A 576,716-nucleotide genomic window follows, 5' to 3' on the forward strand; every position below is an offset into this window, starting at 1 on the left:
TTAAACATTTTTTAAAGGTCATTATGAATGGTGCTAACATCAGAAGATACTTAAGTTCGCCTCTCCTAAATATTAGATACATTTAGTATTTTCTTCATGATTTCAAAATCTACTGGTTAATCGAACTGGTTAATACCAGTTAGTAATGCAGAGTTGAGGAGAAAATGCGTCATTGCCTTCTACATTTTTAAGTACCCAAGTCACTTTTTGATGTCTTTAAATACATGAAACCCATTCCCTTTTTAGTGTCATTGTGGTGGATTAAACATGGCCAGAAATTCTGGGACACACCTTCCTTTGAGAGGTGAGGTGACAAGTTCCCTTCTCAAGCTGTGTGGCTGTTTTGACTGATGGACTTTAGCAGAAAGGAAGCTGTGTCAGTTTCCATGTCCAGGCCTTATGAGACCGGCATCTTCCATTTCTTGTCTCTTGACTGCTGGAGCCCTGAGCTGCCTCATAAAGAATCTGGAGAGATCACCTGGAGAGACCCTGAGACTACCTGGCTGGGCTCATCCTTCCAGCCATACCCACAAAGGTTCTAGGGATATAAGTCAAGCCCTCCTGGCTTCCAGCGCAGCCCAGCTGGGTACCACCATGTGAGTCCCCGTCAACATCATGTAGAGAAGAGCCACCAGCCAAGCCTGCCCTAATTTCCGGCCCACAGATGGTGATATATAATAAAATGGTGGTTGTTTCAGGCAACTAAGTTTTGAGCTAGTTTACTAAGTAGCCGTGGGTAACCTGAACCGTCTAGAAATATTTCACATAGTGCAATATTTTCACATAGCAATCTGCTAAATCAGGTTACTTCTGAACTGACCCAGGGCTGAAAGAGCACAGCAAAACTAGCCACAGGGAGGTCCTTAAAGCAGGTTGGACATCACAGATAGAGTGGTTTGGGGGCCAGGAACTGTCCGCTGTGTGGACAGTATATCTTTCTTGTGAGTGGGCTGCACTGACTGTGTATCACTAACTGTGGTGTCAGTAAGTGTATGAAGGACCTATCACACACAATCACACAGGTCATCCAAAGGAACTTGATACTCATATACCAATTTTTTGAGCACCCACTATGTATTGAGCACTAGAATAATAACAGCTGTGAGAAACAAGACCTATCCTTATGAATCTCATAACCTACTGGAGAAAATACTTATTCAGAATTATTTGCCCAATACTTTTGGAGGAGGGGACAGTGGGGGAAAGAGAAGTCTGCATCATCCTGAACTACTAATGTACTGAACTCTGTCCAAATACCATTTCAACAATAGTCTTAGAAAAACGAGCAAATTGTGGTGCCTCATATATGTGTAGAGTATTTGTGATTCGACATTTGTCTATTTTATACCATTTCATGTAAGTCCAAGAGAAACAGAATACCCCTGAGGATCCTTGATTTGTGGAAATGGGACCCTGCCTATGTTTGCCGTGACATGTTGATGGCAACAGGGAGACCTGATATGAGCTGCCAAGTTTAAACGCAAGTTATTGGTGCTTAGGACTGAGAGTTCAGGGATGGTCTTGGCTTTTAGGTTCTGCTGGATCCAGATGCTCAAATGATATCATAAGGAAGCCATCTCCATCTTTTTGGCTGGACTTTCCTCTGAACTCTCGCCTCAGGTAGGTCTCTCCCAGCCTGGTGGCAAGATGATTGCCAGAAACTCCACGCTTATCCGTATCTACTGGCAACCTTAGTAGCAAGAGAACTTCTTCTGTTTGATAGTCCAGCAAAAGCTCCAAGATTGAGTCTGATGAATTATCCCTCCCTGAACTGATTCCTTATGACCAGAGGAACAAAATACTGGGATTAACAGACACACATTACCCTATATAAAACAGATAAACAACAAGGACCTACTGTATAGCACAGGGAAATATATTCAATTTCTTTTAATAACCTATAATAGAAAATAATCTAAAAAGAAAAATTATATATGTATATATATAACTGAATCACTTTGCTGTACACCTGAAACTAACATTGTAAATCAACTTCACTTCAATAAAATTTTTTTTAATTAAAAAAATAGTTTTATATTTTGCATAGCAGAGGTTATTGGCCTGAAAATATCATTCCCAAAACAAAGTCTCAAAACCCCTGTTCTTTCAGCAAAGAAAGGCACACTCCTTTCCCCTCCAGGCAGGGAAGCTGGGCAGTCATTCTCAATTAGCCAGTGGGTTTTGCCTTAGCGGGGGTATCTGGCAGGATCTGGAGACATTTCTGGTTGTCACAGCTAGGGGGGAGAGGGCTCTCGTGGGTGGAGGCCCGGGATGGTGTTATACATCCTACGACGGCGCAGGACAGCCCCCACAAAGACGGATTACCCAGCCCCAAATGTCAGTAATGGTCGAGTAACCCCGGACTAAGCCCGTCTGAGATTCTTAAGAAGTGTGTAGAGAGAGAAAAAGCAAGTGTGTGTTGGAGTAGGCCTGGAGAAGGGACGCCAGCACGTAACGACGCCCCGGGTCAGCACATAATGAATGGAGTTTCTGTGGCGCTGAATCTTGTCTCAAAGCAGCAAGTGCGAGGGTGAACAATAGGCTGGGCCGCGCCCAAGGGCTCAGGCCCCACGCCTCCCCTCCGCTCGCCCTCCCTCCCTCCCTCCGGCCTCTCTGTCCCTCCTCCCCGGCTCTTCCCCTCCCCCCTCTTCTCTCGCCTCACACTCTCCTCAAAGGAAGCTACCGCCCCCGCCCAGGTTGGGGCTGAGACAGATAAACTGAGGTGGTAAGTGGCTGCAGAGCTCACTCGTCCCCCTGCCCCGAGCCCGGCCCGAGGCCTGGCCTGCAAGGCGGCAGTTGCTGGAGTTTTAGCTCCCCACTGCAGCGGGCACCCAGGAGGCAGCTGGGGAGAATGAGGAGTCAGGCTGGACCGTTTAATCCACTTCTGTACTCCCTCAGAGCTTTACTCACACTTTGTCCTCTAGAACAGGGCCTCTCCAGTGTTGTTTAAGAGTCGCTTGAGAGCTGGTTAATGCCCAGACTCCTGGGCCGGCCTCCAGAGATTCCGGGGGTCCACGATGTCCAACACGTCCCAGTTTGCCTGGGATTTTCCCAGGTTTAGCACTGGTTAAGCCCTGCATCCCAGCAAGCCCTGGCGGCTGGTTGTCCTGGGTAGGGCAGATTTTGCGTTTCTGAGTCTCCCAGGTGATGCTGACGCTGACCACACTGCCAAACCATGCGGTTTCACCGCACGAGGCCTATGAGTTTCACCTGTGCGCCCAGGTCGAACCCCAATTAAATCATCTTCAGAAAGGTTTCCCAGGAATCCCTGTTCTCCCCCTCCCCCAACTCTGCAACAATCGTGGTCACAACTCACACGGCAATGTGATGGATGCATTTGGGGTTTTTTTTTTCTGCTTAGGGACATACTTCAAGTTCCCTTCAGGGCAGGAATCTCATTTTCACATCTTTCCCACTGCACGGGAATCCATCGCACCAAACACACAGAAGATACTAAATTGATTTGTTGAAAGAACACAGCTACCGCTTCCTGAGTGCTTACCAGGCACTAGGAACTGTGCGAAGCACTTTACAGAGCTTAACTCGTGTCAACCTCACAACAGCCCTGTGTGGTAGGTGCTGTTATTTCCCCCATTTTACAGATGAGGAAACTAAAGTACGAAAAATGTACATGAGGTAGCCACAGAACTGGGAAGTGGTGGTGTCAGAGGGCAGGTTCTTGTCTCGTCGGAGAAAGAATTCAGAGACGAGACACAGAGGCCAAGAAAGTAAAGCGAGGATTTACTAAGCGATAGTACGCTCTAAGGGGAGAGCAGGCAGGCTCAGGTGAGCAGTTGCGCTGAATTTCTTTGGAAGGCTGGTTACAAAGGGTGTAAACATAAATGGGCAGACTGTTCATTAGGCAGGGAGGGGTTTAGGGTTGTGTTTCCTGATTTTCATCTCAGCCCCACCTTCCCAAGGGGAGAAGGGATTTTTGTCCCTTTTTTTTTTTTTTTTTAATGCAGGTACTGGGGATTGAACCCAGGACCTCATGCGTGGTAAGCACAGGCTCTATCACTGAGCTATGTACCTCACTGCCTTTGTCCTTGTTTATTCTTGACTGGAAGTGTCATGGTATCGGTGCATGATGGGTACTCCTAATCTGCAAGGCTAATTTTATTATAATGAGGACATAATGAGCAGAATGTTATATTCAGATATGGGATATTCTCATCTTTTCCCACTTTTCTTTGCCTCCGGGACACTTGTCACTCCCAAAATGTGTGGTTTCCTATCAGTCCAGAGGTTCCTGCTTTTCTTTTTCTGCCCAAGACCCCCGTTGTTCACAAAATGTATGGTTTCCTGCCATTTGGCCTGTGCCTCTCTTTCTCTGCTCATATTTAGCTACCTGCCTGTTCTAACAGTCGAACTGTGATTTTTAACTCCAGTCTGATATCAGAGCCCACAATCTTATCTATTACGCTATGCTACCTACAGTGAACAAATGAATACGTAAGTGGACCCGATGCAGGAATCACTGCTATTTATTGAGACTGTTTTTCACTTTTTCTTTGGAGTCCATGTGCCTGAACTGTGCTTGTGTTTTCAAAATAGATTCACAATGTCTTTCTGGGAATAATGCCGGGCTGTTTAATTTTAACTTTGAATCTGCACTGAACACTGATTCACCATTGTTTATGACAACTTTTCAGTCCAAGAAAAAGTAGGAGATATTCTGAGTGAAAGACGTGTTTGCTTGGCATCACTTTGAGAGATACTGTCCACAATTCTATGGAAATCCAGTCTCATCCATGGGACTAATAAGGCTTCTGGCTCCATTGATGAGCACATGACCAAGGCCTGGCCAATGAGGAAATTCTATCCTTTAACCAGAGAGATAGGTTCGGGGGATGCTAAACCAAATTCTTCCTGAAACTTCTCTGAGCCACCTGAAAGTCTGTGTTCCCCTTTCTCTAGGCTAATAAGTTTGAAAATATGAAATAACCTAGGGCCAGTGGTGGCCATTTTTACAAAAACATGAAACATCTCTACCTGAGTACGATACCAACATAGACAGGATATGAGCAAAGAGATGGAAAGAGAATCCTCCTCGCGTGATTTGAACCCATGAATCCAGACTCCCATTTACCGACACAATACATTTCCTTGTTTAAGCCAACGTAGATTGGATTTCTATCATTTGCAACCAAAAGAATTAAGACTAATATACTTTACCCAGGAGAAATGAAGAGGTGAGTATTAGTGGGTAGGAAAAATTGAAAACCTTAGTTTCCATTAATAATTATTTTATAGTGCCCCAGTATTTCAATAGCTATTTTTTGACTTTCTGTAAGCAAGACTAAAGGTAAATGGCCATCGAATTATTCCTACTTTGTCACAAAAATAAGCTGAACATGGGCCAAGAAGTAGTAAATAATTAATGAGCAAACAGGTCTTTTTAGGGTTGGCTTGGGGATTGTGTTTTGGTTTGATCTTCTACCTAATTTTCTTGATTGTGTCTTTAGTTATTACTTAAGGATCAGATAGGTTTAAAAACACGCATGCATTAGTACATTTTTAGGTGTAGCAAATTTACAAAATTTTCTGACTATGTAGAAGAATTAAATATCTCCTGAACCAGTTCTTATAACAAGCTGTTATCTCTTTGATACAGTGTCAGTTGATTATTAAAAGTCAACTTTTTAGAAAGACCAGTATTTGCATCAAGATCATTTCACTGAATCTGAAGAAATAAAAACTACAAGGGTATTGCTAATAAGCACTTGCACTGGAGAAGTTAGAGAGCAAAGGGATCTTGGTCAGTGATTACATAAACTACAGGACTTCTCCGTCTGAGCGTTGTTTGTTTCTGTTTGGATGATTATTTAAGGGTGACATGGTTTCCCTCTAGCCACTGTCTTTATTTTCTTTGTCTCTTTAATCATTACGTAAGCCATGCACTGCCTAGGACCCTGAGGTCCCGAATTGCCTTATAAGGAACTAGTTCCGAATGACCTGCTCGCCAGTGCAAACATGTCTGACAGGTTTAGTGATTCCACAGCGCACATAGGGAGCTGACCCAGCCACGCACAGTCTCCCCTGCAGTGGGACATAGCCAAGCCCAGGGTTATTTCTGATTTCAAATCCTGACTTGGCTTCAAGGCTACCTTCCAAACTCCCCTGACAAATGCTGTCAGTCAATTCATGCCTTCTTTCCTTCCTTCAAAATTTTTGTTGGGGTCTGCAGCTGGGCTCACAGAAATGAGTAAGACGCTGCGTCTCGATGGAACTCCTAGTGCTTTCAGGGAGACAGATCTATGGACATGTTTACGTGTACCCTAAAAGGACTTACGTGGGGTCCACTGGCTCTGGGGTCACAGAGGAGTAGAGCTCTTTGGGACAGAGTGTATTTTCTCTACTACAAACATTTTCTTGATGACTGTGCTAGTATTTAATCCCCTTCCTTGGAAATAGTCCTTTCTCAGAATACTTCTATATAAAATTAAAAATAGATTTCTAGCTCTCTGTGGTATGTAACTCTAATACAACTAAAAATTTCCCTACTTTCTATTTTAGAAGTTGTTCAAATGTACAACAAATGTGAAAGACTATTACATGGAACACCTGTAAATGTGTCACTTCGATTCATTCATTGTTAATATTTCCCCCCATACTTGCTTTTTCTTTTCTCCCTATCTCAAAATGTGTATTTGCTAAACTATTTGAAAGTAAGTTGCAGACATCATGATACTTCTCCCCTAAATAATTCAACCAATGTTGCCTAAGAATAAGGACAGGCTCTTATAAAAACCCAATATAATCATCTAGGAAATCTAACAATTCTATAATTTAATGTACAGTATATATTCAAACTTACCCAGTTGCCTCAAAAATATCTTTTATAGCTTTAAAAAAAAATCCCAAGATATAACCAAGGCTTATGCACTGCATTTGGTTTTTACCTTCTTAGTCTCTTTAATCTAGTGTGGTCCTCCTGCCTTTTGCTGTTTTTCATGCTATTGATTTTTTGACAAGTTCAAGCCACTTGTAGAATATCCTACAGTTTCAGTTTATCTGAGGGTTTATTATTATTTGACTCCAGTTTAAAAATACCTGCAAGCAGACTACAGGTCATTGGGTAGTTCTTATTTCGTCATATATTAGTAGGTATGTAGTGGGAATATGATTTAAATTTTGAAACTCATACATTAAAACAAGCCCAAACCAAGAAAACAGTTGATTTCTTTCCTGTTTGATGAGAAGAGCCAGTGATTTAAGGTCTTATTATTCAGAGCGTGGTCAGCAGACCTTCTTAGACATTCAAAACCCTCGACCCCTCCCCAGATCTATCGAATCAAAATCTGCATTGTAACAATATCCCAGGTGATTCCTATGTGCGTTAAAGCCTGAGAAGTACCCAGCTGAAGATACTAACTGGAGGAGGGGCATCTGGCATACTGGGTTTTTCCAAGTCAGTCAAAGGTTTATTTGCGGCAGACTCTCCTAGGACATAATATCCATTTCCTCTTTTTCCTGACTAACAGGAAAAAAATCATACCTAGCTAAAAAGCTGCATTTTCAATCTTCTTGAAGTTAAAAGTTGCCAGGTGACACAGTTCTGGCCAATTAGATGAAAATGAAAGTCATGGGGGCGGGGGGTTAAAAAAGAACCCGGATTCACCTGGCATGCACAGTTTGCCCTTCCCTGTCTTTCTTTCTGGTTCATGGACAAGAAAGGTAGTGGACGTGGAGGTGCTATTTGGGACGCCAGAGCCTCGAACTACATGCTAAGGATGACTGCGTGGCCGGAGCCTTAAAGAACCGTGGTCTGCCGACCCTCGCACCACTTTCATGCAGGTAAAATGAAGCCTCTGGTTTAAGTCTCTGCTCAATTGAGTTCTCTGTTACTCATCGTCAGACTGAATCCCTAACTGATATGCTGTTTGAAGGACTTCTGGATGGAAGATTTGGAGGAACTGCTGGTATAGAGTTGCAAATATGAAGAGAGGTAGATTCTTTCTTGCTTTTTTTTTTTGCTTCATTTATATTTTGTCCATTAAGAGAGACTGAAATGTGAAATGTATTCCTTTCCCACTGGCGAACAGGGACAGCTAGTCTCCTCCAGGGGTCTGTCATGCGGGAGACAGATTCCCCCCGCAAGAGCATTTTCATTGAAATTTTGGATCCACAGATAGGTAGTAATACACACCTTTGCTGCATGTGAAGCCTATCTCCTACTAACAAGGGTGAACCAAAGACTTGCTCTGTGTTGAAAGTGTTTTTCCTTCTCGTGTGACGGCAATTCTAGTCCCCTTTGGTGGCTCATTATCTCTGTTAATTTCTTCAGATTTTACTGAAGAAAAGGAAGATTGTGTGTGTGAGTGTGTGTGCGCGCGCGCGCGAGCACTCGCGTTCACATTATGGAGTATGTATTCAAATTGTTATGCATCTTGTTCTGAAAACAGTTTGAGACAGTTCTTACATCTCAGCTTTCATCACCATTCAAAACTGACCTTTGCACAGAAGATTTGGTCTCTAGAACTTTGGCTCTTTTCCCACTAGGTATAATTAATTCCTGCTTGCACGTAGTAAGTTCTCACTCATCTTTGAAGCCCCTCCCCTACCCCATAGTATACTGGTAAGTGCCTTGCACTCAGTAGAAGAGTTAAATATTTGTTGAGTGAATCTGTTTGTCAAACATTTATTAAGCACTTGCAGGGACTGCACCTGGCCACAGGGGTTGGCAAACTTTTCTATAAAGGGCCAGTTAGTAAATATTTTAGCTTTGTGAATCGAGACAAAAGTGAGTATATTATGTAGGCACTTATTTGACCGTTTAAAATGTAACCATTTAAAAATGTAGAAACTACCCTCACTTCACACCATACATAAAAACTAACTCAAAATGATTCAAAGACTTTAAAATAAGAACTAAAACTATAAAACTCTTAGAAGGAAACATAGGTGTACCACTTCATGCTCATGTATCAGGCAATGGTCTTTTAGATATAACACCAAAAAGTGAGAACAACAACAAAATAGATAAACTGAAAAAAAGAAAAAATAGGTAAATCTGACTTTACCAAAACTGAGCATTTTTATGCACCAAAGGAAACTATTAAAAAAGTAAAAAGGCAACCTACAGAAGGGGATAAAATGTTTGCAAATGATACCTGATAAAGGTTTAATACCCAGAATATAGAAGGAATTCCTGCAAGTCAACCAGAAAAAGACAACCCAACTTAGGATTTTTAAATGGGCAAAAGACTTGAATAGACATTTCTCCAAAGACAATACACAAAAGTTTGAAAAGATGCTCACATCATTGGTCATTAAGGAAATGCAAATCAAAACCATGATGAGATTCCACTTCACATCTACTAAGATAGGCTTTTTTTTTTTCTTAAGGAAAACGAATGTTGGCAAGGATGTGGAGAAATTAGCACATCCTTGACAGTAGAATGCAAAATGGTGCAACCACTATGGAAAACAGATAGGCAATTCCTCAAAAAGTTAAACATACAGTTGCCTAACAACCCAGCAATTTCACTCCTACAACCCAAGAGTTCTAACTGACGTAAACACTTTCCAAAGCAATTTCAGGTTCATTATCTCATTTGATTCTCCTAACACCTGAGGCTGGTGGCAGAGAGAGGGCTGGAACCAGATCTCGCTTGTCCCTACGAGGCACTTTTCTGTCATGTTGTACAGCCTCGTGGAGGGGGCTGCTCGGTACACAGTAGCCTTTGCTACTGGAACAGATGTGTCCAGTCTCAGCTAAAGTCAAGGGCACTCTCAGTGCTGGGAAGAGTTTCTTCATGATGCAGCCAAATGCTGAGGACTGGATCCAGAGAAAATAAATGAAAAAGGAAAGGCTGTTATGCATTAATGTGATCAAACTGCATGATTTATTTGCTTAATGGTGGCTGAAAAAGAGTATGGCATTTAATCATTCCTTTCTATTCAAGTCCTGTGTCGATGCTTTTCAATTCAACCAACGAGATAATTTAACAGTGGGGGAGGGTGTAGCTCAAGTGGTAGAGCACATGCTTAGCCTGCACGAGGTCCTGGGTTCAATCGCCAGTACTCCCTCCAAACATGAATAAGTAAACCTAATTACCTCCCCACCAAAATAATAAAAATGAAGAAAATAAAAAAAAAATTAACAGAGGATTCTTTTGATTTCCACATGCTGCAATTCATGGAAAAATTAAGAAAAAGTCATAACACCAGTCACCAAAGACCACATACTGCAGATTTTATTTGTACAGAAGGTCCAGAATAGGCAAATCCAGAGAGGCAGAAAGTAGGTTAGTGCTTGCCAGGGGCTAGGGAGAGGAAGAGGGGAGTGACAGCTAATAGGTGCAGGTTTCTTTCCACGGTTATGAAATGTTCTAAAATTAGATTATGGTAATGATTGCACAACTCTGTAAATATACTGAAAACCACTGAATTGTGTACTTTAAATGGTGAATTTTTTTTTTGCCTTGTAAATGATAGCTCAACAAAGCTGTTAGTAAAGGAACAACTCACAGGAACCATTCCTGTTCTGTTTCTTAGCCCACTTTCTAATGTTAATCGGAAACACAGATAACTTTTATTTAATATCGACCACAGGCCAGTCATTGTATTATTCATCCCAACAATACTATTAGGTAAGCATTGTTATTATCCCATCGTACGGAAGAGGAAACTGAGGCTCAAGGTATTATATCATTTGCTCAGCATTACATAGCAACTTAGGAGGTTAAAGAGCTAGGAATTAAAGCCATATCTATCTGATCCTGATCCTAAAGTTTTGGGCTTAAAATTTTGATTTATTCTTTGATGATTTGTTTTGTTGTTGTTATGGTATGTATGGTAAGGACTGTTTACTGAAAACAGGCAGACGCCTCCTGGTTTTGGGAATATCCGAAATACACGTCTTGATGAAGCAGTTATGAGGTCTCCTGTTACTACTTTAGCAGAGGCTCCCTTTGTGGGTAGCAGAATGGCTGGATCATTTCACTAGAGACCAAGGAGATAAAATGACACAACTTCTCCTGCACCCGCCAGCTTTTTAAAACACTCAGTACAGTTGTCTGTTTGAAAGTTAGCCTGTAGACTTGTGGGTCTGCCTGAGCTTGTAACTCTGGGAAGCCGGTTTGGATAAAATTGTGCACTCAAAGTCTTTTGGAGCTGGACACTTTGGCCTCTACTACATTGAAAACTCTCAAGATTTCCCTGTGTTTCAAAGACTAGCTTCTTTGGAAACCACTAGAGAGACGCCCCTACATTGTACGTTTAAATATGCTGGTTCTCTTTTCTTTCTGCAAAATACCGACTTGGATTAACAGGATGTAAGTGGTACTATTTGGCAGAGTATAAAATCTGTCCTAAATCTCCCCATATTTGGCAATGCAGTGTTCTCTCTTTCTCTCCTTTAGCAGATTTCCAATTGCACTTCATAGATGGATGTCAGCTGGTCCTTTTTTCCTGTTATATAAACTTGAGAATGATTATTTGGACTATGTTTCAAACCATTCTTCCTTGAACTTCAACCACCAAACACTGTTAAAATGCACCAGAAACTCTAACTGTAATTCTTTACCAGAGTTTAGAAACACCACTTGACGCCTTTCAGTGCCTGGAATTCCATTTCTCTGCCTATAGATCTTCAGATTTAGAAGCTCTTTTCTTTCTGTGTATGCCTTGACTCTCTTTTATTGCCTCATTGCTGCCCAGTAACCCAGCTTCCCTCTCATTGAGAGAGAGAGAGAAAAAGAGACAGGTGAGCCAGGGAAAAAAAAAAAGGGTTTGAACCTGGAACCTTGGGAACTTTTTTTTCAGATAGAGTTCACGCTTGAAGAACTCTATTCTCTATTTTGTAGAATAGAGGCTCGGCCAACATCCACCAGTGCAGAAACTGACGGTGCAGGTCACCCAGTAGCTGCTGAATAAAGAACGCTTTTCCCAGCACAGTTGCTAAGACAGAGATCTGAGGAATGGTGGGTGTGCGTGTGGTTGGTGGCTAAGAATAGTTTGATGTATTTGCTATCACCGAATAGCAGCCCCTCCCTCCACTAATTGACAATCACCATCTACTTTGCATAATGACTATTTCCAGAGAGACAGTTCACACTTGTGGCTTTTCTCCCTTATTCTCTAGCATGTTTCCATATGAGCAGGATTTCTTGAAAACACCATAGACAGGGGTTCGTGCTGGCTCACTGGTGGGCAGAGCAGGGCTTCCGGGGTCTCTGGCTACAAGGTACGGGAGGTCCCAGAGCTGGTGTCAGCCTGCTGGTGGGTTTGCTGGGTCCGGGGACCAGTGCTGGCCCACTGGTGGGCAGAGATGGGCCTCAGGGTCTCTGGCTGCAGGACCCTGGGGAGTCCAAGGCTAGTGCCAGCATATCGGTATATGGGGCCAGGTCATGGGGTGGCTGTGGGCCCAGGGGGTCTTAAAGCTGCAGGCCTGCTGGTGGGTGAGGCTGTGTTCACCTGGCTAGTTGCTCAGCCTGAGGCATTCCAGTACTGGTGCCAACAGGCTGATAGGTAGGGCGGGTCCCAGTGCTGATAAGCTCTAGGGAAGATTACAAGATGGCTTTGCCAGCACCAGTGCCCACTTGGTTGAATGAGCTCCCAGAATGACTGCCACCGGTGTCTGTGTTCCCAGGGTGAGCCCCACTTGTCTCCTGTCTCTCTGAGGGGGCTCTCCAAGATCAGCAGGTGGGGCTGACCCAGGCCCCTCCCAAAGTACTGCTTCTGCCCTGGGTCCTGGAGTGTGTGAGATTCTGTGTGCACCCTTTATAAGTGGAGTCTCTATTTCCCAGAGCTCTCTGGGTCTTCTGCAGTTAAGCCCCACGGGCCTTCAAAGCCAAACATTCTAGGGGCCTGTCTTCCCAGAGCAGGACTCTCAGGCCGGGGAGCCCAGTGTGGGGCTCTGGCCCCTTGCTGCCTGGGGAGAGCCTCTGCAGCTGTAATTAGCCTCCCACTGGTGGGTCACCTGCCCACAGGTAGGGGTCTTGACTACACTGCATCTCTGACACACCTGCCTGTCTCAGTGCGGTTCCTTCTTTATATCTTGAGTGTAGAATACCTTGTCTGCTACTCTTTTGGTTTTGCTCATCCATAGCTGCTCTGTAAACAGCTGTCATTTTGGTGTGCCCATGGGAGGAGGTGAGCTCAGGGTCTTCCTACTCTGCCGTCTTCTGTACCTGTTGGCTTTGAACAGTCTTTCATCCGCCAGCATGTCATGTAGACAGGTGAATGTGAGTCTGGCGCCAGGCTCATAGATATTAATTTAGGAATCGTTAGCACACAGGTGGTAGTTGAACTCTCTCTCCTCAGTGAGTTGAAAGAAGAGAAGAGAGGCGAGGAGTAAGCCTCAAAGCTCTCCAGCATTTAACGGCTTGGTGAACCTGAAAAGAAAATGGAGGCCAAGGAAACAAGAAAAGCAGGGAGAAATTTAAAAAAAAAACACTTTATTTCAAGAAGGAAAATGTAGTCCTGGATGTTCTGAAATGTGAAATAAGGTCTGAAGAACATCTTTTGTATTTGGTGCCACAGTGGTCATTGCTGAGCTCAGTGAGCGGCCACACTGGAGGAGGTTAAAGGGTGAGAAAAAGTGAGGAATAAAAAAAAATATATGGACAATGCTTTTGAGCAATTGTTGTGTAGAGAAGAAGAGTGGTGACTGGAGGAGAGTAAGGGGTTAAAGGTGAACTAGGTTAAGCTGGTGATGGTGTTGAGCATTCCTCATATCCTGGACTTATTTCCTGATCATGCCACCAGTTACTGAGAGAGGTATTAATTTCCTGCAAATAAAATTTTGTCTACTTTTTTCAATTCTGTCAGTTTTTGTTTCCTGTATTTTAAAGCTCTATTATTAGGTACAGATATATTTAGGATAATGTCTTCTGGATGAGTGGACTTCTTTGCCATTATAAAATGTTCTTATTTATATTGGATAATGTTCCTGAAGTCTACCTTTTCAAATATTAATATAGGCAGCTTTTTTAAAAAGTTAACTTCCACATTATATATTTTCTCATCTTTTTACTTCTTTAAGAATAGATTTATTTTTTAGGGAAGTTTTAAGTTCACAGCAAAACTGAGCAGAAGAGTCCTACTCCCCTCCCACAGCCTTTCCCACTATCAACATCCCCCAGCAGAGTGGTACGTTTATTATAATCGATAAAGCTTCATGGACACATTATCACTCAAAGCCCGCAGGTCACCTTAGGATTCGCTCTTGATGTATATTCTGTGGACCTGCTCAGTTCAATCCCATGTTGTTCAAGGGTCAGCTGTGCTTTTATTTTCCTCTCCTGTCTTTTTGCTATTGCTGCCATGCCTTTTACTTTTACATGTTATAAACTCTACAATATACTATTTTTGCTTCCAACAGTTAATGATCTTCTAAAGAAACACAAAAAGAGAAAAAAATGTTTATGTTCACTCACATAGTCACTGCTTCAGTTTTCTTTAGTCTTTTGTGAGAGAGAGGTCCAAGTGTTCATCTGGTATATTCCTTTTGTCTGAAGAAATACCTTTTAACATTTATTACAGTGCACGTCTACTTGTAGCACATTCTCAGCAATTTTTTTTTCCTCCAAAGAAATATTTATCTTTAATTTTTTAAGGATTTCTCCTCCTACTGGATATGGATATTTGGGCTGTTTTTTTTTTTTCAAGCACTTTAAACATAGCATTCCATTGTCATAATAGTTTCAGATAAGACGTGTCTGTTAATTTTTATCTTAGTTCCTCTGGATATGATGTGACTTATTTCTTTGGCTACTATTAAGTCCTTTTCCCCCCTATTATCACTGGTTTCCAGTAACTTGGTTATGATGGGTCTTAGTGTGACTTTTTGTTTATCATTCTGGGGTTTGTTGAACTTTTGAATCTGCAAGTTTAATGTGTTCATAAAATTTAAGTGGGCTTTTTTTTCAAACATTTTTTCTTTCTCTCCCCATCTCCTCCTTTCCTTTACCCACACCCCCATTCTAGGAATCCATTTATATCAATTTGCTTTAAATGTCATCAGTGAAATTTTAATTTCAGGTATTGTGTTTTTCAGTTCTAGTAGTCTTGTTACTTGGTTCCTTTCATGTCTTCCATTTTTTTCCAAGTTTTTAAAATTGAGATTTAATTCACATACAGCATTATATTAATTTCAGGTGTACAACACAATGAGTTAGTATTTGTTTATATTGCAAAATGATTACCACAATAAATCTAGTTAACACCTGTTAGCGTACAGAGCTCTAGAATTTTTTCCTGTGGTAAGAACTTTTAAGATCTATTCTTTTAGCAATTTTTAAATATGCAGTACACTATTATTAACTACAGTTTCAGGCTGTACAGTACATCCCTATGACTTATTTTATAACTACAAGTTTGGATTTTTTGACCCCTTCCTCTTATTTTGCCCACTACCCAACCCACGCCCCCAACAGATTGATAGCAACCATTAATCTGTTCTTTGTATCTATGAGCTTGGGTTTTTGTTTGTTTGGTTTTTGTTTTAGATATCACATAAGAGTGAGATCATACCATATTTGTCTTTCTCTGACTTATTTCACTTATGAGAAGGCCCTCAAGATCCATCCATGTTGCTGCAAATGGCAAGATTTCATTTTTTTCTGGCCAAAAAATAATCCATTGTGTATATATACCATGTTTCTCTATCCATTCATCCACTGTTGAGCACTTAGGTTGTTTTCATATCTTGGCTTTAAAAAAAATACGCTACAATGAACATAGCGGTGCAGATATCTTTTTGAGTTAGTGTTTTCATTTTCTTCAGATAAATACCCAGAAGTGGAACTGCTGGATCATATGGTAGCTCTATTTTTCATTTTTTGAGGAAATTCCACACTGTTTTCCATACTGGCTCAACCAACTGACATTCCCACTTCTCTTGTCTTTTTGGTAACGGACATTCTAATAAGTGTGAGGTGATATCCCATTGTGGTTTTGATTTGCATTTCCCTGATAATTAGTGACGTGCCTCTTTTCATGTACCTCTTGGTCATCTTATGTCTTCTTTGGAAAAATGTCTATTCAGATCCTCTACTCTTTAAAAAAAAATCAGATTGTTTATTTTTTGCTATTGAGTTGTACGAGTTCTTAATATAATTTGAATATTAACTCCTTAGCAGATACATGATTTGCAATGCTTTCCTCCATTGAATAGGTTACCTTCTAATTTACTTTGATTTCCTTTGCCATGCAAAAGATTTTTGGTTTGATACAGTCCCACTTGTTTGTTTGTTTTTGCTTTTATTGCCTTTGCTTTTGGTGTCAGATTAAAAAAAAAAAAAAAGATCACCAAGGCCAATGTCAAGATTTACTGTCAATGTTTTCTTCTACAAGTTTTATGCTTTTGGATTTTACATTCAAGTCTTTAATCCATTTTGAGTTAATTTTTGTATATGGTGTAAGGTAGTGGTCCAGTATCATTCTTTTGCACGTGGCTGTCCAGTTTCCCTGTCACTATTTATTGAAGAGACTAGCCTTTCCCCATTGTATATTCTTGGCTCCTTTGTTGTGTGTAGGTTTATTTCTGGGATCTCTATTCTGTCCCATTGATCTATGTGTCTGCTTTTATGCCAGTATTGTACTGTTTTAATTACTATAACTTTGTAATATGGTTTGAAATGAGGGTGTGTGATGATTCCAGCTTTGTTCTTCTTTCTCAAGATTGCTTTAGACATTTGGATTCTTTTGTGGTTCTACATAAATTATTTTATTTCAGTGAAAAATGCCATTTAAATTTTCATAGGGATTGCATTGACTCTGTAGATTGCTTTGGGTAGTATAGTACGGACATTTTAACAATATAAATTATTCCAATTCATGAGCACAGAATATCTTTCCACTTATTTGTCTTCTTTAATTTATTTTATCAATGTCTTACAGTTTTCAGTGTACAGTTCTTTCACTTCCTTGGTTAAATTTATTCCTAGGTATTTTGTTCTTTTTGATGCAACTGTAAATGGGATAGATTCAATTATCTTTCTGACGATTCATTATTAGTGCATAGAAACATAGCAAATTCCTGTATATTGATTTTTTTTATCTTGCAACTTTACTGAATTGTTTACTAGTTCTAACAGTTTTTTGATGTGGTCTTAAGAGTTTTATAATATCATGTCACTTGCAGATAGTGACATTTTTACTTCTTCCTTTCCAACCTTGTTGATTTTTTTTTTCTTGCCTAATTGCTCTAGAAATTTAAACACTATGTTGAATAAAGGTGGGGACAGTAGATATTCTTGTCTTTCCTGATCTTCAAGGAAGAGCTTTCAGCTTCTCACCACTGAGTGTAATGTTAGCTGTGGGCATGTCATACATAGCCTCTATTATGTTGAGATATGTTTGCTCTATACTTTGTTGAGAGTTTTTAATCACAAATGAATGTTGAATTTTTTCAAATGCTTTTTTGACATCTACTGAGATGATCGTATGATTTTTATCCTTTATTTTGTTGTTGTGGTTAATCACATTGATTTGCTGATGTCGAATCATCTTTGCATTCCTGGAATATACCCCACTTGATCATGCTTTATGATCCTTCAAATTTTAAATGTATTGTTGAATTTGGCTTGCTAATATTTTTAAGGATTTTTTCATATGTATTCGTTAGTGATGTTGACCTGTTATTTTCTTTTCTTATGGTCTGTTTTTGGTGTCAGGGTAATGCTGGCCTTGTAACATGAGTTTGGAAAGCTCCCTCTTCTGTTTTTTGGAAGACTTTGAGGAGGATTGTTATTAGTTTGTTTTTAAATGTTTGGTAGAATTCACCAGTCATGACATCTGGCCTGGATTTTTGTTTTTTGGGAGGTTTTTGATTACTGATTGTCTCCTTACTAGTAATAAGTCTGTTCAGATTTTCTATTTCTTCATGATTCAATCTTTTAGAAGTTTGCATATATATTTCTAGGAAGTTACCCATTTCTTCTAGGTTGTCCAGTTTGTTGGCATATAATTATTCATTATGAACCTTTGAATTTCTGTGTTAGCAGTTAAAATATCTTTTTCCCTTTCTGATTTTGAATTCTCTCTTCTTTTTTTCTTGGTGAGTCTAGTTAAAGATTTGTCAATTATGTTTCTTTTCAAAGAACCAGCTTTTGGTTTCACTGGTCTTTGCTGTTGTCTTTTTAATCTCTATTTTATTTATTTCTGCTTTGATTCTTGTTATTTCCTTCCAGTAATTTTAGGTTTCACGTCTTATTTTTCTAATTTTTTTAAAGGTGTAAAGCTAGGTTCCTTATTTGAGAATTTCTTGTTTCTGGAGGTAGGCATTCATCTCTGTGAATGTCCCTCTTATAACTACTTTGCTGTATCCTATAGGTTTTGGTATTTTGTATTTTCATTTCTCAAGATATTTTTTGATTTCTTTGATTTCTTCATTGATCCTTCGGTTGTTCGGTAGCATGTTTAATCTCCCATATTTCTGATTTTTTCAGTTTTCTTCCTGTAATTGATTTCTAGTTGCATACCATACTTGATATCATTTCAGTCTTCTTAAATTTGTTAGGACTTGTTTTGTGACCTAACTTGATATATACTGGAGAATGGATGTGCACCTGAGAAAAATACATCAGATTTTTATTTAAATACTTGAACATATTTATAATAGCTATTGTAAAGTTCTTGTCTGCTAATTCCATCATCTCAGTCTTTTCCAGGTGTCTTTGCAGTGACCGATTTTCCCCCCTGGTTATGGGTTACGTCTCCTGCTTATTCTCCTGTCTAATTTTTAATTGAATATTGGACATTATGCCTTATCTTGTTGAGTGCTTGATATGTTGTATTTATTTCAGGAGTGTTGGACTTTGCTCTAGCAGTCAGTTATTTGTGGATCAGCTTAATCCCTTTAAAATTTATTTTTCTTTAACATTTACTATGATGGATGGAATAGCCCTTACTTGAGGCTTAATTTAATCGTATTTTTAAAGTATGTTGAGTGAGCTTTCTCCACTTTGTTGTTTAGAACTCAAGCATCTCTCAACTCTGAGAGCTCTGGAAACTGTTAGGCTTACAGTTTCCCAGTTACTTTCTGCCTGGCATCATGCAGTTTTACTCTATGCATCCTTGCTTTTGTCTTGAGCAATAGACTCAAGGTCTGGGACCTTTATGCAGATTTCTGGAACTCTTTCCTTGTGCTACTCCCTTAACTCTGGTAATGTGCCCCATGAATTCCAGCTGTGCCAGCCCTTCTGAATTCTAATCTTTGTGCTCTACTTAGAATTCCTGTTCCTCAATTGTAGTTCAGAAAGTATTTGCAGGAAGAGAGCCAAGATGTCATAGGGCTCGTCTCATTTGATTTTGTCAGGGGCCACAATTCTATAATGTCTGTTGTCTAATAGCTGAAAAACTTTGAGTTTTCTAGTTGTTTACATTGGGAAGGTAGATCTGGTTCCCTGTATTCCATTACAGCCAGAATCACCTTCATTTTTTTTCACGTTTTTTCATTATGGATAGAAGGCTAGACTGGAACTTATTTTCTTCTTGCTCTTGAAAGATGCCATTCCACTGTCTTCTGGATTTGAGAGTTTTTGTTGAAGAGTCAGTTATAAATGTAATTGATTTTTTTAAAAGGTAATTCTTTTCTTTTAACTTTGTTTTTGGGGGGGTAATTAGATTTATTTATTTATTTTTAATGGAGGCACTGGGGATTGAACGCAGGACCTTGTGCTTTCTAAACTTACACTCTACCACTGAGCTATACCTACCCTCCAAGGTAATTCTGTTTTGATATTTCCCACAAAATTTTTCGTTTGATCCATTTTCATTACTTTCACTATTTTTCATTTGCTTTTCAGCATGTTTACTACGTTAAGGCTAGGTATATATTTTTAATTTTTCTTCTTAGGTATCATTGAACCCCTTGAATTTGTGGCTTGACACATTGCATCAATTTGGAAAAGTTTTATCCATTAACTCATTAAAAATTGCTTCTTCACCATTCTCTATTTCTTCTCCTTATGGTATTTCAAATATACATACATATATATATATAAAATAGCTGAGAACTTTTTTCTCAGCTAAAAAACATAAATATATTATACCTTCTCACTGAAGCCTCTGTCTCTTCCCCTATATACTTGCCATTCTTTTTTTCTGATCACATTTTATCCTTATTACGTTATCATGGTCTGTTTTTAAGTTCACTATTTTATGTCATCATGGTCTGTTTTAAGTTCACTGTTTTTCTCTTCAGTTATTTATCATCTGCAAATAAATCACCTCCTGAGTTCTTAATTTAGATTGCTGAACTTTTTGTTTCCTTTAACGTTCATTATTTCCTTTTCATAGTTATAAGATGTCTTCCTAAATTCAGAATCTTATTCTCTTATCTCATTTTAATCCAAATTCATTTTAAAGCAGAACTTTAGGCCCCACGCATTTCTGGTCCATCGTTACTTTGAGGCTGTAATCTTTGTAGTCCGTCCCGAGGTGAGGTAGCTCACTTGGGTGACGCTGCCTAGTGGGCACTGTACTCTAATACCTGTCCTAATTGTAAAAGGCTAACAAAAATGCCACACTATTTCTTAGCTTCTTCTTTGCCCTTTATGGAACTGATAAACACTGCCAGAGGAAGAGTGGGCCCAAACACTGGACACATTCTTTTGGGCTTTTTCCTTCCTCTCTATTGTGGTTCAGTAACTATACATTATCTTATTAGCTTGTTTGTGATTTTAGAAATCTGTTAATATTTTATCCACTTTTTCTAGATGACCTTGTTGGGATAATTGGTCTGAATTATCTAGTCAGCCATTGCAAGAAATGTCTCATGGGCCAAGTTTAGGTCAAATTTATGGTGGAACTAATCTGCTCCATTTGGTTATTCTCTCCAGCTTCCTTCAGCTTTTTGAGTGTAGGCACAAAGAAATAAATTAGTTGGCTTCATGTATGCAACCAATAAACAAGTTTCTTTGGCACAGATTGAATATAGAGTGTTTCCAAGTTTGTTATTTAGTCCAGGAATGTGACATCTAAGCTGGATAAGGAGGAAAGTGAGGAAAAGAGAGGGCTGGTGAATTGGGAGAAAGTCAAGTGGTAAACAGCCTGAAGAAAACCTTTAGGACAGTTCTTTAGGGCAGTTCAGTGGAAATAACTGGATAAACAACCAGGAATGGAAGTCGTAGTCAGATGCTTGAGTTAGTGCTTTGGAGGTGGAGAAGTTAAAGATTCAAAGAGTGATGATGGAAATGGGTAGCTGGAGTGGAGTAAAGGAGTTACTACTGGAGATGAAAATGTACAGGATCCAAAGTCCAGGCTGCCAGGTAGCTTATCCATCTAGATGCTGAAGGCACCCAGGTTAATATCACAGGAAGTTAACAGATGGAGGAGCAAGGAGGGTACCAGGCGTGTTTACTTCCCAGATCAGAGTCAAAATTTGCAAAGCCTTTATAAATCCCTTCATTCTCTTAAATGGCCTCATCATACCATGTAAGCTCAAAGGTATGAGATCACAGTAATAAGCTGGCCTCTTCTGCTGTTCAAAAGTGCTCCCCTCAGTCTACACCACACGCTTTCGCCCCCTGACCTCCCTAAATCAAGCAAGAGACAAACAGAATTTCAGGTCAACAACGCCCAGTATTGAAACAATAGGGATTGATCACTTTCTCCCTGGTCTGTTCCGTGGATGGTAGCCCATATTTGGTGGATTATGGATTATGTGTAATAATCTGTAGTGCTCACAAACCAGTTTATCCCTCACGCTAGTATTTAACACCACCAGATCTACAAGTGAGTTTACTGAGAAAGTCCCAATGAAAGTAATAAATCTAACTCGAAAAGGAAGTCAAGAAGCAAAACAGTTTTCCCATTCTTCAGTGGTTCTCTGGGTGTCCCCAGACCAGGCAATCTTAGAGGTGTTTGAGTTTATTTTGGAAAGGCCAATAAGTAACAATAAAATCAAAAAGTGTAAGAAGCTAGGAAGAGGTCTTACATGCCATCTGAATAACTGGGACAAGGGCATGTTTTAAAAATTTACAGATGATAGATAAAAAGGATAAGAAATTGTAACATACTTCTAGTGGCTAAATGGAATGGAAGAAGTCAACCGTGTTACACATTTTCCTGAATCGCTCATATTTAGAACCATTAAATTAGTCTCTTCATGCCTAATTCTATAAAAATAGTCAATTTACCCTAAAATTTTTCCTTCTGTGTTTACCTGAATATTATCCCAAGTTACACACACATTGGCACATTACCTCTTACGTGGATGTCTTTGAATAATTTTTCCCTTAAACATATTAAGCCTTCACTGGATTTTGTTGTTATTATTTCTTCCTTTTTGGAAATATCTTCTCATTCTTTATAGCATTTTGTCCAGCAAAAGCGCTCAGGCAAAAGAAATCTGGTTCTATAAACAATTTGGAATCCTGACAGTGCCTTCTAAAAAGATAACAGCATTTGATTTTGAATACCATTTTATTTAGCTTTGGACCATCTCAAAATATACAGGCATGTAACCCCTACTCAAAAACTCATTCCTTCACAATCTAGTCCAAGGACTTAGTTAATAACTAGATAGCTAAATACAATTTAAGTACATTCCAACATAGTTTAGAACAATACATTCAGACATTAGTACTAACAATGTGGCACAATAGTTTTTGCACTGGCAGAGAGCCTCTCGTTCAAAGGTCCTGTTTCATCAAGATTTGAAACAGTTTCCTTTATTTTTTCTAAGGAGATCCCTTTACCAACCATCAAAAATTAGAGAAACTTACTAAAGAAGGCAGACACTGTTTTAGAACATGGCCTAGATAATGTTCCTTTACTTTGCTAATAGTTTTCAATATATGGCCCCTATTTTCTGATTTTTCTCCCAACAATGAAATGTCACCATATGTGCCAACTTTCTGATGGAATGTTCCTTCCTCTTTCCTCCCTGCTTCTAATTATGTCAGCACCATCCACTGGCTGAGGGAGCGAGACAAGAAATACTTTCGTGTCTCCAAGGAGGCAGCTGACCTGACACATCAGGAATCGATTAGTCAGGGCTGGCGTGGGGGCTCATCCTGGAGCCGATGGCGAAGACTGGGCAGGTGGAGGAAAGGAGTAATCATTCCTTTATTTTATTATTATTTTGTGTGCGTGTAGGGGAGAGGTAATTAGGTTTATTTATTTTAAGGGGACCTTGTGCATGCTGAGCATGCGCTCTACCGTGAGATATAACCATCCCCCACTTCCTCCCCCAAAAGCCCATTAAACAGAATGACTGTAAGGTTGAAATGTCTGCATCTCTTTTCTTCAACAACTGAAAATGATTCTCTTTAAAACTGCTCTAGTGGTAGCTTCCAGTAAAAGGTGGACTTTTTTTCATAAATGTATTATGGAAAATAAATATATATATATATTGTTTCCCTATATAGCAAATTCATTTCTTGCTAGGGTTTCCGGTGTTCATCTGGGACCTCAGTCATCAGCTGTGGTTGGGAATCCACTGAAAGGCTAGAAACACTTGGCCTGGTTGTGGTCGGTTCCTGACAGGTCCCTGTGGGTGTCTCTCCACATGTGAGCGCCATCCTGTGATGGTCTTACTGTAACGGAGATTTCCCCCAAAGCAGACCCATGTAAAGGATTGTGGTGCAAGCTATTTATTTGCGAGGTGACCCCAGAAAGCATAAGTGTAGAAGTGAGGCCTGGGAAGGAGAAAAGCCGATCAACTGTGCACGAGTGAGTGGGTTCCTGCAACCCTAAGTGGGACTCAGGCCCGCTGGGCACCCTCTGACGGAGGGCGTAGGACCAGCCTGGGTTTGCCTACCCAGGGCCCAAGCTGCAGTGTGTCCACCAACGCCTGTCCCTCACTGGATGAGCATTACTCTGGAGGCGTTGCCTCGTGGTTTCTGGTCTGTGGCCAGAGAGTGCTAGAAGGATGCAGGCAGCTCCTGACCCAAAAGAGAACCCTCTGCAGGGCCCCGCCGTGTGGACCAGGGGACGTGGAAGGGTGGCCACCCTCAGGCGGTCTGAGAACATTGACACAAGTGCACAGCCCCACACTGTGTGCATCAGCCAAGTCTGCAGCCCTGTACCTGCATCTGTGTGGCTGGTCCTGGGTTTCTGGGAATTCATCTTGCTTCATGGGAAGTGAGTAATCAGCACAGAGATGACCTAACCCAGGAATGGAAATGATAACATTCAAAGGTGATTGTGCACTCAGACGTGCAAGCCTTGTGCTAGTAATTTAGATAAGCTTTCATCCAGCTTCTGAACCTTCTTGAAACCCTCCATGTCTCTGCTTAAATACAGGCCCTCATTGCTCAGAGACATAGAAGTCCCCATAATAGCTCCATCATTAAAAAAAAAAAATCTCTTTCAATTTTCCATATTAGGTGTTCTTTCCTAGATTAGGGCAGAGCTCTTTAAAGATGGCATCTGGAAAGACCAGCAAGAGAAAAATTGTTTTAAAAAGAAAATGGTAGACGTGGATTTTATAATCTTTTCTGTCTTGATCATGTCAATATGAAGGCTTATTTTCTGTGAGTTAAAATGCTTCTAGGAACCCAGGGATAAGCCAGTCTGTGACAACACATGTATTTGCACGTGTACCCAACTTCAAGATCAAACCATTTTTCGATTCTCCATGTATACCCACATATGTAACACACACACACACACACACACACACCCCGTTCGGTGAATCTGATGTCCAAATTGATTTTGTGTTCTTCCTCCCAAGCTTCCTGGCTCTCCATTCCTGCCATTCCCTTTTGGGAATTTAAATATTTAGTGCTTCCGGCTAAACTGCCTCTTCTTCTGAGCCTGTGGTGAATAGGGTGCTCTTTGGTAATTAACTGCAGGTCAGGGGAGGGAATACATGAGCTCTGGGTGCAGTAAGCCAGGTGGGGCTGCCCTGCTGGCTGCTTCCCAGGTTTACAGACAGGCCTTTTCTCAAGGGAGTGAGGGTGTCCCCCTTGCAGGAGTAGCTCGAGAGCCCACTGTTACTAGCATTTCTTTCCAGCTCTGAGTTGTGACCTCACAAACTGGTAGCTTAAAACTGGGCATGGTGGGAGTATTTCCAGAGTGGAAATCAGCGCATGCTACAAATCCATCCTGCAGTCCTGCACCGCTCCCCAGCTAGTAACCATTTACCAGGATACCACTGGGTAGGTCCTTCTATATTCCATGAAAAGAAAGCAGGCCCCTTTTGCTAATGCTGCGCCAAGCCTGGGAATATAAACACTGCTGCCGCGACTCCTGATGTGGGCCCTGCACTTCAGCTGTGCCTTTGACTGGATGGTATGTTGCAGGCAGCGTGGGATTCCTAACAGGCATAGTGTCCTTGGTGAGGTGCACCCCAGAGCAGACACAAATCCGGTCTGGTCAGCAGCTATGGAAGCTTCCTGGTAGCTGGGAACACAGTGTGGAACCCCCATTTGCAGACTTCTAAGGTTTGCCAGGCTTCATTTGCCAATCTGTCTTTTCCTGGGACTCTCATTTCTAAAGATGCTTAAAATATCCAACAGTCCAGTATACTGGACAACCTGGGAATCGAGTGAAAGTTCTAGGGGTCCTTAGTGCAGTCTGCCTCAATGCAACAGGCCCATAGTCATCTAAGCTGCAGAGCAGCTCCTCCAAGGCTGCAGAGCAGGGCAGTGGAAGGCCCACACCAAGGGACTGCCACCATCAGTTCTTCGCTGCTATGGTTTGGTTTAATTACCCTCTTGATTAAAGAGGGTAAGTTGCCTTACTTTACCCACAGGCTTATGGGACAGAAAAATATCCTGGCCTTTACATTCTTGAAGAAAATAGGAAGAAAGGAAATCAACACAGGTCAGATTTCAAGTCAAGGCCTAAGAATTCAAAGAAAAAAATCTTTTCAGAATTCTCTATCTTAGATTTAAAAGAGGCCCACATTTTAAAACCAAGGCCTTGTTGTGCAGGGACCTGGGAGGCTCCCTTAAGATAGGTACTAGATCAGTACCTGGAAATAGTTGGAGCCAAGGCACTGGAACAAAGATGCAATGGTAGTGCATAGACAACTTAAAACAAAAGGAAACCAACCAACCAGAAACCCATCCTCAATCACCACCTTCCACTCTCCAACCCTGATCGAAATTTCAGTAAAAGCTTTAAATATGGAGTAGCGGATGGACATGGAAATGACTCCAAATTAGGTAATAGAGAGAAAAACAAGACACTGGCTAATTGACCATCAGACGTTGCTCTGTATACGTGATCAAACGAACCACTGTTGTTTCTTGGTGTCATGTCACTTGCACATTTTGCTCTGGTTTAATTGGTTTCTCAAGAGACAGCCCTCTGGCTCTCACATCCGAAAAATGGGAGGAGGCTCGGAAGAGAAAGAGCAAGGCAGGGCAGCTTTCAAACCAACTACTCTCACTGCTCAGAAGGATAGGACAGAAAAAAGTCTGGTTAGGCAGCCTTGCTCTCTGAGTTGAAAGGCCAAGTTTAAGTATTTGGCTCAAACAATGTTCAGCAAGTTCCTGATATTTTTTCTGTGGGCAAAGGGTCTTTAAGACGATGGTGCAGATGGACCAAGAACAGGTCCTGGTGGGGTCGAGCCCTAGTCAGAGGCTGTGCTGATTTATCACTCCAAGCCTGGACTAAGTCACAGTGCCCAGGCACACTCTACCCTTTGCCGCAAGACCCAGGAAGAAGGGACACCACCGGCTGGAAATGTTCTCTAAACCATGCAAGGGCAGGCAAGCCTTACACCAAAGGCTTGTAAGTAAAAATAACACTTCGTTCTCTGAAGTATATGGATGGAACTGCATCCTGAAAGACACAATGCCATAAGCAAGGGCTGGGCTGCCAGTTAGAAAGACCTGATCCCAAGCGGCAGGAACAGGTCTTGCTTCTGTGATGGTTTCAAATTCCGACCTAAGCCCCAGTTTTCTGGGCAAACACTTGTCTCCATTACCCCAACTTCGCAAACTTGCTAGAAAAAGAACAGTTACTTTTTAGCTGATCTCAAAGTCTTCGAGGGGTGTTTCTAAAAGTCACAGACGTTAAGGACACCTACAGCAGGTCCTTTGTCCCACAGGGAGTGGACCGCTCACTCCCACCACTGAGGCAGGAAGCTCCGAGCCAAGCGTCCACTGGTGGTGAGGACGGGTGGCTCCCTGGAAGTCTTTACTGAGCAGCTATTTAAACCTGTTTTTACAGGTGCTTGCAACCTATATTAGGGCAAGGTTTTTTTTTCTTAAGACAAATTTGATAAATATTATCAATATGAATATATCCACTAAAGAAGACTGAAATTTCTGATTATATACAGAAAGGAGATGATTTTTTTTTCTTTTTTGGTTTGTTTATAAACTAATGAACCTGTCTACCTTGGGAAATGCACGTGCAGTATAAAGCGTTTTGAAGAAAGACAGACTTAGCCCATACTCCTTATAATAATACTAAAAAAATACTCTGGGAGAGGCTTAGGCAACTTCAAGAGAAGGAAAACTCAAGAATGAAGAATATTGTAGTACAAACTTATGGCCAAAAATACTGTATTTTTAACCAGCAAGATCATTGGGGCATTATTATACAACATTAGGTGTTTTTTTGCAAAACTAGTTCCCATCCCCAAACAATAGACAATACATGCATTTGAATGACATTTTAAGAACAGTAAATATGATTCTTTTAAATACTGCAAGTTAAAAATGTTTTCTGACAAAACTCCCTAAATACATAGGTCTAGTAAGGGTTTCCAACATGATGACAGGTGAGGAATCCAGCAAGTTGCATTTAGAGAATTCTTTGAGGAAAAGAAATCCACCAAACACATGTGTTTCAGTCAAAGTAACCTGAACAAAGTTACAGAGTAATTTTCCATCTTTCTTTTCTAAACTTAAAAATATTCTACTGAAGAATATCTTCCTCCCTGTTGTTTTCCATCTACCAAAGCTTATCTGAAAGTCAGAATTCCTTTACCCAAGTGAGATCCAATTGTACCCAATAGATATTTTCATAACATGTAAATGTCATTTACTATTGGGTTGGAATCATACGGGGAAATGGAGGATACACGATAGATAAGGGAGGTAAGAAGGAAATTAATATTTGAGCACCTACTGTGTGCTAGATGTGTATGCATACTTTGAACAGATGATTCTAGAGCCAAGAGGGTTACTGAAGGGCACTGGTAGTTGGGAAGACAGCAGAAAATGATTTGTTACACTGTGAGAAAAACAAATGACAAGTTGAGACTTTGTATTAAGTATCTACTGAACAGCAGGTGTCTGGCTCCGAAAATCTCTAGCTAATCATATACAACTAAGCCATTTCTTATCCTAATTTGATGGAATCAAAACGAAATCCCAAAGACAGTTACCAGGACAGATCTATTAACGCTACATATGATGGAAATATGTGGAGACAGATAAACATACAATATTAACTCGTTTTAATTTTTGTGTGTGTTTCTAACCAAAGGTCGGTCTTTGGAAGAAAATCTGTACACCAAGCACACCTTATCTGTGTCAATTGAGATGTTGTCAATTACCGAGTAAGTGGTTTTAAACCCTTATTTAATTTTAAGAAGAGCAGCAATATACATTACAATAGTTGGGTACACTTTATTTTCATATGGGTTAACATTCTGCTGTATTTCATTTCATTCGTCCTTTTTGAGAAACTGAAAACAAAGGGAAACGGTAATTTGAAGATTATTTCCAACTAGTATCTGAGTCTTGCAGTATCTCATTATGCAGCCCTTTCTTCCCATTATTTTTATATATTTTTTGCAAATAGTCATTTTTGACCCATATCCAGCATAAATAGCTTTTCACCGATTCCTAACTTAAGACAACTAAAATTTACAATCATGTGGCAGTATAAATTTTAAGATTACAGTTCGTACACCTTGACAATCAAGATAGTCTGAAGTACAAAAAGTAAATTGTCCTTTAGCTGAATTACCTTTTTAAAATATTAGACCCGTGAGTTACTCTACAAATAAACAAAACAAGTTTCTGGTGTTTTTCAAATACCTTTTGTAGATATCATCTCCTAGTGAACAACATATGCAGGTTCCTAGAAGATTTCCCCCCAGTCTATTCATGACATTCAGCAGAGCTCTTTATATGAAAATGTATACTTAAAAAGAAACAAACACTTGGAGGGGGATTTCTTTACCTCTGAATGGGTGCGTGATTTCCCTTTGTTTCAGATATGAGGCACAAACTTCTGAATTTAAGCTCTGTAAGGCATAGTACAAACCTCCAATTTACAAATAAGGGCTTCTCTGTGGGTTGGAACTGCCATGTCACGCAAAAAGGGAAAAAAAATCTGTAAACCGGTACACTGCAATGTGTTAAGTGAGTCATGAAACGGCTGCTTGCCTTGGTCAGCGGAAGGAAGGTCTCTGTGTTGTGTGTTTTTGATAAGACGTGCCCAAGTCGCCATGAAACTCGCCACAGGCCTCCGTTCTCTGGAGCGTCACGAGGAGTCCAGCGGCGCGCGCTTAGAAAGCTTGCAATCACGATATAATATAAAGCATGAGTAAGCTTTGTTTTTATACAAAACTGAAAAGAATCCCTTCCCGCCCCTCGCCCCTTCAATAAAACCCCAAACAAAGAAACAAAAAAAGAAAATCCTTCAGCTTCGATTGACTAGTGTGGATACAATTCGGTTTCTCTGCATCACTGCAGCTAGGGTGATCAATTTTTTCCTTTCTCAAGAGAAGGGATCTTGTCATGCACCCTAAGATGAACAGTGAAGCCACAAACCTCAGTTCTGCATAGCAATTCCATCCCAATTTCATGAAGACATAAAACAATCTTTCCCTGTTTTGCTCAGCTGCTTTGAGCTTTGAGATCAGGTTTAATCGACTACATCTACTATAGCTCTATTAAATAGAATATCTTGATTCCCTAAAACTGTAACACTTATGATCTTGTGATGAGGTTTTTTTTTCTATACACACTGTAGGCCTTCGAATGTCATTGTTTCCTTTTTTTTTTTCCTTTTTTTCCTTTTTCCTTTTTTTTTCTCTTTTTTTTTTTTTTTTTTGCTGCACCAAATTTGATTGCCCTTTCAGGCAAGCAGTGGTCTCTAGCTGTTAAAACATTTTCTTAATGGATCACAATAGCTTCTAAAACTGCCTTTCTAATAAAGGCCATCAGAGAGGTAATACTAAACTGTGCATTTGCCAAATAAGAATATGAATTGTATAAAAGCTCATATTCCAATCCTAGGTCAAATGGCAAAAGTTCTACAAAGTTGGTTTCCATGTTTGTATAAAAGCTCCAACTGATTTTATGTATTTTGCTATGAAATTACCTTTGGGTCTTATTTTCAGTATACCTCTACTCAGGAATGTGCAAATGATTTTATATAGCACGATGCTAGTACCGCTCTGTACGATAGTAAGGTTTTTTTTTTTTCTAAATGGAAAAAAAAAATATCCCTAGTCAGAAATAAACTGACAAATTTACATTCTCCTCTCTTAAAAAAGTAAATAAAATAACATTATTCAAAATGTGAATTAGCTATAAGACATACAATACAATTACATAGATACATATCAATACAGCACATTCAATCTGCCAAAAATTAACGATTACCAAGCCAGTGTGGATGCTGCACTATCGAGAGAGAGATGTATGTACAATGATTAGAGCATTCATAATTGCACTATACCTACAGGCAGTCTGTTTCTTAATTAAATTACAGATGCTTTCTGAGTAAGGAGAAAAAAAAAAGTAACCTGTGTAGTTTGAGGCTGGGAGAGTAAAGAATGGGCACATTCCATTACTGTTTAGTAAGTCTGGTACGCATCTGATAAGCCATTAATTTTCTCCCTCTCCTTTGTTGTTCCAAAAGAGTGATTATATGGAAGTTTAGACTCCTGCCAAGTAGTACTGTAGTTAAAATGAGACCAGCATCATGGCCTAATTCTAACTTCCCAGCAGGTTTAACACAATCTTGATTGACTTTCTTAAATCATATTTCAATTCCAGCTGCTTGACAGAAGCTCGTCAGTACATGTGCTGTTATTTTTTGCATTCACTGAAAAATTGCACATACAGAACTCCAGTCTCTCTCCCTCTATGTTCAGTTACATAAATACATGTTCTGTAGAGCACAGAGGTTACTTTTGAGTTTCAGTCCACAAATCTTCCTTAAGTTCAACTCAGCCAGTCATCAGTTGAAGACAATCCCAAAGACGGTAAACTAGCAGTAACTTCAGATTCTGCCAATTAAAGGTGTCAGAGTAATATCAGCAACCAATGTTCATGGCAGACTACTTGACCTTAGAAACAAAGAGAGTGAAACTGGCTTCAAATGAAGTGAGAGAGCAGATTTCAGGGTGTATCACACAGGGGACTTTCCCTTATTGTCGGTTTAGACACTCAACATGGACCGTGGACACTAAACAATGTGATTTTAAGGGCAAAGAAGACGATGGACCATGAAAATCAAGTGTGTAGTGACCAATTATTTGGCAGTTGGTGTTTCGGGTTCACTCTCAGTCAAACACGTTAGGCTTCACAGTCTTACTCTCTTACATTTTAAGATACTGGCTTTTCTCTTTTACGTTCTCTCTCTTTTTTGTTAAAACAAAAAGCCAGCTTTGGCGATACATACCCATAATGAAAGTCATTATAAAATTGTGGCCCAAATGCTAAGGAAAAAAAGGAGGAAAAATTTGAACTGAGGGGGAAAAAAAATTAAGAGCAACCTATGAAAAGGTTCTGGGTAGCAGCCATTAGGGTCATGTAGTGTCTGTTGGCATATATATATATATTTTTTGGCATCTGAGATTTGAAGAATAGAGGGTGGGGGAAAAAAGTCAAGGAAAGGATGGAGGACAATGGCACATGGCGTTTGATAAGAAAGAACTCCTTCTGTGTGTCTCTGTCCTTGCCATGCTCTGACTTCTGTATGGTTCACTGAGCAACCAAGCTATGGTTGAAGGTAGGAAAAAAAAAAGACACAACCATTAGATGGGTATCCACCGTCCCAGCCCACAGTGAGGCAAGACAATATTTATATATATTTTAAAAAAAAAAACCTCTATATGTGTATCCAGAGCAATACATTTAAAACAATAGTATTAATACTTAGAATCCTTCAGCAGAAACTACAAACTGTTAAATTAAGCTGATGTTGATGGCTTAAATTGAATAACATTAACCTGACTGTATCATTCAAGAGAAAAACTTGACCAAGAATGGTACTAGGATAAAGGCCATTGTAATGTGGGAAAAATCAGGAGGAAGGGATGGGTTAGGACAAGGAAAATCAGCTTCATTTTTGCTCAATAGAAAAGAGAGAGAGAGAGAGAGAGAGAAATCTTATCTTTGTGAGTGCATGACTGAGAAGTGAAAATACACTGAGTCACAAGATTTTGCCTAAAAAAAAGAGAGAGAGGAAATGTGCTGGGACTGTACTTCAGCATCCTGTTTTTCCTCTGAATAGTTTAAATAAAATCATAATATTTACTACAAACTCTGTGGACACGCTCACACAGAGTCCAGGACGGCAATAAATTAGTATTATGCAAATTGTTTCCCACAGAAATACAGTCCCTCTTGTACAGCTTCAACAGCCCACCAGGGGAGGGAAGGGCGGAGTCGAGGAGGCACCATTAGACCAGATTGTACTCCTTCAGGTTCAACTGGAGGATGGTGTCCTTGACGGCGGCAAAGACAAAGCGGATGTTCTCGGTGTCTGTGGCGCATGTGAAGTGGGAGTAGATAATTTTGTCACTGTCTGGGTTCAGGTCCACGAACATCTTCAGGATGAATTCTCGAGCTGCCTGGGCATCTCGCTGGGGTCCTGTTGGCCAAGGGAGGAGAGGGGCGCTTGTCAGCTGATCTGTTAATGCATCTGCTCACTGGATGCTCATGGGTGCTCGTGAGGCCCTCCGCACTGCAGACTGGGCCCGTGGTCATCACCCCCCCACACCACCGTGTGTAACTGCTCGTCCTCGTCACTGTACCTGCCCAGCCAGCCACAAAACGTGATGAGGTGAAAATGGGCAGACAGCCTGAAGACCAGGCTAAGTTTAGCTCTGATCCTTCAGGTGACAGGAGCCACTGTGGGGTCTTCAGCAGGGGTGTGATTAGCTTACTTCGGTTGGACTGAGTTAACTCTGCTGGTTTCGGCAGCCTAGTGATCAGGCACACAGATATAACTGCCCCAGTCCCTCTTGTCAATCTGACCCCCGACCCCGGCTGCCCCTACTCCGTTATAAATCATTTTACGTTCTCCAAACTGAAATCTCTCTCGGAATAGAATGCCTGCTCCTTAAGGTCGGGTCTGTCTACAGCTGTCCTCTGCAGCCTCACTTCTGGTGCTTCTGAGCACAGCACATTTATGTGGTATTCAATTCATTATGTGTGATGATTTAAAAAGTTGCTTTACATTTTCTTGCATTTATCCAGGCTCTCTTCTGGGCCAAGGGCTGGCCTAGATGTTTTAAAAAAGGATTGTGATATATTGATCAAGATATATTAATAATTTTGCAACAGATTCTTAGTGATGACACCAAAATCACAGGCAACAAAAGAAAAGGCAGATCAACTGTACTTAATTTTGATGAAGTACTTCTGTACACCAAAGGATATTATCAAGAAGGTAAAAAGACAACCTACAGAATGGGAGAAAATATCTACAAATCACATAGCTGATCGGGGTAGATGTCCAGACTATACAGAGAACTCCTGCAACTCAACAACAGACAGACAGACAACCTGATTAGAAGATGGGCAAAGGACTTGAACAGAAATTTCTCCAAAGAAGATACACAAATGGCTAGTAAGTACATGAAAAGATGCTCAACATCACTAATCATTAGGAAATACAAATCAAAGTCACAATAAGATACCATTTCACATCTACTAAAATGGTTATAATCAAAAAAGTGGAGAATAACAAGTGTTAGCAAGGATGTGGAGAAATCTGAACCCTTGTACATTTGTTGTGGGAATGTAAAGTGGGAAACAATTTAGCGGTACCTCAAAGCTAAACACAGAATTACATAGGAGCCAGCAATTCTATTCCTAAGTACACACCCAAAAGAATTCAAAGTGGAGACTCCAACCGATACTTGTACACGAATTTTCACTGCTGCATTATTTGCAACAGCCAAAAAAAAAAAAAAAAAAAAGGTGTAAACAACATAAGGATCCATCAACAGAGGAATGGATAAACAAAAGGTAGTATATACATACAAGGGAATACTATTCAGCGGTGAAAATGAAGTTCTGATAGGATGTTTTCAAGGTTCATACATGTGTGGCATCTATCAATTCAAAGAAGCCAGACACAAAACAACCAATATTGTCTGATTCGGCCTCTATGAAGTACCTAGAATAGGCACATTCATAGAGACAGAAAGTAGATTAGTGGTTACCAGGGGCTCGGAGGAGGGGGAACTAGGGAGCTGTTACTTAATGGTCACAGAATTTGGGGTGATAAAGTGTTAGGAACAGCGATGGCTGCACAGTATATGAATGTAACTAATGTCACTGAGGTGCATGTTTAAAGGTGGTTAAAATGGCAAATTTTATGTAACGTATTTTACCACAGTTTAAAAAAATTAACGTAATATACCAAAAGGCATTGAACTCTGCTTTAAATGGGTGAATTATATATGGTATGTGAATTACATCTCAACAGAGCTGTTTTAAAAACTTAATAGATCCTGATCAATGTATTAATTTAAAACTTTGGGTTGTAAATTAAAAGCAACATGAAAACACCACAACCTGTCGAGGACTGAGCACCTTTCTTGTGTCCATCTTGGTGGTGGTATACGTCTGCATGTCTCCCATTTTTTCCCATTTTTTCCCGTTAGTTCTATACCAAAGGAGGTCATGTGCTGTAACCTCCACCTTCTCCTCTCTCAGGAGACCCTCGGGATCCATGGTTCAGATTTTTTTCTATCAATATTGTTATCTAGTTTGCGATAAGGAAATTTTTGAAAACTCTACGGAGGGCCTACAAATTCTAACAAAATGCAGGCAAGTTTCAGATGGCCAGCTTGAAAACTTTTCAAACTGACCTTATTGCAAAAAAGCGCATATCCAACATTGCCAGGAGTGGGGAGCAAAGAGCCACGAAAACAGATCATTCTCATTTGTACAGTTTACAAAAGAATGTATGAATTTTTTGACTTAAGAGCCCAGAACTGAAATTTTTGTCAGTGACTAATAAGGCTGACACCCTAGTGAAAAAAAAAGTGCTATTACAAATATGTAACATATATAATTATTTAATATCCTAGCTTATTGAATGTACTACTGCTAACTTACTAATTCCATAGCAGTAATAAAAAAATATTTGAAACCAAGACTGATAAGATTGTTAGAACTGGTAAAGTCTCTTATTTCATAGAAGAATGCGCTGTTTCTGGCCTGTGAGTGAAATTCCATTTGATTTTGTACTTAACCTTTTTGAGAAAGAGAGGTCTACACTTTCTCTCTCTTTTTACTGTAAACTGTATCAGAACAAGACTTAAGTTCCCCGAAGAGCCCTCAGAGTCTGTTACATTTTTAAGCATGAATTATGTTACTTGAATAAACATAAACTACAAAGAAATCATTATAGCCCTCATGGCAGGAACAGGATTCCATAAGTCTCTGTGAACAATTCTGCAATTCAAGTCCATGTGGAAATGGTAATTTTCCTTCCTGAAGAGAAATACAGAAATGGCATTCATTACGATAAAGACCTTGTAAGTGCAGAAACGTGGAAGTGTGAAATTTATAATATTATAAACATGTTTATTATAAAAACATGACTGCAGAGTGGGCCTAGAATTTTTTCAGTCTTAGCTCATCTTACAAGGGCCTGAAGTCTCCAGAAATGACAGCTGTGTTTGCTTTATGAATAACAATCAGGGTCTTTTTTCCTTTCCCCATGGCCAACTTGCCCGTGTGCCTTACGTGTACTGCAGTGTGAGACTGACGGTAAAAAACATCTCCACGCTTACAGACGTTCGCAGTGCCACATGTTGGAAGGAAAATGCTCCTGTCGTGGGGTATCTGGGGAAATTACTGGACAAAGGAAATAGGTAAAGAGATGAGGAAAATGCTGCACAGAGAGAAAAACAGTACTCCCAATACTCATCACAGAAAAAAGTCTTTACTGCAGCAAAGCCAGCCCTGGTGGCTGAGCTGTGTGCGCTGCGTCAGCACCTCGGGCCTCGGTGGGGCTGCTCTGCGGGGCGGGCTGTGCTGCCTCTGTCCTGTTGTCCCGTGGGCAAGGGTTTGTTTTGGAAGGAAGTGCAAAGCACAAAGGAAAACGTGCTTGGACAGAGGATGGGGACACACTGCCAACCAACACAGGACCATCTCTGATACTTGACAACATCAGCAACCTTCAGAATCCTGTATGTACCCAGAAGGGAACGTGGAACGTTTCCCTCCCGAGAGCCTGCACTGAACCCAACGCACGCGGGACTGGAAAGATGAGCACAACTCCATCCTTGATGGGTCTGTATCTTCGGAAGCGATGAACCCAAACTGAACATTAGTTTTGAAGTAATTACCTTTCGGAGGGAGCTTTCAGAAGTACAGAAACACTGCTGAGCTGACATCCATGCCAGACAGCATATGTCAATAATATAATTTTTAAAAAGAGTCTGTTCTCTTGTCACTACACCTCCGTAATCGGGGCTTTTGGGTTTGTGCTCTTCTCTGTGCCAGGTCCTCTGCTGAGAGACTGACACATGGGATTCCACTCAATTCTGCTTTGCTTGGGAAGAAACCGGGTGGCTGAATAAACCTGTCCAGGGCACCACTGCTGGTAAGTGGCAGAGCGGGAACTTGGTGACATTCAAAGCCTGTCCTCTGCCCTACTCGTCATCTAGATCTGGGTTTGGCAAACTTTCCCTGTTAAGGACCGGAGGAAATATTTTAGGCTTTGTGATCTCTGCCACGACTACTCAGTTCTGCGGCTGCAGCACAGAAGTAGCTGGACAGTATATAAAGGAGTGGGTGTGTGGCAGTTTCAATAAAACTTTATTTATAAAGAGGCAGCAGGCTTGCCACTCCTAATCTAGACTCAAGTATGTGCCGGAGAGGTGTGTGTATCTGGCACCTCAGTTCTTACAGGGCAGTGGCTGTGACTCGTTCACCGTTTTAGAGCAGCAGGTGGTGGTTGCCAATGTGTCAAGTATTTCTCAGAAGGTGTTTGGTGTCATGTCCAGTGGTTCAGGATTTGCATCTAGCCGAGGAGGCGAGATTTGTTTATAAGAAGGAAGAAAATGATGCAAAGCCAGGTGAGAGCCGAAGTGGGTGCTATAGGTTCTAAGTGCTTCAGAGAGAGCTTAAAGGATGGGTGCCACCCTGAAGGGTGACGAGACTTCACTGGGCCGTGAAGCACCCCCCAATGTAAATATTTCTCGAACATTCACTAGGCGTTAGGCACCACGCTAAAATGTCACACGTGTTAGCCATTACAGTCAGCAAAACGTAAGTTTGGTCCTAAAGTCTACAGAAATTAAGTGACTTGATCATGGTTCTACAAGCAGGAAATATCAGAACTGGGATTTGAATCTGCGTAGATCGACTTCATACTGTGGGCTCCTGACCACACAATTCTGCTCTCCCTCCAGAGAGAGACAGAGACAGACAGACTGTTACCAAATGAAAGGGAAAGAAAGAAGGAACTAGAATGGTTGATACTCAGTTAGTCAAAACTATGGGACTGCTCCCTCCTCTGATACAGCAAAAGAAAACTCTGTTTTGAAATACATTTAACTCTCAGTATTTTAGGGAATGAAACATTTCAGATCATACTCCACCCATCACAACACGTGGGCTTCTGAGGGCGCAGGCAGCGGCCGTGCGCAGCAAGGCGGCTGCTCTGGCCCTGGTCGCGGGGGAAGGATGTGTCCCCAGCTACTGGCCGGTGGAGGAGGGCTCACTTACCATCATACTCTGGGAAGTAGTCAACGAGGTGGGAATACATAATTTTCTCCTCTAGAAGATCTTTCTTGTTTAAGAACAGAATAACCGAGGAGTTCTGGAACCAGGGATACGTGATAATTGTTCTAAAGAGTGCTTTGCTTTCCTCCATTCGGTTCTGGAAAAAAAAACACCAGAAAATTGAGGCATGAATTACACGATTACTCAGTCTGTGAACTGTTTGTTTTGTACATCCAACCCCTCTTTGGTCTGCATTTAGTTTTTGTGGCCTTGGGCTGGGCGGTAGCAGCTTTTATCAGGATTTACATGCAAAAGCCTCCACGGCTCTTTAAATTAGGCCAACTCTCAGGTTGACAAGTAGAAGAGAATAATAGTAATGTTCACTGAAATAACTCAACGTTGAAAGAGAATAAGCAAAGCCTAGAGAACCCTGTTGTATCTGGCACACTGTCAGTGTCCGCCAAAAATCACTCATTCATGGTCAAAGTCTTCAGATCCGAATTAAGAACTAAGTACCAGGCTTCATCTTGCATTTCCTAAGCTGTGTGTACTCGGGGCTTCATCATTGGCTGTTTCATAACAATCAAAACAAAGTTACTTAATTCATTGCCCAAAGTGCATCTATATTTTTAGAATGATTACTACTTACTATATAAATATGTATCCCCTGATAAGAAAACACATGGAAATATATTTTTGATTCACACATTTCCTACTTATCAGAACACACTTGCTCCCTAGGTTTCACTGTAATTCTCCTACAGAATTGTGGCCATAGACATGGTAATTACCTGGAGATACAAATGTAGTATTTCTCACCACCCTCAGCATTTGTAAGAAAGTGTTCTCACCTAAAGCTGTCTATCAAGCCAGCTTTGGTAACAGAAAACCTCAATGGATTCTCAAGGAATTAGTCAGCCTGCTCTTACAAATGAAGATACTAATCAGTTACTCCTGACTCAAGTATCTCCTCTTAAAAAGAACGCAGTCACCAGCCCAAAGCTAGACCACCTCCTAGCTTAGACCTAGTCTCTTCACCAGCTTGTCTGCCTACAGACATACTCGCTTCTAAATCACCCCCATTCTTGGGTCACAGACAAAGGCAGTGGATTTGGAGAATCCTCCTCTCCCTGGTGCAGGGGCACACTTCTTCCTGGACAAACATGCACTTTCTGACCCCCGACTTAGTTCTTAGTTATGACCAAGTCTCAGGCAATGGAAAAGCCTGCCTGGGATTGAGCCCATCTCCACTGCTAACAGGTGGCTCAGTGGCTTAAGTCAGAGCATCCTAGTCTCCTGGCACCTGGGCTGATTCAGGGCTGGACTTCGAATCCAGGCCCCTGTCACTCAGAATACCCCTTCCCTGGCATACAGGCATCTGTGTAGCCAAGCAGCTCAACTGGTCCAATTAACCCCAGGATTTTTGCCGGGAGCTGTGGAACAGAGAACCCCGCTTTCACAAAGAATGTGGAATAGGAATCGTGTAGCCTCAGAAATTTCTAGCAACCATCCCGAAACAGAGAAAAATAAGCCAGGTCCTCCTTACTGGGTTTTAACTCCTAGGTCACAAAACCTGAGCTTGGTTTTGCCTCTGGATTTTTTGGTAACATCAACCAATTAAGTACCCTTTAGTTTTTAAAGCTAGTTTGAACTGTTTTTCTGGTTCTTATTATATGCAAAATACTTCTAACCCATATACTTGGATCCACCCACTGCCACATGTCTGAAAGGAACTGAATGAATGATGTTTGAAGGATAAGCATGAAGCCTAGGGGTTCAAGCTGTTAACATATTCTGCTCAGATCCTGCCTTCCTGATGCAGAATGCCCCAAGTTTCATGGTACAGCACTACAAAGGCTAAGCGTGCTCCCCTTTGTTACCCTGTGACTGCTGTTCCAGGAAGTCTCCAGGTAGCAGAGCTCACCGAGCACAATTTTCTAGGTCCTGAATATGTCTTGCTCTCTTCTCTCAAGTGTGTCAATTCAAATCAAGTTAAGAAGGCTTGCTTTTCAAAAGGAGATCTTTGCCGAATCAGGTAAAGCCGCCCATCACCAATGTCTTTGACCTTCACACTTTGTGCCTACCGCTGCTCAGATAATTAAATACCCAAGAAATGTGGGACTGATGGAGCGAAAGGTTACTTCATGGCTCAAGGGACAGCACTGACTTCACCACATACACGTCTCTTTTACAGAAATGACCACACAGTCTTTATACTATTTTTACTATCTACGTGTCTTTTACTGGTTATCATCAGTGGTAAAATTTTTAAGTCTGGAAACAATATTCACTGAGAAATGACGTCTCATGGCCTGAGATTTTATAGGTTGAAAATTTTAGGACAGAAGAAAGGCAAAGGCCCTAAGAAGAACTGAAAGAATTAAAGGATTGAAAGAAGTTTAATTAGATAGTGAAATCCCTGATGGGAGAGTCAACATTATTTTCTTACAGCTAGAGAAATTCTAGAAAGTCACACTGTGGTCTTCAGCCACCTTGGCCTCAACCAGGGAGTCTCCGTTAGAAAGGCTGACCGCTGAAATCAGCATTCCCCAGGAGGAGCAGGATGGGCTCCCAAGGGCCTCCCCAGTTAGGCCTTTTCTGGTTGGAGTCCTTCCAGGGTAAGTGGCTAGACCCTGGGTGGAGACAGGAAAAGGGAAAGTGGTCCTGACTTTTGAATTAATGCAAAAGGAGGTGCCTGAGGAAGTTTCAAGTCATGTCAGGAGCCCCCAAGCTCCAGATGGGGTTCTCCAAGGAAAGGCCCTCGTGCAGCCTCTAGGACCACAGCCAGGAGGGTGGACCGAGCCCAGCCTGGGGACTAGAGATGCCTTGTGAAGGTGGCTGTCCCTCTGTGCCCAGTGCTGCTGCACTCGGGGTCACCGTGGAGGCAGGCCCGCTGACTGGCCTGGTCCCGCTGACTCTCTGCCCGTGTCTGCAGTTGCCGGCTGCTCGAGGCTGGGTCCCCAGCTGCCATGTGCGGTGTGGCCTGGGCCCGAGCTGTTCCTCCAGGGGAAAGCTCAAGAGCAACGAAGTGGGCAGCTGGCCTGCAGCGTCAGCGTCCCCAGCCTTCTGCTAGGTCTGCTGAACTCCGTCTTAGAGCCTGAGCCCAGGAATTTGCATTTTAGCAAGCCCTCCAGGGCCTTCTGATGCGGGCTTCACTTTGCAAAGCACTGTGCTGGGGTGGGCTTCTCCAAATTCACGTGTGCTCTGAATCACCTGTGGGCGAAGATTCAGACTCAGCTTAGGATGGGGCCCAGGAGCCCGCCCTTCTCACCGGCTCCCAGGTGAGGCTGCGGCTGCGGACTCACAGTGCACACTTGGCCCAGGAAGATGCAGAAAGCTTGCTAACCGGGGATGACAATTCGAAAAGTGACGATCCATCCCATTTTCGTGATGGGAAGCGCCAGTCACGCATCCAGCTGAGTGCCTGAGTTGTGTGATGAAATCTAACCCCAGGCCAGCTTCATGCTTTTTGTTTTTCCCCATTAAGACAGGATTCTTACTTGATGCCATAGAAGTTTTTCACTCGACACTGAGAATTCCTAATGCCTTTTTTCACCCCCATGGGGGAATATTTACAAACCGATATGCTCCCTATCAGAGCCCCCGGACTGAATCCTAAATGGACTAAATGAGATTTTCACGATGCCTCAAGGTGGCAGGCGGCACAGGGCGGTTGGCATATGATGCACTCTGCTCAGCAAACGCTGGGATCTACGGGGGAACAGCAGGTCCCCAGGGACTTGGTGGCAATTGCTCTTTAGTAATTCTCTAGGGCCTGGAGTTGCAAGTAAGAAAACAAAACGGCAATGTATGCGACATGCGTATGACTAATAAAAACGCTGAGGGCTTGTTTGCTCACCTCTGAAGACAGGTTTAAAGGTAGTCTGGGGGTCGGTGCTAATCTCACGCTCCTCCTCTTGAGGGAAAACTAGCTGACTTGAAAAGGACATTTGTCGAGGTCTTCCTCTCCTAAATACAGGGCTCCTTGGTAACCAAGTGGGCCGGCTTACGCCCGAGGCCCCAGGAGGGACTTCTTGTCACCTCCCACCTGCCGCTTTTCCTGGATGGAAGCAAGTGTCCTCTCCCAAGGAAGGCACAATGCAGGTGAGGGAGCAGAGACGGGACAGGCCCAGGAGAAGCAGGGCCTGCCTGGGCTCCAGTCCCCCGAGAAATGGGAAGAACAAAGGGCTACAGAGCCTGAGGACAGGCTACCAGTGAGGGAGCAGCGAGCACCAGGGCTGGGATGGTCTCCATGCGGTCACCCTGCCTCAAGTAAACGTGGTCACGGAAATATTCGTCTTGCCCAGACCACACTCGCAATGGACTGAATGTCTGCGCCCCCCTGAAACACTTATGTTGAAATCCTCACCCCAGGTGTGATAGTTTTAAAAGGTAGGGCCGTCAGGAGTTGACTGGGATGGGTGCCGTCATAAAAGAGACATAAAGGAGCTCCCTCAACGCTTCCGCCACATGAGGACATGGCGCGAAGTCGGCCACCTAAGAACCAGGAAGCAGGTGCTCACCAGACCCCGAGGCTGCCTAAGACTTGATCTTGGACTTCCCAGCCTCAGGAACTGTGAGCAATAAATGTCTGCTGTTTATCAGCCACCCAAGCTATGGTGTTTTGTTATGGCAGCCTGGACAGACTGAGACAACACTGATTAGGTGAGTAACTCCTCACATGGGCTGGAACCAGGGAAAAGGTGGAGCCTCAACTGGGAAGCAGCCACCCTGAACCCTGACCCCGGGAGAAGGGGAGGCTCCCTGTTTCCCACTTTGTGAGCCAAATGGTGGGCGTCCTCCCTCCCACGAGCACCAGAAAAGGCCCCGTTCAAACCTTAAGGGTCTTAACACCTCCAATCCTTAACATCTCAAATTGATTCTCAAGATCTCTAATCTCATACAGCTCAACAGCAAACACATAGTCTGATTAAAAAATGGGCAGAGGATCTGAACAGACATTTCCCTGAAGAAGACATAGAGACGGCCAACAGGAACTACAGGAAAAGATGCTCAACATCACTAATCATCAGGGAAACAAAATCAAAATCGTGATGAGGTTATCACTTCATACTTGTTACAATAGCTATTATAATAAGCCAACAAATAACGTGTTGGTGAGGATGTGGAGAAATGGGAACCCCTGTAGACAGCTGGTGGGAATGTAAATTGGTGCAGCCACTGTGGAAACCAGTGTGGAGGGTCCTCAAAAAATTAAAAATAGAACTACTGTATGATCCAGCAATCCCACTTCTGGGTATTTATTTGAAGGAAATAAAAACACTAACTTAAAAAGATATCTACACACTCCTGCAGCATTATTTACACTAGACAAGACATGGAAGGAACCTAAATGTCCATCAATGGATGAATGGATAAAGAAAACTGATATATATAGTTTCTTTATGGAATGGAATATTATTCAGCAATAAAATAGAAAGCCTTGCCATTTGTGACAACTTGGATGAACCTTGAAGGCATTATGCTAAGTGAAGCAAATCAGACAGAGAAAGACAAACATATGATCTCACTTACATGTGGAATCGTTCAAACAAACAAACAGCCCAACATACAGATACAAAGCACAGATGAGGGGGTGGAAGGTGGTTAAAAGGTATAAACTCTTAGTTATAAAATAAATAAGTCCTGGGGATGTAATATAATGTTCAGCACGGTGACTACAGTTAACAAAACTGTATTGTGTATTTAAAAGTTGCCAAGAGAGTAGATCTTAGAAGTTCTCATCATAAGAAAAATCGTAGCTATGTATGGTGATGAATGTTAACTAGACTTATTGCTGTGATCATTTTGTGATATATACAGACACATTTTACAATATATACATCGTTACGTTGTATATCTGAGCTAATATCTTATCATAGCTCAAAAAAATCTCTAATCACCAGAAAATATTGTTTTATGCAATCCCCTGCTAACACATGGTTGACTAACGCTGCCTGCAGGGCAGAGCCCAAGTTCCTCAGTGTGGCGCTTACAGCTCAGCACTGCCTGAGCCCAGTGCGCATCTTCAACCTGACCCCTCACCAATGCTCCCTCTCCACATAAAAGGACTCTGTGTCACTACGTCACATAAGCGTGACTACACTTTCTTGACCTGTGGTCTTCAATGCTGTCCTTCTCCAAATTCTTCAAGACCCAGATCGACCTGACTTCCCCCCAAAATCATTCCCCAATCCCCTTTGGACGGGCCCCTCCTCCCACCCACAGCACCTGCTGTCCTGTTCCATGCTGGTGCCCGTCACTCAGCAAACATGTGTTGAGGGTTGGCGAGACGCTGGGAATGACAGTGGGTTGCGAGAGGGCCTGCGTCCTGAGGACGGAGGCAGACAGGAGTGTCATGTGTAGTTACAGGTCCACATGATGGGCCGTTAAGAGTGGTTAAAAAAAAAAAAAAGGCTGTGGTCACACAAGAAGGAAAGGTTTAACTAGGGAAGACTTAAAAGCAAGGTAATTCTGAGTTGAAGCTTGAGGGATGGAGCGATTACGAGGAGGAAAAGAGAACACACGCAAAGGAGAATTAAAGGCCAGGACCGACGCAAGATCTAGGGAAGTTCTGTACAAAAGAGGTCATGGGGGCTTCTCATCTCTGCAACCTGGACATCAAGTAAGCAGATTCTCCACGTTGAGAATGTGAAGTATTTCCTCCTCATTTGCATCTTACAGTGATGGCTGGGAGGCACAACCACGCTAAGTTCCATGAAGAACACGTGCCCTCCAGTCTAGTCCCTGCCACTCTCGAAATAACCTGTCCGGCGGTCTCGGTGCCGGCTGGTTTCCAGTGCTGGCAGGTAGCAGAGTCCAACAGGAAACCCCATCAGACATCTCAAGTGCAGCTCCCTGAGACGCAATTATTTGCTTTCCTCTTGGCTCACGTGCAAACCTCCCTCCTGTGGAGGAAAAGGCCGGATCCAGTGGACACGGCCCAAGACCCCAACAGGAAGCTGGCTTTCTTCAGGCTATGACTTGGCCCAAATCTCTGCATAAAAAATTACCGGTGGACCTGAAGGGACAATATTTCATACATCTATACGCTTTGCAGCCTTTGCTCGCTGCCAAGTCGGTACTTCCCTCCAGCAAAAGTCAGCATTAAACCAGAGATCTGAACATTCATTTTGGTATCTTTTGCAACGCCTTGTTATTTTGCCAGTAAATACAGGTTCTCACAAAATTCACTTACTTTCTTAGCAAAGAATACAATTTAGACAGAGACCCTTAATTCATTTCCATGATTCAAGTCACCCACCTGCCTGCCTCTCCCAATGGATACTGCTTCCTCTTATCAATGCCTCCATAAACCACGTGGATTTATATTCCCTACAGGATCAGAACGTAGCCTTTACATGTCAAAACCAGACACTTAGAAGCAGACTGCTGAGTCACCAATGAGGGCCTGCTGGTCATCTGCTAGTTGCCCTCCTCTGTCACCTAGGGTGGGATCTGCCCCAGAGAAACTGGGATGCAGCTTCCCAAGGCTCAGAAATGCCCTCTGGTATCACAGATGCAGACGGTATGAGTGATCCACAAAGTTACTAACTGATGCCAGGAGCTAGTCAGGTGGCTACGAGTCTGTGTTCCCCGAGCTTTCTTCTGAAAAAAGGCCAAAGCCACACACTCAACTTCAGTGAGTGAGGTCCAGAAACACAGACATAGAGTGGTTACAGGAGCATGGCTGTAAACTAATGGATTGTTTAGCAGAAGGGAAAAAATACACATTGTGTCCTGCCTCACAATATTTTAAAATCCGGATTTTCGGGTACAGGTTAAGACATCACACACAACTTTAACGCCTAGTCGCCTGGAGGGCTGCTGCTACATTCTGCACATGACGCAAAACGAGCAGCCAAGGTGTGCCACGCCGGGCGCCATTTTTATTAGCACCGTTTCTGCTTCAGAAATTGATTGCTTCAGGAAGGGAGACGGTCAGGATACAGGATTTTATGCTTCAAGCATTCACACAACACTACACTGTAAACACCACTCGTCACTTTTAATTGCTATGACAAGCTTCACTATTTCTTCTCAGACATAACATTAAATACCTCATAAATTACTTTATTAAAGGTCATTATTTTAAAAGAGCAAGACTAGTTGACTTTAATGTAATGATCCGTGATGATGTAAACTCTATCAGTCATTATCATTTGTGGCTTATCAAATGCTGAACACTGCAAGATTCACATCCTTAACAAGGACTGAGGAATACACTCTGTCAGGGATTTGTTTCATTTACATACATCAACTGGGTAAATAAATGTGACAACTCAAAAGACAGCGACTTCAAAGCCTTATGAAAAAAAATAATTTGCAAGCCTGGCCCACGTCTTTCTTTCCTTCCTGGATTATTTAAGAAAAAGCCTGGAGTATTTGACTTTGTATCTCCAGCAGGATCACGGTGTTATGTGTCCTACCTGATGTCAACACACACACAAAACACATTGTGTGCTGAGGTCCTGTTATGTAGGGGAGGAGGGCGCAGGGAAGGAGCAGGGCTGTGAGCTACCTCGGTTTGAAACATAGCTCTACTTCAAATACTCCTGTGACCTTAGGTGAGAGACCGAACCTCAGTTCCCCACATCTCCTGGGGTTCGGGGGGACAGTGAGATGGTGGGCGCATGGCGCTTTGCCAGCACACAACAGCAGCCGCTATCAGACTTGGCCAAACTACTGTTAGAATCTCTTGGTAAGGCAATCGCTTACCTCAAATCTTTGGCCGAACTGTAAATCCAGTAAAAGTCTTTCTATTCCCTGGAATTGCACGGAGTTAATCCAGATCCATTTGATTTATATAAACCTGGAAAATCATCCAGGTTTCTGCCAATTGCTCACTTAGAAATGTTTCTTCCTAAGATTCTCCACATGTTAGAGGGAAGCATCATCAAAAATCTCTCGAAATGTTCAATATAATCACACCACCCAAGACAGCTGTTCTCCTGCTCTCTGTACGCCCCCTGCTTGACCAGTCCCTGCTTCACCCACACCCTCCTCCCAGGACTGACCTTCCTACAGAGCCTAATCAGTAAATGCCGACAGTCTGGCCCCACCTCAGCTAGTGACTGTTCTAATCCTGACATCAGAACATCTCCACTATGGCAGTTTATCAAAGGGGCCTCTGGAGAGGGGCATACCCATCTGGTTTCCCTGGTAACCGATAAGCCAACCTGACATCAATTCCACCTGTAACTGGTAACCTCCCTCTTCCCCAGGTAGTGAAGACCGCTGCCCTGTCCCGTCCGCCAGCGGCTGTCCACAGTGGGGTGTCGCTCCAGGACCCCTGCGCTGCAGACGTGTAAGACCCCCATCTACTGAACCACTGATGTCTCTGTCACTCTGGGCTCTTTATTCAGTCCTCAGGCTGGGCAAGTACAGGGCTTGCAGGCCTTTGGGATTCAGCCCAACAACTCTCAGCCCCAGAGCAAACCAAGAAAACAACAGATAACAAATATAAACAGAGCAGCTGGAATGAGAAATAATTAAGGACAGCTCACGAGCCATCCCGCTTCTGCTATCCAAATCAGACAACAGGAACAGAAATAATCAGGATACTAGACTCGGCTGGACAGATATTATTTCCTGCGTAATTTTCTTAGTCTTTGCAAATCTTTGCAAGTGATTATTTGAGATCAGATTTCGCATACTCTCTAGGCTAGCAGTCAGCTCCGGAAGGTTTTAATATTATAATTTCTACCTGTGTATGAATCAGTGTATTCTTCCTGCTCAGGATGTTTAGAGAAGCAAAGAAATACAGCATATTTGCCTGTTACCTCCAGGTCTGAGATTTCCAGCAGAGATGAGGTCACAGAGCAGGCAGGCCCGGGTGCAGGGGACTGGTGTAAACCAGAGTGCGTGGAGAGGAGTGGAGGAGGGAGAGAGGAAGACAGAGACTGGAGGGCCAGGGCCAGGAGAGGAGGTCACCCTCAGCCTGCGGGGAGCAAGAGCCTCAACACGGGTGAGAAGAAACGACGTGGAAGCCCACAGTTTTATGGAACTTACGGAAGACAGGACTATGTCCTTTAATATTTTCTAATATTTTCGTTCAGTCAAGCAACCAAGCAGCAACCTCCTTTCAAAGACTATTTTATAGCACACTGATCTTCCCTCTTACAGTGACCCTCTGCTGCTTGCGTATCCCACTAATGGTATGCTCACACGCCAGTGAGCCCAAGTCTGCTCTCAACTTACATACGGAAATTCCTTCTCTTTTCCCATAACCCTCCTCACTTAATGCAGTTAGGATTCAGACACTTAATGCCTTGAGTAGTCACACCATTGACTTTCCAATTCACTGACCTTCCCTCCATCCACACCTCAAACTGAAAATGGATTTTGCAAACTATACTAGAGCCGTCAGCAAGGAGCAAAGTGTGTCTGAACGTCAGCTCCTTTTGTTTCGCGTGTCCACTTTCTGGCTCTACAACTGATGCATAGGGATCTGGCCAAACTGCTGGAGACTTTGGATAAAGAGAAAGAGGAAATAGGCTGTGGGATGCAGAGGTAAGGGATTAACAAGAAAACAGGTATGGATGATACGACAGAGCCTGGAAACCCTGAACAGCCCGAAGAAGTGCAAGGGAGATTTGCTCTACACAAACCAAACACGTACACATCAGTATATCAGACGGAGCCTGAGCAAGTTCCTGGTGTGTATGCCAAGCAAGTCTGGGGAAAACAGAAGTGAAATGAAATAAACTAAGCAATTTGGTAAAATATCTTCTTTGTTAACTTAAACTGTATGGACGGGCCAAGTTTGGCCCAGAAACAAGCATTTGCCTGATTCTTTGGCCAACACAATACGTACTGGATAAGAGTTTGGTTTGCTTCGTGTCCAAAGAAACAAACTCAAGGGCTTGTATGGACTGCGGTTTTGAGCTCTGGTCAGTGGCGTTACCCTTGGCCTGACTCGTCCTTGATCGCACACAAGTTCTTATCATTACCTCTTGGGCTCTAAGCCTTTTCTCTCTTCTTCCTCCAAAGACTGCAGAAGGACCAGGCAGTAAGTAAAACGAGCATGAAGATAAAGAATAAGTGTGGCATTGCAGTAAGCAGATAAACTGATCACATGACAAGAAAATTACAAAGAAATTTACAAAAAATGACGAGAAAGCCAGTAACCTACAGCCGTGAACGTTTTCTCATATGGAAAGATACTCTGAAAATAAGTCCTTTACAAAATGAGCTTGGTGCATTATATTCCTAAGGCTTTTTTTTTCTTAAAACAATAATAATCTGTCTTTAGTTAACAGAGTTTATTTTTTCTTTTTAGTCTTATTTTCAGGAACAAGATATGATGAAACTTTTCAGACTCTGACATATATTTTTAGCTATATGAATGTTATTATTTATTTTGTATAAAGTTTAATCACATTAATGATAATAACTAACATTTGTTTAGTGTGTATCTACACCAGACATTATTCGAAGCACCTAAGTATGTAAAAAGGGGTTGGCAAACTTTTCTGTAAAGGACCAGACAGTAAGTATTTTAGGCTCTTCAGGACACATTGTCTCTGTTGTAACAACTTAACTCTGGAATGCACTTATAGACGATACATAAATGCGTGAATGTCGCTGGGTCCCCATAAAACTTTGTTTCAGATGCTGAAATTTAAGTTTCTTAACAATTTTCATGTGTTATAGAATATTACTCCTATTTTGGTTTTTTTCAACCACTTAAAAAATGTAGAAACCAATCTTAGCTTGCAAGCTGCACATTAACAAATGGTCGGCTGGATTTGGCCTGGGGGGCCATAGTTGGCTGCAGAGCAGTACTTAATCCTCACACCGGCTCAAAGCAGAAGGCATTGCTGTGACTCTTATTTTCTAGGTGGGAAGACTAAGGAAAAGCAAGTTAAAGTAACACACCTAGTATGGAGTTCAGTAACTATCATAACTATTTGAATCATTAGCAAATTTGCACATAGATATGTTTTACATTCAATTTATGTTCAGAAAATGTATCACATATGACAAACCACATGTATGTGGAAATAAGAGCAAAAATAAGGTTTCCCCCAGATAAATTCACTATAATATCTTTGAGCCTTAATTTTCTCCCTATTTAGCTTGTCTCTATAATTTTTAGTTAGATACCGAGTTTCTAAATTTATCCCCTTGCCCCACTACTCAGGAAAATGTATCCATTTTTCCCACCACATCATGGAGGATGAAACATAAGAAAGACACTCAACATTTTAATTCATTTGCTTAATTTTTAGTGTCAGGGCAGTAGATCTGTTTACCCAGATGTTGCACACATGTAAACATGCTTTTCCACATGCTCTAATACCACACATCTGACATTTTTAAACCAATAAAATTATTGTGAAATAGTCCTCATTTGAAGATGGGGATATATTTTCTTATGTTACTTTACGCAGTTAAAAAAATAATTCTACAAACATTCTTAGTTAATAAGACACTCCTAAGAATCTGCATGTGGATCTGCTTTGTCTGCTTTTACTCTGTTCCTCCAGAGAGAGAGAGAGAGACACGACGACTGAAGACAGCGTGGAGGGAGGGCAGGGAAAATAAACATGAAAAACTCAAACCACTCCGCTTCGGTCTGTGCATCTACTAAAGGTATGACCATGGGATCCAGGGGTACACTTCTGGCTGAAGTTCTGTTGATGCATTATCTGCAGTTTTCAGTGATTTATTTGATACTTGTTCTGTCCCCAGTGCTTTTATCTGACAGTGCACACTAGATAGAACAAGGTCCTGGCACCTTTTAAAAGCAATGTTTACTGTCTGCTTAAAAAACCAGTATCCTCATCTTGAATGACTTACTGGTAGGTACAAGAAAGTCACCCAAATACTTGGGGGGCCAACTCAAAAGATCTCTCCTTGGAGAACTATAACGTGCCCAATTATGTTGGACTGACAAGTTTTGAGAAACAGTGGGCTCCCTGCTTTTTTAAACCTTGGCATTCTGTATAATGTGTGTGACAGTAACTAATGTAGAAGGTACAAAGGGCATTATAAAATTTACAAAGAGACTAAATATTATTTTTTCCACAGAAAAAGCATTAAGTACACCAAATGAAAAATTGAGAACTGATTGTAAACTGTTAAGATGGAAAGTTTCAATATTTTGCCCTACAGAAGAGTTTGCTTCTTCTCTTTGCTCTTTATTCTGATAAAAATGTAATAATGTAATAAAGGATTTTTATTTTGATAAAATGTTTTTCTAAAACATGTGCAATATAACCTTATTATTAAATTGGGCAGTCAGACAAAAAAATCCGAAGTATCAATGTTCTACTATGTACAGAAAACTGTATTCTGAGTGTTATGAAGGAAGTAAAAGATCTCTTCCAGAAACTAATAACCAAGTGAGAGCAGAGAGAAGTCCAACAGAAATAAACACCTTTATGTACAACTCACAGGAACATCAAAATCATACAAAATCAGCTTCTTTTACAGTGAAAGAAAAAAGATGGGTGGGTGGATAATTCAACTATCATAAAGAAAGCAGGCAATTTTGAAGGATGTGAGGGAAAAGCTGGGCAAACGCCAGTACTTCACGGGAGAGAATCGGTGTCTGTGGTCACAGACACATCATCATGAGAAGCTAACGTGCTGTGACTACAGAGAGTCCACGGGAGAGGGCTCACGGCTGGGACCCGAATCTCAGGGATCCAGACAATATCCATGTGTTGAAGTTTATGAACCCACAAATACCAGTGTGTTGGAGACTTGACTAAAGGTGAAAGGAGAGGGGATCAGGACTAATTCTACTGCTGAAAAGGACCAGAGAGAGAAAGGGACACCACAGATCTCAAAAGTGCCAGAGATGGAGTGAGGCAGCAATAATTCAACTTTAAGAATGGACGTGTGTTGGAAACTAGCTCACATGCCGTTTATGGCGAATGTCCACTCTTGCTGATCCTCTTTTCTGACTGACTGGTAGCTGTGCCGTACTTGTTAAAGGTTTAGTATGTGTCTGCGGGTTTGCAAGTTTATAAGCTGTACACTTCATTCAACTTTAAGAACAGCACTGAAAATTCCCCAATCTGCCCCCTCCACTCCCACCAACATTTTCACCTTCCGAAGGCCAAGGAAATGAGTAAGGAACTGCTGCTCCTGATATAACTCTGAATGTCCAGTGGAAGTTCAGAAACAAAATAGAAGAAATTTTGGGTGACAGTGACCATATGCTTGTTCGTGACTGGGATCACTGAAAAGGGGCACAGGTCTTAAACATATGTTTCCATTGACTTTAGAAATGTAATTTAATAAAATTAGGATCAGGGTGCAAGGCAGAAATTACAGAGTCTAAATTACCCTTCAAAGTGTATTTTGAAGGAACATACCGGTGGCCCCAAGCCCATTTGCCATGCCACACGTCTCACACAGACCGCTCTTCCCTTCGTAGTAGTAAAGGACCTGGCTCCTTTGGTGAGCACTGGATGAAGTCTTGTTTGGGTTTATGTCGGCATCAGGGGGCTTGCTGAACAGAGAATTAGAATCACTGCACACGAGGCTCATACACTGCACTGCAAGCTGCTCCCGTGAGGTGAGGGAAGCAGGAACTGAGACCAACTGTGGAAACAGCCAATTCCACTTCTCCGTCTCACAGTATTTCACTGCATCCTTTCACTGCGTGAAAGGCAGCCCAGAGCCTTTTGCATAACTTATTTTCTCTTTCTCGCTCTCTCTCCCTCCTTTTCCCTTTTTATGGCTGAACATCTATTACTACATTTTCATAAATCCACTTACGATGTGACTCTGTATAATTCCATAAGCTGTGTCTCTAAAAGTGACACTGACCCTAAAAGATTTAGACAGTCTCAAAGATACGATCTGGACCCCTTAGGCCAAGGCATTCTCATGAAGGTGAGAAACTTCCAAAATCATTGTAGCCACAAAGGAGGCTTTCCCATGATCAAAACTTCTAAAAAAGACAAAATGTGGGGGAGAGGAGAAATTGTGAAGAAAATCACATAATCGAAGGTAACTAGGTAGTATTAAGGACTTGAGCAACTTAGATTGGAGAGAAAATTTCAGAAACTTTCAGGAAAAGACCTACTCACTTCATTCTGCCCCCTGAGACCCCAACAAAATGAAACAATAAAATTGAATGAAGAGACTGAGAAACAACTCCAACCACAGATGTGGAAGAACAGCTGCCAAATTTGTACCACCTACACGGACTCCAAAAGGAAGCTGAATGTTATTAAACACCTTTCCATTTTTCAGTCAGGCTGAGACAATCAAGTGATAACCTTGCACTCAGAACACGGAGCACTGGAGGTGCCCTGGGCCTTAGAGAGGAAGGACCAGCCAGCGGAGGCGAATTCCACAGCTCATGGCCCTACAGAGAGCAGGACTGGCGAGAGCAACAGCTGCGTGATGCCTTGTTTATACTCCCCAAACCTGGACTCCTAACTCAGAGAACTGCCTGAAGAGGAGGCAGGCAGAGGAAAGCTCCTTACCACCTCACTTCTGGGAAATACCTAGGAATTTCAAATGTCTGAAGAAAATTTCCAGCATGAAAAACAGAAACCTAAGCAAAGAGGAAGAGAGGGAGAGAGAGAGAAGAAAAGGAAATCAGAAGACAGAGATCAATGCAGAAAACTGAAAATACTTTGAAAATGAAAAAAAAAAAATCCTTGGAAAGAAGAACAACATTTTTCAACATCCTGAAACAAAAAAGGCTACTGAATTGAAAGGGAAACATGGAGAATAAAAAGAGCTCTGGAAGTTAAAAAAAAGAAAGGAAGGAAGGAAGGGAGAAAGAGAGAAAGAGAAAGAGAGGAAGAGAGGAAGGAAGGAAGGGAGAAAGGGAGAAAGAGAGAAAGAGAGAGAGAGAAAGAAAGAGAGGAAAGAAAGAAGGAAAGAAAAGAAAGAAAGAAAGAAAGAAAAGAAAGAAAGAAAGAAAGAAAGAAAGAAAGAAAGAAAGAAAGAAAGAAAGAAAGAAAGAAAGAAAAGAAAAGAAAGAAAGAAAGAAGGAAGGAAAGAAAGGAAGGAAGGAAGGAAGAAAGAAAGAAGGAAGGAAGGAAGGAAAGAAAGAGAGAAAGAGAGAAAGGAAAGAGGAAAGAAAGAAAGAAAGGAAGGAAGAAAGGAAGGAAGAAAGGAAGAAAGGAAGAAAGGAGGAAAGAAAGAAGGAAAGAAAGGAAGGAAGGAAGGAAGGAAGGAAGGAAGGAAGGAAGAAAGAAAGAAAGAAAGAAAGAAAGAAAGAAAGAAAGAAAGAAAGGAAGAAAGGAAGAAAGAAAGGAAGAAAGAAAGGAAGAAAGAAAGGAAGAAAGAAAGTCGACGAAAGCCAAAATACTAACAAACAAAAAAGGTGGCTTGGAAGATAACTCCAGGAAATTTGTCACGAAGTAAAAAGAAAGGGGAAATTGGAGAGAAAAGTTCTGGGGGGAAAAATCAAAGTCATCCTCCATTCAGCCAAAAGAAGTTATAGCAAGAGAAAACAGAGAATTTCCATCAAAAATCAAATCCAATTCTTATAATGAAATCTCTATGTAAAAGGGTCCCAGAAGAGCTGAAGGGTGAGGGGGTAGGAGATCTACACCAAAACAGATCCTTCCTTAAATCTGAGAATATCTAGGATAAATAAAAGATTCTAGAACTTTCCAATGAAAACAGGCTGCATATAAAGAATAAGGAAGCAAAAGAGCCATGGATTTTTGAAAGGGAACACTGGAAGCATATTTTCAGAATCGTTTATATCTGAGAATTCTCTACCCAGTCTAAATAACAATCAAATTTGAGGGTGGAATATGGACATTTTAAGATATGGATGGAATTCTAAAACTATATTTCTTGCACCCTTACTCAGAAAGCTACAGGAGGATGTGCTCTAGGAAAATAAGGAAATAAACCAAGAAAGAAGACAACATTGGATCCAGAAACTCCCAGGGAACTCAACACGGGAAAGAAGTTGTGAACTCCCAGGATGATGGTGAAACAAGGTCCCAGAAGAAGTGTGTTAAGATGCTACCAGTCCTGATTAGAAAAGGGAGACAAAGGAATCCAGAAGGGAGACCTCTAATTAAAAGAAAAAAAAGAATTGATGTATTATCTGATATGTTAACCATGTTTAGAAAGACTTCAAATATCTGTCGATGAATTAGAAAAAAATCAACTAGCAAGACACACACGCACACGCACAGGCAATTACTATCTCCAAAGGAAGCTGACCACAAAATGACTGAAATCACAATCTACTTCTCAGCTCACTGATGAGCATTTATAATGTTTATATTGTCATACGGTGTAAACAATGAATTATAGAAAAATTGTTCTATACCTATGCTGAAAGGAGGGAAGAAGAAGAAATGGGGTAGGAGTGTTAAGACAGTATGATTTTTATCCACCATAATAGAAGGAAAATATACTTAACAAATCAAGCAATGGTGGTATAAACCCACCATTCAGAGATGTGAAGAAAATAACAAAAATCAAGAGGTCAGAGCTGGGAGTCATGTTGCTGGTTACCAGGACTGTGGTGGGGGGCAGCTGAGAAGGTGCTACTTCAAAAATTACACATCTTTTAGTTATTCAGCCTTGTAAACCGTTATTGATTAAAAACACAAAGTAATTTTTAAACTTAAAAAAAAAAAGATGTACTGGTTCATGTGCAAAAAATTAAGTTCTGGGAAGATGTAAACAAAACTGCTGGTAGTAGTCCTGAAAATCTGGAAATGGAGAATGTAGAGTAAGAAAATGAAGGAATTTTTATTCTCTTCTATAGCTTTTCATATATTCAGAATTTTAAATGACAAACACGTATTCCCTTGGCTATTAAAATAATAAAAATTGGCTAATATAGTTTAGGAAATTAACAATACAATTATTTTATATTTAAAAAGTAATATAAAAATCAAAAGGCAAGACAGCCAAGGAAAAGACAAGCCCATTGCTGGATAAATGTCACACACAAAATCAGCACCTTTTAACTTCTACTTTGCTCCTGCGTACTCCGTCAAGGAGAAGACTTCATACTGAAGAAGGCAAAGAGAAAATTAGTAAGAAGATACTAAGACTGGTTAGGGGATGACAAGAGAGCACCCTAATTGCTCTAAATGAGATCAGGTCTCTGGCTAGAGACATGACATTCTAACGCAATGCATCAATCTGTATTGATGCTCATTGATAAATGGTAATTTAGGGATTATCACTTTGAGGAACACTAGTTTATACCATTAGCAAGACCAGCAGGGAACGGGTCCCAAGACCCTTAATTTTGATGAGGGACAGGGACTGAATGGGATGGTGTGTGGAAAGAGGGTTGCCACACGCTGTATTCAGAAAACCCTGGGTATCCTGAGGGCAGCATGAAGTCTCCACGCCCCCACCCAGAGCGTCTCCTAGACAACACAAGGGCAGTCAGGAGGAATCAGAGACCAAATGCCCTGACTCTACGAATGTGCCCAGAGCTGGCATTTCTTATGCAGGAGCTTGTTTCTCAAGCACCTGTTCTGTGCTGGGTGGTTCTCGCGTTACCACAATTAATTCACCAAACTCTGTGAGATGAAGTATTAGTTTTTCCCAGATGGAGAGATCTGAGGCTCAATTCAGAATTTCCCTGGCTACCAAGTCCATGCTTTTTCCACTAAGCCACACTGGATGATATCAATTGGTGAAGAATTTTTAAAAAGGTATTCTCATTCAAAAAAAGCAACATGTTTAAGATGTTGGTGAACACGCCCCATGTTTTAATTGAGCAGAACAACGTGGTAGAGAGATGCGTGTCAGGACACTTAGTTCTCAGACTGGTTCCCAAGGCCACTTTGTGGGAAGTCCTCTGACCTCTCTGGGCTCCAGTTTCCGGCTCTAAAAGGCTTGTCCATATAACATTTTAAGATGCAACAAAAATCCAATGAAAGAAATAATAACAGGATAAATATTTTCAGCTATTTTTAGATGGACTACTTCAATGTTTACCTTTGTTTTTAAGTCTACATCTCACTGCACTTCAAACAGTACCTTTTTGTAAAGCTGTCATTTCAAGGTGCTGAAAATCTAAAACCAAGGCAATGACAGTAAATGACTGAGGCTTTCCTAAAATACCTTGGAAAGATCAAAGGATTCACTACCATTCTGGGAAAAGGAAATAGATGTACCTAGCACTCGCTCCTTCCTTGACACTCTCTATTAAATTTCAGGGACAAGCACAAAGCTTTGTAGAGCCCAATGCCTTTAAGTGGGCATTATGGTGAGTATGGGGCACAAACTGCCTCCCGTTAAACAACTGGGAAGGGTGACAAGAGTGGGTCAGTTTCAAAATCCCAGCTCAGGAGACTAAAGACTAAAATCCATGACTCTAGGGCTGTGACATCTTTGAAAGCACTAGGTAATAGAGAAAGTTAATTAACCCTTCTTGGCTGAGATTCCCAACCCTCCCTAGTTTTAGAGAGGAAATGCCAAGTGTTCTTATGAAAAAAGAATATGCAAATCAGTGACATAGCATGCACGTGACAAATGTTTAATAAGTTCCCAAGTAAGTATGTATGAGACATGTTTACTAAGTGGTTACCAGCTCACCGGGCAGGGATCAGATGTCCCACGTGGTCCAGGCACCACCCCGAGCCAGTCCCCGGCACCATATCAGGACTGTTCCTGTTATTATCGTCAGAAGCCTCCAGTTTAAAACAGCTGAGCACAGGGAGGGAGCGATCCCTCAGGACCAGCGGGATTCAGCTTTAAGAGGTCCGAGGGGAGGGTGTGTCTCTTGCTCAGACCCTGGCTCCTGACATTTCCAAAGTTCAGCTGTATCCAACACTTCTGGCTTCTCCGTGCTCCCAGTTCTCAGCCTCCGCGTTTGGGAAGGGCAGGGACCCTCACTCTCCACTCCGCCGCCAGGCTCTCCATACTATGCGTGGGTTTGACATTTCTTCTCTCTCCCTGGCTGCCTAAGTCGCCTTCCTGCTTGGAGCCCAGTTAGAACACGTGACTGGTGCTGGCTCCTCGTGGGGGGAAAGGCTTGAGCGCACAGGACCACTGAGCCAGTGCCAACCAGACCTTCACAAAAGAAGAGCTCTTGGATGTTCACCCTGATGTATCCCTTGTGAGAACTCCCTTAACCAGGTAACAGAACATCTTCAAGGAAAACAGGCAGAAAGCTTTAAATATGTTAGCAGGTCCTCATCATTCCTTCTCTCGGGAATGTGTATGTATGGGAAGAAGTCCCTGATGAGCACGGAAGTACTTTAGAAACATTTATTTACACAAATGATAGGCCAAGTGCAGATCATTCTTCTCTGGTCACTAACACTGAGACTTACACAGATCTTCCAGGCCAACAGCTGCCGATGGAATTCCACGCACTGTGTACGCAGTTCAAAGAAATAAATTGACGCTTCTCTAAAATAATGCTTTTCAAACTACTGATCACGACCCCAAAGTAAGAAATACACTTTACATAGCAATCCAGCAACACATGCATATAGACACACAAAACAAACTAAGTTTCCCGAAACAGTTTTTTCCCTTATAATATGCAATGTCCTCTCTTCTACTCAATTACATTTTCTCTAGGCTATTCCAGCCACTTGCATTAAAAAAAAAAATGCTAACAAGACCAATTAAACTGATTTCATACCCAATAATGGGTCTTGATGTGCTAAAGAAAAATACTGTGGGTATTCTGTATTTCTTCACTAATTTAGACTGTTGTCCCCTCAATCATATGACAATAGCAAATATTTTGCTAGATTGGGCTTAAAGTCTCCATAGCCAAAAACAGTTTTGGAATCCTGTGACAGAAGTCCTGATGGGCAAAAGGTACCCGGTTAGTCATACCAAACGCACCTTTAAAAAAATACTATTTCCATTAAAAATTAGCTGCAAATGTTTTCCTTTTATAAATGCCAAATTAATATTAAAGTAATCTTACAATTCCTTTCCATCAATGTGGAAAAATTTCTAAGGCATGGACAGCTTCAATTATACTGACCCTTGTATTTGTTACAGGATAATTGAGAACAGATGTTTTAGACCCCAATCCTAAGTGTAAACTATGGAAAACAAGCAAGCAAGCAAAGAAACATGCCTCTACCCAACAGTTTTAATCCCAAGGTAGTTTTACTTAATTAGCAACTGTAGATGGGGCCTTAATAAGAACATTTTAAATGTAAAGAGAGGTTTATGTGATAATAATAATCCCATTAGTAATTATCAGGCTATCATCAGTTTGTAACTCAGAAAAAGAAATAATCAGTCAAGGTCACTTCCAAGATGGTACACAGAGCCTGACCCCCTGCCCTCTATTCTCTGGCCAAATGGAGAGGCTCAACCTTTCCTGGATAGGCCTGTGTGTTTTGGTTTACTGCCTTTATTTCCACCACTCTGACTGGAATACCCTTAATCCTTACCTCCCTCTTTTGAATACTGGCCTATTTCAAGTTTCAGAGTAAAACTTCCTCTTTCTTAATGCCTCCCCACTCATCACGCTGGAAAATTTCTCTGAAATCATACACAGTGTGTTAACATAACTTGTGGTATTAACCCCTCTTGACTTTTCATTACGTATTCATGTAAACATCATGTCAACCCTAATGGACTGTGAACTTCTTGGAGGGTAAATGCTGGGTCTTTACTTATTTCTTATCTCTCCCAACACCCAAACATCACCTTGTCCTGGCAGGTGATGAAGAAATATTCGTTGAGGGAGCAGACATTTTGAACAAGGGTGAAAAATGGCATGTGTCTAACACAGTGGCAGTGATACCACTGATACGACTCATGAGTCTAATGAAGGGAGATCCAGGACTGCTCTGCCTTTCCAAGTTTTTCCCTTTACAAATCTCCTTCTTTGTAGTCTAATCAGCACGCATCACGTAGCGTTGGTGGAATCCCACTTAGCAATTAGAGGTGATTAAGGGAGCTATTAGGCATCTGTTTTCAGTACTATTCCAGGCATGGGAATCAGTAATATCCTACCCTTTCCCCCAGTCCACTGTCTGCCTATTACCTTGAGTTTGGAAGAGTCTGTTCAGCTTTCTTTGTGGTCTTGCCTTGCTAAGATCTGCAGTGACTCCACATGTTCTGTGGAGGTATGGCTAAAAGAACAGAAGAAATGTTCTAGAGTGGGTTGAGTGGCTTCTCAGATCAAGTATGTGGCCTTGAAATCATCCTGTCCTGAGGACTAAATCTAGGTGAGCCTGGCAGGTAATCAGTAAAATGAACAAGCAGATGCTCTAATTTTCCCTTAAGCAACTTACGCGCACTTTGAGATAGATGAGTGTGTTTTGTAGAGCCCAGTAAAGGAAAGACATGAATAACTGTGCTTAGCCCACAAATAGGTAAAAACTTTATAAGGAGGGGTTGGTTGGTGGGCTGAGGGTGCGGGGTTTAGAGAGCTGTGACCTCACGCAAAGCAACGCCACCACCCTGTGGATACTGTGTGTCAGTCTGTATATGAGTCAATAGCTCTCCCTTCCCCTCAGCAATAAACAAGGAAGACCTTTCACTTCCTGTAATTTCAACTTGGTGGCAGTTGCCAGGACAACTAGGAAATGAGGCAAGGAACAGAGAGATCTCAAAAAAAAAAAAAAAAAAATCCCACAACAACAATAAAAAAAACCAGGCCACCCAAGCGAAGTGGTTATATTAATTCCAACAGGAACTGTAGGCCGCTCTGCCAAGGGAAACGTAAAGCTGAAATTGACAAGGGGTGACCGTCCTGGTATACCATGGCGGCAGGTGCGGCGTGCCTGCATTCAGGCAGTGAGAGGCTTGTCAATGCTTCCCTTGGAAGCAGACATCAAAATACCTGTCTCTAAGTCTTCTGCACCCAGTGGGAAGGAAAACCTCATTTTAAAAAAATCTGTAGTCACTTGTACATTAATCACTCTGGCGAGTATTTCTGTTTGCAGCTGAACTGTCAAACAGACAATGAGACAAAATAAACATGGTATGCACAGGTCTCTGAGCAAAACTGCGCTAAAGGTTCCTCAGTAAAAAAGGCAGGAATGTTCAACAGTATTAAAAATACCTGAAAAACTTAAGTTGAAGAAAGGGTTCCAATGGTTCTTTGAAAGCCTTATCTAACAGTGACTTTTCTAAGACTATGGAGTGTCTTGGTCATGGATGGGTTACAGTAACCAGCAGTGGGGCAGGTAGAGTAGATACTCCTAAGTGTTCCCTAGTCAATGAACTGCCAGGCTGCGGAAAGTTGTGATTGGACTGATGTGACCAGTGCTTCACACGTCCACTCAAGCCTGAAGGAGCAAACAGGAAGGGAACACTGAGTGCATCCAGACCCAACCTCCTCTGTTTACAGCGGATCCAACTGCGACCTGCAGAGGTTGAAGCACTTGCTCCAAAACCCACAAAGCATTTCTGGTGATGCTGAGACTAGAATTCGGTTTTCTCACCCAATTCTAGTCTCTTTGTTTCCTTGTTTTGCTCTGTAGAACTTTTTTGTGTGGTTAAACCCTGGAACCCTGAGGGCTTGTGCAAACTTGCTGTCTTTCTATAGAAGTTATTCTGCCTGTGATTTTTGTTTTACTTCCTCTGGGGTGATTTTAAATTGGGGGTAATTTCAAAATCAGTGTTCAAACAGATGACAATTTAGTTGCATTCACTGTGGATTTCTTTTTTCTTTTTTCATAAATAGGTAGAGCAGGGGATTTAAGTCCAGGTTTGAAGTGACACTGCTCTGCTCAGACACATAGTGGAGCTACACATTCTTCAGTATGACCACTGGGCAGTGGTATATGCATTCATTTACACACCACACACGTGTGTGTGTATATGTATTTTTTTTTAAGAAGTTTTGAAATAGCTGTGGAAGGCACATCTTAGCATTCATTTTGTTTTTACCAGAGTCTAACATGTTTCCTTGGCTTTAAGATGACAGACGGTCAATCCTTTTATGAGATGGTCAGTCATGCTCACTTTGCCTGCGAATGGCTCTGCTTCCAGAATGACAAGGGATAAGGTCGAGTTTCTCTTTAATTAGAGAACAAATAAGCCTTCACAGACTAAAAGATGCCTGCAATCAAGTAGCCCCAAATTTACATTTAAATTTTATATACTTAAATATATATATTTACATTACATATAAGTATAAAACTGGGGAGGATTTTTGGGACTGTGGTGACAGGACTGGAGGTGACAGAAAGGAAGTATAGCTTGATAATTTAAATGACATTCATGATGTAGGCAAAACTACTTTTTTGCCTAGAGAGGTCTAGAATACCAATTTGGTGTGCATCTGCTGATCGTGTTTACTACTCTTTAGCATGCTTCCTAAAACCATTACTGCATTATATGAATGACAGAAAAAGCAATGAACAGTCTCCCTTGAAAAACCAATATACCTGGATTAACAGAAATGTCCATGAGCCGATGGGATGTGCCGCAACGTTAAACCACTCTGTACAAACACTGAATACTGCAACGATTTCCTCATTTGAAATGATAAAAGCAGAATCTCCCAGACCTGTCCTGTCAGGATGTTATCTATCAAATCCCTCTCCCTTCTTTGCGTATGGAGATCGACTTCACGATACCAAAGTCACGGAAAAAAATCTCCCGTGAAGGCAAAACCTCAGTCTTTCCCCTGTGAACCCTGATGAGTGGAGTACTGAGAAGTAACACTGGAGGAGTATGGGGAGGCCAAATTAAAAAGGAGTGTTCAAAATCTTAAGGTCTCTTTGCTAGCAAACTCCTGCCTGTTGTTAGGCTCAGCCCAGGTATACCTCCTCAAGACTGGGTCCCTCCAACCAGGGGTAGGTGCCTTCTGTTTATGTTTCCAGATCACCCACAGGTACTGGGGTGGAAACACTTTGCTGCTGTTCTGCACCATCACTGCCCATCTACCTGAGTGTCTGCTCCCCTGGGCTGGGAGCATCTGAAGGACGGGCAGCATCTCATAGGCTAGGGCATCCTAAGTATCTAGCACCGTTCCTGGAACGCTCTGTACATAGGTGATTTGTACGTATTATCTCACTTAACATTCAAAACAAGTTCCCAAATCGTAACAGCTATTTTATTTTAATGACCCCAGTTTAAAAAAAAAAAAAGGATTATTGAGCTGCAGAATTTCCTTGTTCTGACATAATCCTCCTCCCAGGTGTGCATATCGTAACAGGACCTTGACAGCAGACACCACATGGTCCTGGGCAGTGGGCATGTTATGACCAGGTAAGTGCTGCTTTTTGCTATGCGAGTGTCCTGTATAGGATGTGGGGATCTGCGGGAGTCATTAACAAGAAAAATGGTTCCAAGGCCTGCCATGTTATGCCAAATTAGGACGCTTACTTCAAGGCTACATTCCCAACCTGTATGAAACCATGTGGCATGGTTGTGGATTTCAGAAAACAAAAACTGCTGGCAGCCGCCTGACCAGGAGTCTGGTCTGCCCCTATGGCGGGGACCATCTGCTGTCCATCTGAATGAGTTCCTCCCTCCTTCTAAAATAACAGAACTGTAGCCAGAGGCATGACTTCCCAGCTAGACTCCATGTCTGAGCATCAAGAGAAGTGATTCCAGATCATATGACTAAATTCTTACAAACGGAACATGAACAAAGTGACAGGTGCCACTCTGGTCTGGGACTTAAACAGCACACATAATGTCACATGCTGTCCTCTCCTTTCCCCTGGCTAAACCCTGATGGGGCAGTGACCCAACTTCCACTGCCTACGTGATAACCATGCCCCAGGGGACTTGGAGCAATGACCTGGTGGAACCTGGGCTCCTGAATGGCTACGAGGTGCTGACCTGCTGTGCTGAGCTGGATGGCTTTCTTCAAACAGAAATGAATGGCTGTATTCTTTAAGCCACCATCTTTTCTCAGGACACTTTGTTATAGCAGCTGGGCTTTCCCCTGACTGATACATTCTCTAAGGAAAAACGAATTAGGAGGAGATGGTGGCCTCACTTCCCCTTCACATTTGTGAGCTTCCAGTTTCCTTACCTCTCAAATGAGAAGGGTAACTGAAATCCTTTTCTGGCTCCAAAATTCTCTGATACCTTCTTACCCTCCTTCCTGTCAGACCCAGCCAATCCCAGTCTAGTAAACACTCAGTTTCCTCAAGTTTGCTTTCACTGTGCCTTGTCAAAGTTTGCTCCATAGCTTTCATTTTTTATCTCTACTTGGAGCTTGTGTCACTTTCTGAGGATCAAAGCCTTGCATTAAAGGACTGAGCTCATATTTGAAAGTTCAGGTCCCAACTGGAATTGATGAGATTTTGGAGAGGCAAAGACTCTGTGAAATTATTCCAGTGCAATGGAAGCTTCAAGTTAAGCTCTGCTTATATTAAAACACAAACATGCTGAAAATTTGTAATAACTATCTTCTAACAGATCAGACTCTTTCCCAAGCACTACAAACTATACCTTATGTATTTATTTTTTTAAACCTGCAAAGGCACCATACCCAAGGGACCTATGACTACATAATGATTTCTCTCACTTCGGGTACTCCAATACTTACCCTTCACCAGACCTGCAAATAATCATCAACTTTCTATCAGGTTAAAAGTCTCTTCCCCACATTTCCACAATTACTCCTACACCACTAAGTCATTTTTCCCTCCTTTCTGCCTCCTCCCCAGCTCATAAATACTTTTTATTAGGAAGAGAACTGCTAATATGACTTTCACATTTGTATCTCCTAGAGCCCCAGAATCTGCTGTTACAGCTCAGGTCTCCAAGTCTTACCAGCACAGAAAATACTCACTACAGTATTCTCTACCACTACTACTGAGCCATCAGCGATCACCACAGAGCCCACATTACAGCCTGGCTATCTACTTGTATAAGGACCATATCAACCAAAAATGCATTTCCGGCTTCCATTAGCTCTGAGGGTCCGTGAGCTATGCCAATGTTCTCCAATTTCACTGCGTACAAAGCTCCCACTGGCTTTATCAACTGGTTTTTCAACTTCCAAGAGTCCATTAACTAGCTTCAGGAACACCTGAAGACCTTTTTTAGTTTCTCCCAATCAACATGTATCTTCCTACCAAATAAATACCATGTATGTGTGAACTGCTTTGAAATTTTCTAAGCCTGCTAAATCAATGTATGTCCCTAAAGGCTAAAAGCAGAATTCTAAAAGATACAAATATCAACCATTCCAACTGTAATAGTTCCTGATTAAATACATAGTCTAAAAATATTATATAAATTTAAGTCAAGTCAAAGTTAGAAAGTTTACCAGAAGCCTCAAGTACAGAGGATTATTTCCCTCCAGCAGTGGGGAGCATCTCTGAATTATTTGTTTGCATTGCCACACAAGGACATTTGCCTTACATTTGCTTTTGGAATTTTATGTTGACCCATTTTCAAACAATCCTTTCCTTTAATACAAGTTGCACGTGTCTTTGACATGATTTTCCTTACAGTTACTCAGCACAGGCGTCAACACGTAAGAGTTAAAGCAGCAACTAAATTAAAAGCCCTGGAACATTACAGATGTTCTAAAACACAATGTCAAGGAACACATTCAAGAAACATTTAATAAGGAAAAAGCAGATGTATATTTAGATGGCGTAAATGACACCTATGACATATCTATGTTTTAATGGTTACTAAATAGCAAAGTACAAACTTCTAAACTAAATTAATTGCTAGATTTAAAAGTGAAAATTACATATAGAGGGTAAAAGAATTTCAACATTAAAAAATATACAAAGAAAAGTGGGAATTCTTTCTGCACCAGATCCACATTACCTCCCATTTTTCCTGTATCATTTCAAAAAAATGTTATGTACATACAAATATATAATATGTATTCAGGTATATATAACTTTTAGATAAATGGACATATACTATATGTACTGTCTGTGCTTTGCTTTGTTTCATTTAATTCTGTGCTTTTGAGACTATTCTATGTCAGCACATGTAAATCTAGCTTACATGTTTGTTAAAGAGCTTGAATAATTTCTGAGCCAGTCATCTTGATGTTCAAATAGTTTTTCTCCTGTCTTTTCACCTCTGCACATAAGTTTTTGTACAAATGTGCACAAATAAGTAAAACTGCTGAGGCAAAGAATATGTGTATTTTAAATTTTGAAAGATATCCAAAATTGCTTTCAAAGGAGATGGCTGTATGTTTAACTTGAAAAAACAAATCATTTTGTTTTTGAAGACTAAAAACAGCCCATTAAAATAAATATACAGATAAAAGTAAATAAAATAACTCAACAGCGTATCCTTAGGAGAGGAACCAATCTGGATACGTACAAAGCCTCTAAAAGCATACTTTCGTGGAAGAATTCTGCAGACCCCTGTGAAAATGCATATTTCAGATTTTATAGATCAATGTTAGCAACTTAAACATGGCATTCAAAACACCATCATGCAAATTTTATCAAGATTTGTCTAAACCTAATGTCATTATGTGCAGAGCAAAAATCATTATTTTATGGCTTTCTAATATCTTTAAACATTTTTAAAAAATCATTTTTTTTTGCTTTTCAATGAATAATTAGAAAATACCAGGGTGTTAAATAAACAAGACAAATCCAAAATCTTCTACAATTGTTAAATTCATAACAAAAGTGAACTTCACTAGGTTATTTTTCAAAAAAAAAAAAAAAAAAAAAAAGAAAGAAGGAAAGAAAAAGAAAAAAGGAAAAAACAAAAAAACCCACACCAAAGATGGGATAGTCCCTTGCCAATCAAAATTCTGAGATAACATGTTTTTCTACTTATATGCCAAATATTTAAAAGCCCCTGTTCAGTTCAGTTTCCTTAATCAACAACTGCAAGGCATGACTAGTGACTCTAATCACTGCTCTCCCCACTGCAGGCCGTGAGGCAGGGCTGTGGAACTGGGCGGAGGCTGGACTGAGCTATGCTCCCTCCTTCAATACGTAACCGAGGAAACCATGCCCTCAACCCTGGGATAACTTGTGGTAAGGCCAGACAATGACACAGATATTTTCCAGGTAGCTGGAAGAATGAAACAAAGGAAAAGGCTAATGACAGAGGCACAGAAGCTGGTTGCAAAATTAAAAAAAAAAAAAAAAAAAAAAAGAACAACTAGAACAAAGCTCAAGACTGCATCGTGGGTACTGAATAAGGTAACCCATGAGAAGGGAGAAAAGTTTTTGTTTCCTTTTGCCTTCAAGAACTATTATATGCTGTGATAATAATATTCTATGTGCAAAGCCATTTAAACTGTTGTCCCCCTAGCCCTGTCTTCTGTGAGGCAATGATCTTGCCTTCTGTGATTTTGCTTGATTGCTGTACTTTTCGGGAAGGTAACTCTAAATTTGGTGAGGGATTACTGTATTGTGATAGATCAAATGTGAAGAGGTATCATTTACATGCATTATAAATAAATAAAAACTGTGACTCTAAACATTACTGAGCTGTACAAGGAGTCGAGATGCCCTGTCTGGTGGGATGATCCTGTAAACAGACAGACATGAAGTCAAGAGCAGTGCACACTGGCAATGCGGCCGCAATTTACTTAGGGGAAGACAGGTGAGAAACAGTGTGTGAAAATCTGGAAATGCTTAGCAACCTTGAGCACTGCGAGCTGCTCCGGGAAACCTATATAAATGTTCCCTGCAAATCCTACTTTTATACTTTCTGCAATACATTGCTATAAAATAGTAGGATTTTGTTAGTAGTTCTGTTTTAATCGCAGGCTTATGTATTATAGGTACTGTTTAGTACCAACACTAGCAAAAGCAAAAGTTGCAAAAAGATTTAAAATGGTTAGCGGATGCCAAGATTTCATCCCAGGCCGCGTGAAAAGGTAAATTGGAATTCACATCATTTTACTGTGGAAAAAGAAATACGAAGCTGTTCCCAAACTAGAAAGTCAGGAAAACATTAGGCCTCCAGACTCAATGTTTACATAATGCAGAGCTTGAGGGGCTTCTGCATAAGCTGAATGCAACCTCTTTAATTTAATAATGAGGGTACCAAGACTTGGATGTGAAATGATTTTCCCAGGATTAATGGGTAAACTAGTGGAATTCTGTCTTCCTTAGCTGTCGCCCAAGAGCAGTACAGCGTCGTGCTCACACCTGCAGTTTCCTTTCCTCGTGGAAGGAGCTGTACCAACCCGGCTGGAGCACACTCTAGGGCACTCTGGGAAGCCTTTGTAACAGTGAGCAGCGGCAACATAGGGACTGAGATTAAGTACCAGGAGAGGAGCAGCAACCCTGAGTGGAAGTCTGGCTTCATTGGTAATTAGCAGGGACACTGGGCAAGTCACTTAACCTCGTGGGATCCCAATTTTTTCATTTTATAAGGAGCTCAAAATAGATGAACTCTAACCTTCAGCTCTAACGTTTTATAAATGTGATCAGTTTATTCAGGTCGACACAAATACTGTATTTTTGTGAAGCAACAAGTCTTTGGACAACTTTGGAGTTTACCTTCAGCTTTGTGCAAATGCTCCTTGCTGTGGCTACAGTACCACCTAGTGGACGTTTGGCTGACTTGAGTAGCCAAGAGTAATAAAAATTCCAATTCTAAAAAGAACTGTTTATCTATTAAAACAACAACAACAACAAATGACTGGAAGGACATCCAAAGGTCATATATACAATCTTATGCAAGGGTCAAAAATAACTACCATTGACATATGAGAATCTATCTTCTCATTACTGAGGGCCATTACTGGCATGCTAGAAAAATGACTTCAAGAAGTTGATATTACCTATGAAGTGGAAGAAATATTTGCAAATAATATAGTCTGGACTATAAAGTAACTTTTACAAGTCAACAGCAACCAAAAAACCTGATTCAAAGGAACTGAAAAGACATTTCTCCATAGATGTACAAATGGCCAATAAGCACATTAAAAAGATGTTCAACATTACTAATCATTAGGGAGATCAAAATCACAGTAAGATCCACTTCATATCTATTAGGATTGCTATCATAAAAAACAAACCAAAACCCAAACCAGTAAGTGTTGGGCAAGGATACAGTGGAACCCTTATACATTGCTGGTGGGAATATAATATGGTACAGCCACTATGAAAAACAGTATGGTGGCCTCAAAAAATTAAAAAGAGAACTTCCATATAACCTAGCAATTCCACTTTTGGGTAGAAGAATTGAAAGCAAGAACTTGAACAAATATTTATATACGCATTTCACAGCAGCATTACTGAAATAGCCATAAGGTAGAAACAACCCAAATGTCCACTGATGGGTAAAAGGATGAAAGAAATGTGGTATATGATACATACAATGAAATTATCAGTCAGCCTTAAAAAAGGAAATGGCTACATGGATGCTATCTGGATGAACCTTGAAGACATTATGCTAAGCAAAATAAGTCAGTCAAAAAAGGACAAATACTGTATGATTCTGCTTACAAAATACCTAGAATAGTCAAATTCCTAGAGACAGAAAATAGAATGCTGGTTGTCAGGGGCTGGGAGAAAGGGGAAGTGGGAGTTACTGCTTAACGCGTTCAGTTTCAATTTGCAAAGATGAAAAAATTCTGGAGATGGATGGGTGGTGATGGCTGCACGAGACTGTGAATATTCTTAATACCACTGAACTGTACACTTTAAAAATGGTAAAGGTTATATATTTTTCACTACAGTACAAAATTGGTATCAGCATGAAGCAGAGAATGAAGCTTTTTAGAGAAGAAAAACTCTTCCTTGTTCCCTTAAAACTTGTTTTTAATTTTTCCGCAGTTCTCTTTCAGTGGTTTAGAGTTCATATATACTACATCATTAACTCAAAATACATACGGAAAGAGTGAGCTGTCCTTGGTAACTGTTGAAATACTTTCAAAAGGGGAAGGTATACTTTTAAGAATCTGGGAGAAAGAAAATAAACATGATTGCCCTCTGTGATTTTCAACTAATAGATAATGCACATTCGATGAGACATCGGAGTGTCCCTTTCTTTGAGTCTGATCCGGAAGGGAGAGGTGCTAAACGTGCGAATGCTCACTCCGTTCCAGGCTGGGCTCAGCGCCAGGGGACATCAGGCGATGGCATTCGGATGCCTGGAGTGCGGGTTATGCAGTTTTGCTGCCACAGTCTGCAGCCCAAGAGCAGGGTAAACTGGTGACAGCTGGGGTGGCCTTTGCTGGAAGGGACCGGACTCTGTCAGAGTGACTGACTCTGAGTGAGTGCCCTTTGCTCTTGTTTTCAACGAGGTGGTTGCATGGGGCCTCTCTGGGGGTGGCTACAAAGGAATGGCTGTCCTTTGCAAAAATTAATTCGATTAATTTTAGGCTTCAGTAAGCCCTTCCCAGGGCCTTTCCCATCTGAAGTACTCTCTGCGCTCCTGTACTTAATCTAGCTCTACAAAATCTACCTTTGGAAAGAGATACTGGGCAAATGACATGATCCTAATTTACATGTGTCAGGGGAAGCTTGGTGTATATTGGCATTTTAACTGGGTCTGACAAGCCAAATGCAGGAGCCTCGCTCTAACTTTGGAGTTCTTGACATCCATGAGCTGGCAGGGGGCAAACTAGGGGGGAAGGTGTGGTGGTCCTCAGAGTTCCTCTAAAGCAGGGTTTTTGAAACATGGCTCTATTGACATTTGGAGCAGGATAATTCTTCCTTCTGGGGGGCTGTTCTGTGTACTGTAGGATGTTTAGCAGAACCCTGACCTTTCCCACTACATGCCAGTAGCACCCCTCCAACTGTGAGACTGAAAGATGTCTCTAGACATTGGCAAATGTGCCCTGGGGGGCAAAACAGCCTCCCCCAGCCCAGTAGAGAACCACTGCTGTAAACATACCACGTAGGTGGTCAGCTGCTCTGCCAATATCCATCACTGGCTATTCTTGCCAAGAAGCCTATAATCTCACTAAGGAATTCAGATCTACACTGAAACTATTAACAAATGGTATGAGCCAGGATATAAGACTAAGTGCTCAAAAGTGAAACAATGACAGTAACTCTTATCGGATTTCCTCAAGAACTTCCAGCAAAATTTGATAAAATGGAGTAAGGATATTAATGTCTAAAGAGAAATCTCCCTATTTTTTGAAGACAACAAAAGCTGCCTAAAGGAGAATGAACAATATGGATCTCAAACTGGTCCATTTTCATCTGATTTCCTAGGCAAAACCTGTCACCTTCTTTATCACCCTTCAGCCCAACCTGACGTTTGATCAAGACTGCTGATCTTGAAGTCATGGTGCCCCCTCTTCCATTTGCTCCTTCTGAACGAGAATAAGCCCCCAAATATCCTCCAAATGCAGGGAATTCGTTGAGTTTTAATGTTCTGGGGTTGTAGCTTTTGAAAACAAGGACCTGTGTTGCCCTGGAAACCAGGAAGCAAAGTTGGCTTTTGTCCCTTAAACCCCACTGGAGTAGCACCCTGTATTAAACAGCTCAACAAGGACAAATCTGCCAAACAACACAGAAAGGGGACGCAGCTGCTGGAGAGAAGAGGCTGGACACTCACGCAGCTCTCGCTCCCAGGCGGGCGGAAGGTCCAGGGAGAATGCAGGAGCTTCTCATCTACTGGGACCGTTACACTCTCCAAAGAAGAACACGGGTTGTAATAATTCCAGTAAAAATTACCTCTTCTCTGTATAAAAGGTGAAGAGACACTTCTAATGGGGACTCTGCACCTGAGTAATGAAATACCAACAAGCACTTGTTTCTCCTCATGACGATTCACGCTGGTTAATGGGACTGAGTAACTGGAAAAATGATTGGCACAACTTGAGACATTTCAGGTTAGTTTTAGAATTTAGCATCTGGTCTGGAATATTAAGAAATCTATGTTAATTTCAGTGTGTGGAGTGATGTTTCTCATTCAAAAAGGTTGGGTTTAAATTTATCTTTAGTGTTTTAAAAGGCACTCTCGAGATGACAGAGGAAAGGATGACATCTATTAATGAACCTTCATTCATCGTCTAATGAATAGATTGATTTTTTTTCTATCCAGTTAGATGTTGGTTCATTTATAATATGCTTACTGCTTGGAGGATGTGTGGAAAGGCAGGTAAATACTTCACTTTACATGCCAGGACCCCCTAAAAACATAATCTCAAATCAAACCAGAGGCCACAGCCTGCCAGACTCAAAAAACAGGGAGCTTATTATTCGTGTCAACAACAGGCCTTTGTCAGAAAAGGCCTCCTCCCCCTGGTTTTCTTTCACTGCTGTCTTCCCCATTGAAAGAGCTCTACTTCTGTGTGAGCTAGCATCTGAAATTCCAACCTGGGAATCACTTAGCCGCATAGATCAAATGGCCCTAAATTCCAGCTCCAGAATCTTAGGAGCTTGTCCTTTTGGTTTGACAAGTTCCAAGCAAGACCTCAGGTGAGACCTCCCTTCTCAGTGGGAAAGCAACTTAAGGCATGGAACCACTGGTCATTTTAGTGACTCTGAAACAAAAGATTATTACACATAGATGTTTTACATCTGTGACAAAGGGACTCTTCCTGCACGCTGGGCAATTTGGAAATGTAATCACAAAGCAAAGATAAACCTGTTTTAAGATTTTTATTTTTCAGGTTACGAAAAATAAAACATGGCCTCCCCTGGTTCTTCCATAGTTTTTCATCAGTGGGGATTTTCTTGGTTGGGTGTTAGGGGTGGGGTGGGTCTAGCTATTATCCCAGTTCTGTGGACAACTCTCAGGTGAGAAGGAAGCCCTGGCGTATGTTAGGAACACTATGACACTGTATGTTAGAAACAGTTTAATGAATACATAACCTGTGTGCAAGCCCTTTTAAATTCGATGCTGTCTCTTCCCTTTTAGTAAGTTGACAGCCTATTTAAAGGATGCAGGGCCAGTGAGGGGATGGGGAGACATGGGACATACATTAAACATAAGTTTGGGCTGCCACAGGTTCAGTGATTAGTTTCAGCCTGACCTCATTGGGCACATCAGCCTGGCACCATTGGGGGAGTGTGGCAGGAAATCAGCTGCTAATTACAGTATTAACATGCTGCACATGAATTAGGAAGAGCACATTTAGTGTCTTTTTTTTTTAAAAAAAGAATTAAAACTAAGAGGCATCGGGTGAAACCAAGTTTAACGGAGAATTAAAGATACATTCCTCTTGTCATTATCACATGCCCCTTGAGCACCCGTGAGACCTAAGGATGTGTATGGCTCTCTGGGTGGGGGCAAAAATGACTCAAACGACCCATCCCTCAGTTTGCTGTGTAGTGCTACGTAATTTGCAGAGCCCAGGTCAAAACAAAAATGCATGGCTGAAAAACTAAGCTGGTGACATCAGAGCATTAAACCAAGAGCGGGGCCCTGTGTGACTGCAGGTGGTGGTACAACCTGTGAAGATGGCCCTGTTAGTGGACGAGATTTTGTATTTTAAGACATACAAACTAAGCGGAATTTATGGCTGCAGCTGTTTCTGATGATTACTAATTTTACCTTAAACTGAGTCACAAGGAAAAAATGTGCCCCCAAAACAAAATAAAAACCCAACTCTGTTGACTGGGAGGTTGGGGAGCAACTATGTCCCATCTGCTGCTGTGTGCTACTCCAAACTCACTACTCTCCCTATGTCTAGGTTGGGATGGAGAGTGAGATCTCAGTAACAAGCAGACTGCCCGACCCTCCCATCAAGGACAGTTATCAGTGAAGAGCATTGTGCAGTGTAGAGCTGGAATCTTTCTAAATTGCAATCCACATGAACAAATATATTGCACTTAATCCAGACACACACACACACACACACACACACAAGTATAATGGAAACAAAAGTTTCAAGAAACCATAATTTTGGCTGTGGTATTCTTTGATAGTTTTGATTAAATTTCATTTAAGTCTATCCCAATTAATTTTTAAAAGATACTGCTCATGACCCACCATATGGAATTCACAACCCAACAATGGTTCCAACTCACTGATGTGTTGAAATCACACTGTTTTAGTGGCTATTATTCTTCTCTGCCAGGTGTGCTTTCCTCCACAATCCCCTAGTCTTCTGGAAATCCAATGTGCCCCTGGACCACTAGGCCAATGTTAACTTATACTGAGTCAATCAACATACTGTATCACCCGCTTCCTTGAGAGTTTCAATTTGGAGTTGGAGTGGAAACTTCCTTTTCTCTTAAGTTGCTAAACCGAGAAGATGTGATTCGGGATGGTTTGAGGAGAAAAAGAGAAACTTCCAACCAAATCCCCTGTTCAAGGAGCCTCTAAGGCAGCTTCCCAGTTGCATGAGCCATTATGTGCCTGAGTTAAGTTTGCAAGAATTTTTATCTTTTTTTCAACTCCAAAGTAACGACTAAAATAAACACTATAATAAGCAAAACATATAAGCAGATAACAAATATGTTATGAATATGAATAGCTTTCTCTTAAAAGGCGTATTGACTGCAGTTTCTTTCTTTTTGCATTTTAAAACCTTTTCCTTCTGTTATTCTGAAAGGAATTTTTCTTAAACTAAAGCGCCCCCTGTCCCCTCCCCTTTTCAACAGTTACACAAACCACACTTTTCCCCATGTTTTCATCTTATAGACCAAATAAGTATCAATTAGATCTATTACTCTGGCTATAAGGCTTAAATGTCGAATCAAAGAGTTCTCTCAAAGATTTCATCTCTACGGAATTAGCCACAGATGATGACGCTTGGAAATAAAAGTTGTAACAGCATTTCCTTCACCATTATTGACAGTATGAACTATCATCTGCTGAACAGACATCTATGTGCTCCAATAAGTTTACATGTTATTTTTAATAATCCTCATGACACTCTGAGACAAGTAACATCCTCATTTTGTACATTAAAAGGGAGCATGGGGATATTAATTTGTTCAAGATTACCCAGCTTGAAAGGGTAGAGCTGCAATTCAAAGCAGGATTCTTTCTACTTCCTACTTCCCTGCTGCCTCTTGAGGGAAGGTCTTCCAATGTCCCCAAAAGAGAAATGCCTGTTCTCTTATTCCTATTTTAAAGAGACAATTCACATCAAAAGAGTTGGTAATTCAAAAAATAAATACTGTTTTCATTCATTTCTTCAGACACTCATGGGTCAGAACATACTGGAGATGTCACGGTGGCAGAATTAACGAAGGCAGCAGAAGAAATTTAGAGAATGACAGCTATTCATGCCTCGGGATCTTAATCTAGTCTTGAAATCTCATGCAGTTGGGACCTCCTCGTAAGTACTGAGCCTGGTATTCCATCAAATGTGCCATTTTTTCCAGAGAAGAGCAAAATCACAGATAACTGTCTTAAGTTTTATAAACTGCAGATTCCCCACTAAAAGACAAATTCTTCTCCTTTTTAAAAAAGAGAATCAGACGGTACTCAAGCAAGACCCCAGCTGGTTAAATCTGGCCACTGAAGTGGCCCAGGTTCCTGTGGCTTTGAGCTGACAGCATTTCCATTTGACCATCTACCGTGTAGAGCTTTTATTTATTTTGAGCTTTAAACCCTCTGCATTTGCTCCATCTAAGATGAACAAACAAGTGCTGAGATAAATCCCAGCTTCATGAAATTGTCTCCCTTACTTCAATGAACTCCTTAATTTGCATTGTCTCTAAAGGCTGTCTCAGTCGAAGACATCTGCAGTAACCTGACAGAAAATGCATGTTTTCTAAAGCGGCTGAGAATCTGTGAGGGGCCCTTTGTACTCATTTCTCCATTCACCCGAACCTCCACTGCATACTCCTTCAAGCAATTAGGAGAAGAAAAAGCTGCCTAAAAACCTTTTTTAAAAAGTGAACCAGATTTAATTAATACACACATCCACAAAAAATTTCTTAAACTTAAAAAATATCTATGATTTCTTAATCTACATGGTATATATGTTCACAAAAAACACTAGAAAATGCAGATAAGTAAAATGAATAAAACACAAAATCAAAATTGCCCTTAATCCAGCAATTCAGAGATAACCCCTGCTAACAGTTTCACACTAATAAACACCTGTATTATATCATTAAATAAAATGCATTTTAAAATGTACTTAAATCATTAAAATATGAAATACTAAAATAATCATTAAAATTAATCAACCATAAAAATTTTTTAAAATCATGTTATTTTGAAATTATTTCTTTATGCCCATATATAAAGAACAACTTTATATTGAGTATTAGTTATATATCTACATCATTTTTAGTACCTAAATAGTATTTTACTTTTTAGATTTTTTTAACCAATCTCCTACTACTGGATAATTTAGTTGTTTTCAATTGTTCACAGTTATACACAATGTTGTGATGGATTATCTTCTCACATCTTTGGGACTTATAACCAATTAAACAATTAGCATAAACCTCTAGAAGTGAAATTATTAGATCAAAGGGTGTAACCATCTCCAATGGAATACTACTTTGCCATAAAAAGAGTAAAATAATGCCATTTGCAGCAACATGGATGGACCTAGAGATTGTCAATCTAAGTGAAGTAAGCCAGAAAGAGAAGGAAAAATACTATATGATATCACTCATATGTGGAATCAAAAAAAAAAAAAAAAGATATATTTAAAGTGTTGAGAGAAAAAAATGACCACCACAGAATTCTGTACCCTATGAAATTATCCTTCAAAAGTGAAGGAGAAATAAAGACTTTCTCAGACAAACAAAAATTAAGAAAACCTGCAGCCAGTATATACGCCTTGCAAGAAATCCTTCAGGGAGAAGGAAAATGATATAGGTCAGAAATGCAGATCTACATGGAAAAAGAACAACAGAAGCTCCAATAAAAACTTTTGTTTATCTTACCCTTCATTGATCCAACAGATAACAGGTTGCTCCGAATTGTAATACAATAGTGTATTTGATTATGAACGTGTAAGTGAAATGAATGACAGCAATGATACAAGAGACGAAAGGGAGGAATTACAACTGTTCTGTTACTGTAAGTACTCACACTACACATGAAGTGGTATGCTGTCACCTGAAAGTGGATCTGTACTCGTTGTAAGTGCACATTGCAAACTCTAGCTGCAACTACTAAAATAAATATGTATATATATATGCAACCTATACACTAAGAAAGGAGAGAAAATGGAATCATAAAATGTTCAACTAAAACCACAAGAGAAAAAAACCACACGAAGTAGAAAAGCAGACAAAAACATCAATAAAGAACAAGGGCAACAGATAGAAAATAGTATCAGATATGACAGATATGGATCCAACCATATCAATAATCACTTTAAATGTAATTGGTCTAAATACACCAATTAAAAAAGAGATTGTAAACATGGATCAAAAACCAAGACCAACTATATACTGTCTACAAGAAACTCACTTTAAATATACAGACACATGTAGATTAAAGGTAAATGGACGAAGAAATATAAACCACATGAACACTAATCAAAATAAAGCTAAAGTAGCTGTATTAATTTCAGACAGATCAAACTTCAGAGCAAAGAAAGTTCTCAGGGATAAAGAAGGGTATTGCATAAACGTAAAGGGGTCAATTCTCCAAGAAGACGTAAGAATCCTTAATATATATGCACTTAAAAATCGAGTGTCACAATATGTAAGGTAAAACTGATATAGCTGCAAGGAAAAACAGGTAAATCCACTATTATATGAACTTCAACATCCTTCTGTCAGAAATGGACAGATCCAGCCAGCAAAAGATCAGTAAGGACATAATTAAACTCAATAGCACCACCACCAACTGGATATAACTGACATCTACTGCCTAATGCATCCAAACACAGCAGAATAGACACTCTTCTCAAGCTCACATGGAACGTTCACCAAGATAGACCACATTTTGGGTCATAAAACATACCTGAATACATTTAAGAAATGCCACAATGTATGCTCTCAGATCACAATGGAATTAAACTAGAAATCAGTAATGAGAGAGAAAGTCAGAAAATCCTGAAAAATGTAGAGATTAAAAAACCTGCCCTCGCCCAGCTGCTGCCACCAAGGGGCTTCCTACTGTTCAGTCCCCACCTCTTGTGAAAACCCTGAGGGGCTTGCCAAGCACGAGCTCCACCACTGAGCTCTATCTTCCCCCTCCCCCTGCACTCTATTTAGAATCCAATGTTACATAGAGCTTACCAACACACACACACGTAGTAAAACCGTGAAAAAATGCGCTTAGGAATAATAAATGTCAACTTGAGGCCAGTGGCTTCTGAGGAGGGAGAGAAATGAATTCGGGAAGTTTACACAAGGACTTTAATTGTAGCTATACCATTTTATTTCTGTGAAAGTAAAGATTTAAAGCAAGTATGTCAAAAGTTTAAAGTTCTCTATAATTTTATAGCCTCCTGTATCACTGAAATAGTTTATAAAAACAGAGGTAAACAAAATTCACCTCCCTAGCTCTTCTCAATTTTATTCTTACATCAAGCTGTGTGTTTAGATGTTACGGCACCATATTAGACCGAGGAAAGTCTAAGAAAAAGGCTTTATGAATTCTGATGTTTGGTTTCCTGGAGAGGTATCACCATGGATATAATTTACTACCTCCCGCAGCATCTCTGTACAAAGTTGTAGGAGCTGTCATTTGGAGGGCTTGGTATCAAAAGAAACTGACTTTTTTTTTTTTTAACAGACACAGTGAACCTTGTAACAGACCGTGATTACTTCTTTTCTTTGGTTGCTAAGAGATGCTAGACTAAATCTGCGGGCTACCACTAGGAAAGGTACCTGGCTGTGTGATCTGTATTTCAATTCTTAATCTCACCCTCCACTTCTTACTGTCCTTTCATCCAGATTTCTCAGATGATTTATTTTATCCTACTATGTGCCTGCAATTATGCAGACACACACACACGAACATGTAGTATAAAGGAAAATTTTGATAGATTTTTATTATATTAAAATTTACAACTTCTGTTCATCAAAAAACACCATTAAGAGGATAAATGGCAAGCTACAGAGTGGAAAAGATGCCCGCAATGTAGATGACAAAGGCTCACACCCAGAATGTAAGGGGCACCTATGAATTGGTTAAAAAAGAAAGATATTTCAAAAGACAAATGGACAAAGTTGGTAAACAGCAGAGCTAAAGCTCTCATCTGAAGTCTTACTTTATTTCACTTTAAAAAAAGGATCATTTCAGTTATTTGTAATGCTGTCACCTAGCAACAATGCCAGTCACTTTTTACATCTTGGTCTTGGCAGAAAATCTTCCAACTTCTTTTCTTTTTTTGGGGGGGGAGGCTAATAATCTTCCCCATAATAATAATAATAGTATGTATATAATTTCTTGTGATTACATAAATCAGATTATACCAAATACACTTTTTTGTTATCTTTTTCCTATAATTTAGCTAAACAAACAAACAAATCTATTGCACAGATTATAACTAACATGAGTTCCACGTAAAAGCTTTAGAAGAGTCCCGATATTCACATGCAACATGTCCACGTGTGTCTGCTTCCCCACACCCTCACCAGCACTGAGGACAGGTCTCTGGTTTAGACTCACGGATGGTAATCAGAAAACCTCGCTCTGGCTTCCTTTAAGCAACAAGAACAAAGAAACTGAGAAGCAGTAAACTCATGAGGAAATAGAAATGCCGGGGAACGAAAAGGGTGTGGGAAGGAGTTTGAAGAAGAAACAAGTGGCTGAAAACGAACAAAGGAATGAGGAAATGGGAAGGGGGTTAAATACAAAAAAAGTAGGGCGTCTTTCAGGAATATTCTTGTTAACCAGGTCATGACTCTGAGACAAGCAGACTAAAGGCGCAGGAGCAAGATGTAGTTTCTGATGTCATAACGTGACTAGGAGTCGATAAAGGAGGGCTAGGGTGGGTCCCCCTGAGACCGGGTATTTTAACCTAACCTCTTACTTTAACTACTTACAAGTTTCCTTCAGCTCTTTCCTTTGGAGTTCGAATTTCTTCTCCTCAATTTTTAGCCACTCTTCCCCCACTGAAGTTGAATTCTATCCGGAAAAAAAACTTTTTTTTCCAAACCTCACTTGGAGTTTTTAGAGCGGAACAAAGTACATGTTTCACACTTTTAAAGAAAATGTTCAGACTTTGGTTGCAGCTGAATAACTTCAAAATGGCTTCATTTTAAAACTTAGAGGAGAAATAAACATCTGAAGGGAATGCGTTTTTTAGACATTTAAGATAGTTTAAAATCACAAGAACAATTCAGGAACTCTGAATTACTACAGGATCCCTGGCCGGCCTGCTGTAGGTAGAGCAAGAGCTTAGACAGGCAAGAGGGGTTTCACCTCCCCGCAGGGCAGGGTCTTCGTTCTACTGCTGTGCTCTCGGCCACCTCTAACAACTCCTCTTGCTTTCCCTCTGCCTTTGTCCTTAGCTTCTAGAAGATGCCATAAAGCAGGGGAAAGAAAGCTGGTCTAGAAGGGCAGAGAACGGGACCCTGCGTGACCTTGGCCATGGGCCTTAATCTCTCCATTCCTGTATCCTCAGCAAAGCTGGTCTCACTTCATGGGAGGTCAGCTGCTGAGATCCAAATGAGTAATGGTTTAAATTAGTTCTGAACAGACATAAAGTGCTAAGGTATTCTAAATATCAGCTCTCTCACTGTTCTTTTTTTTTTTCCCCCCCTAAATCAACTGAGCAACTCCAAGAATCAGATTTGAAGGATAAACGTTCATGGGTACCAATGTTGAGGAACCCATCCCGGCTCAAAGGAGGGCCTGCAGTACAGGGAACTATCTCAATTTTTTAATAAAACTAAAACCCAATTGGTTGTGACTATTCCAAAAGGATTAATATAAATTAGAAGTGTATATTCAAAAAGAAAAGTGTTGGAGAAAAAGGTCTAAGTCTTTGGGATTCTATAAAAAGCTTGATCCGTCAGACAGTCACTGAGTCAGTATCTGAGACACAACTCTGTAGGAGTGCTCAAATATTCATGTAACAGAGAACCACAAAAGTAAGGACTAAAAGACAGTTTGGACACACACTGATAAGCTGAAATACGTTACACCAGTGCCTCCTTGTGCACTCTGGGCTTTCAGGGGCACTGAAATGTATGTATGAAAGAATTACAGCAGAAGAGCTGGCTCCGCGCTGGTGTGTGATCCAGGGAAACTAAGAAAGCAAAAGGAATATGCAGATCAATGCAGCTCTCCAACCCTGTTTATTCTCACCCACTATTTGGTAATATATATTTTCTTCCTTGGAGAAAACAAATAAGGAAATTTATTCCCCAAACTCTTGGACAAAAGCATATCTACATAAACATTTTGAAGATGAATACATAAAGTTTTAAAACATTAAAAGCAAAAGCAATAATCTAAAATACTTCCCTTGGCTGCTTTTGCTTGTGGTCTGCAACGCATTTTCCACAGTCCCCCAAGATAAAAGGGAGGCTGTCAGTATCCATTCCCAGGTTTTTCTCACGAATATATATCAAGGAACATACAACAAAGTCTGCTTTGGATTAAAGTTATGAACATCAGATTTCAAAATCAAGAACAAAATGTTTTAGAAGTTTATTTTAGCTTTGTCTCACCAAACCCAGAAAATCTGGGGTAAGCAGAATTCTACAATTTTGAGTTTTCTTAATGATTTGAGAAAGTAAGAGGCAATGACATTTTCATATATTATTATAACTGGAAGAAAAAAAAAAAGAATAAAGGACTACATCCTGACATTGAAAACTACTTTTGACAGTGTCTCCTAATTCCCAGCAGTGACGACTGTGGCTAACATGGATGAAGTAATTAATGAGCCGTATTTTTCCTTACTATGCTTAAGATCATCTCTAATACACCATCAGGCTTGACTTGAGGTCTGAGAAAAGAACACTATAAAATTACAAGGTAGGTTTTAAAAATATTCCCAAGTGATTAGGGAGTTCTAATGAAAAATAATAGGTTTATTGTTTTAATCTGTAGCGTAAGGCACCACCACAGGAATCAAAGAAACTGGGAAAATATTTGTAGATGGACGTAGTGCCTATACATTGAATGACAAGCTACTGTGGAAACTTGCATTATGTGGAAACTTCACTGGATCTATGTGCTAGAATTAGCTGATGAGTTGCAAATTTCGGAGTGGTAAACTGAGTAGCATTAAATCAAAATATATTTCTTTATAAATATAATGCATTTATCTCATATAAAATGTATATTGATAAACACTTGTTTTCCTCTAGCTGTATGTAAACAGTGACATAAGAAAATTACGTGCGTGTCTTACATCTTCTCTGTAGTTGAAAATGTCTTAAATTCTATTTCACTGGACAGCAAACTAAAGAGGAGAAACAATGACCCTCATAACTAAGGCCTTCCTTCCCCACACTGTATTCTGACAAAAGCATCTCTTTTTCCCTGAGGTCCTAAATTTAGGACAAAGTTGATTTTTTTCCTTCCATTTCCCTATCTCTTTAGGTCCCCTGCTACTGAGCACACAGTAGACGAGCCCTCAAAATAATTTGTCTTGATTCAACATTCAAAGAAATCAGAAACGTTGTCTATGTGTGCTTCCAAAATACATACTATGTTTAAAATACTACACTCAAGGATTATGGAGTATACAAAGATCAAAATACATATAGAGATGTCACAGCTAAAATTCTGGTGGCGACTGCTTCACTCAAAGCTTGGTAACTGGTCTTCATGTATCTTAGCATGCTTTTTAGGCACTTTGTATTATAGCTACAAAAGGCAAATGGCTAATAAACTGATAAACCTCTCTGTTAGAAAGAAGTCCCTTAAATACTAAGATATTTGGGGGGGAGGGGGACTTCGATTGATTCAAAAGCCCATATACTTGTAACCCAGGAAAGATTCGAAATGCACCAATAGATAACTCAGCTCTATGGGATATTGGTTCATGAACTCTTTATCAGTCCTACAGAGGATTGGATATGTATTTGAATGGGGATACTAACACTTGCAGAAAACTTAAAATATTGAAAAAGGACCAAGAAGCCAGAGTTCTTGTGTACCCCCCAAATGTACAAAATTTAAAGTACATTTTAATATGCTAGATCTTATTTTAATCAACTATTGGGGTACTGCACGTCTTTTTCTTGTATTAGAGGGATATTTAACACCTACTATTGACATGTCAGTCTGCAAACTCTGCCTCTAACATGGTATCAAAGGTGTCTTCTCCACTTCCTCAACACACACACTGAACTCCAGCTCTTAAGTCAGTTTTCAGCCCCTTAATTATCCTCCACAATCAACTCTGACCCACCATGTGGACTTGATCATCCTAAAAACCTGTATTTGTACTTGTTAGAATTTCATGCAATAAAGAGAAGATCACAACACTGAATCAGTTCTCCAGGTCGGTATATCAGGGATATCTTTTCAATCACTCAGCGCTTAACAGGGATGAAGTTATGCAATAGCCTACAGACTTCTATAAGAGCACAAAGGACACATCCCCAGGACACTTCTTGGCTCCAAAACAAACTGATTCAGAGCCCAGCTGCAAAGTCACTCACATTTGCCAAGAGAGGTTGTAAGTACTCTCTGGGACCCACCCATCACACAAACAATGATTTAAGCAAAATGAAAACAAAACAAAACAGGCTGACTCACTCTCAACACTCCCCACTCCATCCTGTAGGAAGAAGGCTGTAAAATAATGGGACGATTAGCCCGGGGACTTCCTTGTTATTTTCATTTTCAGAGCCTCGGCACTGTGTTAAAAGTATCACATAGGGGCTAATCAGACCTGAACACACAAACCTGTTCGAACGTTGGACAAAAAAGCTTACTGTTCTGAGTATATCACATACTACCATAGGGTTATTTTTGGTGAATCCCCAAATCGGTAGTCAAGAAAACAATGAAGTCAGTTTACCCCATACCCTCTCATTAACTTGTATCAGGTATTAAAATGACAATCCATTGCCTGTCCAAAGAGCACTCACCTCGTTGTCTGACTCCACGAGAACTTGGTCATATTCACTAAGCGCTACTAGAAACATGATAGAGGTGACATTTTCAAAGCAGTGTATCCATTTTCTTCTCTCTGACCTTTGGCCCCCTACATCGACCATTCTGCAAGGTTAATAACATGCATATTAATAGCACATAAAGAAAAATGTCAATAGAAGTATAGCTTTACTTACAAACTTAGGAAATACCCTCTCTAAAGAAAACAGTCCAAGTCAGTTCAATTAATATTCACTGAACATCTACTAATCTTCTGTTACCTAAGAATCAAGGTTGAGACATTCTGGGTAATAAATCATTGCAGTTATTAGAAAGTTACCTGAAGTGTATAAAAATTATAACTTTGTAAAAAAGAAAAAAAAATCCTGTGCCAAGCCAAGCAGTGTTTTATTTAACTAAGCACAAAAAAGTCAGAAACAAAATGAGTTTTATTTGTGTTAAGCTCTAATGGTAATACTGACTTCAGTTTCTTTCCCTAGAAAATGAGAATGAAGATCCTCATGTATTTCTCAAGGATGCTAGAAATGACTGCAAATGCATTGAAAAGATTTAAGATAGTGTATTTTTCAATGTGGATGGGTGATGCTTCAACTAAATGCAAACACAACCCCACTGATCTTCATCAGTTGGGTAAGCTTTTTGGGCTCTTTTTTCCTTCCAATATTCACAATAATTTGGGACAGTCTGATCATATTGGTAACACGGTTCAGCGGCCCTTATGCACAAATCAACTTGCTAACATGCTAGAAGTAATGTGTATAAAACATCAAGATGTTACAAGAGTCCACCATTTGAACCATTTCAAGGATTTGTTTTTACCTGTCGACTCTGTAGCTAAGTTATGTGCTCAGGAAACACAATGACATCAGTTAATTTGAGTGCTATTGTATATATGAAAATACCTAGCAGAACTTGGCATTGAATCCAAGTTTCTTTAAATTGTTGAACTCATATGTTGACTAAAACATGCACACTGTTTATAAGACAAAATATTTTCAGAAAACGAGAGTTTCAGGTATAAAATTTTAAGAGTAGGGCTCTTTAAGCATTTTTGCAAACTGCAGTTGTTAATTTCCCTGCCTCCAAACATTAACCTAAACTAGGAAATCAAGGCTCTTCCAGTAACTGCTTCAAAAAGTTTCCTACAAAAGAGGTATCTGATGGGCAAAACAGTGGCTCCAGGGAGACCTATGAACTACAGAGAACAAAACTAGAATTCGTAGATCTTTAGAAATATTAAAATTCTAGCTTTTCTCTGATGCCGAGTGAATTACATGCTCATTAATATGAAATCCTCATTCCATGATATCCTGTCACACTAAGCCCTGTAAGATGCTTTTGGTGGTAGCAAGAAATTATTCTTCTGAGACACTACTTCTGCTGAAGTAGCAAAAAAAAAAAAAAGCCCTTAAAAGCTAGTGCACAAAATTTAGGGGAAAAAAAAAAAAGACATAATAAAAAAAACCCAACCTGGTTTCAGATTTCACTAATTATAAAGCAAAGAGGAGATGAAAATCTCCATGAAATACTGTATGTCTTCTGAAAATATTCTAACATGGTTACAAGTGAAAGGAAATTTGGTGTCTCAAATTAAAGATCTCTAACTGCTGTGAACTCAAAACTTAATCCAGAATGCTAGAGCTATAAGGAACCTTGGTGATTCTCGAATATAACCATTTTATTGATTTAAAAAATGAGGCTCGGAAATAGTTACAAAACGTCACCCCTTTATGGGTCTGTTAGAGTAGCATATGGCAGCCAGATGCAACCACAGGTGCAGAGACTGATTAGAATAAAACACACAGTGTTTTGGCAAGGAATGATGGAGGACTGTTTGCCAGAGTCACACGGCAGTCACACAGTAGGAGTCACATTAACTCCTACTTCACGTACTTGTATGTAGTTGTCTCAAATGGGATGGAACTCCCAAGGAACTCAACTGTCTACACTCGTTTTCATTTCTCTATGCAACATGTAGTTTGTATCCTATCTAAAGGTACACCTGAGTGCTTGTGTAATAAGAGAGTAAATGAAAGTACACCAGTATTGTTTACTTTTTCTCTTAGAATACTCCTGCTGAAGTATTACCCAGAAAGAACGGCAGCACTGAGGCAGGAAGTGATACGTTTTCATTCTGTTTTCCTATGTAAATTTAGGCTCGGTTGACCAATCCATTTTCAAAACTATGCATTTTTTAATTTTTCAAGCAACTTATTTTAGAAACACAAAACATCTTGTATTTTTATTGCTATTGAAAAATTTTGCATTGGTACCAGAGGACGCAGAGGAAACAAATGAAAGCTTCTGACAACCTATGATTTCTATTATTAATAGGGTTATAAGATCATTTATATCTTACACAAATGTAAAAATATATCCATTGTCCTCATAGTTAAAATGATTCCCAGAAAATTATAGTCAGAACCAACATTTGCGCAAACTAAACATTATGCCCACACCAGCAAACTAAGATTTCATTGGCTTCTTGGTGATTTAATCTGGAATAAGAAATCTGCCCATACACCTTTCCTCTGCTTCCTCTTTCAGGGACACAATATTTCATTTGGGTATCTACTGATAATGACTGGTATAAAGGTGGTATTGTTTTAAAGTCTACACATGATTTCAATACTCATAGAGTTCGCCAAATACGCTCAAGGCATAAAAGCTGGGAAGTGGATTTTTATGGACTCAGTTACTACCTGAAAATGACACTTTGTAAGTCAAAGGGGTATTCGATGATCCCTGTGGTGGGGACTCGAACTCTAAGCACATCTTGTTGCGTAGGCAGGTAGGTAGGGTCGGCAACACGGTCCAAGTCATTAAGATAGCTGGAGGAAGGAAGACACAATGAGAACATTAGTGACACCATCACACAGAAAAGGGAAGGGTGACAATGAATCCTAAGAGAAAAGTGAAGAAAAGAAAGGAAAAAAAGCAAGTGGTAGAGAAGTTTGGGAAGTGAGAGATAAAGTCAACCTTCCACTAGTCAGAGCCAGGATATCCATCTATGGATTACCTGGTGCACAGTAGTTCTCATTTCCTCTCTTCTTATCAAATAGAAATCATTCAAGAAGTAAAGGGGAAGAAGAAAAGAAATTCAGTGCCCTCTACTTGTTTAGCAGGTCTGGTGGGTAAGCAGGAGTTTAATAAAGCAAACAGTTTTTGAATTATTTATCCAAATGTTATTTGTATAAATAAACAGATAAAAGAGTTACATGTGAGGTCAGGATGCATTTTTTTTGCAGAACATCAGAGCCTTTTCCTGGAATGTATTTCCCTTATTCCCCTAAGAGAGGACAGCAGCATACCATGTCCTAAACTCTGTCCAAAAGCTAAGTCATTCACAGTTAATGTGAAGCCATGAGATTTCTAGTTACTGAGACAACAACATCTAAGGTCAGATATTCCCAGTGTATGGAGTCACCACACCTAAACTTTAAATTTATCTGTTTATATGATACTTTCTCATTAAAAAAAAAAACCTTTTAATTTTGAAATAATTTTAGACTCACAAGAAGTTGCAAAAATATTAAAGACGTCTCCTGTACCCTTCACCCGGCTTCCCTCAATGATAACATCTTATGTGACCACAGTACATTATCAAAACCAGGAATCTGACACTGACCCAATGCTATTAACTAAACTGCAGACCTAATTCAGATTTCACCAAGTTTTACACACACACACACATTTGGGGTGGGGTGTATATAGTTTATGAAATTTTATCACATGTAGAGATTCATGCAATCACCACCACAAGCAGGATACAGAATTGTTCTGTTACCAAAACTTTTTTGGGCTGGCCATTCCCAACCCTAGTCCATGGCAACCACACAGATACTCTCCATCAGTATAATTCTGTCTTTTCGAAAATGTTATATTCCATTCACTTTCTGATTCTCTCAAATTACAAAAATAATTTGCAACTCTGAGAATTACATAATTTGATATAATTGATGACAAACAGGTGAAAATGACTGTTCTGTATGGCATCCTCATGATTTCAAAGAGCCACCATGTTCCCTTTGACCCTGGAGAGGATGGAGCACAGATATGATTTCAAAACATACAACAACAAAGTGTATACAGGAAGTAATCAGTACAGCCTTGGAAGGAGTTAGGTCCTCAATACATTTATGCCCACAAACAAGAGACAGTGAGGTCTGAGACATGTAACAGGGAGTGACCGCTGTGGAACATATTATATACAGATGAGTAAGAGCGTCAGCACTCAGTTGATGTGACCTACCGGGGGTAAGGACTTTGTCCCATCCACCCTCATTCCTGCCTTCGCACCTGAAAGAGCGCCTGGCAAGTGGTACTTAATGGCTATTTGCTGAATGGATGGACGGGTTCCAATGTCGAGATTTAGTTTTAGCATTATTCAAATATCATTCTCACTAGTGGTGTTTCTACATTAACGATATTGTTAAATTTAAAACTGAGTATTTAAAAAAATACTATATTGAGTCTCTAAGATTCATGGGATCATAAAATAGAAGAGCTAAGTCTGACTTTAACAAAGAAATAAACTACTGCCTTTTTGGAGGTCTATCAATCCTTTAAGACAAAAAATGATTTCGTCTGGAAATTCCTACTGCAAAGCAATTAATTAGCATTCTAATGGCCTTATCCCAAATACATCAATGATTCTCTAGCTGGTAATTAGCTCTCTACTGATTGACAGGAACCAGCCCAATATCTTTCATTATGACAAAATTGGCTGGGGGACAAAATAGGGGAGAGGCTGGGAGATTATGGGTGTGAGAGGCAGGAAGGAAATGTAAAAATGGACTGGACCCAAAATTTTAGTCAATATCTTGGCATGGTCTTGGACTTGTCTGATGGAATTAACAAGCCCATGTTCTGGAAGCTGGTCTGTATCTCATTCTACAGATATACCAGCTCATCGCTCCACAAATGCAGTCACCTGGCTCCTTTCATAGATGGAGCTTTCTGATTTATCAGCTCCTTGGTTTGAAAAACTTGAAGGTACATTTTGAAATCTGCAAGATCACTGTTTATTTAACTACTACATACAAAAATTAAATTCAGAGGAATCAGAGATCTTCCGATTTACACTGGCAAGCCTGTTTGGAAATATGCTGCCCGGTAAATCATTTCTACTCACTTAACCCAACACACAGAGGTCAGGACAGAAGGTGGAGAATTCTTGGACACAAGGTGCTGCTCTCTTCTGTGGTGAAGAGAAACGTGGCCATTTCACCTTTAAACACGTGTACTTACACAGGAGAATTTAAAGGATCGGCACATGACGTGGGACATTTCCTGTCACACTGCACAGTGGGAACCTTGTTAGTCTCTCTCCAAGTCAGAAGGGTGGACTGAGCCCCGGGAAACACATCCTGGAGTAAGACAGAACCAGGATACGCACGGCAGCTGAAAAGCCACAGCCCCGAGTCTAGAGGCTTAGTCTGCCTCTAAAAACACTGTCAGTGGTGTCTCTCCATGAACCCCAGGCACTCCTAGCTGAACATCTGAAACATTCAGACTTGCAAGAATATTTCCCCCTCCTCATCTTCCTTTTGCGTCTCAATGTAAGCACAGTTCGGAGAGTAGCAGCAGAGCCTAACCACTGACTTCTACAGGGCGCCTGCGGCTTGCCGGGCTCTGCTCCATCGTTCACCGCCCAGGTTTCAGCCCATGTCTAGGAAAGGACGCGGCCACTAAAGACCCCTAGACATTTCCGAGCAATTAGAAAGTGAACTGCACTTCTTGTTCGACACTCTTTGTGTCTTGCTTCAGTTGGATGCTGGAGAGAAAGGTTCACTTCACTTGGAGTAAAAAAAGTTACACTGATCTAGTTTAACAGAAGAAAACACTGAAGTAAACTTGTATGAAGGTTCACTAGCTGCAACGCACGTGATCTAGAATCGGAACCAGACCAAACCTCGAACACCCCAAAACGAGGCTAGAAAACAGAACACGAACACCCCCTCAACCAAAGGACACACCAAATATCCTCTCCTATAGGAAGGTCTGGGTGGCTCGGGAGCTACACCAGGACTGGAGACACCTTGCAGACTATCTGAGAAATGGGCAAACCACTCAAGTCCACCCAAACCAGCATTTTTCACTGGCAAGGAGAGGCCAGGGTGGAGAGCTTCCACCTGTGTAAGCTCCAACCCGATGAGGCCCCCTCATTCTGGGCTTATGGGCGTGGAGGGTCTCACAGCACTTTCCACATTTCACATGTGCTTTGGGGGGAAAAAACCACTCTATTCCCTTAAAATTGGAGGTCTGGTACAGTGAGACTAGAGCATCCTCATTTGCTGATTCCTGTCACATTCTGAGAAAAGGCAATGATGGAATAATCTCTTAGCTGAATTGTCTCTTCCATTGAAGGGAAGAACTCGGAGTGCGTATTCTGAGGAAGAATGCTGGGGCATTATGGAGGGGATGGGTTCACACTGGATTATTCCATTCATTTAACCTTTAACAAAGAAACACCGAGGTCTGAACAAATTTATATTGCAGAGTAAATTCAGAGAGTTAATTATAGCTATAATTTGTTTTGTTGGAATGGTTTTGAGTGGCTGCTGAGGTCATTCGCAGCGTGTTGCTATGGTGATAGGCACAAGGTACATTTCCAAGGCAATGTATGTGTAACAAGTGGCCGGCAGTAGCTTTCCCCTGATGTCAGAGAGAGCAAAAGTCCCCTGGTATACAGGGGACTTATTTAACTGTCTAGGAACAAAGGCTTGTTTAGGACTCTGCTAGACAATGGGAGGGTTAGTTGATTAAACCCATCTTACTCCAATCCATTCATGGGGCTTCAATGAACTGCTATTGCTTTGAGACATGTAATAATTGATAATTTCATAATTAATATAAAAAAACCTCAACATGTCCCCACTTATGTTTGCCCAGTTAGGGCTCTCACCCTCCATGGGGTCAGGAACGATGACTACCTTTGTCCATGACGGGTCACCAACAACTTCACCGAGGGCCCAGGACACGGCAGATGCTCAACGTGTGACTCAAATTAGAACTGTTTCATGGAAAATGCTGCAGTGGTTAGAAAGGCAGGTTATGCGTTTTAGGAGAAAACAAAGGAGAAGGGGGTTGTTAGGTACCTATCCTTACAGAACTACCGCTCTGGGCTATTACTGGCCTGCCTTCCGTAAGAACGAAATTCTGAATTAAAATGCCTCTGACGAATGTAAAGACAACACAGAAAGGAAGGCAGCACTCCCTTAACTTCATTTAGAAGATGTGCTTCCTGCTCTCCTTTGGGTCCTGGCTACAAAGTGATATCATTTGTACACCCGTTTTATGCCTGTCAGGATCACGCTTTCAGGCCTTGGAATTCACTCGAATCCAGGGAAAACAGAGGGAGTGGGACCTAAGAAACAGACGATTCGGACACAATCTCTTTAATGGAAGAAACAGTTTTCCAATGTTCTCAGCGAAAAGCAAGGCAACAAAGCGATGTTGTAAATGTTAGTCAAATTCCTATAGTTCCTTTCCTACCGTGAAAAAAATGCAGGGACACCTGGAATTCAACAGCCACCCTGATCACGACATTGCAGTAGGTGTTAAGGAAACGAAGCGTCCCAGGATCTGACCCCTGCCTATAAGGAGTTCCCCAACTTGTGGGAAGGAAAGGGTTATATATAAAGAGGAGAAACTGGGGAGCTTATTAGGATGGGAATGAATGTTTGTATATTTTGGACAGAGTCATTTTCTGGGAACCAGTCTGAACTGTCTCTAATCCTTGGTGATTATCCACAAAACACCCTTCTGCAGAAAGACTTAAGGAAATCATGCCCATTCATTTATAATTGCAACTTGTAACTGCTAAATTCTTTATATATTTAACTTCAGAATCATCTCTGACTGCAGAAAAAATAAATTCAGAAATAGGATATAACCCATTGCTTTAAATGATTAAAAATATATGAGATAAGCCTGAATGTCACTGAAACAATGTGTGCTAATCAAATTAAATAAGGCATTTCTCTTTTGAATGTTTTTAAGAGATTCCAATTGTTCCTTAGTTTTGACAACAGTTTGTCAGTAACAGTTTTTGAGCTGACCTTCAAATTTAATTTATGCTCCAGTTGACAGGTAATGAGAACTTGTTATTTTTTTTTTTAGATCTTTTTTAAAATTAAAAAGAAAAAGCCCTACTACCTATGACTGGAAGAGCAACTGAAATCTAAGCTAAGAACAGCACAGAAATTAGAAGTTGAAGTTTTTTTTTTTAAGGAAATGAATAAAATTTAGAGATGATTCAGCAAGTAAACTGTATCATATTACAGTTGGGGTTAAAAAAATTAATAAAAGTATTAGACATACAACCAACCCTCAGCAATTATACCAAATGGGGGAAAGTACTGGTGGGTGGTAAGTGGAAAAACAAATTTCTGACATTTGGTCTAAATCCAACTAAACACAGTCAGATAAATGAATATAGCACCTTGGAGCACTTAATGTGGGATTCTATGGTATGTACTGGGGTTCTTCCACTCCTGTGTAAGGGCCTTCTATCCAGAGGCTGTGTTTATAACAGATGTGCAGTTCAAGTCAGATATTAAATTGAAGTTCTGGCACAGAAAACGACTCTGGGTAGAATTTCACATTTTTAATTATTGAAAAGAAGGTTAGAAAAAGTAGGTCGACTTCATTAAAAAAAATTAAGAAGACCTCATTGTGAGAGGTAGAGTCCTGGGGGACCTGAAAGCTAGATCATGCCTGAGATCTTACGTGACACCGTCAAAAGCTGTGGAAGCTAAGGAGAAACCAGAAACACATGGTTACTGCATAGCTGCTATGTGACCACAAGGATTCAAAGGGAAAAAGTAAAAGAAACTGTCAACGTAAACTTAAAAAAAAAAAGGAGTGAGAGTAACAGTTCTGCACAACTGCCATCCTGAGGGGAGAGTCAAGTACAGGTTTTGATGCAAGATCTACCTAAATACCTCCCTCCGCCCTCCTCTGGCAGGTCCTGCTGCTGAAATGAGCCTGGCTGGTAATCTGGTTAGGCTGGTTAGGCTGGCGAGCTGCTCAGGATTTCTGATTACTCATTACACAAACACTTTCATCTCCTCAAGAGCTCATTTTTGGAGGGCAAATCAACTTTCCCTTTTCCTCTTTAACACCTGGCACACCATGGTATCAGAGTTCAAGGAGAGGCAGCATTTATTACAAAGATTTTGTTCGTGAGAAGTTGTTTCCAGTACAAAATCCCGGGTTTAAAACAAACATCACCCAGTTAGGTAGGAGGTAGGCTATAATCTCAGTTTAGGAAAGGTACTCAAGGGACAATATCCTAGGGGAATAAAACAGAAGTCTAAGAGATCATGCATTTCAGTTTTCCTTTGCCAAAAAATTAAACCAAGCCAGACAATCAGATTTTCTGAAAGTAAATTAAATACCTTATAAAAAAAGATCCTATCCCTGAATTTAGTAAATAGTTTCAGTATCTTAGGAATCCTGTGTGTGGATAGTTGATCTGAATATCTAACATAAAGAGACTACTAGTGTCGGGGGGGAGAAACGATGTGTCCGTCAGGGCCGGGGCCAGGCTTGGGTCACTGCCAACAGATCCCCGAGTCTGTTGCTCAAACAAATTAACCTTATAATGAAGAGCAGAAATGAAACAACAACAGAGAGAGTGAAAGAGACTGAGAGAAAGAGAAGGGAAAGGAGGAAGAGAACTTTTTCAATTTGCCTGTTTGGTTTTGTCAATGTATTCATCTTTTATAGGATAATTTTCAAAGCTGTTGACTAATTTTGACATAGTTTTTGTACTTCAAAAACACATCAGAAGCATCAGAAGGCTGCTTTTTATTCTAGTCTATTTCCAACTATAATGGCAGTGCTTAGTTCAGTTAATTTATACATATTGATTGAAAATCTGTTATATATTAAATTCCAATCTCTGTGTGTGATGGAGGGAGAGGGGTTGGCACAGGGAGCTGGTACAAAATACTTAAATATAAATATTTTCTTTGCCTTTAGGGACATCAGGCTGCCTGGGAAGCAAAGATAGCACAGATGAATCAATTAAGAAATAATTAAGTGCCCAATTGTGAGGCGCTAACTATGAATGCATTAAGAAGGAAGAGATGATTATGGACTGTAGTCACTAGAGAATTGTGGAGAGAAGTGGGGGATGAGTTGCACTGCGCAGCCCGAAAGGGACCAGAACAGGCAGGACAGGAGAGAGAAGAGAGATGGGAAGAAGTCAGGAAAGACACATAATTTACTTATTCGTTTATTACTCATTCATTTACCAACTTTCTCTTAAAGCCTAGACTGAAAGCTAGGTGCTGTGCAGAGGGCTGGGGTGTGGGGGGAACATAAAGAAAATGATGTGAATCCTGGATCCTGTCCTTAAGGAGCCTGTGCTCTAGTAATGGAGATCAACATGCTATAAATAACCATCCCACAGTGCAGGTAAGATGTGGTCCACGAGAGAGCTTCCAGTGATGGTAGCCAAGAGCCAGCCATGAGCAAAAGGTCGCTGATTCAAGCAGGTCTCTCGTGGTCACGTCTCCTTAACTTGGATATCGGTTCTATAGGATCAGAACTTTCATTTTGACAAGAATGATCAGGTCTGAGGAGTGGGTCATATTAAACTAATTGCAGACCCAAATTCAATCCATTACTGCAGATCAGGAAGCCACAGCAATCCTCAAGAACACAAGGGTCAGCCCATCAGAGTCCAAAGACGGCTTGGTAGGTAGGGAGTCAAACAAAGGAGTGAGTCAGATGAAGAAAGCGTATTTCCTGGGCTCCCTTGAGACTGGAGGTGGGGCTACCCTCTAATAAGGTATCTGTTCTGTGAGGCCCCTTACAAAAGCCTGCCAGTCCTACCTGTGGTTCCACTGATCATTAAATCTCACAACACTCCTCAACCAGCAGCACCAGGCACTACAATGGGCAAAAGCCAAGATATATGAGACATAATCCTTGTTCTCAGAGCTGAATCTACTCAGTGGACATCCCTGGTCATTTGTACCACCTTTAGTACTGGACAGCCTTAGCATGGCATTTACAAGTACTGCCAGGGAACCCAATCTGGAGCTCTCCTATGCTGACTTAGTATCTGAAGTTTTGTTGTGCAAAGCACTATCTACGGAGTACCGCATAAGGACTGCAGGTCATCCGTTCCCTTGATACTGTAAAACCAATCTCTGGGTTAATTCAGAGCATCTGAGTCCTAAGGGAGTTCTAACTAAATGGTAGAAGTGGAAGCACATTGCTAGTTGCCTTCTAATATTTAGTCATCTTCTATGGGAGGGGCTTGCAATTTTTTTTTCTTTTTTTGGGTGGTGGGTAAAAATCAAGACAGTAAATATTTTAGGCTCTGTGGGATGCTGAGTCTCTGTTGCAATGATTCAACTCTGCCACTGGGCACAAAACCGCCACAAGTAATACACCAACAAGTGAGCTTGGCTATGTTCCAATAAAACTTAATTTATAAAGACAGGCAGCAGGCTGAATTTGGCCTGAGGGTTTTCCAGTCCTGTTCTGTGGTATCAGCACCCCAGTTTCAGCGGGTTGTCCTGAGGACATGGTGGAAAGGACTGAGAAGAAGGGGTCAAACTACCGAACATGCAAAGGTTCTGCCAAAATGTGAGCAAGCAGCAAAGTGACAAAGTGCAGCTCGTCTCCCACATGCACTCTGGCCTTCAGGCAGGTGGGTGAGTGAGAACAGGTGTCAAAGCCAGCCCTTCCCTGGCTGCGCCTCTGTAACGAAGGCTGGAGAGTGTCAGGCTTGTCTAAGTCTTACCATCTCTAACAGCTCCAGCCAAGCATGCTGAAAAGGGGCAATAAAGACCAAGTCTTAGAATCGTCAGAGTTCACTATGGAAGACACATATAGGGTATGTTTTGTTTGTTCTATTCTTGCAAAAGGTTATTAGGGGATATGGCTCAAAAAGATAAAAGAAAACAAAAACAAAGGAAATTCCACTCAGGTGAAAAAAAAAAAAAGGACACTCCATGTTATTACTGTCACTCTTTAAAAAAGAACAAATGTATTCAAGATCAGTACCCTCTTCTGAGCTCAAGATAGCATTTTAGTAATTTAACTATGGAGAGAATCATCTTTGTTTATGACATTTCCAGGTAAATTTTGGGGTACCACGTTTTCACTTCACTGCACAGGATAATGGTTGTTCAGATCAAGGTTGTCTACTTTTATAGAATCAAAGAATTTCAGAATTTAGGAGAGTTTAGAGATTACAGGTCACACAACAGCATCTGAGCCAAGTGACGCTTACGTAGTTGAAGTGGCAAGGCCAGACCCTGACTCAATGTTTTCACCATACAATCTCTCGCCTGCTTCCAAAAGGCTGCAGTAGGCTTAGGCCTCTTTTTAATCGGCAGATGAAGAGTAAAGTCAGAATGGCTGTGCGAGTCAGAGCCAACACCACCCTTGAGTTCAAGTATTTGGCTCCTGAAGCAGGAACTAATTTAACAAGGTGCTTCTTCAAGAAGGATTCAGCCCGAAATCAGGTGGATATGCTATAACCTACCTCGGAAATTCATTTTGCATTTTAAATTCAACATTCAAATTCCTTGTGCATTTTCACATTAAATTAAAAATTTAAGCATGAAGTTAGAAGTAAACTCTGACTTATGCCCAGAAGCCAATTTATTCCTGTACTTGGGATTTATGGGCTGTGGAACATGTAGAAATTTTAAAAAGCAAGATTAGGGATTATTTGGTCCCTTAAGGTTAACACGGATAGAGCAGTCTTTTGCCAAAACCCTGCAGCATGAGGACTTTTCTCACTACATGTCAATGTGATTGAGATTTGTGTTCTCTGGGTAATGTCACAGCTTTGGGTACTGTAGGCAGTGAACTCATTTGACCTGATGTCTCAGTGTGTTAAAGCAGGTGGTGAACCTCGGCAAAAAAAAAAAAAAAAAAAAAGTAAACCTACAGCCATCTGTTAATTATGCTCTTTATCTAAAGATATTCAGAGCCCACAGGCTTTTTGTTTTAAATACAATATAAAAAAAATTAATAACAAAAGCTACAAAGCTCTCCAGCAACTTAGAATGCTTTTCAGTCTCTCATTAAATAGAACTGGAAGAATATGTCAAATTAAAGCCAATTGCAAACTTATCCTAAACTGCTTATCCATTGTCTGGAATTTCTCTTCTCCTTGTTTCTACCAGTGCTGCCTGTCCTCTGGGCCATGTGATTGTTTATTAAGATCAGCAAGTTGGCCAATCAAAGTAGAAAAAGGAAAACTCCAATCGTTTTATTGTGTTCTTCTTACTGGCTCTAGCTCAACTCCAGTAAAAGTTATTTAATGGAGTGTGGGAAAAGGGGTTAAGACTGTGGACTAAAATAAAGAAATAACATTTCTCAAACATCTGTGACTTCAAACATCTTCCGGGTTCTATGAAAAACTGACAGACTGTTAAACACGGCTAAGTTTTCTAGATGATAATCAAAACCCTGCTAGGCTTGTTTTCCACTAATTCTACGTAATTTTCCCTCTTGTCCTGATACATATGAAACTACCTATAGGCTATGGTGATAGAGAATAATAAATAATTTGTATCTTTCATGGTGAGTGATTAATTATAGATATTTACCTATTAGTCCATCATCTATACATCTAACAACTGTCAATTATTAATCTCTCTCTGTTATCCACCCATCCATTCAACCTCTGTGAAATTATATTTCTTTAAAAAAATTTTTTAGGAGGGAGGTAATTAGGGTATTTATGTATGCATGTATGTATGCATGTATGTAAGTATTTAATGGAGGGGGTACCGGGGATTGAACCCAGGACCTCGTGCATGTTAAGCATGCGCTCTACCACTAAGCTATACCCTCCCCACAGCTGTCTGAGATTATATTTCACAGTAATTGAAAATTTGGGCTTTAGAGGCAGTAAATCCGATCTCAGTTCCTACTCCTATCACTTACTAATTGTGGGACTTTGAAAAAGTTACTCAACCTCCCTGAGACCGTTTCCTCCTCTGTTTGATGGGGATAATAAGAAATATCTACAACTTTGCAAGTAAACAACTAGGCACAGAATCTAACATCTAGTAAGTGCTCAGCAAATGGTGGCCGTTTTGGTAACTGAGCTTTCCAGATCCCAGACCTTCAAAAACAGTGGGGAAAAAAGACTGAAATGCCTTCAACTCTGAAACGTCACAGCTCATCTATAATGGCCAAAGAGAGGCAGTGCCTATGCGATGGCCACTGAAATAGTGGAAATCGCCCATCTATTATTTCATGGAACAATCATTTGTGAAGGTCAAACATGAGCAGTCAGTGTCAGGCACTGAGGGTAGAGGAGAGAGACACTTCAGTAAACACGGTAACAGATACAAAAGAGGTATGTACAAGTGTTAGATGGATGACAGTGACTCAGTATTTTTGGGTGTTGAGCAAGACCTTCCAAGGCTGTGATGCCTGAATTGGGTCTTGAAGGATATGTAGGAGTTCACTAGATAGAAAAGAAGAAGTGAGGCATGCTTGGCCTCTGTTCTCAGTATTCCTGGCAAGTGGCCTGCATTGACTCTCACAACCAGCAGGGTCCTGGAGAGAATGGCTGTTACGCTACAAACTTTAAGCAGATGTGCATGGCCGGCACCGATTCTCACCCTGCTGGACATTAAAGAGCTACATGCTCCCTAAATCTAAGCTGAAAAGCCCCAAGAGAGACAGGCAGTGCTGAGGCAGGTTGGTCTCAGAGTCAGAAAGATATCTGTAGGGGATGATATTGGACAAGACATTAGGCCCAGGATAAAGTTCTAAAATGTTAACTATAAAAATAGAAAGAACAATAGAAAAACCCCACATGAAGTAAAGGGGGTGAGATGAAATACTAGAGATACACCCAATGGAACGCACACAAAAGTCAGAAAGGAAAGGGGTAACAACTATCTCAAATACAGAGAAAGGAATTACTTTGAGTTATTCTGTGAAAATGAATTCAGCATGGAGAATCAGGGATGCTCAAGAAAGGCGACCTACATCCTCATCAGTAGATCCCTGCAGTTTACGGGGCCTTTCCTGGACTACACTGGAGGAACACGTGGAACACAGCAGCAAAGGGATGAATCCAAAAAGCCACCGGTCTTATCTTTGGGCTGGCAAGGTTTTCCTGGCTAAGGAAAAGGACAGTGACCGGGACCAACATAGGAAAGAATAAAGTGGCCCACACACTCGGCCTCCTAGCACAACGGGGTTAAAAGCTGGCCAGCCAGGCTGCTTGGGCCCTGAGCTATAATGTAAAGAGTACTGTGAGACACACCGGGAAGAGATCAGAAACACGGGGCCAGCTAAGTCAGGTTTCCACATACAACTTCTTACGTAACTGGCAGGAACAGATTGGTTCTACTCCCTGAAAGTAAACAAGAGTCTTCTAGAGAAAACAAAGGGGCCCAAAACAAAACACCTCCCTAGGTTTCATTTAGCTAAGGTGACCAAATGTCCCTGCTTGACCAGAAGATTCCCAGGTTAGGCCAGCTATTTCACTGTAATCAGCAATAGCAACCCTTCCTTCGCAAAATGTCCTGGTCGGAACGATACGTTACACAGTCACCGTCTATTGAGTCTACATAACAGATTACTAACAAAAAGCCTGAAATGTATACCTTTTGGTAGAAAATGTTATTTCAGGATAATCAAACAGCACCAGTGGAGGAGAAAACCTCCTACTTCACAGAAGAATGCCATTGTAGACCGACTGACAAAAGCAGAAAATCATTTGTTTACAAATCCCGATGGAATTGTTAAACTAGTCAGGAATTATCGTTTGGAATTAAAACCATCAGGTGAAGAATTGATGGGGAACTGGAGATTATGCAATGACGAAGGAACACCACACGGAGTGCATTTGGTGGCAGAAGGAAAAAAAGAAACGTACCTTTATAACAGAGGCTGTCAGTGCCCTAATACGGTGAACCTTAACTTCACCAATGATGGGTAAACCAGGGTACCACATCACTTAAAGTGCATTCTACTCACAATGTTTCCCCGGAATCTAATCAAGTCTGGAAATGTAACTTCCAGTTTATAGAAAATCCAAGAGACACAGGAAAAAGTTTAATCATGTTATGAGGCCCAATCCAGGCCAGTCTTTTCAACATGCCAGTGAAAGGCAAAAGAGGACTCTACTAGATTAAAAGAGACTTAAGGGAAGTAAGAATCAAATGCACTGTGTGGTCCTAAAATCGACCAGCTCGAAAGGACATTGTGGAAGAACTGGGGAAATCTAAATATGAACTGGGTATAGAAAGAGAAGAAGAACCGGTGATTAATTTTAGGTGTACTATGGTATCATTGTGCAAGAAAATGTTCTATTTTTCATAAAGAAATGCATACTGAAAGGTGGGCATAAGGACATGTTGTAATTTATTTTATTAATTCTACATAAAGATATGGTTAAAAAAGAAACAGGTGTACGTGTGTACACATATACACCCACTTGTACAAGTAAAAGAGCAGTTTCTCCCTGACCCCATCGGGAGAAAGTAGAACTGTGCAAAGAATAATCATCCCAACGGGTTCAGATCAGCCTGTCCCAGGTGCCCCCCCATCTTTAGTCCTAACATGGGGGATGGGCCCAAAGACCAGGCGTGTTTTTATGGTAGATGCAGCCTGTGTGACAGAATCCTAAGACGGTGGCCTTCCCAGAATCACAGCGCTCACAGGGGCTGGAGTTACTGTCCTGCATAGCTCTTTGCCCTAAAGCAACGCATGGGCACCTGTCCAGGAATCCACAAATCTAAACTGAGGGAACGTCACCATTCACGTGGTAGTTTGGTCTCAAGAACACAAGCCCAGTAGCTGACACGGGTGTCCTGAGGGCCAACAGCACCCTCTCAGAGGGTCAATCCTGGGGGCAGGAGGCAAACCATTTCCTAACAGGGAGCCTGAACCCTGGTGAGCACATTAATTATTGGACGCTGGTGCCCTGATGCCCCAAGAGAAAGACCTCTCTGTAGGGAGAACAGATACAGGTGACAGGTGAGGAACGGAACAGGTGAGGAGCGGGAGAGACAGGATTTACGATAAAAGTAAAAAGACAGGGGTTAGACATGAGGAGAGGTGGGGGACTTATGGGGAAATAGAACTTCATAAAGGAGGATGTGTTCACTAGGAAGGGGCAGGAGAGGCACCACAGCCACAGAGTGAGGAGTGAAGAGGAGTAAGAGGAGTGAGAGGAGACGCGGGCGGAGGGGAAGCCAGCAAACAGGAGAAGACGTGATGAGCAGGAACAGGAAGGGGGTGGGGGAGACAGCAGCCACATGGGGAGACGGATGGGATCTGAAATGGCAAAGGAAGCAGAAGGACAGAGGGGGCAGGCAGCAGCAGAAAGACAGCTGGTCAGAGGTTGAGGGGGCAGAGTTTGGAACAAGTAAGAGCTGAAGGCATCTTTTTCACTGCTGTACTCACTGAAACTTACACAGTAGGAACTTGGGATGGAGGGAGGGAAGAGGGATAGGCAGGCAGGCCGACCCAGAAGGGGAAGCCTGAGGCCAGGCAGGGAGGAAGGGTACGGGAAGGTGGGGAGAAGGACCAAGGAGGTAAGGAATGAGTAAGCACGTGTTCCAGAGGCACACAGGGGCTTGACATGAGCTTCAATACGACAGACTGGTGCTCACCAGCGTTCCACGTCACACCATTATGTAATTCAAATTTACCTTTGGAATACAAAAACTGTTCTGACCAACCAACATTTCTGCAGCCGACCCGAATCATAACTGATCTTACACAAACGCCGAGCACGAGGGTAAGGGCATGATCCACTTTATTGCAAAAACAGAGCTGAGCGAGCAGCTCTTCGATCTTCTCTGCACTGCTGAGTGATGCCAATCAGCCTATGGGGCTCCTTATCGTCCCCACGGTCCTCCTCTCATCCAGAGGGTCATTTCATCATACGGACTGGCCTAAGGCTGAATATTTTCCATCCACTCTTCTGTCTGCCCAGAACCAATATAAGAGGCAAATGCTGGGTAACATAATTAATGTAGACAGAAATCTGACTAAATACTACCAAAAAAAAAAAAAAAATCAATTTTTCAGGCAGTTGATTATCTACATTGCTGACCACATTGATTACATTAATCATATGATGGCCAACACTTTACTTTCTTTCTGCTGGGCAAGATTTATTCTAGAGAACTAATAAATCTCTCCAGGATGTAAATCTCTCCCAGGACACATATTTTGATTGACAGCTCACAAACAATTTTGGAATGCATGCAAAATTAGACTCACACACAATTTTCATACAAAGTCAAACCTATCCATCAACATAACAGTGGCTCCCAGAAAGCAGTCAAGGTTCTATGTCTGGAAACCAGAAAGTAGGAAGTCTGATTTTCGAGAAGCCATAATCAACTGTATTTGTTTGTGGTTCTCAATGCGTGGAGGTGTTTTCCAGCATATGAATAATATCAGAAATTTGCATTAAAAATTGTTATTACAGGATTTCAAATCACAATGAAGTCTGTGTTTGAGAATCGCTGGTTTGCAATTTGGGGGAAGAGACAGGTTAGTGAATGTAGATTCCTAGAATCTTCAGTTTGTTTTTCAAACAGGAAACAGTAAAAGAAATATGCTCCCCGACTCATGATGTCAGTCCCTTATGATACAGTCTAAACTTAGGAGGGTGGCACAAGCTTAATATCTATGCTTCCTACCTGCACAGTTAGAATCAGACATGCTATACAAATGACAGAATGCAGAAGTCACCACTGCAGGGCACCTGCACAGGAAAGTAAAGAGAAAGAATACTCACTATTTGGTAGAGTCAGATAACTGGTATTCTCGTCGTCTGTCATAGCATTCCTGGATTCCAGGATCGTTCCATAAACTCTTTATTGCATCTACATATGGATTCTCAAAAGCAGACACCTTCTCCACATCCACTTCTCGAACTAACTGTGCATGAGCCTGTTTAAAGAGAAGAAAAAAAAAAAAGCAGTTTTAATCTTCTTTCTATCCCTGAAAATTGCCTTTGGTTTGTGCACCACATTGTGCACAATGGAGGTCTTTCCTCCTACACTGGTTTTCAAACTGGCTTATAATAAAGTAATGCTTCTTTTTTTCCTCCTTAGATAAAACCCAGTCCCAAATCTCTTCCTCTAGCGTAAACCTTAAGGCTACCTAAAGGTGATTAAAGGAAAGCAGATCGTTCAGCAAGCTGACATGGTGCATATAATGACTGTCTTCAGGTGATATCACAATCCTAAAACAAGAAATATTATTAAAGGGAAAAAAGACAGAGATACTTACCCTCTCTACGTTCATAGTTTATTATAATCAAACACATAATATACTCAGTCCACGAGTGTTACGTCTTAGCAGAAGTTCAGTCAGACTCAACTAATCAGGATTAGCTTCTATGGTTTGCTTTGGGCATAGAGTGTAAAACCACTGGAACAGTTAATCAGAATGATTTGATCTGAACAACAGTCACTATTCCCCCTCCCACACAGTTGAATTTCCAGTATTTACTTTATAGCTGCCTTAATATCAGATTGAGGAGCCTAGTCAATTTTTTAAAAAGGAAGAAGGACACTGTTCTTCTCATTATACAACATTTAGCAGCAAAGAGGTAAAAACATTTCTGAAAAACCTTCGACAAGATTGAAATCAAAAGGTTGTATAGTCAACTCTCAAATTAACCAGAATATGCCACTGCCTAACAATCCCAATCAAAATAGGTTTCATGGGTATAGTATATATGTACATTATACATATATAAAAATACACAAAATGTAATAACGAATTACCTTGGAAACTGGAGGCAGATGGCTAATAATTTATTAAAGCAGTCTTGATTTTGTACAGAAATACAAACTTCTGAACTAGGTTAGCAAATGGCTATCATGATTGCATGATGACCTAATTATTCCTTAAATAGTTTTAAGCAGATAGAATTTTAATAAATTTAATCCATGTTAGGTCTGTCTTGTTCCCAGTCTTTATCTTCCTTCTCATCCCATAAGAGGGAAGGGCCTCAAGTCATTAGACTAATCTTGACTTAAATAAGGTTTTAAGAAGTCCAACATGCCAGGACTAAAGAAACCACCTAGAATTCTGGATAGTTCTGCCCTGACCCTGATAGTCAGATCTAGTAACCGAGAAGCGTGAGCTCTGCCCTGGACAGTTGCTTTCTGAACCTAGTCCCTATCCAGGCAACCTGTCTTATGCTCCCACCCATCTTACCAGCCTGAAGTCCTGTGCCTGAGTCTCACTCCAGGGGGCCTACCTCAGTCAAGTTCCCAGGAGACTGAGACTTACCCTTGGAAAACAGTATCACTGGCTCCCCAGTGAATCCCCAACACTGTGCTCTGCGTGGCTCTGAAGCACCTGTTGCCCTGAGCCGATACCAAAGAGTGTGCTTACTGGGCTCACCCGCTCTGCTTTCTGCCGGCTGAACCGGGCCTCCTCCAAGTACAAAACGCTGGGTCTGGACCTCGTCCACCCTGCCCGGCAGGCACGTCTCATGCCTTCACAGGGATGCCTAATGTCACATTTCAACCCCTGCCTTTCTGCCCCTGATCAATGAATAGGAACAAAAAGTCAGTCTTCACAGATAGCGCCTGAACCAAGGTTTGAACAGAAGGTGTCCAACATATCTGATGATCCCTTGAAATGACTTTGCAGGGTATCCCTCAGCTACATCCTTGAGTTAATGCTGTCTTGAATGCTCATTGTCTTAACTGAATTATAAAAAGCAAATACTGAAATAGTTACCTAATGTTCTTAGTATTTTTCTGTACTAGTTTGACTCATGCTTAATGCTGCAGAACAGAAATAAATGTTTCATAGCAAAAAGAAAAAAAAAAGTTTCAAGTTTCAACCCCTGCCTTTCTGCCCTTGCTCAATGAATATGAACAAGTTCTACACTTTGTTTCCTGAGATGTGACAATGATCACCCTTGGTACAATCTTAAATTACAGTCCCCATGGCTACCTAGGAATCTGATAAAAATGCAAACCTTACAATCCTACTGCAAATCTTTTGCCTCAGAAACTCTGGAAATGAAGCTCAGCCATCTCTGTCTGAGGTGCCCTCTGGATGATTCTGATACATGCAGAAGTTTGAGAAGCACTGCAAATTATCAAGCATCGCATAGATGCTAGTTGTTGTGATCGTAATTAATTGTCTGGCTGGCCATAAAATTGCTCTCGGAAACTGAAGAGAAGAGGACCACAAAGGCAACAGTCACTCCAAAGTAGGGTGCGTTTTAAGGGCCAGGAAGACACAGAAATGAGTAAAACAGGCCGGATATAAGCAATAGGGAGTGATGGGGACTGCGGCACACTAAGAAACACACGCCCTAATCAGACAGAACAGCTGCTATTTAGCTCCGACTAATTGTTGCTGTTGGGATACAGGCCCAGTGTTGCCAGATTTTCTGACTTATCAAGGGAAGCCAAAAGTCTAGATTTTTTTTCTATAAAATATTTCTATTTTTAAATCTTGGCAACCCTATAAGAGATAAAGTATTATCTGTGCCTGAGTGGGGTCAGCTGCCACTCATCTGCCTCTCCATTTACTTCCTTAAGAAGATTGACCAAATAACACTGTGTTCTACACACAGCCTGGAACGCTGTACTGGCCACTTAGCACATGCTGATGATTAAGTAATTCTCCAGCACTTTTCTACAATAACATTAGACAAACTATTATACCCTTCTTAGGGAGAAATGGTTGAGACTTCTCTTTGTATCAGGTAAAAGCTACATGGTGACATAGGTTAGTGTAAGTAGTATTTAAAAAATGAATTTGACACTCACTACACTCAGCCAGCCATGTCAGTTGGAAGGAGTTCTATTTTTGTTTCTGGAGAAGGTAACTTATGCCAGAGAAAACAGCTTCAACATAGCAGACGCTTTTCACTGTTACGGTTAAATGTGTGTTGGACCCGTGAGATACTAGGAAGTAACAGCAATAAAAGAATCAGATGCAGTTCCCACGGGAGGGTAGGGGGACAGTCCATACAGACGGCAACCAACCAAAGTGCAGGACTATGTGCTCCAAAAGTAGAAACAAGAGGGCATATCTGCATTGCCGTCCTTAAATTTCAGTTGACTCTAAGGGCATTTAAACAGGTAAATGTTCTCAACAGTTGTATAGGGCATTTAAATAGACAATGTTCTCAATGGTTGTGTAACTGAAAATCCCGCTCCTGTAAAATGAGATTACTGTCTATTGTTGGAAAAGTCCTCTAATTTCCTATCTTGGTCTAGCTCTGCTTTTTCATACTTCTGGCATGCCTTCTCTATTTCTTTCTGTACCTTCTCTAGCTTTTGTTCGGGGGCCGTATCACATGCCATCTCCTACAGGAAGGTGTTCCTGATGTTCTTCCTCTCCCCCAAAAGGCGATCTTCGCATCTTTCGAACCACAGGACTTCTATATTTTGCTTAATGTTAATAGTTACATCTTAATTTCTTCTTCTAAACTACACATTGAGGGGAGGGGTGGTAGCTTACTGACTCTAATTTCTTTTTGGGCCCAGCACAGAGTGAGCAGACAACACATACTTGTCTAATTTAACTGCATTTAAAAGGTGCATATAAACACAATGCCAAGTCCTACAAGTCAAAGTCGGTTTCTCAAGGAAATCTTCCATCACCTGCTTTCATGGAACCACATAATCCTTGACAGTATTCATCTCAGTAGCTTGAGTGCATCTATTCGTGTGATACCTGTTAGTATCTTCCTCCTGATCACAGTATTACGTTCCAAGACAGGCAGAACACTGCAGTATCAGGGCCTATCAGAGTGCTACTGATGCTCAATAAATATTTGTTGGATGAAGGCTACAAGGAAGGAAAAATGGGAATTACATTAAACTGGAAATCAGGACATCTAATTTCTAGTCCTGGCTTCGCCTCTAACACCTAGCCACAATAACCCTTAGGAGAAACTACTCTACCTCTTTAGAACTTCATTTTCCTGGTCTGTAAGATTATGCCATTGGAACAAACCATCTCCCGAAGGTTTCATCTAGCCATAAACTGTAGGACTGTAAAGAAATACATCTACAATCCATGGAGCATGAAGGAGTTTTAACACCGTCCCTCTGGGAGCACACAATATATCATATATTGAAACATGACCTCACTATTTCAAACAGTGCCTGACAACACAGGGCAGAACATGGTCAAGTCTGTACATGAGCAATGCTACACAGGGGCTGAGCGAGTACAACGCGGTACGGAAGGAGAGGTCAAAGGAGATGTCAGAGGACAGGATTTATCTGGCAGGTGGAGGTGAACATGTGTGACTCTTTCCAGGAGGAGGAACAGAAGAACAAAGGCTCAGGAGACAAAAGAACATTGCATTCTCTCTCAACTGTGAAAAGAGAAAAGACATCTAGTGAGGAAGTTTCACGCTGACCTTTAATTCAAATTAACCTCCGCAGTGAAAGCTATCATATTAACCTCAGCGATGAACCTTAACTCAGAAGTCCACCTCCACAATCTGTGAAAATATACTGACCTCAAGAAGCACACAGATCACCACTTTGCCTTTATCCAGGTCAGAATTCCGAAGTCACTTTTATTGCCTCCTCAGCTTTGTTGTCTAATTCCATCCTTGCTGTTTTGTAAAATGACATTCAAGTATAATCATCTGTAATTTGCATTTATGTAAGTGCTTCCATCTGAAGTTTTCTAATTTAAAAAGGTGACAGCATTTTACAAAATACACACAGAATTTTAAAACTGCCTTTAAAAATATCCTCAATGGATGTGCAATCCTCTTTTTTTTTGGTAAAAAATATTCTGTATGTACAAAGAGTATTTTTGAGTATGTTAGAGTAGGAAGATAAATTAGACTCTTTTCTATTTGTCCAAATGTCAACTGACAAGTGGTAAAAATCACAAGTAATTATGCGAAATTAAACAATTACTAATGGAAAGGACTACAATGAAAAGGAAAGAAGTCATTTCTAATAATATAAATAACAATTATAACTGACTACCCTTTTTATTTTGAACACTGTACACAGAAAAACAAAACAGGTATGAGTTAATTAACCATATAAACAAAATGGAAAATACAATTCTATTTCATCTTAAGTTACAGCTGAACACACTGGATGGAAATACTTAATACTGAATGCTAGCTTTCAGAATTCTTAGCAAGCTGGTGGCAAACCTTAGAGGGAACATTGTGAGAACTAAGTAGCTACTCTTAGGAACTCTGGCAGAATTCTAGGGAAAGACCACATGGAAACCGCAGGATGTGCCAATGTGGTAACGTCTTGTTTTTGTGATTCGGTGGTCATAAAATTCAGGTAAATCTTCGATGTGTTGATATTTCCATGGTTGCTTCAGCAAAGGGAAGGAAGAACTGAATTCCCACCACAGCAAGTCTTACCCTGCCCACAGAAGGCCAAGCCTTCAGAGGAAATAAAAAAGATCTTATAGTCACTTTGGAAGGATTTTCAAAAACTCATTAACAGCTTGGGGTGGCTTTAGGCTGGAATGTCACACCTATTCCGGTTCCTACACTCCAGAAGTAGAAAACCAAATGGTAATTTCCACATTTGTTGAAGCTCTTAGACACAAATATTCAGCTCATTAGGGCCGCTCGATTTGCAGGGATGCCCAGCACACACAGAGGGCCTCTGAATTAGAAAGGGTCTGAACTGCTGAGTCTGTTTTAATCCTGAACTGAAGTTCACATCTTCTCGCTCTCTGTCTCTCTTTTTTTTTTTGGTGCTTATTTCCATTTCAGCATTCAAGTCTAAATTATGGCTGGAAAAAAAATCCCAGACTTCTTCTGTTTTCTTCTCAAAAGAAATACAGAGTAGAATGATGGACCCTGGGATCAGATCGCTGTGCTGTAATCCCACCACCATCCAGTATTAGCTGGGCATGACCTTGGGCAAGCTACTTAACATCTCTAAACCTCTGTTTGCTAATCTGTTAAATGGGGGTAACAACAGCACTTATTTTAGAAGGTTAAATGACAGAATGGATATAAAACACTTAAAGGCAGAGCCTAACACCCAAAGCCGCTACTTGTTTAAAAAGCAAAAGAAAAGAAAAATAGCACAGAAAAATGTAGAATGCAGTGAACATAATTACTAGATTTTGTGACCTTGGGCAAATCATTCACCTTTATTTACTCAAATGTGAAACAACATTCTGGAGATCATCCTGGATGATGGCTCTCAATGAGTCCTCAAATTTGCAAACACCCGTTAAAATTTCCTACAGAAAACCTGGACAAGAACTATCATTTCTTAGACTCCTTCACCTTCTCTGACTGCATCACAACTTGAACAGCTGACCTTCATTAAGGAGCATTATACACAGAGTGACAGTTGTTGCTGCATTTTTTTAAAATGGGCATTACTGCATAAATGACAAAGTCACACTGAGCTGCTGTCAGCTGGGTGCACGTAGTGAGTGACTCATTCCCACAGAACAGCCTCTCCACACTTATGATTCAACTCATGGCTCAGCAAAATTACAAATTACTCCATGACACTGCCTTCTGAAAAATCCTTGATGGAGATTACAAATCCTGTGTGTGGATCCTTCGGGGCCAGGGATCTACTGATTCTCCTTTGCTGAACACCCCTGTCCCTCTTGACCCCTTGGATAAAATATCATAGTATTTGCATATAACCTACGCACATCCTCCCGTATACTTTAAACCATCTCTAGATTACTTATAGTACCTAATACAGTATAAATACTACGTAAATAGTTGCCAGGGTAAAGCAAATTCAAGTTTTGCTTTGGAGAACTTTCTGGAGCTCTCCCCCAATATTTTCCATTGTCAATTGGTTGTATCTGCTGATATGGAGGGTTGAATGGAATGAATCTCATAATAGCAAAGAGGGAGACTCTGAGCAATAGCTTGGGATCAAATCAGGCATCAATCATAACTGTCAATTCCAGCCCTGCGCCTTTAGGCTGGCCTCTCAACCTTCCTGAACCTCTGCTTCCTCACCTGTGAAATGGAGGAAATGGTTTATTTTATTTAGCCGGTTAGGAAAATTGTAACAGTTGTTAGTAAAATACCTAAAACAAGTATTATAATTACTGTGAAATCTTGTGGTATCTCAAAATTACCATTAATAAATATTAATTATTTCAACAAATACTTATCTACCATGTGTCAGAGCAATACACTAGACACTGATAAAGCAGAGAAGTTGTGTTAAATAAAATGTTCCAGATTGCAAGATATTAGATAAGTTTATTAAACTGTCATTATTGTATTTTAAGGTTTTACAAATGGATTTATTTTCATTATTAAATTTGCTCTTCTACAGTTAAAAGAGTTTTATTTTTAATCTCTATTATGGCATTCACCAAGGCAATCAATGACTGTAAGGCATACTGCCTTTCCCAAAAACATTTGCTGGAAATGAGTTTCTCTTTTTGGTTTTGCTTCACTATAAGTTCTATTTGCTTCTGACATGTTGCGGTTCCTTCTTCGATAGAACATTTAAATAATAAAGAAGGAGTATTTTCTCTTTTTCTTTTAAAGAACTCCATCTCTTTCTTGGCTGTACCAGTATAAATTTCATGTAAACATCCTTCTACTGAGTCCTTTGCTGATCATTTTCCTTTTCGTGTCTGTCGGCCAGGTCATAATGATCAGTGTCAATGACACTGCAGGTCAGAGTGGGATGTGTCATGGCACGACACACACCAAGCAGTTCCAAAGAGTGTGTTAAGTTTCAAAATATTCTCTGAAAGTATTAGGACCATTGGGATTTTAATGGCTGTTTACCTGAAAAATGGATCCCAGAACCAAAGTCAGGTAACTGTAGAGAATGATGTTTATAAAAAGTTACATAGACGGTCTGTTTTGCAGAACTCAGAACCTTTAATAAGACAACGGTGCTAGGAATCCATAACCGCAGGGTCAGGTGGAGACACTACTGTATTTTCCAAACTGGTGACCAAGGCAGCACTTCTCCCCAGATAAGCTGATAAGACTGGTGTTCTCATGAGTCACACTTTGAAAAACACTGACTAGAGATTGAGACACCCAACAACCAAGTAGGGACTGTTTTTACGCAAGCAAAACAACTAACTGACTGACTCGCCCCCACTCTGGCATAATAGGCTAATGCCTCCTTTATAGATTCACATCATCTTCATTTCTGAGTCCACATTTTGCATGTGGTTCATTTCCTGATATTATGTCTCAGAAAAAAACATAATCATTTTAGCCCTTTGCAATGTCTGTGCTCCTACAATCTTATTAACCAGAGGAGTGTGCTGCTGCTGGTTTGGAATTTTATTTTGTCTGACAACAGGAAAAACAGATCAAGAAGACTCCCCTGCTCAGCCTGGTAGACTTTCAAACATGGGGAAAAAAAAAGACGGAAGGAAGGAAGAGAAGGAGGGAGGGAGAGAGAGAAAGAAAAGAAAAAAAAAGAAAGGAAAAGAAAAGAAAAGAAAGAAAGAAAAAAAACCCCAAGTTCCTTATGGAAGGGAGGCCCAGAGGCACCCAGGAAGGTCAGGGTGTTACAGAGCCCTTCTGGGACATCCACCGGGAAACCTGACCACTGCAGCTGAACACACTGTGTTCAGGAGAACCGAACGTGAAAGGTTCACAATCTCAGAACTTTGCAGAAGAAAATGAGCTTCTTAAAACACATGTTTAAGTATCTCTTTAACTCAGAGAGCAAGGGACACTGCCAATAGTAAGAATGTAAAAAGAATCAACAGCAATAATGCCTACTTGTCCTATGAAGAAGAGTAATGAGACATCTAGAATCTGAGCAGGAAGAAGGGACGGGAAGGAAGAAAGCCCACATCTCACTAGGTATTTGGGGGGAGGTAAATAGCAAGTTCCATAATTTGTCACTTTGAGGAAGGACCCAAATTTCAGAAAGATTATGGATAAGAATCAATTATAAAAGGTTACCTGGACCAGTGTTGAGAAATTGGTAACTTTCTAGTGCGAGTATGACATAGTTTATAGTCTACATATGACACTTTTGAGTATGAAAAGAACTATTCAAGATAGTTAATGCTATATATATCTTTGAAATATTATTTATTGACCAACACACAACAGTTTTATTATACTGGTATTATTAAAATGTTTCTAAACATAAAATTCTTCCTAAAAAATAAAACTTTCATATATCTATATAAAGAAAATAAAAGAGCAGGATCTTTCTTGATATGTCCATGTATTTTAGTTATGTTCTTATCCATATCTGTTTCTAATATCATATCCCTGACATTGTTAAGAAGACTGTATTTTTTTCAATATGCACGTATTATATATTTAACTATTTCATAAAATTGCCTGCAATATTCCTCAAAATTGCATTAGCTATTTTAGGTTAATAAATGTGAAACTGTTAACATTTTCAATTGGGTCCTTCTTTATAGACCTTAATATTTTTAACTGAAAAATATTCTCTCTTTCAGGGGCTAAAATACCTGGTAAGTCCAAAACAAATTCTGCTAAATGTTAAGATATTCTTTATTATTTTTTCAAATGCAAATTTGTAAATATTTCAACTCAAATATTTTCATAGGAACTATCTCATTTACCAGTTCTTAATATTATTCTTTCACAGATACTTCTAGGAGACAAAATTCAAGATTGGTAGATTATCAAGCTTGTCTGAACACAATTATGATTTATGTGTGAGTCACAACTAATTGCAAGAACATTTCTGCTCCATAGGCTTCTTAATTTAATACATGTTCTACCATGTTACTGTGCACTATCAAGCACTACATATCATTACCACAAAATATTTTTATTTTCAACATTTTTAAAGAAGTAAAAACATTTACTACAGTATTCAGAATGATAGATATTTCACTTTATTAAAATGAGCTATCAAAAGCTTCACCTTGATTCCATGAATTAAAAGAGGGGAAAGCTAAACCATCAATTGTTTGCAAAGATTTCCATCTGCTAAGGGAGTTAACAGATTAATAGCTATTCTTTCTTTCTTTTTTTTTTTTTTTTTTTTGTACCTGCAGAAGAAAAACTGGAATACAAAATGAACTAAATTAACTTGGAACGGAAGTCACTTGATCTAAGTGAAAAAGTCATACTTCAGAAGTAATATAAAATTGTAATTTCTGCAGCTACCCTTGCTGAAATGTCATCTTTGGGCACAATCTTCTGAAGGTAATAGCTAACTTTTGAAGTAGTTGCTGATACTTTTTCAGCAGATCTGTGTCTTTTCAATTTTGTATGGTTGATGATAAAACCTTGGCTACAATGACAGATGCTGAATATCCACAAGCAGTTTTGTACAAGTTATACATTACCATTCACTTTCTTAAGAAACAAAAATTCAGTATTTTTTTTTGTTGTTAAATATACATCTGCAGGGTTGTTTTTTTTTAAGCTTATTGTGGCCAAAAGAATTTACTCCAAAATAAAACCATTATCAAACAATAAAACAAACAGTAATAAATTTAGACCAAACAATAGATGATAAAACCACTGAAACAAAAGCTTGCAGACCATCATGGCAAGACTGCTCAACCTTGATTTTCTACATACATTTCCCAAATACCCAACAACCTTCCACTGACCTTGCCCACTGAAGATTTGATGTGTTAGTGGACCTCACAGCTTACAGACCAGAGCACAGCAAGACTGGCTAATAACAAATGGGTGATAAAGGCAGCAGCAACATATCCTTGTCTATCACCCTAGACACTGGAAGGAATTGGCTGTCCCTAGTAACTCCTGTCCACGTTTATTCCACATTAGCAGTGAGTGCCCACATGCTGTCTTTGAAAGAGAGGTGCAGTTACACTGTATCTGGGAAGGATTTGGAAGAGTTGGAATATCTTTCTGACTTAACCAAGTGCTAAAGTGAGAAATCTGTTCAACTGCATGGGCAGGATTTGGAAATACAGAGTGAAAGTCTACCAAATCCATCCTGGCTTATTTTAATGCAGCTATTAACAAGAATGCTTCATTGAAAAATAAGTAACTGAAACAAATGCTAAACTGGTGGGATGCTGGGCCAAGAGGTGTAAATCACAAGTGTCTCAGGCACACTAGGACTCAGGGTCAACCTCTGTCTGGAGAAGACTTGGGCTGGGGAAACAAGGGAATAGTGAGCTGATGGTTTGTGGACCTGCTTGGTCTAGTACAAACAATCTTTTTAAAGCGGACAACCTCTAGAATTGAGAACAAGACAAGAGGCCATAATAAGTAAGCTCCTATCTGCCCCTCACTATTGTCAATAATCATGGGACGGAGCATAATTCCTTATGGAAGTGAAGAATATTCTATGTCCTGTAATGCCAAAACTACCTACCTACCTACATACCTACCTAATGAACTAAGTTATGTTAAAGAATAGAAACTGACCAGATTCATATTACCTGCCTGGCCCTGAAGAAATCTGATTTTGCACCCCATCCTCCACGCTCAACCCCCTGCAGAGTTTGGCTAATTCTTACATTCTTTTGTGTGACAATGAGGCTTATATACTCCGCATAAGAGGAACTGAGAATTACACTGAATCTGACTCCCACCAGCAGGCATTTTCTCAGCTTCCTGGTCAGGATCCCCTGAAAAATGTGCACCTGTGATTTCCAGCATTTCCCCCTCACCATTAAATTATGTCCTAGAGCTGTGGTTACACTGAACCGTGAATACTTGTGTTGTGAGTTCCAAACCACCCCAGTCTAACCAAAGGGGCCAGGGCGTGTGTTAGAGAGCAAACAGTACCACACGGTTTGGGTTGTTAAGGGTGGTCGTGATTATCACAAGGTGCGGAGCACAGTGAGTTACTACGGGCCTGTGGTTTTGGAGTCAAATGCTGGGTTTCACCCATGCTCCTATTTACTTACTTTGGGGCTTCTCTAAGCTTCAATTTTCTTAGCCCTAAATTGAGATAATGATACCTTCAGCATAGCACTGTCGTAAAGCTTAAATGTAACACTACACATGAAGCAGCACAGTAACAAACACACACTAAAGGTTCAGTATAGAGCAGCAGCCTTTAGTATGTATTTCAGATATGACCCAATGGGAATTATGGTGAAATATCCTCAACACAGCCCTTTTCTTACATTCAGTGAGCCAACCCATTGAGGGGTTTCAACTTTGGGGAATATAAAATATAAAATAATTTCTATATACCAACATGTTAAATAGCGCTAACAGTTTGATATGTCAAGGAAATGCTATTTTAAACTCTTGTTTAAATTGTGGGTTATACATTTTTTATACAAAAATTACAGTGACCACTGGTGATTATTTTACAGTTAAAGTTGTTTTTCCAAAGAGCAGTATGTTGACTTTGTTAACATACAGTATTTTTTCTCCATAGGTAAACCTAAATCTTATTATACTGTATTCACCTCAATGTTGAGTTTTCAAAACATGCCAAGATCATAACTTAACTAAAACCTTTTCTAAGACACCCAAATAGATGTGCATGAAGATTTCACCAGATATTGTATCTCCAGACACGCTCTTCCCCTTAAATTCTGATGAGATTTCTACGAAAAGCTGAGAGGCGACGTGGCATGGGTCATGAAATTAAACTAAACCAAATCCATCTTTATATAACTCCAGAGGACTGAGCATTTTCATTGCTTTTTCAGGAAGTAAAAATGCATATTGCCTCTTTTATGTGTTCTCAGCTATGTATCTATTTTTGAAAATTTCATGTAATTTCTAAATTTAGCTCCTACTTCCTTTTTACTGTGCTGTCTGAGCTACAATCCAACTCTGATAACATTCTGATCTTCACTCCAAGGAACCTCTATAGAAACTGAACTCTCAGGAGGAGGATAACGTGTCATTACCCTCTTCTGTGCTTGCCGATGGCAGCACAAGATGACCACTTTCTTCCCTTCTGCAGTTTCCCAGGGCACCAGCTACATATTTTAAAATTCCCTTCACTTGGTGGCAGGAAACATCAACCTTTCTAGAGCTTCAGTATGTTTTATCAAAACAATCTCTTGCTAGGAAAATGAGTTAAAGGAAGAAACTCCTCTCTTTTAACCTAAGGCAGAAGACAGAGGGGGAGAGAAAACAGAAAGAAAGAACAATAAAGAAAGACCTGGTGTGCTGGAATGAGGTTAAAAACAATGGTGTACATACGGATAGGAATTTCAGAATAGTTTATCTGGATGAGCTATCATTCTATGAAAATGTTACTTTCTTTTTATTTTCTGTTCATTAGGATCAGGTTTAATAAGGATGAGTTATACAGAGATTTAAAAATGTGGTATGAGGAGAAAATGTCAAGTGATACAGCCATTGCCCGTTATCTGTGGGGGGACTGGTTCCAGGAGTCCCTTGAATACCAGACGCCACGGATGCTCAAGTCGCTGATACAAAACGGTGTAGTACAATGAAGAGAGCTGGCCCTCCATATCCACGGGTTTAGCACCCACGGTTTCTGCACCTGCAGATTTAACTGCGGATAGGGAGGGCCTACTGGATATTTAAAATGTTGGGCAGAAACAATCTGAGTGTGCAGCCAGTAAACGCAGCACAGGAGTCTACGTTTCTGGAAGAAATCATTAGTCACAAGTAGCAGCAGCCCTTAATTAAAAAGCTAACCCACAGAGCTGGTGAAGGAAGGCTGTGTAGGGGAGACTCAGTCTTCCAAGAATCCTATCCATCCTCTCATTTAAGCCTTTCCTAATTATTATCTTCTTGAGGCATTTACAGTCTTCATAAAACACTTGCTGGGCACCAAGCCACACACCGCCAGCTATGTAAGTGCTCTGTGTTTGTATGCATAGAATTCCCAACGATGCTGTAAGTTACATCATGTCAGGGACTGTCTAATATTTCTTACATTCTTACATTGTAGTATTTCTTACAATGCTAGGGCCACTCAATAAATATTCTACAATGGAAATAAACTTTCTTCCTCTCTGATCTATTTGTCCAGAAATGCGATCTAGCAAGACTGAGGATAAGAGGAAATAATGACCAGTATCAGACAGAGGAAGCAGTCCTGCCTAGGAAGTTAGCATGTCTGGCAGGGCCTCTGGTTGATCTTGGACTAGTCTCTCTTAACCTGCATAGGTTAAGTACTAGAATTCTGTAACTGAGTTGTTGAACTAGAGAGAGGCTGAGGTGCCTTGCCCTTATGATTATACATTCAAATATAAGCTGAGGTGAAATTAAAATATTTAACCAATGGTATGGCACGGACACTGGTCAGACAGAACAGAGCAGGGCTCTGGGCTTCCCTTGTCTTGCCTCCCATCAACATTTTAGCTCCCGGACCACAAAAAGGTCAGGAATGTCCCAGGTGCTGGGGTCACTCAAGGATCTTGGAGGCAGTGGCTATATTATAATTTGAAAAAACTTTTAACACCGGTAGAGTGAGTCATGGGTAAGGGCTGAATATCAACTCAAAGTATTATCTTTGAGTCATAAACGTGCTAATACTATTCGAAAGTTATTATCCTTATCTGATGGTGCAGAACTGCTTAGGAGCTGGTAATAAAGTGGGAATGGAAATTCCCACCACCTCCATCAATAATAGGTCTTTTTGATTCCACTTCTTTGCATACTTCTAACTCAACTTTTTTTTTTTTTTTGAGCTAGCCATTCTATAACTCCCAGCTTTTCCTCAATAACATGAGTTCATCTTGCAATGAGGAGCCCAAACCATGCTCTGTTCCCTGCTTTGCTCAACAAACAAAGCCGTCACAAACAGATCTAACAACAACCTTGGTCTTACAGATGGGGGAAGTGTTATTTTTTGTTCACAATAAAATTCCCTATGACCCCCAACAGCAGTAACAGTCCTGTCTGAGGACGGGAAGCCACTCTGGACACAGCTGCAGCTCATGGGAAGCCAGCAGCCCTGAGAGTCCAAGAGCATGACACAGAATGGGCGGAGGGGTGATGTAACCCGTGCACTAAGCAGTACTAAGTAATCCTTAGTGGTACTGAGTATTAGTACTTGGCTAAACACTGGAATCACCTGGGGAACTTTAAAAAACACCTATGTCTACATCCCACCCTTGGAGGTTCTGATTTAACTGGTCTGGGAAGTGACCAAGGCTTTATAATGCCCCCCCTAGGTGGCCTAACGTTCAGCCGTAACTGTCCGCCAGGTCCACCAGGTGCAGGAGGGGACTATCCAAACCTATGTGTTTAATATGAAAAGGAGAGAGAAACTAAGGGTTTTTTTGTATTTAATGTATGGAATAACAACAGCGCCATCATCCTTCTGAGGGCTGCGTGTGGTTTCCAGGAGTCTCACTCCTTGGTTCATTTTCAGCGTGTGTGCCCTGGTCAGTAATCTACAGCCGCCACTCTCTGAGAGAGAAGACTCCTGACGCCAGTGTGTAAAGAGAAGGGAATGCTCAGGAAAGCATTTTGAGCCATGAGGCTTCCCAATTATGTGAAGGCAAACTACTTACAAGAATTGTAGAACTCAAAGAAGAGTTGCACATTTTTCTTTTATAAAATGACAAGTGTTCCAAGTATGCTGACTTTTTTTTTTTTTTTTTTGGTCACGGCAAGGGGCTGACGGAGCAGCTTATCTGGCTGATACTTTTATAAAAATAAACATAGTTAATCTATCTCTTCAAGGCCAAAGAGCATTTCAACAGTGAGTGAGAGAAACTGTGAGGAAACTTGAGCTGTGGCAAGAGCACATTTGAAAATGGGTATTTGTAAATGTTCCCATTGTGATGTGATTCTGCTATTAAAGCCAATGTCAGATGTGACAACAGGAGAAAAAAAGAATACTATCTTATGTGTAAACTTTAAAACCTTGGGTAAAAAATATTCTAAAGAGAGTTTCAGTGGGGTTTGTAACCCATTTGTTAAAGATGAATAAGGTCACACCTGTTAATCAGTTTGAAAGAAGGGCTGACAGATAACCAGCAAGACGGAAACTTACTAGCCAAATTTCAATGAAAAAACCTTTGTATAATTGGTGAACGGGCCTGGAAACAAGCACAGTGATTTAGCGGGCACAGCCGACAATGCAACTCCTTCCCCATACACCTACATATCTTGGGTGATACCTTCTCATTTATGACACACTAAAAATAACTGCAGAATTAAACTGAAACTCGAGTTGGACCACTGAATCGTCATCACACAGACCCAACTGATTTTTAAAAACATTAAATGTTTTATATATCACAAAGAACTCCAAAATTTATATAGTTGCAGTAAAAATCAAAGTAATTTTTATCGACAGGACCATCCTCTGTTTAACAGACTACCCTGTATCTTCAGCCAGCCACTCCAGAGTCAGAGATCTGCAGTGGGGAGAGAGAAAGCCTGCCCGGCACACTGCGGACCCTGGTTCCCAGTGGGACTGGTGGTGCACAAGAGGGAAAACTGGAAATCCTATCCCAGAAGCGAGCATGGAGAAAGGTCTGGAACTCTGCTAAAGACTGCTGTGGAAATCAGGCGTAATTGCTTCAGCAGACAAGTATACGTGTCACAACTTCAGTGGAACTTGGGAGAGGCTGTGACTCATATTTTTATTCTCCAGCATCTCATATGATGGGTTTAGATGCTGGGTACACCACAAATGCTGTTGACAAAAGTAATGACTTTTCGGTGAAAAAACTGTATCTTTTCAGCAGTGTATCAGTGGGGTCCCTTTCTACTAATGCAACACAAAAATCATCATTCTTATCATTGATAATGTGTTCTGATACAGTATCTACAATGGTCAGCCACTAGGAAGTGGAAAAATGACTAATTAGTATCAATTATAAAAAGCCTCTGTTAAATATAGTACAGTGGAAAACTACGAGACAGTGTTCTGAGCCCCAGAAGACACCCACTTTCAATGTGTTAGAGTGATCTGCTTCACACCCCATGTATTAATATTTGGTTTAGCTGCTAAAATCACTAAACATCTTGTTCTTAATATTGTGTCTGTAAAAATGCCCATGTGAGAAAACAGAACTGGTTATAGAGAGATTACATCTTACACGATCACAGAAACACAGTTTCTGCTTTTGTGAAATCTTACCTGAAAAGCAAATTTCTCTGAACATGAGTCAGGTACAAGCAATAACTAACGGTGAATATTTTTATGTATTCATATACCTTGACTTCAATTTCTCTGCAATGTCGGGGTCTCATGTGACCTAAACTAGTTGTAGGCAACTGCCCTCGCCAGCTTGCCTCTCAGAACACATTAACTAGAGGAAGAATCCTCCACTGGCTCGAGACCACGTGCCTTTCTCACCTGAGGTGCCTCCGCTCCGGGTAACTGAGGATATAGCACATGTAGGTCAAAGACATCCTTTGCAATGATTGAAACCCACCCCCAACCTCAGCAGCATTTAGAGCATTCCCTCCCTCTCGCCCTCCCTCCACTGCTTTTCTGTTTTTCAATATGGGGCACAAAAAGCTGAATTTTAGTAAGACAAAACTCTCATGATCCTTAAGGTTCTCCATGCAGTATTGTCACATATAAGTGTTCTACTCTTTTTGTCTTTTGCTCCCTTCTTGCTGATTCATGAGAGAGAGGAGTTGGGAAAGGAACAAAGTAAATCCAGGCTGGGCTTCACCTACCAGGACATTTTATTTTTCCTTAAACCCTGACGTCCAATAACAAAGCTCTGGCTCTAATTACTCACAACGTTACTTGGTTTGAAAGCAATGATGCAGACTAGATGGCCCACTCTGCAGAGCTGTGTGTACTACACTGAGGTGCTGCACTAGGGCGAGGAGGAAATGGGTGTGGTACGCCTGGAAGAAGATGTAGGCAGGAGATGCCTAGAACCAAAGTCCATGGTAACAAAACATGTTACCTGGTAGATAAGAAACCACAGCATCCATAAAGTCACTATTAAAATGCATATTTAGAAAAGCACCAAGGAAACCCCCAAAAACGTGATCTTGGAAGTACTCAAGTCTATGGTAACAGGTATCATCTGAACCCCCTCTTAGTAAGCCTAACTGAATGCATACTTCCCAGCCCTTCTGGACTGTTTTTCATCTGATATGAGTCTCCTGTCATTTACAGGGTATGCTGTAGGAAATACTTTATTCTGTTTACTACTAAGCACCTGCTTGTTTCCATCACTGTGATAGGCACTTTAGGAGAGACATAGATGCAACTGGTTAGAGAGAGACAACTGCAAAGACAAGTAATCAAAGGAAGGAACCTGAAGAAGAATTTGGACCAGGCAAGGCTCAGCTAAGAGGCAGCCCTCAAATGCACGTTCTGGGGAAATACACAGACCCTTCTTGGAGCCCGGAGCCAAGGGGGCAGTGGGAACTGAACCCCCCCCCCCCCCCCCGCCTGCTGCTGGCCAGACACACAGCGTCTGCTTTTTCCCATGCCCCACGAAGGCACGGCCTGGACAGGGGCAGGCCTCCAAGAAAGGCACCAGTGGACCAGCCCAGAGAAATGTCTCTTCTTTGCCTCCAAGTAGCATTCACAGCACTTGCTACACAATTTAACAGCTAATTGTATACTGTCTTGTGCTGTTCTTGCTTTATTTTGTGTTTTAAAATATCATCTCCCTAGCTAGCTGTTCCCTGAGTGGTCTGTCTCTCCCTTGGATGATGAGATTCCTTCGAGGGCTCCCTTAGTTGGTTCTGAATGCCTGTTTCAGGTAACTGTTCGGATCAGAAATACAGAGTAACAACCGTGGTTGGTGCCTTTAGACGAAATTCCCCAGGGTGTGGGGTCAAGACTTGTCACTGCTTTCTAGGGTTTTCTGGTTCCCACCTTTACGCTTAGCCGCAAATGGATATGAAGCCATTCTTGAAAACATCAATGTGTATCCCAGGCTTCAAGTTCAGTTTCCACTTCCTCAGAGGCTCCTGCTGAGGAAAAGTTGAGAATGGAGACGTTCTTCTGAGGATCTCTCTTAGATGAGATAACAACGGCTTTGAAGAGCCAGGAAGCGAGAGCCTTTTCCTCTTTAGGCAGTGAGTCTGGTTGTCCACACAACTATTTTTAATCCTGCACTCTATTGCTAAGGAGGCAATTTGCTCAATAAGGCAAATTGCAAACGTTTTATGTAAATCCTACAGTTACCACCCTTTCTTTTGTAGAAACAGGCTCCACACAAGGAGAAGCTGATCCAATAGTTAAAGTATGAAAGACTTGGCTGTTGTAGAAAAAATATTTTCTTCCAACATCTAGGCAAAGGCAGTGTCCAAAATTCCTACAGTCTGATCAAATTAAAACCACATGGAAAATGGTGTTGAGCTGGGTTTTTTTCTTTTTATTTTTTTAACACAGAGAAAAATATTTTACAATATGTAACAATATATTTAGAAATTGGGTATTATATACCAATGAGTAGTATCAGTTTTTGAAATTGAGTGTCAAAATTCTCTATGTTAAAACATTAAGTAATGACAGTTGTGCAATAACGACTTAGTGTCACTACAACTACACGTCTGTAACTGCTGAAAGACTGAGATTTTTGTCTTAGCTCTCAAACGCACAGCAGGTGAGTTTTTACGGAAGGAGCTTGACTATATTATTTTTCACTTCCTCATCTTCTCAGTAGTTTACAACCATTTTGCGGAAACACTATGAGAGATGAATTATGACTCACATTATGAACTGTTAAATATAAGTGGTGTATTGCTTTTTTACACAATTGTTAAGTCCGTGATTCTCAGTATATACGATTTTATGCCTTTAGGCCAATTACAATCACAATTTCATGGCTTAGATGGGTTTTGGTACAGAATTTTTAAAATTGGGGACTGTTCTTTCAAATACACTATGACTTTACTCTATTTTTGTTTTTAACAGACTGCTGCAAAGATCTACATCACAACCTGCAACGCTGGTTGATTTCAGAAAGAACTGCAAACCTGCCTGTGAGAACAGAGCCTGGCTCACATTTGTTTAAAATGTCCTGAGGCAATCTGATTCCTGGCACAGATCCTGGCAGGAGAAGGAGCCGTCTGCAGGTACTGGAAAGGTAGTCACTTCTGGCATTTGGTGGGAACAGTAGATCTACTTTTAGGTCCTGGAACTGATTGGAGTTTTCAGAGAACTACATTGGCAACTTCTGTCATGGTTTTGGTTACTTGAGTTACTACAGACTAGCAAAATAACACATTACTGGGTGACAACACAGTTACAACGCTCATTACTAACTTCAGACTAGAAGTGACTAGTGAGATGAAATCTAATACTTTAAATCAACAGATTTAAGTACTGGGATAGGAGTATAACTTCCATAGTGTCATTCTGAACCAAAGAAGAGAAAATTTTTTATAGTATTAAATTATGTATAACCACGTACAGTAAGGACAGAAAAACGTCTCTCTTTGACTTACTGTGTGCTAGGCAGACAAAGTTCTAAGTACCTGAACACAGGATATGCACTTAATCTTTACAACAACCACAGAAGATCGCTATTATCCTTAGCCCTATTCATTGGGTTGGGGCGAGGGAACTTTTAAATAACTTGCCCAAGATCACTTTGGCTTATAAATGGCAGAGTCGAGATGCAACCCCATAAGGCTGGTTCCAGAATGCTTGCATAACAATGATACACTAATAATGGAGACACAAGCAGAAGTTCTTATCTATGTAATTTAGATAAAGAAGCTGAAGACAGCAATTTTAAGTTACTGGTATAGTGGAAATGTTTCCAAAAGAGATTGCAAAATAGGCTTCCTGTAAGATGAGTTTAAGGTATTAAGGGGGGGGGGGGGGGGGAGAAAGAAAACGGAGATCCAAACATTCAGTATTATAAATTTATGGCCAAAATAACTAATCAGAGCTATATCTGGGGAACTATGTTTGATGACATGGGATTGGCTAGAAGCCACCAGGTGAAGAAAATTAGGCCTGCAAACCTTTTCCTATATTCTTCTTCAAAATTCCCTCATTTCCTGATTTCTACAGTTATGGAGACCTCCAGGAACCATCAAAGCTCTCTCTTCTAACTCGAAGGGTTTCCAATATTTCTGGAGTGTCCCCTGACTATACTACTTGGTAAAATTCTTGATGTTAGTGAGAACAGGAAAGTGATAGGCTTTCTTTTTTTTTTCCCCCTAAGAAAATATTCGTGCAGATTCCTTAGAGCAGAATAAAATGCCATTGTTTAGGCAATGTTGTTTGGTTTGAAATAATTTCTTTCATTTCTTCTTTTAAATTATATACCGGATCTCTAGGCAGAAAAATCAAGCCAGGTTCAAGGGAAAAAAAATCTTACTGACCTCAGTCTTCTCCACAGTAATTACCAATGCCAGAAAACACGAGAGAAATGTCTACAAAGTTAAGAGGGAACTCAACAGGGATTCTCAGCAGAAAAGAACGCAGGGAATATAATGCCCATTTGAAATAATAAAAATAATAATACAAATAGTAAACAATAAAATAAAAACAAAACCTGAAACAATAAAAACAAAACTACAAGATGTTTAAATTCAGTCAACTTGAGAGAAGAACTAGTAGTAAATTCTACATCTATTAAACCTACCACTGAAACTAAATTGTGGAATTTATGTTTATAGAACGTACTGTGAATATTACTAAGCTTGACAATGTAAAAATAATACTATAACCGTAACATATTGAAAGATGGGGGAAGGAGGAGTAGGACACAGACGTTTTCTGATTTCCTATCTTTCACAGTATCAAGTAAATAGATGAGGCCTACATTAAAAGCAGTTTCAAAAACTCTAATGGTTTCAAAATTGTGTATCTATAGTCTTCCACTTTTAGTTGTAGGAGGAACTATTAGGAACTAATTTCCTTTGTGAAAAAATGTGTATCAGAAATTCAGTGACTTTTTTTTTCAGCGTCTCCTAACTTCTTCCTACAACTTCGTAGTTGAATAAAACTAAGTAATTATCAATGTATTATTTACATAGAAATACATGATAATGTTAATTAGTCTAAAATGATGTTCACCAAACGCTGACGACAGCTGTTTCTCAAGGGTGGGATTCTGAATGTCTTTTTAAAGTTGCTTCTTCATAGTGATTGACTTTTAAAAAATAGCAGTGTATAATTTTTCAAAAGAGGAATAAAATCATTATTCTAAAAAAAGCATCAAAATGACTTCTAAATATATTAATTGATGTGGAAAGATGCTAAACTATAATCTTGGAACTAAAAGGTAGATTGTAAAATAGTGAAATGCCGTTTTTATCTTTAAAATCTATAATGTGTAAAATAAATTAATACCGAAAAATAGGGGATAAGATTAAGGATGGTTAATTTCTATACTGACCTTTATCAGCATTTTCTGATTTGTCTACAAGGGACAATGTTACTCATGCAATTTAATATAAATAAATGTATATATTCGAAATAGTAACCCAACAATTTTCACTGGGGAATAGCTAAAAATTTTGATGGATATTCTGAAGCACTTGGGACTCTAATGAGGTGGGGGAACCCCTAATGTGAAAGAGCGTTTTCATCTCTGAGAGCTGACTCTTCCTAAGAGATGTGTGGGCTGAACTTAAATGGAGCCTTCTTTACCACCATCATCTTTAGGATCCATACTGGCTGGGTTGGAAACCAACCCCCCGCAACCTTCTCTCTCCTTTCTTGCTCCACAACTTCCATTTCTGATTCTCAGGTTCTGTCCCTCTTCCCCAAGGCCTCCTGGTCGACAACGCTGCATTATGAGCAGGTGAATAGTCCAAGCTCTTTCTGAGCTCTCTGTGAATCCAAACTGCAAGTCAGATTTGACTGTTTAAGACCAGAAAGCCTCATCAAGAGTCTTGATTTGGAAAGTAAAATGAGATGGTTGTTCGAATACTGCTTTATTTGAGACAATCCTCCATTAGCTCTTTTGGGACTAAGATGATTAAGGAAGGACTGACAGGATAATTTCTGAATGGACTGAAATCTGCTCTCCATGAATCATTACACCTCTCAACTTTATCCTGAAGGCCTGTGAGCTAAAAGGTACCCAAAGTCCTGGCTGACCATATGGGAGAAAAAGGGGTGAGGAATCTGACACTTCCAAATTATAGCCTTCACACTCAGGACAAACTCTGCTTATTAGGATTCATCACTTGATTTGATTTTAAATACAGGTTTCCTAAAAAAGGTCACGTTTCACTTTCCAGCACATGCTGCCCCATAGTTACTGAAATCATCCTGGGATTGCCAGGGGTGGCAGGGGACTCACGTGTTGCCTGGCCTGAAGCATCTCTTGTGCCACAACTGAGAGTTGGCTCTACTTTACTTGGAGAAAACATCTGATTAGATTTGGGTATGGCCATAGTTTTCTATATAGGAATAACTACCTTAACTCCACAAAGTAGATTAAAAAAACCTGAATGTATCCTCACCTTTCTGATAAAAAGTGTTGAATACACAAGAACTATGTATGTAATTAGAACATTAACCAAAAGATGCCTTCCCTAATCCTCTAGCATGCCTGTGCCCAATTTATGATTGCAGAGGGCTTTGTTTTTTAATGCAACAGAGATTTCTAAGAGAGCCAAGTTCAACTTTTGATGGTCTGTTTTATTTTCTTCACCAGCAACTGGAGAGTATAACCTTTCCAAATGGCTCAGTGACTCATCTTTAATTCATTTTTCCTTTCTGGGAACCTGGACATTTTTCTCTGCAGATGCTCAAGAAGCACACGTATCATTTTTTAAAGAAAATGTTACAGTTCTTCCTCTGCCATTCTGGATACCCAATGTGCTTAGTAAATGGTTGACTGAATAATGAGTTTTTAAAAATACATAATCCAGTGATATGAAAGAATTCATGTTACTTCTAAATAGAACAGTTCCTTCTTTAAAAAAAATGAATGGATTAGCATGTAGGTAGGTGTAAATTCTTATCTCTGTTCTCATCCTTGGATTGAGTGTTTGGTGCAGATGTGTGCAGTTCATTTCATTGTGTTTTATAACACAGATTTCATGTAGAGTCTTATGTCTGAATCAAATATTTTAAAACAAACCAAAAAAGTGAATGGGTGAGTGATCAGGCTTCCATTATTAATGTTCGTGTCTAGGTCATGTCCGTGCGCCAGTCTCCAGGGAGAGGTGAGACAAGATGATTTACTCATGGACTCTGAGCTGGCAGGGGCAGTTCCTTTATCTTTGAGCCCAAGGTCACAATCAGACTCTTCCTTTCCTTTCAGGGACAGCACTGGGGTGGGGGGTGGGGGCACAAGGGAGCAGGCAGGGAAGGCAGAGCAGTCTTGGCTACTCCGGAGCACTACAAAAGGCGTATCGGCTGTGCTCTGGTGAGACACGGGCGGGCAGGAGGGATATCACTCCTGCAGTGGCTGCTGAGCCCCAACCCGGCACCCATGCACCGACCAGATCATCATGCCTCATACACTCGTGTTTTTAGAATACTCAGACCAACCAAAATGGACTGAAGCACAGTCATGCACACACACAATTTTCAATCATATTTTCTGCCCCCTATGGGAGTTTATGCTGACCTATAAAAGAAAAACATCTCGGTACACATAACACATATATTAGAGAACCTTTCTTAACTGCTTTCTGGTGAGAGGCTGGCGTTAAAAATAGACATTGGAAGGGTTTAAATAAAAAATTATCCAGCATCTCATACTAAAGTCAAATTTTGCATTGACATTTCCTGCAAGGGCAAATGGGAGGAAAAAAGCCCAAAGCTTTCAGCATATATTTAAAACAGCATGGCCACAGAGAAATGATTGGCAATAGAACAATCATCATTGTGCAATTTTCCCACAATAAGTTGGGCAAAATCACTGCCATTTGATAGAAATGTTCCTTTCAGGTATATTTCTCAGAGTAGCCATTATATTTTATCTTACTCTAATGTTCTTTTACCCTCCTTGCCTATGACTTTAGTTGCATTCTAGAATTTTCATTTAAAAGGAATCTATAGTAATCATTATTTATCATTTTGTTTCAGATATGTGAAGGGTTATTATACCCAAATATTAATAGTAATTAAACACGTAAGAAAAATGAGTAAAACAAACCATATGTGAATTATGCCAGCTTTTAGAAAGACAGTTCTAGAAAGCTGGTAAAAGTCCTTTGACACATTACCTTCATGACAAGAATGACTCTGATTAGACACCACCCTTAACACAGAGACTGCATTTTTTAAAAACAAGGAGAAACTGAGGCAGAGGCAAATTCTTACCAGGGATGCCCAGTAGCTCCTTAGTGAGGTAAGGAATTCTATTCTGTGTTTTAAAGCTGGGAGTGCTCTCTACTGTCCCAAACCAGGGCTTCAGTTGTGTTATTTGAGAAGTTCTGTATGATATATGCAAAATCATTAAAAACGAGAACAGCCTGTTTACTCACCTGCAGGTGTATGGCTTAGAAATTATTCAGTGACTGATTGACCTGGGAGCTTCATTTTCAGTACATCACACCCTCCTAGGGGGACTTCCATGCCACAGGGAATGACATGAAGCTCAGCTCCTTGACTATGATTCACCAGGACAGACAGACAGACATACCACAAATCAGCAAGGGAGCTGCAGCATCTCCCAGCCCCCAGCCCAGCTTCTAGGTCTAACCTCCCCTGTTCTGAGGGGGCAGGGGAGTGTCTGCTGCTAACCTTGAATTGGGATGGGAGCTGCAACCAAACTCCAGTGCTCTAACCAAGGTGAGGAAAGCTGGATTGAAACTATCGAACGGGTCCCCTCTTCGTGGCCTGATCAGTCCCCACAGCACAGTATAAGGGCACAGACTCAACAGACAACACTCCTTGGCTAAGAAAATGAACCCAGTTTTCATTAAAAGCAGTTTAGACCTGCTACTGGGTGAAATGTAGAAAGAAACCTGATTAATACATGGGGATGGAAAAAGCCTTGTTTTAGAGAAGAGATTTTTCTTAATTCTGATTTCTGTTTGCAGGTTTTGAAGACGTTTCATTGAAGACTGCCTAGGGAGATAGAAAAGTTGAGAGATGCGTGTCGTCGTGCTTATATGTGCCTTACGAGGCTGGGGATGCTGGGACACAGAGACATTTGCCTGGTTCCCCACGTGCTGCTGACCTGTGGGCCCTGAGATTCTCTCAGTCTTGGCAGGACAGTCCCCTACAGCCTTGGAGACCTCCAGGTATGTGTCCCAACCAAGGTGAGCTGGCGTTCATGCCCCTGGGATACTCGGATGAGTATATGCATCTTTTTGCAAGGCTCCAATGGATACGTGTACCTTCTGCCAGGCTCCTAGAATTCTCCATGTAACCTCAATACAAAGATTCCCATCCATCACGAGAGGCGCCACAGCGACCCACAATTTCTACTACACAGCAATGCCTAGGGTATAAAAGGGAACACCCACCTCAAGTGTCTGTGATAGCCTGTTACCCAGCGGCTTATGGGGTACAACTGGCCCCCTTAAGCTGCCACCTGCCAGAAAACAATGAAAGATACCACAGGCTTCACCTCTAAAATAATGACCCCACTCCTGGGTCACAAGATGAGACCAAGGCAAAGTGCAGGAGGCAGTAAGACGACTCCTCATCCTCGTCCTCAACCACCCCACCCACTCTGACCTTTCCCCCTTTAAAATAAAAGTCTAGGGGTGAAAAAAGATCCATTCAACTGACTGAATGGATGTTTCTTTTATTCTTCATATTATTTTCCCAGGGACATATACGTTTAGACCAGAGGCAAACACCTAGAAATAATATAAACCAGCAGAATAAACTCTAATTGGGAGATTTCAGGTTTCAGCTGCTGAGGGCACCATGGATCCCTCAATTCTGCAAATTAGAAGTTGTAGGAAGAAATTAAAAATGGAAGATGAGAATGAGAATCTCAGTACACCACCTGCTCTCCGTGGTGCCCTCACACAAGTCATTTAACAACTCTGAATCTGCCTACTTTCAATCTATAAAACAAAATTAGAAATCTCTCTAAGAACGATTTTTACCTACCTCCTCATGAAACTACAAGGTTAAGTGAGAGCCCACAGATGCAAGCGTTGCTGCACTGCAACGTGCTACTCGAGCACCACATTATTTTTTAGCGATTCAAGGCTGTGACTGGTTGGGATGAAAACTCAAAGAACAAAAGATTTTAAATCAGTCCATTTTACATTAGTTCTTGGTTCCACTTCTTGCCAGAAAATCCAGAATTATACTGAATTTCACTTCCCCTGGTAATGTCTACTGTCTGCTCCTTGTAGTAAGTCAGCAGCAAGTATCAGAAGCAACTGTGGAATCTAAGCTGGGGTCAGACCTTCCTGTTTCAACAAAATTCCCTGGTGGTGAATCTCATTATAAACTTGAGACGGAATCATGGAAATTCCTTACAATCCATCTGGCATCAAGGAAGAGATGCAGATTAAATTGGTAAACACACAGAGAACACATTAGAAAACCTACTGAATTCCTCTGTGGACATTATTTTAAAAAGCAGCTTCATCTGAGCAGGGGTTATGTCCTCACATAAACCCCTAAAGTTACTCAAGGGAAATAATTCCAAGTTCACCACATAATTGTAAGGCTTGCATCCGCCCTCTGCAGCAGCCCTTCCCTCACAGTCTCATGGCCATCTCTTCATAATCAGAAAGACGACCTCCTACCCAGAAACACTGAAAGAAGCAAATATCTTAACCGAAAATATTTACAAGGTATAAGCTATCTGGAATGGACGAACAGTGATGGGTTTGGGAAGTTACACTGCTAGAGAGAGTGTTTCCTCAGAGGGTCCAGCCCTGGGAGACCCTGGATCAGAAGGGTCTAGGCTCATGCAGACAAAAAGATCCCAAACACAACACTGTACATCAACTATACTTCCATTAAAAAGAGAGAGAATGTTATTACCCACTGGAGAAAGAGCTGCCTGCCTCGAGTGGGAGCTATGCTACAGCAGCTCAAAGAGAGACATGGCCGAGGGAAACGACAGACGGGCAGAGGCGGGAAAGGAGGCTGGTGCTCTAGGTGAGCACTGCAGCTATGGCACCTTCCTTTGGGAAATGAGGCACAATCACGATGTGCTCAAAGACCTGAAGAAGGTCACGTACCAGGAGTCCTGAGGCAAAACGCAGCTCACCAACATACTGTTTGACCCCTGCTGATCTGCAGAATATTATTAAAAATATATTGACAGCCATAAAAAAAAGAATGAGATATTGCCATTTACAGCAACACGGATGGACCTAGAGAATATTATACAAAGTGCAGTAGTCAGACAGAGAAAGACAAACACTATATGATATCACTTATATGTGGAATCTAAAAATAATACAAATGAATCTGTATATAAAACAGAAACAGATTCACAGACAGAAAACAAACTTATGGTTACCAGAGGGAGAGGGAAACAAATTAGGAGTATGGGATTAACAGATATACAAACTACAATACATAAAATAAACGAGCAACAAGGATTTACTATATAGCACAGGGAACTATATTCAATATTTTATAATCACTTATAATGGAATATAATCTGAAAAAAAATAACTGAATCACTTTGCTGTACACCTGAAACTAACACAATACTATAAATCAACTATACTTCAATTAAAAAAAAGTTGTAATAGCTCCCAATATTAAAAATTAGGACATTTCATATAAAAATTGTGATTTCTGCCTTCTCTTGAAAATTCAGGAGACATGTGACAAGTCAGGGCCCTCAATTCCAGAGGCAAAGCTGCCTGAAGCCGGGTTGCAGCCACCCCTACGATGGACACATGCCCCTCGTCTGCTGCGATCTCCTCAGTCCCTCTCGCCCTGCTGCCCTGTTCACGTAGTTCACCCACGGACATGCAGGGGTTTGAGCTGTTTCTCCCAGCTAGAAGAACAAGCTGCTAGAGACAGGCTGACTATGACAGAAAAGAGGAGGACTAAAGCGGTGATATCTGTGTAATGGACCCAAAGCAGTGTGGGCGATGCTGGGTGGCCAAGGAGAAGACCTTATCTAAAGGTGAGACGTAGACAGACAATGAGTTAGGAGGGCAAGGCAGTCACCGAGGGGGGCAGGGAGATGGCTGGGCTGTTTATCATCTTATTTTCTCCTTTAAATGGGGACAAAATGCAGCAGAGATGCACGCGTCCTTTTCAGCCCAAATACAGGGACTAAGGCTCTCCCCCTGGTTGGTCTCCTGTGGACAGCAGCACCCTTATGGCCTAATGTGAACAGCATGGCCACCAGGCTCTAGAATTAGTAAAGCACTCTTATTTTCCTTCACTTACCTCTGAACCACAATTTTGCAAGCTAGACTAGGCAAATGGTATTATTGTGTGTCACAGATGGGGAAACTGAGGCCTGGGAACTTTGATGGAATTCAGACCAGGCTTTTGTCAACACAACCCACAGACTTGCCGGCCCTTGGCAATGACCTGTCCTGGACTGCAGGGAACACTGGACAACTTCAACTCGCCTGGACAGTGGCTGTTCAGACACCACCAACGCCAGCTAGTGACTTGGAAGGTTTTTCCCTTACTAGGATGCTCTTTCCCTGGACAAATCCATGCCTCCCCTCCCCCCTTCCAAACTCAGCCAAGGAGTTTGCTCAGCCTGCAAGGCAGTGGTCAGTTATGTCTAGAAACCTCCCTTATTTGTTCACGAAAGCCCTGCAAATATTTTGGCAAATAAATTCAGAAAGCCGGAAACGCTAATTATTAGGCAGAGACAAACCCACAGTAATAACATAAACAACAAAGTGCCTTTTCAGCGCTGCTATTCAATGTGCCTTCCTGTTCCAGTGCCACAAAAAACACGCCGGGAACGGCCTGGAGGGGATGGAAGAGGAAATGACCGCTTCCAAGACCTCGTCCTGCGGGCAGGCGGCGGCCCTCCCGTTTGCTGTAGCAGAGTCAGAGAGGAAGGGCGGGGGTGTGTGTGCAGGGAGAGCAAAATGGATCAAAGAATGGAGCTCCTTAAGAATCCTGGGAAGGTGGGGTACGTACAGTCCTTTAATGGCTGAACTTTTTTGTTTTTAGGTTGGAAATAAAATGGGCAAGAAGATAACAATTTGGCTCAACTGGTCACACAGACATGTGAATAATCCTTTGTCAAGACAGATGCCCGTCTCAGTCCTCCACACGTGGCGGTGCGTCATGTGCTTTGTGTAAAGGTGTGTGCACAGTGGGGTCACCCTGGGGCCTGAAACCCTGCCGGGATTCTGCCCACCCAGCTCGGTGCCTTGTTCAGCCAGGAGGAAGCGCCTTTTTATATGTGGGTGCTGTCATTTGCACAACACACTCCTAACAGCAGTCCAGACCTGGGGAAAGGTTTGCTCATGTCAGCTTCTGGCCCTTTCGGCTTGTGTCACTTTACATGTGAGGCAACAGGCACGTTGGATGTCCTAGATTTGAGTACCAGCCATGTAGAGCCTTACACAAACCAGGTAAGTGGTTTTTTGCTTCACTTTCTGCAGCCAGAGCAAGGAGGACAGCCCCACCTGTCCCTGTCTCCTTAGGGCCACTGTAAGCCACTGCCAAAGTCTAATCCTATTTCCTCAACGTGTCCAGAAATGTCTTCCACAGAGCTTTCCCGTATATTGATATCACATTCTTCTTCCTCACTTCAGTTCCAAGTAAATAAAAGAAGAAAGACTGTAAGCTCAATGATGTGCTAAATGGCCAAGGACAACAGGCCCACTTTAACAGGACAACTTCCATTTCTGCAGCAAATCACACTTTCATGGGTCGAAATTCCAACCACGGTCACAGATCTTCAAGTCATTTCACTAGTCTTAACACTGCCACTCTATTAAGTAAGTCCATTGCCGACATCTCTGAGGCAGCAAAACAAACCCCAAATTGGCTTGATTCTCCCCACTGAGTGCTGGGATACAGATTCGTGGCCAACTCAGAAGAGCTGGCAGCTTGATACTTCTTCCACAGTCAGTCTGGCCAGGGCGACGCCAGAACAATTGGTCTCCTTGCCTTGTGAGATGACAATTAGCGTAGGGGGAGCCAGGAGAAGCCTATCCAGGGAGCTGGGCCTCTGCCTTTCTGAGGGACATGGCACTCCCTCTTGTCAGAGCCATCTGCATCGTAAGATGCTCTGGGGTTGCTGCTGGCTTCCCTTGAGGCAGTCTAGAGGGGTACCAGGCACAGAAGACCTTCCAAGGCATTCTTTGTTGGGGAAAAAGAAAGACGCAAGGACTCCAATGAACACTGAAAATCCAACTGAGAACCAGAGATAAATATTCGGCAGCAAAATGCAACGCTATGTCAGAGAAGATACCATTCTAGACATAATAAAGGAAAAAAGGGACAAACGTTTCATTGAGAAGTGCCTCAGAGTGTGGCATGAAGAAAATGCGTGGTGACAGGAATCCGGCCCCATTGAGGAAACTCTGAGCTCGGTGACAGCTCAGAGCAGTATTAGGCTCTCGCACCACGTGCGCTGCTCGACATGCTGTGACTGGGAGCGTGTGAGTCACAGGACAGCACCCCCACCCCCCAACTCGACTCAACAGCAAAGGACATCACTTATTTAACTGTGGCAGAGGATGACTGACGACTCCCCGGGGTTTCTAGAAAGGAACATATCTTATTGCAGGGGTGGGTGAATTAAAACAGGACTCTCAAAACAAGCATCCTGAAACTATTTTAAAAATGTAGTTATTTAGAAATAATGAATATTCTTTTACGAAAAGCTGTCAGGTGCTTCATAGAGTTCCGCAATTTCTCAGCTTCAGGCAGAGCTCTGACACTGGGGTAGGGATAGGGGTTCAATTAGTAGCCATCTGGAGGCTAAAATTCAAAACCTTGCTTTAACCATGACCCCCTGGATCCCTTATCTTCCAGGTCTTTGTTTCTTCTTCCAGCCAAACCGAGTTAAAATGGGCACCTGCGTTGGCTTCCGGCCTGCCCCCTGCCCTCCGCCCACAGCCTGCTGTAACTCCGCTTTCAACACCAGAGCTCCACTGACACCACACTGGCCAAGACGTGGTCAAGTCCAAGGGGGCTTTTTCACTTCTTCTCTCGTCTTCTTTTCAGTATTTTTAATACTGACCACTTTTTCTCAAACTGTGTTCTTCTGTGATTTCCGGTACTACATTCCCTTTTTCTAGAATACCAGTAGCATCTGATCTTTCCAGCCAGCCTTTCACCTGAGTTCCAGGCCAGTGCTTCCAAGTATCTGCGAGGCACTCCATCCGCTATCCGTAAGTCACCTTCTCCCCCAGCATGTCCCCAAACACCTCTCAACTACTTCTCCCAACCCCCCAAAGTGGGGCTTCCTTCCTCTTTCTTCTCTGTCAGAGTTTACAGTGCTCTTATTCTCCTAGTCACCTCCGCCAGAAACTTCAGACAATCTCGGCTCTTCCTTGCCTCCTGAACTGTCACTCAGTGTCTCCTCACTTCCAGTCACTAAGTATCAGTCGGTCTACTTCTTACCCGTCTCTCAGGTTGTTTCCCTCCTCTGCACCCCCATGTCCCCTGCCCTGGGTCCGGACCTCTTTCTCTCCTGCGTGGACCACAGCAGCAGCTTCAATACTCTCCTCCTGCATTCGGGGAGCTCTCCTTGAAATCCATCCTCCACACTGCTAGCAGGTGATTTTTCATGAACACAAACCCAACCACATTACTCACCTACTCAAAATCCTCCACCCCAACCCCAGCTCCACACTTTCTACAGGACAAAGGATTTCCAGTGTAAACCCCATATAATGTCCTGGTCTCCTTGGCTCCAACTCTGCACCATTAATCTTGGCCAAGCAGCTCCCTGTCAGTTTCCCAAGCCTAGTAAGCCCATTCGTACCACCAGGCCTTCTCTCTTGAGGTTCTTTTTGCTTTGAATGCCCTTGGTCCAGGCTTCAAAACTGCTACTTGTCAGGGGAAGGGAATAGCTCAATGTTAAAGTGCATGCCTAGCATGCATGAGGTCCTGTGTTTAATCCTCAGTACCTCCATTAAAAAGAATAAATAAGTAAACCCAATTACCTACCTCCCCACAAAAAATCAACAACAAAAACAAATTAAAAAAAAGAACAACAAACCCACTACCTGTCCTTCACTACCCAACTCAAACGCATCCTTTTTTCTGAAGCCTTTCCTGACCCTCCCCACGTCCATTCCCAGGGATTCACCCCTGTCTTTTATTCCCATAGCAAACGTGCATCTCCATGCCTGGTTGGTCTCACAGAGGGTCTCAGTGTGCCCTGAGAACAGAGATCCCTCACTTCTTTCTTTTCTCCTCTCTGCAGCTCAAGTGATCAGAGCCTCATAACTGATCAACAAACATGGAAAAACAGAGATGCTGTCCTGTCTCAGACCTTCACAGGTGCGTGTAATTTCACATCCTTCTTCTCCATGCAAACCTCTGCTGGGGAACGTACACATACATGCTTACTTCACCCAACAAGGAGACGTCTGGGACGGGGAAGGAGCAGCAAGGTTGTACAGCTTGCCTGTAATCTAAGAGGCAGAAAGACTCCTTAAACTCAGCTTTTCAGATAAAAGACTCATTTTTTTCTTTTATGGTCAACAAAGAGTTTCTGTAATAAAACTCCCTCAAAACAGGGTGCCTATTGTGTAGGACACACCTCCTCTCCGACCACAGAATTTTAAACATTCGATGATAAATCCTTTGAAGTGTATCACTACCTGGGTATTTGGGTATTTCCGTGTGGGAAGCCAAGCCCTGTGGCCCCCTAGAAAGTACATAGAGCTAATGCTCTAAGGTCTCTGTTTCCTTATTGGAGGTCATTAAACAGGACTCAAATTCAGTGGGATAGGTAGATTATATCAAGTCAATCTCAAAACCATTGTTTTAATTGTTCTGCTTTTGTTTCTTTTATTTGTTCCTCTGCCCTAGTAACTGTGTCCCTGTGTGGTCCCTCCTGTCAGTCTCCAACTTGATAATCCCCCTCCCGACACTGCCGCGCGCGGGGGTGATTACAGGGCAGCCTGTGTGGGACAGTGGGACGCCTGCTCTGCCTACTTTAATTGTTGCTGCCCTACTTCCATTTGCTACAAAGACCCCCATACTCTCTATACCATCATTTTTCAGCCTCATGCAATGATCACCCCACGTACCAACTCAGCTGGCATCTCTCCTCCGATGGATTGTTTCAGAGGAAGGTTATTGTTTTTGGCTTATGAGGCCCTCCTTTCAGCCCTGGGTGAAAATCAGCAAAGATTCCTGTTCTTATCAACTGAGTGTTTAAGTAAACAGAGCAGGTGCCAGAGTCAATAGGACATGGAAAACGAGATTTTGCTGAAGATTATTTGGAATGGGGCTCTGCTGCTGACACAGAATTAGGAGTTCACACTTTGTGAAAAAGAGCATGAAAGGGGGACGAGCCAGACGTCAAAGAGGGCAGGGTTGGTTTGCCTGTGCGGCATTGGTCAGGTACGGTCTGTACTTTTGTATACCTGCACATAATTTCCTCCTCTAGCTGAAAGAATGCACTCGTTCGTATATGCAGAGAAGAAAACACACCATTCTGCCCTGTCTTTGCTTCAAAAGACTGTCCCCTGTGCCACCTGACCACTCTACCCACTCAGGACAGTGCCTCCTTTGCCTGGTCTCAGAGGTCAGAGGCACAGGTGCTTTGGTAGAGCAATGAGGAAAAGGGATGGAGTGTAACTGTGCAGGGGCAGAATAACCATGGCAACCATGGTTTGCCAACCCACTCTGTCTTGTCACGGCCTGGGAGCCCCATGCCCATTGAACAAGGTGTGCTGCTCCTGGCTCCCGCACCTGCCACCAGCAGGATTTGAACGGCTGGCTCTTTCAGCCCTTCATTGCAACATGAATTCACACTCTCTTTCCAGGTATGCATACAGCATCTCCAGGAAGCATCACTGCTCAACTGCGGGGCCCTGGCAAGACTCCTAACAGTACTCTTGCTCTCAACTCCTCTCCTTCATCCTTCAAAACATGGTACCTTTTGCAAGCAGCTCAGGTGTCTCAATATCTGATGAGGAAACCTCCCCATGTGTGCAATTGTATCTTTGGCCTTGTATTTATAAATACAGCTTCACTAAGGAGCTGAAAGAACTTGACATCAATCCCTCATTCATACTTTGATGGCAAGGCAGAGGCAATTTCATCTCCACTTTACCAGTGGGGAAACTGAGACAAAATAAGGTTGAAGAATTTACACTCTGGCAGTCAGTGGTGAGGCTCTCGCAGAGCACTCGCTCTTTTAGCATGTACCTTCAAGCATGCACAGATAGAGAACAGACTGTCCAGTAGGCCATATACTTTTTCTTTTCTCTTTCAATAAAAATTGACAGTATGATATAAAAGGAAAAGAGAGACAAAGGTGGCAAAGAGAGACAAAGGTGGAAAAGAACTGTTATCAACCAAACGATGCCAAAAGAAAGAAAACTTTAAAAGAGCGCACTACATGTCAATTTCCTGCTTCATGGTTTTTTTAACCCAGAAAAAACAGACTTTGTCCGTAGCAGTCAGGAATCAGATCTGAGCTGGAGTTACACTGCTGTATGGCTCTGTGAGGCACTTTTAAACTTCCTAGTTCCTTATCTGAAAATGAGGACAGGAGTGGTTATCTCAAAGGGATGCTATGGGGACTACATGAAATCTGGTACAAAGACAGTGTTAACAAGGCAAATGGTTAGTAAGTCGGTTCTTATCCTCACTTACGCTACCGGATGAGTAACAGATCCTGACTTCAGTCACTGTCAGCATAACATTTTGTTTTCAAAGCCATCTACCATGAATACCAACCATGGAAACCATTCTCTTGACCAAGAACTTGACAGTCTTTCTGACAGTACAGGAAGACCATTAGAGCCACAGTAATTCTACATTTTGCGTCAGACCCTGAGAAATCTCGGTCCACTGGCAGTTTGAAAAATAAACCCACGATATGCACAACCGTAAGTCACAGATACAGACGTGGTGGGTATAATCCAGAACAGCATACAGTGGCTACACCTGAGTGCCCTATTATTCTATTAAATTTCAATTTAGGATCTTTGTAAAATTATGGCCAGAAAACGACAGCACTGTTTCATTAGAAAAAGCAATTACCTTATATCCAGCCTGTCCCATTTCTAAGAATCTTTCCATTATTACATAAACTACCTAAATGAATTCTGGAGCGCCTCCAGGCAAGAGGACAGAGCTTGCTGCGATCTGTTGATATGATAAGGACAAGTCATTGCTACAGGAAAAACTGACTAAGGGATTCAAACTATTTTTGAACCTCAATTGGAAGAATCTCATTCTGATCCATATGAAGTACTGGCTTTATATTTGGGTTGCAAGATAAAATCAGAAAGAGATTCTTACATCCTTTACATTTTTATGACTAAAATGTAGACCCATACGTAAGTAGTATAGAGGTTGCTGACTTCGATTCTGGAGAAGTATTCAGTTTGGGATATTTTTTTTTTTTTAAATCACTCGTAGCCCAGGGACTGCTTTTTAGATTATTTAAAAATGCAATGGCTGTAGAATACTGTCTCATGAGAAAAAAAGAACTGATCAATTTCAAGGTTACATGGAATGAAATGGAAAGACCTCACTCACTTCTTAAGAAGAAACTATAGGTCACATCAATTTCAAAATCAGATTTCTGGAAACACTCACTATGGAAATTATCATGAAACATTCAAAAGCAATCAAATAGGGAAGATTCATCATGTGGCCAGACTAAACACTGCTTAAGTGTCAGTGACATGCAGGTTGGGGGAGTTAATCTGTCCAATCACTGTTTCAGGTGTCACTTGTTCATGCTTACTCTTTCTTTTTAAATGGCCCCTAAACCCAGACACAAAGCAGCAAGATGTGAAAACGTCCTCCTTTCTCCGCCCTGGACAGCTCTACTCATTCATGAACAAATGTCTGAATGCCTTTTAAGGAGACGAGGCCAAGGCAAGCATTCCCTTCTCTCTACAGTAGACCAGTACAATCACACAATGCCAGCTCTGCTGGAGAGGTGCACAGAATGCAATCTCTGCGGACAAAGGTGCAGATGGTACCATTTATAGGCTGGCATGGTACACATGATAAGGGTATTGATTCTACTTTTCTATTGAGTACATACAATTACAACACGTAAGCTTTGCTCACCTAGAGGGTCAATGTTTTGTGTGGGATACAAAAGTTTAGTTTAACTGGAAAAAAACCCACAACCCTACATTTTCAAACAACAAATAACCAGTCTTTTTGTGAAATGGGCACTTCAAAACTAAGAAATGAGAGTATTTGATAAAGTTCTGCAAATAGTTTATTGGCTTTTGCTTTTTGTCCCAGAAATGACTTCAACGGCATGAAAGTATCTTTTTGCCTTTGTCCCAGCCCAACAGGAATCACAGAACTGTTTCCTAAGAATGATTAGATGGCACCTACGTGAAGAAATTTCTCTGAAAACACAAACGGAAATGGAGAAAGAAGCAGAGAGAGAGGAAAACTGGTATAATAGGGGAAGGGCAGGGAAAATTGGGATTAAGCAAGCAAAAGTCATCACAGAGGGTACAAATAAATTAAAGGAAGCACAGAGAACCTAGTTAAAGACTAATTAACAGTTTCTTTTTAAATAAAAAGTCCCCTTTCATAAAAAAATAAAAATCAATAAAAGCAAACTAAAGCATCTGTGACTTCTCGGCTAGAGAAGTAAGGTATGTTTTAAAGAGCAGTCCCCACCGAATGACTTTCCAGGCTTACATTTTGGTGATGCTTGGTATCCCTGTAAAACTAGCTTGTTATCTCACCTCTTTTCTCCTCTTTGTTGGCTGAAATGAGGCCTATTTCTTACGAAAACACAGAACATATCACTGGAAAAAATATCCCGATTAAACATGCAGAAACAAATATGATTACCAATAGCAAGAAAACATATGTCATCACTGGTAAAATCTATTAAAACATTTAAAGGCAAAGATGCTGAGTTTTAATTTCCTAGTGAAAGTTCCACTACTTCCAATAAAAAAAAATGCAGTAAAATGAACTATAAAGAGAAGCTCTCTGCCAATTGCTACAAATGTCATGACCAGCTATAATGAGAACAGAAAGGGAGGTGAACCAATCAGAAGCATCAACTGATATTTTATGGTTGCATCAAACACAGAAAAGCATTTAATTCACTTCTTATATTTAATATAAGCTTCAGTCAACATATACATACAGTAAACCTTCCAGTCCAAGGAGTGAGACAGTAACACAAGCTACAGCGAAATCCCTGGCACAGGGCTTGGCTCACGGGTTCTGTTTACCAGATATTCACTGAATGAATAAATAATCTAAATATCATTTAGATTTGCTTTATATTTTGGCATGGAAAGTGCCTACTTTTCAATGAAAGGCACCCCTGGGCCTACACAAGTAATTTTCCTCCTCCGACGGGTGTGGGCAGAGGCTGCGATTTGCACGTATGGTTTATCCTACAGTGAACCTCTGAATCTGGAGGAATGAAGTGGTGTCTTTGGTTCTCGGCCTTGTGACCTCAGACTCAGCTTCTCCCTGTGAAAGCCAAGTGCAATAGCCCAGAACAGAGGAGGTAAACATCTTGCGTGCAAGTGATGGGTGTGTTGCATTTATAAAGAATTGAGGGGTTTAGAAATATATGTATTTCAACTGGAATGAAGGGTTATATAAACTATTAAATATTCTACAAACTACTAAACTATTATATATTAAGCTACTATTAACAAGTAATTCAGTAGATTACCTCAATCTCTGTACAAACTGGAAATAAGAATTTTTTTCTGGAGTAACTGACCATCTCACACACAAATAATTTACACTGGGCAGCATGTAACATCTAGTGATGATTTTCTGATCAAGAACACCTTAAAGAGAACAGTGCTTACCCCAGACTTCCATTTATATGATATCCTAAGATCACTTGAGAAACACAAGTGAAACTCTTTCAACACGTTTATGACAGAGAAGGGAAAGGACAAAGGAAGATTATCAGAATTAAGGTGACTTCTTTATCTAATTACTTTAAAATTATTTTTTATGATCTATACACTGAGTACTTTCTAAATGGGTCTGCTTAGCAGGCAATCAAAAATTATTCCTGGAATAGTCGTGCTGTGTATCAGTGAAGCCATTGTTACTTCTGCATTATTTTACCTTGACAACCAACAATATGAAAATAAATAAGGGATTGAAACACGACCCCTTATTAGCAGTTCTTTTAAAATTTGTTTAGTTGAAAGGGAATTCTGTGAAGAGGGTGGAAATAATCTGTGGAATCAAGAGGAACCATATCTCTTCCAAATTCCCTCTGTCATTAAGCCTTCCCTCCCATCACCATGGAAAACCAAGAAAGGACCCTCTTGGTATCACGATCACCACCACCTCTAAACCACAGAAGAGCTGGGCAGGGAAGCAGGGCAGCTAGGGAAAGCAAGAGAGTAAAATTCAGGCCCTGCAGGTTCACGTGGGGAGGAAAACACAAACGTGGAACTGACTGGGGTCACTTCATCACTGCTGGCCTTAGAATCTTGCTACCTCAGAGCCTTTTCTTTACCAAACATGGAATTCTCTGTTGTGAAATTCAATTATTTTCAACAGGCATCTAAAGCTTGACCTACATCTCTTAGCTTTGTGAGATTAGTGGTGTACAGTTCCCTGAAATACCATTTTTAACAGTATCACCCTTCTCATCTAGATCTCTGTTTAACCTGCAGGGATCCGGACTCTATGTAGTACACACTGTCTCACAACCCAAAGGACGAGGAGGGAGGAAGGGAGGCACTGACCTGAAGTCCTGCCCTGAATGTTAATGCCTGTTGATAATAAAAGGGAAAACCTTTGTACTCTTTTTTTAAAGGCCATTTTCTTTTCTGCTGTTTACCTTAATGAAAGAACAATTTATAGGTGAAGCATGTTGAGAAGGCAATAAAGCTTCTTTCTTTTCGGTTTTGAATTTAGGTTACCTGTTTCATATAAGCATGAGGCTCCTTTTAATTTCCTGACAAACTCCCCAAAAGCTTTTCCCAGCAGAGCTGCCAGCTCCGTTTGTTCCAACCTCTGATTTACAAAGAGCCGCAGATGAGAGTGAGCAGGAGCACGCATCTCCCTCACAATCCCGCTGATGAACCTGGGAGGGTGAGTCACCCTTCCCGCTTTCCGCACCGACGCTCCCAGCTCAGCCCCGTTTGGGCACGTGGCACAGAGGGGAGAAGCTAAGATCTGGGGGGAAGGGGTGGTTTCCAGCCCCTGAGCTCAGTCACGGGGTTAAGCCCCCAGACTGGACAGCAGCGCAGGCTGTGTGTTTCATCCTCCAACACTGGGATTCTCCTTCCAGAGACACGGAACCCAGACCACGTGACCTGCAAGGGCCTTTCAACACAATACACAGCCCACCCCACTTGAAGACCACTGCCCCAGATCCACAGTAATGAGCCAGTCAGGGGAAGGCAGAGTGATCTGCTGCTAAAAATTGGTCCCCTTCAGCCACCTGGAGTGCCCACCGCTACCTTCATTCCACTACCAGGCCAAGGGCTGGGGTCTTCACTCCTCGCTGTTCCCTCACCTGCCTCTCTCAATTAATCATTTGTTGTCAGTGGGAGGCCAACATGGCACCTGTCAGTCTCCAAAGGTCCACCTGTGGCCTGTCGCAGTCTTCACCCTCTTCTGTAATATCTGACACCATCAGTCACCTCTTTCTTCTGGAAACTGCTAGCTAGTTCGCCAGCATCCCCCCTAGCTACGCCTCCTTACTCTTTTTGGCCACTTCCTCTCCCCCGGCTGCCCTTGGGTGCAATCAGTCCTGCAGAATTTTATGCCTAGCTTCCCCTTTTCCTCTCCACCCATGACCATCTGCGCCACCCCTTGAGCTGTACGCAGGTAACGCCCAGAGCTCTGGCTTCCCTGGCCCATTCCTCCTTCAAAGCTCCTGAACCTGCTGGGTGACAGCCGGTGGCATTTTTACTGTCTTAAGCTGGTAAGGGCTGTGTACACCCCAGGTCAGTTAACCCCTTCCCCCCAAGCCTCCTCTTGATTTTCCTGTTTCGGTGACTGCCATTCCATCTTTCCACTCAGGCCCCATCAGTGCAGCTGCAAATCTCAGCCTCTTGGACTAGATTTGTGCCTTTGCCCTACACACCAAACATGGAAGCAGATTCCTGCCTGTTCCTCCGCAGAACAGCCTCCCTGTGTTGACATCCCTAAGTTCACATTGTTTGTGTGTGTGCCCACAGCTGCTTAAATACCAACTTCTTGAAGAAGTTTCCTCCTCCAGCCCCCTTTGAAGATAGGCCTCTCTTCTCGGGATTATGATTCTATGTAACACAAGTGTGACACTTTACAGATTGCTGATGAATAACAACAAAATGAAAGCCATAAACTAAGAGCTAGGGAAGGTAGACTCTTGCGATGTATTCGGAAGAGCTAACCTACTCATTCCCTTAGTGGGTTGGTTAGTTTTGCTTTCACTACAGAAGAAGGTGGATGTGAAATTTAATAATTTCATTAAATAAATTCTGTAATTTTTGATTCATCTCTGGCAACAATAAGTATAGTAAAAAGCATATTAATCTTATTAACCCAATAGTGTGAAACCTGAAAACACGACCTAAAAATCATCTCTATTTGTGCAATTTGGAATCTTTGCTTTAACATAAAAAAGCAGTGATTGCTTTTTTTCCCCCATGAGAAATTGCTTGGACTTTATTCTAAGAAAAAAGAGAAACTATTAAGAACGACTTGTAAGTAGAGACTATCAAATCTTTATCTGCATCAGAATTATCTCGTAGAGGCATTAAAAATACAGATGCCTGAGACCTAGCCTGTAAGATGCTGACTGAGTTCATCTGGATTGGTTGCAATAAAGCAGTGGTTGCTTTTTAACAAAAAAGATATCAACTCGGGGGGAGGGTATAGCTCAAGTGGTAGAGCTCATGCTTAGCATACACAAGGTCCTGGGTTCGATCCCCAGTACCTCCTCTAAAACTAAATAAATAAGTAAATCTCAAAAAAAAAAAAAAAAAAAGATATCAACTCTAAGCCCTGGCAACTGTATGTCCCACAATTATAGTAGGATCCAAAGTTCAAGAAAATTGGCTCCAATCAAGGTGTTTCTGTGTTTACAGATGTGGACAGATGACATAACAGCACTTTTTCAATGGAAGGCAAGATTTTAAGATGGTATTTTAAAATACCATTAAGCTGGCACCAGCCAGACACAATGTAGTGGCAAAACATTCCACTGCTTGAGCAAAGAAAGAAAATCTCTAAATAAGTGCACAGACATCTATAATTTACCCTTCGTATTAGGAAGGGCAGGAAAGGCATGATTGTGTGTGGTTTCACGCACAGATTTTCAAAGGAGGCTAACCTCCTATCCTTCCACGTGTAACAGAAGCCCTAGAATAGTCGTGGGCTGCGATTTCAGATCAAGGCTGCCCTGGAGCAGAACTGCTGTTTCTCGGCAGCAGAGCCCCTGGCCCCCTGGTGCATCGGGAGGGAAGAGAGCTCAGCTGGTGCCCGGCTTCCTGGTGCTCTCTCCGTCCTGAGGCTCAGACAGCCCCCTTTCTGACTGGGTTCTCTGCCAGACACTGCACAAGGGAGGACAGCACGTACGTCATCACTAACGCCGCCGGTGCCTGGAGAAGCACGTGTTGTCCCCAGTGTACAGATGAGGAAATGAAGTGGGGAAGAAGGGAAGGAATATGTCTGTGATTGGGGGGGCGGGGGGGTTTGGGTTGCCTCTAAACACTACCCTTCCTGCTGCCAGTGGTTCTCAGTGGAGACTGATTGCCCCGCACAGGGTATTCTGGTGACTGCAATGACTGTGGGACCCTCCTGGCTTTAGTGAGTGGGGACCAGGAATTACAAATGCCCTGTAACACACCAGACAGTCCTCACCTCAGGAAGAACTGTCTGGGTCCACATGCAACAGCACCCCATCAAGGAACACCGTGCCATGATGCTCCTGGAGCTTGAAGGGAGAGAGACCGCCTTGAGAGGCCTCCCCAGTTAATGCTGTCAATAGGCTGGGGTGGCACGGGGCAGCAGGAGCGCCCACTAACACCGGTGTCTCAGTGAACAGACAGGAACATTCTCTTAATTAACGGCACCTAGCTAACAAAAGGTGGAACCATTTAAAGAAGACTTGACCAACATTTTGCAGATAACAAAAGGGAGACAGACATTGGCTGAAACCTAAAACTATAACCCAGCTTCTCTTATCCCAGCTTCTCGCCTTGATGACAGGCACCATCATTAGCAAGGACTGCTCAAGAAACTGGACCAAGACAGACAGTCTTCTGGAAGTCAAGGATGTCTGCAGTCTCTCCTTCTCTGCTCCGTGTAAGGACTATATTCCATCAACAGGGTAACCTGTACCTTCTGCTCGCAGATGGGTTCAGCCCATGGGGAGCTCTGGCAGGAGGCTGGAAGGAAGAGCATTTATTTCCCTGGCTCCTTCCATGCGAGCTTATCTCAGGTTAGAGGTACTTCCAACTGAAGTTCATAGCTCCACTGAAGCTAACAAACTACGTCTCCCTCACTCCCTGTGGCAGGCAGAATAATGTCCCTCCCACCTGCCAAAGACATCCACGTCCTGTTCCCCAGAAGCTGTGCATATATTGCCTTACACGGCAAAAGGGAATCGAGGATGCCGATGAAATTAGGGTTGTTAATCACTTGATCTTAAGACAAGGAAATTATCCTTGATTATCCGGGTGGGCCTAGTGTAAACACAGGAGTCCTTAATCGTGGAAGAGCGGGGCACAAGAGGTCAGAGGGATGCCATGTGAGAAGGACTTGAACCACTGCTGCTGGCGGTGAAAATGGAGGAAGAGGCCCCAGGCCAAGGAATGCAGGAGACCCCCGGAAGCTGCGAAGGTGAGAAAACTGATCCTCTCTTAGAGCCTCCAGAAAGGAAAGGAGCCCTGCTGACACCCTGATTTTGGCCCATAAAACCCATGTCAGACTTTGGACCTCCAGAAGTCTTGTGTTGTTTAAAGCCACTGACTTTGTGGTAATCTGTTATAGCAGCAATAGGAAACTAGTACACACTTTTCAGGTTCTGTTAACTACCCACTCTCCTTTCTGGCCCAGATCCTCACTCTCCTTGGTGGTTTCAATCCACACCCTTGCAGAGAGCCTGTTTATAAATAAACCACACTCTACCCATTTTGGTCTGCACTTGTTGGGACCCAGGGTAACATACTCCCATCTTACCATTTGGCTTTTTTCCCATTAAAAGAAAATTAATCCTTTTTTACTCTAAACTCCAAATAGAGCCAAATTTATTAAAACCAGGACTCTTCTACATTTGTCAGTAATCTATTAATTTATCTCTTTAAACAAACAGCTCTCTTTGCTATTCCATGTTTCCTTCCCTACCTGAAAGGCCACGAGGCCAACCACCAGGTCAAAAGTCAGTATCAAGTCAGATCAGAATGATGACACCTGGCATGAACTTTCTCAGAATGTCATTTCAAGAAGCTGCATGTAATTTAAAATATTATGAGAATAAAAGGGTCCGTCTCTTCTTCTTACCTATGAAGTTTTGTGAAATTACTGAATTTATGGAGTACTCTTTGCTTCATATAATCCAGTCTGGAACTTCAGGAACTTTCTGGCTATATTATGTGTCAGCCTTGGTTCAAAAAATGTTATTTCAGGATAACCCAATCAGACACTGTAAATACCAAGGAGCAAAGTCCTCAGAGCCGTACGTGTGACAATCAGCATTAGCAAGCATGTAAACATTTAACTGTCGGGGAGAGGTGGCTGAGTGGGCAGTGGGCAGTGACAAGCACTGTCATGGGAACATGGCCTGACCACAGGCACCCAGATTTCTACACCCAGCTCTGCCAGTCATGGGCTCTGTGCCCTTTGGCAAGTCAGTTTTTTCTCTGGCTCTCAGCTTTTCCACATTCATTGTAAGAAAGGAAATTAGATCACCTTTATAACCATTCCAGCTCTCATGTGCTATATGAGTCTAGGAGATACTGAGTCGGAAAGTGCTACAAAACGCTAATAAAGAGCTGGGTACGATCACAGTCAGCCTCGGCGCTGCCCACTTACTCACTGATGCGTTCAGCGGGCAGCGACGGTAACGCTGTGCCAGGTGCTATTTCAGGTCCTGAGAATAAAAGGACCAACATCCCTATTCCCAACCTTGAAGAATTTCTTGTTTTGAAGACGAATATGTATTAAATTGTTAACATTGCTATATTAGAAGTTTACATGTGGTTCAAAGGGGACACTGGCAGTGGTGTTTGATTCTCATATTCCTGGAAAGGGAAGGAGCAACCATGCTTGACAAATTCTACTTTCTAATAACTGTTTACCACTAGCTGGTACAACAAAGGGGGGCGGTGATTAAAAATAACAAGGTAAAACCAGACCATCACAGCCAAAATCATTAGTTGTGTCATCTTGTCAGTCTTTACTGCCTGCTATGGCTGAGCAAATCGATCAGTTGTATATACTAACCATATCGATGGACAAAATAACCCAATCAGGAGTACTTCTCTAGAAATGTCACACAGTAACTTCATAGTTGCATACAACAATGAGTTAGCAAAGGAATATAAAAATAAGAACTGAATAGTTCTTAAAATGTAAATTAAGCATCACTTCCTTGAGTTAAAAATGCGTATTAGAAGTTGGCTGATACAAAATTTAGTCAAATATTTTGTCTAAATTAAAGCAAAACTTTTAAAATGGAGGCATATAAAAGCTGTCTTTTTTTTGAAAGATAATAGTAGCCTAGAATATATTATTAACACATTGTCTTAAAATAAACATATTCAGTGCTCTACATCTTAGACTGAGGATTAGATTGTGTCCTCCGTATTAGATTTTAAAACAAGTAGTTACTGAGCTTGAAGAATGCACCAGTTGAAATGAGGACTCAGTTAGTAAGACAGAGTACATTCTGAACATCCTTTCTGTATCTCTCACCTGTGCAGACATCAACCTTTATCAATCCCTCCTGCTCCATTTCAAGACCCAGCTCAAATCCCACCTTTTTGCCTGAGCATCCAATCTCCCTAGGAACTCTCAGATTGCACTGACTGTCTGGGCCCCTCAACATGTCAGGACTTTTTGTGTTGTTGTTTTAACTATTAGTATGTATTCCCTCAACTAATCTGAAATTTCCACAGAGGCCAGCACCAGGTTCCAAAATTTCTTGAATCACAAATACCGTGTAAACTACTTCCAACTTATTGCTCCTTGTATACCATTTAAAATCTTCTTTGAGTCTAAGGACCATGACTGTGTCCTGGATGTGGCAGGGTCTTAGCAAAACATTATTAATTGAATGACTGGTTTAAAGTGTTGCAGTCAAATCATATATTAAGATTAGATGCTCATATGAAACAAATCCCTAAGTGTGTGAGTGGAGAAAAGTCAAGCAGGAGGAGAGCACCCTGGGCTCAAACCCCCACCGTGCAAATCCATCCCCAGGTGGTCCTCAAGAGGACAAAGGCAGTCTTCTTTTGTGAATGGGAGAAGAGTGACAGTCACTGGGAGCAAAAGCATCACATGCAAGAGCACACGTTCAGGAAAAGAATCCTGATTCTAAAGCACAGTCCTCTCTATGAATTAAAGTTGAATGCTATTGAGAACCGTCCCATCCAATCTGGATTATCCCTAAACACGGTATTATGGAAAAGGACTGGAGATAAGTCTAAAAGACACACAGGAATAAATAAAGCCTTTCAAACATCTCATGATCATTAAACCCCTTTAAAAGGACCCAAGTAGGCTATGGGCACAAAACACTTATCAACCTGGATGAAAAATATACCTTTGCAATATAAACCTATTTAAAAACTGTCAGCCCCCAAGCATAAATATCAGATTTCTACGCAGCCAATTTTGCTTAAGGGTAGTCAACAGATAATGAGTTACCAATACCCTGACCTTTTCTCTTGTCACAGATGCAATAAGGAGAAGCATCAGCATATATTATGGCACAGAGTCCTCCTTTAGATTGGTTCCAGGACCCCCCCTCAGATACCAAAATCCGAGGATGATCAAGCCCCTATGTAAAACGGTGCAGTATTTGCATGTAACCTATACGCTTCCTCCCCTACACTTTAAATCATCTCTAGATTACTTACAATACGAATACAATGTAAATACTATGTAAATAGTTGCCGGTGTGGGGCAAATTCAAGTTTTTCTTTTTGAGACTTTCTGGGATTATTTTTTTCTCCAAATATTTTTGATCTGTAGTTGGTTGAATCCATAGATGCAGAACCTACAGCTACAGAGGGTCAACTGCACTTTGTAAGTATATATCACAGAATATAGTATGTTAATATACAGTATCTAGGTATGTTACTTAGAAATAGGAGCAAGTAATAGTGCTAAACTAATTTAATCTAAGGACAGTTCTATGGTTATACTTTTTAAAATAACACATTCTATCCATTTTTGGTGTTCAATGCTGATGATCACCTACCTTTTCCAACTGCAATAACACTTGTCAAACAAAAAGTCAACCTCCATTGAAACAGACCAAACTTTATGAATCAGAGCTCATAGCACAGTTTGCTTAATACACTTATTTTTTTTTAAATAAGGAAACAGTTTATTAAGTTTCTTCTTAAATGATGACATCTCCCCAAATTAGCTTTAAATATACAATTGAATTCTTTGAGAAAAATGAACGCTAAATACCAGGAGACAAGCTGCCCACATATTTTATATTATCAACAATATTACTGTCAGCTGTCTCCCACTGACTGCCTTTGTCAATATTTATTGACATAAAACTTTAATTTCTAAATAAACTAATCATGTGAGTTTTCATTCTGTTATTATTTTGATTGAAAAAGAACAGAAAAGAATTGACATTGGAAAGAGGAAATTTAGTTGCATAATTTGTAGGACAAGCCTGATTAAATGAAGTCAGAAAATTATATTTTCTACTCTTAAACATTAAGTCATTTTCTTTTACAGTGGGAATAATAAGCCCCAACCAAAAGTGCTTCAGGAGAAAACACTGGAGGAAGAATGATAAAATTAACAGGTCACAGCTGTCTGTGTTTATCACAGCATTGCAGGGACATATATAGTATTTATAAAAGACTGGTTGTATGGGAACATAATCATCTGGGTCGAGAAGGGGAAATAAGTGTAATCAGGTTATGGAGAATTTTGAATTATTCCCTCTTGGGATAATTTAGTTACCTAAATTGGTAAACAACCATATTTGCTACATATAAATGTAAGAGAATAGGACAGGAATTAAATATTCTTAAATACTGCAATGACATCACTGCCTTGCTGAAAAATTCATAACTGCTCTCATATGCTTCTAGGATAAAACCCAAACTTCCCTATGTGGCCTATAAAATGCTCCTTAATTTGGTCACTTCCTACCTATACAATTTTATGAACCACTACCCCGCAACAGGGCCAATGAGTCACTCTCCCATGAACGGACTTTACCACCCATCCGCTTCCTGGAGTGCCCTCCCCACTCCCCATCACTCAAGGCCTGACACAAGATCTCCCTGCTTTGCCACTGGGCTCTTCTGATCATTCAAACTTTAGAGAATGCTGAAAATATTTAGAATTTCTAATTGGATGGATGGATGAACTGATGGACAGACAGAAAAAAAACTGAAGTATGGACATACAGGTACAGAGAGAGAGATTCTCTTCTAAGTAGTGAGTGTTACGACAGTGGGGGCTTTGTCTTTGAGATCTTTGAGTCATCTGGAATCAGAAACACTGCTAGAACAGGATACATAACTGCTTGCCACCATCATCTGGTTCTCTGCAGTAACTCTGGAAGGTAATATGCTGCTATGACAGCTTTTAAGACTAGGATAAAAAACAATCTTCTGGGTCAAGAAGGCTATGAGCTTAATCAGCTAATGGAGAATTTATAAGTAGTTTCCTTTGGGGATGGTTTAGTTATGTGATACTGACATTTATATGTAACACATTTGTTACATTTACATGAGGATGGAGGAAGCACTTAGCGATGTATGTTCGAAACGTCAGATAGTTTGCTGCCACTTTTAGGTGCTGCTAGCCTTTTACCCACCAACAGCACAGGCTTCACCCCCAGTTGTCACACCTCAAGCTGTACAACTGAAATGGGTACATTTTATTGAATGTAAAGTATTACTGAATGTAAAGTATATCTCAAAGTGAAATAAGAGATTTTCAATTCCTGGTTATGACTCTCTGCCTGCGACATATACCATATCATAGGCTACACATGGTACCCAAAGAACTAAAAATTAGTTGACAAAAACAGTTGTTTCTTTTGTCTTGTAATTCCCTTTTCTTAAGACACACCCTCTAGGCTCCCCAGAAGAGACTTAGAGCCTTTCACCCAGCACCGTACTCGCCCCAAATCACAACCACTACTCACTCCCAGTATTACACTTGGAAACAGGGAAAAGACCAGCCAGCCCACTGGTCTGCTCAGACGAGATGGGTTAAATGTAGAGCTCAGAAAAAGTTATTTTTAAAACACCCAGAATGGCTTAAACTTTTCCTTGCCTCTCCAAAGCACAGAGTTTTTGTTTTTATTTATTTTGGGGGGCATTTGGAGGGGTCGGGGGAGATCTGTTATGAAATCTCAGAGGGGTCCTCTGAAAGCCGTGGGCTTTGCTGGTCTCTTACAAAGTCTTCTTCGAAGGCAAGGTATTCAAATGGGGATTTTTGGTGGCTTCCTCGCTCCGCACTCTCACCTTGCTTTGCTCCCACGGTCTGACTCCATGGCAAGCTCCCAGATGGAGTGATAAAGATGTGTCAGTTATCCAGAGTGTGCTAGAAAAATATCACTCTTTTCTGATCAACAACAGAACCACAAGATTTCACTACCTGAGTGGACAAGTATGAAATCTATGATTCTTTAACATCAGAGCCCAGTTGCCATAAGGGAAAAAGTACTCCTGCAGGACAACTTGAGATTCTCTGATTATCAGTACAATACTGGACTTTCCCCAAGTTGCGTGTGTGTGTGTGTGTGTGTGTGTTCACATAAGTGGCTGCAGGCAAGGGGCAAGAGTGGAGACAAAGTTTGGACAGAACACTGCTATGCCCTAAATTATTATCTCACGTATTCTGAATCTAAACTTTTCCTCTATTCCAGGTCTAATACAGAACAAGTTTTAATAGTTCCTCCAAATGAAATACTAGGAAGTGTGAGTGTCCAAAATTTTCTGAAGGACACATGCTATTACTTGTTTGTTAAAAGTCTTATAACTTCCTGCTATATTATATATTACATATTATTCAGTATTTCTTGAGCAGCCACTCGGCACTGAACTAAATAACGGGAACTACGTGAAATACAATGCAAACACTCGATGGTTTGTTTGGAAAAGTCTGCACTTAAAGTAAAAATTACATCTGGTCAAAATTACCTGTGAAAATTCCTAAAATCACTGTCAAATTACCCTTAAACTACTACGCTCTGAATTCTTCAAAGCTTAAAAGCCAAAAAATAATTTCTTTTGTTTCTGTTAGCATTTCAGCTGTGGCTTTCCAGTCCCTGAGGCAATGGAAGCCAAGGTTTAGCTTCCGAGGGGGCACTGTGTGTAAGTCGAATTCACCATCTGCTAAATGTGCATATGAAACAGCTCTACTGTTTAAGAAACTGTTTCTGACTTTGGTAAACTGGCACTGCATACGCATATTTCACAGGAGGTACAGATTACAAAGCACATTTTAACCCACTTTAGCAAACTGAGTTCTTGGCCACAAACTGGTGTGACTGGCATGGAAGAAACGGTCCTCCACTTCCCAGAGGGGGACACCGAAGCCCCGTGAAGTGGAAACATATCCAAGGTCGCACACAAACACCCTTGGGGTTGTGGTGACTCGTGGCCCTGCGCTTTTACAGCGTACTAGCCTCTGTACCCGCACCAAGCACGGACACGTGAAAGGGGCTTGTGGATTCAGAGAAAGCAACACAATACGCCTGGAGGTTGTGCAGGCTGACAGCGCACTCTCCCAGGGGTAAGGGCTAAAGCAAAAGAAGAACAGAAAATATCCAAGGTGGAATCTGGCAGAAGGAAGAGCTGGCTTAGAGGAGAACGAGAGGATATTCCAGGTCATGAGAATGTCCCCACAAAGGCACTGGAGGAAGGGAACAGCAAGCAGATTGGCCTCGCTGGAAGGAAGAATGTACTGGAAAGTACAATAGAATGAGGTTTTGTGTTCCTCCCTTGGGGGTCTACGCCTGAGTACATGACAACACTCAAACACCCCAGAAACGGAATGGCAGGAATGGCGGGGAGCAGACGTTTGCCTGCACAATGAAATCCCTTTATCTGTTTTCACATGCAAAGTGTAACAGCTGATTCCTACTCGGGTTGGGTACAAATAGGAAATGAACCTTATTATATCTGTTATCCTTTTTGAGGCTTGACTTGACCCCCAGGGAAGTAAATCCTTCTGTATTCTCCAGCAGAGCTAATGGCAGCGATGCCTGTTCATTTTACATTTATTTGGAGTGCTCCCAGGAGTTGAAATTCCTCCCCCTCCCCCGACCAATGACAGCATATGTAGGAATCAAATCATTAAGCTGCTCTTCTTGTGCTACAAAGAACGCATTTAGGACTTTGCTGGCAGGTGTTTTTGTTTCCTGAGACAGGAGAATAAGGAAGGGGTGGGAAGGGCCAGGAGGAGGGAGCTGAGGAAGACAATGAAAGGCAGCCACAAACACTGCTTCTGGGCCCAGAGGAGCAAGAGGATGCAAAACAACCAAAAGCAGCTGTGTGGCTGGGCAGTAAGCGAATTAAGGACAAAACAAAACAGCTCTTGTATTTGTGCTCAGATTTCATGACCATGGGTGGTTCACATCGAAGCATCTAAAGCCTTCCTTCCGTCATTTCTTCTTCTTAAGTAGAGACAAGACCAGGCACTTCACATAGGACATTAGGCTCAGAAGTGCCTTAGGTAAATTCATAAAGAGGGTAAAATGAGTCTGTCTTCAGGGTCTTACCTTCTCTGGAACTTTCTACCTATTTCTGGCCTATGTGTGACCTGGGGCAGTGACCTGGGTTCCAACGTGCTCTTCCTTCGACCCCCTACTGCCCTCCTGATCCCAATGTATTCCATCTTAACCCACTAGCCCAGGGATCTGCAGATAAAACTAGTTACCAGGAGCCTCAAAAGAAAGGAACTGGTCATTTCAAGGCTGGAGGCTTTCCCCACGGCCCTCAGAGCCCCCTCAACTTTGGTAACTACCATTTCTACTTACATTCAGTGTGGCTGACGGAAGCAATCTATCAAAAGTTTAAAGTTCAGTGTGATTTATTTGACCCATTGAGATTACTGAAAACCAAATTCTCCGGTTAGGCTTGAGTAAATAGCAAAGGAAAGAATTAGAGACGACTTCGTCCTTTCTTCCGGGAACTAACCCCCCTCAAATTTAAAAAAGGTCAGCCGGTGACCCTACATCCTAGAACTACTTCCACTGGTGTCAGAAATTAAATCCTCTACAGAGCCTGTGTGAATCTCTTCAGTCAAAGGGCAAAGGGTTACATTAGCCCACGTCTTTGCTTTAGAAGAATAAGCACAAATAATACAACTTAGCGCTTTACCAGGCTCAACAACAACCAGCTGTGCTAAGCACCCCCTCCGAAGTATGCAGGAGCCACCACTCGGGCTGCCAAGCCATTAGGCCGAGAGCCTGTGTGTTCACCACAGGAAGGCCCTTCTGCTCATCTGCTGATTACTTTATGGATTTGCTTCCCGCAAATATATCTCCATGGAGCTCTGGGGAACGGGGAAACGCCTTGAAAAATGTCCACTTTCATAGATCAGAGCCAATCTTAATGCCAGTAAAGAGCCTCAGAAGCTGAGCTCATAAACTGGTCGCCCTTTCCCCGGTAATTAGAAGGAGACTCACAGAAGCCACAATGCTGAAGGCATCACTTTATGGTTCAATCGTGCAGGCGACACACACCTGTCAAAGTGAGTGATGTAACACGAAGGCCATGCTCAATGGCAGAACTCATGGAGGCCAAAAAAACTAAGAACCTTAACCCCAATCTACCCACCCTGTGTCTACACCACAATCAGACTGACTTAACTCACCATTCTTAACACACCGTTCAGGAGTGGGAGGGAGGAGAGTTTGGCTGTAAAGGGGGAGAAAATGAAGAAAGAGACGTACATATAGTGATACGTAGCAGAGTTTCCCCAAACCCAGCCACCCACATTCCACCCATACAATTCTCTGCTATGTCTGCACACTACCAGGATTATTTAATCATACTTTTAAAAGACACCTTATATCATAGCTAAAATTGAAAAACAAATGATCATGTTCTATGTACTCCTTCTAATAAACACAAGGTATAATTACTGCCTTTTTAAAAACTAGTCAAAGAGAATGGGCGGGGGACCCAGGAGAGCAGGGTCCCGTGAGCTCGAGCTCAGATGGCAGAGCCCGGTCTCCTCGCCAGTGAATCCCAGGACAGGGTGCAGAGCCCACGCCCAAACGGGCAGGGGTCTGACCTCCTCGTTCAGGAAGAGGGCTCTTCAGACAGGCCTGGGTTATAGTCTAAGCACCAAACACAGGACTATCTGGGCGAGTTTAGGCAAGTTAATCACCCTATCCCACAGAATGGCCACAAACCTCCTTTTCACAGTGCTTGTAGAGAGCAAATAAAATAAGCTACTAGCATGATAGCACTTCTGCTCAATACAAGGTATCCATTAGAGCTGCTGCTGCTGCTGTTTTAACTCTAAAATGAGATAAGCAAACACAGCTCCTGGACAGGGCGGCCCTAACCCCATTGTTTTCAGCTAATGTTTATTAAGGGATTTGCTTACTACGTGCCAGGCAGTACGCTAAGTGCTGGACATTAATGCTCATTTGATCCTTATTTCTCCAGAGCCTCCCAATAACCCTATAAGGTAAGTATTATTCGAAACCCTATTTTATATACGAAAAAAGTGGGACTTGCCCCAGCTCACTTGGTGATAAATCAGTGAGCTGGCTTCTACTCCAGTCTCTGCGAAAGCAATTAAAGCCGTGGCGAGCGTGAGCCCCACAACTGCAGTACCCTCCCCTGGACTTTCACTGCCTCTTAACCACACAGTCCAGCCTTAGAAGGCCAAAACTCTCCACACACAGTCACTGAGGAAAAATCAATGAAAATAGATGCTCATATATATATTCTATTGTAAATTAAAAGTAATAAATGCTTTCAACTAAATTTATTTTCGATATACTAGCCCAAAATCCCAAACTTGGAAGCACTTGCAATTAGCCGTTTTCAGTACTGACCCTCCCAAGCACCATGAGAAAGTCCTGCAAATGGACGGGTAGTTGTAGTTACCCTGCAACATTTTTTGCTATCTAATTACACTTCTAATATTAGCTTGTCTTGCAGACCAACTCTCGCCCAAGACTACTGTGGTAGCTATTTAAGAATCCTTTGCACTATCGTATACTTTGTTTACATCCCCCGCTCCATTTCACAGAGACTGTCATTATGAAGGTTATTACTGTTATAGATTTTTCATGAGATTTCTTTTAGCATGATGAATACCGGCTACAGGGCCCTCAGTAGCGGCGCATGTGACCAAGAGAGCGGGTAAAAACCCGTCAGTTCTTTTCAAGGGACACTTGAAATCAGTTCAAATTCGAGAAAAGCCAAACTGACAGTTAATACATTTTCAAGCACGGATTCTGTTCATTTACTGAGAGACTGCTATATTATTTGTCAAATTAGGTGACCCTGCCAAGTGGGAAGAAACATAGGTGGGCAATAAGTGTTTATCCCAAATGAAGCTTGTTACTTGAGGAGAGGTGTGATACAATTAAAGTATCCTGTTTTAATTAAAAATTTTCACATGAAACTATTATGATCCCATTTCCACTTAAACAATCCAAAAGGCATAACACATTTTCATGGAGGTGAAGGCAGAAGAAAACAGGCTTAAACTGCCCTGCAAATGACAGCCCCCTCTGTAATGCCCAGTCACCCACATTCCACCCATACACTTCTCTTTGGCATCGTAATTTCTTATTTACTGCCCTGCGGTTCAAGTTTTACTAGCTGCAGTGTGTGTGTCCTACCCACCCCACTTCTTGATGTCCGATGCATTTTCAGTCCATCCACTAATCAAGCTTACTTTTTAATTCTCTCCCACACACCACTTGCTTCTCCATTTGACCGGGTCACCATACTTTGAATGACCACGTCCCTCTTTCCCATGAGCCCCAATGCTCCATGAGGACAGAAGCAGCGAGTCTCATTCTCCCCTGGAGCCCCAAGTCCTAGCTTTCTGGTAGAAATTATGCAAAGCAGTGAAGGAAAAAAAAATTTTTTTTAAAGTAACCCTTCCAAGCACAAAAATACAACAATCCAACTCAAAATTTTTTTAATTCGATCTGGGAAAAAAAGGCCCAGGATAATGGCAGAAAGGAGGAGAAAGAGAAGATGGGAGAACTATGTGCTTCAGATGCAGCACGGCTGAGGTCTAGATGCCACCTTTGTGCCTTGCAGGCTGTGTGACTCGGGCAATGTAACCTTCACGGGCTGGGTCCTTCATCTCTAAAATGGAAACCATAACATCTACCACATGTCTTGGGGATTTAAAGGCACCAGCACACTTCCTGGCCAAAAAAAATGCATCAAATGTTTGGCTTCCCTGTGTTTCCCAGGGCCACTTTTCAGTCTCTAATCATCTGATTTAAAGAAATCATGATAATCAAGCTCCTAAAAAAAGGGAGGGAAGGGGAATAAAAATTAAGGTTGATCACAGTGCTATTAAGCTAAATATTTGAGACAGAAATTTTAAAGTTTATAAGAGATGTTGTGTAAAATTTTAAGATGAACTAAATGAGTCTGAAAAGTAAAACACAGAGCATGGGAAAAATCTGGAAAAGATATAGGAAAGGTTGCAGCTTTAACTATAATTCTAAAATGCCTATTTTTCTTTTCTCTGTGACTTTTTCAAGTCATTCTTAAATTATTCTTACTAGACACTGACTGCTCTTCTTAAACGTGTGCCTTTGAGTAATACCTGTTCAGCCTATTACGAGGGCAAATTCTAGCTCTGATGATTATTTTCTTGACAAACAACCACTCGATATCTAATAGATACTATGCATAATGGTTTTACTGATTAAAAACTGGATTCTTGCAAAGTAGCCACTTGAGGAGCAAAGTTGATAGAGTGAGATTCAACAGAAAGATTTGGGATATGTCTATAAACACATCAGATCAGAAAAATCTTATCTGATCAGTTCACTCAGGTTGAACTTAATTCTACCCTTTGGGTTCTGCTGTGTTGCCGGACTTGAAAAATCCTGGTTAGACGAATTTTACCGGCTTCACCTGGTTTTCATGATGTGTACAGTACATTTTCCTTCAAGGAAAATACAAAGCTCAGTAATTCATTTAGTGTTCAAGCGTGCCACACAGCACATTAATGAGCAGAAATCGATTATCAGCTCAAGGAAAGGTGAGAGGAAATTATATCATAATCGATGCTATTTAGAAATGTTTTTATCAATCAGTCCTTCTAATGAATAAGGAAGCTTGCCGGAAACACACTGGCCCTGGGAGAGACCCGCTGTGGGAGAGAGCAGCTCTGTGGGTCAGGCTGACAGTAACTCAACAGGGAGCTCACCCCAGTTTGGGAATAAGTCCCTGAAGTGCCCCTGCCTTGGTGTGCCCTGCTGGAAAATGGGCGCGAGCTGAGAGTTTAGCATTAGGGATTCATCACCATCGTTATAGTTCCACTGAACTCCAAAGGCAATTGTTGATACCGCCAATAAGCCTAGATGTTTCTCTAGACCACATTTCATTTCAAAAAAGCCTACTTCATTCATTTTATGGCACCCTAAATTTTACTCAGTTGACTGGGAAAAGGAATTCTCACTCAACGTGGAGCATTTTTTGTTCCTTCTGAGAACACTTTCTTTTCCGTGAGTCTACCCCTGCTCACTCAGGTATACATCAAGTGTTTTGCACTTTTTGGTGCATGAAAAGGCTCTGCGCTTCCCCAGGTCTGCCCCTGCATGACAGTCTGGAACGCTGAAGACAGTGCTCCAGAGGACCGTGGGCAAGGTAGGACCTGGGGCTGGATACGTTCTGAGCTGTGTGGTTGAGTGTGCAACAACTCCGCAGGCCCATGACGTCCCTGCCGGGCATGGTGGGCAATGCTCCATCCCTCCCCCTACACTCTTAGCCCCAGCGTCAGCATCTCAGTGAGGCCGTCTTCTTCCTTCTTTTTGTGCAACATGTCCCATTCCCCTCACAACACTGAGCACCCTCTAACGCAGTATGTAATGACGGCGCTGTTTACTTTCTGTACCACCTGCCCCCATGCACTGCGACGTCGGCTGCCCAAGGATGGGAGCTGCTCACAGTTGTGCTCACTGAGGTTTTCCAAGCACCCGGAATGCCGCACGGCACATAGGATGGGCTCAGAGTCTCTCTGGTGAATAAATGAATGGTGACCCTGTGGCTAATTATTTCTAATTATTTTTTTCAACAGATGGAACAACTGGAGGATCCTGTCAGTTACACCCTGTTTTCTGCCCGATTATTGTCTTTCATGGAGTTTTTATGGCACCAACCAAGGTGTAGAGAGGGTTCCTATTCTAAGTGCTGCTGACTGAATCCGCTACCGAGAATTATTTAAACGGTATTATGAATGTATTGCCATGTCTTCACGCACAGTTTTGTGAAAAACAGACCCTGCCAACACGGGAGTTCACCTGAAGTTCTTTTCCCTTTCCTCAGATGATGCACAAGACAGAAAGGTAATACACAAAATGGGAGAGGAGAAATGCTATTCCAGGTCCTGTATTTAAGTGATCTAAACTGAGCCCAGACTCCTAGAAAAATAAGCCATCCTGGAGTGCAGTGTGGCAAAAGCTTGGGACCTAGCAGATAATACTTCTAGGAATTTATCTAAAAGTTGCAACCAAGCAAGTGTAAAAGGTCTTCAAGAATTTTACTGCAGCACTGTTTATATTAGTGAGCAACTGGAAACAATCTAAATATCCCACAGTCTGAGTTGGTTATTAAGCCACTCATAAGCCGCACAGCCACTAATACTGGGCTAGAAAAGATGGTCAAATGACATGGAAAGGCATTCACAATTGTTGACTTTCAAGAAAATGATGGGCTTAGATCCAATTTTTGATAAGAGGAAGAAACAGGAAAAGTCTAAGAAAAAAGACTGCAAGGATATATTTCCCAAGTATTCATGATAAGCCTACTGGGAAGTGACACTTAACAGAAATTTTTCTCCTTTTTCATTTGTATTTTCTAATTATTTTTGTAATAGAGAAAAACGATCTTTAAGTGACTGTGTGCAGATAGATACCTAAGAACATGATACTGATTCAGAGAGAAACTAACGGAGCATTTAACTTAATGATTTCCACTCCGGTAAGTCTATTGTTCCTACCATACACGCGTACCAAAGGCATGCTTCACCCGAGAGTGAGCACCCTTCTAAGGCAAAAGCACGTTCTTGAAATCAAAATGCAAACATTTCAGTTCACAGCTTATTAACCCAAGAGACTCTCTTAGAAGAGAGCCAAAGTGATTAGTAAAATCAATTAAGATGTTCAGGGGACTGGGAAAACACAGTAGCTAGAAATATGAGGGGACATGTTTTCGCTACCTGAATTCCATCAGTTGACTGAAATCAAATGAATACCCCATCTATCCACCTCCCAGTCTTTACCCCGACTCTCCACAGTGTACTCCAGCCTCTGCCTACTACAGCAGCCTCACCTCTGCCAGCGCCTGGGGAGGCGACATTGCCCCACACATGGGAGTCTCAGAACTGTTTCAGCAGCATGGAAAACACCCGGACACTCCACCCACCTGAACTCTCATCGCCTAGTTCACAGAGAAGAAACGAAGAATCATGGAAGGATGTTTTTCTAGGTAGGCTGAGGAACAGGGATTCCTTCTCAGAGAGAGATTGAAAAAAGGGGCTGGTTCTTTTCACTGCTGGGTTTTAATATACTTGCTTCCGCAGTTAAGTCTTTGGATCACTTGTGAACCAGGGTATGAAGAGTTTTAATCTCCAAGGAAAATTCACTCCCTTCCACGCTGTCATCTCCCTATCTGTGCTTTCTCAACTCACCCCCATCCCCAGCTGCCCAATTCCTGCTCCCTCCCTCCCCGCTCCCCACCCCCCAAACAGTAGTTTGTGAAGCAGAAACCACCAAGTTTGTTTAACACCGTCACAGGGCTCTCAAATTCTCAAGATTTTGGTGTTTCAGGAAAAATGGGTTTATCTGAAGGCTGCCTTGATTTACCAGTGTGCTCACAAGACATGGAGGGAGACCCCCCCCCCCCACCGAAGACAGATACAATCCCTAAATGGATGGTTGCTCTAAGTGAGAAGGAAATCGGGCAAAAGTGCTAGCAGCGACAGCCAGCCCAGCCTGAGGACACACTCAAAGATCCTAACATTTCTGTAGCTTCAGAAATACTCTTGGGTTGGGACTGGGGAAAAAAAAAAACATATATATATGTGTATATATATATATATACACACACACACACACATATATATATATGTGTGTGTGTATATATATGTATATGTACATGTATATATTCCATCCGTTAAACTGTGTAGGTGATTCTTCCAGCACTTGCTTCTGGCAAGTTCCTTTGGGGGTGTGAAGCCTTTTTCTCCTCCCATCTGCCTGGAGAGCCAGCTGCCTTGGGGATGCGAAGCACCAGCTGGCTCTCATCAGCCTGCGGGCCATTTTGCCCAGTCTCCATTCTGCTAGATTTCAGAGGAAGAGAAATGGCACACGATTATGAAACCAAAGGGGAGGGGGGGGTTACTTGAAGGTGGGGGGCAGGATTTAAAGCATAAAAGAAAACAATGAATGAAGCAAGCTGCAACAAAAGCAAACTTTCCATAATGGTGAATAAGGAGTTAGGAATCTCAGTCCTTCCCGGATGCAAAGGCTAGAGATGCCTGGAGAATATGCTGTCTGCTCCACCCACCTCCTCAAACTGAGGCGAGAACTCCAGCCTGCACCCACTGTGGGCAGTCAGTGCTCATCCTTTCCCCAAGAGGGCAGGCTGTGGCTTGTGGCTGTTCAGTCTCGAGGGACGGTTGGCAGACTTGTCTCCCACTAATACACCCTATAAACATATATAAAGGTATAAACGCCTCCTTTCACTAGGGAAAGGCCACTGCCCCAGGGACGCTGTGAGTTAAGGACCTTGTCAGAAAGCAGCAATACTCAGCAGGTCAGGGTTCAGAGGGAGAATCTGAGGAGGAAGTACTACTCTCCCCTTTGAGGTTCTGTGTCACAGTTTAGTCCTTAAATGACAACGACTATGAAGATTCTTCAAAAAGAAAGCCAGAAGCATTCTTCTAACACCGGCTCCCATTCACTCTCCCTCCTTGGTTCTGTTTTCTTTAAGGGCAAAAGATTGCAGTTCATTTCCATTTTCTATGCTGTTCAGAGAACCTAAGTGATGGCAGCTTGTTTCCTTGAAGGGAGAAAGTTTGCTAAATGGGAGGAATTTAGTAAACCCATCTGTCAAGATTTCTTGAGGGTTAACTGTGTTTCAGTTACTGAGTTTGGGAAGAGAGAAAATCACAGAAGTATCAGTTTTTTTTTTAACTTTCCCAGGAGCTATGGTATTCTACATTTACAACTCACAAAGACTAGCCTTTGCCTTTATGATTTTGTAAATACCAGTCCCCAAATCTATGGTGATGGTCTCACTGGGGATGGAAAAGAAAAGCTCCTTTTCAAACTCCCTAAAATCATTCATGATTTTGGACAACTTACATTCCCCTAAAGCTGATTTTTTAAAATGAGAGTGAAAGAAAGAACATCTAGGATGAGAGACAAAAAGAAAAGGATGAGGACTGTGATGCTGTGGTTTATAATAACAAGTATGTATTTGGTCTTCATCCCCGTTCCTGGCACAGAGCTCCTAAAACTTTTGGAATTTCCTAAGTGACAAGAGTCAGAAAGATGAAAGGAAAGGCTTTTGTTATTCGTTAACAAGCCCCTTTCAAACACATGAGAATTTATGTTAATAAGTAATTTTTGGAAAGCCCCTGGGTAACCACAGGATGGATGCTGGTGGCTAGGGGGAACCAACCACACGATTAGAGAGCCCCTCAATGAACCAATCGCCAAGAGCCAATGATTTAATCCACCATGGCTAAACAGTAAAGCCTCCATAACAATCCCTAAAGTACAGGGTTTGCAAAGCTGCCCAGGCTGGACGTGCTGGGAGGGTGGCACACCTGCAGAGGGCACGGTGGCACAGAGCCCTTCCGCATGCCTCACCCTATTCATCCCTTCTTTCCGGCTGTTCCTGGGTTACAGCCCTTCGTGATAAACCAGTAATCTAGTAAGAAACTTTTTTTCTGAGTTCTCTGAGCCAAACCCCCGGAGAAGGCCGGGGCAACCTCTGATTTAAAGCCAGCTGGTCAGAAGTCCATGTAATGACCTGGATTTGTGATCAGTGTCAGAAGGGGGGAGGGGGCAGTCTTGTGGGAATGACCCCATAACCAGTGGGATCTGACACTAACTACAGGTAGATAGGCGTCAGAATTGAACTGAACTGAGGACATCAGCTGGTATCACAGAATTGCTTGCTGTGGGGGTCAAGCCCCCACATCTGGGGACCAAAGGACTGAGTGTAGAGGGAAGAGGCAAAGAGCTATTCCTTTAAGAACAAAAAAAGGTTATCATCATCTTGACAATACGTCTTTTGTTGAAACTAGATTCAAATTCAGTAAATGTTAATATTAAAAGAACATAAGAAACTTCCCCTTAAGGTTTAAACTTTTAATATGATTTAGTGACCTACTAAAATGCTCTAATATACTGTCCTCAGCATTAAAAAAGGCAGTGCCATTTTTACAGAATTTTTACAGAATAAAATGAGAGAAGGCTGTCAGAATAGTATTTATACAACTTATTTCAACTAAATTTTTAGCAGTGACTCTGCTTTTCAGTTAAAAAAACAAAAGCAGCATCTTAGTAGCTAATTTCTAATAGTCCAACCATTTCTCCTAAAAAGTGGGAGTGCTATGAATTGCTACAGTGTAGAAAGAATGCCCCATAGAATCCTGGAACGAATTCTGGCGAATTCTTTTTAAAAATGAACACCACTGGCTCAAAACAAAGGGGTCTGGTTAGCAGGATTTTGGTTGGAGGGACATTCAAATTTGTATCATTTGATAATAGGGTGTTTATAAAACAAATGAAGGAGTAAAGGATTGAGACTGGACTGTTACCTGTGGCTGGGCAGTCAATCACAAGGAAGAAGGTGCTGTGGAGAAGCTACTTGAATCCGAGCCTGGTATCTGTCCCACTGAAGCTACGGGCAAGCTTATAGCACAGCTACCACGTCAGCGAACCAAAAACATAAAACAGAGACGCTGCTGTCTGGAAAAGCTGAGTGGGGTCTCCCACGTTTGGGAAAGAGCTTCATGTGTGCTCTGACCGATGCTGTAATAAATAAATGAATCACGATTCCTGGACACTGGCAGGTAAGATTTAGTAACACTTAATGTTACCAAAAACTGAAAACAGAGATGCTAGAGCAAATTTATCTATTCTTTCAAGTATATAATTTGAAACCAAAATGGATTTAACACTTTTTTGGCCTTCATCAAAGAAAATAAAGAAACCAATTTTAGGGCTCAGGCAAAGACTGAGTACTAGGCTTCAAATAAATCATCAGATTGTTTCCTATTTGCATGCTTCCTCCCAAACTTCCATCCACCCAAAGACAAGACTAGTTCTTCAGCCTTCTATGCAGTTTGGTGCCCATGCACACAGGTGAGGAACGCCAGCTACATGGGGGACAAGTGCTGGGGGTACACTATTCATCTGTTCTAGCTGTCACGGCTGGAGGGTTAGAGAATTTCTGAATATATATAGTCCTACCAGACCAAGTAGAATGTTCATATTATTATTCTTAACATTATATATATATATTTCTAGTGCATAAATTAATATGATATGAGTGCTATATACGTTATAAAATACTAGTACATAATCAGTATATAAAATCATATAAGTAACATACTGACATACTTACTGTTATTCCCCAGAGCTTTCGTTGTACATTTACTGAATTTCATGTCACAACTAGTATCATTTCATCCAGACCTTTTCAAATATGCATTTACTAAAGACTTCTTATGAGCCAATTATTAGCTCATGTAATAATCCTATTTCTTAGCAATTACTCTAGATCAGTAGTTCTCACAGCGTGATCTGGGCACCCCTGGGGATTGCTCAGACCCCTGAAGAAGGTCTGGGGGACCTGCTTTCACAGCAACACTAGGACATGTGCCTTTATCGCTCACATCTTCTCACGACTGTGCAGTGGGGTTTTCCAGCAGCTACGAGACACGTGATGATGCCATTGCTCTGACAACTAATGGAATGCGGACTTGTATATGCCTGTGCTTTGACAGTGTCTCAGTTTTAATTTTTAATAAGGTAAATTGCAGTAGACCTAGGCCATATAAATAAAAGCCCATATTGGAGTCCACAATAATTTTTAAGAATTGTTAAGAGGTACTGAGACTAGAAAGTTTGAGAATCTTCATCCTAGATAACTAGCAATAATTCCCCATTACTATATATACTATAAAATACTAATTCTTGAGTGACTTCTGGGAGTCACCCGCTTATCCCTCAAAATTAGTGTTCCCAGAGAAAATACCTAATTAAGAAAGCGTAGCAGTAATAGCTGAGCTAAACAACTTTACTGGGTGTGGTGGGGTCAAGGCAGGAGGGAGGCAAGTGGTTAGCTGCAAGAGTGAAAACAGTTTAACCGTCTTTCAATTGCCACCAGCCCCCGAATGCTTCGGTATCAGATGACTCTTAAAATACTTATTTGGGTTTATCTTGTGGTTGGGGTTCTTCTGCTTGCCTTGGGGGTTGGGGGGAAGACTACCTGAAACTAAAAAAATCCAACACTTAGTCTGTTTATTCTGCACATGGTACTCTGGTTGAGAAGAATGTCAGCTTTTAGAAAGAAGTCTTTGGCATGGGTTTACAAGAAAGATAAGGAAAATAATCGTTCCTGTAAATCAGAACAGCAGAGAGGGAGCCTCCAGATTACTCACTCACAGTTAGCCCAGCAAAGTCCCTTAAGTGTCTGATGCCCCAGAGCACAAAAGCCACTTGCCCCTCAGAGAGTAGAGAAGGGGAGGGGGCGGAGGAGAGTCCATTATCAAAACCGCAAAGCAAATCAGAAACCCAGAAAAACCTGACTTTCTGCCCGTAAACCTGAACTTCCCTTTGTCACTCTACGTCTTCTGTGCCCAGATTCCTTTGAAGCACCATGTATCATCTCTTAAACTAAACCCTTCAAAACAATTTTTGAGTCCTTCCACTTAGTCAAAATATACATACTGAATTAAACATTTCAAAAATTCATTTAATCCTATCTTTGATAAGACTGTTTATTCATTTCTGATCTGTCTCGAGCATCTTGCCTTTGTCTGTAAATATGGCATTCCAGGCATTTTCAGAGCAGTTTCAAAGAAAGATCATTACGCCAGTGCTTACTGACACAATGATGACCCCTCCTGGTCCGATGTCATGGGGCAAGTTCATTTCCAATTAGCTGTCTACGCTAGACCCTTGACACTAGGCAGAAACGTTTCTTGTCTTTTTCTCTTCCCTTTATTGCCACAGTCTCCAATGAGTCCTGCTTGCTGTATTAAATTAGTTTGCTTCTCTTTGCCAAAATAAATCATTGTTTATTTCTCACCCCAAAACAGTACTATCTATCTATTCTTACAAAACACATAAACACTAATCCTCTAAACAGACACTGATTTGTTTGCCTGATATGCTTTACACTTTATTGTTTAGCTTTTTTTTTTAATAAAAATTAAAATTTTTATTCAAAAATTTTTTTTCCTTCCAACACGTACAATATTCTCAGGGATATAATGTATGTCTTAATTCTGTTCCCAGGACAATTCCCTATTTGCACATATCTTTGCATTGGTCATCCTGGCAGGCAGAACACCATAGTCCTTCTAGAATCCTTTACAGTCCCTGTCAGACCCCTAAAAAATACTCACTATGACTGTGAAGACTTCCTAAGTTTACTCAAGCCAACCAGCATTACTCAAGCTTTGCCTAGGAAAGTTTTAATAGCAGTCATTTCCTAAATGCTCTTATTTCACCCTGAAAACAGAGGTGGCAGAGAATATGAGAAACTACACACGTGTCATAAAGCAGCATTACACTAGTAACAAAAATTCTAACAAAAACCCATTGAGGAGAGGTGATCAGGGTACTCACACTCAGGTTCAAAACAGCTGACATTTTTGTGCTGGAATCGTTGCCCAGAGACTGGTCAAGTGAGAATATTTCATTCAAAGTCATGGTATTAAAAGAGACCTCTTTAATTTCCGTAATCTGTTTCTTTAAATGTGTCCTTATTTTAGAGCTTCTTTAACTTTCTAATTCATTGACATAATGTTCAAAGACAACATGCACTTCAACAAAAATAAGCAGCTTTAAAATTTTTTTTCTTATTTTGGTCTTTTTACCATTACCTTAGTATCCATTTTTTTAATCCTCATACATATTCTCAACCAAATTATTCTTATCTTGCCTAACTTCACTGACCCACCCAGTACACATACTCTTTTTCTATCTCTTGTTCTTTTCTAACAGCATTCTTATCTTTTCTCTGGAAGTTTAAATAGTTTCTGTATATTGTTGTTGGATTTCTTCCCTTGCCCAAAATAGGTTGGGTTTTTTTGTTCTGGTTTGGTTTGTTTGGGGCAGGAGGTAGGAAAGAGGGCAATGGTTATTTTAATTTTAAACCTTCAAAATCTAGCAATTTACTCATCTTGCCCCAACACATATATTCAGAGAAAATTTAGTGTCCAAGTTCATTTTGCAGAGCTTGGTACACACTGCCATTGCTCTGTCTTTTTGTGCGAAGGCTGCCTTGTGCCTTCAGCAGTGCCCCAGCTTCGGGGCCCAGTTTTGGCCACTTCCATGAGGCCCACCCACCACTCTCAAGTATGGGAAGAAAGGGTGGTTCTCTTCCCAATTCATCGGCCCTGCTGGATCTGTGAGGTCAGAACTTTGAAAACCACACTAGTTCTTACAACAGAGGCCTCTACACCGGGCAAGTAGAACGTGTCGATCCGTGCGATGCTGTTCGCTCTGCCAGTGGATTTGGTGAGAGCCTATTCCCAAATTCCCTTCCTCTCATTTCTCAGCTGATTCCTCCCTCCTCCTTCCCCCTTCAAGTACACTTTAGACTCTGAGCAACTGATCCTGGGGGACCAATCCCTCTGAACTAGAGCTCTGAAGCCAGGTCATTGCCCTAGGCATGAAACAAGATGAGTTAGAAATAAGCCTTTAATTACTAACTGCACCAAACTCTGCCTTTTTTCAGAAGCCAAAGTTCTGTACCCAGAAAGCCCCCTTTTGTGGCTTTCCAACAGGTCTCCAGCACAAAATTTGTTATTTAAAAACTTATTGGATTCCTACTTCACTTGTCCTTTTCTGGCATCTAGGAAATCTTAAATCAGCCTTGTAAGTAGATTTCAGGTCCACCGAGTTTTCCAGAATGTTACGTGACCAACTCGAGGCCTCTATCCTCACCTCATTTTTGGAGTCAGGACTTCCAACCAAGGGTCAGTCTCTACCCCTCCTCCCTCTCGCCACCCCTCTGCAAGTACACCATGCAAACACACTCAGGGGGCTTGAGGCTCCTCCCACACACACTACAACCAATCATCCAATGCAAAATAAACAAAAGACATCATCTCAAATTCACAGGTCCGATGCTGTTTCCGTTACGTCCACACTGGTTTCTTCTAGGTCAATGCCCATTTTCATGGACAGTGTTCAGAGTGATAGGAGGTATTCTGTCTCACAGGAATGAATTTCGTAATCATAGCGCATTCAATGATACAAAGTCCCTCGGTGTTGCAAAGAGTGATTTTTAACAATAGTCATGAGCAATGCTTTGTTGAAACCAAAACTGAAGAGCTTTACTGAATATCACCATGACCTGGGTCTTATTCTACGGCATTACCGGTGTGGAAATTAAACTTCTGCTGGCCATTCTTCTGTGAATAATGCCTCATTTATGAGACATAGATAAGAATCTATGAGTAGATTAAAAAGACTGAACAATCCCTTTTGGAAATAATACAGTTATTGAGTTAATGACACTAAAGATTATTTTGAAAAGAAAGAAAATCTCTTGTCTTATTTTGTCAAGTTTTTGCTTAACCTCTCTCATAGGAGAAAAATTAAGGAGAAGTGGATAGAATACACTCCTATTTGAATGTAGCACAAAGGAGAACTCCACTGAAATGCCAAATGGTTTTGTTGTTCCATCCAATTCCTAATTATTTGAGGGTAAACTGCCCACTTTACAGATAACAATGAGGCTTGGAAACATCAGTCTGCCCCAGCTGGGTCATGAAGATGCAAAACCAGGAGGTCATGCAAGTACTTAGGGCGCAGGCTTTACATCAGTCGGTTCCTGTCTATTTGACACCTTGAAGAGAATTCAAGAAAATCAGATTCTTGCATCTGAGCCATTAGATTTCGCAGCCTCAGCCCTGAGCAGAGGTGAAGTGGGCACTCCGGGCAGGGGCTGCCCATCCTGTCCGTCACATTTTCCTCCTCGCTCTCATCACAGTAGGTTGTGCTCAACAGCCACACCGTGCACATGTGTGCGGAGCACCTTGTACACACTGGGAAGGGTGTGCAGGCTTTACGGCTCCCCTCATCCTCACCACGGCCCTGCCAAGTAGGCCTCGTGGGTCCCACATCAGAGCTGAGGGAAATGTGGCCGGGAGAAACTACTCAAAAAGGCCAATAAGGAACAGAGCTGCCATTCCAATCCAGGCATGTCTGGTTCCTACACTGTACTCGTTCTTTCTAGAATGCCATGCCATTCATGCTACTTCTCTATACTAACTGTACCACAGAGATGAGCATCTTACCAAATTCTCAAAATACCAATTTTAAGTCACAAACAGCCAAATGTAGTTGCTAGAGATACACTGACTGAAAAGAATTATTTTGTATTTTGTGACAAGGTGGGGAGAATAAATAACAAATTACTTTTTTCATTGATCCTATAAGCACTATTTTCCAGACATGTTTATTTATAAAATAAATTTAAGAAGAATGGTAACAAACGTTTAAGACTATTTACTCTGTGGAAAACACTCTGGTAATCACTTTACCTAAGTATTTCATTTACTCTTCACCCTGTGACTTAGCTATTGATCATCATCATTGCCCTTTAACCAAGGAGGAGCCAGAAGCACAGGGAATGCAACTGATTGGTCCAAGGTCACAGCCGGTGAGTGATGGTGGTGATACCCAAATCCTGGTGTTAGAGCATCTGACCACTGGGCCATCCTGTCACTACCTGACATCCAGGGAACTGACCAGCAGAGGCAGCCTCAGAGCTGAGCAGGGAGGTGAAGACACTCCCAGGAGCTCCTCCCCATGGACTCAGGGTCCCAGCCCTCAGAAGAGAAGGGACAGACCAGCTCAGCCTTTTGGTGGGTGAAGAGCTCTTGCAACTCTCCCTTCCTCCTGTGAGAGACGACAAGGAAACAAGCAGATTGGGCAAAGAACAACACGGAAAATTCCTAAGTTAGAAAAGACCTAGATGTGAACAGTTCATTATAGAATGGCCGGAGGTATGATGAGGCAGTGAGACATCCTGGCTGGAAACCTGCTCACAGTTTTTATATAAAAAAATGGGGAGGGAGGTGGGTAGTGGCAGCAAAGATTAGCATTCATTTAGTTAATCTATTATCCCCACATTAAAACATAGGAATTTACAACCAAAGAAGTTTGAAATGGAACATTTTATAAATTACTTAACAAAATACAGGAGCTATTTTCTTCTACAGAATTTAGAGCTCAGTCACTTTAAAGAAACCACTATGAAAAATTTCAAACATACATGCAAGTTTGCAGAGTGGTAAAACGAGTCCCCATAATCCTTCAACAGTCATCAAGATTCTGCCACACTGTACTATTGGCTTCACTACTCCACCCTCTACGATTTTTCTGCTCAAGTATATCAGAGCAAATCCCATTTGTTCTAAAGCTGTCATTCACCCTAACATGCTTTAAGGTGTATTTGCTGCATATAAATGCATATAAAAATTAATTTTTATAAACCACAATGTTATTGTCAAGTCTGAATAATTACTGGTAACAGCTCTGGTCCATATTTAAATTTCACTGTTTATCTAAAAGTTATTAGTCTTTTTAAAAAAAATTTGTTTCGTTTGAAGCAGGATATCCAAAAGAAGGGACGTACATGGCTTCTCTTCTCTTTAGCTCCTTTTAATCTATAACAGCGCCTCGTCAACTTCCCCTTTTTAATCAGGCTACCAACTTGAGGGAGAAACTAGTTCACCCATAACCATCTGTATTCATTTCATGCCCCTGATTATTTACTATGCCCATCAGAACACAGTGGACCTGATTGATACCTTCCAGCCTGAGTCAGTTTTTCAGTTCCCTCACTCTTTGTCCTCAAAATGGAAAACAACTACATACGACACGGGCAGCTGTGTTTTGTCTTCCAGAAGTTATCCACATTACTAAGGACTAAACATGCCTGTTATTATGCTGATGTGTAATTACCACAGGAAGCACAATGAAGTCCTCCTGGGGAGACTGGTAGGAACCCGGCCAACGCCCTCCTCCCCTGGCCCATTACAAAGACGGCACCAGAGCCAAACCTGGGTAATTCTCTTAGGGACAGAGCTGCCCCTTGTTAACTCCGGAGTCTGGGGAATGAGCTGGCCAACGGATGACGATCATGCAGGGGAAAGTCAGTCTGCTGCATTACAGAATGTGCTCGGCTCGTTTTCTTTGTCAGGGGGTTTTAATTATTTAGGATGAAGCTCCGCTGCATGTTTTGTAATAATAAAGGCCCGGGAACACAAACCCTCACTGCAGCCCGGCACGGCCGTACAATCTTTGCTGAGATCCGGGCAAGGGAGCAAGGGCTCCTTAACCAGCTTTCTATTCTGTGACCGAAATGACTCTCACCTAGGTCTGCACACAAAACTCTGAATGGCAAATCCGATTCTGTCAGGGATGCACCTGTGGCCAAGTGACCGTGGGACAGCCTTTTTGCTGTGGTTGGAGCAGCTCTCTCCTTGCTCTGCCCACACCCGGCCGGCCCTTCAGCGGCCTCGAGCAAAGCTTCCTGAGGGAACGTCCCTGAGATGCTCACGGAGATGGTCTCGTTTCTACAGGTCCACCATCTACAGATGGTCTGTGAACTGCACCACTAGAAAAGGCATCTGTAAATGAGTGACGCCACTCACAATTTGGGCGCTGCCGCCAGTGCTCTGGGTGTGGGGCTGGACTACACTGGCTCCTCCTTCCCACTCCTGGGCACATCACGGTTACTCATTCCGACCTGCTGTGTCCTTTCAGAAATTACCGTAATTACAAAGAATAAACAATTTAAAAGACTTTCTCTGGGGCAGGGGGTGGGGGGGGGGGAACCAAGATCTATTTGAGTTAGAATAAAGCAAATGAGTGAGGACCAAGAAGGCAAGGTGGGAAAACTTATTTAGAATTGTCACAGACCCTAAATTTACGGGAGAGTGACATCCTACAGGCAATGAAACACAGCCACTCTCGATCACCCAGAGGCCAACTGCTCTGTGACTGGATAATGCAGGTCACTCTCCCTCTTCTTTCCCCATCTGGGGTTACTGACTCACATGCTGTACATTTCTGCCATAGAATGCTAAGAAAAGGCACAATACACCACAAACTCTCTCCAACAGCTTAGGGGTTCCTGGGGGACAAGGAAAGTACTAAAATCAGCCCAGAAGTTTGCACACAGTAGGCACTCAATAAACAACAGCTTGAGCAAGAAGTCCTAGGTCCCCCTTGTCCATCCAGACCACTGTCTATCCAGGGTATGCTGTAGTTTCTCCCATTGTAACACTTATATTACATTGCAAATTTTACATGATCTTGCTTGTGACCCCAGCTAGCAGCAGTTTAGCAACTCAAGAGCAGCTAATTTGTTATACATAATGTCTCGAATGGGTGAATGAATGAAGAGAGCAGAGAATGAAATTTACAGCCAAAAAAACTACATTTTTTTCAATAAATTACATATAAAAGAAAAGAAATAAAAGTTGGGCCTTGATTCCACAACTCAAAAATAAACCTATTAAGAGTCTATTTTGTACCCATCTAGTATTTTTTTTCTATTCACCTACAATATACACATTGCGGGGTGTTTATTTCTTTTATGTAGTTTCTATTAAAAAAGAGGATTACATTATGTGTAATAGTTTAAAACTTGCTTTTTAAAAAACACAATATGATCCTTGCCATCTCAGAGCTTTCGTTTTAGCAGAAGAAATCCTACAGAGAGGAACTGCTGGCTGAAAGACAATATATAGCTTAAATTTTGATACATGCTGCCCAAATGCTCACCTTGGGCAGGGCCCACTTGTTCACTGGGTTAGCAGGCTCCTCCTAGCTATTTCTTGACTGAATCAGGTTCCTTAGCTCAACCTAGCTCTTAAGTCAATCAGTGATCCTGGGGTCGCTGAGTTGCCCTGGGTCAGAGGGCTCCTACACTGTGACAGAACCACACGTACCAATACCACAGTCAAGAAAGACGCTTCTCGCACTCCATCAGGCTATTGTACTGCAAAGGAAGTTAATGCTAGATGAGATCTGGGGCCTCTCTGGAGATTTCAATTATTCATGTGATACTTGTTCTCAGTTACCGCGTAAAATTGAGAGATGATTGTATCTCGCTACCCAGGAGGGCAGGCTGATGACATCTGTGTGCGGTCAGCTTCAGGGTGCCCGGCCCTAATTCTCAGTAATTCATATCAGAGTCACTCGCTTTCACTAACTCCCAATTATCTGCACCTAAGTGACTTTTTTCCCTTCATGTTTTTCCACAATCCTGACCCCCTGCTTCACTCACTCCCATCTTTCTCAGCACCAGCAGATGACCCTGCCCACCAGCTTTCACAAAACTGGTCAGGACTGTCTGTTAAAAGCTGCCTTCTTCTCCCTCAAATTTCTGAACTTCACCAATTCTCTTTTCACTTCTGACAGTTTTAAAGCAATGGGTATCCTGCTTCTCCAGAACTCTGTTTTATTTTATGTTCTCCATATTGTCAATAGTTTCCCTCTGTACCAGCAAATTTCCCCTGACCTACACACACCCTCAGGTCTCTTCTTAAATTAAAAACAAACAAACAAAAACTCTTGTTTGGATCCTGCTTCTGGCTTCCCTCTCAAGCCACATCTCTCCCCTCATCCATCCCCTCAGGCCTGGCTGGAATTCTCATCACCTTGTTTCCCAGGTGTTCCTCCTGCCCTCAGACACTAAGCCCACCTTTGTGCAGAAAGCGTTGACTCCCATTGCAGCCTTTTTCTGCCCTGGGCTCTGGGTGGCCCCCGTGGCAGTTAAAATCCATATGGGAGTGTGGAATTTGAGGCTCCCCACAATCTGATTGCCCTGTATCTTTCCAGCCTGACCTCCACCATAAAACCTGCCCAGACTGCAGTCTTTGGTCCCTCAGATTACACACTCTTTCCCAGAACTGCCCTGTGCTTTCTTATCCTGTGTCTTTGCTCATCACCTCCCCCTGCTCCCACTCATCTGTCAGAACCCTCCCCATCTCCCAGGGCCCAGTACAGATATCACCAGGCAGAGCCTTGCTGGTCTCCTCCTCCCCAGACAGAGCTCTCCTCTCTGACTTCACTCCCTTGGTATCTGGTAAATGCCTGTGTCCCTCACTGAATGGTACACTCACTCTGTATTCCTCACACAGCTGGCCTAGAACTCTGGTCTTGAACCCATCTGCCTTGTACTTTTGCAACGTCAGCCTCATCACGTAGGTTTTCTGCAATCAGTCTCTCTCTCGGTAAATGGGGTTAAAAATACCCACCTTTTAGGGTGAAACTTAAATTTATTATAACTCACTTAGTGAAGCAAAATGAAACTTTCAGAACTTTCTTGTACCTAAGGCAAGTTCTGAATATACAGAAAATGTCTTGTTTGCTTTCTCTGTGCTGTCATCGCTATTACTTTCCAAATAATATACTTTTCCTGATGAAAAATACCCTATTCTCATGCCTGTGGTGTATGTCTAGGTCTCATCAAGCAGGCTTGTCACAAGTATCACTTTGGCTCTTTGCATTAGCATCCTCCTTAAATAAAATCTCATGCTTGGTGCAGATGTCCATGATAAAAACTTCGCTGTGCAAACAAAGCTGAGGAATACTTTATCAGGTTTTGATGGTCTGACACGGCACATCAGCTAAATTGTTTTTTTTTTTTTTTTTCAAATCAATAATCCACAAAATGCTATCAATGCCATGTAATGATCTCAGACCTAAGAACAGGGTTTACAAAATCTAAACTGAGGTAGAAAACTGAATGAATGCCAATTTATTTCTGGACAAAGCAGGATAAATTGGAATAGAGATTGTTGAGTTTCACCCAGGGTTTTCCGTGGTGGCCACAGAGCGTGTGCAAATGTCTCCCAGTTAGCCAGCCTGGCTTCTTTTCCACGAGCCACGGTAACTGAGTTTAACCTATTTCACAGCCCTCTTTCACCTCACTTACCACCTCAACACGCAATCTTGGAGTTTCTGCTATAATTATTTTGCAGTTTAGCTCAGACCTCAGTATCAAGCACAGCTCATAACCAGAGGAGGAAGTAAAATTCAGAGCTGTCCCCAGTCTCCAAGCAGACATCATGGCCTGCTAGCTGGAGATACAAGCAAGGCCAGGAAGGCGTGGCCAGCATCTTGGCTCATCAGAACAAGGGCGGGAAGCAATCCGGGTCAGAGGTCATGAGGAAGGAGGTCAACTCAGGATGCTAGGATCTGACACTTACGGATGAGAAGCAAAGCGGACACAGACGATTTAGGTCCCAGTCCATCTAAGCAGGCCTGGTCACAGACACAAGGGGTGGGCAGCAAGCGGAGCCTGACGGCTGAGGTGGCCTGACAAAAGCCTGGGCCACAGAGCCAGGCAGCCTGGCTGCTAGATTCATCTAGAGATGCCACATACCCACTTTGCAGTCTATTGTGTGAGTATTATTTCACCTCACAAAGCCTCAGCTTCCTCATTTATGGAAGGGAGACTGCAGTAGCAGGAAGTGTGAGGAACAAAATGGGACCCCTAAAGGAGGCTCCCAGGACATCTGGTACCTGGTGGGGACTAACAGCCCGATGAGAGTAAAGCTCTCATTAAGTGGTAATTCCCTTCGCTTTCCCAAGAGGCTAAAGGTGACTTTCCACTCAGCCTCTACCTGGTTGACAGGTAGGCAAGTGACCCGCCCTGTGAAAAGCTGGGAGTGCAAAGGGTGGGAAGTAAAGTCATTTCTGACACTGGCCTTTCTAGTCCAGACCCGCCATTACAGCACAAGTAATCAGACCTTACTTTTAAAGGAGAGGGGAAAAGATGTCAGAAAGTAAATTGTCATTTGTTTTTGAAACGCAGTTCCATGGTTGTAGGACTTCAGGGAGGTCACCTGTGTGCCTCGGTTTCCTCACACCTGACAGCCAGCCTGTATGTATCTTCCATGTCTTAGGGAAACACAAAATAAAATCAAACCCCCAAAGTCTGTCCATTTATTTTCAAATTTAAGGCAAAATGTAAATACCCTTACAAGGACAGTGAGGATATGACATTTTGACTTTCCATATCTATTTGAGTAATTTGGTAAGCCAAATCAGACTTGCTGATGTGAGCTGATGCTGAGCCCCCTTCCCTGCAAGGTTGACTGCTTGCTGAATCAAGTGCACAGAAGATCAATGATAAACCCTGCTTCCACCGGGACAGAGAGCCTGGTCTCTCCTACCAGCTGGGCATACCTTTGCTTTCTGCTGAGTAAAGAAAGAGCTGACTGTAGGGACCACACATCATCAACGTCCAGAGCACAAAGGGATCCGGGTGATGGAGTGGACACAAGTTTATACGTCTGCTTATGTTTTAAGAACAAGGTTCACAAAATAATTAGTGCTTAGGTCACATAATTAGCAAGTCTCCTGGGCTGACCCAAATTAACGTGGTATAGACCAACATTCTGTGCTTCCTTGCTCTGGAAGGCTGGACTGCACGGATATGCTGGAAAATGATGCAAACATGCTCTGCTCTCTTGCATCAGTTGTTTACCACAGGGTTTGTGACAGGATCTCCAAGGAAGCAGCTAGACTCTATACAAGCTCATTTCAAAAAAGACAACAAAGAATGACATACACACACACACACACACGCAACTGTAAGAAATGAAATGCAAACTGTAATAAAATACAGAGGCATGAGATGGTGTCAATAGGAAATTTTCTAGTTTGCCTACAGTATTCCATTGCTCAACTAAGAAAACTAATTCTTTCTGAAAATGACTTCTTTTATCATAAAAAGAGTGCTGCATATATTTGTCTTCTCTATATTCAGAAGTTAAGAATGGCTCTTATTTCAAGCACTCATTCTCTATTACCAAGAAATGAAACTCAATCAAATATTAAGGATGGTGAATCCTCATTCACTTAACTTGGAACTCTGAGTTATCATACAAATTTGAAACATTCATAGCAGGGCAATTAATGTGAATTTTTATGATCCTATCTATTGCCCTTATAATAACAATACTTGCACTCACCAGTGTAAGGTCACTTCTGTGACTATTACCGTTGTTATTATAACCTAATTAAACTCAGAGCTGGGCTACCTTTCTCAAGATAGTCCAAGACCCGCTGCATTCGATCCCCTGGCGCCTGAGTTTAGCTACCCGAGTGGTAATTAATCTCCCCAGGTGATTCCAGACTTGCTTACCAGTGTCTGAGAACCACTGTCTCAGACATAGGGGGCATCTTTTCAGATCCTACAGAACAAAGAGATAAAATATCAAAATTCCTTTTTTAGAGCAAGTGTGGCTGTACTATTTTACAGTCCTCAGAAATGAGGTAAGTGCCCAGGGCCAGAGGGCAAGGCCTCGTTCATTCTCACCTACAGGTTGACGATGTACTCAGAGAGATCTCAAACCAAACCCCTCCGGTGTGAACGCCGCGATTCAGCAACTCTTTCGTATTTAGGAAATTTCTCTCCAAATGATCCTTGAAACAGTCCTCACCAAAGGGACTGCCACACTTGCCCAGGTGAAAAGAGCCAAGGGGGACTCTCTGAAGAGCCACATCTGAGAATGAGTCGGCCGGCGATTAAACGCACATCTGGCCTACAGCTTGCGGACACTTCAGAGACACTGGCTCCACATCACCACTCACTTTTTAAATGAAGTAAGCAATGCAAGTGATCATATCTGATACATAATTAATATTCCCCCAAACATCATAGGATAACAGCCTCAGTTTAATGGTCTGAAAATGTCATAGCCCCTAAAATGAATCTAGAAAAAAGCCTATGGCCAAACATATAAGAAAAGAACTACAACATCAGTATTAAAAAAAAAAAAAAGTTACACTAGAGTATCACTTTTGCCTATTAGATTAGCAAGACTTACACTAATAAAACTGAGAGCTGGCAAGAATGTGGTAAAAACAGACATACTCAGACCCTACACTGAAATGTGGTATGATCTTTCAGGATAGTAGTTTAACAGTCTTTATCAAAAGTCTGAAAAATATGTATACATTTTGACCCGACAATTCCATTTCTAGAAATTTATCCTACAAGAATGTTCAATACGGCACAAGTGAGAAAGCAAGTCAGAAGCAAAGTATTTGCAGTATACGGCCAATAAAAACAATCCGTATTTATATTACAGGTCCCCACTCCCTTATCTACGATCTGAACTCTGAAAAGTTCCAAGAACTGAAAGATGTTTCTTTGTGATGCATTTATGGGAAAACGTCATCTACTACAAAAATATTTACAGCCTTTATTCCATTAACGGTAAATATTAATATGGGAGGAGGGTATAGCTCTGTGGTAGAGCACATGGTTAGCATGCACAAGATCCTGGGTTCAATCCTCATTACCTCTATTTAAAAAAGTTAATTAATTAAAACTAATTACCTCCCCTCTGCCACAAAAAAAGTTGAAACTTTAAAAAAAAAGGTAAATATTAACATATTTTGCTGCTGAAGAGTTAATGTATTTGATTACAGGGGACTACCTCATTCCTTGATGAGAGTCTTATAAAATATATAGTATATTTCTCATATTATCTTTCTAAACTCTAACAAAACAAAACAAAACAAAACCTCTGAATTCAGAAACAATCTGGCCATGAAGTTCTGGATAAGGGACAATGACCCAACATTTATACACACATACTTAAATCTTAGTCTGTCTATCTATCAGTGTTCACAATGACTTCTCATACAGTCAAATTACAAGTGATTTTTACTTTCTCCCTTTGCTTTTATATGTTGTCTGAATTTTCCTTTTTATAATAAGCACGTTTATCTTTATTTAAAAAAAATCAATGTACTTCCACTTGGGAAAGGGGCGGGGAGGAAAAGCAATCTCGTCCTTATGAAACCACCCAACCAAATCTCTTAACTTCACATATTAGAGAGATGTTCACATACTATAACTACGTGTTTTATAACTCAGAGTCATGCGATTTTTCTGCTGAATAAGCTTTCCAATCATCTTCTTGATTTGTGACCAGGCTCGCCCCAGAGCTGTGTCTTTACATGGTTCACAGCGATCAAGATCAAGACCCGCTGGCAGCCCAGGGGTGCAGCAGTGAGACACCTTCCCTGGCTCCCACAAAAGATCTCTCCGCGGGCAACTGTCAGAAAACAAACAGACGCCCAGGAGTACCAGATAGATCACCACACGCACTACTCAGAACGACAGGAAGGACGGTGAAGAAAGGGAAATTACAACAGGAAGAAAAATATGTATCTTTTTATGTAGAAATCTTTGCTGTGACTGAAAATTAGAGAATTAAATAATTTTCTGGAACATCTTATCTCTCTCTAATGAGACTGCAAGTCCCCATAAGTAAAGTACATGTCTCATACTTCCTTTGGCTCGAAGAGAAAAAATGCTTAGTTTTTAAAATTACTAACTTGATGTTAAACAAATAACCATGCTATTAATCAAAAATATAAAGAAGAAATTTGGAAGAGTTAAAGTCCAGAAGCAGAAGTCAAAGGGACAGTAGTAGGAAACAGGAGTTTAAGAGGCCCACAATAACAGCAGCACCGCACAACTGGCTCTGATTGATAAAAGGTTGGTTCGCTCATCCTACGCTACTCACTGCCCGTGGCTGCAGGCCAGGCACCACGCTCGGTCCAGGAGACACAACAGTGAGTCCCGCCTCCAGCGCGGACGCGGGTGGTGGGAAGGCAGGCGCAGGGGCCGCCGAGGGCCCGCCGGCTCTTTCTCACAGGGAAATGACATACGTGCATCCTGGTGCCAAAGGTGTCTGTGGGGTCAAACTCAGCACTGCCTTTTGGGAATTATTAAGCCCAACTCTGGTTTTAAAATCCAGCCCCACACATTTAGAAACTGAGTGACTTGGGACACACATTTTAAACATTTTTATCTGCGGAATTAGAAGACTACCCACACCTCACACTTCTGAGCACACGAAATGCCTGACTCTGCGCCGGGCCCAGGCTTGGTGGGTTGGTTGCGTGGCTGGTTTTGCTGGCAAAGGTCATCTGTCTCCCACTCCCTTCCTTCCCCCACATCTTCCATTTCCCCCACCTGACTGGCTGCCCCCTTTCTCTTGCAAACACCCTGGAGTCAAGATAGTAAGACACCTTGAGTAGCAGGAAAGAGTCAGTGCCCCTGAGCCCAGCAGCAACAGGGAGCCATGAACGCCTGCAGTCCCCACCGTTCCTTGTTCTAGATCAGCTGTCATAGGTCTTATCAGAGGCCAGGCCACCACCTCCTGGGAACCACTGTTGTCCCTGACACTGGGAACCCATGTCTCATTCTTGACAGCCTCTTCAACGTCCTCAAACAATCAGCAGTTTCTCCTCACACATTCTGCGCTTTATCCAAAGGCCCATACATTTCTCTCGATGCACAACTTCCCGGGAAGAATTTGACAACAACCATTTAGCGGACACCTACTATACTGATAGCAGTTTCGCATCTATGTTCTCTCATTAACGCCCACATCGACTGCATGAAGTGGGTACCGTTACCATTCTCACTTTTCAGATAAGGTAGACAAGTGTGAGTTGGTGACTTGCTGACTGTCCTTTGGCTGAAATCCTACTCAAGTGTCAGCTCTGGGACCTTCCATCAGAGGTTGGCCCACTGATGCCATCACCCTGCCTCGGTGGGAGAGTCAGGTATTTCAGAGATGGCTCTACTTCCGGCAACTCCAACATCACCTGGGAGCTTGTTAGGAAAGGAGAATCTTGGGCCTTCCCCAGATACACTGAAATACAATCCACATTTTAACAAGATGCCCACATGGTGTGCACACACATTAAAGTTTCAGAAGCACTGTTCTAGAACATAAAATCACCCTTCCCAACATCATATTCAGTTAGGGTGACCCAAGGCTGCCATCAGACTCCATGGCACTTTTTACATAAATTACAAAAAGGAATCTCATCTGAACATAATGTTTGACAAAATGATAGGGTCACTGTACAACAAAAAAGGCAACTCTTCCTTGGGGGCCACCCTTCTCCCCCATGGCTGGGCACACACCGCACAACATCTACACAGAACATCAGAAAAATATCTGGTATTGACCTTTTAATGCCAGTATCAAATTCTGTAAAGGAAGGAAGGGTCTTCACACTGACATCGCACTTGGCCCTGCTAACGCCAAAATCCTTAAAACTCTGACAAGCCTTGCTGACACTAAATTTTCCATTACAATACGGAATACAGGACCAAGGTCAATTGAAGGGTAACTAAATCCAGAAGTATTTTAACATCCAACTTTAGTGAGGGTCTGGCTGCAGTGTCATATAACCAAATAGCTACACACTCCTATCCCTTTGCCACAGGCACAAGCTGAAAGCAAAGACCAGGCCAATGCCTTCAAGAATGTACAAAGGGGCGGGGTCCAGCTCCATGGCATAGTACCTGCTTAGCATGTGCGAGGTCCTGGGTTCAATCCCCAGTACCAGTACCTACACTTAAAAAGAAAAAAAAAAAAAAGAATGCATGAAGAAAACAATGACCTGAATAGCCAAACTCCTACCATAGAGTCATGGACTTTACGGACTGTTCACCATCTCCCAGATGCCAAAGTCTACTACAGTAGGACAGCTTTCTTTTTAGCTCAAAACCGTTGTACTCTTTTTACACAGAGGATATGCGTAGCAAATAATCTACCAAGCAATCTATACCTTTACCCATCTCAGCAGTGATACCAAGCTTCTTGCTATTTGCCAGTAACGCCAGTCCTTTCTAAGTCATTTTTCATTTCAAACAAATAACAAAAGATGGTAAGAAAATTGCATAGTCATCTTACAAAGTAGTGGTGGCAACAGCTGAAAGGTATCTTCTTAGCAAACTCACTTCAAGAAATACAAAAATCAGGGAAATAAATGTGTTCAAACTATAGGTTCACAACGAATCAGCCAAGACTAGCGACCCTAGCTTTAAGTGGGGCAGTTTTTTATCTTGAAAGAGAAGTGTCATATAATATATAACATGACACAAAAATGTCACTATTTTTTAAAGTACATTTCCGTGCAGATATTCATGTTTGGATACATGCATATATACTCACGAAAATCAGAGTATATTAACAATATGCTGTTTAAAAACACAATTAAATAGCAAGTGTAAGTGATTTAGGGTAAACAATATAGTGGAGAACAAAGAACAAGAAACAAGAATGTTTTAGGCTTTGATATCCATGACCAAGCTAAGCAAAACTGCCACTTTGCTAAATTGCAGGCAAGGCCCACCTAAACGTCTACCACAGCAAAGTAAGGCAGAACTGAAATTGTTTGTTCAGCGTTGCGAGGAGGAGAAGGGAACATGCTAGCATTTCTCATACTCTCACTAGATCACTTCAGATCCATTAGGCATTCACTTCCCTTGGTTCCAACAAATAGACTCTGCCTCTCTAATTGAAAATAGATGCATTGTCTTAAAATTAAAGGGAAAATCATGCATTACTTGGTTTAAAAGAGCAAGGAAAGTATTTATGTGATGCTTTGCCAGGAGCTAACTAAGATAAGCCAAACGACCAGATTCACAACTTCCTACTAAAATGTGTTAAACTAGGCCACATGTGTCTTATACGGTGGCTTTCAGGCCCTGGACATCCAAGGTCTGAGCTGCTGAAGGACTGAGAGGGAGATCGCTTAAGCAGAGTTCTCGTGTGTGCTTGGACAAATCAGTAATGCTCCTTACAGTACTTGCTGTTAGCTTTTTAAAAACCTTTCAAATTGCTTTATGTTGATTTTCATAAAAGAAGTATTCAGTAAATATTTGTTGAGCAACAAAATGAAAGAATATCATCTCCATTTAACAACAAACAACATTTTCAATGACGATGATTTAATTCTCCCCACACATTGTGAAGCAGGCATTATAATCACCACTATCTTACATATAAGGAAACTGGAATTCAGAGAGATTAACTTGCACAATATCAGACAGCGATTCTGTTGTACAGCCAGGCTTCAAATCAAATGTCCGACTCCCACAAGTGTGTTCTTACACAGCATATACCACACTGTACATAAAAGCCCATCATATGGTACACAAATTTTCATTTGTTTATTCATTCAGCAAACAACAAACAGGGTAAAACCGTGTGCCACATATTGTGCTAGGTTTAAATGATTAAAGCCCTATTTCTGCCCATAACTATGAATTTTCTTCCTTTCGCCCAATTTTAAAACATCGTGGATTAGCTGGAGACAGACACATGAGATGAGTGACTTCCAGACGAGATGGACTGCAAAGCAGACCTGGCACTGATAAGCTTTAAACACGTACAGTACGTACGTATTATCAGTTTAATCCCCATGTATACAGTGTCCAAAGGTCATTCCTAGCACACGAGACAACAATCATACATGAGTGTGTGCACATGTAAGTGTGTAGCTGCGTATGTCTACAGCTTCGCCTGCCTGTGCTTAATACCCCCGCTTCACCAAAACGAGTTGCTTCTCAACACCTTCATTAAGACACAATGAATACAAGGCATTGAGAGGTACTAACTATTACGTACAAAATAAGCACGAGGATATATTGTACAACCCTGGGAATATAGCCAATACTTTATAATAACTATAAGTAGAGTATAATCTTTAAAAAAAGACAAAGATGAATAAAAATTTTACATAATGGGATTAAAATACTGTAGTTAACAAAAGTGCAAAACCAGCTCGCATCACCTCCTCACCTACCTGCGGCTCTCACACTGAGCCACACTAGATGGCCTATGTCCACAACAGCTGGAGACTTCAAAACAAAACAAGACCCAGGGAAGCCTGTTCAATCCTTCTACTATGCTATGGATAGTGAAGATATGAAATCAGAAGGGGTTCTGGTGACAAATCAGCCAAATTTAGGTGGTTCAGAGCAATGCTGGCCCCAAAAAAGGTAAGTGGAAGGGAAATGAGGAGAACCCGAAGGCGCTCACAGTCTAGCTCCTACTCTGGTTAAAGGAAATGTGAACGTAAGAAAGAACATGACCCCAGTAAATAATGACAAAGCCTCACAGCAGCTCCATGACCCTTTGTAAATGAAGCAATTAATGAGAAAAATGCCACGTTACTAATCTAGGAAAAACAGCAGGCACCGTACCAAGCCATGCAGCCAACACAAGCTGAACAAGAAAACCACCTGAGGCTCCAAGGAAGGGAAGACGTTTGCGTTGCAGAGAATAGTGATATTTGAATTCACCCCAGGAAATCTACCCATTAGTTTAAAAAAATGTTCTTCCTTAAAGGTAGTTTTAACTACAAACAAATAAATTCAGCTCTTGTACAGTCTTGAAGAAGAAAATCAAAGCTGAATGACTTATATTAGCCCAAAATTAAAATTCATTTCAAAGCTCAGAGGTTGAAAGAATACAGCAAAGACACAAAAATACACAAAATAGACTAATCAATCAGAACAGACACACACACACACACACACACACACATTCACTTGATTTGTGACAAATATGACAGACATTGCATTGCACTGGGTAAAGGATGGTCTTTCCAAGAAATGAGTTAACTATATACCCATAAGAAAAAAATAAAACCCGACAGCCCCACCTCACACCATACTCTACAAGTCATCTGAAATAGATTTTAGATCTCAATGTAAAAAGCAAAAACAACAGAAGAACGTAGAAGAAAAACCTGCAGAGTATCTGCACAATCTTGAAGTAGGCAATGATTACTTTAAAAGGATACAAAAGCACAAATCAGAAGGGTGAAAAAATGATAAACTGAACTTTGTTACAATTAAGAACTTCTTTTCACTTAAAGAACTATGAAAAGCAAGCCACAAAGCAGAGATGATATTTGTAATGCATTTACTCAACAGAGATTCATATCCTTAATATATGAAGAACTCTTAGAAAACGATAAGAAATCAGACAATCCAGTGGGAAATAAGGTAAGAAGTATTTTTAAATAGATAACCAAATTGCTAACAAATATATGAAAAGGTGCTCAACATGCCTACCTATCAAAGAAATACAACAATGTGACACCATATCTGGCCCCCAGAAAAGCTAAAATAAAAAGACTAATAAAACCAAGTGTTGTAAAAGATAGAAGCAGCTAGAACACTCAGACTGCTGGTGGAAGTGAAACTGGTACAACCACGCTGGAAAACTCTTTGGTACCATCTATGTACTGAAACTAGCCAGATGTATACCTTCCAACTCAGCGATTCCAAATTCTAGGTACGTACCCCAAAGAAATGCATGCTTATGTTCACCGAAAGACAAGTACAGGAATGTTTATATTGCCACTATATGTAATAGCCAGAAACACCCAAACTTCTATTAACGATAGGATATATAACAAACCAGAGCATATTCATAAAATGGAATATTGTACAATGTGCTGTCCAATACAGTAGCCATTAGACAGGTGTAAATATAAATGTCAATTTAAAAGATCAAGTGAAGTAAAAATTCAGTTCCTCAGTCACACTGGCCACATTTCACAGGCTCATCTGAGCAAAGTAAACAAGACACAAAGGAGTATATACTGTATGCCTCCATTCACACAGAGTTCTAAAATTAACAAAACTAATCTATGTTATTAGAAGGCAGGATGTATGAAAATGAATATATGTATGTATATATATGACTGATATACACTAGAAATTGATACAACATTGTAAACTGACTATACTTCAATTAAAAAAAATTGATAAATACAAAAGGAGAGGGAAAGAAGGCAGGAGGGCGGTCCCCCTTTGGAGGCTGGGAGTATTTTGAAGGAAGCATGAGAAGACTTCTGAATTTCTGTTCATATTATTCTAGATCAACAGATCTGTATACAAATGTGTTCACAATGGAAAAATACATGGACAATACTAATGATGTGTGCACTTTTCTGCATATAAAAAGTTACCAAAAAAAGAAATCAGCCTTATATTGTTGAAGTCTTTCCTTGCTTCAGCATTCTCCTCTGATGAACATGAACCCAAGCTAACTCATCCCGGATAAATGATATGGCATGCCTTGGGATTATGGATTAATTTTAGCTAAGAAAAAGGGATTATAAAATCTCATATTCATCTTCTATTTTTATATGGCTGCCATTGGTATAAAATGAATAAAGAATTACAGTGGAACAAGGATAAAGTGAGGAGAAAATATGGCTAGGGCATATTTGCAAGATATTAAAAGAGAAAAGAAAGTATACAAAGGGATTTTGAAAGCTGATATTGAAAGCAACCAGATAATCAGTGGTGATCAACTCCCAACAAGAGTCCCAGAGGGAAGGGAAAAAGTGGTGGATTTGTAGAAATAGGAGTAAAAAGTTTCCCTATGAAAAAGCACAGGCTGGCTCTGGTGGCCAGTAGCCAAGAATCCAATTAAAATAACTATCACTACCAATAGCCACAAAACCTGCATCTGATTTGGAACTCTGAACACTGTTAAAAAAAAAAATCCAAAACTTAACACAGATATAAATATTGTAATCACTTGTGGGATTCAGATGCAGAGAAAGAAAAATCTCTGTGCTAGAGACCATTGTCAAAATCAATCTGTTTTGAATTGTCTTTTTTTTTTTTTTTTAATTCTCCTAAGTGCTCTGGAATGGACAATGTTCAAAAAGGGCAGGAGCTTTAAATCATAATAAACTAACTTTAACAATAGCTTCATCTCTTTGTTAGAGTTTTGAAATCAGAGAACCAGCATGAGGGAAAATAGTGCTGGAAAGCATCTGAGAGGTTGTCTAGTCCATCCCTGGTCTTATTTCAGCAAAATTGCCTTAAAGAATTTCACATGTTAAAAATACATTCTATTTTTGAACACATCCAGATAAGGAGATTTCTCTACATCCCTTAGTATCCCATTTCAATGACTGTCACTCTGAGGAAAGTTTTCCTTAGATACCTCCTAAATCGGGTCATGTTGTTTATTTTGTTTGTTTTATTCTTAATAAAGATGGAAGATTACTAGTATTCGGCCTCTCCATGGTGACAGTTCATCTTAGAGTAACTTCTAAACTTCTTTTAAATCATTTGCAAGACATTTTCACATACATTTTTACCTGTTCAGCTCTTGAAACAATCCTATTACTATTTGTCCCATTCAACAGATGAGGACACTTAGAGAGTAAAGAAATTGAGGCATAGGGAGGAAATGTGACAATCCCAAGGTTATTCAGCTATTCAGAGCTTGGGCTCAAACTCAGCCACTGACTTCATTTATAACTGTTATTATGTCACTAATCCCTCGACTTCCCCCCACCCCACTATCCTGAACCAACCCAGAAAAAGAAACTGTTTTGGGATAGGCTTAGCATATGCTGAGAAAAAGTGGAGGGCTTCCGTCTATGGAGAATCCACGTGTCGTTTTATCTTCTAGATTGATAGTATGATTTTGCAGTGGATAATTGTGATTTGTGCCAGTTATCTACCATTCCTCTTCCTCTAGTAACTGTACCCGGATTTCCCTCAGGGATTGTCAATCAAATTGCCCAGCCTTGTCCCAAGAGCTAGCACAGAAGCCAGGCTAGACCAATCAGGCCAGTTTTCCCAGGAATTAGAATCCTGCGTCGGGTGACAGAAGACTGAAAGCGGTCAGAGTTCATCCTGCTCGCAGAATGAATTCCACAGACCTGTCCTGGTTTCCAAGAGTCAGTCCTTGGCTTCTCCTCCATTCTCCCAGTGGCCTCAAATTCCTGTAAGTTCTTTTTCTATGTAAGTTAGCTACTAGTGTTGGCTTCTGTTACTTGCAAGCAGAGAACCTTGACTGAAACAACTCTTCAGAGACACAAAAATATACTGATTAAGGTCTATCTTTATTATATGCTTATTACACAGGTGACAAATATTAAAATGAAATCAGTCTCTCAGAAAATTCACTCAGGGGTTGGAGGGGAGGGTATAGCTCAGTGGTAGAGTGCATGCCTAGCACGCACGAGGTCCTGGGTTCAATTCCCAGTACTTCCACTAAAAAAATAAATAAACCAAATTACCTCTCCCTATCAAAAAAATTTTAAGTTAAAAAAAAATTCCCTCATGTTGAAAAAAGTAGTATAGTCATTTCCTGCTGAATTTTCAAAAGCAGAAATAAGCTGGCAAGTTCTCCAGAATCTTGGCTACAGTTTTTCTTTTGAAAAATTGGCTTCTGGGAGCTTAGATTTCTCAGGAAGTACAGAAAATTCAGAAAGCCGTAAATGTGTTTAACAAGGTACTTGCTCTGTGACCAGTCCTTTCTTAGAAGGGTTCTGGGTGGGCAAGAGGAAATACAGCAACGTGTCCTCTCAACCTCTCCACCCCCCCGGAGAAAGTGCAACGCAGGTGCCAGACCTGGAAATCCCTGGCTAGTTGGTCAAAGGAAGCTGTGACCTACGTGCTAAAAGGGCCCCAGTCAGCATGACTTTCCAGTCCAACAGTAGAACCAGAACAGAAAGTGACAACGTCTACCCAACATTAGCATGCGGCTGAGTTCTACTCAGGAACCATCTTGAGTTCACCACATGAAGAAGCCCTCACCAGATTCTTTCTCCTCCCATGACTGCCATACTGTGAAACTGCCAGCAGAACACCCCAATTCCACAGCTCCCAGACACCATAGGCCAACAGCAAAGGGCTGCCAGGACGCACTATCTGGAGTGATCCACTCAGCGAACAAAAGCTCCTACGATGCTCCCGGCATGTTGTGGAGAAGATAACAAATTATAAAACAAGAAGCCATGGTAACACATTTTATTGAGCTGATTGCAATGCCAAAACAAAGAATAATCAGAAGAATACGCGGTATAAGATAGGAAAGCATAAAATAACAGTGATGAAAATTCTCCCTTTTGCAAAGTAAGACATGGCGGAGTAATCTCATTCTCATCGCTGAACGCCTCGCACCTAGTGGAGCCTTAACTGGATCTTTTGATTTGACTAAGGGACAAATATTTATCTCTTTTAACTTTAGCTACCAGCAGTCGTGTTTAGGGAAAAGGCAAAGTAATATTTAGAAATAAACAAACCCAAGCTCACAGTATTCAGAGGAAGTTCTCAAACACGTTCTCTGAGTCCAAGCAGCTCACCTATAAATATTGCTTGTTTGGCCAAGAAAGTCCAAGAATAGGATAGTGGATACACACCCAGGGAAGAATAAATCTGTTTTTCGGTACAAATTTGCAATTTATTACAAGCTCCCCTGAACTGAAGAGCCTTGGAATACTGAGTAAGGGCCATGAAGAGACATGCAATGCCATGTCACTATCTGGGGCACAGGCTGTGGCCTGGACCCTCCTGACCACTGTGCCAGTCCCCCAGCCAGCTGGTGGGACTCTCAATTCGATGCAGTAACACTTACACAGGAGCAAGAGAAATTCTAATATTCTGGCATGGCTGTCCCCCAGGCCAATTTCATAGTGAACGAAACTGGGAACAATTTCTCAGTTAATAAAAGGCCATATCGTCTGTGAGATACATTTTGCTTTATATGAACTCAAAAGCAAGAACAAAAGCTGGAGAATATTTGAAAATGTTTGTTTTTATTTATGCTACTACCACAGATAACAGTCAATGTGGCAGTAGGTGCAAAGCAGCTTTTAAATAAACTAAATGGTTATTTATTTTGTATCTTTAGGGTCAAAAAAATCACACAAATCACAACACACTGCTTCCTAGTAATTGCTAATAAAATGCACACCAAGTCCTTGAAACTACTGATAAAATATAACCAGAAACTTCTGCAGAAAATTCGAACCGAAACATAAAACATTATTATTAAATAGGTATCATAAATACAAGAAAATAAAACACAAACTTCTTAGCCTGGATTCAAAACCTTTCAGAAGGATATTCCTAACCATTTAGGGAGGTTCTTATTCTCCAGGCCTCCTTCATAAGAATTCTGTTCAAGTTAAACTGGACAATTTACACACTGCACCTACATTTCCTTCTGAACATTTCCTGTAGCCGTTCTACCTCCCCAAAGGGGCCCCTCCTTCAGCTATGCCCTCCCGTCTTTCTGGACTGCAAATTTCTGCCTAGCCCTGGTTAACCTTCTTTGCATCCCTCACAGCCCACTGTATTTATTCCCTTATGCATATGGAATGATTGCAAAAGCTAGCTGTTGACTTGAATAAGCACTTCAAAAATCTGGAGGCAGGAGAGGAGGCTTTCAGTTGTGTGAGCTTACAAATAATTTACCTACTCATAAAAACAAGTATTCTTTGAACACCTACTATGTACAAGTTATGACGTCAGGGACGATGAAGAAGACCAAGATGGAATTGACACAGATTTCCTTTCAAAGAGCCTAGAAGCTGTCAGGGAAACAAGACCAGTACCCAGATCATCACCATCACTACCAGCTAGGCAATCATAAACACTCCACGACGGGTTCTGCTAAAGCGGTGGGATCACTCACACCACGGGGGCAGCAGAGAAGAACCCCAGGAGGCAGCGGCAGCTGGGCGGAACAGGCAGGAGACGGAAGACATGATTTCTTCAATGAGCGTTAACAAAGGCAAGGAGTGGGCAGAGCTCGGGAAGCTGGTGGAGGAAGCAAGGGGTGGCGGGTGATGCTTTAAAATTTGCATATGTTGTTGAGAAAATGGAGCAAATGTGAACTTATTTATATTATGAATTAAAGGGGATTGAACATATTGAGGAATTCAGAGGTCAGCACACTCTATCGTCACTATTTTAGGCAGTATGTTAAGTAGTCAAGAGACGTGGGAAGATTTCACAGGATAATTATGATCTCTGAGAAAAATCCATATTATTATAACATTTTACGATGATTTTTTTAACTGAATGGTATTCAACACAGTCAAGTCTACTTAACTAGAATTGATACAAAGAACTCAAATAACACACATTAAGTATTCTTCAACATGTTCTATGAATAAGGCATAAATTCCAAATCATCTTCTACATCTATACGGCTATACAATAAATGATCTTATGAAAATTTAACATCAAGGCAAGATCCTGAAGGATTGTTCTGGAGCGTGAAGAAAGATGACTTTTTGGTATAATAAAAGAGATAGTATTGTAGTGTAATGTGTAAACTGGCAATATGTATGCGTATATAAAATATACACACAGACATACACACCAGTTACATCATACAGATGGTAACAGCCAGAATTCATCAGATCGTCGTATTATCCACCAACTGTAAGTAGGAAAGTCACTGGTACTTAAAAAACACATAATCCTTCAACAGAACTGTCTAACAACTGCAACAAAACAAGCATGCCACCTATTTCAGAAACTCCTTACACTTAGATTTCTTAGGGGGAAAAACCCTGATCCTTTACAATCCAGACTGCTTGGAAATCCAGGCAGCCTCATCTGATTCAGGTACCACATACCCAGATCTTTTCACTTTTGAAAGCAGAAGCAGGGAGGACTATTTCTGGAGGGTCTCTGTTATTTCTGGAGACTTTCCTGTTGCCATCGGAAAACTAAGTGTGAGGGTATCAGATAAGAAACAGCCAGTCAATTTCAAGGAACCACCCCCCCCCCAAAGAAATGCCCGATTTTAACATGATCCATATATTTAGAACCTTCTAAATGGGAACAGAAGTGGAGGTACAGAAAACTGCTTTATTTTACCTATGATTCATTTTTGTGAGTTACATCTCAGTTTATGAGTCACACTGGGCATGCCAACTTCTTGCCATTACCCATTGATCCTGGTATATGAAAAATATCCTCAGGGCAGCTTATCAAGAGTACAGAGAGAATGAAAGTTCTGACTGAGGGCCCTAAAATAATTGTGGGTGCAAATGTAGTGTGTTGTCAGCAATTGTGAGGTTTCACCAGCTTACTCTAAGGTCAGCACCTACAAGTTATAAGGCACAAAGATTGTATCTATCAGTGGACATACTGATTGATTATTGGGAAGGGAAGAAAGCAGACCAGGAAGACATTTCTACAAATTCCAAATACATTCCGCTTCCCTCAGAAACTCATATAACTCAAACCTGGAGACACCCCGAAATGCACCAACCTTGCTGGGCATCACACAGCTAGAATATTCGGACGGAGAGCAATTACAGCACATGTTTTTTGTCTGAATGAAAAACCTGGTTTTGTATTTCAACCAAGATGTAATGCTAAATATGGGGAAATTTTGCTTGTTTTCTAAAAAGCTAAAAAAATTAGATTTTTTTTTCTCCTAACCATTTCTCAAGTGATTTTGTAAGTTCCCATTACTTTAACACAATTGCAGGGAAACGTGTTTGAAAGGTTACTGGAAGTGACAGATGGGCCTATTTTGAACTAAAATCAAGCCTGTGGTACTACTGAAAGGAAGTCACGAAATACAAAATTAAGCTGGACAGAATGATCTTCAGCTCTTTTTGTTCTGTTTTCAAGGAAGCACGAAGAGTGGGAGGTGGAAGCAAGGCGACTCCTTCTCATCTGAATTCCCTCACTTCGGTCAATTTGTCTTGAACTGACACACTGTCTTAATGTAATGTGCACCCCTAACGTTGTAAACTAACACGTACCTATTGCTAAATATCCAAATAGGTCTTTCACTGATAGCACTAAGAACACAACTCCAGTTTTTTACAGATGTGACTTTGAAGACTTAAGGGGGAAAAAAAATTATAAGCCACTTATTGAGCCACTCCAAGTCCCACTTAGGATGAGATGAAAAAGTCCACTTAAAAAAGCCACTACGCATCCCAGACATTGGAGAGGCCGCTGGCACTGGGACGGCTCTGCCAGCTGTTCCCAGGAGGGGCCATCCTACCTTATTGTGCTCGTACTTGTAGGGGATCTTGAGCGTGTCCATGGCTCTGATCATAGCCTGCATGGCCGTGAAGATGTTCTGATACACCAGCTTGGTGAAGCCCCTTTTGTCTTCATCAGAGTAGCCCGACCCGTGGATGATTCTCATCTGCTTGATAAACGTACTCTTGCCACTCTCGCCTGTCCCTGGAAGAGAAACCACAGCAGCTCATCAGACCATGAGACCTTCTCACTGTCTCCCAGACAACTGAACTGGGAACGGGGCCTGCATGTCACACCCTCAAGGGCCTGACAGGAGCATCACAAGAGAGCTCCGCCACAGGAGGGGAACACCACCATGCTAAACACTCAGCTAAATGACAGCAGTGAGGGTCCACTTCAGAGGCAGATAAGCTTTAAGAAAACAAAACAAACAAAAACAAAAAAACCTGTCACCTCTTTGGAAGCCACTCAGCATGGAATTTTGATAGTGATTTCTAACCATGTATCTTACAAGAAACACGATGAAAACAGCATCTTTTGAACAGAATAAACACTTGATAAAGCTCTCTTCTCTGGGGAATATCTGAAAGGCTTCCTAAGGCTGGGATGTTTAGCCAGGATTTGGATCTGGAAATGACAATGCACCTTCATCAACACTGCTCAGAGAGCAGTAAGACCGAAAAAATGCCTGAAGATTTCTAGACATTTTCTTATTTTAAAATAGGGTGGTCCCTACTCTGTGCTGCGTTCTGTGGCACAGTTTTAGGGGCCCTGGGTCAAAGTAATTTCCAAAAGGTGATCTAGAGGAAAAAAATTAAAATAAAAATAAATTTAAAAAATAAAATGGGGCATATGAAGAGCACAGTATCCAGGTAAGAAAAAATTGGGATTTTTCTGGACAGCAAGTATCAACTGTATGCATTTCCAGGGGGTTTGGTCGGCTGTGTTATTCCCAGGAATCACTTAATTCAGAAAAGATAGAGCGAAAGAGTGAGTCTCCCATCTCCTGCCCATTCTTAACCACAACATGACAGAGAAATTTACTATTTCTGGATTTTTTTTCTTCTGTGCTTTAATTTTACCCTCCTTCAATATTCCTTTTTGGTTACCACAAGCCTGCAGAGAATCCGTAACAAAGCTACAAATGCCCGTGGGAAGAAGGAAAGATGGAGAGATGAGGTCATTTCACTGAATGACAACAGATTTCTTCTCCAGTGAATCTACAACTATGAATCTAAAAACTTCATTTTTCTAAGTGTAAGTCAAGGTTTGGGAGGTATGGAATTTCACTTCTCAATACCACCCACTTTCAGACTTCCTTGAAATTCCAAAAATTTCCAAATTTCTTCACCTTAACAATATGGGGGAAAAAATGAAAAGTTTTTGTTTATTAAATACAGAGGAATATAATAATAGTAATAATAGTACACAGGATGATTACAGCATCTTTGCTGTCGCTTCCTATCGCCAAGGCATTAAAAAAAAAAAAAAAAAAAGCCAGAAAAGGAGAACTAAAAACTAAGAATACAACATCTGCCCTAATTTTGTTTGGTTTTTCTGGTGGTTGGATTTCATTACTATCTTTATAAACAATCATGAAAAATTCAAATAAGTATTACAGTTTTCATAGAAGAACTCTTAAATGACTACAGATGTCTTGGTAAACACAGAAACCTCACATAGTCACAATGAAAGATGACTTCTAGCCTTGCAGTCCTGCGGTCGCCGGTTCCTTTATCCATTTCATATGACTTTTAATAAAGTGATCTGGAATTTCTTGAAATATAAAGTTAATACTTCCTTTATCATTTTCATATGACTTTTAATAAAGTGATCCAGAACTCCTTGAAGTATAAAGTTAATACTGCTGGGTGAATGCTATCAACCCATTTTAACAAGATTAATCCAAGACTTGAAAATGAACATTTTATAATCCCATCCATGAACACTGGAGAAAAATAAGAAATATCTAAAAAGTAGCATCCCTAATAGAAATAAAGCTACAGAATGTTTCTCTTTATCATTTGACAATTTTTAGAAAGAAACCAGTATCTTTACCTTCCTGAAGCAATTCAAAGTGTGTAAGAAAAAGATCCAGACTGCTTCTTTGTTTATTATCTTTATCCCAGAGCCAAACACTTGTTCTGAGGGCCCAACTATAGACATAATCATCAAATCAGAGTGTCTGCCAGTTTTTTCCACATCAAAAACAGGAAGAAATCTTAGTATGTGAGGTTAATGGTATGAGAAGAAAAGGCAAGAGAATCTGGCGAGAGATCTTCTCCTCGCTATCTGAGAATTCTTTATATACTCACCCCTCAAAAATAAAATCAAGAAAGTAAGAGACCCAAACCACACTAGTCTGTGTTTCCCTTAAGCTGTGCTGGGCAAGAGTCAACACCAGGCACCTCTCTGGATTCGCACTAAGCCCTGGACATCACACTAACGAAGACTCCAGAGGCGGAGGATGGGACCCATGCATGTGCATGGAGTGCAGAGCAATTCAGAGGGAGCAAAACAGAATCCAGCAATCAACTCCAAAGTAAGGTATCTTCCTGTGGCCCCAGACACACCCCGGGACCCTCTCTCTCCATGTTCCCGTCTTGCTTGGTGCCCCAGGAGGCTGAGTGGTACAGATGTCACGTCCACACCTTTCTGTCCTCGGTCTTCTGCTTGGGCTGAGTCCATAGAAGACACCAGGAGGAGACCGGAGACCAAGAGAATGAGGAAGGGGCATCATCTACTCCCCCAGCTCGCTCCCTGCAAGAGCACCACAGATGTGCTGTGTCCCCTTCAAAAGGCCACAGCCCCTGCTGGGCAGCCGTCTCCATACAGCTGCCCACTCCAGGTTCCTGCAGCTGCTCCCTCTCCCTGCCGGCCCCAGCCACAGCCACGGCACTCACCAGCCCTCACTGGTTACTTCCACCTGGTCAATGCCTTTGTAGATGGTCCCTGAACAAAACTCTCCTCAGACACCCAGCTGGAGTGTGCCACTTGTTTCCCACTGAGACCCTGCCAGCTACAAATACCCACAGGAAAACAGGGACAGCTTAGTAAATGATGGACCAGGAAGGCAAGGGAACGGAGGTACCTCTCTCTTCTTCTGCCCTTTCTCTCTAAATCAAGTGTGTAAGGTGTTCTCTTGTTTATAAAGTGCTTCTTGTTTTCTAGTCACTAACTCGCCGTTTTTAAAACTGAAGTATAGTCTGTTTATAATGTTGTGTCAATTTCTGGTGTACAGAATAATGTTTCAGTCATATGTATGCATACATATATTCGTTTTCATAATCCTTTTCATTATAGGTTCCTACAAGATATTGAATATAGTTCCCTGTGCTATACAGAAGAATTTCTATTTAATGAACTAATTTATTTATTTAAACAGAGGTACTGGGGACTGAACCCAGAACCTTGTGCAAGGTAAGTATGCACACTGCCACTGAGCTCTTACCCATCCTCATAAAGAAACTGGCTTACTTGTTGTTGTTGTTTTGTTTTGAGGAGAGGCTAGGTTTATGTGTATTTTTTTAATGGAGGTACTGGGGATTGAACCCAGGACTCATGCATACTAGCCACACACCGTACCACTGAGCTATACCCTCCCCGACTAACTCTCTTGTAACACTCTTCTGAAAGCTAATCATGATGATAAAGCCCTAACCAGAATCCAGGGCTGCTCTCTCCCAAAAGTACTAATGAATCTAGAACTTGTGCCCCAGACCAGGCACCCGTGAGCCACCCTGTGCCCCGCCCCACCAGCACAGTATTTTTATATCTTTAGGACTGATCTCCAATACTGGCAGGAAACAGTGGTCTCTACAACCTGAATAACCTCTCTCTTGTAAAGGAAACCAAAAGAAATTTGTGTTCAACCCTTTATACTTTGCTGCTTTGAAACACACTTTTATTTTATCTTCTCACAACTCTACAAGGTAGATGTCTTTTTCCCCATGTCATGGAAAAGGGGCCTTGGAGAGGTGAGGCGTCAGAGCTGAGACGGCATGGCTGGTAACCAGCAGCACGAGGGCTCGAGCCCAGCTTGGGTTGGGCACTACTTTCACGGTCACAGCTGCCCAAAGCCAGGGTAATTAACTTCTACTGCCCACAGTCCAAAAATGTCTCAACCTGGCTTTGACCACATTCAACTTTCATCCATTTAACATAATCCTGAATTTCCAAACACTACTTCAATTAGTAGGGACCCATTCTGAAGCTGGGCGCCACCTTCCAAGACTGCCCTCCCTTCCCAGCTAAATTTCACTCATGAATTTAATGCTCACACTTTGATGCCACTGTATAAATGCAGCAAATTTAAAGGGAAGGCACTGTATAAATGCAGCAAATTTTCTCTCACGTAAGAGAAAACCTGGGTAATGCAAATGCTACAGGTACAATGATAACAGTAGTCAATGTAAGTGTTATTCTGCACTACAGACTGAAACATCAACCAAGCTTAAAAAAAAAAAAAAAAAAAGCTCTTTCCTTTGTTTCTTGGCAAGAGTTCTATCACGGAGACAAACGAACTATCCCTAACAATATGTAAGCCAAATTTCATGTCCTTCTCCTATTTTTATAAACTTGTACAATATCTCAGGGTTTGAAATGGGCATTTGAACAATCTACTCAGGATTAGAAGGGGAAAAAAGTGTTACAATTAAAAAAAAACCCAACTGTTCCAAATTATATAAAATGATGTCCTTTCCTAAGGCCACATGGAAAGCATAATGAGAGACTTCACAGTTCTTGATCTCTGAATGAAAGAAAGCAGACTTTTCTACTAGCAGGTTGCTCTGTCGAATCCAGTGATGGCTAATCTCTTGTCACAGCAGAGTATAAATAACTCTTGACCTACCTAGAGAAATACAAGTCTACATTTTCCAAAGCCCCTGATAAAATAAAATCTGGCCAGGAGCCCCTACACTGAATGCTGGAGGTGGGGGTATCGGGGGAGGCTTTCTTCTTTGCTAATTTGAATCTATCTCCAATCAAATTATTTAATAACAAACATATCAACACACACAAGGATGTGAGTCCCACACAACTCCTGCTTTTCTTCTTCATTCATTTCTATAAATATGGCTGAAAAGACTTTCCCAGAAAAATTACTTATACCTTTGGTCAAGTACTACGTATGCCCTTTCTTACCCCATCAAAACACCCAGAAGTGAGACAATTTAAGAATCATGCTATTTAAAAAGGCCACTTCATCCAGCACACATAATTGGTTTGGAGAATACTTTTTTTCTCCCCTATCCCCTGGCTCAGGAAAAGGCATGGAGTGCAACCCCCAGTTCTCTCCACATGTCCTTCCATCAGAACAAACATCAAATGGGAATTTAACATCCCACTGTGAGTGCATCACTTTGTAAGCTGTCAGACAACAGCATACTGGATATACACACTCTCACACGCATGCAACCCAGTGCTTTAGGCTGTGCCAAGACCTTTTCAACACAGGAGGACTTCCCCACACAGCTTCTGCCACAAATCATATTTACGCTAAGCACCTACACCTTTACGCTGATGACTCTGCCCATTTGTAAGGTGTAATCTGTAAACAGTTCTGTCTGGTTAATCTTTAAAAGAAGGACAGTTTTTCTTATCCCACACCCTATCTGACAGTTTTAAATCCAATAATACGCTACCTTCTTAACGGCAATGAATTGTCATTCATTGCTGAAAGCAATCATGGACTCAACGGTTCCTTCTCTCACACTTAAGTTGGCTTCCTGGGCTACACTTTCATCCAAAGAGCCGTGAAGCACAACCCACATACACGCACAACTGCTCAGTGTCCTAAAAATGTCAGTTACAACCGTCACTGCTCTGAAGAACGTGATCTGCCCCATTTCGATACCAGGCCCCTGGAAAACCATCACTGAACACTCCCTTATCACGAACTTCAAGGCTCCTCATGCTTCATTCTCTTTATTCTGAAAGTCAGCAAATACACCTTTCTCAGGGCCTCTTATGGCTCAGGGAGACCCACACTACTGCCACTTTTTTTAGGCTCCCAGGAAAGAGAAGAAATGCCAAAACAGAGTTATAAAAACTGTGGTATTTAAAGTTGTACAATGAATATATTCGTTTTATCCTTCCAGGGCCTTTCTTTCATGACTGTATTTGGAGATATTGTCAAACCATCAGAAGTCTACATCTGAAGCCTTTAATTAACGTGAAAGCTCACGCCAAATGCCCCTGCCCTGCCCTCTTGATTGGCCAGCACCCAGATAAAGAGCAGAACAAACCCAAGTCTCATGGAGCTCAATTATAATGCGAGTATCTGTACTTAAGGTCCACTGGTTTAGGCCAAGACTCTAAAATACGGAATCTCAGCCCCACCAGAGCTGAACTTGGGCTATTTCCACATAAACTTGGGTAAAGCAGAACCAGAAATTTCAAGGAGGAATTTTCTGTCCACAAGTACATCATCAACCCACACCTGCAAAGATTAAATAGCACTGAGACAAAAGCGATTTAATAACACTGAGTCAAATTGCAGTCCATGTGTTGTCCACAACCCAGTTATATACTTTAAAGTACACATACACTGCCTCCTGCCCATTTTCCTCCACTTAAATTGGAAGCCTGCATTTTTGAAACTGAGTAGCTCTAATACCAAAGTCACCATAACTTCCTCTCTTGGACTGTCCTGTGAGGGCAAAGGTTGGGAGTACTTAACCCCTTATTCCCAGCAAGGTCAACGAAGGTACTGAGTAGTTTGTAAAATGTAGCATGGAAATTAAATGAATTTAATACCACCAACTGTAAGTGGAAACTTGAATAGACCAGTAAATTAGCAGTAACCAGGACTATTAATAATAACTCACCCAGCTAGTTTGTTTCTGAAGGATGGACAGGCAAAATGCACTGAAGATGCAATTTATTGAAAATGCTGGGGAGAGGGAGGTCATTCGGTCCGGGGCTTCTCAAAGTAGTAAAACCCTCCTGGGAAAGGTTACTCGTAGGTACAGAAGACTTTTCTTAGAACGTACATTTTATAATAGTGTGTCCATGGTAAACATCCATGTATTTAAAACAAACATGAGGTGACTGCACAATCTTCTAAATATACCAAAAATCATTAAAATGGTTAATTTCATGGTATATGAATTGACAGTTCAATTTTTCAAAAATTTAAACTAAGTATCAGTATATTTCGGAGACGAACAGGAAGCTTACATGAGTTTTTATACTAAAACCTTTTCAAGGTTGCTCTGAGCCCACCTGCCCCACCTCCCCACCACCCCTAATCCTTCGCTCCCCTAGGAGAGCTTCTTTGCACTCTTCTGCCTCTGGCAAGCCCTGAACTCACTCATTTTACAAAGGAGAGAAGGAAAGTGACTTGCTCAAGGATCTGCTGGTTGAGAACGACTGCGGAGGAAGGTGGACTACCATCTACAAGGTCTCCCATCTGCTCAGGGCTCCTGATCTCATGTCCTCATAAACTTTCCTTTTATAGAACACTTCTCCACTTTAAAAAGTTATAAATATGTACTATATAAAATTCAGAAAAACAGAAGTTTTCAAAATTGCTATAATTAGAACATTTTGGTCTATTTCTTTTCAGACTCCTTTTCTAGGCAAATGTACTTTTTCTGTTCTTGTTCTAAACTAAAAATGGAATAATACTGTGTATTGTTATTTTTCACTTAACATAACGTGATAATCATCCCAAGATACTAATTATTCTTCAGAAACAGTTAACGCTTGTCTGAAAGGCCATCATACGAATGTGTGATAATCTAACAATCCCCCTGTCATAACACAGTTTGAGTACTTCTAACATTTCCCTTTTATAAATGATGTCGTGATAAAGACCACTAAAGGAAAACACAGACGTGCAATTAGGTGTAAGAGCTGTAAAAGCTCTGGCCATCATCCTATAGCTGTACCAGTCGACACACCCATCAGACCCTTCTTTACCCGACTTTCGTTTTTGGTGTTTTTTTTTTTTTTTGCAACACTACTGTGATATAGTGCTTTATAGTAAGAAATACATATTGGGTCTTCATCCCAGTTTTGGGCACAGAGCTCCTAAAACCCTTGGAATTTCCTAGGCCATGAGAGCATCAGAGGTATCTTTTGTTACGTGAATGAGGTGACTTTTGGAAAGTGCCCACGGTAGGGGGCTGGTTGCCACGGGCACCAACCAGGAGTAGAGGAGTGGAACTTTCAGTCTCACCCCTTGACCTGTGAGGAAGGGAGGGCACTGGATATTAAGTGCAGTCACCAATGGCCAATGGTTTAATCACTCACAGCTATAAGATGAAGCCTCCATAAAACCCAAGAGGACAGTGTTCGCACAGCTTCCAGGTTGGTGAACACGTGGAGATTTGGGGAGAGAGGCTCGCTCTGGAGAGGGCTGGAAGCCCCGCATCCCTTCCCACTCAGCCTTGCCCTATGCATTTTTTCTGTCTAACTGTTCCAGAGTTATATCCTTTTCTAACGAACCTGTAATCTAGTAAGTAAAATGTTTCCCTGAGTTCTGTGAGCTGCTCAAGCAAATTAATCCAACCCAAGAAGGGAGTCGTGAAAACACCTGATTCATAGCCCTACGGTCAGAAGCATAGGGGACAACCTGCAATTGGCATCTGAAGTGAAGAGCCGGTTTGCAGGACTGAGCCTCCAGCCTGCGGGACCTGACCCTATCTCCAGAGGAACAGATCCTGATCTCTGCCACTTCAGAAATCGACTGCTATCCCTGGGATCTATGCCGCATATGCTGTCTATCCTGGTTCCTCTTTGCAGCTCTGGGACTTTGGGGAAGTGGCCTGGCCTCTCAAAGCCTGTTTTCTCATCTGCAAACACCACCACCTACTGCTCTGCTGAGTGTTCAGTGAGTTAATCCAAGTAAAGCACAGTGTCTGATACACAGTAAGGACTTCATAAATACTGGCTATAATTTACAGTCCAAAATCAAGCGGGGAAAATGAGAGAGTAATCCGCGGGAGAGGCAAAAATTAAGTAATCAAGACAGCAGTTTAATGCAGTATTTTTAAAAATCAAAATTAATACCACCCAAATCCACGGTGAACAAAATATCACAACTGTAAATAAAGACACTTTATGCATCACAACACACAGCGCTTTGCTGTGCCATATCGGTATCTGAGAAGCTGCCTTGAATTCTGTCTCTAAGGCGAGTACCTCACTCACCTTATCCGAGTCTCAGCCCTGATTCTAACTCTTCATTCTCCAAAATAACCGAGATAATCATCTGCAGCATCTCAATATTTAAAGCAATAGTGTTTGGAGATGTTTAGCTTGAATTCTTTATTCATAATTTTATTGGGTGTATGCTTGAGAGCATCAGGATACAAGACACACGATTCTTGCTTTCACAAAGGGAACATGCAAGTAGGAGTGGCAGATGACATACAGAAGAAAAATGAGTAAGAAAACTCCAACGGAGATGGGGGCTATGCACTGAAGAATTAAAGAAAAATCAAATACGGAGTGACTTAAGAGCTACTTTAATTTGGGAGACCGGGGACAGCCTTTCTAAGAAGGTGCATTTATGGTGATATCTGAATATTCAAGGTCTAGCCCCCCCAAAAAATTAGAACAGCAAAAAGAAAAGAAATGAAATGCATTCCAGGCAGTAAACCAGCCGACACAGAGGTCACGGTGGGAACGGGCTGGGCTGCTATGCTGGAGGCACAAAAGGGCCAGCGTGGCCGAGGTGAAGCCAGTGCTGGGGAGAGAGGTAGGAGAGGATGTGCGAGCGTCAACCACCAGGGCGGGGCTAAGTCACACAGGGGGCTGTAGCTCAGGGGACAAGCGTGGATTTTATTTATTCTAAGTCCACTAGACCACTCTGAATTTAACCAAGAATTTTAACCAAGGGAGCGATATGATTTGACTTATCCTAAGTAAAGGATGAATTGTAAGAACAAGCGAGTAGGGTATTTCAGTAATCCAACCAAGAGATACTGGTAGTTTGGGCCAGGATGGCAGCAGCAGACGTGACGGAGAAAAGTGGGACGAGTCAGGATCCAGTCTGGAGTTGGATGAAAACAGAAGGGGGAGGAGAGGAAGCAGGGATGACGCCTAGATCTCTGGCCTGAGTAACTGGAGGGATGGACATCCTAGATTCTTAGAGAAGCTCGACGAGGGAAAGATCTGGGAAGAGAGAGGCACGTTCAGTTTGAAATGCTTATTCACTCCAACAAGAACCGCTTTTTGTACACTGACAAGGGCCACCGCAGTGACATGGAGGACACACGTGAGACAGAAGATTCGGTCTGTGTCCTACATTCTCTGGGCCTTCAACAAAGGCAAGGACACAGCCATGACCGAGGTCTTTATGCTCATGGATGAGTCAGAGCAGACTGCGGAACTGGGGCTATTATTTCATTTCCTATGAGATAAGCCTCCTTATGTAAAAAATATGAAAATTTTTAGCATCTAGATTACACAAGCACATACATACATCTGTTTGTTTAAACTGGTAAGGTGGCCACACCACCACATACACACTTCTTTAGAGGAAACAGGGAAATGTTCAATGAACGTTACTTGGGAAGCATGAAGATACCATAAAAATACCAAGTCATCATAACAACAACACTTTAAGAAGTAGGACCCTTCAGAATAAATATCCATCTTTAACACTGATTATTTCAGATTAAAAACCGTGAATGCATAAGTGGTCCAGATTTCAGGTCACACATAACCATAAACTGCACACATTAAAAATGCACTGGTTGGAAAAGGACGAGATGCACTTTGGAAAGGACTCTGAAGGCCTCATCAAACCAGTAAATACTTCCTCAGGGAAGAACGACTCATGTGGGCTCCTTCAAGGAAAGCCACAAATTAAACCTGTAGTCGAGGCAAAGACCCAGGACGAATCTGAAATGCCAGTTTTCATTTCATTTCATATTTGTCAGGACATGATCTACAGGCAGATGTGTGGAAAGAGCCAAAGCTGGAGGCCCTCTAAGGCTGGCCCCACCAGCAACAGCCTCCCTCCCTGCTCACTTGGCCTCTGAGTGCTGAGGACGAGGGAACCAGCCTGGAAGACCTCAAGCACTCTCTCCAGCTTTGGGATTTTATGATTATTTTCCTTCTTTGTACGTAGCACAGCATTAAAAATTGTTCATTGTATTTCCTGCGAGGCAGAGAAAAAAACCTAACCTGTTATTTTTACTACGTATTCAAATACTAATTCAAATGAGTTAACTAAAAAACTATAGTAGTCTCCTTTCAAGGTTAATGTGTCAAAAAAATTTTTTTTCTTTTACTCATGTGATTCTTCACTTTGAGCCTCTAAAAATAATTATCTTTTGAGGTAAGGGAATTAAGGTGCTGGAGGGAGTGAGCAAGCACTGCTCCCATTAAGAGAAGCAATGATCTGGGCTGTCTCGCGGATACACGGGTACCCAGGTTGCGTGCTTTTTGAGTTAGTATCACTTCAGTCTTTCAACTAATGTCACTAGGAATACCAGCAAGGACTTCTACCTGCTCCAAGTCTGCCCAGTAAGCATAAAACTAGGAAAGGATCTTGAAGAGAGGCTGTATTGTGGAAAACAAGAGTCAGTGAATCTGCTCGCTCCCGGGGAGAGCAGGCATCCTAGTCTACTGCTTGTGTAGCACCTGAGAGTTAATGAAAATGAAAACTAAACTTAAAGCAGTGTTTCCTTTTCTTAAAGAAAGAGAATGAACACAATTTAAAAGCACACATATAAGCAAGCAAATCTGTGCTCTGTTCACATTTTTAAAGTTCTCTCTTGGGGGAACATGTTGGTGTTGATGAAAAAGCACAGCACCTGCTAGGGGCGTCAGGATCAGCACGAGCACCACCCAGCCAAAGACTCCCGAAACTAATCATTTCCAAGTGGCTAATTTGGAAGGACTCAAAATCCACACCATGGAGAGATGCATTAGGTAATCATTTGGGTTCTCAGTTCCCCTAGAAGCATAAAACAAAAATAACTTTTTTGAGATTCAGCTTTAAAAAAAAAACACAAGCTAGCACATTTACCAATGGGAGGGAGGAAATGGCCCTTTTGTTTTCAATGCTCAGGGAACTCTGAAGGCAGGGACATGAAATGCCCCTGATCTTTTAGGTCTGAATTACTCCAGAGCAATCCAACGATGCATCTTGGACATTCACATGTGCTATCCAAAGAGAGAGGGGCAACATCTGGCACCACCAACTGATGTCAAGATAATTTCCCCAGCCCATTAAAGAGCTGCCCTATGATTTGTTTCATTAATTTAAAACCTGTCCTCAAATTTATTTTGCCTGATGGCCACATGTTTTTCCAGTGTTCAAGCCCGTGACAGTAACAGACATGCAACAGGATGGTAATGGAACAGGGCTCTCCCTTCTGCTTTTTTCCCCTCTAGATTTTCAGATACAGCAATGGTCAACCTGAGTCTCATACAAGAAATGCCATTCTCCTTACTCTTAAGTAAGCTGCATGTGGAAATATGCCTTTTCCTGAAAAGAGAATATGACACACTCTTTGCTCAGAGGGCCCACATCTAGAAATGTTTAAACCAGTGGGCAGGAAAAGAGAAAGGGCAGACTTACAAGCAGATCTGCTCCTTGAGGAAGTGAGAGTAGAGAAACGCACACTGGTGCATTTTATCAGTGTTTAGTAAGGCCTGCACGTATGATGACTTCCTACCATCTGACTGATAAAAGAGGAAGTGAAACTAATTACCCTCTTAATTCAAACTGAATCTCTCCTCTTGCTACACAATCCATGGAATTGTTCCAAGAAACAAGAATTAGAGTTAAAGGGAAGGAGACTCGTAATCCAAGATAACATATGGCTCTTGGTTTTAGGCCTCATGACCCAACAAATGTTGTCCAAATTGTATCAGCACACACTCACATGCGATTTCTTATAAACTGACCTGATAATACATTAATATGACATTTGGGGCTCTGTAGTAACAGTCGTTTGAGTAAAAATGAAACCACCAGGAATCATTATACGTGCAGCCTTTTCCTTTACTCTGAAATATTTCATCACAGAAAAAAACCCAGAAAAGTTATTAAGACATCTAACAGACAGGGCTTGCTTACTCGAACCAATAAAGAAGTTGGCAGAAATGCAATCAACTGAATACAAAATATTAAAACAAAGTTTTAAAAAAGGAAATACTGAATCACTAGGCCTTGCTAAGTGGAGTGATAGTTCCAGAGACTTGTAAAACCACACACATAAAAACACACATGTGTACACACCACACAGACACACACACACACAGAGCTGGGGAAGGGTTTCAAAATCCAAGTGCTTTAGCCAAATGCTGACACTACCGTCACTGCTTATCTTGTCTACCCACAGCTTTCTCAAGTATACTCACCAGTGATTATTTTAAGTCTACTAATATGTTGCATATTAAATGAAATGACTATTACAATGGTCTAGACATTCCACACACAAAAGTTAAGAATATAGGTGGGGAAATGTCCCCCAATCACACATTCTTAATCAGCACTGCTAAGGTGATCAAGTCACTGCTCACTGTTTATACTGTATTGTAACAGGTGCCACTGGAACCTTATAAAGTATGGGTGATACATTCTTAACAACAACTTTATTGAGACATAACTCATCTACCCTGCAACCCACCCAGTTACAGTGTGCAAGTCAACGGTCCTTAGCACATTCAGCAGCGGCATATCCACTCCAGAACATCTTCATCCTGGGTAATGAAACTTTAGTGAGCTGCCAGGTATCTAACTGGCCAAAACTTCAGACTACTTACTAGAAAAGCTCGCTGCTAAATGCACTCCCTCTCCTTTTAAAGTGTATGTTTATATTTGGGCTTTGTTGTAGTTTCTTTGTTCTTTTCCCACTTAATACAAGCTAAAGAGTCTGGATTTAACAGCCTATGAGGAATCACTGAAAATATCTGAGGAGCTGTGACCTCCATCACAGGACTCCTTTAATCCATGAAGAAGACAGGGGGACGGGGTGATGGGTAGTTCAGATTTAACAGGGGAGAAACCAGACAAAGAAATGGGATGAAAGAAAGCTACCACAAAGGTCCAGGCAGGAGGTCTGAGCCTGAATTTGTGTGGCGAAAATGGACAAGAAGGAAGGATTTGAACAACAGTGACAAGGCAGGACAGACTGCTATGGCTCTGGTGTGTGGCAGAGAGGGAGAAAAAGGAGCCACAGAGGACAAGGTGGCTCATATAGGGAGACAGGGGAAATGGGGGTGGGGACGGACCTTTAGCACAAGTTTGGGGTCCAAAAGGAAAAACTCACTTCAGGGTGAAGCTGATGGACCACCTACAGATGTGTTATGTTGGCAAGTGCATATCCAGGGTGTGGTAGTGAAGTCTAGTTCCAGAAAGCCTGCTGCTGGGCCCGCGGAAGGGAAATGATGCTTCGTGTGCAGAGCTGAATGTTCAGGACAGGGATAAAAGCATCTCCTACACCGGCTGACTGCTGAAAGCTTCTGCTGGTGTGGAAAGAGCAGCGGGAACCAGGAAGATGGGACTGGGATGGTCTCTGTCCAAGCACATGGCTACGGGAAGAAGTAAAGGCAGCGCCGAGGAGGGCTGGGTGTGAGGTCCTGCCCAGGCTCCAGCAGGAGCGCAGGACCAGAAATCAAATCGAGCCTATCAGGCCGTACATGGCCACACCCTTCTCACTGTTACTCCGGTATCAGGTACATCCCCCAATGCACCACAAGGATGAGGGGTGAGGAAGGTTCTAGAACTGCTGAATAAGTAGCACACATTTAAGGCCGTTTATGGCAAGGGCCACTGCATGCCACCTCAGAAGTCCCACCGGCCAGAAGTAAATTTCCAAACCCTACTGATGCATGTTCAGTCTGATTAGAAACTTGTGATCCTGCATCACAGAGAACTGCACATGTTTCTTCAAGCCTCCCCAGGAGTATTTCAGTCACCTTATTAATTAAAAGGTCATTTCCTTTTACTGAAGTGAACTAAAAACTGAAAGAGTACATTTGAGGTGGCAAATTACCGTTCATTGTAAGGTCTTATCAATTTTACCACCTTGGGACAGTATAAAGCATAAGTCATTCCAAAATATTACAGCCCCTTTTCCTCTCTCAACTCACCCCCAGAAATCAATCCTCTAAACTGCGGAGGGAAAGCAAAAAAGGAAACATCTTAAGTCCAAACCACACATCATCAGCCATCACAATCAGCCAGGGTGGGGTGGGGAACGGTGACTGTGGGACTTTCGATTTCAACCTAATTTTAAAGTGAAAAATTATTCCGTCCAACTCAAATTAGTAAATCTTAAGAATCAAATATATAATGCCATAAAGGAGATATTTTATAATCATAATACGCTGGGTATTTTGAAACATGGCCATTGAATTCTTTTGCATATTAAGAATACAAGACCATGGGACAAAACTAACTACAGTTTTTTTTTTTTACCAAATCAAAGGAATTATTCTGATTGAATTACCCGAATTTTATGTACTCACTGATGACCTGATACTTAAAGATTAGGGTGAACCAACGGGTCACCTTTCGAGAGTGAAAGGGCTGCTGTGGGACAAGTGGGGCTAAGCTGCGATGGTCCCAGGCAAACTGAGACACGTGGGCGTCCCGTTAAAGCTATTCAGGAATGGAAGAGAGTCGTAACACAGCATTAAAATAGCTGTGGAGACGCTTTAAGGGTGAAGAATATAGGACGTGGAATAAAAATGAGTATCAAGGCTGGCACACGGTCCTAATATCCCTTAGGGTGCCTATTACAGAGTCAAGAGCTAGAGAGGTTACCCTCCAGAAGTGACATTTATCTCGCAGACTCTAGGCTGGGACCTTCAGCGTCTTAACATGAGAGAGGAAGTCACAAGAGCGGCTCGCATCAGAGAGCCTGTGCTCTTTTTTAGGTAATGCTTTATTATGTGATCATAAAAGAAAATGAGAAGACTAGACTCCATGCTGGATGACTGATCAGGTCGTTTTATGAACTCATAATACTTTATAAAAGTATTAGTAATAAAATGGTCCCACAGAAATGGGAGACCTCATAAACTTACCTCTGTAAGTTTTGCAAGCTCATGCTGTGGAAATCCTACAAAGGGTCTGAACTCCCAAAGCACATGGTGAACTGAAAATACGATCTAATGCATTGGGACAAAATATGTGCAAAACTGCAAAGAGTTCATAGTAAATGGCATAAAAAGCATCTGCAAATCATACTTAAAAGGAAGAAAAATCTCCCAAAAAAGAGAAATTAGGAAAAAAACTTCAATCAATTAAAAAGTAATTTAGCCTCACCTAGTGTTAAAAGAATTACAAATTCAAGTGACAACAATGTAATTTTCACTTGTTTTTAAATGATTATATTGAAGACTCAGAAATCTACGGGAAAACTGGCATTCCTCACTTCTAGAGGAAACAAAAATAGCTACAACTTTTCAGGGAAATTCAGCAATAGCTGTCATGTGTTACAGTATTGCATGTATCTTGTTCTGATGACACCATTCTTACAGACTTTTCCCAAGGAAATAATTATGAATTCTGCAAAACTTAGCTATATAGAATATGAATCCTATAATCAATTGAAAACATCAAAAAAATTACAATCTAAACATTCAACAATAGGGGATGGGTAAAATAAATGATGTGAGATGTTGCAGCCATGAAAAATAGTATTTTATTACATTTAATTAAGTATGATAATGTTCATGATAAATGAACGTAGAAATGGAAAAAGTGAATTACAAATCTATATATTAACATCATACCAGTTCTTGAAAATGTAATTACACATAACCAGAAACATATACACGCACGCGCACACACACACACACACAAATCTACACGCAGAAAAAGGCAGGGCAGAAAGAGTTACAATAAAGTGTTAAAAGTGATTAGTGGTATGGTGGAATGAGTAACTTTTTTTTAGTAACAAATCTTCTCAATTTAACACACTGAACAAGTATCACTTTGTAAAAGGGAAAAAGAATCGTTAAAAGAAACTGAAAAACATATATTCTACCCCTTCACAGAGGACTTTACGTTACAGATGTTACAGAATGGGTAAAAGGGCTGAAAGAGCACTGGTCTTTTGGTCAGAAGTGAAAAATGAGGTGGTTCAGAGCCCTCTTTGGGCTTCTCCAAGACCCAGTCTTGTGAGGACAATAATGAGATAAAACACACAAGAAAATCTCAACAGGTGGTCAAGTATTATGTAAAGAAACGATTTTACTAGATGGCCTGCCATTGGCAGAAGACGTACTTTGGGCTGAGCTGTTTCCTTATTAACTGTGCAGTGATCCATCACTCTACTTTATGAGTCTCATGGTGCATTTGCAAATGGTTTATGACAGTATAAAGTGAATTGGCATGCCAGGTTCGAACCATAACCCTCACTTCATTAGCCCCTGTTTTAATCAAAGGAAGAAAAAAAAAATAGAACAGTTCCAATAGGTTTCCCAAGAAACTTCACTAAAAAATAGGAAATGAATCAATCCCCACCAAACATATCTGTAGTGGTCCTTGTTCTCAGGACCCTGAACACAGTAGGGGTTCCAAGAGAAAAGGGTGATCAACATTTACTTTTACAAAGAAAAAAATTCATGCATACAACATTTTCAAAAGTAAACAAACACTGGAATTTACCAAAATGTTACCACGAGCTGCGTTTGGGTCATGAGACTACAGGTGATGTTATTTTTTTCTATTTTATAAATTTCAAATGATTACTTATTAAAGTTTAAGCACTCTTTGCAAATCCCAGCAATCTACTGCCCTTGGACCCAATCACTAATCAGCTGTCAGATGACTGTGAACAAGTCAATTTACCTACCTGGGTTTCAGGTTCTTCAAGTTTATCTAGGAAAGAGCTGGAACACGTGATTGCAGACTGAAGCCGTTTAAAGTATCTAGTACAACAGCAGACAATGCTTTGAGTGATGCCTTTTTAGGATAGGACCAGTACCTATGAATATAACATTTATTATTATTCATTATTATTATTTGTTGTGGCTCTACTAGTTCCAAGTTAGCACATAACGCTAGTAACCTCAGATGGCAGGTGTCTGCACTGTAGAATCCATTTCTGGCCCCTAACGCCGTCAAGCCAGTACAGATCTGAGGATTATTCCATCCTGTAGGACCAAAGGAAGGGCTCCCCTCCGAGGTTTTGGTTCACGGGTCAAAGTTGAGCCTCAAGATCTTTTTAAAACCAACTGACAAACCACAAAAGAAACCCAGAGATACTAACTACAGGAGATGCTCTCACGTGTTCAGCCGTGTCTTGGGAAATGGGAAGTGTATCATATTCGTCAGGCATGATATGATACAGTGGATAAGGAACACCAGGGACACTACTCCCTTTTCTGCCATTAAAATGTTTGACTTTGAGCAGTCGCATAAATCACGTGGGCCATAATTCCCTTGCACGTATACAATAAGAGACTAGATAAACTCAAAAATGTCTTCTATTTCTATCATGATATAAACCTCTAGGACCCACATTCATACAAGGCTACCCTTAATTAAACCTTGGTTTTCCCTACAATGAAAAACTCAAGTACCTTCGTCATAACTGAGTATCTTATTTTAAGGTGGTCTCACATCATGTTAGGCAACAATAAAAGTAATGCTTTGGGAAAATACAAGCAAGAAAACACATTCATCATCTATTAGGGAGAAAGCAGGCAGTACGAACACATGACACCTGTTCAAAATCTACTGATGCACACAGAATAGACACAATATCAACAAAATTGTATCTTCTTGGTGGCAATGCTTGTGAGTTTTTCCCTTACTCTGTATTTTCCAGATTTGGTAAACTATTTTTATAACTGGTAACTAATAATAAATCACATTTTAGAATTTTTCTAATAGGGCTCACAAATCTTCAGTTACACAAGATGATCTGGCTCCAATCCTCTACTTTCTAAGTTAACTTGGAAGCCAAATATGTCAACAACAGACGTTATTTTATAAAACTGTGTATAAGATGCAGGTTGTCACCAGTCTTCCAAGGCACCTAGTCACCTATGCACCATCAAGCTGCCTCTCCCCATCCACCCTCTTTAGACCAGACACCAAATCACTCCTCTTCCTGCTCCCATTAAACTTTATCCAGAGTGGGATTAACCACAGGAAATGCAAATAATCCATGAGCATAATAGGACACACTGCCTCTTCACAGCCAACGGTGATTCCAGTTACCTCCCTCATAACTGGAGTGAGAAGAACACCTGAATAATTCAGGGTTTCAATCTCTAAATATTCGAAGATGCACTCAATTTCTGAGCGCATGAATCAAAAGATGACATAGGAAAAGAGAGAGCCATTCAGCTGGGGAGGGATGTTTCATCCCAGAACACTGAGGGTCATGGCCCACCACAGATAAGAATTCAGCAAAGTAGCTGGGGAAGGACAAAGGTCTATGTGTCAGCTTTCCAGTTCCTTCTGGGTCTGTCTGCAGCACAGTGGGACTTCCTTATTTGTTTGAGGTATTGTAAATTCCCAGAATATCAGGCACACCCATGCTCAAATCTAAGTACAAAAACACACTGCAAAGCCAAATACAAATGGTTCCTCGCCCATTAACTGGAGGCCATCCATCAGATAAGGTTGATTTTCTTTTACATGTTTAATGTGGCACCTTCACAAGAGATAAGAACGCTATTAATGAAAATCTACTTGCCAGCTTTAAAAAGTTAGCACTCAAACACAGAGATGAAGTGGCTGTAAAGCTGCTTTACACAAAAAGTAGGAAAGTAAGTAGTAAATAGAAAACAGTTTCTTAAATTCCACACTGCGTTGTTACCAGGACACAACATGTACAGCCTTAGGTCACGTTTGTCTGGGTTATGAGCCCAGTGTAAAACCCAGGACAAAACCGCTCTCTGTATTTTTCACATGGCTTTTCAAGAAAGTGTAAAATGATCGTCACATTTATCAAGAAGACAGAAAAAGCTTTTCTACTTTGGAAAATGCTTACCTACGTTAGAGGTAAGCTGCATCCTCAGAAATGAAAAATAGATCCTCTTAGGGAAAAAAAAGGTTGTCCTAATTATACACGGAGGCTCTAATTAAACTGTCATTCACAATTCATTAAAGCTATTAATAAAATGTACATGGGAAACGGGCTATTACAGTTCAATTTACAAGAGTTGTTAAAACCACTTAAACATAAAGATAGCCAAGAACTGATGATGAAATTTCCTATGTACGTGAACTTCAGACCTCACTGAGGGACCCTTAAAGGCCTCTTCTAAAGGCCCTAGACCTGCCTCCTCCTTTATAACTGAGGAAACTGAGGTCTACTGAAGGTAACTGAATAGCCCGAGTTCACACCCTCTTAACTTATTTTCCCACCACTTACATGATTGCCACGCTTCCTAAACCGCACGTGTTTCTTGGTTCCAAACAGAAAATGCGAGCATGCTCTCCTGCGGTCAGTGCCGAGGAGGGTGAGGCATTCCGTAGCAGTTCACAGGACCAAACATTAGAAGGAAAGTGAAGGGATGCAGAGGAGACAGAAGCGGATGCTGAGGGGGTGACATCACCAAGCGCAGGATAATAACCAGGCGGCTAGCTGACACTGCACCACGGGAGAAGCAGAAGAAACTAAAGAAACCCGAAAATCTTTATTAAATCTGATGTGTCTAGAAAAACAGCGTTCCTAAGAATTTCAAGGTAAACAAAATATCCCTATTACTTGTCTACAAACTAACAGAAGAAATTTTTCCCCTGAAACAAGACAGTGACACCACCAACCACAACAGCAGAATCACCACAACATCAGTAAAGGATTCAGAGACTAAGCAGAACTTCTCTTCCAGCTCCAGAAATCACATGTTTTCTTAAAAGCCCACATTTTAAGGAAGCCCCAAAACTAGCTAGGCAAAGGAAACCTCAACAACAGGTCATGCTGCAGTGTTAGAAAGTGCTGAAGTCCCAAACCCTTGTACACAAACCCTGGGCCTGAATTCACACGCTCTACCCCGGACTGCCGGAAAGCCAGGCTCTCCAAATGACCCAGAATCAAACCAAAAAAATACAGCGTGCTCTGTACTGGTGTTAACTGTATTCATTTTACACATCAGCAGTATATTTATGATGGCTTTTAAAGTACTTGCTAAACAGACTGTTGATCCCACTCTGGAAAGCACAGTGACTGAAGCCCAGGGTCACAGGATGAACAGATCCAGACACTATGACTAGCTGTGTGGCTTTGGGACGTTACCAAACCTCTGCTGTCACTTTTCATCATCTGCCAAATGAAGATAATGATGCTTATTGCACCAAAGGGTGTGTTTGCAGATGAAATTCATGTAAAGCCCTTAACAGAATGGCTGCCACAGAGTAAAATTCTGAAACCATATTGTGGTTAATAAAGCCGAAAGCCGTTCACTACGCAGCCTCATCTTCCGTCTCTGCCCACACGCTGGCCATGCTCTGGGCCACACCCACCTCCCCCCAGAACAGGAGCAAGCAATGCTCTTTCAGGTCCCCCACCCCTTTTTTCCCATGTGCCCTTCTCTGTCTGGCAACATCTCCCTCATTCTTGTCCTTGCAGTGAGCCAACTCCCCAGAGGCCAGTTAGTTGCTCCTTCTATGTCTATTATGTATTACATCTGGATTATAATCACTTATGCAACAAGAAAATAATTTTTTTACTGGAATGGGGGGGTGGGAGGGGATGAGGACCAGCCCGTCGGGGCTATTTCCTGTGGCAGTGGGCAAGGCTGCACGTCCTGGGGAGCACAGGCTTTGGAGAGGGTCTCGATGGACAAGAAGAGATGCAAAAAGCTATGAGCAAAGGACACTAATGAACTTAAAAAAGAGGCAGACTCAGAGAGGTAGAAAACAAACCTGTGGTTACCAGGGAGGGAAAGGGGCTGGGGAGGAATAAAGTGGAAGCTCGGGATTTGCAGATACACACTACTGTATATAAAATAGATAAACAAGGCCCTACTGTATAGCACAGGGAACCATATTCAATAGCTTGTAATAACCTATAATGAAGAGGACTATGAAAGGAATATATACGTGTATAAAATGAATCACCATGATGTACACCAGAAATTAACACATTGTAAATCAACTATACTTCAATTTAAAAAAAGCCACGAGCATGAGATGTGACTCTGCCCTGCGCACATGACATCCCCATATTTCTTCCTAACTTATTAAACCTCACAGTAAGCCAAACGTGAGTAGGAGTGTGTATGCATGCACACAGAGAAAGACAAGAGACACAAGTGTGTGCCGTGAGGATGTCTGGGAAGGGCTCTGAAATGCCTGCAGCACCAAATTCAAATTCAGACTGTTTGAGCCAAACGTTGGCAGGGCAGGAAGTTGCCACGCACCTGGTGAGTTATAAATGTTTACATGCCCATTCAACCCCCTGCAGTGTTATGTGTAATTCGCCTCATTATCAAGTTCTTATGGCTGGAGAAACAACAAAGCAGAGTGGTTTGGAGCAGCAGCTCTCAAACTTGACTGTGCACTTGCGTCACCTGGGACTATCATGAAAATGCACAACCTGACTGCGCGGTACTGGGCGCAGCCTGATACTCTGCTTGTCTAACCAGCTCCCAAGTGATGTGACACTGAGGTATCCCTTAAGTAGCAAGAACCCAGAGCAGAGACACTAAAACACTAGACTGCCTGTGCTCACAGCCCAGTTCTGCTACCTAATAGCTGTGTGACCTTGAGCAAGTTATTTAGGCTCTCTGGGTCTCTTTCTTCCCTCATCCGTACGTAAGAGATAACTTCATGGAGTAGGTACTGAGGACTCACGAGTGAACACATGGGAACATGCCCAGAAGAGTACCTGGCACAAGAAAGTACTAAGTAGATATTAGCTATTGCTCTTACTAATATTCATCTCTGAATATCTCCTGTACTTACCATAATAGTAGCAATTCAAAAAAGCAGAAATTAATGCTTTTGAATGAAATGCTATTTTTGAATGAATATGTTTATCAGATAGCATGAACAATAAACAAAACAGTACCTACATTAAAGTTCCCAGAGGACATTACTATAATAAAACAGGGACAGAAAAAATAAAATAAAAAGTGGAGGGAGGGTATAGCTCAGTGGTAGAACACATGCTTAGCATGTGTGAGGTCCTGGATTCAATCCCCTGTACCTCTATTAAAATTAATTAATTAATTAAAAAATGATTATCTCCTCCTTCAAAAATTAAAAAAACTTTTTATTTTTAAAAATTAAACAAAAATTAAAACAGGGATAATATTTAAAACTTCTTATTTTAATCTGATAAGAAGTTACATCCACATCCTTTATCTCTTAAAATCTCAGGCTGCTTCAGCTCACTACCCCAAATCTAGGACACAAAACTGCAGGTACCCACTGACCAGACATGGCCTTTTACCCATTTCAAGTAGAGGAGGGAGGCTGAGGTCTGGCATGGGGCTACCCAGGAAGGTGGGGGCTGGAGAGGTAGGGATTCAGGAGGACATGGAGGTCTGGAGTGGGGTACAGCTGCCTCAGGGGTCAGCCAGGAGGGCAGCCTGGGCTCCGTAGGCTGGAGCAATCTCTAAGCAATGGTTCAGGCCCCCAGGGATGCAAGAATTAGCACAGGGTCCAAACAAGTGGGCTGAGCCGAGCAAAAAAAAATGAAGGCCACTACTGTGTACCCATCATCATGATGTGTCAGGCCCCAATCATCCCATTCATCCTTACGGTGCCCTTGTGAGGTTAAGTTTATCATCATCCCCAGGGTGCAGTGCAGGCTGCCTCCCGGCATTGTTTGGGAAACTCATTATCCATCCTTAAAATGAATAATCCCACAGCACCTGACCCTGGGACCTCAGGACCAAGAGAGCAGCAGTCTGATCCCAAACCAACAACTCTTCTGAGGCAGCTGCCCCTACCCTGACACTTTCAATCTGGGGTTCCTAGTGGAACTCGGCATTTGCTCCTCTGCCCATGTGTCCTGATACAGATGGCCCAGCTCTCCCAAATGACTGTGACCTCTTTAAGGTGCCCCAGGGTCTCCCCAAGAGGATCTCACACATGCCTCAAAGTCTTAAATTAAACCCTCCACGTTTTAAATCAAGCCTTCCACATCTACCTTTAGTACCCATTTTCTTAGGATGAGATGACAGAAATGCAGACAGAAATTCTTATTACTGAAATGGAAAATGTGGACACCGGTGCTGAGACGTTAAGTGACTTGCCTGACCCCACAGAAATACTACGTGGCAAAGCAGGTCCCGGAACCCAGGTCTGCATGACTAGGCTTAGGCACGTGTGCCACCAGGCCAGAGCAACAGCCGTAAGCCAGGCGTCTGGAAGCCAAGATCTGAAGAGGAAAGGTCAGGGACAGCTTCACCCAGGCACGGGGATGAAGTTCCAAGGTGCAGAAGAAATGAGGAAGAAAGAGGGCAGCAGGGCAGCAGGGGGAGAGTGAGGCAGGTTGCCATGGCAGCGACCCACAGCAGGAACCAATCAGAATTCAAGTTCTGAAACTCTCGCCAGTGACTCAGGCTTAGAGGAGCCTCCCAGCAGGGTTCGAGATGTGACTCAGGGAGCAAGGCAGGAGCCCGGGGCCAGCACAGACCACACCACGGGTCAGCAGCAGTGAAGCCCTCTCAGGTCTAGAAGCCACTGGCTGGGGCAAGGTGGGATGGCAGCAGCCAGGGCGGGGCACCGCAGATGCCCACCCCTGGTCACAGCTCTGGGACGTGGATTTGGGTTAGCTACAGGAGGGGAAGTCTATTGCTTCATCCGCAGGGAATGTGGGGGGCTAATCCTAGATCCAGCAAAGCTCTATTTTTAAAGAAAAACATTGAGACTTGCATGCAAATTCTCCTTGTGGGCAGGAAGCTTTTCCATATTTTCTGTATCTTTATTCATATTCAAACTCAAAGGGAGCTTATGCCTGGATTCGGAAACCTCTTCTCCAATTCCCTCTTGAATTGCCTACAATCTGGTTTTCGTCTTGGACCCTAGGAAGCAAGTACCCTCAGAAAAGATTCCAGGTCCATGAGACCAAGTCTCATCCCCTGTCGTGTAAAACAGCCCCTCTCTGGGGCCCCCACTGCTTCTTCCTGGACTTTATTTCTTACAGATGTGCCTTTCTCTTTTCCCTGACTCTTCCCCTATGAAAAAGCTCATCATCTCTGGTTTAAATGACACACTGTAACGCTCTTACCAGGTTCCCTTGCTGAAATCATGCCCCTCTGGAGGCAATTATCAATGGTTCCATTAAGTTTGCATCCACGTATTGGTCAGCTCTAAAGTCGGCATCTAATTCTCAGCTCCCTACAGAGGGAATTTCCCATTTCAGGGACCTACATCATTCCCTGTCTGCCGGAGGTTAAGCTTGCTCACTTCTCTGCACTGATGCTTTCTTGATTTGTTTCTGTGCCTCCACTCTGGATGGCTGTCACTGAAAGATCCAGGAAAACACACTGGAACAGATTGAAATTCCACCTCCACATCCACACCAGCAGTCACTGGCTCCAGCAAGTGTTCCTGTGAGGCCCTCAGCTACAGCCCCAGGTGCGTGTCCACGCCCTACAGTGCATCCACTCCACATCCTCATTACTTTCATACCTGCCATCTCCTGTACTGAAAACCAAAAACGTCGGCACAGATAAAGAAGAAAATGTTTAGAAGTGGTTATCTCTAGGGAGGGACTAAGAAGAGGCTGGTTTCCCCCTCACTTCATACATCTCCGTGCTATTTGAAATTTCCCTACCATGTGCATGATGCACAGCACTTATTTCTCACTAAATAAATACTTATTATAAAAGAACCAGCTAACTAGTGTAAAAAGATGTGTGTACAGGGATAGTCAATGCAACGTCCTTGTGGCTGGGAAAAAAGGGTAGATAATAAGAGGGAGAAATGAGAAACACCTAAATCGTCAATAAATAGGGTCTCAGTGCAAAAAATCAGATTACATCCATAAAAGAGAATACTGGGCAGCTACTAAAAATACCATATTGTCATTGAAAGCATCTCTAACATATTAAAAATAGGTTATAAAACAACACTTATTTAAAATCCGCATTCTTAAATCAGATTAAAAGCACCGTAAGGGCAAGATATCTATCCTCTACTTTGACCCCAAGTGCTTTGGTTAAGATACATCTTTAAAATATGATTGCTGGACACAGTCAACTTTTACCAGATTCATTTTCATCAATCAGCCACTGCTACAGCTGTGTTTGGACTCATCTTTCACAAATACCTTGACAATCAGTTTACAAGTTATACAAGACAGATCAGTCTCTCAGCTTTATAGTTTTATTTACCTAAAATGGTTTCATTCAGTGATCAGCCTCTTCATGTGAAGCTCAATCCATTCTCAACCCATGGTTGGAATGAGCTCCTCACCTGGATACCAGAGAAGTGGCTCCTTGAAGGAGGAAAGGCTACAAAGATGAGCCCCAAGGCCCCTCCTTCCACCCGGTCTTATGACTCTCCACACTCTTATCTAAGGGAAAGACCATTGAGGGGGTCATCTTGATGAATCATCAAACCCTAAAGTTGTGAATGATCTCAGAGAAAGTTTACCTTTCTGAGTTTCCTGAATAAGCTTTTTCAGCATTCACTCCGCCCCAAGATCAGTCAAAGTGACCCAGAGCAGGCCTGCTGATCCAGGCCGAGGCAGATGGCAGGGACCGCGGGCTGATCACCAGCCTTTACGCTACAACAACACTCTGCTCTGCACTGCTCACCCCCACTCCATCCAGCTACCTGTCCAAAGGCCCTCTGATGGTCACGAGGATAATCGCGAGTAGGCAAAAAGACAAAACTCAAGTATGTCTCAAAGTTTCTCAGAGAGGCTGAAATTGGGTGGTATCTGTATTTTGTATTTCTCTATCCCACTCAGTAAAGTGAAAAAACATATGCCTAAAGGTAGAATGATTCAAAGTAGGAAGTATACTCACTTTTGTATTTTAGGAGTTGTTTTTGTGTTGTTGTTGTTCTAAAAGTTACAGTGCGGTCGAACATGACCTAACAGTTCTACAAAACAGAAGAAAATAAAGAAAGCTTTCAAACTGCATCTTCAAAGAACTTTCCCTGCATACGTCAAATCCAAAATAAAAGTGAAAACAGAGGATACTTGTTTTATAAGAAATTCTCTTTTCTGTCTCCAGCTTTTAGTCATTCTGTAAGAAAATTACTGATGGCACACAAATAATAAAAGAAAGTAAGTATATTAGTAGTATTCAACTGCGCCTTTACTCCAGAAGAGCCTTCAGTTTATTATATTTCATTTTAAAATAATTAACTTGGAACAGTTAGGAAATGAAGAAAAATTAAGATTGCAGTAAAATTAAGTTTTAGCTTTTATGAAGTTATTCTTTAAGTTATTTATCAAATTTCAATACAAAATAGCCATTACGCATTTAATTTACAGCGTCTCCCAAATTCAGTTCACCATGCTAAATCAGAAATATGTCACTTGGCCACTAAACTCAACATTTGTTTCATTTCATCTATTGCTTAATAATTCATAGGTAAATGTCTAAGAATTATTAATAAATAATGAACAAAAACAAAGTATCAGATGTCATGCTGGTGACTCAAACCACAAGACAAGAGTGGGGAAATACAAAACACACTTCCAATGGGGAGAGCAGAGAAATACTGAGTATATCTTTAAGAACTCTATCAAAACGAGCAATTCTCTATAATTCACTACAGAGAGGTTTCAATCAACATGAGAAACATCTTTCAGTTAGATTATGGACAAAATCATACATTCCAATAGCAGATGCATACATCCTGCTGAGTTCCAAGTCCGTCATCTCTAATAGGCCTATCAGATGGAAATCAATGCTAACAATCTGAAGGTGAGGTGAGGCAGGGCACTCCTAAGCTGCTGCTCTGGGAGTTACTCCAGCCCATCTTTGGTGTGCTTCTAGCAGGACCCATCCCTGGAGGTGTGGGGTGAGGTGGATTCTGGTGTGGTCTTCAGATGCTTCTGATGTGTATCCAAGTGCAAGATCCCCTGGTTACTCCCTGCTGTCTCTCAACAAAAATCATCTCTGGGTGTTTATTGTTATTTCCATGTTTAAGACATAAAAAATAATAATCTGTATGCTTTGAAAATAGTTCAATGTTCTTAAGGAAATATCCAAAAGTTGGTATCAATTACACTAGAAAATTGCTTGGAGGAGAGGCTCACTTTCCCCCCTGCCCTCGCCCAGAAGGAAATCTAAGGCGGGCTGGCCTCACAGTGTGCACGTTCTAGACGGGTGAGTCCAATCAGAAACTGCTTCATGGCCTGTCTCCCAGCCGGCCCTACCCTGCCGAGAATCCTGGCACTCCTAAACCCAGCCTTCTTTTCTTTCTTAAACAAAAACAGAAAAATAGAAGCAGATAGCTCATGTGTGACTGCTTTGTTCAGCGAAGTAATCCTCTTTCGGTGTTTAATCTGCCTGTGTTTGAACAGATAATAAATGTCGTGGCTATCAAAACTAAGGAAGTAAATTGAATACAGCTGGCTGACAATGCGTCAGACCCAAGAAACAATTACAATGAACTCTTGCACTGATGGCCTCACTTAATACCTGCTGTGGTGTGGACCTGCCTTGAAAACCCCGCCTGGACCTAGGAATTCATCCTCCACCAACAGCAGCTCATGGTTTAAGAAACAGCTGATTGAACTGTGATCTCTCAGCGTCACGGGTATTTAAGTCTCTATTCTCATCTAACTCAAAAATCTGGTTACCTATATTTTGTATCCCACTTAACTGAATGGCACAAAATGTTAAGCTTTTTCCAGAAAAAAAAAAAAAAAAAAAGCTTAAGCTGTCTTTGAAACTACATCATGAAAATTGTTTCATTTCCTCATCCCTTTAGTTTATCATAGGAGCTTAAAAAGTCCAGGTGCATCTTTTGTTTGCATTTGATACCAGCAAATGGTCATAGCATCCTGGAGATGGAGTTCAGCTGGGTTGCAATGAAACCAGCTCTGTAACTGGATGTCTATCCTGTCTAGAATATTTTGTCTTTTTTCTTCCCAATTGGCTCAGCTCAGCCACATGCCAAATGGTTTTAGAGAATTCCAATTAACAGGAAGTCATCTTCCTTTCATTAAATAAGTGTCAAAGCAAAACAGAGTGTGTCTAATGCATGGTCAACCTGGCCACAGTGCTGTCGTAGTGGGGCTTAAGGAACTGAGAGTACTTGAATTTTCAGACTTGTGTTCCAGAGGCAACCTCATGCTTGATAAAACAGAAGAATGACATACCAAGAGTTGGGCTCAGTAACCCTGTTGACTGTGACTTCCCCTGTGTCTCAATTTCCTGGACAGTTTACCATCAAATCCTAATTAACTCAGACCAGCACTCAAGGTTTGTCATATTTCAAAGAACGTTAGAGATAAAGGCATATAGAATTAGGATCCCAGAGTTGCAAAGGGCCGTCAAGATCCTCTACTTCAAATCCATCGTCTACTGCAGACATATAAACTGAGGCACAGTGCTATTAAGAGACCAGACTAAATCCAGATCAGGCTAATGGCAAAACCAGGCCTTATAACAAGGTCTCTTGATTCTTGCTACAGTGCGATTAAACTGACAAAATGTCCCCAAGTCATTCCTGTGTTAACCACCAACACAATAACAAAACACTTCTAAGGAAGGCAACAGAGGTGTCCTAAGAAAACACTGTATTAGCACTCTGCGTGATCTGCTCAATTTTCATTAAATCTGGCCCTGACCATTACATGATTTCTGTTAAACCAGGTCTCTCCTGAATAACCACAGAATAATAGCTGGCCAGATAATAAGCCTGAAATAGTTTGATGTAGGCATGACACACTTTTATTATCAACTCTGAAAATGTTCAAAATCTGCAGTAATTGCTCCAAGATAACTATGGGGGGGGGGCTTTCTAGAACCTTCATTCCTTACTGAAGTCATGAAAGAAAAATATTTGTTATACTTTGTTTCTATCCACATGCAAAGCAAATTATGTAATAATACATAACAGAAAGTTCTATTAATGCAGAATTTGGCAAACCAAGAATTTTGCTCAATAATTCTCAAAAAGCTTAAATCAATTTGTTAAAAGTCTGACTAGTGTAAACATGCAAAGATTAAAACAGGCATTTAATTTGCCTCCTTCACTTAGCCGATGAATTTATGGATTAATCCAAACTTTTATAGGTATTACAAACCTTCAGATTTACAGGGTCATTAAATCTAAGTCTTTAGATTTACAGGACATAAAGGAAGTGCTCTATAAGTAATAACTGCCTAAAATATTCAGCAGATTTTTAAATTTAGATCTGTACAAAATCACCAGGACATAAAACTGACTGACACTTATGACAGGTAATCACTGTTTCTGCTCAAAATCAAGATGTTTCCCTTCTTCCCTTCTTCAGTGGGCCCATGAATAAGCCACATCCATGATAAATAACTCCATGTGAAATGTTTGCTGTCTTTTTTAAACTAAAGGTTGTCACTTTTCATTATTAAACAGTAACAATGATATGGATATTGAGCGCTTTCCATTTACCAGGCTTTGTTCTAACATCCTTTACTTATGTGAACTAATTTAACCCTCCTAACAACCTTACAAAAGGTTGTTACTATTATTACTCTTTTTGATTGAAACCCAGCATCATTCCATCTCAAATGCACTGGCATGACTTGCTAGATCCCCAAGCTGAAGGAGAAATGTATAGCCCCCAAAGACAGGCGATTTGAAGGTAACCACTAGGAAAAAAAAAACCTGTTGATGACTTGTGCAAATCTAAATCCTAGCCACCCTGCTGTGGCCCTGCCATGATCCTGCTATGCACTACGAATGCCCAGTTTCTTTCTCAAGTCTTCGGAATGTGGGAAAAGGTGAGAAAATAGTTTCAAACTCCAGAAGATTAATGTTTCCTTTCAGCACAAGGATTCCTTCCTTTTATTCTATGAGAAGATCAATTCCTAAGGCAAACACTGCGACACTCTTGGATCAGCACTGCTCAGTTATGGAGTCTCCTCTCAACACTCTAAACTCTGTTTTTCAGACCTTCCCAATCCAATGGTGAGTACAGAGCCCCATGAAAGGTGACAAAGAATGACGCCCACTCACCCCTACTCTCAGCCAGAAGAAGAGAACATGTATAAACTAACCAAAGGTCTGGAAGTGGAGGGGACCATCTCTCTGTAAAGCAATATGCATTTAACTGTGTTCCTCATTTCACGAGAGCCCCTCCATGCCTGCTGCTGGGCACCAGAGACACACTGTCTCCTTCCTTAAAGACAGCAGGTGAAGAGTTATGGAACACCTGAATCACACCACAGGAACTGGATGAAACAGGAGAATGGTACAGAGTCACACAGGCCAGCATCACTTATTCTGGGTTTTGAAATAGGAATAGATGTTCCCCAAGTGCCTGGGTCATGGGCAAAAGGAACAGCATGAGTGTAGCGCCTACCCAGGTATGACAACATCCTGACAGCACTCTGAATGAGGATGGTGGCTGATCAAGTAACCTCGTTTTAAAGGACAGCTGAGGACAGTGTGATGGAAATAAACGCTGGCGGTGTAAAAATTAAATAGTAATATCCACAACAGCTAAGGTCCCTGTCCCCGTCCCTGGGGGCATGCAGCATGTCACTTTTGCACTACACACAGGAAGGAGCAGAGTCACTCTTGCACGGGAAGCAGTTAATGAGAAGTGAATGCTCCAAGGGCGGGGGAGAGCGTGGGGAATTTGCCTGTTCTTTTCCAACTAGGTCAGATTCACAGAGGCAATGGGATTTCACAAGTAGCTTGAATAAAAGAAAGGTCAGATCTCTGCCAGCTAAAAAGGTAAAGAAAGAGGAGGCTGTGGGCATCGGGAGGCCCCCGGTATGCCGCTAGGCTGACCTCTCCATCACAGGGTAAAGGAGGGAAAGCGTAGTCTTGCATCTGCTGAAGGGAGCAAACTGCGGGAGCCCAGCGGCCAAGTCCAACCCAAATGAGGGAGGGCAGGATTCATTTAGGCACGTACATGGTGCCACCGAGACACGTCTGCTGGCCACACTGCCTGTGTCACATGTCCATCGTGCAGCACTACATTTAGTGCAGTGTCCTGAAGAAAAGCCACATTTTAAATGGCAGGCTTGTTCTTACAAAATCAAACACTGAATTGTTAGTCTATGGTTGACTTTACAAATGTGTTTTTTAAAAGAAATTTTGCCTTTATAAACTTAGTATTTCTGAGCATCAGTTACGGCAACAGTAGAGTAGCTATTAACTGATCCACCTGTTGGGGGTTAAAAGTACAAGCAATGTTCATAGCAGCACTATTCACAATAGCCAAAACATGGAAACAGCCTACATGTCCATCAACAGGTGACCAGAGAAAGAAGATGTGGTATATTTATACAATGGAATACTACTCAGCCATAAAAACTGACAACATAATGCCATTTGCAGCAACATGGATGCTCCTGGAGAATGTCATTCTAAGTGAAGTAAGCCAGAAAGAGAAAGGAAAATACCATATGAGATCGCTCATATATGGAATCTAAACAAAAACAAAAACAAACAAACAAAAACAAAGCGTAAATACAGGACAGAAATAGACTCAGAAATAGACAGAGAATAGAGACTTGTGGTTACCAGGGGGGCGGAGGGTGAGAAGGGATAGACTGGGATTTCAAAATTATAGAATAGATAAACAAGATTATACTGTATAGCACAGGGAAATATACACAAAATGTTATGGTAGCTCACAGAGAAAAAAATGTGACAATAAGTGTGTATATGTCCACGTATGACTGAAAAATTGTGCTGAACACTGGAATTTGACACAACATTGTAAAATGATTATAAATCAATAAAAAATGTTAAAAAAAAAAGTACAAGTAATGGTGTCTAGTTTAGCACCTGGAGCACAGTAAGTGTTCAGTAAGTGCTGGCTGTTCTCTCATTTTCTCTACGCCCTTCATTTCCTTCTCTTCTAATTCCCTTAAAATCTGAAATAATTGGCGACATAATTGGTATTAGTTGGTTATGATGGGAATCTCTTTTTCTGTTTCAAATCCTATTTTTATTTTAATACATTTGGCTTGATTATTCTAAGAAACGAATTTTAATACTTTTAAAAATAATTTTCTAGTATGTTTTAAAATGTACCCAGAATTTTGTTTTGTTTCGGGTATGGTGAGGCCACCAGATCAGGAGAAAACTGCCACTGAAAATATAGTTTGTTACTCACAGGCCCCAGAAGGGATAAGTTGCACTGTGTGGGGCCGTAGGGAAGCCCCAGGGTCAGTCAGGAGGCAGAAGGTGTGAGGGGGAGCATGGGCCAGAGTCTTTACCGTGGTTTTCACAGGAAGAAACGGACAGGAAGATGGGATAGGCTAGTGTGAATCTCAGCGGGCTCCGGGGTGTAGGGACTGCCCCAAGTTGCCTCGTACATGGCCCTGGGGTGACATTAGGGCAAGGAGACAGTGGCTCACCTGTGAGACCGCTAAAGGAGGTGGTTGGCAGGTACGGGCTCTGGACTGGTTGGTTGGTTTGCACATGAAAAGCATGCTCAAAGGAGAGTCAGTTGCTATTTCTAGGAACTAGCCAGTCCTGGGAGAAGCAGTCTCTCCAGGGTCAGAAAGCCCTAGATGCCAGATCATCAAGAATATTAATACATACACACTACTATATATAAAATAGATAAACAACAAGGATCTACTCTATAGCACAGGGAATTATATTCAGTTTCTTATAATGAACTGTAATGGCCGAATCTGAAAAAAAATATATATATGTATAACTGAATCACTTTGCTGGACACCTCAAACTAACATTATAAACCAATTACACTTCAATAAAAAATAAGAACTAAAAAAAGAATATGTTAACTCACAATATTATTTGTAGAAGATGGGATAACGGATTTAAATTAAAACCACAAAGAATCCAGAGTATCATTTTAGCTTATTACATCAACTTTCCCTTCACTAACACTAAAACAAGTAGAAAAATACAAAACTTAAGAGTTCACTTTCTTTCTTTCATTCTTCAGGACTACTTTTTTTTTAAATGCAGTACTAATGCGCATAGAAAGCCTGGAAATTATTTTGTACAAGCAACCATTTCATAAAAGGTGTATGATACCATTCTCTGTATGAGGTATCTTTAACACATTTCATTATTTGAAACCCATAGTTCAGGATCCAACAAACAGAACAGTCTAAAATACTTTTCCCCTTTAAGCACACCTAACAAAAGTAAAATAAAATACTCTTTAAAAGTAATATCTAGTAATACTTGACCATATGAAATTAATGAAAACAAACGCTTTCAGAACCTAATTGATTCCAGAGTTGAGATTTATACTCATTACTAAAAACAATGGGAAACTAGAAAATCATATAAAATACACAAAATAATTATTTTATGATACTGAGTAACAGGCAACACAGGAAAACAAATAGGGTGAATCCCGTGATTGCCCCCCTGATACTTCCGGAAGGCAGTTTGTACGCAACACGCATGGCAAGGACAGAGATGAAAGGTCAGGGAGGCCGAGAAGGCTAAAACCTGCATGATATGATAGAATGCTGGAAGTAGAGAGCTGCACAGAGAAAAAAGAGCTCTGGAGAGCTGAAGAGGCCCATCCTTGAATCTTTGGCTCAATAATGCTCTAAGAATGAGGAGGGTGACACCCCATGAGGCTTGGAAAAGAAGCACTAAAAAGCATAACCCAAACAATTCACAAAGTTCACACACGTTCATGTTCCCACCAGTCAGAAAGATTAATACATGGGTCACTGAGTCATCAGAAGTGACGTTTAAGCAACCAGAGAATAATGACTGCTCTAAACTCACCCTAACGAAGCCTAAAAGCAAGTCTAAAAATTATCAAACTAATTCCAAGCGAATTAGCTACATGATGGAACAAAGTCCACCACTATCTAAAGGAATCCCAAAAATCTAGCAACCAACAATGTAAGATTCACACTGTCTGGCATCCAATCCAAAACTACTTAGGTAAATAAAGAAACAGAAAAAGATGAGCCAGAAGTAGGAGAAAACTCAGTAAAATTAGATCAAGAAAAGATAAGCATGTTGTAATTAGCAGACAAGAATATATTTTCAAAAAGCTACACTAATTATGTGCCACAAGCTTAGGAATGTAGAAGAAAACATAAACATGATGAAGAAAGGAATACAGAAAAAAAAATCCAAATGAAACTTCTAGCAGTTAAAAGTATAGTATGTAAGATAAAAAATACAGCAGATGGAAATAACAGCAGATAAGAAACCAAAAAGAAAACAAGTAAACCTGAAGACACAGCAATAGAAGTGATCAAAATGAAACAGAGAAAAAAGCCTAGAAAAAAATGACTCAGTGATGTGCAGAACAATAATAAGTTATCCAATATACTTAGAATGTGGGTCCTAGAAGGGGAGGAGAGTAAGGTGGGAGGCATAAAAAAAAAATTTGAAGAAACAGCAGGATAAAGACACAGTACATATAGAGACCCAATTATCCACTGCTTTCAAGAAGCACTTCAAATATAAAGATTAAAATGGTTTTGAAGTAAAAGGAAAGAAAAAATATACCATGCTAACAATAGTCAAAAGAAAATTAGAGTAGATATAGTAATATTAGACAAAATAGATTTTAAAGCAAATAATATTATCAGGAATAAAAAAGATCAATTCATAGTGATAGAAGTATTGATTTATAAAAAAAAAATAACAATCCTAAATGTTTATGTACCTAATAACAAAGCTTCAAAATATAAGAAGCAAATGATAGAACTGCAGAAATAGATAAGTCCACAATTATATTTAGTGATTTCAATAACTTTTTCTCAAAAATTAATAGAACAAATCAGAAAAGCATGAAAGAGAAAGAAGACTTGAACACCACTATTACCCAACTTATCTCATTGACATTTATAGAACACTTTCCCCCAACAACAGAAAAAACATTTTCAAGTGCACTCAAACACTTATTAAGACAGAACATATTCTGGGCTATAAAACTAGTCTCAATGAATTTTATAAGATTCATACAAAATATGTTAACTACAGTGTAATTTTAAAAATCAATAAACTTATTGTGGTAATTGTTTCATAAGTATGTAAGTCAATCATTATGTTGCACACCTTAAACTTGTACAGTGTTGTGTGTCAGTTATATCTCAACAAAACTGGAATAAAAATTTCACAACAAAAAATTTTAATGAATAACAAAGATATCTAAAGAAACCTTGCAACTAAAAAACACCTTTAAATAACACAAGAAAAATCAAAAAGGAAATTAGAAAATACTAGAAACAAGATAATGAAAAGATAATACGTCAAATGTGAAATGCCACTAAAGCAGTCCTTAGAAATGAATAGCCCCAGATACTTAAAGGAAGAGAAAAAGGTCTCAAATCAATGTCCTCAGTTTCTACATTTAAAAAATTAAATAAGAGTAAATTAAATCCAAAATACATAGAAGAAAGGAAAGTTAAAGACTAGAGCAGAAATCAGTTCACTGCTTAACAAACTAACAAAAATAAAAACATGTGATCATCTCAAAAGACACAGAAGCATTTGAAAAATCCCACATCAATTCCTTATGAAAAACTCTCAGCAAAGTAGGAACAGAAGGGAGCTTCCTCCACCTGATAAAGAGAATCTATTAAAAACCTACAGCTCACATCACACTCAGTGGGAGAGGCTGAATGTTTCACCGTAAGATCAAGAGGAAGACAAAGATGTCATGTCTTACTATGTCTACTCACGAGATGCTGAAAGTTCTAGTCAATGCGACGAGCAAGAAAAAAAAGGCATCCAGATTGGAAAAAAAGAAGTCCTAAAAAAATTAAAAATTTTAAAAACTTAAAAATTAAAAAAAAGAAGTCCTAAACAACAAGTTCATACTGTATAGCACAGGGAACTGTATTCAGTATCTTGTAGTAACTTAGGGTGAAAGTGAGTATGAAAATGAATATATGCATGTTCATGTATGACTGAAGCATTATGCTATACACCAGAAACTGACACAACACTGTAAACTGACTCTACTTCAATAAAAAAAACTTATATACAGAAAAAGAAGTCCTTACTCACAGATAACATGATCTAAGATCAGTATTCAAAACTCGATTCAATTTCTATATATTACCAACAGATAAATACTAAACTTTAAAAAATACCATTTACAATAGAGTCAAAACTACGAAAAACTTAACAGATGTGCAAGATTATACAAAACAATGCTGAGAAAAAATTTTAAAACCTTCATAAACAGGGAGATAAACTGTGTTTTTCTTAAGAATCAGTAAGCGTCAGTTCTCTCTATTGATCTACAATTCAAGCCTCATCAAAATCCCAGAGGTCTCTACTACAGAAATTGACAAGCTGATATAAAATTCATATGAAAATACAAGGACTTGGAGACCCAAAACAACATTTAAAAAGAACACAGCTGGAGGGCTAATACCTGATTTTAATACTTATTGAAAGGGGGTGGGTATAGCTCACGTGGCAGAGTGCATGCTCAGCATGCAAGAGGTCCTGGGTTCAAACCCCAGTACCGCCATTGAAAAACCAAATAAATAAACCTAATTACCTCCCCACTGAAAAAAATATTTTTTTTTAAAAAGACTTATTAAAAAGCTACACTTATGGAGATTGTGGTTTTGACATCAAAGTAAACAAGCAGACCAAAGGAATATACAGGACACACACACAGAGACTACTGACAAAGGTACAAAGGTACAAAGGTAGTTCCGGGGAGAAATGGTGCTGGAACCATACACCGGATAGCCACATGCATTAAAAAAAAAAAAAAAAAAAACTCTTGATCCATACCTCACACCACCTATAAAAATTAACCTAAAGGATTTTCTCCTATGTTTTCTTGTAGAAGTTTTATAGTTACAGGTTTTACACTATATCTAGAAGGAAGGAAGAGAAAATTTATAACCTTGGGGTTAGGCAAAGATTTCTCAGCTATGATACAAATTACACAGTCCATAAAAGAAAATATCTGATAACATGGATTTCATCAAAATTAAAAACTTTTTTTCAAAAGACACTGTTAGAATAAACAGACAAGCTACACAGAGAAAATATTTACAAAGCATATGTCTGAACTTGTCTCCAGAAAACAGTTAAGATTCTCAAAGTTCAACTAAAAAAAACAAGTAATCCAAACGAAAAAATGGGCAAAAATGTGCATGCTTCACCAAAGAAGTTACATAGATAGCAAAGCACATGAAAAACTACTTGACAACATCAGTCATTAGGGAAACGTAAAGTAAAATCTCAGTGAGATACTACTTCAAACCTACTGAAATGATAAAAACTTAAAGGACTGACCATGCCAAACGCGACCAATGGGACATCACGCACTGCTACTGGGAATGTAAAATGTTACGGCCACTTTGAAAAACAACTTGAGCGTTTCTTAAAAAGTCAAAGGAACACCTACTATGTGTTCCAGCCATTCTACTCTTAGGTACTTAAGAGGGAGAGAAAGCCTATGTCCACACCAAGTCCTATCTACGAATGTTCACAGCAGCTGCATTGTGACAGCCACAAACCTGAAACGATCCAAACACCCACCAGCAGGTGAACGGATAAAGAAAATGCGGTAAATCCACACAACAGACTATGTCTCAGGCCAAACAGGTGCAAACTATTGATATACACAATAGGGATGAATCTCAAAATAATTTTACTGAGTAAAAAAAAAAGACAAAAGTGGACATAGCACATAATCTCATATTTGTAAAACTCTAATAAATGCAAATTAGTCTGAAGCAACAGGAATCAGATCAGTTGTTGCCCCGGGGGGGACAACTGCTGGGAGAATGGGAAACAGGTAACTTTTAGGTTTCACGAATATTTTCTTTATCTTGATGGCGGTAACGTGTACAAATGACAAAATTTATCAAATTTTACATGTGCAGGTGACTATCAATTATATATTAAAAAAGCTATTGTTACAAAATGTTATAATAGTCTATGAGGGCCTATCTAAAATATATTTTACTGGGATCACGTTACATACAAACAATATTTTGCTATGTATGTTTTTCTTCTAATAGGATTATAAGACATTGCAAAGCACAGGTTAAACTTTTTAAAGGTAATTACGGTTCCCCAAAGGAGTAAAATTCATTTTCCTTCGGCATGGTTCACTACAGCAACGCCTCACTACAGCAGACACACTGCTATAGCCAAAACTTCACCCGAGGGAAAGTAAATGGGGCATTAGCAAACATGAAAACAAACTTGATCCATCATAAAGTCAGGAAATTCCAAGCTAAGAGACCCGTGAGAAGGAAGAAATAATGAATTTGTGGATAATAATGATATTCAGTCTGTGACAGCAGAACTGCCTCTTGAAATGTCGCAGTTTTCCAACACTAATCCCTGGCACCAGCGATGGACTGTGGACCCCACCACCCTCCAACGCTCTGTTCTTTGCCAGTGTCTGGACAGGCTTTCTCAGCAGCGGTCAAAGGCCTTGCCCTCCTCCCACGCTGCCGGACTTGCCCCCTGCCTTGCGACAGCCAGCATCAGCTCCGCCCCGGGTCCTTCTCTGGCCTTGGGTCTGGCGGGTCGGTCAGTCCGTCAGCTGCTTCTCCCTTCCCTCTTTCATGGCTTCTTTCAGATTCATTCTTTATCATTCTCCCTATGGGCTTTTCTGTCTCAGTTTTTTTTTTCTTTTTAATTTCATCTGCTTTTCAAAACTTGTGTCTTCACAGGAAATTTAAAATAAACGTGGGGAACCTTTGTTAACCATAAGCCCCTCTTGGGAAGAGGATGCAACTCAGCAACTGCAGAGTGGGAAGCACCCCCGTCCCGGGTACGCTGACACCCCTGGTAGTCACACAGCAGCTTCCCACGTGGAGGGAAGGATTCTACTCCCAGGTCAAAGCCAACTGTGGTCACTCGACACCACCAAGAGCCGTGTCCCCAGGCTGCAGCTTTTTATATTTGAATGTCACCCGCACAACTATTAGGTTTCAGCCACCTGCTGGGACTAGAACCAGTCCCTCTCCATCAAAATCTGGGTCCCTGTTTCCTGGGCAGATGCCCATTCCAGCCTTCTCCGTGCTCAGAATGCCTCCCTGTTACCCCTTCGTAGCCACCATAAAAAGCTGTGAAGTACTCTGTACATGTTATGACACGGATAAGCCTTAAAAACATGGTAAGTGAACAAAGGCAGACACAAAAGGCCACATGTCATATGATCCTTTTATATAAAAAGTCCAGAACAGGCAAATCCGTAGGCAGAGACTGTAGAGGAGCAGTGATCAGGGGCAGGGGCGAGGGAGGGATGGAGAGTGACGGCGGGTATGTACAGGTTTCTTTTTGGGATGATGAAGATATTCTGGAATTAGATGGTGGTAATGGTTGTCCAACTCTGTGAATATACTAAAAACCACTAAACTGTGCACTTTAAAAAGGTGTGTTTATGTTATGTAAATTATATCTCAATTTTTTAAAAAAGATGTCTAAAGAACTGAAACTACAGAATGGCAGAAACAAAGTGACCAAGGATTCCATTTGCTTAGTACAAAGTATTTTAGGGCCACTTCACATAAAATTAAGTCCTTACAGGCTAAATGAACCACTAAATTCAAAGGATCAATTATTTTACTCTTTTTCTCTGCAGAAGAATTAAAAACTAAGGATTTCCTTTGGGTGTTTTCCAATTCTCAGACCAACGATAATAAATGTATCAAAATGTCTAAGCCTTCATTTACCATACAGCTTGTTTCCTCTTGGACTCTGAAGTCCGTGTCAAACAACCTAAGGCAACAGCAAAGGAAAACGTCATTTAAATTAGGCTATTAGACAAGGCAGCGACATTCAATGCATTTAATGTATTTCCCAGCCCTATCTCCAATGCTTTCCATTTCCCAATCAACAACACTGCTCTGTTCTAATAGATCTGGCCATCAGATGTAATTGGCCTTCAATTACACTTCATTCCAAATTAATATTCAGAAGTGTAGCAAACCAAAGGAAAGACCATACTGTTTGCACTGCACCAATATGCCGGGCCTCTTAAAGAGAACTCAGGAGAAACCAGAGCCAGAGCTGACTGCGTGAGTAATTCCTAAGTGCAGGGACTTTACGAGAAATCACCTCCGGTGGGCAAGTCCATTCCCCCCTCACAGAGCCTGAGGGAAGTGATGCCACTTGCATCTGTACCTACGCGAGGTCAGCATTCTTCTCCCCAGTGATGCATGGTTTCAGGGTGCAAGATGTTACTCCAAATAAAAATATTATGGACAAGTCACGAAAGGACAGAATTTTCTTACTAAAGAAATTAAAATATATATTCTTATTGAGGCTCGGTTAGTCTATGCTGCCCAGGTCTGCTATTTCTAAGCACTGGGAGATGGAGTAATTCCTTCCTAACGCAGCCAAGCAGCCCGTTCAGTCTTATTCAATCCCTAAAGGCTCCCCCTGGCCTTGCCACCTGCAGGTGGGAAACACAACTGTGGCTCTCTTAATGATTTCACACTCCTGTGATGCCCTGTAATTTCCTAACACATCCGAATTACTATCCAGGGCCATAAAGCAGCAATTTAAGAATTTCTGCTGGCCTGAAAGTTAATGCAACCATCAAAGTTTCCAATTTAAACTCAGGAATTCGCTTGTTTACTGCCCAAGATCTTGCCTCCCTATACAATTAGTCTGATACGACTGTTTAACACCGAAGAATAAAATTAAGGCCAACTTGTAAACAGAAAAGTCCTAAAATGTAGATGACCACGAGAGACAATAAATAGCTGAAATGTCCAATGCTATATCTGGTGAAGGAGAAAAGTGGCAGAAGAGAGACTCTGTGTGTGTGTGTGTGTGTGTGTGTGTGTGTGTGTGTGTGTGTGTGTGTGTGTGTAGACACAAGTTTTACTAGTATACTAAGAGTTTAAATACCACACAGCAAAATGGTTTTCAGTAGTTTCAGCAGCACTGGAAAACATTCTAGTGTCCTCACTGGCCACATCAACAGTTAAGTCTGTGGATTTCCCAGGAGACCTGAGGCAGTTCTATGCTTTAATACATGAACGTATCACACTGAACACCTACTAAATGTAAGGCAAAAGTAGTGTCTTCTGTCTCAAGCACGTGTTTCAGAGGCACAGAGGACGAGCGCCCCTGTCTCCCCAACTCACTGCCAAGTTCTTCATGAACAACTCAGGCTAAAGTTTGAACTTTGTGATGGAAGCTGACATGCTCACAGACCCCTCCTGTCTGCTCTCCCCACGCTCAGTTCCATGCTGCCACCTGCATCACCGCTGTGCTGGACGTGAGTCTCCTACCCTAGCTCTACTCACCACACGGCCATCAGGAGGCCCAAGTGCACACACCCGTAAGAGTGCAATTGGAGCCCCTCAGAAGCACTGGCAGAGATTCGCCCTATTCCCATCCTGCTGACTTCAGGTTTATACACTAGGAAAAGAAATACATCACCTTCCCTTTTTTCTGGAAAAAAGATAAAAGAAGTACTTTCTTATTCTGGATGTTCCACATTCAGATCCATCCAAACCACATTTCCTGGAACATCTGTATCCCAATCCTAGCATAAGGCTAAGAATGTAACAGGTCATCAATAATTCATTTCCAAATTCTGAACTTAGCAGGTTTGCCCCAATTCTTAAACAAGCAGGTCTTCCAGAGCTATCTTTCCTTTGTTGGGTTTTTTTTTTTGTTTTTTTTTGTTTTTTGGAGGGGGAGGTAATTAGGTTTACTTGTTTTTAGAGGAGGTGCTGGGGATTGAACCCAGGACTTTCTGCATGCTAAGCATGCGCTCTACCTCTTGAGCAACTCCCTCCCCTCCAGAGCTATCTTTCTAAATCTAGAGTGTACAAGCCCACTAATGTGCTAGAATAGAACTTAAAAATGTCCTATGTATGATTTTTCACATTTCAGTGATTCCATCTTTGACAAATAGAACTCTCTACAATAATGCAAATGTTCTTTATCCATCTGGTCTTCATCTGCATTCTACAGTAGTGACTATCCACGTGTGCCCATTGAGCACTTGAAATGTAGTGCAACTTAAGGGACTAAATCTTTAATTTTTATTCAATTTTAATTAATTCCAGTAAATTGCTAATGTGCCTAATGGCTACATATCAGCACAGGTTTAGACACACAGGGTCCCTGAAACAGGAAATGGAGCATCATGGCAACAGACTTGTGTCCAAACCCCTGCTCTGCCACTTAACTAGTGAACAATCTCGAGCAAGCTATTTAAACTCTCTCATCATTCCCCAAGTGCGAAGTAGCATGTTAGTGGGAGAAATGTCATGGAATTAAACATGGTAAAGTAAGCAAAGCCCCTTTTCAGGCAGTGTTACTTTCCCTGCTGTCATAACTCAAGAAGATAAGACATCTGCCCCCCCAGTTTAGGCTCCTGCAGAGAAAACAAGCAGCAACCAAAGCTGAAAGAGGTAGATATCGAATTGCAAATAGCAATTTGTTTCTGGAAAGTAGGGTTGAAATTTTCCATCTCTGTTTTGCATACTTTTGAAGGCCTTAAACTTTTTTTCTTATATAACACATTTTAACTTTCATCAAAAAAAAAAAAAATCAAGTAATTTTTAAAGAGCTACTCCAACGTTTTGGTTTTTTTCTTCTATTCCCCAGGCAGGGACAGTGGCAAAGCAGACACAATAAATGTCGGTTCACAGCCCTTGAGCAGGTAAAAGGGACAGGAGGGTACAACTGGTGGCCAGAGGCCTGGCTCCATGCCAGCACCACACGTACCCTGAACGCCCAAAGCTCCTAAGTGCAATGCAGTTAATTAGATTAACCAGTTGGCATCAGTGCCTGCAAAACCGGGGGTTTTCCGCCTCTGTTCCAGCCAGGGAGATGAGCCCTCCTGTGGTCACATGCTAAATTATCAGCAGGTAATTTTCCTCTACAAATTTATCTGTGACAGTTAAAGGTAAATGATACCCTCATGCACTGTCAACTGAACATTTCTGGAAGACAATTAGACAAAACAAATACTTAATTACATGCATTATCTTTTGATCTAGTGATTATGTTTGTAGCACTTTCCCTCAGGGGAGAAAAATCAGGTAATTCAGTAAAGGTGTCTATATCAAAATGATTGCTCAACATTTTATATAATAAAGAATGGGAGCAATCTAAATATTCATTAATAGAGAATTGGCTAAATAATTGTATTTTTATATATGAAATACTATGCAGTCCATAAAAATGATGCAGATTAATTCTGATATAGGAAGATGTTCAAAGTGTTATAAAATAACATGTAGAATAACATTTGTTAAAATAACCTGTAACTTATATATATTTGTATATATTTATGCACAGGAAAAACGATTAGAAGGACAAAAACCAAAAGTTTTATGAGTGCTTTTCACTGGAGAGTAGGAATTTATGGCACTGGTCTACTTACTGGTCATCTGTTAAATTCTAAATGTTCTTCCTATAATACATGCACAGTAGTAAGTAACAGGGGAAAAAAAGAAAAAGAAATAAAAGGCTGTCATTGGTGTCAGTTTTACAGGTGAGTTCTGCCAAACCTTCGAGGACCAATATGATTTAAATTCTACCATAGCATAGAAAGAAGTGGAAAAAAATTTAATCCATTTTACTGGGCTAGCAAAACAAAAAATACTGAAGAAAGTCAATTTATGAAGAGACAAAATCATAAAGAAGAGCAAATTAAATTCAGTAATAATTAGAACAGGGATTATTCTAGCAATTCAAGAATACTTTAATATTAGACTATATAGAGAAATAAGTTACCACAAAGTCAGGCAATCAAATAATCATCTCAATATACATGTACTGACTTTATTCCTCATTTTAAAACAAAATAATTCTAGTAAACCAAGAACAGAAGTAACTATCTTTTAATGCAATTTTTACAAAATCTTCCTCAAATTCTCACCAGTAAAACACTAACAGTATTCTCCTTAAATTCAGGACCAAAAAACAGGATGCCTACTATGATGTATCACTGAATGTCATACTGGAAGTTCTAGCAAAATACTAAGAATTAAAACGAAAGAAACAAAAACCAGACAGGAGACAAAATTATTATGATTTAGGGATAATATAATTGCTTTTCTTTAAAAAGACAAGAGAAACAACTGAAAAATTCTGTAACCACAGAATTAAGAAAGTTAATAAATAGTCCACAAATATTTATCGAGTATGTACCAGGGTGAATCCCCAGGTAGGTGCTGGGAATACAACAGTGAATAAACATGAAGATTCAGGGTGCACTTCAGAATCTAATAGAGAATAAAGTAAAAATGTGTAAGTTCCTCATACTCTTTTCCTGTGTTCATGAGCAGAACGAATGCAGGTGACATCAGTTCCCATTTTCAGGCAATTCAGTAAATGGGCTTCGGAAACCCGCTTATAAATGTACAAGATCAACAGCTTTCTATAATCAGCAAACACCAGTTACAAGATATAATTTAAGAACAGCCTATTCACTACAGACATCAAAAACAAAATATAAAATATCTAGAAATAAATTTAACAGGAAACGTGTAGCGCCTACATAAATAAAAGTACCATCTTTCACTTACTGAGGTAAAAAAGGAGAAGGCATACCACGTTCCTGGATTGTTAAAGTGTAAGTTTTCCCAGATTAATCTATATATTTAGTGCAATCACACTGAAAATACCAATGGGACTTTTTTTTTAAGAAGTTGACAAAATGATTCTAAATTTCATCTGAAGAATAAATGTGTGAGAATGTTCAAAATTTTTTCTTTAAGAAAAACATGAACTGCTCCAAAAGAGAAGTCATGACATCATCCACGCATTTTCAGACACAAGTGGGCTGAGTGCCTGGCTCTGCTGCAAGACCGCTCTCCTCGGCCTGTGTGTGCAGCTCTGAAGGCTGCTGCGTATTTTTATATGCAGCCAGCATACAGCTTTCTCTCTAAATGACCCCTCGAGGCAGAGCAACTCCCCCAAAAAGGAGGCCTCAGAAGCCAGATGTATGCGGAGCCACTCACGGGTATGGGAGAGAGCTGTCGGCACAGAGAACAGACCTCCGGTAGGAAGAGTTCAAATGCACACTGAGATTCAAGTCAATTCCCTGTTGGAAAGGAGGGGGCAGTGAGTAGGTGGAGAGGAACCTAGTGAATGCAATTTCTGGGTTTCATGCTCAGTATTAAAGATTTCCAGGAAACATAAAAACTGAGCAATTGATGAAAGTCTTTTGGGGACTATTATAAGATAATACAGTAAAATTTAATTTTCTCACACAATGAATGCTATATATTTGGATTCCTATGAAAACCTAACATCATATCAATAATATCTAGTAGTTGCATTTTCATCTCCTTTCATTTTTAATAGCGTTTTAGAATATAATTCATTCACCCATTCACCCACCCACTTTCCAACCATTACCTCCCCCCAGTGCTTTCCAAGTGGATGGAAATTCAGCATACCTTGGGAGCAAGAAGTGAGGCCTGTTTTATAGATGCAGATAAGAAACTTTAAGAGCCTGAAGAACTTAGTATGTCTCACAGAACAAGCAAGCTGCAGCTGAGGCTGGGGCTAAGCTCTCAACTTCTGGGTCCGAAGCAGGGACTCTCCCAACTCCCCCCTCTGTTTCCACAGCCATGGAGCTCATGAGGTCCAGAGTGCCCGCCATGAAGTTAGGAACGTCTATCCTGTGCACAGGCAGCTGGGTTCTGTTCTGAAACTCCAGGCTGCATACCCAAGCCTGACCAGACAGCAGTCTTTAAAACGTTAATACTGATTGTTCTAAGAGGGACCCATGATAATAACGAACACATGCGCACTTGCCTTTGCCAGACCCTGTTGTAAGCACTTCAAAGATACTTACTTGTGTAAATCACTCCAGCATGCCTTATGAATTACACCAGCACAATCACACCCTAGTTTAGAGAAGAAGAAACTGAGGCTGCCTAACATCCCAAAGATCTCAGGGGCTCTGCTCCAGGGCCTGCATTTTTAATCTGAATGCCGGGCTGCCCAGCACCTTGCCTACTGATAGATTTCCATCCCTCTGCACACCCCAAAGCCAGCCAAAAGCGGTTCCTGTCATGATCAAATATGCATATGATGGCCCAACCTCAATTACCCAGGATACGGTTTAATTAATATAAATTGTAAAGCGTAGCTAATTGCTGTTGTTCCACTCTCTCCTCTGCTGATGCATATAAAAGTACTCAGGTAACTCCTCATTGTACTTTTTACACAGCTGAAAATATTCTTGTACGGTGTTTGGAATTATCCCAACTATAAAAATCTAGCCCCAAAATAATTGTCAGCCACTCTCTGTGAAACCTGACTTTGGCAGCAGCCCACCGTGTCCACCCCTCTCTGAACGGCTACAGCCTCGCTGGGATGGCCCTTGGTGCACCCTGCTTTGTACTGTTAGTGCACATTCCTCTTGTTAACCAAAACACAACTTCCCCGACGGCAGGGACCACCCTACAGAACCTTACAAAATAGTTTGTACATAGGTACTTAAATCATTTTTGATAAGCAGGGATAAAATGGATTTTTTTTTAATTCTGGCAAACAAAAACATTTAAGTCCTGTAACTAAATCTTGAACAGCCACATTTAATTATTTTGACAATTACGTTCCCCCTGCTAGCAATTTCTCTAACTCATCACATTTACAGAAAGCTTACTGGGTACCAGGAACTGCGAGTGCTATATTCAAACTAAACCAGTTAAGCTACACAACTGTCCTATGACAGTATCCCATTATATAACCACCCCCATTTTATAGATGAGGAAACTGAGGTTTAGAAAAATAAAGCAACTTCAACAGGGTTCCACCGCTAGTCTGGGATGGTATTAGGATTCAAACCCCGGCTATTTCCCGAGACTGGGCTCTAAACAACTTGTCTCCCTAACCATTTCATCCTCTACCTCCAGCCTGGCTCCCCACTAGCTTAAGTTAGACCATTAGAAGGTTTTTACCTACAGCCCAGTCCTCCTCAGGATCTCAATCCTAAACTATACTTTAGTGTAAAATGTTACCAGATTTTTAATAGAAGGCAACAGAAAGAAGTCTTATAAAACTCACATTGCTATGAGGGTCTTGCCTCTTGTATGGTTCAGTGTGTTCCTTTGAGGACCCTTCTGATCGTATCCTCTGAGCTTGACTTCAGTGAGAACCATGCTTCTGGTAACAACTTGTTTTAAGGACACCGCAAACTGCACAGCTGATAAGGCCTCTGTGTTAATAAGCAAGCTGCCCAACCTGCGCCTCACTGAAATGCTCACACCCGTGCACATCTGATTTCATTCTTACTTACATCCACTGTTTTCACTTTTTCACCACCTCGAATCTATAGTATTTTCTGCAGAACGAGAGCGTCCTCTAAATTGCTCTGAGGACAGGATGGAATGATAACAAAGTGCCCAGCAGACGTGCAGCTTGTTTTGAACAACCAAGGCAGATGAACAATTTGGAGATGGGAGTCAGAGTCCTAACCAGAGGAAAATACTGGTGGCCCACAGCTTTTATTCACTCAACAGGCTGATTTTTAAAGTCTAGGCAGTAGTTTTCATTTTTTTTTAAATTAGGGCAACATTTAAAGTCCATAAGATTTCACATAAGTATCCAGATTCCTTGTTTTTCCTGAAAAACTGGAAGCTCTGGCAACCCTAAGCCTGCTCTCCGTACGTGACAACATTTGAAGCAGAACAGCAGCTTCGATGAGCCGTGAGGCTGCCGTCTGCCAAAGTCCCCACCCAGACGGCACCACTCATTTAAAACCACCTGCCTCAACCGCCGTGCCACTTGCTTCTGCAGCCCTGGACTAAACCCACAGCAAATCAAGTTCCGACAGAGGAATCTGCAACTGCATTTATTACACAGGATTTCCAGCTGCCAGGGGAACCTCAAGAGTATACCCTGTTTTATTTCTTTTTATCTCCAAAGATGGGGATTATTTAGAAATTTGGCTGGAAAGAGGCAAAAAAGGGACACACTGGATAAAGGCATCTATTTACACAATCTCCTAAGCCAGGGTGCATCCTTCAGCTGTTGGCACTAACTCCCTGATGGCACTAGTTCCTTCCTCGGACTCCTTTCCCCACCCAAACCTCATTAGTGCACTGCTGTCCCCGGAACTACACAGACTAAGGCTAAAAGCAAAAACGGCACAAATAAGGCATCCTTTTCCCACGGCTCCTACCCCACCAATACGCCCTTCCTTGACCACCCACCTGGAGGCGCCATGAACACAACAATCCACGCTTCTCAAGGTCAAAAAAACCCAACCCTCTTCTTGAAAAACAACGCTGCAGCCATTGTTCAGCCCACAGGCATTTGGAGTGTTCACGCAGAAAAGTCAAAATTTCCCCTCGCAGGAAGTTCCTGGAAGGAAGTCGGTGCCCTGAAGCTCAGCCACTCCTCAGACCAGAGAAAACAAAGCCAATGCAGGCATCTCTTCTCCAGAATGGCTACAGCATCCCAGACTAGGAAGCAGGATTCGGAGGCTGCAGGAGCCTTAGTGAGCACAGGTGCTGGGCTTTCCCGGCTCTGGTGGGAAAAGTCTTCCACTTTGCACCTTTGAGGGAGGGTGGTGGGGTTTTGGCCACATTTTGATCAGGAACCAACCATGACAACACCGAATACTTGAAAGGGGTTGTGGGTGTAAGTTATCTATCACCCCCCCACACACTTAGCATTGGCCCAATTTTTTGGAAACTAGAGCCCTCCACCATTGGCGACAGCAGTACCGGGTAGCCTGGGAATAGCAGTGATGTCACAGGACACCTGGAAAGTTACTTCTGACACTGCACAACCCAAACTACTGAAATTCTTCCATTTTTTAAAATTATTTAAAAAGTAATATATATACAGTTAAATTGCTGCAAATAGAATTAGATGGTAATAAGTGGTAAGTTAGTGTCTCTGGACCCATATACCCCATTTCCAGTCCCTTCTATTTATTGTTTTTACAATCCTTCTTTGGTTGTCAGCTTAACTAAATGATAGGCTTATATCTCTTCTTGATTTGTTAATCTCAGATGGAACCTACTGACTGACTTACTTCCTGCCTCTCTCATATATACCTCATTCACTCTTCTTTCACCTCTAATTCTTCCCTAGTTTTCTTGATTGTGCTATTTTTAGTTCCTCAATCAGTTAGCTCTTTCTCATTTCAACAGTACCATGCAGTATTTCTTGACATCCCACTACGGAAGAGAAGGAAATAAGCATCCAACATCCACTCCTATCACCTCTCTTTCCCTCTTGCCATCCAACCATGGATGTCAGCTCTTCCATTTCTTTGCATTGCCAGGTTTTTAAATTTGGGGAGGTTCCCACGCCTCTCCTTATATTACATCTTCCTTGGCTTCTGTGGAGACTAATCAACAAACTATTTAGCTACATTTACAACATCATGATTATGCAGATATCACTTCCTGCAGAACCAACAGCAGTGCTCAACTCCTGGAGAAGGAAACAGAATCCTAGGTCAGTGAACCTGGCTAGACCTCAGGGTCAAACGGATTCTCTTTTCTTACACTTCAGTAAATGCTCAAAATTATATACACCACACTTTTTAGTTTGTTTTTACTTTCACATTTTTAAACCATATATAACAACTATTTGATCATCTACCTGACCTAGTCAATATTTGTGTCCATGTGCTTCTTTTAAAAAATCAAAACTACCTTCAATTACTCAGCCATAAAAAAGAATGACATAATGCCATTTGCAGCAATATGGATGGACCTGGAGATTGCCATGCTAAGTGAAGTAAGCCAGACAAAGAAAAATACCATATGACATCACTCATATGTGGACTCTAAAAGGACACAAATGAACTTATTTATAAGACAGAAACAGACTCACAGACACAGAAAACAAACTTACGGTTACTGGGGGAGGGGGAAGGGGAGGGGTAAATTAGGAGGATGGGATTTGCAGATATTGACTAGTTTATATAAAAAAAATAACAAGGTCCTACTATATATAGCACAAGGAACAATATTTAGTACTATATAATATCCTATAATGAAAAAGAATATATGTGTGTGTGCATAGCTGAACTATGCTGTACACCAGAGACTAACACAGCATTGTAAATTGACTATACTTCAATTAAAAAAAAAACAACAAACTACTTTTGTATGACCTGAATACTATCTAATAAGAGAAGTGCACATTACTGCAAACACGCAAGGGAACAGTTATTGAGCTAAACAATTAAGCCAATAAAAAGCACCCCTGGGGCCCAAATACTCTAAAGTGTATGTCCAAGGGGAGAGATGACACCAGGTAAAGAGATGACTCACTCAGCATGGCTACTTTTTCTTTTCTTTTTTTTTTTTCCTATGTGCAGGCTGGCTTATGTGATTTACCTTCTTGGCTACCTAATTTTTGTTAGTGTTTATTTGCTTTAAAAAACAATATATAGACAAACAATAAAAAAAAAAACACACACAGAGTCTTAAATGATGTACTTGGCAATGTTACAAAATAGAAAATAGGTCATAATACCTAGCAGAGAGAATACTGCTTATTCCAGGAGACAAATCAATACCTGAAATAGGCAAAAGTTATAGGAGAAGCAATGTTGCACAGTAGATAGAACACTGGTTTGGGGGTGAGACAAAGCTGAGTTTAAATCCTACAAAAACAACTTTCCTTGTAGCCTTGGGAGATTTACTGAAGCTCTCTGAATCTCTGATTCCAAATCCATGAATAGGCCTAACACACCTCTTTTGCAGGGGTGCTGTGAAGACGAAACAGAATGATAAGCATAATGCAACCAGGTAAGTCCCTGATGCTTACTAACACCAGATCTCACGATGTCCAGCAGCAGGTGTCTCTAAATTAGCTACGATAAATAAAGAGTGGGCATCAAGCTGTATTTATTCAGGTCCTGGGAAGAAACAGGAGAGTGAGGGGGCAGGCAGGTATTATTTAAAATCTAGTAATAAAACTCAAGGAAAGAAGACAAGACACGTAATGCTAGACAAAAAAATACAATGTTACTACAGAATTTTTTTACAGTTTGACTCTCTGGAAGATTTTGTTGTAAGGACCGTTCTTTGATTATAATTCTGAACTAGACCTCAGTACATTACAATGTTTCAACAAGCAATACATTCCTTACCATGGACAATTAAGAAGTCATTCCAAAAGACACCACTTTACTAGTAAAAGGGGGGAAAAATCCATACTTCATAAGTTAATGAAATGTATTGTTTTTAAAAAGAGAGAAAGAAAGGCTTTATATGAATCACTCTATAAGTTGATTACAAAATTATGAATTCTAGAATTCTGGACGATGAATACTCCTACATGTTGAACATACGTAAGAATCATGCACAGAAACGTGGTGTCACTAAAATTTCTTCTCCAAAACCATGGCAATATTTCAAGATTCAGTTATATGGATTTTAGATCTAAAATCTGAAGTCTCTAATTTGCTTGCACTTGCTTGATCCATGCTATATCAGTGATGTAAACTTAAAATGATTTCACGCCAAAATGGTATTACTAGACTCCTACGTGCTTACAAAAATAGCTTCTGTTTGAGAGTGAGTGGTGAGGTGTTAGGATCTAGACCACCATCTAAACGCATGAAATTTTCCGTATTTAATTATATTAGTTTGCAGTATTATTAGTAAGCCTTTTCTTTCTTGGCCTTCCACTGTTTCTTCATAAGGTTAATGTTAAGCTTACTCTGCATTTCTACTTACTGCCAATATTCTGCCAAGTAACAAGTACTCAGTCAAGACAGAAGAAAAACAGTGAGCACTTAAAATGCTCTCTCTTTTAATCATCAAAAGAAAGGAAGAGAGAAGAAAATAAAATTAGTCCTTTTGTTTATAAAGGTGATGCTTTGAACCATTTCAGAAATTCACTTTAACATACACCTGTGCACGGCCGCTGTAGGAGGCAACTGACAAGACCCTGTCCTACAGGAGGGCCCTGCCAGAAGCACTGGTGCAGGAGCTGGCGATGGGCACTGCACCCCAGGCCAAGTCAGATCCACGCAAGTGTGGAGCAAGAGGCACAGAAGTTACATTTGCTGTGAATCAGGTAAATTCATGGCTGGCCGTCCACTCCCAGGGTTGTATGTTCTGTTTTGTAGTCAACTGAAAGTCCAATGGATGAAAATGGTCTTAAAATACTCATCCCTTTGGCCAATCTTATCTTAAATCTCATTTCTCATGTTTCATGGTTATTTCTCATATCCCTCGTCTTAAGGAAAAGCTACTGAGTACTTTGCAAGAATTTATTCACAAGGTTTTCATCATTGCCCCAGAACTCTCTTTTCGTATAGCTCAGACACCAGAAAACTCTGCTTTTACTCTGCTGCTCTATTTTACCTTGATTATAATTCCACATCACTTCCATATGGGTAGTTAACTACCTAACCATCCATAAGAGTGATTACAAGTCACGGAATTATTAACCCAACAATTAACTGATTTGATAGCTTCGAGGAGAGTGTTATGCTTCTGCATTCAGCCTCCTAAGGTAGAAAAGTCTCTCCGGAGGCTGGGCCACATCCAGGCCATCCCAGGCTGACATCTTAAGAACCCAGTGGTCACTCCTGGCACAGAAAGCGCACACAGCTTCTGCACAGTGTGACCACCGTTACTGGTGGCATTTCATACACACTCATCGTGTCTGTCTATGTGCTTATGGAAAGTCTTTTCTACAGAACATTTTTAGCAAAGCAATATCACTATTTTCAGAAAGAATTTTACAAAAAGGAAATGATTCTGGTCTTCACAAGGAGGCGTGGGCTCAAATTCCACTTCTGACCCACACTGTTTTAAAAAAAAAACAGGGAACCATTTGCTGATGCTGGGAAAATGCACGCGCACACACACACACAAAGTGAATCCTCTTATCTAAGAAGTGAGCAGGTTAAAGACTAATCAATTATGCTAATGGAATTATGGGCTGCAGAAACCCCATAGGAATTTTTCACATGAAAACTCTACACCTTTTTATGGGGTGTAGAACATAAGAGACACATAGGACACCAGGGAGAGGGAGACTACAGTCTTACCCTCGAATTATCATACAGACAAACCTGAGCCCTTCCTGAGAAGTCATGTAAACTTACTGGAAACCTTCTGTGACAGTATTTATAGCACCTTAACATTTCAAGGTAACAAAAATGCCATCAAATATTCATTGCACAATTGTGAAAAATGCATTTTCATTAGTGAATCCTCTACTTGGATCCAATGTTTAATTCTGTGTTCAAAAAAAAAAAAAAAAGCCAAAGGCAATACACGTGTTACTAAGAGAAAAGTTTTCCGAAGACTCATCATAAAGAAAATACATAAATGGCTCTCTAACTAGTACCTGTATAATGTGCCAGGGCTTGACTTCTGCAGATACACTACCCAGCACTCCGCTGTACTGATGCAGAAAAGACTGAAGGGACTGCAGACACTTCCTACGTAGAAATAGGCACCGTGTTTTTAACTTAGCAGCTAATTCTGTATGATAATATGAACTCATGTATGGTAACGACATTCAGGTGGTATTTATGGAGTGCTGAACATGAACATTAGACTTTCACAGAAAGCAAATGCATCATTTTTTAAAGGTTCTCATATAAGAGGGCTGACCTATTAGCAGCCAGTTCATGCTGCTGTCAGGGACCATGTGGCTGTGGCTCTGTTTATTCCCATCCAAATTCCTCTCTGGGTAGCTTCCAGGTGTCTGTCTCTACCACATTTCTGTTCTCAGCCTGTGGGGAGATGTCTCCACCCCTTCTCCAGTGTACCTGAGAGAACTGCTGTGGCCCTGGGCCTCTCTAAAGAGTTGCTACTCCTCATAGCCGGTGGCTGCGTACTCTGCTTGCAGCATTGGCTTTGGCTGATTTATGATCAGCTGGTCCGGGCTGGTTTTCTTGCATTGTGTGGAAATGCACAGCAAATGTATTAGCGACCTGTGCAGGTAAAATCAGCATCGCTGTCACGTTGACCTTGGCTTTGGCATCATTAAGGAGAATTTGGGGACTCCAATGACCATTCACTCTAGTCCGCTCTCTTAGTAGAGGAGATCTTTTCCTGGGAAGTCACAGTCTGAACTTACTGTGTCTCAGAGAAAGCCCAGTCCCAGACACCTCAGGGACAGCAGGATCCCCGTGCCTTATCAGTCATTTCGCTTAGCACTGGGTGATAAAGAAATAAAAGAACTAACCTTTTATCCTTTTATGCAAAGATGATTTCCCTCCCCTCAAAAAGCATACTGGATCACTGTCATACATGCAAACAGAATTCTGGAGGAAACATTTAAAAACAACAGTAGACCAAGCAGTCAGGTAGCCAAGCAGGGCACCAACAGGAAGGGGTTGACTCTCAGGTGAATTACCTGTGTAACTGTGATCATTATTAAGTGCCTGTGGAGGTGATGAAATCATTAACCAAGTCCTTGGAAAATATGAGACTCTTAAAAAAAGGTAAATTCATTTTATTTGTATTTTCTTTAGAACTCTTTTACAAATTAATACGCCTTTATTGTCGTAAAATATCTTTTTTTAACACCATGAAAAAAAAAATGCCCTTCACATATCATCACTTCTCAAACAACATGGCCCATGGAGAATGGGCAGGTAAATTAAGAGGTCTATTCTGAAAAGAAATTGGGTCAAAATGTGAAAAGACCCAGCTGTGAGTAACTTTTTAGATAGTATTTGTAAGTATAGGCTGGAGCCCTGGAGTGGACTTGTTTCAGCTTCTGATGCGCTCTGCCACCACAGAATTATCACAATAATGCTGAAATATGTGGGATGAAGTCCTGATAATCACACGGGCCTGAGGACTGGTGGGAACCAAGCTACAATGTTAACCCCCATCTGGATCCTAGAGTTTTGTATTCAGAAGCATACACGACATTGCAGGAATCTGCTGTTTTAGCAGAAGCATCCCAGGGGAGTCTGGTGCAGATGCTCTGAAGCAGGGTTTCCTTCCACATGTTGAGAAAATCTGCTTTGGAGGGCACAGAGCAGGCAATTCTATGGCATGGACACAAACCACCTGCTCCGAAATGGTTCTCAAAAGAATCTGTGCAGAGTTTCGGTTTGGTGTGGTTTTCCTCCTATGGAAACCCATGTCACCCTACATAGTGGAGAAAGCTCAAGAATTCATCGTGAGCAGTCATTTCTGCAAGAACTCCTATTCCACAGAGTAAAGGACAACTGTATGCCATTTAAATATGTCACATGATCAACAAGTACAAGGGGTTAACCTCCAGAGTGTAAACACTGTGAGCAACAGGGTGTTGCCAGACTAGTGCAAGGAGAATTTTTTAAAACCAGCTGTCATTCCATCCAAATTTAAATGAACTCTGATCTCGACAAGACATGAAGACTTTTTTCCTATTTATTTATGCAGCTCAATAGCTGAACTTTATACAAGACTCACTATTTGAAGCTTAATCCAAAAGTATTATCCACCTCTACTGCTCCTCTTATCTCCTCGAATTTCCTAGCACTGCCATAGTTTAAAGTCCCACATCAATATTTGCTTATTCTCTGGCCACAGAGATTACAGCCGCCACCACCCTTTACCTTATCATATAGCTGCTGCCTAGATATCCTGGTCACACGTGCTGTTTGCACACACACCCTCCATCCGACAGAATCCTGCTGCTCTAAGCAACACTGTTAGCCTCATATAAACAGTCATTCTCTAAGTAACCTTTGAATCTCATGGAACATCCCCATATTGTGTAGCCTGCTACAGAGATCTGACGTTTGATGCTCCCTGTGGCTGTGGCTAGTGAAACTACCAAATAGCCTCCTGAAAGCAGGACTCACACCTACTCAAAGATCAAAGCTTAGGGGTAAGTTTCTATGAGAGATCCACCCTGGCGTCTCCCACAGTCACTCTCTCACTCTACCTGTTTTTGTTCTTTTTCTCCAGAATCTTGATCAGGGCTCTTTAATTATTTATTTATGGAAGTTCTGGTTAAATATCTGCTTTCCCGATTTGTCTGGAAGCTCCACTGAAGACAGGCATCTTATACTGTTACGTATCAGTGTATTTCCAGCACCAAGCACAGTACCTGGCCCATGGTCAGAGAAATGTTTTTTAAATGATGGAAACTACTCGAGATACTGAACGTGCAAAGGCCTCATTCCTCAAAGCTGGTGACTACCAGCACCACATGCATCTCCAATCCGGTCTGGCGTGGGAGGATTACTTGTTCTCTCTCCTTGCTGAATGTTGGTTAGCCTGACTTAGTCCTCTATTCTTTGCCTGTCACCATGCTGACGGGGTAGCAAAAACAATACTAATTCCATATGAAGTTCTGCCTTCACTTGGCTTATCATCTGCAAGCAGCAGCATGCAAACTACAGAAGTGTCAATACTATCATGAGTGCGTCTCTGAGTCTGCACAGTCACCGGCTCTGGCTTCTGGGTGACTGTCTTCAAAGCTTCTGAAATACTTCAAGTCAGTTAGGCTGGGAATTTTTCTCGCAGTTGAGAATTACATCTAGGTCCCATGCTTGGAGGAAAACCAGAGTCAACTTGCTGAACAAAACTCAACACTCTGATTCACTCTTGGTCAAAGAAAATGACTGGACACCACTAACCTGGTGGAAACATCTAAAGGAGGCTTTCCAATTGAGTAATGCCACGTCCTGTGACTGTCTCTGCAGTTCACGTGCTTGACCACAACCAGGGCGCTAATCTATGGATGAATCACTCAACTCATTCAACTGGCCAACAGAATTTAGGAAGACTCCACGGTGTGTCAGGCCCCATTCTTGGCACCTGGGGTCTTGCAATACACAAAACAGACAAAACCTCTTAGAGGAAAAAACAGACATCATGCAAATCAATGTACAGGATGGATGTAAAACCCTGAAAACTCCTAGGAAGAAAAGCGAGAAAAAGCAAAGATGAGGGAGTGCTGTGGAGGATGGAGGTGAGCGAAGTCGTCCTGGAGATGATTAAGTGAAGGCCTGAAAGACAGGAAGGAATGAGGTCTGCAGCTTCCTAGTGGAGGAGCCGGCCAGGACAGACACATCTCAGAGCAAAGTCCCAGAAACCAAGAGGAGGCTGGTGCACTGAGGAACAGCAATGAGGAGGGAGCAAGGCGCAGAGGCAAGGAAGAGAAGATTAGGAGGAGACGACGTCAGAGGGCAGAGCAGGGCGGGGACAGAGAAGGCGGAGGGCCAGCAGGCCCCCTGCCATGTTAGCTTCTACTCAGGGGGAGCCATGAGGCCCCGGGACGGTTCTCAGCAGAGCAGGGATATAGCTGCCTCATGCTTTAACAGGATAACCCACTTGTCTGGGAAGAATAAACTGGGAGGAAGGCAGGGCAAAGAACTTCCTTTAACACCTGTGCAATGAAAATACTACAGTTTTTGTTCTACATTGCGACTGAAAGGCATCTTGGAGCATATTGACTAAGGATTTGGTCCAGCATCTTTCCAGCAATAGAGAACAAAACTGCTGCTTTCTCATCTTTCTTCCCTTGAAGAAGCACAACAGATCAGAAATGTGGGCTTCAGGACCGGACAGACCCAGTTTTCACATCCCGTCTGCTCCACTTGTAGGATGGGGAGCCTGAGCCAAGTCAGGCTTTCTCCTTTTAAAGGAAATTAATGATGGACAAACTGCCTATCAAGCACGAGGTCTGGCAGAGCATGCAGGTGATGAATAAAGGATGGCCGTGACCATTACCACTGTACTGACAATGATCGGAGACCCCAAGGCTTTGTCAAAACTCCACATGCTGCAGAAGGTCCCTGAAGAAATAATAACATCCTCCTCATTTACTGATCTAAACTGCCAATCCCTCTTTAAAGTACAGTACTAGGGGCTTTTTCAAAAGCTAGTGCAAGTCTAAATACTTGTACTTCTTCAGGATATTAACTCATGAGATTTAACAAGGACGGCAGTGGTTATCCTAAAAAGTTCAAAGATGAGTGTCAGCGATGGACTCAGACACCATTATTCATGGTGATGGAGATCAAATGAGGTGCAACCCCAACCCTATGCCAGATGCAACACAGGAATTCCTGGATAATTGCTTGATTTGGGAAAATTTTTTAAAATAAATTCGTATCTTTTAGCCAAATGTATCTTCTCTTTACAAAAATAGATTATTATTTTTTTAAAGTAATGTAGAAAACCGAAGGTTTCATTTGATAAACACATTTCATAATCTTTTTCAAAAATCTGTTCTTTTCTCTCATTTTCTGTTTACCAAGGCAGATACCTCCAGCTGCCTCCCCAACATCCACTCCTCCTTAACCCCGGCTAGCAAAGCCCCAACTCTGTCCGGGTGTCTGTCCCTCACCTGCACACTTCAGAAGATGCCCTCAGTTCAAGTGTGAACCCTGAATACCAAATGGGACCATCAGTGCATCTGTCGTTCAGTTTCCCTTGCGAGTAGAGTGGACTGACCTTGTACGGCAGGGCTGACTCTGAGACTCGAGGAAGGACTAAATATAGACAAACAAGATTATACTGTACAGCACAGGGAAATATATACAAGGTCTTGTGGTAGCTCCTAGCGAAAAAAAATGTGACAATGAATGTACGTATGTTCATGTATAACTGAAAAATTGTGCTCTACACTGGAATTTGACACAACATTGTAAAATGACTATAACTCAATAAAAAAATGTTTTAGAAAAAGTTAAAACATAAAAAAATCATTCACTGTAGAAAAAAATCATTAAATAGAAGTTTAAATTTAAAAAAAAAACCTGAAGCTGGTGCAGCTGTGCTAGCAGGACCTCGGGGAAGTCTGCCTCGCTCCCAAGAACGAACTGCCAGAAGAGACCTTTCTGTCTCTAGCTTTGCTGCATCTGGCTAAGGAGCTGGAAGCCCTGTGGCCGGCCTGCTAAGTGCCTAAGGCAGGAGAACCCCAGAGAAGCCAGAGCTGGAGCCAGAGCCCCCAGCTGTGACATCTGGAGCACACCCACCCACCCCCACCTCTGGACTACTTGTTACACGAGAAAATTAATTTCCTCCTTGCTGAAGCCAATTAGAATCGGGTGTTTCCGCTACCAGCAGTTCGCTAAAACATTGGTTTAAAAAATACTAATTTTCTTTTAATCCAGTATTATTGCTGAAAATTCATTTTGGTAAATGACATCACACTTGTACAAATGATTAAACAGATGACCTTTCCCCTCTTATTTACTCCTTTTTTATAAGTATAAATGTACATCCCTTTCTGAAAATCATTTTTAAATATCACAAATGAATTGAGTAAAGTCTGAGATTTTTTTTTTTTTGTCTTTTTATGAAACTTACATGCATTCTGGTTTGGTTATTTACAAAAACTAATGAAAATTCTGTGCCCATATGTGCTCATGGGATTCTGATAATTATGAGGTTGGAAAGATCTACTGAAACCTCAGAGTTGTGCTTTTATTCTGTAGGCATTCAGTGCCTCACAGAATCACAGGATTTTTGTTGAAAATTAGTCTCTTTTGAACCTTTTCCTAAGTCCTTTCCAAAGGCATCAGGCTTCTGACACTCTTCTCTACATTAGCATCTCAAGAATCCAGTGGGGTATACACATGTGAGTGTGTGTGGGTGCGTGTATACACACAAGCACACATGCGTGTGAATCTAACATTATCAGAAGTTCTGTCCTTGGAGAAAACCACCTAAATATAAAAAGGAGTTGGGATCCAAAATTCTGCCTAATCATTTCACTAGATGATGGCTTTCCTGCAAAATGGATTCACAGAAATTGAGCGTAGTTGCAATGTGCCAATAAACAGCATTTCCTCCCTTTCGCACACAAAAAAGAAGATGTTTATTTGCTTACTTTCTTAGACACACATGACCTAAGAATGCATTCCTTGCATAACTCCATGTTGACTTTTCTTATAATGTACAAAAGAAAATCTCCACTGGAGTCACTTTTATCTCAATGCCAAATGAATTTCCTTAAACATGTATTTAACAGAGTCCTCTTAACTTCAGATTTCAAGGCAACTTACATATTGAAGCTGTGGTAAGAACTGCTTTCAAGAATCCACAATAGAAACTGTAGAAAGTGAAACAAAAAACTCTTGGTGACAGAACTGCTTGCACACAAGGTGGAGAATATTTGCCATTTACAGTTGACATAGCGCTGTTCGCCATTTGCAGCTGACAAAGCACTTGTTGAGTCCGAGAACTCTTCACAGCAAAGCAGGTGGATTTCAACGGAATGTGGACATGCAGGTGGCTTGAGTGGCTCTTCAAGCTAACCTGGTCACTTCTAGAAAGGGACACCAAAAGTTCGCCGATTCCCGTTTTCTCTTTTTCTTCCAGTCATGTTTCTCACCATAGCAGAAAGAATCTATTAACGGTTAGGAATCACTGTAGAAGGGAGATGACCCCAAACACCATGAAAAGCTTAAAGTCAATCACATTTCAACAGTAAGCGCCATAGGCCTTAAACCGGGACCAGGACTCCAACCAGCAGCAAGAGACACAATCACTGTGACAGTCAGCTTTTCAATTTTCACCTTCACAAAAAACAAACAAAGCATAAATACAAAACAGAAATAGACTCACAGACATAGAACACAAACTTGTGGTTGCCAAGGGGGCGGGGGGTGGGAAGAGATAGACTGGGATTCCAAAATTGTAGAATAGATAAACAAGATTACACTGTATAGCACAGGGAAATATATACAGGATCTTATGGTAGCTCACAGTGAAAAAAATGTGACAATGAATATATATATATGTTCATGTATAACTGAAAAATTGTGCTCTACACTGGAATTTGACACAACATTGTAAAATGATTATAAATCAATAAAAAATGTTAAAAAAAAAAATTTTCACCTTCACATCTCCACTGCCCTGCTCATTATCTTTTCAGCTCCTTTCAGAATTCCCTTCCCTCTTGGCTTACCTCTCTCCTCACTTTTTTTCTATCATTTTCCTCTGCAAAGTAAAACCAGGCAAGAAACACTTAAACCTGGCTAGTCAATTACTTAAATTTCCAAAAGAAAGTGAAAGTTTCCTGCTGGGCTCTTGGCATTCGTGCCACATCCAAGTGAATAATGGTCTGGAAAGGCTAAGGTCACCAAATACCGCATCGCCTTACAGGCATGAATTTTATTCTGATAAGGAAGAATGAAAAACACTAAAATTTGTTTTTTAACTTCTTTAAGCCTCTTGGACTTTGGGTGACAGGATAGTGATCTGGCCAAAGGCCCAAAAGTATAAGAAAAATTTCAAAAGCTAGCAGATTTGAAACAAAAGAGGGAATAAGTAGATTTTATGTGCAATTACTTTTTAATTATTTCTCTATTCTAATTTCAGAACATTCTTTATCCTCTAACAAAACACTACCCAACATTACTAGCTTAAATATCCAGCTATAATATAATAGAAACCTTATATACAAAACACAGTGCCCTCATTTGCGTTAGAAGCTCATTACATTCAATACAAGTCAACTTAATTTTGCTCTACACATGCTCCACAGGTCTAAACCACACAATTTATAGTTCGCTTTCTCTCTAATGGAGAAATATACTTTGGTATCCAATTTTTTAATTAATTATCAGAAAATACTAATAACAGTTATATGAGAAGACTGTATCAGATATTCCAGCATCAGTCTTTAGCATAAGCAAAGCAAAGCAAATAACAAAGGAATATAAATATATTATTAATTTATGCATCTACTGATTTAATGAGAAAAAATAAATAAAAGTGCAGGTACATTTATAATTTACTGTAAGGTATTCATGTTTATACTAGCAATTGAAATATTCCTTCAGCAGAAAAAAGAAAAAATTATATTTCAAGACTAGATTAGCTACATGGACACCTAACTGTAAAATATCCTTTCAAAATGATTTATGTAAAACTAAAGATAGTTCCTAAAATCATATTTTAAACTAGTAAAGTATGAAAAGAATGATGATACTATGAAAGAAGGAAACATTTATAATTTTCCCTTAACAAAGCTGCTCTGTAAACACAACTAGTGGAGTTTGTTTTAGACAGGGTATATCTGTATGTAGTTCTCAACACCAGGGGTATGTTAATACACTTTAAGGACTTAATTAGGCCTGTTATTCTGCTTGCTTCTCTTTATGATAAAAAGTCTACGAATCTGATACCATCCCTTTAAAACTGTGTGGGACATTTCATCCACCCTCCTTAATGAACAACTATCATCTCAGATTCATCTACTTCCTGGTGTGTTACTAGTTTCCAGGACCCACTTTAACTCACTTTTTATCAGCTCCTACTTCTGTATCCACTTCCGATACCCTCCATCTCTAACACCACCCCACACTCAAGTAATCTCTCTCTCCCTGGACTCAACCTGAACCACAATTCCATCTCGCCTAGACTGAACTACTTCTCTGTTTTCTGGCATTCAAGCTTACTTTTACTTCCTTCCCCCTTTCCAAAATCATTTACTTACCTCCTATAAGGACTTTCATAAAGCTCTATCTGAAAAACCCAAGGCATTCTCATAAGTACATCTTTAAGTAGCTTCTTGGTTCTCGGTCTAAAGATGGGCCACACATGACTAACCCTAGTATCAGCTGAAATTTCTCCTCTTTCAAGGTAGATATTCTAACATTTGAATATTGTATTAATAATTAATGCCACTTGGTTTGGTAGGACCCCACTAATCAAGAAAATTCATGTCAGACTTTATGTGAGAAATAAGCTTCTAGTGAATTAAGTCACTCCTATCAATTAAGCAGCTCCTATCACTCTATTATAATGTTCTAAAATAAAAGTTAAGGGTTACATAGTGCTTACCTTACGCCAGACAAATATAAGTACTCTCTATATAAGAACTCACGATTTAATCCTCATAGCAACAATAGTACAAATGAGACGGTACTATTAATACCCCCATTTATAGGTGAAGAAACCAGGACAGAGAGAAGCCTTGCAGCCTGTCCAAAGTGCCACAGCTATTCAGTGGGAGATCAAGATGCAAACTCAGTTCTATGGCTCTAGAGTCCATGCCTTAACCACTGTGTTATGTTACTCTCTTAATTTTTATAAGTCAAAGGAATTATATGACCAATATGACCAATGATGCCCATCAACAAATAAATGGATAAGGAAAATGTGGTATGTACATACAATGGAATAGCACTCAGCCATAAAAAAGAATAAATCTTGCCATTTGCAACAACATGGATGGACCTAGAGTGCATTATACTAAGTAAAATAAGTCAGACAGAGAAAGACAAATACAGTATGATTTCACTTATATGTGGAATCTAGGAGACAAAACAAATGAACCAGAGACAGAAACAGAGTTGTAGATACAGAGAATAAACAGGTGGTTGCCAGAGAGGAGAGGGGTAGGGAGGAGGAAAGAAATAGGTGAGGGAGATTAAGAGGTACAAACTTTCAGTTATAAAATAAATGAGTCACAGGAATGAAATGTACAGTATGGGGAGTATAGTCAATAACTGTGTAATACCTTTGTATGGTGACAGATGGTAACTAGACTTACTGTGCTGTTCATTCTGAAAAGTATAGAAATATCGAACACTATATTGTGTAACAGGAACTAACATAGTGTTCTAGGTCAATTATACTTCAAAAGCAAATAAACAAACAAACTCATAGAAAAAGAAATCAGATTTATGGTTACAGGGTGCGGGGGAGGGAGGGAGAACTGGATGAAGGCAGTCAAAGGTGCAAACTTCCAGTTATAAGATAAATAAGTACTAGGGATACAGCGCACAATCTGATAAATATAATTAACACTGCTGTATGTTACCTATGAAAGCTGTTTAGAAAACAAATCCTAAGAGATCTCATCACAAAGAAAAAAATTTTTTTTCTATTTCTTTAATTTTGCATCTACATGAGATGAGGGATGTACATAAGTCACATCATTATGCTGAACATCTTAAACTTACACAGTGCTGTCTGCCAATTATCTCGCAATAAAACTGGAAGAAAAAAGTATGACCAATGATGGTACAACTAGGGTGAAGGATGAAGGTCGGGAAAGGCATCAGTAAGAAATCTTCAGAGTATAAGGTTAAGGTGGGAAGGGAAAGCGTGCGGACATCACCAACAGAACACTCTTACATGAAGACCGAAAGGTATATGCCAGAGGGAATTCTGATTTCTAGAATTCATTAGAGACTTCAGTCTCAAAAAAAAAAAAAAATGACAAGAGTTTGTTTTCACTTAGAAAATATGGTTTGATAAATTTAATTCCTTAGGAGCAAAAAAACAAAGGAACTTAGGGACTAGACTTTGCCACACTTTCTATGTGCATACAGAAAGAGAACTAAAGGATTTCTTATTACTTATAAAGGAAGTGTCACCTTAGTCACATCTAGCAATTCCTCCGTCTACCAGCACATGATGGAGAATCCACAGGAAACAGCATCCTTCAGGAGTGGGGGGCCCAGGACCAGGCCTACGTGGCTGCAGCATGGCAGGAATCAGGACGCAGGAGTCCTCAGTGCACACCGAAAAACACTCTGCTTTTCCCAGGCCTCCCTCCCTCCTACCTCCTTCCCTTGAATTAACTGGGACTTGCAGTGGTTTAGGGCTTTCTTTTTAATTCTATTCTATTTGCTAGTAAGTTTTCTTTCAACTTGATGAAAAATGCACTGATTTTAATTGCACACATGGCAGTAAGCACAAATAAGGTCACTGAAGTCATCTGTACCCAGATATCAGAAAAAAGCCATGACCAGATACATTAAGATTTTAAGGTATCTTTCCTTTGCTTATACACTTAAGACTTACTTTTGTAATCTTTCTATTTCACAAAATAAATCCAGATTCAAGGCTACACTTCGTTCTGCTCTCATTAAATTACCAAATAAGCAGTGTTTTTTTTGTAGGGTTTTTGTTTGTTTGTTTGTTTTGTTTTTACAATTGTTAACTATTCCTTTCTTCTACAGATCTGAGTCAGACATAGATCAGCAGTGGTTGGGTAGGAATAATAACCACGGCTGACTAAACTATTGTGTGTTTACCACTGCCAAGCCCTGTACAAAGTATTCAGCACATACCAGCTCATTTATTCTTTGCAACAATTGCTGTGATTATGCCCCATTTGACGGATGAGGCAACTGAGAAGGAGAAAACGACTTTTATCCTTCATCACACAGGTAACAAATGCTGGAGTCAAGATTCAAACCCAGGCTGGGTGATGCGAGGGCCCATCCCCTTAGGCATCTCCAGTCACCCATCAAAGCGGGTGACAGTAAGACCGAGGGAGCCTGTCTGGGTCTCCCCCAGGCCTCCAGATCACGCAGTCACCCTTTTCTAGAAAACGTAAATGGAAACTAGCGTGCCCTCCTCAGCCTCTCCTACCTCCAGAGACTCCTGAGGACCTAGTTGCTCTGCGACCCCCAGCTCCCATGTCCTGCTGCCACCAATTTCTCTGTCCCCAGGCGGCCTCTTGCCTTGTTCTGCTCTTTCTGCAGCAGGGCTTGGCATCTCACCTCAGCAGGTATGGGAGCGCAGCCCGGGATCCCCCTCCCGCGGTCAAGAGCGCGCCGGGCTCCCCATACAAGGCCTCAAGCAGGAGGCTGCTCCGCCAAGTCAATAAATGCAAGACCGACCGGACAGAGGAGGCTGCAGCTCAAGGCTGGAACTGGCCCACATCCTCACTCGAGACCCACGTTCACCCAGTCATCATGCCAAGCCACTCATCACGCGCACCCGGCGAGCAAGGGCCGTCCCCAGGCACCACCACGGCTCATCCCAACGGGCGCCTCGAGAAGAGTCTCAAGAGGCTCGTAATGATCATTAAGTCGCTGATAAATACGGTGAGTGGCTTCCTTGGAAAAGAGAGGGGTGTACCGCCTCGGGTGACATGCCATGGAAATAGCTGAATGGAAGGACTTGCTGCATTTCCTTCAGTGAGGGCACTAACAATAGCCAGAGAATCAAAGAATCAATCATCAGTTCTCTCCCTCTCAGAGGCCAGGGCCCAGGAGCAGCACCCCAGCCCTCCGTCGGCCGCCGGTGGAAGCGCCCGGGCCCGTTTCCGAGGCAGGAAGGGCAGGGTCAGGCGGCCGGCTTCCTGCCAGAGCCGCGCAGCGCTCCCAGCGGCTCTGAGAACCCGCTCCGGCTCAGCCGCGGGGGCAGACGCCCGGGAACGGCACCCGCGCCTCTCGCGCTCCGTTTCTGTCTGCAGCATGTTCTTTAATAATTTATAGGGTACTTACTTTCCAACAGATTTGAAGTTAGGACTTGGTTCCTACGAAATACCCCAAACATGAATTGCATAAGCCTCATGCTGACTACTACTCCGTGATTCTTAGTAAGTCTAGGCTCCAGTCCGTATCCATGAAAAAAAAAAAAATGACAACAATCTCCCTGTTCTCCACATTCTCTTTTGCTTTCCGCATCAGGACTGTCACTGCAACAGTTCCCTGTCACATAAGCCCAGAGCACTGGATGTGACTCTGACTTTACATAATACACACATATACCACTACCTTCATGGGAATGTCTTCAAATCGTCTGATGACTATACAGCAATCACTTAGAAATTATTTCCTGTTGTATCAACATATACTAAAAAAAGAAATACACCACATAAAATGAAACAAATCAAAATAGTGATGAGGTTCATGAAACCACTACTGAATAAATTATCCCTTTGTACTGTGTGAAACCAAAGACAAAACTGTTTACTAACTGTATTTAAACCAAAGACAAAACTATTTACTAACTGTATTTACCACTGCAGTAAGACTTGAAGAAAAAGACGAATTTGTAGTAGACGGCCATCAGTCTGGCACGTCTGCAGACTACCTGTGGATGCTCAGAATTATCCCTCTCCGAAAGTGCAAACCGAATCAGCAAGCAGGTAATTTCAGCTTACAATATTCAATTCCAAGCATCTAACAAAAGAATTTACTCCATCCAGGAAGTCATGACCAGCCTGGGTGGCTAGGAAGGATTTGAAATAGAAAGCAAGTTTTTCTGATTTAAATACTTCCCCTCTCTTCTGCTAAACAATCCCTTAAGCTCGACAGACAAATGTTTCTGCATTTTTCTAAACTCAAACTCAGTATTTCAACAGCTGATAGAGAAATTCATTCACCCAGAAAAGTCTGCTGTCACAGAAAATGTTCTCCCATCGTGGAAAGATTACATAATGCCAATCTGCAGAAGAACTGAGGAATTAGGCCTCCAAAGACAAAATCAGTAATAAAGACCTCATTTTCTTGCCAGGTGACTGAACAAAAGGAAAACTTAAACAAGCCTTTGGGGAATTACTTATTTCAACAAATACTTACTGATTGTCTATTCTGGGCCTAGCACTGTGTCAAGAGCTGAGGATACACATACAGAAAGGAGTAACAAAGAAATGATTTGTTCTTACTGAAGCTGAAAGCCAACTCTTAAATCGAATTTCATACACTACCCTACCAAAAAATCACCAAATAAGGAAAATGTGAAGTCAATACAAATAAAGAAAGAACAACTTCCCATAACTGGGTTAGTTCCCTAGCTGGAAAACACAATAATGTTATTAAAGCTCTAGCACAAGGTAACACTTAGTAAACGAGTATCTAGGATTCCCTGAGCCAAAACAGATTACTCCCTCATCAGTTTTAGATCATAACGTAAAACAAAAGTTAGTATGCTTAGAAAGTAGGAAAAGCACACGTTAATGGGGACATTTGCTTGTAGAACACGTAGAGCAAGACACTTCTGTTTTAGAAAACCACCTGAGGCTCAGATATTAGAGAAATAAACTATTAGTCGTCAAAATCGAATATATCACCTTAAATTACAACTGAAAGAAGTAAAACTAGGGTAATTAACATCAACAATTCATTTTTTTTGCCTGAATTGAAAACTATGAAATGATCTATAGGGAAGGCTAATGTAGACCAATGAAAACCAGGCTCACAGTTTTACACCAGGAGATTCAGAGAAATGTCAGTCCACTGGTAAATCTGCTAATGATCCAGCACCTGAGGCACAGAAACAAAAGGAGCTTTAAGACGTCTACACACATACCATTAGAAAAGATTACGTAAAAGATGCTGTATCACATTTATGTCTCAGGAAAGACCACGTGGCTCAAAGATAAGAGACAGTTTTTATGTGGATTCACGTAAAAGCCATTGCCACTAAAATAACCACAACTGTGATAAAGAAAGCTTGTTTGATGATATATGCAGAAGACGAAGAGTAAGCGAAAATGAATACATAATTACAATGTGTCACCTGGCTGACATGGATTACACCAACAAGCGTAATAATTTGCCAAGATTATACACCGATAATTAGCCTTCCAGTGTGGGACTGATAATACATAGTTCCATTAGCATTAACTTAAGATTATTTTGGAAAATAACCACAAATGCTTGCTCAGATAGCGCCATAAACAGGAAACTAGCAAATTCTTACTATTCATCTTTTAATTTGGCAGAATTTACTAAAATAACCTTTTCTCTTAAAAGACACATACTAAAACCCCACAGAAAAATTTAAGAGCATGAAACCCCCAGTAGAATTCAAAATGTTTAATAACCCAACCACCTAACCAATCAGACCAGACACACCAACCAATCAGAACAAATGCAGGTTAAAAAAACAAAAAAAAACCCAAAATAATGTTGCAGTAACCTTTGACTAGAGTATCAGACAAGCATATCACTTTGTCAGAATACAGTAAATAAAGAAATTAAATAAAGGCATTTATGTCTTGATAACTATTTGTATAAAACAAGGATATAAAGGTCTTGGGTTTTCTGAGAAGCAGAAATATCCCAAAACAGCAGATTATTAGAATACACTTAAGGAAGTAGAGCTGCTACCAATGATTATGAGCTACTCTCAGTTGAATTATAAAAACAAATTAATTTATTTTGAATTTTCATAACTCTTAGTACTTTTTTTCCCCCAAGAAGCCAAAGATTGAGTTTGAAGACCTAAGTTTTCCTCGGGCCCCAGCTTCTGTTCGCTGGAAGCTTAGACGAGAGGAGAAGAAAAGAAACATTCACTGAGATTCTCTCATGTGTTCGTCCTTACCATCTTATCTACTCTTCACAAAACACATAGAAGAAAATACTGTTATCCCTAGTTTACAAATAAAAGAGCTGTGGCCCCAAGGCCTTAAGAACTTAACCAGTGTTACAAGACTAGGACCAAGAGTCAAATTTGGAGACGTCTACTCCACAAGGTCACATAACCTTTCCAGGCCGCTCATGATGGGAACTATGTGTCTATTTCATCAAAACTGTCTGTGTTTCAAGTGAAATCACACATAAGGAAGGGCATCATAAAGTATAATGGTTGTATATTTATCCAGAAGATAGGATTTGTCAATATGGAAAAACTTGATATCATTTTTTAGTGATCTGTACTTTTCTCTTTGCATTCTTTTTAGCCATTAGCCATACCATACAGTATTATTCACTAAGCAATGAGATTAACTTAGAGGAAGGCATGTTTCCTCCCCAAACATACTAATTGAGAAACAACTCTCTTTATCACTTACTCCTGCCTCTAAGCCACCTCACAGAAAGGATCTATAAAGAGAGATTATACCAGTTGTCAAAGGCCAAAAAGAACCAAAGTGAACAGGATTATGAAATGAATATTTAAAGTACTGGACACCAAGGGAAGAACCCAAAAGAAGAACACAAGAAAGACATGCCAAAAAAACAATCAAGAATCCTGATTTGCTTGATGGTTTTACTGGAAGACAGAGGCAACTTCCATAACTTTATGGCCCCATCTGGACAGCACGCCAGACCTTGGGTACTGAGGCAGCCCCGGGCTGCAATGTCCTTGATCTCCTTGCAGTCTCTTCCACACTGGCCTACTTTCCAAGGATGAGCTGGAATACTGTACATTCTTTGTCTTGTTCCCTAATCACGCCAGTCTACAATCCTGCCTGTAGATGAATTTCGATATCCACAGGGTTATTACTTTTCAACTATAAATTGGAACCCACAACTTACATGATCTGACAATAAAAAGAAATATGTGGAATTAGGACTGAATAGGAAAAAAAAATCACAGATATCCAACTGTCACTGGACAGCCCTGAACACTTACAGTTGGTTTTCTATCACTTTCATATTGACTATCTTTTATCCCCACCTAAATGATTACTGAGGGCCAAGAGAAGAAAGGATAGAGCCAGATACACAGGAAGTCTTAAATAAATACTTAGTGGTTATTTCATACCAAACATATGAAAAGTTCCGTATTATCGAAAGTTTTTTAAATGTCGGGTTTCATGTGAATTTCAATGGAAAAATGAAATTTGGGAAAAAATATTCAAAAGAATGCTTCCTGTACGTACCTAATAAACACAGGCCTACAGCAAAGATTAAATGGCATGAGAGTTCAAAAGAGACTCTGACTAGTACAGAGATCCAAGCTGTCAAGGAAGAGATTGCAGTTGAGATGGGCTCTGCACTGGCCGAGATGGGCTCTGTACTGGCCGAGATGAGCTCTGCGCTGGCCAAGATGGGGCGAGGGCAGGGGGTGTGGAGGGGGGCAAAGGATAATGACAAAGATGTGAAGGTGGAGAAGGGAAAGAAAAGCATTATTGTCCAAGAGTTTAGCCAGAGTGTCAGGTGCATGAAGGCAAGCAGGAAAAAACAAGGTGAGAAAGGAAAGTGGGCTCAGAAGAATAAGACTGGTGAATAAAGATCTGGCCTTCATTTTGCAATTAATGGGAAGTAATTAACGGTTTGAACAGAACCATAATCAGTATAGTTTAAAAGTCACCTGAGAGCAATACGAAAAATGTAGGGAGCGTGGGCAGCCTGTGTCTACATTATCCCCCATCGTCTGTCACTCTTGTAGGTTCAGCTCTCTGGGAAAGTAGGGGTTTGCCTGGTCCAGATTGGAGAAAGAGGGCTAACGCTATCTGAAGGGTAGGTAAGTCAGTGTTCTACGTGTACATAATAATGTTGACTACAGTGACCAAAATGTATTACAGAAGAAGGAAGACACTACTACTATCGTTGTGCAGATATTTGGAGAGTGATTCAGTGCATTCAGGGAGCTTACATAAGCATCATCCCATGCGGGCAGCCCCTGGTCCACAGGCCAGGCTGCGATGCAGACACCCTGCCCCAGGGCACCCATGTTAACCAAGCGGGGACCCAGGAGTTGATGACAGGGTCTGTGTTGGGGTCCCCAAGACCACCCCCAGGTTGGATGGCTCGGCTCACTCAGTGCCCTCACAGGACTCGACATAAGTCATACTTGTGGCTATAATTTATTCCAACAAGGCAAGATTGGCAAAGGGGAAAGGGCTCACGGAGCGAAGCCTGAAAGAAGCCAGGCATAGGCTTCGGAGGGTCCCCTCCCACTGGAGCCACGTAGGATGCACTGAATCCCCCAGCGTGGGGCTGTGATAATGCGTGTGAAATGCTGTCCACCAGGGGAGCTCTCCTGGGCCTAGGAGTCCAGGGTTTTGATCTGAGGGTCAGTCACATAGACACTGTCTGCCTAGCACCTGCCAAAATTCCAGATTCGCAAAAGGAAGTCAGGTGTTCAACATAAACCACATTGTTCGTACAAACAGTTCAGGCAGCATGAGCCGCTGGAATCAGTTCTGAGAGTGGGGGGAGCCCTCTGGAAATCCAGTTCCCAGACGCCAGCCAAGGGCCAGTCCTGTCCTCTGAAAGGACAGCAGCCAGACCGGCTATGTTAACTCTTCCCTGCACAGGGTCATAACACATTCTTAGGGCTTGAGTTCTAATCATGCTATTGATTCAAAGTTCTGGCTACTTACCAGAGGCAAACTGTCATACACAGGTGTTCTGGGGAGTCTGGGGAGGCTGGGTATCTCAAACACAAGGACATAGGTAGATATGCCAGTTCTACCTGGGGTTGTTCTAACCTGTTGGCAAATTTCAAGGAAGCAGTAGGATATAAAGCAAGTTCATTTTGTGTGTATAATAAGAAATGTAATTACACTTTTCCAACTCCAACTGGCTGCTATTATGTCAGTAAAAAGGAAATATACAGCCCCTGTCCCACAAGGTTCCAATTCATTGGGATTCTCTTCTTCTACTGAAATATGGAACCCCCCCCCTAAAAAAGTGTTGCCTTTTAAACACAGGAAAAAGCTTAGAGGACAAACTCTACCAGACACTAAGGAGTAAAATTACTGTTGCTTTTTGCCCCTATTCTCAGTGTGTGTCTCATTAGTACTGCCAAAAAAAAAAAAATCTGAAATTATAGGACTAAAACGTGCTTAAGCATCATTTGAACTGGGATAGCGCTTTTCCCCTTGGTTCTGTCATGCTTTCAGAAATGGTGCTTATCTGAAGGTCTCCTGAAACTTGCCTTTTGTAAATTCACTGCAGAGTGACGGTGCAAGTTGAGATGTTTACACGTGTGTGCTAACTCAAAACTCTCTAAAGTTACAAATAAATTCAAGTTTGAGATTTCCCTTCTAACTCACAAGGAGAAGGTTTTGCAATGTAACACACAATTTCCTTAACCTCAGAGATGTGGCCTTGGCCGGATGGGGTAAGAGATCACATGAGGTGACTGGATGAGTTTCATGGCCTGCCAGGAGTAAATTTCAGTTTTTTGCTAGTGGGGTTGAGTGCTGTGTGTGATGTTACTCCTCATGAAAATGACAAGAGGAGCCAAGCATTCTTTGCAATCCAGACTGTCTGGCTCTGCCAGAGTTTTTCACCAACACAGATTCCCCCTGTCCTTCATAGTCACTGATTTCACACTCAGAGCCATTTGTACTAAAAAAGGACTGACAGAGAAAGTCTTTATGGTCTCAGAGTAACCTATTCATCACCCAGGGACTAGGAGGAAAGAAACATTCACAAACCAAAAAAAAAAAAAAAAAAAAAAGGCAATAGAAGAATCAGTGCTAATATTTGTCCCTTATCTCTCCTTTTCAGCTGGAAAAGAACACTTGAAAACACAATAAAGAGTAATCTTAAAGATTATTTTTTTTCCACAAAGGACACTTGTGAAAATGAAAACCTTTAGACCAAAATATTTTAATTTTTAATAAAAGAAAGAAAATAACTGTATAAATACAGATTCTGATGCTGATAAATTTATTCACTGCATCCCCTTGCTCAAGGCAAGCCACCCACTGGAAAAATAGGGGAAAAAAAATCAAACAGCCTCTGCACCATCTGATTTACCTTGAGTTCTAAAAATTTATATGCAAGAACATACAAAAAGGGTTGGAAAAAGCACTCATGTAGCCACGCATTATTAATTTCAATTTCAATAGATATGAGCTATGCTTCATTTACTTAAAGTAAATGTCAGCACAACGACATTTTTTTCTTAAAAGGCATCTTGATCATTGAAATTACACAAGAAGTACACTTACAAGAAGGACAGTTCCTAAAACGACTTTGGTAAGTCAGGGATTTCCACACGCAATCCTTACCTTGTGAGAGTCCACACATCTTGGACTCCAGCCATAATTTATCTACACACAGTCAGCACGTTTTTAAAAACTCAGGTTTGGCTTCCAAGGATAAAAATCTCCAGAAAAATATATAAATCTGGTTAACTATAACTGGATTTTGGGCAGTGTGCCCTGTTGTAAATCCAGGTATAGAACAATTTTAAAACATTGGTATAAAGGCCAATTTTTTTTTTTTTAGAATAATTCTCAAGGGTAAGAGATAGGGAAACAAAAATGACACCAGGCATTTCAACAAGCTATAATAATCGGGGCTAGACTAGAACGCACTCTGGTAAATGACCAAATTAATGAAGAAATAAACTTACTCCTAACAGCACTGCTGACAAGTAATAAGCTCATTTCTCCAAGGTGAGACTCAGAGCAACGACACTAAGGTGTGTCTGAGCAGTGTACACACATACAGGCCTGGAGAAAGAGTGCCCCTCTAAAAGTGACATGCTCAACTCTTTAGTCATCTTTTCAGCAAAAAGTTCTAGAAAAAGGCAATATCCTGGGCTGCCCACTGCCCAGAAATCAAGACCCACCCCCCTGTGAAGAAGGGCTTTCTGCTTGTGGTTGACAGCCACAGAGGCACAGGCCAGACTCAATTAAGAGACAAGAAGTCAGGGAACTATATTCTATATCTTGTAATAACCTTCAATGAAAAAGAATATGAAAACGAATATATGTGTGTATATGTATGACTGGGACACTGTGCTGTACACCAGAAACTGACACATTGTAACTGACTGTACTTCAATTAAAAAAAAAAACAAAACAAACCCCGACCAGCCAAAATGTACAACGTGAGGGGTGCTACCATCTTATACACATACTGCTCCACCCAAAGGCCGGGACATCTGAGAGTTCCACTAAAGCAAGGCAATCAAATCTCCTATGACGGGAGACCAGGCCACAGTCAAAGAAGGAAGGGCAGATGTACCTTTCTTGATTTCTCTATTCCCTTTTATACCAACACAAATTAAATACTGAGGTCAAATGCAGGTAGTATACTTTGGGTTTTACTTACTTTATGCAAGTAAACAACAAAGTAATAACCAAAGACTTGGAATCAACTAGAGATTCATACTAAACGAAGGACCATGGGGATCTGTTCTGAAATCTAATACCTTCCATGCCTGTACTGACAGTGTGGACAAAAACATTTCTTTGTCCTAATGTCATTCTTTATGAAGCTCATTGTGATAGATTCATCTACTTTCCTCTGAGAGTGAACTGAGAAGGATTAGAAAAAAAAGCTGAAATGATCTTGACCTTGGAAAGGTGTTCCCACCAGAATAAGGATAACATTCAACAGGAATAAGTAGTCTCAGCAATTAGGGAAAAAAGAAAAGAAAAGAAAAACCTGTGCAAATATATAATAATTGCAAAACGGCAGAAGACTGCAGATCACAGATGACCATAGGTCATAAACAAGGTCAGCAACATAGGACTTTATTGAAAAATAAACGAGTAAGAGCTGACAGGGTACTGGTAGAGGAAAGTTACAGAAGCCCTCTGCACTCAAAATTGCTGTATTTCTTGCGATGATTTCTTTAGACAAAAGACAAACATTTCTAAAGTCACAGACATCTCAGTTTGGGCAAAGATGCAGAAATATCACCTACTTCGACTTCATAAAAACATACCTCAAGTGTTCTGTTTTCTCCTTTCAAAGAAGAAAACAACTAGGATGTTAAAGGACAAGATACTATTCCTGCCTTATGAGAAATGATAGAAAGAACTCATAATGTTAAGCATAAAGAAGAAAGCAAACCCCAGGAGTGTCATGAGGACAGCTTCAATTATTTGGAAGAGCAGATACGTTCCAGTGGGGACCACAGTCCCAGCGTCTCCAAAGGATGGAACCTGAAAGTAGTTTCAGGATAGGTTTCAGCTCAGTGTATGAACATTTTCTAAACAACATAGATGACCAAAAAAAATTAATTCCTCTTGGGGGGGATGATGTTCCCACCACTGAGTGTAGAGGGGAACAAAATAATAATAAGTCCGGGGATGTTATAGAGGTGACTCAAATACAGGGTGCAAGCTTGGACTTTAAAGCATTTAAGAGATGCTATAATTATAACTCTCTATGAAAGACTTCACATGTCTTAATTATAGTCATCAAGACTCATAAAGCAAACTTTCTGGAAAGAAGGCAAAGTGCTCTAAAAAACAACTTCCTTTCTACCCCTCAAAATGTACAAAAAGAAAAAAGTAGAGAGGAAACCTCATCTTCGCTAATAATAGCAAAGAACTTATCAACCAGAAACAATACAAATTAGATCAAAGAGGGAGGACCTGCTGGGGTCTATGCACAGCTCTTCTGCTGGTAAAATAGTGCAGTGTCGAGGGAAGCAAGTGGCAAAGGTTCTCAAAGACTTCTGATATCCCCAGCTTGGAGGAGTGAGTAACATCTTACTGGAACTCACATCTACTAGCAGTGGAGGGACTAAAGAGACACTACACAGCCAAGTGATCCCAGTCCCCTCACCCACCCAGCAGTGCTCAGGGCTGAAAGCAGGCCTCCTGCACAAAGTGGCCTAAGAAATACACCCAATACAGAGAAATACACCCAACAGATGCTCAGAACAAAAATCCCATAAACAGCGAGGCATCATTTCTCATCAAATGAGAATGATTTCTCATCAAAGTGGCTCATCCAAAAGAAAAAGAAAAATGGAACTGGTTATAAAATACAATAAAATTAAGAAGCAAAGCTCACAGACTAAAGCTACCCACTGTCACAGAGCCCAACCACCACCACCCTACTCTAACAACTGAATGGCTAAAAATAGAATATATACTATCATCTTCCAGTCCTCCAGCTCAAGTGCTAAGAGAAAGACACACAGACCCAAGACAAATAGGGAAGGAAGTCAATGAGATTCCACCCACACTATTTTTGGACAAACAGAGGGGCCAGACAAAATTTGGAGCATTCCTAACAAAAAAAGGAAGATGAGGCACACAACATGCAGAAGGAAAATGAAGAGAACACTTTGGAAGATTTACTCCAGGAAACAGAAGGAAAAAATAGACTGTAACTGTTTTGTACTATCAAGAAAATTTAAGGAAATGTGGACTGTTTGAAATAGGATATTTAAAAAATAAAATAAGGTAGAAAGAAACCGTCAGAGCTGAAAAAGGAAATAAGGAGAATAAATAATGATATCAAAGAACTTAAAAATGAATTCAAAGCACCAAATACATATAGTGGGCACTTTAGTCAGTCAAAACCTACTTATGGACACTTGACATTTATATGCTAACCACTGCCGAACCAGCATTGCAGATAAGAAATTTGAACAAATCACACAAGAAAAAGAATGAAGAAATGAAGCAATCACAGGGAGGTTGACAGCTTTGGTAGAGAAACAACAGAAATCCAATACTTGAATGATCAATGTGCCTAAAGAAGAAAAAACTCCTGAAGACTTGAGAAAATATTCAATGATAAATTGGGAGAAATCCTTAAAATGAAATAATAAATATATGGATGGAATGGGTTCAGAGTTTTTCAGGATAAAGAATAAAGAATATATAACACTGAGGCACAACCTGGTGAAGTTATTAAACCTCCATGTTAAAGAAAGAAATATTCAAATAGAAAAAGCAAATCACAAAAAAGAAAAAAAGAAAAAAAAATCAGGCTTCCTACAGACTTCTCATCAGAATTAGATGTCAGAGAACAGTAAAGCAACATCCACCATGAGGAAAGCAATATGGATAGAAAAGAGGTGTCACCCAAGAATTCAACACCCAGGCAAGTCATTAATACGTGAATGCCACAAATACACAGTACTGAGAAAATATATCACCCCTGGACCTTCGTGGAAAATCTACCTGAAGGTATAGTCCAGTCAACTCAGAGGTAAATGAAAATAAATAAAAGCATACAATTAAAGAAACTGAGAGAAGAAATATCTGGTGATAAATATATATTTAAATATAGAATTAACACAAAATATGTAAAATATGTAGTTTTAACTGCAGAATTTATATAAATATGAAAATTTCTGAATGGAAGCTGAATAATAAGTAGGTAATACACAACAAAATACTTAGATGAGTTTTTTAGGCTTAACTAGAAAGGATTTCCTGTGATCATACCAGGGAGTGAATGTGAAATCAAAGGATTAAAAGTTTTTATAAGTGTGAAAATAAATGAACTCTATGTATGAACTTTGCAAAACTATAGAATCATTCTTGAAACATTAAAGATCACATAGGCTGTAAGATCAAATGCCAACTATAAGCCAGCCAAGATACACAGAAACACTTAAGAAGGAGAAGACAAGTGAAAGGAGAAAAGCAAACCATCCAGGGTTATTTAAAAGAGTAGGTATACTGAGTCTGAATAGTCAGGAAGCTGTCATCAAGGAGGGGAGTAGAAGAGACAAAACAGATTAAAATGATGAGCACAGAAATGATCTTGAATACCATGTACATCTCTCATTCCAAATCTCTTTTTCCTAATCAAAGAAAGATAATTTCAGTTTACATGTAGCCTTTCAATGATGGTCAATAAGCTACAAAGACAGACTGGAACCTTTGGAAACACTGTCCTTAGCCATTAACAAGTTTATATTGTTCTTATATCATTTGATACATTCAGTGTTGTCTCAGAGAAGACAGTTAAAGAAAATAAAATATACATATAAAATAAAATGTGTTAATATTACTATTAGCCATTAAGAGTTAAAGAACCGTTCCAAGTCTGGTATCACTAATTTACCAGTATTAGACAAGAGTTTAAAAAAAAAAATCGGAACATGCAAATAAAATGCCAAGGAAAACAGAGAATGGAAGTAATATATATCAGGGGTTGGTAAATTACAGCCAGAGTGCCAGATCCAGCTTGTGGCCAGTTTTCATAAATAAAATTTTATTTGAACGTAGCCACACCCATTCATTAACAAAGTATTTATGGCAGAATTGAATAGTTGTGCCAGAGACCTCGTGACCCATAAAGCTAAAAATATTTACAATCTGATCCTTTACATAAAGTTTCTTGACCCCTGGTAATAGAGCAATAAATTTCTCCACTGTGCATGTGAGGGTCACAATAAATATTATATCATCTCTGAAGCAGATAAACTGAGAAATGTACCTTGAAAACTACTACTAAAAGTTATTTATACAGACTACCAATAGCAAAATAAAAGTAGACTACACACCTTTCAAATTATAAGAGGTGGAAAACACAACCAGAAACCTAATACAAACCAAAGAGCGAAGGAGAGTGGGCACGAGAGAGGTAGGGACGGAGAGGGGAAGAGAACTCCCAGAAATCAATCAGGGTTAGAAGGAAAAATCAGATGCAAGGAAAAAACAACCCTATCTATAATATCAACAAGTAGAATGAACTCACCTGCTTAAGGACAAAGATTCTCAAGGTGAGATTTAGAAAAAAACAAAAAACAAAACTCTGAGAGGAGGAGCAACAGAGATTAGGAATAGCTGAAAATAATGGAGAAATAGACCAAGTAGATGGAAACAAAAGAACCACAGAAACAGTCAATAAAATTGAATTCAAGATATAATAGCATTAACTTACATAAAAAGTTATAAAGATGAAAATTTAATTCTCATGACACTTTCTAGGTACCTCAAAATAGACAAAGCAAAAATTTCTGGAAATCAGAGAAACTGCCATAAACACTACAGTAATGACAGACATTAGCTCAATTCTCAGTACATGGCTGATTCACAATATAAATAAGGAGATACACCACAAATATAAGCAATGAAATTAAATAACACAATACATTTGTTTTGTTATTTAAGTACATGTATATATTTTGTGTATCCAAAGAACAAAAATGGACTACATGTTGGGTGACAATAAAGTCCAAAAAGTAAAAACAATACAGACCACATTCTCCTATAAAAATGATGTTAAGACAGGGAATAACAAAGGTTGAAAAAAATCACAACCACTTGGAAAATTTTAAATGGTCTTAAACAATCCTGGTTCAAAGATAAAAATCAAAATCATAATTTTACAAAATCTGTAAAAGAATGATATGAACACTAGACAGTAACAAGTAGAAAAATTCTAAGCTTTAAACGCTTTTAATTTAAATCAAGAAAATGTTAAATAATCTAACAATTAATTCAAGAAACTTTCAAAAGTACAACCAAGTAAAAGAGAAATTGCAAAAAAGGAATTAATAACGATAAGATAAAAATTAATCAATAATAAGGGTATGAAGAAAATACAATGGGGAAAGAAAGTCTTTTCAATAAACGGTGCTTCGACAACTAGATAGCTACTTGCAAAAGGATGAAAGCAGAACCCTACCTCACACCATACACAAAAATCAACTCAAACTGGATTAAATGTAAAACCCAAAACTACACAACTCTTAGAAATAGACATGGAAGTAAATCTTTGTAGCCTTGGATTTAGCAACTGTTTCATATATGTGACAAAACAACACACAGAAAGCAACAACAACAACAACAAAAAACAGATAAACTAGACTTCATTACAAGTAAAAGCTTTTTTGTTACATATAGTACAATTTTGCATACCAAACTCGTCATAAAACCTTATTAGTTCTACTTTCTTTTCCCCTTGGAGACATTCATCCTAGGGCACTCCATCCTCCCACAGGTAAGAAGGTCAGTCTTCTAGAAATATCTGTTAATAAAATTGAAGCTAAAAGTGATTTTAAAAAAAGTAAACCTAAAGTAAACCTAAAACCTAAACTAAATAATAAACTGAGGCATTTGTTATTTATAATTTGTAAACAGGCAGTTTAGAAAAGAAAATGAAGACTTCATGACAGAAATTAATTCAATACAATGCAAATAAATACAAGACTTTTTTTCTGGCCCATCAGATTACCAAAAATCTAATGATAGTGAAGTGTGCCAAAACAGTTACTAACATAAAGCAGAGGTACAAAAGTCGAACAATACAACCTTTCTGAAAGGCAGGTGACAATGTGTATCAAAATGTTAAATAAGTTTATCAATGGGCTAATGATTCAACTTTGAGGAACTCATCTGAAGGGGCAATCACGTAAGTATACAAAGATGGATCCCCTACAATATTCACTAAAGCGTTAATTATAAAAAAAGAATTATTGGACTCACTGACTGAGCTAGCCGGGCAAAAATTACTGGACTCAAAAATTACTGGACTCAAACTAAACATGTATCAACAGAGAGGGTCAGCTATAAGTGGTGGTGAGATGAAGTATGTAACAACTAGTTCTGCAGGGGCTGGGGTCGGGAGACAAGCTCCGATTTGTAACATTTGCCAATTTCTGTGGTGTAAATACTCCCATCATGGCTCATCTCAAGCAACAAAATGAAGTCACTGAATGCACAGTTGAGAAGAAATGTATACGGCTGGCTTTTCCAAGCAGGTACAAGTCAGCTGCAGCACACCACTGTATGATTTCTGGTACACTGAAACAACAAAATACACTGGAACATTAAAAAGCCATAAATAAGATGCAAAGCATTTACATTACATGGCAAGATATGCATTACATATGACTGGATGAAAAAAGCCAATTACATACAGAACAGTTTATGCTGTGTAATCTGGGAGAGTGTTAATTTACATGTGTATATAACTTCATTTGCATTTTGGGAAAAAAAAATCATACAATGGTGATGTGTAAACATTACATTCAGTCTAGTTTTGCCCATAACAAGAACAGTAAATCTGGCTTTCATAGAGTATCTAAACCAGATTAAGATTTTTATTTTAAGAAAGAATAGCAAAAGATCAACAGATTTGGCTTCAAAGTAATTAAAAACTTCCATATTAAATAGTACAAAACAAAGAAAAAGAGAAACAACAGACGGGGGTTAAGTTATCTGCAGTAAATATGAAAAAGGCTAATTTCATTTTTATGTTTAGAGCTCATAAATAGGCAAAGGAAACGAAGAGACAACTTACAAAATAAGAAATTCAACCAGAAACAAACATATGGAAAAATGGTTCATTCTTACCGGTGATTCAAAAAAGTGCAAATTTTAAAATTATGTACCATTTTTTGCCTACTACTTTATTGATAATCTCGTAATACTGCTCGTGATGTTGCAAACTGCATACAAAGATTTCAGAATATGTTTAAGGTGTAATCAAGAGCTATAAAATTTTTAATATTCTCTTAGAGGTAACATTTCTATCCATCTAAGCTAACAAAAATGTGTGAGTGAATGTGTGTGCATGTGTCTGTGTGTGTGTGTGGGTCTGTGTGTTTTTAAAGAAATGCTATCTCCACCAAGATCTTCATCACAGTATTATTTTGAAAATGAAACCTATGGGAGAAAACTAAATGTAAAAAAAAAAAAGAGTAATCAAGCAAATTAATATATATCCTCTAATAGAATATTATACAGTAATCCCAAATATTAATATGAAGTTTATATAGCCACAGAGAAAATGCTTACAACATAATGTTCAATTGTACAGTACGAGTATACCAATATGAGAAACACAAAAATAAAACAGACTAGAAAGGAACATCCAAACAAAAATCATGCTTCTTCCATTACTTCCGATAAACTTATGAATAAATGTTAAAATCTTTTTTCAAATTTTGTCTAAAAAATTGTTGCATTATTTATGAAATTTCAAAAATCACTGAAAAACAAAACAAAAATACTATTATTAACATAGAATGGGCTGTCATTATTTCAAAGGCCATCACGAAAATAATATAATGCATTTCTTAACAATGTAAGAAATTCTTAAGTGGAAGAAAATAAATACTTCTTAACTCAAACTTTGACTGTCTATTCAATCCAACAGTTCTTCTCATTAATAAATTTTTAAAAATATTTCAGAAAGCAACCATACCACCAGAAGATATATATCTCAAGTGCTCTTCTTTATTTCATTCCAAAAAGAGAAAAAAATATATATATATATATAAAAATTCAGGCAATAGCATACTGCTTGAAGATATATAATATAGAGGAAAAATATTTTTAATAGAAAAAGTAAATCATGGTGTGACCCTGTGGTTCAGTACTAGGGACGCATAACACGTTTATTAATTCTGGGAAGAATACATTGTCATTTGAGTAGCAATTCACAGAAAGGCCCTAGGGATTTAGAAAAACCCAGACAAGAATCCTTGTTCCCATGATAAGCATGGCCTGGAGTGGAAAGCCCTAAAGAAAATGTGTTTCTCAAAGGGCATATCTGGTGACTTCTGTGAAAATGTATTTGGAGTCAAGATTTCCCTAAAGAAATATTAATGAAGTCTTATGATTTCCTCTATTAAAATGCAATACTTTGCCAAGGATTGTATGGATAGAAAGAATATGAAAACGAATGTAAGTGTGTATATGCATAACTGGGACTTTGTGCTGTATGCCTGAAACTGACACATTGTAACTGACTATACTTCAATTTTTTTTTAATGGGAAAAAAAGAATTGAATGGATAGGGAAATACAAATTATTTATCAGAAACTGATCAAATAACATACAAGCATCTTCTCCTACCAGAAGATGAAAAACTTATGGGACTCCTCATTACAAGAGTTGATATATGCCCCTAGTTTTTTAATCATTTCTAATGTGCTCTGGATCACATCTTAAATGGTGACCCAACACATAACAGGACATACTAGGATGTTCAGAGGACATCCCATTCACTAGTCCTTGAACACATCAAGGCCTTTCCATCTCCAGAATCCATGTCTGTTCTAAGCCTGGCTCTCAGAAGGACCAGGATTATGACCATTCATTAGTTCTTTACTCACCAGGAAGTGACTGATAAAAAAAACAGAGGCTGATTTCAGCACTCATTAGCTCTGCTCTCAAATTATTCAAAACTACTGAAATTACTCAAAAACCACTTGCCTACATTTTGAATCAAGAAATCCTCTTAAAATATGAAAATGAATATATGTATGCATATACATGGCTGGGACATTGTGCTGTACATCAGAAACTGACACATTGTAACTGACTGTACTTCAATTAAAAAAAAAAAAAAAGAACTCCTCTAAGTTAATTCTATCAGGGACAAATGAAGCTCATTTTGAACGCTAGTGGTAAACATGCTTTAGGGACCTCGAATGACCCACTCTCTGTACTTGGATGTGATAGCCCAGCACATGAACAGCTCGTAAGAGAACACAACCAATACACAGGCGCCTTTCTCAGCTAAAAATTACAAATTATTTCTGTATTACATGTCTTCACCCGAGCATGAATCCACTTGAAAAGAAAATCTCATGATACAATTTATCTACTAACTGCCTTGGGCAACTGACAGGCACTCCATTGTAGGAGGAACAAGCCACGGACAGTAGATTTCGTGGACGAGAGACATCCTAATAACCTATCACAGATTAGCAGAGTTCCCAATACAGTAACAGATGCATTTCTATCACCCTGAACAGCTAACTGGGAGAAGGAAAAAAAAACAAAAAACCAGGAGAAGCCTGGTTGTAAATTTTCTTTTTTTTAATGAATAGTTTTTCTCAGGACACAACTCGATCTGAACTCTGGACTTCAGCCTTAGTATCCAACCACCTCTGGGAGCAAGAGGACCCAGAGAGTGCATGCAATGAAAACAGCTCCCATACAACCCAGACTTTTACACATGCTCATCTCCCAGTCGACGACCTGGGAGAGGAAGGCACAGGAGACGTGCCAATGACGAAGAAACTCGGCGGGGCAGTGGAGCTGACAAGAGGAAGCTGCACTGGCCGGGAGCGTCCTGATCCAAGTCGTCAAGTCAACACACAGCACGGGGTGCCCCGCCTTTGCTCCCCTTTTCTCCCCTCCAGAGCCCAGGGAACACATGGCCATACCACCCCATGAGCAACAACGCTCTCTGCCCTGCTGAGCCCCGCAAGGTTGACCATCACTCTTCCTCGCCTGCAACTGTTCTCCTTTTCCCTTGCACCTGTCCAACTCCGAATCTGAAATCAAGGTAAGTGAGCCTGAAGATGAGAAGGCCGTGGGCCAAGAGGAAAGTAGGGGTCAAAGAATTCCCAACGCCTGTCTGGCACCTCCAGTGGAATTGGGCCCTCGTACCAATGTTTCTCCAGAGCTAGGATTAGAGTCCAGCTGCTCCTTCTTTGGTCATAAAGTTCCTTCTCCAGAATGTAGGCAAGGGACACACAGGAAGTAGCTTTGCTCAAGTTTCTTTGACCATGGCCATGACAACTAAGGGCAGGCAGTTCAGAGGCCACCACAATTGATAGGTCATATAAATATTTCTTAAAACAAAAAAGTATGAAAAGTCCTTACTTCATATTGTGAATGTGTCCACCATTACCTGTTCTGGTTTCAACGAAAGCCCCAAGAAAAAAAATGGGCACAGAAATGGACACAAATGGTCCATCCAAGGGTTAATTCTAAGTCTGTCCTAGAAGGTCCTGGAAAAGGGACTGATGGCTCCAAATACAAAGGAGTCCCCCAGTATGCTCCGCCAAGGTGCCTGAGGCACTTCCAGTGCCCAGGCCCCAACGGCCAACCTGCTGTCACCAAAAACGGCAGAAATGGGCTTGGGCAGCAGAGATTCTTTGCAAGCAAATGAAAAGCACAGCTTAAAGCTCAATGAAGAAAAAAAAAAGTGGCAGCAGTGACTCAAAGGTGGCTGCCTAGGGGTATCTAAGAAAACACACCCAGGCTGAGCAGGGCAGCACAGGAACACTGTGCCTCTCAGGCTCCACCTCCATGCCTCCTGGGATGCCGCCCTTCCTGCAGGAAGCAAGAGACCCATGCTGATACGACAGGAGGCTTTTGATACCACTCCCTGGGAAGGCAGCACAACTATCAGCAGAGTGCCAGGCGGCAGGAGGGGCAGCTCCGGACAGACTGGCTCCCGCCTCCTCACTCCCAGCCCTCCTCACCGCTCCTGCCCAGAACCACCCGAGCCGCCTGCGGGGGGAAGAGAGGAGAGTGAGGGCGGCCAGGAGCCCACCAGACCTGGCAATGCCTCCTGAGATAGCCCATCACTTCTGGGGAGGGCCACGACGCAGGCTCCCCATCCAGGGGTAAGTGTGGGGGGAAATCGGCTGACGCCAAAGCTGCAGAAGGGACATAGAGAAAGTTCCAAAGTTCAAACGGCCCTTAGATTTCTTCACTGTACAGGTTTCTATAGAGATAGTAAAGGAACAAATGAAAAAGACACCCTTGGGTCTGTTCAGAGAGAGGCAGGGCAGGAGTACCTGACCACCTTGCAGCGACAGGCTTTAGAAAAGATACTCATAACAAAACAGACATGCAGAGCCATAGGAGGGTTTCATTATTTGGTCGGACGAACTTTAACAAAGCCTGGGTACCACTGTTTTTGCATGACTTACCAATATTCAAGAGTCTATCACCAGCGTTAGAGAGAAAAACAGAATTAAACTCTTAACAAGTATCCTGGCACTCTTTTAAGGGCAAACAAGGAACAAGAATTAAAGTCATCCTGTATTATTAGAACAAGTCACAGGAAGTGGGTCAGCTCTTTAGGACAGGAGGAAAATTGCATTTGCCATCTGCAGAAAGAATCTAAACTATAATGAAGGAGCTCTGAAAAGTGTAAGTCCTAAAATAGCAGTTCACGTGGCAAGAAAATATCATTGCGTCTTTACCTTAAAAAATAAACAAACCAAGAAAACCTACCCAGACTGGGTATAACAAAAGCAGAGACATCTGTTAATGCCGCCCTCCCTAGCTACCTGGACAGAAACACAGGTAGAAAGAGCTGTTTTAAGGCTCTCAAGTAACTGAGGTGAGGACGCTCGGATCATTAAATGCGGAAGACGCGCTATTACCCAACACAGATCTACAGCCCCTACTCCCCTTCTAGCAAGAGCACTGCATCCTATTTTGAAACCCAGTGGCCTGTGATAGATTATCCAGCACTGGCTTGCTAGCTTTCTGCTGGTAATCATGAACCAGTCTCAAGCCCCCACCCTCTGGAAAAGGACAGGGAATTTTACACTTTGTTCGATAACAACGTATTTTGTCTTGCAGACCATGGTGTTGTTAACGAAAGTTAATCATCTCATGAAAGTACATTCATAAATGTCTTTCTCTGAATGCATTAAGGCACCCAACTTCCCCTCTCACCAGCTTACAACCACATGATGTTTGAAAGAAGCACCAACTTGGGAGTTCCCTAAATCTTGAAGAAATGCACATACCAGAGAATCTAAGGAACCCCTCCTAGCATGTGGTTAAGAGAGAGTAAATGGGTGGGGAGGATTCCATGGGAAGGGTCTTGCAGGGGGCCTGCAGCAAAGAGCTGGAAGACAGAATCATGGGTGGATGAGACACTGACCCATTTCTCTCTAGAAACCAGTCAGCTGCGGCCACCAGGAAACACAGGGAAGATGCCATCAGTCACCCTGCTGCCTCTTCACCAAAAGGAAATGTAAAAAACAAATAATAAGGATTAAAAAGCTGCAAAAAGTGTTTAAAATATAAAAAAGAAAAAAAGAAAAATTCTATTTCAATTTTTTACTGAGTGGTTATGACCAAAAAAAAAAAAAAGGTCAAATTCTGGAAAGAGGCAATTAATTCATGATTTCAGTTCTCCAAAGGGGGAAAAAAATGAGGCTATCTCTCAGAAATATACATGAATATGTTTCTAAACATGACTATTCACTTCCTGCCACAGAGCCAAAAAGTCTCACTCTAGCTCTTTTTCTTTAATTTGTGGATCAATTATTGTTCCCTTCTGTGAGGTTTCAGAAATATAATGGCATTAATAACATTCCGGTTCCCAACCACACCACAATCCATTACACACTTCCTTGAAACAACTATTTTGTTTTCAAAGCAGTCAAACTGCTCACAATCCAAGAGTAATCTTGTGATAAAGGTGCGTGGAATTTTCAAATATCAAAGAACTTGTGTGTGGAACAGTTTTCCATTCAAACTGCTGGATAAACTGCTATTGGCTTTTAAACCTGAAACAATTATGAGAATGTTCAACTGAATCATTCTCGTGAGACAATGAATGAGAAGCAGCCTTGGAGACAAAGACTTTTTAAAAGACTTCGCCTTTAAAACAGAGTTTCTTTTTACTGTGCCCCAGGTGGCCCACAAAGCGACACAGAGGAGTGGTAAGTGGAGAGCAAATCGATGATACCCATTAGAAGGAAGCGAGAAGTTCAAATCCACACCCTCCAATTGCTCTACTTTCTTTGGGGGAATCCAGCTGCCCACCCTGCCCCCATCCTCCTACACCCACAGGTCCCCAGGTCCCGACAACAGTATGACTGTAAATTGAGAACGACAAGGTGCTATGCTGAGCTACAAAGAAACAAGGGCCACTGTCTGCCCTCGGGGAGCTTCCAATCTAGCTGGAAATACAGGGCAAGTGGTCATTAACTGTCTCTCCTACTTAAAGGCAAAAAATGATACGTTTGCTCCAAGGAAATAAAATACATAACTTAGGAGTTCAGATTCTCAAGACCATCTACTTTCCCCGGTTGTGTAATCCCCGGAAAGCTCCGAGAATGGCCTTCATATTATTTTGTCTTTTTCTTTGTATTAAGAGCCAATAGAAAAGCCAAAGCCAGGAAGGATAATACTCAGAAGGACATGTTGGTCCGAGAGTGTTAACTGTAAAACAACAACTGTGAAAAGGGCATGTAGTCTTTCCTGTTGGCAAATAAGAACTAAGGAGGTTGCACTGGCACATTATTTTACACATAGTAGGTGCTTAACATGTCTTCATTTGATCAGCATTCTGTATGCAATTGTTCTTTCTTACAGTAGGTCTGGTAAAACAAAGCTAGAGGAAATGCTTATTTTCTAATAACTGGCAAGTGTTGAATAAATGAATTTGAAATATCTTGATAACTTTATTTTAAAATAATACTAATTTTGTTCTTAAAAATGAAACATGAGGCTTTTAACAATATGTTCTGCACTGATTTCAGAAATTACATCTAGGTATGAAGGTCAACCCCAGAGCTATTTAGCAAATTCAGTTTTTGGTTCTCAGCATCATGATATGGGTGTTTATTTTGTTTGTAAAGTCCAGATTCACGACCACCTAGGATCTATGAACTCATTTCCAACAGCATGTTTAAGTCCTTTTTTCCTTTGTACCACACGTTAGGTGCAAAATCAGATTTTTACATTATTGGTAATGTAACAAATCACAGGTGAGTGTCAAACAACTTCCTATAATTTTATTAGGAACAGCTGTTCACACAAAATAGCGTTTGGGTCTGAGAATAGCTTTCTTTAAAGTTACTCCATTCGGCAGAACAAGAGAAAACATTCACTGTTTACTGTAGTCAGTTATTGCCACAGATTTAATTACCAACAATCACACATTTTACCTTCTATTGCTGTTTCACACTTCCCTAGGATTAATTCTGCAGAGATCTTAACATTGCTTAAAAGCCATTCTAAAAGTTTCCCTTTGAAAAAATGTCACTGCCCTCCCTGTTCAACCAGAAAATGAGACTTTAAATTTGTTGCTACAAATACTTGTATTTCTCTCAACCCCAAACAGAGAGTCTGGAGAAAACAGATTCTCTCCACCTTCTCAGGGAGAAAGCAATCCTAACCTTCTTAAAATGGCTTCTCTCCCTTCCAAGATGCACCCTTTGAGCTATTGTTTCCTCTACAACACCCAAGCCACATTTCCCTTGATATCAACAGAACTAATAACCTCCCCTTAAAGAAAACTCTTATGAATGCTGGAACCAAAAGCATCCTTGGAAAAATCTCGTTCAAGTCAGTGTAAGTTTGCCTAGATCAGGAAGAAAAATGTGTTCCTTTTTTCTGCTAAGTTTAGCATAGCACGCTGCCTCACAACTGCAAAAGCTGTTTCAGGTCCTTAAAAATTCATCTGTAATAAAAATCATAGCCGTATTTAATAGGCATCTCTGAAAATTGAACATAAGCCATCTCTTATAAAGTGCAGCTGGGTGGTTTGATTTTTTTTTTAATGAAAAAGAGGCTATAAAATTTATTTTTAATGAACAAAATGGCTACTAAATTATTCTTTTGGTTCTCCTTTCTAAGCCTATCTAAAAATATCTGAATAGACACATACCGGATCATTTCACTGTTCAGCAGGGTTTTAATTTGTGCCCAAAGTTCCCATATGAAGAAATAATTTGTAACTACAGGATTGACAGCTATATACATGGCAGATCTAGGCAATGAATCTATGTGGTTCAATGCACAAATCTTACTCTGAAGGCTTTGTTATATAGTCAGAGCTACAGTTCTGATTTTTATGAGGGATGTTCCCACTTCACTCTTCAGATACAAACTATAAGTACTTTGTTTCCAAAAGAAAAAGAAAAAAAAAAAAGAGGAAATGCATCCAAACAAACCCTGACATTCAGAAACATATTCAACACTTGGAAGCTAAAACAGTAGCAAAAAAAAAAAAGTTGGTCTTAAAGCAGCCTCATAAACACCATATCATGGTATTTCCAGGGAGCTTCTGTTATTAGGAGTGCTTAGAAGGAAGCTTTCATTCTGCAGTTCTGAGTAGCCATCCTAGACAGTCACTAACCTCTAGGTTAATTCAGGCCCGTCCTTCCCCTACTGACGTCCACAGAAGGGTGGTGGGGTAGGTGCTTTTACCCAGACCTGCATGAATGAACACTCCATACAGTCTAAACGTGTCTGAGCGTCCCCAGCCTTCCAGGTGACTTCTTTCTAATTTTTCAGTTTTCAGTACAAATGTGTATCGCTCAAATTTAAAATGTTCTTTCTGCAATTCCTAAAATTTAATCATTGTGGTTCTCCTCATGGAATTATATATATGTAAATCACAAAATCTGTTCAGTCACCACCTGTACTCTAGAGAATTTAAAAATTCACTCTGATGAGTGTATCACAAAGAAAAGTACGTGGCAAAAAGATGACAGGGTTAAACCTGCTTCTACATGAACAAAAGTAATCAAGACATGGTGTGGTTTCATTTGTTTTCCTTTAAACTTTCATATTTGAAGCATGACTGTTATCATTCTCAAATGCACCCAGCAGAGAACTGTAAGACACTGGTTCAAGATGTGATGTAACATCTTACATTAACATTTCCTACCCTGGAATGCATTTGTATTCAATTGGCTCAAAGAGTTACACATAATTTAAAAAAAAAAAAAAAAAAAGATCATGATTTTCTCTGCCACAAAATGAAAACATTACATATTCCCACGTCTCTATAATGTATTCATTACTTTATGGTCCCAATTTCTATCTGGAGGGTCTTAAATAAGCTTACTCTTTCAACAAATACTTATTGGGAGCTGTCTATGAGTTAGAGATTGTGCTACAAGCTGGGATTTAATAGTGAGCAATATGCAAACAGTCCTATCTGCCAAAGCTTCCAGCCTGGAATAGGAAGAAAAATCTCCAATCACATATGTAATTCAGTTAGAAGATCAAGAATATATATTCTTTTATCTAAGACTGGCCTAAACTTTGTCTCTTTTCAATAGGTGGAATCCAATCAACAACAACAACAACAATTTGCTAAATCTTCCTGTCTGATTATTAAGATCTGAAGAGTAAAGATATCAAAAACATGTAAAATAGGAACAGGCTAATGAGGGAAAAAATGTTTCTTCAAGGAAATGAAAAAATGTCACCATGAATATCCTTGACCAGAAGCAGGCATTCAGTGCCATTTGTTTTACAGACTTAAAGAAATACTATATTAAATAGTGTGACCTACGTGCCATCAAAAGAAATACTCAGTTAATACATGAATATTAATTAAAGAAAATGTTATATTTAGGAAATAGATAAAAATTTCAATTTAAAATATTCTCTTGCATATCTATGTAGAATACAGTTTTCTTGAAGTGTCTAAGAAAATAAACACTAATATAAGCAAATTCAGAGAATGAATTAAAAAAAAAAAACAGAATTCAGAATTCAGTATGATACTTTATCATAGAAGGTTTCCAGGTTCATTTTTTTTAATAGAGTGAAAACACTTAAGTAGTAGAATTTGGAACATAATTGGCTTAATTGCTGGATATGTATGAAGACAGCCCAAACTTAAATGCCACACTTTCATCTAGGCAGGTAACCACTATTTTCCCGTTCTAATTTCTCCATATTATTAGTATATAAAATTATTTAATCATGTGAACAAATGCAAGGGGCTCCTGTCAAATAAATCCATTTCCATTAAAATGGCGTCATGCTTTGAACTAAAATTTACTTTGAAAATAACTGCATACTGAATTTTATTGAAATATAAGGGTGATTCCTCAATTTACATAAAGCAGTTAAAAATAATGGCAAACCTTTTGCTAGGTGTCATGTAAATGAATGAAAATTAGAGTGCACTCATCGAAGCAGCACATCAGGAGTTCCTCAAAAGGAACCCCTCCCCAACACCTTCTCTGTTCAAATGCAACACCACTTTTCTCCTGGACTCAAAGAACCAGGAAAGCCCATACACACACACACACACACACACACACACAAATCTACACTGAGCATACAGCACTGACTATGTATGAGTGACGTACTGCTCTAGTTATGTTCCAGAAGCAACACACCTAGAACATGAAGCTGAACAAGTCTTACATGATGTCTAGGGATCGTGAGCCTAACAGGAAGTTGTATAATTTTTAAATGTTACTAATAAATGTAGGTGCTAAACTGATGTCATATTTTTCTACCATTTCTAATAGGCCATATTTGGGGTTTGGGGTGAGGCTGTATTCAACCTACTCAAAAATCTAATAAGAGGGGAGGAAAAGTTCTCCACATTACCACTTTATCAGTAAAACTGTTTTACTCTAATTTTTTCCTCTTCAAATTATCTCCAAGTTCATTTTTAAAGCATAATATGTTATTTAAATATACAGTATGTAATTAAGCGTCCATCTCTGGGTATTCCCCCCAAAGTCCTCCTCTCAGATGTTCAAACCTTAGGCCCTCACACAATCAATCCCCTTCCCCAGCTCTAACTCAGAGCTGCTAGGAACCCAAGGCGGCAACATTTCAAGCAATGGGGTTGGCCTGAGAGACCTCAAACGCCCTATTCACAGCTAAACAGAAACAAAGGCTGTAAACAGGGCAAAAGAAAAATCGTTCTTAAGTCTCTCTAAAACACATGCTTTTCCCCTTAATCATGCATTTAAACACTCTATCCGTTTCTCTTGCCCCTTCTGTTTTCTTCTTAATCTTGAGAATTCAGAAAACATTCAACTACACCTTTTCAGACATTAGAAGTAGCCCAAAATAAGAATTAAAATGAAAACTAAAACGATCTTTCTTTTCCAATCGCAGTTTTCCCCTCCCCTGGCTTCATTCCCTAAAGCCCACCCCTTCTATCCAGGGTTTGCCTTCTGTTCTTTATAAACATGTGCACATTTATCTAATCTGATTTCAAAATCAAGACATTAAGCATGGCATGTGAATTAACCATTTGTAACTATTTGTGATGATTATATTTTGTTCCTTCTTGTAAATGATCCAGTACATAAGCAGTTCCGTCCCAAAGGCAATTGGTTCCTTGAACCGGGAGATGGAATGCTCAAGATAAGAAAGAAAATGCACGCTTCTCGAATGAGAATTGACAATACAATATTCTTTTCTTCCAGAAAGGTCTGAGAAACATATTTATTATACACGCAAATATCCAGAACACAAGTGCAGACATTTTTCAGGCCTGTTATTGCAAAGCTGTTTGTTCTTTCTACCACAATAGCTCAGAGTTCTGTCGCTCTGGCTTGTCTGTGAACCCTGATCGTTGATTCTGAGCATTCTCTCAGAGATAATCATCAATAAAATTCCTGGGTGAGAAATGGCATTTTCTTGCTCACCTAATGTTAAAGCAGGTGTTGGGTTATTTTTTAGAGATTAAAGGGAAATTTTTGCTGTCCACTTCCCATTTTTTCTTCTAGCCCCGATTCCAGAGATATTAAAATTAGCTGTCCGTTTTAAACAAAAGGTTTCTATTTGTTTCCATGAGAGTAACTGAGAGGCTGTACTGGTTTTCAGTAGTAACTATTGAGAATTCAGGCCTACATCTGGATTGCCTCATTAAACAAAAGATACCCGTCGCTGTCAACAACCACACAGCACAACCCTCCCATATCCCCTCATCTTTATCTGAGAGGAATGGTGGAGACGCGAAGCACGCCTGTCTGCATCAAGAAACTCTTCTGGGTCCCTCCTTTTGGTGGTCTGGTGGCTAGAGAACAGCACTTATGTGACACATTTGGGCTTGCCTCCCCGCCCCGCGAATACATAAGCCTCTTTTCTTCGGAGAGCCTACCACTCGGCTCCCTGATCATCACTCCTCGGAGAATCCAGTCGCGAGTCTGCCCACCGTTCCATCATTCCCTCCCGACCCCAGAAAGCACTGATAATGGATGCACACAAGCCACCCCACAGCACGCTATCTCCAACGTGCCCTGGCTCCGCTCGCCACCCTCGGGCCACACACACACACCGCTCCCCACTCCACCACCCTACGGGGCGCCGCGGCCCCGACACTGGAAGTTCAAGCCCCCTGCCCACCTTCCCACCCCCACGCCCCTTCCCGAAACGATCTGCCATTTAGCAAATGCACAGCAGATAAACGCGCACCCCAAGTGCACAGCCCTCAGGGATACCAAAAGGCACACGCCGAGGCCATGGGCAGGGCAGCCCCGACCCTTCTGCGCGCGGGCGCGCGTGTATGTACGGGCCCGCGCACCCGCGGGGGTGCGGGTAGTGACCGGGGGCGCGCCGGGGGAGGGCAGGGGCGAGCCGCGGGCTCCCGGGGGCCAAGGCCGCCGTCCCAGGGGGCCGGGGGCGGCGGGTGGGGGACGCAAAGGCCGGGCAGGAGGGCCCGCGGGGGCCGGGCCGGGCTAAACTCACCGAGCAGCAGCAGCTTGAGCTCCCGGCGGGCGTCCCGCTTGTCCCTGCGGAGCTGCCGCTCAATCTCGTCGTTGATCCGCCGGGCTTCCTTGGCCTCCTCGCTCAGGCAGCACGCCATGATGGACTCCAGAGTCATTCTTCCAAAGTGCCTCCGCTGCAGCCCCACCGGCACCCCCTGCTCACACGCGCGCACACACACCCTCCCGCCCTCGCTCCCCCGAGGCAGCGGTGGCCGCCGAGCCCCCGCCGCCCGGGCGCGCGTCCGGGGCGAGCTCGGGAAACGGCCGCGGGGGCCGCGGCCAGGGCCGGGGCCACCAGGTGGGCCGGGGGTGCGGCGGCAGCGGGCGGCTCCGGCCGCCGGCAGGAGCGAGGCGGGCGCGGGAGGCGGCCGCGGGCGCTGGCTCGGGGGGCGCGCTGGGGAAGGCCGCCGCGCCCGGCCTCGCTCAGACGCCCGCGCCTCCTTCCCCGAGAACTGGCGGCCCGCCTCGCCCCCCGCGCCGCCGCCGCCGCCGCCGCCTAGGCTCCCCTAAGCCGTGCGCCCGGCGGCGAGAGCACATCCACCGGGGCGTCCCCTCAGCAAGCGGCCGCCGACGGCTCCCGGCGCCCGACACGCCCGCTCCTTGTCGCCGCCTGACACGGCTCCCGGGAGCCCTCGGCCCTGCCCGCGCCCACCGCCCGGCTCGCGCGCAAACCCGGCTCGCCGGCCCGCCCGCCCGGCCGCCGTGCGCTCCTCCGCCTCCGCCTCCGCCAGACGCCCACCCCGGCCCCGATTGCCAGGCGCGGAGCGGCTGCTCAGTGCTCGCCCTCCCCCTCGCCACACACACACATTTTCTTCTTTCTCTGAACTGGAGCACAGATCCGGGAGGGAGGTGGCGGCGGCGGCGGCGGTGGCGGCGGCGGCAGGAGGAGGAGGCGGAGGAGGAGGAGGGAGGGGATGGGCGCGGGAGGAGGGGAGCTGGAGGCGGTGCCGCCCGGCCCCTCCTGGAAGGCTTTCCTGGGCTCGCAGCCGCCGCGGCGCGCCTCCCAGTGCGGCTCTCGCCTCGCTCGCGCCGCTCTCTGGCCGGGCCGGCCCCTTCGGGCTCTGCGGGTGCCTCCTGCTCCCGCGCCCTCGGCGGGGCCTGCGGGCTCAGCGGTCACGGCCGCCCCCGGTAGGGGGCGGGGCCGGGTGGCCGAGGCGCAGCCGGGGCCGCCGTCAACCTGCCGCTGCCGGCCGGCCGCCCGGGCGTGGTAAAGCGGGAATATGGCGGCCTCCGCCCGCCGGCCCCTCCGGGAAGGCGCGGGACTCGGCCCCGCGAACCCCCTGCCCCGGCCGGCGGTGCGAACACCGGGCCCGGCTCCCTCGAGATGGCCCCCAGTCCCCCGGGCAGCGCCGATCAGCTCCGAGGGCGGCTCTAAGGCCAGTTCAGTGTTCTTTCCCGTTCCTCTTTCTAAAACGCCATTCGGTTAGAAAGTATCTCGCGTCACCTCTGACCCCAGTTCAGTCGTGGAAAATAAGATACACTCAAACGTGGAGTGCTATTGCAGAAGAGAAGGGATTCTCACTGGCTCGCAGAGCGGACAGGGGAAATTAATAGGTGAAACGTCCACGAAGTTCCTGGAGATAGAAATCTAAATCCTGAGCAGAAAAATGAAGCTGCCCGGTTTCCAAGAGCCTCCTGACAGCTTCCAACTTTTCGTGCCATTAAAGTTGTTTTTGTTTTGTTTTGTTTTGTTTTACAAGCTTCCTCTTGTTTTTTCAAAGGGCACACGATGTTTAACAGCCAAGTAATCGAATTCATCATTCTAGACCGAGATGGACTTATGGGAGAATGCAAAACAACGTGGAAGAAAAGAAAAAGAAAAAAGAAAACCGAAAAATGGGAAAACCAGGATCGCTCCCTAAAAATTCCATTCTGCGATTTTGTTTTTCCACCTTTGAGGCAGTTTACTTTTAAATGTTTGCTTATTTTATTGTAAAATATGACTGATCAATGGCCAAAAGAACTCTGCTGGGTCAGGTTTTATTTGCTCTAATAGCTACAGGAGGTGACACTCATACTGCTTTCTGCCTTAATGGAGACTGAGGTCTTGAGAGTAAATTGTATCTTAAGAAGGGAGTCAGTTTCTCGCGTTTTGTGAAACTCTGAGATGTCTCTGGTGCAACCTGCTGATCCAGAATGTAAAGTAAGGGCATGACTCTACTATTGCTACAGGTCAAGAGTGCAGGTAGGATTCTTGGATGATGGATGTGTGACTGCCTTCTTTCATTTGCCATTACCTCCCCACTTCACACACACACACACACACACACACACAGGCCAGGACTTAGATCAAATAAGTCATCCAGACATAAGATCTGTATTTCAGGCTTCCCTTTTAAAAGGATACTTGGCCTAGAAAATGCAGTTATCCCTTGGATAAATCTTAGGATGCAGAACCTGCAGATAAGGAGGCCTGACTGTAATTAAGTTTCACCTTGGCCTGGAGAGGAGAAAGGACAAACTTCACTCCATTTATGTGAACGCCGTGAAATTAAAACTTAAAATTAAGTGACTAATGAAATCAAAGACTGAAATTCAATATGCCAAAATTTTAAATGGCTTCAAGGGAAAAACTTAATCATAAGTCTGCATCCTCTAATATATGTCTATACATGAGTTTTAGAGAGATACAAAACGTCAGAAAATCAAATGACAGTCCGAAAGCTTCAAGTGTCTGGTTTCCTAGCCAAGGATCCTCTGAGATTTTTGAAAATATCTCCCAGCCTGCGCTATCAGGCTATCAGGTAATCCATTTTGACTGAATTGACCTATTTTTTGATGAAAGGAATGAAACTGTTTTAATACATAGTAGAACAATAAGAGTCTGTTTTGTCACCCCAGTATGCCTAACATCAGGGACACTCCTTGTCACCTAGTAGGTATTTGAATGGATTAGACAAATCAGTAAGAGGATATTCCTTCAAGTACTGGGAAGAAGGCAGCAAGTAAAGAAAAGCAACACTCTACAGTGATAAAGTTGTATATGAGTGTCAATAAGGAAACAGGAAAATTCCAAGTCTGAGCCCAGATCTACTCAGAAACCTTTGCACATGTATCTGGAAAGCATTCACCAAGCAAATATTCATACAACCTAAGTCAAGCAAACAGAAGCCATGTATAAACTACTGAAGTTGTTGACCATATTCTAGAAGCAAATAGGCTAAAATATCCAACTAAAGGGGGATGATATTATGAAGTCCCAGTTCATTAAATCAACAAACATGTAGTCATTGCCCACCTTATGTAAGTAACTTGGATGAAAGTGCAGGAACAAAGAGGCTATGATAAATAAATATGGTCCTTGCCCTCAATAAGTTTAAAGTCTTAGGGCATTATGAGGCTCTGAACAGCTACAATAAAAGAAAATGAAATCTCATTCTATTAAAGTTGGGATACAAATAACAATATACAGTTATTTTTTTAAAGGAAGGAATAATTTATTCTGTTCAGGCAAACGACAGGAAAGGGGGACATTTGGAATAAATAGGTTTGCAATAAATATGTATCTACACCAATTAAGAGTAAACCAAGAATTTCAAATCACCCCTGAACAGACAGCAAGGTGATAAACCAATTTGAGAATTCAAGGGCAATTACTAGATAACTGAAACGCAAACCACAAATCCCTAGGAGGAGTGAACACCAGAGGAGAATGAGAAGACTGTCACCTCTTCCTTGGTATCCTACTGCCACTATATGTCACTCTGTCCTTTGGATACTGGCGAAGAAAAACAGTCAATGGCATAGTTCAGTCTCCAGGAGTGATCCTAGAGTCAAAAGAGTGAAAAGGCCACAACCACACTCTTGTAAAAGATGCTCCCAGGGAAGGAAATTTTGCATTCCCCCTGTTCCCAGAGTCACTTAGCACGGCTGCTTCACAGCATGCACTGTACCACTAACACCGCTGTAACTGTCTGTTTCTCCCCTCTCGTCTCTCCCCCTGTCTTTCTTTCATGAGTCTAGGAGCTGCTTGAGAGCAGGGACCTTGTCTTTCATAACTGTTTTCAGTGCACCCAAAAGAGTGCCTAGCCTAGGCTGGATACTCGGCAAGGGATGGATAAACACAAGAGTCCCAGAACCTACATCAGTAACAAACACTCGCAGACTGCCTGTCCCAGGCAGTGCACTATGTCAGATGACTGAAGCATACAGAGCCCTTAAAGGCTTAATAATCTATTTGTGAAGCAACGATGTGAAATGAGAAGCACTGGCTGCTAACCTACAGCATAGAGAATGGATTGCTAGAGGAGTTCAGAAGAAGGAGCCAATAGTTATCCAAGCCACTATTCAAAGCAACTCGAAGGAGTATGGGTAGGCACACGATGGTCACCTGAAAGGGCAATTAGAAGTTGCCTAAAGCATTGCAGATCCTACAAGAGATGAGAAAGAGCTGCTCTGTGCAGAGCTTTCTGGCATCGCTGTCTGGCCAAGGAATAAAGTGGCCTTGCTGGTGGGGGGAAGACAGGCAAGCAAGCTTTGGGAGACTCAGAGAGCTGCAAGTGGCGCCACCTAGAGGACAGTTTTCATAACACCAGAAAGATGATTTTTCGGTGAAAGGGAAGTGTTTCAGGGTCACCGTGCTGAAGATGAAAAACCTTCTTCTGAAGGAGAAAATATGCACACTGCAAACGCACCAAACATATTCTAGGTGAAGTAGAGTACCTCAGTGACATCTTTCCATAACCACTCTTAGAAATGCATCCAAGTGATCCTTTGGCTCTAGTCAAATGTAACTGTTTTGCGTTTGTCCAAGGTTAGCGTTATCACAGGCAGCATTGCACCTCACAGTGTGAAGACTATCAAAGCCCCACTACATTGGAATGCCCTACAAGGCTGGCCACATGAGTACCATTTTTAAGCTGAATAGACCAATGTTTCAGCCAGAAAAGCCATTTACTAATGTTTGATGAATGAATGAATGAACAAGTAAATGAATAAATGTATGCTAAAATCAAATAGTGAGGTATCAGATCACCCAGAATCATGATCAAAAACCTTTTGCCACTCAAAGGGTCAATAATGACTTAGCTAGTATAGGAGTTTCCTTCCTGACCTGGAGTTACTCCAAGTTGGAGCCATCTGTCCCGCAAGACCCTCTGGCTTTGCTGGACTGCCACCTAAGACCAAGGCTGCAAACTCGTGGTCTCTAAATTGCAGAAGGGTTGCTTTAGACTCAAAAGTACTATTACAAAAACTGAATTAGCTGCCAGAACTTACACATCAAATGACTCACAACAGAAATCTGGATTTCAGTTCCTGGTCAAGATCTAGCAATCCCAGGCCCGTGTTCCCAGATGGCAATGCTTTCCACCACCTGATTTACTCCGCATCACTGTAAAACCTGAACCAGTTTAAATTCCACATATTTGGGGGAGGGTATAGCTCAAGTGGTAGAGAGCGTGCTTAGCATGCATGAGGTCCTGGGTTCAATCCCCAGTACCTCCTCCAAATAGAAATAAGTAAAAATAAACCTCATTACCTCCCCCTCATAAAAACAAACAAACAAAATTAAATTCCACATATAGTTAACATGCTGTACCTGTGGGCATTCCAGGTGGACCCTGGAAGGCAGTTAGCAGGATGAGGACTGGATTTTGGAATTAATCAGGTAGGGGACGGAGGTAATTGATTTCTTTCCCATTCTTTGTTTCCATGTTTCTGAATCGAATAATCATTTACTCCATTATACTCATCACCCTTTGACGATTTCTTGTGTAAAGCTCAATAAAGACAGAGATCTTTGTCTATTTTGTTCACTCCTGAACCCAGCACCCGGGATGTAGTAGATACTTAATAAATAATTGTCAAATGAATGAAAAAGAGACTCTCCAATCACAGAAGCCACATACTGGCCACATGGCAGTCTTTCATTCTTTTTTTTTTCCTTAGCCAGATGGTACCCACCAAAGCTTGGCTCCCTCTGTAAAACATTATTTGGCCCTGTGTTTCAAAATCTTGCCTCAAATGGGTTCACCAGGGAAAATTCACCACACTAAGTTATCAAGAAAGCTGAGGATGAAATATTGTTGTTCAAACCCCAGAATGAAACATGTATTAATTCCAACTAAATCAGGTTCATAGGAGAGTTGAGATTCCTACTACAAAATTCATTTCCAGTAATGAGCATATTATACATTGGAGATCATGACACAATATATAGTCAAAGTTGTTAACCGATCAATGTGTGATAAATTAGTGAGACACAGCACATGTTGATGAAAGATACAGATTTACTTAAAGTATCTATTGTGCTGTCTTCTCAATGATTGAAACGGTCTTAATAATAATCTTTCAACAACAAAAAAATAACTTTTCAATTAGTTACTACCCTTATACATTTTCATTCTACCATTCTGAATTTTACCAAAATGTAAGAAAGCTAATGGCTTTTCCATCTTAAATAGGAAGATAAAATATATCTTCCTGACCATAAAATCAGATATAAAGCTATCTCTCTTGTTTATTCTTTTCTTCCCTTTCCTGTCTCTTAGGCCTACCAAATCTATTTAAGCCACAAAAATTCCCAAAGACTCCTTCCAAATTTGTCAAGATACTTCCATCTTTCCATCCTTACACAAATTCTTAAGAGCCAGACTGGAGGTGAGTACTTTCCACAACATGAAATGGGACCCAGGATAGATTGAGGTGAGTGAGATATATATATATAAATATATATTTATATTTATTTATTTTTTGCTGTAGGCTGTGATATGGCTTGGCATAGAATTATTAGTGATCCTACCTTTATTTAAAATTTTGATAATTTTTTCTTCATGGATTTTTTAAAATGTTGATTTAAGATATTATTTATCTTGATTATTGAGATTTGTGGTGCTGTCTTAAATTTTACACCCAAGACAAATGCCTCATTTGCCTCACCCCATCCTGATATAACAGATATAGAAGTTTTACATGAGCTGGTACACAAGGCGGGGAACCTGTCACTCCAGGGAAGGAATGAGCTGCACAGGATTATCTATTCTTTACAACATAAAAATATCCACTATTTCTGCCTGTGGAACTGGAACCAAAAAACTGGGTTGAAAAGCCATTGACTGTCCAAATGGAAGATGCAGAAGCTTCCACAACCTCCCCTGCAACACATGGTGTCAGGAAAATCAAACCCCCCAAAATGATGGAAAAATGCTGAAAATATACATTTTGGGCTCATTGTTTGGCTTACGTTAACAGGTGAAGATTGGTGAATAAACAGACCTAAAAAGCCATGTGATCTAGGGAATTTCTTTTAAATCCAGGAATCTTTTCTTTAAAATAGAGCATACTGGAAAGCCAATCTGTAAATAAATCTGTAAATAAGTCAATCCACTGATGGGACTGAGGTTGTGACATAGAATCCCCCCACATTCTTCCTCTTTTCTCTTCCCTCAGAGGTTTTCAAAACCTCTGAGCTTATCCCACTGGCATATTTTATGGCAGGGTCATACCTGGAAGGTCTATAAATTGATCCAGCTTCTCCAGCCAGGAAGCCACAAAAGCAAACCAGAACTTGGGTTTTCTTGTTTTCTATTCCCAGTGCCCCCTTCCTTTAAACTGAAGGAGTCTTGGAAGAAGCTATATTTGGTTTCTGGCTTTCCTGGTCCCAGAATTTGTCATCTTTGGAGGAAGAATCTTTGGTTCATTTAGTCTTTCGCCTATTCTCAGGAAGCCCATGACCTACTGTTAATAAATCACAGAGCCCTTGCAGGGGTATTTGCATTTTCAGCTAGATCACAGCTCCAGGTTAAAGGGTGGTTCTGACCCTTGGCTGCACATTGGAATCACTTGGGGAGACTTTAAATAATACTGGATGCTGAATTCGTACCACAAATATTTGGATTTAATTGGTCTGGGTTAAGCCTTGGTATATTTTTAGTTTTTTTTTTTTTTTTTTAATGCCCCCAGGTATTCCAATGTGCAGGCAAGACTGAGAACATCTGAGTTATAGTAACAAAACTAATTACATATGTGCTGACCTCAGCCAGTAGGTGGATAACGCAACCATAATTACCTACCACCGCTGGGAAGTAACCAAATGGGCCCCTCCCCAACCCACTGTCCCATTAGACTTTTATACATTTTCTAATTTCCCTTTCCCCCTCAATATTTTCTTAAAATTTTTATCAAGGTTGATTGTCCTGGCAGGAGGTTCAGAAAATACAAGAAAGCACATAAAGGAAAATTAACATTATCCATAATCCTACCACCCAAAGATAACCTTTGTTTACATTTTTTGTTTGGTTTTGAGTCATTTCTATTTAGATGGATAGACATGAAATTATTTATAAGTTAAAATCATGGCAGCATATTATGTATTTATTTATTTTTTAATTTGTACAGGCATATGGAAAATGCTCAAATAGAATGCAGTTCTACACAAGAAGTGATTCTCCCCTCCCACTGCCACTCAATTCTCACCTCCATAGAAGTGGCTAGTGTTATTAGTTTTTTTTGACAGGATTCCAGAAATATCTGTATCTATACATTTTGGTTACAAAAATGCTTGTTTACTTACAACCTATTTTGTAATTTGCTTTTCCTATTCACAATATATCTCAGAAATATGGCCACAGCATGCACTTTTTCTTTTTGACACTGCATAGTTTTCTTTTCTTTTCTTTTTTGGTAGGTCAATTCCTTTTTTTTTTTAATGAAGTATAGTCAGTTTATAATGTTGTGTCAATTTCTGGTGTACAGCATAATGTTTCAGTCATACATATACATACATATATTCATTTTCATATTCTTCTTCATTATAGGTTACTAAAAGATACTGAATATAGTTTCCTGTGGCAAACAGTATAAACTTTTTATTTATCTATTTTATATATACTAGTTAATATCTGCAAATCTTGAACTCCCAATTTATCCCTTCCCACCTCCTTTCCTCCCCTGGTAACCATGAGTTTGTCTTCTATGTCTGTGAGTCTGTTTCTGTTTTGTAAATAAGTTCTTTTTTTTAAATATTCTACATATAAATGATGTTATATGGTATTTTCCTTTCTCTTTCTGGCTTACTTCACTTAGAATGATGATCTCCAAGTCCATTCAAGTTGTTGCAAATGGCACCTTTTTATTCTTTTTTATGGCTAAGGAGTATTCCATTGTGTAAATATACCACAACTTCTTTATCCAGTCATCTGTCAATGGACACTTAGGTTGTTTCCATGTCTTGGCTATTGTATATAGTGCTGCTATGAACATTAGGGTGCATGTATCTTTTCGAATTAGAGTTCCCTCCAGATATATGCGCAGGAGTGGGATTGCTGGATCATACGGTAAGTCTATTTTTAGTTTTTTGAGGATTCTTCATACAATTTTCCATAATGGCTGCACCAAACTACATTCCCACCAACAGTGTAGGAGGTTACCCTTTTCTCCATACCCTCTCCAGGATTTATCATTTGTAGACACTACATAGTTTTTCAGTGCAGATTCCCCACAATTACTTAACCATTATTGATGGATATTTGTTTTCAACGTTATACTACTTTGATAATAAATATTTATGTATTTAGTTCTTTGCTCTTCCCCTGAATTTTTTTCATTTATTAAATATGGTTCAAAAACTATGTTAGTGTCTTCTGGGTGTTCCATTGTGAATTTATAATAATCTATTCAAATAACACTGAACTGTTAAATATCTATGTTGTTTCCAATTCTTTATCATTATGAATGATGATACAATGAAACAATCTTTGTATATAAATATTTGTGTCTATCTCCATGTCCTTAGAATAAATTAAATGGGGTAGAATTATTGGCCCAAAGAATATGCACTTTTTAAGGCTTTTGATACGTAGTACCAAATTATTCTCCAGAAAGTTAAGTTCGTAGCAATTTGTACTTCCACCAGTAATGTGCAAAAAATCTTGTTCCCCCATCTTTGTTAAACTTCAAGTAATGATTTTAAAATTATGATTGGCCCACTTCTGTGTGTGTGTATATATATATATATATCTGGAAAAGATGAAAACTCTAATTCAAAAAGATACATGCACCTCAGTGTTCATAGAAGCATTATTTACAATAGCCAAGACATGAAAACAAGCCAGGTGCCCATCAACAGATGACTGGTGTAAGAATATGTTGTATATATACATAATGGAATATTACTCAGCCATAAAAAAGAATGAAATATTGCCATTTGCAGCAACTTGGATGGACCTTCACTAAGTGAAGCAGATCAAAGACAAATATTATATGATATCACTTACATGTGGAATCTAAAAAATACAACAAATGAATCTATACACAAAACAGACATAGAAAACAAACCTATGGTTAGCAAAGGAGAAAGGGAGGGAGGAGAGATAAATTAGGAGAATGGGGTTAACAAATTCAAACTTCTATACATAAGATAGATAAACAACAATGACTGTATAACATAGGAAACAATGTTCAACATCTTGTAATAACCTATCTGAAAAAAATATATATATAACAGAATCACTTTGTACACACCTGAAACTAACAGCATACTGTAAATCAACTATAATAATTAAAGAGGAAAAAAGTTTTAGAATGGGAAAAAATAATGGGATTGGTCTGAGGTCAAAATACTTGTGAGGTTTTTTTTTGAACTGTAATCTTTTTTCATCATTATAAACTACTCTGAGGCTTTAGTAATTTCAGGGATTTTTTATGAACCTATGCACCTAACTTATCATGATAAATACTATTTTAACTGAATAATAAGCCATATAGATACAGCTGAGTTTTAAAAAGTTGAAAGCCATTTTATTTTAAGGAGTTCAAATAAAACCTATCATTCAATGAAAAGCCTACCTGGTAGTACATCCAAAATATTCTAAGCTCTAACATAAATCCACCAGATCCCCAGTTTGGATACATCTTGGGCTTGTTCTGCATGTATTTCCCAAACTTCATCCTGAAGATGTAAAACACCCTTATAACTCTTTACATCAGGGATATAGCCTGCCCAAAGCAAATAACACTGCTCCTGGCTAAGTCTTCCCTTTCATTCATGGGGAATCCAAGGGAGGAATCAGTTTGTTTAGCTTCACGAGGATTAGACCTCAACGGTGACATTTTGCAGGACTCAGGGAAAGGATGTTACTAATTATTCAGAAAAAAAAAAAAAAAAAAAAAAGCTCCCCAGGAAGATAGGAAGTCCTATTTAATATCTACCTTGTCAAGCCCTAGGCTACATGCTGCACTTTTGCTACTGTATTTGTAGGGAAAATCTCTAAATACAGTACATTTCAATTGATTTTAAAAACTAAGAGCCAGATTAAGTAAGGGAAAAGCTGTTTCACAGGAACCCTTTCAACCATTCAGTGCTTAAATCTTTTTAAAGTCATCACACATCACTTCTCTTGGACTGTATGTCCTGCCAGATGATTAGTATCTGAAGGTCTGGAATCACTCAAATGCACCTAAGTTACAGTTAGGATTTACCTGAGGTACACGCATTGCAAGATTTTTTAGTCAGGCCTGCCTGGAGAATTTTGAGGCATGTGGTGGAATGTCAGTGAGATGGCAGATTGCTCAGATGCCTGTTGTTGGCTCTGAAATGCCACCTAAGCCATGTCATTGTGCCAAAGGTATTTATTTCAGTGTACATCTTTCCACGGGGATGGGTGCAAGGCTGCCAATTCCACTAACTGCAATTCCAGGACTACAGATTCTCAACTTCTTCAAGGCAGGAATAGAAAAAGAGAGGTTATCTGAGGATTCCAGAATCATTCTCTTCTCTTCTGCATGAGGAGTACTTCAATGCCAGGTTGATCCATGGGGGCTCTGTGCCCTGACTCCAAGGAAGGCAGAATACTGGTAAAATGGCAGGAAAATAATTTGCATCTCCTTGACGCATCATATTCAAATGATTTTAATTTTGTTTATTCTCAGGCCGCATTTGTCAACTTGGTAAAACAGACGTGTCTTGATGAGGCTGCTGTTATATCAGTGAATGCCTTAACCTCAAACTCTGTGATGTAACCGTGCAGACCACCCATGATGCGTGCTAGGATTGGAGTTGGCAGGTATGGTATTAGGGTAATAGGGGAAGGGGTGGGCAGGATGAGGGGAGGGTCATACTAGTTTGCCTGCTGAGGCCTCACAAGATAGATCCCGCCCTAGGTTCTCTCTGAGGCACTTTAGTCTTACACAGTGTCCAAGGATTAGAGCTACATGAGCTCATGGTTCAAATAATTCCATTCATTCATTTCATCATTTTTATTCACTCACTCATATATTGAGCCAACTCCCATTTTGCAGCAAGGTAGGACACAGAAGGGGGAAGGAGTCTCTGGCTCGGGTAGGACTGGAATCAGGATTGGGAAAGTTGGCCACAAGGCAGGAAGGTTGGAACTTGGCTCTAGTTCTTGGGACAAGCCAAGTCCGCTGGGTTATTAGGTTCAAGGGAGGTTTGCAGAACAGAATTCTGGGACAGGAATCAAATCGGATGTACTGCCTCAAAGGGAGGTTAGTCACAGTGTGACCTGTTGCTTGTGTCCAGAAAGTCGCGCTCAACCGGAAGTCCCGGATTGGTCCTAATTGTGGGTGATGGACCCTTCCTGGGCTGGGCACCCGTTGCTATTTGGAGGAAGCAGGCATGTGACAGTTCTTTTCCAAGCAGAATCTGCTTAACAATCTCCAGTTCTAGGTTTAGTTAACACTAGTTTCTAACAGCTTTAGATTTCTACAAAATTAATCATTTATAATTTTTTGTCTATTCCTCAAATAAAGACTTCTCTGGGCTTAAAAATAATCATCCAAATGGATATATTATTCCAAAGCTTTACTCATAGGTGAGTGTCTTTTGGAAAATAACATGAAATTTGAAAATTATTAATAGTGCTTCCAGAATCATATAATACACATCCCCAGATAAGAATTTCTGGAACCCTCTATATTTTGTTCTGTATGGTAATTTTTAGTACTTAATAACTTTGTTAAATTTTTTTGTGACAAAGAGAGCAAGATGAAGACAGAAAGAAAGAAAAAAAGAAAGAAGGAAAGAAGGAAAGAAAGGCATTATGAAACCTGAGGATACTCAATTGTAAAGAAGGGACAGGGAATTTTATCTTAGGGTGTCAGTATAATAGTTTGGACCATGTCCAAAGTAGAAACCATACATCTTATCATATTTTATAACATTATTTTCTGATTAGAAAATAGCACATGCTGATTATAGAAAATATGAGAAATGCAACAAGTATAAAGGAGGATAATAAAATCACTCTGAAGCTCAGCACGGCAAATATTTTGCTCTACATCATTTGTCTATTTGCTATGCAAATATAAATATGAGTTTTTGAACAAAGTTAGGATTAGGTAGCACATCCCATTTTGAATTTCTGCTCTTTGTAATTTCTGATTTTTTCTTATCCTTATAATAATGTTTTATAATATATTACTTCCTCATTGAGCATTTAATAATGTATATTCACCTTTCTCCCACTGGTGCACATTCAAGTCTTCACTTGTTCTCCCCATTATTGTAAATAGTACTATCACAAACATCCTTGTCTGAACCTTTATGAGCATCCTTGAATTGCCATCCCAGTCAGAAACTTAATGACTGGGACAGAGGATTCAAAAAATACTATAGATTATTTTAATGGACTTAGTTCAAAACTAGAAAGTTACCAGAACACAGAGAAGAAATTGGCCTATTTCTTCATCTTAAACTCCATAATTCCTAACACTGATCTGACCTGCTCTGTTAGTGTTCGTGTTTCATTCCTCCCACCTGGCCACTCCTGAGCACATGGTGTTTACTCTGAAAGGAATGCTACCTGGTAGTACAGGGCAAACAGAGCAGAAGGAGCTAAGACTCGGGCCTGGAACCACCAGAAGACATGGGGTGTGCAATGCAGGAGCTGTTCCAGCTTAGGACTGATAGAGAAGGCACAGCTGTGGATCAGATACAGTATCCACGGGGCCCAGCAGGATCTGTGGCCATTTAGGGCTACAGAAGGGAGTTCTAGCAAATGGAGTTAGCCAGCTGTGTGGCATCTAGAATGAGTGCTACTGAGGGATTAGCTAGGCAGTAGTTACACGTAAGATCTTCCATAGGGTTAGCTGAGGCTAGAGTTCAGAGGCAGGGGTTAAGTCTGCAAGATCAGAACATGGCAAGGGTTAGCCAAGGAAGCAAGGAAACAGGTCCAGGCCTGGGATCATACTTATAGAATGAGGAAAAGTTCTGACTTGGGGCTGAAATGAATAAATCATCTGGAGCACAAATCCCATTTAGGGGAAGTTATGTCAGTTAAATAAGGCAAAATTATGCTGCAGTAACAAACTACCTCTAAGTCTAAACAGTTTAAGACAACAGTCCATTTCTTCCTCATGCTACATGTCCATTGCATGTCAGCAGCAGGGCTCCAATCTACATTGTCCTCACTCTGGAATCCCAGGTTAATGAGCTGTCTACAGTTGTGGCAGTGGGATGTGAGGACTGGAAGTCCTACCTCAGTAATTAAATAGTTCCATGCCTGTTTCCTTGGCCAGAGCATGTCATGTGGCCGTGACTGACTTCAAGAGACCATGAGCCTGGAAGGAGGGATGAACTGGAAATCTTAGTGAGCATTGACAGTGGCTGCCAGATAATGACCAGAGCTAAGATCTAAAGAAGAAACACTATGAAGGGAGGGAAGATTCAAGACGTTAACTACAGCTTACCTGGAGTCCTAACGTCTCTTTATCTGGAATCTATGGTGGGACTTAGGTTCCAGCAGACTGGGGGTCCTGTTCCAACTGACCTTGAGAAGGAATAGCAGAGACATGGTAGCTGCTGATCTGGGTGATAGCATAATTACAGAAACTTCACAACAGCTGCTTCTTGAGCTCATGACCCAACAGGATGAAATTCTAGACTGGCTATCCCAGTCATCACCTTATCTGTTCCTCAAATTTGTACTTTTAGGCAGTTTTCCCCTGCTATCTGAAAGCAGAGAGTTCCTATGAAATCTTTCATAAACCAAAATGGTATGAATAAGGAAGCAATTACCTTGGGACCCATCTTGCTAACAGATGCACAGAATTAATTGAGACAAGGTACAGATGCTCACAGACACAGTTCAAAGCTATGGTGGCTTGATGCTGAGATGCTGCTTGTGGTTCCCAAGGAAGGAGCCTGGCGGTGCTACTCTTGCTGCTCCGGTTGGGCAAAGCCTCTGTACCAACTTGCTGCAAAACAAATGCTGAACAATCTTGTCACTTTTCACCTTTTTTTATTAAAAAATCTTCTGATTTCCTTCAGTACTAATGTAGGTCTTTCATAAAAGTGAGGTGGCTTAAAGCCAACTTCTGAAAAGTGGGGGATACCTGTAGTTACTGGCCTCCCAATACCCCCCAAGCAGGGTTGTCATGATTTAGCTCCCATGGGAGAGAAAGAAGCATTTGTGTGCATCCAGATATGTAGCGGTGAATGTCAAAAAGCTGAATGACATCATGAGACATGTTTATTGCAGATATATATTAGGGGACAGTTATTTAAGGTAAGTTAAATGCCACCCAGGCCACTCATTTTGGTGATGACGGTAAAACGATGGAATTGTAATTTATGGAGGGTCTCCTAGGCTTCTTTACAACCCCTAAGGATTCCTAGAACACCTGCTATGCCCTTGGGACTGTGCAGGGTGCACCTCCTGACCTTGAGCAATTATAACAGCAAGATGATGGGACAAAGTAAGCATTTGCTTGGTGTTCATTTCAAACATAGTTCAAATTTTGGAGGCTCTTCTGAAGCTTCAGAAAAATGCTAATTTCACATTCAGATTAAGAAGAAAGAAGCTTGTGGTTTTTCTCTTCATAATAAGGAAAAGATTTTTAACTTAGATGGCGCTCATCCCGTCTAAGGTAGGGGGAAGGGAATATTTGAGTAAATTCTGTGGAAATCATTTATTTTAATGATAGCCCCATGCAAATGCCATGTCATTGCAAACAGAAAGTGTGAGTTAAAAACATTCTCCAAAATGGGATACATTTTTTCGCTAATTAACAGCATGCAGTCTACAAGTCAAGCTTCCTAATTGATTTGCAAAAGGTTAGGGTTATCAAAACCAGTTCCCATAGTCAACACCAAGCTTAATTCTTGTATAGATTCTAGTGAAGTACATGACCTGAATAAACATGTGGTTCAGTTTCTGTGCTTGGGTTCATTTAAATAGCTGTACACCAAGTAATAAGTGCTTGCACATTTTAATAGTGTGTGACCATGAAGATCCCTAGAACTTAAGATTCTTTACAATGTTTTACTCCCTTTGCAAAAATAAAAAGTGTTCAAGTACAAGAATCATTATAAACTCTCTTCTTTCTAAAGAGAATGTATATATTATAAATAAAATATTTGACATTTATACAAAATTTAAAACATTTAAAAATACATTCCCAGGAAAACTTTTGTGATTAATTTCTTCCAAATCTTGGAAGTCTTTGAAATAGAAAAAACAAAAAAGTGCAGTCTTCTATCTGTTGGTGGTCAATTCAATTAATTTGACCAAAAGTAGGAAGTCTAGGAAGTCTTATAATTTATAATTTACTTTGGTAATTTATCCAGTTTTCATGGGACAAATGTTCATATTGGAAAAATAACCCCTCTCATGATTTAAGACTCATGCAGTGGTTGAAAACAGTGATTCAGCCATCCCATAGTGACTTCAATTGCAAAACTAAAGACAATAAAGTCTTGTCCTATGTATCCATATGTCCTTATGCTCAAATCACTGAGGATGTAGTTGTAGATAGGACCTTAAACAAGTTAAAAAAGCAAAAACTAACATTTCACGTTCCTCAGTACTTAAATGGCTCAGTGATTTGAGGAAAAATATAGAGCTTAAAACATTGGAGATTTTGAAATTTAGGTTAATTCTAGCCAACAAATTCTAACTTGAATACTTTTAACAGACTAATGCAATAATGCTTTCCTTAAAATACATTATTATTTAAAGGAGATGGTCCTTGTTTCTTGTATTTTTAGCTGAGCTTTTAAGTTTCTTTCATTTTTGGTGCTTTTAGAAAGTAAATACTTTAATTTTGATCTTCAGATTGGTAAATATAACCCCTCCTCTCATTTTTCCCATAGTGTGAACTGTATCGATGGATTTTGTTTGGTGGAGATTCACCTTTCTTTTTAAATTAATTGTCAAGCATTGGTGATAGTGTGAGGAAATTGGCGTGCTCTAATAAATTGGCAGTACTTTTCTGGAGAGCAATTTAGTGACAGTAAAATAAATAAGTAAGGAAATAAAGCCTGAAAAAAATGTACACTTTTTGACCTAGTAATGACATTTCTAGAAATTAACCCAAGGGTCAAATATTAGGGAACTGTCTAAATACATTATGCTATAGCCATATGGTGGAATGTAAAGTAACCTTGAATAATCATGCTATATAAAAAAATATGTAATGATAGTAAAAAATGTAATATCAAATAAAGTACATTGTTAAATAAAAAAACAGGCTATCAAACAATGTGAACAGAATGATCTTAACTATGTTTGTTAAAATTAATGAGAGTGTGTACGTTTGAAAAGCCATACACCAAAATGTCAATAGCTATATCTTTGGGAAGAGGGATTGTGGGTGATTTTTACTTTATACTTTATGCTCTTCTGTATTTTTAAAGTTTCAAGAAGAATCTACTTTACTTTTGAAATTAAAAATTATATATCTATTTTAAATACATTTATTAGATGCGCTATAATATGAATGTACTCAGTGCCATTGGACTATACATTTACAGATGGTTAAAATGATAAATTTTATATTATATATATTTTACCACATTATACAAAGGATACATTTACTATAAAAAAAAATCTAACTGTCCTTGCATTTGGTGATGACTTTTTAGATACGATACCAGTATGATCCATGAGAGAAAAAGTTGGACTTCATTAAACTTAAAAATGTCTTCTCTAAAAGAGAAAGACACTGTTATGGGAATGAAAAGACAAGCTGCATATGGGGAGACGATATTTGCAAAACACATACCTGACAAAAGGCTGGCATCCAAAATATATAAAGAACTCTTAAAACTTAACAAAAAGAAAACAGACAACTCAGTCTACAAATGGGCAAGAGATCTGAACAGACATGTCTCCAAAGAAGATAGATAAATGGCAGAAAAGCATATGAAAAGATTCTCAACATCATACATCATTAGAGAATTGCAAATTTAAAATGACAATGAGATACAACTACCTACCTATTAGAATGGCTAAAATCCAAAACACTGACACCACCAAATGTTGATGATGATGTGGAGCAATAGGAACTCTCATTCACTGCTCGGGGGAATGCAAAAATTGTACTGTTAGTTTGGAAGACAGTTTGGTAGTTTCTTACAAAGCTAAATATATTCTTACCATACAATCCAGGAATTACACTCCTCGGTATTTGCCCAAAGGAATTGAAAACTTATGTCCGTACAAAAATTTGCACGTGGATGTTTATAGCAGCTTTCTTCAGAACTGCCAAAACTTGGAAGAAACCAAGATGTCCTTCAGTGGGTGAATAAGTAAATAAACCATGATACATCCAGACAATGAAAAGAAATGAGCTATCAAACCACAAAAAGACATGAAGGAAATTTCAATGCATATTTTTAAGTGAAAGAAGGCAATCTGAAAAGGCTACAAACTATATGACTCCAACGCCAACATTCTGGGAACGACAAAACTCTGGGGACAGTAAGAAGATCAGTGGTTGCCAAGTTTTCAAGGGCAGGAAGGAGGGAAGGAAGCACAGGAAATTTTTAGGGCAGTGAAATTATTCTGTATTATACTGTAGTGGTGGATAAATGTCATCATACGTTTATCAAAATCATAGAATATATAACACAAAGAATAAATCCTAATATAAACTATAGACTTTTGTTAGTAATATGTACCTATGTTGTCTCATAAAAATAAACAAAAAAGTCACATTAAAATATTATTAATCATGAAAAAATACACTTACTAACCAAAATAAAGGTCACTCATTCTAGTCATAATTCTGCTTTAAAAATACTCATTTCCATAATTACCCCTTGGTTACTTAATGCTGCATGGTAATTTATGATGTCTGACAGCAACCTCTAGAAATTTTCAAGCAGATAATTTTCATATTATGTAATGGCGATTTGATCACTGATTCAGTAAGGGCTCCAAGTCCCATCATTTTTACATTTTGATTAAATAATTTCACTATCTTGAATAAATAATCCATACACAGTTTGGGGATCTAATTTCTCAAGATTCTCAGAAATGTTTCAATAGAAACCAGGGGCAAAACATAAGAGTTCTGTCATTTCTGATGATAATACAGCATTAGGAAAAAGGAAAAATAAGATGCCAACAGTATTCACTTAACATAAATATTTTATTAATCTCCGTGAAGACACACACAGGTGTAATTTTCACAACACAGGTGGGTCAGCTTGGAAGCATTTGGGGACTTCAGGGCTGGGACTGGGACTGAGAGGGGCTTTTCTACCCAATCATAGAGGCAAATGATATGAATAGGGAGAGACATGGCTAATGCAGACTACCTCACACTGAGGGATCTGTTCAAGTAGGTAGAATATAACAAAAGGGGCCTCCTGGCACCACCGTTACTCAAAGATCCATGGACTCACAAGGCTTCTGAGTTTTAATACATTATTCATCAGCTGGAAATATGAAAGTTGGAGTTAACTTTTGAGGTGAGGATTCTGGACAGAGCTGAGCACTTTGGGACGATCCCAGATTGTGTGTCATGGAATTGAGCCCAAAACCCCAGTCCCTTCAGAGAACCCGGAGTGGAATCAAGTAACCAAAGTAGAAAGCCAGTCCTTTCTGTAGAGCAAACACGCTGGCTCCAGGTCCCTCTACTGGCATGGGTGATACTGTACTGAATTCACCACTGTGACCCAGCCATGGCTGAGGAACTGCATGAGGTTTAGCTGTCTGGGCCTTGATAACTCCAAGAAGCCAGGGAGTGACACTATTGTTAACTTTATTTCCACGTATGTCTCTTTGTCCAACGTTAAAACACTAATTTGGTCCATAGAATAAAACATAGTAGTCAGACTCGCATACTGTCATGGGAGCAATTATTCCCATTAGCTATCAGTCCTCAGGAATCAGCCTTGCCTGGAGCTACGCGTTTTGAAATGTCAGGTATTTTCTCATATAAGTTGGCAAGCCATCCAACGTGCTATTTGATGTTGCAATCAGGTGGTTGATGTTATAGATGAGTAGATACTCAAATCTCTGTCCTACAGGGAATGCTGACATTGGCATGAGACGGCTTGTTAAATTTGGCTCTGTGCACAGTACGTTTGGCCTGCTGAGTAAGAATTATGGAAAGGGAAGATGCAACGTATCTTAACATTATGGAAGAGTAAAGCTGAAAGACTCTAAATATCTAAACTTACACTCTCATTTTACATGTATTCCCCCAAATACTGTCGAATTCTAGGGGCAAGCATCTTGTTTATTTCCACCTAATCAACATGACCTGCTTCTTTATACTTGCATGCAAAATAATTTAGGTTATTTACATCACAACCCTCTGAGAAAGGAACTCTCCTGGTTATTGCAAGCATGTCTTTGCTCCACGAGTCCCTCATGCTAAGGCCAAGACCCCCAGGGGTGTGGTGCTTACTATGTCTGATGGGTTAGTCTTGCGTAGTTGTGCTTCAAAAAGTAGACGGTTCCCCAGGGATGGGTCTTTTCATTGCCCCATAATGTCAGTGTGGGAATAGGAAGTGCAGAGAGTCTGTTGTGAGGCACCATTTACCACATTAGCCTTCCCTGGGCCTCCAGAAGTGATGGATACAAGGGATGGACCAGAGGCCCTAATGTTAAAGCCCCTTTCAGGACACTTTATATAGATAAGACAGAACAATTTCTCCCCTGAGACATTCAGGAAGTGTTCCATAGAAGCCCAATGTGTGCATAGAATTCGCTTCCACCAATCCCCTCCATTTCTATCCTTAAGATAATATTTATATCGGGGGATTTTTGCCCCTCCTTGCAGGTAAGACCATCTCAGTTCATCCTAATGATGCTTTAGTAATTCCAAACCTCCAAGAGAAGAAGCCTAACTCCCATTCCCTGTTTCCCAGAAGGGTCCTTAGCTTTAGGAAAATTTGCCCACCATTCAGATTTCTTCTAGTTAAAGTGTTATTTGTTCATAGCAAGAGGAAAAGGCTAGAATAAACCATATGGTACTGAATTAGAGTTGCAGACATCAGTATGAACTTGTGTTTAGCTTACTACACATACAGATGGATGAATATAGAAATTAACACAGGTATGTGTTTATACACACAGTAGTGTATATATACACATATATTTTCAAGCTCCGTTTGCTGCCAGGGCCTAGAAATAACAACACCCTAATCACAACGAACACACCCAGTGCCCAGACCTTGGTATCTAATACCATTTTGTACTAAAAAGATCCTCATCTCCCTCCAGAAGTGACTCATTCTGCAACTGGGGCAAGGAATTAATAAGATGCCTGGAGCATCTCGTAGGGCCGGGAAATAAGGAAGTGCTAAAAACAACAACAAAACCATGGGGGTGTGACAAAGTGACACAGAAGTCAACCACAAGAGCTGCCGATGGCCAAAGCTGGAACAATTTGAGCAACAGAATAAATAAGCAATATTAAATTATAATCCAAAGTATAAAATAAATATTCATGAGTCCATACTCATATGAATAAATGCTTGAATAAATCACTAAATAAATAAGGGAGAATAACCAAACCTCCTGGACAGAAGAATTCCCAAAGATTTATGTAAACACTGCCCCCTCAAGAAGGGAGAGTGTAACTCCCTCCTGTACATGGGCTGTGCATAGTAATTTCCTTCCAAAAAGTATAGTATGGAAAGAGAGGGGAAAAAGTTTATTTTATAGTAGAAAAACCTAGGAAACGCCACCTCAGCCATATACATAAGTTTCATACCATCGTTGATAAGTCATGTTGATAGTATGTACCCTTGATATGACTGACATAAGGCACATTATCTCTATGGTTTTCCTCCCCCAAACCCTAACCTCATTCTAACCAGGAGAAAAACATCACATAAACCAAAGAGACAAATAATCACCAGCCAAACATCAAACAAACCATTTCTCCAGAATACCTGACTAGTATGTCTCAAGACTGTCAATGAAAACAAGGAAAGTCTGAACAACAGCCATAGTCTTGAGGACCAAAAGGAAGCCGACAACTAACTGTAATGGGATATCCTTGATGGGATCCTGGGACAGAAAAAGAACATTGAGTGAACACTAAGACAATCTGAATAAAATGTGGACCTTAGTAAGTATTGATAATGTATTAATCAACATTGCTTCATTCGTTGTGACAAATGTATTACCCTAAAGTGAAATGTTAACAATAAGGGAAACTGGGTGCAGAGTGTACGGGAAGTCTCGACTATTTTGCAGCTTTTCAGTAAATTTAAAACTATTCTAAAACAAAAAGTTTATTTTAAGAAAGCTAGGACTTAGAAAGGAAAGGAGGCGATTAGCTTTGCTTTCTATTTATTTTTATATTATTTTGTCCTCTCCTGGGTAAAATAAGTAACTTGTTGCCCATTTCTATTTTGTAAGAGTGGTCACTGCAGTAGAAAGGTACCTGCCTACAACCAGACAGAGGATTTATAGGTCTCTTGAATAGAATGTTCCCGATTTCCTCTTCCAGTGCATGCTTCTCCAGTTCTTTAGCAGTCAGCTGCCTTTGGCCAGGATATTGGCTGTCTTCCTGCATATGACAGATTGCTAACTCTCCCAGGCCAATTCACAGCCTGAAGATCTCCTTAGCTAAATGGAGGAGAAATGTTGACAGTATCCTTGCCAGTCACCATGTTTAGTCCCACTGATGCTTCTGAAATATTAAAGGGGAAGGGCCTATTAGAGGAGTCTTTCACTATTTTAAAAATAATATTCTCTCATAGATACTTTTGGGTGTGTTCCCCCTCACAATGGTTTCCACATCTCTGAGTCTCTCTTCTTGTTCGCTCATTGGCTCCAGAGACAGGAACCTGCACCATTTTCCAAGTAGGTGGCCCTGGCCCCCTGGCCACTGCTGATTGGCTTGATCAGTGTAGCTTCTGGGTCTAGCAGACCCATCAGGATTCCTTCTTGAGGATTTAGAATTGGGTGTGGTTTCCATCTCAGAACTCAGTTGGCCTCTAGAGTTGAGGAGATGAAAACTCTTGAGACCTGTGGCAGGATTATCTTTAGCCGTCTTGGTTTCCTGATGCTTGCAACTAAAAGTATTCTCACTGATTTAGAGAAAATCTATTTCTAGTCAGTACAGAAGAGGGTGACAAAGAAATCTAACATAATGATGTGCAAGTCTTGTGCTAGGGAGTTTGTATTTATCTTCTTGAGTATATTTGTGTCTTAGTAAGATAAAAATTAGCCCAATAATATGATCATGGGATCTATGTCCTCATCAGAACCTTGATACACCTTCAAGACTTAAATGTCAGTGTCCATCAAATACATCGACAGAGTGAGAGTTCTACTTTTTTCATTCCAAATCATTTCTGGAATATTTACTATTGTGGACATTCATGGTTCCCTTCCATTCACCGGACTTCTGATGAAAGAATACTGATTTTCCTTGGGGAAAATATCCTCTCTGAATTTAGTTATGCTTAGAGATGACTTCCCCTAGAGTTTTCAGTTTTATGAACCAATAAAAATCCCCTTTGCTGAAGCCAGTTTGAGCTGGGATCTTGCCACTTACAATTGAAGGAGTCCTATTTAATGTACTTACCAGAAGTACACCCTCATGTTATCAATGGGCTCATTTATTTCCTCTGTAAATTCTTTTTTAAAAATTTTTATTTATTTAATTTTTTTATTGAAGTATAGCCAGCCAGTTACAATGTGTCAATTTTTGGTGTACAACGTAATGTCCCAGTCATGCATATATATGCATGTATTCATTTTTAGACTCTTTTTCATTAAAGGGTATTATAAGATATCGAATATAGTTCCCTGTGCTACACAGAAGAAATTTGTTTTTAATCTATTTTTACATATAGTGGTTAACATTTGCAAATCTCAGACTCCCAAATTTATCCCTTCCCACCCCCTTTTCCCTGTAACCATATCCTCTGTAAATTCTTTGCCTCAGCTCTAAAGCTTCCTCAAATTCTCCACTCTCCCCCTCCCACCCCAATCTGCCCCCTTCTCAGTGTGTGTGTGTGTGTGTGTGTATCCTTCAGCAGGGCCTTGGTTTAAAAATGCATATCATTTAAAAGACAATGTAGCTGGTCATTTTCCAGGCTTGTTTAGCAAAAGGTGTTTTAAGTGCTTGCTTGAAAATCCTCCGTCTCAATTTCTATCCTCAGACTAGAAAGTACTGTCAATGATATATAAGGGCATAAATCCTGATGTGCAATGAAAATGGTAACCTACATTTTTAGAATGAATATAGTTTACAGTGTACTTTCACATGTGTTATTTCATTTAATTCTTAACATGTAAAGGAGATGTTGTCTTCATCGCAATGATAAGAAAACAGATTCAGAGAGGTTAAGGGACTCACTCCTAGATCCACAATAATGGCTAAGAGTTACATAGGAGAGTGTTTCCATTGTGCCAAAACACCTTTCCTGTTTTAACCGAATGTCAGAGGTATTATATTGCATTTGTATTTTACAGATGTAGAAACTGAGACCAAAATGTCTAAGAACACACCCAAGGTTATATCACAGGCACTGCTATCCCATATCCACTAATCAGCAAAACCAGAGCTTGTATTCTGACCCAAGTCAAATGACTTTCGCAGAGTATCATTAAATACAGCAACGTGCCAAAACCCAATAACTGGAAACAAGAATGAACTTGGCCACATGGGGAGATCATCAAACTAGAATCTGGAAGGATTGTTTTTTCTTAGCACTCTAATAATGATGCATAAAAAATTATGTATTTTGTGTTAAAATTTTACTATTTTAACTAATTGAAACAAATAATTTACATAGCACAGATTACTGAACTATTTCAGAATTTTCAGTTCTTTTCATTTTCCAGTTCTTAAAAGTCAATTAATATATTGTATCCCCCAGTCCTGCCATCTTTAAATCTAATTTTAAATCATTTAGCATTTACAGTTATTATTTAGCTTACCTTTGGAGAAATAGTATTTCATGAATAACACAAAACATATGTATAGATAATAAAAAATATAGCAGTATTTTTCAAAGAGTAAAAACAGTCTTAAAAAGGCTCATTGGACCAGAAGTATGTGTATTTGTGTATGTGTGTGTGTGAGAGTATGTGTGTATAAAACTGTGTAGCTTTCAATTTTACTGATCAGCAACTCCCCTTAAGGAAGAAAACTGGCTTTTTAGTGATTTTAAAAACAGGATTATAAATAATACTTACCAATTAGAGAAGTTTGACTTATAGAATCAACATTTCCAAAGAATTATTTGTTGTCTTTGATCAAGTTTTTTCTTCTTACTTTTTGGCTATGTTTCTCCATTTATGAAACAAATGTATACATTTTCACACACATATACAAGAAAATGAATTTGTCGCAAAATCTCTGTGGTAGCCTTCCATGGGAATTCCATCATCCCAGAAAAAAGAGACTGGTGGCCACCAGCTAACGGATAGTCTCTCAGGTGAGACTTGTCCCAAGCAGGAATTGGAAATCGATAGACACGGCCACGGTGTAAGGAGATCTGACGTCCAGAACTAAGCCCTAAATCAGGCCGGAGAGAAAGGTCAATTCAGTGAACTGGGTAAGGAAGCAAAAGCAAGTAGGGGACAGAAGAACAGGTGTAGGGACACCAGAATGGACTGAGAACATTCCAGATGGATGCTGCAAGGCTGAACTGTCATGGAGGGAAGAGGGCTTGGGGTGCCAAGCTCGTAGGCCCTTTCTTAGGAAGAGGAAAATCTAGTACAGAGTTGGGGTCATGGCATTGGTCTATAGTGGGATTTTGCTTGAGTGCAAATGAGGAAATCTTTGTTTCCAATTTTCAAAACCATTTTACTTTGAATAGACTTACCATATGATCCAGCAATCCCACTCCTGGGCATATATCCGGAGGGAAACTTACTTTAAAAAGATAGATGCACCCTAATGTTCATAGCAGCACTATTTACAATAGGCAAGACATGGAAATAATCTAAATGTCGATTGACAGATGACTGGATAAAGAAGTTCTCCCCTACAAACATGCGACCCAAGGGGTACAGGTCATAGTTTGGGTTTTTTGTTAAACTCAGTTTGGACCACTATTATGTTGATTTGGTTAAACCACATGGGCAGTGTTACCTAATGGTTGCAGCCTCAATCACCACAGATGGCATAATCCAGAGGCACTCAGACATCAGAAGTGTATGAATTGTATCAGTCAGACTGAAACAAGGGTGTGCCATTACGCAGAAAGTGGGAGGTGTTTGCAACCAGGAGCTACTATGGATGGTGTCAGGCACAAGCCTTTCAAAATCTGGCTTGTCAACCTTCCAGCTTAATCCTCTTCCACTAGCTCGTGTATCACATATTGTCACCACTGACTACCTTGTGCCCTATATAATACCTCCATTCCTTTGCACAGTTAGCACTGCTTGTCTGCCATGCCGTTCCTCAGTCCTGTTTCGTAGAACTTTTCTTTGATGGTCCCCTTCAATGAATTCTCTACAAATTCTTCTTTCCTGATTTACTATCCTTCTCTAAAGGACAGTTCCTTCTTTTGACATTTAAGTCAGCTGTCACTTTTCTTAGCTGTAATGTAATTCGTTATTTACAGGAAGAAAGGAAAAAAGGAAGGAGGGAGGAATGAGGGAAGTGAGGGAGGGAGGGAGAGAAGGAAGGAGAGAGGGACTTGGGGGAGAAGGGGGATATAGTCTAGGATGGAGGATAACGATTATTATATATGTAATATGTGAAGCAGGCTTCTCTAAAATCAATAGGGTCAGAGGATCAAAAATATTATTTCTCAAGCTACTGCTCCTTACTATCCAGGGCTCCATAAAATCTCCTCTAGGACAGCTTAAGTCATGCATGTCTCAGTTCTCAAGTTTGACTCTAATGCCCAGTCAGGTTTCCCTTACAAGTGCATCTTCCTCTTATTATAATCTTGACATTGTTCTCTGTGAACTCCTCTCTTGGGCCTTATCATGATGAGAACTTTCAACTCGGCCCTGCCCTGGGTTACATCATAAAGCATCCTACATTAATTTGATTATGGAGGTCACCATGCGCTTTTCTCTTCATCTCCAGGAGTGGGTGACAAAAGGGTTTCTTTGGCAGAGTAAATGGATATTTGCTTACTTATTAATTCACTCAACCCCCACTCCCCACCCCTACCAATCCACTTACCCAGCAAAGCTTTGCAGGTTCTCGCCAGGGGCTGCGCAATCTACTTAGACTAGAGATATGAATCATTCTCTGAATCTTCCTTTCAAAGACTTTTCTTTTGCTCTCTTCCTCTCACAAAAACCCACATGACTGTTCTTATCTTACTTCCTTTGCTGGTCTCTATCTTATTCTTTGCAACAATTTTGATTAAAACTTTTTTTTAACCGTACAGTAACGGTCAAGCAACAGGCAGTCACAGCAGTTCTGGAAGCACCTAAGTAGGGCTGCGTTCATTTTTCACCCTTGCAGAGAAAATTTGGCCAAGAAGCCCTTCTCTTGCTCAGTTTCCTTGGAAACATTTTGCCTCACCCGAGTGGCTGGGGTGCTTTATTCTCAGGTTTCCATTTTAGGTTTTGTCTCCCAGAAAATCCTCGACATAAGTTGTGAGTTCAGGTAGCCTGTTTGAGGTGGCTTCCCCCTTAGTAGCCAGGAGTGAGCTTAAGAGTGGACTGAAACAACAAGTTCCTTCTGTATAGCACAGGGAACTATACTCAAGACCTTGTAGTAACCTATAAGGAAAAGAATATGAAAAGGGATATATGTATGTATATGTATGACTGAAACTTAAACTGTACACCAGAAGTTGACACAGCATTGTAAGCTGACTATACTTCAATAATAATAGTAATAAAAACAGCCAAAAAGAAAAAAAAAGAATGGACTGGGCTTCACTGTGACCTGGTTTGGCAGCAGGTGGGACGCAATCACCTCATCCTGATTGACACTGGAGGAGGAAAGGCAAGGTCCCAGAGTCAACTTACATTACTCGTCTTCAACGTCAGTTATTTCTTGAATGAACGTACCTCAGAATTTTAAGTATTAACCAGAGATGGTTCAAGAAGCAGTTCTTTCAATGGTAGTCCTTTAAGGACTCTACTTCCTAAAGCAGAAAAAGAAGAGGGGGTGGTGGTGGCATTTTGACTCTTCTTAGTTCTGGTTTGCCTAAGATGGTGTCCTGGACTGCTTAGAGCAACCTCGGGGTTCAGCCAGGGGCCTCAGGGCTTCCAGAGGCGGGAAAGGCCTGGCTCCAAGGCCAGCTCTGCTCTCTCATCACGGTGTTATTCCCATTCATCACTGTGTTCCTGAAGACCGTGTGCTCTTATTTAAAAAGTGGAAACATAGGTTCTTTTCAATTTCTGTTTTTATAGCTGTTCTGTGTGTTTATAAAAGTAAAGAACGTCTAACTGTAGAAAACTCAAAAAAGGCAGAGGGAATAAAATAAAAATATTCAAATTAGCACTTAGAGATCATCACTTTTAACATTTTGGCATCTATCATGCCTAAGTATATATAGAAATTACATACATGTTTAAACAAAATTAATATCCCATTATACCTCTTCATGTGTAACTTTATTTTAATACATATTAGGTGTAATTTTTTTCACTTAAGCACTGATTTTTAAAGATTTCAATTCTTGCACTATGTAACATTTTACTGGTGTTATTTGACATCTGCAAATAAAGCCATTTGATTTAAAAAAAAAGTGAGGCACTCATTTACCTTTCTTTAGTGGGTATACTCACATTTAAACCCACCAGTCAATATTTCCTGACCATTAAAACTTCTCTCTAGCTTAATAAGTAGGAAGTAGCATTTAAAAAAAAAACACAAAATAACCAAGAATTTCTTGGCAGTTTTATCTAAAGACTACCCTTTATAGAATGTGAACATTTTAGGATTTGATTCACAAGAACATGTACATTGACCTTTTCCTCAGTTTGCTTTGGAAATGTACAAGATGCAATGGGTCTAAGCATTAGTAAATGCTTTTAATAAAAAATAAATTCCATTTCTCCTGGGACCAAGAGGTCATATTCTTTATTTGAACAATGTTAGGCAGCTACAAGTGAAAAGAAAATCACAGTGAAATTACTGATTAAAAACAACTTAAATTCTCTTCCCCGCTATATAAATGTACCAGCTTATATGCAGAGACTCTTCCCTTTCTGGGAAAAGGTTATTCTGAGACCATCACAATGTATTCTCTATTGAAAAATTACTCATTTTTGTACAGTGATATTCATCTTGAAAACAAACATACCAGCTTACTGAATTCTCATAAAAAGCCTGCAGGTTGGACGGGCCAAGGTTAATATTGCATTTAATAGAAGAGTTTGGTAAGCCAACTGCTACATGGCCCCCAGTGATCCCCACCTGGTATTCGTGCCTTTGTTTAATCCTCACCCCCTGAGTGTGGGCTGGACCTAGTGACTTGCTCCTATCAACAGAATACAGCAAAGGTGATGGCATGTCGCTCTGTGATTAGGTTAGAAAAGACTGCAATTTCCATCTTACAAGCAGATTCTCTCCATTGCTTCTCAGCCTGCATGCTTGAATGAAGGAAGGCACCATGCTGGGAAGGCACCATGCTGGGAAGGCCCACGTGACAAGGAACTAACTCCTACCAGCATCATGTGAGCTTGGAAGTGGACCCTCCTCCGGTTAAACCTTGAGATGATTACAGCTCAGCCAACTCTTTGCCTGCAGCTCATGGGAGACTCTGAAGTCTAGAAGCCAGCTAAGCCAGGGCCAGATTCCTAACCTACAGAAACGATGAGATAATAAATGTGTACTGTTCTAAGCTACTTTGTGTCAATTTGCTATACAGCAATAGGTAAGTAACAATAGCGGTAATCTGAGGCTGAATGTAATCTCTCTGTAGTAGCAGTAAAATACGGCCACAAATTCTTTGACACTCCTGCCATCCATAGGAGTGTCCCCCTCTATGTCCCCTCCACTTGCATCTGGGCAGAACTGTGATTGCTTCCGTCCATAGAGTTCACTGGTAGTGATGCTATGTGCCTTCTAAGGTTGGGATGGAAAAGGCCATCCAGCACCTACTTTGAGTAATGGAACACTCCCTTTTGAAGCCCTGAGCTGCTATGCAAGAAGTCCTACTACCCTGAGGCTGCCATGTTGTTAGGAAGCCCAAGCCACTTGGCGAGGCTTCACGCAGGCACTCAGGATCATAGTCACAGCTGAACCATTATCCCAGCCCAGGAACCAGACATGTGAGTGAAGAAGATTACAGGTGATTCCAACTCCCATTCAAGTCTCCCCAGCCAAGTCCCCAAACACTGTGAAGGAGAGACAAGTCACGCACACAGTGCACTTTTAAAATTCCTAACCATGGGATTTCTGAGCATAATGAAATGCGCGGTAATGTTGTTCCACTCTACCGATTCTGGAGGTGGTTTGTTTCACTGTAGCTGGAACACCGCCCAGTGTCACAGGCACAGCTTGTAAGTAGTAGATGAGGAACTTAGATCCAAGCTTTCTCATTCTTACTTCAGCATTCTTTCCACCACTCCAGACGTTGTCTTTTTATCTAGGGTTTGTTTTTTTGTTTTTTTGTTTTTTTTCATTTGTTAGGAGAGAATCTCTATTGCGGCGGTGGCCAGCTTTGACAGCATACTGGAGTCACTAGAGAAGCATTTAAAATACTGATATCTGGGTCCTGTCCCCAAAGATGCTGACTCTTTGGCTTGGGGTGCAGCTGAAGCATCAGGATTTTTACAAAACTTCCTAGCTTGTTCTAATATACAGACATGTTTATATCAACATGCTGATCTGTGCCAAAGATCACACCTGGTAATGATCAACTCAATTCTCAATGATCCATCCTACTGCAATGAAGTAGAGGCATAGAAAATCCAAAAGAGCAGGTTATTTTAAAATCATAATTCTATTACATATAGATTATATGTGAGTGTGTGTGTGTGCACATGAATGTGCACATGAGCACCATTGTGTGTACACGATTATTTGGGAGGCAGAAGATCAGCTTTCCAACTTGTATATGCCAGGTAGCATGCTCTGCACCAGGAGTCACAATAATGCTAAGCCCTAATATGTTTGCTCAAAAGGATCTTAACCTCCAGCAACAAAAAAAAGGAGAGCCTTGGAACCTAAGATGCCCTAGATTTGGGGAGCATTACTATCCCACATAATAGGACTCATCACATGGGGCAGTCATAATAAGTAGGAAACTGTGAAGTCACATTGAAACATAAGTCCTGAGCATTGGTGAATCTCACTAGCTAAAGGCATGATTCTGGGTGCTGGCCTGACAGCTCTCAAAAACCAAATTGTGTGTGTGAACCCAATAAATGACAAATATTTACAGGTCGCAGACCTTCAGGGTAAGTTGCCAATCTTTAGAACCATAAAAGTTAAAAATTCTTGAATATAAGGGTCTATTCGTTAAACTCTAATTCAATAAAGATACAGTCAACAGGATATACAACCTTCGTAATTAATTAGTTAATTAATTAACTAAAGATATTAACAGTGATATGGTGGCATGGAAGAAACAATTGCTTTTTTGTGACTTGTTTTAAACAAGAAGGGTTAATAACTTGAAGGAGAAATTACCGAGGATGTGTGTGTGGTTTAGAGTGTCTACATATACCCAGAATTATTCTACATACAAGCTACATATTAAAAAGCTATGAAATTATAGACAACAATATTGCATTATAATCATCAAACCTGCTAAGAGACTAGATCTTGATATTCCCACTACAAAAGAAATGATAATTACTTGATGTGATAGAGGCACTAGCTATCACCGGAATGGCAATCATATTACAATATGTAAATATAACAAGCCAACATGTTGTACATCTTACATTTACGCAATGTTTTACGTCGAATATATTCCAATTAAAAATTCTGATTAAAAATTTTCATCCATAAAATTGTTCTTATTTTTAGTGATGAAAGAAAAACATTGAAATTATGTAATCAAACAAGGTAAAAATCTCAAGCAATGGAAGAAAATGACTAACTGGAATACTAAGCTAATTGTTGAATAAACATGCTTTGAGGGGAGAAAAGTGGTTTTATCACAGAAACCCCATGTCAGTTGGATTAAATCTCACACAACAATCATTTGTGTGTGTGTGTGTGTGTGTGTGTGTATTTCTAAGCTTATATATTTTATGTACATAAAGAAATAGGAAGAGGGGTCAAAACTAGAGAAAATTATACTGCATTAGCAGATGCATGGCTGAACCCAATCATGGTTCTAACTGCAAATGTGTTGCTGTTCATGGCAACATGGCCCCGTGATAAATAGGAGGTTCTCCTTTTGGTGGACATCACCTGTGTTTGTGTGCCCATAGACTACATTAGTTCTGTCTCTATCCTCCAATTCTGACTCTGCAGGTCTGTGTTTCCTTGTCTGGCAGCCCATTAAGTTGGAATCTGTCATTTGCGAAATGTTTTTGTTTGGTGGGGGAGATAATTATTATTACTATTTTTACTGTTACTATTATTATTATTATTATTATTATTATTATTATTATTATTATTATTATTATTATTATTATTATATTTGATGGAGGTACTGGGAATTGAACCCATGACCTCGTGCATGCTATGCATGTCCTCCACCACTGAGCTATACCTTCCCCCTGCAACATGTTTTTGCTACGTGTTAGTCTTAAACTGTGCCCAAGAATCATCCTATTTTGCCAACCTCAATCTTTCACTTCTTTCCCCATTTAAGAAAAACACCATGCTTTCTCATTTCCTATTTCAGAGGAACAGTCCACATTCACACTGAAGAAATGGTAAGCAATAAATCTCACTGTATTGCTTGAGCAAATCTTCATAGAAAAGGAACTTTTGAACTGGTCCTGAAGGAAGCCTATTGGAAACTGTCAGAAGTATCTAAACACATACAGTACAAGAAAATCTAAATCATATTTAGGGAATCAAGAAGTGAAACTGGTGAAAATTAAATCACATTGTAAGACAACAATACCGGAGATGTCCCCAAAATGCTCAAATATTGGGCAAGTTTTTGGTATCGATAACTTACGTTAGTTTGGAAAAGGAAGGTACCTCCATGAGATGGAGTGGACTTGAAGTAGGTGGACTTCTGAAAGTTGAATTTGTGGACATGTACATACATGGAAAGAAGGGGCAGAAGTAGAAGTAAAGGAGAAACAATGTGTAAGAGGGCACGGCCTTACAGAGAGGGAGGACCCCTCTGATATCACCACTGTGGTGTAGATTCATACAATTTAGTAATTTAAAAAAATTTAGTAATCCATAAATACCTCCTTGAAAGTTGACTGCAGTATTCTGCTTTTGGAGGCTGCCACTTTCATTTCTATTCATCGGTTCCTCTTCTGTGAGCTTGCCACACATCTGCCTTTCTATGAGGCAGGGGGTGTTTTTGTTCAGCGGGCAGGAGGAGGAAAGACAGAGGGAAGCAGTTGGCTATTCCCACTAATGACTCATTATCTTGCTGTTAAGCAGGGAAGAGATGCTATGGTCTGTCGATGACTTTCAGCTTTCTATCTATGCTAAGTTCATTTCCTATTTTTAAAGCACTTTCTTTGGCAGCTCTGCAGCAAAATTGAAGGGGGCTATCACTGTGATAATAAGTGCTTTTCGACTCTTATTGCTTGGTATTGCACGTCCTCCCGTGGTAGTATACAATGCAGAAGGTGGAATTGCTCTGAAGCTGGAATTACCTTACTCTCATTGATAGGCAAGAACAAGCTTCATAATAATATTTGTGTAAGTCAAAAATCATTTGTGAAGCAAGCAAAGCCCAAATACACACATATGTATTTAAACCACAAATAATGAAATATGTGGAAAATTTGGAAGAGGTGTTGGGGAGCAGGCTAAAGCAACTATTTGATTTTACTTCAAGTTTACAGGAAACATTTTTGAGAGATTTTTCTCCCTTCCAGGTCCTGTTCACATGCCCTCAGAGTTTGGAAAAGAAATGTGCAGGTGGGTAGAACCCACTGACATTTGCCTAGGGTTGGTTCAGATAACCTGCTCTGCAGAACGTTATGTGATGACGCGGGATCATCCCCTTGATGTATTGTTGATTAATAAAAGGAAGTTGCACAATAATATGTATAACATGACCATTAAAAAGATGCAAAGAAAACTGTATGAATGGATGTGTAGACATACGTATCCATCTATCCATGCATAGAAAAAATCTGGAAGAAGACACACCTAATTGCTCATACTGTTAATTCAGGGGAGGGACTTTGGTAGGCATGGAGTGAGGACAATGAAGGAGGACATATTTTACATATTTTGCTATTCTTTGAATTGTTTGCAATTAATTACTTTTGAAGTTTAAAGATGCCTCATAAAGAAAAGATAATAGATAAATAAATCACCAGCTGGGATCGAAAATACAAAAGTGAGTTGCTTAAAACGACAGCATAATCATTTTTTTTTTTAGCAAGGATAAATTAACTGCTTTGATTTCAGTACGATGTGCTTACAAAAGCTTAGTGGACAAAATGACAAATGTGCTTGGTTATCACAATGGTGTCAGTGGCAAATACCTGTGCCCTGGAAATAACTTGGAAAGAATAGGAGATAAACTATGAAGATGATGATGCTACAGAATAGAAAGATCTGAGGTTGAACTGTAACATCACTGTAAACTTGCATCTGAGGTGATGCTAATAAAACAGAACAACAACAACAAAACCTACACATTTGGGTGATACTGGATGCATTACTTACAATGTTAATGCAATTTAGTAGATTTTTGTGGTTATCCAATGTTATAGACTGAATTGTGCCCTCCCCTCGCCCCCAATCCATGTGTTGGAGCCCTAATGTCTGTTTTTGGAGACAGAACATTTAATGAGGTAATTAAAGTTAAATGGGATCACAAGGGCAGGGCCCTTGTCCAATAGGACTGATGTCTTTATAAGGAGAGGAAGAGATTCCAGAAATGTGTGTGCACAGAGAAACAACAGTGAGAACGTGGCCATCTGCAAGCCAGGGAGAAAGGTCTCACCAGAAACCAACCTTGCTGGCAGCTTGATGTTGGACTCTCCAGTCTCCAGAACTGTGAGAAAATAAATTTCTGTTGTTTAAGCCACCTAGTCTGTGGCATTCCATTATAGAGCCCAAGCCAAGTAATGTACTCACCATACCACGTGCAAGCTGTGCAAGAGTAGAGAGACGGGTTACACAAATGAACAAGACAAGGACTTGGCTGTCTAGGATGGAAGCATAGTAATACATGATTAAGAACATGACTCTGGAGCTAGGCTATACTGTGTGATCTTGAGCAAGTTTCTTAACCTCTCTGATCATCAATTTCCAATCTGCAAATTGAGGATGATATTAGTATGTAGGAAAGTAATGAAGATTAAATGCTTACTTACTCCTTATAAAAAAAACTAGAACAATGTGTACCATACAATAAAAACAATTTAGTTATTTGTTAAATAGATGAGTGTTGTCCATTGAAAAAGAGGATATGAGATCAGAAACACGAAGAATAACTTTAACAATCATGATTTACTTGTATTTTTCATTTGACACCTCAGATAAATGTATCCATTCTCTATAAAAATTATGGAGTACCTCTATTAATGTAAATCCAAATAATGATGTTAAAAAGAAGATAAAATTAATAACAACATATCAATATTGATTTATTAATTGTAAAAAATATAGTATCCTCTTGTAAGATGTTAATAACATGGGAAATTGGGTGTGTGTATACAAGAACTCTCTACTATCTTTGTAATAATTCTCTGTAAGTCTAAAACTATTCTAAAATAAAAATTTATTTTTAAAAAAAGATAAATGAAGGAATAATTTATTGCTTTTTGAAATATCGACCATTAAATGATAAAATTTAGGAGCTGAGCCATAATAATCTTTAATTCAATCCTGTCTATTGTACAGAGGATGGTTGATTTCAGCATCCTTTACAAATATCTAATTTTCAAGTTCAAATTCACATCAGGAACAAAAAGGAACAGAAAAGTGGGGCTCTAATCTAGGAGGTGGGACGCATGTTTAAGTGGGTTCTGCCTTGAACTGGAGTGTGGCCTGGTGCGTATCACAGTGACAGAGCAAGCTCAGTTTTCCACTGGTCACTTTCGACTCTAACCTTTTTAATTCTTAACTTTTTGTGCATCTGTTTCACAAACTAAGGCAGCCCCAGGGAGCAGACTCTAGCCTACAAAACAGACATCTAAGCCTATAGGAAAAACTACTTTGTGCAATTTATGTGCCAGTTTTTGAGTGTGTGTGAGTGGGTTGTGAAATTAACAAGACAACACACATTTTTAAAAAGACTCGGACGCATATTATTCAGTAAATCAGTCATTCATATTTTGACAGGAGTAACTACGGGCCAACACCGACACTAAAATATTTGCAGAAAGCTTGCAAGGGGAGATGACATTCTAAGTAAGGGACTGCTTCAAGTGCATGTTATTAACAGATAAAATTCAATGCAGAGAAAGAAAGGGCTGGAAATGTCCTACAAAGGCAAGTGAAAAAGAAAGATTGTGAACTAAGGCACGAAATTTTCAAGCCAAAGAGAAGAAAACTTATAAAGCTTTAAGAATAATGGAGCCTGAAGCCAACTGATGTTGAAGAAATCCATCACAGATATACTATGATTAAATAATATACAGACCTGGCTCGAAGAACTGCCTGTCGAGAAAGCACTGAGGACTAATGACAGTTGTTCAATCAACAAATCTGGGGAGAAACTCAGTTGTCCCAGAAGTTCTTTCCTATTCCACTACTAGTTTTCATGAACAAATTGTCATTTATCTTGTAATGTTTACTATAAAAGTTGTAATATTTTCCTTTTGTGAGTTACTATAGTAACAAATATTCAATGATTACTTATAAAAGATAACAATGATTTGTGGGCTATGATTTCTTTTTCACCTAAATAACTTATATTCTCATCTTAGCGAATTATTAAATGCATAAAAGCACCACATCCTTTATGCCCTGCACTTCATTTGATTAAATGTGATTGCACATTTTTCTTTTAATCATTTATAACAGCATTGATTAAGACAAAAGCTCAAGACAATGGACAGCTACTACACTGGCTTTGAATCTGATGTAATTTAAAAGATTTGTGCTTGAAATATTGAAAACAAGTGACACCCTTAATTGTTCTTCTAACACTATTAAATAACCATTTCAAGAGTCAATCCCTTGGGGCAGACATATATGAGCAGAGTATTTATATTCTAGAAAACAGTGCCTAGGTCAAGTAAAAGGGATTCTTTTCTGCTTATTTTCTATTTGGAAATATGTTTCATCAAGCAGAAGCCTGGATGGAGGTAGTGAGGTTTTTTGTTTATTGTTTTAATAGTCAGTAGAAATAAAGCTCTTCTTATATAAGGACTAAAGCAACTTAGGCAATAATTGTGCTTTCCAGCTCTAGCTCTCATGATGTAAACACTGTTGTCAACAACCAATAAAATACCCTGAAGCGGCAAATACTTAGTATTTTCATCTGTATGTATATGCAATCAGCTAAATAAACCTTTGTGCCTCAACTGGACCAATTTCTAATGTTATTCTAATTCATAGCTACCACAGTGTACAACATCAGGAGACACTATACACATTTCATTCAACATGTAACTTATTGTAGGTAATGTGAACTGTGCCCTCTTTGAACTGTACAGGGTAGTTTCCCTGTACAGTTCATAAAAACTGCAAAGTGAAAAATGTCTATCAATCAATCTCATTACTAAAGTCTTTTCCTCACTTTTAGCAAAATCAGACTTTGAAAGGCCATAGTATTTTGGAAAGAGAGATGCTGTTTTAGATGTTTTGTTTTAGTTTGGTTCCTTTTCTTTCCCAGCATTCCCTTCTTTGGGACAAAGAGTCTTTCCCCACTCCCAGCGATTTTGGTGACGCCATCCATCATCACTGATTACAGCCATGGGTGTGGCATCCAGGCCTGACCAATCATGGGAGGTATTGCCTGGATGATAGTGATTGGTCCAAGTGTCAGCATGTGATCCTAGCAAGACCACAGGGAGGTCTTGCATGAGATTTGATATGCAGACATACTGCAGTGAAAATGTAATTCTACGAATATCGGCTGCCATTTTTCCCACTGGAGGGAAATCGCCTGTGAAAAATTAGATCAAGAGATAAAAGCCAAGTAGAAAAAAGAAGAGTAAAGAGATGAGAGGTGTAGGAAAATATTCTTGAGGACATCTACTTGAGTCCCTGGATTTACCGCTAATCTGCGAGTTGTGTGTGCCAATAACTTGTTTTGTGTGCAAATAACTTGATTACCAGAATCCATGATTACAAATTCTTCATTCCTCTCAGGAAACCATTCTGAGTCCACCAGTCTATATAAAGCCATGTAGTTCTACATCTGCTCTCAAAAACAGAATTTTTTTTTTTTAATTTTAAACACCAGGGTTACTAACTTGACCTAGGATATTAAGGCAATATTTCTAGGCCATACGTAAAGTTACTAACACTATAAAGCAGATGAAGAGAGCGGAATTTTAAAAACATCTTCTTCATTATAAAACCTGTCAGAGCACGGTTTCTGACAATAAGATAAGGGACACTTGTGTCACTACAACCAAGTGTTACCAAATCTTCACACGTTGCCACATTAAGCAAGTGGCATTCATTTCCCCTTTTTCATAGTTCAGTTCTTTCTCATATTAAGTGCATAATTAGAGAAATAGTCAAGATATGCACATCTCTTCTAACCCAAATTCTGTCAAATACTTATTTGGAAAACTTGGACAAATTATGTAAACTCTCTGAGCCTCAAAATGGAGATAGTAAGAAAAAAAATTGTTTAGATTTTCTGTTTCTTGCATTTGACTGTTTCTCATTCATCTTGTATATTTTGATGCTCCCCAAAAGCCTGGCACAGGATAGATATATAACAAATAATTGTTCAGAAAACTGAATGAGTCAATGAACACATTTACCTCACGGGAAGAACATACAAGATAACAGAAACAAAGTTAAAGTTACAATACCCAATATATCATCGTTGCTCATAAACATTAGTTCTCTTCCTCCCTCCCTTCGTCTTGCTGGTGGTGCTGAGACAAAGATCACTCAGTGCCTGATGCTCTGTCTACCATCTTTCACTCTGAGTCTTCTTTATTCCAAGCTTTCTAGAATTCTCCATAAAATATCTGATGATGAATCCACCTAGCTCTGAAGTTGGCTTCACTGTGTGTGCCTTAGCCTTGTGTTAGAAAAACTTGTGCTGCATTGCACGTCCCTGTGTGTGTTTTCATACCTGCCTGTCCTCTCTCCTGATTGGGTCCCATTTCCTACGGTGTCTAATATTTTCTCTAATGGTGCATAGTCACTAAATAGGAGAATAGTCATCCTCTGACATAGAGAACGATGTACTTGCTTGCAGCAAATAGGAGCCTTCCCTTTCCTGTGTAACTTGATGTAAACTAACTTAAGGCATCAGCCCCTGTGTTTTGAATTTGCTTTCTTCTACCTCTAGAGGGCTGATTCTGACTTCCCTGTTTCACTTAAGGATAAACCACTTTTTAACCTAGAATAATAACTGCTAACCATCCTACATACAACTTTAAGGTTTAAAATGGCTTTTCACATTACATCATTTCCCTTAGTCTTCACAACACATTAGTTTAAGGTAGCTTTTGGAGTCCAGATGAATTAGGCTGGAATCCTGAGTGCATCACTTAATAGCTCTGTGATTTTAAGTGGTTTTAAACTTTCCAGCCCTCCGTTTTTTCACTTATAAACTGGAAAAGTAAAATAAAATCATGCTGCTTAGGATGACCATGGGAGTCAAGTGATACATACAAACCAAGTGCTGCTGTCGGAATTTAATCAGTGGGATAGAAGTCATCTAATAATTGGCAATTATAATTATTATTTTATAAACAAGGAAACCGAGGCATAGAGTGCAAAGAAAGCAATTGGAAGGCTTTAAATAAAGAAGGGTTTTGGTTCTAAATGCCACATTCCAGTCTACTTCTTTGCCCTCCCAGCGAAGCAGCCTGCAAAAAGCTTCTTCACACTTTCTTCAATTTGAGCTTTAGAGCCACCCTAAGAGGTTTATGCAGAAAATTGCTCTTTAGCTCTGTGGGGAAGTGAATTTTAATGGGTGAGTTTTAATGGCTGTTGAAGCTAATTGAAAAGGTTGGCCAGTGTCACAACCCCAACAAGGAGAGAAGCAGAACAGAAACAGAAAAGAAGAACGCACACGTAAACTGAGAAACCAGAGAGGATGAGGCTGATGGCACGGATCCAGGACACACACATTCAGTAGTGACTCGCAGGGACTGGGATCTAAACTCTCTTTCACCGGATACTCAAAGGTGATCCCCTTAATTTTTTTTTTTTTTTTTTTTTTTTTTTTGTTATTTAAGTTAATTGCCTGAAAGGGCGAAAAGAGTTTCCTGAAAGACACAGAGGAAGATTTTTCTTACTCCCTCAACCCTCTTCATGCTCAGGAGGCCAGGTTTCTATTATTATTATTATTATTATGTTAGATATGGTAATATTTAATACAACAGGTGCCATTCAGAGTGCCTAATTTTTGCTAAACACTATGAAAGGTATTTTAGCTCTAATTCTTTCCATAATCTTTCAGGGTAGGTATTATTATTCCTTTAATATAGAAGAGAAAGTTTAGAAGAGTTTTCTGGTTACAAAGTAGAGAACGAGAGTCATAGGAAGAAAAGAACTCCTGGCGAAAGAGAAGCCCAACTCACCCAGATGGAATTTTCTTTTCTTCTTCCTCTTTCTTTTTCTTCTTGCCTTCCTTCCTTCTTTCTTTCTTTTCTTCCTCTCTCTCTCCATCACCCTCAACTCACACACACATCCATACCTGCCCACCCGTGCAGACGCACACACACACGTGGGGGCGTTTATTTACTGATGTTGCAGTGCCATGGAATGCGACAGCTATATATAATTTTCAAGAAGTCTGCCTCAAAGTACAACAGTCATCTTAATGTTTTGTGTTCTTATCCAAATAGAATGCCCTCAGTTTCTCCAGGCATCCCAGATAACACATGTTTAGACACAAGGACTTCTGAAGAGTGGCAACAAAGCTTCATACCTTCTGTGATTCTGGGGAATGAGTCCCGGGTTGCGTACTCACAGTTCCTTCTGAACTGCTGCTCTGGCCTCCCCTCCACGTCCTCCGCTGGCTTCTCAAAAGAAAAGTTTCTATTTTTCCACAACCTCTCACTCCCTCTGCTTCATGCCCTAAGGTCACCCTTATTGCAACACTCTTATGTCCTTCAGATTTTAATAAAGGTTAGGGATAGTGGAGGTGAATTATTCCTCAGAATAAGAAACAACCAAAAACTGAGAGCAGACATGACTAAAAGAAATACAGATGTTCCCTGAGATAGTTTCCATTTGACCCTCAGAGAATGTAAGCTGTTATCAGTTTTCCTCTCTTTCTGAATTGCATCTCGTTGTTCCTGCCACATTGACATGATCTCTTAGGCATAAAGACCAGAGATCTCATTCTACCATAAAACTAATACTGTAATGAATAAGCAACAACACATTATGTTCTTCCTTAAAGTAGAGACTATGACCCTCCTGACATCTTCATGAGATTTCATTAATATTTGGCCAGCTTCAAGGCATTCATGCTGGTGGCTCTAAGGGAAAAGATGTATTTGGGAAGTTGAAGTGAATTTACCTTTCATCTTGAAATCTCCATCAGTCTAATCAGTTCAGCTGTCCTTCCTGAATAGGCACACATCGTTCACTTAACAAGTATTCATTGACCATATATGGCATCATTAAGCACCATTAACCTAATGGTCAACAAAGAATTAAAAGCCTTTGTGGTGGATGAAATTATACAGTACTCTTTTAAGGGCTATGGGAAGATATGAAAGAGGGAAGCTATTAACCCTGGCTGAAGAGTTCAGTGAAAAAGTTCAACTTCATATAATCACATTCCTTTTTCTTCTTAGTTCCATTGTTTTGCCCCAGATGGTTAAACCACACTGTGGTTTGAAGGATGCAGCAGCTAGACTTAATATTCACATGTATTAGTACCCAGACTCCTACAGTTCTTAAAGAGAAAAGTAGGAAAGGTGCTCCCTAGAGTTGGGCAGCAAGGTGGCCCCAGGATTCCACCTCAGAGACATTTCCTAACACTGTCTATTTTCCATAGCCAAGTAGAGTCAAAGACCATATGCTTTATGTTGATATGGTGGAGAGATTCGAGTACTGACCCTTAGGAGATCTGGATTTTATAACTCCCAAGTCATTCAGTAACTGGATGACAACAGTGAGCCTCAGTTTTCTTAGCCATAAAATAACAGATTGCATGACTGGATGACTTTGAAGGTCTATTTCAGATAGAAGATTACGAATCATGACAGCTTCCAGAGATATTACATTTAACTACTTGTGATGTCTACATAAAGAATGAGCCAGTCTCATTTATCTGCTGGTTTATTCATTTAATTATTCATGTTAGTTAAGTGATCAGTTAAGATTCAGTTAAGATCATGAATTTTATAGTCAAATCCTTTGATATAGGGCTTGGTTTCTCTGCTTTCCTAGATGAAGAGACAGTTCTTTATGATCCTTCTTCCTCATTTCTAAATGAAAATAATTTTACCTTCATTATAAGGCTGTTGGAAAATCTATTAGTCAGGACTCTCCAGAGAAGCAGAACTAATAGAATGTGTGTGTCTAGGGGCAATGGTGAGTATGTGTGTGAGTGTGTGTGTATACACACACACATATACATATGTATATATATGGAGAGAGAGAATATATGTGTTTAACGATTTGGCTTACATGTTTGTGAAGGTTGGGAAATCCACAACCTGCAAGGCAGGCCAGCAGATGAGACCCAGGAAAAAAATGACGCTGCGCCTTGAGTTCAAAGGCAGTCTGCTGGCAGAATTCCTTCTTTCTTGGGGGAGGTCAGTCTTTTTCTTAAGGCCTTCAACTGATTGAATGAGGCCCACTCACATTATGGAGGGCCCTCTACTTTACTCAAAGTCTATTGATTTACTTATTAATCTTATCTAAAAACTTATTTCACAGCAACATCCAGATGTGTTTGACCAAATATCTGGGTAGCATGGCCTAACTAAGTTAAGATATAAAATTAACTATCACAGAAGGAATTCTGACAATGTGGGTGAAAATTTAGCACAATGTCTAACACAAAAAGCAAATAATAAAAAATTAGCTATTATTATTGCTGTTGTTTTGGTTATTCTTTACTGAGTATCCACTTTTTTTTTTTTTTTTTTTTTTTTTTTTTTTTTTTGCTGAGCACTAAGTTAGGTTCTGAAGACATAACTCATAAGGTAACAATCTCAGTTGGTCATCAAGGAACTTACAGTCTAAACCAAATAAGCAACCTGACACTACAACACAGAGTTCTGAAAACTATGAGAGGGAAACAGTGCTATGAGAAATACGAGTACTATGATGATATATAAGAGGACACTCAAATCAGAATGGACTGAAGGACAACTTGGCTAAGATCTAATGAGTGAATAGACTCTGGTCAGGTAAACGGACATGTCGGGGGAAGATGGAAATAAGTGCATGGAACCAGAAATGAGAAAGAACATGATCTATTCACAGAACTGCAGTAGTGTATCACTTGTTGGGTCATAGGACAGAAGGAGCAAGTGAGGACAAAATGGTGGAGAGACTGACAGGGTTAAGCCTATAAAGAGCTCTCACCAAGATAAGCACTTTGGACTTCATCCCCAAAGCAACAATGACCTAAAATACAGTCGTGATGTTGGAAACAGAGAGAAGAGACAAATTTGGGAGCTCTCAATAGGTGGAATGCTCAAAGCCTGATGATTGATTAAATGTTTGAGGTGGAAAGAAGGAGGAAAGCTGAGACTCAGAAGTGAGCTGGGCTATGTTTAGAAGCTGCTATAACTCTTTTAAACCAATAAAGGATATTTTGAAGAACACTGGAGGACTTTGCATTGGTCACCTGTAAAATGAAGACGCTAGACTCAATGCTCTTTCAAAGGCCTTGTCTTACTCTAAAATTCTGCAATCCTGTGACTACCTTTTAACTTTGTACAGAAATACACATTTTAGAAAATGCTTTTTGTATTACCAAGTCAGTACACTAAAGAGCATCATCATAGTGGTCTTTAACTATGATTTTGCAATTATTACAGGATGTCACAATGAGAAAGATCAGGAAATTAGATTACACATGCTAGTATCTTTTATAATGTTCTGTTTGAACTATCAGAAAAATATAGGTGTTTGAAGCTGCAGATCTAAAAAGATTAGATGAATTGCTCTAACTAGAATCAAAGTCAATAAGCAAATTTCTATGAATAGTGAAACAGACCAAAAAATTGATTGGTGGAAAAAAAATGCATAGGAGAGAGAAACAAGCAAACTCTTTTTTCTTCTTTTGTGTGTTTGCAAAAAAATATTATGTGTTGTTCTGGTTTCAAGCACTTGATTTATCTTTTATAACATTTGAAACCTAGTGCTTGCTCCGTAGCTTAAAGCTTATTTGGTGTGCTAATACAAGATCTGCAGAATCTGAGGGACAGGATGAAATCAAACAAGAATGTGAACTGAAAACCAGTTCAGATGGTCATCAAACTCAAGTTTAATTTGAACCACCATTTAGAAGTCTTTTTGAACAAGAACTGAATGGTGAAAAGATTTGCAGAGATAATCTAGGATAAGCCATTTGGAACATGGTTAATGGGTTACTGGAGTTCTTCTGACCTGAAAAACTTAAGGAGTTAAACGTAAGGCTGTGATTCAACTCCCCCATCTTCCGATAGAGTTCTGGAAGCTAATATCTTACATCACAAATATTATATTTGGAGTTAGTTATCATGATTTAGTTGGACCCACAGAAAAGAATTAGAAGATATTTTATCAAAAATTCAGGATGCATTTCTAATTTAGATGAAGTTCAAGTTGGTTGGGGGAGGATGTCTATAACTTGCTAGACAGAATCATAAAAATAATCAACAAATTTAGTTCTAAGTAATTTTTTTCTCATCTTATTGCACCTAATTTTGTAAATAATTGTTACAGACCATATTAGTAGTTCTGATTTTTTTGGGAGAAGGAGGGGAATCTATGTTCAAGCCTCACTTTTACAAAGTCTGTTGTAATATTACTGAGTTCTATTCTAAGGGCTATGGGATTTATCTAAGGGCTAGATGAATTCAATAAATATTCTGATCTCACAATAATAATCATATATAATATTATCTTTACCTCTTTATTGAATTAATAATTGAATACTGACTCACATTCCTCCTTGATGTAATTCTAATCCTATGAATTACTTCTTCCTGAAAGATATTCTAAAATAATCCTTTCATTGTATGGCTACAACTCTAATTTAACTCTTCTCAATGTGTTTGAACTACAGATCATTTTTTTTTTTCTAACAAATGGCTCTACAATGTAAATTTACTTAAATATTTAAGAAACTTTAAATATCTTTCTAAAGCAATAAATAAATTCAGACAACCAGGTTAGGCTTAACCTGAATAATAATAATTTACATAATTTTTCTGATGTCATACTCAATGTATTTTGTCTCTATCTTATTATAATTCTCCAACGGCAAGGCCAGTTCTCATTTTTCAAAATGTATTCCAAATATTCACTGGAATTTTCAGTCCCTATTGGTACCCAAATTAAGAAGAGTTGCTCAGCAAGATGAGGATAGTGGGGGAAAAGCAGAGAAGCATCCACACAAAACTAAAGCAGCTCTATTTTAAAATATTTTTATATATTAGGCGCTTCTGAGAAGATTTCATTTGAAAAAGAAGTTCTGATCTTTCTGAAAAAATGTGTAAACTATTGCCTTATAAAATAGTGTTTTCCAAGCTGAAGTAGTGCTCCCAGAATACTTCCAATAAATGTCTCATTATCTGGAATCACATTGCTGTACAGCTGTTGAACTTGGCGGAGCTGGAGAGGAAGGAGGCTGAAAAGGAACAGGCAGGGAAAATCAAAGAGAAAAAAGAGAAAAGCTTCATGGTTTCCATTCACCAAGCGCTATCTATCTATCTATCTATCTATCTATCTATCTATCTATCTATGCCAGTTGCCCAGCGACCATCACCTGTGAACTTAAAATTCAAGTGGCTACCCAGCAATTTCACTTCTGGATATTTATTTGAGGGAAGAGAAAGACTTACTCCACAAAAAGCCTTCTATGGGAATGTTCATAGCAAATTTATTCATCACAGCTCCAAACTGGAATCAGCTCAGATGTCCATCAGCAGGACAAACTCTCGTACATCCACACAATGGAACCAGCCAGCAATAAAAATAAAACTACTGATATATGCAACAAAAGGACTAAATCTCAAAGCTATTGTACTGAATCAACAAAGCCACACCAGACACAAAACAGTACACACTGCATGATTCCATTCACAGGAAATTCTAGACTACGCAAAACTAATGTATGACAGAAAAATAAAAATCAGAACAGTGGTAAATTCAGGGAAGGGAGTTGACTGAGAAGAGGCCAGAGAAATAAGGGAAGTTTCTACAATGATGGAAACATTCTGCATTTTGATTACAGTATAGGTTACATGACTATATTTGTCAAAACTGATCAAACTATACACTTCAGAATTGTGTGTTTCACTTATGAAAATTTTACCTCAGTATACTTGTGGGGAAAATATTCAACTAAAAATCAGATATGGGAAAAATGATAAGAAAGTATAAAAAAACTTTATGAGCTCAGAGTAGAGAATAATTTATTAAACAAGATGTACAAAGGTCTACATAGAAAATATTGACAAATATCCTTATTAAATTAAAAATCTATGTGAAGAAGAGACAGAAAAGGCCAATTCAGAAATGACCGATAAACATTTATAAGGACGCCTGACCTCAGGAGTAATCAGAGGAACACAAATTGTTAAAAAAGAAACTATTTCATAACTCTCAGATTGCAATAATTTCAGAGTCTCATTATCTGGTGAAGCTGTGGGATTGTAAATTATACTATGTTGTAGGACTGTCCATCAGTTCAGTTATTTTAGTGAACAAGCACATTCTAGTGCCTAGTAACTGAATTTCTGTTATATATCCTAACTCATACATGGGTGCAAGGAGCAGATGCAAGGATGGTTATTGTAGCAGTGTTTGTATTAGTAAAAAAATGGATCCCACCTTCCTGTTCATTAATAAAGAGATGGAGAAGTAAAAGGTGGTATACTCACATGATGTAATATTACATGGCAGTTAAAAAGAATAAACTAGATCAACATGAATCAAGATGCACAGATTTCAAAAACATGTTAAAATAAATGTAATACTCAGTTTTATAGAGGTATATTTATTTCCAAATGTGTAAAAACTGGATCTTGATATTGGCTGCATCTCAGGAACAAAGAAAGGCAAGTAATAGTTGAAAAGGACTGAAACTGAAATATGTTATTTAAAAATACCCGGAAGAAGCATCATTCTGTAAATAATGAATCTGAATTCATTTCTCACACCTCATACAAAGATTAACCCAAAATGAAGCATAAACATTTGTGTGTTGATTCTAGTTTGTAACTGTGGGTTAGGCAAATTAGTTCTCAGGTATGACACCTACAGTACAAGCCATAAAAGAAAAAAAATTGGACTTCATCAAAATGCAAAACATTTGCTCTATGAAAGACGCTACTAAAAAAATGAAAAGCCAAGCCAGAGACTGGGAGAAAATATTTGCAAATCACATATCTGACAAAAAAAAAAACCTTGTATCTGGACTATATGGAGAACTGTCGAAATTCAACAAAAAGAAAATGAACTGATTTTTTAAATGAGCAAAGGTTGGAACAGACATTTCACTAAAGAAGATATATGGATAGCCAGTAAGCACATGAAAGATGTCCAATGTCATTAGTCATTAGAGAAATGCAAATTAAAACCATGAAGAGAAGACTACACTTATCAGAATACTTTAAAAAAACCACTTAAAAAAATTCCATGCTGATGGGGATGAGGGACACCTGGAATCTCAGATACAGCTGCTGGAAATGCAGGGGTCCAACCACTTTGGAAAGCCTCAGGCAAAGGAATGTAGGTGCTGCAGCTGAAATCTGGCAGGCTTTGAGGAAGTGGTAAAGGGCAGGGGACTCTATGGGTGGGGTACCCGCAGTGTCTGTTTCCACTCCCATGTAACTGTACTTCAGTTCCCAATTCACTGAGGGCTCTGTCGGGTTCTTGTAAGTAGGCCAGCCTTAGCATAAAAACTCACCATCTTGCATATCCCACAAGGCTTTTCTGCAACCCTGACTAAAAGACACCAGAAAGAGGAGAAAAAACTGGGTGTTTTACTGCCAATTCCAGACACAATCAAACCGATAGCCCCTACACCAATGCCCCGTGTCTTTTGAGGTAAGCCTGCTCTGTCCCTCGAGGAAAGTGGCGAAGTTTGCCAGGAGAATGACCAGATGCCATTCTCTTCACATGGCATGTCACTCAACAGATATGAAAAATGCTTTTGTAGGTTGAGGGTCCTGAGTGAGTCTAGTGAAGGAGTAGGAAGAGGGGAAGGGAGAAGAGGGGAAGGAAAGGGAAAGAACAAAAGCCCCTACATTTCTGCCAGCGCCTGGTCCAGCTCATGAGGTCCTCTCCCAGGGCAGGGCAGGTCCCCTCCTTATGGCAGGAGGCACTGAGAGAGCTCTTCTTGCATATAAAGTCCCCTGGGAACTTGTGTCTACATCTGCATTTCTACCCGCTCATCTACATCTGCTGCCCTGTGCCAAATATTCTGTACGTGTCTGCAAGATCTAAATATTCATCATGATGCTTATGAATCAAAGTCCTGAATCCTGTCCTGCCATCTAGTAAGGCAGACAGTGATGCAAAAACCAACCAACCAACAAACAGACCTGGATAAGGGCCCCTCTGATTTCATCTCTATCTTCTGGCAACTCTATTAGGTAACTTTAAAAAACCAACTTCATTAGATATAATTTGCTTGCAATAAAATGCACACATTGAAAATTTACAACTTGATAAGTTTTAACACATGTATCTTGCCATATATAAGCGTCACTGTCATTGAGGTAACAGGTTATTTCCATCATGCCAAAACGTGCCCTTTGCAGCCAGTCTCTGCCCCAGGAAACCACAGCTCTGCTTTCCATTACTCTAGATTAGTCTCGCCTTTTCTAGAATTCTAATGTATAAATGGAATTGTACATTATCATGCTTTTATATCTACTCAGTCTAATTTTTGAAATTCATTCATTTTTGTCGTGCAGGTTAGTAATTCATTCCTTTTTATACTGAATAGTATTCCAGATCATTTTTTAAATGTAAGAACAACTTTTTCACCTCTGGATTAAGAGCTAGACAGGAGATAGCAAGGTTAAATGTGTAAAGACGCCAGGCAAGTACTATAAATGAGAGACAGGGGCTGGTGTAAGAAAATTTATTCTCGAAACACTAGACCTTCCTGTTATAGCTTTGTTTTCCAAAAAAAATTTTTTTCTTCAACTTTGAGGAAAATATAAGATTAAGTACGATAATAAATGGCAAGTGTCACTTGGCCTTGATTTTTGGAGGCACAGCAAGGAATGAAGGGGATAATGGCAATTGCAATGATCAAAGCCCATATCCTAAGAGAAGCAACTTTGCTATGTGGAAATGGGGGACCAGGTTTTAAACCTTCTCATTGTCCTGGAGAAGCAGGAAACCTGGGTTTGTGTGTGAAATCTCCTGATTTTAAATGTTGGAAATAAATTTAAATTTTACTGAAACACCGGACAGTTCCCCCCAAAAACCTAGGGGCCAGAGGAGGACTGGGAAGCACTATGTTGTGTCCTCTGATGCGAACCGACTAAAAGCTAGCCCAAGCCACCTACCCCACTGCGCTTTCTGTAGAACCATCCTGGTCCTGTAAGAACCTCCTGGTCTAGAGGAAGCCCCAGGGTTGGCTTACCTCATTGGCTGCACGGAAGAGAAAGTTAAAAAGAGAAGCAAAAGTTGTTCTAAGGTCCCAAGAAGAAGAGAGAACGTGAATATTTGCTGCAAGCCAGTTACTATTATCTTTCATTTCTCCCACACTGCTGCAGTGTGGAGCATATACATTGGAATTACCTGGGGTGGAGATTCCCAGATCTCCTCCCAATTTACTTAATTAGGATCTCTAGCTTCTGGGGCTGCTGTGGATTTCCATTTTAACAGGCCCCTCGAGTAATTCTTCTCCACATGGAAGTCTGACGCCCACTGCATTGGATTTTTCTGCCTTTACTACAAACAGTTCAGTTGCCATTAAGAGTCCATTTTGTTCCACATCTAATTTTGAGGTCTCTCTGGTGGGAATAACAGTGATGGGGACAAAGGGAAGGCTTGCGCGCCCCCTAGGGGTTAGTTTGGACAGTGAAAAGCTTTATAATGATCAGTGATTTTGCAGAGGTGTTAGGAATAAAAATAACAGGTAGAATTCGTGAGCCTTCCACTGGCATCAGGCGTTCTGATTGGCCATTCACCTAAGTGATCTTATTTAAGCCTGTGAGGCAGGCGCTATTATTACCTGCATTTTACAGAGGAGGAAATTCAACTATAAATTCTGGGGCATGGTTGATCATGCCTTTTTCCTCAGTATCATTTCTTCACTTGGCCTTCGGGACACCATATGCTTTCCCGTTTGCCTCCTGTGCCACTGGTTATTCCTCCTTGAGCTTCATTTTCATCCCCCGCTCTTCCCCAAGATCTATTCATTTTGGAGCCCCTCAGGGATCAGTCTTTGCTTTTCTTCTTTCCCTGAACTTTCTTAACGACAGTGACTCCTAAGTTTCTAAAGTTTCTATCTTGTAAGCAACCTCCATCTTGAATTTTTGACTCATGTACTCTTGGATGCCTCACAGACATCTCATTTCAAACTTAACATGCCTAAATATGACGTTCTCATCCTCTCCCACAAACCAATCCCATTAGAGGTTTTTCCCATTTCAGGAGATGAGACGCCATCCTTCCAATGGCTCGTGCCAAAAACCTTGGTCTCATCTGACTCCTCTCTCTGACACCACTTCCCTCCTTCCCCATGGCTGCCACCCTGGTTTCAGGCACCACCATCTCTCACCTGGGTTACTGTTACAACCTCCTAGTTGGTCTTCTTGTTCCCAAACATGCCATTCAAGAGACTAGTCCCAACAAAGAAACCAGAGTGGTCTTTCTAAATGTAACTCAGATTGTGTCACTTCTCTGCCCAAACTCCTTCCAGGGCTTCCCATTTCACTCAGACTAAGGGCCGCAGTCCTTAAAGTGGCCAGTGAGGCCCTCTACCCAGCAGGGTTGCCTCTGGGTCTACCTGTTACCTCGTCTCCTGTTGGACTCCCCCCTCATTACTACACGCCAGCCACACTGGTCTCCATGCTGTTCCTTGCAGGTGCCTGGCTTGTTTCTGCCTTAAGACTTTTGCCCTGGCTCTTCCATCTGCCTGAAATATTCTCCCACCAGAAATCCACCTACTTAACTAGTTTACCTGCAAATCTTTATTCAAGTGTCACCCTCTCAAGGAGACCAACCTTGTCTCCTCTATTAAAAACTTCAAACTGTCCTTCCTCCTGTATGCCCAAACCTGCTATCATGCTCTACGTTTCCCTAGCATTTGATGACCCTCCAACACAATGTACAATTTTTAATTAATTATTATGTTTTTAGTTATTGTTTTCTCCCCTCACTAGAATGTAAGGTCCAAGAAGCCTGGAGTTTTCAGTCCCTGAAATAGAATAGAATTATCTGTTGAATGAATAAGACATGGAAGGATTACATACCTAGTCCTAATTATTTCAATAACCCATTTGAGAAGTAAACCTGAATCATAAACAATTGTTTTCTCCTTATAGACAAGCAGAATATAGCTTCATGTCATCTGTCTGGGCAGCTTCTATGGGGCTGAATGCCGAGTACCAGAATCTACAGCTCCCCTTAAAGAAGTAACATACAGCAACGTGCTGTGTGTGTCAACAAACTCTTCTGGAGTAAGGTCGAGTTCCCACCAGTTATGTCACCCACAGAGCTGGACATTGTCTTCATTACCCAATTTACATGATGAATATAATGGTGAGTTACAAGTAGTATTTTCCCTTACATTGAAAAGCAATATACATATCTGGAGGAAGCTCTAATTTGAAAAGATACATGCACCACAATGTTCACAGTAGCACTATTTGTAATAGCCAAGACATGGAAACGACAGATGGTTGCATAAAGAAGTGGGAGGGGTGTATAATGGAATACTACTCAGCCATAAAAGAGAATGAAATAGCAGCAACATGGATGGACCTGGAGATTGTCATTCTAACTGAAGTAAGCCAGAAAGAGAAAGAAAAATACCATGTGATATCTCTTACATATGGGATCTGAAAAAAAAAAAGACACAAATGAACTTATTTACAAAAGAGAAACAGACTCACAGACATAGAAAACAAATTTATGGTTACCAGAGGGGAAAGGAGGTGGGAAGGGATAAATTTGGAGTTCAAGATTTGCAGATTCTAACTACTGTATATAAAATAAATAAGTTTCTACTGTATAGCACAGGGGACTATATTCAATATCTTGTAGTAACCTATAGTGAAAAAAAATGAAAATGAATATATGTATGCATATGTATGATTGAAACATTATGTTGTACACCAGAAATTGACAGAACATTGTAAGCTGACTATACTTCAATAATAAAAATGCTCAAAAAAAGAGAAAAGCAATATACAGTCTGTATATGGTGTACACCATACAGTGGTGTATGTTTTCTATATACTATATGGTGCTTAAAGATGAGTTCCCAGAAGTTGTAACTCACAAAAAGAAGCAATGTCAAATTCTGTGAAAAGTATTTTCTATAATTAGGTCACTGAGTAAGGGTGACTTGCCATCAGATCTACCTTGATAAAGGATGCAGCAAATGGCTCTGCTCGGGGCTTTCTGAATTACCCACAACTGTCCTCACAGAGAAGCAAGTAACAGTTTCCTGTAGTAAGAACTTCAGGGGGCTGACATGCCCACAGCTGTGACTCACCGGGGTGAGTAGCACAGGGCTCTGGCCACGTGTTCTTCATGTCCTCTACTTAGCTGCTCAGACCCACACTGACTGATTGCAGAACCCCGATTGCAGACTGCCCTCCACGATTCAGCCTTCTGAAAGAAATCCAGACGCTGTTCCCCTGCTCTTTGTCACCAACCCCAAATCCTGCCCTGGTCTCACGTCTAGTCTTCCCCAGACGTCCCAGCATGACAACCACACGGCTGCTCCCGACCTGACGCACTTAGAAAAGGTGAAAGATGAAAGGCCAGGCTGTGTGGAGCTTGATGAATGAACACTTTGTAACGTTTGCTTCCACAATTCGCTTTTTTTCCCACTGAAAAGCCAGGGACTTCCAAGACTCAGTGTCAGAAAAGAAAGGGAGGGGCTAAAAAAAAACTGCACCTCCTGAAACATTTATCAAATTTACTCATTCAAATGCCCAGCAGTCTGACCAAACACACGCAACTACTTATAGTTCTATCTCTCAAAATAGGACAATTTGCTTCAAAGATGAGAGTCAGCTAAGGAGAACATTTGAAGATGAAAGAAAAGAGTCTAGTCTATGTCAATGATTACTGTGTCAATGCTGTATTTTTTGGTTGCAAAAGTCATTATCAGCTCAAAGGTATATATAAACAAAATAATAAATTTCAATCACTGGACCATCTTTAACTGTGGCAATCATTCATCCATAAAGGAACCAAAATTTGGCATATTCCGTGGGAGCCAGTATCTCCTCCTCCACAGTGGATACCTGGTGGTAACATGTGACAAGGTGGCTTTGTAGCAAATGCACTTGAGCTTGTTGAAATACTTGCTTCCTATAACATGCAGGCCACTACACTCCGTAAGTTTTCCTCTCACTTTCCTGGCCACTTTTCACTCTCATTTCTGGTCCTTCTCATCACCCTGGCTTCTACTCATTGGCCTGATTGTCACAGATTCAGTCCTTGAAACTCTTCTCCACATTCTTTCCAGCAATGACCTCAGCCAGTCTTCTTGAAACTATCTATACATTTTTTATTTCTAGCCCAGAACTCTCCCCTGAATTCCAGACTCTTCTAAAGGAAAGTCTTACCTGACATCTCCATTTGGATATCTAGCAAGCATATCAAATTTACAATTCCCTAAACTCAACTCCTGATATCAGCCCCACTTCCACCAGCCACCATGTTTAAAATAACAATCACTACACCCTGTGCTCTTTTCCCCCTTTTTCCCCATATATTTTCTCCACCATGCCCATCACCATCTGGCAAAGGCCATACGGTGCTTGTTTATTTGTATAATGGTCACTGCACCTCTCAAGAACGCACATTCTATGAGGAAGGGATCTGTATCTGTTTTCCTTATTGCTATATTGCCAGAGCCTGGCACGGTGCTGGCTATACGGTAGAGGCTCCATAAATATTTGTTGAGTAAGTGAATATTTAAATAATGATGGTCAAAGCACTCCTCTGGGGAGATGATACATTTATGCCAGCGATGCTACCATTGCTCAAAATATCTTTATGGCAATAGTGAAGTAGGACCACCAGTTAGGAGGCTATTTTCAATAATCCTGGAGAAAGATGATGATGGTGTCAGTTCGAACAGGTGGTAGCAGAGGAGATACTGAGAAGTGATCGGCTTCTGGATATAATTTGAATAGAGATCCAACGGGTTGAGGTCAATGTTCACATCACATATGGAACCAGTCTCAGTATTTATGAGAGACCACTCCATTAAAAAAAGTAAAAATACAGTTGCTCTGCTAAATCACACACATTATTCACTAGTCCCAGAATCATATGACGGTTGGCTATTGCAGAAACCAAATTTCTACTTGAAAATGAAACAGAACCACTGAAGACGTTGAGAGTCTCCGAATGCAATTCCCTGTACAATGAAAGAATAACTGATTTGTATGAGCACGTTTTTATATTTGTGTGATTTGATCATCACAGCAATCCTCTGACGTCTTTGTTATTATTAACCTCATTTTTCAGATGAAAGAAAGAAGGCTCAGAGAGGTGAGCCAGTTTCCTCAAGAGCTCCCAGCTGCAGAGTGAGAGGATGGATCCAGGCCGGTTCACACATGTTCTTGATGAATAAGAGCAAAGTATTAGGAACAAAGGTACACGTTGTCTAGAAGAGGACACTCATTTGGAGCACTTCAGTATGTCTTGTCTAATCTTTCTCTTTCGACTTCACACTCCTGTCTCATCAGGACAACTCTGGAGGCTGGGAGCCCTGCAGCAAACACAAGACATAGCCGGGGCACCAGGGCCAGGTGTGTTTTCCTGCTGTTCAGGCTGGGAACGAGCCTCCTCTCAATGGCCAAGGCCCTAGGTCAGGTGGTGCGGTTCCTCCAGACGCTGTTTCCAGTGTCCCTGGGAGAAAACGTAGCCATTGCCATGGGGATCCAATGCTTTCCAGGGCTATGTGGCCAGCATTGTCTCGAGACAAGGAACTATTGTTCGGGTAGAAATAGAGCATGTTTCTCACTGGGGATTTGGGCTTGAATAAGGATTCACATTTCAACAATGCCTCCTTTTGTAAAAATGGCTGATTCCCGCCCCCCCCCCCCCCCCTCCAGGCTTATGTGATTTCTTTTCAGACTCAGATCATGGCTTCTAACAACTGTTTCTCCTACAGTGTTTCTTAAGAATGTTAGGTATGTGTTCCTGAGTGTCAGGCACTCACGGAATAAACATGCCATTGAATATTAACATGAAGGCTTCGTGCTGTTCTGAGCACACTCTGGGATGGCTATGGCAGAAAGGCCAGGGGCAGGAAGGGATGTATTTCCAGGTGGCAGTTGGCAGTCATGGAAAGCAACATCTTCTGTGACTGACGCTTTAGATACGTTATTCCAATTAATCCCCACAATCACCTGAGCAGATATTATGCAAGTTTTTACAAGCGGGGAACGTAATTAGGTAACTGGAGCAAAATCACACAGCTGGTGAGAGCAGAAGCTGGGACCAGTTCCCAGATTTCACTCCAAATCTGTTCTCTGTCCACTTCCTTTTCCCTTCTCCCTTGCTGACCTTGGCAAATTTCATTTTTTTCTCAGACAAGCCACCTGGTGGGAAGAGTGCATGAAATGGTGCTTGTGAACGCTTCTGCCACAGGGCATGTCACATAATAGGTACTCAATAAAAATCACATTTTCTCCTCCCTGTCTCCGTTCTGCATCGTCTCACCTTACCTTTCAAATTTCTCTTTTTCTTTTTCTTCTCCCTCCTGTTTTTTCAGCTCTCACTTTCTTTTCACACTCATTTGTTTTTCTCTGTAGAAAAACAAAACTTAAAGATCCCATTCCCAGCAACAACAAAAGCTTAAAAAAAAATCACCTGGAATAAACCAATAAGAACTGCAAAGTCCACATGAAGAAAACGGTAACATTTTATTGAAGACACAAAAGAAGACCTGACTAGATGGAAAACTACATGGTTCTGGATGAAAGAGTAGATATTTCAAAGATGTCAATTTTGCAAATTAATCCATAAATTCAATGCAATCCCAGTACAAATCCTAACAGATCTGTTGAACTTGATAAGCTGATTTTACGGTTCCTGTGGAAGAGTAAACACACAAAAACAAGCAAAAAATTAAAGAAAAAAAATGAGGAAGAAACTGACTTTTCAGTTATCAGAATATACCAAATTTATGTAAATTAAAGAATGCTGTATTGATTCAGAATAAAGTAATGGGCAAATGGAACCAGAAAGAACAATTCAGGAATAAAGGGACATTTAGAATATAAAAAGGGAGCATTTCAAATCATAGCAAAAAGGAAAGACTTGAAAAATTGTATTGAGAGGGTTGGAAATCCTGAAAAGATTCATTTAGTTTCTAATATCACATCATACACACAAAATCCAAATGGATTAAACTCTAAACACTAACTGAAAAAAAAAAATTAGAAAGGAATTAGATTAAAATATAGTACATCAGTTTTTGTAATTTTAGGGGATGGTGAAGGCCTTCTCAGAAAGACACAAATTTCAGGTGCCATTAATAAAAAGATCTTATTTCAAAATATTAAAAGTTCTTTATGAAATAAGACACCAAAATAAAAGGTTCCAGTGAAAAGTCTTTGTAAAATATGTAAAACAAAGTATAATATATAAAATTTATTAAAAGCTCCCAGAATTATTAAAAGACATAAAATGTAAAACTGGAAAAAAGAAATGAAGAGATAATTCATTGAAAAATTAAAATATTAATAAAATATAGAAGATGCTCAATCTCAAAAATAATAAAGGAAATGCAAAATAAACAAGATATACTTTATAACCCATCAGGCTGTTAACAATTCAATAGATTGACACCAGTATTATCAGGTGGAAATGGGCAATTTCATACACAGTTTGTAAGAGTGTAAATTGGTATAATCTTTTCTGATGACAGCTTAGAACTACCTATCAAAATTTAAGATAAGCTTATTCTTGGAGTTCTTAATTCCATTTCTAAGAATCAATTCTTCTGAAATATTCACAGATATTCATAAAATAAAACACGGATAATCACTGCAGCTTCATTTATAATAAAGGAAAATTGGAAGAAGACAGAAATTTCCCTTAATTAGAGAATGGTTAAATGAAATGTGGTTCATTTATACTGTGGAATACTATATGATGATAGAAAAAATGAGGCAGATTTTCATTTACTACTTAGAAGAGCTCCAAGACATATGGTCAAGTGAAAAAAAGCAGGATATCATGTGCTGTGAGCGAGGGTTTGGTTTTTCACTTTTTTTCATACTATTTGTATTATCTGTAGTAAGCACATTTTGCTTATGTAAATAAGAACAAAAGGAATCTTACTTAATCTTACTTAATTTGATCCAAGTAACCACAGCAGTACTCCTCTCGTTCTCATGTATTCACTACGTTTCCTGGGCTACACTCTCCCAGGTCAGGGGTGGGTGGGTAACACTAGGGGCAAGAGGCTGGAGGCCCAAGAGAACAAAGCAAAGGCGATGCTGAACTTGAACTAGCACAAGAGAGGAATGCTTCTCCTCAACTCCCAGCAAAGGATGCAGCTATCAGCAAGAATCACTTACTTCCCTCTTTTGGTCTGGGCTTCAGTTGAAGTCCTTCCGGCAATGGAATCATGGTACCTGCCACCCAGCAGTGTGGCATCCACCTTCTGTTTCTTGGTAAACTCCCTCTGTCGCAGAGGAAAAACAGCACTGAGTATCTCTTGCCTCCTTCCCTTCTCCAAAACCTTCACCCCTGTTTAGCTGAAACTTTTAGGAAAAAAAGGAAAACTTAAAAAATTTTTTTGTAATATAAACATACACACATGAAGAGTATATATTTGACTTTGCATCAAACATTTTTTTTTTCTGGAAAAATTCCTTTAGAAAATTCAAAAGAAAATTATCATCGTTTATCACAAAATCATTATTCTCCTACAATACATCTTTGCCTATGTATTTCTTCTAGTTATTTTATACTCTTGGAACCATTTTCAAAATATTTATCTTCCATTAGGTTTTTCATCTAATTATGTTGCACTGTTTTCAGATTTTTTTCAGATGAGTATATTGGTTAGCCTAAGGTTCACATGACTGCAAGCAAGAACTAAAATTTTAAGTGATCCGAAAAATATGAAGCAGGATGAGTAATTTTGCACATACTGAAGAATACCAGAGTACTTGAGCATTTCTAGTAAAATGAACTCTGGTCTGAAAATCAAGAGACCTCAGCTCTGCGAATCAATGCCAGTCATTACGTACAATCTTGGACAAGGGTGTGTCCTCTTGGATATTTTAGATAGATGAGTTTCTTTACCTGTAAAGTGGACTGGGTAACAGAATTGTAAAACTCCCTTCCACTGATGAGATTCAAAGATTTCCGCTGATGCTTGGGCATGTAGCACAATTAGAACACAACTTAGAAACAGAAACAACAGTAGCAACAACATTAACAGGTACCATTCCAGGTGTGCTTACCAAGTGCGGAGAAACAGGCTATGTGCTTTATATATATATATCATCTTGTTTGTTCTTATCACTGCCATTTGAGGTTGAAATTATTTCCTCCATCTGTAGGTGAAGAAACAGAGACACGCGTCATTTTAAGGCTCTCCCTGCATTACACCATTACTGCTGCTGGGTGCAGAGAGGGAGGAGAGGAGGTTGGCAAGATGAGACCTTCAAGAATCTCTTGTTTCAGAAAGTGACTATGGCTCAAAGCTTCTTCCATTCCCTAGACTGTTCAGTTGTGGATGGGGCAATGAATTTCCATACTAGGCTGGAAATTTATAGCTGTGAGGGCATCCAGAAATTTTCCACTAAGATGAGAAATGATGTGTGTGGCTGAAGACAGATGAATCTTCCAGTTGAGCCTTACAAAAGACACTTCCAGGCCAGGTTCCTTGGCTGGCCGGATGCCTGAGATTCACTTATTGTGTGATTAAGTGATGGGCTTATGTTTCTAGAGCTAATGATTCAAAAGCTTTCTGTGATGTTAAGCTGAGACACGTGGAAAAACAAAAGGCAATTAGAAGCAATCAAAGCATTCAGAAATTAAGATTCAATTTCTGCATTTGCTAAACTCTTCATCAAGGAAGTCAGTAAAAAATTTTTAAAGCCCTGAATATCATACACAGAGAATTAAAACAGCAATCAGTTTTAAAATGTACACATGCTTCCCAGAACGCTTAGAACATTTAGGTCTGAGCCATTTTTCACTTGACTTATGTTGCATTTTTTCAGACATGAACACTCTCTTGAATGATATTTCTCTTTCAGTTTTGACAGCTGAATGAGTGGACATGTAACTCCATGAATGCCAAAAACACCCTTATAAGCATCACAGAATAAAAGCCATACCGAGCTATTTATACTCTTTTAGTTACATTTTGTTTAAAAATATAGGCACTGGTGGCTGTGGCAGTGGGTAGTGACAGTGGAGGCAGGGAGGGGAGAGGAGAGAAGCAAGGTAGAGTTGGGTGAAGCCCCCTCACCTGCCTTCAGACAGGCCGGAGGGAACTGCTGTGAACTAAGGGGAGTGGAGGAGCCTGGCAGAGCTGTCTGCTCCCCCACCATCCTGCTGTCCCATCTCTCTCACCTTGGCCTCGAGATACTTTGAGCCTAAGTTACTCTCCCAGTAACTCAGGCCTTGGCTTCCCGGGAGTGACTGTCACCTCTTGGACCTGGTCTTCCAGAAGACTGGTGTATCTGTTTCCTAGAGCTGCTGTAACTAAGTACTCAAAACTGGGTTGGTTAAAATTAAACGTTTATTGTTTCAAAGTTCTGGAGGCTAGAAGTCTGAAATCAAGATGTCAGCAGGACCATGCTCTCATAGTTTCAGTTCTGGAATTTCCAGTTTTTTCAAATCACTTTTGTTTTTAATTTCTTCTTATTTATTCCCTCATTGTGTTTATTTTCCTTTTAAACTTTGACCTTGCTTTAAATCTTCGTCTGCTCATTCACCATCTCTGATTTTTCTAGGTATTTTTTACTGATTGATATTTTTCCTCATTATAAGTTAAATTTTCCTGTTTCTTCACATCTAGAAATTTTTTATTGGATACTAGATATTAGCTGATATTTCTTAAGTATCTAAATTCTGTTGTCTCCTTTATAGAGTATTGGGCTTTGTTCTGGAAGGCAAGCAATTTACTTGAAAATTAGCTTAATCTTTCCAAGTCTTCTTTATAAGATTCGTTTGGCAAAGTCTAAAGTGGCTTTTTTCCTCCTAGTGCTAGATCAGACATACTCCTAAGTTGTGGCTTTTAACAGGTCTCTACTATATGCTGTAGGTGTTCAATAAGTTCCCTCTACTCAGAGAGTACTGATCAGTACTCAAACACCTCCCACCCCTGTGCCATCCTTGGAGGATGCACGTCACAGCACTCTGCTAGTTGTTCTTTCTCTGGTAGTAATTCCCTTTGGCCTTATAAAGTCTAACTCTGTTAATGAATAGCCTCGTATTTATTCCATATTCAAGGGATCTGCTACACAGATTTCTGGATCTTCTCTACATAGCTTTGTTCTCTACATTAGTCTTCCAGGCAAATTCCCACCACCTCCGGATCCCTGAATGCTGGTCCTGTCTCTTCACTTCATTGGGATTACTATGCTCTGCTTGGTTTACCTGTCCCAGCACCACCATGTAGAAAGCGTGTCCATCCAGAAATCCAAGGCGTTTATGGACCTCATTTCATTTGTTTCCATTTTCTCAGGGGCCACATTCTCTCAGTCCTGACAGGTCTATTGAATAGTGCCTAAAACTAACTAATTACACGTTCATTTTTTTTTCACCTTAGGAATATTAGTCAGGTACCAAGTGCCTCATCACACTAGAAATTTAGATTTTTACTGGTGAAAACCCTCCCCCTATGTTAGATCAAGAAATCTCCATCCAGTACTTGAACAAAATCTGGATGCTGGTAAGAGTTCTGGAAGTAGGCCAGTGGTATGCGGATTTAGGGAGATAGTTGTTGCAGAGGGGGTCATTGTGTTTTTCATTATAGATAATCCTGCTTTATTCTGTGATCACTTCTCAGGTTTTCCTCTTTTCTTTTCTCTTTCACTGTAATGTGTACATTGAGGAGTTACTTTGCTTGTCCTGCTCAGGATTTATTGTTTTTCTCTCATTTGAGAATTGATGTGTTTCATCAATTATTGAAAATTCCTCCTTATTAAATAAGCAAATATTGCCTCTTATCCATCATTCTCTTTATTTTCTTATTTTGGAGAAATTAGATATGAATTAGACCATTTCATTCTATCATTCTTTTTCGTATTTCTCTTATTGTAGACTTCACTTTGCATGATTTCTCAGATCTTCAATCTATTTCACTAATTATCACTTCAGCTGTGTCTCATCTGCTGTTTAGCCTGTTCAGTAAGTTTGTAACTTCAGTATTTACATTTTTCACTTCTAGAAAAATTATTTGGTTCTTTTCCAACATGCTTGTTTTCTTCTTTTCTTTCTTCCTCTTTCCTCCCTTCCTTCCTTTCCTCTTTCTTTCTTTTTCTTTTTCTTGGTACAATCAGTTGATTTGATCTGGGCTGTAAGTAAAAAGGCCCAATGTAAATTGTTTAAAGTGTAAGAAGTTCATCCCATATAACAGAAAATGCAGAGACTGGGAACTCCATAGTAGTCAGATTCAGTGGATCAGTAATATCATCAAGGATCCAGGATCTTTCTGTGTTTCTGCTTTCCATCCTAAGTATTTGGCTTTTGTCCTCAGCCTTTTCCCTTATGGTCACAAAATGACTACAGCAGCTCTAAGCACCTCATTCTCATGCAGATTGTCCAGTGGCAGAAAGGAGAATACCCCTTCAAATATCCCTTTGTTTGATCAATGAAGACTGTCAAAAGCAGCAGGTTTTCCCTTGTGTCTTGTTGATCAGAATTGAGCCACATGCCCTTCTTAAATCGGAAGACAATGGGATATGTATGTATATGTATGACTGGGACATTATGCTGTAAACCAGAAATTGACACAACATTATATAGTTGAAGTATAGTCAAGTGATTATACTTCAACTAAAAAAAAAGTGTTAGGTCCTTCCAGGCTCCTCTTTCCTCTCTGTTTGGTAAAAATAAATGTTAGGATGATTTCCAACGTTTAGAAATAAAAAACATGCACAGTAAAAAAAAAAAAAAGGAAGAAGGGAAAGAAAGAAAGAAAGAAAGAAAGAAAGAAAGAAAGAAAGAAAGAAAGAAAGAAAGAAAGAAAGAAAGAAAGAAAGAAAGAAAGAAAGGAAGGAAGGAAGGAAGGAAGGAAGGAAGGAAGGAAGGAAGGAAGAAAGAAAGAAAGAAAGAAAGAAAGAAAGAAAGAAAGAAAGAAAGAAAGGAAGAAAGGCAATGGAATTACCATGACTGATTAATACCAATTATAATTTGCCGTCTAAGGCTGAGGAGAAGCCCAGAATCCCCTGATACATATGGCTGCTTATGATGTAAACAAAAGTAACATTGAGCAATAAGAAGGAAATTTGGAGAAATTGCTATTTGGTACACAATCAACAATATCTGCCATTGTATCTATTCATTTAGAACAGTCTAATTCTGTAAATATTAGTAAATAAATATTTATTCCAAAGAATTGTTCAGATTGTTTTATTTTTTATATTTTCAGGGTCATAATACTTCTGATTATCTGGCAACTGTCTCAGAGTTGATCACTTCCTCATGTGCCTTGAAATTTTCTGATAATGAGCAAATCTTCATAGAGGACTTTTTTTCCCTGTAGGGAGTTTTATAAATACAGAATTGTAAAAGCGGTCTATGGTTTTGTTTGTTCAAATGTTTGCTTCAGCTGTGATTCCCGAGTTTTCACTGAGACCTGTTTTTACATTAATATTTCAGTGTGGGAAATGCTGTATTAAATGTGTAATATAAATGTTAATTCCATGTTATGCATGGTCCAGACATGAGGCTTTGACATCTTACAGAGACATGTTTGATTTCTATCTTGAGGCTCATGGAGTCAAATCCTTTTTTGGCTTCCCAGAACCAGTGGGCATGGTTTTTTTTAGTTTTCCTTTTCTAGAAGTGGCAGCCCTTCCAGAGACCTGGTTTTTTCCAGGATTTATCCTTCTCAATCAGGCTGTTTTGTTGCACACCTCCAGGGAATGCCATTCATGTGGGAACTGTCGTTCTGCCTGCATTTGCATTGTGCTCTGTTTCCTCTAGGCTGGTGGGAGCTCAATTCCAAATGTGCAGCCACAAGAGACCACATTTCATCAGAGCTCTCCCCTTTGTTTTGAGCTCTGGTAAGTGCTTAATTTTTTATTCATATTCTGTCCAGCAGTTTAATGTGCTTGTGGTTGAGGGAGGGGGGTCTATATTAGTTCAGTTTACCCTGTTACTCAAACATTTTATTTATAAACATTTATTATAGCTTTATTTTTTACTTTTATATTTGAATCGACTTAAATTTTTTTCAGATGATAACTAGGAGTATGGATGTTTAGAAAAGCTACTAAGTTTTGTCTGTTGATTTTGTATTTTGCTTATCTTATAGAACAAATATCCTTTTTTGTTATTGATTTTCTTATATTTTACCCATATGCAGTCATATTGCCAGCAAATAATAGTGTTGCCTTACTTATATGTAAGCCTCTTACCAGTTTTACTTTCTTCTTTTATTGCTTTGTTTATGTTTGCTATGACAGTCGTCGTATTAGTGACCACTGTGCCAAACTTTCAGAGATGATTCTGAGTCACTGTGTTTTTTTTTTTTTTCATCAAGTTATAGTGGGTATGGAGACACTGTCCAGATTCCCTTTCAAGGAAGGGAATCTGTTGTTACAGCTCTCAGTTCTTTCAGGGTTTCCCTCAGCTACAGAGAGCTGCCTCAGCCAAGAGCACACCCTTCCCAGGTTGCCCCAAATCCAGTGATTAATCAAGGCAATGGTAAAATGGTCCAACCCTTTGGGTCTAATGCAGGAGACTGCTGACAGGCCTCTCTCTGCCCAGTCTTCCTGTCTTCTCCCTTCCACAGGGATTCATCCTGAAAAAATACCCTGCACACTGAAATCTGTGTTGCTGTCTGTATCTTTGGCTACATTCTTATTGACCGTATATGGACTTCTCATAATCACTTATTTCTAATTTATTTCTAATTTTAACTTTAAAAATCTCTAAAGCAAGATTCACTTTTAAAACTTTCTTTATTCTAGTTGTGTGATAAACACACACATAGCTACCTTTTAATATTAATTAAATGTTTAAAATTTAATTATGATCAAAGAATATAATCTAGTATATTTCTCTAGAATTTATTGAGATTTCATTTGTGATCTAATATTTGGTCCAAAGCTACATATTATTCAAAGCTCTTAGAAAAAATGTGATTTTCCTTTCATTGGGAACACAGTTAACAATTTATCTATTAAGTCATTCTTACTGATTGGATACTTAAATTTGCAAAGTTTTGTATTCTTAATTAAATTCTGAGTATTTGGTTTGCCAAGGACAATAGAGTTATGATACAGTTTGCCACTGTCATCATGCATTTTTAATTTTCTTTTATCATTATAGCAGTATTCCCTTTAGGTTTATGTTATTGAGGCATAAAGATTTATAACTCTTTTATTTTCTTGGAGGATTTTACCTTTTCTCAATAAACACTTCTTAGTTTAACCTACTTATTTACTTCTTAACTCTGGTAGGTTTAACTAAATATTATCATATGCCTTATTTTTATTAGTCTTTACTTACCATAACTTTGCCCTTCCTTTTATTTTAATCCTTCTGTTTTGTTTGTTTTCAACAGGGTATTTTAAACTCCATTTGAAAGGCAGTGTCTTTTAATATGGACATTTTACTCCTGTGTGTGACAGGCTACATCCATCTTAGGTCTGTACATCTTGGCCTGGAACAGCAAGGAAATTAGAAAAAGATAAGATAGGAATCATTTGGCTTAAGTAAGAGTTTGTCTTTTCACAGGAAGTTAGAAAATTTGGCGTAGCCCATTTGACTGTATTTCGAAAGAGCGACCACGTCAATCTGTAGTTCGGACAGTTGGCCAGGGACAAAGACATCTGGGAAAGAGACCTAACCTAAGGAGCTTTCTGAAACGGTCTTTCTCAGAAGGTGTGCTCTTCGAGTTGTGGGAGTAGCCTGAGCAGCCTTGTAACCTTTCTCTCTTCTACTTCCAAGGCCAGAAACTAGAATTGCAAATAAGTTAGTTAAAAAAATACAGGTATAGGGGTGAGTGTACAGCTCAGGGGTTGAGCGTGTGCTTAGCATGCATGAGGTCCTGGGTTCAATCCTCAGTACCTCCATTAAAAAATAAATAAATAAATCTAATTACCTAACTGCCCCTCCACCAGAAAAAAAAAAAAAAAGAATTAAAAAGTGTGCAAAATCAGTAAGACAGATCAAAAAACAGTTCATGGATTCAAAAAAATATTTCAAAAAATACATTTATGTAGAATGTGGTCAGAGTCTGAAGTGAGAGTCAGAGTAGAAAAGAGGTCAGGATAAGAAGCAGTTTAAACAAAAAACAACCCCCCACAGAAATTATTTTAAGACAACTGCAATATTATCAGTCCATTTTTAGGGCTCTGCCAAGTTTCCAAAAGCCTCATTGTTGCTGTTGAAGCCTCTGACAGAAAATACTAAAGTAAACCAGTTTGTTAGAATTGTTCCTCTTCCCTCATACTGTTTATATCTGTTGCCCCATGTTCTCCAGTTTCAGACTGACAAAAGGCTGCTGGGAGTAACTCATAAAGACTAAGGACTTGGCCTCTTCATTTTGTTTTGTTTTCACACTGACAAAAAAAAAAAAAAAAAAAAAAAAAAAAAGGCTGCTGAGTACAGATTCAAATAACTCTGTATGGTTGAGTGCTTTTCTGTGTTCATGGATGCCTGAGGCCTGTTTATTTTGGGAGGCACACTGGCATTCATTTCCACTAGAAAGTAGCAGAGGGAAGCCAGACCCTTTTTTCCCACAGAAGGGGAGCAAAAAATATAAAAAAAAAATTTTTTTAGAAAGGATGATCAGTGATAAGCAAGAACATGTCAAGGAATATTACATATTCTGTTTTAGGAAATTTGGAAGTGCTCAGTGCTTGGGAAATCAGGAAATGGCAATTTTAAAGTAATCTATTTCTATATCTCAGGGGTGGTACTGTGAACCTATCCAAGGGTCTGAGGTCTAAATGCAACAGAAAGCGGAAATGAAAAATAAGGAACGAGAAGAACCCAGTTTAGAAAGGAGACAGCCTATTCCGCTGAAGAAACATGGGACCTAGATCTTGTACTGGGCAGCAGACATTTTCATGCAGGGTTGTTGGAATTACCAATAGATTTCCAAGTGGAAGATCAGTTAAGAACTGAGTCACCTAAGGCATTAGATATGAAAGAACACGGGATGCCCAATTTGTAGAGGATTGGCCTATTATTTCTTTCTGCGTTTTTTATTTTATACAGCCACCCTTCTAAGCTGAAGAAACTGATGGCTCCAGTGTGATTTCATTAATGGGTATTTCTTTGACACTGTCACCTACATGGTTATAAAAATAAAAGAAGTTTTCAGAACTTCTTTTCAGAGGACTTTTCACGCTTTTTTAGAGAAAAGACAAAGTTCTAGTCACTAGGTGCTTGAACCCCAGATCAAAAGAACCGATCTAAACTCCTAACCAAAAGTAAGATGGACATACGACTTATGGCAGCTCATGTGACCTCTGGCTATGGAGAATGGCTGTCTGGTCTCCATCCAAGTTCCTCAAACAGGCTAGGATTGCAGTAGTTAATCTCTGAGACTCAGTTCCATGGAGACTGATACACCTACTTCCTCCGCCAGGTCTAGATCTATTCAAGTAAATTGACTTAACAATCCCTCTTTGAATAATCTATCCCATGGAAGTAAAAGCACAAATATTTAAGTCCCAAAATGTTCATTGTAGCAATATTTATAGCACTCACAAGACTGGAAACAACCAATGGCCTTTATTAGGAATGATCAAATGAATGTTGGTACTTCTGTCCTGTGGAATATTATATAGCTATATTTAAAAGTGGGTTCATGAATAACTGAAAAACTGTGCTGAACACTGGAATTTGACACAACATTGTAAAATGATTACAAATCAATAAAAAATGTTAAAAAAAATAAAAGTGGGTTCAATCCCTATTTATTGATGGTAAGTATAGTAGCTAGAACTTTTAGAATGTTCACTATGTATTTGCCAGCTCTGTGCTGTACATTTTATCATCTTATATAATGAGAACTATTATTTCTCCTACTTCATTTTATAGATAAGAAAATTGAGCACAAAGGTAGTTACATAATTTTCCAAAGATATCAGAGCTAGTTAGCAAGGAGTCAGAATTTAAGCCTAATCAGTTTGACTCCATAATCTGTGCTTTTTATCCCTGTACTAGCTTACAAGTTGCAGAGAAATGGAAAGTAAGACAATGTGAATAATAACAAACAATATGAAAAACTACATAATGTGTCTCTGTGTTTGTATAAAGTTGTATGAATATGAAGAAGAGCATGGAGAGATACAACCAGACATGAACAGGGGTTACCTTGGGGAGCCAAGTGTGGTGGGGATGGATGGGATGGGAGAGCTTATTAACTTTTTATTTATACATCTTTGCATTGTTTTCTAGGTTATAGACACCACATCTAATAGTTGTATCTCTAGTCTAACTGATAAAGTTCTTTGTGCATCCATAATACATTCCAGGATTCCTTCATTTATCCGAAGAACACTTACTGAATCTCTGCTATAGGGCAAGCACGAAACCAGGCACACGGACATAGACATTAAAGGTATCTACAGGCACTTCAAGGAAACAGACAAGTAGAGCATGTCTTAAGTGTTAGGATAGCAGTAAAAAAGAATAATAATCGGGACAGTTAATGGTAATGGTAATGGTTAATGGTGATCCTGAAATGTTTCCCCCCAAAGCAGTACCAGACAGCCTTAGCTTAGCAATGTTCTACAATCTTAACTTCACTACTGTCGCCTCCTAGCATAACGTAACGCAGGGATCAGCAAATTATCACTAGCAGACCAAACCCACCTACCACTTGTTTTTGTAAATAAACTTTTGCTGGAATACAGCCCCACATGTTGGCTTATGTGTTATCTGTGGCTCCTTTCACACTACGGTGGCAGAACTGAGTCACTGTGACAATGGCAAAACCTATGGCCCACAAAGTAAGGGATGTTTTCTGTCTGTCTCTTCACAGAAAAAGTTTCTAGACCTCTGTCATAGAGTATTGAAATCTGAACGGTCTACATCCACACTTGTTATCAGTTTCCTTTATTTCCTGTTTTCTTTCCTTTATTATTAAAGATATCCCCCACTTCAAAAGTTTGCTTTATGCCGTTTCACTTTTACGAAAGACCTATATTAATTCCCGTCTTCCCTTACAGAAAAAAATCTGAGGACTTTGCCAAAAAAAAAAAAAAAAGCAAAAAATGAAAAGAGTGTCAGTGTTTGTCTTGCAGGGATCCCTGATAGAGGCAGAGGCAGCGTGTACTCTGAGTACTGAGAGTGGCACCACCAAGCTTTTTCCCCGAGAACTACACTCAGCATCTCAGCATCAAGGCACCATAGCTTTGAACTATGTCTGTGAGCATCTGCGCTTTATCTTGACTTGTTTTGAGCATATGTTAGCAAGATGTGTCTTAAGGTAACTGCCTCTTCGCATTCTGTCACTCAAAGCAAGAAATTCACCTTCTATTCTATTTTCCACCCTTTATGCATAATCACGACGTTCAGACTGGCTCACCAGAGTTTATACCTCAAGTCTATGTAAAACAACAAAGAATACCCCCAATCTGTAAAATGTGAATTTTCTCCCATTTAATTTGCTATAGAGAAACTGAAGTCCTAAAACAAATCCCTGCTCCTTTTGTTGAAATTAAAGTCTGAAAGATATTATAGTCCATTATTCTCACCATCCTTGTTTCTTATTTTGTTCACTCTTGGCCAGTTGGAATTGCTGCACTCACATGGCATCTCAATTCCTTTTTTTCACAGTGGTGGCCTGGAACATCTTCCACTGGGACGGGTGGAGCTCCCACAAAGCCCTCTAAAATTAGATTAATTTAGACCCACTGGCCTCAACGCTCTGGTTTTCTGAAATTTGTAGGGTCAGTAGGACATACAAGAACATCAATGAATCAGCCTACATTCACAAACTACATGTGAATACCAGTTGTGACAGCAGTTCATTCCCAAGCAAAGTCATGTATCTAGATCCCAGGGCATGGTATGATCCAGACTGCATTGCTGTTGGCAGTCAAAGAACATAACAGAGACTTAATGTTTTCTTAGGGAAAGGTGGGTAGGCAAAGAAGCAGGAGACAGAAAAAATAGAAAACATGTTTCATATTCTTCCTGTTCTGAATACAAGACCAACACCCAGTTTTATGAGATGATCACATTCCTTTTTGAGTTTTGAAGCAAACATGATTCTTGGAGGCAGTGTTTGGGTACAAGCTTTTAAATTTCCTTTTTAGCTCTTAGATTTTTAATAATCTCACTGAATTTCTTTCTCTATATCAACTTGACTAATAAGGGTTTTCATTTCTCTTTAAATGTCTGTTTGAAACAAAATCACCTTTCATGCTAACCCCTAATCCCATCCCACCACAGCTGAACCCACAAACTTAGCTCACAGCTATCATTTGAGCTTATGAAATGAACAAGTTAGAAGCACTTTGAGGCAATGTGCTAGTGGAGACCATGATGGTGAGGGCCAGGGTAGTGATTTCCAGTGTGGCTTCTAAGTACAAGCCACATGAATCCAAAGCTGAATTCCACAGTGATTTCCCTTTTCTTGTATCTTCTTCAAAATAGCATAAAGAGAAACTAGATTTGGAACCTCCATTCTAGTGCTACCCACCCATGCCAAGCAATAAGAATTTGAATTCCAAATGTTTCCCTCTAGTGTTCTCTAGTCCTCAGGACTCAAAAGCCTTTTACAGTTTAAAATGTGACTGGCCCACGGTCATGACTAAGTAATACAATGAAGGGGAACACAAGCTCTAGTAACAACAACAAATTACCCCAGTATCAGGACCTAAAACCCTGTATATTGAAGCTCTGTCTGTCTTGAGATGAACATTTTCTGACTCTAAAAGGACCTCTTTTCCTGAAAATCTAATATTAACTCAAGTTACAATGTCAGCTGTCACAAGGGCACCAAAAACGTCCCTACATGGTACTTTGGCCTAAATACCAGTTCTTATGAAGATACCTACATGAGCAGACACTGGATATCAATTAGTACTGGTTTGGGGAAAGTGGGGTTTTATATGCTAATATTACTTCCAAGTATCCAACAATCCTGTCCCAATGCTCACCTCTCCTCCTTGTGGGATTTCAAGCCATATATGTGCAAGAAGCAATAACCAAATGGGAAATAACATAACCCTTTATTAATAGCAAGAGACATATACAACCATAAACTTACACCTGTGTATTGCAGGCCTGAAGGTGTGCCACCATAATTCAAAAACCCTAAGGGATTTCTGGAAGATACAAAACAGAGAGAATGGACTGATGGCAAAAACTCAACAGAAATGAACAATTCTCAACTTCATATGAGAAAAAAGGAAATGTTATAAGAACCCTGAAATATGCCCAAGCTCAAAAATAGAGTTAAAGAAAGAGTTGCTAATGGAAAAATTAATTAAACTCAATAAACAGAACTAATTCTCACAGAAGTTGAGTCAATACAGGGAACAGAAGAAGAATATAGCCGGTAACATGAAAGAGACTTGACAGGATATTTTAACAAGGGAAAAAATTTGCTGTGAATAATAAGCACTTAGGAATTTTGGAAATTCAAAATACAATTCCTGAAACATAAAACTAAACTCAGTGGAGGGCTGAATAGCAGAATGGACCCTACTGAAGACAGAATTAGTGAGCAGGAATATCTACTACTTTATTCTTGCAGAATATGCAAAAGAAAAAAGAAGAAAGTGTTAGAAAAAAGAGAAAAGACACAGAGGTCTTTTCCTGGGTCTGTAAAGTCTCAGTTTCAGGAAGAATTGAGCGAAGAAAAAAATTAAAGAATAGAAAATACTTTGTGTTGGAAAAAGCCTTGAGCATTCAGGTTAGAAAGGTCTGTCTACCAGATGGTGAGGAAGAAAAATAATTTTTAAAATATCTATAAAAGTCCTAGTAAAACTTCAAACACAAAACGAATATACTAAATTACCCAGAGAGAATAAAAAAGTGTAACAGAGAAAGAGCCAGACTGACTTCAAACTTCTCATCTGAAACACAGGACACAAGAGTTTGAAAGAGTAACATCTTTAAGTTTCTGTGGGAAATTCTGACCTAGTGTTCTCCATTATTCTAAATCAGTATTTAAGAGTAATGGCAGAAGAAATGTTTTCCATAAAACTCATCATCATAAAGCCTTTAATAAAGGTTTAAGCAAGAGTGTATTCCAGACAAAATAAAATATAACCTGAGAAGAGGAATATATGGAATAAAAGAAGTAATAGGGAGTAAAAAATACATCATTATATCCAAAAAAATTGTTGATACTAAGGCCGTATAAGTGAAAGTTAAGGTTTGCAGCCAATGAAAATAGAAGCAAAATATAAATAAAATTTGATAATCTAGACCTAAATTTGTAGATTATTTCAGAAAAACATGAAAGAGCTCAGAAGAAACGCTGGAAGATTTTGTAGTGTAGGGTCATATTGGGAAAATTAGAGAGATTATAAATCCTGAAGAGTTTTGATTCTGACGGAAGAATGTAAGTTAAAATTGTGTTAGAGTTGGACTGCTTATCACCTTTCTAAGAAAAATTCTGAAATCTGAAACACACCTAGCCAAAAAGGTTGCAGATAAGGGATTGTGGACATTGTAGTAATTTAAGAAGGTATGGCAAAGAACTTTTTCTTTCATAGTGCATAAGTGCTATGTTCTAGATAATATTAAATCTTGCTTACAAGATAGAGTTCTTAAACTGAATAATAAAAAGCTACCCAAACGAAAGCAGAACTCTGTTGTTTAAAAGACCACTAGATCAGTATTTCTCAAAGTGTAGTCTGGAGACTACCTGCATAAGATGCTCTGGAATGCCTCTTACAAATTCTGGGGCCATACTGCAAACTCGAAATTAGTTTCTGCGGGTTAAGATCTGAAATTTAGGTTCATCTTCCTTTGAACTATCAAAGTTCTTTGTCTATAACTCTCTATGTCATTTACCTCCCTCTGCTTTGAGCTTTGTTTGTGTATTTATGTCTTCCCCATTATAAGAGTCAAAAGTCATGAAGGCAGAGACTGTCCCTGAATACCCTGCGGGACACAGGACACTGCCTTTCACAGAGATGTGCACCATCATATGCAACTGTGTTTATGTTTCTTCACAGTATTATTACCTGTCATAGTGCAAGAGGAATTAATCTACTCAAACAGAACTCTGTGTAAATAACTATTTTAATAAATTTTTGAGAATGAAATTCTTTTGTGTCCTTTATTTAAAAAAAGATAGATTGGGGGAAACATTCCCTCACAATCATCACTCTCCATTAAAATGTGAGTTGTTTATTTAAGCATCTATAAACCTAATGCACCATTACAATGAATATAAATAGTACATAATATTTATAAAGGAGGGTGCTCTCTCTCTACATATATATATATATCTAATACAAGGAGACATAATTTCAAAAAATAAGCAGGGAAGCATTCTCCACAAGAAATGCCACACCTTGACCATGCTAGCAACCTCAGTTCTCTTTCAGCAGGTAATGCCAATCTCAGAGAAGATACCTTTGTAGCTTCCTCTCAGGTTCTAGACCCAAGTAAAGATGAAGCGAATAGTGAAGAACTACTTAACTACACGGCATTACATACTAATCTGCCCCTACATCCTTTCTTTTGTCTCCAGGTATTTCATCAAAGGTGTTGAGTAGGAGGAGGGCTGACCTCATACCATTCCAAGACAAATGGGAGAGGGGAGGGGACAGCTTAAGTGGTAGAGCACATGCTCAGCATGCATGAGGTCCTGGGATCAATCCCCAGTACCTCCTCTAAAAATAAATAAATAAACCTAATTACCTCCCCCCACCAAAAAAAAAAAAAAAAAAGACAAATGGGAAGGAAATTACATAGACTTCTCAAAAGCATATGGTGAAAATACAATTTTCTTCACTACATAGGGAGGTGTTAATAAACACTAAAACAAACACATTTCATTATTTGTTTTGAACATTAACTTTCACTAGTACCAGTGTAAGTTTCCTTTACTGTTATGTCTGATAGAACAAGCTTCTGAGATGCCATCCTGGCTTGTGTCCATCTGAGAAAAGAGCTCAGGAGCAGTGTTGCAGCACATTCCCCAATACAAATAGCCCTGAGAATATTTATGGCTACGACTCCTGGAATAGATAATTTCCACGTCTATTCTTGACATTTATCCCTAGGATATCAATGAGGACAGTGGTACACAAACCACCTCTGGGCTTATTCTACTATTGATTTTAGAACTTTGAATACGAGATGCTTTTAAAAGCCACATCTCCACCTCCATGTGTCTCCATGTGATCTGGAGACACAGACAATAAGCTAATAAGCAGATCATAAATGAGTTAAAATTCCCAATGCTGTGAAAAGGAGAGGCCACATCAATGGGATAGAGCACAGAAAGAAAAAGTCTCCTGGGAGCGATTCTGAGACTCATTAACGCACCTTATCATTGATTCTGCAATAGAACCAGCAGGAGTCATTCTAGCCTCCCATTGGGAAGCAAATAATTATTTGCTAATTCAAATGGGATTCTTAAAGAAAGCAGATTAGCATACGGAAAATCATACTATCAGAATTTAAAAAAAGAATACCCATAGAACAAAAAAACAAAATGTAGAATTAAAAAAGTAGGCTATAACAACATAAAATTTCTCTATTTCCACCTGCTAGTTTTCTCCCAATTCTTAAAACACCTCTAAATTAAAAAACAAAAGTGACAAGTATCATGAATGAAATTAATATAAAATGAAACCCTGTTCATGTTTGCAAATACATAAAATAAAACACATAGGATTACAAAGAATACCAAAGATAATGAAATACAGTTGTCAAAGCACTAAAATAATATGTTTATGGTAATATATGTGCTGCTTTATTAATAAATAACAATATCTAACAGCTGGTCTACTAAGTACCATAATTTTACAGTAAATTATATTACAATATATCTGTAGCAATGGTAATGTGAGGTGCACATGAAACTCTCCATCCTATTTCCTCCATTGTCAGTACGAGGGTTAATGTGTCTGTTTCCGATGGGTGGCCCCCTGAGAAGGAGAAGCACCAAGAAGGCCCCTGACCATTTCAGTCCTTCCCTCCAGGGTCCAAGGATGGAGGCAAGTTGTTGTGATTATGAAGTTCAATGGGTACAACCAATCATAAGGTTTTCCTGGAGATCTCTCATGAAATAAGCCTCAAGATTCTTTCAATCCAATTCTCAAAGTTCAGTGCCAGCCTAAAGGTTGCCACCAAATTTTAAAACTCTTGCCATTTAGACTAGTGAATGCTAGAGGGCTGTTGCCTGGACTTCCATGGTGATTTCACTTGTGATAAATATCACCACATGGAAAGCAAACTGGAGTCTTCGATGCCAGCCTTGGGAAAGTTTGGGATGGGGGAGCCGTGAGGATTCTCTCGTGAAAATATCCCTGTCTATGATCTATTTGCTTGCTGGAGATAGGACGTTGAGTCCCTGGGCATGCCTGTGTCAGGGACTTCCAGGGGCTTGGGTCTGCCTTGGTGCTCAAATCTTAACTCTATTATTAGGTCTTCCTCTTGGAATGTTGCGATCAATGACTCCTTTTCTTCCTCAGCCTTGAGTAGTTCTGACTAATCACAGAATTCAGGCAATTCCAGGGGTTTGTGGTGAAATCTAATAATTCCTGGGTATAATTTTCTCCCATTCTGACCTAATCTTATTTCTCCAAGTAAGGGCTCCCTTATTTTTCATCATGAATGGCCAATCGTTGACACATCTCCAGCATGAACTAGTGATTAGAAGATTTTCCCTTTCGTGTTGATGCACAGTTATGATTACAATTGATTCCCAGCAGGTTCTACAAAACACTCTGCAAGGCCCAACTAACCAAGAAGATAGAAAGAGCACAGAGAATAAGTCAACGGCAGGTACACAGAGTTGTGGCTCTCAGATTCTGTTGCATGTTACAATAACCCATGGAGCCTTCAAAACATGCTGAGTCCTTGGAAAATAGTACAGAGGTTCCTCAAAAAACTAAAAACAGAACTACTATATGATCTATCAATTCCAATCCTGGGTATATATCTGAAGAAAACAAAAACTTTAATTCAAAAAGATACATGCACTCCAATGTTCACGGAAGCATTATTTATAGTAGCCAAGACATGGGAGCAACCTCAGTGTCCATCAACAGATGAATGGATAAAGAAGATGTGAGATATATTATATAGAGATATTATATAGAGATATATTATATAGAAATATTATATAGAGATATAATATATCTCACATCTTCTTTATATATCTTTAAATAATGGAATATATGTATATGTAATAGAATATTACTTAGCAATATAAAGAGTGAACTTCTGCCATTTGCAACCATGTGGATGAACCAAAAGGGTATTTTGCTTAGTAAAGTAAGTCAGACAGAGAAAGACAAACACTGTCATCACTTATATGTGGAATATGAAAAAATTCAAACAAATCAAATATAACAAAACAGAAACAGACTCACAGACATTGAGAATAAACTAGTGGTTACCAGTGGAGAGAGGAAGAGGGGAGGGGCAAGATAGGAGTAGGAGATTAAGAGGTACAAACTACTACGTATAACATAAATAAACAAGGATATATTATACAGCACAGGGAACTACAATCATTATTTTGTAATAACTTTAAATAGAGTATAGCATATAATAATATTGAATCACTACACCATATATCTGAAACTAATATAATATCGTAAATCAACTATATTTCAATCAATTCAAAAAAGAAAGTAAGAAAAATGTTGAGTCCAGAACACATCCCTACCAAGTAAATCTGAATATGTGGAGTAGGACCCAGGCACCATTACATTATCATCATATTTACGAAAAAAACAACTACATAAAGTTATTATCTCACTACCTCTTTAGGTGGTATGACTACCCATTCCTCTTTTTCATTTTCTAAGTTTCTTTGCAATTTTAGCTTTCTGTGATAACTACGAATGGCTTTTACAATATATAAATGATTAATCCACTTTTGATTTAGTAAATAAAAATTTAAATAGGAATAGAGAGTTGCAAGACTTCAGAGCTTGAAGAAAGACAAAAAAAAAAATCCCCTTGCTCTGAGAAGTGTGGGGAAAGAATGAGTAGAAGGAGTGGAGAATCTGATACGAACTTGTTTCCCTCACTTGTAGGAGATTTGAGCTTTTCAGGTAAGCACATGAGATGACAACACTACCATTCTTAACCTGGGGTTTGCAGAGTTTATGAACTTTTGGTCAAAACTGCAACCTTCTGAAATTTTGTGAAAGTACTGATCTTCTACGAATGTTTTTCTGGTAAAAGACTCAATGGAGTTAAGCAGATTCCCAAGGAGACTCACAGCCCCACTGCTTCAGATCCTTGGTGTTTGAAAGCGGGACCTGAGAAATACCTGCATGGGAAACACCATGGTTCTTTTGTTTGTTAAAATGCAAGTTCCAAGTTCTACTCAGGCCCACGGATTTAGAAATTTTCAGATAAACAACAAATACTTTTTTATTATAAGTAAGTCTCAATTATTCTATGGATTATACTTATTTAAAAAAAAATTCAGCTTCTGCTACCTACAACCACATGGATGAATCCCCAAAAGCATTATGCTAAATGAAAGAAGCCCGACACAAAAGGCTGTGTATTATATGATTCTATTTATAACGCATTGTGGAAGAGGTAAGCTTATAAAAACAGAAATCTGACAACTGCTTGTCTGGGTGTAGAGGGTGAGTGAGGGACTGACTAAAAAGCGGCATGGAGGAACTTTGGGGAGTGATGAAAATGTTCTATATCTTGAGTGTGGTAGCAGCTATATGATGTATATGTTTGTAAAGATTTATAGATCTGTATACCTAAAAGGGTGAATTTTATTGTATGTAAATTATACCTCAATAAACCTAACTTTAAAAAATTAATTGTTCATCTGAAATTCAAATTTAACTGTTTGTCCCATATTTTATTTACTGAATCTGGCAACCCTGTCTGATAATGAAGTGAAATAAACTCTCTTTTTAAAAAGAACCTTCAGTAATTCGTAGGCACACCATACACTAATGTTTCATGACCTCAGTTCTAGAGATTTGGGGGAACTTAATGCTATACCACCAATCACTGAACAAATGAGATTATACCACTTGTTTACAAGGGCCTGGGATAAACCTGGTCCCTGCCTAGAGTGGACTTTAATGGTTACTGGAAGCAACCATGTGCTTTACACTGTAGACTGCCCAGTTTTGCAATGTACAGTGGCCAGCAGGAAGAAATTTTTGTTTTGATCATTCCAGCCTGGCAATTTCAGACAGCGCTGATGCCTCACTGTGGGCTGAAACCAGGAAGTCTGGCTGAAAAGTTGCTAATGAAGAAGCAGTAAAGCACGGTTTTTCTTTCTGTTTCGGAAAGGGACCTGCAGACTCTAATAGCCACCCTTTTGGTGAGGGAACATTGCCACCTAGCAACAGAACCAACACTCCAGACAAAGGACGGGCTCCAGCTACATGTTTTCAAGTGCACAGATTTACAAGATTGGGTTTTGGTTGCTTTCCACTTAGCATTCAGGACCTGTAAGCTTTCCACAGAATGCAGGGAGAAAAAGTCACTTACTAGTAGAGCCTAGGTTTGTGAAAAGTCAGTGGAAAGGATTTTTACCTAAGCACTGCAATATAAATAAGAATGGGTTCCCTGTAGTAAGCACCGGTTAGTATGAGAATAAAACAAGCAAAATGAAATAAACTTTGTTGAAAGAAACTTCTTTCTGCCAAAAGCTATGTGGATGAACTTCATGTTTATTTTGCAATTCATAAAATATCTAAGTTGCTGATATACGCAAAAGGATGAATAAAAACTACCAGCAATTAGTACATAGAATCTCATATATAAAAACAGTATGATTTGGAAGCATTTAGCTTGGCTTGCACTTTAGATTCCAGGACTAAGTGCTTCCCACAAATTTAGCTAATTGTGTAGTCTTTAAACTCATTCCCACAAAATTCACAAAGTCTCATGCCATGTGTGTTTCTAATACTGTTAATAAATCTTGCCATCAGAGAAGAGAAACTAGTCAGAATTTCCCAAGCATTTGATGTGGGCTTTTTCTGTTTGTTTGTTAACTTAAATGGTCACTCTTGGCTTAGTGCCACCAATTTTAAGAACTATGCCCTTGTGAGCTGTAGTAATGAAGATTATGTTGCTGTAATAAATATTTACTGTCCTTTACTTGACACCGGAGAATCATGATTCCAAAGTAGTGTAGTCTTACAGTTGGTTACTAAATATGGTTATGTTTTACAAATTTGTATAACCTCCATCAACGGGATTATTTTATACAGAAAAAAAAAAGTTTAAACAGTTAACTCTCAAACAGTCACCTATTTCTTATTGAACACTTGATAGACATTGAGCTACAAGCTTACATAAGAGAGGTATCATTATGCCCATTTTACAGATGAGAAAACTAAAGAAATTTGCCTCAGATCAAACAGCTAGTAAACGTCAGAGCTACACTTCAATGTCACTCTCCAGAGGGTTGGAGAGATGCCTCATTAGCAAAGGCAGTAATTTAAAACTAAGCACTTGGCTACATCTCTACTTAAGCCAGCCTGAAGTAGCTAATGCCTACATATCTAGACAACCTACTTCAACTGTGTCCTAAGAGAAGGATGGTTGAATCCAAAAGAAACCCACAGCCAGATCCCAGGGCTGCATTCTTATTACAGACGGTCATCCTGCCACAGAAGACTCCAGATATCTCAATTAGGGCAATGGACACTGGGTAGCGTTCCAGTAATCAATGGATGCTGTGTAACAAACTACCCTAAAACTTGGATTAAAAAAACAACTACATTTATTTTGCTCATAAATCTGCAATTTGGACAGGGACCAATGGAGACAGTTCATCTTGGCATCAGCTGGTGCAGCTCAAAGGCTGAGGTCAGAGTCATCTTGAAGGCTTCTTCATTTACATGACCAATGACTAATACTAGCTGTGGACTGGGCTGGAACTTTAGCTGGGGCTGTCGACCAGAACACCTGTATGTGGCCTCTTCTTGTATCCTGGGCTTCCTCACAAAATGGTGGCTGGGTTTCAAAGGTGAGCATCCTTTTTTTTTTTTTTTTTTTTTAATTTTTATTGAAGTGTAGTTGATTTACAATGTTAGTTTCAGGTGTAAAGTAAAGTGATTCAGTTATACATATACATACTTCTTTCTTTTCCAGATTCTTTCAACGGTGAGCATCCTTAGAGAAAAAGATTCAAACAGAATTTGGATTCTCTTATGACTTAACCTCAGGAATCACTTAACCTCACTGTTGTGTGTTGAACTGTGTCCTCTCAAAAGATTTGTTTAAGTTCTAACCCCCAGTACCTGTGAGTATGACTTAATGTGGAAACTGGGTCATTGCAGATGTAATCAAATTGAGCTCATACTAGATCAAGGTGGGCCCTAATCCAATGACTGATGACCTCAGAAGAGGGAACTTTGGTCACAGGGCACCTAAGGAAGAATGCCATGTGACAACGGAAGCAAAGATTGGAATGATGCATCTACAAACCAAGGAATGCCAAGGATCTCTGGCAACTACCAGAAGCTAGGAAGGAGGCATGCAACGAGCTCTCCAAAATGATCAACCTTGCTGACACCTTCGTTTCAGACTTTAGGCTTGAGAACTGTAGAAGAATACATTTCTGTTAAGCTGCCCATATACTTTGTTATGGCAGTGCTAAGAAAGTAATACATACATGTCTGCTGCATTCTCTTCATTGAGGCAGCCACGAAGTCCCACCCAACTTTAAGGAAAAGATAAAGAGACTTCAACTTTTTTTTTTAAGCTTAAGGAGCTTCTTTGAGCTCCCAAACACATTTTATTTATTTAATTTTTTAATGGAGGTACTGGGGATTGAACCCAGGACCTCATGCATGCTAAACACATACTCTACCACTGAGCTACACCCTATCCCCCTCCAACTTTTAATAGAGGCTAGCAGAGCTCTGGAAGAGAATGTGGGACTTGAAATACTGCTATGGTTATTTTTGGGAAATACAATCTGCCACCAGTCGAAAATCCCAGTCCCTAAGACTTGAGCATCTTTAGGCAGCTGCTTTGCTAAACTCTATATGCTGGGATATCTAAAGTTTTCAGGGTATTCTTAACTGGATGTTGCAAAGATACTGAAGTTAGAATTCCCTTCTTGCCAGATTATGTACTGGGGTTAGTTTCATAAGTGAAGATTTATCCTGGGAATATAATATATATATATATATATTCCCCTCCACCCCAACTAAGGCAGTAAGAACTACAAACGTTTTCCTTTTTTTTCATTCCTACAAAGAGAGTTTTGAATGGACTTCAGTATATGATTTGACATAAATCTAGTGACAATCCAGAACATTTACCCACTTGTCCACGCTAATTTAAAGAACTCTGTGGTCCAAGGAGCTGGGTTCTGAGGATGTTGTGCACTTTGCTCCCAGGATACAGCCAATTCATGCATTTTGGCTGCCCTGACATGAACTGTGGGATGTGAGATTTGGTGGTGTACAAGTCCAGGGAGTCCTATTCCCTGTGTTTAATGTCAGTGACACCTGCTAAGAAATAGCTTTTTGCACTCTGCAGAATTCTGAACAAACTGAATGATGGCCCCTAAATTATATCACCTGTGAGTGCTGGGAGTGGACACAAAGCACTTGAATATGTTCCCTAGTACCAGCACCCTCATCCTCTTGCCGTTATTCAGCCACTGAGCTTTACTGCATTTATGTTTTCCCATATGGGCAAGAGGTGGGGAAGAGGAGGGAAACACAGTGCCGAAAAAGAGAAAGACCAGGGCATCTCTCCTAGACAACTCCCCTCTCCGCATTTGGAACTGTCTCATACTAGCCCTCTTAGTATAGAAATCCTGTCCGATTGTTTCATCACCTGGGAGTATGAAGATACCCAAAGATACAGGATCCAGAAGTGACTTTCTATGTAACAAAAGACCAGCCTCTGAGCATTTTCAAGCCACAAACTCTCCTTTGGTGAGAAGTCCACGACCCAAGTACATGAGAGAGATAACTGGTATGGAAGGCCCACCCCCCTCCCCCATGTCTCTACTCCTGCCTTTTCTACCTAGTAGGTCTCTGAGAATCTCTGCACTTTGAGTTGGAAAACTCAAACACAGTGACGGATATGCAGGACTGTTCAATAGATGATTAAAATCAGAAATTAATCTTCCCAGACTCAAGACTTTGCTTGGTCTCTAAGCCTGCCTCACTCAGTAGGAGCCAAAGGTTGCATTCCTAGGACCACAATCCAGAAGCTAAGGCAGGTGAGCAGCCCCGGGGGAGCACACTGCCCCACACTTCTCCATCCCTCTGGGAGTAAAGGGCAACATTGGTACAAAAGGTGACTCTGGTGGCTTCTTTCATCACACATTCATGGGAACCCCCACAACCTCTTTGAAGTCTGAGAGGTATTTCTGTGTCCCAGATCACATAGAGGGGGCTGAGGGTGAGGAAGCACTGGGTGCCTTTGGACTCTGACTTCAGGCTGAGTGGGGATCCAAGGGGAGGCCAGGATCACTGAACTCTCAGCACAGGTGGCAGGACCCACACCAGCTAAGAGGGCCCTGCAGGACATCTGTTTTGGCTCCTCCAAAGTCATGAAGATCACTAGGTGGCAACCCAACTGTGATGAATGCACAGTTCGCATCAAGAACAATATCTAACAAATTGTCCTCCTACACGCTGGAAAAGGCACCAGTATCACTGTCCCAAGACAGGGTGATGTCTGACCTGGCAACATCCACACATGCAGATATTGTCTTGTGTTCACATATAAAGCCATTCACACCCCTGCCAGGATGACACCCCAGGGCTGCACATTGATCCAGTGAGGCACAATGTCTTGTGGCCTGGATCAGGTTGGGGGTGGGTAGGCAAGAGGGCAGGAGAGGGCAGGTTGAGACCCCAGAAAATGTAGAAAGGGAACATTTTCATTCTGTCCCACCTGCTCCTTCATTCTTTCACCTTTTCATTCTTTCCAACGCAAACATCCATCAAGCTTCCCTCGCTCTCTGTCTCATTTTCCCTCAGGTTCTATGCTGCTGTTCCATGAGCACTCCCATCACTAACAGAAAGGTGATCCCTTTTCCCTGCAAGAAGTTACCAACCCAGGTACCATGGAGGGACTCCTGTCTGAGAAGATGCTCAGTCAGCGGGAGACCTCAAGGTTGAGTTCAGATGGGTCCCCAGACAGGTTGACTCTCCGGGCACAACAGATCCTCCTCCCAGGCCTTGCCCTGGCCCTCCCAGCCATAACCAGAGCAACATTCCTACTACAACACACACCCTCATCCAAGGCCCACCAGATCTGTGTCCACTGGACAGTGGCTACGTTTGCTAGAATACAGAAACAGTGGCAGTTTTCAACAAAATGTTCCTGTCCCTGAGCTGCTTCAGCACTGCTATTGCATAGTTACCAAGAGTGGGCAGCCAGGTGAGCTGGACCAGACCATGAAACAATATTTAAGTCCATGCCTCTGAGTCCAGTTCTCATCTGGAGCTGGAGAGTGACCCAGTGCCATTTGGTAACGTGTAAAGATTTTGTGCCCAACCCTGGAATGTCCTCCTTCCTCTCCAGCTCTGCCAAGACTTTCCTCTGCCCTTCTCACTCCCTGGCATCCTCCCACTGGAGAAAGCAGGAGGAGAGGAAGGAGACTAACCCTCCCCTCACCTGGGCTTCAGCGCCCAGCAGGAGATAACTGAGGTCACTGCCCACATTTCAGCACCCGTGTCACTCACTCAGCTGCTTGAGCCTCACTAGGGTTGACATGGAGGGAAAGCAGGTCATCAATGAGCACCTCTTTGTGGGAGCAGCGGGTGAGCAAGGCTCCAAGACGCCTCCCTGACATCTCTGCACCAGCTGGCTTCCCCTCACTCCTCTGGAATGGAGTGGGACAGGTTGTGATGCCTACAGCTTCCCTAAGATCTTACACTGCTGAAATCAAGCACCATCTCATTTCCTCACTTTGAGCAAGACCCAGTCACCCAGGACACCACCCTTAGAAGGGCCTCGATCTTGGTTTGATAATCTATTGTCATCATCTTGAAATTCTTCATTTTATCTTTCAGCTGTGTTTTCTAATTGAAGTCAATGGGACAATGGAGCATGCATGTTAGGAGAGTAGATACATGCAATAGCACGGCCACTGTTTCCTGCCACCCCATTTGTACACAGCAATCGTGATGCCCCATGTGCCCAGAATTCAGATGGACCTGTGACAGGTGGAAGTTCAGCAAGACTCAAGGTGAGTTACCCGTATGTCTGAGTAAGTGGAGGTGCCAACGGTCCCAAGAGGCCATGCTTTACATTCTAATCAGAGGCTGCCTTCCAACACAGAGAAGGCCAGGGTGTTCTAAGAAACATGAGTGACAAGCAACCTGTCATACTCTTCCTCACTCTTACTTCTCTGCGTTAGCCAACTGGTTACACTGAAAGTGATGGCATAGAAAGATAGGGCCACTCCCCCATCCCTTTCTCTCTCACTCTTTCCTTATACAACACTAAGCAGAACACAGAAAATCATGGTAGAAATTGCATGTGCTCAGAAATGAAAGTAAAACAATTGAGTTAGGTTTGTGTGGCATTCCCACAGTATGGGCAAGAAAAAAAATACATATGCATGTACAATCTATGAGCTAGAAATTGTATAATTTTGGTAATTTTGCATACAAGCAAAAAGCTCTTATAGTTGCACTTTAAACTCACATTGCACAATAGAAAGATGAATGGTAAAATTCACACCAATAACGCAAAAATTTAAATTGTTCTTTACTTAGAACAACAGTTCATAGCAAATAAAAAACAACCTGATGAGTTGAGAGAGAGATATTTTGGAAAAAAAGAGAAGGTTTTATATTTTAGTATTGCTAATAGCAATTTTTTTCCCCATTTTTTGAACAAGGGACCTCACATGTTCATTTGGCCCTGGGCCCCGTAAGTTAGGGAGCTGTGCCCGGACATTTCTTCTGATTCATTTAAAGCCACAGAGGGTCAAAACTTTGAGGTAAGAAGTCACTCATTTCATCCTCCCAAAGGCACCAAATTTTTAAAATTGTTTTTAATTACACAAATGACCGAGATTGGGTCCCCAGAGGAGACTATGAGAGGGTGGAAAATCCAGGGGGACCTGAACTGGAAGGCGAGGAAGAAAGTGCAATTTTAAGTAAAAATCCTTGAGGTCCATAAATTTCAGGCTAAATTTCAGGGGAGCTGCACAGAATCAAAAAACATGCCTTTGAGTTGCCCAATCAAGGGCTAGACTGTGGGGATCTTAATACTCCTCCTGTCAGCTATTTATTAAAAGCTGTGGGTGAGGGGAAAGAGACACAAATGACCAGCCGCTCCTGCTCTCCAGGCCACCAGCAAAGCTGTTTGTGGTAGGCTGAAGGCACCCTAGCAACAAAGAGACACGGGTGCTGTTGCTGGGGGGCCAAGTCTTTTAGGTGTCAAAAAGCACAAAAACATAAACACATTCTAATGAAACTACTTGACACATCAGAAATAGGTACACCAGAAATTGACACAACATTGTAAACTGATTATACAATTAAAAAAAAAAAGAAGAAGAAATGATAAGGACCAAAAATGCCAAGTCCTCACCAGCAATGCTGCTCCTTTAGAGAAGAGTAACCCTGATAACAAGGCGATGTTTACTCTTCCGGATCATTTTCTGTGCCGTTAACATTCAGTGGCTATGAGTCCACTAGATGCTGCAGATAAACCAGGCAGACGTGGTCTCTGCTCTCGGTATTGTACATTCCAGGGGCATAACACTTGTCTGACCATCCTGTGTAGTGCCTGTTGCACTTTACAATACACCATGGCTACCTTGCTACAGCCACATATGCAAACTCACTGCATGTTTTATGGGCCACATACCATTCCACAAAATGAATGTAGCATAATTCATTTAATCACTTTCCTATTGATTAAGTACTGATTCCTTAAAGAAAATATCTTAGGAGAAAATAAAGCCAATATCTTCTTTAGATCTTTGCATGAGTATGTTCTCTGAGGCCAACAGAGAGAGGGTTACGTTTTAGGATGAAGATACGTAGGGATAAATAGAGCAACCTACCTGATGTTAAATCTATGAGGATGTCTCAGGAATATTTTGCTGGTGAGGATGTACAAAGGTATGGAAGTCAGGCCACAGTGAGCATGAAGATCACATTAACGTGAGAAAGTTGGACAGACATTGCAATTAGAAACCATTACAAGTCTTTGGGGGAATTTCAAGTCATTTTACGATGGGTATATACCATGTGATTTCTGGTTATTAGTTTGCCATGCAATCCTCTGACGCTGATTAATAATATAGGTTGGGAAGAGGAAGACCAATGTTGCACAACAAGTAGGTGATAAAACCTGGATCGGGACCCTAATCTGATTCCTTAAACCATAATTTTCCCAAATACAATGCTGTCCACTCTTGGGCTAAATTGTCAGATTTTAAGTGGCAAAGTATAAACTGGGTTTACATTTTCCTGCCTGGCCAACGAGAGGGCGGGAGATGATGATGAGAGACAACAAAAGTTGCTTATCAGCAGGATGGACTGCTAGGGGAGAAGATGAACTCTTTAAGTAAATTTTTTAGTAGAAATGTAACATACATACAGAAAAAGTGCACAAATCAGACACATCAATGAATTTTTATAATGTACACATGACCAGAGCTTTGCACTCAAAACTTCCAACATTACCACCAACCCAGAGTCCTGTCAAAATTCATCACAATCCCGCTTATTATCACCATGGATTTATTTCACCTGTTTCAGAACTTCAACAAAGGAATTACATCAAGTAATAGAATCACACAGCAGCTTCTAAATGAGTTGCATTGACCTCTGTGCCCTGGTATTAATGTCCTTGTTGTAATCCCCTGCCCTTGAATATGGACTGAAACTAGTGACTGACTTCTAAATAGAATGTGGCAGAAGTGATGGCCAAAATTCGTTTACCAAAGCCCTACCTTGTTCTCTCACTTGCTCCCTCTGATGGACGACCGCTGCCATGTTCTGAGCTGCCCTAAGGAAAGATGCATGTGGTAAGGAAATAAAGGGGGTCACCACTCAACCGCCAATTAGGAACTGAGGCCTTCAGTCCAGTAGCCTAAGAGCAATGAACCCTGTCCAGAGCCACATAAGCACCTGGAAGCAGATCCTCCTTGAGTTTTCAAATGAGACCACAGCCCCAGCTGACCCCTAGATTCCAGCCTTGAGGCTGAGGCGCCCACCTAAGCCACACTTGAGTTCCTGACACAGAGACACTAATAAATGTGTGTTGTTTAAAGCTGCTAAATTTTGTGGTAATTTGTTACGAAGCTATATATATATATATATATATTATATAAATATACTCCTTTGCATCTGGCTTTTTTCACTTGACATTAAATTTGTGAGATTGAGCCATATTTTTGCCTATAGCAAGAATTCATTTGCTTTCACTGTATTCTATTGTATGATGCTACCACAGTTTGTGTATTCCCCTTTTAGCAGATATTTGGGTTATTCCTAGTTTGGGGCTATGTGAACAGCGTTTCTTTGAACATTCTTCTACATGCCTTTTGAGACATACACACACATTTGCTGAATACATTAGGTGTGCAATTGCCAGGTCACGGGCTATGTAACTTCCACAGCACTGCAGCAGTTTGTAAAGTGCTGGGGTCAAGCTCCTGTCCCAACAGCAGTGTGTGGGAGTGCCAGTTGCTCCACATCCTTGTCGGCTCTCTTTTTCATCTTAGAAATTTTGATGGGCATTTGTGTCGCACTGTAGTTTTCATTTGCATCTCCTTGATTAATTAATGTGTTTTAATTTAATTAATTATTTAACATTCAATTCACTCATTGGGATGAGCACCTTTTCATGTTTTTTGGTTATTTTGTGCTTATTTTTTGTGTGGCATGCTTGTTTAAGCATTGTCCATTTTTCTGTCAAGTTGTCTTTTTGTTATTGGGTTCTTATATAAACTGGAATCAAGTTCTTCTCAGAAATAGACATTGAAAAGATCTGTCATTCTTTGGATTGTTTTTTTTTCACTCTTTAGTGATTATTTTGTTGATAATTTAGAATCCACAATCCATCTGAATTGATTTTTGTACATGAGGTGACATAAGGATCAAAATGAATTGCTTCCACATGAAGACTGCCACATCACCATTTATTAAAAAAGAAACCTTTATCCATTGTAGTGTCACCTTTGTCATAAATGAAGTGACCAAATATAGCTATAATCTTCATCTACTTTAAATCTATTTTTGGAAGGCATTATCTGTTGTGTTTATTCAATCTTGTGCTTCTCTTGGTTAAGACTTTTTTAATGACCCTGGAAAACGTTTTTATGCTGTTGAGAAGAATGCGTATTTTACTGTTGGGCTGAGTGTTTTATCGACATTTGTTAGATCTAGTTAATTTATAGTGTTATTCAAGTCCTCTATATCTTTGTTGATCTTCTGCCTAATTATTTTATCCATTATTGACAGTGGGGTATTGAGGTCTCCACCTAACATTGTGGAATTATCTATTTTTCCCTTCAGCTCTTCATGTATTTTGGTATTTTCTTCTTCATGTATTTTGGTGTTATTTGGTGCACATATATTAATAATTTTGCATCTTCCTCATGGATTAACACTTTTATTAGCATAAAATATCCCTTTTTATATCTAATAACGTGTTTCTTTTAAAGTCTATTTTTTCTGGTATTAGTATAGCCATTTCAGAATTCTTATGGTTTCTATTTGCATGATGTCTTTTTTTATCCTTTTACTTAGAACTGTGACATGTTTTGGCTAATGGAGTGTGAGCGAACATGATGTCATAGAGGCTTTAAATGGGCTTGTGTGGTTGGGCTCACTTCTTGTGTTCCAGTGAACTTTGTGAGAAGACTGCCTGGGAGCCACAGCCCCACAGTTGGGCCCCAAGATGTGTGGGACACACCTCAAACTGACCCAAAGAATGGAGCAAAATCAGTCATCTACAGGTCTAAAACAGAGCCACAGCAGCTAACCCATAGGTCCAAGAAAAACAAATTCTTGTTTATGTCACTGAGTTTTGGAGTGATTTATTTCAAAGAATTATCACAGCAAGAGCTGACAAATACAACATCTTCCAAATTATTGTTATGCAGATGGCTGCCACCATGCCTACGTATAAGGCAATTGCATATTCAGAAGTTTTGAGAATTCTTGAATTGTTGGTGCCTCTCCAACACATTTTACATGGTTAAAGTTTCCGCAAATAAGTAATGTACATAAAGGCGTCTCCCTGAACTTTTATTCAATGGAATACAAAGCTCTTTTTATTCATTTTCTGCTTGAATGTAGTTTAAATGCTCTTTATGAATTTAAAAAGATGGAATATGGTAAAGTAACATCTTTGTGGACAGCTGTTATTCACAAGGGAAAATTACAAGCAAAATAGGCTTTTCACTTAATGTAGAGCACTGATACCCCCAGTGCCTCTACATGTCACGTGGACAAAGGCACTTAGTAAATACTGAACCCTGCTCTCTCCACATGAGCGGGAGGACAAGCTGTTCTAAAGCAGTGGAGAGATGCTCTTAGCAGCTATTCCCAGCACTCTGTGAGCTTGGATACTGTGTTGCTATGAAGCAGCCTGCTGTCTAAGGTAACTAACTACAGAAACGAGAAAGCTGAAAAAGAGAGAAAGAACCAGAAAATACCTTTCTCATGGTGACTCATTCATTCATTTGTTCATTTACCAAATGAACTGAGCAGGTTGACTGTGTGTATAACACTGTGCTGAGAACTGCACAGAACACAGAGATGTACCCCTGCTCTCAGGGAGCTTAGATCCCAGAGTGGGAGATAAGATGGAGATGCCTTATGGCAGTTCCAGATGTGCCCTATTAAATCGTTTATAAGTTCAGGGGAAGAGGAGATCCATATTTTGCTTGGATTCTCAGTGAAGTTTTCCCAGAGAAGGAGATGCAAAATAGATTGACTAGAAAAAAATTTTTAATACTATAATAGGAAGAGTTGGAAGGGAACAAAGATGTAGAGACAAACAGATCCATGAGAAATTTTTTTTAAGTCTACAAAGTGAAATTAAAGTTAAATTATGGAGGGTCTTGAATGTCAATCTTAAGAGTTTGGCCTGTATTGTGTTGGCAACGGGTGTCACGGACGATTTGGAACAGGACAATGGCACAATCAAAAAACATTGGGAGGAGTAATAAAGGATGTAGAGAGAGCCTGAAGGGAGGAAGGCATGCTGTTCTCTGAGGCAATCATTGTAATTCAGGTGTAAAACAATAAATGGTAGAATGGGAGTAATGGCAACACAGATGGAAGGGAGGAGAATGAGAGATGCTATAAAGAAAAACCGTCAGGGCTTGGTCATTGGTTGGACACATTCATTTATTTATTTAACGCATGTAATCAGTAACTGTGCTAGGTGCTGAGGATGCAAGAGGAAGCAAAACAGACATGATCACTTCCTCATGGACCATCTGGTAAACACACATCTAAAAGTGGATGTGGAATGGGATGAAGGCCGTAAACGAGAGTTATATGGTATCATGAGAGCTTATGACAAGGGAATCTGACACGTTGAGTAGGTAAACGGATGCTTTCTTGATGAAGTGACCCAGAAGCTGAGATGAGAAGGATGAGGAGGCGTTAATCAGGGGCAGATTAAATGCAGGGACATTTCATGCAGAGGGGGCCGCATGGACAATGTGCCACTGTAAGTGTGCAGGTCTGAAAGGAGGCCACTATGGGCTGGACGACGGAGGATGAAAGGGAGGCAGGTGCAAGACGAGGGTGCAGAGACCACGCTCCATCACACCCAGGGGTGCCCTGCCCTGGGGAGTAGTGCACTCAGAGGGCCAGCGCACAGCAGGATGAGAAGCTTGCTCCAGAATGCAACTCAACACACTGCTCTTTCGTCAAGAAAGCCTTGCCTGCTGAAGTAAACAGTATGTTTAGTGCAGATATGATTTACATTCTGAAGCAAGCTCCTTATCTTACGGAGCAGCAACACCTCAACTGGCAGCCAGCCTGCGACTCCACACTGAGCAGCCCTACTTTAGACCTCTGTGAGGAGGTCTGTCTTCATCCTAGGGGCCATGGGAAATCACAGGAAGATTTGAAGAGGAAGTGGTGGCAGCTGCATTATGGAGCAAGGATTGGAAGGCAGCCAGAGTCAACGGAAAGAAGATGAGGAAGTTTATGTCTGAAGACTTATTCTCCTGGTGAAATAAGAGGTATCCTCTTCAGGTGAGAGAGCAGGGACATAGAGTCTAGTGGAGACATGACCAGAGTGGAGGAGGTCTGGAAGAGCCACTGTGAGTAGCCATAAGCAAGGGAGTGGAAGAAAGAAATGGAGACCACACGTCAGTTAAAATAAGACAGGCTATGTTGTTGACATAGCTCTGTGACTGGATCCAACAAAACTCGTTGGTCAGAAGGTAGGTGCAGAGAAGATGAATGTTAGAGATGAGAAGAAAGCATCAGCACTGAGGCTCCATGGAGAGATAAAATGGCTTGGAAGCCTGAGTATAATGTTGTCGTGATGGACCCGGAGGAGAATAGAGGCAATGAGAGGTAAAATGATCAACTGTATTCTAGTCAAACTTACACACACCAGACCCCTGAAGGAGGAGAGCCCACCTCTTGTACAGCCCAGTAGGCCTGTCCCTCCCAAGCCAAGCACCTGCAGGGAAGCCAAGGAGGAGGGTCTGAAGTAAAGGAGCAGCATCTGTAAAGGCCCAGGGAAGAATGAGAGAACATCAGAAACTTCAACCTGTTCCACGTGTCTAGAGAATATATTCAGAAAGGAAAGTAGCAAGAAATAAAACAACAGAGGTAATCAAATCATGAAGGAGCTTACATGCCACGCTAAGGGATAAACATCAGATGCTAAGGGCAATGAGAAATTTGTGGCTTGCCAAGAGACAATGATGGAGAGAGATAGCTTTGTTAGAACTCATCAGCCTGGAGGGGGAAGCTAAGCCTAAGCAGGAGATAAGATCACCCAGAGATACTGTGAAATGTCAGAAGGGGTGGATGCTGAGGATAGGAACCTAAAGAACACCAACATTTAAATCGGGTAAAAGCAAGAGACACCCAGGAGTGAGACTGAGAGGAAGAATTAGAGAGGTACAAAAAATCAGGTGGCTTGATGGAAAACACGGAATAGGGAGCTTTAAGAAGATAAAAGACAACTACATTAAGTGATGTTAGAGACTAAAGAAATGGATGTAGCAGAAATGAAGTCATACTGACAAGGATGCCCTCTCATGCCAATTTCATTCAACATAGTTTTGGAAGTCCTAGCCACAGCAATCAGAGAAGAAAAAGAAAGCCAAGTTGGAAATGAAGAAGTAAAACTGTCACTGTTTTGCAGATGACATGATACTATACATAGGAAACGTGAAAGACACCACCAGAAAGCTACTAGAGCTCACCAATCAATTTAGTAAAATTGCAAAATACAAAATGAATATTCAGAAACCTGTTGCATTTCTCTACATTAGCAACAAACTATCAGAAAGAGAAATTAAGGAAACAATCCAGCTCATACAACCCAACATTAAAAAAAAATGTAAAAAATGGGCAGAACTGAAGAGTTATTTTTCCAAAGAGGAAAAATGCAGATGGCTAACAGGTACATGAAAAGATGTTTAATATCGCTAATCATCAGGGACATGCAAATCAAAACTGCAAGATGTCACCTCACATCTGTCAGAATGGCTGTCATCAAGAAGATCACAAATCATAAATGTTGGTGAGGATGTGGAGAAAAGGAAACCCTCGTGCACTGTTGGCAGGGATGTAAATTGATGCCGCCCCTGTGGAAAACAGTATGGAGGTTTCTTAAAAAACTAAAAACAGAACTACCATATGACCCAGCAATTCCACTCCTGGTTATATATCCCCCCCAAAACCAGTAATCCAAAATGATACACACACCCAATGTTCATAGCAGCATTGTTTACAACTGCCAAGCTATGGAAGCAACCTAAGTGTCCAACAACAAATGAATGGGTTAAGAAGATGTGGTATACACATACAATGGAATACTACTCAGTCATAAAAAAGAATGAAAATTTCCCATTTGCAGCAACACTGATGGACTTGGAAGGCATTATGCTAAGTGAAACAAGACAGAGAAAGACAAATACTGTATGATATCATGTGCAATCTAGAAAAATACAACAGACTAGTGAATACAATAAAAAAAGAAGAAGCAGACTCACAGATACAGAGAACAAACGAGTGGTTACCAGTGGCAACGGAGGGGTGGCAATACAGGGGTGGGGGAGTGGAAGATATAAACTACTGGGTATAGGATAGGCTCAAGGATGTATTGTATAACACAAGGAATGTAGCCAATATTTTTTAATAACTGTAAATGGAAAGTAACCTTTTAAAATTGTATTAAATTTTTTTTAATTAAAAAGAAAGCATAATGAAAATTGGAAACAATTTAAATTTCCATCAACAGGAAAATACACAAATAAATGACTGTATTTTCCTACATGGGCATCCTATAGAGCAACATGAACTAGATAGATCTTTACATGTCAGCATGGATGATCCTAGCAAAGATAACATAAAGCAAGCAGCAGAAGAAAACGTAGTAGAATGTTATATGCTGGTTAAGAATATTTATAAATGTAACATAAATATAAAGACATACATTGCAATGGTGAGTATCAAGTTCAGAAAAGTGGTTACCCAGGGTCATTTGAGGAGTAGTTGTGATTCAGAAAGTGGTTACACAAGACTCTTCAACAGGAAAGGTGATGTTTCATTTCACAAACTGGTTGGAGGATAGAGGAGTGTTTGCTATATTATAATTTGAGCATGTTGCATGTAAAAGTCATCGCCGACCACATCTAGGGGATTTTAGTGTAGTGTAGTGTGTGTGTGTATGTGTGTGTGTCAGTAGTGGGTAGAAGAGGAATGCTGTAAACATAATGTCTAAGGCCTGACTAGAGGGCTACCACTGTTCTAGAAACTGGATGCAAATCCAAGTTCTAAGACCAATGTTAAAAGAAAAACTGAAGCATATTGAAATTTTTCATAGTTTATTTGAGCAAGAATAGATTCAATTAGGGCAAAACCAAACTGGAAGTGTTCAAGAGCTATCCATCCACAGGAGCTGCAGTGAGATTTTTATTTAAAAAAGGAAGGACGCAAAGCAAGGAAATGATTGATTTGCTATAGCATAAAGCCTAATTAGCAGTTTGTGACTGGTTGTCCTTATCAGTTCAGTTTCATATCCCTGAGGCATTTACAGGCTTAGATCTTGGTTTATGTAGGCCACCACATCATTAAAGCCACATCAGTCCAATTACCTCCTTGTTTGATTAATTGAACTGTCTGAGTTCTTCCACTTAAGTTACTTCTCGTGCCTCAGTTTCTCTCTTGTAAAGTGGATATTCAATAGTAAATTCTATGTCTAGTTGTTAGGAAAACTGAATGATTTCAAACCGAAACAGCTTAAAATAATACCTAGGAGGCAGAAAGTACTAGTTACCCGAGATAGCCATCATCATCATCAGTTAAAATAAAGTGATAATTAGTAACCACGATAATGTCCTCAATGCGTGGAACACTTTACCGTTTGCCAACAACTGTGTGAGGTAAGTAGAAACTACAGGATCTAAGACTTCTTTGCAGAAAGTAACACAGACGTGAACGATGTAATGGACCACAGGTAACGTTCACTCAGCCGTTCATGCATCGCTAATGGAGATACCCCTTATCTCTCCTGGGTGGTGCAAACAGAAACTTACCGGGAGTTTGGACTACTTTTAAAATGCGTTGCTACATCCATATCTCACTTTTATTTGGATCAATCAGTAAATGCTTCTTGGAAACGCCAAGTTTCCCAAACCTACCTTTTGCATCGCCCTCGCCTGGAAGCTCCCGCCGAGTCCCCTCAGGCCCTGTCCCACGGGAGGCGGGGCCTGCGTGCTGACGCACGGCGGGCGCGCTGACGTCCTCACGCACCGCCCCCCGGGACCCGCCCGCCAGCTTGAATCGCAACCCCGCGCGGCTGAGGGCGGTGAGGCGGGCGCCAACGGCCGGCGCCGTTGGGCGGGAGGCGACGCGGGAGCGCGGCACCCAGGGGCCGGCCTAGCTGGGGCCCGGGGCCCAGCGTCTTCTGGTCGAGCCGCTTCTCCTGCACACGCTGCGGGGCCGCAGCCGCCGGGCCGTGGGCGCCCGAGGGGCCCGGCGGCCACCTGGGCCCTCAGGCGGGTGCTGGCGCCGTGTCCGCCGCCGGCGTGCCCCGAGGCCGCCCTCAGGCCATGATCGACTCGGTGAAGCTGCGCCGCGACAGCGCGGCCGACTTCTTCTCGCACTATGAGTACCTGTGCGCGCTACAGGACTCGGTGCCGCTGCCCGCCGTGCGCGCCTCCCTGCGGGGAGGCGTGCTGGACTTCAACGCCGACCGCCTCCGCCTGGTGGACTGGGCACCGCTCCTCAGCACCCTCAAGATTAATAAAGATCTGCCCCTGATCTCTATCAAGAGCTTCTTCCAGCCTTGGCTCGGCGAAATAGGTGTGTAGTTCCCGCTTCCAGGGGCCCTCGTGTCAGCGTCGAGAAGCAGGATTTTAGACGGTGCAAGGGGGAGCCTGCGCGCTGGCACGGGTACCCAGTGTCGGGTATGTGTACAATAGACGGGGCGTGCGGCCAAGGGCTGCTGCCGGCTCGGTGACCCCTGCCAAGCCCCTTAAAGCCTCTAGGTCTTAGTGTTCTGAATGTAACGTGGGCTTAACAGGACCCACTCTATATGGTGGTTGCAAGGACTCACTTTGTTAATGTTTGTAGAGCACTGAGTACAATTTAGAGCATCGTTAATCGTTCGATGTATGTTACCTGGTTTATTGAATGACGTCGTCTGGCGTAGAACAAAGCGATGAAGAAATTGATATATCCTAGCTTCATTTTGTTTTAAGACAGGTCTCAGGAAAAAAAAAATTTTTTTTAAATAGTCGTGTATGGAGTGACAAGAACACAGCTGTGCAGGCAGCCCAGGGTTTGAATTCCAGGGCTTACACTCTACTTGTGGCCTGGGCAGGTTACTTTTGAACTGCAATCTCCACACTTGTAAAGTGGTATTAAAAACCACTCTTTCCATAGATTCTTAGAATGAAACAGGTTATGTATGTAAAGTATCCTGGCACTTGAATGAATTCAGTCAGAACCAAACACTGCTGGAGACAAAGCTCCTGCCCTGGAGCGTCTCCTCTTCCACTGGGCAGCGAGTAAACACAAGCACAGTAGTCATACTCTGGAAGAGGTGGGCTCTGGTGCTACAGAGCACGGAATCTTGGAGGGAAGTTTCAGGGTGGGCTTCTTGGAGGAGGTGCCTTCCTTTCTAAGGATGTGTAGAAGTTTCTTGCATCACAGGAGGGAGCAGTCTGTGTCAAAGTTTGAGAAATATAAGAAAATATGGCAAAACTAAGGTATAGGACTGGAACTCAGGGTTTGAGAAAGAAGTGAGAGTTGATACTGGAATCTGAGTGGGGCCAAACAGAAAGGGGCCTTGTTTGTCCTGTGAGAAGGTTGAATGTTTGTCCTAAAGGCTGTGGGAAACACTAAAGAAGGGTGAGGTGGACTTCTGGTTTAGAAGCTTACCCTGACCTCGGTTAGGAAGGCAGTTGGTTGGGTGGAGGATGAATTGTTACCTAAGGGTCCAAGTTAAGATACGAAAAGGGAGGACTGAGTTTCAGAGATCGGAGAGACAGAATGGATGGGGCCTGGTAACCAGATAGAAGAGGGGGAGCAGCAGAGTTGGGTGGGTGACAGTTTACAGCAGCATCTTCCTGTGAGATACAGTGAACAGTAAGAAGGGAGTGGGGGTAGGGAGAGGATCTTACTTCATCTTCAGTGTTTAGAGGGCCTGGTAGACAAGTCTCTGCCCCAAGGTACAGAGCTGAGCTGTTTGGGAGGACAAGTGTTTGAAGGCATGAAAGAAACTTAAGTTACCTACAAAGAGGATCCCAAAAATCATAGGTCTGAGAGATGTTTTTTAAGTGGTCACACTCAAGTATGTGTATAAATTGAGAGAAAGTAGCCAGCAGAGGAAGAGTGTGAAGATCTAGGAGAGGAAGTGATGGTTGACTGATTTTTAAAAACCTGAATACTTACCGTGTTCCTGGTCCTTTTCTAGGACCTGGGTTTCACACCGTTTGCTATCTCTTCTGCAAGGACAGTTCAACTCATCCCCTGGTGGAGAGAAGTCAGATTATTCTCTGCATCTCATTCAGGTGTAGGAACTGTTCTGTACCCCTGAAGGGGCTTAATCAAAGCAATAACTTAGAAATCAAAAGAAATTACAGCTGGAAGGGACCTTAGAGTCAAGGCCACTGTACTTAATTTTGCCTAATACTTTATACTGAAAGTAAGACAAATTTATTGCAGAGCTCATTCACTTCAGAGTTCCTTCATGGAACCTTCTTTATCTCTTGCATCCAGTGGGTCTCACTTGTAGATTTTGGTCTCCTAGATTTGCTTCTTCATCCTTACCACGTTTTGCCCGGACTATTGCAGAAGCTCCTAGCTGGTTTTGCTGCCCTGGGCTCAGTTCCTCTAAGTTCATCTGCCTGCTTGGCTTGAGTGATCTTTGAAAATGAAAAGATATGTTTAAAATAATGCTTATAATGGCTTGCCTGCACAGGATTAGTGCTCATTTGTTGCATGGCTTGTGTTCTGCAGAGAGGCATGAAATCTAAACTGTGCTCTGCCAAGCTTCATGGGGCTATTTGGCCCTGAGGAAGGGGTGCTTTTTCTAATCTAGCTGAAGTAGGTGCATTTTTCTAATCATTCTGTTTATCTAATTGGTCCTTTAGCAGCGGGGCATCTTTTCCTAACCAGTAGAGGCACCCTTACAGAGCCAGTGGTAGTCCCAGTGCTCATTACCTATGGGATAAAAGCCATACTGTCTCCTAGGCTTGCTTCCACCAACATCCGTATTTTAATTTCTGTGTCTTCCAGTTGCACCCTGGCCTTTAGTCATCCCCACCTGCAGTATTTACAGTGCCCAGCAGGTGTCAGGCTTGGGTGTCTTTGCACAGGCACTCCCTCTGCCCTTAATGCACCTCCTGCTCTGACTCTATGTGGTCTTGTCTTTCTAGGTTCAGCTTCAGGGTTATCTTGAAGCCGTCACTTAGTCATAACTTTGTTCTTCCGTAGGAACCTCTGCACACATACGTTATGTTTCTGTATCTCCTGTGGTTGAAGTTTTTAGTTTACACATGTCCCTCCTTGAAAAGGGCTTTAAGGGCAGCAGTCATTTCTGATCCTTAGCACAGAGCAGATGCTTTTTAATGATGATAAAATGTATGATTGAAATCACTAATTTTACACTAACTTTGCTTTAGGGTGTGACAGAAATAAAGTTTGCAGAAGTCGTGTTCCTGCGATAAGAAATAAAGATGTGACCTTTCAGTTGTGTAAAGCCCTTAAATGCTGTTTAAGTGCGTCAAGTGCACTGAGGAACCTGGAGCTAAATGGACTGGTTCTGAGAGAGAGAGATTTAACTGTTTTAACAAAGGTAAGCTGCCTTCAATGTGTCCTGTGAACATTTGATAGTTGCTTTTGGGGGAAACTAAACCAATAAATTTTTAAACTTTTTCTCCCCACTTAAGGGATTGAATAAATCAGCTACTTTGGTGCACCTGTCTCTTGCAAATTGTCCAATTGGAGATGGAGGTTTAGAAAGTAAGTTTCAGTCTTAAGTCTCTTCCCATCACACTGGTCTCTTGATTCCCTATACCCCTTACTTCCTGTCTGTACCTTTTCTTGGTGCTGTCTCTACTTGGATTGTCTCCTGTACTGCTCAAACCTTAGTCCAGTCTCATTTGTACCATGAAAGTTTGTCATGCTAGATACTCTCTGAATTAATTTTACTTAAGGTTGTGTTAAGCTACAAACCACACAGATATACACTATTTTATATTTTGTTTTTTGTGTTTGCTCATATTTTTATGGTTTCTCTTCAAGAGATATTATGGGAAGGAAAATAGCAAGATATAAAAAGCAAAAAAATCATCATTATCTTTAGATTGTTAAAACATCAATCTGCAGTCATAATTATAATGAACTGTGGTATGTATCAAAATAGGAAATATAAACATAGTACTATAAGAGTATATAACAGGCCAGCAAACTCAGGGGTGTTGGTGGGGTATATCATGGACCTAATCAAGAGAAGGTGACTATTGGTTGGGGTCCTGAAGCATTAGTGTTTGTTCGCTGTGCCCACTAGTAGTCTGGAGGGTAAGGAAGCCTGCATTTCCATTTCAGAGAACAGAGAGTTTGAGGTCCTCTGTCTCATATTGCATAGCACCTAATAAAATTCTGGATTTATGGTTGACATTTAAATTTTTGATTGATAAGATTGGGATGTACCATTAGAAATGAAAATAAGAAAAGTCTTATACTTTTTAGGTTTTTCTTTTTTTCCCCCACGTCTCAAAGGATTTGTTGTACTTTATTGAGTGATTGGGAATAAAATTTGAAGTAATCAGTGTATTCAATTTTAGTATGTAAATAAAATTAAACTGTTGCTGTAAACTGGAATAATGCTTTGTTACTGACATATTTTAGAATGCACCAATTCATCAGCTACCTGTTTGGGAAGATTGTAGACAGTGATTTTAAAAATGTGGCTATACACCTCCAATTGACTCAAGAAAAGCAAATAAGTCAAGATTGACCAATGTATAGGCTCTTCATCTTATTGTGTGTGTGGTTTGTTTTTTTTTTTTTTCCCCTTTTAGTTATTTGTCAAGGTATAAAGAACTCTATCACTCTTAAGACAGTAAACTTCACTGGGTGTAATCTGACATGGCAGGGAGCAGATCACATGGCCAAGATCTTAAAGGTGATTTTATGTTTAAACTTTCATGAAAACATATGTGATTGAAGCACATTAATATGTTGATACAAATGGCAATAATTTTTGTCTTTTGATACATGTGAGTGCAGCTTTAGTTTTGTTGAAAGACTATAACCAGTTACCAGTTTGGGGTTGTACCATTGAGTAAAGGTAGTCCACTCAATCTTAGAAATAAGAGATTTAATATATAACACACAGTAAGTAATACTTTGATGTATTTTAATTATTGAAAACATTTATTGTGGTACTGTGAAGAAAGTATGCCATTATAGTCTTCAGGACTTAATCAAGTATTTATTAGGTGCTGTAATTTATAAACTAATAAAAATCACTACATTAGCATTTTGTAAATATAGTTTTAAAAATAATGTCTTAACAACTTTACAGTGGTTATAATCACTGTGTTTAAACCCGAAAGTACTTAACAATTGGACATGAAGCCTTTTTAATAATTTGATGTTACAGATCAGGGATAGGTAAACTATGGCTGGTGGGTCAAATTCAGCCCATCACCTGTTTTTGTAAAGAAAGTTTTTTGGAACATACAACATGCCCATTGTTTGCATGGTAACTATGACTACTTTCACCCTACACCAATGGAGTTGAGTAGTTGCAACTACAACTTGAGTAGTTACTCAAGTTCAGTTGAGTAGCTGAAAAAATTTCAATTTAAATCTAAAAATTTAAAAATTCTTTGAGCCTGTACAGGGCAAGTCCATTGACCCCAGGGATAGAAAATGGTCAAGAGCTTGGGTGCTGAAGCCAGATAGCCTAGGTACAAATTCCATCTCTTGGATTATAGCTGGTGACCATGGAGAAATTACTTTACCTCTATGCCTCATTATGAGGTTTAAATGATAAGTAGTACTTGGCACATTTTAAGCACCTCGAGTTTGCTGTTACTTTTGCTTGTTGCCTTTATAAGTTATTGTTATTAGAAGAATGACACTAATGATTTTCCTTTCAGAGTGTCAAAGAAACTTTGAGTCTTTTATTCATTTAAGAATGTATTAAGATTTTCTTCCTTTGAAGTCAGTGTTCCCTGTTACCAAAATTTATTTTATGAATGAAAAGAACTGAGTATGTCCTTAAGACAAGACTTGTGGTTAAATGTGAAACCATCAGTTTCCTAAGGCACATCAAACTGACTTTGCATAGTCTAGGCTTCCAAAGTTGGTGTACGTACCCTAAGTAGCATGCGAGATCCATTTTGTAAATACAGTTTTTAAAATAATGCCTTAGGAGTTAGGAGAAGAAAATATTAGAACCTCTCTAACTTACATCATATCATTTTAAAAAAAAATCTGTGTAATTTATAATGTATGTAAGTTATGTGTATAGAACTTCTTGTATATAATTTGTTAATAAATAACATCAATATTAAAAAGTTTACTTGTGGGATGCCCAATCAAGTGTTTGGAGACCATTGGAGGACAGAATGATAAAATTTAGAGACTCAGCAATGATAAAATGTAGAACCAATTACCTGCATTGGCAGATAAGGAAAATAAAATCCATAAACCGTAATTGAGTTGTCAGAGTTTACATAACTAATCAAAACTAGGCCAGTGGCTAGAGTCTAATCACTGACAGGAGAATCTGGGTCACTGGACTCCTAAACCAGAATTGACTGTTTAATTCTTAGGTTGACTCTCCTGGCGCAGAAACTTGGTATATATATGTAAATCTCTAACATAATAAGCCATACTCAGCAGGCATACCCTTTTTCCTTATTCAAGCATCTTAATTTCATCCTGTTAAATCTTTGAAGTATCAGACCATCAGAAGGCACGAAGAAACCTGGGCTGAGAGTCTTCGTTACAGGAGACCTGACCTTGACTGCATGGCTGGCTTGAGGCGCATCACTCTGAACTGCAACACGCTCATTGGTGACATCGGTGCAGGTGCTTTTGCAGAATCTCTTAGTGAGGATTTATGGCTTAGAGGTAAGTTCTAAAATTGAAAATACTGAATTTTTAATATTAAATATGGTTAGCTTTTGGCTTGATACTGTTGTCATAGGATTTTTTTAAAAGCCTCATTTTCCCAATTGCTTTTATTTTGCATTTAAACTTTATCTAAAAGTTGCATATATTCTTTATAGAAAATATAGGGTAACAAGAAAATAGAATTACCTATAATCTTAGTACCCAGATACAATCACTGTTCACTTTGGTGTATATACTATATTGTCAGTCTTTTTTTTTTTTTCTTATAAACATATTTATACACTTAGGGATTACAAAAATAGAATTGTAGTGCACTTACTGTTTCATACCTCTGCTTTTTTTACTTAATGATGTATCATGTAGTACTCCATTATATTGATGTTCTGTTGTTTAACCAGTTCTTTGCAATCAGATTTAGAGTTTGCTTTTCCCTGTCAGAAACAGTGTGAACACGTTGTATATATATTTCTGTGTCTTTTGGGATTACTTCTGTAGAATATGATGCTAAAAGTGGAATGACTAAATGTGGAATATTTTTACGACTTTTGATACATGTTGCCAAATTGCCATCCATAAATGTTGTGCCAATTTATAGTCCATTCCAACAGTGTATGTGAGGCCTACATCCTCACAAATACTGGTTTGTGGTACTTGCAAAAACTGTAAAACTACAAAACTTGTTCTTCCCCCTTTTTATGCAGGTGGAATTTCTCCAAATTTTATAACTTTTTTAGTTAGTATACCATAAGCATCTTAACAAATCAATAAATTTACATCTGCTACATCATTTTTAGTGGTTGTTCAGTGTTACATTATATAAATCTGCCATAATACACTTGGTTATCCATTCTTCCATTTAAGCCCTGTCCAGTTTTTCATTTACAAATAGTACTCTGATAAACATCCTTGCTTACACTCTAAAGAATGCTTCAGGTTAAATTATCATAAAGAATTGTTGGATCAAAAGAGTGTGCACATATTAAGGGCTTTTGTTACAGGATCTTGGCCTAATCTGATAGGAGAATAACCACATTTTGTTTTATTTTGTATTCATTTGATTTGCTAGTGAGATTTACTGGCTATTTGTATTAATTTGGCTAGTTGGTTAATTATATTCTGTGTCCATTCTTCTGCGGTAAAAGTTTGTAAGAGTTGCATCATTTTTGGTCAGATCCATATGTTTGATTTACTATTTCTGTGTGTCATGGGTTTTGCAAGACTCTAGTTTTTTAATGTAATAATATACATGACACTTTAAAAAGAAGGACTCATGATAGTTTCCTTTCATGTAATATTTTTTATACCTGTGCTTTCATGATGATCCTTTTGGTTTAAATGAGTAGGTTGTTCAACCTCGTAACTACTAGAACTTATGCTCATTTGTTGTTTTTTTTGTCTGACCTTTTACTGAGAGAGTTCTTGACCATCGTTCTTTCATGATAGGTTTTTAACATATATTCTCTGCTCACGTATTCTTTGGATTTGTTATTATTTGTATCCTCTCAGACTTCTTTTTTTGTTCAAAACTGATAGTTAATACATTTCTTCTATTCTGTTTTCCCCTTTTAACTAGTTTCAAGAGTGATGTGGGGCTCAAGATCAAAAGAATGCAGTGAAATTTCTGAGCCCCACCAGTTTTTGCCTGTGAAGTTTGCACTGCTGCTGCTGCCCTTGCTAATTATGAACTAATTCATTTTGTGATGTTTTTCACTCAATGGTTATATAAAGTTATTCTTCAGTTCTGTAATTGTAAAATATGTTGGGTGATTTATTGGTACTCAAGCCAGGGTAATCATTGCACATTCAAGAAGAGTTTTTTAATTGGATTTTGCGTTATGTGTGTGCTTATATGACTCTGTTTTTTTGGAATACCCAAAAGTAAAAACTAGCCATGATTGGTCTTGTGTAGGACTCTTCTACACACACGTAAATGAGAGTCGTCTCTATGTTAAATCTGTATAGGGTAAGCAAGTGACCTTTTTGTCTTTCATCATAAGCACTTGACCTGCAGCAGTGTGGCCTCACCAATGAAGGAGCTAAGGCTTTACTCAAGGCCCTTGAAACCAACAGAACTTTGGTCATTCTGGATATAAGAAAAAATCCACTTGTTGGTATGTGGTCACAATTTTTTAATTGATAACAAATAGCAAAACAAAAAGAATTTGTTCACGTATTGACAATTTTTAAAACCTAGTGAGTTTACTTTCTTAATCTTATACAGATGACCCTTGAACAACGCGGGGTGCAGTTGAAAATCTGGGTATAACTTTACAGTCAGTAGTTCTGCATCTGTAGATTCAACCAGCCTTGGTTCCTGTAGTTTTCTAGTACACATTTACTGCGTGTAAGTGGACCTGTGCGGTTCAGACCCATGTTGTTCAAGGGTCAGCTGTACTTTTCTAATATTGTACTTCCTTTATGTTTTTAGCAGATAATTTACTAATTAAAATGAATTATGCTTGTAAATTGTTCTTGGCTGCTACTCTGCACAGAGGTAAACCTAGATAATAAGCCTGCTTCTACAAAGAGCATTATTTCCTTCTTGTGGAATCTCTGAATTTTTGGAAAGAGTACTCTATTCACTTGTCAGTTTAACAAGTAATTTTTTGAATACCTTCGTGTGTGAGAAGGTGAGTTTAGGCACTAGGGATATAGCAGTGAACCAGATAGACAAAGTCTTGCCTTCATGGAGCTTACATTCTAGTAGAGGAGTCCAGATAGAAATGAGTAAACAGATAAGTAATGTAGTTTTAGATAGTAGGAAGTTCAAAATACCTTAATGTAAGGAGACTGAGGGGGGCAGGTAGGTCTACATTGGATAGGCTAGTTAGGGGACATCGTCACTGGAAAAGAGACATTTGAGTGGAGACCTGAGTGAAGAGAGGATCAAGCCATGGAAGGTCTGGGGGAAGCACATTCCAGGATAAGGAAGCAATGAGTATGCAGGCATGTAGATGGAAGGAGTATTTAACGAAAAGCAAGGAGGCCAATATGGTGAGGAAGACTAGGGTCTGCTGTGAGGTCAAGGAGCTAACCAGGGGCCTGATCTTGTAAAGTCTTGAAGGCTTGAGTAAAGATAGGGATTATTCTAAATGCATAGAGGGTTTTGAGCTGGAAAAAAGGCATGATCCAAATAGTGTCTTGGTAAGATGACCCTGATATAAAGAGTAGACTTGAGGGGATAAAGAAGAGAAATGGGGAGACGAAGTAGGGCACTGTCACCACGGTCTGAATGAGAGATGTTTATGGCTTAACTTAGACTAGAAGTTTGGAGCAAGTGAAAAGTGGTTGACTTCAGGTTGTGTTTTGAGAGTGTAGCTAACAAGACTTGCAGATCTATTAGATGTGGGGTATGAAGGAGATAGTAATAAAGAGACAAGTCCCAGATGATTATGTGCACAACTGGGTGGTACCACTTAGAAGAGGGCTGAGAGGAGGAGCAGCTTTGAGGGAACATCAGGACTTTGGTTTGCTATCTTAATCTAAGTGTCTAGACAGTGCTCAGATTCTCTGCTTTCTATCCAAAGTATCCAAAGCCACTTTAGATACAAAGTGTTTGTGTAAATTTGACCTTTGCTGCTGCCAAAGTAGCAGCCATTGAAGGCAGTCTGCAAGGTGGCATCTTAGATTTTTGAGGAAGAGATTAAAATACGCAAAGGGAAAAGTAGATGTATAATTACATAATGTAAATTTCATGTTTAATTTTGTGGGAAAAGCAATAATGTGTTGGTTTTTGTTTTTAAATGGGAATAGCCACTTACTGGGGAAACAGTTACTCTAATTTCAATTTATTTCACTTTAGATCATTCTGTGATGAAAGCAGTTATCAAAAAAGTTCTCCAGAATGGAAGGAGTGCCAAGTCAGAGGTATATCATGTTTTAGTTCTCTAGGAACCATTTCTCTTTAATTGCTTGTTTTTCTTCCTTTTTCTAATAAAATAAAATTATCAAGGTACTTTTCTGTCATCTTAAGTTGTTAGTCAAATCAAATGGCTTTTTTGTTTTTGAAAATACTGTATGATTCTTTAATTTAGGTTACCAGAAATGCAGATTGAAAGCATTTTACTAACTTAGAATATCTTAATAATTTCCAGTTGAGAACAAAACCTCATAAATTACCTGTAACTGAAATGGCTTATTTATTATCTCTCTCTCAGTACCAGTGGATAACTTCTCCATCAGTGAAGGAACCATCCAAAGCTGCCAGACAGAAAAAGAGAACTATAATTTTGGGAAGTGGTCGAAAAGGAAAAGCTACTATTAGAATCGGTAACCCTTTTCTTTACTTTTTTTTTTTTTAATGCTACTAGAATTTATAGTCCTTTTGCATTCTGATGTGCTGAAATTAATATCTCTTCTCATGTGATACTGGTAACAACCGATGTTATATGTCTGCATGTTAGAATTATAATTGTTTTGGTACATATTATGAGAATTTTTAGAATATAAAAACACTGAATGAAATTAAAGAGATGTTAGTATTAACCAACTTCATTGTTTGAATTTTATAGAAAGTTCATTATTTTAAAAATATTTCCTGATTGATGATTAGTTCTAATACTTTGCAGTTAAGTTTGGGCTGCACTGTGACAGTTTTAGCAATGGTGCTTTTGAGGGATGATTTTTTTTTTTTTAATGAAATGAAATTTCTTCCCAGTTTCAGTTTTCCTGTTGTTTCCTTCTTCCTTGCAAATTCTTACCTAGAGTTATTGAATCAGGTAATACCTTGCTTCTCTCAATGACTAAAAAGACTTAAAATATATAGAATCCTTATAAAAGATTATGCAAAGAAGCTTATTGACCTAGATGGAACATTTTAGAAAAACATTTTCTAAATGTTTAATGTATGTTTAATTTTCCAAATAATACTTAACCCAGGATTTTAAAATTAAGCCTATAATTTTGTGACCAAATGTAATAAAAATCTTTTAAAACTCTTTAACCACCAATGACTTAAGTTTCACATCCTCTTGAATATATAAATTTGATATAATCCAGTTCTACTGGTACTTTTATATTGTTTCTAAGTGACCTTAACTGTCTGTTTTCTGGAACACATTATCTTTAGTTGCAAATAGCATTTATTTTTCATAATAATAGTGAATGGCAGAGTGGCATTATATAAATATATATAAATAAAACATGTGTATATAACAGGAATTTTCTAATTTTAGTACCTGGTGGTATGTTGTAGGGGTATCATGGAATAAGAATAAAACAATTTAAAATTTTTTCTTATTTAGCATGATAAAGCAAAGTGGAAATGTGACTGAAGTTTACAAGCTCACTGAGCTTTTTTAAGAGTAATTTTATTTCTTGGGCTTTTTTTATTTGCCTCAGTTATTTGGAGACATAGAGGTAAGCCAATTCAATGTCTGCCTATATAGTTAGATCCAGGTGAATATAGGGGTTAAATAATTCTGTGAATTGTGTCACATTTATATTGTAATTATGTATGCAGAAAAGAGACTGGAACTTTTGTTAGAATTTTTTTTATCTCCTAACAAAGTAAGTGTAATTTTTAAAAATTTTAATTACAAAATATATTTGCATTAGTTTCTGAAAGGAAAGTTATACACATACAAACCACATACATAAAACATTCTTTGAGGGTAATTAAGTTAAAAAACAAAAAAAGAATAGCAAGATGAACTGAGCTTCTATATATTTTAAGAGGCATGTAAATTTGTCCAGAGAAATCACATAGAATCATGCAGTGATTATCAATAAGGTTGTTCTGTATTTCCACATACACGTTACCACATTTACATGCCATCCTAATGCTGCTAAAGTAGATCTTGTATAGTAGATTTGAAGGATTAATAGAACCATTTTAACTTATGCTTGTTTTCAGTAACAGTAGAGAAAATTAAGTATTTAAATGTGAATTTGAATACATAGTTTGTTCTAAATAAAATACTAACATGTAGGTCTAGTTTTTACTACAAATACTTCATGTAAAGATACTTGACTCTTCAGTACTGAAATGTAGGTTAAATCTCCACATTTCCCTCTTTCATCCAATGGATTTCATTTGGTTTCTGTGTGTTTTCTATATGAAATCAAATCAGCAGTGAAGGTCAACACTTACAGGAGGGTAACATTGGCTTACCTACAGCCAGCAACTTGAAATCTCATTACTTTGATTGTTTTAATCTTAAGCTGAAATTTTGGTCTAATTTCAGAACATTCTGTTTGTCAGGAGTCATGGGTGTATCTTTGTTTCTCTATCCTTGAGATTCAGAAATGCCAAAAGTGTTCTGAGATTCAATAAACTTGAATGTTTCTGCGTGATATACAAAATGTGTCATTCTTTGGGGGATATTTTTTATTTATTTTTGCATGTCCTGCACATCTCAATACTTATGTTTTAGTTAAAATAACTTGTTACTGTAGAGAACTTAATACTTTTAAAAATTGCTGGCCTGTGTAAAACGTTGTTACAAAACAATCCTGTTTTTAATGGCTTTGACATCATTGTCCAGTGCCTGTTGGATTCCTTTCAAAGTGTACACATGTGATAATTGCTCTGTAGAACCTTTGGTGCATCTTGATTCCTTCTTTTCATGCGTTCTCAAACATAGGATTGGCTACAAAGAAACCTGTGAGTAATGGAAGAAAACAGTCCTTTGGTAAAGAATGTTATGCTCCTGAACCTTTGCCCCCTGGTGTGTCTGGTTTCCTGCCATGGCGTACTGCAGAACGTGCAAACAGGAACAGGTAGGGTGTTTTCATTCCCTGTCTTTTTCAGTCATTCAGAATTCTTTATTTTGGAGCTGCTATTATGTGGGAGGTCTCTGATAGTTTCTATAGGAGAAGATAACTCACACATGGCTTCTGCCTAATGAGTCCTCTAAGGAAGAAGAACAAAAACTAATTATAATCGGGAGTTTCAAGTTGTTTCTCAAGTGTCACAACAGATGTAACCCTATGGGAATCAAGAAGAGACTAAAATTATCTCCAGTTCTGCAAGTGAGAAAGATTTCATTAAAGGCAGGTGTAGGTGAAGCAAGCCCTTCAGCACAGAAGTGGGAATTTGGATATGTAGGAATGGGGAAAAAAGACATTTTATGGGAATATTTTAATGCAGAATGGATGAGAAGTATGGATTAGACCTAATCTAAATCAATTGGCTTAACTTTGTGAATCAGCTTTAGTGAGTCAAACTAGACTTAGCTTGCTTTAGCTGATTACTTACCCAAGAGATAGCTGTTCATAGTAATTTTTGTTATAGCAGTGTAAATAAAATTGTTGAATTATAGCTTTAGGCTTGCTAAGTGAAATAGATTGCTATAGATTATTTTCAAATGACTTACTGCTAGTATTCAAGATATTGGGGATTAACAATTGCTTAAGAAAACAAAGAGAATGATTTTAAATAGCATTTGAAGTAGGTACTGTGTAAAATATCTGTTCATTTGCTCACATTAAATTGATGTTTATAATCTCCATTGGACAACTACTCTTTTGCAAATGGTAATGTGAATTACTATTGCATAAACTATAGTGTTAAGTCACCAGTTTCACTAGTTTCACAACTTTGTGGTTTCATATCTTCTTCTTGAGACATTTACTAATCTCAGGTCCATCCTTATCACAAGAAGTTATAAATTAGAAAATGATTACTTTCACCAGTTAAAGAAGTTAGACTGAAATCTCAATCATCCTGAACCTAGGAACTGAAGGGACCTCTCAGCGGTTCAACGAGTTATCATAAAGCTGGTCTGCTAAATTCTGTTCAATTTTCTCCATGGCAGAGCCTTCCAGGTCTTTATTTTGAGCTTATTTATTTTTATACACAATTCTATAGTGGATATTTTACATAATACTGATTAGTTTTATTAACTAGGATTAACAGGTGACATATTTACATCAAATATAACTTCATTTTGTTGATGTCTTTTCAGGGGTTTTCCATTAATCAAAGCTCGTGATGTATGTAATCAGTTGCAGGTATGTTGTTCTATTTCTAATTTATAGCGGGTTTAAGTGAGAAAAGTGAAGGTCATTCTCTTTGCTTTTTAAACTGAACAGAGCCTTCCAAGAAGCATTTCCCTTTCTGAAATAAATCATCTAGAACTTGTCGGGTGGCTCTGCCAGCGCCACGGCGGAGTTGTGTGGATATGGGCCACGCTGGGAGCCTCAAGGTTACGTCTGTAAACAAGGAAGCCGTTTCTGCAGTCCACAAATCAGCTGTTACCCAGTGAAATGAATTTGACTGCCATTTCTGATCCCACACTTGGAGCTGTCATACTCAAAAATGTCCATATGCTTTCAGAAAATGTTGACTAGGGGCTCTCTGTACAAGTTCTGATCTTAAAGCCAATATAGAGCAGCACATCCCAGAGCCTCTGCATCAGCACTTCTCCCTCTCTCACCAAGGCCACACACAGTCCCCCTCACACTGCCTCAGGGTCTTGGAGCAGATTAAGCCTGTCAGCACCAGATTCTCCTTCCCTGTTGTCGTGGCAGACTGATGTTGCTCTGTGAAAGGCAGCATGGCTGAGGTGAGAGGAGAGCACCCTGGCTGTCAGGACTGCCCCCTCGCATGCCCAGAAGAAGGGATGCACGCCTCGTTCCACCGCTGGGATTTTCCTATCCTGCAGGGCTTGCTGCTTGTCATCAAAATGATATCCTAGTGACTTGTCTTCTATTCAGTTATATAATCCCAGCACACTTCTTTTTGATCTCTAGACTTTATGGGGTTGTGATCAGGTCAGTTTTTAAATGTTTGGAAACATCATATTGAACAATGTTCCAGTGGCAGTGAAGGTTGACAGGAGAATGGTGTTACTGTTATGCTAGTTTTAGCTTAAGGATGATGAGAAGATGATGTTTTGATGGCTCAATTTTAGTTGTGTATGTGATTTATTTTTTAAAACTCTCATGTTTGTTATTCAGAGTTTAGATATGTTGACTTTCTAATTATTCATCTGATTCTTTATCAGTCCCTTTACCGATGCATTTTTCTCCTAGAAGCTACATTTTCTTCCAGTTTGTGTCCAGTGATGAAGAATCGATTTCTCATTTGTAGTGTAAAGTTGATCTGAGAGAAAAATGTTTGCCCTGGCTCCTCACATGGCTTCTGTGGAAGAAAATTAATAATATGGGCAATTCTGAAATTAATCTTAACCATGTACAAGAGAATTCTCTAGAGTAACACAGCAAAAATACGTTAATGTAATTTTACTTTGTCATTGCTTGTTTTAGACTAAGGAGCAGTGAAAGAGACTTGTAAATAATGACTTGATACCTCAGATCACTTTTGTTAAATGTTCTTTAATGTTTGGCATCTGGTTTATATTTTATACAACCTATCTTCTTTCTTTAAGCAGTCAGAATTTCCTGTGACTGTGACGGTAGAGAGTCCTTCCTCCTCAGAACTCGAAGAGGTCGATGATTCTTCAGAAAGTGTTCAGGAAGAGCCAGAGAAAATCAGCGTAAAGCAGGAAGCACTGCAGGTACAGAGTTATCACTTGAAAGATACAGAGGAGATGATTGTTCAGATGGAAGGCTGATTGCACCACTGGGCAGCTTGTGTGAGGTTCTGTTCTCCCTCCCATCTGCATCGTATCCCCCTTAGCTTAGACCAAGGTGACTGATGGACGTTTGAGCTCTCAGAAATGAAAATCAAAATATGTGTTAATAATACATTTCCCTTTCCTTAGAACCATAGAATATTAGACTTAGGGAGACCCTTAACGATCATAAGATAACCTCAAAGAATTTGAGTTTGAGTGAATGCAGTCAGCTGATTCAGTGCTCTTGTTTCACAGATGAGAAAATTGACAGTTCTAGTTGACCTCCCTTTTTATAATAGGAAAATAGGATTTTGTTTTTAATAAAGTTAAAGTTGAAAAAAAGTTTTGATGCTGATATTCTCCTTACCTAAAATAAAAAATACCAAGAAGCTACACTGTATTGCCTAAAAAAGCTGGCATCTAATGTCATTCCATACTGTTTTGTAAACAAAAGAAAAATTGATTTTCATGACAAATTTTTGTACCTCAAAAATAATGTGTTCGTTTTATTTCAACTTTAATGCAGAGCTGATGATTTGTACTAAATAAGGGAAACTCCATTTGAGGGGACCTTGTCTTTGTGCTACAAAGTCCATGTTTAATTTTTAAATTATTTTAATATTTTCTTTGAGTATAAAACTTGACAGATTTAAAACTAGTTATCCTATTATTTTAGGACATGGAAATTATTACTTGATTTTCAGAAGGGAAAGTTAGATTTTTATTTTTAACTAAAATTAATAGTAATAATATAGAGAAATTTTAAAGTATTTAGAAAATTGTAGAATGTTAGAGTAAGAGGAATCTATAGTTCATTAGAATTACCCCCTTTCATCTTATAAATGAGTGCCTACAATTTGTTGCACTTAAGTGATTTATTAGTAAGTTGCAGAGTAAGACAAGACCCTAGAGCATCTGTCCCGCATTCATTATCTTTTCAGGTGTGTTGTATTCGTTTCCTTCACCAGTAGACTAGGAGATTGTATTTCTAAAAGTGATTATAGACGTTGGGGAAGACCAGGGTTAGAAACTGACTACGGAGTACTTTATTCAAGGTGCACTGAGAACTTCTTCAGCTCTTCTCCATTTTGACATGACACTAAAATGATGGTATCAAAGTGCTACATACATAAACCCACAACAGTCAAGACAAGAGATTACTGCATGTTTTTGAAAGGCGGAAGAGTGTGAAACTGAAGCAGCAGAGCAGAGGCAAACCATCACCTAGAGTAAGTACAGGGACTGCCTGCAGCTGAGGGGGAATCTTAGTCCCCTTGCAGAAACAGCTCCATGCTCAGATGTGCATGGGCAAGAGAGAGTGGAGTTAGTTTAAAATGTGACTAAAGTAGGGAGTGATCATTGAAGGTTTGTGCTTGCAAGAGGTGACTCCCAGCCCTACCCTCACTCTTCTGAAATGAGATAAATTCACTTTGAAAAAAATTAAACTGTGGAGAATCAGGGCAGCTGTTTGAATTTTTGCACCATAGAAAAGAGTATTTGAGGGTATCCTATTATAATTACTATCCACTTCTCCATGCATAAGAGAAGCCAATCAGTTACTGGCTTCCAGGGAACTTCCAGCTCTCATTCTTAAATAGAAAGTAACCATGGTTTGTCTGATAGTCGAGTAAAGCTTACAACATGACAGAGATTTAAAAAAAAAAATAGTAAAAATACATTCTAGTAGGACCAGGGATGATTCAGGAAACAATATGATTTAAGAAAAAACCCTAATTAGTATCCTTAGGTTTAAAAAAAACTAGCAACTATAAAATAAGTTAATTCAAAAGGAAGTGATCAGAAAGCAAGAAAAATCTCTTGGAAATGAAAATATAGTTGCTGAAATAAATTCAGTAGTAAATAAGTTTCTCAGTATATAAAAAAGAAAGACACAATGGAAAATGTGATAGAAATGATGAATGAGAGAGGCTGCATCTAGGAGATCCAACGTGTTACTATTAGAAATTCCAGACCCAGAAAAAAAAATGGGGGGAAGCTGTCAAAAGGCAAGAAAATTCCCCGCAGCTGAAAGTAAACATGAGGCCTCAAATTGAAAATAGCTACTCAAGTTTTGAGCAAGATGAACAAAAATAGACTCAAATATCTAGATACCATTCATTGTGGTACCAAGAAGATAAATACATCCCAGAGAGAATACTAGCCACCTAAAAAGAAAAAAATTAAAATTCAACCTTATCATAGTTCTCATCAGTACCATGGATCCTAGAAGGCATTAGAAAAATACCTCCAGATTTTCAGGCAAATAATTTTCAACCTAAGGTATTGTATCCAGCCAAACTATCAGTCATACGTGGAGGCTGAATAAGGTAGTTTGTACATAAAGAAATTTGAAAAATTTACTTCCTGTACTACACCTTTAGTTATTTGAAGAAATAATCCAGCAAAATGAGGGAATAAACCAAGAAGGAAGGTAATAGGGGATTCAGGAAACATTGGATTCCATGCAGGGAGCAGCTAGTATAGATTTGAGAGGTTTCCATTGCTTGTGTGCTTGAGAGTTTAGAAACACCTTGGGGATCTTGTACTTGCTGTGTATGTTAGGAGGAGGGAGAGGAAGAGAAGGAGGAACTCAAACTTCAGAGGAGAAAAGGCTATACTGACATCAACATGAAGTAAACAAAACTATGGTAGATGTTTAAACTACCATTGGTGTGCAGGAAAAGAATCTACATAAACTTGACACTATAGATGTCCCCCTTTTCAGTGACACAGAGGTAATGACTACCTGTCTAATTTATTGTCCATACCAGAACACTTAAGTAGTGTAAGGAGGTGCTATAATACAACATCAGAACAACAGGTATAAACTAGAACAGCCCAAGGTATCTTGGGATATGTAGTCACCCTACACAAGGGCAGTGACACTGAAACAGTGTAGAAGGAGCCGTGGTCTCTATACATAGGAAATGTCTGCAGTGGGCCATGTTAATTTAATCACAACAATGGAAATACTGTCTTGGTTAGCAGCTTTTATTGTCAACTTGCGTGCAATAATAAATAACTAACCTAAACTATACTTAGTATGTATTAGTATGAACATAGTATGTACTGGTATGTATTGTGTACTATATGTACTTAGTATGTATTGTGTTCTAAGTGGTTTTGCATATGTTAACTCATTTAACCCTCTGAATAGCCTTATGAGTTTGGTGCTAATATCATCCCCACTTTTCAGAAAAGGAAACTAAAACAGGGAAGGAACTTGCCTAAGCTGTACCTCATTTAGGGTTGAATCAGGGCTTTGAGCTCAGGCTTTCTGCCTGTTCTCTTAAACACTACTCCATACTCAAATTACAGAAAACTTAACTGTACATAGAACAGTATGTATTTCAACTTTGATAGCATGAAAGCCAGATTTGGAAGGAAGGTAGATAGGAGGTGGAAAAAGGGAAAAGGACATGAATGTCCTCATTTTACAAATTGGGTCATTGAGATAATTTATAGTTGATAAACAATATAGATTTTTAAGTGTATCATTACAAGTCGAAGAGGTCATAACCTGTGGAAACAACTAATGGTGACATAACTTTACTGAGTGGTGTAGACATAGGTAAGAGTGTAAATGAACTGAACCCTTACTTAGTAAAGTAGAAAGGTAACAGATAATGCCTAAGATTTAGTCATAAAGTAGTCATGTAAGTTTATTGTTTGGAAATAGAAAAGAATTAAAAACAAGAATAATTGACTTAAATCTCATAAAAAGAAGTCCAGACAGCCAGTAAACACAGAAAAGTGTCCAGCCTCATTAAGTGAATCAAAACGGATGAAACTACATGCCAGTCAGATTGACAAAAAATAGTCTGATAGAATCGACATTGCAGACCTGGAGTACTATAGGAATCTCCCACCCTGGTTATTCAGGAGTATAAGTTGACAGAGCTACTTTGGAAAGCACGTATATATGCTGAAGGTATGTAAGTATCCTGTGACCCAGCAGCCCTCCCCCCACCCTGGGTAAGTGCACAAGAAAAACTGGTACAACAGGATTCATGTGCATTATTTGCATTTGCACAAACTGAAAAAAAAATGTCCTTTAAGAGTCAAAAATTAAACAAGTCGTATGTATTTATACATTGGGAAAACTATCAAGCAATAAAATTGAATGAATGAAAGCTGCAGGCAGCAATGTCAAGTGAAAGAAATAAGGTACAAAAGACTGTATACACTATGATTCTCTTTACATAAAGTTTGATGTCAGCAAAGCTAAGCTATATTGTTAGGGATGCATATGGGTTAAAGGAATGATTGTCAAGAAGTAAGGATGGTGTTTGACTGCTAAGAGGGAAGGCGCTTGTGTTGAGGAAAGGGATGGAGGGTTTTTGAGAGGCCCCGAGTACTTGCAGCTTTGAGTAGTGGTTATGTAAGTATTCTCCTTTTATTTGTCACAGTAACAGTTTTGTTCTGTGCACTTATTTGGAGGTTATATACCAAGTGATATATTGCTGATGGCAGTATAAAATCTTAGAAATCTTCTGGAAAGCAATTTGGAGATAGGTACCTCAGAGCCTTAAAAATGTTCGTTTGCTTTGATCTCAAGCTCATTTTTATGGATTTATTGCAAGAAGATAATTCTAAATATGAAGAAGATGCCTTCACTCATAGAAAGGTTACAATATTGAAAAGTTGGGGAAGAACTTAAATATTTAACCATAAAGGAATGGCTAACCAATAGACCCACTCAGTGGAATCCTTTGTAACGCACTAAAAAGAAGTCAAAGTTATGAATCCCCTGTTTATATGAGAAATGATTAATTTCAATGTTAAATGGGAAAAAGTTCAACATAAAATTTGGCATACAGTATGACGGGAACTTCATTCCAGAAAAATCAACTTACGTGATGTGTAGAAGGGAAGAGAGAGAGCAGATGACAGGAAGGAGTTATTCCAGAGCCTCATCATAGTCTTATTTAAGTAATAGAATATTAAGCAATTTTGCTTTCTTATTTTTTGGTTCCATAGTTCCTTTTAAGGGACATGAATTAACTTTGTAGGAGGAGGGTACACATTTTCATAAAAATTTAACACTATGTTCTAATTCCCTCCACTAGAGGGAGAAACTATTTCATGTAATTGCCCCCTGATGTGCTATTTAGAACTAGTCAAGATGGAGTATTTTAGTCTGCTTTTCTCTGGGGTGATTTTATGTTATTTATTTATTTATTTTGGTCATTCGTTTAGAATTTCTATACAATCGTTTTTTAAGCTTTTATTAAAGTCATTATATTAAAAGTAGAGGAATTTTACAATTTTTTCCCTTTTTCCCCATTTAAAACTTGGTTGACTTTAGTAATGAAACACCACAGAATTTGAAGTTATTAGACTTAATTTTGTAAACATGTTCTTAGTATAAAAATATATGTTCATTGAGCAAATTTCCGAAAACAGTGAACAACTTACTAAAAGAAATAAAAGCCCCCTCTGTGTGTACACACACCTAATCTACTCTTTTGTCTTAAGAAGGTATCAGAAATGCTTGTCATGTCACTGAATGCTCTTCTACATCACAGAATCTGACTAAGCTCACTGACCATCTCTCAAGAAAAACAGACAGATCTGTCTTGAACGTAGAACTCCGGAAGCCCATTCGTTGATGCTGGTTGAGACCTCTTGTCATCATTGTTGTTTCTTAGCTGCTTCACCAGAGTGTTTTTTCATGTGGATGTGCTGTTTTTATTTAAACCAATCCCAATTTGGAGGCTCTTAGCTTTCTTCCGGGGTTTGGTTATAAACAATCTTATGACATCATGTTGGTAGATACATCTTTGCCCACATCTATGATTTCCTTAGGGTAAATTCCTAGATGTAAGTTGTTGGTATGTACTAAAAGTTACTCTCTAGAAAGTGGTACCAGTTCCTCTCCCAGTGATGGCATATAATAGAGCTCCTCCCCTCAACGCACACACACTGTGGGCATAGTGAATTTTAAATGCTTTAAGTGATTGTTCAAAGCGTTTAGCGTGTATAAATATACTTACTGTTTAAATAAGTGTAGGTGTTCTGTTTGTTTATTGCTGCATAAGAAACCACGCCAAAACAGAGGCTTAAAACAATGACAGTCATTTGTTTTGTTCACGAGCCTGAGGGTTGAGTAACACATTAATTTTCTTTCACTAAGTTATTGACTTAAAACAGTATCTGTTTACTAGCTCACAGTTGCATAGGTCAGAAGTCCAGGCACAGCATGACTGGGTTCTCTACTCAGATACACACAGGTGCATGTGGATTCCCTCCTTAGAGTGTTAAAGCATGTGAAATTTAAGTGTAAGACATTGAGCCCCAAACATTGGACTTTCTTGTTTGTACTGGATGTTCAGCATAGCTCATGTGTATCATGGAGCTGAAGTCAAGATGTCAGTCTGGCCGTGTTGTCATCTAAAGGCTCTGGGAAGGAATACTTTCAGGCTTATTCAGCATGCTGGCATAATCCTATTTCTGCAGTTGCAGGACAGAAGTCCCCATTTCCTTACTGGCGCTCAAGTCGGGGAACAGCCTCAGCTCCTAGGGGCCTCCCTTTTGCATTCCTTCCCAAAGCATCACACCTGACTTCTTCAAAGCCAGCACTGGAGAATCTCCCTCTTGTCCTTTTTGTACTTCACATCTCCAGGAAGAGCCCAGTCCCTTTTAATAGGCTGCCTGATTAGGTCATATCCACCCAGAATATTTTCCCTATCTTAACATCAGCTGATTTGGGGAACCTTAATGGCATCTGCAGAATCCCTTCACTATAGCACCGAGGTTTAGTGTTTGATTGAGTAATTGGGAGGTTTGTGTACTTCAGCAATTAGGAATCTTAGGGGCTCTTTTAGTATTCTGCCTGCCACACATAGTGTCCTGCACTTCAAGGACCTCAGTGTCTTTGTTCTTATAAATCATAAGGGAGTTTACCAATATTCATTTTATTTTATTGACCTTGGTGAGTGGGAAGATTAACACCTCTGTGAACACAAATGGCACCCACCTTCCTGAGTTCACAGCGTGGCTCTACTACTTAACTAATGATGTGACCTTGGGTGTGTTGCTCCCCTTACTCGGCTCCTCTCTGCCTCAGTTTTCTCATCTGTAAAATAGTGCAGAATTAATAATTATTCTTTCCTCCTAGGGTTTGCATGATTGGATTATGTAACGGCTAGGGAACTCCTAGAAGAGTCCTTGGCATATAGTAAATTGCTGTAAAAGTGCTTACTTTTTAAAAAATGTATTTGAATCTGCAGTTACATAATTCAGGTGTGTTAAACATGTTTATTAATAGGGCTTCCTATTATACAGGGACCCACAAATAAATACAGAATTTTTCTTTCTTGGTCTTAATTTTTTATTTCTGACTTACTATGTTATATGCATATGCTATGCTTTTTATGGTGAGCTGCCACAAATTTATTTTGGAAAGAGTAGGATTTAAATAAATCTTTAATATACTTACTTGATTTATTTTGATAATGAGTTTCACCAGCATAGTATAATATTACATGTAGTGGACTAAAATCTGAGTTCACTTCTGGCCCTGCACCTAAATCTTTGGTGAGATCTTTAGCTAGAAAGGCTTTTGGATATTGTACTATGAATTTGTTATAATACTTATTCTGTTTCTTTACACTAGGAAAAACTGGAGGAGTGCCTAAAGCAGTTAAAGGAGGAGCGAGTAATAAGACTTAAGGCTGATAAACGAGTCAGTGAGGTAAACAGGTTTCTTCTTATACTTTGGAGAGCTTTTGGTTTTATTTTAATTGGATTTTAAGCCATGTACACATAGTTTGTAAAGTTTAAAACTGTAATATGTTGCAAATTGGTTGTACCATATGGACCTTTGCATTTACTTGTATTTGGTGATTATATATGATCTATATTACAGAAACCATGTTTTTAAAAATGTAAAAATCTGAGATTTTTTTTGTGTGTATGCCCTCATATGACATTATCTTATTTCCTGTTCATGATGCTTCAATTCAAGAAAGCATTTATGCTTCTGTGGTATATACAGTAACATAAAAGACATGATGAAACTCTCTACTGGCAGTGAATTACAAAAGTGAATCTTTTAAATAAGTAAAAGACATTGGAAAACTGCTAAGAAAGCAATGAAAGATAAAAATATATACTATGAGAATTACATTACGTAATGTGCATGAAAGCAGGGCATCAGCTAAAAAGTTATGTATAAATACAATTTATTACAGGGTGAGTTTAAGGAGGTATTTTTGAAAGTGCATACATTGGTTTGGAAGACACTTAGTCAATCTAAGTACCGAGCACCTGCTTACATAAGGCAAAAGAGGCATCATGAACATGATGGCCTTTCTGAGAAATACTGGAGTTGGGCTAATGTGGGGTTTTAAATGCATAGATGATGGAGGGGAGGAGTACAAGGAAAGTGAGTATTTTCAAGAAGCCAGGGAGATTAGTGTTGATTATACAGTTAATAAAATGGGTTGGATATCATTTAGGACATTTAAACTTACACATTAAAACTTTGCTCACTGAAGTTAATCCTCAACATTCAGCAGAGTTGTAATATGCTTTGTTCAGATCAGATTCTGTATTTCATTTCTAATTTAGGGGAAACTTAGAGCAGGTAATTTTCTAATGTGGAATGAAGATTCATTATGAATTTAACCAGTTAGAAATGTGATCTTTTTTGAAAGATCATTAATAAAACAGTAACTTTGGCTTATTTATATACCACCTGAGTGTTATATAGGAAACTTTGTTGGGTGCCTCTGGGTTTCAGTTATTATGTGATATGGTCTCTGTATTGATGAAGAGTTAGATTAATTACAAATAAATTACATTTTGAGTATTTTATTTTAGTTTTGTTTATACAAGACTACTTTTGTTTTCTTTTAATGACAATGAGAAAAAATCATGTCAGATATTTTCAATCTTCTTTTATAGCTGGAACATGAAAATGCCCAGTTAAGAAATATAAATTTCTCTTTGTCTGAAGCCCTTCAAGCACAGTCATTGACAAGCATGATCCTGGATGATGAAGGTGTTTTAGGCAGCATTGAGAATTCTTTTCGGAAGTTCCATGCTTTCTTGGATCTCCTTAAAGACGCTGGGTTAGTCCATTTCTCTTCCCGGCATTCTTCGTGACTATAATGGTAGTTTGCTGAGGAATTTGAGCAGGTTTCCTCACTTCCATAGCTATGTTTAGCTAAATTTAGTGTAATTTTAGGTAATATGGTTGAATTTTTTTTAAATGAGGAATTAAATTTTTAAAGAAATGCAAATAGGAGAATTTACTTTGAGTGGGGAGCCCATTATAAGAGTAACCTGTAGATAGAGTAATTGGTAGGAATAGTTTTCATAAAGACTAAATTCAAGGTGATTTGAATTGAAAATATTCCAGAATACATAGGAAATTTCCTACCTTTTATTTATTTTGCTTGTTTATTAGTTTGAATTAAACTTATTTTTGTCCTAGACAGAAAAAAATTATTATTAACCTGCAGGAAGGATAGAGATCATTGGTTCTCAACAAGGAGGAATTTTGCTGAAAGAGGGAATTGGAGATTGATAATTGATGGAGTGGTGGTTTGTAAGTGATTGACCTGGGCTTGGAAGGAAGAAACAAGCACATCTTTAGATACTGGAGGAGAGTTGGTAAAGAAGTGTGGGAATGTAGATGAGAGGCAGTGGGCTAGGTGTGTGGTAGGTGTCGAAGCTGCTAGTGAGGCAGTGTTTGAAATCTAAGCTGCGCTGACATGATTACACTAACCTTTGTCTTTTCCTCTTTTCCTCTTCTTGTCCAGACTTGGGCAGCTTGCCACAATGGCTGGTATAGATCAGTCAGATTTTCATTTACTAGGTTGTCCCCAGATGAATTCTACTGTCAGTAGTCCACCTAAAGAAGAAAAGAAGGCACATGAGGAAGAAGAACCAGAATCAAAGCAGACTGCCCTAGGACAAATGCAAAATATCCAAGTAAGTGGCCAGAACAGAACTTAATGATTCTAAGAGGGATTAGCAAAAAGGGAACTACCAAGTCAGAGAGAAAATAATAATGATCAATCTCTATAACAGTTCACATGCTTGGGAGCTAGAAGCCTCTTTAGAATCCTTTCCAAATCTGAGATTATTAAATTTATGCCCATTTCATGATACTGTATTGTAAATACGAAAACTGGAAGTTCTCTTGAAAATTTATGATTTAAAGCAAACTATCCTCAGTGAAGAAAGAAAGAAAATATTAGAGAAAACATTCCAAATTTGAAATTGTATAAATGTCTATTCTATTCATATTTTATCTAGGTTTCTATTTGTATGCAGTCAGCTTACAATGAAGGAACACTAATGAAGGTACAAGTACTGATACAGATAATTTTTTAAGATAAGCAATCCAGGCATAGCTAATAGGCAATATATTATAGTGAGTCACCGGTTATGGAGGTTGGGGGGAAAACCTGTCAGCTTTTCCTCTAACCGTACTTGGAGCCCCCATCTCCCGCCTCAGCCAGTCTCAGACTGGTCTTGGGAACTGACAACTTGAGAACACAGTCTAGTCATAAACTGGATACTGCTTACATGTGCCTGGAGGATAGAAAAGGAATTACATTTCTTACAGAATAGGGTTTTATTGTTTTTAATGAGGGAAAGAAAATGGATAATAACTACTCCAAACACCAAAGTCTGAAACTGTAGTGGACATAGCCTTGGATTAGCTAAATAAGTTGAGAATCATGTGGCAAGGTATAATTAGAAAAAACTGGCTCTAAGATCTTCTGAATAATCAGTTGCCTGTCTTAATAATACGATCATAGAGTAACATTAAAGTTTTGGACTCTACGTTTTAATGGTTGACTTTGTTCGCTGAATTTGTCTTTTCTTTGGTTTTTCCCTCCAGTTTCAGAAAATTACAGGTGACGCTAGAATTCCTTTGCCTCTCGACTCCTTGCATGCCCCAGTCTCTACTCAGGAGGCCCGAGAAACTTCCAAAGACAACCTGGGAGTCCCAGGCACGGAGCAGCGGCAGGAGTCTTTTGATGATTTCATTGCGAGAGCATGTTCTCCTTCAGCGGAGGGGATTTCTGGAACTGGAAGTCAGAGAAAAGAAGCAGAGTTGCCGAGAAATAGTAGATCTTCTTCAGAGAAAGTGACCAAACAACACTCTGCTAAGACACACTCTGGAAAGGACCTGCTTTCCTGCTCTGACTCACCTGTAAAGCGGAAGAGCAAAGGAATCGGGCAAAATAGCTCTTTGGTTAATGAACCAATTAAAAGTGAGTCTTCGAAAAAACACATTTCTGTTAAGAAAGAGAGTAGGATAGTGACTGTTTCATCTAAGACAACTAAAAGTAAATTCAGTCTACCAGAACACTCTCAAAGTGATACTCTTGGATCTGATTTTGAATTTCAAGAAAGCATCCGTACTCTATCACACCTGACATAGGTCTAAATCTCTTAAAATTATGTTTCTGCCTTCAAATTTTAATAAATTACTTACGTTTTTATTATAGCATGTGGTATTTTTAAAATACATGACTAGAAGCCATTAGAGAAAGATTTATGTATACTTTTTATTATAATGCAAGTTTTGGTGTATTTTTCCTTTTGATACTTTGCACCTTTCATTCAAGTGATTACTGAGGGCTTAATATGTACAGTACTTTTCTGAGTGCTGTTGTTTTCAGCAGTGAACAAAATAAGCCTTTACCCTCACAGAACTAATATTCTGGTGGGAGGAAAAATAAACAACAAAGCAGGGTAAGGGGACTAGAAAGTGATGGGGATAATAAATGGAATAGTTTTATCACTTGGTTAAATGTCAAAATGTTATGAATCGTATGGCCAGAAGCCATTGACGCATTTTAATGCATATATTTACCAAGGCACTTAATGGTGTTTATGGATTATAGCAACTTTATAAGGTAGGGAATTGTCACTGTGCCCATTTTATAGATGAGGAATCTGAGAAAACATGTGAGTTGCCCAAAATTGTAACAGCTATATATAAGTGATGAGCTGGAATTGGACTGAAACCTATGTTCTTCATTACTTTGTTATCCTGTTTCCTTGTTGAGAGAGGAAAACACCAAGAGAAAAGCTAGTGAGCACGAGAAGTGCAAGAGAGTGGGGCTGTCAGAAAGCATGCCTGTCTTCCCCATTGGAGCAGAATTTTTAAGAGTACATAAGAGTATATGTACCTATATCTCTAATTAATTATGCCTCCCGGGTAATACAATCATAGATAAGTCCTTAGTTCAATCAGACTGAAAGCTGAGATCAGAGAGAAGCTGGAGTGTCAGATTTCTTCTGGAAGGTCTTCCCTGATTGTTCGTAAGAGGGCTGCTAAATACTGTTTAGTTCATGGATCATGGATTGAGTGTTTCAGGAGTAAAACAAGGAACGAGACGTAATGTTGGCAGTAGAGTGAGGGGGGAAGCCATACCAGCGGGTTCCCTAAAGATATGCGTAACACTCTGATGGGGATACTCAGGAATTTAGTCCACGTTTAGGGAAGAAGAGGGAAAACTGGGGGGCAAAGAAAAGTCATCTAAAAAGGGAATACCTAAGCTAGGTCTTAAAGGCCTTGTTAAAAGCTGGTGAGTAAGTTGAAGGGAAGGGACACTCAAGGCAGAGAGCGCAGCATATACAGTGGTGCAGAACCGCGAGTGCAAGTGGTGTGCTTGGGGGAACCACAGGTACCGGGGCTTAGACTGAGTGCAGTGTGATGCTCAGCACGTGATGCTCCAGCAGGCAGCAAGGTGTCAGAGCGGGTCCTAACATCCATGTTGCATGGAGCTGGAGCTGATTCTTTTTTCTCAGAAAACAGCTGAGAATGGAAATGGCACGTTCAAGTCTGCATTTTAGATCATTAATGTCAGTGTGAAAGATGACTTTGAAGAAGCCTGGAGATAATTATGCCACACTGTTCTGAGGAGCAGTGTTTTCTTTTATTTTCAAGGAGGACTTAACATGCCCCCACCGCCTCTCCTGTCCCTCCTGAAAGGCTAACATGGCAAACATAAGGGAGACCCCCACTGAAGTAAAGTTAGGCAGGTTTCCTTACCGTACAACTTCTCAGGGCTGCTTCAGGCTAATTTTCATTGTGGACCTTCACAGCAGGCATGTGGTGTGCTGCCCTTCTCAAACACATTATAGAATCCTTTTGTATTTGAACTGTCTAACAACTGGTTCCACCAAACAGCAATTTGGTAACTTCTAGATTAGATGATAGCAAGAAGAACAGGGGTCTGAAGTAAGGTACAGGTGAAGGGAGGAAGTAGGTTCTAGTTTTATTTAGGAAATAATATAAAACATAGCTTGGTTGTGAGAAGTAAAGAAATAGGAGGTAGAGGCTGCCCCCCCATTTATGTGACTAAGGTTGGGTGGTGGTATCATTGAGGTACGAAATGGGAGAAGAACTGCATTGAGGAGAGGAGTTCAGTTTTGGACGTGTTGAATTTTCGGACACCTGGAGAATTCAGGAGATGACTGGTAGATAACTGGACATGCACTCAAAGACATGGAAAGATAAAAATGTGAATGTCATCAGCATACATAAGAAGTAGTTAAAATCACAAAAATGGATGACATTAAGAGAACTATGGGGACTGACAAAGTTTAATAAGCTAAGGAAGGATTCTGGGAAGAAGAGAGGTGATATCCAGAAAGGAGGCAGTAGGTAATGGTGTCCTGCTGCAGAGAATGTAAGTGTCCATTGGATTTGGGCAGTTAGGTCCCTGCTGACTTTAGTGAAAGTGGTTCAGTGACATGGTCTATGAGAAAGCCAGATTGCAGTAAATAGAGGGGATAGGGCTGCCCCAGAGGGATAGTGAAGACAGTGGGGATAGGCTACTCTGAAGGAGTTAGGAAGAAAAGAGAAAACAATTAGAAAAAGAAATTTTTTTAGAATGAGAGGACTTCTGTTTTATAGGTTGAAAGGAAGGAACCAGCTGAAGGAGATCATGAAGATGCTGAAGAATGAGACTCCTCTGTGCGGCAGGATCTGAGATGGAGGAGCACGAGGTGCACTGATGCTCTTCAGGCTGGGAGAAAGTGATCTAAACAGATGAGGCTGTAGATTGATTCCTTGGTAAATTTGAGGTGGTGGGCAGTGCAAAATGATAAGTAATTTAGGGAATTGAAATATGTATAAGAAAAAAATCTTGCACAATATATAAAATGATTTGTGCTCTTAGAGTTGGATGGATATTGGTATGTATGGAGGGAAATAACTAAGAAGAGATAGAAGTTAAATGAGTTTATACTGATAACCTCAGTTTTCTTTGACCACAGATTTTTTTCCTTTTTTTTTTTAAATTAAAGTACCATCAATTAAAATGTGTCAATTTCTGGTGTACAGCACAATGTCCCAGTCATGCATATACATACATGTATTCATTTTTAATTTTTTTCATTAAAGGTTACTACAAGATATTGAACATAGTTCCCTGTGCTATACAGCAGAAACTTTTTTTTAAATCTATTTTTATATATAGTGAGTAACATTTGTAAAGTTCAAACTCAAATTTATCCCTTCTGACCCCCTTTCCCTGGTAACCACAAGATTGTTTACTATGTCTGCAAGTCTATTTCTGTTTTGTAGGTGAGTTCATAGTGTCCTTTTTTTTTTTAGGTTCCACATATGAGTGATATCATATGATATTTTTCTTTCTCTTTCTGGCTTACTTCACTTAGAATGATGATCACTAGGTCCATCCATGTTGCTGCAAATGGCATTATTTTATTCTTTTTTATGGTAGAGTAGTATTCCATTGTATAAATATACCACAGCTTCTTTATCCAGTCATCTGTCGATGGACATTTAGGTTGCTTCCATGTCTTGACTATTGTATAGAGTGCTGCTATGAACATTGGGGTGCATGTATCTTTTTGAATTAGAGTTCCCTCCTGATATATACCCAGAAGTGGGATTGCTGGATCATATGGTAAGTCTATTTTTAGTTTTCCAAGGAATCTCCATACAGTTTTCCATAATGGCTGCACCAAACTACATTCCCACCAGCATTGTAGGAGAGTTCCCTTTTCTCCACACCCTTTCTAGCATTTACCAGTCACGGACTTTTGAATAATGGCCATTCTGACTGGTGTGAGGTGATACTTCATTATAGTTTTGATTTGCATTTCTTTGATAATTAGTGATAATGAGCATTTTTTCATATGCCTATTGGCCATTTGTGTGTCTTCATTGGAGAATTGCTGGTTTAGGTCTTCTGCCCATTTTTGGATTGGGTTGTTTGTTTTTTGTTATTAAGTTGTAAGAGCTGTTTATATATTCTGGAAATTAAGCCTTTGTCAGTTACATCATTTGCAAATATTTTCTCCCATTCTGTAGGTTGTTGTTTTGTTTTGCTTATGGTTTCTTTTGCTGTGCAAAAGCTTGTAAGTTTAATTAGGTCCCATTTGTTTATTTTTTTCTCTTATTTCTATTGCCTTGGTAAGCTGCCCTAGGAGAACATTGCTAAGATTCATGTCAGAGAATGTTTTGCCTGCTTTCTTCTAGGAGATTTATCATGTCTTGTCTTATATTAAGTCTTTGATCCATTTTGAGTTTATTTTTGTGTATGGTGTGAGAGAGTGTTCTAACTTCATTGATTTACATGCTGCTATCCAGTTTTCCCAACACCACTTGCTGAAGAGACTGTCTTTTCTCCATTGTATATTCTTGCCTCCTTTCTTGAAGATTAATTGACCATAGGTCTGTGGGTTTATTTCTGGGCTCTCTCTTCTGTTCCATTGGTCCATATGTCTGTTTTTATGCTAATACTACACTGTTTTGATTACTGTAGCTCTGTAGTATTGTCTGAAGTCTGGGAGGGTTATTTGACCACAGATTTTTAAAGATACATATATAGACATACATAAGTATAGTTTTAAAATTCTTTCACATTTTACATGTTTTATTAATCATTTGAAATGATTCCATTAAAAATTATAATTACGGATTCTTTTCTGCTTGAATATGTACAATTTTAGTACTTTGTTAAACTTTCAATACTAAACCTAAAGCAGTATCACTTAATTAAAATTAAGTATTTTCATTTGGGTTAGAGGTTACAAGTTTGTACCTTTACTGAGAAATTACTGTGTACCTTTGCTAAGTGTTTACCAGAGCATATGCAATCCGTGCAGATAGGAATTTGGGGGTTTTAACAGTGTCAGATGTGATAATGTAGCAAAGAGCTTGTTATCCTGCCCTAAATCTACTACAATTACTTTTGGTCAAAAATTACTATTGTGTGCCTATCCAGCACCATGTCCAGGAATCAGTCTAATTTCAAATGGATATTTACAGAATTAATCCCTAACCTCAAAATAGTAGCACTTGATTTTTAGAAGATCAGCAAGAAAGGACATGATTAATTTTTTAGAAGATCCTGATAATAAACTACATGCTAGAACTTACAGTTTAACATGGATGACTGAACACATTATTCTGCTCTTCCAGAATGCTACTGAAATGACTGGAGAAATATCAAAATAAAAGTAAATGAGTAGCAGAGTTTGAAAACCAGAACATTAAAAATGCAGAGTTTCTAGAAGATAAAAAGCAGGTTAAAGAAAAATCAATTAAAGAGTGGACCAGCTAAGCCATTTCACTTAACTCTTTGAAGTACCTAATTATGGAGTTTGCCGCCAAGTTCAGCTAGGAAAGTAGCTCTCTGAAGTGGGATTTCTGATACAAGGAACACTGAGATTGGAGAATAGGGGGATTGTCCAGAATGACTACAGGGAGGAACTGAAAGTAAGCTGCCACACTCCCTGGCTATGGTGTGGCCTGCCACTCCCTGTATAATCACCAGAGGTGCCTGTAATCAGAATTTGTGTTAACTGAAATTGAACTAGAATTTTCATTTGGCTGAGGAAAAGCACTTCAAACTTTAGTTCTTAGGCCCTTGTCTATAAAAATTCCAAGAATCATCAAAGTTGAAGAAAACCACTAACTTAAAGGAGACACCAAAGTAAAACAAATTAACCTGTTCAAGAAAGTAGTTACTAAAAGAAACAGAAGAAATTTAAAAATCAATACAGTTAAGATCCTCAAAGATTCATGAAGATATTGCAGCCATCAAGAATAGGATGGTAGGAAAAAGAAATAATTTAGTTTCTGGAAATTAAAGATATGATTGTGAAAATAAAACACTCAGAAAATGGACTATATAGCAGATCAGATTGAGTTGAAGCTTGAATTCATGAAATGGAAGACTCAATCCCTTAATATACACTGTAAAGGGATGAGAGATAGAAGTTATGAAAGAGAAGTGAGACTCAACACAGTAATTGGCATAAATAAGTGCACAAATATTTGTTGAATTATACTATGTGATACCGGTATGACTAGAAGAAATCTTGCTCTAGGAATTACTAAGAAAACTGAACAATGAATCCATGAAAGATTTTAATAATCACCAGGAATGCTTGTAATTAGAAAAAATGTAAGTAGAAAAAATACAAGTAAATATTATGTGTATGTAACTAAATTTCATGGCTTTACCATGAATGGAGGTAGGGTAGGATATAGAAAGTGAACAGATGTTTAGGATCTTGTCTTTTTCAAGGCAAGGATATAATGTTTGCCACTACATGTTGTTAGAAAAACATATTTAAAGTTAAATGTATGACAGAACTATTATGCTGTACACCAGAAATTGACACAACATTGTAAACTGACTATACTTCAATCAAAACAAAAGAAAAAAAAACAAAAAAAGATTATGTACTTTATGATTCCATTTGTATAATCTTGAAAAGGCAAAGCTATAATGATCACAAATAAATCAGTGGTTGCTAGGTGTTGATGTGGGAGGATTTGATTACAAAGAGGCTGTGCAAGGGAGTTTTTTTCAGTGATGAACTGTTCTGTATTCTGGTTGTGATGGTGGTAACATGAATCCACACATAAGTTAAAATTAATGGACCTGTACCCTTTCCCCTACAAAAAAACCCACATCATTTTTACCATATAATTAATAATTTTAAAACAAAAAAATTCAGGTCCATCTCCCTCCCATCAAGAGGTCAGTAGAGGGAAGACATCGTCTCATATAAACATTTGTATCCATCATGAATTCAAAACATTCTTTAGGAAAATTTACAAGCTGTTTATAAAAATGATTCATATAATGGTTAAAAAGCATACAGAATGCAGATCCTGTTCTCCTTACATAAAACAACCAATAACAAAAGGCCTGTCCACCACTTGGAAACTTTTTAATTATCCTGTAAATAACTCACTTACAGGGGAATTCAAAACAAATTACAGACTATTTAGAATTAATAAAAACTACTTCTCAAAGCCTACAAGATTCTGCCAAATGAGGTGTTAAGAGGAAATTTTGTAGATTTTATTTTTCAGGAAGGAAGTAAGAAAACTGAAAATAAAGGAAATAAACATTTAACTTTAAAAGCTACAAAAAAGATAAACCAAAAGTAAGTAATAGTGAGGAATTGTAAAACTTAACAGCAGAAATAAACAAAACAGAAGGCAAACAAATTTTGATCAATAAAACTAAAAGGTTTTTAAAATAAAAACCAATAAAAGGCAAACCTTTGAAAAATATGATAAAGAAAAATAGCAAGAAGTAATTAACAAAAATAAATGACTAGCATTAGGAATAATTTTTAGAAAGATACCTACAAACAGAGACTTTTTAGTTACAAGTGCGTACTGTTTATAACTGATTCTTAATATGGTTGTATAACTTCATTCCAATAATTCTGAAAGACTAAATGAAATATGATAAGTTTTTTAAAATACATAGATTCTAAATATTGACAAGAGATAGGAAATGTAAATAGACCAGACATCTTAGAAGAAATTGAAAGAGTAGTATGAAACTTCTTTTTAAAAGGTAAACACTATTAGACAAATCTTCAAGGAACACATTTATTCATAAACTATTCTGGAGGATAGGAAAAAAAGATGTAAAGCTTCCTAATTCATTCCATGTGGTTAGCATAATCCTGATACCAAAACTGCACAAATAAAACAAGGAAAAGTGTAGACCAATCTCAACAAAAGTGCAAAATCACTGTAGTTCACTAAATTAACAGATTAAAGAACAACATATCTTCAATGCTAACAAAGCATTTGATAAACAAACAACATCCTTTGGTGGTCAACAATCTAGAAATAGAAGGAAACTTTGCTAGCTTCTTGTAGCTTGAGTAAATGGATCTATCAGAAATCTACAGCAAAAAAAAAAAAAGATTTGGTGAAAAAATTGAAGTATTCTTTCTAACTCAGAAGACAAAAGAAGTACTAAAAAGTATACAGGATGGAAAATGAGACAACTATCATTACAAATAAGGTTTTTTGGACAGAAAAGTAACTCGTAATTATCTACTGGCATGCTACTGAAACTAATGAGAAAGCTTATTAAGGAGGGAGGGCACAACACCAACACACCAATATCAAAAGCTTTTGTACACACCAATATCAAAAGCTTTTGTACACACCAGCTGTAACCAAATAGGAAATGTATAGGGGAAAAGACTGCATTCATCTAGAAATAAGGTTGATAGAGAATTGTAAGGCCTATATGAACTTTAAAAATCTCTACTGAAGGGTGCAAAAGCAAACCCCCCAAATGGAGGGGCATGCCACATTTCTGTATAAGAACGCCCAACATAATCAGTGTCAGTTCTATCAAATTAACATAAATTCAAAGCAATTTCATAAAACCATAGCAAGGTTTTTAAATGGCTATAACGATCTAATTGTAAAGTTCATCTGGAAGACAATGCACAGAACAATTCTGCTATCCAAGCAATCCATGGAGCCAGGGTAAATGAAATAGTGTACCATGGGCACAGGAATAATCAAATAGGTTAAAGGCACAGAAGAGAGAATCCCGAAACGGAGCAGTGTATAAATATATGGGAATTAATATTTGAAAATGGCATTACAAATAAGTAGTAGAGTTGAACTATTCAGTAAATATTGACATTATTGACGGCTTGGAAAATATTTTCTTCTTTCATACCATGGACAGGAAATAAAATCCAGATGAATTAAATATGGAAATATAAAAAGAACTAGAAAGAAATATTGTGAAAAAAATCTTTATTAAATGTGGGGTGAGGAAGGTCTTCTTAAGCAAGATGAAAGCCCAATAGCCATGAAAGAAAAAAAAACTGATAGAGTTAACTACATTTAAAAAACTTCTGCACACAAATTAAATATCATAAGTAAGAGACAAAAGATTAGGAGAAAATGTAAAATATAGCAAAAAGTTAGTGATCCTTAACATTAAAGCACCTACAAACCAAACAAAAAATGGACAAAGGATATAAAAATATTTTTATAAAGAAGAAATATAAACAAACATGTATAAGCTTTCCACTTCATAAGCAATCAAAAATTAAAATGAGATGCCATTTTCCTATCCTTTGAAATGGCAAACATTAAAAGATCGGTAATAGCTAGTGCTGGAGATAATGTGAGTAAATCAGCACTCTGTTGTTGTTGGAGAAAGTCTTAAGTCCACATAGTTTTTCAGGTGGACAATTTGGCGGTGTACATCAATATTTAAAACATGTCCAGCCTTCGATTTAACGTTCTGACTATAGGCATCCAGCCTAAAGAAATAGTCATGCAAGTGTCCTAGGAATCAGCTATAAGAATGTGTATTGAAGCGTTTTTTGAAATAATAAAAAATTAGAAACAAGGTAATTGTGCATAAATGAGGAAATTGTTGACTTAGTACATACCAATTCCTACCATGCAATACTCTGCAACAGTTAAAAGTGTGGACATGAAAATGTTTCTAAGACATACTGATGTGAAAAACAAGTTGCACAATAACACTTATCACACACTCCTGTCTACATTTTTATGGTTAAAAACCTGTTTACATATATATAGCATATAAGTGTGTCTGCGCACCTAGAAAATATTCTGCAATAACGCATATCAAGCTGTTGATGGTTTCCTCTGCCCGAGGCACTAGGATTAGGAGAGGAGGAATGAACGGAGGCTTTGAGTAATATACTCCATTTACTTCTAGGTTTTTTGATTTTTTTTAATAAGCAAGTTTTTATGGATGACAAGAAATTTTCTTTTTCCACAGAAAACCTGGAAAATGCGAGTATATAATCTGTTATACTGTATGTCCTGGGTCCATTTATTTTTTCAGAATGTGTCTGTCCTAGTATCTCTGTGGAAAATGAGCTTTACTGTGTAAACTCCTCTCTGAGCTTTGGACTCCTGAGGTGTTTCCACATAGTAGTGTGTTCAAACTTTTTTTTTCAAAGCCACAACCCACAATAAAAATTCTATTTTATGCAAAGTGAAAGGTAATTGTCCTGCCCACACCTACCTGTGCACACACATAATGAATGGAAAATTTCGTCAGGAGGCTCTTACTGTACTTCTCATGACTCACTCTGACGTCTTCTGTTCTGTTTCATTCCTTTAAAGAGAATTGTGTTTGCAACCCACTAAGTAGGTTTCACAGTCCACTAACGGGTTATGTCCTAAGGTTTGAAAACACTGGCTAGCATGCCTCCAACATTTGCTCTATCTTTGACAAAACTGCTGCACGGAGAACCCAAGTCTTTCCCACATTTGCTTTCTAATTTTACAGCTGAAAGTCATTCTCCACTTGTGCATTATTACTTCCAAAGCCCAGCTTTCTTGAGCTATTTAACTCTTAATAGTCTTATGGTAATTCTTAGATTCCCCTTTTAAAAAACCCTTTTGTTACATTGGAAGCCTGAGTTTTCGAGTTGACACATCTACAGGAGAAGCCTAAAATATAATTTGGTCAAACAGTTAAAAAACAAGAGCTCAAGTACCCTGTGACTTCAGACAACCACTTGGTATGGGTGGCTGCCCATAAGGCACATCACGTCCTACAGGGTTGAAGGGGCTCAACCTAATGCCCATGTTCTCTTAGTACAGTTAGTAAACTTTAAAAGTGTGAATTAAAACAACCACCACCACCACCACCAAGCAGTTTGGAAGTAGGTAAGGCCACCTCCTATAGACCAAATAATCATTAACTTTATTCCTAAGGGACCAGTGAAGATTAGTTGTGTTATTTAAGGTCTTAGAAAGTAATCCTCAAAGTCCTTGAAATGTGGAGGAAGTTTTCCTCTCTCTTAAAAAAACTGGAAGACATAAAACAAAACTTTACAAAATCTTAAAACTAGATCACCCCAAAGTCAGCATCTTAAATGGTAACATTTGACTAGGGTTTGAAAACACTAAAACCAGGTGGGGAGATAGGAGAGATGTTGTTTAAGGGCATAAACTTGAAACCAGTAGCATTAAGCCCCACAGATCGAATGCGCAGTATAGTGAATACAGACAACAATATTGTAGTATAATCCTCAAACTTACTGAGACTAGACCTTAACTATTGCAACCACTAAAAAGAAATGATAATTATGTGATGTGATAGAGGTGCTAATTATTGCTATAGTGGCGGTCATAATATATAAATGTATCAGATCAACATGTTGTACACCTTAAATTTATGAAATGTTGTATGTCCAATATATTTCAATTTAAAAAAAAACAAAACACCAAAATCAGTTTGCTAAATGGTCAGCTCTAATTTGTTTATATGCTAAAGTCAAACGTCACCCAAATCTTTCCTAAGAATCAAGAGCCTTTTGTATACCAGATAGGAGACACTGTCATACGTTACTCCAGACTCGTAAACTTGTACGGGGTCAAAGGTGTCTTCTTTATACCACATGTCAGTCATACCCTGGTAGCAAGCTGCTGCTTACAGTCAAGTCAACTGCGGGCTGTTTTTGTGATGAGCAGCTAGGACAGTAACTGTGAGGCTATGAGCCGTGTTTTTCTTAGTTTCCTGTTCTTTATGGACATGTAAGCTTGTATCATTTTCTACAGTTGCTCTCTTCCTCAGTTTAGTTAATATAATAACTAAGTTTAAATTAGCTAATGCCTCAAAAAGTTTTGGTATAGTTTTCCATTTTTTTTAATTGAAGTATAGTTGCTTTACAATGTCATGTTAATTTCTAGTGTACAGCATAGTGATTCAGTTATATGTACGTATATATTCCTTTTCATGTTCTTTTTCATTATATAGGCTATTACATGTTACTCAATATAGTTCCCTGTGCTGTACAGTAGGGCCTGTTGCTTACCTATTTTATATATAATAGTATCTGCATATTCTGAACACCCAATTTATCTTTCCACTCCTTCTTTTCCCCCTCCGGTAACCGTAAGTTTGTTTTCTATGTCTGTGAGTCTGTTTCCATTTTGTAAACCATTCATTTCATTTTTAAAATTAAATATAAGAATTTTTTAGTTAAATAATTATTGCAGAGACAATTAATCTTAAATAGAGCAAAGTCCATAGTCTATAAGGCTTAGGTTTTAGTACAATTGACAAGATAAAATTTGGTGTTTTCTCTCACTGACTGGAATAGATTTACCCTGCGTCATTTACTGGGGAGGTTAACATTTTAGACCTTTAATTTAGATTAAAATAAAGCTTCAGGTCTAAGACCCTCAGTTGCCTGTAATTTTGGCATGCTTGCATGTATTTCCTTTCTCAAAGAGGACAAGGATTGAACTTTCCACTATCCAGAGGTAACTCTTCTCCACAATTTACAGAGAGATTGTAATCACTTAGGCTCTCTCCATGTCTAGTCAACTTGAAACCCGTAATTCTTCTCCACGATGAAAAGATACCTCTTAACTAACTACTTCTCCATCTTCCCCATTCTCCCTTGAAGGAGAGTCAGATGCCTTGGGTCTTGGGTTAGAGAGCCGTGGCCTTGCAGGTCGCTGGCCTTCCACATCTATGACATTGTATGAAGGCGGCTCTTCCCGTGACAGGCCTTGCCAGTGACATTAGCATGCAGGCTTCCCTTCAGGAGACACTCTTGGAGAAACAAAAAAACAGCTTCCTTTCTTCAGGGACTGCCGTGTCCCATGTGGAAGAGGCTCTAGCTGGGAAAGTCTTACTTCCAAGCAGGCAGAGATGCCTCCTTGAGGTGGGCTTCCTCTTGATAATTTTGAGGAGAAGCAGCTTCTGAGGAGATCTCCCGCCATGGCACACAGACCTAGGCCAGCCTTAGACTCCGCCAGACGAGGAGAGGGCCCACGGCGGCAGGACTGACCCCATGACAGTGGGTTTCTCCCAGTTGAGTTTAAGTTCACGAGTCATGGATGCCAGGCAACTGGCCAAGGGACTGATATCCTGGAGAGCCTGAAGCCAAGATTCCCATGCAGTAGAGGCAGCTGTGAGAGAGCCAGACTCTACCAACATCGCTGAATGAGACCCTTCTGACTGACCCTGAACCGAAAAGAAATTGGGCAGGAAATAACTGTGGACTTTTAATTTCTGTAGAGCTCAACCTTCAAGGGAAAGGATATTTATCTTTTTGGACTTTAATTCCTCCCTGAGAATTTAATAATGTGAGGCATTTCATATAGTTCAAATCAGGGCATTTTTAATATTGCTGGCATTTATCATTTGGAGTCATTTCATGCTGTCATTTGAGTTCCTTGCATAATCGCCAGTGAGCTCTGTTGAATGTCCTACCTGGAGAATGTGAAACGGAAGACAGATTGGGGAGTGAATTTTTGGGCTAGGGCACTGGGATAGCCTCCAGCAAGTTTAGCCTATTTTCCTGTGCATTCCCAGTTCAGAGCCTTTGGGTGCTGGGGCTGACTTCAGGAGGATTCACAAAGGATTCGTGATGACATCAGGGAGCAGCCTCTCAAGAGATGAGCAGCCCTGCTCAGGTGCACTCAGCGTCCTTTCCCAGGAAGAACAGCTGCATTTGTGCAGTGCTGAGTCCTGTGTGTTAAAAAACTCAAATGTTAGAACAACTGAGGAGGTGGGGGAAGGACATTTCCTCCTTCTTTCATGTGTCAGCTTAAGTCCACAAAGATGCGTGTCTTTCTCGGACGTTTTGGGAACTAAGCTTCCATTTTTCCTTTCAGACTCTCTCCTTCCTTCCAGGAAGAAGGAGTGGTTTATTCTGGCTGGTGGGGTTGGCAAAGGGGTCATTACACAAGCACAGCCCCCTCCCTCTGGTCCTCTCGTGGATCCTGTCTGTCCACAGGTGACATGCAGTCTTTTTCTATAGTAAATCCACTGGGGCCTTCTGTGCCTCTGCTGCAAGGTGGGGCAGAGCAGGCCTGCCATTGTCTGATGAGTAACTTCCATTTGGTGGGGGAAGAGGGATGGGAAGACTAGCCTGGACTTGGCTTCCAGTCATAGTCTCTAGTCTCCTTGAAAAGTACTGATGCTTGCTGTTTTGATCCCTATTGCAGTCTAGATGGCTTCTGTGAGTAGGTTTCAGTTGGCTTCCAAACTTTGGAGGGGAAAGGGGTAGGATTGATTAATGCCCAAAAAACTCTAAAAACTCAACACAGGCTGTCTTCCTTCACATGTCAAGAAACATGACAACTCTAGCGTTCGACCTCCATAACTTCGGTCACAGGAGAGACTGATTTCTTTTCTCAGTTCCAGTTAGAAATCCTGGGGAAACCGAATCACACCCATTGGATGTCTACCATAAAACAGAAAAGCAAAATGAAAGTAACAATCATTGACAAGGATGTGAAGAAATTGGAATCTTTGTGCATCATGGGTAGAAATGTAAAATGGGGAGGCGCTATGGAAAACCGTATGGCGATTCCTCAAAAAAAATTAAAAATAGAATTACCATATGATCCAGCAATTCCACTTCTGGATATACACCGAAAAGAATTGAAAGCAGGGTCTCAAAGAGGTATTTGTGCACCCATATTCATAGCAGCATTATTCACAATAGCCAAAAGGTAGAAGCAATCTAAGTGTCTATTTCCTGATAAATGGATAAACAAAATGTGTTCTATACATACAATGGAATATTCTTCAGCCCTAAAAAGGAAGTTCTGACAGATGCTACAACATGTATAAACCTTAAGGACACTCTGCTAAGTGAAATGTCCAGCCACAGAAGACAAATACTGTATTATTGCCCTTATATGAAGCACTTCTATACCCATAGAGACAGAAAGTGGAAAGGTGGCTGCCAGGGGTTGGGGGGAAGGAGGACTGGGCAGTTGTTTAATGGGTATAGAATTTCAGTTCTGCAGGATGAAGAGAGCTCTGGAGATTGGTTGCACAGCAACGTGAATGTACTTAACGCTACTGAATTGTACACTTAAAAATGGTTAAGATTGTATATTTTCTGTCCTATGCATTTCATTGCAATTTTTTTAAATCCTGGAAAAGATTTTTGATGAACACCCTGTGGATCAGGGGAGACTCTTAAAGCAATCAATTGTGGCTAAGGGCAGAGTGAGCCCAGAACAGCTGAGCCTGCTCTCATACAGAGGGAGGAGCCGCAGATGTCTGCTACTGCTGGCCTTCCTATAATTTGCAACTAATGAGGTATTGGAAAGCTCTGGAATCCTGTGGCTGAAAAATATTTGTGGCAAAGAAATTCATTAATGGAACTGCAGAATCTTTGAGATTTTTGCCGAAGAAATAATTCTGTAGCTTTTTTAACCGGTCTAAAGGAAAGACTGAAATATTTCTTCTTATTGAGAAGAATAAAGAAGAATAAAACTAGTAAATCTCGAAAGTTCAATCTGAAATGACAGGACAAGGAGTGCAGGAAAGACAGATTTTTTTTCTGAAGCTCTGGGATAGAGAATGTGTTCTTGCCTATGATCAGTATTTCCCAATGATGCATGGTCTTCTGAGTTCAGCCATTTAAGTTCATGTGCAATTTGTAGCAGTAAGGACTTAGTGATTTTAAAATTAAAATGTCTTTCTTTTGTAATATCACTTAATACTTTGGTTCAGAATAAAATGTTCAGGATTGATTTTCTGTTGAAACTTGCATTTCTGCTGGGCTAATATCTCACTCTAAGGAGTCTGTCTGCACCATGATGAGCCAGAATGTCTGGAGGACCGGGCATGTCAGCAAAACATCTCAGGGTTCTGATCACTGACACAGTTGAGGTGAGGTCACCAGGCCCAGCTGTGCACAGAAGAGGGAAGGGGAGGGGGAAATGCCCCCTGCCTTTCTTCTGACAAGAGCATCCCCTTTTTGGTTGAACTCATCCCACCCTACTTCAGTATCATGGTTCAATGGGTGCTGCCAATCCTATTGCTCTACACCCTTGAGTGCAGGAGTGGGCTTGTGACCCAAGGGCCCTGGAGAGCTTCCAAGATGATTTTCAAAGCAGAATCAAGGGAAGAGAATCCCTCTTTGTCTCATGGCAAAGATGGAACGGCCTCCTGCCATGGTAATAGGCCTGAGGAGGAAGGCAGTTTGAAACAATGAAATGATGTGAAGAGAGAAGCAAAGGCAGGAGACAAAGATACAAATGTACACATCCCAGCTCATGGGTTTCTTGTCTGGGTTGCCCCTGAAGCAAAGCCTTACCCTTGCCCACCTGACCTGAGGTTTGGTTCCAGGTTCAGCAAATGGATTCGTTTCCCCTCTGAAGGTTGGAGTGGGATTTCTGTCAGTTGCAATTAAAAGAGTCCAGGGATGCAGCTAAATAAATTGAGCACAGGCCACCCAGCGGTCTTCTGAAGATGGACTAGTGACTGGATTTGGCTCCTGCCTTCCCCTCATGAGGAAACAAGGAGTAACAGGAAATGATCTGGACAAGGAGCAAAGGAGGGCAATCTGGTTTCTGCCTCCACCGTTAATGTGCTGTGTGCTCTCAGATGAGTTACTTCCTAGTCCTCTGTAAGATGAGGGGCTGGGCACCACTGTCTGAAGGTCCCTTTCAGCCCTTATATTTTTTCAAATACCTAACTCTCAATGTGATTTCTATTTTTGAGTCTTCTATTGATTTTGACCCCACCTCTGCCTTCAGTTCTTTGCTGGAGTCGTGCTCCCTTATTTAACAGGGGTTAAGCTTTGATTTTCCTGAGTTGGCTAGAGGAATTAAGACAGAGAAACATGGCAACTCTATATCTCCCCAAGTTAAACTGAACACTCATTTATTTAATAAAGTATAGATATCTGTTTATTGGCAGTATAAGGCGTAAAAAAGGCAAAAGAAAGAAGAATTTCAAATTATTCTTGGTATATTCTTACCCCAAGGATGGAGGCAGTCACTGGCTCATGTTTTGCCCCAGGGTAGAAATGGCCAAAGATGGAAGGGATGTGTAGTCAGGAGTTGAGTTCTGCTGTTTGAAGAGTGGTTTGAGTTGCTATTATGGAAGACTCTTGGGAAAATTCTCTGTGTAGTTCTGAGTTCCCTCAACATAACCGTGTAGGATGCTTTTAACAGACTGGGAACTTTTAATGGAACTGGGACTGTTCTTAAGCAAAAACACTCTTAGGATTCTGAATTCCTTTCAGGAAATATCTTGTATATGTTCTGAGAAAGAGTACTGTGGTGTCTTTTGAAAGGGCTAAGTCCCTCTGGAAAAATATATTTGCTTGTTCCTTTGAAATGGGGGGGGGGGGAGGTGCGCACGCACACACCCAAAAGAAGTTAAGGAAGGTTGTGATTGATTGACACACTGAATTTTTTGTTTTTATGTTGGGAGAAATGATGGGTCAGAGGATTTCTCAGAACACTTATGTTTTCAGAGGCGTAGCTGAACTTCTCAGCAAAACCCCTGGTTGGCTGCCTGCTAAGGAGTGAACTTCATCAGCTCTGGACCCTGGGACAGTCTGGACAGCTGAAAAGTCTCACTCTCAGACACATGATGAGTTCTGTACTTGCACTGACATTGTGTTTAATAGAGAGTTAACAAGCAGCAGCCCATTCTCCAGTTTCTGTCCTTGGTAGGCTGTGATTTCTGTTCCCTGCTGATAAGAATCAAATGGTGGAGCTGTGCAAAGAAGAGAGGCCTCCCCAGTTTTGATTGGCCCCCAAAAGAGTTGGGTCTCACAGTGTCTTTGAACAAGCAGAACACGAACCTGAGTGGTTTGGGCTCTTAGATGGGCCCACCTGCCTCCACCTTCTTCTACTATCTGTCACACTAAAATTATCACCTCAAAAATATAACATCAGACCATCCCACTGGTTCATTTCTTCGTAAGGCCCAGAAGGAGGAGCAGGCTGAACAGTTATTGGCTCCATTAGTTTATCCTGCTTAGTTATGCCAGAAAAAGAAGTGTGTGTGTCTGTGTGTGTGCATACACACACACGTGCATCTGGCCCTTTTATTTCTGGTTTCTTTACATTCTCAAAGTTTGCTTAGTATCTGTTGTAAAATTAAAAAGCACGTGGTGCCACATGGTGCCACATGGTGCATGTAGTGCGCTGTCTTCTGTGTAAAAGAGAGGGAGGGAATAAGTATATATTTGTATTTGCTTATATTTGCTAAAGAAACTCTGGAAAGATGCAAAAGCAATGATAAAAGGGGCTAGGAATAGAGATGGGGTGGGCCCTAGGCGAGTGGAGGAGAACGTTTTCATCATGCACCTTTTGTATGTTTCATTTTGGAATCATGTGACTATATTATCAATTCAAAAGAAGATACCTAAACTAAAGTTGTCTTGAAGGTTGGACATTCTCTGTCTACACTGAGTTTCTGCAATGCTTGTCTATTTTAAAGCCATCATGTGTTACATTTGCCTCAGGAAAACTAAAAAAAGGGAGAAAGCCATTTTGGAACAACAAATGCCATCAACATTTTTCCCATGTAAGGAGATCTGGGAAAACAAAGGCAAAGTCCCAAATGTGTCTCCAGGGGCCAAAAACAGGCTGTAAACACACCAAGTTCAAAAAATAGAAAGAAGAGAATCTCCCAGCTGCTGGGCCTTCTGTATAAACACGTCTCAAAATTTATATTGCAAACAAAAATTTATAATGCAAACCAGTCAGAAAGCTTCTCCCCTAAGCCATCGCCCGAAGGACAGTTAAAACATCCCCATGACACCGAGCAGTTGCAGAAAGACTGCAGACCAGCATAATGGCAACTTGGAGAATAAACAGACGAAAGGAGGTAAGAAGTAGCTTGGGAGTGAAAAGGGACCATAGATCTACAGAGAAAAATGGAAAAGCTTAAGCAAGACTGCTTGAGGTACCATGGATCAACCCTGGGGCTGGCTGACTGAGGAGCAGCACCAGTAGAAAGTCACAGGAACACGGGCTGCCACCCTTTCCTGCTGTTACAAGAGGATGCAGCGTTTTCCTGAGGGAGTGGCAGCATCCCGAGGCGATGGACAAGGCAGCGCTTGCCCATGCTTGTGTGGCTGCCTCCTCTGCTCACATCCTTTGCTTTCTAGATCTTGTCTGTTGCTCAGGTTCAGCTTGTATTTCCCCGAGCTTGCTCTCTTCTGGGAGAATGCAGATGACGGTAATGACAGCCTTAAATCGTTTCAAAAAGCAGGGAAGTGTGAAGAAGATGATCATATTCCCTGGACTAGAAGGGTGATGGTGTCTTCTCCTTGGTCTGATTTACCAGATTCTTGGTGACCCTAGACAGATCTGTGAGCTGGGCTTCAGCTTTTCCCTCCGTGAAATGGGAGAAGAGGGTTACCAGCAGGACACAGGGGATAATGCCTGTGGAGCCACAGTTGGCAGGACTGGCCCAGCCAGACAGCATCATTCTACCCCTTGGGCCACTTTCCTCATCAGAAAGTGAAGGCGTTGCACTCAATTCCTGAGATCTACATTATGAGTTCCAAACAGATACCCCCAAAATGTGTGTGAGACACACTGAAAATACTTAATACTTTGATATAGACAGCATTAATATAAAGATGATGTTAATTGCATCCCAGTTCTACAAGCCTCCACCCCAATCTCTGGGCAACCATCTGGGAAGGGCTTTGTGCCGACTTATAGGGGAATCTAATTCACCCACCCACTGCTCCAGGACTGTGCTGGGAGAGACTGGCTCTCAGATAGATGATTCCAGATGACATTCCAAGATTCCTTCCAACTCTGTGAGTTTGAGAAACAATCTCACATGACACCCTCCCCCCCCGGCCCTGCTCCTCTAACTACCTCTCCTTCCCCCACAAAACACATCCCTTCAACAACTCCCAACTTGCCAAGACCTGTCGTGAACTTTGGGTAGTTGTGCAAAGTCAGAGACGTGTGACTGGATCCAGTGGCAGCTGGAGAGAAGTGACTCCATCATCTCAGTTGTCAGTGAAAACACTGACTTAGAATTCTAACTGCGGGAGGACGTGTTAGTACTCGATGTAGTTACAAGCCTTTCAGCCTCAGTGGAAACACCTGTAGCGAGGAGGGGCCCCAGCAGTCTCAGACTCTCAAAAGTTGCAAAGTAGCATCCCAGTAGTGCCACGGCTTCTCCGTGGTCTTATGCCCAGCCTCACCCCACTATTTAAAAATAACCGACTTTTTAAAAGATGATGATTAAGTGTTGAATATAGACTATGGAAGATTCTGCAGAAACAATAATTTCTTCCTCCCAGCAACAAAGACTATCAGAATTGTCATTTCTTTCTTTCTTCCTGTCCTTTATATTCACTCTGGAAGTATCTATCAAGCACATAGCGTACCTGATGGTGAGGTATAGCTGTGAACAAGGCAGGCACAGTCTCATCTCTCAGAGAACGTACATTCTCGGGTGGACAGTGAATAAGGACTCGAGTGTTTCCGAGACAGGCAAGTTGTGAGAGATAGGGTCCAGGAAAAATGATGATGAGGAACTAGAAGGAGGGCTGGGGGCACTTTTGATAAGGTGGTCAGGCAAGATGTGAGAAGATGGCGTCTAAAATGGGCTGAGAGAGCGAGCCAGCCTTGGGGAGGCTGGAGGGAGAGAACACTGGGGAGGGAAGGAGCTTGAGAGGGTCCTGGGACTGAAGGAGCAGTCTGGAGGTTGAGCAAGTCACCGGCTGAGCCAAGAGGTGACCAAGGACCAGGTCAGGTAGGGTTTTGTGGGCCCTTTAGGAGTTCGGTTCTGAAGGTAATGAGAAGCTGTTAAGGACTGTAAGCAGGGCAGTTTTAGATCCTTTTCATGTATGTTTTTAAAAGATGACAGTGCTACTGGTTGGAGAATGGATTCTAAGGGGGCAAAGTGAATGCAAGGAGAGCCGGTCTAAGAGTCTAGAAGAGACCATGGGAGCTTGGACTAGGCAGGTGACCAAGATAGAAGAAGGAGATAGAAGTAGATGGACTGGAGAAAAGTTTTGATGTGGAACAAACTTGCTAAGAGACTGAATAAGACAACGAGAAAAGATAAAACTTGCTTTGAAACCTTGTTGAATGGGGTGGGGGTAATTCATTCATAATGGCAAGTGGTTTTCTGTCTCTAGAGGTGAAGACTTCAGCTTTGGGACACACCTTTCTTTGCTTGAGGAAAATTATCACAGTAGATCTAGGACCTATACATTCAGTCTTTCACTCAACAAATCTTTATTGTGAGCTCACCTGGGCTAGATACTGTTCTAGGTGTATCAGCAAACCAATCAGAAAAAAGCCTGCCCTCACGGAGCTTTCCTTCTACCACACAGACAATACACATAATAAGTGAACTAATTACGTAGCATGTGAGAGGTGATCTGTGCTATGGACAAAAGAGAAATGGTAGCAGGGTACAAGGAATCAGGAGCACCCGGCATGGAGGAGGAGGTTTTGATATTAACCAGAGTGTTCAAGGTGGGCCTCACTGAGCAGATGACATTTATAAAATATACAAGGGGTCTATGTCAACATGTCAAACACCAGAAGCTCCAGGAGGGCAGGGACTGTGTCTGAATTCTCCTGATACGTGGAAAGAATGTAGTATTTGTTGAATGAATGAATGAGTCTGAATGTGTTTGTAAATGTTCTGGTTTGGGATTATAAATTGTTGTCTAAGTTTGAGTATTAATTGTGACTACAAGGAGGTGTGAATGAGGATGGTTAATTGTCCCAATAACGGGGAGCAGCTTTGTTTTCATTTGATTTTTCATACTGAGATATTTCTGTCATTAAAAAGTCTTCATGTGCATCACTTTTGAGGATGGTCTAGCTTTTCACCATATGCATAACCCATGGTACATTGAACCAGTCTTCCCCATGTTCCCAGTCACTCCCCTCCAGCCATACTGCCTGTCTTGCTTTCTTCCATTTCATTTCTGTGATTACGGAAATGGCTCTCACCCATGGCAGCTTTGAATTTGAATACTTATTTTTGTATTCATCTTTATTTCCTTCCTGTACCAGACATAAGCCAAAAGATAAATTAAATCATAATCATTGTTTATTTCCAAGGCAGTGTGTGTGGTCCTTCAGAGTTGGGACTAAGTTTAGGGTATGAGAAGAAGAAGGGGAGAAGCAGGAAGTTCTGAGTTACTGCACTGGCTCCACCTATCCCTCTCCCCCCCATCACACCCCCAATATCCTTGGCTTGGCTCTATCTTCTTCCCTTGTCTTTGTATTTGCTCTACCCCCAGAAAGACAAGAAAAGAACAAAATCACCACCAGATTATTAACACTACAAAAGTCATTCTAAAACTGAGACTTGATGGTTTCTGTAATAGGTGCTCATAGACTTTGAGCAGGTGATTAAACCAATGCTCTGTGGCCCATCTTCATGCTTCCATGTGGAGCTCTGGGATGAATGAAGTAGCCGAGGTGAACAGTGCTGGTCCAAAAAATGCGTATGTGTATAACCAGGGCCAGCACACTGTGTGCTGAATGTGTGTGAATAGTGTGTCTACAAACTTGAGAGATGGTACCAGTAGTTTTGTTACTTTCCTTAGAAAAAGTAGTGAAATAAGTACATATCAGATTTTTAAATTTCTGATGCTTTTTACTACACCAGAATCTTTTTAGGATGTCAGGAGATAGAAGCAGTGTGCAGTTCACTGTGTAGTTCTGCCCACTGACCCATAGAGAGCACTTCTCTTAAAATGACCTCCTTAGAGATTTTACTTGGATGAAATTTGCTGTAGAGTGCTCTCTGTACCAATTATTTAGAAATGAAGCAGAAAGTGGTGGTGGGGATGGTGAGGAACTAATAGGCAGAGCACAGGGGATTTTGAGGGCACTGAAATTATTCTGTGTGATATGGTAATGGTGGATACATGTCATCATCCAAAATAGAATGTACAACCCCCAAAGCGAAGCCTAATGTAAACTCCGGACTCTTGGTGATAAATACTTGTCAGTGTAGGTTCATTGATTGTAACTAATGGACCACTCTGGTGGGGGATGTTGATCACGGGAGAGGCTATGCATGTGTGGGGGTGGGAGGTAGATGGGATATCTCTGTACTGCCCTCTCAATTTTGCTGTGAACTTAACACTGCTCTAAAGATAGTCTATTTTTTTAAAAGTTGAAAAAGTAAAGCAAAATTCATGAGCCTTGAAGACCTTGTGCTAAGTGATATAAGTAGGTCACAAAAGACAAATTCCATATGTTCCACTGGTAGGAGGTACTTATGTTACCAAACCAAACTTGGGTCCACTAGCCCAATGTGCAGTAAAGCCATTTTACTGACACTGGGTTGTGGTGAAGAAAATTATAGGGTTTATTGCAAGACGCTAATCAAGGAGAAAAGGCAGCTAATGCTCAGAAGACCTGGAACTCCCCGCCTGGCTTTCAGGGAAGGATTTTTAAAGGCTACGTTAGAGGTGAGGGTTGTGGGGTGATTGATCAGCTCGTGGAGATTATGCTGATTGGTTGGTGGTGAGGTAACAGAGTGGTATTTCGGGAGTCCACATCAACCTTCTGGTTCCAGCCCGTCTAGGTCTACAGGCTGGTAGTCAGCATGCAATTAACTTCTTTCACCTAGTGGGGGTTTTAATATCTGCAAAACAGCTCAAGGATAGAGCTCAGGATATCATCTACAGCCCTTGAGGAGGAACTAAAGGTCCTTGACTTTGTTTTAAGGCTAAACTATTATAATTTTGTCTTGCTTGACTGCTTTCCTTTGTTTCTGCATTTCCTTACTTTTCTGACTAAATTTCATCTTCGGAACTTGGCCTAAGAAGCTATTCCTATAAACAAGAGGTGGGGGATGCAAAAGGTCTGTCCTCAGGAAAGCCCTGCAGGGTCCTGCTGGGTTTCACTCAAAGTAGTCAAATTCAGAGACAGAAAGTAGAATGATGGTTTTCAGGGGCTGGGAGAGGGGGGATGGAGGTATTGTTTAACGGGTACATTGTTAACGGGAACAGAGAGCTTCATTTTGGGAAGATGGAAAAAGTTCTGGAGATGGGTAGTGCTGATGGCTGCACAATCATGTGAAGGTACTAATGCCACCGCAATTTTCCATTTAAAAATAGTTAAGATGGTAAATTTTGTGTTATGTATATTTTATCACAATAAAAAAAAGAAGCAAAGTAGGGTGAGGAAATAAACTGGGGTTGTAAAATGGGTATCTTTTTCTGTCAGTTGGGGTCAGAATGAAGAGTGTAATAGGACTGTGACTATTTCTTTTTTGCTACATAAACTGGGATGACTCCCTCGCTCTATTCTCCATTTTCTCTGGAAATAATGAACAATAAGGAAAAAGGATCTTCAACTCTAACTACAAAATGGGTGGCAGAAATAATCTCACTTTCTTTCAAACAGGTTTTCTTCCTTCCTCAGAGCTGCCTTCCCTTCCCACTCCCCTCTAAACAGGACAGCAATCTGACTGGAAATTGCATCAGAGCCCATCTTTTAGACATAGTAATGGCTCAATAAATAATACCTTTGAAAATTGATATTCACAAATCATGAGTTTCATAAAGAAGCTGTTTTTAAACTGCTAAATGATAATCTACTAGGAGATGAGGTGCCCTCCCTAAATGCAAGGGTTCCGTGGGCTGTCATTATACAGCTGCACTACAAAATAGGCAAGGTGACAGAATAATATTTTGAGATTAAATTCTATTTCCCTCAGTGTCTTCCCTTTTCCTGTTTCCTTATTCAAGCAGGAAGCCGAGGGTGTTCCTTGCTGAATTAGAGGAAATTCATGAGGAAACACTATAAAGCAGTCCTTAGAAGAAGAGCTGGTGATCAGACTTGCAGAGAAGCTAGGTCTGGCCCCTCATAATATTGATCTGTACAGTGTTGTCTGAAACTTAAATTTGTCAACACTTAAAAATTGAGGAGCATCACATAACAGTCTGGGTTTCTAGTTTCTCTTTTAAAATGGGGTGATAGCTTGAATAACCTTGTTTCCCTACCTGGCAAAAAGCAGCTAGATCTGAGCTACAGCAGTTGCATTGAGAATAGTGTATTAGTTAGGATAACACAGCCCTTCAGATTTCAGTGGCATGACCCAGGAGAAGTTGATTTCTCATTTATGTGTAACAAGCCCAGAACAGGTGATTCAGAGACTAAGGCTCCTTCCTTCCTGGGTCTTGGAGTCTTTGATTTCAGCCTGTGGAATGGGAAAAGAAAGTGAAGAAGCACACCATTTCTCAACCACAACCACCTTGGTCTGAAAGTGACATCCTCTGCTCTATTCCGTTGGTAGGTCCCAGTCATATGACCCGCCCTGATGCAAGAGGAGTTGGGAAATGTGGAGCCTGCCTGAACAGCAACCTCCTGGCAAAGACTCTACTCCATGGTAGGGGGAGCATAAATGTGTGGTGGGCTGGTGCAACTCGGCCAGAGATGGGCATATGCGTTCCAATTCACCACAGTCCCACCACTGCCTTCCTATCCCTGAGTGGCCCTGGCTTAAGGTGTTTGTGGACAGAGTATGAGGAAAAAAAAAAAGAAAGAGATGGATTCTTTCTAGAATGAAAAATAGATGTTCTTGGGCTGGGAGAGAGACAGGGAGAGAGAGAGAGGGAGACAGAGGTCAAGCAGGTCCCTGAGCAGAGGGTCTGTGTGCCTTCCTTCCCTGGAATGTCATCTAGGAAACTGTAAGGCCCTCGGAGGAAGGACTGCATGGCATGTGTTGGCAGATGGGATGATAGCCATCCCCACCCCACCCAAATTTCCTGTGTTCATCCGTGGGTCATAAAAGCGGTAGAGAGCTGAAGCAGCAGATAAGCCTCAGCAGTGGAGACAACTCAACCAAATTTTCTGGGGAAGGGGGACCAAATGAATGAGTGCTTCTCTCTCTGTCCCAGTACCATGGGACTGTGAAAATCCCTGGGATTAAGGACTCCAGGAAGGAGGTAGGCTCTCTCCCCGACTCCCCTAGTAGATTAGCTGCTAGGGGTCTACAACTAAGTCGTTATATGAAGTAATAGGTATGTGACAATTCTTGCATATCTGAGGTGATGGACTGAGATTCATACCCTCTACTCAGTTTTGACGATATTGAGGAAGGCAGTGACCTCGTTCATTTCAGCTTTTTCTAGAAACTTTGCTCTCCAACTCCCAAACCTAAAGCAGTGCCTCTGATCCCAGATCCATCCTCCCACATACCACAAAAAGCAAACAAAAGTCATAATCCTGTCAGTTTACAAGCCTTTTCAAACCAGGGTAGTTGACACTGTGGCCGCTATGATGGAAAGCCCTAAGGCAGCCACTGTGTGTATTCCTGGCACATCACTTTTGCTCAGAGATCTGGGGAAATACTTTTATAAGAAACTAGGTTAAATTATGGAGTCGAAGGCAAAATTCACATTTTAAAAAAAATGATGAAATTCCAGACTTCAAAGAAATGGGAAGGGGGTCTCGCTGTTACTGAGCCCCGTGTGCGTCTCCACTGGAGTTCTTTTGAGAGGAATACTTCTGTGGAAAAGTTTGAACCACGCTGGCCCTGCGCCCGGCCTGGCTCTGGGCCTCTCCCCTGGCTTGGGCTGCGACTCCCCAGGGGTATTGCGTTCTTGTTAATGTCTCCTCACATTTCTAAACTCACAGCTTATCAGCGCCTAGCAACCTGAGATGTATTGCCGGGTTCCAGCTAGCTCTTTTCACAAGAGGAAATGGAGAATGAGCAACATAAAAGGACTTGTCTAGGGGGCATCCAGGCTTCCCAGGCCAATGCACCTCTCACCGTCTTTGGCCGCCTCCATCCGTTAATCCCGCTGGAACTCTTGGCCCCTGTGTACATGCAAAGAACGTCATCCCCTAGCTACTCACCCACCCCTGGCTCATAGTTCACTCTGCAATTCCATCCTTGGGGGCCCTGCTTCTCCACTGGAGTATATGGCGCCCATGGGGGTGCTTAGGACAGTTTGGTGAATTAATGGCCGCTGGTTCAAACAAATTAATCAGAGTCCAGCTCAGGGTCTGGCGAAGATGTGGTTAGACGTGGGTGGGGGTAAGGGGCGTGGTTTACTTCGCATCTCCCCCTGCAGCCGAGAGAAAGGGGCTGGAGTCAGGGTTGGAGAACTGCAACCGGCCTCAACAAGGGTGCAGAAGCACCACCGCAAGCTGGCAGGGGCAGCCTCTTCTCGCCGCCCACGATTCTCGGGCGGGCGCGCAGCCGAGTTGCCTGGCTGGTGCAATCTCCCGCGCGCCTTGCATTGATTAAAAAGGGGTTGAGAACGTAAACGCGAGGAGGAGCAACTGCTCCCGAGCCTCAGCTGGGGAGCACGACCAATGGCGATGAGAGCCCCGTTGCACGAACCAATCAGCGGAGGGCCAGCGACAGCGCGGGCCAATAGGGGCGCCGGCTCGGCGCTGGAAGAAGGCAGAGAGTCGGCGCCGATCTCAGACTCGCGCTGCACACGCGATCCGTACCCTGCAGCTGACTCGCAGTCCCGGCTGTCGCACCATGGACTCCCTGATGCAGGTGGTCAACTTCGGGCCTGGGCCAGCCAAGCTGCCGCGCTCGGTAAGTCCCCGAGAGCACGCTCGGGGAGTGCGGTCCGGGCGGGAGCAGGAGCGCGGGTGGCTGTGCATCCCTGCGCGGGGCGCCGGGATACCTTCTCCTCGCCCCGAGTCCCCCAAACGCCTCGAATGGACGTGCCAGCCAGTTCAGGATCTCTCGCAGGTGGGCCTCTGGAAGAATACATTGAGGAAGGAAGCTCCACAAGGCTTCCTTGTGCAGCTGTGCACCGCGTTGCAGAACTTGGCCAGCCAGGGCATGCTGGCCTGCGGTTCAGCGCACCTGCAGTCTCCCACGCCGTGCCTTCTCCCAGGTGGGGCCGGGCCGGCGGCGCGGCTGAAAAGAAAAAGCTCTCTCTGCGTTCGCCTTGCTGGGCAGTGCTGCGAACCAGGCAGTGTTGAGTGGAAGCGTGAATGGACGCTGAATGAATGGTGAATGGGGATCGCGTTGACTGGAGGGGATTGCAAACTGGAGGTCCACGCACGACCCCTCGTTGGCTGTAGCCAGCACTTGGGAACATTGCTTGTTAGAAATGTAAATTTAAAAGCCTTTAGTCCTGTCCAGCCTTTCCTTCCTTGTCCCCCAGAGACTACCCGTCCCTAAAACCTTTTTTCTCTCCTCTGTTTCACGCTTATAATTTTTTTTGAACTGGCGTGTCCCCTAAAGGCATTCTAGTAGTCAAACTCTGGTAGGCATTGGGCGGCTCGCCCAGTTCGCTTCACTTTGTTCTGGAGCAAATGAATGATTCAGTTCTCCCCTGAGCCATAACTAGACTTTTTCTAGTGCAAGTGGAACTCACTCCCTGCCTTCCCAGTCCCCAACCAGGTTCCAGCTCCTCCTCTTCCCCCCAAAACCCATCCCACCCCACCCCGAGCTGTGAAAGAGGCCAGATCTCTAATGTGCCTTGAACGCGTTGAGCAGCTGCCCCCTCTGTTATAATTTTATTTTTCTATCCAGGATGACTGATAATATGTTGTAGCAACATGGGGCATAGCCAAGTGCTTTACAATTATCTATTGTTGAATAGAGTGGAAATCTCCCTGGGACAGAGCCTGCTCTGTGTTGTGGTAAGAACAGAGAATCTCACAATTTTAGAAGGAAAAGGACATTTTGCTTTTCTAGGGGCAGGGCTCACAGTAGCTGAGAGAACAGGGATTATTTTTTTCCTGGTTACTGCGGTCCATTTTAGGCGAGATTCCCTCCCAGAGCTGTGCCAGCGTTTCCTCTACCCTCACGGTTTTCCCCTCTCCGTGTTTTGGAGTCTTCAGTGTATTTGTTTAATGTGTAATCTGTTCGGGCTTTTTAAAATAAAGGTGATTGTCATCAGTAAAACAATTATTAATTTTTATTTCCCTGGGAGAATTTATGCCCCCATATGTGCTCTCTAACCTGGGGGGCAAATGTTGCTTTTTTATGTGTCTTCTTGGTTTAGTTGAATTATAAGTATTAGAGGAACTTTTCGGACTTTTTTTGGGCTGTAACCACAGTGAAAAGTATATTTCACAAGACAACCAGGTACCTGCACATAATTATAATTTAAACAAAAGCCTTATGAAATATTTAGCCTAATCAACTATGACATGCACAATTTTGTATTCTGTTCCACTCTAGTCTGTTCTATTTTATTAAAAAATTAGTTGTGACCCACGAAAGCGATTGCAATCTGCAATTTGAAAAAAGTAAATTCCGCTGGATTAGAGGGGTGTGCTTTATGGGTAGAAGTCTTTAAAAGTCTTTGTGATAATCTTGATTATAAACTTTTATAGATGTCTTTTCAGAGAATACTATCTGTAAGAGAAATACAGCCTAAACAGAAGTTCAAAGATGGCTGTGGAAGAGATGGATGTTTCTGTTACTAATGGAAAGGATTTGCTAAAGTTTATTTGATCAGCCAGTGCTACTAAGCATCTAGCAGTTTACAAAAACGATGACAAATTCTTGAACCTCCTTGTCAGGGGAACTTTTTTTGGTCTAATTCCTTACTGTTAAAATGTTTCTTTTTTTTTTTTTTCAGACAAGTTGTAATCCAGTTTAGACTATGTTTTATGAGGGCTTCTTTAGCTTGGATCTTCTAAGGGAACCTCCTTTGAGGGCAGGATGCTTCTCACCTATTTTGTGTACATTTTTTTGAGTTTTTCTTTCTCTTTTTTTACTTCGTGTCAGTTCTCTCATACACAAAGGTAGAGAGGGAATAGTATAATGAAATCCATGGATCCATGCAAGATTTAACAACTAAGGACATTTGCCAGTCTTGTTTCAGTACCCCTCCCCCATACCCTCTTTCTCCAGTTCTGCTCCTGGATTATTTTAAAGCCAATCCCAGATATGTCATTTCACTCCTAAACACTTCAGCATGCATCTCTGATAAGGGCTTTCTATTCTTCTTACTCAAAAAAAAAAAAAAAAAGTATACACACACACACAAATAAATAAATAAACAAACAAATAAATAAAGAACAGGTCTTTTTCTTTTCAGTGTGTAGTAATTTGCATTTTACTTGCCTTTGGGAAAAAACACTGAGGTGCCTCCCTAGCAAGCTGTGTTTTCTTGAGGGGGAGGGGGAAGTCCTGAGCCGTGTCCCTCCTCCCTGCCTTTTCTGGCACCAGGGGACTGGCCATTAGATGGGTCCCACCTGTCCAGTTTTCCCAGTAAGGTAAAATGCGGTTATAGGGTTTCAGTGATCTTGTAAGATGGGTCAAGGGGCTAGGCAGGGGCATACAACTGTCACCTTTAGAGCCTCAGCTGAGATTCCACATCTGCATATTGGGGATGAGAGTATCACCTTCATGGCTGTTGTTGGGGAGAGAGATCAGTACATAAATATCCCTGCCAAATCTTAATCCACAGCAGGTGCTTCATAATTCCTGCCCACCCCACCCATCCCAGTATACCAAAAAGATGGAAAAGTGAGTTATCAGTTTAATCTGGGCCTAATTGATTTTTTTTGTTGTTCTCTGAACCCAGAACTTTATGCTTTTTGTGCTTTTTCTTTCAGAGAGTTGTGAAGGGGACATTTTCTAGGGAATCAGAATTTCCCCAAAGGTCTTAAGTTGACAGTTAAGGAATTGTTATCAGAAAAATTCTATGCTTGATTTTTGTTTTTAAAGTCCAAGTGGATTTTTATGTCTAGGTAAATTCATGCCTTTGGAAAAACTGTATCTTAGCATCAGTCACATTGCATAATTTCACACTCAACTTGAGTGTAAGTTGCATCATCAGGGCTCTGGGAACAGGAAGAGGAAGGGAATTGGCTGTGGGCAGGGACAGAAGCTTCCTCACTGGCCTGGTGGGTGGATCCTCCGCCCACCCCTCGCCCTCCCCGGTTTGTATGTCCAGAGAGAGTTGTGCACAGCATATTGAAATCATCTTCTTTTCTTTTCTTTTTTTTTTCCTAGGTATTGTTAGAGGTACAAAAAGAATTATTAGACTACAAAGGAGTTGGGATTAGTGTTCTTGGTAAGATTTACTTTTGGTTTCCGTGAATGTCCAGAGTTCAGAGAGAACTGATTTAAATGCAACATCAAACCTACAGTTTCTACTGAGTCTTCCTACAGGTGTTTGCAGATATATTTTTAAATTTTAATAACTTCCATCACATGTTTGATAGAAGCAGTTTTGAAATCAACATCAATGCTGGTGAGGGGTTCACATCTCAGCTTATTGTTCCATAATTAGTTTTTGCTGTCGTGAGATCTGAGATCAGAAGATACTATACATTTGCATAACAGTGTCCAAACATTTACAACATTGCTTCACATTCATTTTACAGTTTTTGCTGTACTTACACATGAACTCGTTAAATATTTCAAAGTACACAAGTCTTTTATGAAGATCTTGCATATTAAGTTTCATTAAGTTTCTCTCCCCTATATTATTGAAAAAGAGGACCTTTGAGTTTGAAATTTTACTTTTTTAAAGTTTAGCTTTCTTTTTCTTTTTTGGTAGTTTCAAAGGCTGCAGAGTGTTAAGACACCATAGGGTTTACTGTGTGCTCATTGCTGTTAAATTTTGTGCCTGTGGATTTGGCACGTATTCTTAGATTTCTGTGAAGTGAAAGCACAGTGTGCAATTTTGTGCTGTTGTCCTAAAAGGCAGCCTTTGCACACGGATTCCTGTTTGTGAGAAAGATGAGAAAAATCAGAAACTGAAGGATAAATTAATAAATGGCTCATTCAATGAATATTGCCACTTGAAAAATTGTTGTGCTCTGACTGTAAGGCTAAACTGTTTGCAGTTTGAAAATCAATTTGGATTTTCCCTTATAGGAAATGTGACCCACAATTTTGAATGCAAAATAACTGACATTTCCCTTTATTATTTTATTTGTAAATTTTGTAGCTACATCAGCATTAACTTTTGTTTGTTTGGTTTTAAACTGGAACTTTTTTCCTTCTTATCTGTCTTTCCTTCCACAGAAATGAGCCACAGGTCATCAGATTTCGCTAAGATTATCAGCAACACAGAGAATCTTGTGCGGGAATTGTTGTAAGTTTAAAAATTTAAAGACAAATTTTGTTACTCTTGGTTGCTAATCCACATATGTGGGTGTCTGTTGCATTATTTACTGGACTTGACTGTCCAGAATATTCCATACTTAAAAATCATCTTTTTAAGATTCTCCCCAATTCACTAAATCAGTACATAATCTTTTAATCATTGTTAATGCTTTAGGGTCACCCTTGCATTATTTCATAGACAAAACTGGAATTGTTATGATTTCAGCACTTTCCCTTTAAATTACCTTGATAAAGTGCCTCAGATGGGACAGGCTTGGTGCCACTTTTGTGAGGAGCCTTTGAAGCCTGTTGCAATGTGTGTATTCAGAACCAGTAATCATCTGCTTGGCTTAGCATGCTGGGGCTGCTTCTGGGTTCCCTGTCATGTCGCAGAACAATCCCGTCCTTCATGGGGTGGGGATTTGGAATATCGGCCCAAAGGATGTGGCATTTGACCCACACAGCCGTGAGCCTCTCTGGCCTGGACTTCCGGTTCAATTTATGGGCTGATTCCTTCATCCCCTCACCAGGTTTCTACTTTGTACCCTGTCCCTAGCCCTCTGTTTGGTGCCCCACCGTCTAGTTCTTGGCCTCATTAACTGCCCTGCACCTGAATAACGTAAACCAGGAACCCTGCCTTGGGCTGGCGTCCTCCCAGCTGCTGAGCACTGCGTGGCTAGAGCCTCCTAAGACCTGCCTGCATGCTTTGCTGTCCTCCTGAGCACTCGATATAGGCAGGCACGGTTCAGGGCCAGGTATATGCACACCACCCTTCATGCGGGCCAGACCCGCTCACACTGCCCTGCCCTGTGGTGCTTTCCTTATAGCTCTGTGCTGGAGTTCTGTCCCCTGGCCTTCTGGATAACCTGTTCCCAAGCTGTGAAATTGCTCAAAAGCTTGGGTCCAGTTTCCATGGCCTGGTCCCTCTGGAGCAGGCCTTACTGTACTGCCTGTAGCCATTCCAACCATCATCTTAATTTTCCCTGCTGGAGTCAAATAATTTTGCTGTTAATCTCAATGTGTATCGGGGAGGTGATACATGCTTAGGCCTAAAGCATTATCCAAGATTCTTCTCCAGTATCCACTTGGTCCATAGCTTGGGCTAGCACGAACATACTTTTAAGGCTTTTGGTTGCAAGTGACAGAAACCCAGCTCTTGGCTTAAGTGAGAAAGGGAATGTATTACCTCATGTAACAGAAAAGGGCAGGACTGATTTAGAAGCTCACAGGATGTCAGGGTCTTTTTCTCCATCTCCTGTTGCTGCTTTTTTTATGTGTTGGCTTCCCCAGGTGACCACCTGTGGTTGCAAGATGAGCTCCTACAAGTTCTTTCTTTTCCTCAATAGAAACAAATCCTCTTAACCAGAAGTTTGATCCAAGGTCTCAGAACCAAACCCCACTGGCCAGCTTGGGTCACATGCTCATCCCCAGGAGCTGGGATTGGCCACCCTTGAACCAGGTGGACTGAGAGTGGCCCTAAAGGAACAGCAGAGTGTTCTGAGCTTTGGTCCAGACAGTAACCATGAGCTTCCATGACAGGGCCCAGTAAATATTTGTGCAAGGAATTGAGTAGATCAATGACTGAATTGGGGAAGGCAGAGTAGTAGTGGGTTTTATTGTTGTTCTCGTAGTTTATCCACTCAAGGTCAAGTGCTGGTAGAGCATCACTCATTCTCAAACTTTGACCCCTTGAGTTTTTATTTACTGTCACCTGTGCTTCTGCCCAGAGCCGTTCCGGACAACTACAAGGTGATTTTTGTGCAAGGAGGTGGGTGTGGCCAGTTCAGTGCTGTCCCCTTAAACCTGATTGGCCTGAAAGCAGGAAGGTGTGCCGACTATGTGGTGACAGGATCCTGGTCAGCTAAGGCTGCAGAAGAAGCCAAGAAGTTTGGGACTGTGAATATCGTCCACCCTAAACTTGGGAGTTACACAAGTAAGTGCTGGGAGCTGAGCTGGATGGTGAGATACTAGTTGCCAAGTGGTCCCTCCTCAGATAGCAGGTTACCCCTGCCCAGGGCAATTCTTTTTTCTCCTCATCAGTAGTTAGTTTGATACCATTTCGACTGAATGACTATACCTTTAAGATAACTACCTGGCTGCTGCAGAAAGCATATTCCTAGGCTAGCAAAGCCCAGAGGCTAATTTGGTTTTAGGTATAGCTTGATCAGGGGCTCCCTGCATGGTGTCTCCCAGTCCTGGTATCTCTCCCTGTCTCCTCCACAGCTAGGAAAGCTGCCCCTCCTTTTCAGAAGGTGGCTGCAGCTGCTCCTGACCTTATATTGTCCCACATTTCAGCGCCTTTGCTCAAGTATTCCCAGTAACAGTCTATGTCCCCTGTGTCCCATTCCGCATCAGTCATGTGGCCACGCCTGAGTTGCGTTCTACCTTCGGTGCTATGGGTGGAATTAGCACCACTGGAGCTACATGGGATGAGGGTGGGGGAGGCTGGTGCCCAAACAGGAAACTGTCAGTGGACATAGGATGGATGGATACTGGGTGATGAGGAAAAACCCCAAATACCCACCATGCCGTTCTTGAAGATTATTTGCCCCCAGTAACAACTTTCACTTGTGAACAGTCTGGGATCAGTCTTCCGTTGCTAGGGAAGGGGCGTCATTCCTGGTAGACTCCCATCTACCTAAGGGAAGAAGGGAGTAAACATGTCCCCAACTTGTCTCCTGTGATAGAAATTCCAGATCCGAGCACCTGGAACCTCAGCCCAGATGCTTCCTATGTGTACTACTGTGCCAATGAGACCGTGCACGGAGTGGAGTTTGACTTTATCCCTGATGTCAAGGGAGCAGTGTTGGTCTGTGACATGTCCTCAAACTTCCTGTCCAAGCCAGTGGATGTTTCCAAGGTAGAGTGTAAAAGAGGCCTGGGTGGGAGGGAACCTGGAATCTCTGTTTGTCTAAGGGCATTTTCATGTACACTAGAACAGGGAAAAGCCGGCAGTGTTGGTTGTCAGAATGTTTATGTCCTGACATTCCCAGCCCTGTGTTAATGATTAGCCCAGGATGACACTTGAGTTCTTGGGGAATTTACCTGCCTCTGAGAGTGGCTCTTTGAGAATTTTTGGGTCAACACATGGGGAGTTGCTTGCTGTCTTCAAGGGAAAATTCACATTATCCAAGCTCAGGGGGGCTATGAAGAAGCCCCACCTGGCCTTGAACCCACCTCAGCTCCAAGAGCATCGACAGGACTCATAGACTTAGGAGCAGCTCACCAGGATGGGCAGTGGGAGCAGGGCACCCAGGTGCACGCCATGGGGGCTATGGCATCTGTAAAAAATTTAAAACAAACTGACAAGTGTTTTTAAAAATAATTGAAGTAAAATATAGTTACTATAAAATTGACCATTTTAACTATTTTTAAGCATGCAGTTCAGTGGCATTAAGTACATACACACTGTCGTGCAACCATCACCACCATCCATCTCCAGAACTTTTTCTTCCCAAACTGGAACTCTGTCCCCATTAAACAACCTTAGTCCTCCCTCCCTCCAGGCCTTGGCAACCACCATTCTACTCTCTCTCTCTGTGAATTTGACTGTTCTAGGTACCTCGAATAAGTGAAATCATGCAATATTTGTCCTTTGTGTCTGGTTTATTTCACTTAGCATAGTGTCCTCAAGGTTTGCCCCATGGTAGCGTGTGTCAGATTTCATTTTTTAAGGGCTCAGTAATATTCTGTTCTGTGGATGTACAGTATTTTGTTTATAGCCTGTTTTTATTATCAGTCACTGTGCACTGAAAATTCTTAACAATGTCAACTGTTAAATTCTCCTCCCTGCCAGGCCAGGCTGTCCGCCTTCCTCCTACTTGGAGTGCCACTGAATTTTCTTAAAGATTTCATGGGGAGAAATGGGACAGGGTTCTGTATCGTACACGAAAAAATTTCCTGCAGCACCTTTAAACATCTTTTGTCTAAAATTTCTTTTCTCTTAGGCAGCTTGTCTCATTTCTGTGCATCTTCTGATTGTCCCTTTATACAAATATAAATGGCTAAAAAAATTTTTTTTTTTGGTTTGTAACCTAAAAAAGTTTTTTTTTAATTTAAAAAAAGTTTAAAATTTGTTTTCTTTAGGTTTGTAACCCTGTAGGACAGCAGCCTTATTTTAAAAATGGGCTTGGATGTAGTAAAAAGGTGTAATAGTGGATCTGAATAGATGCAAGGTCTTCACAGTGATGGGCTTGGGCTGGCCCCTTCATGGGGAGAAGGACCAGACAGACTCATAATCTGTAGGCTCTGAACTCACAATTATTGGTTTTCTGTCCCAGATGGAGATTCCTTTAGAGAAGGGAATGCGCTCTGAACACTTAGAAAAGTCATTTCCTCATAAAAATTGTGCTTTGGAAAGAGATTGGGAAGTTTGATTATATTGATGAAAAATGACCAAGTGTGTCTAATACAGCAGGTTTTCTCCTTTTCAGTTTGGTGTGATTTTTGCTGGTGCGCAGAAGAACGTTGGCGCTGCGGGAGTCACGGTGGTGATCGTCCGAGACGACCTGCTAGGGTTCGCCCTCAGGGAGTGCCCCTCCGTCCTGGACTATAAAGTGCAGGCTGGCAATAACTCCCTATACAACACACCTCCCTGCTTCAGGTAACTCTCTGGGGTGTGGCTGGGGACCAGTGAGGGGGTCTCAGTACTTCCCATCAATACAAGGTGACTTTTTAAAGTAGGACATGATTCCATGAATCGGTGACCTCATAGCCCAGGTAGCCTATCAGGCTTCTTTGCCCAGCTGTCCTCTGCCTCGTTACTCTCTGTGCATGTTTGATCAGCTTTTCTTGCCTTTCTTTTTGGGGTGTTTTTGTTTGCTCGCGATAGCCTTGGTGGTTTACCATTAACCCAAAAGCTTTTGCACATGAAATGTCATGCCTGCATCGCAAACAACCAGTGCAGCTTGGAAGGACTTTAAAAGGCCAGACTGCCCCAGCTTTCCTTTCTTTTTCTTGCTGAGCCTGCTTGAAGCTGGCTGCCCGGCATGGAACACACTGACTGGAACAAACACCTCTGTTTTATCACCCAGTCTGTAGGGGTCCTGTTAGCCTGGATTCCCGTTATCCAAGTGAGAGGGGAAGTACGATCTTTTAACTCTCAGACTCAAGTAGTTTGTGAAACTCTTTGTGACACCTGGGATTTCACAGTTGCCTGAGAGATTTTACTACTAAATAACTATGTGACCTTGGGCAGGTTGCGTAACCTATCTGTGCAGCAGATGTCTCCAGGAATAATTGGTTGCTGTGAGGATTGAATGATGGATATGGCTCTCTGTGATTTATAAATGTTAGCTGCTCTATTATTATTCGTGTTTCTGTTGTTGTTTGTTGTTAGTTCTCAGAGCCTTACATTTTGGGGAGAGAGGTGGACAGAACCAGAGTTTATATTCATCTTTTCAGGGCAGCTATGATGTAAAATAGTGATACATTATGTATATGACCCTCTAAATCTCCCAAGCACCTAGTGAATACTTGGAAAGTACTTTTTTTTTTTTTTTTTAACTGAAGTATAGTCAGTTTATAATGTGTTAATTTTTGGGGAACAGCATAGTGATTCAGTTATATATATATATGTATATATATTCCTTTTCATGTTCTTTTTTATTATAGGCTGTTACAAGGTATTGAATATGATTTTTGGAGGTACTCTTCTTAGTCCCATTTTGCAAGTGAAGAAGCCAAAGCTGTACTTCTAGAAAGTGGCATAGCCAGGGTTTGAACCCAGCCAGGCAGCCTGGCTTAAGAGCCTGGGTATATGCACCCTGTACCTTAGTGCTCTTCACAAGCGAAAATTTCAGTGTGGGTTTGTGTTGAAAGGATCCCATCTCAGGAGAATCGATCACTGTTGGAGTCCAGCTCTTCCACTTGGTCGGGTTTTCCAGTGATGGTGGAAGTTCTCTTATAAAAGCACATGAAGAGGGTCTCGGGCTGGTTCAGGTCGCTGCCCCATGGGGTTGGGGCTTTGTTAGACTATGAGGTGCTGCCTGTAGGAAACTTCTTCCATGTAATTTACCAAAGGAAAGAAAGGAGCTTTTTCAAAGCTAGAACTCTGAAGGGAAGTTTTGCTGGTTTTCCGCATGGCTCACCTGGGCCAGACAGAGCAGCTCCTCATTTTGTGTCCCCTCTCTCCTCGGGGATCCGGGTATTCTGGTGCTTCCTGTGCTGGTTACCTGTCAATCCCACTCTTTCACCCCTGTGGAAAGTGCTTCTAAGTGTGTGATAGGGATTGGGGGCAGGGCTGAATCTGTCTCACCTGCCCATCTTGCTGCTGGAGTTCCAGGCAGTGGGAAGACCATTGATCACTGACCAGCTAGGAAAGGAGCACTGCTGTGCTGGGCGGTGCAGGACAGTGGGGGACCCTCAAGCACAGGGCCCTGGGGAAGGGGCTTCAGCGCCAGGCTGCACAGTGGCAGGAGTTGGCGGGAGCTGTTTGTCCTTAGCTGTTAGAATGTGCGGCCAGGGCCCGGCTTGCAGGCAGATGAGTGTTTTAGGGCGAGGCAGAGGCTCCCATGTCTCTGGGAGTGAGGAGACAGGGAGAGCCCTGGCCCTGAAATGTGGCCTGAAGGCCAGCAAATCCTGATGAGAGCCCAGGCTGGAGGAGCAGGGGGAGCTGTCGCACCCTCGGGTACCTTCTCCACAAGGTACCTTGAAGCACATTTTTTAAATGTCGTGAATATGTTAAAATGCTGTCTGTTAACATTAGAGTGAAAAGTCAGCAGGGATGGTGGGAAAGCAGGTCAGTCTGTCTAATGGAAGATAAAAATGTCTGAAGTCAGACTTGTTGGTGGCCCTGAGGGAAAGTCCCTCTTTCAGTGACTCATAGAGGGGCCCCTGTGCAGGCCCCGGCCCCCGGGAGTCGATCAGTCGGGTCTGTTGGTCAACCTGCTCACCTGGCGGTGAGGACAAGTGTAGGGGACGGCAGACACTCCCTGCCCAGAGTCTTCCTGCCTGAGGAGCAGACCGAGCCAGACATAGAAACAAGGGCAGGAAAAGGGTAAAGTTTCTTCTCCAGACAGATCAGAATAGTGGAAGTAGACCATCTCGGGGAAAGGATTGCTAATAATACTAAAACACAATCCTATAAATGTGAAAGATGAAAGAGATTGGGTTAAGTGCATTCTGACCCAAGACACCCCTTGATATCTTGTTTTCTTTTACTCCAAAAGAAGAGAAAAGGCAAAAATTAAAAGTCTGTAGTTTCCCTAAATCCATGACTTGAGAAGTTTCTATTTCATCTGGGCTACTTAAGCATTCAAGATTAGGAAGTTGTAGCTCCCCCCTGAGAACAAGTAACAAATGTAGAGAGAAGATTTGTGCAAAACACCCTCCACCGTCCCTGGATGTGAGCTGATGAGGCATTCAGAACCCTTCAGAATTTGTAACACATGAAAGTCCTTGAAAAGTTCTCACATTTGAAAAGAAGCTTTTTTTCATTCATTCATTCATTCATTCATTCATTCATTCATTCATTCATTCTTCTTCTTCTGTTTTTTTAAAATCGGAGCCAAATGACCATAGGCCCTGGGCGGTTTGTTTGAACTGAGCTGGACAGCTGGCCTGTACATAGTTGCCTGTGGCCCTGAGCCGTGAATTGGGGTGGAATAAAGGACCATGTGGGCCTTCTACTTAACCCTTTAGTGGAGCACACTAAGCCCAATTAATGGACAAACAAAAAGATGCCTAAACTTCCCTTCTAACCCCACAAGAGAGTTTTACTTACCATTACTGACTGAACCTGTAAGTATAAATTGGCTTTAGCTGTATTATGGGATAAGGTAACTAATGAGAAACAAAATAACCCCACTAACCCAGGCCACCCTTCTTATCAGAATGGGAGTGTGGGCCTGTCCAGGAGGCTTGTTCTTCAGAACAGCCAGAGCGAGTTTCCCAGGGGAATTTCTGGCATGCTTTTCTAATCCCTAGTGCCCAGAGAGTATTTCATATTGCTTTAAAAAAATAACACATGATCTTGGCAGAGATTTCTGAAGCAGGCGGAGCCTGCCAGAGTAACCACTGTTAACTGCTTGCTGTGTGCCCTGACCCTTAACTGGGCGTCTTCAAATATCCAGAGCAGTGTATTTAATTATACAAATAGAACGTTACTGTACAGGCTGTTCTGCGAATTCTTTTTTCCACCCAGCAGTGTACTGTGAACACTGCCGTGCCGGCTCAGATGCCTGCCTTTTTTCCCCTTTGAATTGCTGTATGATATTCCATCGAGTGGACCTACTGTGATTTATGTGGTCATTTAATGGACAGTCCACCTGTGCTGGGTGCAGCAGGTGGCATTTTAGAAGCAAAGGCATAAATCAGTTAAAAGTGTTACCCTGGTTGTTAGTGGAGAGAATGGAGACCAAATGGCAAAGCTTTGTAAGCATTTTAGGGCCCGTGTGTTTTGAAGATTTTGGATTGCATGAGGGTAGAGGCAGGAGTTAATAAGTTGGGAGGGGTGCAAATAGCTGAGTGGCAGAGTGATGATAATAATATCATCTTTTTAAAAAAATGAATTGAAAGTCCCAGTCGAGTCGCAGGGCCAGACATCCTTCCACTCTGGGGGTGTCTGGTCTCCAGAAGAGCCTGCTTCCCTCTGAAGCATCTGCCTCACGCTGAGGCCTCATAGACCAAGGCTAAGGTTGCTGGTTCTGGGCAGTGTGTAGAGTGGATGGGCTTTCTGCTGACTGAGCTTGCTCACATCCCATTAAGATTAGCCATCAAGCATGGGCAGTGAGTCACACAGCAAGAGGGAAATGTCTGAGTGCCGAGGTCTGGGTGAGACTGTCGACTTGACCTGAGCCTTTGCTGTAGCCTTGATTTGATTAGTGGAACAACAGCTTGGGAACCCTGGGATAACAGAGCTGCAGGTCAAGGTGATGCTTGGCCTCTGAAAAGCACTGTCAGTGAATAGGCAGGTGCATGCATGTGACTCTGCTTGGATAATGTGGCAGGGTGTGTTTCTGTGGTTTGTAGAGAAGTGAGCCATTTTGAATTAGATGGAAATTCTGGAGAGTCTCATGGAACGGAGGAGTCCAGGGCAGCATCGTACCTGGAACACAAACAAACGTGCCCACATATGTGCATGTGTGTTGTGATGCCCCATAGCAGCTGCTTCTGGCAGCTGTGTCTGTGAGGCCTGGTGCCAACCTGGCTGCCCTGTTAGCAGGTGAGATAGTGGTTGAGGGTCCTGGAGCCCCTAGGAAACCAGAGGCCTTTGTTACTGTGAAAAGAACTTAGGCTTTGGAGTCAGGACAACTGGGGTTGGAATCCTGACTTTATCAGCCACTTGTGGGCTGACTTTAGCCAAGTCAAGCTCTCTGAGCCTGTTTCCACATCTGTAAAATGAGATGGCAGCTCTGACCACAGATTATTTTGATCAGTAGATGGGAGAGCAACTAGCAGGGTGCCTGGCCCATGTTCCCTTCTCTTACTTTCTTTTTTCTCCTTTGTCCCTCTAACTTAGTCTTTACCTAGAGAGCTACCTCTGAGGCTATAAATTATTCAGGGGCTGTGTTCTGCTTGTTCTCCCTTCCCTCTACCACTCACTGCCGGTTTTCATTCCTCCCAGCGCTCTATGGTGTACTGGGCTGGAAAAGCTTCTAGAGAGGCTATCACGTGGGTCTGGGTGCTGGCGACTCTCTGCCCAGTGCCCGCTGGGCAGCCCAGTTTTGGCGTCTGCTACCTTCTGGGGGTAGAAATGCCTGGGTTCTCTGCCCACCTGGAGGCAGTGAATGAGCCAGTCAGTATCTTGGGACAAAATCCCTAGGACAAGCTTCTGGTGTTGGAACATTTTCCAGACCCAGTGATTTCCCCCGCCTCCCCCCTACTCTGTCACCTTCATGGTGTTAAAAGGCTCAGGGCATTAATAAATGAGGAGACAGTGGTGTCCAGGGGTCATCACCCCACATCTTTGCTGGGCGTTGATGCCCAGCAGCTAAGTTTACACAAATTCCTGTAGGGGACCTTTAGTCCCACTCGTGGAGAGAGCATAGTTGAACGCTGACCTTCTCCAAACTTTCAGCTCAAGGAAGATGGTGTCTTTTCCCTGGGAGACCTCTGCTCTGGCCCCATGGGCATTCAGTGAGGCATGCACGGAGCCCTCAGCACCTTTCTAAACAGAGGGACTTTCAGCAGATCACTGTTCTTCAGTGGCGTATGTGTTGGGCTTACTTTTGAGCACTTAACTAGTGAAGATACTACTAACTACACCTCCCAAGTGCCGGGTCCTGCACCAGGCACCTCACCCAACCCATTCCCTGCAGTCCCCACAAGAGCTCTGAGTTGTACAGGTGACAGACTTGAAATCTGGGCTCAGAAAGGGATGTTCCCAAGCTCTGTGAGGGGCTGAGGCGCAGCAGGTCCTCGTGGAACCAGGGACCCGAATCCTACCCCATCTGTTCTCCTATAACTCAGATGAGCCCCCCTTCAGATACCCTCTGGGGCTCTCACCTCCTATCTCACAGTGTCACCAACACACAATTCTTCCTCTTCTCACTCCCAGCAGAGGGCTCTGATTGGTCCAGCTAATTCCCCTGCCCAGCTTTGAGACCAGGGGAGCAAGGGACCCTGCTGGGGCTTCTGTAGGGTGGGAGGGTGGAGTTAGGAAGAGCAGGGCAGCTGAAATGCTGGGTGTCCACCGTAGGCTGGTAGGTCTCTCTGTTTCCAAATGGGAAAGTTGAGGTTTGGATTCCCACAGTGACTAATCCCAGGTAATCTGTTTAGTAAGTGGCAGCACAGGGACTGGAGTCAGGACTCTGACCCACAGCCCAGGCTCTTAGCAGCACGCCACCCTGCATCCGCCAGGTGGAGGGCCCTGCACCAGGGCTGTGGGGGAGAAAGGGTTAATACTGGGCCTCCAGCCTTCCACGACTGTAGAGTCTGAGGATGCTTGTGGCAGGGCTAAAATGTCACCAGGTGTGGCGTGTTCCAGGTGTCCTGGAGAGTTTGCATTAGGGCTTAGGCTGGACAGTGGGGACCAATGTGACCTCCAGTGAGGAGTCTAATTAACCCTCTTTTCTGAAGGGCGCTCAGGGGCCTAGAGTTGGGTTGGTCTTAGTTTTTGCTTCATGACACCCTCTTGCCCTTGGTCCTCACATGGCCTGATTTCATCTTGTCTATGTCTAATGGTGTCTCCTTTTTTTTCACTTTTTTTTTTCCTAGTGGTGTCTTTACATCTGTTTTAGTACAACTTCAGGCAGTTTGCTTGAATGTCTCTCTACTTCTGCAAAGCTGAACTAAATGAATGTATGTATTTTTTAATCTTTATTTTAGCATCTATGTCATGGGCTTGGTCCTGGAGTGGATTAAGAACAACGGCGGTGCAGCAGCCATGGAGAAGCTTAGCTCCACCAAATCGCGAATGATTTATGATATTATTGATAATTCTCAAGGATTTTACGTGTAAGTCAATGGGTTTTTTTTAAATCCCACATTTTGCCACTTGTGAATTTACAAATGCATATGTGCTGTGTCCTCTTGGAAAAAGGGTGCAGCCATCCTGTTGAAGTCCCCAGGAGCACGAGAGACATCGATCACCCAGGGGAAGAGTCTGAGTTCATCCCCAGGCAGACCCCTTCTCCTGCTGCCTGCTTCCTCTCTTGTCCCCTGGGGGGCAAAGCACACATACTTGCTGGAAGCTCTCCTCTTTAGCTCAGGACTCTGCTGGAGACCTCAGTGTAAATGCCCCCTCCTGGCCCCTCCCTTGGGTTGTTTACTCTTTGGGGAAAGTTTACTGTTTCCCTTATTACAGGACAAACGCTCTCATCCCGGCCCGCAGTTGGTGAATGGAATTGGCTGTGGTCTGAGTTGACTCCTAGTTAAACGTTTTTGTGACCAGTTGTTTCATGAACATGTGTTGCCCGCTGGACTGGTGCCTGTGAGGGGTACAGAAAATGTATGGGCCTTGGACTTGTCTCCTAGGGCTGCCGGAGGAAAGTGCCACTAACACGGTGATTTAAAACAAGAGAAATTTGTTCTCACGGTTCTGGAGGCTGGATGTTCAAAATCAAGACGTCAGCAAGGCTGTACTTCCTCCAGAGACTCTAGGGCAGAATCCATTTCTGCCTCTTTCAGATTCTGGGGGTTCCAGGCGTTTCTTGGCTTGCAGCTGCCTCACCCCATGCTCTGCCCCTGCCTTTGCATGGCCTCCTTTCTTGTATATCTTCTCTTCTGGGTCATCGGTTTTAGGGTGCCCCCCTACCAGATCATCCGGGATGATTTATCTCATCTAGAGATCCTTGGCTTAATTGTAACAGCCAAGACCCTTTTTCCAAGTAAGTCATGTTCACAGATTCTGGAGGTGAGCACGTGGATAAACCTTGGCAGAGGCTGCCACTCAATCCCCCACAATGGGCTTCTTTCCAAAATGCCAGATGTGAAATACCAGTAGAGTGTCTGGCACAAGGGGCTTAATAGATGATGTTTTCATTTGCTTTTCCTCTCCTTCAAGGTAGGGATAGCTGTATGAGGACCAGACGTGATGATGCTATGTGTGCATGCGTGTTTATACAGCCACATGCGTGAGCACTTACCCCATTTACCACGCCAGGACCCAGCTTTTAGTGGCCTTTACTCTTTGGAGTTCAGTGAGTTGTAACAAAAATATCTGGCTAACAAGAACAAGGGAATTCCCACTCTCTTTTGAGAATTTAGTGGGCCACATAGGACAGAATAAAATGATGCCTCAGTCCTAACTTAGAATTGTGTATTTTTCCCAGGACATGCTAACACATCCCCATAACCATCCCTGGTTAGGGGTTGGGGGGTCTTTGGGGGCAGCACCTTACTGCTGCCGCCACTCTGCCCTTAAATGCTTGTCTGCTCCTGCGAGTTCCTGGCCTGCTGTGACCCTCCAGCCACAAGCCCTCAGTAAGTCCGGCTTGGCTGAATGCCTTGACCTTTGGGGTCCTCTTCCACATGCCATCTGGGGGAAGGGTACAGACTATGCATTTCTGCTTGCTCTGTGATTCTGTGCACCAGAGGCAAGTGCAGGCTGGGAGGCTGGCCCTGGGGAATTTTCCACCTCAGACCCCGATGTGTGAGTGGGGAGGCTAGGGTGCTCCGCTGGCACTTACTGGAGCCATTTTAACTCGCATGACTAGCAGGAGATGATCCCAGGAGTTCACAGCCAGAGGCTAAATAGCGAGGCATGGAAGAGCTGGGGGCAGGAAGATACGGCTTTAGCTGGAGGTGAAGGGAGGGCTTTTGGATGAATTTGAACCTTGGGCATGAACAGAATGAGGCAGAGAAGAGGGCAAAATTACTTTTTTTTTTCAATTTTGTTTTCCAAAATTACTTTTAGGAGTTTTCAGAAAGACAAGGAATGGCCCTTGCCAAGGCACTAAGGGAAGAAAGTAGTGTGTTTGGAGAGCAGAGAGTGGGCTGCCTAGAGGGCATGGCTTGTGTTGGGAATGGAAAGAAAGTCTGTGGAAAGGTCTGAAGATATGTTTAATTCACCAGTTCATTTATCCATTTGTCTGCCTGATACCCATCCATTTGTCCATCTATCCATCCAGCAAATGGCACCACAGCACGGCTCTGGGCTGGCCTTGTGCTAGGACCCGGAAAAAGTCATCTTCCTGACTCCCAAAGAGCTCTCGGAACCCAATGTGAGTGAAAGCCCTTGGCTGCTATTGTGGATAGGAGACCAATTTTTCTAGTAGCTTTTGTCTCCATGTATTTCCCAAGAGATGCGTAGGCACAAAATGGGAGGACTGAAAGAACGGTGATGCCTCCAGAAAAAGTCCAGGAAATTAGAAACAAAGTGTAGAAGGGACACTGGGAATGCCCTAATGCTTTTCTGCCCCTTGAGGTCCTTCAACTCCAAGCACCCAAGCTGGCACTTCCAGGAGGCAGCCTGCTGAAGCCAGTGTGGCAGGCAGGTTGTCTCCTGGGGAATCTGATCACCTTCCCACACAAAACTCCTCATTCACTTATGAACAGCCTTCACCCCAAACTTGCATCGTCTTCTGAATAAATCTCTTTCTGGAGAACTTCCACTCCCCTGCTGGGCTGCCTGCCCGGAAAATGTCATCCTGGCTCACGGTGTTCCTGTGGGACCTTGTTACCAGGGTCTAGAGTAGGCTTTGCGCCCTGTCTCCTCAGCATTTGCAGTTGGACGCCCACTGGCTGTCCCTGGATGCACTTGGGTTTTTAGGAAATTCTTCCCTGTAGAAATGTGGCCCCGAAGGCAGGGCGGGGCAGGGGGTGAGGGGTGAGCAGTGTTTAAGAGGAATACCAAGTAACCTAGAGTTGGAATTTGCCATCCAACATCACATTTGCTCTTCATTTTTGTCCCCTCTTTGGTGACCCCTGACTTGTAAGGCAGCCCCTTTACGGAACACAGTTCTGGGTGGTTTGCTTGAGGTTGTACCAGCTCTGCCAGTGACCCTGGCCTGTAAGTCTGGGACTTGAGAAGGCTACCACTGAAGTCCCTGCATTCATTCCATAGCCTCACCATCCCCATGCGCTGGCTGGCTGTGAGCTGAACCCACTTGGGCAGTTTAGCACCTTGGCCTTAGAAGCCCCACTTTGCCTACTTGCATGTGGCCTGGGGCGAACGTCCTAGTAGCTCTAGACTCAGTTTTCTCATCTGCAATTTGTCCGTAATATCTTATGACTGTCATGAAGATTAAATGAAAATGCATGTGAATAAGGAATATATACGGTAGAGATTAAGAACATGGGCTCTCCCGCTGGTTCATTGTGTCAAGCCCCAGAAACCATACTTGGCACAGAGGGAGCATCCATTAAGAGTTAGCTCTTAATATTATTTGTGGTTATTATGGAAAGCACTTAGGATGATCCTGACATGCAGTGTTTATTTGATATATGTTAGATATTAATTTTAATATGACAGAGAGGTCCAAGGGATGGAGTCCAAATCCAGATCTGAGGTCACCTTTTCTCTCCACCTTCATGTGGGGACCAGGCCTTAGGAAAGGGAAGGAGGCACATGATGGGTCTAGTGACAACCGGAAAATAAAATGAAGCAGGCTGGGCCCCTGGCGCTTTATAGGTATTAATACATTTTTTTCCTTTTCATCAATTTTTGTTTGTTTGTTTTTTAATTGAAACATAGTTGATTTACAACGTTGTGTTAGTTTCTGGTGTACAGCGTAATGATTCAGTTATATATTTATTCTTTTTCATATTCTTTTTAAATATAGGTTATTACAAGAAACTGAATATAGTTCCCTGTGCTGTACAGTAGGACCCTGTTGTTTATCTGTTTTATATATAGTACAGATATTAATACATTTTATTGTCATCACGACCCTGTGAACAGACAGTAAGCCTATTTCACAGCAGCACAGACAGGTTCAGGTGCAGTGAGGAGGTGGGATCAGATAGGGTATGAACGTGGGGAGGGTCACAGAGGGCTGGTTCCAGAGCCTTTAACTACTACTCTAAGGAAACAACAAAAATCATAGATGATGTGACTTTCTACTCAAAATGCAGGAATCAATGGAAAAATGTAGAAATGATCAAGTTCAGAATTGTGATCAGTTACATTTAAATACATAAAACTCACTTTCCCATACTCCAGAAATAACAATAAAAAACAATGAGAAAATATCTCATTCATGAGAGTCACGAAAGTTAGTAAATATCTAGAAATAAATTCAGTGTTCACCTGGGAAAGTTAATGCAAATGAAATGAAAAAAATTTAAACGTAGATATTAACATTAGTAAAGTGTAATGTGAACATATGATCTATTAAAATACTATGAAGCCACTGGCAGAAAGAGTAGATCAATGGAAAAGTCCAGAAACAGGTACATGTTTACTTGAGAATTGCATTTTGAATTAAGCAAAAAAGCATGTTTATAACTGATTGAAGCATTGATAATTCATTTAAACAAAAATTAGAGTTAAATATTTGCATCACACTATACACAAATTCTAATCATTTGGAAAAATGCAAATGCATCTAAATGCAAGAAACAGAATACAGGAGAGAATTTCTAAGTGTAGGGAGTACAGAGACCTTCCTAAATACTCCATAAAGCTCAGAAGCCATAAAGTAAAAGACATTTAATTACATGCAAATTAAAACTTTTCTACAGTTCATACAATTCGGTCTTGAACATTATAAACAAAACAAAACGACAGACACGAGAAAAATTTGGTAGCATGTAACATACAAAGTTTACTATTCTTGATCTAGGCAAGAACCCACAAACTAATGAAAAAGAATCACCAAATTAAAAAAAAGGCAAGGGGTGGTTTCTAACAGTATGAGCAAACAACTCTGAAGAAACAGCTGGCTAATAGGCAAATGAAAAGGAGCCAACTTCTTTAGGAAATGCAGCTTAAAGCCATGGGATTTTCTCTCCCCTCTGATCAGCAGAAATTCTAAAGACTGATGACATCGGGTGTTGGCAAGGGAAGACACTGATGGTATGCTATGTATAAATTCGTTCAGTTTTGGAGTGAGGTTTGCAGCACCCACCGAAATTCCAAACTCTTGTTCTTTGACCAAGGAGTTTTACCTTCTGCCCTCTACTGGTACTCTGCCAGGCACAGAATTGTGCACAAAATCAGTCACCTGCAAGTCTGATGTGGGTTGCTTCTGTAAGGGGGGAATCTGGAGCTAACCCAGGTGCCCTCAGGAGGGGTCTGATGAAGGAAATGAAGGTCTGTCTATAGTACGGAACAGTGTGTGCATGGAGACCGGTGAAAGTCTGTGTGAGCAGACGTGGGAAGATGACTTGGTATGTCATCAGATCGAAAGGAAAAAGAGTGGGAGTAGAAAAGGTTTTATCTATTATTCCGCTTGGAAACCCACAACATTTGTGTTTGTAAATACCATATATGTACATATACATAATTAAACACATATGTATATACACACACATATATGCATTTGTGTGTCTACCAAGATCCTGAAGCAGGCACAAGAGACTGTTCGTGGAAGCCCCCTCTGTGGAAGGGGGTGATAGATCTCCGTAGTTTTACTCTAGATATTCCTAATCATGTGCAAATTTAAAATTAATCTTTTATTTTAAAGCCAGGCAGTCAGGAGAGGCCTGGTATGGGCTTCTCTTACCTCAGGATGCACCTCTCCCTCTTCACGCCCTTGTTTCTGGAATGTCCTTTAGAGTGGACATCACTGAAATGAGCATCTTGTAATTGGTGGCTGACAGCCTGCGATTTTCAGTCTTCCTCCCGGCCCTCCTCACCTTTGTGAGATGGTGCCTTTCCCCTCATACTTACCCTTCTGGTACCTTGGGAAGTCCCGGTGTTTCCCAGTGGCCATTCTAGAACACGAATCCCAGAGATACACAGGGTTTTTCAGTCACATACATTTGGGGAAAACTGCCTTCCTGTGTGAATTACCCTCCTGGGAGTTCAAAATTCACATGAGCTCTTGAGATGATCCAGGAAGTCGAATTAAGAAACCTGTTTAGACCTGTTATTACAGCATTTCCTAAATTTCAATGCCCATGGAACTGCTTTTCCAGTAATACCTGTTAAGACCCACGTCAGCTTCCAGCATAGACACACTGAGAAGCACTGCTCAGACTTTGTCTGGAAATCTTTGCAGTTCTAAGGTTACCCGGCTGGTTACACACTCACCTGGCTCCATACTAGCCCTCTGCCAGCCCTGGCACCTTCTACCTGCCCCTCGACTCATTCCGGCAACAGCCCTTTCTCCCTCTGAAATTTAGTGATAACTTCAGTGGTGCTCGGTGGGGCTCAGTGTCTAACACACACCATTTGAACTATTATTGGAACATGGGAAGATGTTTTAAAGTCCAGATTTCTTATTCTATAATCTGTGTGTCTCTGAAGATGGGAGAAAAGAAACAGACTGGGAGGGCCATATGCTTCATGAAAAAAGGGAGAGCGTGTTTCTCCAGGGAAGTAAAGAATTGGCACTCACAATTAATGTGTATCTTCAGGAGTTTGTGCTGAGTTTGTCTCATTGGGCCCAGGGATACACATTTATATGACAGCTGGGCCCCTAATGGAATTTGAATTTGCTGCCAATGTTGAAACTCCCCAGTGTCTCTGGCTTGGTCACAGGTCCTAATTCTTTTGACCTAGAAAGTTCTTTGTAAGAGCTTTCTAGCAGGTCTCCCCACTCCCCAGCCTCTTTGTGTGCCATAGTTCTTTTTCTAAAACCCAGATCTCATTGTTGTGTAAATCTGATTGCTCCCCATCACTCGAGCATCCAGTCCAGGTCCCAGGAGTGCAGATCTGCTGGGCTGTCCACAGCCTGCAGTTCTACCCTCGACTAGGCACCCAGTACTCCAGCTGCTGCAGAGAACTTGCCCGGGTCCTCCATGCCTCTGAAGACTCAGCTCTCTGCCAGATGCTCTTCCTTCCTCTCACCCTGTCCTAACCATTCCCACGTCCCTTCCTCTGAAACGTTCAGCCTTCTCTCGGGCAGAATTACTTACTCAGCTCTGTGCTTCCACAGCACTGGTCCCGTGGAATTTTAATTCCCTCCACAGCCATCTCGCTGGGTCGGGAGCAGCTAATTCCCTTCATCTTTTTTCCCCTTCCTTTCAGCCCCATACCAGAGACACTCGGGCGCTGTGCAAATATCTGTTGCATGCCAATTTCATCTTCAATGTCTAGTTTTTATGACATCATTGCTATCATGAATACCATTTATTTTCACAATAGGACAAGTACCTTTGTGGAGGAGGATTCTGTGTAAATCCAGGTTCTGAATTCTTCCCCTTTCTCCATTTTTCCCCCTTAAGTCAGATGTCCTTCTTGCTGTTCCAGCTCTATAATTGGACCCTCACGTTGGGAGCCCGAGGCAGCAGAATATCGAAAGAGGGTAGCCACTAAAATTTTAATTTAAATGTCGGCCGGGAAACCTACTACCTATGAAAAAGGGGGGCCCAGAATTCAGGCTCAAAGCCTATTACCAGCTATTTGATTTCCCTTCTTGCATTTCTTCTGCCCGTAGATGTGCATTTGACTCCTGTTAACTTTAACAGGAATTATGTGTGTTTCCTCAGGGGTGAGCCTCTGGGGGCTTCCTCATGCTGCTTTTATTTGCTGTTTAATTATAATGAATCCCTTCCTGTAGAAGTGCAAGAATAAAACAGGGTGTGCTTGAGAAAATGGAAAAAGCGGGTTATTACAGATTTTTCTTTTATTCCGGAGTAGCATGTCCACTCTCCTATTTGTCTCCTTTGGTTGTCAGTGGAAAATAATTCTGGCATGCTTACTTTCCAGATCAGAAACTGAAGTCAAATACTAACCTATTCTATATGGAAATGGACTCATCACTCATTTTTGAGAGTCTGTACGAGCTCTGTGTAAGATGCTGGGAAAAAAGAGACAAATTTGTTGACCTGAACAGATCCCTATAACAGTACTTAATGTGTTCCAGACAGTGTTCTAGATTGTATTGGCTATCCACTTTTGCATCATAGGATACTCCAAGACAGTGACTTAACAGCTATCGTCTTTGCTCAGGATTCTTTCGGTCAGCAGGTTGGGCTGGGCTCAGTTGGGTGGTTTCTTCTGCTGGTCTCCCCTGGGATCGCTTATTCAACCGGAGGCAGTGGTCTGACATGGCCTCACTCACCTGTCTGGCGGCTGGTGCCGGCTGTTGGCTGGGACTGTTATTTCCAGCAGGCCAGCTGGGGCTTGCTTACACAGCAGCCGTATTTTAAGCGGGCAGGTAGAGAAGCTGCCTGCTCCTTGAGGCCTCAGCTTGGAAGTTGCACAGCATCACTTCTGTTGCAGTCTTGGCCAAAGCGAGTCACAAGGTCAGCCCAGATTCAAAAGGTGTGAAGAACGAGACCCCACCTCTTGCTGGGAGGGTTGCAGGAATTTGTGGCCATTTTTAAATGTACCACAAAAATTATCTGCAAATACTGGCTCATTGAATCCTCTCATCAGCCTTAGTGCTAGGTTCCATTAGCCTTCCTGCTATTTAATAGATGAGGAAAGTGAGGCACAAGAGAGAGATTTAGTAACTTGTTCAAGGTCACACAGCTTGGGGCAATACCGTGTTCTAAGTGCTTTGAAAGCTGCTGCTCATTGTTTTTAAGTCTTACAGTTGCTATTAGGACCAACTTACTACTTTTCCTCTGCAGCCTTTTGGAGAAAGAGTCCCTCACAGAGGCCTGTGGCTGTGGCTGCTGTGGGTTGGAAGTTTCGTATATGTTGTACCACTGAAATCTCACAACTAGTCTGAAATGGAGGGATTATTAATATTCTCAATATTCAGATGAGGAAACTGAGGCTTATGAAAATTAAGTACAAGTCGTATAAGAAAATGCTAATGCACATTCCACCTGCAAGAGTGGTCTTCCTGAGTAAATTATAAATGTTCTGGGCAGATCTTTTTTTTTTAAATCTCTTGTTTGCATCTAGGAAATGTTTTTTTAAATTTTTCTGTTTTGTTCATGGCAGTTGCACATTGCAGAAAAGTAGTTGGAACCATAAACATGTTTTTCAGATGTCCAGTGGAGCCCCAGAATAGAAGCAAGATGAATATTCCATTCCGCATTGGCAACAGCAAAGGAGATGATGCTTTAGAAAAAAGATTTCTGGATAAAGCTCTTGAACTCCACATGATCTCCCTGAAAGGGCATAGGTGAGTACATGTCCCATCCAGAAGCTTATCAGAGTTAGTTTAGTGTTCAGATGCAGAAGGAAACACACATGGGCACCATCTCAGCGTGGAGTAGCAGTTACTGTAACTTGTTGGGAAGAATCAGATCCTCCTGTTGCTTGTGTAACCCTTAGCATGGTTCCTGGGCGGAGAGCACGGCAGGGCCATGCCTTCTGGGGGCTTTTCTCAAAATTACCTTTGAAAAATCTCTTTGCTCTGACAGCACAGAGGTCACCCTCTTATCTCTGGTGCGGCTGGCACCACCCTGTTCAGTGTAAGAGCAGATCACTGTTGGTCCTGCTGAACATCAGAGAGAGTCGTTCATCCCACGTGTGCAGTGAAAAATATATGTCCTCACTCACAACAGTAGCTGCCAGCCAGCCCCCCGCCCCCCCAGACCCAGACTCACCGAATCATTAAGTTAATCTAGGCTATGTGTGAGCATGATGGTCCTTCACTGCATTAGGAGGAATTTCCTAGTGACTGAGATGTCTGACCACCTGTGGGGGCTTTCACATGGGAGGTGGGACACAATGGTCAGGTACCATGACTCCCAGGAGCAGGTGACTGGAAGGAGGAGTCGTCTTGATGCTAAATCAGATGCTTGCGTTCTTTTTTGTTTTTTGTCTTTTTTTTTGATGGAGATACTGGGGATTGAGCCCAGGACCTCGTAGATGTTAAACATGTGCTCTACCACTGAGCTATACCTCTCCCCAGATGCTTTTGTTCCTAATGGCTGCATCTGTGGTTCTTCTAGGTCTGTGGGAGGCATCCGGGCCTCTCTGTATAATGCTGTCACCATCGAAGACGTCCAGAAGCTGGCGGCCTTCATGAAGAATTTTTTGGAGATGCACCAGCTATGAGCACACCCTCATCAACATATACTCTGCCCTGAACAATGTACAAAATTGAAAGTAATTAGGGAACGGCTACAAACACTTCACAAGCACGGTATCGGTATTTTTCTTGAATGAACATACTTATGATAGGTTCTTTTTTTCAGAGAACAACAGCAACACATTCCACAGCTCTGCAAAGCTGTTGGGACTTAACCTTAATTCTGACTTGAACTGGAAGCATTTTAAAAAAATCTTCCTCTTGCTTTTCTAATGGTTACTAGCTTATGTGGTCTTTGCTGCTACTTTTTCTACCTAAATCTCATATTCAAAGCTGCCTGTGGGTTTAAGGATGCAAATTGCAGATAATTATGTTTAGAGACACACAAGCACACAGCATGGAGGGTAGGTGGGAATTTTGAGCCTTTGGAAAATGATAGCAGTGAGGTCTCCTGGGTTCCAGCCGTGTGGTGACTGTTTAGGAGTTCTAGACTAAAGAGCAAACTGGAGATCTTTCTTTATACTGTTATTTTCATAAAGAGAGAAAAATCACATGATACTCGTTTCTATAGCAAGGTCTGTTTTTAATACCAAATAGTTTATATAGCTCTATGAATTCATATTTCTAATAACAAGGTTCTCGATGATATACGTAGAGACTCTGAGAATTTGTTAGGCTCCCTGACCTTGTGCGTTATAGTGTTGCATTCTCGACAGTTATGTCCCTCCTCCCCACATCCACTTCCCTTTTTGAGCTGTTTCACAAGATTTGGAAGCTCCTTGATTCACTTTTACTCATTTCTGTGGGTAGAAGAAAGGATGGTTGATCGGTTCTTCATTTTTCACTTATGCTGTTAAGCTGAAAGTGTCTGTTAGACTCCCTTATTGTTTGTTCACGTGACTGTTCTCTTTATGGTATTTGACCAGTGATGCTGTGAGTTCTGGAAGATCATTGCTGAAGAGTCTTTTCCCCTATTGTTCATCTGTGGTCAGTGTTTTTTGTTGAACATGTGAAGGACATTAAAGTCCTAAAACATCTAAACCTTTGTCAGTAAATTTGTTTACCTCCTTTTTAGGCAGTTTTTTTTTTTTTTTTAAACTTCATGCTGGGAAAACTTGAGTCTGAAAGTAGCATCTGATAAGGGTATTTTTGTTCAACCAAAGATGTGAGACCTGAGTCCTCCCATTTGTGTTTTTAATGATTCAGCACGCTGGTAGCTTTCCACTGGCTTTTGGAATGGACATTATCAACACACCACCTTACAACACAGCCCACGGTATAAAGTTCTATGAACTTTGTCCCACTTGGGCCAGAAACATGCCAGGAGGACGGTTTTGAGCTATCTCTGCGTTGTGTTAGCTTGTGTAATTGAGGACTGTAGTGATCTTTGGTACCAGCTCTGCATCCATTAGCTGGTTAGTTGGGTTCCCCTGCTTAGGGCTAAGCCTCCCCAGTCTTGGTTCTCTCATCTGTAAAAAGGAGGGTTGAAATAATTCCTTTACTCATCTCAGGGATGTTTAAGGGCTTAAAACAAGGGTTCAGTGCAGGGTGTGGACAATAACCACAACAAATATTTAAATAGCAAAAGCCAGCCAGCTCATGGAATCCAACGAGGTGTTCGCATAGAATAGGTTCAGAGTCTATTTCTCCTCCTTCCTCATCCATTCATATGATGGTTGCAAGTCCCTGTGGTTTGTAGCAGCCCCACATCTCTTGAATCTCTGCTTACTTCCATTCTCATTGCCACAGCCAGCTCTGTCGGCTCTCAGGGGATCATTTCGGCAGCCTTATCTGCCCCCACCAGCCTCTACCAGCACGGCCGATTGGATGATCACTTCCCCTCACGGTCCTCCTTGGTACATAAAAAAGCCCAGGATTCTTAGTCCAGAAGTCACAGCTTTGTAGCATCTGGTCTGGCTTATTCTTTCTTGTGGTTTCTTGTGGTTCTGGTTCTTGGAATGTGACAAGCATATGCCCATAATACGACAGGTAAGCCTGGAGTTCCTGCCCCAACTCTGCAAGACTGACCTTTCTTCAAGATACCTGCCAGCCTCCTGACCTTGTTTATGTCTCCTCCATTGGAGCGATGCTCTTTTCCCTTGTTCTTACAAGGGTGACCCTTTTATCCCATCACAGTGCCTCTGTTCTGTTCTTTACCGTACTGAGGTGTCTGCTTATCCTCTTTTCCCACTAGAGCAGTGTGGAACAAGCCTTGTTTCTCTACCTCCATCACCTGGCCTCCTGCCTGGCCCCTGGGAGGTGCTCAACTGTCTGTTTAATGAATGGGGAAGTCAGATCTTCCTGAATTTCACAAACAGCCCACAGTAAAGGCAGGTTTTTAAAAAATTTTCATGTACATGGATTTTAAAAAAAATTTTCTAAAGCTGAATATATAGTACAACTTCATTTTTTACTAAAATTTAGAATCTTGGTGGGCTTCCAGACTCATCTTGAGATACCTGTGAAAGCTTTGGAAAATGGTCGGCAACTGCATTCATCCAAGTACAAAGAAAGGGTAGTCACTGTTGTCTGGACACGGAGGTTCTGCAGCACGGATTTCTGGAAGGTACTCACCGAGCGAAAGCCTTGACCTTTGTATGTCTCAAGTGAACACACTAATGCCCGTCTGCTGACATGTGGAGAGAGGTGGACGGGGAGATAAGGATGCAGGCTCCCAGGTCAGCAGTCTGTGGGAGCCACAACTGGCCAGTCTTGAAGATTAAAAGCCAAGTAGACAGACAAGCGTCTTTCAGGCCTTTGGGAATCTGTGTAAGGCTTGGTGGCCTCAGGTTCCTTCAGATCCTCCAAATTGTCCTTCTTCCCCCAAACTTATCTTGAACTTTTTTTTCTCTTTCAAAATTTGATAGTGCATAATCATGTCAATGCCAAGCAAGAAAAAGCAAATTTGTCCCCGTGTTGCTTTAATTTACCTCCACTCACTGTTCTGTCCCCAGCACTGCGGTTCTGTTCTTTGCACAGGAAATAAAACTGCCCTGTTCCATCCTAGTTTATGTTTACCTAAACAGCTAATGCTGTCTCATCACAACTTAGCAGATGCTGGAAGGTTTGGCAAGCCCTTAGGTGAACCATGTGATGTAACAAATAATTATTCCCTTCTCTCCCCTTTAGAGCTTCAGGAGCCACTAAAACCCATAAAATGGACAAGGCCCATTGATAGATGTCGAGTTCTGCCGAAGGCACTAGCAGGTCTGGCCTTGTATCACGCTGTGATTAATGTTTGTTTTACCATGTTCTTTGGAAGGAAAATAAAATGAGGAAGAATTTTCTCACATTTGATCAGAATGAACATAATTAAAGAGTGAAATGCTACTGTGTCTGCGAAGAAATCAATCACTTTAATTGGAAAGAAGATTCCTTGCCTCTGTTAGTAATTGGGCTCGTGGTAATTTAGAATTGGAATCCATGACAGTTTGTGACAAATTGGCTCCTTTTGGGCTAAAGAAGGTAAGACATTCTAATTATCCCTGGATTCTTCCAGAGTGGATGGAAAAGCTTGATCAAGGAGATATTGGGAGAGAGACAGAAAAGTTAGCAGTGAGCAAAGATTTATTGAATTTCTTCTTAGGAAGCTACAGATAAAACAGTTCATTGGATGTGACAAAAGCAAGAGCTTGGTATTTGAAATCCCAGAAATGTAAATAGGATTTTCAAAGAAAATAATGAACCGGGCATGTTAGAAAAAGTTTGTGTACACGGAAGCTCTTTAGTTAGGTTATAGAAACTGGCCTTGCTTACTTGTTAGCACACGAGAATCTTGACAACCTTGGGCCTCACTTGGGGAAAAGTATGGAATTTGTACGTTGAGTGTCTAAATGTGTAAGTAATTGGCACTGAGTTTAAGGAAGTTTAAAAGGTATCATTCAAATGAAAGCATAATTTCAGTTAGTAGAAACTGATGTACAGACCTGGCCCCTGTTGGTATCCTAGCCTTTCTTTCTCTTTAGATTGTCTAATGATACCTGAGGAACAGGCTGGGTTTTAGGATGATGCACTGGGTTATACATTTATTTTAAATTGTGTGTGTGCATTCTATATATCTATATAGGTGTAGATAAATAGTTATAGATAGATATAACTTCAAACTTAAAGAAAATTTGTGATATTACTACAGAGAACTCTTGTGTGTGTTTTACCTAGATTCATTGATTATTAACATTCAGCTTTGTTTGCTTTGGCCTTCATTTTCTCTCCATATATACATGTTTCTTTTCCCTTAGCCACTCAAAAGTAAGGAAGGAGGTATTGTGCCCCATTACCTCTAAAAAGTGATTATTTCCTGAGGACAACATTTTCTTACAAAACCACAGCACAACAGTCTAAGTCAGAAATTTAACGTTGATACTGTTGACTAATCTACTGTCCATGTTCAAATTTTGCCACTTATTCCAGTAACATCCTTTAATGGCTAATTTTTTCAGCCCAGGAACCAGTCCACAATCATGCATTGCACTTAATTCTCATGTGACTTTGGTCCAAATATGAAAGAGTTCTTCAGCCTCTTCATTCTTCACATCATTGACAGTTTGTGAAGAGTAGAGGCTCGTCGTCGTGTAGAAGGATCCTCAGTTTGGGTTCGTCCTCTGCTTCCTCGTGATCATTTCCGGTTATGCGCTTTTGGTGGGGGCTCCACAGAAGTGATGGTGCGTCCCCTGATGCGTCCTAGCAGGAGGCATCTGATGGCTGTCTCATTAGCCTCTTGGTTAACGTAGTGCCCATGAAGTTTCTCCACTGTCAAGTTAAAGAGTAATTTATAGAGAGATATTTTGAGACTCTGGAAGTATCCTGTTCTTCATCAAACTTCTGAATTGCGTATCTACTCCATAAAATGGATAATACTGATGGATTTATTTGATGGCGAAGGTGAAGTTGTTTTTAATGCTTATTTTCCACTAGTATTTTTTACAACCCACTCTCCTCTCTTCCAGAGTGGGGAAAAAATCCTAAAATACAAGCAAAAGTGTGTGAAACGATTCATTAGGAAGTCGAAAGGCAACCGTTGGAGGATGTATCTTCCAGGAGCCCTGAGAGTAACAAACATATCTTGAGAATGCAAATAAGACAGACAGGTGTGCTTTTTGGTGAATGAGGAAAGAAGGAAAAGAATCCCCTGGTCAAGATACAGGGAACAGCTTGTAGATTTTTCCTTACCTGTCTAGTCAAGTTTGTTTATTTCTCAGTATTTTTAGAAGTATAGCCCTTTGGCCACACAGGCCTTTAATCTTATAACCAGATCATGAACCACAGAGCCTGATTATACTTTGAAAGATGTCATCTATATAACAACCTAAAGTTAAAGTTGCCTCTGATGATGCTAGCCTAGCAGAATAGCTCCCAAGAGAAAAATAAAATCTTGACTTCTATCTAGCCACGTGAAATGCCATCTTAAATGCCCAAGAAATGAAATTGAAATTGAAACGTAAGAAGTACAGGAAGTTACAGGTTATTCTGGGGGAAAAAAAGTAAAGATCCCAGCAGAGTAAAAGCAGTTAGAGGCTGAATCATTCCTTCTGTTTCCTTCCGCACTTTAAAACTGTAGTTTCTTTAGGCTGAAAGTCCAGGGGTTGAAGCAGAAATCTTCAGGAGTTCTTGGGAAATGACCAGTGAGCAGGTTAATAACCTCAGGCAGCAAATACTCTGCTGTAAGTTATACCGGGGGAAATACTTCTGAATTTCTGATACATTTTAATCTAGGGTGATCTAACGTATTTTATAAAGAGTTAAGTTCAAATTAAGGCTCCAGCTGATGTTCCCCAGTCACCTCCCTGATTCTCCCAGCGGTATATTGTTCAACATAGAGAGTCTTCAATGACCTCTTTTCACTATCTACTGACCACCAGACCCTCTCTGTGTAATATTCAATAAATAAATAAATGTTGACTAAGCATATAGATGACTATATTGATAGCATGGGCAGATTATCTATGTTCAGGCCTGACTGATGTTAATAGAAGATTTCGGCCCAGAGCAAATTAGCAAATGCTTCGCTAGGTTCTGCGGAGCATTCGTTCTCAACTAGAGGCTCCTGCAAGTTGAATTGACATCTGCCTGAGGTTTGCAGGTTGAGGGGATCTCAGCCTGGAGATACATATTGATTCCATTGTCAAGTCTTGGAAGCCCACACAGAGTACTAAGAGTTGTGTTTTGTTCAAATCATTCAATACTTATTATTAACTTCATGGCCCCATAGAAAATCATGAGATGAAGCATTAGCATCTAGATTCTCGTCTTTTCCTGAAGGGGTAGGAGATTTGGGCCTGCATTTCAGCATTGACATTTATCTGGAGCCAGAAGATGCTGCCTCTTTTGATAGTGTGCTCTGATTGGACTTTCTTCCACCCTGCCTGCTTCTTTCATATTTGTTCCCTACTGACCCTTGGGTACTGCATCTGAAAATAGCAAGGTTTAAGCTTTCTTTTAGAAAGGTAAAAAAAGTCAGATGATTGTTGGCATCACCCTTCTGGACTTTCCCACCCTTTTATCCCCAGCAGCAGGAGCACAAACTTTATAGCTGTGTGCAGGACTCAGCACTGAGTCAGAGCAATCCCCAAACCAGCTGAAGTTAGTCCGTGAGCTTGTGCAGGCTGAAAGTACTAAGTAATCATTTCCAGTGTCACTCTGTTGTCGTTTCCCTTTAGCTGCAGTTTCCTCCTCTAAGTCCCTCTCTCACACCCGGAAAGCCTGGCCCAGATCTAACCTAGGAGCCTCAGCTTGGGTGAGTCATTGTCATTAGCCTCCTTTTAGTCTCTTAAGCATCTCTCCTGTTTAGGGCTGAAGTCAGTCCTGTATGATTTCAAGTAAAAACTCCCATCCACAAGTCACTCATCCCTTCATCCAAGTATTTAGCAAAGTGGGGAACAGTATTGACAAGATTATTATCCTCAAGTGATCTGGAGCCTAGAAGGAAAATGGAAAAGTAAGCATGCAATTGTCATACTCTAGGACAAGTGCGTCTCAGGTAGGGTAGCCAGATAAAATACAGGATGCCCAGTTAAACTTGCATGGTTTATATGTTAAATCTGCTAACCCTATCACCAGGGAAGTGGAGGGCACAAGGAAGGCTTCCTAGAAGAACTGCCACTGAGGCCAATGAATCAGGGGTTAAGTCAGAAGAGGCGGCGGATAGGGGAGTGTCCAGTGAAGTAAGAGGATAGCACATGTGATGGCCCAGGCTGGAGAGCTGCCCCAGGAAATTCAGGAGCATGAGGTTCAGGACGTGGGAGCATGGAGGTTGGAGGACTTGGCCAGGAGAGGGAAACCTGGAGAGGCAACAAAGTCCTGCCATGGAATCTGGACTGGTTAAGCACAATGCGCCAGCCATTGTAGGATTTGAAGCAGCAGACTGATGGAAATTATGCATTTGAGAAAAAAATCCTTCTGGCTGGAGTGTAGTGACTGACTGGACGAGGGGCCTGGAGACGGGAGAAGGGAGAGCGGTGCCTGTGGTAGTCATGATGGTAAGTGATGGCCATGCTGTGAGGAAGAGAGAGGAATGGATGAGCTACTTAGAGGATGGACAATTAGATGTGGGAGCTGAGGGGAAGAGAAAGGGCAAGAATGAGTTACGTAAGGAGCAGAAGATGGTTCCACTCAAAGGGACAGGAGAGGCAGGGAGAAGTGGGTATGTTGATGCCATTTGCCTGTTTGCTTCAGACCCACTCCCTACATTTCCCCTGCTCTGCTTCGTGTCACGGGGCTGACCCTGCAAACCCCATCTCCTGGATTTCCTCGCCACCTCTTTCCCAGGCAGGTTCAGCCAAAGGAAAGCACTGGCCAAATGTTAGAGTGCAGAAGGAAGGGAGAAACCAATGGATTTCTCCCTCCTCCTCTGCTCTCTGTTCAGGCACCTGCAGCAGAACTGGTGGCTGCTTTGCCCCTGAGTCCCTGCCCCACCAGGCAGCCCCCACCCCTTGAGATTCCAGTTCCTGCTTAGCTGCAGAGAGTGGTCTTAGATGAAGACAGATTTAGGTAATTGAAACTAGTGGGGAGCTCCTCCGGGGAGTTGGCTGAGAGGATGAAGAGCAGAGAGCCTAATACAGAGCCCTGAGAAATACCCAAAGAAAGGTTAGTGCAGAAAGAGACTGAGAGGGCACGGGGAGAGAGAGGAAACTATCGGGACGGTTGGGTGACACAGAAGCCAAGGAAAGAGATTTTCAAGACAAAGACATTGTTTAAGATACAACTTGGAGTGGAGGTCATGTAGATAAGGATTGAGAAGTAGTCTTTTGGACTTGTCAACAAAGAAATCATCTCGGGCTTCAAGGAGAGCAGTTTTATGAGAGTGGAGGGACAGAAACCAGATCTCAGTGGGCTGAAGTGTAGATGGGAGGGGAGTGATGGGGGTCAAGTCAAAAGATCTGAGGGCAAAGGGAAAGAGAAGAGGGGTGGGTAGAAGGACACGGGAATAGAATGGAGGAGGAGGGCGTTTCCCCAGGGGAGAGCCTCGGGGCTGTTTCACTGGGTGGGAGGGGCCCACAGAGAAAGCAGGTGAAGGCGAAGGAAGAGAGGGTGGCCTCCGAGCCCAAGGAAGACTGGCTCCTGTCTTGAGCTCCCACCCCCCGGAGATTCCTCCTCTAGCTTTCCACACAGACTCTGGGGTTGCCCCTCCATTCCTTGGATCAGCTGCCATTCATTTGCGGTCTTTTTTGTTTATTTCCCAGCACATCTGGGTCATATGCTGTATGAAGACAAAAATAATCACTGAGGATTGTTGATCTTCAAAAAGCCCCTAGGGTTTATACCATTTGGGAGACCTACATATTGTTTTTCAAAAAGCCAAAGTAGCCCCTTTTTCCTCTAGCATTGAGAGAGATTGCTGTTTCTTGGGGAACCGATGAAAGGGCGACTAGCACTTAGGAATAACGTTGCTTTATGAAAATGCAAAAGGTGAGATATCTTGTCTCTGAGAGGCTTCAGTGACCTGAGACTCAGTGACCTGAGAACTGGCAGATTCACAGCTTCTGTTTCCCTCTGACTCTGGGCCAGGAGCTCATTGAGTGGGATGGTAAGTAAAATCACTCACATGGTTTACATGGTAATTCTGTTCCCTCTTTTTTTATTTGGAGCAAATTTAATGAAATTTGTATATAATATTTAGACGAAATAGCCATATGATAGGACTTGACTGTATCCTCATGATTCCCCTTCCCTTTTGTTTTGTCTACATCTGCCCTAGACAAAACGTTAGCTCTTCAGAATTTAACCCTGCACTATCCATGCACGCAGTCGGGCCACTGAGCATTTCTTCCTCCGTCTCGTCTGGTTGTTGTTGTCGACTTGCTCTCCACCACTCCCCTCCTGCAGTAGCTGTTAGGTCCAGAGAGGCTGGTTCACTTGGAGCAAGTAACTGTCAACTCCATGGACAAGTGGAAGTGATTTGGCAGCCTGAATGGGTCAGCCCTGAGTTAATGGGGTCAAGGAGAATGGAAGAGTAGCTGGTCTGCAGAGCCCCAAAAGTTCTGAAACACACACTCATGGATCCACAGATTGCTACACATCCAGCCTTGCCTTTCTTTGTTCTCTCTCTTGACCCCACCCAGGTTTCTGCTCTCCTTGTCCCTTTGGGTGGGGGGAGGTCAGTACCAGCCCAGGGGTAGTCCTCAAATGCTTCCCACTCTCAAATCCTGCATAGGCTTGTAAACCTATTTACTTGGGTTGCCCTGGCATTCATTATAATAAGTTGAGTAATTTCTGCCCTAGGCTATCTTTACTGGCATCCTTCCTTGTTGATATGTTGGCAGAGTCATTGAGAGGACGTGACCGCCAGTTGACCCGAGAGCTGGACCTGGGTGATCAGAGGCTTCTCCCCTCTTTCCCCATCCTTGAAAGGTACATTCTGCCCACCATTCCCACGGTGGGAACCATTTTCAAGGATGCAACCTTGAGAGAGCAATGTGTTCTTGAGACCATCTGGAAAATATAGGTGATTGACCCCTGTTAAGGTCTCTGTATAACTCAAAATTCTGGTGGGTGGGTGCTGAGACCTATTTGTCTTTTGGCTGACCAAGGCAAGCCTTGTACGTAGGCTCATTTGCTTGTTAAATCCACCACCTGCCAATCTGGAGAGGTCTGCCTCTTTCTTTGGTGTCTCCTTGCCCTCTGTGTATAGGGGCCAGTTTTCAAACCAACAGATAATCTTAATGTTTTGTTTTCTTCCAAGTATGTGCAAATCAAATAACATTTTTGTGATCAAAATTAAACAAAGAACCAAACATTTACTTTCCATCATAGGGATGTACTAGTTGCTGTTAAGCTGACGTGTTTCTTCATACTTCCTGTTCTTGGGATTGTTTTTTCCATTCATGTCTGTTTTTCTTCAGATGATTGTCTACTAATTTATAAAAATATGTGAATTTGGATATACTGGTATATTTTACTCTCAATTTCAGTTTGCATCCTTTGCTTTCCAACAATCCTCAGAGTGCTATATTCAGTATGTCCACACACGGATTCACAATAACAAAAATGCTTTTGAAAAGTAATATCTTATGTTGGCAGAGTCATTGTTCAGCATATGCTAATGTTCTTAATTCTTCCTCACAACCCAGTTTAGCATGGCTGGAATTGCTTCTACGCCTATGCGGTCAGCTGGGGGCTGGCTGTCAGCTGGGCTGGGGTGCCTGCCTGGGTCACACGTCTCTTACGCCCCAGCTGGTAACTGGGGCTTAACGCTCATGGTGGTAGCAGGGCTCCAAGGGGGAGAGGAGAAGCTGCAAGACATCTTGGGACCTAACTCTGAACTGGTACCATCATTTCTGCTACATTCTATTGGCCGTGGCAAGTCACAAAGTGGACCTAGATTCAGAGGTGGGGAAACTGACTTGATGGGAGAAGCTGGAAAGTCACTTTGCAAAGAGTGAGGATACAAGGAGTCAATGTGGAGCCGTTTTTGCTACTTTGGATGACAGTTGCTGCCTTTCCTCAAGGAAGTCATCCAAAACCTTCATTTTCCAAATATCCCCAGGTTCCCATAAATCTCCATCTCTAGTCTGGCGGTCCCTAAAAATTCCCAATCAGTTTTGGTGAGGGGGCGCTTTGTGACAAGTGTCGTCTTTCTAAAGTAGTGGTTCTGTTATTGACATTACATTGCTCCTCATACATTATTTATAAGCATTCCCTGTGCGTATGTGCAAAATATTTCTGTGTGTATTTTGAGAAATAAATTGTACAGGCCTCTTTATTCTTTCACACCCCCTAGAGATGTTATAGAGGCAGTAAAAATGTCCAAATTTGTGAGAAATTGGAATAATCAAGAGTTACCTGTATAGAATGCTGTTAACGATGGCACTTCATGCCAGAGTACCTTTCATCTGAGACACTTAGGGTCTGTTAACAGATTAAAAGTAGTAAAAGACACCGATCTAGAGAATTTTCATTATCTTGTGCTCTGAAAACTCAGATTTTCATTGATATGAATGGGCCTGAAAATACATTTTTATTACTAGGGGCATAGAAGCCTCTAGCGATGTTCTTAATAAAGCAAGGTGAGTTATAAGCAATCATCTGATGGAGAGTAAATGTACCATACTCCATTTTAAGAAAAATACAGCATAAAAGTCTTACCATGGAAGAAAATCTTTATATGATGTTAAAAGAAAAACTTCGAGAAAAATAAAGACATGACACTATATTAAATTTAAAGCCAGTGACTTATAAGCAAAAAAAAGCAAAGATAGTCTGACTAAGGCTGTTGCATTGTTCTGGCATTTTTCACATCTCACTCATTTCTGTGGCCCTTTTAGAACTGAACCTTTTAGGGCACAGAGAACAACTCCGTTTTGATGTACGGCTGAGCAAATGCACGGAGGGGTTATCAATAAATAGGCATTAAATTGTAAGTCCAGAAGGGACCTTGAGATGCCCTCTCTTTACTCCTTGGTAGAACTGTTTTAACCAGCCCAGGAAAAGATTTTTTTTCCTTTAAATGTCAAATTTCAGAGACTCCACAATAAAAACTTATTTCTCACATTTGCCTGTGGTCTGCTGTGGGCATCTATGGAATGGTGTGAACTCTGCGTGGGGAGCCAGGCTGCCCTCCCGACCCATGGTTTGGGCTGCTGTGGTGTGGTGCTGTGCTGAGGGGCTCTCCTCTTATGGGCTCTGGGCTCCAAGGAGCCTTGGTTATGTTCTTTCATGGAACATCGGTGCTTGACCACTCTGACCCTCAGTTTCATTTTCAAGTTCTAGGGAGGATGAAATGAGCTCATGTGACATCCAAGTGTCTGAACAGAGTAGCCTCAAATCTTTGCTTCCTTTTAATTAGCTACAGAGAAGAGCATGCCCCTAGGGATGAGATTTGGAGTCCAGCTCGATGCCCCTCAAACTTTAATGTCGATTTTCCTCTCCTGGGGACTCTTGTCAAATGTGGGTTCTTCTTCAGCAATTCTGGGGTGGGGCCTGGACTATGTATTTCTAACAAACTCCCAGGTGTTGTTGATGCTGCTGGGTCATGGCCACACTTGGAATAAAGGCCCTAGTTCCTGCTTTCCCCCTTCTTTTTGGTGGAGTCAGATGTCTGCCTGCAGGAGGGTAAAATGTCTGCAGTGTGAATACTAACCTCCTTCCCAGGCAAGCAGCTTGCACCACTGTTACTGAACCAGGTTTGTTTTGCCTGAGGCACAGCAAGCCAAAACACCAAGATGCTGAGGTCTGCAGCCAAGAGACAGTTTACTCGTAAGGTGGCCAAACAAGGAGGAGACAGGAGATTAAGTCACAAATCTGCCTCCCCACAGGTGAGAGGCTCCAGGTATATATGGGATAAGGAATAAAGAAGCAGAGCAGTCTGAGGCATGGGGAGCCTGGAGAGAGGTGATGGGAGAAAGGTGCAGTAACAGCCGTTCTGCGCGGGCGTAAGTAGGCTACAGGTCTCAGCACTTTCTGAGGCTGCAGTTTTGGGCTCTCTGATGGCAAAAAGTCAAAAGGCGTAAGCCCAGTTGGAGGGTGAGCTGTTTTATCCAGTCTTAACCAACTCAGCTTAACTAGACACAGCTGACTCCAAGTTCCTGGCAAATAACTGGGGCAAACATCTTATTGTTTATGCTATGTGCTGCTTGGAGGACATGAATTCTTAAAACTACCTTGATTGATGAAGACAGGGTTTGACTAAGCATTACCCATGGTTTCACTCACCACCAGGTCAAGGCAAGCAGAAGAGACCGGTACGTCGAGCCTGGTTCATGACATCTGGAATTGGAGGCAGACGATCTGGATTTAAAAACTGGCTCTCCTGCCCTCTGTGTGATCTTAGGTAGATAACAACCTCTCTGTGCCTATTGTCCATCAGTCCCCCCTCTCTCTGGGGGACTGTTGTGGGGTTCAGGGACATACAGGGTCATGCACTGGTACATGATAAACACCCAATGTGTGTTACCTTAGCTCTTGTTTTTATTAGGAGACAGGTATTTGAAGATAAGGTGCCAACAGGACTAAATATTCTCTAAAGCAAAAGCTCCTATAAAAATGTCAGCCTCCTTCCCTCCTGCATCTTGGACATACAGAGAAGAAATGGGTGGAGTGAAAAACCCCACATAGGGGCCTCTTGCCTCCAGCAAACAGGGTCAAGGGACTGCTTTCAGGGCCAGTATGTCAGTCGCTGTCACTCCAGTCCTTTCGTCGATTTCTCCCCCTTATCCTCTGTGGGGGGATTCACCTCTTATTGCAAGAAGAGAGAAAGGACCATGCATTAAAACAAACCTATGCATACTTGGAAACTTCACTGCTTTTTAAATTGAAAAAACTCCAGACCAAGTGGAAGGAGCTGATCCCGAATGGACTTTAATTGGCTATTAGTGTGCTTACTGGGTGGTGGAAATCTGCTTGGCCTTTGGCTTCAGACCATGCCGGGCACACACGGTAGGCACTAATAGCCTATTAATGCACACCCTGTCACTGCTTTATTTCCTAATTAATGCTGCCTGCTTTAGGGATGGGGGGACACAGCTATAAAATTGTTCTATCTGTTGCTTCAGCAATGAGAGAAAAAAAAATTATTAGCACCTCATGCCTGTCACATTAACGGCTGAACTAGAAAATTAGAAGGATCAGCACAGGTTTTATTTTCTTAATCTTCATCTCAGGGAAGAGAATGGTCAATCCCCGACCCAACACTAAGCTTAGGTCAGGAGGCCTTCAGATTCCTTATAGTATCTTAGAAGTAGGGGGATTCGAAAGGAGTAACAAAGTGTAGGGCAGATTAGCCTCATTTTCCTGTGAAGCTTGAGGAGAAGGAGAGAGGAGGAGGATGACCATGAGCAGTTGGGCAGGTTGTTCACGAGACAACATCATAGATAGAACATTTGCATATATTGTTATGACAACTTTCTGACAGACGGAAATAAGTGTCTTGAGGAAGTATCTTTTTCTGTTTCTTTTAGAGGATAGAGAAGTGCTTCTCAGTGGGGGTGAGTTTGTTCCCTAGGGGTATCTGGCAATGTCTGGAGAAATTTTTGGTTGTTGCAAGAGGGCGGTGTGCTGCTGGCATCTAGTGGGTAGAGGACAGTGATGGTGCTAAACAATCCTACAGTGCACATGGCCGCCCCATGGAACAAAGAATTCCTTAGCTTGACTTGTCATTAAAGCTGGGTTTGAGAAACCCTGGTCTAGAGGATGAGAACCTTCCTAACTCTCGCATCTTTTCCCTGCTAGTTCTGGAGAAATGACTGCTGGAGAGGGAGTGAGCCATTTCTGACTCCACATCCAGTGTGTTCCAGCATACCTGCAGGGACACCATGCCTGGAGGAACCCAAGGCTACCTGATGGCGGGGCTCTACCCACTAAAGCTGTGGATCGGGGTGGCAGTCATGATGGGAAAAGCCTTCCTGCCTCCAGGCCCTCAGTTAAGCAGGCCTAGGTGTCCCTTCCTTCCATGCACAGGCTCTGAGATGAACCAGCTCTCCTTGTCTTTCCAAAGCTTCTCAAGTTGTGATTCCTTGACTCTCAAAAGTAGGGCACAGTATCCTCAGATCTGCCTTCCATGCTGCCTCCTGGTCTGAGTTTGGAAGGTTTTGGGGATGATCAGTTGGGGGATACAGGCAGAAATTTGAGACAAAACAGAGAACTCCCAGACTGGTGACTGGGTTCACATTCCAGCTTTTCTATGTCTGGGTTGAGGCAGTTCACTGAACCTCTCTGTGCCACAGTTTTCTTATCTGTACAATGGGGGTGAGAATGATAGTGCTCACTTCACAGGGCTTCCCAGGCTGAGGGTCGAGTTAGTGTTTGGCATGTAGTTGGCATGTAGCAAACTCTGTATCAGTGGTAGTCCTTCCACATTCATTTTTTTGGTATGTGTATTAGCTTGCTAGGGCTGCCCAAATGAAATACCACAGGTTGGGTGGCTTCAACAACAGAAGTTCGCTTTCTCATAGTTCTGGGGGCCGGAAGTCCAAGATCCAGGGCTAAGCAAGGTTGGTTTCCTCGGAGGCCTGTAAGGGAAGGATCTGTGCCAGACCTCTCTCCTTGGCTTGCGGATGGCTATCTTCCCCTGGGTCCTAACATGGCCTTTCCCCTCTGTGGGCATGCCTGATCTCTCTGGGGATCCTAACCTCCACATTCTATGAGGTCAGATTGGATTGGGACCCACCCTCACAGCCTCATTTTAAACTTAATTACCTCTTTAAAGGCCCAATCTCCCTATACAGTCACATTCTGAGGTACTGGGAGTTGCGGGGGACACAACTCAGCCCCTAACACCTGACAAGGACCTGTTAACAACACAACGTGGTCCTGAACACTGAACTGTGATACCAAATGAAAAGAAAGCAGAGATGGACCTTGAGGCCATTATGCTAAGTGAAATGAGTTAGAGAAAGACATACTGTATGATCTCATGTGTATGTGGAATCTAAGAAAACCAAGCTCATGGAAACAGAGAACAGATTAGTGGTTACCAGAGAGGGCAGGGAGGATAGAGGAAGGGGGTCAAAAGGTACAAACTTGCAGCTATAAGATGAATGGATGCTGGGGAGGTAATGTACAGTATAGTGACTACAGTTAACAATACTGTTTTTTAATTGGAAAGTTGCTGAGACAGTAGACCTTAAAAGTTCTCTTCACAAGGAAACAATGGTAACTATGTGAGGTGATACATGATAACTTTACTTATTATGATCATTATTTTACAATAAACACACGTTTCAGATTATTATGTTGTATACCTGAACCTAATACAATGCTATATAACAATTATATCTCAGTAAAACTGGTGGGGGAGGGGGAAGAAATACAACATTTCAAGTATAAATCTTCCTTCCTCCTCCCTCACATTCCAAATAGGAACTTAGGCCCAGGTCTTCCACCTGCCTTAATTATATTCCTATTAAGTGTCAATAAAAGGTAGGTGTTTTTCTCCCCACACTGTCCTTTGCTAGCCATGTGGGGATATGTCTAGAGTGACACTTACTATCTCAGATTTTTCTGGACCCTCATGGTTTCAGAAATTCTGTCTTCTTGTCCACCTAAGAACACTTGTATTTTTCATACAACAGGTTCCAAAATTTGGTTTAGAAATTATGGGCACGGTGCCTATCATGCCAAGATGGCAACTTGGAGGCAGGTGACAGGTGAGTGAAGCTAGCAGCCAGAAGGAGAGAAAAAAGAAAAAGACCCAGAAAATCTCTAACTCTAGAACAAATTCCCCAATAATAATAGTTTACTGGAGCAGCGAGTAATTGACTCTAGTTTACTGCTCAATCTAGTCCTCAAGAAGCATGGTGGTTGGAACATTTAATACAAAATTTCCTAGCTGTGAAATAGAAATATAAATAGCTGCTTGTTGTGTTCAAAGGTTATTTCAAAAAGTAATGCTAATATCAGTAAAGCCCTTTATAAATGAACTAAAGGAACTTGGAAAGTATTACTTTTTTTCCCCCTGATCATTCTTCATAGCTACTAAGCAGCAGTGGCTCTCTTTGCACTGAATCCTGGAAGCATCTCTGCATCCTGGAAGCATTGCAATGATCGTCTTCATACCTGCCAAATATTCCTGCATCACGCATGCAAATGATTATGGCTCAGCCCTTGGGCCTCATCTAGGAGCTACTGTGTGAGAGGAGAAATTGATACACATCAGGGCATCCTCAGGGGGCTTTGGCAAAGGCCTATAGATTACTTTGCTAAAGGCATTTGTTAATTGAACAACAGACCCTGTGTGGAAAGAACAGTGTGCTCGTCAGTTGGAAAAAGCTCCTCCAAATAGCAACAGATACAAACAAGGCCATCTCAGTGTGAAGGTTGATTAGAACAGGGCTTGTATTTTGGGCAATAAACTCTATTTATGATAGTCTCCTGGTCATTAAGTATCTCTGCTGTAAGAGAAAACTGGGGCTATTAACTCCTCCAGATAGAACCAGGGGGAAGAGCAATCATTTCTTTTATAAGCAGAAGGGAAGGTTCTGCTCAATAAAGATCAATTAAACATCTCTGTTAAAAGACTGCTTGGAGCTGCTTGAAGCTGGTGCCAATAGATATTCCACTGTATTAACCTGTGCTCCCTCCAGCCCTCCCCACCTCTGTATCTTGCACTGGGGAAATTTTTATGAGGACACTGGCTATTGTAAGCGCTATAAGGTGACAGCAGCTTTCACATCCATGGCTGAATGATCTTTGATGTTGAGCGACTTCTCATGCATTTAGCAGGGGATCCCCAGAGGATGGCAGGCAAATCAAATGCTCCTCTGGATTCAGCTGAGCATCAGTCATCCTCATGAGGGAGTAAAAAAAAAAAAAAAAAAGACTGTAACAATAGGTACCCTGAAAGATTATGTGGTGGTCCAGGCTACCCTTAATTCCCAGGATCAGGATGCAGGAAGAATTTGGGGAGTCCTCGGGGGTCCACTGCATAAAGAATTTCCACTGGCACCTTACATTTACCACCTCATTCTTGTCCTTTAAAACACAGTACACTTCTACTCTCTGGCTTAGACTGAATCCTCTCATGTAAATTCCATGTTTTCTTGCTTTATGAGCTCACATATGGTTTTCTTACACTTCAATTATAATACCTGCCTGACAGTTAATTTTCTAAACATCTGTTCCTCATCCAAGATGTAAACCCCTATCTATCTTTTCATCCCCTATCACCCATCCACCCCCAGTATCTGGTTTGAAGCTTTGCATATGACACATGTGTTGAAATAAGCCCGCAAGTTGGTCTTGGGTAAACATCGTTGCAGTTGGTATCTTGATAATCACTTTCCTGAAAGGTGGGCTGTGCACACTGGCCTGAGCCACATGAGAATTCCCACAGAATGAGTGAATATGGATCTAAGCTGACACATCCATCTACATTTAAACCCAGAAGTGATTGGACTTAAAAATCCCTAGCAGTAATTCTAACATCAAAGCCCTGGGCCTCTCTGTAATAGTTTTCTATTGATGTGTAACAAATTAGTACAAACTTAGCAGTTTGCCATACATAGCTTTATTATCTCACAGTTTCTGTAGATCAGAAGTCCCGGTATGGTATGGTTCAATTCTCTACTCAGTTCGAGGTCTCACCAGCAGATGTCAAGGCGTGGGCTAGGGCTCAATATCTGCTTGCAAGCTCCCAATGGTTGGAATGACTCGTTTCCTTATGTAGGACTGAGGACCCCTTTCCTTGCTGGGTGTCAGCAAGTGTACTCTCAGTTCCTAGAGGTCACCCACTTTCCTTGCCACATGGCCCCCTCCATCTCTAACGCCAGCAATGCAGTCCTTCCTCCATGTTGAATCCTCTCTTGCTTTGATTCTCTCTGACTTCTCTAACTTCTAGACTCAGGTTTGAAGGGCTTCCGTTGATTTGATCAGGCCCATTGCGGGTGATTTCTCTATCATAAGGTCAACTGGCTTGGGACCTTTACATTTACAAAATCCTGCAAATTAGCACTTAGCGTGATTGGTTACCTGGAGGAAGGTGTGTATTCAGTGGGGACTGGAAGTCCTGGAGCCATCTTAGAATTCCACTTACTGCACTCACCAACATGCCGACGTGAAAACTTTGTTTCTCTGCCTGTACCTGACCGACTAATATCCTCCCCTACGTCATGAGTTGCACAGAGGTCACAAACCTGCATCTGACATTAGAAGTGCTGCTCCCTTAAGAGGACAGGAAGACACAGCCCTGACTTTATTCTATGACAGAGACCTTATGGCCCACAAAGACCAAAATACTCTCTGGCCGCTGCCGACCCCAGGCCTAAGCCCATTCCCACAGTTCCCTGATGATAAGAATCACCTGGATCGTTTGTTAAACATACAGTTTCTAAGCCCAGCTCAGAACCACTGAGTTAGAATCTCCAGGATAGGGGCTCTGGGAAGGTAGAGTGAACTAGCTTGGGTGCTTCACATCACCAGGGAACTACTGGTCTCAGGTGTGCCTGCCCTCTAGGTAAGGGAAGACGCTTTGAAAGAGGCGGGGTGGGCTGGGGCGGTGTTTGCCGCCAAGAGCCCAGACCTCGCGAGACTGCACCTCGAGACTGCGCCGCTGACGCCGCGGTCTGGGAGTGCGTCGCAGCTTTGCCTCTGACCAAACTTCGCCATCTTAGGTAAGTTACATTTAACTCTGTTTTCTGGGCGAGACTTAGGTAAGTTACACTTAACTCTGCTCGGCGAGAAATGAGGCGAATGGTCCTGGTCGGCCGTGTTGTGTGGGGACGTCGAGCGCCTGGTACAGTGCGCAGGGTAGCCACCTTCACTGAGAGGAGCAGAACTGTGGAAACACAGCTGACCCCACTGTGGAAGCCGCTCGCAAACGAGGCAGGCCCAGCAGGGCCTTTCGGCAGTCCACCGTGGCGGTTGTGTTCCTCAGAAAGGAGAACTCTCTTAAAGGACTTTTCCATTAGGTTCAGGACAGTATGAGGCCCTTGAGAAACTCGATTCCCCACAGAACACTTGAGTATTGCAAGAGGTAATTATTATTTTAGGATATAGCTGAGTTTGCAAAGGAATATTTAATTTTATAATTGAAAACTCTGGTACTTTGCAGGAAACATACATATATATTTCCTATTTCTGAGGTTAATGACTTTAAAAAAAAAACTGCCTGATGAGATCATGCAAATTCAGCCATCTGTGTAGCTGTTGAAAGACAGTTTTTAGATAAATTACCCATTAATCCTTGCAAGATACAGGACTCCAGTAATACTGCTGGTTACCAGGGAGTTTCATATTTTACTAAAAGGGGGAAAAATCAATCTTGAATCTTTTAGTCCATGACCAAAGAATCACTCCATTGATTTTGTTCAGCTACTCAGGTGGGTGTGCAGTTTATCTTGATTTGATCTTATTTTAAGTTTACTTTTTTCTGGGAAGTATTAATTCGAATGTAGTATGGATAATACTGTAATACTAGGCCCTCTTTAAAGCTACTGTACACAGCTTGTGTAAACATCCTAGGGTAGAGTTTCCTCTTGATGTTTTCTCAAATATAGAACTTGAGTTTGCTCTGTTTTTCCTCTTTTTAACAGAAGAGGGAGGCAAAGGCTTGGCTAAACAGTGACCCTAAAACCCAGGCTAGGGGGAAAGGGATCCCTATTAGAGGAACGGGTGAAAGAATAGGATGAATTCTGCCAGGTATGATTTAGGTTTTGTGAAATAAGGAAAAACACAACTGGCAAATGAGTATGCTTTGCTGACTGCTTTATTTTTAAACTGTTTTAAAAAAGTACCAGTGGGAACCAAGAAGAACAAATCTGCAAGGGGAGGGATAGTCTTCATTTTGATTAAATGCAGTGTTGGAATCTTGCAGTGCCCTAAACACAGCTGGATGAACTGGTAGTTCTGGGTCTGCCTGAACTAACTCCCTAGTGAATTTTGAGGTCACCAGCCCACCTCGCTGAGCTCCAGGTTGGTGACTACGGATGCTGTATTACTCCTTTCTGCTCATTTCAAGGGGAAAAGCCGCAAGTGCTGACCACCAGTAGCTGCATGTATCCTTGCTAGGGGTATCCAATTCTGAGAGATTTTCTTAGACTAATGTCTCCTGTGCAGATACCCTCCCTACCCCCCCCTCCAAAATTGCAAAGAGTTTCTATAGCTTACACCTGGTGCCAGCCAGCAGCCAGGGATGTGCCTGGAGCCCCGGTGAAAGCCTGCTGCTAACGGAGAAGTCAGAGCAGCTGCTCCTGATGGGGTGGCCATCTTGGCCAGAGGCTGCTTGTATCTTCTGTGGGATCCGTCTCCTGTGGTTTCCAAGGGGGCAGAGGGGAGATGCAGCGCCTAATTTGATGGGAGATAGGAATGATTGGGCTAGGTTCACTTCAGAGATACATTCTCCCCAGAAGAGAGAATTATTTTTGTTTTGCTTTGTGTTGTGTGCGGCTGGTGTCAAGGAAATACTAGGGGATGGTAATCATTGGAGTCAGGTGAACTGAGTTGAGTTTGCTGCCACTTAGCAGGGTAACCTTGGACAAGTCTCCACCTTTTCTCATCTCCCATCTGTAGAATGGGAGTTATAATACCAGTCTCATTTTCCTCTGAGATTGTCATGAAAAGCCAGTGAAATATGTATATGAAAGTGCTTTTGGAATGGCAGTGCACTCTGTATAAAGTGATGAGGCACATAGCATTCCAGTTTGAACTTAAATGAGATTCAGAACTATGTTTAGCAAAGTAAGCAGGGCCAGGGTGGGGTGAGGCCAGCAGGGTGGTAGGGTGCTAAAGTTAAGGAGGCACTGCCTCACGGGAGCATTTACATGTGGGCTCTGAGCCAGCAAGACTGAGTCAGTGCCTCCTTAAATTTTGTACCCTAGTCACCCCGCTTGCCTCACCCAAGTCCCTGTCCTGATTGAAAGTAAAATATGCACCCTTTAAAATTATAAGTGTGATACACTTCATTGTAACAAAGTCCACCAGTACCTAACTTCGCAGAGGTTACCACTGACAGTTGGGGGTGTCCTTCCCCGTGTTTCTCATACATGGACAACCTTAAACTAGGCTTTTTGTTCTCACCTCATGGGCAGCACAGAAACATGCAAAAGAAACCCACATCTCATCTTAGAACCTCACTGCTGTTCTAGATCTTTGTCCTGAGTGTATGCAGACTCTGGAGGGGTCACACAGCAAAACACACTTGAACCCCACTTCACTCAGCTTTCTGTCTCATAAACTTTGTCGTTGGTAACTGCTCCAGGAGCCTCATCTCCCCCTTCTTTCTAAAAACTCCAGGTACTACTTTTCTTCCATCTCCCTGTTGGCCACCTGTGTTTCTTCATCCACTACTTCCTCTTTCCTCTCATCTCAAATGAAGACTTATTTGGCCAGCAGAGGACTCAAACACTAGGATCTCTTGTACTGGCTCCCAGATGGGTTCCATAAAGGATCTAAATGGTAAGAAAAGATTCCCCTTCAGGAATGGGAATGGGGAAGGGTTGTCAATGTTTAAATAGGTTTTGTTCCTGACAGAAAATGTCCATATGTACCTCTCCCTACCCTTCCCCCACGTTTTTGAAATGTGATCCCATTGTACCTAATGTCTTCTGACTGGTTTGTTTTACTCAGTACATCGAGGAGATAGATCTTCAGGAGTACTTACAAGGCAACGTCACTGTTGTTAACAGCTGCCTGTATTCCACCAGGCAGTGTGCCATAATTAAACCCCTTCTGTACTAGATGTATGTTTCTTCTTTTTCACTCTGGCAGATAATCTGCAGTGAAGATCCTCCTTTGCTTTTCCACTTCCTTGTACACTTGGAAGTTGAGTTTGCTGGGTTGAACAGGACATTGTGATAGAAGGTCATGGGAAGGATGATTGTAAGCATAAAATGGGCTCCGTCCCTGATTCACGTTTACGTGGAGTTTTCATTTATAGCTTAGGAGTTGTAAGTAAAAACTGGAAGAGCTATTTTTTCTAAAAAAAAAACTCAGTAAAATATTGTGTGTGGCACCAGTATGACTGCTTTGGGCATGATATTGCGAAAGAAGGGATGGGGTGTTTCCCCCTCTTCCATATAAACCATCCTGCAGTTTTGGCCTGGCTGGGGTCTGAGGCCTTGGGGGTGCTTGAAGGCCCGAGAGGGAGCGGTGTGGACGCAGCGCCCCCCAGTAGCTGGCTGGAGAGGATGGCCTTGGTTGCAGATACAGAGACAAAATCCCAGGGAACTCAAAGAAATGCTTAAGGGGCATTTTACTGGAGGCTGAAGTCCTGCAGGAACAGCAGGAGAATGCAGCCAGTGACATTTGCGTTATTGTTAAAGTGACTCCATGTGTGGCCATAGGCTGGCGCCTGGGGCAACTCAGGTTACTGTTGCTTTTGAGTGAATTTGCATTTTATGTTTCACACTGTATCTACATATATTTGAAGGAGATAGTGGCAATATAACAGGAGCAAGTTGTTTCTAGGCAGTGTTTATCTGACTTCTGGGACCTCTGCCATAACTCTGTGGCCCATAAGTTGGGAACCACTGAGATGGGATATTGAAAAGCGGAGTGCAAATGAAATCATTAACTCAATGTCATGGGGACCATGCTCTTTAAAGGAACCCTGGGGCGAATTCCCGCCCTACAGAAGGAACACCCTGTTTTTCCCACTCAGGATCTTAAAATGACTCCCTAATGTAACAAATCAACTTCTCTGGGTAGCTTATTCCCCCTTCATAACGACTCCACGCCCTATAATGAGCCCTGTTCTCTGCTGCTTTGATCAGGGCAGGTAGTTGCTATCAGCAAACAGAAGGTTTATTTCTGTTTCTAAATTACTTCTGTCTTCCGACCTCTTTGAAATGCCACCTCCACCCCTTTAGTGTTCTAAAGCCTACCATCTTCCCTGTCCTTCATGCCTGCTGCTCCGAGTCCTCTCAGCCAACTTGAGCCTGAAGTGACTTCCGATTTTGTCAGCTCCTGAAACTTTTACACTTGGTCTCATGCATTTGATGTGGTCTCCGTTTGGGGTCTGTCACTTGTCTTTTTAGCTAGACTCTGAATTCTGACATCAGCGATGCTTAATGTCTTCAGAACTCCTTGAAGGGAGATGCTAGACACGATAGTGTAACATTTCAGTAACTTGCTGCACGATGGAAAAGATTAAAGCCAAATGACTTTTTTTGGTAAACGTAGATCGTCATATATTGGATCTGCTTCAAGTAGACATGAAAATTCTTTCTTCATTCATTCTCTTACCCAGCTGGCCACGCATACGCACGTGGGTGCCTACGCACGTACACGCGCACGTTCATACGCGCTCATCCCTGGCTGGAGTCAGGTATCGGCGCAACTTGGCCTTCCACTTAGACTGGAGATGTGTTCCTGCGAAAAGCATGCCCACCAATGTGGAAAACCAAGCTGCTTGCTCATAAAAACGGAGTCTGCGTGGATCGGGGACGGAGAATCCATACCACGTGTAGGACGTGTCCCGCTTTCCCAGGCCTGAGGCACTGCTCCGGAAACACTTGTTGGGTGAGTCATGGCCATATATCTTTTGGATTCAGGTGTGCTTCCTCTTGCTCTGCTGTTGACTTTCTGTGAACAATGTGTTGCTGGCTTGGGGGTTAAGAGGAGTTTTTTTTTTTTTTTTTAATGCACATAGGCCAATGGACAACTGCTAACTGGCACAAGATCTAATCTTGGGAGGATTTATACCAATTATTTAACTGCCTGAATACCCAGTTCCTTCATATTAGCTTTATAATAAGATGAGCTTAGGTCTCCCATTTATCCCAAGAAGACAGCCTTATCCAAATCATCTATATTTTAGCAGGCAGTACCAAACTTCAGGCCTCAGAAACACATTTTAAATAATTCTTGCCATGCCATATATTTTAAGTATCATTAAAAAGCCGTTTTCTTTATTTTAAAAACGTGTGCAATATATTTTGTGAAACCTAGAACAAGTCTATGAAAAATTGATTATTTTTTCCACAGGGATATGTTAAAAGCATTTTTATTCTGCTTGCCAAATGAAAAATCTAGCAGGCGTGTGTCCTTTATCTTACTTATGCCCTCTGAGTATAATCGCCATGTTCCCAAACAAAGATGGGTCACTTGGCTTAAGTAGTGGTGGGCAAGGAAATTGGTATAGAACTGAGCTAGGAAGCATGGATTTCCCTTTCAGATACCTTGTTTTCTTATTCTGTGTCTTTCTGTCAGCTCCGTGAGCTGAATCAGAGTATAACGCGGGTGCTGAGGTAAGTTTCGGGTGCTGATGGAATGCACATGTGATGAAAACAGGTCACTTTGGTACCCAAGGAAGATGTAAAGGGAGCTCTACAGTCAATGATAATAATTGTCTGTCCTTGAGTTAGGAGTCCTCTTTTTTACTGAAAAATATATGCCAATGCCCCCACTTACTTCCATCTTGGAGTTCTCTGGCCCTTATTGTTAGAAGCTGGTGATGGCATTGGCTGCCTTTGCAGCATTCCCTCCCTCACTCCCTCCCTGTCCCTTGGGCCCAGAACCATGGTAGAGGGATGGGGTGTCATCAGTCCTCAGCTGTAAACAAGTCTCTTCTGAACTACTCCCCATCAACCCTTCCATCTGGGAGTCCTGGATACTTATGAAGCCCCCAGAACAGACAGGGTGGGGGAACTGGACACCTGGTGCGGGTGACAGTGGAGTGGAAATAGCGCCTTACCTACAACTAAGGTGGGAGTAGAAGCAGCCTTCGGAGCTAGGCTCGTGGTTGAGCACACAGCTCTAGCTTCACAAACCGGGATGAAGTAGGCCACGCATAGAGGCCCCAGACACTGTTGTGGTTAGTCATTCCGAGCACAGGGGGACCCTGTGGTGCTTTCTTAGCTGGGACACGTTGTGGAAGGTCTCAGGTGCCCTGGTGGCGAGTGTGAACTGATTCTGCATTGAAGAGCCACGAGAGTTTTTGAGATGGAGACATCTGAAAATATGATTTGACCTAAGGCTTTTGAAATAGTCTTAAAGAGAATTGAGAAATGGTCCTGTCCAGTGGTTGTAAACCTTTGCTTTGATGCCTCCCCCCCGCTGCCTGCCGTGCCAGGGGCTGTTCTGGTGGGGGAGTCTGGGAGAAGAAGCCGGGAGGCTGGGATCTTAGGCTTCTGCTCCCACTGAATCAGCAATTCCACCTCTGTTTTACTTAACTGAGCTGCCAGTTGAGAGTCCTTTCATCCATCGTTTTTGTCCTTTCCTGTGGTAAACACATAAACAGAATTTTCCATCGTAACTGTTTTTAAGTGTACAGCTCAGGAGTGTTAAGTGTACTCACTATTTTAAACAGATCTCCAGGCTTTACCCTCTTGCTAAATGCGACTCTATTCTGTTTAAATAACAATTCCCCTCTCCCCCGCCCCTTCCTCCAACCCTTGATAACCACCACTTTACATGGTGTTTATGAATCTGACTAGCCAGGTAAGATTTCTTTTCAAAAAAGGCAGCTGAGAAGGTTTGGTAGCCTACTGACGTGTTCATCATTCCTTCCTGCCTCCCACCCCAAGACAGGAAGATGAAAGCCAGGATGTCCTGGGAGGCCAAAGTGGCCACACAGTGCAGATGTTACACACAGATGTTTAATCTACATTGTTAGGCTCAAATTCGGGTTCTGATGCTGTGGATGTGACACTGGGCTAGTGGTATAACTCAGTGCTTCAGTTTTCTCATCTGCTAAAGGGACATGATGGTAATAGAATCTGTTTTATAGCCTTGTAATGAAGATTAAGTGAGGTAATCTAAATAAAGCACTTGGAATAGGGCCTGACACCCAAGTGTTTCCTGTGATTATTAATGTTAGGTGACTTCCTAGCATGCACAGAAGCTTATAAAGAGAGCTGTTACTTTGGGCCTGCAACCAGCTCCCTTGGTGCATGTCTCTTGAGTTTCCACTTACGACGGAATAGACAGCTTTGACTTGCAAGCTTTCCTCCTGTATATCCGTGTCTCTCACCTAGGGAAAGCCACTGACCTTGAAGAGTGCTCCGTTAATATCTTAAACCTCAAGGGGGAAGTCATGCAGTTGATAGCGCATAGCACAAGGACAGTCATCCGACAGCATTTTTTAGTGGAGGTACTGGGGATTGAACCCAGGACCTTGTGCATGCTAAGCATGCACTCTACTGCTGAGCTATACCCTCCTCCCATGATTCAAATATTTATTGAACGGTTTGGTGTGAAGACACCTGGAGTAGGTGCTGGGGACAGTGAACAAACCAGCCCCAAATCCCTCCTCTCGTGGTTCTTGTGTTCTTGTGGGGCAAGCCTTTGTAACACAGCCCTTGTAGTAAATGAAGTGTTTTTCTTGGGCTCATCTAGCCAAAGAAGTTGAACAGTTTGCATAAAACTGTATGAGCTGGAAGTGAATGCTCTAGACTTACTGATAGTGGTGCTTCTGAAATGGTTCATAAAAACATACTAAAAATGGTATAGAAATACTGGTGATTTCAGGTTTGAGACAGTTTTTCAGATAACATTGATTTGCAAACTTTGTATCTCCAGTTCTCATTCTGGGGTTGTGTGTTTAGTACAGTCCGTCATGCTGAGAACCCAGTGAGGACAGCAGAAGCCTTATTTCACTTGTGCTTCAATCAGATGTCAGGAGGAATGTGGGATTCCACCTGCCTACGCCTCTCCTGGGTGTCATTCTTTCCTCCTTAGTGTGAGCAGATGACATTCAGAGTCAGAGGAAGCGGCAGCTGGCGTAGTGGGGTGGGGGCTGATATTCTAGGAGGAAGAAAATAGGAGTTGCCATCACGGGCTAGGGCTACCCAGCTGCGAGAAAAGATCTGTGATACAGACACCATGCTGCTTGCTACATCCCCATGCCGTTTGTGTCACAGCCTTTGCTATAAAGCACAGCACTTCTTCCCTAGGATCCTACAAGTGCTTCACTTGTAGGTGCTTCCCATCCCAGCATTTCCAGGGTGTCGCTGACCGTCAGGCAAGGTTGGGTGGTGTGCATCCCACACACTATTAGGAGCTGCTGGGACTGATGTGGTGGCCTCCAAGCCATCAGACACAGTCCCTGGCAGCCGTGGGCCATTGCTCATCACCCATGCAGCTTGCCATCGTCCCCACCTCTTACCCATTAAGAGACCCCTATTTTGTTCAAGTAGAGTGGCGATCTTGATCTTAGGAAACAGAGGCCCCTCTTGTAAGCCTAAGGGATGACATCTGGAGGTCTGGGCCAGTTGTAATAAACCCATTCCATTTTGCCAGCCTCTTTTGCAATTCTTTGTGGCAGTGTGACACTCACTAAGGAGTCAGGTAGTTTCTAGGGGGAAAAAATTTCCCAGATCAAGACAGAACCTAGTGAGGTAGCCTTATGCTTACCCCTTCTTTCCACTGTGGACCACTGTCATGGTGATACAACATCTGGAGCAGCAGCAGCCCATGTACAACCCTAAGTTCAGAACAAAATGAGCACCAGAGAAGCCAGGTGAAGCAGAGTGACAGGCTGTCACTAAAACTGGACTGTCTGCCCCCAGGTTTCCCATTATGTGAGGTCGTTAGATGTCTTTTTCACATCGACCTCTGTTAATCCGGTTTTGTTACTGGAGACTGGAAGGATTCAGACTGATGCAGCAGTTTTCATCCTTGTCTTTGAGATTAGAGCCCAACATCACAGACAGGTTTCTGCAACTGTGACTGGTATGTAACCAAGAGAGCACGTGGCTGAAAGGTACTGAGTCGTCTGATTTTTGACCCAGAATTGTTGAACTTTAGCACTGGGAGACCCTCAAATCCCGGGTTTCCCACATTAGGTTCCATGGAACTTAAAGGCTTGTAAGACCCTTCCACCCAGAAGGGTTCCATGGCCATTAAGTTTGGGAAGCCCTCCTAGGACACTCCCCCTCTTAGAGGAACAGATTTGTGTCTACAGTTCTATTCTGTCTGTCACTGCCTTTGTTCAGGACTCCTCCATTGTCTAGACCTCTGCAGTAGCCTTGTTTCTAGTGTCCCCACGTCCCATTGTTCCTGCCCTCTTTGATTCCTCTTGCATGACCTCCCTTCACTCACAGCTGAGGACGCACGCTAGACACTGGCACTGTTTCTGTTGCTGGGGGTACAACAGTATCCTGCCCTCACGGGGCTGACATTCTAGTCAAGGGAGCTAAGTAGTAAAAAAAAAAAAAAAAAAAAATACAGAGAAAAATAGGCAGTATAGGAGAGAATAAGAACTTTGGAGAAAAATCAACTGGGGAAAGGAGAAGAGGTACAACTCTGAATAGAGTTTCTGGGAGGGCCTTTCTGAGAACATGACCTTTAGGTGGAGCCCTGAGGACAGGCTCTCCAGGGAGAGAGATCAGCCTGTAGATAGGTTCTGAGGTGGGAGACAGTTTGTGAAAGGTCAAAGAGGAGCGAGGAAGAGAGGATCAGAGCAGACAGAGCAGAGGAAGTAGTGGCGGCCGCAGTCACTGAGGAGTGGGGCCCAGTCACATGATACCTCCTGGACCCCTGCAGGGATGTGGCTGCGTTTTGTGAGGTGGGACATGTCAGGGAGGTCTTGAGTAGGGGATGGATGTAATTGAATGTACGTTTTAAAAGGATCCATCTACTTGCTGCAGTGAGTAGATTGTGGAGGTGGTATAGGAAGGGAAGAGAAGAGACCCATTAGCAGCAGGTCACTGCAATAATCCAGGCAGGAGATGACAGCTTAGACCAAGGTGGTTGCAGGGGGAGAAGTGAGGATTGACTGGATTCCAGATGAATTTTGAAAGTACGAATAGGATGTCATGATACATTGCATATAGTTATGTGAAAAAGTAGCATCAAGGATAATTGTAGGGTTTTTTAATATGCAGCTAGAAGGATGGAGCTGCCTTTTACTATAATGGGGAAGACTGGGAAGAGTGGGTTTGGTTGCCGGGGTAGGTTGAGGGGAACAGGAGCTCAGCCTTGGACAAGTTGAGTTTGAGATACCCGTTAGATACGTAAGTGGAGACGTTTAGTAATCACTGACATAACCCATTGTCTGCATTACATTACATCTGGAGTTCACGGGCAAGGTACGGGCTGAAGATAAGCACTTGGAGGTAGTCAGCAAATACATTGTGCTAAATGCAGTGAGACTGGATGAGAATGCCCTGGGGTTGAGGATGGGTGGAGAGAAGAGGTACAGGGACTGAGCCCGGGAATGCTCCAGGCTGGAAAAGAGCAGCCAGAGATAAGAGGAAGAACATCACAAGCTGGAAGCTGAAGACATTTCTGGGCAGATGGAATGATCATCTGGGTCACAGGCTGCTGATGCTTCAAGTAGGATGAGGACTGAGAAGTGACCCTGGTCCTAGCAAGGGGAGGTCATTTATGGGATTGACAGGGCAACTTTGGTGGAGTGGTTGGGGTAAAAGTCAGTGAAGCAGAGGAGGGGGACAGTGACTATAGACAAAACTATAATGGGAGTTTTGCTATAAAAGGAAACAGAAATGGGTAGGTAGCTGAAGGGGAATGTGGGATCCAAGAGAATATTTTGTCAAAGCAAAAATTACACTGGACCAAGTTTTAAATAGGCAAGAAAGAGTTCATTCAAAGCTATTGCAATAGGGGTGAGAGGCCAGAAGCTGAAGCAGAGGTGGTGGAGCTTTTAGGGTTGTGGTGAGAGGGAGCTCGCTACAGGCCATCCATGCTGGCTACTTGGTTTTACCCAAAGGAAGAATAAACTTCTCTTACCTTGATGACAGGAGGTAGTTTTACAAATTGGACAGAGGCCACTGAGGTTAGGCAGCTACTTTGTAGAAACTGGGTGATGAGGGTGCCTGCCCCTTTGATAGTATTTCAAGAGAAGGTCCCCAGGTACCTCAGAAAGACAGTCCTGGGATGTAAAACTAAGAGGCTTTACAAAAAGAATCATGTACATTTTAAAGGAGGCAGAGAGAGAATTTGCAGTTACAAGATTTTTAAAGAAAATGCTTTAGGAAAAGAGGAGTCAGGGGCGCCTAGAGTCAGGGAAAATCCTATCTAAAGTTGAGTCAAGCAGAGGGGATTAAGGCTATCTTGGCCAATTTCTCAAACAGATAACATCATCTTTGTTTTATATTTCTAACATCTTCAGGATAATCGAGATCTTTTCCTAGTCTACAGCCTCATGTGTATCCACCCTGCCTCCTGAGGCCAGCTGATGCCCCCAGCGCTTGTGGCCGTGTCTGGACCATTCTGGGAAGTGCTGTGAAGGCTTACCTCTTGCTAGCTTTTCCTCATCTCCAGTTACCTCCCAGGATCCTCTCTGGGCAGGGCCCAGCTCTTGCCTCGTCTCTGTGGGGCCCTCTCCAACACGCACCCCTAGGGGGATCTGTGGTCTCCTCCTTGACGGGCCCCGGGAGTCTGTACAGTCCTTATGGCATGTCTCAGTTTTAAGGGCCTCGGTTGACTTTGAGTTCCCCAAGGGCACAGCCTATTTTATTCATCCTATTCTACCGAAAGGTTTTGTCCTTGGTAATCACATAGGGTGAGATACGTCTTTGATGCTGTCAAAGGACTTGTTGTTCTTTCCTCCTCAAACATAGCTCTCATCCGCTAGGGAAAAGGCCTAGAGCATTTTATTTAAAATGCTGGGCGTGCTGGACAGCTAGTGTTTCTTGTGAGCACAGGTCTTAACAGCAGTTTCCACTGCCTAAAAAGTACATGTGATAGAAAGGGAGGCATTGCCTGTGTTCCTGCTTAATGGCAAGAATTGGATTCTGAGTCTGTAAGCCCTACTAGGGGTATATTTAATAATTCACCTACCAAGATAATGTGCTTGTTAAGAGCTCATGACTTTGAGGCTTCACCTGCTCTACAGATTCTGAGTAAAGGAGCTGATAAATGATTCCTACTTCAGGTTGTATGGTGATACACGGAGAGCCCTGTCAGAGCCAGTTCCTAATCCCCAGCTGTGACAGAGGAGAGCGTGGAGCTCCACAATTAGAGATTGACAAGTTGGTTTAATATCAACTGGAGACAGGGCTTCAACTGCAGAACTGCTGGATTGATGAAGTAATACAGCACTGCAGTCCATAATAGGTTTGGCAGGAGGTTTCGTGGGGTACAGGGCTTTTGGGTTCAACTTTGGAGCCCGTGAGAAGAGCCACTGCTTTCACCTGTAACCGTGCTGGGAGGCTCCCTGTGATGACAGCTGCAGACCTTTGAATGGAGCTGGAGAGGGGAAAAAAGCCTTCAGAATTAGCAGGAGAAAATGAACATGAAGACAAAAAACCAATAAGTGGTCACGGAGCTGCCAAGAGTGAAGGCAGTAACGAGACAGAATTAGTTCTTAGTGACAACTTGAAATTGCCTGGAACATTATAAAAATCAATCAGCCTGTGAAAAGCAGACTCACAGTGACCACTGGATGGTGTGATGTTTGCAATTTGTCTGGACACAAATTTAGAGAAGCCAGCAGAGACTTAGCCTAATACACAGCTTTTGGCTGTACAAAGCTTTTGAAGAGAAGGCTCAAAATTAGCTTCAGCCAGGGTTCTTTTTCTCCAGCCATCTTAAAATCAGTGGAACCGAAATGAGTTGATTACCCATTTCTCCAATCTAATGCCTGTTGCGGTTTTGCTGCTCTTATGATGTATTATAAGAAGTTGTAGCGTCTTTTCCTATTGAAATATTCCTTTGTGGATTGTTTCTCTGCTTTTTATCCTCTCTAGTGGCATTAACACTGTTGTTGTGGCCATCAGATTTTTGAATAAGTGTAGGAAAATGTTATCCTACTAAAGTTATTCTAACAGTTGTGGATGCTGAACATGCAGGAACTCCTCACGGAGTTTCAGTCCCTTGGGAGAGGCAGATGACTAGCCCTACATTGCAGTAAGTACAGAGATGTTTGGTTGTATTGTGGTAGCTGTCTTGGCAGGGCAGGAATTGTGTGTGGTTTGCAAACTTAATCCCCAGAACCTCGCATAGATAGAGCTTTGTCTGATGCTTTAAAAAAAGCTCCCAAGGAGGTGGATGTGTTGAGAAAGGGAATTTCAGATATAGGAGAAAGCAAGTACAAAGTCCCAAGAGTGTCAACAAATCTTCAGCTATTGCATGATGGCCAGGTGGTGGAGGGCTACAGGTCAAAGTGCCAGTGGAGGTGGACTCAGGTCATGAAGGGCCTGGAGTCAAAGGGTGCCCTCTGTAGGCCATATGGAACAATGGAAGTTCCTGCCCATAGCAGGTGCTCACAAGTGTTTATCACATGCCTGTATGAATGAATGATTGGAAGGACTTCAAGCCAGGGAGGCCCTTGGTTAGATTTGTCTTGGATTTCTCCTGCCATTATGAGAAATGGTCTGGGAGGGGTGAGCCTGGAACGGAGTTCTCAGTGTGGGGGTGGGGATGGGGTAGGCATGCAATACTGTTCCCCAAGAGACATTTGGTAATGAAGGAAGGTATTTTAGGTTCTTATAACTTGGGGGTTGTTACTGGCATCTAGGAACACATCTTAGAATGCACAGGACAGCTCCTAGCCCCATCACCCAAATGATCCAGCCCCAAATGCAGCTAGTGCAGGAGTTGGGAAATCCTGATCTAGGATGAGGAAGTCCTTAGCACACAAGTTGCAAATTTACTGAAACTACAACTGAAATGTTTAGATAAAATGGAGTTCCTTACTTAGATTTTGCCTAAAGCTGGTCTCTGCTATTTCATAAGAGCCCCATTTACTAGTTGGAAGGGAAAAAAATTAATGCTATTGAGTCTAATGTGGTTTAGAACTTGGTAGGATCCAATAATTGTCAAGTCCCTTTAGCAAGTAATCAGTATTTGGGGAATAATTGCCCAGTCTCCTCTGCTGCAATACCCTCTCCTCCATTATTCTTGACCTCCAAGTTAATATCAGAGTTTATGAAGTGGGGTGCTCAAGAGACCTCATGAAGCCTGGAAGATTCTTTCAGGAGCTCAGGGGCCACTGCTTGGTGGAACCACCATCCTATGGCTTTCAACCCAGAGTGGCTCAGCAGTGTGTTTTTTGTTGACACAGTTGGGTTCCATGTAAGATTTTGAGAAAAGCTGAAAAAAAAAAAAAAAAAAAAAAAAAGACCGCTGATCTGAAACACCTTTGAGGCCATCTGCACTGGCATGAGAATTAAAGGCTTAGATTGGTGTCCTGTGACACATCAAGGCATTTTCACATGTATCATGACATCTGTTTCTAGATTCTGTTCCTGAGAATTGGGCTGCCCAGACCTTTTAGTCATGTCCAATTTTGTCATCATTGTGTAGATGTGGATAAAATCTTTTCATCATGGTCAATATGTTCTTTACAAATGTAGCAATTTCTCATTGAAAACTGCACTCCTAAGGGAACATAATAGATTTCATGGTTCCCCAATGTAGAGGGAAGGTGCTAACTAGACGTGTGGCTCAAAGTACGTCATTACAGTGACTGCTTCCCTTTGAGGAATAAGGAGTTGGTATTACAGCCTTAAAATTACCTTTTAATACCAATAAAAAGAAATTTTCACACTTGTTCTCTGGATAGTTTCTTCAGTAATTCCTTCTGTGTTGCTGAGTCTCTTCTCTTGTTAGACCCTTGAGATGAGAAGACAGAGGAGGCTTCTGAAACAGGGCTGGAAAGGATGTGGGATGAGGAATTATTAAGTATCAATTACTAGGAATATAATGGCAGTCAATATTTATTGAGTGCTTACTATGATCTAAGCATTGCTCTGAGCACTTCTCACTTACTAACTTTAATCCTCACTGCAGCCCTCCAAGTAAGTGCTGAGACAGGAAACTGAGACATGAGGAGGTTGAGCGCCTGTTTAAGGTCACACTGGATGGACTGATTGAAACCGGTGTGGTCTAGTTCCAAGGTCTGGGTGCTGGGTGTTGGGTGTTCTGTGTGTACTGGTTGTTTTCTGTGCTTTCTGGGTTAGGATCATCCATCTGCCTACACCAGAAGAGCAACATGGTGTCATCAGTGTCCTTAAGCAAAGATTTAGAACACTTACATCTCCCTGCCTGGCTCTTTAGATAGATAGATAGATTTTATATATATATATAGATTTATGTATATAGTGGGGGATTTGGTGAAAACTCTTTTAGAGATGGAGTTGCAAGTGCCAGAACTCTTCCATTTGTGATCGTCACATTGTCACGGATCATCTCCCCTGGATTTGTGTGGCTCTGGGATGAAGGTCTAGCAGGGCACTGATGATTGATTCATCCATGCATTTAGCAAATATGTAAAGTCTGTGATGGGGAGTGGAGGGTAGACAGGCCTATATTTGTCCTTCCTACCCCATTTCTCAATTTTCTCCAACTGAACAATTTCTGATATTTGTGTAACTTAATTTTTAAGGAAAATAGTAAAACTTTCAGTGTTCAGATCTAAGTCCAGTTCTTACTGCCAGAAAATGCAGATCTTCCCTGCTGCAGTGTTAAGAATTGTTGTAAATTTCAGAGCTGCCTTAGTGAAATCATCTTCCAGCTTTATTCCTCCCCAGCCAAGCTTCCTGGGCGGGCTCTTTGTTAAACAGATTTCCTTAGAAGATTGAAGCACTGGGATGAAAATGGAAAGCTTTCTGCAGCCTCAGAGCACATGTTAGCAGCACAAGAGGTACTAGGGTCCTCAGAAATAAAGATCATCACCAAAGGATGATACTTGTTTGTTTTTCATGCAAACCCGCATTTCCAGAGGACTCCAACATTTTAAAAACTGAGGTTGAAAACAGTGCTCTCTAGATGAATCCCTGCCTCTGTTCCAGGGTGAAAACAGTTTTTCATGGGGTCTGTGCCTTTTTGACTCTTGGAGTCATTTAGTGTTTATAGCAAGAACCAGAGTGGTTCAGAAGTTTCCACACAAAGAAGGAGTGGGCCCATCGGAATTTGTCGAAGACCAGTGGTTCGGTTGCCCTGTGTTTCTGATGCCTAAATGCAAGGCGTTGTGTTCTGCACTGATGAGGTGAAGGACAAGAGACAGACATACCTTCATGGACCTGGCCCTCCAGTGGGAAGATGGACAGTGAGCAAGGGAAGAGATACGTGGATAGAATGATTTTTAAAATTGAGTAGTAGTGCTCCAAAGAAAATGAAGTGTGTGGAGGGAGAAGATAGCTGCTAGACCTGCCAGGAGTGACAGAGTAGACCGAGTCCAGGGACTGGGGAGTGTGTCCCTGTCGAGGTGAGCCTTGAGGTGAGTAAGAGGACTCAAGATCCATTTGCACCTGAATGGTTTCTGGTAGCAAGTAGCCTAAGTGAGTGAAGTCTTGATGTGGGCTAGTTAGGGGAATTGTTAGGTAGAAGTGGCAGCTGGTCCCTTAACAACTAGTTGGAGGAGGTAATTATTCAAACCTTGTACTGTGTACAGAGCACTGAGAATATGACAGAGTGGCACAACTTGAAAGTCGCTTAGGGCCTGGCTACAGGGAGCTTGGTCCCCTGACAGGCAGCATCAGCATCCCTGGGAACCTATCAGAAATGCAGTCTCAGGTCCCACCTGAGACCTGCTGAAATAATCTGCTTTTTGAGCAGGATCCCCATGATTTATGATTTGAGAAGCACTGGCTTAGGCAACAGATAGGAGTGAGGAAAGCTGGAACCTGCCCTCATCTGGATTACGAGTTTGTTGATGGAGACAGGCATGTGAATACATGACTATTTAATGTGAGAGTTATAAGCAAGTAACGACGGGCTATGAGTGTAGGAAAGGGTGTGAGTAATGTCACTTGGCATGGGTGGGATGGGGTGAGTGGAAGGTCAAGGAAGGGCTTCCTAGAGTAATGACACCAAAGCTGGCACAGTGAGGAAAGTTTCCATAGATTTGTTTGATGCATTGAGGGGTTTGTGGGAAGATGTTTTGGGGGATGGTGCAGCAGCGCTCAGGAGACCATAGTCCCAGATGAGGCAAGAAGGACCTGAAACCTTGTGGTTGGAGCTTGAGAAGGCCTTGGGAAGAAGAGCTGCTTGAAGGTTTAGGAAAAGACAGGACAGCAGGCAGGCCTGGAAGGAGCACGATATACTCTCTGTATGCTGCAGCTGACGTTACTGAAACTTACCAGGAAACCCGGGCATTTCCCATAGTAACCAGGGATCCCCCACCCCTACCCCAGCTGACCTGCTCCCTCTCCTTGCACAGATACCCTGTCTTGGCAAGTGGAGGTCAGGGGTGCACTGACCCAGCTCAGAGCTAATTGGCCTTAAATGGTGATTAGTGGAGTTAATGGGGGGGTGGGGTGGGAGGAGAGGGCAGGCTAGCTTCAATTATTGGAAATCATCACACCTCCTTTCCACTTGGGTTTCTTGCTCATAAGCATAAGTAGACATCCTAAGTGTTGGAGAACTTGGGAGGGACAGAGAAAACAGTACCATTGATTGAGGTTTAGATGATTTCTGTATTTAGCAAACAGGGAGAACAGATCTGAGATTGAATGCCTGACACCAGGGGCCAAGCCTAAATGTCTCATGACTTCACTTGAGAACAGTGGTTTCCCAAACTTATTTTTTTAAGTAGGAGAACTTAAAACTGTTTCACATACTGAGCTATTGTGTCAAGTGGTGTTGAGGCTGCTGTTTGGGGGTGGGGAGGGTGGTGACTGAGTTTCCCCCACAGTGGGCCTCCTACTTACCCAGGATTGGAGAACCAGAGGGTTCTCGAGACACCAGTTGGAAATCAACATTTTGGTATAAAATGATCTGTCAACTCCTATATAAGATGCCAACTGTTAGCAAATCATATATTCCTACAAAGCACTCAGTGTTATCCTCACACCCTAAGAGTAAAACTAAAAGAAAAAAACCCCTGCAAAACAGACAAAAGAGAAAACAATTGACCGCCATATAACTGCTTAACAACCTGGATTTTAAAAAATGTAGAAGCTATAAATGGAGTGTTAAATCATGAGGAAGCACAATGAGCGTTCTTGGGAAAATGGTGGGATATCTCCCAGTCCATTTAATTCATGCCTTACTGCGGAGAGAGCTGGTAGATCCCGGCCTAGTCTCTGCCCGCCTTCTTTCTTGTATGTACGGTTAGGTGCTGGTGGGAGCAAAGCAGCCCCAGGAGAGCTCCGGTAACCTGGGGAAGGTTCCAGCAAACAGCCTTGCAGGCTGCGTCAGGCTGGTCTCCCAGGTGGCAGTTTGGAGGCTGTGATGAGAAGTCAGTCGGTTTCTTCCACCTCCCAAGCCCCAGCCTCCCCTTGAAGAGAATTTGTTAAAAAGAACAACAACAAAAAACCAAATCAAGGAAATCCCCCCAAAGAGCCCTACTGGGGAACAACAGAAACATCCACTGTAAACAGCAGGTTTATCTTCTGACAGGTTTTGTTTGCAAATGATAACAATTACAGGTAATTTTTCATTTCAATTGGAGAAGCAGGTATTAAAAAGAGAGCGAGCAGAGGGGAGAGGGAGGCAGAGAGCCCGCGGATCTCCCAAGTGCCTTATTCACTCCCGGGTCTACAACCTAACACAGCTCGAGGGCCAGGTAATGTCTCCTCATTCCATTAAGTGAGATCTAATTGTGGCTGCTCGGCTGTTGGCAGATGTGGTTTCTACATAACAACAGCCCAGAGACAGAGCTGCGAGATTAATGCCTCCAGCTGTCATATGCCCCATTATCTGTGCATTTGCATAACTTAATGGTTTAGGACAGGGGAGAGAGGATGCTTAATTTAATGTTTAGCAGGCCCTTGATAGCTGAATAATTTAAGAACTGTCAAGGGGGGGTCAGTCCTACAGCGATTCGGCAAGACAGCTATGATTTCTGCATATCGTTAAAATTCTTAGGATCAATTTTTTTTTTAAGGAAGAAAAAAACAATGTAAAGAAGCACCAATTCCTCTCCCCTCCCCTCCTTAACCATTTCCTCCCTGAGGCAAATGGAAATTTTGTTTTTGACAGCAGTTAGAGGTCTGGAGACAGCTGAGGGGGGATGTTTACAGGCACCACCTTCCTTCATCTCTTCTCCTCTCAGGACCCCCAGGAACATCCTCTTTCACTCTGATTCTGTTTCCTCTTGTTCTTTTTGTTCCCTCCACCATCTCACCCTTTGTGGCCTGTTTTATGACCCATTTGCAATACCCCCCTCCCCTAGCCTCTAGCTGAAAGGATGATGGGGGAGGGCGGGAGGGTGGGAGGGAGGGTGGAGGGGAGGAGCAGAACTTGCTTAAAATTGACGAACAGCCCAACCTGCTTTCAATAGGAAACACTGTCAGGTTCATTAGTTGCTAATGAATATTATTAAACTAATCTGTCGTTTGTTTTCTAATTACGTGTCACCAGGCATCACAGTGGCAGCCGAGGTGACTGCTGGTGAACAGTTTTCCTCCTTGAATCCTTTTTTTAAGAGTAAGAACAGCCAGGGATGATTAGCAATAATTTGAACCTGGTAAGCCTTTTTTTCCCTCTTCGCCAGTTTTTCAGCAATTCCTCCCCCTCCCCACATTTGTAATACCTCCAGGATCACATCACCACCTGGCCTCACCAGCCCGCCCAGGGTGAGACCCCAGTCCATACCAAACTAGGGATAGCCCCAGTTCTGAAGTCTTTAGCTCCCTAGAGACCACCGCTTCCCGTCACTTCCTATCATGGTTCTGTGGGTCTGGAATTTGGGCAGGACTCAGCATCTTGCATGGACTCAGCTGGTCTGGAGGGTCCTAGTTGGCTTTGCTTACATGCCTGGCCCCTTGACAGAAGGGGCTGCCTGGATGCAGGGCTCAGCTGGCCCCGCTTATCTGTGTGTGGTCTCAGCCTCTCCACGTGGTCCCTCCAGCAGGGCTGAACTTACTTGGTTGCTCAGGGCTCAGAGTGTGTATTCTACAGACTAGAATAAGAAGCCTTCATGGTCTAAAAGCCTGACCTAGGAGCTCACATAGCATCATTTCTACCATATTGGACAGTGCAGTCAGGGTCTACACAAACGCAGTCTACTCCTAAACTGAGCTGCTGAGTGCAGCTCAGAAAAATTAACACCCCTACAGAGTGCCCCCTCCTCCGCCCCAAGCAGGTGGATTCAAATGGCAGTTGGGTCATCAAAATTGCCTGGTCTGCCTTCTCTTGTGTTTGATTTCTCTCCCACTTCCTACGGTAGTTACAAGAAAGGTTTACCCGCTCCTGGAGTGCCCAATCTAGCTCTTGCTCTCAAAGGACCTCATTTGATCTAATTCTTAGCATGTGGCCCTGCTTTCTTTCTCAGAGGCGTGAACATACTGTCACTTGAACATGTCTACTTCAAACCCTGTCTGTCTGAGATGTCTTTTGCTCCTTTCAAATTGGTCATACCACCAATTCCACCCTTCATTTCCACACTTTTCCTTAAGGTCTGACCAGTATTAATCATTCCTTCTCTGAGTTCATACCTTCCACTTATAAACATGCTCAATCTTGTCATCAAAATAATAAAGTGCTATCTTTTTTGAAAGAGTTGTCTGTATGTATCTCACTTAGTCTCACTTTATTTTTTTTCTCATCTACTCCCCTGCTCATTGCAATCAGATTCTTGGACCTTCCTGACAAAGGTTACCAGGGGTTCCTGATGACGGTATTCAGTGGTTGGACAGGTTTTCAGTCCTTGCTTGTTTTTTCTGGACTCCTTCCCTCTGACTTTTAGTTGTTACTCTACCAGCTCTTCTATCCCTGTTTCTTTTCAGAATCATTTAATTTTTTTCCCCTTGACTTCTCCCTTTCCCTAATCTTAATGTTCCCCTGAAATCTGTTCTGAGGTCTTTCTCACACTTTCTGCTCTACCTCCATCATGCCAGTCATGAGCATGTCAAGTGCTGCCTAGACTGAAGACCCCCAAACAGCTCTCGCCCAGACCCCTTTCCTTAGCAAGAGGCTTACAATATAAAAAATTGCCCACTAGACATCTTGACCTGGATGTCCCACAGAATCTCAAATTTTACATATCCAAAGGAGGACCTGTCAAAGAAGAGAAAAAAAAAAAGCGCAACCTAAACAACCTAAGGGCACAACCTCATCCTGCTCCATTTTCCTGTTTAAAGCCTTTAGCCTGCAGTTCTTGGATTCCTTTTCCTTGCTCTGTGTGTTCACTTAATCACTAAATTGTATAGGTTCCCTTTCCTAAGTGTGACTCACCTTGCCTTCATATCAGTCCTTATTATCTGGTCAGGATGATGGCAGATAGGTAACTGGGTTCCTTTCCTTTCCTTTCTACCCTTATTCTGTTTTCCACACAGCTACCAAAGAAATACTTCCTAATGCTGATTTGAATAAATCATAACCCTACTCCAGATCCTTCAATGGCTCCCCATCGTCTAGAGATGAAAGCTCAAACTTTTAACCTGGCACAGTAAACACTTTATACCTCCCAGCTGCATTCCTCCATTCCCTTCCTTACACACTATGCTCCAGGCTCATTGCTGTTCTGTGTTTCTTTACGTTCATACTTGGTGTTTTTTTTTCCTGCCTAAAAACCCTCCGTTCCTCTATCATTAGGCAATTCCTACATATACTCTAATTCTCCACTTAAGTTTCTGTAAGATATTTTAGATCTTGTTCCCTGAAAACATGTGGCAATGTCTGGAGAAATTCTTGATTGTTACAAGTTGGGCGTGCTACCAGTCGTAGATGCTGCTAAATGTTCTATGGTATACAAGACGGCTCCCCACAACAAAGAGTTACTTGGCCTGAAATGTCAGTAGTGCTGAAGCTGAGTTTTAGATCAGTTTTCACTGTACTGCTATTCCTTTGTACTTATCTCGTGTATCTTCCACAATTTACTTATTTGAACCGAGTCTCTATCCTTAGACTGTGTGAACTGAAGGGCAGGATTTTATATTCTGGCATATAGAACATCTTAAGGATTACTTACTTTAAAAATGACTTTAGTTCTAAGTTTTTCCTGCCTCCTGTACTGGCTTTTCTTGAAACTGTTGTCAGTCACTTAGATTTTAGAGTGAATGAGGCTTGGTTGGTTTCTTGAATAGATTGATACTGGTGTAAGAGAGTAGCTTGAGAAGTAGATTGAGATACAAAGGAAGTACTACAGTTGTTGCTTTTTTTTTTTTTTTTAAACTACAGTTGTTGCTTGTCTCACAAGCTTATCCTTGTCTGTGGATCCTGAGGGGCTAGAAGCCTGCAAACTACATTTCTAAAATTCCCCTGCCACATGACTTCTAGTTGCCTTGTGTGAATTGGAGGCACTGGTGAGAGATTGGAGGCATAAGGAAGGAAGCAGTGTTTTCTGTGCTTCTGCAGTGCAGCGGAGACAGTAGAGGTGGTAGATGAGTCTAGACACGAGGCCTCCTGCCCAGGTGGTGGGTATTCCAGCAGCAAATCACCTGTAGACTTGATTGCAGGAACAGTGACTGCTGTGGGCAGATTTAGGCTCAAGACTTTATGCACAGAAACCATGGCTGTTGTTCCAAAAACTCCAACAGTAACTGTTTTGGCAATAGCATAGAGATCATGGACTCCAAGTAATATTTTCCCTTTGTCCCTCCAGTCCTAGGAATGGGGGCAGCTCTTTGGAATTACTGGCCTCTGGTTAAGTTCACCTGTTTTCTCTCTGCCAGCTCTTACCAGATTTTTGTTTCCTGTGTTACATTCTCTGAAATTCCTATAGTGGTTTCTGTTTTCCTGATGAGACATGGAATGACACAGGGCTAGTACAGCACAATCCCATTCCCAGGAATTTTTCGTTGTTTTCTGGGTGAGTGAGGTTTAAATTAACCCTGAGAAAGTTTTACTTCCTGGACATTAGGGTGTGAATCCTAGTAAATGTGGTGTTTGAATTTTAATACAAAGAGAAAAATAGTCTCTTACAGAGGTAATAACTTTTCTGATGGAGAAGGGGTTGAAAGCAAGATTCCTCTACCTCACTCCCTTAAATCTTTCTAGCTGTCTACCATGGAATAAATTGATAGGTTTGACTTCATTCTCTATTTTCGGAAATTAAAAGCCAGTCCTGATTTTTTTTTTTCTTCTGAGGAAATACATTCATTTCTTGGATACAAGAACTCTGCATACCAACCACTGACGTAACTGCTTTGACAGTCTTGCATGCTCTATGGGATGAAACAATTAGGCAGGAGCTGGAACAGCCTCATTTGCTTTGTCACATAATCATGCACCAAACAGGAATCTTTTTCTGAGAAAATACTGAAAACTTGTGATGCCTTGCTTCCTGTCATAATGAGAATAAAATTCAGGCTCCTCTGCCTCTGCCTGGCCTCCTCCCCCCACCCCACAGCACACCGGCTCACACACTCACCAGGCTGTCACCACGCAGGCTGCTTTTCTGTTCTTCAAATACGAAAACCTTGTACCCGACTCTGGGTTTTCATACTTGATCCCCAGAACCCTCTGCCTCTAGATTGGCTCGTGGTTAACCCTTTGCTGTCCAGTTCTCAGAGTTACTACCACTTCTTTAGAGATGATTTCATTAATGTATCTGCATGGTGTTGCTCCTCACCCCCGAGTTATTCTCCACTCAGTAATTCTCTTTAAGGTTTCATAGTTGATACTGCCGTATTGTCTGAGATCATACAATTTATTGTTGATTACCTGCCTTTTGCCTCTAGAGTGTAACTACGAAGACATGGAGTTTATCTATTTTCTTCTCAGCTTCATCTCCTGAATTTAAGGTCTTGTGTGAAATATACTTGCTGAATGGCTTCATTACTGTCCCCACTGTGCTGTTGAATTCAGCAAGTACTGATTGCACGTGCACTCTGCATATGGTACTGGGGTGAAGGAGAGCAGGCACGATGCCTCTCGACTAGTGTTGAGCGTGGTGGGAATGGGCTACGTCATAGCCACAACCCCCTCCCCAGCAAAAACCAGTTGCTACTGAGCACTCAATGTGTCAGGCACTTTGACAAGTATCTACAGACTTCATCTCATTCAGTCTGCTCAGTGCTTCATGATGTAGGTATGAATAACCCCATTTTATAATGAGGGAACTGAAATCTAGAGGGGTAGTAACTAAATCACATGGGTAATACATGAAAAAGCCCCAAGCTGAGCTTAAATCTGCTGGAGTCTAAAGGTATACTTGTTACCTCTTTACAACATGTCTGTTTTCAAACACCTTACTTTGCTTTTCAGGATACTTGTTACATAACAGAGGTAGGATTTGATTCTTTTTCTTTTTTTAATGGAAGTACTAGGGATTGAACCCAGGATCTCGTGCATGCTAAGCATGCTCCTTACCCCCTGATCTATGCCCACCTCTGAACTTGATTCTTTAAATCACACCCTCAATTTAAAAGCAGTAGATGAGGGAAAGAACTTGATTACTTATTGTCAGGCAAGGAGATTCGTTAGCTGAACAATAAAGATTCTTCCAAACACTGGATTCTTGCCCTTAACTTAATTGCTAACTCAGAGCTCCATCTTACTTCTGATTTTTTAGGAAAAGGTAGTGAGGAAGAGAGAGGTGAATGGAGTACATGTAGGAGGTAGATCTAGTCTGATTTAAACTGAGTTGGGTCTAAAAGTGAGCCTCTTTCACACCATGTCTAAGAAGATTCTTTGCTTTGTCTCATCTTCTGCCTTTCTACCAATTAGAAATTCATTCTTACTACAAGCAGTTAACATTGTAGCAGAGGCTAGCTCTAGAATGGCTATCAGCCACTCACACCTCAGGGTTTAGTGAACTTAAGCATTAGGATGCTCTCCACCTATTTGGTGTCTGTTGATGAGAAGAAATAGGAGATCTGATGAAAGAATTTTGGAGGCCTGCATTGGGAGGGCAGGTGTATTTTTAGGCTATTGCGGGACTTCAGGGTGCTAGCTGGTTGGGGATCAGAAGTGGGTGTGGCACCTGGTGGGACAGAGGATTAGAGATATCCAGGGCAAATGCTTTTCCAGCCTCAAGGGACCAGAGATGACTGACTCCTGTGGGCCATATGGTGATAGCTCTTGACATCTCGTTTGCACATCCTTTTCCATGTGCTAGTGTTGGAACCTCTGCTTTCATCTTTTTGTCCCACTTCAATTAAATGACTTCAAGGGAGATGAAGGTAGCAGAGCTTGCCTCTTGTCTGCAAAATTTCTACCTAGTTATTTGACACCCTTGGGATTTCCCTGATGAGCCTTGTGAAGTCATTCACCACTGGTCAGAGTTAATCCTCATGGTGAGGAAAAAATAGGAGAGGCCACATGTAAGCATTTAAGTTACAGAAGGATGATTCTCTACAATATTCTTGCCTTGATTCTTTGGGGTGGGGATGACGGTAAATCTGCTTTTACTTTAGGGGAGGAGGAGGAGGAACTCCTAGCTTTCACCAAGTTATTGTAGAAAACAGATCTACTTCACCCTACTGGAAACTATGAACTTTAAGCAAACAAACTCTAGGAAGCCTCTCGGTAATGGCAGAATAAATCTACCCGTACATTTCTCTTGAAATAACAAGGAGATGAAATACAAAGAGAGAACCTTGCACTCCCTAACATAAATCAGCCCCGTTGCTGCGATCAGCACATATGGTATGATAACACTGCCCACTGCTCTGAGACCTGCTAATGGAAGACCATATGTGCTTCTGCAAGATGAAAACACAACGGGCGGGCCTGGTTTAAGACTCCGTCGCGGCCTCGAGGCTGAACTTACTTGCATTTATTGGTTTGTGTTTCTGCTTTAGCACTGTTCTTACCACCATCATCTCTCACCTTCCCTCACTTTTCCTTTCCTTTCTTTCAGGAGTTGAGAGGGCTGGGTAATTTAAAAACTTGGGTTTGGACTTCGTAGAGTTCCTTTAGTGGCGGTGGACTTGAGAGCCAGGTACCAGAAATTGATGGTGCCTTTGGGACAGAGGAAGCTTTCTGCTTGAAGATTTGCCTTGCCCCTTCCCCTAGCTTTATTAAGATATAACTGACAAATGAAAATTGCATATATTTAAGGCGTATAACACGGTGATTGGATATCTGTATACATTGTGAAATGATTACCACAAGCAAGCTAATTGACATCTGTCACCTCACAGTTACTCTTTTGGTGGTGAGAACACTTAAGATCTATCCTCTGAACACATTTCAAGTGTATAATACAGCACTAACTAGTCACCATGCTGTACCTTAGATCCCCAGAAAAAGGCTAATTATAAGGAGTTACAGACTTAGATTTAAGGAAGGATAAAAAAAGATTTTTTTCTCCCCACCTTGTATTTATGTTTACCCCCCTCTTCTATTTAAATGTAGCTTTGAAAAAAGTGAGAGGGCCCAGTGTTTACTTTCCTGCATAAATTTAAAGTGAATGAATGTATGAATGAAGCAGGCTACATCGCTGCTTGTTGTTGTAGGCCGAGCACAAAGGAAAGCCAAAGAAGTTATTAATAGGACCAGATGCACAGCATATCTTTTTGCTTGTTTGGCAGCCCAGAGAACCTTGTGAACATAAACGCATTCATCTGTGGAATGACCCTTTGAGAGTGGTGTCTGGTTAACACATTCCTCTCTGATTTGTTATGGCCCACACTTAGCTTTTTTCTATTGACAGGAAATCGTAGGTAGGTCTGAACAAGCCCATGATGAATGCCAGACCTCATGTAGACAGTCTAATGGGAGAGAAATTAAAAAAATGCATACTTGTTACTGAAGCAAACTTTAGTTACTATCTTTTGAATAAAAAATAATGCTTGATTCATATTAATGAAGACCTGCTCAGTTATGTTGTTTTGAGTCCCCGCCCACTGCCTCCCCCTAAACCAGGATGTTTGCCGGGACCCTTCTGTGCAGACCAGGTGGTGCCTCATTGTCCAGCAGAGTGACAAAGGTTTAGTATGAGGTCCTGCATATCCACATATTTTCCTTGCTAATTCATCCAGTGTCATTTTCAGTGCTGTGGAATCCTATTTCAAAGTTAACACTCATCCTTTAATCCTTAAAACCTTAGACATCGCAAAACCACCCTGAAAATTGTATGCTATGTTTAGAAAACTTCTCAGAGGTGGCTTGGGAGACTTCCCAAGTTTAAAAAAGGATGTGGCTCTGCCCTCAGCACTCTGCCGTGGGGGAATAAATGCCAGCTGTTTCAGGTGCTTTAGGTAGAGGGGGGAGGTGGCATTGTTCAGGGCAGAAGAGGTCCTCCCTGCTTCCACAGGCTGTTGGACTGAGAAGTTAGCCAAGGCTTCCTCAGGGCTGCACTTGTTTCTGTTCATCACAGACTGAGTTTAGAAAGGAGTGACTCCCCTTTGTTTCACAAAAAGCTCTTGTATTTTCCTCCTCTTCTTGTCAGAGGCCCAGTGGAGCGTGACGCAAAGCTCCAAAGACAGGTGAATGCAGGGCAAACCTGGACCTCCAGAAGCAAAGGGGCTGAACTGCGGGGTCAGGGCACATTTTCTCAGCATCTTGCTAGGATGGGATTGGGGTGGGGTGGAGGAGCAGATGGGGTAGTCAGAGACCCAGTCTCTGACCCAGTGCAGAGTCAAACCTAGAACGGCCTGTTACTTGAAAGTTAAGGAGTTTTCCTAAGTGGCTTTATGTGAACTTAAAGCTCTCTAGATGGAGAGACAGAATATGGAACTTTAAAGCCCAGTTTTCTGTAGAAGTCTTCCTATAACCCGGGAAATGTTACTCTCTGTTGATCAACAACAGTAAAGCTGATGTCCCTTCTGGTCATCAGGGAGATTGTCCCTCAGGCACAAGGGTCCAAATACTTCCTCTCCTCCTTAGAGTGAGCTGGAAAGGTTGCGGTATCACCTGACAACCAGCATCCTTGTTTCTCCCTGGAAAAGAAGCAGTGGTTGGGAACTCCTCGAGTTTTCAGGCTTTGCCTACTCAGATGGTTCCAGAAACCAGGATTTGATTTAAGTCAGTGAGGCAGATGGTGGAAGACCTGGTTGAAGGGCATGGCTGTTACTCAGCTCTAGGGATGGTGGCTTTTTGGAAATGTGAACCCAGTGTGGCCAGATTTTATGACTTTTTCTGAAAGCAGCTGGAGGTCCAGATTTTTGTGATGGTAGGCACTTCAGATTATGTATGTACACATACCTAAGGTGCTCTTGAGGGAACGTTGCTGGCCAGTCCCAGTGTAGTCCCTTCCACCTGTCTATTACTGATGTGGAAGAATCTTGGGAGCCTTTAATGGGAAGTAAGTTAAGGTAGCACACACACAACTCCTACAAGGTTTGATCTGTTTTTTGTGTTCATTGTGATGGAATCCAAATTATAGAAGCTTGAAGTTAGAAAGTAGGGCATGACAGCTGGTCCAGCTAATCGTTCCAAGGTACCCTTGTGGGAACTTGGGATCTGAGTGAGATTCAGCAGGACTGCTGCTTATATGGCCTTTCTGTTGACTAACACAGGATATGGTGCTCTGTGGTGGAAAAGCTGCGTAACTGTCCGTGATGGTGTTGTGTCATGGCATCTCCATGGGGAGGTTCCCTCTGCCAGCAGGGGGTGTTGCATCATGGACACACTCCCTCTTTCTCACACCCTGTGCCCCCTAATCTCAGGGCCAGGTCCTTTTAATGCTTTCCCTTCTCCTGAAGTTACTACCTCCCTTTTGTTCCCAAACTAAGGCTTTCCCCAGACTCCTCCATCTCTGACTCACAAAGTAAGGTGTAAATCGCAACTGTTCTTTTCCTCTTACCTATTGTCACTTTTGGGTAGGGGTGAGACTTAGAATCCTAAAAGTGGTGGAGGGGAGAAAAGTCAAGATGGTCTGTACCCTGGGTGGTGACTTAAAATTTTTTTTTCTTCTCTTTTGATTTCTATGGAGATCTGAAAAAATTTAGATATCTCAACTGAAGATTTAATGCTCTGCCACTAAGTCAACATATGAGACACATCTCCCACAACTGCATAACTTTTAACCATGATGGTTTTGTGTAGCATTTCCCTACTAGTATGTTTGATGTAGACTGAGGTGAACATACTAGTAGGGAAATGCTATCTAAACAGAAGCATTTGAATAAACACTGTTAAAGGAATGAAATACATTACATAAGGTTAACTGCATGGTTGTCAATAAAATTCAACAAATATTTATTGACTCCTTCCCGTGTCCCTACTACTGTGGTCATCTTATCTGTGAACCATACTGATATCACTGTAATAGAGGGTGAGATTAAAAGACATTACTTGAGGGTCAGCTGGAGCTACCTTGCCTTGTAAACTTGTTTGGATAAGAGGTGGTCTGTCTGCCCTTCATGTACTGTATGGAGTGACTCTTACGTATCAACCAACCTCTGTACTGTTACCATTCTATAGGAGAGTGGTTTCCAGGAGCACATAAAATCTGTTAACAGTTAAATTATTAAGGTGTAAGTTTTAATTTATGGAACAAACAATGTTAAAATTGCAGTGACAGTTACCTCCTTGTAAAATGGGCATTGAATGGGGTAATGCATTTAACTGACCATTTGTGAGCTCTTAATGAAGGTGAACTGGTAAGCAGTTTCTCTTACTTCAACTCTCCCTACCCTCAAAATTCAATGTTTTCATGTTTCCTTAATCTCTTTTAAAACTTATCCTTGTGCATGTATAATTTGTTCATGTTAGGAGGCTTTTATTAGCTGATGAAAGAATCCTGAACTTCAAGTGGGATTAGATGTGATGTCATTAGGGCATTGTCTCCATTTCTTTCTCAAGAAAGAGAGGTCTGCCCTTGTCCAGAAGGCTCCATCTTCAGGCTGGCTTTTTTCAGGGGCTACAAATGACTCCTCTTGTTGCAAGCTTGACACCTGCGTACCAGATGTCTTAGTCTGCTTGGACTGCTGGAACAAAGTACCACAGCAACAGGAATTTATTTCTCACCATGCTAGAGACTGGAAATCCAAGATCAAGGTGCCAGCAGGGCCAGTATCTAGTGAGGGCTCTCTCCTTGGGTTGCAGACTGCTGCCTTCTTGTGTCCTCACATGGCCTTTACTTGCTGCCTGTGGGTGGCGAGAGATAGGAAGCAAGCACTTTGGTGTCTGTTCTTAAAAGGGCACTAATCCCATCACTAGCACCTCACCCTCATGACCTCATCACCTCATTTCCCCCTGAAGGCTGTATCTTGAAAGTTGGGGATTAGGACTTATACATATGAATTTTTAAGTAGGGGGATGCATTTCAGTCTATGGCGTTGGACTTCCCAGACAGACATCTTCTCCACATACCATCAAACAAAAGCTCTGTCTTTTACTTTGATTGGACTAAACGAAACCAGTCATGGTAGCCAGGGAATGCCACAAATGGAAGAGCTGAGTTTTTGCCCCTGACTAAATAGAATCATTGTACGGGGTGGGAGAATGAGATGATTTGGATTGGCTTGCCTTGGGGGTGGGGAGGTTCTGCCCCAGCAGCATGGCTCCCACCCAAGGCAGGAAGGGAGGCACCAACAGCATCTGCTACGTTTAACTCACCTATTCCTCTGTTGTTGGGTAGTCACCTTGTTGGTGGCGACAGATTCCTGTTCTATAACGTAACTAAATTGAATTTCAGAATTTCACATGAAAGCCCATTAATGTTTGGTTCTTGGAATTTTTGTCTGACATGCTCAGCAGCGGTTGCTGCTTAATGGACAAAACCTAGTACCCCTGAAACCAGGGTTTCCAGAAAATCAGTATCACAACAGTGGAGCCCTTGCTTCCCTTCTAGTATCCCCATAAAGAACTCCAGTCTGGGCAGGATTTTTGGGTTGCTTTTCTCAGGCAGCATTGTTCTAGAGAGTGTGTTAGTGGGTTATTGTCAGAGCTCAAGGCTGTAACCTTTTGTTGCCTCCAAGAAGCAAAGGATACTTAAAAGTTACTTATTTATGGGTTCTTGAATGACAAATCAGGTCATTGGGGTTGGGTTTGCCACAATTAAGACTGATGTTTGCTTATATTTAGGAAACCAGATTTTAATTCCTAAAGTTTCTGGCTTTTTGTCATCCAATTTTCCATGTTTCATTATTACACATAGTTATCTAAACAAATTTAATCTGAGCCTCTGCTATGTGACCAATATGCTAGATACTCTGGGGGGTAAAAATGATGTGTAAGAGGTGGCCAGGTGGAGGAGCAAGACTCACCACATGGAAATGGTGATAGAACAGCCCCATCCTGAGTGTGTGGACCAACAGAAACTTAGAAGAAAAAACATCCCAGTGGGTTGAACTTCTCATGGGCTTCATGGTGGAGGTGGCATTTGAACTGGGCTCTGGGTAGAAAAGAGAATCAGGGGCAAGAGTATTTGCCAGAGGGTGAGAATAAGTGCCCGTGTGGTGTGTGTTGGGGTCCCTTGGGAGTCAAACCAGAGTGGCAGACGTGTGTAGGGGGAGGTGGGACAGCGGGGCAGAAGGATAGTTGTTCTTATCTGGATCTCCTCCCCAGATCTAAAACCTAACTTTTTATTTGGGGTGGGGGGGTGCTTTCAATTGCTTAAAAAAATAGAAAGGCAACACTGTGAAACATGATGTTTGGAATCATTGTAGAGCCCTTATGAGATTGTCTCATTGGTGACAGCCTACTTGCAGTTTCTGTTTTACTCCTTGGGTATTTTTCAATGAGTTTAGAGGCACATTTCAGTAAAGAATGTAAATGGCACCCCCTTTTGGCGGGGGGGGGGGGGCTGTGTCCACTGCTGAAATTTAGTCCTGAGTCTAACTGTAAGAGTATGAAGATGCAGGACAGAAAAGGATGGAAATTGAAACCAGGGAGGAAACGCAAGAGGGGAAGGCAGGTGGATTATGAAACTATGACAAGTTAAATAAAAACGATTCCATCAATTTGAAAGTAAACCCATACTTTTGGGTCAAATTAAAATTGATATTTTCATTGTCCTCTAGAAAGTCAGCTGATGTTGGAGCCACAGAAGATGGGTGAAGTTTACATTAAGCCTTAAACAGACCTGACATTTTTTTATCAGTCTTCAGAATTTTGGGGTTCTGTGTGGCCTGGGTAGTCTAAAGTAATGGCCCAAATTTAGAATAAGGCTGATACTTTCATCGAAAATTTATGAAGTATAAATGAGATGATTCCTAATGTTTTGAGTGATTCGGTGTGGGTAATGAGGGTATAGGTGTGACAATCATTTATCTAAATCCCATCTCGTGTGGTTTACTAAGGACTTAGATCTGGTATTTTGATCTTTCTCTAAGTGTTATTTTCCCGAGGGAGGGATTGGCACTGCTATTGATGGGGAGGTTGGAAAGACAGCCCAGTGCATCTCTGGGCTTGTGAGCCCAGAGAAGTTTCTGCTCCCTGATAGTTGGGTCAGTTCTCCATCCCGCGGGCACTGACAATTGAGCAAAGAAGAAGAAAATAACCCCTGGAAATGGAGTCAGACTTCCCATTCCAACAGGGTTGGCCCTAATAGTTAGCTGCACACTGCTAATGGGGGCTTCCAGAGGGTGTCATTTATTGTGTGTCATTAAAAATCCTGTCCATCGGGTTGGGTCCCCCAGACTAGTGATGGAGTGAAAAGAGAGGGATTGATGTTTCTTTGAAATGTTGAGCCTTTTTGGTGCCAAGTGGAGAAGTCCGTTCATCAGCTCTTGATTTTTGTCGGGAGCCAGTGTCAAGAGTGTGAATATTCCTTATCAGCTCCGGGAAAGGCACCATTGAACGTGGAGATTGGAACAGAATTGCGATGGAAACTGGAATACCCTGATTTTAACATCGATCCCTGTACTAACTTACTGTGAGAACTTGGGCTTGTCCCTTTATTTTGTTGGAACTATTTCTTTCATAATGAAATAAATGCTAGACTACCTGTTTTAGAAGGATAATGGGAAAAGCAAATGAGATGAGAAATATGCAGACCCTTGAAAAGCATGAAGGTAATAGCATGGATATTTTTCTCTTTACAAAGGAATACATTGTGTTCTAAAACCTTTGGAAAATATGAATAAGCATAAGTAAAAATTTAACATGAAAACCATAAAAACCAAACAAAATGCCACCACATAGAGAACTGTTGTTAATGAATGGGTGTATGTCTTTCCAAGAGTTTTATAATGTACTCAGCATATAAAGCACATTTTGAACATCTTTTTGTATTGTTAAATGTTTTAAATGGATGTATGGTGTTCCACCGAATGAAGATATGTTAACATGTAAAACCACTGCCCAATCTATGGATAGTTAGGTTATCTTCAGTTTTGTCTGGTTTTCTCCATTGTCTTGTCCATTGTCTATGAACTGCATGGTCAGGGTGGGATTTTCCTTCTCCCTCCCCGCCCCGAATCAGCCCCGCTAGGTGTAAACTAACCAAGGTGGCCCGCTGCCCACGGCCAAAATGATCTGTTCAGGAGCGAGCAAGAAACCTAAGTTAGTTCCGTTGGAAAGAAGCTCGGTACAGTGTTCTGTGGTTGGGAAAAGAGAAAAATCCCTCTCCTTCTGTAACACCTGCAGCCATTTTAAAAAAGGCACGTGGAAGCCAAGTTAAGCGTGAAGTCAGCAGAGGGAGAAGGGTGGAACCAGGAGAAGTGGAAAATGAAGCCGGGCCCACGTAGAACCATGGTGGAAACTCAGACTCCTTCTTAACCTTTAAAAAGGAGGTGAACTAGCAGACTCCTTTTGTTACTGAACGCAGTTAGAGTTGAGGTTTCTGTTACTTGAAACCAAAGCATCCTGGGTGACACATGCATCTTAAGTAGCACTGCAGCAAACATACCAGATTCCGTCTTTGTACATCCATGACTTTTTCCTTTGCCTGTGTTTTAGTAAGTAGACTTCCATGTGCTTGCCCAGATCCCCTTGAATTCCTTTTTGCAGCTCTTGTGTTCCCACTGGCTTTGATGTGCTTTAGCGGCCCCAGTAGGTACCTGGGCCTTTTTTTTTTGGTGTTGGGGGTGGATAGCAGTTGGCATACTGGAATTTGTCTCACACCTGGAGAAACTGAATGCCTGGAGATTTACTGTGGTGCCTGCAAATCACTCTGGTGCAGCCCTTAACCACTGGTGGATGGATGAGGGAGAAGGAAAGCCCAGCTCCTTTGCCCCAGCTCGCGGTGTAGCTTGCAATTCAGGGTGCCCTGAGAGACCCGGATGGGGCTACCCTTGGTAGGACCTGCTGGCTTCTTCCCATCTTCATCCTGCTCCCCGTCCCGTCCCCCCCCCCCCCCCCCGCCGCCAATCTCCCTGGGGGCATGTATTTAATGAACCATATATGCACAAATCCTCATCTCAGGGTCTGCTTTTGGGGGAATGAAGTCTAAGCCAACTTGTGAACAACAGTCAGGCTTTTGATTGAACGAGCTTTTAACTAAAATGATGAAGGGCTACAGTAACTGCTTGTCAGGTGGGACATTAGGATGGTCTGGCCAGTGATGTTGGATCTCAGCACCGTGGTAGATGAAAAAGGAAGAGGCTTCAAGGCTTCTGACAGTGGTTTGCCGAACATGCTTCAGTGTAATTTTGAAACTGGCTTTGGGTCGCTGAATGAAAGTGTCAGCTCCTACTTCCTTTGGGAAACTGAATATTATCCTGTCGAACAGAGCTCAATATTATGGTCTTTTTTTGCTGAAGTCTAAATCCCCTTCATTTAATATCATCTCATTTTCCTTAGTTACAGTCTCTTGCACAACCCTAAAAAAACTTTGTACTTGGTCCTAACAATTCTGATAGGATAAAAGATAGGCTGCTCTTGCATTGGAAAAATGCACAAGTCACCCTGCAGGAGAGCGTGGTGAGGAGGAGGAGAGTGGCAAAGAAAGCCCTGCGAGGGGACTCTTCTGTTCTGGGAGGCGTCTCCATCCCCCCAGGTTTTTGGGTTAGTAGCATTGGTATTGTCTTTGATTCCTCTCTACCCTTCACAGATATTTTCCGTTTGTCCTTCCGAAGTCTCTGTGTGTTCCTTTTCCTTGCATTTCCATTGCAATACTTTGGTCCAATCTCATACCATTTGTTGTGAACTGAATTATAACCCTCCCATCCCCTGCCATTTCATGTGTGAAAGCCTTCACTCACGTCCAGGACTCCAGGGTAACTGTATTAGGAAATAGGGTTGTTATGAGGTAATAAAGATTAAATAAGGTCACAAAAGTGGGGCCCTAATCAGATAGGACCAGTGTCCTTATAAGATGAAGAGACCTCAGTGACCTGTCCATGCACGCATGGAGGAGAGACCATGTGAGGACACAGCGAGAAGGCGGCTGTCTGCAAGCCAGGAAGAGGGGCCTCACAAGAAACCAACCCTGCTGGCATTGTGACTCTAGATTTAAAGCCTGCAGAATTGTAAGAAAGGAAATTTCTGTTTAAACATCCAGTCTGTGATACTCTGTTGTGGTAGCCCAAGCAGACTAAAATGCCATTTTACGTTTTTTTCCCCCCCAGTAGGATGGTATCTATGATAATACATTAGTATTCTGGTCCCCAGGTCATTCAGTGAAATTCTTAAAGCAGCTCTGAAATCTTACCTCATGCTGAAGTAAATCCTCTTGTATCATATAAGTGCTACAGAGTAGAGCTTAAACACTTTTAACTGGACATTACAATCCCTATAACCCACCCCTTGAATCTACCTTGCAGCATCTTTCTCCGCTTCCCAGTCCAAACCCTATGTTCTGGTCTCTCCCCTGTTCCCCATATACAGTGCTCAACGCCTTCCTTGCCCAGGTGGAATTTTCTCCAGCTTCCATGCTGACTGTCCAAACCCCATCTCTACTTTAGGGTCGTCCTAGGCCTTAACATCATTTGTGAGGCCTAGTCCCAACTTTCCAGCCAACCTCTATATCATTCTAGTAGTTCTTGCCTTTGCAGAAATGAACAGGAGAGGTAGTGATGGGAGCCACTGGTGTGTAGCATCTCAAATGGATGAGAATCTTCTAAAAAATTTTTTTATTGAAGTATAGTCAGTTTACAATGTTGTGTCAATTTCTGGTGTACAGCATAATGTTTTAGTCATACATATACATACATATATTCATTTTTATTGTTTTCATTGTTGGTTACTACAAGATATTGATTATAGTTCTCTATGCTATACAGAGGAAACTTGTTTATCTATTTTACATATAGTAGTTAGTATCTGCAAATCTCGAACTCAATTTATCCCTTCCTACCTCCTTTGCCTGCTGGTAACCGTAAGTTTGTTTTCTATATCTTATCTAAGTAAGTTCATTTGTGTCATTTTTTAAAAAGATTTCATACATGAGTGACATATGGTATTTTTCTTTCTCTTTCTGGCTTACTTCACTTAGAATGTCTATCTCCAAGTCCGTCCATGTTGCTGCAAATGGCATTATTTTATTATTTCTTATGGTTGAGTAGTATGCCATTGTGTAAGTATACCACGACTTTATCCAGTCATCTTTTGATAGATATTTAGGTTGTTTCCATGTTTTGGCTATTGTATATAGTGCTGCTATGAACATTGGGGTGCATATATCTTTTTGAATTAGTTTTCTCCAGATGTATGCCCAGGAGTGGGATTGCTGGATCATAGCATAAGTCTATTTTTAGTTCTTTGAGGAATCTCCATATTGTTTTCCATGATGGCTGCGCATGGAACCAACCTAAATGTCCATCGACAGATGATTGGATAAAGATGTTATATATATATATGGAATGGATGGAATGGAATATTACTCAGCCATAAGAAAGAATGAAATAATACTGTTTGTAGCAACATGGTTCGACCTAGAGATTATCATACTAAGTGAAGTAAGCCAGAAAGAGAAAGACAAATATTATGATACCGCTTATATGTGGACTCTTAAAAAAAAAAAAAAAAGGTATGAATTTTATTTATAAACCCCAAAACAGACTCATGGACATAGAAAACAGACTGTGGTTACCAAAAGGGAAAGGATAAATTAGGAGTTTGGGATTAATAGATACACACTACTGTATGTAAAATAGATAACAATGAGGACCTACTGTATAGCACAGGGAACTATATTCAGTTTCCTGTAATAACATACAATGGAAAAGAATCTGAAAAGAAAATATATGTATAATTGAATTGCTTTGCTGTACACCTGAAAATAACATTGTAAATCAACTACATTTCAATAAAAAATAAAACAAAAAAATATGTATCCTTAGCAAACAAAACAAAACACAATAGAAGCAGGTAGGTCCATGAACCATGGGCTTTGTGGTCAGGCAGATTTGAACTGAATCCCACTCAGGGCTTGCGTGGAATTTCTCCCAATTAGGCAAACAGTTTCTCCAAGGGTCATGGGACTTCTTGATGCTGGAGGCATTGTCAGTGTTACAGGCAGTGAGGTAAAAGTATTTTCTTTGCCATATCCAACCCCAGACACCTTATTTGAAAGAAGGAAAAATGGAAGGGATGTGTGAAGAAACAGGGAACAAAGGTGGCGGAGAGCATTCCTAAAAGTTCCCCGAGTTACTTCTGCTGTGCTTTTACACGCTCCTTGGGACCTTGCTTGCCAACAGAAATATTGATTAAGCCCTCTGGTTCTTAGGCACTTTGTGAATTGGGAACTCTTAGGTTTTGGAGCTCTGAACACCCCAAACTGGGGAACTTGTCATTAAACAATCCTTTAAAAAAAAAAACCCACAAATGCCCCAAAGTTTAATGGCATTAGATTTGGCAGTGATTTCCTGGGTATGACACCGAAGGCACAGGCAACCAAAGGAAAATAAAGAAATTGGACTTGATGAAAAATTAAAAAAAGTCTACGTCAAAAGACCCTATCAGCAGAGGAAAGAGGCAATCCACAGAAGGGGAGAAAATGTTTGCAGATCTTAAGAGATCAATATCTAGAGTGTACAGAGAACTCGTGAAACTGAACCATAGAACAAACAACCTGATTAAAAAATGGGCAAAGGACTTGATTTAGACATTCCACATAGAAGATAAACAAATGGCTAGTTACATACATGAGAAGATGCCCAGTATCACTGATTATTAGGAAAATGCAAATCAAGAGTATAGGATACCACCTTATCCATAATACGGTGGCTACCATCAAAAGATAACAAGTATTGATGAGGATATAGAGAAACTGTACCCCTTGTGCACTGTTGGTAGGAATGTAAAATGGTCCAGCCATTGTGCAAAGTGGTATGGTGGTTCCTCAAAAAATTAAATAGAATTACCATGTGATCCAATTCTACTTCTGGGTATATACCCCACATCATTGAAAGTAAGTTTTCAGATATTTGTACACCCATGTTTATAGCAGCATTGTTCACAATAGCTAAAATGTGGAAGCAGCCCAGCTGTCCATTGACAGATGAATAGATAAGCAACATGTGGTGTGTACACACCATGGAGCATTATTCAGCCTTAAAAAGGAAGTTTTGACATGTGCTTCAACATGGATGAACCTTGAGGACATTATGCTGAATTAACCAGTCACCAAAAGATAAATCCTGTAAATTCCACTTATGAGGTCCCTAGAGGAGTCAGATTCATAGAGACAGAAAGCAGAGTGGTGGGTAGCACTGGGAGGAGGGGGAGTGGGGAGTCTCTGCCTGGGCACAGGGTTGTGGTTTTGCTAGAAGAAAAGTGTTCCAGAGATTTTGTTGCCCAGCAGTGTGAAGGTATTTAACACTTCTAAACTCTCGACTGAAAAATGATACGCTAATAAAATTGCATGTTTTGTTTTCAAATTGTGGTGAAATGCACCTAACAAACACAACCCAAATGCACCTCGGAGACAGTATTTTTGTAGTTCAGTTTGGAGCTGACTCATTGTGAGGTTGCTGTTCCTCAGGCAACTAGCTGAGGGATGGGAACTTCCACGAAAGAGCTTCTGAAACGAAGTGGCCTGGTTCGTTTACACATTTCTTCAATGGACTATAATCTGAGTGTCTCCTAGGAGCCAGGCACTATACTTGGTCATGGAGAGTTGCCAGTGAAAACATCATACAGAGATCCTTGCAATCTGTGAATGAGAGGTGAGGAAGGGAAGGACACAGAAATAAGAGCATGAAAGTTTTTAGTGTGTTACCAGATGATGGTTATGGGAAAAATAAAGCAGGAAAAAGGAAGAGGGGTAACCCAATGAGAAGGGGATGCTTGGGATAGACTCGAGGGAGCAGCCCCAGTGGATAGGGAGAGAAAGAACATTCTAGGCAGAGGGAATAATAAGTGTGGAAGGCAGTGGGAGGGAGCTGCTGGGAACAGCCAGGAACAGCACAGCCAGTGTACCGGGAAGGGAAGAACAGTGGGAGTGAGGTCAGGAGGAGTAGGGGTATGTGTGAGGGGGGAGACTGCTTTTACTTAGTTTGAGGTGGGGAGTCTTTGAAGAGTTTTGAGCTCAGGAGTGACACGATCTGGCTTGAGACTTAACAAGACCACTGTGACCGCTGTACTGAGACTGGATTGAATGGGAGGGGACACAGCAGAAAAACAAGTTTGGAGAGGTTTGCAGAGAAGGTGAGGATGGGGCCCGGGGGACCTGAGGGAAAGCGTTTTGTCTCTTGGAGGGTGCCGGGATGGGATTTAGTTTGGGAGTAGCCCCCTCTCACCCTCAGTCTCCCCTCCCCCCACTTCTGCAGCACCTGCCTTCCTCTCTTCCTGTAAATAGAGGTTAAGTGCATCCTTGAGGATCTCCCAGAGAGTTGATGGCCTTGCCTTGAAACAGTCCTGATTCACAGCCTCTTGGTCTTAACCAGCTGCATGGACGCTCCTGTCCAGAGCATTAACCTCCCTCAGGATGAGTTGTTTCTCACCCGGGAGAAAATGGATATGTTGTAGCTGCCGGCTCTTAACTCCTTTAAAGCTGCAGGACAAATGACTTCACAAAACGTCCTTCGAGCTGGGAGGAATGAGTAATCTCAAAAAAGGAAATAAAAGACCTCAAAACTCTGAACCTGGGAATCTCAGAGAAGCTAGCTAGTTTCTGTCTTGGGTGTGTGTGAATCACGGAAGGAGTCAGGCACAGACTGGAATCTTGGGTGGCCCCGGGGAACCATTCTTCGAGGGCAGGTTTTTCCTGGCGTCACTTGATTTCTGAATTGTGAGAATGAATGCCCAGTGTAGAAAAGGGGGAGGAAAAGTGTGTTGGTTAGCATTAAATATGGTCATCTGATTACTTGTCCATTATGTATTTGAGGAAGGAGAGATTCTGAAGACCTTCATCTACTCAAGGAGAGAAAATTGGTTCTTTCTAGTCTGGGACTTCTTACCCTCCCCACTGGTGACATTTTGGGTCCAATAATTCTTTGTTGTGGGGGCTGTCATGTGCGTTGTAGGATATTTAGCAGTATCCTGGGGCTTCTACCCAGTAGATGCCAGTAGCACCTCCCCAGTTGTGACAAGCAGAAATGTCTCCTGACACTGTCAAATGTCCCTGAGGGGGCTAAGTTGCCCTGGGTTGAGAGCCCCTGACCCAGGCTTAGCAGGCTCATTGGTGAAGTCAGGATTGTGTATTTCCTGCCATCTCTGGCAAATATCAATGGAGTTAAAACTAGGAGTGACTTCTCTTTGGTCACTGGGATAGCAGAGCTTGCACTGTTCTGCCTTGAACAATTTTCCTGTGTTTTAACTAACAAGACCCTTGTGATGCTGGGATTCTGGGCACCCCAACTAATAAGCGTGCTGATAAGGCAAAGAAACCCAAAACAACGCACTCCCTGATTGTCAGGGAGGGGGCATGTTTCCTTTCCCCTCTCTCTCCTGGCTCCATGTAATAATTAGCCAAAGTAAAATGAATATTAGCTCATGCTTAATTGCCTTTACAGTGTACTCGCCGGGTCTGACCCAGTAGTGCTAAACCAATTATTTTTTGAACTTTATGGCTTTAAATAATCCTTTGCTCTAAAATTCCCTGTACCCCTCAGCTACTTAACCACAGGCCCCTCTGCCCTAAATCCTTTTCTTATACTTTGTAGCTTTTTAAGCGAGGCCCCTCTTTAAGAAGACATAATCCCTTCTCTGTAGAAAACATGAAAGACCTTGAACAAATCAAGATTTCTCCATGGAGAATTCAGCTAATCCCGTGCTTAGCTCCTAACAAGGAAATCCATCTCTCCACCAAGCACGCCATTACCCGGACTAATGCCTGACTTGAATAACAAGCAAATTATTGTGCTTTTAATTGTACCCTGCTCGGTCACAAAGCACATCGGAGTGAGGAATGTGCCCGGCTTCTCCAGGAGAAACAGGTCATGCCTGTAATCCTCCTTTTCTGTCGCTTCCCCCTCACCCCCCTTTCCAACCCTTTCTCTTCCCAGTAGCACAGAGGGGGGAAAAAAAAAGACAGCTAAATTATGTTTAATATGGAAGAGTCTCAAGGAAGAATAACGGTGGTAAATACTGACTTGGGAGAGGGTGAGTTATCTCCAGTCTCTGCACTGCGGCTCATTTGAGGACAATCAGTGTTACAACCCGATTACTGGAGGGCAATCTTTGCTACCTGGAACCAGCCTTCCTTAGCCTCAGCACTGTGACATTTTGGGTTGGATAATTCTTTCTTGTCAGGGGCTGTCCTGTGCATGGAAGGATTTTTAGCACCCCTGAAGTCATGGCCATCCAGATGTCTTGAGACACTTCCAGATGTCCCCTGGGTGCACAATTGCCCCTGATTCAGAACCACTGCTCCAGACCCTTCCATATTGGGGTTTATTTGCTCTCTCCCCTCCCTTCTGTATATAAACCAAGAAAATCATGGCTCCTGTGTTAAATCAGAGGAGATAAATGTGCTTTTCGTATAGGTAGAATGAGTAAAAGGGAAAAAATAAACTAGTGTGTTGTCAGGGGACAGAGTGGGGAACCCCCCTCAACACCAAGACTGGAAAAAGTCAGGATTTGAGTGTATTTCTGGCTCTCGCTGGGAAAGGGCAATGACTTGGGCGAGTTAGCCGACTTCCCAGTGCCTCCACCTTGTGCACTTGGCAATCAGGCTTGCTGAGGGCAAGATGAGGGGTGATGGCGAGGCTGCAGGGATGAAGGAGCTTGTTGCCTGTAGGTGCTCCCACAGTACTTAGGGGAGAACTCACCAGCTTCAGAGCTACACATTGCTCAGACAGTGACAACCCTGTCTTGGACCTGAATTGGGACAAAAGAGAGTTACCCACAAGAGAAACGTGATGCACGCATGATGTTTCACTTTCATTACAGCTCTTGAGGCAAACATTTCACTCCTGGTGATAAAAAGAGACCTCCCTATTTTTAGGAACTTAGAAGAAGCATTACTACTGGTCCTTACCCACCCGAAGGAAAAGCTGGGAAATGAGCACATTGCAGTGAGCCCAAATCTCCACTAGATGGCGGTGTACATCTTTCTCAGAAACCAGGCTTGGGGCAGCTCACAGCAATTCCTTGGTCTCAGCAAGGCAAGTGCCCCTCATCTTTCAGGAGACAGCCGTCGCCTCTCATTGTTGGCACAAACAGCCCCAGACAATTGCACTGACCACACAGCTCTAAGCCACATTCCATGGCGCTGCCGTCTGCCCAGGAGTGAATGCTGGGAAAATGAACCAAGCTGCTAATTTGCTTGATTGGGGGGAAAAATAAGATCTCAAGTGACAATGGGTGTAATTTATTTTTCCAACAAGAATAGGGGCAATGCCATTTCATCCCCTCCTCCGGACTGCTACCATCAATGAAAGCAATCACCTAATTAGTCCTGAATTACTAACTGCCAGGGTAAAGGATCTGCTGGAAATCAAGCTGAAGTGGGGCTCTGAGAGAAAGGGATGTGATTTCTGTGGGAGGAAGTGCAGAGCAGGAGGGGAGGACATGGGAGGTGAAGGCCTTGAAGCCCATTGTGGGACCCTGGGCCCCTGTGGTCTGAGGGCTGTGCTGGCCCTGACCCTGGGAGAAAAAGAGGCTCAGTGATGTCTTCAGACCATTCATTTTGTTCAGGCGAATGACTTTCAAAACTGAAAAGAAAAGAATCTGTTGGAGAAGACATATCCCTGACTTTCTTTAAAGATGTTACTGATGTCAACGGATTGGCTTGGGAAAGAGCACTGACCTGTGGGGCCTGCCACCCGGCTGCTCATGGGGCTGGACAGGCAGACCCCCCCCCAGGAAGGTTCTCCAGTGCCCTCTCTCCTGACACCAGGGAAATGACAGGCAGATGTGAAACCAAATTTGGATTTAAGTCATTGATAAATGCCCCAGAGGAATGAAGTAAGTGCCCCAGTTCAGGTTGGGTTTTTTTGCATGTATCTCAAGGAAGGCCTGTTCTGCAGCTTTCCCTGTGCCACGCAGTGTGAGGCACTGTCCTGCAGGGCAAGCAGAACAATAGCAGGGCGGGTAAGTGCTCGAATCTTCCGCTTGGGGGCTCCAGGATGGGAGTACAGATTTATTCAGAGATGACTTCTTGTTTTTTAGTTAGATTTGACTTTAATTGAAATACTTTACTAATGCGATTTAGCACAACTGTAAACTGTCAGTTTCCACAGCTGTTGCTTTTTTAGCACAATCTGGTGAATGTGTGTGGGTGAAAACACAGGCTTGGGAGGTTGAGGAGGCGCCGGCATTCCCGTTTCCCCACGTAGCGGGTCCACAGGCTCTCACCCCAACCCTCACTCGCAACATACGCTCCTCTTCTGTGGAGGCACCCACCTCTATTCCAGTGCTCATCTAAATAGCCTTTTCCTCTCTCCCAGGAGGGGTGCCTGCTTTTCTTTGGGGGAGCTCCCCTCCTCTCCATCTCAGTTCACATGACTTAGGTGAAGTCGACCCCACTGTCCTTAGGTGCTGTGGGGCGGGCGTGCAGCCCGGCTCTGGCCACAATCTTCTGCTTGTCCACCTTGTTCGGCCACCATGGTTGACTCTTAGAGTCGCCAGAATTTACAGAGCAACAGCAATAAACAAAAACAAACAGGGTGCCAAACTAAATTTGAACTTCAGGTAAGACAATTAGGGTTTTTTAAGAATAAGTTTGTCTCAAATATTGCATGAAACATGCTTACACCAAAAAAAGACTTTGTCTGAAGTTCAACTTTAATGAGGCATCCTATATTTTGTCTGGCAACCTTATTGGTTCTAAAGAGGAAGGCCAAAGGTTGGATTGGAATGAGCCTAGGACTTTTAACTGGAGCTTTGGGAAAAAAATACTTTAAAAAACCTGTTGGGATTGCTAGGATGGTGGGATATGTGCTAGCTAGTGCTGGGGGCCAGCTTTGCTACCATGTGGGAACAGCTGTGTGAATTGGAAGCCAACATCATGGAGAGCAGACCTGTTTGATTTGAACAGGAGGATCCAGCTGTTCCTAAAGCTGGCCCTGTGGCGCGGGTGGCGGTCAGGGTGCCAATGGCCAGGCAGGATCATCATTTTCTACCCCTCAAGCCAGGGAAGTGAAAACAGCAGTACTGAACGTGCCCACTGGGCATGGCTTCTTTTCATCTGAAAGAGTGGTGAGTGTGGATATTGAGTGGCAAAAACAATTGGTCTGCTATACTTATATGGCTTTCTGATTGTTCTGCTGCATGTAAGCTCTTTGTTCTGCTGCATTAAGCTCTACTTCATGACACCATGGCTGGAGACAGGGTCTGATAGACTTGCATCTGAAATTGGAGACTTAAATTTCAGATCCTCCTCTGCCTGGTTGGGTGGTTTCAGACTCCTAATAACCTTTACAAAGTTGAGTTTCTAGATCTGAAAATTAGGGACAGGGGTCCTTAATCCATTTGGGCTGCTGTAACAAAATACCAGAGACCGGGCAGCCTATGAACAACAGAAACTTATTTCTCACAGTCTAGAGGCTGAAAGCCCACATCAGGGTGCCGACAAGGTTCAGTGTCTGGTGAGAGCCTTCTTTCTGAGTCTTAGTTGGTATCTTTTTTCTGTAACCTCCCCTGGTGGAAAAATGAAGGGAGCCCTGTGGAGTGTCTTTTATAAGGGCACTAATCCCATTCATGAGGACTCCATCCTCATGACCTTGTCACCCAGTACCTCCCAGTACTATCACCTTAGGGGTTAGGATTTCCACATAGAAATTTGGGGGGATGCAAACATTTAATTTATAGCAGAGGTACTTCCTGTGTACAATAGCGGTGAGGATTCCATGAGGCAAAGTAAGTAAGCACCTGTCACAGGGCCTGGTGTAGTTGGTGCCCTATAGAGGTCTTCTCTCTTCTCTTTGCCCTTTTGAGAGAGCATTCCAGGTACCACCTCTCCCCCGTAACTTAAGAAGAATCATAACCAAGCTTGAGGACAAGGCTCCTTTGCCAGCACTCCAGCTGTTCACATTATCTCCACGCCTTAGGTGATCATTTGTATACACCTGGTGGTTTTCAAGCATTTTCACAAACGTCTTCTCACTTACTGTTTGGCACAAAATCTCCTCTCTGTACTGGTTTTCTGCTTGTTCTCTCAGGACAAGAGCTTTGCTTTGTGGTGTTCTACATAGAGAAGCATTTTGTTGCTCTCTTTCCATAGCTCAGTAGCATTCGTCCAGCTTTAATTATTTTGATATTTGAGATGAACTGACAAACCATTTCTCTCCTCTGTTAAGGCTGGTCATTTTTACAATCAAATTTGACCCATTTAACTAAACGGAAAAAGTGAGGGCAAAAGCACTGCTTGATAGTGATGATGCTGTATTCCACTTGGGAACGTTCCAGAGCTTGAAGAGGGATGTTCAGGGCACCTAATCAAGGAAGGGGTTAGTTTTGGAACTTGCTTTTTAGAGTTGGAGGAACCGTTGTGATCATCTCCTTTGCTCCTTCGGGGCATATGAGCACAGTGAAGAGGGGGCTCCTCAAGCTTGGAGGTGGGGTGGGTCTTGCCCCAGTGAGCTGGTGACAGTTAGGACCGGAATCCAGGCCTCCTGAGTCTCAGGCTCCAACTGCTGTAGACTCAGCCGAGCCTGGCAGCACGCATGTCCCCGGGGACTTTGCACAAAGGTTCTGGTTGGTTGAGTTGCTTTATTTTGAAACTCAGGGATGTCTGTTAAATCCAGACGGGCTTGTGTCTCCAGTGGGGAGGAAGGTCAGAGGGGGTCAAAGTTTGAGGGTCTTGGGGACTGTGCATCAGGCGGCTGGCGTGTGGAGAGGGCAGAGATGAACTTGAGACAGATGTTCACAAGGGATATGCTTGTCCTCTCCTGCCTGTGAAATTACACAGCTACAGATCCTCAGGGAATTAAGAGATAAGACAGCCCCCTTCCCGAGGGCTCGGGATGGCACTGCTGTCCCATAGTCTGTTTGGCAGTACCCTCCTCCTCTCTGCTATTTTATTTTGATAGAAGGATTTGTTAGTCAAGGAGGTCCCTTCTCTCCCACCCTTACCTCAAGACTTGCTCTGCTTGGCTCAGGGAGGGAAGGGGAGAAGGATCCATGCTCCAGTGAAGGAGCACAAGTGCTTCAGAGTTGCTTCTACATCTCCTTTCTAGTTGTGGGTTTGGATAAGTGTCTTAACCCAAGCCTCAGTTTCCTCATCTGTAAGACAAGCACAAGTATGTCTAGGCTCTTGCAGACATGAAATAAAATTAAACACATAAATATATGAGATTAAATATATTAATTTATTGGCATATGATAGTTGCTCAATAATTAGCAATTCCATTGTCTTCATTGTCCCAGGAAGACTAAAGAGAGGAGAGGCATGAGAATTGCGAATTTGGAGGAGTGATTAGATGCAAATGGTAGTGATGGCTGATGGTGTAGCAGGTACTAGGTGTTAGACACTCTGCTGAATGCCCCGTGAGGTAGGGAAGATTATCTCCTGTTCGCAGATATGACTCCCAAGGCACAGAAAGGTTGAGTGATTTTTCCAAAGCCACACAGCTTGTAGCATAGAAGTTGCATTGAAACTTTAGAGGCTCTTACGTGTAAGCCTCACTGCTATGGGGGAAGCACACCCCTTGGCTGGTGATGATAGCTCACCCTGGGAGGGCAGCTAAGGTGTCAGCAAATGAGAAAAGCAGCATTGTTGGGAAGAAAGGTGTGCTCCCAGTCCTTGCACTGACTACGGACTTGAGTTGGATGGGAATCCGTTAAGTGAGCTGGAATCAACTGCAGGTGGCTCGCAGGTGGAATATGAAGGCGTGAGTATGGCTTCCAGGGGCTAGAGAAGGACCCCCTCTGGCTGCACCTTGAGTTATAGCCTCTTGGCCTTGTTGGAAAGCTTTTGAAATCCATCTCTCCTTATTGTTTCCCAGAGCCTTTGTTCTACATATTTAGCGCCTAAATGGCAAAACTGATCTCTCCTCCCAGCCAGCTGCATAACATAAATTCTCACTTAGGGCTGGGGGGAAGCCTGACAACAGATTTGATAGAAGGAAAGGACTTCAGCTCACACTGTGATACTAATAAGCAAACCAGGGAAAAACAAGAGTAGATCCTCCTCCCTGTGTGACCGGTAAGACCCTTTTGCTGACCTCCAGCGTAGTCAGGTCATGCTCACTGCCCCAGTCTGACTTCTGACATCTACCTCATCTGCCACCAAATTCTAGGAGTGGACTCAGGCCAGTTGGATGAGTCGTGCTTCCACACTATAGACAGAGATACTGGGTTTGAGAACATGATGGGGCCGCCAGAGACTCAGGACCTTAGTCTTGATATTCTGTCCTTTCTTTGGAGTGTTACTCATGAAAATTGGGCCCACCTGGACAGCTGTTTGTCCATGAAGGTGGCCCAGGCCAGACTCCTGTTCAGGCTTCAGGAAATGTCAGGTTGCAGCTCTCTTTAGCTGGGACATACACATGGAGGCTGAGCTTGGAGAGGCTTCTAGCCCCGCCTGTGAGCCTCTTGGCCCTGGACTGGAGCCTCAGCCCAACCTCCCTTTCCTTTCTCCACGGTGACCCTCATTTTGAGGCTTTCTGTGCTCTTCCCAGCTAGATGTCTTCCCAGATCAGTAGAGAGTTTCCAATGAAGTTACATGTCAGGAGCCAACAAGTCAAGTTCCTTATTCTTTCCACTAAGATAACCTCATGGTCCCTATGGTAGACACCATTGTTGTGTACAAGTGAAGGATTTTACTTCCCTACCATATTGAGGTCCAACTTGGCCTTGGGACTTGCTTTGACCGATGAAACATGAGTGGAAGTTCAATGTGCACCACTTCTAAGAGCCCAGGTGAAGTTCTGCATGCTTACTTTTCCTTTGCCTTCTTGACCATAGAAGCCTGGATCAGACTGTGTCTCTGTCAAGCCAGGTCCCTGAGTGCTTTCAACAGGCAGAGCCATCTTGCTGACCCAAGATAGAAATGCAGCACAGAACAAAAATAACCTTTGTTGCCTTTTAAGTCCTGGAGATGTTCGAGTTACCTGTTGGTGCAGTGCAGCCTTGCTGGTCCTAACTGTGATAGGGTCCTTATGTCATTGTAGGGGAGGCGCTGGCCTTGCAGTCCTTCCTGCACCCTGAGAAGGAATGCATACTTTCTTATCTTACGTTTGTGTTACTAGGAAGGGCTACTGAAGCATCAAAAAAGGCCTGCCTGAGGGCAACTTCCTGTGTCTACCTAGAAACTTCTCTTCTTAAACAATTTGAATACACTTCACCACCCTCCCTCTCCTTGTGACCACATGAGAAACTATATGAAGTATTTCCTGAGTTTGTAGAGGACTTCGAGAGAAGATAGCTGTGGTAAACCTTAAAATAGACAGTCATTAAAAATTGACTGAATGGGTTAATAAGCAATGATACAGCCTTTTCATTTTATTAATGGAAGATAAATATATTCATCAAATGATTCTGGGAAAGTAATTACTGTGTTGTGGACTTTTTCCTGTAGCCTTTTTCGGTCTGAAGTAGAAACACTGCCTCATTTGTGAACTAGTTTAATCTGTTCAGCAGTGAAGAGCATTAGATTCCATTTCCTGTGAGTATTTCATTTTATAGAAAAAGGGATCAGAGCAGGGGATAGCCATCTCTGGTCTGTGGGCCAAATCTAGCTCACTAACCTGTTATCTGAATTAAAGTCCTATTCAGACATAGCTGTGCCACTAATTTATGTGTTGGCAATGGCTGCTTCCATGCTGTAATGGTAGAACTGAATATTTGTAACAGTACGGCCCACAAACTCGCAAGTATTTACTGTCTGGCCCTTGAAGAAAAAGCTTGCTGAGCCCTGATGGAAAGCCAAGATGGGTAGATGACTTGTCTAAATTAAAAAAACTGCGAATTCCCAAGTGGCAATGCTTTATCTTATAATGCTTCACTTTTGGGGAGTGGTTTGCTTATTTTTGCCCATGATCACCTGCCTTATGGCAAATACTGTAAAGGAGACTGAGCCCCCTGACCTCCCCATCCCAGTAGAGAAGGAGACTTTGAGAAAAACTTCTGCATCATAAAAATGCAAGTGAACTACAGTTTTGTCAAGGTGTGTGGAAGCTGGAAACTCCAGGGAAGGTAAGGAAATAATAATATAACTGAAGAATATACATCATGCCCCCTAAGTATCTTAGCCACAAATGATAACTTTTGAGGGTTTACAGCACGGATAGTCATGCTTTTGTGATTTTGAATTGCAGGGTTTTAGTTTTCTGTCTTTTACTCTGGGGTGCAATTAGTCCCATTTCATGAAAAAATTCTCTTCTGTGTAGCTTCTTCTCTCCATTTTTCAAGAAGCTCAAGGTCATCAGAAAATTAGAGATTTTAAGCTTTGCAGATACCTACAGTGAAACCACATGTATTTACAATTGAATGTTAAGACATCAAGCCCCAGGAGGAACTCTGGGTTTTGAAAGTGACATGCATGCCTCCCAGATCTGCTAGGATTGCTTTCCAGAAGCATATTGAGGGACTTAGTTCCAGCATATTTTCTAGGTTCTTGCACAGCCAGAGATTGCTTTATTTCATTGCATAAATAACAAAGATCTTCTGTATGTTCCTCTGTCTCCCCGCTTTGAGCGACAAGAATTGCAGTGGATCTGAGATTTGTGCACGTCTGCTTGATATACATGAGTCCCAAAGATGCGGGAGTAATAAGGACTAACTTTTATAGACCTTTCTCATTAAAACTCACCTTCAAAAAACACTCCTGCTCCTTCCTTGTAATCAAATGGCACCTTGTAACCACCTAACCATTTTTAATATTCCCCAGGCTCCACTGAACTACACTGGAGCTCAGACACTGTCTAGCTAGTCAGGGAAAAAGAGTCTGCCGTCATATTTAAAAGCAGTTATTGGGACAGGTTTTACAGGCAGTGGGCTAGGACAACTCAGAAACAATTGCTTATGTGATAGTTGGAGGATTTGTCCCTGTCAAACAGTTAATATTGCTTTAATACATGAAGTAGGCTATATAAGACGGCAATAATGAAAAATGTCAGGAAAGACAATATCAATTGTTATTCAACATCCACATCAAAGATTACTTTTTTGTCAGTAGCTTTCAGAAAATGTATTTTCCATCAGATCTGATTGCGTTCGTCTTTGAAGTGCTCCATCCTCCCGGTAGATTTAATGTGACATCTAGGCACTTTTTAGTCCCTGGGCCTCTGAGGCGATTCAGAGAGGCACAACAAGCCATCACAGGTTTATCCTCAAAGGCCGACACTGTCTGTCTGATTTATTGTAACTTTAAGAATCATCTCCAGCAAAGCATGAGCGTCGCTACCCATCCACGGCATCAGGCTTTTATCAGTTCATTTGTATGCAGCCGGTACTTCTTGGAACCCAGAGCCCTATAGCCACTCATGGAAAATGCATTACCTGCGACTAATCCTTTTTATCTTTAAAGTCTGTATTTTTTATGTATAAGTCATTTTGGGTTATCATAAAATATACATAATTCTCCCCCCGCCCCAGAAAAAAAAAAAAGACAAAATGGAAAGGGAATATATAATCAGTCATGAGCGTGTGCTGTTCTTATCAGCAAGGATTCTAAATAAACAGCTCTCTTTATGTAAACACCGAGGGATATAGAGCTGTGATTACTTTCAATGGGAAATAGGAATGCTTCCATTTTTTCTCCCTTTTAGGTTTCAAAGTGAAACAGTGAGATTAATCATTGAGAATATGCTTGTGCATGCTTCTGTTTTCCAGTGTGTTCACTTGGGCTGGGGAGTGGTGAGTTGGGGGAGGGTGGAGGCTAGTGGTCCACGTTCCATTTCACACGTCTCCCCAATTGCTTCATTCCACAAACATTTTCCAAGCCATTTGTGAATGGAGTTAATTAGGAGGATTGGAAATGGGCCGCCTGCAAGGATCAAGGTCATTCTCCCTCACCAGCTCCAACCTAGTGAGGTTCCAGTGCCTGAGCTTCAGTGGGTATTGGAATCCTGTCCCCAGTGTCATACCTGTGATTTGTTGTCCTGCGTGGTTCTGTAATTATGTCCGATAAGTAAACTCTGCTCACGTCTGGATCATCACTTACACAAGAACCTCTCTTCTACTTTAAATAAAATATAAGGGCCCACAGACTTCATGGTCTGGGTCAGGGGGTCAGGAAACTATGGCCTGTGGGCCACATCCTGCCGTGGTGGTTTTGAAAATAAAGCTTTACTGGAACCACAGCTAGGTTCCTTTGTTTATGAGTTGTCCAAAGCTACTTTCACGCTGCAATAGCAGAGTCAATGGTTCCGATAGACTCAATGGCGCATGAAGCCAAAAATACTGACTGCCGGGCCCTTTCAGAATAATTTGTTGACCCCTGGCCTAGAACCAGACCTGCAATTTTAAGTTAATTACACCAGGCTAAGATCTTCTTGGCCTTGGAGAGAGAAGTCCTTGGGGACATAGAGAAAATGGTCTTGAAGGAGACATAACAAGCTGTGGACGAAACTGCTGGGTGGGGATTGGGACCAGTGATGAAGGTTAAAGGGGTGCTTTTTATTCTTTTGTACTTTGGGTTTATAATAAGACAATATGATAGACATTCTCAGAATCTGCCTGGTTTTCGGGGTTGCGCTTTATTTCTCTCTGGCTACTTCCTGCTTAAACCTTTCTCCTGTAATGGGGCAGTAGTTTCCAGGACATCAAAAGATTGTACCTAATCACAAGGGATCCGTTGTCCTTTTATTTTTTATAAACTCAGTGCGTAGCTACATTGCTTTCAGTCCTCGGCAAATGGTGGGGTTTTCTTTATGTGTTAAACAGTCGTGGACCTTTAAGCTGGCGTGATGTGATTTAAAGAGCAGAGGGGCAGACCATGGAGGGGGTTGCCCTCAAGCCACAGCCAAGCTCTGTGGGCTTTTCGAACAGATGGGTAAAAAGGGGCAGGTGGTACCTGGGGCAGGAATCGTGAGCCTACCTCTGACCACTTTCAGGACCTTGGGGGGCTCATTTCTTTTTCTCTAATAGAAACAGAAAGCAGAGGAGCATGATCTTCATATGAAGAGCAGTTTTAACCAGGAAGTTTGCTGTCATTACTTGCTCCCCTCCATTATTTCCACTGGCAGCTTATCTTTTGGGACAAGATCTTGGGGATCTTGTCAGAACTTGCTTAAAAACAATGGGTTGAGTCGGTTAGTGTCTTGTTTTCCACAAGAAAGGGAAAAAAAAAACATTTTGAAGTAAGACCAGAAGATGTTAAGATTTTATGAGGGTTTCCCATACCACTCCCATGCAACGCTTCAGCAGTGAAGTAAAATCAGATTTATTCTTGTAGATGTTGCTGACACATGAGCAATTTTATAAACTTACACCACATACAAAGTCTAAACTTCTCAGTGCGATGTTCCCCTCACCTATGCCGTTTCTCTCCCCTTAGTTGAACCATTATGTGTGAGATTCCCTAACCTTGGCCTTTGAGTGTGAAGGTTCTTTTACCTGGAACACTATCTGTCCTTTGCCCACCTCAGGTCTTGTTTGCTTAGAAATTCCAACTTGTCTTTCAAGGCCAAGTGCAGTTGTCCCCTCTGCCATGAAGGCTTCCAAGGTCTTTCCCCCACCCTTCTCCACAACCTTACTGCCGTTGACCCCAGCCTTTAGATTTGACTCTATGGTATTTTTCAAATCATGTGGCCACTTTATGTATATGAGATCCTTGAGGGCAGGGACTGAAGCTTAATTGGCGTCTGTATCTTCAGTACTTTGGACAGCGATTTGCATCAGTAGGTGTTCAGTACATACTCAGTGGGAAAAAAGGCAGGACTATAATTTTATATCTGAAAGAAACCTTTGGTAACATCTAATCTAATTCCTGCGTTTTGTAGATGGAATCTGAAGCATAAAGAAATTAGGAGGTAGTTAAGTTGTGCACTCGTTTTGGACCTGTCCAGGGCTTCAGCACTGTCTCTAAGGCTAGGGCTGGCTCGTGCTGAGCTGGCTGCTGCAAAAGATGAGAACAGGATGGGAAAACTCTGGAAGGGTTTATTATTTGCCTTTAAACCTTCTACTCATAGAAAGGAAAAGCAAAAGCAAAATAAATAACAAAGGATAACAGTGTACTGGTAGTAAGACTTCTAGTCCAACTCCAGCCCAGAAGGAGTTGAATTTCCCTACTTGAGGGATAGTTAGCACAGCACCATTCAGAGGTGAGGCTGTGAGGGGTCCAAACCCCATCTCCCTGCTTTCCTTGCTCTCAAATGTTGGGTAGGGCAAGGCCTCCCATGGGAAGCAGATGCCAGGGTCTCCAGTGTTCTCCCTTTCAGAGAAACCCCATTGACTAGTGCCTGCCTTTGGTTTATAACTTGGCTCAGAGAAGGCGATAGAGGGGAATGAGATCTGGGGCCAGGGGAGGGAAAGAGAATGCAGAGGTCTGGACAGAGGAGCAGAGGGAGAGGGAGTGGGAGACATAGGTGGAGATGACTCGCCGTGGGTGCCATCATTTGCCCTGAGGTTCATAGGGGGGCGAGATACTTGTGTCCATCTAGAATGGTCATAGGGATATTCAGAGGAAGGGCATGTTCTGTCTCTCCTTCTCTCCACCCACCTCCTTCTCTGCATGTGCACATGTGTGTAACATAGCTTTGTCCCTTTGGCAGATTAAAAAAAAAAAACCCCTGGACTCGGGGTTCTATAGGAGAACACACATAGTCCGGTGCTGGGTGTGCCTTCTAATTGCAGGGATCACATTGGCCTTGAGTCTGAGAGTGGGGCGCTCCAGGAATGAGATCCAGGGTAGGAGCCTGATGAGCCCAAGCTGAGAGAGATGAAGGAAGGTGCCAAAGAGAGACTTTGTCCTGGTCTCATGGCCTCTGGCTCCGAGTCAGCTGCTAGGGCTCCTTTTCAAGAGCTATTCTCAAGGATGCCCAACGTCAGGCAGGGTCCACACCTGCTCATGTAAGAAAACGGGGGATGTGGTGAAACATTAGGCTCAGTGACCCCCTTTCTCGTGTCAGTGTTGTCCCACCCAGCTGTAGGGTCCTGGGTGGCTCAGTTCATGTCTCTGGGCCTCATTTCTGTATCTGCAGGAAGAAAAAGCTGGGCTAGATGATTTCTGAAGTTCTTTACAGTTTTTATAAGTTTAGGATTCTTTGACTTTGCTAAAGTTTAAAGGAATTAGACCTAGTATCATTCTTCAGGGGACTTTTGGTTGGTACTTAGCATGAGCCTCTGGAGTAAATGCCTGACTCTAGTTTTTGTGTCTGAATGGATGGGTGCCATTATTTTTCTGGAAAAAGGCAAGCAGACTCTTGAGCAAATTTCTGAAGAGCAGGTTTTATTTCCCTTGTTATGACCCTTAAAGGCTACACTTGTTACATCTGAGTGCTAATTACTAGAGATGAATTAGTCAGCATGAAAGTGCTTCTGCAGCAGCCCCCGCAATGACTGCCCTGTGCTTAATACGTGCTACCTGCAGGCTCTGTGCAGTGATCCTGGGAGGTGACACTCTTTGGAGGCCACAGGCAAGCCTTTGGGCAATTCTCTAGTCACATTCTCAGAACAGCTGTCGTAGGCAGATGTCCTGAAGATAATTCAATGAAAAACATAGCTAACTCCAAACATGGAGGTAGCCTGGCCAGCAATCCCAAGGAGCCAGGCTATTTGCCAGTGATGATAGGTGGGTAATGGGAGGTGATTCTCTTGGGTCTGTTTCTGGCTCTGTTACAGCCCTGTGGTCTGAACCTGGATGATCTGACCCACTCCACTTCCCTCTGCTTCTGTCTGGGCCCATCAGAGGACACCTTTGGTATGGATGTGAGATTTAACCAATTGTTCTTAAAGGGCAGAGAGATCCTTGGATGAAAGGCGTGAAGATAAAAGTGAAGTCGAGCCGTATTATTGTCACTTTCCTATGCTCTTATTTCTTCTATTAGTGACACAGGAATACAGCTGAAGTAAGCTTTGGTGCATTTTGTAAAGTAGAAAAAAAATAAGTAGGGAAATAAGATTTGCAAAACCAAGTGCTGATGCTTCTTTATAACTCACATACGGTAGATTGGCTGGCATTCCTGCCTCATTTATCTCTCTCTATTGGGCTGTCTTCTGGGTCTAATTTTCCCTTATTAATGAATCTCCCCTTTTGTCCTGCACCCATCTGGGAGGGTGACATTTACACAAGGTAATCATTTCCGTGCATCACCAAAAGGATTATTTATTGGGGGTTATCCAATGAAAGTAAGCCCATCTGTCATCTGAATCCGACCTAGAATGGGATGCTGTTTTCTTAGTGGAATTATTTGCTGGTCAGCCTTTCCTGGTCTTCAGTTTTGTGATTTAAGGGGAAGAGACCCACAAATCTCTGAATTTTGTCAAGAAGAAGAAGAAGAGCCCTCTTGTTGAGGTGCTGAACTGCTGTGATGTACATCTTCTGGGTAAAGAGAGGCTAATCCAGACTGTGTTTTCAGATGTAGATATTTTGAGAGGAAACCACCTGGGTGCCTGTGTAGACTGAGCACAGAGGGGCCTAGGGAGGCCAGTTCTGAGATGACTTTGTTGAAGTTAATGCCTTCAATTTGAAATAGCTTGAATATGTAATCTTCGGGCTGCATCAGCACTTGTATGGCTATGAATCTCAAGGCATACTTAAGTGTGCAAGAAACATACATTTCTTCATTTTTCTGAAGTTCAACTTAATTGTTATTGCTCTTACAAGGCAAAAAGCTTGTCTCAGTCGAGTCCAAGTGTCCTCCTAGCCCCCACCCCCATTTTTGCCCAGAATAGTGGTGAAGACCCAGGGGTTGGTTGTGGTCTGGACACTACAGGGCCCATCTTGGTCTTCCCTTCACCATCCACACAGGCTGTTGCTTTAGAGCCGGTGGTTCACTTGCTACTTGTGTGCCTCCCCGTGGTGTGGGAGTCTCAGCAAGGCTGCTGCGTAGCTCAGTCTACTAGGACACTTGGTGGATTTTCCCCTTTCCTTAATGTTCTGACAGGTAGGGTGCAGATCCTCTGCTCTTGGGTCTTTCAAACCTTTTTGGAGACCTGGAGGTCTCTCTATGGAAAATAGAAATCAGATTATTTCTCTCCTGTACCCTCAGAGCTGGGGAAAGATTTCTCTCCTCAAATTCTATTTCTTCCCAATATTTTGACTACACCCAGCATCCTTCCCTTTAGCCTGAGAACTGCAGTTTTTGAAAGGAAGGGCCAGGAATATATCGGAAGGCTCTTTCTGCTCTGTCTGCCACATCTTCCCCTAAAGCAGTAAATAATGATTCGACTCTCTAGAGGGAGGGAGAGAGGAAAAAAGTAGTTAACATCTCAGAACTAGCATCCTTCTGGTTTTTAATAATGACTTTGAATACCAGACTGTGAGACTTGTAGTCTGATCCAAGGTAATGGGATAGCAGAGGGAGTTTTTGAAGGGAGCATGACATGCTAGAAGTAATGAATTAGGAAGAGACCCTGAAAGTTGTATGGAGTTAAGTTTTGAGCAGTATGAGAATAGAGCTTTAGAAGGCTGTTATAAAAGCTTGGTGAGGGATAGAAGTTTTGATTCTAAAATGCCATTTATTACACAATGTATCACTTTAATGGAAAGTTTTAAGGTAAAAAATCAGAATAAACATATGCCTCAATTAGAATATGTACCTGTAAATCAGAATTAAAATGTACATTACAGTGAAACCAATGAATCTTAATATTCAGGACCCTTTGCTTATATGGGCTCCTTCCAAGGTCCTGCTGTATCTAATTTTGTACCCATAATATTAAAAGAACTTTCCTTAAGCTTGGTAAGCATCAGGACCCCAAACTTGGGTCCATTCCTGGCAACAAGTGAAAAAGTGTATTGTAGAATTGAGTTTAAGAGATGTGTATTAATCATCCACGATATTGTATGCATTGTGACAAACACAGATGACACAATATAGTCATTGCTGTTAAGAAGACATCAGTGACAGCAGCAAGAAAGCAAAGACAGACATTTTTGGGGGGGAAATCTGTAGGACTTGGAAACATACTGGATGTGACAGGGCACAGAGTTCAAGTGAAGCTGGTCATCTGAACCCCTGAGGGGAGAGTACTAGAGCTGAGAGAGACGAGGAAGACAGGGGCAGAATGGTAGGTTTGGGGCATTTGAGGAAAGATGATGAATTAATTTACACATAGCAAGTCACCTACCATCATACCTGTGAAACAGATGAAAATATATGTCTAGGGCTCTGGGGATTATTTGAGGGTAAAGATAGAGCTTTGGTGCCTTTAGATGGAATAATTGAAGCCATGGAAATGAATGAGTTCCTAGGAAGAGATTACAGAGAAAAAAAGGCAGGAAGATCAAGTGTAGGTGTAGCTCCTATGGAGTGTCAAAGTATCTTGAACTTGAATGTTCAATTTGATCGTGATGATGGCAGGAGATGGACTGAGACACAGACACTGATCCAGGTGCTGCAAAGTGGGGTGTAGCATGGAGGGGGTGGCCAGGAAGCAGGAAGCAACTACTGTAAAAAGGAAGGGGATGGTAGAATGGGTGGATGCCATGAACTTTCAAAAAGGAGAGCTTGTCGGGTCAAGTGGGAGGTAGTGGGATAGTTAGGAGAACGCTGAGGCTTAGGAATGGAGAGAGGGAGAGTTGAAGAAAGGAGCTCTACGGGAGGTAGACTGAGAGGTTTTGCTTGTAGTGGGAGAATAGCTTTGTTGGTTAGTTAGCAGTGATGGCAAAACATAACAATCCATGGTCTTCCAACTTGAGTGTCAGTGCCAAGGAGTTTAGTCTCGCTAAGTCAACTATCCTAGTAGCTGACTCAGCCTAATTATAAACGGGGATGATTGGAGGTTCATATTCAGCCTTTGTTTAATGGTTTATCAGCTCCATGATGCTTAACCCAGTGCTAGGAATGTAATAGGTTTTCAAGAAATAACTATTTTTCATGTTTCTGAGATCTGATTCTGCAGTCTTTATAGACTAATAAAAAAAACCTATCAATTACAAATCATGGTCAAAATGCAAACTAAAAATATAATTAACATATTATCTGTTATACCTAAACATACAATTATTAAAAGGGTATAGGTTCCTTCAGGGTAAAGACTACATCTTGTTTGCCTTTACATTTTTGCACTCTCGGATACTCAGTGCATTATCAGTGTTCTGTAAACTTGTGGCAAATGAACTATTGTATGATGCAAGTTACAATGTGAATTTTAAATGAATTAAAATATCTAAATTTTTTAATTGCAAGTATTTCTTTAGGGTCAATAATAGTTTTTACAGTAGAAATATCTCTTGTGTTCATATCCAGCTTTCTTTGATGGCTTACTGTATTATAACCATAAAGATGGTTCCCCTCCTCATTTATGTCTGCTGGGGACATTGACATATTTCTGTCTCAGGGTCCAGGGTTCTTGGTTAAATAATTATTTAAGGTTATTTGTTCTCATTTCTTTCATCTGAACTCATGGTGATAGCAATAAACCAAGTAAACCTTTGAGACTTCAGACTTGGGTTGCTCTAAGAGTTACCCTCTTGAAACCTCTGTTTCTTGTGATCTGTAAAATGGGAATAATGATTCGTTTATATTGGCCTTGGGGGGAGTAATATATGAGATACCATTTATATAGGGCTGATGGTTGTATTGGGAACAGTAGACGTAAAATAAATGTTTCTTTACTTTTATTCCTTGGCACAGAGGCTCAAAGAACACCTGGAGGAAAACCCAAAGATCACAGCAGGAGAGGCTGACAGATTGTATAACTCAGAAATTGAGACTCTCCTGCATAGAGGGTCTACTTAGTGCCTCTCAAAGTTCCCCTTGTTAGGGCCCGTGTGAGAAAGGTCTCCCCAGATTAGATGCTCTTCATTTTATGGTTGATCTTTACATTCTCTTTGCCCTGAATTCTTTAACTCACAAATGACTTTTTTGGGGGGTGGGTAGGGTATTGTGTTTTGTTAATTGCCTTGAGTCCTTCCTAGGATGAGGTGGAGGATAAGTGGTGTTGGTGTTCAGTGCGCAAGTCACACTAGATGCGAAGCATTTTGAGTATCACCCCTGGAGATAGGCAAGCATATGTATTCTTCCTGTCCTTACAGTGACTGCTAGACATTGGTAGGAGGAGGTGATACTTCCACTTTAGATGAAAACTGAGACACACAGAAAAAGTTGCTTGACCGAACTCATTCGGCTGAGCTGTTGTTGGGACTTGGGCTCCAGTCTCCGCAACTCCATCTTCTGCTCTTGCCACTGAAGTCCACTGGCGTGAGGGAAAGGACATTGCTGCAATTCCCCTGGAAGAAATTTCAGGAATACTTAAACAATTTCTCTAGAGAAGTGTTATGGCCTATTCAGTCACGGATCCATTTGTCTTTGGAAAATCATGTTGATTACATAGAAAGTTCAGAAATTCTTGATTAAGAAGAATCTTTTTCAGATTTTGCTAGAGAACACAGGGGTAATTGAAATTGCTATGTAATTTTTTAAAAAAAGGGTCTTATCTCTGCAAGTTTCTCGTTTTCTCCCTATAAAGCATTTATGTCCTAAGGCTTGCATCTTCTGAAAAGAAAACTTTTACTTATTTATTTTTCCACAGCTACATTCCATGCCAGAATCTGTTCTGAGGTGGTAAATTTCAGTGTCAGGGATTAACTTGAGTTACATAGTGAATGCAAGGTCACTGTATAATTTTTGGAAAGGTCTGATGATAGCAATGATGTCTTCACATGATAAATAAAATACTTTTATAATTATCTGTCATGTATCTTTTAATATTTTTGACATTATATAGGTGAATGGTGTCACTGAAAAGGTCAGTCTCTGTAGGTTCTCCCCATGTTGATTTATTTTTGGGTGATAAATACCGTTTGCAGGATCAAATTCCATAAAGATAAGTTAATTTAAACTTAGTAAATTTGTCTTGATTTGCTATTACTGTATAATGTAGAGGTAAATGCAGATTGCATTTTGCAAGGCATATACCTATGTTTTGAAACAAGTCAAGTCATTTATTGATTTTTTTCAGATTAATTTGGTATTAGCATTGGGAGAAAATGAATGATGATTTGACTATTTGCCAATGATAACTGAAGCATATCCTGTATACTCCAGTGCAGATAAAATGTTTCAGGTTTGTGTCTGTGTGTGTTTTGCTTTAATACAGGAAAGGAAAAACACCTCTTAAAATAAGAGTTATTTAAGTGGATTGATGGATGTCTATGGAAAGTGTTAAAAATTATCAAAAACGTACCTGAATAAGTAAATGAGAATACTCAGACAAAACAACAGTTCAGGACTGAATTCAAGTTTGTCTTTGATGTTTAAGGGGAGGAACCTGGGCACGGAGTTAAACCGGTGCTGATTCCTGTAGGTCTTGTGCTGGATGTTGACACTTGGCATTTCTTCTGACTGGCTGCTGTGTCTACTCTGATTTACCAGTATCCTTGCCATACTGGCTGGTAAATATTGTGAATATCAATCCTGGTTATACTGACCGAGGCTAAAATCCCTGCTTGGCCACCTAGTAGCTATGTAACCACGTGTTCATTAAGTAACCTCTCTAAGCCTTATTTTACTTATCAATAAAATGGGCATAATAGGAACATTGGAAAGATGCAGTTAGCTGTTGTGTGTAAATGTTTACCATCTTCTTTAATAAATAGTCGGTGCTTAATGAATATTAGTCCCCATCTTCCATTCCCTCTGTTTTCCTGACCTTGCCAAGAATCCTTGTCCTTTCTTGTCCCAGTAATTGAAGAATCACAGGACCTCGGAGGTTGGAAGGAATGCTGGGGTCATTATGTCCAACAGTCCTTTAGGCTCGGGGATCTGTTTCATTGGTAGAAGTTTTGACTATAACCCAGACCATTGTCCCTGACTGCTTTCCTGCCTGTGTGCATTTCTAATTCAAGCTGTGTACTTGTTTTGTGTATACTCTGTCCTGTATGTATTGGGATATTCACTGCATCATTAACCAGTCAATCAACTTCCAGATCTGTGCCACTATTAGACACAAGAAAAATTGGAAGAGCAAACTCATGCCTGTTACTGGGGAGAACCTTCCACATTGATAACGTGTGAAAAGAGGGTCAGTAGCACTGTTTCAGATGACAGTGTACAGTTTTAAAAACAATCCTTTTTGCTATACATCACTCTGAGAAGGACCTTTCTGTTCTATAGCTAACTTTTATGATGGGGAAAGTGTTTTTTGAGTTTCAGCTGCCAGATAATGTGGCAACTCCTTGTCAATACATATTGTAAGCCTTAAGTTACTCTTTTTACATTCTTAACTAGTACCTCATGAAACAAAGCTAAACAAATGAATCAAGGGACTTTAAATTTCTGTCTGTAGATCTATATAACTATATAAACCATACCCTTGCAGTTTAATAAAGTTTAATTTTAATATTTGTCTTTAAGTAGTGTAACAATTTCATCGTGGAGTCTGAAGCCATCAAAAATAGAGCTGACCATCGATCCAATCCAGGACTAGATTTGTTTATGTAAATAAAAAATCTATTAGTATTTTATCTCAGATGATACGAAACGTACTAGTTCAGTGAAGATGTGTGATGAATACTTGGATTTTGGTAATTTCATTTGTGTGTGCATCTATTTGTGTTTCAGTTTCAAAATAGGATTATGCCTAATTTAAGTCAAAATACATTCTGCTTTGCTCCTTCCACGCGCCTCTCTACTGCTGTAGCTCACTCCCTACCTCTCTCACAGAGCCTCTCCACTCTCCATCTTGATTCCACCTCCAAAACCACCTGCAGCCATTGTATCCCCAACCATTGTACAAATGTTGCAATAGTTGAGATTTTGCATGATTTATTCCTTGTTATGCAACTTAGTAAATATGTTTCTCATTTTCCTCAAAACAGAACTGTAAACCCTGAGGGCAGGAGCTCAGTGACCTGTTCTTTAAATTTCCCCCTGCTGCCCAGCATGGGCGTACTGAGTACCTGTTGATTGGAGTCATCTCGTCCACACCCTGGGTAGGAACCAAATAAAAGTGGAGGTATTTAGGGAATCACCTCCCTGTTACTTTGCAGTTCATGTTTTGCTGTGTTACTGGTGGGATTTATTCATTTAACGTATGTTTATCTTGCCTCATCTTATCCAGAGCCTCCGGGTTCCGTGGTGTCTCCCTTCTCTGTCTTGGGTCTTCTGCACGAGGGTGGGTTGGAGCACTGAAGTTGGAGGTAGCTGCCGCATTGTCAGAAATAAACAGGAACTCTGTTCCTTGTGCTAATCCAGACACATATCAGCAAATACAGACTTAGCAGGAAGCCAAGCTTTCAAATAAAGGCAGTAACCTGTGGACCGGGGGAAGCATCAGAAATACACCCCAAATTGACTTGGCACCTAACGCCTGGGACTGCCTGGGCTGTGAATGGAGAACTTTTGTAGATGAAAGCTGGAGAGTGTAGGCAGTGGATGGATTTCATACTCACTGTCCTTTACAGAATCCCTGTGAAATGGTTGACCTTCGAGGAAACTCTCGATGATTACGCCTAAGTCTTTTCAACGTGTTGTTCCTGTGTACACTTGTGCTTTATGGATATCTTCAGGGAGAAGCGTTTTAAAGAAATACAAAAAGCTTTCCACCCCAGAGACGCTCCAAAGGTGGCAGCTTAGGCAGATAGCTTTCATTCCTCTATCGGTTATTTTCCTTCCAGAATGAAATACTTCTCCTTCCCGTGAGTGTCTGGATTTTGTGATCTGGGACATGCTTGGATGTAACAGTTTGAACTTTAAAAAATAATTATTCGGGGAAATTCTGTTCTTTTATCACTGAGGAGACTGGGGAATCTGGAGTTACCTCTGTAGCTTCTTAAAAGCCTAGCTTTTCCGAAGTGCTGTTTTTTAAACTATCATAAGTCAAATTTATCATGGGGATAATGTAATAAAGACAAATATTCAACCAATAATGAAAAGCTAAGTAAACGGGTATGTTTAAGCTCTATTATATGCAGGGGAGTACATTAAGGCAGATCTAAGACACTTTAATGGATTTAACATTAGCAATCAGACCTGGACTTGGTATAAATCAAACACCATCGCATTTCAGTCTAATGCACACCCACACATTCATTAGTACCATTCAACGCAGATTATAAATATTAGCCAAGAAACCTTCAGTTCTTGAGATTCTTTCCACAGACACAGCAATAATTGAACAATAATGATGACAATTTTATTTTTATGAATCGCTCTGGCTTACTTTTATTGATTTGCTCTTGGGCCTGAAGAAAGCTTCCTCAGCCAGTATACAACAGGAAATGGTTATCGTATTATCAGATAGGCTGTAAAGGGATAAATAAAATAAAGGGGGGGCAGGAATGATGGTGGAACTCGGCAAGCTGCTGATAGAAGCAAGAATTACTCCCCTCACTCCCAACAATAGAGCAGCTTCAGTTACCTCCTTTTCCCCTCCCCACTCCTCATTCCCAATTCAGTGGAAGGAAAATACTCCCTGGCTGTAAATGTGCATTAACTTTGGAGCTGAACATTTTGGGGTCCCTGGTATCAGCCAGAGGGAAATGAAGAAGATGAGAATAAACGAGCCTGTTGAGGCATTGCATGGAGAGGAGGGTGAGACCCTGCGGGAATATGGCCTTTCTCTGCCTGCTTTGATGATGTACAGCTTCTTAATAACAAAGGCAACACAGCCTTCTGAAACACTCCATCCAGGCCTCTGAAAGGAACAGCGGTCTCCCTGCCTCTGCCTTCTCCAGGGCATAGGATGTACTGGTGTTCTCAGCCCGCGCACCCTGCCCTTTACTACAGAGTGCTAATGAATTGAACATCCTGGGGTCTCAGTCAGAGGAAGACGTGGGTCTGGATCAGAACGTGTGTTTCTACATCCGCCATTATTCTCTCCCCCCCTTCTCAGTGACAGATTTCAGAGGTTTTATCTTATACTCATGCCCTCCCATCCCCAGTGACAAACTGGATTTGTACTTCTGTTTATTCACTGGATCGAGCCCTCACCGTGACTTTTAGTGAAAGGAATGAGAGCAAACACATCTTGGAGAGTCTGTGAGTCCTCGGCAGTTCCCTGTGATGAAGCTGACTGCCAGGTCCAGCCATGACAGGGGCAGTGGTGAGAGAAATGGTCTCTTCTGTAGTTATTCCTCATCCCCAGTGGAGTTTTCCTCCTTGGCCAAAAAAATTCAGGCTAGTTTATAATGGAGGTGGAGGCAAGCTGATGTCTGAGGGCTTGTCCACTGGCTGGTACTATGTGTCATCGAGTCCCCAGTCACTCTGGGCTGGAAGGACTGGGTGCTGAGCTGCCCCCACACTTAGAGGAGCAACTTGAGGACAGCAATGACACTTGCCACAACCCCTGATGCCAGCTCATTTTTTGTCACCTTTTTGACCCCATCTTTAAGGCAAGCCTACCTGGATAATTGAACTCTCTTTCCCTCGAAAACAAGTTCTTTTGACATTAAAGTTAATTAAACCATAGTTATGAGTTAATCCATAGATTTAAAAAAGTATTTTAAAGAATTGAGTTATTGGTCACACACTGAGTTATCATGTAAGAACCAGGAAAGACTCAGATCTGGTAACATTAAAAATGCATAACAGTACTTTCATACATATTTTCTGGTTATTGGAGAGAAGGAAGGTGAAGGTGTCTTCTTGGCTTGTATTTAGATGGAGGATCTTGTGTCTTGGGAGGAAAAAAAATCCAGGCAGTAAACCAATATATTGCAGCGTCTGTGGTTTGGGTTGAACCTAGCCACACTTTTGTGTTGATTCATGAAGCTCTTTTTAAAAAAATGAATTATAGTCAGTTTACAGTGTTGTGTCAGTCTCTGGTGTACAGCATGTTTCAGTTACACATATACATAGATATATTCCTTTCCATATTTTTCATTATAGGTTACTGCAAGATATTGAATATAGTTCCCTGTGCTATACAGTAGAAACTTGTTTTTTAATCTATTTTATGTATAGTAGTTACTGTCTGCAAATCTCGGACTCCTAGCTTCTTCCTCCCCATCCCCTTTCCTATTGGTAATCGTCAGTTTGTTTTCTATGTCTGTGAGTCTGTTTCTGTTTGGTAAGTAAGTTCATTTGTGTCTTTTTTTTTTTAGATTTCACATATAAGTGATATTATAAATACGGTATTTTTCTGTCTCTTTCTGGCTTATTTCACATAGAATGCCGGTCTCCAGGTCCATCCATGTTGCTGCAAATGGCATTATTTTATTCTTTTTTATGGCTGAGTAGTATGCTATTGTATAAATATACCACAACTTCTTTATCCAGTTCTCTGTCAATGGAGTTGTCTCTGTCTTGGCTGTTGTAAATAGTGTTGCTATAAACATTGGGGTGCATGCATCTTTTTGAATTAGAGCTTCCTCCAGGTAACATGCCCAGGAGTGGGATTGCTGGGTCATATGGTAAGTCTAGTTTTAGTTTTTAAAGGAATCTCCATACTGTTTTCCATACAAAGCTCTTTGATGCACACGAATTCAGTGAGCTCATTGATTTCTAAAAGAATGTAAAGGAATAATGATAACCATGGCCAGTACCACGAGGGTGACCAAGACCGTGGTTGTTGGGGCTTTGCCAATGGAAAGAACAGGAATCCCTGAAATGGAGGATGCTATCTCCCTCCCCCAAGTGTGTTGATAAAATGTGAAGGAGGGCCAGTCATCTGTTAAGAAAGCAACTCATAAAAACTACTTACCAGTTGCCTGCCGTGAGCCTGGCACTCTGCTGGGTACTAAACAAGTGACAGTGAATGAAACAGACATGCTCACCACCCTCAAGGAGCTCACTCATCCTAAGGGGAGCCAATTACATAAATTAGTAAAGAGGTTTCAGATAGCGATAGTGGTAGAAAGTTATGTGACAGAGGTGTGGAAGAGACTAAATGAGAGCAGTAGTTTTAAAGAGGATGAAGACCTTACAATTCCAAGTAAGAAATACTAATTTCTTGTAGGAGACGAGTGACATGATCTTATTTACACTTGGCAAAGATGACTGTGGCTGCTTTACGGGAAATCTGCCAAGGTTTAATAAGCCTTTGGAACACTTCATTCCTGATTCATGGGAGAACAGAAGATACTCCCATTCTTGATGCAAATGGATCTCTAGTCACTGAAGTTCAAGGAACAGAACTGACCAGCTTGGCGTAGATGGTGTTTTCATTGCTTCCAATTATCAGTTGTGTCTTTGGGAGAAAGAGGAGTTTCCAGGAAGTAAATGGATATTGAAATGTGATTTAACAGCTCGATTAAATTTTCTGTGTAGTGCTTGCAGTGATCAAATAATAGGCTCCAGGACAGAGTGTCAGGAGTGCTCTTTACGTATTTAAGCATTTGCTCTGGACCCTGGCAGGGTGGAGAGGGCAATGGTGCAAGTGTGGCGGTATCTAATTGCAAGGTCTGATGAAGGATCTGGTAACTAGCATATGGCTTATACATGGTCGGGGGTCAGTGCACATTTGCTAGATTGGTGAAATCTGGATTCTTCACCAAGAAGAGAACTTTATTGAAAGGCAAAGAAGACTTAGAAATAGGTTCTGAGCCTTTAGAAAGGGCTGGTAGAGTCCACAAGTGGGACAGATCCTAGTTGGGTAATTATGGCCCATTTTGATACACTGAAAATGTGTGTGTGCATGGTAGAAAAGTTCCCGGTACTCCTAAGACCTGGTCAGAAAGTATCAGGCACGCTGGCCTCCCTTCAAAGGGAGTGAGCCTAGATTTGGGAAACTGTCAGCAGTAATTGCCGCCTGAATGTAGGAGGGATTATTGACTTCACGCTCCACCCCGCTGGCACGCTGTACTTGTCTGGTAGTGTGGGATATCCCAGTTATCTTCATGCTGCTGGGCTGGGAATCTTGAGAAGTGGCTGTCAGGATCAGAGAATTTAAGTGAGACAGGCACCAGTAATGCCTTGGCCATGGGGTTACGGAATTGTAATGTTTAGAGTGTTCTGACAGGAGTGGACAGTTGGTGAAGGAAAGTCCAGTAATCTTCCTTTTCCTTCTCCAGGCCAAACCTATTTGCCAGGCAAAATTACTTTTCCCCCAGTGGTAAGTGCTTCCCAGTGGCAGAGGATGTTACAATTTTATTGTATTTCCCAAATTTTCTTCGTTGAATGAATGCATCTCTTATGTTATTGTAAGGGGGAGAACTGAATGTTGATTTCACAAGTTGGGCAGTGGAGCTTTTGGAAGAAAAATTGTCATGCAGTCTGTTTCCTTCAGGAAGTCTGTGTATCAGTGTCTCAGTTGGGCTCAGGTGACAGAGACCAGCACAGAGTAAGCAAGAGTAATGTCTCCCCTCCCCTGCTATTCTTTCTCAGATTCTAAGGTTTGGGGTGTCACCAGAGAGAACATCTGTCCCCACAAATCAGCTTTTTTTGTGTGGGCCATCAGCCAGAGTGGCAGTGGCCAGGTGCCCTCAGATAGCTGAGGACAGAGTGTTTCCAGAAAGAGGGCAGAGTGGAGAAACTGCAGACAGACTTGGTCCGGATCACATGGTACAGTGATTCTGGAAGACCATTCTGTGCTGCAGGGAGTGTCAGTAGGAGAGCAAGGCTAAGCATGAAGAGGGAACACAGAAGCTGGCAGTGCGAGGATGAGAAGAGAAGCCAGGAACCCGTGTGGGTGGCATGGAAGTTCAGACAGACTGGTTTGGTGCAACCCTCATGAAACTGAGATCTTGGGGGCCAGGAGGGCCCCTGGAGGCCAGATTTTATGGGCAGTTGCTGAGTGTTACACTGAGGCCTTAAGGGCAATTAGGGCAAGAAACCCATGAGAAACTCATTTTGTAGACTTACAGTGATTTTAGAGCTGATGGGGAACCCCAGTAAAAAGGGACCTCATTTAACAGATGTGGAAACTAGAATGCAGAGGTTCAGTGACGAGCCCAGGCCCATTCCTTCAGTTACCCCACACATTCATCAGCTTCCTTAGTTCCAAGTGACAACTGCCCTGTGAAAAATCTTACTGCATAAGATAGCCTGGTTTCGCAGGTGCTGATGAGCACAGTCCAGAAGCTTCTTCAAAAATAAAATTGCCTCACAGGAAAAGAATATTAAGAATCAGACCGACTGACATCAATAGGCCCCAAGATACCTCTCTTAGAGAATAGAATTCTAAGATATTAGATAATGGCTGTATCCTGTTATGGCCAGCAGTGTATATTTATACTTTCTTTGCATTGTGTAACTGTGTGTTTTTTCTTTTTAAACAAAGCAAAAATATCAGAAGATTCCTGCAGTAAATAAAAAACTGTATCTTAAACTGGTCTAAACATTAAGAACATTAAAAAAAATTGATAACAGAGGGAGGGCAGGCAACAGGTCTTCCATCATCAGTGGGCTGACTGTTACCAAGAATACTGACTACAAGGCCTCCTCAGTGTCAGGCTAGCTCCCTCATGGTTGTAAGATGGCTGCAGGAGGTCCAGGTATCATGTCCAAAGTTTTCTTCTGGTATGTCTCTTCTCAAGAGTTAGAAAAATCTTTCCCAGACACTCTGCCTAACCATTTGTATCATGCAGCTATTGCCATAATAATGCTGAGTAACAAAGTACCCCACTATTTGTGGTAAAGAAAAAGTATCTATTTTCATACTCAGAATTAAACTGTGGTTTGAGTCTTGTAGGCTGGGCAGATCTGCTTTAGTCTGCAGGGCTTGCTGGGAACAGTTCTAGGTTATGGGTTGGGTTCAGGTTCTGCTTCACAGGTGTTTGTTTTGGGGCATGGGCTGAAGGACAGCAACTGCTAAAGACAGCTTCTCTGATGATGGATCAGCTGTGAGCAAGAGCCAAGTCACACTGTGCATGCACATTTAAATCCTGTAACTCACCACCTACTAAATCCTACTGACCAAAACAGGTTCTGTAGCTAAGCCCCACACATGGGATGGACACAAACTGTACTCACAGTGGGAAGAGTTGGGTAGTAACTATTAACTGAGCAATAATCACTACTGCTACTCCACTCCCTTCTCCCAGAGCTGACTGGGCTCATGGGACCTAAGTCAGAATTTCTAATTTCTCAACTAATTGCTGAAAATGGGAATGAATACTACCAATAAAGCTTCACATCATAGGACACTGATGCTCAAAGAGGTCAAGTAAAATCTCCAAGGTGACAAAACCAAGAGATAAGTTGAGACTCTAATGCAGGCATGCCTTACTGTGAAATTATTCTCTTAACTGCTGTGCAATTTTGCCTATTAAGAATTTATAAATAAAAAGCATATTAGAATAGTTGAGAGGCAGGAGAAATGATGTACTAAGAAGTTGAGTGGTATTCTTCCTTTTTTTTTTTTCACAAAACAGAAATAGCAGAAGGCTTTAATTGAAAAAAACAATGTCAAAGTGTTTTTATGGAGTTATTAGCTTTATGGAGTAAGCTCATAAAAGTCACAAACCACAAAACATAATTACAAAGTGCACTTGACATCAATTATAGGAAGTACTGATTTCATTAACTCACATTTTGTCCAGAAGCTATAAATTATGGGAAATAGGGAATGTGTATGTGTGTGTGTATATCTATCTATCTATCTATTTATCTATCTATCTATCTATCTATCTATCTATCTATCTATCTATCTATCTATCTATCTATCTATCTTCTGAATGGCTAATCATACCCCACTCACTATTGCATTTGTTATTAGGATGGTGCTGAGTTGGTGTTGACCACATTACATTTCACCCCCTTTATCACACAAGGGAATGAATTTTCTTAGAACTCACTCTTTAAGAGACCACATACCTCTTGAGCAATCTTTTCTTACAGGACTTGTGTTTCCTGAAACTTTGTGGTTCTCAAAGTGTCTTTCAGGGATCCATGGGAGTCTGAGGTGGAAACTGTGCTCCTAATAACAGGAAGATGCTTTTTGATTTCTGTACATCTATTCTCTCATAAGTGCATAGTGGAGTTTTCCAGGGGCTGCACACACATGATAACACAACAGACTGAATGTAGGAGCACCTATGAGATTCAGGCTGTCTTCTGTTAAGCCAGACATGAACAAGATCTGTGAAAATGTAAATGCCAATCTTCTAAAAAAGTTTTTAAGGAGAAAATATTTATTTTTCATAAATATAACTTGTGTCTATGTCAATATGCTTTATTTTAAAGTGAATTTATAAATATTAAAAATTTGTTGCAATTGCTAGTAAGATAAATATTGATTGATGTAACACATAAGCCACCATATAACCTATAGGAAGCCCAGCACTAAATTTCCAGTTCACCTTCAGCATTTAAATGGGATCACCAGACAGAAAGTTTGACAATTAACATTTCCCCATGCCTTGTCTTATGTTTTGTTCTTATTGCCCTTGTAAGGGATTTCATTACTTATTTTCCACACTGCTCTACTTAAAAATCTCAGAAGCTTCAGACAGGTCATTGTGGGCTTCTGGAAGTGAAACTGTTGGTAGAAAGGATGGGTTGGTCTTAAGAGCATGGTATAGGAATGCAGTATTGAAGATTTTTGTGTAAATGTGCCCTCAAATTCAAATGCTGCTTCAAGGATCTCCTTGGTTACAGTGTTAGTGGTTTCCACAATATCTAGATGGATGGCAAACCTCTCTTCTGTTTCTCTAAATTAAACTTACCCTTTTAAGGTACAGCTCCTTCTCCCCATTTCTCCTCCCCTAGTCCAGCAGGGTTTTTTCCCCTTTTCCTTTCTTTACTTTGCATTTATGTTCTCTATGACTTATTCTTAAAATATATCTTCTAATGCATTTCTTGAGTTCAGAATAAAAGGCTAGTACTTTGAGCATTACTTCATCTTCATTATTACCCTCTTGTAACTCTGATTTAAGGTTATTGTATAATACTTGAGCTCTCTGCTAATGTACATTACGTTGGCACTGCAATCAGTGCACATTTCAAGGGCTTCAGTCAATAGGACCCAAAGCTTTGAATTCAAAATAAGTATAATTATTTTTGAAAATTGATACCTAAATAGAGAGGGGGATGTGATTGGTCTAAAGCATGCAATAAGGCATACTCTTTACCTTTAGTGTTGTATATGATGTACAGATGACTCATATTGGGCATTAATCCATTGTTAAAGTTTTGATCAATGCACTAAATTTTTCTTTTTGATTAAACTTGAGAATAACTTACCTGTTTCTGTCTTAGTTGAACGAAATGGTAAACCATCAAAGGGGAAAAGAAAACACTGGTAATATTTGACTCTTGTGGTTAATAACTCCAGTGAATGGATAGTCCCGTTTGGGAAAAGTGATCTCTTGGTAGTTGGGTAGAGGTTGGTTACAGTGGAATTCAGGGAGGCTGAGAGTCAGAGAATTAGCCCGAGGTTACTCCGCTGAAGTTTGGATGAGTTTCTTGTTTTCCCAATGCTGAGTTGCTCTCATTTATTCAGACTTATTTTGATGGTACACAGATGATGAGTGTTAACTTTTGATTGCAAAATTCGGTGACATGGACCAACCACAGTGAATTCATGGGAGCAGAGGCCTGTCATGAAGCCGTTTTTGTATAGATGCAGCAAGTCATGAAGTGATGAAATAGACAGAGCCTGCTCTCACAGACAACAGAATAACTGTATGAAGTATTTACTGTAGTTACTAAGTTATTTCTCCGAAAATGATCTCTTGGCTTGTTACTTACAAAACCTACCAGAGAAGAGTTATCAGATGGAGTATACTTACGGCATGGAGGAAAAAGTCCAGAAATTTGAACGTGCTCTTGAAGGTCCTCCAACTTACTAATAATCACATGCTGCCACTCCATGCACTCTCTTCTGTGACTTGCTTGTCTTCCTGTGTGCAACACCTCAGTCCTCTTCTCATTCTCCCTGTTAAATATAGTGCAGTGTAGTGGCTAAGAACTTGGATCCCAGAGTTAACGCATCTTTGGGTTTGAATCCACTTACTAGCCGTATGGCCTTGTTGCGTGACCTCTAAGACCGAGTTCATCGCCATTCATAATGTGGGGAAACAACAGGACTTACCTCGTGGGATTTTTATCATGACCAAATGGCATCCATATGTAGGTACTTAGCACCGTGTCTGACATATAATACACGTTGAATAAAAGAGGAATATTATTTCCCCCTTTAATAGCTTAACTAAATTCACACTTCTTCAGCTGGAACTTCCAGATCTCCTAAGTTGGAATTGATTTTCCATCCCCAATTCTCATGGGACACTTGTTTTCCCAAGGAATTGCATTGTGATGGCTTAAGTGCCTGCTCATGTCATTCACTGGAGGGTGAGTGCCTCCAGGGCTGAGTCTGTGCCTGAGTTGTGTAAGAATTCCTCACTTACCTGAGAACACTCAGCAAGGTGCCTTGCCCATGGATGAGTTAAATCATATTTCCTGTGTGCCCTTAGCCTTGTCATTTATGCATGAAGTACAATCCCTGCCCCTAAGAAGCTTGCCATCCGTTAGCAGAGATAAAGCTAATATACACTTACCACTTGAGAGAGGAGAGAGCTCCATGAAAACTTGCGCTGTCAGGAAATGCTTTCTGGAGGGGGGTGACCTTTTGGAGGGTCTGGATAGACTTACCCAAAAGTGGGTGGAGAGAAGTGTTTCTGGAAAATAGACAGTGTTGATTACAGTCTCTTAGTACAGAAAAAAATTTACATCCAGTGAAATGCACAATTCTTAAGAGGACAGCTGGATGAGCTTTGATAGATGTATGTTCTTGCATGACTACCATCATTAATAAAGAAAATTTCCATCATCTCAGGAAGTTCCCCTCCAGTTCAGTTCCAGTCATTTCCCCTCCCGTAGAATTCAGCTTCCTGATTTCCATTTCCATAAACTAGTTTTCCTTGTTCTAGAAGTTAATATAAGTGGGATCATACAATATGTATTCTTTTGAATCTAACTTCTTTGACTCACAATATTTGAGATTTATCCATGTTTGTCATTAAAATTCATTGTTTTCTGTTGAATAGTATTCCATTATTTGAATATTCCACAATTTTTATTTTCCTCTTAATGGATATTTGGATCACTTTCAGTTTTTAGCTATTATGAGTTACGAATAGTAAACATTTGATTACAGGTATTTTTGTGGACACACATTTTATTCTTAGGTAAATACTAGATATGCACATTTATAGATCAGATGTGCATTTAACTTTGAGAGACTGTCAAAACTTTCTCTTAAATGGTTGCACAATTTAACACCTCTACCAGGAAATTAAGAGAAGAAAAAAATCGTTTATAATTATTCTCGTGTTTATCATTCTTGGTGTTTTTCATTCATTCCTATAGATCTGAGTTTCCATTTGCTTTCATTTCTCTCCAAAGAATTTCCTGTATCATTTCTTGTAATTTATTTCTGATGATGAATGCCTTTATCATGTTTTCAGTGTCATGAAGTATCATGAAATAATATTAAGAACATTTTCACTTGATGTTGAATTCTAGGTTGATAGACAGTTTGTCATCCCCCCACCCCGCCCCACCAGTTCTGTAGTTAAAAATACTATTCTTTTGTCTTCTGGCCTCCACTTATACTGATGAGAACTCAGTATTCATATTCATTATTGTTTCCCTGTGAGTAATGTATCTTGTTTTCCCCCTCTGAATGCTATATGGTTTTCTTTTAACCTTTGGTTTTCAATGGGTTAACTATGATGTTTTTAGGTACGGTTAAATTTTCTTCTCACTCTGCTTAGGATTCCACAGACTCTTGGGATGGTAAATTAATAGTATTCCAGGCAGAAAGTTACTGGCTGACCCCCTTGAACTTACAGAGGCTTGGTTTTTATTAAGGTGGGTGTGTTTTAATATTGCCCTTAGTATTGATAGGGTGAATCCTTTAATTCAGAGACATACACTTTAAGATGGGTCCTTCTGGGGTTTCAATGGAAAGCCCAAGGTGTTTACTGAGACCCTCTAACTTGGAAACACTCAAACTTCAGACTCTACCTACTCTATGGTGGGCAGCCCCAAATACTTGTGCGCATCTCTTAGCCTTCCAGCTCTTGCTTTCTGCTGGGTGTCCTGCCATCTTCCTGCACAGATATATCAAAGTCAGCCAACAGCTTGAGGGGACTGTCTGTGTCAGATTTGGGGGTTCCTTCCTGTGGTGCTTTCATTTTCTAGACTTCCTTTCTGAATCTTCACCTACTCAGGGGGCCCTGAACTCTGCTCTCACACACTTGAAGTCACTAAGACTGCAGTTCTGCTTGAATTCTACCTGTCAGCATCTCTTGGGTTGGGGGGTTCACTTAAGAGAAAAGCTACAAGTGATGACCTGACCTGGTTCATTTCCCCCTTTCCAAGAGTTTACCACCCTCCAGTCTAGGTGTACTTCTACTTATTCTCCAGTGCCTTCAGATGGTTTTTTATTTTATAATAATTTTATCCAGAGACTATAATTCTTAGCTGTAGGAGATGTATTCTGATGCAGGCTACTTCTTCATGAGTGAAACTGCAAACTCTGTGTTGGTTTCCCAGTAAGGCTTTCTGACTAGAGATGAGGTTTTGTGTGGAGAAAAATTGGTTTGGTTATGTGGGCTGGAGTATATACGGCCTTAAAGGCCAGGCGGTGGGTATTTTACATGATGGAGCTGACAACAGGGGAAGGGTCATGTCTGAATTATAGATAGCTTTTGTTTTTAAATATTAGAATGATGCTGACATTTATTATAATTCATGGGGAGACTTGACATGTATTCAAATGAATTGGTATGGTATTTTCATCATTTACATGAAGCAAATGTCAGAACAGAAGTAAGACCCACAATTTATCTTTGTAATTATAAGTCCTTCCCTCTCCTTTCCTCCCTGCTCTGTCTTTTCCTGCACCCTTCCCCCTGCTCTCCTTTGCTTCCTTTTCTCGCTCCTTTCCCATTTTCTTTATTTTCTACTATTGTGACTAATACGTGAAAAAGCTACCAAAGCTATTTTAATGTTTCAGGAATTCAAAATTTGGTCTTCAAAAAGAGTCAAATATTTTACTTAGTTAAAGCTTTTATTTTTATTAGTAAACTTTACTATTCCCAGGGTTTAGTAAAATATTGAAATCAAGAAAATTATTGAATTGTAATATATTAATTAAAAAATTGTGAAGTGCCTGCAATTACAGTTGGTAACTCTGTAACAACTTGGAAAAGTGGTTGTGATCAAAGCATGATACAAAATTAGATGTATAGTACAATGCAGACTTGAAAATGTTACACAAGTGACAAACATTGAAAGGAGATACACAAAATGTTAATAGCTGTATGATAGGTTATGGATATTTATTTCCAAAATATTTTCAAAATAGAGGGGATTTGACTCTTGAATGTTTTTTCTTTCTTTTTTCTTTTTTTTTTTTTTTGGTTTTGAAGAATTTCAAGGGAAATATATGGGGCAATATTTTGGGTCCTCCATTTAAATATCAGGATTTGGAGTTTAAATATTCCAGGTTCAGCCAGGTTACACCTTCCAACTGACAATTAAAAAGAAAAACTTATAGCCAGGGTCTTCTGGTGACTACTTTCTTTCCCTGTGGGTGGAAAGCTTGAACCTCTCCCCTGGATAATCCGTGGGGCTGGTGTAATTCTGGTTACTTAGTTGCTGACCTAGTGATGCTGGACCTGCAGGAGACGGACAAACATCACGATGTCTAGTAGAGTCTGAATCCTTCTGTGTTTTCGGATAGCGACACATGGGGAAAAGAAGGGATGCAACTTCAGGACAGAGGGTGAAGCTTGCATCATCTAGCTGATGTATCCTGCTGGTCCTGATGCTGTTCCTCTTCACTCTCATGCCTATGGTGCTGGGTAGAGGGTGAGATCAGAGGACTGTAATAAACTGTACAGAGGGGTTTCTTACTGCATTGTAACTTTAGGTAAAATGTTTGTTGGTGGAGGATGTTTGGCAATGTAATGCTCACAACTGGGGTTATCATAGTATTTCTAAACATATCTAAGCTAGAACACATTTTAGGGTTGGAGAGGATGCTGTTAACTATGGTGACTGGCACAAACTGGAATGTACCAGGCAAAATGAAGCATGAGGTCAACCAACATGGAACCGAGGTGGCTTTTTGGCTGTGCTAGGATAACAACATCTTCCATGTTGGTTTTTGTCTTCCTTGGAAAGGCCATGGGCCATCACCCCAAGCCATCAGTGAAGGAGTAGCATCCTGTCCCAGATGGCACTTTCTAGCTCTGGCTGTCCTTTGCGTCACTGAGGATTTTGAGCAGGGACTGGAATGAGTAACATGTTTCATGCAGAAACGTCTGGCAAAAGAACGTAGGATGGATTAGAAGGGCAAGAATTGTGAATCAGGGAGCTCAGGGAAGATGTTGCAGTGACAGCTATTTTGCGGAAGCAGATGAAAAATCCAGTTATCAGGGCATCCTCTGTGAGGAAGGGCAGTATGATGATAGTCTCCAGGCTCTTCCATCGCCCAATACCCCCTAATTGATAACCCAGTGTTGCCTTTTAAATGATGCTTTTCTTTAATGGCACAGATTCATGGAGGACAAACTATTGTTTGCTTTCTTAATCATTTAGAACACCTGTTCTCCCCAGGTGGCAGCTTGAGAAGGCTCCCTGAGTGACCTGAGAGCTTAGGTTTATTGTGTATATTTATGGCTGAGCCTGACAGTGTCACTGCTGTCACTTCTGATGTGAAATGATAATTAACTTTTAAGTGTTGATAAAATGTAGACCAGGTATTTGTGTTTTGTTCAGGGTGTTCCTTTTATTATATAAATCCTGGTGAATATTTTCATGATCCTTTTTGCAGGTGGGTTTTCAGGGCAATTGTTTTCCATGATAGAGGCCAGTGTTGCTCTGCTAAGGAAACCAAGCCTATAGCTTCTGAACTGGGAGGCAAACGAAAGTCTCCATCGTTGCCACTGTTTTGTATGAATATATCTGTAATGCTTTTTCAGAGGTTCTTGTAACATTTAGGCCCGTCAAGATGTTGAAATAGCAAGTATGTTAACCAGTTTCTTTGTACTTGATGGTATTTGTTGGAGGCCTGTATTGCATTCTGACTTTCTGTCTTGCTTGCTGTGTGATTTTGGTTGTGATTTGGCCACTTGGAGACTCAGCTTCACCACTGTTGGTAAAATGAAGGAATTGACTAAATGACCCAGCAGGCTACTTCTTTTTCTAAATTCTCTGACTCTCTTACTTGATTAGAGGATCATCCATACAAAAGTGACAAGAGGAGCTGCAGGATTAAGTAAACAGCCCCAGGAGGATGAGAACTAAAAGTCTAGCAGTAAGTTAGATAAAATGTGCTTTAGTCGTTGTCTGACCATGTTGTCTGATCCCAAATTCAGGGCCCAGAGACTGACAGGTACTAGTATTCTTAGAGCAATGATGGGACCAAACCTCTTCACATCAAAAGCTCTCTTGGAAGATCTGCAGATATGTAAACTATAGATACGGAAAGTCCACTTAACTGGGCATTGGGAGAAATAGGTTATGGTTCCCAGTCTGTCACATTAACTCCCAGAGCTTCAGAGTTCTCATTTGAAATACAGGGAATTGAAACTGATAGCTATCAAGCTCCCTTCCTGTCTCTAAACAGTGATTCTAAACTTCCCTGAAAGAAGAGTTTTATTTAGGGTTGTTTAAATCCCTTTGCTGTCCAAGAGAAGGTATGTTCAGGGTAGGAAATGACAGCAAAGAAGAGATGATGGCCACGTGGAGATTCTGAATCTTCTGTCCTCATTGCCTGAGTTTAGCTGAGAGGCTGAATAAATGAAAGTACTCTGATGTTTTTGATACATCATCAGATTCTGATTCTGGAAAATTGTCCCAGATTTAGCATATCACCTGCTCTGTGTATAACTATAGACAAGGGCCATAGAAGTGCTTACGCTCTTTAGAAGAGATTTGAGGGAAAGAAGAACGCGTATCATCTATCCAGATGACTTACGAATAATGCAGAGGAAGCATAAATGTCCCACAAAGGCCCAGGATTCACTTTGTGCTCTGGTCAAGTGAAGCCCCTCACTTTCCACTGAGCACATCCTGTCTGTTACCATTGTCCACCCACCTCCCCCTTCTCCCAAGGTCCTCTGCACTAAGACCCTGAGATACTCAGATCAACGTTGTGCCCTTTTCTTGCTGAACTTGGTGGCCCTTCTGATTACCCCCTGGCCTCAGAGGAGGGGTGTGGAGATTAAATGAGGAAAGGATATAATGAGGAAAGGCTCTGTGTCGATTCTCATTGTTCTTGGTAGTTATTTTCTCTAAAGAGACTTAAACACTGAATTAGCAAATCCAGAACTACTGCTCCTAAAGGAAATACCAAGTTAGGTTCCTGTGAGCCCCTGGTTTACAACATTTTTGTCAACCAGTCAGTTCATTTGTTGGTGTGGGTTTCTGTTTAAAGACACCTTATTTAATACATATTGCTGATTCATTCACATGGAACTCACGACTGACAGCACCACAGCACATACTTGAATGAAGCTTCTCTAAAAAATGTCTCTCTGTAAGGCACATCACAGCCTTTTTGTCTGTGGGCACATTAGAAAGCACTTCAGCACCGTGCTTGGGGGCCATTTTAAACAGTGAAGTGACCCCAAACCGCACCCCCCCCCCATGGAAAAGATATGACACTGAATACACTGTGGAAAGGACACCTGTTTACAGTATGAGCTGAATGATGGCAGAGCCTCACCTTGATCCACCTCTGCTGAGAAAGTGTGCATTGGGTGATCCAGATTTTTCTCCACCGTGTGTATATCTGTGACTAACCACAGAAGTGCCACGAGTAGTTATCTTGGGGTTAGAAGTATATTTTAGTGAGTAGGTGAATTTATATATGCAAAATCCATGAATTAATGAGAATCAACTGTATTAAGGACTTAGAGATTGTACATAAAAATTAACACTTAATTAGGTATTCAGTGTCATTATTAGGGGATTAAAACCAACCAGCCTTTATTAATTGTCTACCAAATACCAGGCACCATGCTAGACATGTCTGTGTAATTTCTTTTCCTTTTTACATCAATCCTTGCAAGTAAGAAAAATGGAAACTCAGATTAAGTTGATTACATTAACAAACCAGATAAATACTTAAACCTCCAGAGCCCATCTTGTTAGTTTGGGCAGCCATGGGATGGCTACTTAGGATATTGCTTGCACATGTTACGTTTCTGTGGCCTTTGTAACATCTCGCCCACTGTCAGGCAGGCAGTGGGTACCGTGCATAATGAAACCCACGTTGATTGCCCTCGATTCTGTCAGGAGGTTTTATGACTGTGAAGTAGGTGTGATTTGGGAGTTGAGATCATTGATTTTCAAAAATGAGGACACTATTCTTTTGCCGTCTCCTAACAGCCTCCCTCTTTCGTCAGTCTTGAATTTGTCCCTGTGTGTTTTTCTTTTTCTGCCTCTCTGCCTCTGGCTAGCATCGACTGTATCTTTCTGGAATGTCAGGTCCTTGTGTCAGCCGATACTGTCCTTGAACTAAACAAACCCCTCACGAGCGGGCTGTGCGCTGAGTCACTTACCTCTGTCTCCAGAGGAGCTGATCCCCCCTGACAAGGGTTTGTCTGGTTTCCGTGGTGCACTTAATGACAGCCTGTGCATGTAGCAGCATGGGACCCAGCTCCTTGCCTCAGACTGTGTCGTCGTCACAACTGTCATACGGTCAGAACAAGTTAATTCCATGCCAGCAGAAGGGCAGAATGTAATAATACGGAGCCTCTGGAGAGGGTGCTGTCAGGTGATGTGGGAGCTGCAGCCACCCGGCTGCACTGCTCCGTGGGCAGAGATGCCTGCTGACAGGCAGCATGTTATTCCCTGGGAGCCGGCTTGGTGATTTTCTGTCGGTTCCATGGTGCTCCTGGTACTGCTAGCTGTAATCTGGTAATGACAGTTTCAACAGGGACTGTTCTCAGCTTTTAAAAACCCTATCTTTTCCTGGCAGAGGCAGAAAAGTGCTGTTGACCCTTCTATCTTACGTTCTCCTTCGTATCTAATGAGAGTGATGATGGGATAGGTGCATTTATGAGCTTCCCTAGAGATGGTTGCTGATGAGCTGTTGGTCTCATTAAGGAGTCTTTTTCTTCCTGTGTTCTTTAATAAATCCCTGCTTTCTGGTGCTGGAGGACGGGTGTATGTGTCTTAGAGATGGGAGGAGTAAGAGTTCACCCAGTATATGAAGGGAGAAATGTTGCAGTGTGAGGGGTATTTCTGCACCGCAGAAGTCTGGGGGTGTGAAGGATAAATGCGGACAACATACAGACTGAGGGACTGTAAGTTCATGGCTGCTCCGGAACAAAGCACAGGCACTTAGCTGAAGTCGAAAGGCCCAGATTCCTGCTCAAGATGGGAAGTCATAGTTACTTCCTAGGTTAGTGGTTAACTAAAAACGTGCTTTTTCTTCTTTTAGAGAGAGAGAGGAGGAGGAAGGAGAAACACAGAAGATTTTGTTTGCAATTAAAGAGGAATGAAAACCAAAGACCATTTTTTTTCCCTAATGGTTTGTATAGTACCTGGGGATGTGTGATTCCCATAAGTACGTTTGCTTCTTTGGAATTTGTCATTTCTTCTGAAATGATTTTTAGAAACTGGTGAGCAAAGAGCAGTCTTTTTCTTGAAATTGAGAGATGTCTTGTTGAGGACCTTTTGCCAGATTTACTGACTCAACCCAGCGCCTCTATAGACCAGCTCCGTCTGGAGACATCTGTGCAGGCCCACAGAGGTCATTCTGGTTGATTCAGTGAAATGAGCAAGGGATACATTACATCCTGTTACTAGTTCTTCTCTAAAAGGAAAGGTACTGTAGAGAGATACTCTAAAAGAAATTCACAGCATAATCCTAAATGTTATCATAAGGAGGGTAAGTGTGAGGTGGCTAAGGAAACTGATAGGACTGCTCGAGTTACTTTCCTAAAAAACATATCTGATCATGTCACATTGTCATATCTCATGAATTTACATGTGCTGGTCCATCTTGCTTCTGTGCCTGTCACATGTTCTTTGTGCTTCAAACTTCATGCATCTTTTAAGATTCAGATCAAAAGTCCCTTGTTACACAAACTAGTCCCTATATCTCCCAGGAGAGTCTTTGGGATTCTAAAGCATGTGTTTCTATATCATTAGTGTATTTATTGGGCAACATTTAAATGTGCCTCTTTATTTATTTATTTTTTTACTAGCCTATATAACTCACTGAGGTTAGGAACCATGTAGTATTTGTCATTTTTTCTGCAGTGACTAGAAAGTGCACAGCATGAAACAGATGCTAAATCAGTGGTTCAAGACTGAGGGAAGGATACTCTCCGCTGTGCTCTGGTGTGAGAAAAAATGTCAGTGGATGAAAGGTGGAATTTAATCGGGGGTGAATTTTAAAGGGTTGATAATTTGCAATAAAATGTGTAAATGTAATCGCATGAACTGTTAAGAATACTATTAAGATGAATTCAGACATTTGAAGAATGCTGTAGATCATTAAGAAATTAAAAAAGCTTTGACAATGATTAGGACTGATGGTATAATGTTGGCACAAGGTAGGGAGCCAGTAGAACTAGCAGAACCTGACTTCTGTGTTCTCTGTCAGGGAGCATGATCTTCAGAGACCCAGACAGTCAAGCAGCTATGCAAGGTCATAGGAGAGGGACTGGCTGCTTTCAGTAAATTCGAGTCTCTGGGGCCACAAAAGACAAGGTCCAGGATTCTGAAATTAGGTGATGATGGAATCATTTGGAAGACAAAGGACATCATAATTTTGTTGAGTTTTCCTCATTTTCTGTTTTTCAAATCAATCCAATTTTCTCCAGTCTTCTCATTGCTACTGTTAGCTTATTTTCGAGTCAATCATTCACCTCCCAGATTACCGAAGAGCTGAAGCCACCCCTCTGTCTCCCTTTGTGTCATCTTCATAGGGGTGTCAGAGTTGGTCCTGTTACTGCCTTGTCAAGATCACTGCTGGGACTTTTCATTTCAGCAGTGATGGTGGCTGTTTGCCCCGCCTCTCTTCAGTCTCTCTGCAGTCCTCTTCCTCCTCAGGAGCTCCCAGCCTCTCAAGCAGGCGTTGTTTTCTCTGAGTCTTTGCACATGTTATATGAACTTATTCAAACAATGTACTCACTGAGCCTGGCCCTGTGTTAGGTGTTTGGAGATAAAAAGGAGAATAAAAATAGAGTCATGGTCTTTATGAAGGAAGATGGTAATTACTCAAATCACTGTTGAATAATCAAACAAATGGTAATGTTACGGCAGGGATAAGGAGAAATACGTTGTCTGCCAGGTCAAAGACTTCCCTAGTAAAATGAGGAGGACAAGCATTAACTAGGAAAAGAAGAGGAAGGGAGGGTTTTCCCAACATACTCCAAGGAAGGAAGGAACACGACTGGCAGAGCCCTGTGCAGCAGGGAACCCTGTAGTGATGGTGAACTGAAAGGAAGTCAGCGAGACTGGTAGGTGGAGCTGAGTTAGATCACACTCAGTTTTGCAGCCTTTAAAAAAGGAGCCTTTGTCCTAAGGGTGGCTAAGAGTCACGGATGCATTTTGAGCAGGGGCAGCAGGATAACTATCTCAGAAGGATCATTTTGTCGGCAGAATGTATTGGGAGAGGAAGGCTGTGAAAGGATGGGGGTGATGCATTTGCCGGTGGTGGTTGTAGTAGTCGAGGAGACCGATGCCCTGGTGTGGATTAGGGTGGCTGTGGAGGCTGCAGAGAGTAGTTGTTTTGAGAGATTCTCTGGAGGTAAAGTCGATAGGACTTGGTGGTAGATTAGACAGGAGGTGTGAGAAAGAAGGGTCTGTCCAAGAAAACTCCCAGGTGTTGGGGTGGGTCACAGGATGGCAGTGGAGACAGTCCTTGTAGAGGAGGCCACGGAGGAACATCAGATGGGTTAATGAGTTTGGTGATGGACGGAGTAGGAGGAGCCTCCAAGCTATGCAAGTGGAGGGGGCAAATGAGGTCAGAGGGCAGGAAGGATCATTGTTCTGGAGCTCTGAGGGCAGGTCGAGGCTGGAGACAGACACTTGTAAGACAACTTGCAGAATTCATAATTGAAATTGGGGGTTTTGATGCAATGACTTTGGGAGAGAACATAGTGTGAAGATGAGAGGGCCCAGGACCAAGCCTTGAGGGAAGTCAAGGTCTCATGGAGGAGAGGGTACAATTACAAAAAGTACTAAAAGTCGGAGTTGGAGGACAAGTAGTGTGTTGTGATGTCACAGAAGCTAAGGGAAGCCAGGGTTTCAGGAAACAGGGATCGCCAAAATATACACTAGTGAGCCAAGAAAAATGACTAAAAATACGTCTCTTGAATTTTTGCTCTAAAGAGGTGAAATCTTGAGGTCATAGCTGGAGGGAGAGATGTTAACAGCTGTGCCCTCTGCCTAAAAGACTGTTCCCTTGTCTCTTTGTCTGGCTGATCCCCACTCACCCTATAGGTCTAGGCTGATAGTCTTCCAGGAATCCCCCCAGGATGACTCTCCTACACTTCGTCTTTCTGTGAAATCCATGGAGTGCTATTAAAATGTGCTTCTAGAACATCAGACTTGCTTGTATTACCATATGTTCTTATACTTTATAATGTTTCCTTGCTGTTGCCTGTTTTTCCTGCCCAGACTGTCAGGTCTGAGAGGGTAAGAATCATGTTCATCTTCCATCCCCATTGATGAGCAAAGTGCCACAAACTAAGTGCTTAATATACATTTATCAACTGAATACATGAAAATACTGTTGATTTTTCAAATGACAAAAAAAAAATGCACGGATGAGTTTTATTGTAGAGATTTTTCAGATGATAAAAACAAATTTTAAACAGATGATTTGTGATTACTTAGAAACTGATTATTACTCTGAGCCACTTTGGGGTCCTGGAGAACTGGTCATTGCAAACTAATGGAAGCATGCTGCTTGTAATAGAGGATGGAAAGCCTGTAGGTCATGGGAATGCCTAGCAGTCACTTGTGACATCTGCGTAGACCTGTAGTTAGGAAGATTCCAAGCTGGCTGGCCACGCTGGTCCGTGGTTCAGTGCCAATGAGGGAAAAGCGTTCTGTCTGCTCTTGGTTCTGTTATGATTTGAACTAAGATAAATGGCCCATGATCTCTACCTGAAAGCCCTGGAGGCCACTTTGTTTCAGAATTTACAGTTTGTGGATTTTATAATGGTAACATGACAAACTGTAGTATTTCTGCTACCCTCACTCCCTCACATCCACTTGCCTGATTTATTAAAAAGAATGATGGTAATCACATAGTTACATTAGTATCTCACTTTAGAGATCACAAATGCTCCATTTGGTCCTCACATCACTTCTGTGGGGTAGGTACTAGTCCCATTTTATGGACTGGAGAAATTAAGGATCTGAAATACAAAAAGCAAATCATAGCTTGAAAGCAGGTTTTTAGACTCAAGTTAAATGTTCTTTATCTGACTTCAGCCTTTTTGATTCTGAGGTGATATGTCTCAGGCATTTATATAACCTCTGTGTGATTGCATATCTGTCTATAAAAATTGACACATGACCTTGGGCAAGTCACTTAATGGCAAAAACCATGCTTTATTGGTCTTTGTAGCCCAGCAGGTTCTAAAACATAGTAGGTTCTCAGTATTTGCAGAATTAATAACCTATGTGTGTTAAGATTTCCTCATTAATAAAATAAGAGAGTTGGATTAGGTTCTCAAAGAACTTTTGTTTGTGATGTTAACCATATTAGAAACTAAAACTGAAAAATTGGGAAGACTTTTTAGTTCTTTAAGAAAAATAATATAGTCATCACAGTTTAATGTACAGATAACATATACGTTGTGCAGTATAAATATATTTTCCAAAACGAGAATGAATTAAGTGAGAAGAATGGCATCATTTTACGTCTTTGCAAATTTCTTTCGTGTCTGGCTTAATAGAAGACACTGGATTCTCATATCTGTTTCTGCATTCAATCTGTTGCTATGTTTTTCTTGATGTATATTAAGAAAAGTAAGCCTCACATAGGTAGTTGGAAAAGGGGGAAATACTTCAAAGCATTTTCAGATAATTATTGATGTTAATTTTGAATGCTATGTCAAAACTTGAAAAATGGTAATTTCTTTAAAGTTGTTATGTGGAATCTGACTGAAATTATATTAGTGAGATTTTATTATTTGATTACATTAAAATCCATTAGTCTTTCACTTTGAAACTTTTTCCCAGGCATGATTTTGGAACATTATGCATTGTTCATTTGGTTTACCGAGCTATGCAGATCTTCCAAATATTGACACCGGGTCATCGTACATAAAGAAAAAGTAACATTTATTAATATCATCACTGATTTTTATCAGAAGTCTTTAAGCATTGGGAAGCTGTTAATAAGCTCATGGTGGTGTATACAAAATTTCTGCACTTCTAATTTTCACTTGAAAGCTCAAATTTTATCACTGGCCAGTGTTTTTTTTTTTAAATGTAAAAATGTTGTTTCATGAAAAATGGCTGGTGCAATTCAAACAATTGCTCATGTGCTTTTCTTCGAGAGAACTATCTTACTTGGGCATGCATCAGAAGGACTTCACGTATACTTCCTGTTTTGTCAAAGAATATTAAAACAATGCGTACTAAAGAGTTGAAATTTAATAAAAATAACAATTTTTATGGCTTCATCAAGAATTCTTTTTTTCTTTGGAAGTACCAGGACTTTGTGCATGCTAAGCTGACGCTCAACCACTGAGCTATACCCCTCAGCCCCTATTGAGGATTTTTAAGAACCTACTCTGCCCTGCCACTCTCCCACCTCTTTTTTTTTTACTGTGAGTACATGCCTTGATTTATGGTAAAAATACCAGCTGTTTTACCCCCATTGATTTTTTTGCACCATCAGTGGAAATGTCAGCATAACGAACAAGGCAGATTACATTTTAGTAGTATTACAAAAGCTCCGCTGGTAGGGTGTCAGGGACAACTAGATGTCCATAGGCCACACTTTGGAAACTGCTGGACCAACAGTTGAAGGGTCCATTTGTACCATATGGTGTTACCCACCTCCTGGTGATCTGTCATGGGAGGGAAAATGGTAAATGATCACAACTGGTCAGACAGGACATCATCCTGTGGCACTGATGCTGGAGCTAGAAGATACCAATCAAATGAATAACCAAGCCCAGTTCATTCATATCTGTCTCTTTGATCTGTTTCCTCAAATCTCAGTGGAATTTACATGTCAGTCTGAAGTTGAGTTGTGGGCAAGACACTAGGTGTTCCCTAAATCCATTGTCTCTTTTTCCTAGATAACCTTTCTTGCATTAGATATGACCATCAGACTGAGGTCCAAAAATAATATTAGTGGAAAGGCTGGGTGTTACTTCCAGGTCTGTTCCCTTAAGACCCCCCATCTGTGCTATTTGATGCTCTTTTCTTCCCGCTGGCTGAATGTGGATCAGAATAAAAGCCAGTGAATTGGTGGGAAAACATTGGAACGATCACATAGAGGAGAGCTGACTGTGTTCCGAAAATGCCTGAACGCCTACCTAGAACTGTTAAGCCAGCAAGAAATAAGTTGCCATTGTTTCGAACATTGCATGTTTAGGTCTGTTTGTTAGAGCAATTAGCCTACCTTTAACAGTGGTTTGCATAATAACCTTTTAATTGGAATTCATGGTGATTCGTATTCCTCAATGACATGTAAATTGAAACTGTGCTAAAGGGTAACATCATTAATGACTTCTTTTCACAGAGATAGTCTGGAAAAGGACATACCTTTCTAAATTTATGGGAGACTCTGCTTTGCTCCTCTCAGCAAAGGATCTATTTCCAAATTAATGGGTAATGCAAGTTGTATTGAGGAATAAATATTTGCCCTTTAATTATTTAGGGGAATACAGTATTGCATTATTACTTTACATATGCTCCAACCCAAAATGGCTCGTCTTGGGTACCCGTGGGTATAGACAGGGAATTAAGCAGGAAATTGGAAATGTATTCCATGAAAGACAGAATGAGAAAAGTAATTGCAGATAAAGTATTATAAATAGGATGACTCAGAAACTTGAAAACTGCTTTCAAAAAATGGATATAGTTTTTCAAGGGGAAGTAATTGAGTAGATTCCAACTTTTAAAACCCTTGGGGAATTGGTTCTTTCTCCTAATTACTGATCCTTTCTCCTTGGTTTATGAATATGAAGCTAATTCCCCCTAGTGTCAGTTCGATAGAGATGCAATTACAAAAATAATGGATGTGATTTAGGACATTATTAAACTTTTTTCACTTTGCTCTTATTTGTATTCAGTGCAAGTCAGCATTTTAAACAAATAACTGTGCTATTTACATAAACGTTACTGTAGATCATGACACGTGCTGTAAGACCCATGTCACATCCAGTGATGTTGCCTCCATTGATTCCACAATGATCATTTCCTATCTTGGCTGCCGGCAGTGATCAATTTTCTGATTATTTCAGCACTTTTTAAAAACATTGTCTAAACTGAGCTTCCATTAGGTTGATTGTTAAAAAACTTTCTAAGCTCAAGTAAGCATTAATTTAATAAACACTTACTGAGCATGTACCATGTGCTGGGCACTGGAGGTAGAAAGATAGATAAGCAACTCTTGTTTTTAAGGAGCTCACAGTCCAGTAGAAACTAACAACCCTCTAAATCTCAGTGGTTTAACACAGTCAACATTTATTTTGTGTTCTTACTTCATATCCAAGTAGTCAGCAGGAGGCTCTGTTGGGAGGAAGTCATTGAGAGGATGTTACCACGGGTTAACCCTTGAGCTGGACCCGGGCACTCAGACTCCTCACCCCCTCCCCTGCCCTTGAAATGTACATCACACTTGTTATTCCCATGCCAGCAGCCATTTCAAGGACATGAGACCATCTGGACCGAGTATGGGGCTGAACCCCATTAAAGCCTTGATATAAACTTTTAAGATTCTTGCCAGTGGGTGTGGATAATTATACTTGTCTAGCCGCTGCCCAAGACAAGCCTTGCTTGTAAAACTGCCACCTACCAGTCTGGAGTGGCCTGACTTTTTCTCGGGTGTCCCCTTGCCCTCTGTTTACGGGGACCCGTTTCAGATTTCACCTGGAGAAGCTTCCGTGGTTGCAGACCAACAGGCTGCCAGGTCCTTGGGAGACTTCTTTCATCGTGTGACCTCCGCAGGGTTCCTGTGACTGCCGAAAGGATCACGGTCAATTGCACACTGGCTTTTAGAGCATCTGCCCAGAGCTGACACATCCTACTTTTGCTCATGTTTTATTGGCTGAAGCAAGTCAAGAGACTTTTCCTAAGGGAGAGTGGGAAGTGCAGTCCTGACAAGCACCTAGCAGGAAGGAGAGAGGGAACATTTGTGGACAGCCATGTGATAACAGTTAGGATGCAGGAGGGCCTAGACAGCCACAGCCCCGGGAGATTGGACACCACGGTAAGTGATTGAGGAAGGTCTGCACAGGGTACTCATCTCCACTGAGGTGGACTGAACCTCACGTTAGGGGAGCAGGGCCAAGTGAGCATCTGCTAAAAATCCTCTTAGCTAAACAAGCTCCCCTGGACCCCTGGGCTCAGGTCTTCCCTGTCCCTCCCTCTCAGCCCAGCTTGTCTCCTCCTCCATGGTACTTTTTGGTTTCCTGTCCACCTCCCCCGACAGATTATCATCTGAGAGCAGGGACCAAGTCACTCTTTTTCACGGCTGTGCCTAAGAAACATTTGTTGGATGATAGCATTAGGGGAGCGGAATTTTGGTTCGCAAGGTGGAGTTGGCCCAAGGGACAGGGAAGGGAGAGCCTTACAGACCAGGTCCATCCTGCATGAGGCACAGGCACATCAGAGGCAAGGCCTTTTTGAGAAGGGAGGGGCCGAGTTTGTGGTTAGCTTGCTGCCCCAGAGAGGCCTCCCTTCACATGCGTGGCTTCATGGAAGAGAAAGCGAGCCTGTGTTATGCTTCTAAAGCACTCTGGGCACCTCACCCCATGTGTCTCACTGCTTTGATGAGCTGAGGCCACCAGCTGGGCAGGGCTTCAGTACTGTGGATAAATGTCTATAAGGGGCGACAACCAGGCCACCAACCTCATTTTCACTTGTGATTCAAGCCCAAACTTTAACCTTGCTCCAGAGGAATTAGATGGTGCATTAACACCTCAAACCTCTCTACCAGCTCCCAGGGCACAGTGGGGTCGGTTGTCTCCTGGGTCTGAGTGTGTCTCCCACTTGTTATAATCACCGCCCAGGAAGTTACTTCAAACAGAAGGGCGGGGCTGTGGAGGGTGATGAGGAAGCATCTCTCAGGGAAACGGAACTGTGCTCTCTGGCCACACCTTACTAAGGGCTGTCTTCCCTTACAGTTGTCGGGAGGGGGAGTTTCCTCCCCTGCCCCTCTTGAGTTCTTGTGGCTGGACTAATAGTAAAACCGATACAAGACAGATTAACTGGAGAGAAAGAAAATGTAACCATGGGCATGGAAGTCTCATAGAAACAGGACCTAAGAAATGGCCAAAACAGGCAGCTTTTATCCTTTTTAGACAAAGAAACAGTAGATTTGTAAGGAATTGACAAAGAAACTTAGGTTTGGTGCTCAATTAGGGAAGACTCTGAACAGAGTTTGGGCTTGGGGTAGTAAATTAAAGAACCAGTGAGATTTGCTTATATAGGCTTCTTGGCCTGAGAAATTTTCCATCTCTGGCGATAAGCGTTTCCTTCTATCTTCATATTCAGGGAGGGCACCTTCCATGTGGGAGATTTATCTCCTGCTTTTCAGGAGATAGAAAGGAGGGTCAGCATGTCCCTCTTGAATTGGCCATTTCTTAAGTAACGAATTTAAAATAATCAATATGCCATTAAGGCACATTTTGGGGATGCCTACCCAGGGCCCCAACACAGTCATCAGGCAATTATATTTGATGTCCAGAGGTACAAAATCTCCTTTGGCTTCCAAACAGCCCCCCCACCCCCTCCCAATCCACCAAATGGTCACTCTGCTGCGGGTGAACAGACTCCGTGCAGCTTTGTTGGGGGTGAGCAGCAGCACTTTGCCAAGGTGGGAGCTGCTGATTCTTGGTCAGATGTCTTAAATGGAAGCTTAGCATTCATGGGAAGAAAACTGATCAGGGGATGTTCACTGGCATTAGAACAGGACTGATCAAACGGAAGCAGATGGCAGGCCTTGTTTTTACCCCTTGAGCACCTGCCCTGGCTAACTTGCCATGATAGTTGATGTCTGCAGCTCAGAGGAGGGGTCTGGGGATGCTACTGAATATTTCATCTGACAAGAGGATGTAGCAATTTCTTTCTCTTTCTCTTTTTTTTTTTTTTTTTACAACTTACGATGATTAAATTAATTTAAATCGCTCTCTGCCTATATATTTTATTCATTGCAGCACACTTTTCAAAATGGAAAGAGGAGTAGTAACAACTCTGGACTCTTTCAGTCTGTCCACCTGGAACACAGAGCTTCTGCCTACACTGGTTGCTCCTAGTCCCACGTGGCTATTTAAATTTCAGTTAATTAAATAATTTAAGACGTTTGCTTCCTCAGTTGGATGAATCACATTCTGTGCTCAGTAGCCACGTGTGGCTAGTGGCTGCCATACTGGACACTTTGTGCACTCCAGGACGTTCTGTTCACAACACTGGCTTAGATCATTGTTCACCCAAACCAATGAGACTAACCCAAAGGATTTGTAAGACAGCCCATTGTGGTGAAGAAGAAAATGTCAGAACGTGTATTTATGCCATCTGGTTCCAGGAAGTAGACTTGGAGATAGAGTTGAACAGATGGGGAGTGTGTCAGTGGGTGGCTCTCAGGATTGACTCCTGTAGAAGAAGTGGAGGGACCTCAGTTCACCCTCAGGGCTCTCTGATTTGGGAAAGCCTTTCAGAGCCATCTCGAGTTGCTGAGAAGTTGTGCCCTTTAGAGTCCTGTAAATGATGGGTCCTGGATGCAGGCTGCCTCTGGGAGGAAGGGTGTGACCTTGGGCCAGGAGGCTCTCTCCAGCAGCTGGGGAGTCTGTCAGGCCAGAAGGGGGAATATAAAAGGTACTTCAGTGTCTGTGTTGGTTGATTCCCTTGGATTTGTTTTCAATGTTTAGTTCTCTAGTGCAGTGGTAAACTAGTATCATTTATAAAGCAGTTTGTGAGCATCTAATGGGGTTCATGCTGCATGTAATTTACTGACCAGGATGCACTAATCAGAAAGGTTGGAAATCAACTTGTGCAGACTTGGGATTTAAACCCAGCTTTTACACTTGAATGTTTAAATACTATTTGCAAACTGGTGGCAAGCTATTCTAGTAGCAGACTAGTTCGTTTGTTCAGAAACATACGATGGAATACTACTCAGCCATAAAAAAGAATGAAAGAATGCCATTTGCAGCAACATGGATGGACCTAGAGATTATCGTACTAAGTGAAGAAAGTTGCTTAGTATATCACTTATATGTGATATATATGATAGAAATGAACTTACTTGCAAAACAGGAAGACTCACAGACATAGAATACAAATTTATGGTTACCAAAGTGGAAAGGGGATGGGGGAGGAAAAAATTAAGAGTTTTGGATTAGCAGATACAAAACACTATATATAAAATAAACAAGGTCCTACTGTATAGCACAGGGAACTATATTCAACAGCTTCTAATAACCTATAATGAAAAAGAATATGAAAAGAATTTATTTACATGTATAACTGAATCACTATGCTGTATAACAGAAACTAACACAACATTGTAAATCAACTATGCTTCAGTAAAAAAAAAAATAGTAGCTCTTTAAATTACATGTGAATGACTTTAGGCTGGGGCCTGCTTCGGTTGACTACAGGGCTGATGTCTTACTGTTGTCTTATACTCAGTGATTTCACACATTTATATGGCCTGTTTGAACCATGAAGGCATCTGAGTTTGCAATCCCTGCTTTGCACAATTGCAGACGGGCACTGCTGGAGGCTTGTAGACAGTGTGAGTGTGTGATCCAGTCCAGTGAGACAGTCAGGGGAGATGGAGACTGTGATTTAGTGAGAGTCCATTCCCCTCTGCCGGAAGTGGTGCCATGGCCAGGGAGAACCATGGGATGAGTGTTACCAAATCTGTTTCCAAGGGAGGCTGGCCTATCACTGAATGCAGGAGATGCAGTGAAATCTGATATTTACATATTGGGGCTCAGTGAAAAAATACTGTGGGTCAAAAGAAGCATAACTGGGCTACAAGTCAGTTTCTGAGATTCCTGATGGCTGGGACCACTGCCCAACTTTAAGGAGGCAGAGGCTCAGGCTTGAGAAGTTGGGGAGCCATTCACATCCTCCCGTCTCTCAGAGGATGTTGACTCTGGGGACATCTGCTCAGAGACTGGCATGGACTTGTTAAAAATTGGAGAGCTGGCTAGCAGGGCAGCTCCGAGCAGGGGTGGCTTGAACCCCTTATTTCCAAAGTCAGTAGAAGTTTTCACAATAGAATATTATCATGTAATTTACTGGTGGCTGCTTCAGCGAGTTTCAGAAAATGAGGCTGACGCCAGCCTTCAAATATAGCCGTTGATATACTTCTGTAGACCCCTTGGCTGTCATCAGTATCACTCCAGACTTGCAAACTGAGCAATTCCTGAAATGGCACCACTGTTACCACCTGTTAACACAGAATGATGTGAAAGAGTTGAACAGTTAATTCTCCCTGAAGCAAAACCCCACAGCCCTGGGGACGTTCCCTAGAACCACATAGGTTGTAACATCTGGGTAGTTACTATTGGGTGGTTATTGTTTT

At 41.1% G+C, this 576,716-nt stretch overlaps 3 protein-coding genes and 2 long non-coding RNA genes across 16 annotated transcripts; 3 read left to right on the forward strand and 2 right to left on the reverse strand.

Moving 5' to 3' along the window:
- Positions 1 to 7,610: 7,610 nt before the first annotated feature.
- On the forward strand, positions 7,611 to 66,761 carry LOC116152667 (uncharacterized). Of its 4 annotated transcripts, none has more exons than XR_004136241.2 (6): positions 7,611 to 7,797; positions 36,573 to 36,672; positions 47,021 to 48,807; positions 50,288 to 50,393; positions 62,842 to 62,912; positions 66,529 to 66,761. It is a non-coding gene; the product is annotated as an uncharacterized LOC116152667 (long non-coding RNA). The 4 variants fall into 4 exon arrangements; XR_010382703.1 differs by lacking the exon at positions 66,529 to 66,761 and adding an exon at positions 64,391 to 64,927; XR_010382704.1 differs by lacking the exon at positions 66,529 to 66,761 and having other exon boundaries at positions 47,021 to 47,103; positions 62,842 to 63,533.
- Positions 27,403 to 288,907, reverse strand: LOC105087414 (guanine nucleotide-binding protein G(q) subunit alpha). Of its 4 annotated transcripts, none has more exons than XM_031449914.2 (7): positions 288,554 to 288,907; positions 193,505 to 193,689; positions 102,241 to 102,395; positions 86,180 to 86,308; positions 83,453 to 83,582; positions 37,800 to 37,953; positions 27,403 to 32,697 (listed from the first exon to the last, which is right to left on the reverse strand). In XM_031449914.2, the coding sequence occupies exons 1-7, from the start codon at positions 288,687 to 288,689 to the stop codon at positions 32,507 to 32,509; spliced, it is 1,080 nt and encodes a 359-aa protein (XP_031305774.2). In that variant the 5' UTR covers positions 288,690 to 288,907; the 3' UTR covers positions 27,403 to 32,506. The 4 variants fall into 4 exon arrangements, with proteins under 4 accessions (XP_031305774.2, XP_031305775.1, XP_031305776.1 ...); XM_031449915.2 differs by lacking the exon at positions 288,554 to 288,907 and adding an exon at positions 220,354 to 220,432; XM_031449916.2 differs by lacking the exon at positions 288,554 to 288,907 and adding an exon at positions 211,263 to 211,366.
- Positions 288,908 to 345,096: 56,189 nt separating this feature from the next.
- On the reverse strand, positions 345,097 to 383,428 carry LOC105087415 (uncharacterized). 3 transcript variants are annotated; one of them, XR_010382708.1, is made up of 6 exons: positions 383,354 to 383,421; positions 375,452 to 375,507; positions 353,908 to 354,061; positions 347,676 to 347,768; positions 346,782 to 346,888; positions 345,097 to 345,288 (listed from the first exon to the last, which is right to left on the reverse strand). It is a non-coding gene; the product is annotated as an uncharacterized LOC105087415 (long non-coding RNA). The 3 variants fall into 3 exon arrangements; XR_010382706.1 differs by lacking the exon at positions 375,452 to 375,507 and having other exon boundaries at positions 383,354 to 383,428; XR_010382707.1 differs by lacking the exon at positions 375,452 to 375,507 and having other exon boundaries at positions 346,782 to 346,967; positions 383,354 to 383,428.
- Positions 383,429 to 383,526: 98 nt separating this feature from the next.
- On the forward strand, positions 383,527 to 415,640 carry CEP78 (centrosomal protein 78). Of its 4 annotated transcripts, XM_031449919.2 has the most exons (17): positions 383,527 to 384,017; positions 386,843 to 387,015; positions 387,110 to 387,182; positions 388,244 to 388,347; positions 390,134 to 390,308; positions 392,309 to 392,422; positions 394,114 to 394,178; positions 394,469 to 394,580; positions 396,896 to 397,031; positions 398,219 to 398,264; positions 399,644 to 399,772; positions 407,451 to 407,528; positions 408,743 to 408,909; positions 409,603 to 409,774; positions 410,102 to 410,149; positions 410,694 to 411,069; positions 413,727 to 415,640. In XM_031449919.2, the coding sequence occupies exons 1-17, from the start codon at positions 383,765 to 383,767 to the stop codon at positions 413,729 to 413,731; spliced, it is 2,226 nt and encodes a 741-aa protein (XP_031305779.1). In that variant the 5' UTR covers positions 383,527 to 383,764; the 3' UTR covers positions 413,732 to 415,640. The 4 variants fall into 4 exon arrangements, with proteins under 4 accessions (XP_031305779.1, XP_010976381.1, XP_031305778.1 ...); XM_010978079.3 differs by lacking the exon at positions 413,727 to 415,640 and having other exon boundaries at positions 383,528 to 384,017; positions 410,694 to 411,305; XM_031449918.2 differs by lacking the exon at positions 413,727 to 415,640 and having other exon boundaries at positions 383,528 to 384,017; positions 399,647 to 399,772; positions 410,694 to 411,305.
- A 22,627-nt stretch (positions 415,641 to 438,267) lies between these two features.
- Positions 438,268 to 465,362, forward strand: PSAT1 (phosphoserine aminotransferase 1). The gene is made up of 9 exons (XM_010978081.3): positions 438,268 to 438,405; positions 441,796 to 441,856; positions 442,816 to 442,885; positions 444,624 to 444,829; positions 445,584 to 445,756; positions 447,330 to 447,499; positions 454,165 to 454,293; positions 463,329 to 463,466; positions 464,242 to 465,362. Exons 1-9 carry the CDS (start codon positions 438,346 to 438,348, stop codon positions 464,345 to 464,347), a joined length of 1,113 nt encoding a protein of 370 aa, XP_010976383.1. The 5' UTR covers positions 438,268 to 438,345; the 3' UTR covers positions 464,348 to 465,362.
- The last annotated feature ends 111,354 nt before the right edge of the window (positions 465,363 to 576,716 follow it).

This window comes from Camelus dromedarius, chromosome 10 (genome assembly GCF_036321535.1).
Source record: "Camelus dromedarius isolate mCamDro1 chromosome 10, mCamDro1.pat, whole genome shotgun sequence".
NCBI lineage: Eukaryota > Metazoa > Chordata > Mammalia > Artiodactyla > Camelidae > Camelus > Camelus dromedarius.

Bases quoted from the DNA above. Each gene is read 5' to 3' on its own strand.
- LOC105087414 (XM_031449914.2), bottom strand. From the start codon at position 288,689: ATGACTCTGGAGTCCATCATGGCGTGCTGCCTGAGCGAGGAGGCCAAG. The intron at 86,309-102,240 runs GTGAGTATTCTT...TCCTTCCTCCAG, and splicing joins TTATCTGACTCTACCAAATA to CTATCTTAATGACTTGGACC. The intron at 32,698-37,799 runs GTAAGTGAGCCC...CTTGGCCAACAG, and splicing joins CTACTTCCCAGAGTATGATG to GACCCCAGCGAGATGCCCAG.
- CEP78 (XM_010978079.3), top strand. From the start codon at position 383,765: ATGATCGACTCGGTGAAGCTGCGCCGCGACAGCGCGGCCGACTTCTTC. The intron at 398,265-399,643 runs GTATGTTGTTCT...TCTTTCTTTAAG, and splicing joins ATGTATGTAATCAGTTGCAG to CAGTCAGAATTTCCTGTGAC. The intron at 408,910-409,602 runs GTTAGTCCATTT...CTTCTTGTCCAG, and splicing joins GATCTCCTTAAAGACGCTGG to ACTTGGGCAGCTTGCCACAA.
- PSAT1 (XM_010978081.3), top strand. From the start codon at position 438,346: ATGGACTCCCTGATGCAGGTGGTCAACTTCGGGCCTGGGCCAGCCAAG. The intron at 442,886-444,623 runs GTAAGTTTAAAA...GCTTCTGCCCAG, and splicing joins AATCTTGTGCGGGAATTGTT to AGCCGTTCCGGACAACTACA. The intron at 463,467-464,241 runs GTGAGTACATGT...TGGTTCTTCTAG, and splicing joins ATCTCCCTGAAAGGGCATAG to GTCTGTGGGAGGCATCCGGG.